At 44.0% G+C, this 487,587-nt stretch overlaps 3 protein-coding genes, 1 non-coding gene and 1 pseudogene across 10 annotated transcripts; 2 read left to right on the forward strand and 3 right to left on the reverse strand.

The window, feature by feature from the left end:
* Positions 1–111,010: 111,010 nt before the first annotated feature.
* Positions 111,011–129,681, reverse strand: FRMPD2 (FERM and PDZ domain containing 2). Its single transcript, XM_047072626.1, has 6 exons — positions 129,574–129,681; positions 125,773–125,920; positions 123,373–123,587; positions 120,968–121,066; positions 115,323–115,666; positions 111,011–111,059 (listed from the first exon to the last, which is right to left on the reverse strand). Exons 1-6 carry the CDS (start codon positions 129,679–129,681, stop codon positions 111,011–111,013), a joined length of 963 nt encoding a protein of 320 aa, XP_046928582.1.
* A 3,543-nt stretch (positions 129,682–133,224) lies between these two features.
* LOC124507322 (5S ribosomal RNA) lies at positions 133,225–133,343 on the forward strand. Its single transcript, XR_006960977.1, has one exon. It is a non-coding gene; the product is annotated as a 5S ribosomal RNA (ribosomal RNA).
* Positions 133,344–233,518: 100,175 nt separating this feature from the next.
* On the forward strand, positions 233,519–335,569 carry MAPK8 (mitogen-activated protein kinase 8). 5 transcript variants are annotated; one of them, XM_047073077.1, is made up of 13 exons: positions 233,520–233,641; positions 235,034–235,187; positions 291,615–291,785; positions 295,197–295,326; positions 301,414–301,472; positions 301,562–301,700; positions 315,724–315,889; positions 320,450–320,521; positions 321,851–322,033; positions 322,340–322,464; positions 322,997–323,060; positions 326,798–326,875; positions 330,968–335,569. In XM_047073077.1, exons 3-13 carry the CDS (start codon positions 291,664–291,666, stop codon positions 331,111–331,113), a joined length of 1,284 nt encoding a protein of 427 aa, XP_046929033.1. In that variant the 5' UTR covers positions 233,520–233,641; positions 235,034–235,187; positions 291,615–291,663; the 3' UTR covers positions 331,114–335,569. The 5 variants fall into 5 exon arrangements, with proteins under 5 accessions (XP_046929032.1, XP_046929033.1, XP_046929031.1 ...); XM_047073076.1 differs by lacking the exons at positions 235,034–235,187; positions 320,450–320,521 and adding an exon at positions 320,003–320,074 and having other exon boundaries at positions 233,519–233,641; XM_047073075.1 differs by lacking the exon at positions 235,034–235,187.
* An 8,465-nt stretch (positions 335,570–344,034) lies between these two features.
* Positions 344,035–486,785, reverse strand: ARHGAP22 (Rho GTPase activating protein 22). 3 transcript variants are annotated; one of them, XM_047073082.1, is made up of 10 exons: positions 486,386–486,785; positions 460,241–460,440; positions 437,097–437,184; positions 372,945–373,073; positions 356,111–356,318; positions 353,327–353,459; positions 352,267–352,340; positions 351,597–351,718; positions 348,640–349,549; positions 344,035–344,602 (listed from the first exon to the last, which is right to left on the reverse strand). In XM_047073082.1, exons 1-10 carry the CDS (start codon positions 486,417–486,419, stop codon positions 344,374–344,376), a joined length of 2,127 nt encoding a protein of 708 aa, XP_046929038.1. In that variant the 5' UTR covers positions 486,420–486,785; the 3' UTR covers positions 344,035–344,373. The 3 variants fall into 3 exon arrangements, with proteins under 3 accessions (XP_046929038.1, XP_046929037.1, XP_046929039.1); XM_047073081.1 differs by having other exon boundaries at positions 372,897–373,073; XM_047073083.1 differs by having other exon boundaries at positions 344,501–344,602; positions 348,792–349,549; positions 372,897–373,073.
* LOC124507321 (uncharacterized) lies at positions 427,751–427,877 on the reverse strand (annotated as a pseudogene).
* Positions 486,786–487,587: the final 802 nt, after the last annotated feature.

Genomic DNA, 487,587 nt, shown 5'->3' on the forward strand with positions numbered 1-487,587 from the left:
TTCAAAACACCTTTTAACCTCAGAGCTATTCCCTCTTCTGTGAAGTAGAAATTATGATATCCAATGGTCTACTTCAGGAGGATTTCATAAAGATTATATAAGATTATGCATTTTAAAATGCTTTGCAAATTATAAAATGCTATACAAATGCAAGATATTTACTTTATACCTAAAAATCCCTGGGCTACATAATAAGGCCCATTCCTGCTTTGCATAGTAGTATAGGGCCATAAATATGACTGCACAAGCTGAAACTTTGCAAAAGATCTTAATAATCAACAGAACAAATTATGATTGTTCTATAACCTTTTCCAAGGCACTATTTCTTCTTAACTCTATTCTTGTTCTATTAGGATTTCATCCCAGTGTTACTACTTTTCTTTTCTTTGCTTCAGTTCATCTTTGTTGACCAAGCAGCTTTTGATAACCCATTTTAATAAAAGGTGATGTGGGCTTATCGCTAAAAAATAAGGAGGCAACAAAACTATGCGCTTTGCTATCTGTGCATGAGCTGAGTAACAGGTACACAGTGACCAACTGCAGTAGTATTTTAAAAGAAGTAAAAGAAAAATGACATGGTTAGTCACTGATCATGATGCACATCTGTTATTTACATATTAATCTGCAGACTGAAGAGCTAGAAGTGAAGTTTGTACTTTATGCAATTACTCATAGTTAATATATTGTGATCACTGAAATTTGAATTGTGTTGTTGGGGGAATGGTGTTCTTCACTGAACACACTAACTGAAATTTGTGCATACTGGAGCCATGCAAAGTGAGGCTTGCATATACTTGCAGTGTGCCAAGATATGTGAATCTCCCAATTAGTCTTCCCAGCATTTGAAGAGAGGAATAAATGAATTATTTTCCTGGCTTTCTTGATGTGATTCTTTTTGAACCTTCTCTATTACTTCAAAAAATGTGTGGTGAAGAAATCAAAGAAACCTTTGAGGAACCCAGGCGGCTCAGTCGACTGAGTGCCCAACTCTTGATTTTGGCTCAGATCATGATCCCAGGGTCCTGGGGTTGACCCCTACATTGGGCTCCACACTGAACATGGAGCCTGCTTGAGATTCTCTCTCTCTGTCCCTCTGCCTCTCTGCCCCCCCGCCCCGTTCACATGCACGTGCATGTTCTCTCTCTAAAAGAAAAAAAGAACTTTCTATGATTGTTACTTAAGGACGCTTATTTGAGATTAAATTACACTGTAGTATAGGGTAGATAAATCAGTGGGCTTTAAAACAAAAGTTGACTGAATAACAACTGATTTTCTTTTAAGAGAAAAGCAAAGAGCTTTACATGATTTTCCTTAGTTTTAGCCATTGAACTTTTGTTTTGTTTTGTTTTGTTTTGTTTTATTTCAGGAGTAAAATTTAGTGATTCATCACTTACATACAACAACACCTAGTACACATCACAACAAGTGCCTGCCTTAATGCCCATCACCCATTTAACCCATCCCCCCAACCCAGCTCCCCTCCAGCAACCCTTGGTTTGTTCTCTAGAGTTAAGAGTCTTCTGTGGTTTGCCTCCCTTTTTGCTTTTATTTTATTTTTCCTTCCCTTCCCCTATATTCACCTATTTTGTTTCTTAAATTCCACATATGAGTGAAATCGTATGGTATTTGTCTTTAACTGACTTATTTTGCTTAGCATAGTACATTCTAGTTCCATCTATGTCACTGCAAATGGCAAGATTTCATTCTTTTTGATGGCTGAGTAATATTCCATTACATATGTGTACCACATCCCCTTATCCAATCATCAGTTGATGAATATTTGGACTCTTCCCATACTTTGGCTATTGTTGATAGTGCTGCTATAAACATTGGGGTGCATGTGCCCCTTCGAATCAGTAGTTTTGTATCCTTTGAATAAATACCTAGTTGTATAATTGCTGGTGCTATTTTTAACTTTTTGAAGAAATGCCATACTGTTTTCCTAATCACTGAACTTTACTTTTTGTATCTTCACATCTCTTTTCTCTTTAGTTGTCACTCTTCTTGTACCCAGAGTAAAGAGTTCAAGCCAGATCAAATGTCAAATGTACCCCATATCCTAAAACAAGCTTCTTGTAATCCTCATTTCAAAGTATTGTTTGCATTTGGTTCCTTGAGGGCTAACTGCACATGTAGGTGTAGGAATTACATAACTGAAACCTCTGACTTCTCAGACTAGCACCAAATTGTTGGTATTATCTCTTAAACATTACCCTGATTTCAGGAATATTCATCAATGTACTTCTGCACACTCTCCGCACAGAAGATAGCAGAATTAATATTTTAACTATCTGGGAAGGTACTCATTAGTCTATAATAATAAAGCTATTTTAGATCTGAATGAACCAACTAAACATAAAGGTATTTATCTAATTATGGCAGTCACTATTCTACCCTAATTTCTATGATAACCACCTCAAGTCTAGTGGGAGAAACAGGAGCATAAATAGATAAATAAAATATAATTTGGTAAATTGGGGAGGTCAGTCACAAGGTGGTATGAGACTATTAGAGAAACACCAAACCTAGCTTTGAGGAACACAAGGAAGGTCGGGCTGAGCTAGCTCTGAAGAACAGTAGGAATTACCTCAGAAAAGAAAGGAGGATGGATGGTTCTTGCAAGAACCACAGGTTCAAAGGCCTGGAGACAAAGAGAATGAATTCCAGAAACCAAAAGAGGTTCTGTCAGAGAGCTGTGGCAACAGAGGTGGAATAGATGCCATGATGCTAAAGAGCTTTACCATGACAGTAACAGGGAGCCAAAGAAGAGCTTGGAAGGGATTTGTGTTTTAGGAAAGTCATTTCAGTAGCTGCTGTGAGTAGATGGGCATGGAAGCAGTGAAGAAGACAGACCAGCCGAGAGATGAAATCGGCTCAATCCAAGCAGTGGTTGGAACCGAGACATGGGGGAAGATTCTGGGGGTATTAAGGAAGTAGAATTAAAAGGGCTTTGTGACCACTTTTGAATATTGCGTGTGACTCAAAGTTTTCTGGTGTGGACAACTGGGTGGTTACAGTAAATAAGATATAGGAGGAAGGAGAAAGGTCAAGATGGAGGAAGAAAAATGGTAAAGTAACACGAAAAATATTTTACTTTGAAAGGAATGCGAGGCATAGAATGAGATTTCCTGCCTAAAATTAAAAATGTCTTGTATTTTGTTTCTACTCTTTGGATGGCCTGAGGCAGATAAATCCTGTGAGCAACTGGGTGGGAAGGAGAGGGGCACTAGCTTCACCCAGTACAGGGAAGCAATGTGGAGGGCCCTTAGAGAAAATCAAAGAGCAACCTCCTATTGCAGGGTAGATTGGCAGTTTTATTGTCCAGGGCAGAGGATATAAATAGCTCCACTGTATCCGTGTGTCTAAACAAAATGGCCAAGGAAGGTGGTTAGGGCTTGGGGTACCAAAAGTGAGAGGTGTCTCAGACTACTAGACTTTATATTTTGCATATAGTTCATGGCCTGACAAGTAGCATATGCATAAGAAGAAGGTTTAAAGACTTCTGTAAATAACCCTATGTTAGTTGCTGGAAGAAGTACCTGGAATAGAAGACTTGAACTCGACCATGTTCTAGCACATTTAAGAATATGCCCAGGCCACCCACTAGCTAGCTACCAGAGCTCTTTGTCATGACCACAGGTCAAAATGCCTAATACTGAAAGCCATACAACCCACTTTTTATCTTTCCCACAATGTAAACAGGAAAATAAAACCATTTTTAGCTTACATGGAAGAACATCTCGATATCTGTTTTTGTCTCTGTTGCGTAGGTCATTCCCAGAGTTGAACTCACCAGGTAGGTTCTGAAAATCTAAAGTCTTTTAAAAGGTAAGAAATATAAGTCACATATTTACTACGACAAAAAGAAACAAGAAAAAAAATCTGCCTTTGCTTAGTGTTCATGATCCTTAAACCTCTATATGGCATGACCCAATGTTAAATGTGTTGTATGATAAGTGAAGTCAAAACCGTATTAAAAAATACTACAGAAAGGGGCACTTGGGTGGCTCAGTTGGTTAAGTGTCTGACTTTGGCTCAGGTCATGATCTTGTGGTTCGTGGGTTTGAGCCCCGCATCGGGCTCTGTGCTGACAGCTCAGAGCCTGGAGCCTGTTTTGGATTCTGTGTCTCTCCCTCTCTCTCTGCCCCTCCTCTACTCATGCTCTGTCTCCCTCTCTCAAAAACAAATAAACATTAAAAAAAAATACTATAGAAAATACCTCAAATTTGAGATGTCAATCAACAAGTTGTTTGATAAGAAAATGCTAATCTCTCTAAAGATGCTTTTTTCCCTTAAACTTCAATATTTTTCCTTTTTCATAAAAAAGCCAATACAGAACATTCCCTTCTTGGACTTACCCATAAATCTACCATTTTATAAGCAAACAAATAAAAATAACAGCAAAAAATATATATATAAACATATAAACCAAAAAAAAAATATAAGCAGACTCACAATTTACTCCTTGGCCCATGAAGGAATTATCAGATATCAATTAAGGAATTCTCCCTTCCAAAAAAATTTCATTACCAAGTGTGAATTCAGTAAACACTGACTGAACATTTAATACATACTCAGCACTTTTCTAGATACTGGAATACAAAGATGAACATGAAAATTTTCCCATCCTTAAGGAGCTATCAGAGCAGTCAGAGGGGGACCTATGAGATCAATGTACAGAGATGCTAGTATAATGGTAGCACTGATGACTGCCATCAAAAGTTAGTCATATGACAGTATGTGTGTGTGCGGAAGGCAAGGAGAGCGGAGGTGAGCAGGTACCACTCCAGGTAAAAGGACAGGAATAAAGGCACGGGGGCATACATCTCCTCTTGGGGAAATAGTGAATAGGATGATAACAAGAGAACAGAGAACATGATCTAGCCCAGAGGGAAACGAAAACTACCCAGGAAGGCCTTGTTTCATATACAAAAGAAGCAGAGATGTATCCAGTCCTAGTCTATGAGAATATTTGTGCATAAAGCCTGTGAGTCTACACTTTTCAAAAGCTCTTCAGTAACCCTTCGGTAGCCAACCTGGCACCACCAGTCTTTAAATAAGCGCTGGCAACTACTGGCATGGCCGATGAGAAGCTAGAGAAGGTGTTAAGCAGTAGGATAGTAAGATTTTTACCCTTTTAATTTTTATGCAAATTAATCCTAAAATTAACTTGGGAAAAAATATCTGTAGGAAGAACTAGAAGAATTCTGTAAAAGAAGAGTAAATGAGGGAAGACTAGTCTGAACAAACAGTAAAAGATCCCATGAAGCTACACTAATTAAGAGAGTTTGGTAACAGCATATGAATAAACAAATCAATGGAAGAAGTCCAAGAATACATTAAAATGTATATATCACTTCAGTATATAATAAAAGTGGCCTTTTACATCACTAAATAGAAGTTTCAAGAGGATCTTGGGACAAGAGGATAGATATATAACGTGGGGTCCCTAACAAATACCTTATAAAAAATTAAATTCTAGTTGGATCAAAGATTTATACATTTTAAAAAATTTATACATTTTAAAAGATATTAGTAAGAAACATGAAATAATTATGATCTTAGAGTGAAAGGGCATCTAAAGGATACAGAAAACCCTGAAGTCCCAAAAGATTGCCATATTTGACCACTAAATTTACCTCTCTTCTTACTAAATGTGTATGTGCATGCACGCACATGTATGTGTGGCACAAACAACAAGGGAGGAAAGTTACCATATAAAGCACATACAAAAGAGACAATTTCTTCATTATATAAAGCTATCAATTGATAAGAAAAAGAATAAACATTAATTGAGCAAAGAATTGGACAGTTCACTAAAATAAATATAAAAGGCTTAAAAAAATGTGGAAAGTAATTCCTCTGTTCTCAAATAAGTGTCAATTAGATCATCAACAAGAAATCATTTGTCATGTAAGAGATAAGCAAAGATCCAAAAATTAAATAGCACAAAATACTGGTGGTCTTCCTAGTAATTTGTTCTAAAGAATACTAATACAGGGGTGGCTCAGCCGGTTAGGTGTCCCACTTCAGCTCAGGTCATGATATCATGATCTGTAGGTTCAAGCCCCACGTCGAGCTCTTTTCTCACAGCTCAGAGCCTGGAGCCTGCTTCAGATTCTGTGTCTCCCTCTCTCTTTGCCCCTCTCCCCCGTGCTGTCTCTCTCTCTTACTCTATCTCAAAAATAAATAAATATTTAAAAAATTAAAAGAAAAAACAAACAAAAAACAAAGAAAGATATACTCGTGATGGAGTCTTTCATTAAAAAAAAGGATACTCATACATATGTACAGGCATATGAAGAGGGGTAACTGCTGTTCATAGTAGCCTAGAACAATCTAAATGAGCATGATAGGGGACTACGTAAAGAAAAGAAGGCCTTTAGAGCTATACAATTAACTATACTATGCAACCCTTAAAAAGAATGAGATTTTAGGAGATAGAGATATATGTACTGATAATATATTTGGAAATTATTTCTCAGGTGACACATTTTTTTTTTAAGGAAGGAAAGGGCAATGGTGAATAAAGTACATGCTAATGCTTTTCTGGACATCTGGATGACAAAGTTCATAGTGGAAAGGGAGCCTAGGAAGTCAAGAGAGAAAAAGAAAGATACTTTCTCCATTTTATAACCTTTTATGCTATTTAACCTCTTTTTTTAACTATATACACCTATTTCTTTAAAAACAAACTTAATATTTAAAAACAAAGACAAAGTACTCAATTTAAAAAACACAGAAAAAAAAAAGAAAAAAACCCTCTAGTAGTAATGTGGAAAATCAGAGACTTTTGTTAAAACCAAAATATTTACCATAAATTCCTGGAGGATTTCAAATTCTGCTACTTTTTTCTCAAGCACATTAAAACAATCCTTGATGGTTAATTGCTCATGAAAACTGAATATTAATGGTCGAACACGAGCCAGCTGAGCTAGCTCCCTTTCAGAAACAATTTGTATACCTAAGAAAAAGAAAAATTCACATTTGTAAGTTACTTGCATGTATGTGAAGGGAGATTTTCTTTCTGTTGTTGTTTTTTCTTAAATAAAGGCACAGCCACCTATGGATTACTGGAAATTTGTGTTTCCAGAAGTGAAGAAATCTGTTACTTTGAAAGAAAGTATTTTTGGTTTGAAAAATCATGATTATGTACTTTGAAATTACACAAAACCCACTATTCTTGGAAAAACTGTTAAGTGCTATATAAATAAAAGATGCTATAGACTGAGAAGTGTTCTATTTAACAATGTGAATTGAGTATATGTATTGACAATTATGCACAGCAAGCATGTGCAAACAAGACTTGGATGGGAAAAAGTGAGAACTTTTGTCTTCCCTCAGACCAAGTATTTAACATCCCTAGAGTTTGAGAGGAGAGGATGTGGAGAGTCTAACACACTTCTCACTCTAAAATAGATCAAGGACACTCATGCACACACAGACATACAACACAAATACACCCCCCACAAGGATAGAGAGGCTCTATGTGATATCATTAATAAGACTAAAAAATATATATAATATATAACTTGTAATTATGTATTATATGCATATATATACATTATATAGTTACACATTTATAACCAATAATAATAGAAGAGAATACATGCTATTCAATAGTACACATGGAGGGTTTTTTTTAATGATGATGTTTTATGTCATGTTGACAATCTAGATTCCAAGCAGCCGAAATTTTACAGATCATGTCCACTGACTAAAATGAAATAAATCCAGAAGTCAGTATTAAAAGAATATTTTTAAAATTTCAGAATTTTGAAGTAAAATGCTCACGTGAAGCCAGTTCTCAAAATCTCTTTTCAAAGCCAAATAATATGAACAAAAATAAAGTTAACATCAGCAAATATATATATATGTATGTATATGTACATGTATGTGTATATATATATATATATATATATATATATATATATATACAAGAAGCAATTCCACAAAAGAATGGGGATAAAAAGTAAAAAATTCTAAGAATGTGCACAGCCCTGTGAAACTCTTCTTGTCTTGGAACCCTATTTTAACCAAAAGCTCTTTGTAGGGGTAGAAGTGAGGGACTGTTGGTTGGGAGAGATAGTCACAGAAATCCTAAAATTTCTCACAAATATCTCTAACCTGAATATGAGAGGAGATCTAGGAAGCCTAGAGGGGGAGCTAAAGTTCTGCAAGAGTAGAAGCCATTTTGATCATCGTTGATGCCCAACAGAAAAATCTTTAGAGCTTCCCATGTATTCCAGCCTTGCTAGAACAAAAGCTGAGAGAAGGGAGAGAGGAAACGAAAGAAAAGGTAGAATGATTGTAATGGACACTGTTGTTGACTCTCCAACACTGATTCTACCCTGATGGTTAGTTAAAGCCATAAGTGATCATTCCACAATGACTCCCTTGCCAGTGAATAATTCAGCAATATGTAGATGACTTGATCCAATGGGAAGCAAGAAGTATATTCAGGGTTTGCAAGCAAGGAAGAGAAGCAAGCCTCTCTCTCATCTCCATCCCTTGCCCAGACATAGATACAGACGTATAAGACCCTGATTATTACAAGCAGCCCTACTGTGACATAAAAGGAATGAGTTGAATACAGCAAATATGAAAAAAATATACATAAAGAACCTATGCTCTTAATGACATCACTGAGAAACTGATCAAATTGAACTTGGAACACTTCCTACCTCTGCACTTCCATTATGGGAGAAAATATATTGCTGTGGTTAACATCATTTTGAATTTGGTTTCTTTTTATTGCGGCCTGGTCCAAGAATTCCAATCAAGGTGGACAGGTCAGGCTTCAGCTACAATAATGGCAATGGGATTTTTGCAGAGGGGCAGTTCTTTTCTAGCTATTTGGTGCGACATCATTGGACAGGTTTGAAGAACAGGTGCTTCCCCCTAACATGGTCCAAAAATAACACTGCAGAATGGTCTACCACAAAAACTGCTAGCTTTGCTGTAAGGAGGAATCTGAGGAAGCTGGACACCGCTGCTCGAACCACTAGCTCCTGGATGACACTACTATAGCAACCATGGAGGAATTAGAAAGTCAGCACCACAACTGTTGGTGCTAGTGATGTACCATTTCAGTTATAATGAGACACGAGGAATACCATGCATGTTATGGTGCGTACCAGCAACTTGAGAGCTTCTCCACAGATTTAAGTCTTGGCTAAGTGCATACAACTGGTCAAACCCACATAACTCCAGGATTTCCGGGAAATGTAATTTTTAGTTTTCCTGCCTGGGCCATACAGAAAGACATGTTAGGAGAAGGATGTGATCAAAGCTGAGTAAGCTAATCTATAATATCTTCTATACAACAATTCATCCACACCCTGTGAGTTTTCTGTTCCTTTTCCCCTAACCCTTCTGCACATTTGTCATTATCTGCTCAGCCAAAATCCAGCCCTCAAAGTGTAGTTTATAATGGAAGATAACTAATCAAATCAAATCAAATGGAATGAGACTCAACAAGAATTCATTCATGCTCAAACTGAAAAATCAAGGAGATGCAGAACTATACATGTTACTGAGCAACATGGAAATAAAATGAAAGATGAAGAAAAAAAATGAGCAATGCAATATGGTAGGCAAAAAAAATTTAATCCATTCTGAATGGAACATAACTTATATTGTAGATCTATTATCTGTAGGAAGAAGTAATAGAATATAAATTATTTTAAATGAGTTTAAAAGTGAGATTTTAAAAAACAGAATGGCCTCTTTTTTTAATGTTTATTTATTTATTTTGAGAGACAGAGACATGAGTGGGGAGGGACAGAGAGAGAAGGAGAGAGAGAATCCCAAGCAGGCTCAGCTATTCTCAGCACAGAGCCAGATGTGGGGTTCAATCTCACAAACTGCGAAATCATGACCTGAGCCAAAACCATGAGTCCAATCAATACTTAACCGACTGAGCCACCCAGATGCCCCCCAAAAAACAGAATGGCCTCTTATATTGGGTTCCTAAAGTAGTCAAATTCACAGTACAGAAAGTAGAATGGTGGTTGTCAGAGGCTGGGGGAAGGAGAATGGAGAGTTAAGTACTTAATGGGTACGGAGTTACAGTTGAGGAAGAGGAAAAAGTTCTAGAGATGGATGGTGGTATTGCTTGCACAGCAGTAAGAATGTACTTAATACCACTGAACGGTACACAGAAAAATGGTGAAGATGATAAATTTTATGTTCTGTGTATTTTACCACAATTTTTAAAATACTACTAACAACCCAGATTCTTTGCATCACTTATAGTCTGTTATCCAGAGATCAGCTGCTATTATAAAGCTAGATTCTCCTCATGGTCACAAAAAGATGGTCAACAGCAATCAGAGCCATGTATTTTCTTGCTTACAACCTATTTATTTTCTTTTTTAAAAAAATTTTTAATGTTTATTTTTGAGAGAGAGACAGAGCACAAGTAGGAGAGGGGAAGAGAGAGAGGGAGACACATAATCCAAAGCAGGCTTCAGGCTGCAAGCTGTCAGCCCAGAACCCGATGAGAGGTTCGAACTCATGAACTGCCAGATCGTGACCTGAGCAGAAGTTGGACACTTAACTGACCGAGCTACCCAGGCGCCCCACATACAAACTATTTCTTAAATGCAAGGACAAAGTTTCCCCAAAGCATCCAACAAACCTTTACCTGAATTTCAGGCAGGCCAAGTGTCTGAAACATGGCTGGCAAAACAAAACTGGCAAAACCTAACTGGCATATCCTCAGATCATTCAGGTTCACACCCTGAGTTAAAAGCAATTTCTCAACCTGCCTTGCTGCAGCTCGATGGAAAAGAGATGAAATGAGTGCTGAAGAATCAGCTAGAGTGATCACTGGTGCCACCATACAACATTTGCAGCAACCTCAACCCAAGTGCACAGACTAGGGTGCAAAAAAACCTTTGTGCAAAATTCAAGCCATCCTTCCAGCTCCTCCCTAGCTGTTCCCTACCAGTGCCAGCAAAACTCCCCTACATCTCAGTTCTGATGCCTCCCCAGGTCTTACCCTAGAGCCAGAGGGGAGGTCACACCTATGGGGGACAGAGGTTTAGATGGAGAAAGCATCAGAAAAGAGGCCAGATTTACATTTTTAAAAATTTTTTTAATGTTTGTTTATTTTTGAGAGAGAGAGACAGAGCACAACTGGGAGAAGGGCAGAGAGTGAGGGAGACACAGAATCCGAAGTAGGCTCCAGGCTCTGAGCTGTCAACACAGGTCCAATGCAGCGCTCAAACTCACAAACTGTGAGATCATGACCTGAGCCCAAGTCAGACGCTTAACCAGTGGAGCCAGCCAGGTGCCCTGCCACATCTACATTTGTATCAATACCACCTGGGAAGTGCCTTGAAAATAATGGAAAACAGTGTGGAGGTTCCTCAAAAAATTAAAAATAGATCTACCCTATGACCCAGCACTGCCAGGAATTTACCCAAGGGATACAGGAGTGCTGATGCATAGGGCACTTGTACCCCAATGTTTATAGCAGCATTTACAACAATAGCCAAACTATGAAAAGAGCCTAAATGTCCATCGACTGATGAATGGATAAAGAAATTGTGGTTTATACACATAATGGAATACTACGTGGCAATGAGAAAGAATGAAATATGGCCTTTTGTAGCAACATGGATGGAACTGGAGGGTGTTATGCTAAGTGAAATAAGTCCTACAGAGAAAGACAAATACCATATGTTTTCACTCTTATGTGGATCCTGAGAAACTTAACAGAAGACCATGGGGGAGGGGAAGGAAAAAAAAAAGTTAGAGAGGGAGGGAACCAAACCATAAGAGACTCTTAAAAACTGAGAATAAACTGAGGGTTTATGGGGTTGGGAGGGAGGGGAAAGTGGGTGACGGGCATTGAGGAGGGCACCTGTTGGGATGAGCACTGGGTGTTGTATGGAAACCAATTTGACAATAAATTTCACATGAAAGAAAGAAAGAAAGAAAGAAAGAAAGAAAGAAAGAAAGAAAATAGGGATTTCTGGATTCAACCCAATAAATGCTGAATCATAACCTTAAATAAAAATTAAATTAAAAAAAAGAATGAGGTAAAAAATAAGTTTACAGACCTAAGAAAATAAAGATCAAAACTACATGATTACAGGGGCACCCAAGTGGCTCAGTCACTTGAGCGTTCCACTCTTGATCTCGGCTCAGGTCATGATCTCATGGTTTGTGGAAGAAGAGACAAAAACAAAAGATAGTGCATGTATGGACATCATCAGAAGTTCAGAATAAAAACTTAAGATACAGTGAGGAACTCCAGAAACCATCCTTCCTGGTACAAGCGCAGAGAGGGAAGCAGCAGTTTCTACAGGCAAGGTATGATGTCCCATCCAGTTCCTTTCCCCTATCTTCCCTAAGGATCAGAAGCAGAAGAAGTTGGGAAAAGGGCAGCAAACTCTATTGTCCACAAAACACAAGTTAAGACACAATAACCTTGGGAATTGGGAGGGGAGGGAAGCATCCTAGGCTCAGACCATAACATATCCTCTACCCCTAAAGAAAAGACAGGTAACTGAGAAGGCACCATCCCTAAGAACCAGGGACACTGCACCTGTCTACAACTAATGCTCAATAAAGACAACAGAGAATGCACTCCCACCCCCAATTAGGTTAGCAAGTAACATAATTACAAACAAGAGCATTCTGTTGCTGGGAAATGAACAAGGTCATTGACAGAAACCTTCTCTGAGGTTCAAGTGCAATGTGGAGACCTAAAGCAGAGGGTAGACATTGAAATAAACCCTCTGGCATTTTCCATTCTAAGCACAAGGTAGCAATACAGGAATTTGAAGCTGGTGATGCACTAGGAGTAACCCTAGCAACATAAAAACTCAAACCCTGCTCAATTCCTGACTAAACTGACTTAACTCACCAGACTGAAGGCCTACAAAAGGAAGAGGTATGCCTATTCCTATTTACCCCAGTCTCTAGAACACAAGATATCCAGATTTCAACAAAGAAATTATATGTACACAAAGAAGCAAGTAAAGTAAAAAAATAAAACTGTCAAGAGATAAAGCAATCAAAGGGACCAGACAGAGATACAACATAAATGTTAAAACTATCAGACAATGAATTTTAAATAAGTAAGATCGAAGTTAAAGGCTTCAGTGGAAAAGTGGACAACATGCATAAACAAATGCAGAATTTCATCAGAGCTAGGGAAACCATAAAAAATCAAGCAGAAATCCTAAAACTGAAAATTTCTATAATAGAAATAAAGAATGCTATCAGTGGGCTTATCTATGGGCTTGATACAGACTAGAAAAGAATCCGCAAACTTGAAAATAGGTCAATAGGCATTACTCAAACTGAAAGAGAAAAAAGAGTCGGGGCGCCTGGGTGGCTCAGTCGGTTAAGCCGCCGACTTCGGCTCAGGTCATGATCTCGCGGTCCGTGAGTTCAAGCCCTGCGTCGGGCTCTGTGCTGACAGCTCAGAGCCTGGAGCCTGTTTCAGATTCTGTGTCTCCCTCTCTCTGACCCTCCCCCGTTCATGCTCTGTCTCTCTCTGTCTCAAAAATAAATAAACGTTAAAAAAAAAAAAAAGAGTCAGGGAAGCCACAGTAGACAGCATCCAAGAACTACAGCCCAATATCACACAGATTAATATTCCTGTAATTAGAAACCCAAAATAGAACAGAGAGTGGGAGTGGAATTGGGCAGAAGAAATATTTGAAGTGACAATGGTTGGGGATCCTCCAAAATGAATGAAAGACACCAAGCCTCAGATACAAAAGCTCATCATCAACAATACAAGTTATAAGACACCCAGAATCCTACAACCAACAAAAATGTCTTTCAGAACAAATGGAGAAATAAACACTTTTACAGACAAATACTAAGAGTTCATTAGCAGCACACTTGCACTGTAAGAAATGCTCAAGGAAGATCTTCAGGCAGAAGGAATATACTACAGAACAGGAAACTGACTCTACACAAATGAAAAGTTGTAAAAATTCCATGAAAGTAGATAAATATAAAATTCTTTTTTTCCTTAATTTTCACTTTCCTGGAGGGTAACTGGCTATCTAAAACAAAAGCACTGAATACATATTTTTCATAATTATTGTTATGTAAAAGAAACATTTGACAACAATTGTACAAAAGATTCACGGGAATAATTAGGAAGACACTATTGGAAGGTCCTTTTGCCAAGTGTTATAATGTTATTTGAAGACAGAAAAAACAGACTGTGAAAAATTAAAGATGTATATATATTATAAATCCTAGGGCAACCAAGAGAACACTTTTAAAGAGGTATAACTAAAAAGCCATTGGGAAAATAAAATGTTATTACAAAATAATCCTAGAGAAATCTGCAAAAAAAAAGGAAAAAAGATAAAGAATAGAAAGAATAAATAGAAAGCAATTAGCAAGATGGTAGAGTTAAAAGACAGTAATATAAATGCAAACAGTCTAAATACACCAATTAAAAAAACAGAAATCAGGAAACTGGGTGAAAAAACAAGACCCAATCATACAATGCCCATAAGAAACCACTTTATATACAAAAATGTAGGCAAGTTAAAAGTAAAAGGATAGAAAAATATGTACCATGGGAACACTAATCAAAGGAAGGTGGAGTGGCTCTATTAACATCAGAGAATATCAAAAACAAAGTAGACTTCAGACCAAGAACATTACCAGGGTTAAAAAAGTCATTACTTGGGGGAAGAAGGATGAATAAGGGGAACAAAGAGAATTTTAGAGCAGTGTAACTATTCTGTTTGACACTAAAATGGCGAAAACATGTCTTTACACATTTGTCCTAACTCATAGAATATACAACACCACCAGTGAACTCTAACGTAAATTATGGACTCAGAGTGGTATTGCTACGTCAGTGCAGATTCATTGGCCACAAATACACCACTCTGGTGAGGAACACTGATAGTGGAGGAGCTTATGCATATGTGAAGGCAGTGAGAATATGGGAAATCTCTGTACCTTCTGTTCAAATTTGCTGTGAACTTAAAACTGCTCTAAAAATTAAAGAGATAATTGCTAATGATAAAGAGGTCAAATCACAGAGAAGACGTAACAATGTAAATGAGTATGCACCTAACAGAACTTCAAAATACATGAAAAACTGATAGTGTTAAAAAAAAAAAGAAAGAAAGAAAGAAAATTTACAATTATCACTGAAGACTTCAAAACTCTTCACTCAGGAATCAATGGAACATGTACACAGAAATTCAGCAAGGACAGAAAAGAACTAAACAACAACGTCATCTAACTGGCCTTTATAAAACACTCTGTCCAACAACATTGTAAAAATTCTTCTCAAGTGCACATGGTACCTTCACCAGATAGACCATATTCTAGGTCAAAAATCAAACCTTAACAAATTAAAAAGAATTAATATAAATTATGCCCTTGGACCATAATGAGATTAAATAAAAATCAATAACATACCTGGAAAATCTTCAAATATTAAGAAAGTTAAAAGCATACTTCTAAATAACCCATGGATCAAAGAAGAAGTCACAAGAGAAATTAGAGAACAATGTAAAAAAAAAGCAGACTTTAGAATAGATCTATGTTTACCAAAAAAATTAGTAGGTAGTACAGAGAGTTCCCATATATCCTCTGCTATAGTTTCTCCTATTATTAACAATTAAACTAGGTTAGTACATTTGTTAGATTTGGGGGTTCCTGGGTGGCTCAGTCAGTTAAGTGTCTGACTCTTGATTTCATCTCAGGTCCTGATCTCATGCTTCACAAGTTTGAGTCCCACAGCAAGCTCTGTGCTGAAAGCACAGAATCTGCTTCGAATTGTGTCCCTCCCTCTTTCTCTGCCCCTCCCCACTCTGTGTGCATGCACATTCTGTCTCTCTCTCTCTCTCTCAAAATATATAAACATTAAAAAAAGAATTTAATTAACCAATATTAACACATTATTATTAATATGTTAACTGAAGTCCATAGTTCATTCAGAGTTCCTTAGTTTTCCTTCATATCCTTTTACTGTTCCAGGATCCCATCTAGGAATCCATATGATCTTTAGTTCTCATGTCTCCTTAGGCTCCTCTTGGCTGGGATGCTTTCTCAGACTTTCCATGTGTTTGATGATTTTGGCAGTTTGAGGAGTAATGATCAGATATATTCTAGGATGCCCCTCTATTGTAATTTGTCTGATGTTTTTCTCATAATTAGCTTAGGGTTATCAGTTTTGGGGAAGATCACAGAGGTAAAGTGCCATATTCATCACAACATATCAAGGGGACCTACTATCAACATGACTGATGTTGACCTTGTTCACCTGTTGCAGCTGTGTATCATGTTTCTTTACTACAAAGGTCCTCTTTTTATCTCTCTTTCCATACTGTACTCTTTAGAAGAAAATCACTATATACAACACACACTTAAGGGATGGGATGTTATGCTCCATCTACATTAGAGTGGAATACATCTACTTTAGAGTGGAATATCAACATAATTTATTTGGAATTCTTCTGCATCTCTTTCTTCTCTCCATTTATTTATATATTCAATTATTTTTTTATATTAGTATGGACTCAGACATTTATTTCATCCTTTGAGTTATAATCCAATGCTACATTGTGTTGGTGCTCAAACTGTTCCAGCTGTAGCCAATGGGAATGAAAAAGCATTCTGAATGGAATGTAAATAAAAACACACCAAGAATTTGGGGGTATTACTAAAGCAGTATTCACAGGAAGATCTGTTGTATTAAGTGCTTATATTAGATCAGAAGAAGTAACTTATCAGAAATCAATAAAATTGAAAACAATAGGAAAAATAATTGAAACTAAAAAAGCTAGTTCATGGAAAAGATCAATAAAAAAGACAAATACAATATGGTTTCCCTTTTATGTGGAATTTAAGAAACAAAACAAAGGGAAAAAAGAGACAAAATAACACACTCTTAAATAGAAAGCATAAACTGGTGGTTGCCAGAGTGGAGGTGGGTGGAAGGATGGGTGAAATAGGTAAAGGGGCTTAAAGGGTACAGACTTCCAGTTACAAAATAAATAAATTATGAAGATGAAAAGTACAGCATGAGGAATATAGCCCAAGCATTGTTTGGTGACAGATAATGATTACACTTATTGTGATGAGCACTGAGTAATGTACAGAATTAGTGAATCACTATATTTATTGTACGCCCGACACTAATATAACACTGCTAATTATCCTTCAATTAAAAATTATCAAAATAAATAAAATTACACTGAATTAAAAAAAATGAAAATCTCTAAACTGATCACAAAACGAAGAGAAAAAACACACTCTACCACATCAAGAATAAAACAGAGGGTATCAAGTCAGATACTACAGACATCACAAAGTTAATAAGGGAATATTATAAAGAGTTCTAATTCCATAAATTAGACAACTTATATTGATGAGACAAACTGCCAAAGCTCATCAAAGAAGAGAAAGATGATTCAATAGTCCTTTATCAATTAAAAACATTGAATATTGTTATGGGCTGAATTGTGTCCCACCCCCCCCCCAGAATTTTATATGTTGAAGTCCTAACCTCTAATAATTCAGAATATGATTGTATTTGGTGATAGGATCTTTAAAGAGGTAATTAAGCTAGTAAGATTTTTAGGGTGCACCCTCATCAAATATGACTAGTATCCTTACAAAAAAACCCCAAACAAACAAAAACAAAAAACACAGCTCCCAGATACTACACAGGGAGAAGACAGCCATCTGCAAGTCAAGAAGAGGCCTCAGAAAAAATAAAAACTGCCAACACCTTGATCTTAAACATCTAGCCTCCAGAATTGTGAGAAAATACATGTCTGTTATGTAAGCCACTCAGCCACTAGTACTTTGTTATGAAAACCCTAGAAAATGAACACAAATATGTATTTTAAAACCTTACAAACACATTCCAAGACCAGATGGTTTCACTTAATTCTAGCAAACATTTAAGAGAGCAATAATAATAATCTTGTACAAACTCTTCCAGAATATAAAATAGGAGGGGTACTTCCAAACCAACTTTATGAAGGCAGCTTTGCCCTGATACTCAAACCAGAAAAAGGCACTCCAAAAAAGAAAACCGCAAATCAATATCTATCATGAACGTAAATGCAAAAACCTCAACAAAATACCAGCAAATCAAATCAAGCAACATATAAAAAGGAAAAACCACAAAGCTGGGTTTATCCCAGGAACACAAAGCAAATTCAACATTTGAAAATCAAATACCAACAGTCCATAAGTCACCATATCAACAGACCAAAGAATAAAACCTATAAGATCATCTCAGTAGATACAGAAAAAACACTGGGAAAAAATTCAACATGCACTCATGATGAAAACTCTAGGAAACTAAAACTAGAAAGAACTTCCTTAGTATGATAAAAGACATCCACAAAAATCCTCCAACTAACATTATTCTTAATGATGAAAAACAGAATGTTTTCCCCCTAAAACGGAGCCCACTCTCTCTACTCTTTTCAATGTTGCACCAAAGGTCCCAGCTAGTTCAACAAGTTAAGAAAGAGAAATGAAAAGCATATACATTAGAAAGGTTGAAAAATAAAACCGTGTCCATTCATAGATAACATGAGTGTCTACATAGGCAAATTTCAAAAAGAATACACAAAAACACTCCTAGGATTAAGAGTGAATTTAATAAGGTAAAGGGATACAAAGGCAATATCAAAAATATCAATCATATTTCTATATACCAGCAGTGAACTATGGAAGTTAAAGTATTTTATAATAGCACCAAAATGCATAAGATACTTAGATAAAAGTCTAACAAAATATGTACAAGATCTGTATGTTTATTTATTTTTTTTATTTTTAAATTTTTTTTAACATTTATTTATTTTTGAGACAGAGAGAGACAGAGCATGAACGGGGAAGGGGCAGAGAGAGAGGGAGACACAGAATCAGAAGCAGGCTCCAGGCTCTGAGCCATCAGCCCAGAGCCTGACGCGGGGCTCAAACTCACAGACCGTGAGATCGTGACCTGAGCCGAAGTCAGACGCTCAACCGACTGAGCCACCCAGGCGCCCCAAGATCTGTATGTTTAAAACTGTAACACACTAACCACTGATAAAAGAAATCAAAGCAGACCTAAACGGAGAAATGCTTCCATCAGAGAACACAACAATGATCCTATTGATAACGTTAGAAGTTGAGAATGCCACCAGCCCATTTTGGGCTCCTCATGCTACCAAACTGACAGAAAAAGAGGGGCTACTATAATGCTTGATATGACTAATTCTAATTATCAAGGGGAAATTGGGTTCCTAGTAAACAGCAGGGGTAAGAAGGAGTATGTTGAGAATGCAGGTGATCTTCTAGAATGCCTTTACAGTGATTAAAGTCAGTGGAAAATGATAACAGTTAAATTTAGACATGAGTGCTACTAGCTTAGTGATGAAGGGATGAAGGGATGAAGGTTTGCATCACCCTACCAGACAAGGTACCACAACCAACTGAGATGCTTGTTGGGGTCAAAGAGAATACCAAATTAGTAGAAGAAGGCAGTTCTACCAGATACAACCTTGTGACCAGCTGCACAAATGAGGACATAATAGTTACAAGTAAGTCTTCCTTTTTCAATATAAATGTCTGACACAATGTATCAAGTATTCACATACATTCAAATATGTAAATTAACCACATATTTTTGTTTTCTTTTATAGGATAGTAAAGGCGAAGTGTTAATCAGCTGAACAAGGAAGACATCACTCAAAGACAAAAGGGGAGGGGAGCCTAGGTGGCTCAGTCAGTTAAGGGTCCAACTTCAGCTCAGATCATGATCTCGAGGTCTGTGAGTTTGAGCCCTGCACCAGGCTCTGTGCTGACAGCTCAGAGCCTGAAGCCTGCTTTGGATTCTGTGTCTCCTCTCTCTCTACCCCTTCCCACTCACACTCAGTCTCTCTCTCACTCTCTCTCTCTCTCCCTCCCTCCTCCTCTCAAATATAAACAAACATTAAAAAGAGAAAAAAAAGACAAAAGGGAGATTTTTATATTCTCTTTTGAGGATGGGGTGAGAAGGTGTTTTCAGTTGCACACAGGATAACTGTATCATCGTAGAGGGAAACATGTTTTTATTTGGAGATTAGATATGGTTTAAAGAGATACATGTGGGTGCCAAGTTGACAAAAGATGGACTGTGGTTATTTTTCAATATGTCAATATGGCTAGGCTGAACTTCTTCTCCCAGAATTCCATTTCCTAAATGTTTCTAGTTAAGATGATTGACAAGAGAGGTTCTTATGTGAGACTTTGGACAGTGAACCTGAAACAATAGCCATTTTGTAGTTCACACACACTATAGCTTATCTCCTGACACACCTCATTTTTTACACAGAGGGAAAAACTTGGTATCATAAAAATGGCAATACTTCCCAAATGAATATGTTGCCACTCCAATCTGAATTTCAAAATTTACATGGGGGTATATGCATCCCAATATTTACAGTAGCGTTATCAACAACAGCCAAACTATGGAAAGCACCCAAATGTTCAACTGATGATGGATAAAGAAGATGTGATATATATATATATATATATATATATATATATATATATATATACACAATGGAATATTATTCAGCCATGGAAAAGAATGAAATCTCACCATTTGCAATAATGTGGATGGAGCTAGAAACTATAATTCTAAGCAAAGTAAGTCAGTCAGAGAAAGACAAATACCTTATGGCTTCATCCATATGTGGAATTTAAAACATAAAGCAGATGAACATGGAGTGGGAAGAGATGCAAATGAAGAAACAGACCCAACTATGGAGAGCAAACTGAGAATTGATGGAGGGAGGTGGGCGGGGGATGGGTTAAATAGGTGGTGGGCATTAAACAGGACACTTGTGATAAGCACTGTAAGTGATGAATCATTAAATTCTACAACTGAAACTAATATTACACTGTATGTTTACTAACTGGAATTTAAATAAAAATTTGTAGAAAGAAAAAAAAGGGGGGTTGTGGGAATGAACAAAATAATTTAAAATACCACATGTAGCAAGAGCCCAACTAGCCTACAAAATTTTTTATTAAGGCACTATTGGGGGGCGCCTGGGTGGCGCAGTCGGTTGGGCGTCCGACTTCAGCCAGGTCACGATCTCGCGGTCCGTGGGTTCGAGCCCCGCGTCAGGCTCTGGGCTGATGGCTCAGAGCCTGGAGCCTGTTTCCGATTCTGTGTCTCCCTCTCTCTCTGCCCCTCCCCCGTTCATACTCTGTCTCTCTCTGTCCCAAAAATAAATAAACGTTGAAAAAAAATAAATAAAGCACTATTGGCATACAATATCTATTAGCTTAAGCTGTATAGTCATTTTTTATCTTTGTACATTATAAGATAATGCCCACAATAAGTCTAGTTACCACCTGTCACCAAAGTTATTACACTATTATTGACTATACACCCTATGCTTTATGTTACATCCCCATGACTTGTTTATTTTATTACTGGAAGTTTGTACCTCTTAATCTCCTTTACATTTATTTTTTTAAAAATGAAGGGAAGGATTTGCCTTTCTAGGTAGCACTTAGAACTACTGTCGCATTTTAAAATTTTTAACAATTTAGTCATTGTAAATTGTTGCTTCACTGTGGTTCAATTTTCACTTCCCTGATTAAAAATTAGGTTGAGTACCTTTTTCAGATTTCCTCTTCTGTCAAGTGCCTACTGACATCTGTCTGGTCAACAAGTAACAGACTCGGGGGCTTAAACAGTACTTGGGCTGCTACAACAAGTAATAGACTCGGGGGCTTAAACAACAAATATTTCTTTCTCACAGTTCTGGAAGCTAGAAGTCTGAGCTCAGGGTGCCAGCATGGTTGAATTATCTGTGAATGCCCTCTTTCCGGTTTAGAGATGGCTGCTTTCTTCCTGCATCCCCACGTTATAGAAAGAGAGCTCTAGTTCCTTCATCCCTTTATAAAGGTACCAATGCCATCATGGGGTTCCACCTTCATAACCTCATTTGAACTCAATTACCTCCCCAAGGCCCCATCTCCATCTGTCATCACATTGGAGATCCAACATGAATTCGGGGAGCTGGGGGGAGGGCGAAAAAGTAGTCCATAGCAATGTCTTCTGCCCATTTTTCCTATTGTCTTTTACCTATGAATTTGTAGTTCTTTATGTTTTCTGGCATTAATCCTTTATTAGTACAGATCTCAGTCTCAGTAACAGACCCCAGGACAGACCTAACCCTAAAGTGAAAATGAAAAACAGGGGAAAAGAAGGGGACTGGGAAAGAAAAAGCAGCTCCTGTCTGCTCTCCCTGGGGAGCTGGCCTTGCTTCCGAGGGCCGGGCCATGCCATTCTCCTATCATACAGAAACCAATGTCACATAGCACTGATATTAGTTGTCATTGCAAAATTGTAATAAAGCAAAACAAAACCATCTAATCATCATATCTGAACACAGACAGAACTCAAAAGAATAACCCGTAATATACCAACTGCAAGTTTCTTGTTCCTCATCGTTCCGAATCTCAGCTCTCAAAACCACCTGCTTGGTTAGACACTGATCTTAGATCATAAGCTTCCTGCTATTGCTGCAGCAGCAGTACCATGAATAAAGCTTTCCTTCTTTTTTCCAACCCAATCCAAGAATTTCCCCAAAGGTTCAGTTCCATGGATGTTTATCATATTACTTTATATTATAATAATATTTTTAAAAGAACTACCCTAACTGACCAACAAGAAGAGATTGACTATGCGGATAATTGTGCACTCATACAATGAAGTATCATTTAGGTTTTAAAAACTGTTGGGTAAATATGTGTTTATTAAAAAGGCATGTTTACAAAGGAATGTGTTTTTATTTTAAAAATAAATTTGTATTAAAACTTCCGCTTCTGCCTAAAACGTAGAAAGCTGGTATAAGCATCACCCATACACTAACAACATGTAAAAGTTGAAAACTGCAAAATAAAAACCAATAAAAAAAATCCACTGGAGAGCTGTGGCTGCAGCACAACCAAGTAGTCTGACGTCTAAGGAAAGACAGACGCCTCCAAGGAGAGACAGGTCACCAACACGAGTTCACTTGTAGCAGCTAATGGGAGAAAGAGATGCCAGACACCATACAAGTGTAAAACAAGTATTCAGATTAAAAAAAAAAAAAAAAAAACCTCGATGTATTCCTGAAGGCTGAATGTGGCCTAATGTGACAATTTAAAATTCCGGGAAGCCACAGATAAAAGAGTTTTGCAACACTCTTGCCTCCAATAGGTGTTCATTAAAAAGCAAAAAATAAAGGAAACCGAGTAGGAAATGGAAGGAATCTTTCCCTCAGTGGTACAGGCTTGGAGGAGAAGAGTTACTACCACTGCAGAAAATATACAAAGCCGTTACTTGGACCTACACCTCCGCATTGAAGAAAAGTCTTTATTTGCAGGCGGAACAGCAGCAAACCCCACTGTGCACAGGTGAAGAATCACCGCCTCTGGGACAGGCAAAAGAAAAACACTCCACTCCTGATCTTTAGGGAAGATGGCGGCGTAGGAGGATGCTGGGCTCACCGCGCGTCCTGCTGATCACTTAGATTCCACCTACACCTGCCTAAATAACCCAGAAAACCGCCAGAGGATTAGCAGAACAGAGTCACCGGACCCAAGTGCAGACGAGAGGCCCACGGAAGAGGGTAGGAAGGGCGGCGAGGCGGTGCGCGCTCCACGGACTGGCGGGAGGGAGCCGGGGCGGAGGGGCGGCTCGCCGGCCAAGCAGAGCCCCCGAGTCCGGCTTGCAAAAGCGGAGGGGCCTGACGGACTGTGTTCCGACAGCAAGCGCGACTTAGCGTCTGGGAGGTCATAAGTTAACAGCTCTGCTCAGAAAGCGGGAAGGCTGGAGGACAAAGGGAGGGTGAGCTGCGGAGCCCCCGGACGACAGAGCTCAGTTTGGCGGGGAACAAAGGCGCTCGTCAGCGCCATCTCCCCCGCCCATCCCCCAGCCAAAATCCCAAAGGGAACCGGCTCCGGCCAGGGAAATTGCTCGCTCCGCGCGAACACCCAACTCTGTGCTTCTGCGGAGCCAAACCTCCGGCAGCGATCTGACTCCCTCCGGCTGCACAGGGCCCCTCCTGAAGTGGATCACCTAAGGAGAAGCGAGCTAAGCCTGCCCCCCCTGCCGCCGTGCACCTTGCCTTCCCACCCCAGCTAATACGCCAGATCCCCAGCATCACAAGCCTGGCAGTGTGCAAGTAGCCCAGACGGGCCACGCCACCCCACAGTGAATCCCGCCCCTAGGAGAGGGGAAGAGAAGGCACACACCAGTCTGACTGTGGCCCCAGCGGTGGGCTGGGGGCAGACATCAGGTCGGACTGCGGCCCCGCCCACCAACTCCAGTTATACACCACAGCACAGGGGAAGTGCCCTGCAGGCCCTCACCACACCAGGGACTATCCAAAATGACCAAGCGGAAGAATTCACCCCAGAAGAATCTCCAGGACATAACAACAGCTAATGAGCTGATCAAAAAGGATTTAAATAATATAACAGAAAGTGAATTTAGAATAATAGTCATAAAATTAATCGCTGGGCTGGAAAACAGCATACAGGACAGCAGAGAATCTCTTGCTACAGACATCAGGGGACTAATGAACAGGCACGAGGAGCTGAAAAACGCTTTAAAGGAAATGGAAAACAAAATGCAAACGACCACAGCTCGGATGGAAGAGGCAGAGGAGAGAATAGGTGAACTAGAAGATAAAGTTATGGAAAAAGAGGAAGCTGAGAAAAAGAGAGATAAAAAAATCCAGGAGTATGAGGGGAAAATTAGAGAACTAAGTGATACACTAAAAAGAAATAATATACGCATAATTGGTATCCCAGAGGAGGAAGAGAGAGGGAAAGGTGCTGAAGGGGTACTTGAAGAAATTATAGCTGAGAACTTCCCTGAACTGGGGAAGGAAAAAGGCATTGAAATCCAAGAGGCACAGAGAACTCCCTTCAGACGTAACTTGAATCGATCTTCTGCACGACATATCATAGTGAAACTGGCAAAATACAAGGATAAAGAGAAAATTCTGAAAGCAGCAAGGGGTAAACGTGCCCTCACATATAAAGGGAGACCTATAAGACTCGTGACTGATCTCTCTTTTGAAACTTGGCAGGCCAGAAAGAATTGGCACGAGATTTTCAGGGTGCTAGACAGCAAAAATATGCAGCCGAGAATCCTTTATCCAGCAAGTCTGTCATTTAGAATAGAAGGAGAGATAAAGGTCTTCCCAAACAAACAAAAACTGAAGGAATTTGTCACCACTAAACCAGCCCTACAAGAGATCCTAAGGGGGACCCTGTGAGACAAAATACCAGAGACATCACATCACTACAAGCATAAAACATACAGACATCACAATGACTCTAAACCCGTATCTTTCTATAATAACACTGAATGTAAATGGATTAAATGCGCCAACCAAAAGACATAGGGTATCAGAATGGATAAAAAAACAAGACCCATCTATTTGCTGTCTACAAGAGACTCATTTTAGACCTGAGGACACCTTTAGATTCAGAGTGAGGGGATGGAGAACTATTTATCATGCTACTGGAAGCCAGAAGAAAGCTGGAGTAGCCATACTTATATCAGACAAACTAGACTTTAAATTAAAGGCTGTAACAAGAGATGAAGAAGGACATTATATAATAGTTACAGGGTCTATCCATCAGGAAGAGCTAACAATTATAAATGTCTATGTGCCGAATACCGGAGCCCCCAAATATATAAAACAATTACTCATAAACAGAAGCAACCTTATTGATAAGAATGTGGTAATTGCTGGGGACTTTAACACCCCACTTACAGAAATGGATAGATCATCTAGACACACGGTCAATAAAGAAACAAGGGCCCTGAATGAGACACTGGATCAGATGGACTTGACAGATATATTTAGAACTCTGCATCCCAAAGCAACAGAATATACTTTCTTCTCGAGTGCACATGGAACATTCTCCAAGATAGATCATATACTGGGTCACAAAACAGCCCTTCATAAGTTTACAAGAATTGAAATTATACCATGCATACTTTCAGACCACAATGCTATGAAGCTTGAAATCAACCACAGGAAAAAGTCTGGAAAACCTCCAAAAGCATGGAGGTTAAAGAACACCCTACTAACGAATGAGTGGGTCAACCAGGCAATTAGAGAAGAAATCAAAAAATATATGGAAACAAATGAAAATGAAAATACAACAATCCAAACGCTTTGGGACGCAGCGAAGGCAGTCCTGAGAGGAAAATACATTGCAATCCAGGCCTATCTCAAGAAACAAGAAAAATCCCAAATACAAAATCTAACAGCACACCTAAAGGAAATAGAAGCAGAACAGCAAAGGCAGCCTAAACCCAGCAGAAGAAGAGAAATAATAAAGATCAGAGCAGAAATAAACAATATAGAATCTAAAAAAACTGTAGAGCAGATCAACGAAACCAAGAGTTGGTTTTTTGAAAAAATAAACAAAATTGACAAACCTCTAGCCAGGCTTCTCAAAAAGAAAAGGGAGATGACCCAAATAGATAAAATCATGAATGAAAATGGAATTATTACAACCAATCCCTCAGAGATACAAACAATTATCAGGGAATACTATGAAAAATTATATGCCAACAAATTGGACAACCTGGAAGAAATGGACAAATTCCTGAACACCCACACTCTTCCAAAACTCAATCAGGAGGAAATAGAAAGCTTGAACAGACCCATAACCAGCGAAGAAATTGAATCAGTTATCAAAAATCTCCCAACAAATAAGAGTCCAGGACCAGATGGCTTCCCAGGGGAGTTCTACCAGACGTTTAAAGCAGAGATAATACCTATCCTTCTCAAGCTATTCCAAGAAATAGAAAGGGAAGGAAAACTTCCAGACTCATTCTATGAAGCCAGTATAACTTTGATTCCTAAACCAGACAGAGACCCAGTAAAAAAAGAGAACTACAGGCCAATATCCCTGATGAATATGGATGCAAAAATTCTCAATAAGATACTAGCAAATCGAATTCAACGGCATATAAAAAGAATTATTCACCATGATCAAGTGGGATTCATTCCTGGGATGCAGGGCTGGTTCAACATTCGCAAATCAATCAACGTGATACATCACATTAACAAAAAAAAAGAGAAGAACCATATGATCCTGTCAATCGATGCAGAAAAGGCCTTTGACAAAATCCAGCACCCTTTCTTAATAAAAACCCTTGAGAAAGTCGGGATAGAAGGAACATACTTAAAGATCATAAAAGCCATTTATGAAAAGCCCACAGCTAACATCATCCTCAACGGGGAAAAACTGAGAGCTTTTTCCCTGAGATCAGGAACACGACAGGGATGCCCACTCTCACCGCTGTTGTTTAACATAGTGCTGGAAGTTCTAGCATCAGCAATCAGACAACAAAAGGAAATCAAAGGCATCAAAATTGGCAAAGATGAAGTCAAGCTTTTGCTTTTTGCAGATGACATGATATTATACATGGAAAATCCGATAGACTCCACCAAAAGTCTGCTAGAACTGATACATGAATTCAGCAAAGTTGCAGGATACAAAATCAATGTACAGAAATCAGTTGCATTCTTATACACTAACAATGAAGCAACAGAAAGACAAATAAAGAAACTGATCCCATTCACAATTGCACCAAGAAGCATAAAATACCTAGGAATAAATCTAACCAAAGATGTAAAGGATCTGTATGCTGAAAACTATAGAAAGCTTATGAAGGTAATTGAAGAAGATTTAAAGAAATGGAAAGACATTCCCTGCTCATGGATTGGAAAAATAAATATTGTCAAAATGTCAATACTACCCAAAGCTATCTACACATTCAATGCAATCCCAATCAAAATTGCACCAGCATTCTTCTCGAAACTAGAACAAGCAATCCTAAAATTCATATGGAACCACAAAAGGCCCCGAATAGCCAAAGGAATTTTGAAGAAGAAGACCAAAGCAGGAGGCATCACAATCCCAGACTTCAGCCTCTACTACAAAGCTGTCATCATCAAGACAGCATGGTATTGGCACAAAAACAGACACACAGACCAATGGAATAGAATAGAAACCCCAGAACTAGACCCACAAACGTATGGCCAACTCATCTTTGACAAAGCAGGAAAGAACATCCAATGGAAAAAAGACAGCCTCTTTAACAAATGGTGCTGGGAGAACTGGACAGCAACATGCAGAAGGTTGAAACTAGACCACTTTCTCACACCATTTACAAAAATAAACTCAAAATGGATAAAGGACCTAAATGTGAGACAGGAAACCATCAAAACCTTAGAGGAGAAAGCAGGAAAAGACCTCTCTGACCTCAGCCGTAGCAATCTCTTACTCGACACATCCCCAAAGGCAAGGGAATTAAAAGCAAAAGTGAATTACTGGGACCTTATGAAGATAAAAAGCTTCTGCACAGCAAAGGAAACAACCAACAAAACTAAAAGGCAACCAACGGAATGGGAAAAGATATTTGCAAATGACATATCGGACAAAGGGCTAGTATCTAAAATCTATAAAGAGCTCACCAAACTCCACACCCGAAAAACAAATAACCCAGTGAAGAAATGGGCAGAAAACATGAATAGACACTTCTCTAAAGAAGACATCCAGATGGCCAACAGGCACATGAAAAGATGTTCAGCGTCGCTCCTTATCAGGGAAATACAAATCAAGGCCACACTCAGGTATCACCTCACGCCAGTCAGAGTGGCCAAAATGAACAAATCAGGAGACTATAGATGCTGGAGAGGATGTGGAGAAACGGGAACCCTCTTGCACTGTTGGTGGGAATGCAAATTGGTGCAGCCGCTCTGGAAAGCAGTGTGGAGGTTCCTCAGAAAATTAAAAATAGACCTACCCTATGACCCAGCAATAGCACTGCTAGGAATTTACCCAAGGGATACAGGAGTACTGATGCATAGGGGCACTTGTACCCCAATGTTCATAGCAGCACTCTCAACAATAGCCAAATTATGGAAAGAGCCTAAATGTCCATCAACTGATGAATGGATAAAGAAATTGTGGTTTATATACACAATGGACTACTACGTGGCAATGAGAAAAAATGAAATATGGCCTTTTGTAGCAACGTGGATGGAACTGGAGAGTGTGATGCTAAGTGAAATAAGCCATACAGAGAAAGACAGATACCATATGGTTTCACTCTTATGTGGATCCTGAGAAACTTAACAGGAACCCATGGGGGAGGGGAAGGGAAAAAAAAAAAAAAAAAAAAAAGGACGTTAGAGTGGGAGAGAGCCAAAGCATAAGAGACTGTTAAAAACTGAGAACAAACTGAGGGTTGATGGGGGGTGGGAGGGAGGGGAGGGTGGGTGATGGGTATTGAGGAGGGCACCTTTTGGGATGAGCACTGGGTGTTGTATGGAAACCAATTTGTCAATAAATTTCATATATAAAAAAAAAATTAAACAATTAAAAAATTAAAAAAAAAAAAAAAAAGAAAAACACTCCACTCCTGGAGGAAGGGCAGGAAACAGTCTTAAGCTCAGGATCCTAAACCAATACTATAGTAAGTCTCTCACCACTAAGGAAACCTCCTCCGACAGGAAACCTCCTCCCACAGTAAACCTGCCAAAAATATAAAGCAGAGTTTGAATGCCATAATGAGGAGAGGCAGCATCACTGACAAAGCCCCTCCACTGACAACCAGGAACAGAGAACTTCCCTAAGGCCGAGGCTGGACTACGACCACAAAACACTACCTGCCCTCCTCTCCAGGCCAGCCAGCACCAGGCTACCTACCACTAGAGCAGGGCCATGAGTGTAGGGAAGAGCACTTCTGAAGCACAGGTACATGGGGAAGGCCTAAAGCTAAGGATGGAACAGGAATGAGAAGGGAAACTCCAGCATTGCAGTTGCCACCCTAAGTACAATTCAAATCTTGAGAAAGATTTAAATTTTAAGTTAATAGTTCACTATAGGTCATGACAGCAACACAAAAGCAAAGTCCAGCTCATGTCCTAAACACACTAACTCAAGTACCTATACTAATGGCCTAACGGGGAATAGGCATAAATCCCATTTATCTCAATCTCTACTCTTCTACACCCGACATCAACACTCTATCAAAATTTACAAGATATACAAGAAGCAGCAACAATGACAAAATCACTGTCAAAAGAACAAGGCAATCTACAGAAAAAAAAAAAAAACTTAGAAATGACCCATGTGTTAGAATCATAAGAGAGGGAATTCTAAATAACTATAATTAATATGTGAAAGCTGTATGGAAAAGGTGAACAAAGTACATGAGCAGATAAGGAATTTGAACAGAGAAGGAAACTATAAGATAAAGTCAAAACCTTTGTGAGAGCTAAAGTATGCTTTCAAATGGGTTCATCAGGAGTAGACTAACACAGCTGAGGAAAGAGGCAATAAACTTGAAGATGAGTTGATAAAAATTACCTTAACTGAAACTCTAAGAGAAAAAATAGGAGGAAAAAAGGTAAAAATCATATTTGTACAGCCCCTTTGGAAAACAATTTGTCAATTATATACACTTACAATTTCAAAATCCCAATCATAGATACATGTACCTTAAAGAAATGAAAATGTAGCTTTACACAAGACCAGTACGTGAAAGTTTGTAGTGTTTTTTATCCATAATTGTTAAAATGTGGAAACACCCAACTGTGCCTCAACTGATGAGTGGATAAACAAACTGGTGTAGCCATACAATGGAATACTATTCAGAAAAAAAAATTAAATACCAATAAAAGCAATGGTGTACATGAATATCAATAGCATTACAAAAAAAACTGTACTCAAAAGGCAACATATTTATGATTCTGTTTATACAACACTTTGGAAAAGAAAACTAACAAGAATGAAAAGAGATTACTGGTTGTCAGGTGCTTGTGTTGGGTTAGGGGAAGACTCAAAACAGTACAAGAGAAATTTAAAGGGTGAAGGAAATGCACTATATGCCGACGGTGGTGGTAGACCTTTTGTCTAACCTTACAGAACTGTATGCTAATTTTCTCATTAATTATTTTTGTGTCAGATCTGTATTTTAATAATTACATAAGTGTGAGATTGCCTTCAGTAGATTTGACATTTTCCAACTTTAAAGAAGTCATTAGACAAGATGATTCTGGCACTTGATCTAAGGTTGAAATGGGTGATCTCTATAGTCCTCTCTAGCTCCAAGGTTTTTGAGGTATGGGATTCCCCAGTCTCACACAAAAATTTTACATATATATAAATTTATATGTTTTTATAATTTTTATAACTTTTTATGTAAATCTATGTACGTTCATGGTTATATTTATGTTTACATTATATACAAATGTAAATACATATACACAAAAATTTTGACTATCTTCAGTATTATGATTTATTTTTTATACAATTTGTATTTTATTTTTTCCTCATAATATACCCTATGTGTAATCCAAAAAAAGTTATTATTTTACTTACAAAGTATATATACTGTGCAACAAATTAAAATTTAAAAAATGAGGAAGCAGGTCATGTGCAAGTCTACACAAATCTATAATTCCTAGTATAAGAAAATATAAATAGCTCATTTTATTAAATTGACATGTTTGGATTGCAAGCATAATTCATTCTAAGTCTATTAGAATGGAAACATGCTTGTAATCCAAAGCACTTGTATAACAAAGCAAATTTCAAGAACCATTAGCTCAGTTGTGATCATGTGACATTCAGCATCACATATTACTTGTATTGTAAGACATCGCTCATTTTTCAAGTTAAAATTTATTAGAAACGTTTGCTTGTCTTGCTGAGGACTCTCAAAACAAGTTACTCACAATCCAAGTTTTACTGTAAATTAAAATATTTAAAGAAAGGGAGAGATTTGCCCTTATGAAGGTGAGGTGTGGAGCATTTTCTTCATTCTTGAAAAAATCCTAGGAAATCATGTTTGCTCCATCTAAAAAAGTTTTTCCTAGCTCTTTCCCACATTTATATTAGAAATTTCTTGGTTCATACCTCTGAAATATAGCTTCTTCAAGAATGTGATAATAAAAAGAGGATGAAGTCATACCGTGGAGCTGAGGAGGGACAGTCTGGGATGGCCCTGCAAGTTCTTCATCCTCACTGCTCCACTTGTCTCTTAGGAAGCCACTGGTGGCCCATATGCTTGGGTCACTGTCACTAGAAAAGAAATATATTTCGCTGTTCATGGTTTCAAACACTGTATACATTTTTTAAAGAATCTCTGATAATCTATATTAGTTATTCAGTTGACATTCATCTTTATTTCAGTTTAGCCATGTACTTCTGTTGTCAGCACCCAGAATTGGCCCACTTCAAAAGGGATCACTCTGAAGTCCCAATGTCTGATCACAAACTCCATCTCTTCCCACATTTATCTGGCTTGCAAACTAGCCATCTTGGATCAATCTACCTACGCCCCTTCTTTCCTCCTTTACCCAGGCTGTGAGAGAAAAGTACTGAGGTCACTGGGATTTCTGATATCAGCACAGAGCCATGTGGAAAATACTGTGATGTATGTCCCTGTTGAGTCTCCTCTACTTTTCTTCCACGACAGCTAATTCTGAACCACCGCCCTCATTTAGACCTTATCTTAATTCTCTGCCTTAGTATAAACACAGCCCCTTCTGGAAAATGCAAGCCAGGAAGCAAGAATTCGTTCAACTAATTCTCTTTTAAAATGTGTACTTATGGGGCACCTGGGTGGCTCAGTCAGTTAAGTGTCCGACTGCAGCTCAGGTCATGGTCTTGTGGTTTGTGAGTTCGAGCCCCACATCAGACTCTGCACTACCAGTGCAGAGCCTGCTTCTGATCCTCTCTCTCCTTTTCCCCTGCCCCTCCCCTGAACTCTCTCTCTCTCTCTCTCTCTCTCTCTCAAAAAATAAACATTTTAAAAAATAAAATGGGTACTTAGATACATCAACATGTTTCATTATTCTTTACTTTCTCCCTGATCAAAATTAATCCTTCCACATTCAACTCCACACCTTCTATCTCCTAAGTCTTTTCTTTGAAATGACATTTTCATATATATATAATTAATCTCTCCCTATGTACAAATTCTGCCATAACATAAGAATACTCAATTCTCCCTAATCTTAAAAATAGAAACTCTTTTCACCCATAGCTAATATCATCCTCAATGGGGAAAAACTGACAGCTTTACCCATAAGGTCAGGAACATGACAGGGATGTCCATTCTCACCACTGTTGTTCAACAGAGTGTTGGAAGTGTTAGCCTCAGCAATCAGATAACAAAAAGAAATAAAAGGCAACCAAATCAGCAAGGAAGAAGTCAAACTTTCATTCTTCACAGATGACATGATACTCTATGTGGAAAACTCGAAAGACTCCACCAAAAAACTGCTAGAGCTGATATATGAACTTAGCAAAGTCACAGGATATAAAACCAACATTCAGAAATCGGCTGCATTTCTATACACCAATAATGGAGCAGCAGAAAGAGAAATCAAGGAATTGATCCTATTTACAATTGCACCAAAAACCATTAAATACCTAAGAATAAACCTAACCAAAGAGGTGAAAAATCTATACACTGAAAACTATAGAAAGCTTATGAAAGAAATTGAAGAAGACACACACACACAAAAAAAAGGGGGGGAAAGATTCCATGCTCCTGGGTAGGAAGAACAAATATTGTTAAAATGTCGATACTACCCAAAACAATCTACACATTCAATGCAATCCCTATCAAAATTACACCAGCATTCTTCACAGAGCTACAACAATTCTAAAATCTGTATGGAACCAGAAAAGACCCCAAATAGCAAAAGTAATGTTGAAAAAGAAAACCAAAGCTGGAGGCATCACAATTCCAGACTCATACTGTATTACAAAGCTGTAATCATCAAGATAGTATGGTACTGGCACAGAAACAGACACATAGATCAATGGAACAGAATAGAAAATCCAGAAATGTACCCACAAACATATGGCCAACTAATCTTTGACAAAGCAGGAAAGAATATCTAATGGAAAGAAGAGTCTCTTCAGCAAATAGTGTTGGGAAAACTGGACAGTGACCTGTAGAAGAATGAACCTGGGCCACTTTCTTACACCATATACAAACAATAAACTCAAAATGGATGAAAGACCTAAATGTAAGACAGGAAACCATCAAAATCCTAGAAGAGAAAACAGGCAACAACCCTTTTGACCTTGGCCACGGCAACTTCCTACTAGACATATCTCCAGGAGCAAGGGAAACAAAGGCAAAAATGAACTACCAGGACCTCATCAAGAGAAAAAGCTTCTGCACAGGAAACGAAACAATCAACAAAACTAAAAGGCAACTGATGGGATGGGAGAAGATACTTGGAAATGACATATCGGATAAAGGGTTAGTATCCAAAATCTATAAAGAACTTATCAAACTCAACACCCAAGGGGCACCTGGGTGGCTCAATTGGTTAAACATCCAAATTCAGCTCGGGTCATGATCTCGCGGTTCATGAGTTCAAGCCCTGCGTTGGGCTCTGTGATGACAACTCAGAGCTTGGAGACTACTTCAGATTCTATGTGTCCTTCTCTCTCTTCCCCTTCCCCACTCGTGCTCTATCTCTGTCTCTCAAAAATAAATAAATGTTAAAAAATTAAAAAAAAACCCAACACCCCCCAAAAAATAATCCAGTGAAGAAATGGGCAGAAGATAGGAACAGACACTTTCCCAAAGAAGACATCCAGATGGCTAAGAGACACATGAAAAGATGCTCAACACCATTCATCATCAGGGAAACACAAATCAAAACAATGATGAGATACCACTTCACACCAGTCAGAATTCCTAAAATTAACAACTCAGGAAATAACAGATATTGGAGAGGATGTGGAGAAAGGGGAACACTTTTGCACTACTGGTGGGAATGCAAACTGGTTCAGCCACTCTGGAAAACAATATAGATATTCCTCAAAAAATTAAAAATAAAGCAACCCTATGACTCAGCAATTGCACTACTAGGTATTTATCCATAGGATACCAAAATGCTGACTCAAAGGTGCACCTGCACCCCTATGTTTAAAGCAACCCTATCAACAACAGCCAAATTATGGAAAGAGCCCAAATGTCCCCTGACTGACAAATGGATAAAGAAAATATTACACACACACACACACACACACACACACACACACACTGGAATATTACCCAGCAATCAAAAAGAATGAAATCTCGCCATTTGCCACAATGTGGACAGAACTAGAATGTGTTATGCTAAGTGAAATAATATGTAAGGACGAATCACTAAATTCTACTACTGAAACCATTATTACACTATATGTTAACTAACTTTGATTTACATAAATTTTTTTTAAAAAAGAGAAAAAAGCTGTGTATACATATATACATACAATGGAATATTACTCAGCCATCAAAAGTAACGAATCTTGCCACCTGTAATGACCTGGATGGAGATGCAGTATGTTCGTTATGCTAAGCAAAATAAATCAGTCAGGGAAAGATAAATACCATAGAATACCACTCATATTGTGGAATTTAAGAAGCAAAACAGATGAACATATTGGATGGGGGGAAAAAGAGGGAAACAAATCATAAGGGTCTCATCACAAAAGAAAACAAACTGAGAGTTGATGGAGGGAAGTGGGTGGGGATGGGCTAAATGGATGACGAGTATTAAGGAGGGCACTTGTCATTATATGTATGTCATATGTTTATGTCATATATTGAACATTGTGTGTTATATGTAAGTGATGAATCACTAAATTCTACCACTAAAAACAATATTACAGTATATTTTAACTAACTAGAATTCCAATAAAAATTGGAAAAAAATAGAAACCCTTTTCAACCTCCTATCTCAAAACAGATTTTTCAAATACTAGCCATACCCATTTTCTGTTCCTTTCCAGCTTCTTACTACTCCGTTTACTTGTGCTTTCATTCATAGCCCCATTTAACAAAAGCCTCCTAATTTGACTTCTGGTTCTAATCTCTGATGTCTAAAGACAACTGTTCCGAAATTCAAATTTAATTATGCCTGCCCATCACCTTCAAGATAAACCCAGGCTCCTTACATAAGTTTAAGACACTGGCAATCTGGCCCCAGCCAATCTGTTCGTCATCCCTACTAATCTCCTTTATGTATCTTATGTTTTAATCTCAACAAAAAAAAAATGCCTTTTTCTTTTGCTTCTGGAAGTGATTTAAAGTTTCTTACTCTTTCTCCTTTTCATCTTTTTTAAGATTACTGTAAATATCTAATTGCTCCCCACTTCTTGCCACCTATCATCCACCTGGCGACCAGCAATCCTCTTTTTCTAGATAAACAGACAGACAGACATATGCATGGATACAGCAAAAAAAAAAAAAGTCCCTGTACTTTCTTTTCATTCCAACAAATGGACTAAAATATGTACTCCTTGATCTCACATATATCAACTTCCTTCACATTCTGGCCCACCTTACGTTTGGCTGTACCTCTTACCTTCTCAAGCTTCCTGGCATTCCAATTCACATGTACCCTACAACTCTTGACACATAACATTTATCACCATTAATAAGATATTTTCACAACTTCTTACCTTTGCTCAAACCTCTTCCTCCAGCTTGAAATTTTCTTCCTTTCCTTTTCTTTTTTATTTTTTTTTAACTTTTATTTATTTTTTTTTAATTTTTTTTTTCAACGTTTATTTATTTTTGGGACAGAGAGAGACAGAGCATGAACGGGGGAGGGGCAGAGAGAGAGGGAGACACAGAATCGGAAACAGGCTCCAGGCTCTGAGCCATCAGCCCAGAGCCTGAGGCGTGGCTCGAACTCACGGACCGTGAGATCGTGACCTGGCTGAAGTCAGACGCTTAACCGACTGCGCCACCCAGGCGCCCCAAACTTTTATTTATTTTTGAGAGACAGAGACAGAGCGCAAGCGGGGAAGGGGCAGAGAGAAAGGGAGACACAGAATCCAACGCAGGCTCCAGGTTCTGAGCTGTCAGCACAGAGCCCAATGTGGGACTCAAACCCACAAACTGTGAGATCATGACCTAAGTCGAAGTTGGACGCTTAACCGACTGAGCCATCCAGGCACCCCATCTTCCCTTCCTTTTCACCTGCTAGATTTCTACTTATTTAAGGTCCTAAATCCAACCTATGTATCTTTTCTTCCAAGAAGCTGGTGAAGCCCCCTATACATATTTATCTGTCTTCTATATTCACAATCCTTGGACTTTGACTCTATAGTAGTATTTACTACATTGTACTTAAATTTGTCTTTTACATATCTGTTTCCTTAATTAAACTATAAACTAGGGGCGCTTGGGTGGCTCAGTCAGTTAAGGATCTGACTTTGCCTCAGGTCATGATCTTATGGTTCACAGGTTTGAGCCCCGCTTCGGGCTCTGTGCTGACAGCTCAGAGCCTGGAGCCTGCTTCAGATTCTATGTCTCCCTCTCTCTCTGCCCCTCCCTGTTTTCACTCTGTATCTCTTTCAAAAATAAATAAACATTAAAAACAATTTTTAAAAACCTATAAAGGGCAAGAGCTGTGTAATATTTTGCAGTTGTGTACAGTGTTTAGTATATAATCAGTATCTAGTAAATTAATATAAACTATTAGATTATAATAGTATCTCAAAATGCCTTTTGAATTATTATTTGTTCACCTAACGCACTTTTGAAAGTTATATATGCAAGTTACCTATTATACACATTATTATGCAGTGCTATGCCACTAATATTAGTTATAAATCTCTAAGGAAATACGGTTCACTAAAATGTTCTCTTATTTGACATGATTTTGCATGTAACACCTAAATGTGAACAGTTTATAAGGATGAGTATTATTTTTGTTTTGTTTTTCTAATGGAAATTTACTTTTGGTTCCTTAAATCTTTCATATATAGTACCAAAAATTCACCATGCTAACAATTCTATTGTTTCCAGCACATTATTTTCTTTCTGGAACCAAATATCATTTCTAGTAAAATTTAGTTGTGTACTGAGCTTTACCTTACTTCAAGTACACTGTCCTCTCCAAAGTTCCAAACACCATGACTCTGGAAACTTACAATTGTTGAGATCACAGAGAAATTACATTCTTCAGGGATATCTTTTTCATCTGTTAATACTATATTTATGAGATCATAAATACATCTTATTTCTAGCCAGATCAGGCTGTACTTACTACAAAGAGCTGTATCTTTAAAAACTAACCAAACATTTGAAGGCCATTATTCACTGTCTCCACTGAGAGAGCTAGCTATGAATATGAATAGAAAACTCACTAAATAAGCACATTATACCTTTCTGTAGCATCTTTTAAAATATCCTCATAATCATTTTGGGAACTCTGAGGAGAGAATTTTACCTCCTCTGAACTATCTTCCTTTGCCAAAACCTACAGGAATAAGAAAGGAAAGAAAATTATGGCTATGATTTTAGGAATGTATAGTTTAAAAGAAATATGACTTCTATAGATTTTTTATTTTTTAATGTTTATTTTTGAGAGAGAGAGAGAAAGCACAGGGGAGGGGCAGAGAGAGGGGGAGACAGAGAATGTGAAGCAGGCTCCACACTATCAGTGCAAAGCCCAACATGGGGCTCGAACACACAAACCACGAGATCATGACTTGAGCCAATATCAGACACATACCCAACTGAGCCACCCAGGCACCCCCGATTTCTATAGCTTATTAAGAAGAGTGCTAAGGTATTTAATAACAGAATTAAAACCACAATCACAGTTTGATTTCTATTCCTATAAAATCACTTGAAATGTATTTCTCCCTATTAAATATTTTCCAAACTGTAAAAATAGAGTATAAAGTACTATGCACGCACAAATGATTTTTACTGAGTCACCCAAGTTATTTTACAAAAGTTGATAAAAATAAGCTTCATTTGTGATAAGAAAAAAAAAAGACTATCACTGTAGCCCAGTGAAGATTCTTATAATGAATGCTTATCACATTTAGTTTACATACAAAATTCTTAGCACTATATTTATCTTTATTTTAATACTTATATAATCTAATCCAGTAATTAATTCTAAGTATGTTTCTGCCATGAGATTTTCTTCTGCACCCTTGACTTTTTTCCACTTTGTTGCATTCACAGAGTCCTGTATAGTAAAAAAATAATAATAACAAAAAAAATGAGAGTAGAGGGGAAAAAATCACATTAAATTAAAAATTCAATCAATATTTTAGCCCTCAATTGTGTTTCAATTAATCCATTCATTTGACAATTATTTTCTGAGGACCCAGTATGCACAGATAGTGGTCTAAGTGCTATGGATAAAACAGTGAACAAGAGAGGTATGTGTTCTGCCCTTGCAGAGCATATATACTCTCATGGGGAGAAAGAAAACACACAAGCAAACATATACAAATTACAGCTGGTGGTGTTACTGCAGTAACAGAATATGGTGATACGTAACTGCCATGTACCTAAAAGGCAAAAGGAAGGGCTAAGCAAAGAGACAGGGAAGCATCCTGAGCGAAAGAAACAGCAGATCCCAGGTCCAGGCAGAGCCTCTGGCCTCTGCCTAACTGACCACCCTCACCTCATGCCTATTTCTCATGCAGCATCTCAAGTCACAGCCTATATACCATGTCTTTTCATCTTTTCTCAAGTATCTTTGACGACTCTGATTGTGTAAAACTTATTAATCTTTCCCCGCTCGCAAGTATGTGTGTGTGTGCGTGTGCATGTGCGTGTGTGTGTTTTGCTTATTCCATGAAACTTTTTAGACCTGGAATACCTATTTTGGGCATATATACAGCCATCATTCCAGAACATGGACTCAAACACAATCAATTTTAGAAACAAGCACGTTAATGGAAAGATGTAAACAATTACCCAACACTGTTCTTACCAAGCATATTCATTTGGTTGAACAAATCAAAACATATAAGTTATTAGGTTTTTAATCTAATATGAATAAGGATTGCTTGAAATTAAAGTTAACTCATATTTTAGCAGTAGTTTTCTAAATACAGTAAATTCTAGTGGATTAGCTAATTGTCATTTTGAATAATACATAAAACACAAAAAGTCTTTCCTTGTGGTGACACAAGTATAGCACAACATACAGAGTTGTTGAGTCATTATGTTAGACACCAGAAACTAATGTAATACTGTGTGTCAACTGTACTTAAATAAAAATAGGTAGATAAATAAATAAAAATTGAAATAAAAAGATAAAAAAGTCTTTCCCTATGCAAGAAAACCATCTACTCTCAAATACTTTTCCAAAATTTTTTAACATTTGCTTTTAATATTTGGGGACTTAATTCACCTAGAAACAATTTCGATGTGAAGTGTTCCTCACCCACTCTGCGCAACCACCAACAATGATCTTGCGTTCAACTGGACATTCACGAGATCCAGTAGGCCACACCTGGTACCTGATGAGCTTTGCAGAGGATACAGTGGAAAACCACAACATGTGAGCAGGACAGTCTTAGGCTTGCCCTCATTAAGAGTCCTAGCAGCATTCTAGTGTAAGCTCAGGTGTGAAGCAATGGGTGGGTGGGTACCTAAGTCCCCCTCCTTAGAAACCTCAAGCAGCACAGGAACCCATATCTCTTGTAAGAATGAATGAACCTAACCTAGGGCTCACTGCAAGGGGATTCCCACATTCATGCCATTAGTACTCTCATTAAGACATTTATTGTCCTAGTCATAATCCTCCCAGTCTGGGGATCATTTTTATCATAGCCAATGCCACCTGGTAATACAGCTGATAGTCCACTTTTACCAGGTTTCCAGAGAAACAGGGTGCTAGAAGGCTAACACAAGATCATTTTCTCGTTGTCAAAAAGAAAAGGTTCATTCATCTTTACTCACAGGCAATAATGTCATTTTATTTTTCCTGTTGGAATAACCAATTATACCAGCACCATTAATTGAGCACACCATTCTAGAAATCTACAATGTCACATGAAAAGTTCCCATATGTGTATAGGTCTTTTCTAGAATTTCTATGCAGTTTCATGGGTCTTATTTGCCACTTCCTATACTGTTTTCACATTTCCTTAATTCCTACATCGTTCTAATAGGCCTTGACACTCTGCAGTGCCAATGGCCCTCTCCACCACATATATACTCTTGCTTTCTTTCCTAATACCATCTTGCCTATTCTTGACCTTCTGTTTTCCCAAAAGCTTTTTGATCAGTTGATCAAACCTCAAATATACACTAACAAAACAAAACTTTGGAATTTTTACTGAAATTAAGTTAAATTCATTTCGTATTTAAATTAGAGATAACTGTTTTCTTTATTATATTAACTCCTCTTATCCATTAATATGATTATGGATCATATTCATACATCAAAATATTTTTAAATATTCTCAGGAAAGGCAATTCATACCATTTATTAAATTGACTCTCACGTACTTTATAGCTGTAAATATAATAGTATAATCCATTATGGTAGATAATTTGTATTTAATATTTGGTATACATTTGCTAACTACTGCATAATGAGAAAATCACATTTTTATATACTGTAATTTTATACTTATTCTATTATAAATATTTTAAATTTCCATTATGATTTCTTCTTTGACCCACGAGTTTTGAGTATGTCTTTAAATTCCAAATGCATATTTTTTCTATTTGTGGTTGATTTCTAAGTGAATTTCTTTATGTCAGAGATCACAGTCAGCGCTATAAACTTAAATATATAGTATTATTTGAAATTTGTTAAGATATATTTTGATTTGGTACATGGTAAATTTTTATAAATGGTCCATGTATGCTTGAAAAGAATATGGGTTCTCTAACTTCTGGATGCAAGTTCTATATATATGTTCACTATATATATCTTGCTAAATTTTTTTGTTATTTCTCTACTCTTAACTATTATCTATTCTATTAATAAAGATATATTTTTAAATGGTCTACTCTCATAGTGAAATTATCAATTCTCACTTCTAATTCTGATTTACATATTCTGGTGCTTATAAATTTAGAATTTTATATCCTCCTTGTGAACGAAACCTTCCCGTATTATATAGTGACCTCTAAAGCCTAATGTTTTTTGCTTTTAAGTTCGTTTGTCTGACATTACTATAGCTACATTACCTCTCTTTTGTTAGTGGTGCTCTGTGTATCGGGGAAAATGTTCCCCAAAGATTCCTTCTCATTAACCTATACAGATGACCAACGAATTAAATGAGTTCTACAGAGTTGGCTTAGTCCTGAAAGCTAGTTTATCAATGCTAATTGGTAAAACAAATCCCTAAGCATTAATTTCAGGATAATTAAAACAGGAATGTGAGGATGGAGAAAAAGGAGAACAATACTATTGCACCAACACAGTCCCTCTCTTCTTCCAACAAGACATGTTTAAAAAGCCATTTTCTTAGCACTTGCTCACTGAGAAAAAATGACATCACCTGAGTAAGAATTCCTACCATAATTTAAACCTGAGACATATTTCAAGTCACACTTCAAAATCAACTTGATTACATTTATCCAAGAAGCGAACTGTTTTAAATGGCTGCAATTCAAATTAAAGGCTCACTTAGGACTCTAATACGTCTTTGATTGAATGAAATGTGATTTGGCCAGCAACGCCAAGAAGGTACAAGGAGAAATATACTAAATTACCAAGATGTCAGGTCTTTTCAGAGATTGCTCACTGAATCAAATTTGTGTCAAATTAAAGAAAGGGCTAGATAAATTTTTACGAGGAGCCTAAGTTGGGTTTTTTGTACTGCATATGCCAAGGACATATGAGGACAAAGTGAAAGCAGTAATACTAAGAGACAGGAGCCTGGTTTCTAGTCTTTTCTCTGCGGTTGAAGAGCTGTATGATCACAGACAAATCATTTTAGCTCTCCAGGACTTAGGTTCTTCATGTTTAAAATGATTGTTGGAATAAAAATGATTTGACCTAGCTTCCAAATACAATCATCTACAAGTCTATGAGTCTAGATAATTCCTACAGACAGCATCGTAACTCAAAGGGCATCAAGTGGCTGTAACATCAAATTAATTCATGAAATGTTAAAAGCAAATTCTGGTAAAATCAGCTGGTTTTCCCAACATACTCTAAAAACCATCCAGAAATGACTGCTAAGATACTCTTTTCTAAAATGAAACTTTAAAGGATATCAAAACTTATCCTAGATAGGTCAAGCCATAAAATATGGGGGTAAAAAAAAACAATAAAATGTATTTAGTTCTAGAAGGGAGTCAAGCTTGGTTATAAAAACGATCTACTTGGGACATTCTATGAAGATGCTCATTTTGAAATTATCAGTCCTTCAAGTAGAAAATCATTCTGATCAGAGAAAAGTATCAACAATGGAGCTGAGAGCCCAGCAGTACACTAAAAATTGGAGACTGCCAGTCAGATACGTGATTGTGGGTGGCCCTGATGCAGCCACCTTACATGTCACAGAGGAACACACAGATTCTTACATGAGAGAACAATCAAACCACAGCACTGTTTTTCAAAGAGCAGCATGACTGTCAGTCCTTGGGTGGGGATGGCAACCAAACTGGAAAGTTAGGACAGCAATGTCTGTTCTTGGTACTTATTTTTATCTCTAATAATGCTGCAACTTACAGAATGTGAGTATGAGGACAGCAACATGGTAGAAGTCCCAAAGTTCCAGTAGATAAAAAAAACTGCAAGCCACCCACACGATGACAATGCATTTCGCTTTTTGTGCTTTAATCCTGGCAGTTAACCTCCACAAGGGAGGAGACACGTGTCAAGGTGAGAGTTTTTGCCCCAGATTTTTCCCAACTCTCTACCTTTCCATGGTTTGGAGATACTGCACCATGTCTCTATCAATTAAAAATTCCATCATCAATATACCTAAAAGTGCTTCAAATTTTATGTGGAATTTATTCTGTATCTCTATTAGTAGCACAAAATGAAATAGATGCCAAAATAAGTAAACTTTCCAGAATAGTATCAAAGGTTTTTTTTTTCTTTAGAGTCACAAAGAGTTGCACTCTTTCAAATAGATATTTGGGTCATCTTCAACACCAGAATGAAATGGAACTGAGAATTATTATGCTGAGGAGAACAAAATAGACACCTATTCCTTAGAGGGCTTACTCAGTGATTTAGGCATTAGTCACAATCAATTAGCAGAGATTCCCTCGTCTAGTTTTACCTCACGAGTCACTGATCTAGGTGTCTGACTTGATGAAGGCAAACTCTCCCAGGAAATCACGTCTTTCAAATTAGAGTCCTCTCCCTCCATATCTTTTCCTGAACAAAGAGAAGGGAAGAATTGATCAAATGCAAAGGGCTACACAGAGAAAGGGTGTGCCTTAATGAGAAAAGCCAAGCTACATAAGGGGAATCTACTTTCTTGTTGTAGAGTCATCTCATCTTTATCTCCTGTATTAATCACTTTTCTCCCTGCGTTAAAAAAATAACAGAGCAAACATGATCCTTCTTCTAGGATCATTCTCAGTTCATTTAAGTTAATTTTTGAGCGGTCCCTTTGTTCCTACTTCCATATTATTTAAGAAAGTACTCTTCAGATAAATCCTAAATATACACAACTTACAGAACATATGTACTAGGTATTACAGAATATAATTCTTTCTTCAGGGTCTACTTCTGGGATAAAGAGCAGCGTGTTACATATGCCTCACTTTGACGTCTTGAATTATTAATCATAAATAAATAAGCAAAATGTTAATGTATATAGAAAATCATTTCAGGCTTTATTTTATTGAAGAATATAATATGAATCCTCCCTAGGAAACTCTGTGCTGGTTTTATTGCAGGAGCATTGTTAATTACTCTCTTTCACTGAACAGAGTATTTCAGGGAGGAACCAAAGGAAATATTTTTCTCTGATCTTAGAACTAAGATTTCAGAGTACTGTCCCCCATATCATAGCAGCCATAATATTATGATTTAGAAATTTTGTGACATGGTTATTATAAAATCAATAGGATAAAATATAGTAAAAAATATAGTAAACAAGTACTTTGTAACAAAAAGTGCACTTGTGAATGTGTTAAAAAGAAAACCAAATAGAAATTTTGAACTATTAAAACACGAGTTGATTTTATATACATATACATATGTATATATATATGTATCTATCTTAAGAAACATCAATGAAAAAACAACATATCAAAACTAATGTGAAAGTTAGCTAAAGCAGTGTTTAAAGGGGAAATGTACAGTTTTAAATACATTTATAACAAAAACAGAAAAACTGACAAATAATTAGGTTTATATGTAATCATAAAGGCTAAGAAAAACTGAGGAAATCTCCAAAAAAAGTAGAAAGTAAGACATCATCAAGAAATACAGCAAATAGAAAATAATTTAAAACAATAGAACAATCAACAAAATCAAAGACTTGAAAAAAAGACTTAAAAATATGCAAACTTCTTTCACTACTCAATTTAATTAACATTAAGAAGGAAAAAGGGCACAGCCACAGACCCAACTATCACTTTTATTTATTTGTTTGTTTGTTTGTTTTTGACACAGACAGAGCGTGAGCGGGGTAGGGGCAGTGGGAGAGACAGAGAGAGACAGAATCCAAAGCAGGCTCCAGGCTCTGAGCTGTCAGCACAGAGCCGGACTCGGGGCTCAAACCCACGAACTGCGAGATCATGACCTGACCTGAAGTCAGATGTTTAACTGACTGAGCCACCCAGGCACCCCCCAGCTATCACTTTTAGAACTAAATCCTTTTGGGGTGCCTGGGTGGCTCAGTCGGTTAAGTGGTTAAGTGTCAACTCTTTGATTTCTGCTCAGGTCATGATCTCACAGTTCCTGGGATTGAGGTTAGCATCTGGCTCAAGGAGCATCTGACAGCAAGGAGCCTGCTTGGGATCCTCTCTCTCCTTTGCTCTCTGCCCCCACCCCCACTCACACACATTCTCTATCTCTCAGGATGAATAAATAAACTTTAAAAAAAAAACTTAAAAGAAGTAAGTATCTTTAGACAAATTTGATGAAATGGAAACTTTTATAGAGAATTATAAACCATCAAAATCGACTCAAGAATGTGTAGAAAGCATGAATAATATAATAGCCAGTTTAAAAGTTCAAGAATTAAAAATCTCATCCCCAGGAGGTAAAAGGCATCTGGAGCCAGAGAGGCTTCCAGATAAAATTTTATCTAACTTTCAATGAACAAAATATCTTTCTTATACTAATTATTTTAGAGATTTTTTTAATGTAAAGTTACCATATTTATACTAAAAGGTTAAGAAAATTCTCACCTAAAAACAAAATATGTAAAATACAAGTAAGAAAAATCATAAGCCAAATTCAAAAATGGACATAGATGCAAAAATCCTAAGTAAAATATTAGTAAAAAGTGCAATGAAAGAAATGTGTAGATTTAAGTAACATTTATCAAAAAAATTCAACATATGCTCAATATCATACAAATCTATCAATGTAAATGGGTACATAACAAATGTTAACTAAAGGACAGAAATCACAGTATCATCTGAACATATAACAAAAAATCATTTGAAAAATTCAGTAGTCTTTCAAGGGAGAAATAGAAGGGAACTTCTTTAACTAATAGGAAAGGTTATCTATTCAAAATATTGAGCCAACATTATACTTAATGGTAAAACTTTAGACATATTTTCATTGTTTAAGGAAAACATAAAAATGCCTGCTAATGGGGCGCCTGGGTGGCGCAGTCGGTTAAGCGTCCGACTTCAGCCAGGTCACGATCTCGCGGTCCGTGAGTTCGAGCCCCGCGTCAGGCTCTGGGCTGATGGCTCGGAGCCTGGAGCCTGTTTCCGATTCTGTGTCTCCCTCTCTCTCTGCCCCTCCCCTGTTCATGCTCTGTCTCTCTCTGTCCCAAAAATAAATAAACGTTGAAAAAAAAAAATTTAAAATGCCTGCTACTACTACCCTTATTTAACACTGAATAATATATGGGGTCCAAGCACTAAAACAAAAGAAGAAAGGGGAAAAAAAAAACCTTAGGGATTAGAAACAAAGCAAGTAAATCATATATATAAATACTGTAATTGTCTTACACAGAAAATTAAAGAGACTCTATAGTCAAACACTAGAAATAATAAGAAAGTTTGACAGGATAGCTGATAATAAATTAGAAACATTCCATAAACCAATAATAACCAACTAGACATTGCAACAAAAGAAAATGTATCATTCACAATAGAAATAAAAATATAAGGTAACTAGAAATAAACCAAAAATATATAGTAAAAATTGCAAAATTTTATTGAAGCGTAAAAAAAAAATACAATTACTAATGAACCCATATTCATATAGAAGAAAACCCAGTATCATAATAATGATAAGAATCCTTTAAACTAATTCACAGATTCAATGTAAATCTAATCAAAATTCAAGCAGGATGTGTGTGTGTGTGTGTGTGTGTGTGTGTGTGCGCGCGTGCGCGCTCTGTATGTAGACAAACTAGAGAATACAAGTCTGAGAACAGCAAAGACAACTTGGACAAGGGGAACAGATTGGGGGCATTTGCCTTATCAGATACCAATACTCATTATAAGCTAAAGTAATCAACAATGTGAATTAATGTAAGAATAGAAAAACAGATGAAGAAAAGAGAACAGGGATTCAAAAACAGACACAGGCACATGAGAGCCTTTGCCATTTGATAGTGGTGGCACTGCCGATCAGTAGGGAAAACACTAAAACAAATGGGGTTGGGGAACTGGCTTTCCCACCAGAAAAAAAAAAAAACAACAAAAAAAAGATTATATCCCTATCTCAGAGCATGATAAGATCAAAGATCAAAATATACAAGATAAAATAAAAGAGGCTATTTTTATTATCTCAACATAGGAATAGATTTTTGAATTACAAAAACACAACTTATAGAAGAAAATATTGATAAATCTGAATATTCAATAAAAAATACTGTCAACAGGGGTACACCTGGCTGGCTCAGTCAAAAGAGCATCTGACTCTTGATCTCAGGGTTGTGTATTCAAGCCCCATCTTGGGTGTAGAGATTACTTAAAAATAAATTCTTAAAAAAACAAAAATAAAATATACTGTCAACAAAGCTTTAAAAATGCATTCACCAGGAAGAAGGGATATAAAGGATATATATCTAGGATACATATAGAATTCTTGAAATTCAATAGGAAGACAAGCCAATAGAAAATAACGAGTAAAGTATATTAAACTAGCGGATACTCTTAGTTGGAAGTAACAACAACCAACCTCTGCTGATTTGAGAATAAATAAAATTCATTGCATGTCCTCTGGACAACTCCTCTAACCACCAAAAAAGCTGAGCAAAAAGTCATTGGTCTCCTGAATGCTGAGGGTGCACATTTAACACTCCTGATACTGAAGGCTAAAACTGCATCATACTAAAAATCACTGAATATATATATGTAGAATTATATCTGGACTTTTTACTTGGTTCCATTGATTCCTACTTCTGTCCTTATGCTAGTGTCATAGTATCTTAATTATTACAGCTCTGTAAGATGTCTAGAAATCAAGTGGTTTAAGTCTTTCAATGTTGTTCTTTTTCAAAACTGTTGCTATTCTTAAAGCATTTTTAAAAGTTTATTTTTATTTTGAGAGACACAGAGACAGCGAGAATGGTGGAGGGGCAGAAAGAGAGGGACAGAGAGAATCCCAAGCAGGCTCTGTGCTACCAGCAGAGAGTCCGATGCAGGGCTCAAACCCACAAACCGTGAGATCATGACCTGAGCCGAAACCAAGAGTTGGATGCCTAACTGACTGAGCCACCCAGGTGCCCCCAAAATTGTTGCTATTATTTTTGGGGGGTAATTTAATGGTAATTAATTTCAAAAAGTAATTCTGAAATAGCATGGAAAGAAAAAGAAAACCTTATGTCACATCATTTTAAAAAAAAGAAATGAAATAAATCAGAGATCTAAATCTAAAAACTAAACTGTAAATTTTAGAAATAAACAGGAGAGAATGTGATTTACAATTATGCAAATGTCTTAGTACACAAAAAACATGAAAGGTAAAAGAAAAACTGATAAACTAAATTTCATCAAAATTCACTGTTTAATAATTTCTCAGGTTTCTCTTGATTTTATACAATCAGTAAATTTCCAAGTGTCATATATCATACCTTAATTTCACCTCTTTGATCCCAGTTCATTCATGTGGCTCATGATTTTGCTCAAGTTCCCTAATCTCTCTATGCTTCAGGCTCATCATCTATAGAACAGAAATACTAACAGTGCCTGTGTCATAAGGATGTTATATTGATGGAGGGAGTTAAGATGGCAGAAAAGTAGGGGAACTGGGATTTTCCTCATCCCTCAAACACAACTGTATCGAGGTCAGATCACTTGGAACATCCAAGAAATCAATCTGCAGAGTGGCAGAAGGATCTCTACAGTTGGAGGGAGACAGCTTGGCAGGATCGAGGTGTGTGTATGTGACTTGGGGGAGATAAAACAGCATAGGCATGAAGGGGAGGGAACCCCTTCTGTGGAGAGACAAAAGGGAGAGAAAGAGGGGTTGTGAAAGGGTGGTATGGAGTTAGCACAAGAGGAAAACCTCTCTGGACCACAGACTGAGGAATGAGAAATACAGAGAGCGCCAGTTTTTCTTTTTTGCAAACAGCCTTAGGCGCTAAAACTTAGAGGTTTGAGTGCACAACCTTCTCTGGAGTGAATCCAGGAGCCCTGGCATACGCTCCTGGGGAGGAGCAAAGAGGCCCTGGAGTGCATAATGTGGTACAGCAATCTCAGAGGTGCACTGAGAGAGAACAGTCCCTTTCTCAGACTCTGGGAAAAGGGTTTATTGTGTACCCAAGGACAAAAGACCCTGCAGGCGCCAGCCAAAGGCCTTTTATCAGCAGGGTGGAAAGGCTCTACTATGGAACAGGGGAGAGAAGACACACCAAGCCGGGTCCTTTAAGACTTCGGGTTTTGAATCCCAGAGAATCAAAGATATTTATGTCCTAACGTGGAGGCACCCAAATATATAAATCAATTAATCACAAACACAAGCAAACTTATTGATAATAATACCATAATTGTAGGAGACCGTAATACTCCACTTACAACAATGGACAGATAATCTAGGCAGAAAATCGGTAAGGAAACAACAGCTCTGAATGACACATTGGACCACACGGACTTAACAGATATATTCAGAATATTTTATCCTAAAGCAGCAGAATACACATTCTTCTCAAGTGCACATGGGACATTCAACAAAATAGATCACATATTGGGTCACAAAACAGCCTTCAACGGGTACAAAAAGACTAAGATCATACCATGCATATTATCAGATCACAACACTATGAAACTTGAAATCAACCACAAGAAAATATTTGGAAAGCCCCCAAATACATGGAGGTTAAAAAACATCCTATTAAAGAACGAATGGGTTAACCAGGAAATTAAAGAAGAAATTTAAAAATACATGAAAACAAATGAAAATTAAAACATAACAGTCCAAACCCGTTGAAATGCAGCAAAGGCAGTCCTAAGAGGAAAATACATTGCAATTCAGGACTATCTCAAGAAGCAAGAAAGGTTCTAAATTTACAACCTAACCTTACACCTAAAGGTGCTAGAAAAGAAGTAGCAAATCAAGCCCAAAGCCCACAGAAGAAGGGAAATAACAAAGATCAGAGCAGAAATAAACAATATAGAATAAAAAAAATAGTACAAGAGATCGATGAAACTAAAAGCTGAGGTTTTGAAAGAATAAACAAAATTGATAAATGCCCATACAGACTTCTCAAAAAGAAAAGACAGAGGACCCAAATAGATAAAATCACGAATGAAAGAGAGATCACAACCAACACCACAGAAATACTAACAATTATTAGAGAATACTATGAAAAATTATATGCCAACAAACTGCACAATCTGGAAAAAAATGGAAAAATTCCTAGACAGTCACACACTACCAAAACTCATATGGGAAGAAATAGAAAATCTGAACAGATGCGTAGCCAGCAAAGAAGTTGAATCAGTTATCAAAAATCTCCCAAGAAGTAAGAATCCTGGGCCAGATGGCTTCCCAGGGGAATTGTGCCAGACATTTAAAGCAGAGTTAACACCTATTCTTCTCAAACTGTTCCAAAAAACAGAAATGGAAGGAAAGCTTCCACACTCATTCTATGAAGTCAGCATTACCTTGATTCCAAAACCAGACATAGACTCCACTAAAAAGGAGAATTACAGGCCAATATTCCTGATGAACCTGGATTCAAAAATTCTCAACAAGATACTAGCAAATCGAATTCAACAGTACATTAAAAGAATTATTCACCATGATCAAGTGGGATTTATTCCTGGGCTGCAGGGCTGGTTTTAATATTTGCAAATCAATTAAGTGCTAAGGTCACATTAATAGAAGAAAGGATAAGAACCATATGATGCTTTCAATAGATGCAGAAAAAGCATTTGACATAAAACAGCATCCTTTCTTGGTAAAAACCCTCAAGAAAGTTGGGATGCAAGGAACATCAGAAAAGCCATATATGAAAGGCCCACAGCTAATATCATCCTCAATAGGGAAAAACTGAGAGCTTTCCCTCTAAGATCAGGAACACGACAGGGATGTCCATTCTCACCACTGTTGCTCAGGTTAGGAAGTCCTAACCTCAGCAATCAGAGAACAAAAAGAAATAAATGGCATCCAAATTGCAAAGAAGTCAACCTTTCACTCTTCACAGATGACATGATACTCTACGTGGAAAATCCGAAAGACTCCACCAAAAAACTGCTAGAGCTGATACGTGAATTCAGCAAAGTCGCAGGATATAATAGCAATATACAGAAATTGGTTGCATTTCTATAAACCAATAATGAAACAACAGAAAAAGATATCAGGAATCCCATGTACAGCTGCACCAAAAACCATAAAATACCTAGAAATAATCCTAACCAAAGAGGTAAAAGGTATGTATGCTGAAAACTATAGAAAGCTCATGAAAGAAACTGAAGAAGGCACAAAGAAATGGAAAAAAGTTCCATGCTCATGGATTGGAAGAATAAATATTGTTAAAATGTTGATACTAACTAAAGCAATCTACACATTCAATGCAATCCCTATCAAAATTACAACAGCATTCTTCACAGAGCTACAACAAACAATCCCAAAATTTGTACAGAACCAGAAAATATACCGAATAGCCAAAGTAATGTTGAAAAAGGAAACCAAAGCTGGAGGCATCACAATTCCAGACTTCAAACTGTATTACAAAGCTGTAATTATCAAGACAGTATGGTATTGGCACAAAAACAGACACATAAATCAACGGAACAGAATAGAGAACCCAGAAATGGACCCATGTATATATGGCCAACTAATCTTTGACAAAGCAGGAAAGAGTATCCAGTGGAAAAAAGACAGTCCCTTTAGCAAATGGGAGAACTGGACAGCAACATGCAGAAGAATGAACCTGGACCACTTTCTTACACCGTACACAAAAATAAACTCAAAATGGATCAAAGACCTAATGTAAGACAGGAAGCCTTCAAAATCCTACAGGATAATCCTTCAGCCACCTCTTTGACCAAGGCACAGAAACTTCTTACTTAACATGTCTCTGGAGGCAAGGGAAACAAAAGCAAAAATGAACTACTGGGACCTCATCCAAATTAAAAGCTTCTGCACGGAGAAAGAAACAATCAACATAACTAAAAGGCAACCGACGGAATGGGAGAAGACATTTCCAAATGACATATCAGATAAAGGGTTAGTATCCAAAATCTATAAAGAACTTACCAAACTCAAGACCCAAAAACCAAATAATCTAGTGAAGAAATGGGCAGAAGACATGAATAGACACTTTTTCTTTTTGTTGTCTGATTACTGAGGCTAGGACTTCCAACATTATGTTGAGCGACAGTGGTGAGACGCTTTTCCAGAAGCATGCAGATGGCTAACAGACACATGAAAAGATGCTCACCATCACTCATCATCAGGGAAATACAAATCAAAACCATAATGAGATTCTATACAAATTTTAGGATTGCTTGTTCTAGCTTCTAGAAGAATGCTGGTACAATTTTGATTGGGATTGCATTGAATGTATTGAATGCATTGAATGCATAGATTGCTTTGGAAACCAATTTGACATAAATTATATATAAAAAAACACAATCACAATGAGATACCACTTCACACCTGTCAGAATGGCTAAAATTAACAACTCAGGAAACAACAGATGTTGGAGAAGATGGGGAGAAAGGGGAACCCTTTGTTCTGTTGGTGGGAATGCAAACTGGTACAGCCACTCTAGAAAACATTATGGAGGTTCCTCAAAAAATTAAAAAGAGAACTACTCTATGATCCAGCAACTGTAGTACTAGGAATTTATCCAGAGGATACAAAAATGCTGATTCAAAGGGGCACATGCACCCAATGTTTATAGCAGCACTATCAACAATAGCCAAATTATGGAAAGAGCCCAAATGTCCATCAATTGATGAATGGATTAAGGTGTGGTATACACACACACACACACACACACACACATACACACACAATGGAATACTACTCAGTGATAAATAAGGAATAAAATCTTGCCATTTGCAACAATGTGGATAGAACTGGAGGGTATTATGTTAAGTGAAATAAGTCAGAGCAAAACAGGTATCATACAATTTCACTCATATGTGGAATTTGAGAAACTCAACAGATGAACACAGGGGAAGGGAAGGAAAAATAAAACAGAGAAGGAGGCAAACCATAAAAGACTCTTACAGAGAAAAAACTGAGGGTTGCTGGATGGGAGGTGTGGGGGTGGGGGGTGGGCAGGGGCAATGTGTTAAACGGGTGATGGGCATTAAGGAGGGCACTTTTCAGGATGAGCACTGGGTGTCATATGTAAGAGATGAATCACTGGGTTCTACTCCGGAAGCCAAGACTACACTGTATGTTAACTAAAGGATATTTTAAAAAAAAAAAAGATGTTTTAATATTAGATGAGGTATTATACTTGAAGCACTCAACAAAGTGCTGACAGGGTCAGCATTTAACATGTTGGTTATTACTGTTAATGTTTCAAGAATTCACTTTCTTCATTTACATTTTTTAAGATTTATTCCATTAAACCATGTGATTATTTTTCAATCTGTTGAAAAGAACTATCCAGAAGCTAGAAACAATGGTACTACAGTAGCAACAAAAAGCCCAATGTCCAGATCTTGGCTCCTAAATACTATTCTCCAATAAAAGGAAACAAATCTCTGTGGAGAAATGGCTGAATTTAGGGCTAGGGTGTGGGTAAATACAAGATAAGCCTGCAGTATCTTGCAAAGCAATAAATTAATGAAATGCTAAAAAAAAAAAAAAACCCAAAACACAAATATGGGATAAAGACAAGACACAGGAGTCAACCTGAAAGACATTCCAAGGGCCAAGGCTAGAACAATTTGAACAATAAGCTAAATGACAATTGGATTATAATAAAGTATAAAATAAATACAAATGATTCCAAACTCATAAACAAATGATCAAATAAATAAGTAGGGGAGAAGAGAGAAAATATTTTTATAGAATAATCCCAAAAACCATATATATACCTCCTCTTCCAACAGGTAGAGTTTAATTCTTGCTCCCTTCCCCACTCATGAGAGCAGACTACACTTAGTGGCTCACTTCCAAAGAGTGAGAAAAAGGAAACACAATAAATTTGTAGTAGAGAAAACACCTCTAGTAAATACCACCTTAACCATTATCAGTAGTGTCATGTGGATGTCATGTGCCTCCTGATATCATGTGACAAGAAGGGAACTTCACTTCTGTGGTGTTCCTCTCCCAAACCTATAATATTTTATGTCAAATACGTTTCTTAGAAAACTTCTTGGAGCAGCGCCAAATTCTAGTCCTGGGCTGTCTATCTCAGACCTTTATATGGGAAATAAATAAACTTACAGCTCTTAAAAGCCATCAGTGTTTCAGTTTTTCTACCATTCACAACGGTACCTAATCCTGGCATTCAATGGGGTCTAGTAGATTTGGGAGATTCACTTACTTTCCTGGTCCTCCCAAAAGTTGTTTCAAATCTTGCCTATTCTCCTAAGCCTGTAACATATCCATATCTTCCCCTCACTCCCAGCAGTGGACCAACCTGCACTTCACAGACAAAATAAATCCATCAGTTGGAATTCTCTTGCATCCTTGATGCATAACAGACCAATCCTCCACCTCTGCACATCTGACCTCTTCCTAGGGTGGTAGGTAACACAGGAGCCACGCGCCCTCCATTTAGGCATTGGATCCCTATCCCTACCCTGCAACCACACATACATCCTGCTCTTCATCAAAATTTTCACCTTGTTTAACATCCATTGTCGCTTTTTGCCTGGTTCAGTCTTTTATAATGGGTACAAAATGATAATTTTCCAACCCTAGCACTGCCCCCCACTTGCTTTTGTTGTGGTACAAAACATAAAACATAAAATTTACCATCATAACCATTCTTAAGTATACAGCTCAGAAGTGTTGACTACATGCATATCGTTGTGAAGCAGACCTCCAGAACATTTTTATCTTGCAAATCTGAAACTTAGTACCCATTACACAACAACTCCACTTTTCCCACTCCCCCCAGGCCCTAGTAACCACTATTGTACTTTTTGTTTCTATTGATTTGACCATCTACCATACCTCATACAAGTAGAATCATACAGTACTTGTCCTTTTGTGACTGGCTTATTTTACTTAGCATAATATCCTCAAGATTCATCCATGTTGTAGCATGTGACAGGATTTTCTTCCTTTTTTAAGGTTGAATGATATTCTATTGTATGAATATACCACATATTGTTTATCCATTCACCCACTAATTCCCATTCTTATCAGCTATAGCTGACAGGCAGCATTGTATATGTTTAAGGTGTACAGCACAATGATCTGACTTATATACACCCAGAAATGACTACCAAACCAGTTTAGTTAGCATTCAGCATCTCATACAGATCCTCTTAACAACTTTCACATACAACACACAACGCTGTTAACCAGAGAGACATCAGGTTGTATATGACATCCCTAGCACTTTTTTATCTTATACCTGTAAGTTTGTACCTTTTGACTATCTTCATCCAAATCTCCCCCTCAACCCACCCCCTCCACTTCTGGTAACCACAAATCTGATCTCTTTTTCTGAGGTTTTGTGCACTTTTTCATTTGTTCAGATTCCACACATAAGTGAGACCACACAGTATTTGTCTTTCTCTCTCTGATTTTTTTCACTTAGCATAATGCCCTAAGGTTCCATCCATGTAATTGCAAATAGAGGGTTTTCCTTCTTTTTTATGGCTGAATAATATTCCTGTGTGTGTATAGTTCCATTTTTTACATGTGAATATTTCATTTTCCCAGTACGATTTATTGAAGAGACTGTCTTTTCTCCATTGAATATTCTTAGCTCCCATGTAAAACAGAAGTTGACCATATATGCATGAGTGTATTTCTGGGTTCTCAGTTCTGTTCCATTGGTCTATATATCTGTTTTTATGTCAGTACCATACTGTTTTGATCACTATAGCTTTATAATATAGCTTGAAATACAAAGTGTTATGGTCTTTTGTGGTGCCATATAAATTTTAGGATTGTTTTTCTTTTTTTTTTTTTTTTTAATTTTTTTTTTCAACGTTTATTTATTTTTGGGACAGAGAGAGACAGAGCATGAACGGGGGAGGGGCAGAGAGAGAGGGAGACACAGAATCGGAAACAGGCTCCAGGCTCTGAGCCATCAGCCCAGAGCCCGACGCGGGGCTCGAACTCACGGACCGCGAGATCGTGACCTGGCTGAAGTCGGACGCTTAACCGACTGCGCCACCCAGGCGCCCCTAGGATTGTTTTTCTACTTCTGTACAGAATTCCACTGGAGTATCAGTAGGGATTGCACTGAATCCATAAACGACTTTGGGTAGTATGCACATTTTTAACAGTTTTAATTCTTCCAGTCCATGAACAGGGTATAACTTTCCGTTCATTTGTGTCTTCTTCCTTTTCTTTCATCAATGTAACGACACAAATTTTAAACACAGACACAGTAAGAAACAGAAAGTCCAAATAAAGAAGTTGAATTTGGGTCAAAAATCTTGGAAAAGACATGCAAACAACCTCTAGGGCTCTATGACTTCACTTATACCAAATATTTCAGGAATAAATAATACCAATTCTACACAAAGAATTTCAGAAAATAAAAGAAGATAGAATACTTCCCCAAAATGCTTTATGATACCAGACATCCCCTGCTATCAAAAACAGACAAGAATATTAAAAGAGAACACCACTACCTCTCATGAACATATTTAAGAAAAATAAGTCTTTAATTACCTGGTGCTGGTTCAATTAAATATCCATATTCAAACATTCCAGAAGGATCACAGATCTAAATTTGAGAAGTTAAACAATAAGCCTTTAGAAGAAAATATAAGAAAATACCTTCATGACCTTCAGAAAGTGAATATTTCTAAAACAAACACCAGTCATAAAGAAAAACATTGAAAAATTGGACTTCCTTAAAGTTAAAAATTTCTCTTCATCAAATGATATTATTAAGAAAGTAAAAAGGCAAGAGTGCCAGGGTGGCTCAGTCAGAAGAGCATACAACTCAATCTTGGGGTCATGAGTTGGAGCCCCACATGAAGTGTAGAGACAACTTAAAAAAAAAAACGTAAAAAAAAGTAAAAAGACAAACCACAGAATGGGAAAAGATATTTGCAATACATATATCCTATAATAAACTCACTTAAATGACACATAAAGAACTTCTGCAAATGGGGGCACATGAGTGGCTCAGTCAGTTAAGCATCCAACGCTTGATTTTGGCTCAGGTCATGATCTCATGATTTGTGAGTTCAAGTCCTGCAACAGGCTCTGTGTTGCTTGGGATTCTCTCTTCCTCCGCATCTCTCTGTCCCTCCCCAGCATGCACACATATGTGTGCTCTCACTCTCTCAAAATAAATATTTTTTTTAAAAAAGGACTTCTACAAATGAATAAGAAAATGAGAGTACTTAATAGAAGAACGGGAAAAGTGTTTGAACAGCTAACACAGATAAAAACAATAGATAAGGAAGGATATGAAAAAGTACTTAACTTCACTAATCAACAAGGAAATAAAAATTAAAATCAAAATGTAATGTTACTACACAGCCATTAGGTTGACAAAATGAAAAACACAAATAATACAAATAAGTTTTGACGAGGATGTGGAACCACTGAAACTTTCAAACGCTGCTGGTGGATTAACCACTTTGGAAAATTGGTAGGCACGGCTACTACACCTCAACAGATGCAAACTTTATAAACCAGCATCTCATTCCTATGTATATATCCCCAATGTACATATATTCCTATGTATATATCCCCTATGTACATATCCTATGTATATATTCACCAAAAGACATTTACATGGATATTCATAGCATTACCATTTGTAATAAAGACTACTAACACTCTGTTTACTTAAGACAATGAATAAACAAACTGTAGTATATCCATTGAGTAGAATATTACCCAGCAGTAAGAATGAACAAGTCACAACTACGTACAGTAACATGTTTGCGTCTCACAAATAAAACATTAAGTAAAAGAAGTCAGACTCAAAAAAGTACATAAAATGTGAATACATTTACATAAAGATCCAAAGCAAGCAAAATTAAACTATGGTATTAGAAGTAAGGGCAGTAGTTATCCTTTGAGAAAGGGACTCAAAAGATGTACTAGGATTCTGGTAACATCCTGCTTCTTGATCTGAGTTCTGGTTACAAAGGTGCACTCCCTTTGTGAAAATTCACTGAGCTTGTACATTTATGAGTACTTTATCACATGTATATAAAATAAACTATATTGAGATAGTATTTTATTGTATTTCAATAAAAATTCAAGGAAAAAAAGACAAGCTAGAAGCTGGGAGATTTTTGATTTATGTATTAAAGATAAGGTTATTAGCTATAAAATACAGAATATATGAATTTTTTTAAAAACAAAAACAAAAAAGAAACCCAGAAAATTCAAATGAAATGGAAATAGCCTAATAAATAAAAAAGATGACAACCTTGCCAGCATTCAGGAAAATGCTTATTAAAATAGTGTGATACCACTTTAACTGATCAGTTGGGAAAAATCATTAAAATGGATAACATTCACTATTGATGAGGGTTTAGGGAAATAGGCTAAAGGGAAAGTAAATTGAAATAGTATCAATCCCCTTAAATGTACATAAATTTTAACCAGAAATCCCTCCTCTATGTATCTCTCATAAAGAAATACTGACACATGTAAATATTGATCGAAGAACAAGGATGTTTACTGTAGTACTGTTTGGGACAATAAAAATTTGGGGAAAAAAAACCCAAAATGTCCTTCAATTATGGGACAATTAATAAATTAAGACATCCATAAAATGGAAATCTAATAGACCATCCTAAATTTCCCTGATTTCTATCCCACTGCCCTTTCAAAGGCTTTTCAAACTTCATAAAGTTCTACTGAGTCAAAACAGTTTGTGACATACAGCACAGTAAGTTATAAATAATAATTAAATAACTAAAATTTCAGGTTTATATGTTCATATCAGAAGTTATTAATTTAATAATATTTTGTTAAGAGCCCCCTGATAGAAAGGCTGTGGTTTTGATGCCCTGTAGAACGCTAATCAGTTTTATTTCTAATTCAGCAAAGTTATTTCGAAATGCCTTCCCTAATAGACAACACATACCCTGTTCCTCAAAATGCTCTTTCAACCAGCACTACTCCCTGATTATTTAATGAGTTGAATAAATTACTTGAGACAGCTTTTTTCCATATTTGGAAGGGTTTTCCTCTAATACAAGATAGCTAAATGAAGTGACACTTGAATGCTGAGTGATTTTTCAAGCATATATGATTTTAACCTTTAGAAAAAAGGGATTGTCTCCTTGTCTACAATGCTTTTGAGAACTTTTTCAAGTCTGAGGCTTTCAAAATTTGATTTGAATAAGTGAAAAACCTTCAAGTTTACTAGACCTTGCACTTTTTAAATAACCTACCTTCTTTAAAGGAATGCAGGGCTCTGGTAAGAATTTTTTAAAACTAAAAAACCCGCTAGATTTACTGACCCACTTTTTGTGCCTATAACAGACAGCTTCCTCTCTAATTTATATACATAATGGCATTTATTGTTACAATAGCATCTCATCGTCTAGTTAGATTTTATATTTAATAGTCTAGCAGTCTCTCAAGAGATTCCCTTATATGATTCTATTCAAACTTATATAGGCTCATATCAGACAATCATGATTTCATCACTGAATACCACAGGTCATTCACAAGTTCAGCCAGAGTCTCCCTTTGTAATCTCGGATTCCATGCTCTGCCCTCTGGAGCACCACAGAACATGCCCTTTCACAATAGCTCTTGGCACATTTGTACACCGGTGTAACATCTACTGTTAGGTTCTCTTCTCCAGGATTCACATCCCTACTTCCTTATTCCACTCCCTTCAATTCCTCTCTTATTCTACATTGAAAATAAATGTGATAAAACTTACTTCATGTCTGAGAAGTCCTTTACTGTAGCTTCCAGTGAGATAATTTGATAAGCTAATAATATGATGCTTTTCTTTTTTTTTAAGTTTAATTATTTATTTATTTTGAGAGAGAGAGAGAGAGAGAAGAGAGAGAAAGGCAGCAAGAGAGGGAAAGAGAGAATCCTAAGCTCCGTGCTGGCAGCATGGAGCCCAACTCAGGGTTTGATCCCATGAACCAAACCATGAGATTATGACCTGAGCTGAAATCAAAAGTTGGACGCTTAACTGCCTGAACCACCCAGGTGCCCCAGTATGATGCTATTCTGACTCTAATGCACAACCTGGGACCTGTTTTATTCACCCTCACTGAAAGCTTTTGGGATTTTCCCCTGTGAGTGGAAATTTTACAGTAATGTTCCTTGATGTGGTATCTTTTTTTTCCTTTTGTTTCACTAGTACTTGAACTCACTCTCAAACCTAGAAACTTATGTCCTTCAGTCTGTGAACTTTTTAGTAAGTAGCTCCTCAGTTGCTTTTTTTTTCCCTGAATTCCTATTAGCTACATGCAGACTATCTTGAATTCATCTTCTAATCTTATCTTTGCTCTATTTTTTTATCTCTTTATCCCATTTTCTGAAAGATATATCTAACTTTATATTCAATTCTGATGTTTCTGTTAGCAGTTGCTAAATTTCTAACAGCTCTTTTTATTGATTGATTGGTCCTTGTTTTGACAATCCCGTTCACGTTTCTTGGTGCAGTATTGTCTCAGTTTTCTAAGCATATTAATTACAGTATTTACTTATTTGTTTTCTACCTGCACTGTCTCTGAATTCATTCTTTTTTTAAATTTTTTTTAACATTTATTTTTGAAAGAGAGAGAGACAGACAGACAGACAAAGCATGAACAGGGGAGGGGCAGAGAGAGAGGGAGACACAGAATCCAAAGCAGGCTCTAGGCTCTGAACTGTCAGCACAGAGCCCAACACAGGGCTCGAACCCATGAACTGTGAAATCATAACCTCAGCCGAAGTCAGACACTTAACCGACTGAGCCACCCAGGCGCTCCTGTCTGAACTCATTCTTTTCCCATTTGTTTATTTTACTTAAAGGCTTTCCTTAGATATCTATCTGGTGACCTTTGGCCATTCATTCATGCATAACACTAAGATATTAAGAAGGGGTGTGTGTGTGTGTATGTGTGTGTGTCTTTGACTAGTAGTAAGTAGTCCTTGTTATATGAAAATTCAAAGACAGAGGGAGACACACATACATTGTCCTTTAATTGAGAACTTCCCAAAGTCTGTAGATGTTTCCTCAGAAAAGCCAACTTCCCCAGAGATAAATCCTCTGATTTCCTGCCTATGGTGTATAAACCTGGCTACCAGCATTGTTAAGAGCTCAGTGGAGGAAAATGGACAGTTGATGGGAAGGAGGGAGGGAGAGGCTTAACCTTGTGCTAAGCACAAACTTTCTACTACCGCTCCATTTTCAGTCTAACAGCCCTCTCCCCTCCCAGTCCAGCCAACCTCCAAACCAAACAACTCCTCCACCTCCACCTCTACAGAGCAAGCCTCCTGTCCTTAGCCAAGGTAAGAAAAGAACAACTGTCTTGTGTCTAGAAAATTCTAATATTACAGGCTTTCAATAATTTTCCTGTTTCACTCAGTACCTTCAATTCCTGAATACTTCTTAGTTCTAATGCAAAAATCTAGCTATTTCTTATTGGCAGCTTCTCCTACCTCATCCCTGTCTGGCAGTGGGTTTCTTCTCCTCTTCTCTGCTAAAGTCATCACCCATCTGCTTTCCATCTTCCAAAATGGTTAGACTCTTTCACCTTCCAGTGTCTCCTCTCCTGTCAAGATGTCTGTATGGGTTTACATCTTTCCATTCCCTCACTACCTCTTTAGTAGGATTTCTAGAGGGAGCATACACTAAAGCCTGTACTTAGTCTGCCGTGTTTTAGTGCAAGGATTGCTCAAGTTCTTGTCTCCTAAATACATTTTAAACAGTTTACCTTGGTCATGTTCAGAGCTGAATTTTTAACATAACAAACAAAAAACTTTAATTTTATTCTTACTATATTTTACCTTGTTTAGTTCCTTTTCCAAATCCGCTGAGATTACTATAGCACTTTCCCCATATGACTATTACAGGATAAACATTTATATTACAATCTACCTGCATACAAATGTCCACAATATATTGTAATCTTCTTGGGAGAGACCATGCTTTCTCTACTTCCCTTCCCTTCCATGTCTGGCCAGGCCAAAACATGCACTAGAAAAATGTTTGTGGAACGATGAATTTTGTTACCAACTGTCATTGTGTGGTCCATCTTATCACATGTTTCTCTAGCAATAAGAGTACTTTTACCAGGTCTGGAAAAATGCAAGGTGTTGGGCAACATGGAAAGCTTTTCTGTTAGGGTGTGGACTTCTATCACGGGTTCTAGATTAGTAGATTAAAATGGTATTTTCCCAAAACCAGGAAAATCCCTTGGCCAGAAGAAGAGTGCAAATAAAAATCAAAGAAGGAAAGGAACAGGTTAAAACTGGAGAAGAGGCGGTAGGCATCTGTGCAAGGAATGAAATATGAAATGGAAAGTCATACAAGGCACAAGGCCATAAATTAAAGAGGTCCATGAAAAATGAACACACATAAGAGACCCATTTTTATGTGTGCCCATGTGTTGTTTATGGGCAGACATGAAAGTTTAAAAGCACCAGGCTGGAGAGAACATCCTCTTGTCCCACCCTAGTCATTCCTAGATTCCCTAGCCTTGGGATAAGGCAAAGTGTCCCTTTTTTGCTCAGTCTGAGATCCTGTCCCTAAAAAAGTCTGAGCCTCAAGCTCCTATGAATTACTCTGGTGTCCAACCTTTTTCCTCGGCTCAGGCACTGGAGCAGGCCTTGAAGAAGGCTATTTGCAGACCATGTCCTGAAAGTCTGGGTGCATGGCATTATACACTGGCATATCGGAATGGTCAGGAAGTTAAAAACCAGGGAGAATGTGAATGAATTAATTAATGGTCGTAGAAAGATGGCAACCTTTATTACTTCAATGATTTAGGAAAAATCCAGAATGTGGTTTCTTGAAGGGTCAGGTGGTAGAGATTTCACAGGAGTTGGGTAAGCCTGTGGGATTTTTCCAATGGCAAGCAAGGCTCGCCGAGGCCTAGTAGCAGCCGAGGCCTAGTAGCCTAGTAGCTAGGCTAGTAGCAGCCCCTGGTGTGGTATCCTATAAATCTTTCTTGTGGATGGAGACCCCTTGACCAATGGCCAGAGTCAGGATGATTCTAGAGAGAGGAGAACTAAGAGGGAAGGACATAATTATTACGAAAGATGTGTGGACTGATCTCATGACCTGCTGTATGTTAATTCAGCATTTATTTAGGAGCTATGCAGCCTGTCATTATACTCATATGAGGCACAGTACCAAACGTACTTCCCAGTGACTCCTCTAAATACCCCATCTGGCTTATTGATAAGGGGACATGAACTTAGAGAACCTTAAAAAGTACAAGGTACAAATGTTGCCCTTTCTCAGACACATGGGTGGGAAGGTGATAAAGAAGTATCTCAAGAAAAAGTGGGGTTGACTATAAAAACTAAAAGTGAACTAGCGCAAAGAACCTACTGGTCTAGTGTGGCCTGGACATTTACCATAATGAAAATGATGCTCTCTTCCAGGATCCTCAGGAACTAACAGAGAGTAGCATAAACTCTGGGCTAGGTAGCTAGCTCAGGGCCTACATGGTTCTGAATAATTCAGAATACTGGACCTGATGCATCAAAATCACCAGAAATTTCAGGTCATTGTGGTTAAGTTTTAAGGAGCCTAAAACATGAAGAAGGCTGATGATCTTCACATAGACTTTGCCAATGGGACATATAAATGGCTAGTAAACTAGTTAAACTAGTAAATGAATCTCCTGTGTGTTCTACCACTTTTGGAATCCTAAAAGGATGACTCCTGACTTCAGCAAACATTGCTAAGTTCAAGCACCCATTTCACTTTGCAAAGGGATTCTAGGGAAGCTTCAGGGCCATGAAATTCTCCAAACAAATAATTTCCTGGGGTATGGAGGTTTGGGTCATCCTAATCTTAGGGTAGCCAGGAAGGAGAACAATTACACTATCAGGATGAAGCAAGCTTCATCTTGATCCAGGGCTGCTCTAGATTACTCTAGATGGAGATTGGTTTAATCCCTCTTATTCTTAGTGAAGCTCAGTTCTTAAAGATAATTTCATTCACTTAATGTGTCATAAGCTATCTGTTTGGTTCATCGAAATTTGGCATAAATCAAAACTGCTAATCTGTCATTTCTTTAAGGACAATATATTGCAGAAACCACAGATCAGGGGTACCTCTTTTGTTCTTTGATTTCTCCCACCACTAAGAGCAGCTCTGAAATCATGTTCAACTCAACATTTATTAAACATTATATATTTACAATATACAAAGCACTGAGCGTGCTTAAGCAAAGAGGAAAAAGACCCAACCTTTATCCTCAAGAAGTCTGTACTTCAATAAGGAAGTACAGAAGTAACTATAACATGAGACAATAAAACAAGCACTCAAATAAGAATATAAATAAAGGCTTAAGGGAGCCCAGAAAAGAGAATATAAATTCAGCTGGAATTCCATGAACACTATAAATGCTCTTAAAGGTGATTTGGGGACTGTGTATGTGACTACAGATTTTAATTCATTTAAAGTAATTTAGTTCTTAGGGTGGACGAGTTAAGTTGACAGAGGAGTAGGGAGACCCTGGGCTTTCCACATCCATCAAACACAGCTGTGTTGAGGTCAGATCATGTGGAACACTTAGGAAATCGATCTGTAGCCTGGCAGAAGGATCTCCAGAGTTGGAGGGAGACAGCATGGCAGGTGCAAGGCTCATTTTAACAAACAAATCAAAGCACACCTAGTTAAAGGTCCAAACACCACATGACAAGCAAGAAGGAGCTCTGATTGACCAGTGGGAAAGGGCAGCCAAAATGCAACAGCAGAATACACACAGCACATACCAGAAACACTTCCTGAAGCGTCAGGCTCTGGACAGTGTGAGACGCCTTTTAAATATAGCAGTACTCTCAGGTGCAAGAAATATAACAAGCTTTCAAAACACACACAAGACAGAAACATAGCCAAAATGGCAAGATGGAAGAATTCCCCCCCCCCAAAAGAAAGGTCAAGAAGAAATCACATCCAGAGACTTGCTCAAAACAGATACAATAAGTAAGGGGCCACTGGGTGGCTCAGTTGGCTAAGCATCTGACTTCAGCTCAGGTCATGATCTCACGGTTTGTGGGTTCGAGCCCTGAATCAGGCTCTGTGCAGACAGCTCAGAGCCTGGAGCCTGCTCTGGATTCTGTGTCTCCCTCTCTCTCTCTGCCCCTCCCCTGCTCATTCTCATGCTCATTCTTTCTCTCTCTCTCTCTCTCTCTGAAAAATAAATAAACATTAAAAAAAAGGTTTTTTTCAAAAAAAAAAACAGATATGGGGTACCTGGGTGGCTCAGTCAGTTAAGCTTCCAATTTCTGCTCAGATCATGATCTCACGGTTCATGAGTTCAAGCCCCATGTCAGGCTCTGTGCTGACAGCTTGGAGCCTGGAGCTTGATTCAGATTCTGTATCTCCCTCTCTCTCTGCCCCTCCCCCACTCTCTCTCTCACTCACTCTCTCTGTCTCAAAAATAAATAAACATTAAGAAAATTAAAAAAATATAGAAGCAAAATATCTGAAGATGAATTCAGAACAGTCATATGACTACCAGCTGGGCTGAAAAAAGCATAGAAGACAACAGAGAAACCCTTGCTTCAGAGATCAAAGACATAAAAACTAGTCAGGCTCAAATAAAAAATGCGATAACAGATGCAAAATTGACTGGATACAGTCAAAATGAGGATTAAAGAAGCAGAGGAGAGAATAGGTGATATAGAAGATAAAATTATGGAAAAGAATGAGGCTGAAAAGCAGAGGGAAAAAAAACTATTAGATCACAAGAGGAGACTTAGGGAATTTAGTGATTCCATAAAATGGAACAACATCTGTATCATAGGATTCCCAGAAGAAGAGTGGGGAAAAGGAGCATAAGGTTTATTGGAACAAATTTTAGCTGAAAGGAAATCTGGGGAAGGAAACAAGTATTCAAGTCCAAGAGGCACAGAGAGCTCCTTTCAAAATCAACAGAAACAAATCAACACCATGACATATCACAGTGAAACTTGCAAAATACAAAGATAAAGAGAATTCTGAAAGCATCTAGGGGCAAAAGGTCCTTAACCTACAAGAGTAGGCACACAAAGTAAGCAGCAGACCTGTCCAGTGAAATTTGGCAGGCCAGAAAGGAGTGGCAGGATATATTCAACGTGTTGGATGGAAAAATTATGCAGCCAAGAATTCTTTATCCAGAAAGGCTGTCATTCAGAATAGAAGAAGAGATCGAATTTCCCAACAAACAAAAACTAAAGGAGTTCATGAACACGAATCCAGCCATGCAAGAAATTTTAAGGCGGACCCTTTGGGTGGAGAAAAAAAAAGACTAAAGCAACAAAGACTAGAAAGGACCAGAGAACATCACTAGAAACATCATCTCTATGGGTAACAAATGGCACTAAATTTATCTTTCAATAATCATTCTGAATGTAAACAGACCAAATGCTTCAATCAAAAGACATAGGGTATCAGAATGGATAAAAAAAAAAAAAAACAAGATTCATCTATATGCTGCCTACAGGAGACTCACTGTAGACCTAAAGACACTTGCAGATGGAAAGTGAGGAGATGGACAACCATTTATCATGCTAATGGATGTCAAAAGAAAGCCAGAGGAGCCACACTTGTATCAAACAAACTAGATTTTAAAACAAAGACTGTAACAAGAAATGAAGAAGGGCATTATATCATAATTAAGGAATCCATTCATCAAGAAGAGCTAACAATTGTAAATATTTATGCCCCTGACTTGGAGGTACCCAAATATATAAATCAATTAATAACAAACATAAAGAAACTCATTGATAATAATACAATAATAGTAGGGGACTTTAACACCCCACTTACAACAATGGGCAGACCATGTAAGCAGAAAATCAACAAGGAAGTAATGGCTTTGAATGACACACTGGACCAGATAGACTTAATAGATATATTCAGAACATTTCATCCTAAAGTAGCAGAATACATATTCTTCTCGTGTACATGGAACATTCTCCAGAACAGATCACATACATGGTCACAAATCAGTCGTCAACAGTCATCAACATCAATCATACCATGCATATTTTCAGATCACAACACTATGAAAGTTGAGGGCCAAAAGCCCTCAAATACATGAGAGTTAAAGAACATCCTACTAAAGAATGAATGGGTTAACCAGGAAATTAAAGAAAAAAAATTCATGGAAGCAAATGAAAATGAAAACACAGCAGTCCAAACCCTTTGGGATGTAGCAAAGGCAGTCCTAAAAAGAAAGGATACTGCAATTTGGACTTCTCTCAAGAAGCAAGAAAGATCCCAAACACACTACCTACCTTACACCTAAAGAAGCTCGGAAAAAAACAGCAAATAAAGCTGAAAGCCAGCAGAAGAAGAGAAATAATAAAGATTAGAGCAGAAATAGATAATATAGAAACAAAAAAAGCAGTAGAACAGATCAACAAAACTAAGAGCTGGGTCTCTGAAAGAATAAACAAAATTGATAAACCCCTAACCAGACTCATCAAAAAGAAAACAGAAAGGACCCAAATAGATAAAAATCACATTTTTTATCACAGCTGACACCACAGAAATACAAACAATAATAAGGGAATACTACTAAAATTATATTCCAACAAACTGGACAATCTGGACAAAATGGACAAATTCCTAGAAACTCACACACTACCAAAACTAAAAAAGGAAAAAATAGAAAATTTGAACAGATCAATAACCAGCAAAGAACTTGAATCAGTAATTAAAAATCTCCCAACAAGGGGCACCTGGGTGGTTGAGTTGGTTAAATGTCCGACTCTTGGTTTCGGCTCAGTTCATGATCTTACGGTTCATGGGTTCAGGCCCCATGCTGGGCTCTGTGCTGACAGCGCGGAGCCTACTTAGGATTCTTTCAGGATTCTCTCTCTCCCTCTCTCTCTGCCCTACTCACACTCTCTTTCTCAAAATAAATAAACTTTAAAAAAAATCTCCCAGCAAACAAGAGTCCTGGACCAGATGGTTTCCCAGAAGAATTCTACCAGACATTTAAAGAAGAGTTAATACTGGGGCGCCTGGGTGGCGCAGTCGGTTAAGCGTCCGACTTCAGCCAGGTCACGATCTCGCGGTCCGGGAGTTCGAGCCCCGCGTCGGGCTCTGGGCTGATGGCTCAGAGCCTGGAGCCTGTTTCCGGTTCTGTGTCTCCCTCTCTCTCTGCCCCTCCCCCATTCGTGCTCTGTCTCTCTCTGTCCCAAAAATAAATAAACGTTGAAAAAAAAAAAAATTTAAAGAAGAGTTAATACCTATTCTTCTCAAACTGTCCCAAAAGAATAGAAATGGAACAAAAGCTTCCAAACTCCTCCTACGAAGCCAGCATTACTTTGATTCCAAAACCAGACAAAGACCCCACTAAAAAGGAGAATTAAAGGCTAGCATCCCCGATGAACCTGGATGCAAAAATTCTCAACATGATACTAGCAAATTGATTTCAATAGTACATTAAAAGAATTATTTGCCGTGGTCAAGTGGGGTTTATTCCTGGGCTGCAGGGTTGGTTCAATATTTGTAAATCAATCAATGTGATACACTACATTAACAAAAGAAAGGATGAGAACCATATGATCCTGTCAATTGACGCAGAAAAAGCATTTGACAAAATACAGCATCCATTCTTGATAAAAACCCTCAACAAAGTAGGGATAGATGGAACATGCCTCAACATCATAAAGGCCGTATATAAAAGACCCACAACTAATACCAATACTGGAAGTCTTGGCCTCAGTAGTCAGACAACAAAAAGAAATAAAGGGCATACAAATTGGCAAGGAAGAAGTCAAACTTTCAGTATTTGCAGATAACATGATACTCTATGTAGAAAACTCAAAAGAATCCACAGAAAAATTGCTAGAACTGATACATGAATTCAGCAAAGTCGTAGGATATAAAATCAACATGCAGAAATCTGTTGCATTTCTATACACCAATAACAAAGCAGCAGAAAAAGAAATCAAGGAATCAGTCCCATTTACAACTGCACCAAAAACAATAAGATACTTACGAATAAACCTAACAAGGTAAAAGATCTGTACTCTGAAAACAATAGAACATTTATGAAAGAATTGAAGAGGACATACAGAAATGGAAAAGCATTCCATGCTCACAGATTAGAAGAACAAACATTGTTAAAATGTCTCTACTACCCAAAGCAATCTATATATGTAATGAAATCCCTATCAAAATACCACCAGCATTCTTCATAAGAGCTAGATAAAATAATTCTAAAATTAGTATGGAACCACAAAAGACCCCTAATAGCCAAGGCAATCCTGAAAAAGAAAAGCAAAGCTGGAGGCCTCATGATTTCACACTTCAAGCTGTATTACAAGCTGTAGTCATCAAAAACAGACACATAGATCAATGGAACAGAATAGGAAACCCAAAAATGGACCCACAACTATATGGTCAACTAATCTTCAACAAAGCAGGAAAGAATATCCAATGGAAGACTGTCTCTTCAACAAATGGTGTTGGGAAAACTGGGCAGCAACATGCAGAAAAATGAAAAACAGACCACTTATTTACACCATATACAAAAATAAATTCAAATTGGATGGAAGACCTAACCATGAGACAGGAAACCATCAAAATCTGAGAGGAGAACACAGGCAGCAACCTCTTTGACTTTGCCATAGCAACTTTCTACTAGACATGTCTCTAGAGGCAAGAGGGAAAAAGCAAAAACGAAATACTGTGACTTCATCAAGATAAAAAGCTTCTGCACAGTGAAGGAAACAGTCAATAAAACTAAAAGGCAGCCTCTGGAATGGGAGAAGATATTTGCAAACAACGTATCTAATAAAGGGTTAATATCCAATCTATAAAGAACTTATCAAACTCAAAACCCAAAAAACAAACAACCCAGTTAAGAAATGAAGACATGAAAGACACTCTTCCAAAAAAGACATCCAGATGGCTAACAGACACATGAAACGATGTTCAACATCAACATTGTTGATGTTCAACATCATTATTAGGGAAACACAAATCAAAACTGCAATGAGATACCACCTCACACCCGTCAGAATGGCTAAAACTGACAACCCAAGAAACAACAGGTATCGGCAAGGATGCGGAGAAAGGGGAACCCTCTTGCACTGCTGGTAGGAATGCAAACTGGTGCAGCCACTCTGGCAAAGAGTATGGAGTTTCTTAAAAAGACTAAAAATAGAACTACCCTACAATCCAGCAATTGCACTATTAGGTATTTACCCAAAGGATACAAAATACATATTCAAAGGGGTAGGTGCATCCCAGCGTTTACAGCAGCATTATCAACAACAGCCAAACTATGGAGAGGGCCCAAGTGTCCATCGACTGATGAATGGATAAAGAAGATGTGGTATATACAAACAATGGAATATTACCCAGCCATCAGAAAGAATGAAATCTTGCCATTTGCAAGGACATGGATGGAGCTAGAATATATTATGCTAAGCAAAATAAGTCAATTAGAGAAAGTCATTATATGATTTCACTCATATGCGGAATTTAAGAAACAAATTAGATGAATATACATATGGGAAGAGGGAGGGGAGAGAAGAGAGGAAAACAAACCACCACAAGAGACTCTTAATGATAGAAAATAAACTGAGAGTTGACGGAGGGAGGTGAGTGGGAGATGGGCTAGATGGGTGATGGGTATTAAGGAGGGCACTTGTTGTGAGGAGCACTAGGTGTTCTATGTAAGTGACAAATCACTGAATTCTACTTTGAAACCAATATTGCACTGTATATTAACTAACTAAAATGTAAATAAATAAATTTTAAAAAATAAAGTAACTTGGTTCTTGCTCTCTTTTACTGTGGACTTTATTTTTTAATTTTTTTAAGTTTATTCATTTACTTTGAGAGAGAGAGAGAAAAAGAGAGACAGCAGGAGAGGCAGAGAGAGAGAGGCAGAGAGAGAACCCCAAGCAGGCTCCGCACAGGGCTCAAATTCAGAAACCATGAGATCATGACCTGAGCCAAAACCAATAGTCAGATGCTCAACTGCCTGAGTCACCCAGGCACCACTTACTGTGGACTTTCAATCCATCTATATGTTTAACTTTTCAATTTTGCAAGCACACTCTTTCCTCGAGAAAAGAATATTGCCATTCACTAGGTGGCAATAAAGAACAAAGCTGTAATATATATGGTATATATATATTTAGAATCTAAAAAGTTCTGCCAATAAAATATGACAATTGCTACTTTCATTGTAATTTCTTTCAGGAAAACCCACCCAGTTTGGTCACGTGCATAGTAATTACAAAGGTCTTGGGTAAATGGGTGCCTCAGCTATCTTTTTGTGTGCTGTTTTTGTCCTTTTCAAAAAACCTAAAATAAAGGAATGGAGTGTTTAGAACATAAAATAGGAAAGAAACTGATTCAAAATTGTATTTTAAAAGACCTCAGAAAAATGTATATGTTGATCATATTCTTATGTTTTTTTTTATTTGTTTTAAACATTTATTCACCTTTGAGAGACAGAGAGTAATTGGGGGGAGGGGGGACAGAAAGAGAGGGAGACACAGAATCAGAAGCAGGCTCCAGGCTCCAAGCTGTCAGCACAGAGCCCAACGCGGGGCTTGAACCCAAGAATCATGAGACCATGACCTGAACGAAGTCGGACACTCAATCGACGGAGCCACCCAGGCGCCCCAAATTTGATCATATTCTTTAGTAGAAGGTCAGAAGATAATTGATAGAACTGTTGGTGAGTGCATAGCTATCTCAAAAAGGAAAACGCAGAACACACATTAAAAAAAAATCAAGTTACACAAAATGAAATAGATAATCCTGAACAGTAATCATAGAAATGGAAGAGAAAAGGAAACTTAAGATATCATTTCATAAATTACCTTTCTTCTTGCTGTGATAACACCAAATATGGTGAGGTTACAGTAGAACTGGTATAATCCTGGTAATATGATTAACTTTTTCTGGAAAATAATTTGGCAATAGATAGTAAAAGCAGTACAAAATTCTTGGGGTGCCTGGGTGGCTCAGTCAGTTGAGCGTCTGACTTGATTTTGGCTCATGTCATGATCTCACAGCTTGGGATTCTCTCTCACCCTTGCTCTCTGCCCCTCCCCAACTTGTGCTGTCTCTCTCAAAATAAATAAATAAACTTAAAAAAAAAAAAAAAAGGCAATACAAAATTTCAGACCTGTTAGCTCAAGGAGCCCAATCCTGGGAATTTATCCTAAAGGAGGAATTCAACCAAAGAATAAACCTGTAAATGTTAACATGTTGTCAATAGGAATGTCTATGATGGACGGAAGGAAACTGGAAACAACATATATGCTTGGAAAAGTAATACCACAATGAGAAAAAAAGCTGTCTCCACGTCTTTCAGAATGTAGACAGGACCAGAAGGACTTCTGGAGTCAGAGGTGAAACAGCAGAGAAGCAGCCCCGCAAGGACAGCCCTATGTAGAGCTCTGGCTCAGCCCTCTAGGCCAAGGAGTACCACTGATGACAAGGAGGGCAGTCTAGGAGAGGGACCAGCAGCTGAGCCCAACATGGAAAGAATGAGGACAGGTATAAAAGAAATGTTGAAAAATGATGGCAAGCTGCTAATGTTTGAGACAAGACAATGACAATATGGATCACCTGGGACACAGTGGCATCTCATCTAAACACCGTGTTAGTTATTACATACCAAAAGCCTTCCTTGTGTTTCTGTGCTTGTTTGTACTTTCCAAATTCTCTGCAATAAATACATATTACATTTATTATTATATATAATTATATATTACATGTTATATAGGTAACATATTATTTACATAATTGGAAAAATGTTCTATGGAAAGAGTAAAATAAAACACTAGAATCTATTCCTTGCTACTCAAAGTGTGACAGCTTATTAGAAATGCAGAATCTTGGACTCCTGCACAGACCCAGTGAGTCAGAATCTGCAGGTTAACAACAAATTCACAGGTGGTTCCCACATGTATTTATAGTCTGAGAAGCACTGCTCTGGTTCCTTCTGCTCCACATCCCCCAAAGTGTGTGAGGCATGAGAACCTACCAGACTCTGCTGTGGCCTTCCTAGGTGCAGACATGTTGTCCCCACGCCTGGATTAGATGGGTAAAAGGCTTCTGCAGGTACCGAGCCTTGTGCCTTGAGAGTCAGGCAGAAGTTCTGATTAGTATCCTGGGGCCAGCACACAATTGTTGTTCACCTGGTCAAACACACAATGCAAAGAAATTTCTATTAGATTATTACTGATATTTACCCAGTCACTGTCACTCGGTGACTTAATTCTTTGAATGCCACACTTATGCTAAAGTAGGTGTTGGGGATTCAATATTGAATGGGTAAGAACTGACTACAGAGCCCATCTTCAAATAGTTCATGTTCAATCTATAAAAAATCCTCAGAATAAGCATGTTTTCTTTTCTAATCTTTGCCTGTAAATAACAGGCCTGTAAAATCATGGTACATTACTCCTTCTGGTTAAAACCTAGAGTACTTTTTGTTTGGCAACTTCTCCATTAACTACCTGCAAATGATATGGGATTGCTGTAATCTGAATCTAAAAGTTAATGTTTTGAAACATATTTTATTTTTTTAAATTTCTTTAAATGTTTACTTCTGAGAGAGAGAAACAGAGACAGAGCAGGAGCAGAGGGAGGGGCAGAGAGAAAGGGAGACACAGAATCCTAAGCAGGCTCCAGGCTCTGAGCTGTCAGCACAGAGCCTGACATGAGGCTTGAACCCACAAACCATGAGATCATGACCTGAGCCAAAGTCAGACGCTTAACCGACTGAGCCATCCAGGTGCCCCTGAAACATACAAATTTTAGAATTTTGAGATATAGGATGTTAAAAAAGATTATTTAAAACATGGATATAAGGCAAAAAGGTAGGTGGCATGTCCTTTTAATGTTGACATTGATATTTAACAGGCCCTTCCAAGGATTATCAATTATGTAGAGAATTGTTAACTACAACTCATTGTTTAAATCCTAGACTTAATAAAATTACATGTTAACCTATAGATTTTTCTTCTAGTAGGAAAGATAACATCAGAGATTATCATCTATTGCCCTGTCAGACCTTAAACCAGGCTTTCTAAATCTAACCTAGAGTTCTTATTCTAACATTCATTCCAATTGCCTATAAAAATCTGGATCATCAGGGGCGCCTGGGTGGCGCAGTCGGTTAAGCGTCCGACTTCAGCCAGGTCACGATCTCGCGGTCCGTGAGTTCGAGCCCCGCGTCGGGCTCTGTGCTGACTGCTCAGAGCCTGGAGCCTGTTTCCGATTCTGTGTCTCCCTCTCTCTCTGCCCCTCCCCCATTCATGCTCTGTCTCTCTCTGTCCCAAAAATAAATAAACATTGAAAAAATAAAAATAAAAAAATAAAAAAAATCTGGATCATCAAACCTTCTCTGAACTACTTTCACCAACTTCCTGGTTTCTTCATTAATCAATAAATTGAATACAATCTCTATCATGGTTTCACTTCATAGTTTAATGCATCACACTTTTAATTTTATTTTTAAATGCTACTTTGACAAAAGGAAAAAAAAAATCTCTTCTTTTTAAAAGGACAGCGGTGGCCTCATGACTGGTACTGTGGTAATGGACTTCAGTGGTGAGCCTTCCTTGGAAGCAGACCTGAGAAGTTAAAGACCTCACTGGTAACTAAGAACCACTGAGAATAATGCCCAAGTTTCTGCCTTCCAAATACATGACTGAAAATATTTAAAATGATACAATCTTAACTAAAGACAAAAAAATGAATATTTTTTAGAAATTTTGCCAGACAATTTTAAGATGCTCTTTGGTAACGGAGATACTCTTAATTAAATATCAGGGTTTAAATAGGCTATATACTGGGGGTGCCTGGGTGGCTCAGTAGGTTAAGCGTCCGACTTCAGCTCAGGTCATGATCTCATGGTTTGTGGGTTCAAGCCTCATGTCAGGCTCTGTGCTGACAGCTCAGAGCCTGGAGCCTGCTTCTGATTCTGTGTCTCCCTCTCTCTCTGCCCCTCCCCTGCTCATGCTCTGTCTCTCTCTGTCTCTCAAAACTAAATAAATAAATCAAATAATTTAAATATGCTATATGCTGCATTCCACCAAATCAAACATATAAATGGTCCTGCACTCCAACAGCTCATCATCTTTATGTGAATACACACCCCCCACACACACAAGATCTCTCTAGCACACAGGTAAGTAGACTGAAATTCATATTAATCCATACCAACAGTCACCAGTATCAAATCTTTCATATAAGCCAGTACTTCTCCCAGAGCAAACAACTCTGATCAGAAACACATACCCATTTCTAGCATTTATTAGTGCGATGAGTTTGAGACAGCCTATAGAAATATAAAAATCAAACTGGATGAATTTCCCTTCTCTTACACTTGATCTAGTATATCGCAGGACAAATAGATAAAAGAATATCTTAATTAAGCTGATTAACATTTAATTCAGTTTGCGAGTTGCAGCTACTATAGTAAATCAGCAACAGCATAAGATTATAAAATTCAACAAGTGTGTATTAAAGCCTAGAGGCTCTATAAAGTCTACAAAAGTAAATTACATAATAAAAAACAGAATCTTCACTTATTATAATGCAAAAGAAAACTTCTAAGGGAATATAGTGAAAGCTGCTACCATATTACCCACCTCCTCCAATGCTTGACTAAGTAAGCCCCCATCAGGGCTTCCCCCCATAATTTCTGTTTTTTATAATACTTTCTGGACTCATCTCCCCAAGTTGAACCATAAACGCCTTGAAGGCAGGAATTTTAACTTGTTGTATCTTCAGTGACTAACACATTGTACACACTCAAGAAATGTTTGATGGGTTCACTAATTATTTAATTCCATGAAAAATGTGTATGTATCTGCATAGCATGCCAAGAACTCTGGAAAGTCCCAGAGGTCAGATCCCTAAATGAAAAGTTTCTCTCCCAACTCCTGAAGAAGTTTTCTACACTATAGAAAATCAAGGAATTAACCCTGAGAAGGAGGAAAACATTAAAAATTATTACTTGCTTTGGGATACAGCACTGAGGACAGACAAATAAAGTTCCAATATGGCACAAAGTGGTCCCATGTGACCACAAGAGGAAGAAAACACGTGTTTGGTTTCCCAAGAAACAAATGCAGGACATTTTTCTTTAGGAGGTAGAGTGACACAGAAGAACCAATGAATACTGTACATATTCTCCAATGCTTAGGTAAGGTGCGATTGTCAGTCTGTCTCACATGCTCTCAAAACTAAAGCAGATGCCAGCAAAGGCCATTCCTGCATATCGGACTTTATGTTGGAAGCAAAATGCCAAAATATAATTTGAAATGACATGCTCAGCACCTTGTCCTGACAATTCTAACCTCTAGGGCTGAGTACTTCCAATTCTTTTGAAAATTCTTCTCTGAGACCTGTGTTGGCCTAGAAAGAAGAGAATGAAAGAAATCCAAATGCCCAGTACTGAGTAACTACTGCCCTACCTGAAGTGCACCTCAGGCATAAGAGCTCTTTCCTGTGAACTCTGTATTTCCGGTGACTAAATTCTCAGGGCAAGCCTCTTGGACTAGTATTATGTAGCATGTTTCACGCCACTTAAGAATTGCTTTTAGTTTTGTTGTGTTTTTTAAAGGAATAGTGTTACTGCTTTTTCCAATTATAAAGATAACCAGTATTCATGTAGAAAGTGAAGTTCCCATCAGGAAATTTCACTTTTGATCAGTGCCTTACTAGTCACTCCGAAGTATGTGTGTGTGAGGGTCGGGGGGTACAAAGCAGGGAGGGATGAGGTGCTGAAGTGCACAAGAGCCGCTGGCAGTTCTGGCTGGCACAATCAGGCAAGAAAAAGAAATAAAGGTATTCGAATTGGGAAGGACAAAATAAAACTGTCTTTATTCACATGATTAAGATTTGTGTACATAATTATACCTCAACAAGGCTGATTTTTAAAAAGCCATAAAAAAAGGGGCGCCTGGGTGGCTCAGTCGGTTAAGCGGCCGGCTTCGGCTCAGGTTATGATCTCACGGTCCGTGAGTTCGAGCCCCGCGTCGGTCTCTGTGCTGACAGCTCAGAGCCTGGAGCCTGTTTCAGATTCTGTGTCTCCCTCTCTCTGACCCTCCCCTGTTCATGCTCTGTCTCTCCCTGTCTCAAAAATAAATAAAACGTTAAAAAAAAGCCATAAAAAGATAATCTACTTCAGTAAGAGTAAAATAAAACACAGAGGTGATTGTGCTAAAATGATTTTAAAAATCAAGTTATTAATGGAAGTTTAAACATTAAAGAGCTGTTATCCACCATCATGGAAATGAGAGAACTGCTACCCCTTCGCGGGTCCTTACCATCTTGTTTGTATTATAAAGCACTGGAAGTCTGTGTCAACAATGCTCAGTCACTTGCAACCCAGGGACTGACATAGTTACCATGAGCCACACTCTGAGCAAATACTTTTTCAATTATTAGAATGGCATTAGTAAAAATAACTACTTACTAACAACATTTGAAAATGACTTCATTACCTAGATGCTTCTGCTATTTAGGTGCCAAGATAAACAATCTTCTACTGCTTGTTTCATTCACGACATAACTTGCTTTGGCATCTTCCCTTGAACCTCCTGAACATCCTATCCATCTGTCTGTTGTTCTTTTTTTATCTTCCCTCTTACCTTCCTCTCGCCCTTTAGGAAATAAAGTTTGCCAGTAACTACATGAGAGTGCCTGCCTGTTTCAAAATATGTAGCTCCTGTACCTTTAATCAATAGACCTTGGCTTGTATATCCCAAGGAACTATTTATTTATAGGGTACAGCTGAGCCTTTCCATAACTAAGATTATGTCAGTCACAAACATATACACATGACATATGTGTGCAGACAAGAGTTGACATAGCAGGCCTTAGGCTGCCACACTTAGAAAAACCTACTTGCAAGGGTGGCCCTTGGCTGTCATCCGGGAACTTTCCTGGCAAAGTCATTTCCAGGAATTGCCCTAAATGAGAAGTCATTTCCCTAAATGAGAAGAGTGACTCACTGTGCCTACACTGTATAAATGATGTGGTGTATGCTGAACATCTGTTTTCCTTCTGGACATCTGGAATTTCAGTGACACCATCAGTCACACAAATACTGTGTGTCTTCATGACTGACCCCCAAGAAAGACCCTCAATGCCTAACCTCAGGTGGACGTACTTCACAGGAGCTGTCACAATTTGTTGCTGGGGGAATTAAATACATTCTGTGTGACCCCACTAAGAGTGGACTCTGGAAAGCTTGCACATGGTTTCCTCCTGCAAAGGACTGAATGTTTGCGTCCCTCCAAAATGCATATGTTGAAACCCGAATCCCAATGTAATGGTATTTGGAGGTGGGGTCTTTGGGAGGTAGGTCGTGAGAGTGAGACCTCATGAATGGGATTAGGACCCTTATAGGAAGCAGAGAGCTCTCTTTCTACCAGTGAGGACACAACAAGAAGATGGAAGTCTGCAACCCGGAATAAAGTCCTCATCAAAACCTGACCATTCTGGCACCCTGATCTTGGACTTTTAGTGTCCAAAACTGTGAGAAAGAAATGCCTGTTGTTTAAGCTACTCAGTTTATGGTATTTTGTTGAAGCAGCCTGAACTCGGACAAAAATTGGTTCTGAGAAGTGCCAATTTCTCAGGGGTGCTGCTGTAATGCAGGAGTGCTTTAGAACCGGGTAATGGGTAGAGGCTGGAAGAGTTTCAAGGTGCATGCTAGAAAGAGCCTAGACTGCCATGAAAGGACTTCTAAAGGCAATTCTTGTGAGAGCTCAGAAAGCAAAGAAGAGTGCTACAGACAAAGTTTCCATTTTCTTAGAGAATACATAAGTAACTACGAATAGGATTTTGGTAGAAATATGGATGGTAAAGGTGATTCTGATGAGGTCTCAAACTAAAATGAGGAACATGTCACTGCACAATGTTAAAGGGTCGAGGGGAAAAGGTGGACAACATATATGAACAGGTAGAGAATTTAAGTAGAGTGACAGAAACTACTTTAAAAAAATCAAATGGAAATGCTAGAAATAGAAAACAATATCAGAGATAAAGGATTTCTTAGATGGATCTATTAGAAGACTGAACACAGCTGAAGAGAAAAATCGTAAGCTTGAAGACAGGTAAATAAAGATGATCCAAAATGAAATAAGCAGATGAGTGAAAATCAGAAGATCGTTCAAAAGTAGTGGATCATTATCGAATGGCCTAATTTCTGTATAAGTGGAGTCACCAAAAGAGAGAATACCTGAGAAATGTCCATAACTAATATATGATAAGAAATCGCAAATCAAAGATGTGTTCAGAACCTCAACTGGGGGGAGGGGGGAGTGTATGGATTACACACATCATAGTCCACATGCTGACAAACAAAGATATTGTGGGAATCTATGAAAAAACTGACAGAATTCAGGGTCAGCATACTTGCACTAAAAGGTGTTAACAGAAGTTCTTCAAGAAGAAAAGTAGGCCACAGATGGAAATTTGAAGTTACATACCAAACATGTGGAAAATACCCAAAACAGTAAGAATGCCAAAGAATGGTAAAAATATAAAGGATTTTTTAATCTCTTTAAAAGATAATTGCGACTTCGGGTTTAGCTTTAACGGGCAAAGAGCTAGGAAGTCATCACTCTCATCTTCACAAGAAAAAAAGATGAAGAAAGTAAAAATCAATGACTTTTCTTAGATCCACCAGCGGACTGAGGTGGCAGAGAAAATCGCCACTCCAAATCTGGAGAGACAGGCAGATACAGACAAGTGCTGCTGAGATCAGCTTACCTACAACAGAGGCATCAGAGCCGGTAGGGAGTAGGGAGAATTAAGCTCACTGCTTTTACAAAGTGCTGTAGGCTGAGCGTGGACTACTTGGAAAGTGAAAAACCCCTGAGGTGAAGGAGGTCAGAAGGTATAGACTTCCAGTTATAAAGTAAACAAGCCCTGGAGATGTCACATACAGCAGGTGACTAGAGTCAATAAAACTGTAGTGTATATTTGAAAGTTGCTCAGAGAATAGGTCTTGAAAGTTCTTACCACGAGAAAAGAATTACGATTGTGTGGTGACGGATGTTATTTAGTCTTATTGTGCTGATCTCCCAATATATACAAATATCGAATCATTATGTGGTTCACCTGAAATTAATATAACATTCCATGCCAATTCTATCAATTCTTTAAAAAATGGGAAAAAGACAGAATTTGCCTAAAGGAGGGAAAGAAATTAACAATACGCCTTGAAAAATAACCCAACATGATTAAATAACAGGAAAATGCAAAATAAAACTGCAGTAAGATACCACTACTCCCCCAACTAGAAATCCCAAAATTACAAAGGCTAAAAATTGGAAGTGTTGACATGATTTGGAAAAATTACAAGTGTTGGCAATGATCTGGACAAATTATGTATTCTCACGTATAGTGGGAGAGTGTAAAATGATACAAATGCTTATAAGTAAAGTGTGGCAGTTTCTTTTTACATTACATATGTACTTACCACAGAAGCAGCATGCTCACTCTTAGATATTTACTAAGAAAAATTTATTAAGCAAAATGAAAACTTACACGCACATAAAGACTTGTTCATCAATGTTCACAGCAGTGCTTTTCATAATAATTCCAACCTTAAAACAGTCCAAATGCCCCTCATTGGATGATGTATAATCATAGAATGGAATGAAATACTGTTCCAAAATAAAAAGGGGTGAAGTGAAAAAAACAAACAACTGAGGGTCCAGACTTGGAAAAGCCTCAATACTTATATGAATTTTAGCTCCAAGAACTCCACTGGGTTCCCATGAGAAAAAATATTTTAAAACATACCCTTGTATTTTAGATGGGGGAGGGGAGAACAGCGTAACCAATTTGGGACAATTTGGACAATAGGGACAATTTGCATTGTCCCTAAAGCGTTCTCCATAACAAGAGCCTGCACTCCAAGGAAGAGTACTTGACTAGAGCTTTATCTGACCTGGAGGAAGAGCAACCGCCAACTCTAGCCTCCTCTAGCCATCTGTCTTAGGTAAAGAGATAAGAAAAGAGACTAATCAACGATTCAGAAAATCACATCCTAAGGACTCAGGCCCACCAAAAATACAAGATCTAATCCTAAAATTACACAATGCTTTTCTTCCTCAAAGCCCTACCATATCATCTAGGCTTCAGTATGCTAGCATATGTTAGCAGTGCATTATAACTGAAAAAGTTGCAAGCTGCAAGTTATAAACTCCATGTAAGGAGGAGTTCTTAGGAAAACCTAGAGACAACAGAGGTATGGAAAGATTTTTTTTTAAAAGAAAGAAACTAGAAGAAACTGCAAGCTCTGACACCTACAGCTATAGGAAACATTAGACAAGAGTCCAGTTTCCAGCCAGACTGACACAAAATCTCACTCTAAAAGCCTAAAGTGCCTGGGTGGCTCAGTTGGTTGGGCAGCTGACTACAGCTCAGGTCATGATCTTGCAGTCTGTGAGTTCGAGCCCAACGTGGGGCTCTGTGCTGAGAGCTCAGAGCCTGAAACCTGCTACCAATTCTGTGTCTCCCTCTCTCTGCCCCTTCCCTGCATGCTCTCTCAAAAATAATAAACATTAAAAAAATTTTAAAGCCTAAGGACCTCAGTTCTTATTATTCAAATACTATGTCTGACTTTCAAGAAAAATTACAAAACATTCTAAACAAGCAAAAGAAAAATCTTACCATCTAAAGAGACAAAGCAAGTTCAGAACTAGATTCCAATATGACACACATATCCAGTAGGGATTTAACAAAAACTAAGAGCTCTAGGAAAAAGAAGTAATAATGTGTAAGAATATATGGGTCATGGTCACAAACAATGGCAAACTGTAAAAATAAATAAATAAATAGGAAATGTTCAAAGTAAAAAACACTGTAACATAAATGAAGAATGCTTGTGATGAACTCATCAGTAGATAGGGCATGGCTGCAGAAAGAATCAGCAAGCTTGAAGACACGTCAACAGAAACCTCCCAAACTAAAAAGAAAGAGAAAAAAGAAGGGGTGTGGGGGATAGAACAAAATATATAAGAACTACTGGACAATTTTAAAAAGTGTAACATATGTATAATGAGAATGCCAGAAGGAGCATAAAGGAAGGGAGGGAGGGAAGAAGAGAGGGAGGGAAGAAGGTGGGGAAGGAAAGAACAGAAATACCTGAAGTAAAAATAATCAAGACTTTCCTCAAATTAATGACAGACACGAAACCACAGAACCAAGATGCTCAGAAAACACCAAGGAGGATAAATATCCAAAGCATATTATATTCAAACTGAAGAAAACCAAAGACAAAGAGAAAATCTTGAAAGAAGTGAGAAGGGGGGTAAATACAATACCTATAGAGGAACAAAGACAAGATTTACATCTGATTTCTTGTAAGAAACCACACAAACAAGAAGACCATAGAGTACTTTAAATGATGAAAGGAAAAAAAAAAACCCAATTTAGAATTCTGCATACAGTGAAATTATCCTTCCAATGTGAAGGAGAAATAAAGACTTGCTCAAACAAACAAAAACTAGGGGATTTTTCCCAGACCTCCACATAAGAAATTTTAACAAAGTTCTTCAAAGAAAGGAAAAGGCCAGAAACTAAGAACATCACAGAAAGAATAAATGAAGGTCAAGTAGAATCTCTTGTTTTTCCTATTCCTAATTGATCTAATAATTTTTCAAGTAATAATGGCAACAATGTACTGGGTGATTATAGCATATGGATGAATGAAATGAATGACAGCAATGTCATAAGGGATAGGAGGGAAAAATTGGGACTACTGTGTAATAAGATAAATATGTAAGGCAAAATGGGGAGTACCCATGAAACAGCATAATGTTATTTGAATGTAGACTTACATTTATTATAAATGTATACTGCAAACACTAAGGTAACCACTAAAAAAATTAATTTTTTAATTAAGAGGACAGAAAATGATTTACCATAAGTGACTGACCACAAAATGATCAATTAAAATCAAGGGAGGCAGAAAAATGGAGGAAGATAAAGAAACAAAGAACAAGTACAAGTAGAAAACAGTTACAAACACAGTAGATATTAACCCCACTATATTATTATCACTTTAAATATGAATAGTCTAATAAATACATTCACATGTCAGAGTAGACTTTTTAAAAGCCTCCAATATAACTTGTCTCTCAGAACCCCACTTTAAATATAAAGACAAAGATAGATTTTTTTAGATAGGGAAAGAAATAGATATAGCATGCTAACACTAATCAAAAGGAAGCTAGAGTATCTATATTAATCTCAGGCAAAGCAGACTCCAGAACAAGGAAAATTACCAGAGACAAGGGGTGGCACTACATAATGATAAATCGTCCATTCTCCAAGAGGATATAACAATCCTTAACAGGTACACATCTAACAAAGTGTCAAAATATGTGAGGCAAAAAGTAATAAAACTACAAAGAGAAATAAACAAATCCACTATTTTAGTTATAGAAATCAGCACCTTTCTATCAGTAGTGGACAGATTCAGCAAGCAGAAAATCAGTAAGGATACAGTTGAGCTGATCAACACAAGCAATCAACTGTATCTGACATTTATCAAATACTTCCTTCAACAATAGCAGAATAAGCACTCTTATCAAGCTTACATGGAACATTCACAAAGACAGGTCACATCTCAAGCCACAAAACATACTTTAAGACAAATTGGAAAGAGTATAAATCATACAAAATATGCTCTAAAAACACTGTGAAATTAAACTAGAAATAAGTAACAGAACGATAGCTGGGGATTAAACAACATGTGATTAGATAACACAGAAGTCAAAGAAGTCTCAAGAGAAATTTTAAAATATTTTGAACTAAATGAAAATTGAAATACAACTTATCAAAATTTGTGAGATACAGCAAAAGCAATGCTTAGGAATAAATTTAAAGTACTAAATACATATATATAAAAAAGAAAGATAAAATCAGTAACTAAGCTTCTACCTCAAGACATTAAAGAAAAAGGGGCAATATAAACCTAAAACAAGCAAAGAAAGAATAAAAATTAAAGCAGAAATAAATGAAGTTGATAACAGCAAATCAATAGAGAAAATCAATAAAACCAAAAGCTGGTTCTTTGTAAAGATAAATAAAATAGATAAACCTATAACCAGGATAACCACGGAAAAAAGTGAGCCAATACCAAGTACTAATATCAGAAATAAAAAAGGATTATCACTACTGATTCTACGGACATTAAAAGGATAAGAGAGGAATATTATCATGCCGTCATATTTGATAACTCAGATTAAAGAGACCAATTCCTTATAAAACATAAACTACCAATATTCACAAAAGAAAAAGTTGATCATCTGAATGAGCCTATGTCTATAAAAGAAATTCAATCAATAAAAATATACCAATTACCTCCAATCTCTTCCATAAAACAGAATCATAGAGAACACTTTCTAACTCATTCTATAAAGCCAACATTGCCCTAACATCAAGACCAGATGAAGACATTAAAAGAAAAAAAAAACTATAGGCCAAAATCACTCATGAACACAGATAAAAAAAATCAACAAAACTATCAGCAACTGAATCCAAAAATATACCAAAATAATTATACACCATGACCAGCAAAACTTATTCCAAGCATGCAAGGTTGGTTCAACATGTGAAAACCAACTGACGTAATGCAACAAAACAGTCTAAAGAAGAAAAATTATATTATCACGCCAATATACATAGAAAAAACATTTAACAAAATCCAAACACATTCATGATAAAAAAAAAACTCTCAGGAAACCAGGATTAGAGGAGGGGAACTTCCTCAACTTGACAAAGAACATCTACAAAAACATCTACAGGTAACTTAATGATGATAAACTAGACGCTTTCTTCTAAGATGGGGAACAAGGCAAGGATATCCTCTCCCACCATTCCTATTCAAGACCAAATTATAGAAGTCCTACCTAATGCATAACACAAGGGAAATAAAAGATACACAGATTGGTAAGGAAAAAATAAAACTACCTTTCATCTCAGATGACATGATTGCCTAAGAAGAAAATACCAAAGAATCAACAACAACAAAAGAACTCCTGGAACTAATAAGGAATTATAGCAAGGTTGAAGGTTGAAGTTAATATACAAATGTCAATTCCTTTCCTATATACCAGCAATGAACAAATGAAATTGGAAATAAAAAATACATCATTACATTAGCTTCATCCAAAATGAGATACATAGGCATAAATTTAACAAAATATGTACTGAATATGTACTGAAAATTTAACAAAATATGTACAAAATATGAAGAACTCTACAAAACTAATGAAAGAAAGGAAACGTCTAAATAAATGAAGAAATATTACATGTTCATGGATAGAAAGACTCAAAATTGTTAAGATCTCAATTCTTCCAAATGTGTTTTATAGAGTCAGTGCAATCTCAGTCAAAATCCCAGCAAGTTGTTTTGTAGTTACCAATAAACTCATGCTAAAGTATATGTACACAATGGAATACTACGTGGCAATGAGAAAGAATGAAATATGGCCTTTTGTAGCAACGTGCATGGAACTGGAGAGTGTGATGCTAAGTGAAATAAGCCATACAGAGAAAGACAGATACCATATGTTTTCACTCTTATGTGGATCCTGAGAAACTTAACAGAAACCCATGGGGGAGGGGAAGAAAAAAAAAAAAAAAGAGGTTAGAGTGGAAGAGAGCCAAAGCATAAGAGACTCTTAAAAACTGAGAACAAACTGAGGGTTGATGGGCGGTGGGAGGGAGGAGAGGGTGGGTGATGGGTATTGAGGAGGGCACCTTTTGGGATGAGCACGGGGTGTTGCATGGAAACCAATTTGACAATAAATTCCATATTAAAAAAAATAAATAAAGTATATGTGAGAAAGCAAAAGATTCAGAATAATCAACACAATACTGAAGAACGAAGTAGGAACTGACACTTCAGGATTTCAAGATTTACTATAAAGATATAGTAATCAATACAGCATGACACAGTGGGAAAAAAAACAAATAGATCAACAGAGAGACCAGACACAGACCCACACAAATTTGGTCAACTGATCCTTGATAAAAGAGCAAATGCAATTCAATAGAGAAAGAACATTCTTTCTGACAAACGGCACTGAAACAACTGGACATCCATATGCCAAAAAAAAAAAAAAAAAAAAAAAAAAACTAGACTTTACACTTTTAAAAAATTAATTCAAAATGGATTATAGGCCTAAATGTAAAGCACAAAATTATAAAACTTCTAAAAGATAACTGTATTGGTGCCCAAGGGCTATCATAACAAAGTACCACAAACTGGGTGACTTAAAAAAAAAACAAACTGGGGTGCCTGGGTGGCTCAGTCGGTGAAGCATCCGACTTCGGCTCAGGTCACGATCTCGCAGTTTGTGAGTTCGAGCCCCACTTTGGGCTCTGTGCTGACAGTCTGGAGCCTGGAGCCTGCTTTGGATTCTGTGTCTCTGTCTCTCTCTGCTCCTCCTCCTCCACTCTGTCTCTCTCTCTCTCAAAAATAAATAAACATTTAAAAAGTAAAAAAAAAAAAAAAAAAAACTCCTAAATAGCTCAACAATTAAAAAAAATATTTAATGGGCAAAAGATCTAAACTGATGTCTCACCAAAGAATATATGCAAATGGAAAATAAGCATATGAAAAGCCGTTCAACATCATATGTCATTAGAGATCTGCAAGTTACAACAATGAGATGTTACTACATACCTATTAGGCTAAAATCCAAAAAAAACTAAGCAAACCAAATGCTGTTAAGGATGGAGATACATTGCTGGGAATGCCACTCTGGAAGACAATTTAGCACATTCTTACAAAGCTAAGCATAGTATTTCCATATGCTCTGGCAACTGTACTCCTAGGTATTGACCCAATTGATTTTAAATGTATATCCACACAAAACCCTGTGTTCAAATGTTGATAGCCGCTTTATTCACAATCATCAAAAACAGGGGTGGGGGAGGTGGAGCTGGAAATGCCCAAACTGTCCTTCATTAGTTGAATTGATAAACAAACTGTAGTACATCCACCCAATGTAGTATTATTTGGTGATAAAAGGAAATGAGGGGGCACCTGGGTGGCTCAGTAGGTTAAACGTCCAACTTCAGCTCAGGACATGATCTCACCGTTCCCGAGTTCAAGCCCCATGTTGGGCTCTGTGCTGACAGCTCAGAGCCTGGAGCCTGCTTCAGATTCTGTGTCTCCCTCTCTCCCTGCCCTTCCCCCGCTCATGCTCTGGTTCTCTCTCTTTCTCTCAAAAATAAAAAAATATTAAAAATTTTTAAAAAATAAAGAAAAAGAAAAGAGCTATCAAGCTATAAATAGATATGTAGGCACCTTAAGTGAATGTTGCTAAGGAAAAGAAGCCAGGTTGAAAAGGCCACATACTGGATGATTTCAACTATATTACAAGTCTTTTATCATATATGTATTTTGCAAAATCATCTCCAAGTGTGAAACTTGTCTTTATTCTCTTAACAGTACCTTTCACAGAAGTTTTTAATTTTAATAAAGACTAAATTATCATTTTTTTTTCTTTCATGGTGATCCATGGATGATTCCTTTTGGTGTAGTATCTAAAAATTCATTGCTGAAACCAAGGTCACCCATATTTTCTCCTGTGTGATTGTTGTGGGCAAACTGTATTCCCTAAAAAGATATTCTGAAGTCCTAACCCCCAGTATCTGTGAACATAAACTTTTTTGGAAATAGGCTATTTGCAGACATAATTAAGATGAGGTCCTAATGCAATGACTGATGTCTTTTTAAGATAAGGAAAATCTGGACACAGAGGAAAAAATCCATATGACAAGAGAGGCAAAAACTGGAGTGATGTGTCTACAAGCCAAGGACAACAAGCATTGCTGGCAACCACCAAAAATTAGGAAGAAGCAAGGAAAGATCCTTCTGTAGAAACTTCAGAGAGAGCATGGCCTTGCTGACAAAATCTCAGAATCTTGCCTCCAGAACTGTGAAAGAATACACTTCTGTTTTCTTACAGACATCCAGTCTGCGGTACTTTGTTATGGCAACCCTAAGAACCAACACATATTTCGGTACCATGAAGTACAGTGTTGCTATAACAGATACCCAAAAAAAATGTGTAAGTGGCTTTGTAATTAGGTAATGGATAGAGGACATAAGAGTGTTGAGGCACATTATAGAAAAAGCCTAGTCTGCCTTGAAAAGACTGTGGGTAGAAATGTGGACATTAAAGGCGACCCTGGTGAGGGGTCAGAAAGAAAAGAGGGGAATGGTGTAAAAAGCATCTCCAGTCTTCGAGAATACATGTACCGTCCAAGAAAAGAATATTGCTAGAAACATAAACTTTAAAGGTTCTTCAGGCTAGGCCTTAAAAGGAAATAATGAGAGACGCCTGGGTGACTCAGGCGATAAGCATCCAACTCTTGATTTCGGCTCAGGTCATGATCTCATGGTTTGTGAGATCAAACCCCACATCAGGCTCTGTCCTGACAATGTGGAGCCTGGAGCCTGTTTCAGATTCTGTGTCTCCCTCTCTCCCTGCCCCTCCCCTGATTGTGCTCTGTTTATCTCTCTCTCAAAAATAAATAAACATTTTTTGAAAATTTTTTCCAAAGGAAATAATGAATCTATTATTGGATACTGGAAGAAAAGCAATCATTGTTACAAAGTGGCAAAAACTGCCTGAAATGTGTTCTACTGTTGGGTGGAAGTAGAACTTGTAACTATAGTTGCCTTAAACAAAGTGGAGATGAGGGGCACTGACCACCCCCGCCCCCGCCATGGTAAAAAATACACCTATAACTTTTGACTCCCCCAAAACGTAACTACTTATACTCTACTATTGACTGGAAGCCTTACCAATAACACAGAGTCAATTGACACATCTGAATGTATCATATCTACGGATATATCACACCTGTATGTCTCATATACTGCATTCTTAAAGTAAGCTAGAGAAAAGATGATGTTATTTAAAATATCTTAAGAGAAAATACACTTATAGTACTACATTTATCAAAAAAAAATCCACATATAAGTGGACCCATGCAGTTCAAACCCATGTTATTCAAGGGTCAACTGTAATGAACTTGGATATTTAGCTGAGGATATTCCTAAGCAAAGTGTAGAAGATGTGACCATGGGTTCTCCTTGCTGCCTATATAAGAAAATGCAAGAGGGAAGAGATAAATTGAGAAAGGAATTGTTAGGCGAAATGGAACCAGCATTTGATGATTTGGAATATTCTCAACCTATCCAATATATCATGCTCTGGAAACAAGACTAAAGGTATGGTTTGACAAACTTCGGTAAGAGCATGGCCCTGCTAATAACTTGGCTTCAGACTTCTAGCTTCCAGAACTGTGAAAGAATGCATATATTAGGACACTAAGAGCACAAACCACAAAAGAAAAAATTGGAAGACTCTTAAAAATTTTTCTTAATCCCATTCTTCAAAAGATTACATTAAGAAAATATAAAGATAAGCCACACACTGGAAGAAACACCTATATGGAAAAGGACTTGTATTCCAAACATGTAAAGACCCTTATAAACTCAAGAAGACAAACAACCCAAGTTTTTTTTTTAATGAGCAAAATATTTGAATAGACACTTCACCAAAGAAAAAACTACAGATGGTAAATTAAACATAGGAAAAAAACGCTCAACACCATTTGTCAACAGGAAAATGCAAAAGGAAACAATGAGATGCCACTACACACTTATCAGGATGGCTAAAATGAAATACAATCACACGAACAATACAAAGCAGTTCTGGCAAAAATGGAACAACTGAACTCTGATGCACCGCTGTCAGGACCCCTTTACTCACTTCCTTGCTTTAGTTTTCTTAAAAGCACTTTTCATTACCTTCAGATTTACCTATGTATGCAAGTCCTTGTGTATCTGCTCATATGTGTACTGTTTAAATCCCTCCGTATAAGTACCATGAGGCTGGTGACCTGGTCTGTGTTGTCACCACGGTGTGACCTCAACACCAAGATGAATGGTAGAAAGTGGGCACTCAATACATATGTATTAAAAGGCAGTAAGAAGCAGAAAGAAGTGACACAAAGAAAAGTAAATTTGCAAAAGCAAGGAACCCAGTCATAGCAGCCCGCAGAGGGGCAACCTGATGTAAAAGAAAGTAAATTTAGACCGCCAGGACTGTGCGCATTCGAATTATCTGGGGAGCTCTGCAAAATACCGATTGCAGGTCACATCAAATGAATGAAATCAGAGAATGGGGTCCAAGCATTGATCATTAAAGTTCTCCAGGTGATCCTAGTGTGCAGTCAAGATTAAAAACTACTGAGGAAATGGAACCTAGGCTTTGGAGCTGTACCTACTTGGGTGAAAATCTTGGGCAAGTGACATAACCTCCCTCTGCCCCAAAAATCTCATCTATAAAATGGGAACAATATATACCTCCCAAAGACTGAGATTCTATATAAAGCTCTAAGTAAATGTTAATGTGCCTCTCCAGGGAAAGCTTGATGAAATCTTCATTGCTTGGTATGACAAATGCTAATTCAATCATCAATTCATATCTTCCATTGTTACCTGATTATTGAAGTGAACATTTGCATTGGAGAAGTTTAGAAATGCTAAATTTCTCAGTGTTCTGATGATAAGATGCCACCTGAAGCTATGTCCATTTTAAATCTATGAGTACCTAAACTTTGAAGGGAAATCTAACTTATTATTTATACCAGAGATTCTCAAACCTGGATGCAGGTTAGAATCAACTTAAACTTTTTTAAAAATAACCCATACCAAATGTCCAGACCTTGTGAAAGCCCATTAGATCAAAATCCTTGGGGTAGGTCCAGAGCATGAGTATTCTTTAAAAGGCTAATTGATCTGTAATTCTAAAACACAGTCAGGGCTGAAAAATACTTATTTGCACTAATGACACCCCATGCTAACTACATATCCAAGTCATTTGTGGAGCTCTCAAAAAAAATAGATGGATTCCAGAACCCTGCCATAACTTAGTGATTCCGAGTCCATGGACATGGAACTTGTCATTTTGCAAAGCATCATAAAACTTCCCCCTGGTGATTCTGACAGAAACCCGCAGGGAACCACTACCTTATACTATGAATTTACTCTCCCTGTTGTGTACCAGCAAAGGTCATTTAGAACTTTCCTGGCATGTTTAGAACTTTCATGGCCGCCCATGCCAAGCCTTCCCAGTTTCTTTTAATCAGTAACTGATGCAATACATCACAGCAAGTCTAAAGTCTACAGACCTTTTCAAAACATTTTCATGTGTGGACTACTGACCCACATCATTTACCACACACTGTGCCCAGCACCAGCTATGCAGTCCGCTGGCCTTTCTAACCAAATCCCATTAGGCTGCCGATTTGGGAATGGCAAAATGGAATGCCCAGGCCTCATTTCCCTTTAAGTGGTATGTGATACCAGGACTAATGACATTAACCTCACTGGTCAGATGAGTCTGAATGAAATCCAAGTTGTTTTCTGCACCTAGAGGCAAACTCAAATTTGCTTCCCTCAGACATAATAAAATCTAAGGAAAGGTGATCTCTTAATTAGGAGCATTAACAGAGTGCCCTGTAATTTTCAAGCTCTACTAAACCCAGCAGCAGAACCCTTAGTGAATGATTTTAGGGGAGTCAATCAGTACACATATCACCCTGGCTGCATTACCAGACAGATGGTAATAGCATTTAAACAACCAGGCATTATTCTTAAGCTTATTAAATACATTAATTCATGTAATCCTCAAAATAACCCTATTGAGCACATACTGTACTTTTATTATTCCCATTTCATGAGTTAAAAAAAAAATACACACGGAAGTTAAATGAGTTCCAAAGACACAGAGCTAGTAAGTGGCAGTTTTTGAACCCAGGCAATTTGCTTCAGTCTGTTACCTTAACTAGTAGATGAGTGATGGCCAAACAATCTTTAAAAAAATAAAAAAAAAAAAATTTAAGTTAGTCCGCAGCAAACACTGGATATCAGACTATGTGCACTGTGGGTAAGTGACTTAACCTCTCTGTGCCATTTCTACACATGAAAAATAGAGATGGCAGTACCTGCCTCAGTGAATTGGGGTGAGGATTAAACAAGACAATGCATGTGATGTGCTTAGAACGGTACATGACATTTTTAAGAGCTGTCAATGTCAACCATTATTGTTATTTGTACCATAATACGGCCCAAGTGGTTGGGGAGAAATGACAACCTACTAAACTGAAAATCCTCTCTGGTGATCTTAGATCTGTAGATTCTGTAAAGTCCCAGTATATCAGACCCAATAGGAAACGCAAAACAGACTTTCACGAGAACTTTGTAACTGTTACTGTGACAAAGCCCCAGCCCATCCAGGCCAAGACTGAATGAGTCTGCCAGTGACAGCCCCGTTTGCTATAGTTTAGCCTTTTTTAGCCAACATCCCCTATTATCAGGCTATATAAATACAACACATTAGGAGACAGGCTTCGAAATAACTGCAAACAGTGGACTACAGGACCCTGTCAGTTGTTAAAGGTCAGCACCCCTCCCCCGGTTATATTTGCATAAACCAAAAGAAAAACAAAACGAGAGCTCAAAAATAGGTAACATTCATCATGTGCTTGCCACTTATTAAATGTTTTCCATAGGTTGCTTCATTTAATCCTCAAAACACCGTTCCAGGGGCTAACATTCCCAGAGAAAACCACACAACCCCACTGGTCGATCTCACTCTAAATTCATTTCTACACACCTCGAACAGGTATTCAACACTGCCTGACAGTCCAATCCCATTTCCCTAGTCACTTCACTTCTCCACTCTGCGGAAGGACTACGTCACATGTGTCTCCTCAAGAGTCTAACACCTCTTCTCCTCTCCCCCACTGTCCTCTCAGTCAATGACTGCATTACAGACAGATGGTGCCACTACCACCTACCTGCATCTGCACCTGTTGTCTCAGCTTCCCCTCTAGTGATACTGGAATATGTGCTCCTGATCAATTCAAAGCCAACCACCCACCTGCTCTGGATCTCCTCCCCTCTCAGATATTCAACGACCTACCCCTGCAATGTTCCCCTCTCTCATCTGCATCATTTCTCCCTTTCTAGGAGTTCAATCCTACTGGCATATAAATATATTCTAGTTTCTTCTATCTTGGAAAAAAAAAAAAAACCCACTTGACCCAAAGGCCCCTCTAGTCCAAAAAGTTATTCTTGTTAAAATGATTAAAATCCTAATTCCAAATCCATCTTACACAGTGGCATTCGCCACAGTTAACCACCACTTCCTTCTTTTTTTGGCTTCCCTTTTTCTTTTCTGGGTACACTCTCAACCTAGGTGGTTTCAGCCAGTCCCTTAGTTTAAATACCATCTATGTGGTAGTGATTCCAAAGCCCTGACATCGCGCAGGACTTCAGATACAAATTTCCAATGGCCTCTCTGACATCTCAACTTAAAAATCTACTAGATTTGTCATGTATATTTCACCATAATAAAACAAAATAAATCTACAAGGTGACAGATGGAGAGAGGGATGGAGAGATAAATCAATATGTGAGAAAGAAAAAAAAAACACAAGAACAAGTGTGGTTAAATGTTAGTGGTGGGACCTAGGTTGCAGGTATACAGAGTTCAGTGGAAAATTCTTTCCAACTACGTTGTTTGTATGTCGCACGTTGGGGGAAAACCTAGTAGGCAGCTCAAACCTAACATATTCAGAACATTAATTCTTGGTTCCACCCCTTCCAAAAATGAAACCTACACCCCACCTACATTTTTCCCCATCTCATTAAACAGCAAGGCAAAAGAGTAGGCGAGGCAAAAACCCAGGACTCAGCCTTGACTAGCTATCTTCCCCCCTGGACTATAACTCCATCAAAGCAGGGGCCCTGCCTATCTTGTTCATGTATATTCCCAACTTCGAGAGCAGTGCCTGGTACACAGGAGGTGTTCAAAACTAGCTGCTGAATTAACTGATGAATCAATGCTCTGTTTCTTGCTAGGCCCCTCAACCCTCATTGGTCCTTGAGTGAGACCGGAGTTCTTGGCCTTGAAACCTCCCCAGCCCAGGCCAGCGAGGACCATACCATGTCTTAGTATCTGATTATGGCTTCTTACCAATCATATCGGCTCCATGCTTCTCAACGAGAGTTCAAGGCCTTTCTTTACCACAGAGCCAAAGTGTTTCCTGCCCCAAACCTGTCACACACAGGAACCACAACACATGTCACAGTACAGCTGGACATCACACTACACAGGATGAGTCTCCGCGCCCCCCTCCCCCCCCCACCGCCTTGGCTTCTCTTTGCCCAGGGCCTGCCCAAAACCAGCACCTGCAGGCCTCCTGGGGACTGGGGCCACAACACACTCCTTCTGCCCCTGGGCATCAAAGGCATCTTCCTCTCCGGGCCACCGAGTGAGCCCAAGTCGGCCCTCTCACGCTGCTGCGCAGCAGCCTCCCCCACCCTCCCCGCTGCCACTTGGCCCCAGCCACCATTCCTCACCTGGCCTGCCCCGCCCTGCCTGGCACCAACCGCCCCCTGCCCGCCCCCAGCCCGCCTTGCCAGTTGGGTTCTCGCGGGAGCCCACAGACCCAATCCCAGCCACGCCTGCGAGCCTGCGCACTGGAGCTTCACCCTGCGCCACCGCCCTCTGCTGGCCTGGCTGGAGCCTGCAGTACCTCCCCTGCTGGCCTTTCAAGGCCATACAGCGCTCCCTGTGGACCCAGCTGACGCCTCCCTGCGGGTCGCTGGTCCACCACCCCGCTGTACATACCCCTTTCCTAAACTAAGCCCTGACGCCAGCAACTCTCTGAGCCATGCCCACATCTTGAACCACTGACTTTGTTCCCTAGGGATGGCCTCTTGGTTCATACGTACCTCTGACTGTCCCCCTCTACTGAGTCGCAGAGCGGCCAGAGTAGGAGTGGATTTGCAGTGTCAGAGCAGGACAGAGTATTTAGGAACGTTGGACAGGATAGACTACTGCAGAAGTCACTAACCCGTGCCGGAGTGCGAGGTCAGTTGGCTACAGGTGGGTTGAGAGTTTCTGTTCGGATCGTCGGTGCAGGGGCAATTCAGGATGTAAACATTGCCTCAATCCACGAAGCTGGAATCTTTTTATCTTGGTGAGTACATCTCTCTCCATTTGGTCCTGACCCGAGCCATTCTAGCAGATCCATTTCCCTTGAAGTCATGACAAGACCTGCCTGGCTCAGCCCACGGTCGTCAGTGTTGGTCCAAAGAAGACAGCCATATCCTTAAGCTGAAGGCGGACTCAGCAAAAACGGCCACCCTCTGTCCAGGCATGGAGGGGTCAGCTTCCTGCTCTAGGAGTCACTGACAATAGGTAGCTGCCTTCTCTCCATCAGAGTCCTGGTTTTCCCTTAGCAGCCAAGGCACCCTCCAGGCAAGCCGTACCAGTGCCAGGGTAAGATTCCTCTTAAAGACGGACCCCCTTGTCTGATGTATCTTTTGTTTTTCATAGTCTCTAATATCAGAACTCTGCCGTGGTCACCATTTCACAAACATGAACAGCATGAATGAATTGAAATCTTATGTATACTGTTATATGTCCCTACATAGAAGGCTATCTTAGGGACACACAGAAGAAAGAATTCCCACCCACAGCGTCAGGAAATCCCCGAATGGAGACTAAATGAACACTTGGTCAAAGTGGATCCTGAGGTCTCTATCCACCAACCTTCTGCTAAACCACACAATAATCTCAGAGGCCACCAACCCAGAAGGCTTTTCTTGGTTGCTTCTGTGGAAAATTGAAAGAACGATGTAGTATGTTACCAAACTTTCTGCCATGCTTTGGAGGCCTTTTCAATCTCTTGTGTCTAACCAGTCACCAGTAGTGCAAAGAGTCTTGCACGCCTAGATTTCAATCCCTGCTCTGCTACTGAATAGCTGGTGACCTGGAGCAAGTTACTTCCTAATTTCTGCCTCAGTTTCTTAAAAAAAAAAAAAAAAGTCCAGGGGCACCTGGATGGCTCAGTCAGTTAAGCACACTCTTGATTTCAGCTCAGGTCATGATCTCATGGTTCATGAGATTGAGTCCCAGCACAGAGCCTCCTTGGGATTCTCTCTCTCCCTCTCTTTCCGGCCCTCCCCCGCTCATGCTATCTCTCTCAAAATAAATAAACTTAAAAAAAAAAAGAGTCCATAGGGTTGTAAGTGCTTAATGAGACAAAGTACAGAAGCATCCAGCACTGTGTCTGGTGCTAAATCCTGTTTCCCTTTCCCAGAAGGATGGATTCACAGTTTGCTAGGGCTGTGGATCTTCCAGAGTTTCTGTGCTGTTTCTATCTCTCATTGTCTGTTTCTCTCTAAGCAAAGGACCCGCTGCAGCCATGGTCTCTGTCCTGTTGTGGGTAAGGCTGGATACCCTCCACAAATTAGACCAGGCATATTGATGTCGCGGTCATTCCAAAAGCAGGTCTAGGAGACTAGGTTGCTAATATTCCCTTTCCTTTGGGCTCCAGAACTCAACCTTACAGGACTCTTCACCACACAACCCTTGGTGCTTACTGCAGGCCTGGTCCCAATGTGGTCCTCCAGCCCAGTTCTGCCTCTTGTAGTCCATCCATCCAGGTTCCCTTTCCAGGCTAGCTATGGAGTCTCTTGTTTATCCCCTCTCTGCTCCCCCCACTCCCCCCCGCCAGACACCACCTCCTCCTGTCCTGCTTTGCCTGGGGCTCACTACAGATCCCTGGGAAGGCTCAGATGGGAGAATAGCAGTGACCAGCACAAAGAGGTAATGCTGATTGTTGTCATCTCACAGTCTGCACCCCCACCCCTGGTCTGGACATCCAGGCTCCCTCTTGGATGCACCTGAAGGCCAGCCAAAAACCTGCTCTCTGCTGAGGTGGGGCCCTTCTGATTCTTTCAAGTACAAGAATTTACTGACAAAATGGCCCCTCATCCCAAGCCATGGGTCTCCAGACACAATCAGAGAGGACCCATGAGGGGCTTCCAGACTCCAGTAAGCAGTGTGCACCCAGGACCTCAGAACCCAAAGGCATGTTTTCACAATCCGCAAGGTCCACGCTCAAGTCCAGAGTTTTCTAAACTTGGTTTGACCCAGGGAAGAGCACATAACTAAGAATAAGAAACACCGGCAGGAAAGAAAAGAATCTTTTCAGCAACACTACCCTTCCGTCGGATCCGTCATGGCCCAGGCCTCTGCTTGGCAGCCTGATTTATTTTTAGATGATGTTCTTCACACCCAGCGTCACCAAGTGTGAGTGGATGGGGATCGTGAGCTTGGAAGAAGCCATGGGGCCTTTCTGTGTGTTTCTTTCTCTCTGCTTAGCTTTGAGACACTTCACATAAAAGGCTCTATAAAAATAAATTGTGGAAAGTGCAACGCCAATAAAAAGCCCAGTGGGAGCCGAAAACTGTTTTATTTAAAGAGCAGAAGGACACACACTTACCTCGTTGTGAATTCCCCGCTGCCCGGTCCCTGAGCCTGGCACATGGTAGATGCCCAATAAATATTAATTGATTGACCATTAGCTGCTGCTCATCTGTTTGCAGAGTGTCAACCAGCCCATCGTTCCGCAGGCACACACCACACAGAGAGGGAAGGAATCCGGAGGCTTTGACAAGGAGAGTCGCTAAGTTGGCAGGCTCGCCTGCCACCAACTCTTGTACATAAATGCCCCGCCTTCCGCTTCCAGCTCTACTTATTAACAGTAAAATCATGATGTGGCAGAAAGTGAACTGCAAACACTGACAGATTCTAACAGGGGAGCTGGATGGATGCCTTTCAACCCTCATGTATTACCGCTTGGTCTGTGCCAAGCCCTGGGCTCTACAGCAAGAATACAGATGTCATCAGCTGATTGCATCTTATTAGCTAGACAGAATAGGGGGCACACGGAAGACAACGTCTTTGTTTCCTTCCAGTGCCATTCAAGTTCGATATCCAGATGCATCTTTTTCCTGGGCCCTTGTATATCAAATCTTGGGCAGGCCCATAACTATGAGCACCCAGAACAGTCCCGTTTCAGTGTAAGATTCCCTCTGTCTTCTGATCTGTTAAGCTCTCTGCCCTTGAGGCTGGGACTGCTTTGGGTTGGAAACGGGTATGGGAAATGGACATATCAGTTTCTCCTCCTCACTCAGCTTCACACCCACATCCTACTTTGTAGACCCAGTGCCTGATATCTCTGCAGCTGGAACGCAGCCCTGGGCCCTCTGGGCTCTGCAGGTATTTTGAGTCAGCTGTTTGTGCTGGGAGAGAATCTTGTGGCTTCCCCAACAACTCCCCTGCAAGGTGTCTCCAGGCGCAACTCCATTGCCTGGGTGATGTTGTCTCTGGACAGCTGTTTACAATGCCCTCCCTCTGCTCCCCCACTCCAGAGTACCAATGAGTTTATGTACTCTGTGCTATGAGTACAGGTTCCAGACAAATGGGTAAGTGGGGGCCAAAATGCCAACTTGGTTTTTGTCCCCCGATGAGGGGTTTGTCAAAGGGAGAAAAGGCCACATTTGTATAATGTATCAGCCACAGAAGGGGGCTTTTTAGGATTCTCACTGACACACCCTCTGTGTGAGCGGAGGCTCTGACACTCCTCTCTCTCTCTCTCTCTCTCTCTCTCTCTGGTTGGGTCATGCCTACTTATTTTACAAGAGCTGTAGGCTGTGCCCCACCTGTAGGGCCACTTGACTGTAAGAAAAGCTTCCACGTCCTTACCCTACCAAGGGTATGACAATTTATTCCTGGGCAGTCCTTTTTCTCTTTGCTCCCCCACCAGGCTTATTTTTTCTGCCATCACCTCTCACCTTTACACAGCTCAGGCATGGATTAGACACAAAGACTTTTGTCCCGTACGTGCTGGATAGCTAGCTTGTGCGAGCACACTGTGAGTGTCCATGTTCATTGCTGTCTTGAGAATGCAGAGATCCCATCCTCCTTGTATATTCCCATCAAGAATAATATGCAGAAGAACATGTTGTTCAGCATTCAAGGTCAGGGGCTCTGGGGGTAATCAATCCAGAGCGTCTCCCTTGTAATGAAGAATGTCCAGACAGCAGGCCTTCATCTCCTTGGAATGCTGGCCATGTAGGAAGGAGAGGCTACAGATAGTTGCTAGGCTAGTTGCTACATTATAAAAGCTTGCTGCATGTAGATCCCAGCAATGGTTGCTTTGTCCAGTCAGCCACTTACGGACTCCTTGTATGTAAGTTGCAGGAGTAAACCGATGTCTTGACATCTGTGTCTGGGTCGTTTCTTTGGCCTCACTGGACCATCACCCACACTTGGCTTCAAGTCTGTTGGGATGCAGCTACACACCCGTGTGTCCCCCACCACCACCACCTCCAACTTCAGGAGACATACATCAAGCCTTATAAATTATTCTCTTAAAGTTCTCTCATACAGGGAAAAGCACCACCCTCCCTCACAGGTATGGAAGGGAAAATACCATAGCATTCCAACATCTGTTTTCAGGGGAATTGTCCATTACTGGCCTCCTTACCCTCTAAACCCTTATAAGCTATGGGTGGGTGATCACCAGTGCTGCTGGCTTGCCAGGGGAGGTGACTGGAGTAGTTCACCGAATGAAGAAGGGAGACCGCTGCATGGGGCTGTCCCTCTGCTGCTGCTCCCTTTATATGTTAGCACCTCATAGCACTGTTAGCCTTAGGGTCTGTTCTATAGAAACTCTCGTAGATAAAACCACACCATGGCATTACCTTGAGCCCTCAGTGATGGCGCCCTTTGCAATGGAATGCATGATGATCCCATCTTAATGAAAACATCCTTCTGGGGTACCTCAGATCCAGAGACATCTCAAATTCAGAATGCATAAAACCAAACTGATCACCAAATATGATATTCCTTGATCATCCCCATCCTAGTTGATGGGCCCACCATTCCTTCTGCTCTGGAATCAGCAGTGGTCTCCAAAGTGACCTGATTACTTTTTGTCTCTCCCTATACCAATCCTTCCTCCACCCCACAAACCAGACTAATCTTTCTGATGAGAGTTCTTATTATAACAAACACTGCTGAAAAGCCAAGCTTAGTTCATAATCTGTCCACACCCTGTCCTCGGCTCCTCTCCTGCCTCTCAGCCCCCTGCTTACTCTGTCTTTATGCTGAATCATTCCCATGCTCTTCAAGGCTTATGCCTCTCCTCTTAGAGGAACATCTTGCTACCCCATTGCAGACCCTCCCCTCAGGTAGCATTAATATTTCCTTCTGGGGAAAAAAAAATCCCTTTTCTCTCTACATTACTTTTTTCTATACCATCATTCTAGCACTATTCCCATTGATAGTAACGTGTCTGTGTTTTATCTCCTTCACAAGACACAAGCCCCCAGCGAGTAACTGCCATCCATGGTCATCTCTACCCCCTGCGCCTTGCCCAGAGCCTGCTATATGGTAGGTACTCGGTGAATGTGTGTCAAATGGAAAATGGGGCAGAAACATGTAGAGCTGTTCCGATATTCTTCCTGATGATTTCTCTCTAGGATTGCTTGACTCTGAAGCTGAGTCACTTATTCGGCAGCCGAGATTTGTGTAGCTGAAGGATGAAATTGCAATTTATGAAAAAAATATATATACTTGAAGTGTCGCAGCAATAGCATGATGTAGATGTACTGTGGGAGAGTCAGACACAGACTGGCGGCAGAAGCTGAGAGCTCTCACTCTTGGTCAATGGGTCTATGACTTAATGCAGAACCCGCCCTGCCAGTACGTGGAGCAGCCGCAATATGGTTAAAGCAGAGTTGAGAAAACCATTGTTTTTAATTAAACTTTTTTATTTTGAGGTAATTATAGATTCACATGCAGTTATAAGAAACAATACAGATGATCCCCTGGACCTTTACCAGTTTGCTCTAAGGATAACAACTTTATTATTATACAACTAGTATAGTATCACAACCAGGATATTGACATTGATCTATCTCTCAATCAGATAGATTGAGTGTGTGTGTGTGTGTGTGTGTGTGTGTGTGTGTGTGTGTTCTGTTCTATCCAATTTTATCATATGGGTAGGTTCTCCATTTCTAGAACTTCGTCACTTCAAGAGTGTCATACAAATGGAATCATACTGCACACACTTTTGTGACTGGCTTCTTGGCAGAATTCTCCAGAGAACCATCCAAACATGCATAATTCACCCTTTGGGGTATGGATATACCATGGTTTGTTTAACGATTCGCCTGGTTGAAAAGCATCTGGATTATTTCCAGTTTGGGGCTATTATAAATAAAGCTTCTCTGAACATTAATATACAGGTCTTTGTACGAAAATGTTTCCACTTCTCTGAGATAAATGCCTAATCTCAAGTTCTGAGTCTCATGGTAACTGCATACTTACTTTTTTATAAGAAACTGCCAAACTATTTTCCAGAGTGACTACACCATTTTACAGTCCCACTGGCAATGCATGAGTGGCCCAGGTTGTCCACATCTTCACCAGCATTTGGTGGTGTCACTATTTATTTACCATTCTGATATGTATATAGAGATACCTTATTGTGGTTTGATTTTTGCATTTCCCTAATAGCTAATAAGGTTGAACATCTTTTCCTGTGCTTGCTTGTCACCTGTATATAATCCTCAGGGAAATACCTGTTCATACCTTTGCCTATTTTCTAATTGGATTTTGGCTTTTTACTGTTGAGTTTTGATAGTTCTCTGTATATTCTACATACTAGTCTTTGTTGCATATGTGGTTTGCAAATACATTCCCCCACCTTTTTTTTTTTTTTTTAGAGAGACAGAGAGAGTGCAAAAGAGAATGCACACATGAACAAGAAAGAGGATCAGAGGGAGAGAGAAAGAGAGAGAGAGAGAGAGAGAGAGAAAGAGAGAGAGAGAGAGAGAGAGAGAGAGAATCTTAAGCAGATTCCATGCTCAGCATGGAGCCCAACACAGGGCTCTGTCCCACAAACCTGGGATCATAACCTAAGCCAAAATCAAGAGTCAAATGCTCAACCAACTGAGCCACCCAGACACTCCTGTTTTTTCACCCTTTTAATAGAATCTTTCACAGAGCAAAATACCAATTTACCATTTTCGTTTTATGTGTCATGCTTTTGATGTCAAGTCTAAGAACTCCTTGCCTAGCCCTCAATCCCAAGGCTTTCTTGTTTGTTTTTGTTTGTTTTCTGAAAGTCCCATAGTTTTACATTTACATTTAAGTCTGTGATCCACTTTGGGTTCATTTTTGTACAAGTTGTGATGTTTAGGTCAGTCCTTTTTTTTTTTTTTTTTTTTTTTTTTGCCTGTGGATGTCCAAATGTTTCAGCAATATTTATTGAAAGGCTACTTTCTCTCCATTAAATTTCTTCTGCACCTTTGTCAAAAATCAGTTGGAAATATATGTATGGGTTTATTTCTGGGTTCTTTATTCTATTCTATGGATCCGTATGTCTATCCCTCTGCCATACTACACTTAATGAAGGTAGCTATCTAGTAAGCCTTGATGTTGGACACAGCTATTCCTCCCATTTCATTCTACACGTTCAAAATTATTTTAGTTATTCTAGGGCCTGTGACTTTTCAGAACGTATTTTTTATTTATATAAATTATATTTAAAATACAAAATGTATAAAATAAAGTTTAGAAGACACTTGTCTATATCTGCGAAATACCTTGAAGGGAACTTGACAGGAATACCATTACACCTCTAAAGTAAACTTTGTCAGGGAGAATTCACATCTTTGCTAAGTGGAGTTGGGAAGCCCGCCTTAGCTCTACAATTCAGTGGTGACCGTGTATATGTTTGGGCAACCTCATACACATGGCATACTGGCACATAACAGAAGCTTAATAAATATTTATGGCAGAGAGGAAGGATGGGAGAGCCAAGCAAAGACTTGAAGAGTGTGCATCCATGCTTTCCAAATCTGGCCATATATACGATCCTCTGCTGAGCTTGATAAAAGGACAGTTCTCTGGTTTTTACCCCAACCCTGCTGGTTTAGAATCTCCAGGGGTGAGGCCAGTGAAGCTGTATTTTTAACACCCTCTGTAGTTGACTTGACTTAGATACAGCCAGATTTGAGGATGTGCAATGCAGAAGCCAGACAGGGAAGCAGTTTGCGCTCAGTGGTCTGAGTCCCTTAGGACTGCACTGTCCTTTCCAACATTTGCCCTGAAACAAAGCAAGTAGCAGATGCAGTCAAGTCCACCCAAGGCAAATTAACATGTTCTTCATGAGATATGGCTCAAATGGGTTAACAGCCCTGGGGGAAAGGGGGGTCCTTTCCCCTAAGGAGGAGGACTAGATTCATTTTGAACCTGTAGGCATCCATTTCTTTTCCAAAAAGGAAATAAGCAACCAGGGTTCAGCAGAGCACAAGCAGTTCCAAAATTGTAAATACTGTTATTTATTCACTTCATTGCATGCTTGATTAATTCCCTAAACTTGAGGTCTGTGAAACCGTGTAATAGTGCACCGAGGAAGCTGGCTCCAGCCCTGAGTGCATTTGAAACAAGACTGTTCAGATGCCCGGAAATTTCTCTTTAATTAATAACAAAACAAGGCAATGGATCTATCAGACTTCTCTCATAAAGAAAACAAGAAATTAGGAATCAAAGCACATGGAGAAGAGTTCGTAAATTAAATTTTAGAGCATAGGCTTTTCTAAACCTTTGTGTTTGTCTGTTGTCTCTCTCTCCCTCTTTTTTTTTTTTTTCTGGTCCAGTCTTTTTATTTTCAACTTAAAATTCGTTATACAAGTAATATAGAAAAGTAAAGGTATTTTTTAACAAAATGTATTCTCTTAATCTATCATCCAACCCCTGGGTGATTTCTACTCCCTCACTATACTAGTCTGTGTGTATGTGCATATGCCTTTCTGTGGATGTCATTAGTACGCCATTTCAACATGCAACCTGATGTTATTATACCAAACACTGCTCTAAGTTGTGACTTTCAGTATTTGGTTTATTGTCCTCTTTGCTACATAATATCCCATTATGCTACCATCCCATAATTGTCTCTCTTTTTTTTTTCCATACTGTCTTTAATATCACCATATTTTATTCTCTGCCATTTTCATTCTATTCAATTTTTTCACCATGCTGACATGACTGTCTTTAACATTACTATATTCTAAGGGATTTTCACCATTTTCAAGTTGTTTTCAGAGAGAGCACTCCAATGAACATCTTGAAATATGTGGGTATTTTTTTTCTTATTCTGAATTATTCCTTTAGGATAAATTCTGAAGACTGGCACTGTGAGGTATTGGGCATAAGCATTTATATGGCTTTTGGTATTTCTGATTATACCAATTTCACCCAAATTTTGCCAAAATTGGATAGTATTTTTTTTTAATTTTGCAAATGTGAACACAAACTAATCCATTGAGATTATTTTGATTAGACTATGTATTTGTCAGGGTGCCTGTCTGGCATAGTCGCTTAAGTGTCCAACTTCGGCTCAAGTCATGATCTCATGGTTCACATCTGGGCTCTGTGTTGACAGCTCAGAGCCTGGAGCCCGCTTCGGATTCTGTGTCTCCCTCTTTCTCTGCCCCTCCCCTGCTCACACTATGTCTCTCTCTCTCAAAAATAAACAAACGTTAAAAAAAAACTTTTTTAAACAGAATATGTATTTGTCCACCATTTGCATTTTTATTGTGTACACCAGCTACTGAAATCCTTCATTAATCTATTATAAACTATAATGGGATTTCTCAATATTATAGGTATTAATCTTTATTCACAATTATGTAAGTGCTTCCCCTTCCATTGCACCTATTTCTACACTAATTTTGTCGTTGCTGCACAGAAGTTTTTACGTTCTCAATACTGTCAACTCTGTAGTTCTTCCTTGTTATGCTTTTTTATTGCTGTAGGCCAGAAGAAGTGTGTTATTCCTGTGTAGATCTGGTGAGACTAGAATCTGCTTTCACCAGCTTTTCTCTGTGTTGCTTTTTTTTTCCTAATCAAACGGTCTGTAATTTTAATAGATGAAGTGAGATTCGAATCAAATCCTCTTTTCCAGTTATGTGTGTGAAGGCGTCTTCCTTCCCCATGTTGAAATGCTGACTGCCACGTATCCCCTCTTGTGTCATGCTAAGCGTGTTCCTTGGTGCACACTGTGTCCCCCAGCTAATCCCACATAACATTAGCTTCTTTTTTTTTTTAATTTTTTTAATGTTTATTTATTTTTGAGACAGAGAGAGACAGAGCCTGAGCAGGGAAGGGGCAGAGAGAGAGGGAGACACAGAATGCGAAGCAGGCTCCAAGCTGTCAGCACAGAGCCCGACGCGGGGCTCGAACTCACGAACTGTGAGATCATGACCTGAGCCAAAGTCAGACACTTAACCGACTGAGCCACCCAGGGGCCCCACATTAGCTTCTTACTATGGCTGTGGCTATATATCATAATATCTGATAATGCCGGATCTACCACTTTGCTCTTTCTTTTTTATTACATGTTCCCATCTTATTTTTCCTTCATAGAATCTTTAGGATCAGGTTGTGGAGTTCAAAAGGAAAATGCTTTTAAAAGAATCTACAACCATATGGAGTTGCACAGGAGGAACACAGAAAGATGTCAAAACACATTACTCCCATGGCCTTTGAGCCGTCTCTCAGCAGATTCCCTTGAGGGAACTGACAGCACTTTGAAGGCCATGGAAACTCCTTCAACCAATGGAGAACTAAAAAGTGGAAACTGGAACACTGCATCTGTCCCAGAAGGTGTGTACCAGGGCAGCAGCGAGACCTCACCCTGGGCTGGCTTATCTTGACATAGGTGGTTGGTTCTCAAATCCTTTCACAAGGGGAAGCCGTTGCGAGCACACTTGTGCACGCACGCACACACACACCAAGCTTTATTGGACATAAACCCCAGAACCGAGGAGAGGTCATGACCACTATTCAAAATGAGTCTCAGAACTGACAGGCATGATCTTCTTGAAGTTAGTTCTCAACTGGGCCAGACCCTCCATTCCATGTTGCCTTCTCGGGGACCCACAGGCTTCTTTCCTGGTTGTAGAGCTCGTGCGTACATTCTCCGGACCAAGGGCATCTGAGGCCTCTTCCATGTGATCACTGTCAAAAGGATGTGTATGCAGAAACCTTGGGTTCTGCCTTGGGTGACTGTCCAACTTTCTCTGTTCACCTAAAACAATAGGCAGCTTTTACTGGTTGCCCTCACCATTTGGCCCTAGCCTTTCCCAAAGAGAACAGTTTAATTGCCTTCTCGATCCCACCAGACAGCAGGGATTGTTTTAGCCTCCTAAGAGAGAAATACTTTGTGAGAGAACTAGTAGGACTCATGACATCTGAGGCAAAGACATGTGTGTTACACAAGTGCATGTGGAACACACATTCTAGAGGAAATGTAAAAATGCACCAAGAGTTCAATCAGACAGATGCAGCGTGAATCTGCCCCTTCTGGCTGTGTGATTTTGGGCAAATTAAATAAACCTTCTAAGTGCCATTTATAAAAGAGGAATAAGAATATCTTTCAAAGTTGATATGAGGGCTAAATGAAATTATTTATTGTCTCATTGTCTAAAAGGACCAAAGAAAATAATGTTATATGGTTTTAAAGAATGCATGACTCCATCCATAAGGAAAATCCTCTTTATACCCTCCCCACTTCCAGGATGAAAGACAGAATATATACAACAGAGATCCTTAATCTTTAGGGGATTGTGGACCACTTAGAGAATTTAAAGAATGTTAAGAGTTGCTTTTTCAAACAAAAAAAAAAGAGCTGCTTTTTCCAAAAGAAGCATGCAAGTCAATACTCTAACTGTAGAGATGCACAGATGCCTTGAAGCTCATCTGTGGGCTGCTCCGAGGAGCCCAGGCTGAGAGCTCACTTAAGCACTCCCCTGCAGGCCTGCCTTCTATCAGCAGCGTGGGATAAGTGACTGTGGCAGGCCTAGGCCTAATGACATCCCAAGCCACTGTCATAGCAGAGGGCTATTCAGTCTACCCAGATCCTGACACCCTTGCCATGGACCAATACTTCTACCCACCCCTCAAGTTAGAGGGCAAGTCTGACAAAGTTGCCCAGTTCCTTTGTCTACACAGAAAAAAAAAAAAAAAAAAAAAAAAAAAACCATTATTGAATGGGTTCCTAAGGTTGCACCATCTCACTGGAGAGATAGTCTCCTTTGTGATTTATGACTAAAATGCACTAACACTTCTTGAGTCCTTACTCACCAGGCAGTGTGCTAAACCCTTGACACGCATTGTCCTCTCTTACAGAATGAGGTGGCTTTTGCTATCTCCATTTGGTAGTCAGCTGAGTCTTAGATGGTTTAAAAGTCGTTTGCTGCAGGTCACCCCCCTAGTAAGTGATGGAGGCAGGCTTGGAGCCTGAGCCCCTCCAACCAAAAAGCTCTATTGTCTCTTCTCTGCTATCTGCTCCAGTCTCCAGAGGAACAGCAGATTTCCTGGGACATTTCATAAGTACTGACACTTGGGGTCCTTACTTGTTTCCCTGTAGGTCCCAAAAGCATTGCTTACCCCATCTTCTCTTAGCTCCCCAGCCCTGAGGAGCCCACTCTGGAAATATTTCCCTCCACATATAAGCCACACCCTGCCTGCTCCACACTTGTATGAATCCATCATTGCATCATCCCCAAAGCTGTCAGTGTCCAACTTTCCCATGGATGGCAGGCATGGTCTTCAAAGCCCCCACGTGATCTCCTCTATGAACTTGTTGCTTTCTATTTCAGATAAGAACCAGTCCTTTTGTCATATTTGAATTTCAAATAGCCACCCACCTTATTAGCTTGCCTGCCATTGTCCTCTAAGAAATCCAGGTCAGTCATTTGTGGTGAAAATGTAGCTATGACACAATGGGCTAAAAGTGAACAAGACTGTCTTAGGTACACCCAAATCTTCATGAGCTGATGCCTCAGTAAGTTTCAAGGTGCCTTGAAAATGTGTTTATATGAAAGTTTCTTGAGTATTTAGCATTTTTAAAATAATGGAACAATTCTCTGTCTCCCTCTCTCTGCCCCTCCTCTCTCTCTTTTTTTCTCTCTCTCTCACACACACACACTCAAAAATGAATAAATGTTTAAAAAATTTTTTTTAATTTTTTAATGTTTATTTATTTTTGTGAGACAGAGAGAGATAGAGCACAAGCAGGGGAGGAGAAAAGAGGGAGACACAGAATCTGAAGGAGGCTCCAGGCTCTGAGCTGTCAGCGCAGAGTCCAATGCAGGGCTCGAACTCACAACTCACTTCAGATCATGACCTGAGCTGAAGTGGGATGCTTAACCAACTGAGCCACCCAGGCACCCCTAAAAAAATTCTTTTAAAGAAAACGGGGCACCTGGGTGGCTCAGTCAATTGAGCATCCCACTTTGGTTCAGGTCAAGCCCCACGTTAGGCTTTTTGCAGATAGCACAGAGTCTGCTTCTGATTCTCTGTCTGTCTGTCTGTCTCTCTGCCCCCCCCCCACTATCTCTCTCTCTTCCTCTCTCTCTGTTTCTCAAAAATGAACAAACATTTTAAAAAATTTTTAAATAAGTAAATAAATAAATAAATAAATAAATAAATAAATAAATAATAAAATATTGGAACAACATATGTTATAGGCACTTTAACAGAACGTTGGGTGGGTTTACCAACCTGTCAAGAGTTTAACCCGCTCTGCTCCTAGTCAGAGGATTTTTGTCACATTTACTCTTCCCTCGTCTTCATCGGTACAATCTGCCTCCAGCTCTCTGACCCAGTCCCAACTTCTGGTGGCATCCTGAGTTAACAGAATGACTTCCTCGATCAAAAAAGAGCTCACTGTGAGCCACAGAGGCTGTTGAGAAGGACTGCACTACAGGGCACCGAGACACTTCTCTGAAATCTATGTAGCCCAAGGGTAGGCAAGAGCACACAAAAGAGGAATGAGCACTTCACAAGCAGCCCTCCCAAAAGAGACAGGGCACTGGGCCACATATAGATGGCAGCAGAGGAAGGCCCCGAAAATGTGGTCCATGGAATAAAAGAGCTGGGATGATTTATGGCTGTCACTTACCCACTGTGTGACCTTGGGAAAGTCCCAAATGGGAATGACAGTGACCCTATCTTATAGGGTGTTGTCATGGAACATGGGCCGTGGTGAATGCCATGACGAGGTGTGACCCCCCCCCCCAAGGGGATGCAAGGGGAACGAGGTGATGCCCACAGACCATCACCCAGCCAAAGTGGACTGAACACTGAGCCCAGCCTCAGTCCACCCAGAGTGACACCCACCTGAGGGTGCCATCTTCCGGGTCCACAGCCTCCTTCAGGTCTTCCCATTCACTGTCACTCTCACAAGCCTCTTCTGCAGGCAAAGACTCTGAGAGGGCACTCCAAGAACAGAACTGTGGCAAGGGAATGGTCCCTGAATCTTCCTCCAAACATTCTTCACAGAGTAGCTGGCCTTCCCATGCAGAGTTGATGGTAAGATAGGCTTCATTTTCCACAGTGGGAGAAGTGGCTTCAGGTAGATGGCACATGTCCCCTTCCTCATCATCCCTGTCCAATTCAGGACTAGAAAACAGAAACCCATGTGTCTTCCAGCATTGATAAGAAACTCCTCTCCCCATCTTGCCTTGCTTTCAGGATGATCATCACAGCACATCGTAGGAGAGCCAGCCAGGGTCCAAACAGCTCCTGCCAGAGACTGTTCTGAACATTGGATAAGATATGGATGGCCCCTGTGCCTGAGGATCCCCTGATTTAATGGGAAGAGTGAGTGGTGAACAAATGTTACAATCCAGGGAGAAAGTGCTATAGGAGCGGCAGCACAGAGCATTATGGGAGCAAGGGGAGCTCCTTACGGAGCCCAGGAGACCATGGGGGACTTGCCAGAGGACATGGCATCAAAAGCAGAGCTATGCCTCCGTTCTGGGCCATGACTTCGGTTCTCGGGAAAGCTTATTAACTTCTCTGGGACCTCAGTTTTCCCATCTGAAAAGTGAGAAGGTCGAGAAATTTATAGGATTTCTGGGATGCTTGGAATACATAATTCTGGTACATCCGTCCATGGCTCCTGGTGCAGGGTAAGTCCTCAGTAAATAGGAGGGGCTGTTATCGCTATGACTATGAATGCCGTTTCAACAGAGGGGTTAGAGGGAAAGGGCCAAAGCGGGAGGCTGGGAACAACTCAAGCAGGTGACCTTCAAAGCACTCTGTGCAAATATCGAGTCCTTTTCTGAGCGCTGAGAAAGTGCCTATTTGGAAAAGCAGCCAGCTGGAGTGACATTTACTCCCGGTGTGACACAGGAGGCAGACGAACGGTGAGTGGGGCGCATTGTCTGGCAGTGAAGACGCAGACACAACATGAAGAATAAGCCTTCCAGGGGCTGCCCAAAGGTCACCACACACGCCTTTTGATTAGAAAAAGCAGTCCATACAGACGGCAGAGCATTTTGTACAGTGCTTCAAACATGCAGAGAATGTGCTCAGAAAATATCTGTCGAAAGCCTGGTTAGAGAGGGTGAGTAGGAAAATCTAAAAAAAAATGCACAGGTTTAGCTTTTCACCAAACACGCAAATCCTCATTTATCAGCCTCTGTCACCACACCCAAAGCAATGGGTTGGCTTTACTATGTGCCCACTATCCTCCCTTCCCTTTCTCGAAACGCCTCTTTCTTGTAAACTCAGCTCTGGTGCCCCTCAATAGCTACAGGCCCCCAAACCCCCAGAGAGCCTGTCCTCCTCCCTGGGAGAAGTGGCATGTCTGTCCCAACCTGAGTTTCACTGTCAAAAAGACGTTATTTCTGCTCAGGAGACCTACAGGTATATGTCAATGTGTGTTTCATGTAAATATATGCACATTCACATGCACAAAAAGGAGACTGTATGCTACCAGGAATAAAAGGAGAACACTCACTTTAAGAAAGTAATATTTAAAATCACTAAGCACTTTGAGGAAAAATCAGTTTAAAACCTTAAAGCACTTGACCAAATTGTGTAGAAAATGCATTTTCTTATAAACATGGAAGGGGACAATGTGGAAGTTTCATCAGAAAATGGGAAATCCAGCCTGCTGCCGAGGTCAGCCCACACCGCACCCCACCCTGTCCATAGCAGGAACCTGCCTACCCTCCTCCCTCCAGGCAGAGGACAAGCAGGTGGCAACACGTGCCCACGGGCCACTGCAGTGCCTGATAGTTCACCCCTTACCGCCCGCCACCATCTTCCTCCAATCTTTCTAGTAAGCTCCTTGCAAGAGGTGAGGGGGTCAGAGTGTGTGGAGAGGGCGTGGTAGCCCCTAGGCCAAGTGGAAGCCTGGAATCTGCCATCCCCATTCATTCCTCTGAGTCCAGCATTTAAAGATAACCATTTGGCAGACAGCAAGGCCCTTCACCTGAGGCTCAACCAAAGAAAAGGTGATCTGTCCCCCTACCAGGGGAGCAAATAACATTGCGCCTTCCAAAGTGATGTTCCAGGGTGATGTGACTTGATGTGATTTTTGCCTTATGCCCTAACTTTAGAAATAAACCTTGCATAAGATGCAACTCTAGCCAAGTGTCAAGCCATCCTGCCAGCAGGCACACAGTTCTAACCTTCCTCCATGGAAATATACTGTACTGCTTTATTAACATGCTTTCTAAAGATCTACTGCGATATGGCAGTCTCCAGATATACAACTGTAAAAGAAAAGAGAAAGGAAGGAAGGAAAAGTAAAACCTCATCTTCTCTATGACTACTCTGGGCTTGCTGGGGTGCCGGCAGCCACCTGGCTTTAAGAGTAGCCACCTGGTAGACGGTAAATTCTGGCAGTTTGCTGGGAATTTCAGTTGACAGGACCTGTTCTTTAGCTGGAAATAATTCAAGAAAGAGAAAGAAATTGACTTGTGTTAAGTTCCCGCTGCGAGCCAGGAGCCAGGCGCTGTGATAACACTCTGCCTGTGTTACTTCTTTTGACCCGCGAGGTGCCCTGTGGGGCTGTTGTGGTCTTTGTTTACATTTGAGAAACCTCAAGCTCCGAGAAGTCAACACTCCAGGCACACACAGTATGTGGTAGAGCTGAAGCCAAGGCTAGACAGTCAAGGAGTCCATGCTCTTTTTGTTCTAAACTCCAGAAAGAGCAGTTGCCTGGGACAGCCACCTCAGAACTGAGGTACAGACACTTCTAAAAGGCATCTGCGAAGAGCCACAACCCCACCAGGAACTGGGGGAACGTGTTCAGAGACGGCTGGGCATGTGTCGTGCTTTTCTTCCCATAGGAGACAGTCACTATATATGCATCTAGAGCAAGCTAGTGTCCCATTAGAGGAGAAGCTAACGTGGTTTGAGTCCTTCCTTCAGAGACAGAGAAAGGTCCCTGAATAGGGGGAAGAAAACACGGTAAAAGTGAAGTAAGGAAATGTGAGAAGACAGAGCATCATCATTACCAGGACCATCACAGGAAAGGTCAAGTGCAAAGGGAAGGTGTTGACCATGGAGGGAACCAGGACAGAGAAACAGTAAGACCGTCCTACTTGTGGCTCCCTGGACCACATCGGCCTGGACAAGAAGCATGGGGCAGCAACCACAACCAACTGAATATCAAAAGCGCTCCCAGAATGTTCTGGAAAAGCCCTCAGGATTCTTGTGTAACTCTAGGAGAGAAAAACCCCCTCCAAAGATGGAATATTTTGGACATCGGGTACACCCTTTCAAGTAGGAACACTAAGTCAAATTTAATTTGATTCAGAAAAATAATGTGATATTTCTTGCAAAAATAATGACAAAAAAGATAGGAGGACACAAGCATCTATGTATAAGTAGAACAACAGAAAAAGGCAGATTTCACTTTAACACAAGGAAGCACTTTCTGATCAACAACCACATGGTGATAAAACGGGCCACTTTAAGAGGTAGCAAGTTCTGGGGTGCCTGGGTGGCTCAGGTGGTTGAGTGTCTGACCAGCTTAGGTCATGGGTTCGAGCCCCGAATCGGGCTCTGTGCTGACAGCTCAGAGCCTGGAGCCTGCTTCAGATTCTTTGTCTCCCTCTCTCTCTACCCCTCCCCCACTCATGCTCTGTCTCTGTCCCTAAAAAATGAATAAACCTTAAAAAAAAAAAAGAGGTAGCTAGTTCTGCATCCCTGGAGGTATTCAAGCAAAGCAGGCCCCCTACTGCAGGGATATTACACAACAGATTTCACGACGGGATATGAGGTTGGATTAGATCATTTTTTATCGAACAACCCCCAGATTCTGTGACTCCATGAATGAAACAGTGACCAAACTAACAATTAGTAAAAACAAACAAGCCAATTATTAATAGCTGATAACTATATCAGATTACAAGCACATGGCAAGTTAAACTCCAGTATTGTACCTAAACCCACAGTCACTTTATAATCCAATGCTCGTCATTTCCATCCATCACCCTGAACTCTCTGGCAGTAAAACTTTTAAAAATCCAAAAGAGGAGCTTCATGCCTATAAGGAAGTACAGTTCCTTCTATATTTCCTATAAGATAACACTAATAGTTGTCCTTGGATAAACCTCTGTAGATTATTTCCTTTATCATGTGATCAAGTGTATCTATTACTGCCTAGAATGCAATTGTAAGAAGCTATAAATACACTTGTATTTATGCATTTTCAGACAATGAAAATGAATTCTACTGGTGAATCGTGCTTGCCCACTCTGTTCTACTTGGCACACTAGTTTTTGTTTGGCGGGTGCAGTATACTTATAAAAATTGTGTCTGGATGCTTTTAGGGAACACATGCCTGGCACCTGTTAGTCACAGATCTCGCCCTGTCTAACTGCATTCATTACACCTGCTGCCTCAGACTTCATGTCACCTATCAGTCCCTACAGATCTGCCCTAGTTAGTCTTCCAGGATGAGCAACAAAAAAGAGCCATTTCATAGCAGTGGGTTTATACAGCGTCAAACACAAACCATTGTTCCTCATTATTTGCCTGCTTTGTGCCTGTGTATCTAGCTAGGACATGCCTCAAAGTAGTATCTCACCCTTTCTTAGTATTTGTACCTTCTCTCTGCTCCTAACGGGTTCCCCTGCACCTTGACTCTACATGATAAATACCGTCAAATTGAATCAAAGAGAATGTTTTTCAGCAGAACAGGATGGAAAACTGGAAATACTTGTGGGGGGTGGGCACAAAATGAAGCCTGAGTTAAAATGGCTATTAATGGGGCACCTGGGTGGCCCAGTTGGTTAAGCATCGACTCTTGACTCTCACGGTTCGTGGGTTCAAGCCCCTCATCGGGCTCTGCACTGAAGGTGCAGAGCCTACTTGGGAGTCTCTCCCTCCCTCTCTCTCTGCCCCTCCTGCCCCCACCTCTCAAAATAAATAAACGAACTTTTTAAAAGCGGCTATGAAAATGAATGTTTCAGTCTGGTGTTTGAAGACATAGATTTTTTTTAAGCTGGTATTGACTGTAAAGTGTAACATTAGCAATAAAAAATGGTGATGCATACCAGGGACCTTCTTTCTTACCACAATGCTTTAAAAAGCCATGCAGAATGCAGCACAAAGGTTTGTGTGCTGGGAAAAAACAGAGGCCTGCCATCCTCAGGCTCCAAGGGTACTAGGGGACCATGGGGTGAGGGTAGCTTTCCCAAAAGCTCACAAACTGTGGTTGCAGCCACTCCAAACCTTATGCTTCTTTTTTTCCCACCTCCCCTCCAAAGGCCTAGCAGAGTCCTGGGGCCAGTAAGCATCTGAACACAGTTATTAACTGATTGCAATTTCTAGCAATGAAATGCATACCATTTACAAAGTGTCTGCGAACGTGGTGATTCTTACCTTTCAAGTCCCCTGATATCGCAAACCGAATAGCAGTTTTGCCTCATATCCCTTTCCAAAGAGGTGGCCAATGTGGATGCATCCATTTCTTGCTGAAGTCTGCATAAATGAGGGGGGGAATCCTGACGACGCATCGAGGAAGTGGCCCAGGGTCTCTCTATGTCCTGGTCCCATTGTGCCTTGCCAGTGGCCTTTTGGAAAGACTCGGGCCTGGGACCCAAGCTTTCCCCTGTGTCTGGGGAGGCACTGTCCCTCCGGCTGTCCTCTTGATCCAGACTCGGGCTCTGCTCAGAGTCAGTGCAAGTTGCCCTGATGAATTCTTTGTCTGCTGAGAGCACAGGTGTCTATTAAAAGAAATGCTAAGGGTTATTGGATCAATGGTGCACACTAAGCAAAGTCTAAAAAGTGCTTCTTTTAAAAATAACCATTTTTTTTGTGTGTGATTGTAGGGCAAAGCAGTTAAAAGATGGACTCTGGGGTCAGTCTCCCGCTGTCAGGACCCCAGCTCCCACTGGGCCCAAGATGACCCAAGTAACCATCTCTAAACCCCTTAGCTTCAGGCATTGGAAGCTCTTGATAAATGTAAACATTATTTTTAATAATTTAAAAACTTCAAAAAAACATGGAAGCAGAAGTAACACTGACTCTTTCTCTCACTTTCCAATAAGAAATGAGTTTTGTAAACTCTTGTCTTTATCTGTCCTCATCCATGATGGCTCCTTTTCACAGCCTCATCTCCCTTCCCATCCTGATTCCCTTCCCTAGGTGTCCCCCTCACTTCTCCAAACATTACTTGATTGCTCTCAACTGTTTACATCCCTGTTGGGCCTTTTAGGTTCTGATTTTGATGACACACTGTGCACATTAACACCGTTCAACTTTCTATTGGAGAAAAAAATCTAGACGTCGATGGAAACTATGCATTGTTTACAGCACAACTTTCTGGGTTATCTGACTGTACTGTATTTTCCACTTTGAGCTATTTCATAACTCTGTATAAACAAATTTGTTTTCCTCTGAAATCTCTTTCGAACCAGTTTTAATATCTACCTGGTTCCTTCACTGAATGGGTTAGATAAAATCTTTAACATATATTCATTTCTACATCTATGTGAGAGTCATGATTTTACCTTTTCCTGAAAATTATCTTTTAGCACTTCCGTCCCATGACCTACACCCCTGATGTGACAGAGAACACAGACTTTAGAGCCAGACAGGGCTGAGCTCCCATCCCTGCCCTCACCTGTAACACAGATACTATTACTCTGCCCCCGACACTGGATATCTCCTCGCCTTGCCAATTGCCCACTCCTCCAAACGAGAGGGGGCTATGTTTCCAAAGCTACACTTTTATTTAATTATAAACCACGAATTCTTATTAGTCTACTGATACACAATGTAAATTATAAGGGATATACCAAAAATTAAAATTTGAAGTGGATGAGATAAGAATAAATAGTAAGAGCATTTATATTTTCTCTTGTAATGAGACCTCCAAAATCTCATTTTCAACCATTCCTCTCCCGCCAACTCATCATCCCCAGTACTCACTCTATAGCGATCCTTCACCCTCTTCAAGGCTTCCAGTCCATGGTACGTTACCACCACCACTTCCCTACTAACTCCACCCTCTTCCTCTGCTAAGATTCCATGGTTCTATCCCATAAACACTCCCTTAAAAATAAAGAAAACCCCGAGTTCCCATTCTGTGTTACGTGCCTCCATTTTGCCTCGATTCAGTGTTATATGCAGGTGCCATATTGTAATTCCAATTCCTAGTGACATTCTATGTGGGCTTTATGCCTGCTTCTGAGCCACTGACTAATGCCAAGCGTATGGGCACAGGTGTCAAGTGGGCACTCAAGACTTCTAGATAATCGTTCTCCACTTCCTTTGTGAAGTCAGTTTCCTGTTCTCTCCTATTCTCTCTCCCTCTACTCTATTTCTCATCTCTCTCCTCAACCATCCCCCTGACCTTGCCTCTTACTTGACAGTGAAAATGGGCACATTCAGATAAGAATCCTTCACCTCCCCACAGCAATCAGTCGACCAGCCTGCATCCCTGTCCCAACCTCCTCCAAGAACCAAGTCATTCATTTCTCTGTTCTTCAAATGCGTGCCTGTACTCACTATTTCTGTCAGTGTCTCCCCACTTCTCCTTGCACCCACTCCACCCAGGCCTCTGCCTACATCATTCAAATAAAGGAGCTCTGATCAGGGTCTCCAGTGACCTATGTCTTCTAAAGCCAAAGGACAATTCTCTGTCTTCACCTCACTCTGTCTCCTGGCAACATAACTGGTTTCTCCGTCCTTGAGAGCATCCTTTACTCACTTACTCTACTTGAGTTTCCTTTGAACTCTGCCCTTGCTGGTTTTCCCACCACTCCCAGGCCCCTACTCTTCTGCTGTCTCATTTCTTTTTTTTTTTTTTTTAAGTTTATTTAGTTTGAGAGAAAGACAGTGCGAGTGGGGAAAGGGCAGAGAGAGAAGGAGACAGAGAATTCCAAGCAGTGTCCACATCATCAGCATGGAGCCCAGTGCAGGGCTCAAACTCACAAACTGTGACATCATGACCTGAGCTGAAACCAAGAGTTGGACACTTAACCGACTGATCCACCCAGGTGCCCCTGCTGTCTCATTTCTTTGAATTGGACCTTTCAGTGTTTGGGCAGATCCCATGGCTTACTTCTCTGCACTCTTTCCCAAGGTGATCTCATCCACGTCATGGCTTCAAATAACACTATTTGCTGACAATTCCCAAATCTACCTTTTCCAGCCCTGACCTCATGCCAGGTCTCCATAAAACAAATGCCTAATTGACATCTCCCCCTGACTGTTCTATGGCATTTCAGTTCTAGATGCTATTAAGAACTACCACTTCTCGGGGCGCCTGGGTGGCGCAGTCGGTTAAGCGTCCGACTTCAGCCAGGTCACGATCTCGCGGTCCGGGAGTTCGAGCCCCGCGTCAGGCTCTGGGCTGATGGCTCAGAGCCTGGAGCCTGTTTCCGATTCTGTGTCTCCCTCTCTCTCTGCTCCTCCCCCGTTCATGCTCTGTCTCTCTCTGTCCCAAAAATAAATAAACGTTGAAAAAAAAAAATTAAAAAAAAAAAAAGAACTACCACTTCTCTGCCGCGTACTTTAAGCTGCATTCTGTAAATACATTCCATCTCGGCAAGTAGTATCATCATTCAACCAGTTGTCCAAGGCAAACTTTGCTCTCTTTCCATCTGACCACATCTAAGCCAAAAGTAATCCTTTGGGCTCTACCCCCCAGATGTATCCTACATCTGACTACTTATTATCAACTATTTGCCTGCAACCTGATTCCAAGCTGCATGCAGTATCTTACTTGAATGACTGAGGGCTTCTGTGCTCCAGTCCATCTCCAGCTCAGTGGTCTTTCTAAAGTATAGACCAGATGAGGGTATGCTCCTGCCTAACCCTTCACCCTCAAACCACTTCCAGCCCCGTGGCCTCCCATCGCAGCCAAGATGCAATCCGCACATGGCCAAGACCTATAAGTCCCTACACAATGTGGCCCCTGACTCCCGCTATAGCTTCTCCCCTTCCACATTCCCCTCCATTAACTGCAGTCCAGGCACACCTGTTACTTTTTGTCCCTCAAACATCCAGGTTCATTCCTTCACACCTGCTATCACTTCTGCTTGGATTGACTTTACTCTAGATTTTGTATGACTGCCTCCTTTCCATGATTACTTTATTCTAGTTATGAACTAAATGCTCCCTTCATTGGTCTTCTATCTGACCTCTGAAGCCACATGAATGAAGGAAAATTCCTCTTCCACTTGGCCTTCCAGTCTGAGGAGAAAGAAAGCATGCCTACCACACCTCACTCCAAGCCCTCACACGGGACTTTTCTGGGTCCTCCCAGGTGGATCTATTCTCCAGAACAGAAGGACCATTTTTTCCTGGCATTTCCCAGATACCTCAGCAAAAACACAAGACACAAGCCCTGTGGCCTGATCTTTGTGCGTGTGAAGCTTGACCTTCGCACCCTGGTCAGTTGCTCAACACAACTGCTATACCTACCTTCTTTTCCAAGCTGGCAGCTTTCTGATTTCCTTTCCTTGGCAATTTTATACACCAAAGTGTATATCAAATGACCTCTTGGAGTCCAAGAATCAAAAGGATCTGGGTCACAAAATCCCCTGTGATATCTCTAGTGACTGTCACCCCAGTGATAAGGGACCGATTTTATCCACATCTTATAAATGATGACTCATGAGACCTAGAGAAGTCAGGCAATTGTCCCAAGGTCCATGCAGCCAGTGAGTGGCAGAACAGGTGCAGGTGATTGCAGGGTACCCACACAGATCCCTCCCCAGGACGAATCCCTCATCTTCCAGCTGCTGGGAATGCTGGGTACTGACAGCTCACAGCTAGCCTTTCCGCAGGAATCATGCTCAACTCAAGGGAGCTGTCTCAGCCAAAGTCAGGTCCCCTCTGGGGCAGCCCCACTCCAGCGCTGGTTGATACAAAATGCAAAGGCACAGGTTCTCTTGCCCTAATTCAAGACGGCTCAGAGGGGCCATCCCAGCTCCAAAGCTCCCTGTGGCATGAACACAGGCCCCCGTTGCAGCTGCACACAGTAACTTCCCTGACTGTCCAACCCTGCCTCCCTCACCCTCACAGGGGTGTCCCCAAGAGCTGGCTCCATAAACCTCCTGCACTCAAATCTCTGCTGCAGAGTCTGTGTCCCGGGGACCCCACAAGTGGCATTGCGATCAATTTTATCTGTCAACTTGGCTAGGCCACAGAACCAAGGCACGTGGTCAAACAGGAGCCTGGATGTTCCTGGGAAGGCATTTTTTAGATGAGATTTGCATTTAAATCAGCAGATTTTGAGTAAAGCAGATTACCCTCCATGATGTGGGTCAGCCTCATTCAATCAGTTGAGGGCCTTAGGAAAAAACAACTGATATCCCCAAGAAAGAAGGAATTCTGCCTCCAGTATGCCTTGGGATGCACACTGCAACACCAACTCCTCCCTAGGTTACCAGCCTATTCTTCAGAATTTAGACTGCAGCCCCCACAACCACATGAGCCCATGCCCTAACTGCCCCCCACCTCCAACTACCCATATACCCGTACACATACACACCCCGTAGATTCTATTTCTCTGGAGAACCCAATATAGGTATCAAAGCAAAAATTCTGAATTTTCCTGATTTCGATGCCTCTTCTTTGCACTAGACCATACATGTCTAATTCATGCTTTAGGAGGGTGGACATACACCCTGTTCTCCATTTCATTCCTCACAATGGAAATTCTTACCTTCCCTCAGTCTGGTTTTGTATGGATTCCCCTTGATCCTCGTTTCCCCTCTCTGAGGCTTGGGCTGCCAGAGGCCCTGGCTCCAGAAGATTCACAGACAAGATCTAAACATGTTACTTCTCTACAGGAAGACCCAAACATTGGACAGGCAGAGTAGGGAGGGCAAGGAGAAGAGAGAGATAGAATCTCATGAACTTCTCACAGACTGACGTTTGGAGGCCAGCTATTTTCCTGCCCCAGTGGAAGAAAATGGCATTGAACCCTACCTAAAACAAAGTGGGGTTTCTCAGGACCCACCAGACAAGAAAAGGGGTGCTTGAAGGCACCAGCGGGTACCACCCCATCTTACCTGCCATCCCTGGTCTATCTCAGGCAGTGCACCTGGAGGGGGTCGGCAAAGTAGGAGCGTGACTTCCTGTGATGCCCCTCGCAGTAAATGGAGCACCTCCTACGAGAAACCAAAATCTGTGGTTAGATGTGGGAGTGGCATAGCTGTGACAGCTCCTCCTTCGGGCTCCCCACTATCTCTCTGGCACCATCCCCTTGATCTGTTTCTTGCCTCCAGAGAATTCTGGAGAACACTGCTCTGGGCCTGACTTCCTGAAGGGAGAGAAGCCAAAGCCACGGGCCTGAAGTTCCCATGCAGGCAATGCAGACGTGCTGGGCTAGAAGTGGCCAGGGTCTGCCCAGGGTCTTTTCATGGCAGCACCTGCCAATACTGATGCCTTTTCTTCACTGAGAGAATGACTCAAGCAAATAGCTATTCATCACTTCAACCTCCCTTTCCTCTCAGCACCCCCTCATCTCAGGGGCCATCAGTCATGTACGCTCCACCACCCCAATCTCTAAAGATTGCCCCTTGGCCCCGAGCTTTGCTCCACTGCTCAGCTCGGCGTTCAGAAGCTCTCACCTGTGAAATTGCAGTGCCTTCTTCTCTGCTCCCTGCCTCCTCCAGTGTCACCCACCTTCCTTCCTCCACATTGTTCAAGAGAGCTCTTTCCAAGCACAGATATAACCAGGTCCTTCTCCTGCTGAACTCCCCCTCTGGCTCACCTCACACTCAACGAGCTCTGCAGCCCAGCACGCAGGACCCGTTCTCACCTGCCTCTCGCCCCCACTCTCTCTCTCCCACCTGTCCCCTCTGCTCCCATATCCTAAGCTCCCACCGTGCTGAGCCTCTCCCTCCAACCCACTCTCTCAGAGCCCAGGGTGCCTTGACAGCTCCTGTTTCTTATCTAGGCCAGGATTTCTCGGCCTCTCAGCATTACTGACATCTTAGTCTGGATAACTCTGTTGTGGGGCTGTCCTGTTATGGTAGGATGTTGAGCAGCATCTCTGGTCCCTGCCCACTAGATGCCAGATGCCAGTTGTGACAACCACAAACATACGTGAATTTTTTGCCAAATGTCCCCTGAAAGGTAGTATCATCCCCACTGGAGAACCGCTAATCTGGACGCCATATAATACCCGCCCCCCCCCCCCCTTGGCGACAATGGACTTCCACAGAATGTGTTTCTTCCCTCCCCGGTTCCCCGGGGCAAGCAGCTTTGTCTCTCAGGACACTTGTTTTCCACAGTCGGGTCTGTTTTCTTGTTTGTCCACACCACTGCGAGCTCTGAGACCACGTGTATGGCCCGCCTCTGTGTCTTTAGTTCCTCAGAGAGCTGCTGACCCAGCACTGGTTCTCTCAAAACAGTTGGCTCCCACACTAGATAGATGAAGATATCACCACCCAAACATACGCTGTCCCGAGGATTCCCCACCTCTCACAACCCGGTCCAGAGTGACTAATCCACCTTGCTCTGTGCTCTGGAGGTGGGCCTGTGCAGACTGCAGCCACGATTCCTGTTGGGCTCAGCCAATGGGAGCATGGGCAGGGATCAGAGACAGGAGGAGAGGGAGGTACTTCCTGTTGGGCTCAGCCAATGGGAGCATGGGCAGGATCAGCGGCAGAAGAGAAGGGAGGTGGATGTCTGTTTTTCTGTCTTCCTCCTCATGGGGTTGTGCAGAATGGCTGGGTCTGCCACCTAATATCACAGCTCATGTCACCACGTCCACTTCACCAGCTCTCTCAGTTTCCCGGGTTGTATAATTGCTCCTCCCCATATGCCTTTGGACTTGAGAGGGGTGGACGGGGAAACTGCACCCATTGTTCCCAGCCCCAGGGCTCTATACTCTCCATTGAGCTTCTTAACAACCAGCTCACACCTTTACTAAACTCTCCTCAAGTGACTCAATTTCCGGCCAGGACCCTGACTGATATGCATAATACTTCATTGAGATTTTGTGCATATGCATAATATTTCATTGAGATTAAGACAAGTGTCCACTTTTCACTCTCTCCCTTCTTTTAATTACATTTTTGATCACATACAGGACAACCAATGCAACACGACACATCAAAAACTGTAAATTTAAAAGAGAAATGTGAGGAAGGGCAGAAAAGGACCTACTGTAATCTCTTCAGCCCATATATCCCCCTTCTGGAATTTTAGGTGTGCTTTAGCCAGCACAGAGCCAGGGTTTTATCTTCGCTTCCATTATAAACCTAATTAAAAGCAAGGCTTACTCAAGGTCAGATATTTAAGAACTGAGACAGAAAATTAAATGTGAGAATGTTCCACCAATTGCTCTCTTTATCTGATCCAGGCCCCTGGTGTGACTTTCGAGAGCCCAGGGTATTCCTTATGTTAGGTGGGCCTGAAAGAAACATGGGTGGGGTCAGTGTGCACACAGGGCCAGATGGTCTCCTACCTGGAAGACGAGGCCTTCTGTGGGCCTTCCATTCACCGCCAGGATAATGTCACCAACTGCAATGGCCCCGTTCTCCTCAGCCGGCTGCCCTGGGAAAAGCCTCTTAATTCTCACCAGATCATTCTTGAGATGGCTGCAGCTCTCTCTTTCCATCTGCATGAAGCTGAATCCCAAGCCACTGGCATTCTTTTTCAGAGTGACTTCAAACTTAGGACCTGTATTGTGGGATGCAAACAAGACAAATCTGACAGCAGATTACGAATGAAACTGACCAGCCTTAAAATGCAAACTGTCAAGCAGACAAGAATTATTTCTGCTTTACACAAAAAGATTTCATTTTGCTAATTTTTTTTTAAATTTTTTTTTTCAACGTTTATTTATTTTTGGGACAGAGAGAGACAGAGCATGAACGGGGGAGGGGCAGAGAGAGAGGGAGACACAGAATCGGAAACAGGCTCCAGGCTCTGAGCCATCAGCCCAGAGCCCGACGTGGGGCTCGAACTCACGGACCGTGAGATCGTGACCTGGCTGAAGTCGGACGCTTAACCGACTGCGCCACCCAGGCGCCCCTCATTTTGCTAATTTTTATGACAGAGTCCGTTACACTTAGATCCATTACATCAGTGCTGTCCAATGGAAACAAGGTGAGGTGCAAATGCAAATGACGAACCATGTATGTAATTTCAGTTCTCAAACAGCTACATTTTAAAAAGTAAGATGGGGCACCTGAGTGGCTCAGGCCCTTAAGTGTCCAACTCTTGATTTCAGGTCAGGTCATGATCTTACGGTTCGTGAGTTTGAGCCCCGCACTAACAATGCAGAGCCTGCTTAGGATTCTCTGTTTCCCTTTTCTCGCTGTCCCTCCCCCACCTCTCTCTTTGCCCCTCTCCCACTTACACTCGCTCTCCCTCTCTTTCTCAAAATAAATAAGCTTAAAGAAAAGTAAGAAGAAATAGGTAAAAATAAACTTAATCATATAGTATACTTAACCCAATATATCTACAATATTACCATTTCAACATGTAATCAATATGAAAAAATATTAGTGAGAGATTTTGCATCCTTCTTATGAACTAAGTCTTCAAAAATTGAATATGTATTTTATTAATTTGGATTGGCTATATTTCAAGTACTCAATAGCCACACATGGCAAGTAGCTACCATATTGGACAAAGCAATTCTAGATAATCGGCAAAGTTTATATGTAAAGATATAGTTTATAGACAGACATAATATGCCCATATTGTTTAGTAAAACGTATATCATATATATTCCTACTACTCCTTTAGAACCTCAATCACTTTTAGCACACTTCAAACAAAATTTTGATCACTAGACCATGGAGAAAATTATGGTAAACTCTGTGGAAATTTTTTAGCTGCTGTTTTGTTCAGCCATGTGGATGGACCATAAGACAAAACAGCTACCTCTGGGCACCAAAGAGGGACACAGCCTCAGGAACCTCCATAGTCTAACAGCAAAAGAGGTCTCTGGGTCTCTCCTGGTCTGCCTTCAACTCAGTTGGCAATCGATCAATAGGACAGAGCACTGGCTGGTAAACCTTAATTTGGGGCAAGAATGAAAGCATCTAACGCTTTTAGGTTCAGGTGTATTGTGCGACCAACTTCACCATCACTACCATTAGGCCCCTCCCCCCATCTGATAGTTTGTCGAAGGGCCTCACTGGAGTGAGCAGAGGAGCAATGAAAAAGGAAACAGATTCATCTTATGCACACGCGTCCCCCTCCACCCAACCCCGTCACTCACTATGTCTACCTTATATTCAACCTGACTTACACCTTCAGGAAAATCTCTATAAAGGGATTGAAAAATGGCTAAGCTCCAAATCATGAAATACAAAAGAAATACATGTTTTCCTAGCAGGAAACAAAGTCACCAGGGAAGTGCAAAGAGGCCACCTCTCAGAAGATACGCAAATGATGTCCCTGCAAACCTATGGAGGTTTACGGTTTTAAATGATGCTAATAGCAAGGTTAGATTTCTGAGCACCTTCCTCTCCCAGCCTGCCTCATCATTCCCCAGATCTTTTGTTACAAATATCTTGGCTGGAATGTGGAGATCTGGTCAGGAAATGCATGACCCTTTCATTCCAATTTCATTCCTACATATTTACACACAAGCATTCGGGCAGCTGATCAAGAAACCTCGGAAAACTTGGGGAGAATTATGCCTAGCAATTGTTTGGGGACAATGTATTTTTTTTCCCCAGAAACATATTCCATCAGATTGGCTTCCACTGCATCCGAAAGCCAGCCACATCGTGCTCACTGTCCTTTGAGAACCCAGAGGAAGCCTTCCTGCTCTCTCTTTTGAGTTGAGAATTCAAAGGCAGCACAGGATGACATAACAATAGTAACACTCAATTCTCTCTTCTCTCACCATCTGTCGCTGAGACACAGCTCGCAGGCCTGCCGGGCAAGGCTGTTGCCAAGGAAACAGCCGTGCATCCGTCTGCCATCCTGCCATTAACAGAAGGACACTGCTGTGTGGTCCTGGGGCCTCTTCTCTCTAAGACCAGTCTTGCAACCTAGAAGATGGGTGGACAAGCTCAGTTTACACTTCATGTAGCCACCAGGAGGCTCTCCCTTCGCCCTGCAATTGCTTCTTAATTTTCTGATACTTCCACCAGCTGCTTCATTTGAATCTCAAATGAAAATCTTCAATCTAGCCTCCTTGTTAGGATCCAGAGCCATATTTTCCAGTGCCTGTTAGACAAATGTTCCTGGAGGTAACACATGTACCTCCATTTCTGTGCATTCAAGGCCACATTCATCTTCTTCCTCTCTCACATCCTCACTACCCTCTCCCCATACTGCCTAAAACATTCCTCCCCCCACACCTGCTTTCTCAGAACATGGAACCATCCCTCAATTAATTTCCTAGAGGCCACACTTGCAGTGATCCAGCTTGCCCCCTTCTGCCCTCCAAATGTCCATCTGCTTTCTAAGACTTGCCTGTTCACCATCAGAAACATCTCCCCCCAGGGCTCCCCCTCCCCCATTTCCTCCCCTATTGCCAATGCCCAGCTGGACTGTGGCAAAGCTCCAGCTAACTTGGCTTCCTGGACCCTATCTTCTCCTCCTCAGTCCATTCTGCCCTTGGCTACCCGTGGATTGATCTAAGACACAAACTGAACATGTAACACTTTTTTTTTTAACTTACACCCAAGTTAGTTAGCATATAGTGCAACAATGATTTCAGGAGTAGATTCCTTAATGCCCCTTCCCCATTTAGCCCAACTCCCCTCCCACAACCCCTCCAGCAACCCTCAGTTTGTTCTCTATATTTAAGAGTCTCTTATGTTTTGTCCCCCTCCCTGTTTTTATATTATTTTTACTTCCCTTCCCTTATGTTCATCTGTTTTATATATTAAATTCCTCATATGAGTAAAGTCATATGATATTTATCTTTCTCTTACTGACTAATTTTGCTTAGCATAAGATCCTCCAGTTCCAAACACTTGGTTGCAAATGGCAAGATTTCATGCTTTTTGACTGCCCCGTAATACTCCATTGTATAGATATACCACATCTTCTTTATCCATTCATCCATCAATGGACATTTGGACTCTTTCCATACTTTGGCTATTGTGGATAGCACTGCTATAAACATTGGGGTGCATGTGCCCCTTCAAAACAGCACACCTGGGGGCGCCTGGGTGGCGCAGTCGGTTGAGCGTCCGACTTCAGCCAGGTCACGATCTCGCCGTCCGTGGGTTCGAGCCCCACGTCGGGCTCTGGGCTGATGGCTCGGAGCCTGGAGCCTGTTTCCGATTCTGTGTCTCCCTCTCTCTCTGCCCCTCCCCCGTTCATGCTCTGTCTCTCTGTCCCAAAAATAAATAAACATTGAAAAAAAATTAAAAAAAAAAAAAAACAGCACACCTGTATCCCTTGGATAAATACCTAGTAGTCCAATTGCTGGGTGGTAGGGTAGTTCTATTTTTAGTTTTTTGAGGAACCTCCAAGCTGTTTTCCAGAGTGGCTGCACCAGTTTGCATTCCCACCAGCAGCGTGCAACACTCTTGATCAAAAGATATTTGAAAATGACATATCGGATAAAGGGCTAGTATCCAAAATCTATAAAGAACTCACCAAACTCCACACCCAAAAAACAAATAATCCAGTGAAGAAATGGGCAGAAAACATGAATAGACACTTCTCTAAAGAAGACATCCAGATGGCCAACAGGCACATGAAAAGATGCTCAACATCACACCTCATCAGGGAAATACAAATCAAAACCACAATGAGATACCACCTTACACCTGTCAGAATGGCTAACATTAACAACTCAGGCAACAACAGATGTTGGCAAGGATGCAGAAAAAGAGGATCTCTTTTGCATTGTTGGTGGGAATGAAAACTGGTGCAGCCGCTCTGGAAAACAGTGTGGAGTTTCCTCAAAAAATGAAAAATAGATCTACCCTATGACCCAGCAATAGCACTGCTAGGAATTTACCCAAGAGATACAGGAGTGCTGATGCATAAGGGCACTTGTACCCCAATGTTTATAGCAGCACTCTCAACAATAGCCAAATTATGGAAAGAGCCTAAATGTCCATCAACTGATGAATGGATAAAGAAATTGTGGTTTATATACACAACAGAATATTACCTGGTAATGAGATAGAATGAAATATGGCCTTTTGTAGCAACGTGGATGGAACTGGAGAGTGTTATGCTAAGTGAAATAAGTTATACAGAGAAAGACGGGTATCATATGTTTTCACTCCTCTGTGGATCCTGAGAAACTTAACAGAAGACCATGGGGGAGGGGAAGGAAAAAAAAAAAAGGTTAGAGAGGAAGGGAGCCAAACCATAAGAGACTCTTAAAAACTGAGAACAAACTGAGGGCTGATGGGGGGTGGGAGGGAGGGGAGGGTGGGTGATAGGTATTGACGAGGGCACCTGTTGGGATGAGCACTGGGTGTTGTATGGAAACCAATTTGACAATAAATTTCATATTAAAAAAAAAGTTTCCAATGATTCCCATCACCTAGAGTCCAAACCCCTAGCAGGGTATCCTCAACCTCTGCCAATCTGGCCTCCCTTTTCTTTCTGGTTTGATTTCCCATCCTTCCTCCCGACACACTCTTTACTCTTGTTACACAAAGCATATTTCAGGAACCAGTGGCTGGACATCACCTGGAAGCTTTCTAGAAATGCCAAGCTTCCATTCAGGGGCTTTGGCCCTGCTAACATTCCTTCTGCTGCCATTGTCATTCAGCACCAAGCCTGTGATCCCAGAGTGACAATTCCTACCTGTTATCGCTGCCAGCAAGATGCCAGCAGCAAGCAAGAAGTACCTTTTCTAATCACGTTCATTAGAAAAAGTCTAACAGAGAGTACTAATAAATTATGACTCTGTTCTCAAGTTAGGTCAACCAAGATCACCAGCATAAGTTAATTGCACTACAAACCAGAAGACTGCTTTTGGAAAGGAAGCAAGCAGGGGCCCTTCTGCTCCCTCAGTTTGCCAGAAGGGCCCACAGGAGTCCTTCCTCTCTCTGCCAACTCCCCAGTTACTTAGAGGGCAACGCCAGCTCTGTGGCTTAGACACTGAGACATTAAAGGCTCCCACCTTCAGGACGAGAACTGAACACAGCATGGTAACATCCACATGCTGTTTGGGCGCTGCACAGAATAACAGCTTCATGCCTTCGGCTCAGGGTGTCTTGAATTTCTACTTCACTGGGAAAAGAATCCCAGGACAATGTGGCCTGAATTTACCCAGGGTGATGGGAATAGCCTGAACTGGGAAGAGGGTGCCTACAAGTGCAAAGGCCAGCTGGTGACCGGTCCTGAGAGCCGATGGAAGCACTGGTCAGCTCAGGCTGGAGCGGAGAGTGTGAGAGGGCAGCCAAAGCGAGGCGCAAGAAGTCGCTCCAGCACATCAGCTCTGTTAAGCTCTCTGATTCTAGAATCTCAGCAAGGGAAAAGCAAGTTTTCCAAGGGTCTTTGCAGGGGTGAGGTATTCCGCTTGGGAAATCTTTCTGCTTCCTCTTGGCTTTCACATCACCATAGAAAAGTGAAGGAGTGAAAGAGAACAAAAAGACAAAGAAGAAAGTCTTGTTTGGTTTCCTGCCTGTCCGCCTCCCACCCAGAAGCAACTGCAGCTTCTGATGTTGTCCAGGAAAGCTCTGGAAGGAAGAAGAACAGCTCCCAATAATGGTGCACTCACCTGCCCAGAACCCTTGAGGCACTGCACAGCCTGCTTGTGGGTGAGGCCACACAGACTCACTCCATCCACCTGCAGGAGCCGGTCACCTGGGAGGGGGACAGATGTCATGTCTCTGAGCTCCCGAGGCTGAAGGAAGCACTCCTCTGGGAGGCCCCTGCCCAGCACCCTTCCATGCAGCCTCAAGGAGGGACAGGAAGCTGAGCTGTGAGGAGCCCAGATAGGTCCTGGCTGCCAGCCACCTCTCTGGACATCTTTATAGATAAATGATACAGAAATCTTTCTATTATTGGCTCACAGAGAGGTTGAGCCAACTCTGTAGAGCCATATCCTTCCTCCTGTTTTCCTCCGAAACCATTTTTGAAAGTATTTTCAAGTCACTTAGGGATTGTATTTATATCCCGAGGATGTTTTTTATCTCAAAACAGGTCAGAAAGACCTGGTTGATGCCAGAGACACAGGAATTCTAGAGAAATTAGAAGTGACTAAGATCCAAGGTTCCCTTTCTAGCTCAACTGGCCATTTTGGAGAGCAATAAAAGTCACCCCCTTGCTTCAGTGTAGTGACTGTGAGGAAGGCCAGAGAGGAGGCTTGCCAGTGTCCTCCCTGGATACCAAAAAGTGGGGTCACCAATGCATGCTCTGTCCTCCATGGGAAGCACTACTTTCTCCCATGAAGGCCAGCAGCAATGGGCTTATTTAAAATCTCATATTTTAAAATCACCTTTTGCTTCCCAATGTGCCACTACAAACATTTGATCCCCTTGTTAACTTATCATGCAGGTGGAACAGGTTAAATCAGCCCCTTTCCCAGGTGAGGAAACCAGGACCTGGAGAGGCCATCATTTGCACAAAGTCTAGGGTGGGAGTGAGGCAAGGCCTGGAGGCTGGACCCCCCAGGCCAGGGCTCATCACACGACTCAATGCAGTTCCCAACATACTCCGTCCCTTACCCCGCAGGATCTGCCCTTCCTTGGCAGCTGGCCCTCCAGGAACGATGGATTTCACATAGATACCCCCATAGGGCACGCTTGTGTTAATGCCACCCTGGAAAACACAATGAAAAATTCACCACCTGTCTGCCCCCTCCTGAAAGAGCCTCCCCAACCTCCCTAAGAGATTCCCCCATCTGCCTGACACTCTATCCCAATACCTCATTTCCATGTGACAACGTCACATACTCACTTGTTCGTCCAGACTACATTATTCGCTGTGCAGCAAGGTTAGATGCCCAAAAGGAGTATAACAACACAGCCAGCATGAGGGAGCTGTGCCCCACACCCAGCCCAGCACTGACCCATGGCAGGTGTTCAGAAATTGAAGTCACATCGACGCGCCACATCATCTCTCCATAAGTAGCAAACAGCATACAAGGATGCAGGCACAGGCCCAAAGGCGGGCCTGACACATCTTGTGTGCTTGAGTTTTGATTTGTAGGTACAAACTTAGAATTAACTACACAGTGTTCTATTACTTACGTTTGTTTTTCTAACTTAACAATAGATCGCGAACATCCCTACAGGTCACGAGATGAAGATCTAAGTTTATCTTTTCTTCTGATTTCTTCACACATGTATCCAGCAGTGGGAGTATATCATTTTTGTGCAGTTTTTTTTTCCCCCTTCCCTCCTCCAGGGTCTGCAGATAGAGCTTAGAAGCCAGTGCAAAGTGATCACCCTGGACTCCACTCTGGCCAAGGTGACTCTGTCCTGTCCTTGGAAGTGGGAGCACCAAGCTTCACCGTGACGCTGCTCTGGATGACCATGGGTCACCCCCACTCACCTTCAGCTTATGTCCCTGCAACCCCACTCTGCTGCGCCTTCCTGGTTGTACAGCATGACCACAGAGTCAGGACCCCATCACCCAATCCCAACTGCACTGCTTGGAGTGCCTGATCATCCTAAATCTCCCAGTTTGTCTTTGAACTCCTAGCCCCACCCCAACGGAGGCCCCACTGACATTCTTGGCTCACCACTTCTTGTGTGCTTCTTGTGCCCAGGACCACATTATCAGAGGTTGCTATATGAGTGGAATGCCCACCAAGGCTACAGATGAACATCTTTTCAACCGTGTACTTCCCGAGCTTGCCTAATAATTCTTACAGTCACACTGAATCCAAGTGTCCCATCTTCTTTAACCAGTTCCACAAAGTAGATTTCACTGGCATTGATTTCTGAAGGTGGTGGAGGACAAGACGTACCAGCATCCTGCCCCTAAAGAACACAAAAATAAAGAAGGCATGAAGGCACTTGCCCTTCGTAAGCCGATAGCACCTCTCAGCTCTCACCAGGATTACGCACCAAAAGAAGCATGAATTTCAGCTTCAACAGGGATCATTTCCAGCTTTATCAGATCTTCCCTACATGACCTTGGCCCAGTCCCTTGGTCTCTCCAGCCTTGGTTTCTCAACCCACAGAACTGGCATGAGAGATCCCCTTCTCACTGTGACTATGAATCATACCCAGCACATAGCAGGGCTCAATAAATATAGGTTCCCTCATGTTTCCACTCAAGATGCACATATCATTTTGAGAACTAAAGCCATCTAGGCACTTCCTGGTAGCTTCACGCATGACACCAGCTAAGCGATGTTGGATACCAGATATACAGTAGCTTCTTGAACAGAAAAAACCTCAGGGGAAACTCCGATCATCCCTAGCAAGAGTAGCTGCACTGGAGCTCTACTTAACAGTGGTTGAATGCCTGAGGAAAGGTCAGAAGACAAGAATTATCTACCACGTGCCAGGGATTTAACTCCATACTATGGCAATTATCGTGTGTGATTTGTTTGTTCATTCATCCAGTCATGTAACAACGTTAATTGAGCACCAATTATGTGTCAGGCATTGTGCAAGTTGAGGGGACAGCAGTGATAATACGGACCTGCCCCTACTGAACTACTGTTTAGTAGGGGAGAAACTTTTAGTGAACTGTACCCACGGGTGGAGATAGAGCCACGGACTCTGGAGATAGAGCCACACAGACTTCTGTCGTGTCTGCCCCCTTTACTTAGTTGCTTTTGGTTCACCATATTGGAAAATACCATTAATACCATAGGAAAATAAACAGGCTGAAGTAAGCTAGAAAATTATCAGTCCAACAGAGGAGGTTCCAAAGAGACCGGCATAAAACAGACGAAACTCCAATTGTTCCAGAGACAGTCTACCCTACAGAGTCTGGCAAGATGTTTTGTCCAAACTTTAAAATCCAAAGAGTAAAGCAGCCACTAAGGGTGAAGTCCAAAGCAAGAGTATAAACCCCACTATGCCACTGAAAGTTACCAGCCTGCAAAACTGGCCTTGTGGCCCAGAAGAGCCTGTCTTGCACAGGTTCCATAGCCTGTACCATGGTCAGCTGTGGCTTTGGAACACCATCACTCCCGTCAACTGCTCACCAAAAACTAGCTCACAGGTTTGCAGCCTCAGAGGCCCCAACCTGAATCCCTCTTGGCCCTGCTTCCTGCCAAGGAGGACCTTCTGAAGTACAGCCCTATGGTGAAAGCTTCTGCTCTACAGTCCCACTTCGCGGATTCAAATCCCAACTCTACCACTCACTCCCTGAGAGACCTCGAGCATATTCCTTTCCTCTCGTGCCTCAGGTGCCACACCTATAAAAAGGGTTGATGATAATAATTATCTCATAAGCTTGTAATGGCATCTATGGCCATACCACCCTGAACGCGCCCTATCTCATCTGATCTTGGAAGCTAAGCAGGGTTGGGCTTGGTTAGTACTTGGATGGGAGACCACCTGGAAATACTGGGTGCTGTAGGCTTTTGCCTTTGGCCTTTGGCCTTTGGCCTCCTTTACCTCTCCTTTGGCACCCTCCCTCCCCAGGGAGCACGGCTCCGGCCAAGCTTATATGATATAAAACATATAGATGCTCAGGATCCTGCCTGACACATGGTTAATCACTCCATAAATGTCCACTGTTAGGATTATCTTCATACTGACCCCTTATCCCTGCTCTTCATGGGGTACACTGTCCAGCTGAGGCACTATGACTGATTAGGAAGGAGCTAACATTCCTGGAGCCCTACTGTGAGGCAGATCCCAGGCACTTCTGTCCCCACAGCTCTGTGGATAGACATTACCTCTACTCATAAAGGATAAAAATGAGATGGAGAGAAGTGGGATAACTTGTCTGTGTGAACCAGAGTCCCAGCAAGAAAGCAAAGGTGTACAGGCTCAACCTGGGCCATGGAGGAGAGCCTGCGCGAGGCCTGCTTTCAGAGGTGGTGGCATTTAAAGAAACCAGCAAGGAGGGCTAAGGACACTGGGGCCAGAAACAGTAGGGTCTCTTACTTTCTCTGAGCCTGAGAAGCAAGAGGAGGGAATGAGTGATGGAATCTACAGAGTAGTTCTATGGTGAAGAGCACCTCATACAAGCTGTGCTTTCAGAAGAGGGACGAGGCCAACCTGAGCACAGGCAGGGTGACAATATTGCCCCCACCCACCCCCAACTACTGACTCAACCAGGGTATAAAACAATAGCATATACATATATTGGTCTCTCTTCACTTCCTGGCACAGAGCTCCTTCTACCCTTGTAATTTCTTAAGTCTTAAGAGACTGGGAGAATATTTTATACTAAGTTTTGGTCTTTGACCCCAGTTCCTGACACAAAGCTCTCAAATCCCTTGGAATTTCTTGAGTAATAGTCTTTTGTTCTAAAGGGGCAGCTCTCGGTGGGTTTCTGGATAACTTCGGGATGGGGGCTAGTTACCAGAAAGACCAAGCCATGATTAGAAGCTTGGAACTTTCCACCTCACTCGACTCCCCATTGATTTTGGGGGGGGAGGGGGAGGGGGAGAGGAGCTGGAGAATAAGTTAATGATCCACCATGCCTATGTGATAAAGTCTCCATAAAAATACCAAAAGCATGTATGTGTTGGAAGGATGGCATACCTCAACCCCATGAGGACGAAAGGTCCTGTTTTCAGGATCCTTCCAGGCCTTGGCCTATGCATCTCTTCACTGGTTGTTCACTTGCACCCTTTAAAACATTCTCTGTAATAAATTGGTAATACCGAGAAAACTGTTTTCTTGGGTTCCATGAACTGCTGTAGGCAATTTTCAAACCCAAGGGGGAGACATGGGAACCTCCAATTTGTAGCCAAATTTGGACAGAAGTGTGGGTAACCTGTGGATCTACTACTTGTGATTGGCTTCCCAGATGGAGGCAGTCTTGTGGGACTGAGTCCAATCCCACAAAACCTGTGGGACCTGGTGCTAACTCCACTCAGTTACTGCCAGAATTGCTTCTGGTGAGAAACCCACACAACAGTGCCGTAAGTGTGATGTCGTAAGTGGGGTCCTGGTGTGAGAGTAAAGGAAAGCAGAGAGTTTTTTCTAGACATAGGGCCTCTCCTGGGCACAGCCAACGAGTGGACAGAAGGCTGACACCATCTCTGAACATCAGCTTCGTGGGGCCCAGAGCAGAAGGGAGAAAGTTCTGGAGGGCAAAAGGAGACCTTTCTACCAAGTGTCCAAGGAGACACAGCTCAAGGCGGTGGTGCTGGGACTGAAGCTCATAGCCCTCTGTATCCCAAAGGTGGCTTGTCTTCTTCCTCCCTGGCGTTGTCAAGAGAAAAGCCATTGAGTTGGATCTCGAGGGACAACTAGAGGCCAAGAATTATGGAATGCCTGATTGTCCATACATGGCCCTTGGTAGCAGTCAATGTTATTACCAGTAACAATTATAATCAGTGACTGAGGACACTGAAGGTTCAAAGACTGAGTCCTACAGCCCGGGAATGGCCCAGGCATGGCTTTGCCTTTTCCCCTTTATGTTCTTCTCCATAGCCATGCAATGCAGGCATTTATTTCCATTTTGCAGACGAGAAAGCTGAGGGTCAGAGGGAGTAAGTAAATTCTATCTAGCTAACATGGCAAAAAAAGAGCAAAGAAGGAATTTGGAGCCAGGACTATTGGAGTCCACATTGTTCTCTTTTCTCCAAATTCTAGAGAGTGAACCAAGGGATGATTACCATTAATGACAGAGGGGAAAGCTAAGGCCTCACCCTGGGCAGTAAGCTCTGAGTCTGAGCCATTTCCAGTTCTTCGGTATTTTTCTCCTGGTCCTGTGCGCGTGATGAAAAACTTCCCAGGTGCCCGTTGCTTGGGCTGTCTGTAGAGAAGACCCCAGAATTGGCTGGGCTATTCTTTTCCTCACTTGGGGTATTTCCACAAATACCTATGAAAACAAGCCAAGAAGTCAACAGCTTGGAAAGGCTGGCATTTCAGTGGCATCATGCTACATGGGGTACAGTATTTTCCTCCAATGACAGAGAGACCTTTTATAGCTGCTGGGAACGATGTCAGTTTAGCACCTTGGAAAGGATGATGCATTTAGAATAGAGGAAGGGAAGATTCTGAGTGTGATTTAAAAACCTAAGTAGAGGTTTGTGACCCAACTATGAAAATATGGGAGCAAATGGAGAGTTAATAATGCCAGCTCCACCTTATTAATTTATTGCCATGTGATGAGCAATACATAAACACACACATAAGCACACATATGTATACACACACACACACACACACACACATCTTTTCGACATATCCACCAGGATGGTGTTATCCCAGTTCAAATATGAGAAAGCAGAGTCAGAAGGATTAAGTAGCTTGCCCAGGATCCCACAGCAAGCATGTGGTGGTGCTCTTAAACTCAGCCTCTTCCAGAGATCCCGCTGAGCGTGCCTGTAATCACCATGTGATCCAAAGACCAACATGTTAGGTCTTTGGGGGAGGATTGGGTAATAACAAGATGGTGGACTCCTTGTGGGTGAAGGCTAGGCAACTAATTCGTATTTACCCCATGTCTGACCCTTGACCTGGCACAAAACAGGGGAAAGAACATGAGGTCAGGAATCAATAGACAAAATCTTGGGCAAGGTACTTAACATTTCTGGACCTCAAATTCCTTATTAGTTAAAATACAGATAGTATCAACAACCTTTTGGGGTTGGTAGGGCTTAGAAGTTATATATGTAGAGAGATCTTTCATATAGACAGAGAGAGATGAAGAGAAATTAGTTTAGTACATGGTAGAGCCTCAATAAATGTATTTACTATTTTTTTAAATGTTTATTTATTTATTTATTTAGTTAGTTAGTTATTGAGAGAGGAAGTGCAAGTGTGTGCAGGGGGACGGCAGAAAGAGAAGGAGAGAAAGAATCCCAAGCCAGCTCCATACTGTCAACATGGAGCCTGACCCGGGGCTCGATCCCATGATGGTGAGATCATGATCTGAGCACAAATCAAGAGTCTGATGCTTAACCCACTGAGCCACCCAGGCGCCCCAATGTATTTACTATTAATATGTTAATATTAGCTGCTTAACAAATAAATGTGGGAGGAAGGTATACTAGTCTGACTTTTTTTAGATCTGGATATATAAACACACAAGTAGGTTTACTTTTGATACAGACTCATTAGCACACAGGGAAGTACCTAAACTCACACATTGAATGAACTGTAATTTAATGAATTAGATTGGAAGTTATTCGAGCATAAAGGTATTCAGTAGGGAATGGGGGGGCCATTGTTCTTTAACGCCTTATCCCTAGCCATTTCATTCACAGATTCTACTGTCATTGTCCTTCTGGCAATGTTGTAAGCATCTATTCATTTTCTTCCACACACTCCATGCGAGATGAGGACAGGATTTATGATTGAAATAAAAAGTCAAGCTATACAATGTGAGCCTGCCTAACGGAAGTACAAGCTAGGAGAACTTCTGCAGAAATTAAAACTCAATCTGTCATAGAGAGTGATGGCTCCCATGATGGGAACGTTATCTGTCTTGTCCTTGACCTCGGGTCCAAAGCGCCTGCCCCCAACAGCAGCCTAACCACAGACAAATGCACAGCAGTCAAGGGGTGCCTGGGTGGCTCAGTTGGTTGAGTATCCAACTCTTGATTTTGGCTCAGGTCATGATCTCGAGGTTTGTGGGATCAAGCCCCATGTTGGGCTCCGTGCTGACAGCATGGAGCTTGCTTAAGATTCTCTCTCGAAAAGAAAAGAAAAGAAAAGAAAAGAAAAGAAAAGAAAAGAAAAGAAAGAAAACTTTAAAAAAATGCACAGCAGTGAAGCCTTGGCAGCTATGTGAGGAACGCCAACTGTGGTAATACACACTTACCAACAGGTAACTGGGGCCCTAAGGTGGAAAGACATGTAATTCACAGGCATTATGGGAAGGCCGCTGTCCAAAATTCTAGTGTGAAACTGTGGTTTGAGCCTCACAGACTCTGGGGGCCAACTGCTGACACCTCCCATCCCAATAGCCAGCCTTGAACGACGCCGAACCGATCCCAGCCCAGCTGCATCGCTTCCTGACAAAAAAAAAGGATGCTTTGATTCCTCCTTTCTGTCCTAGTCCTGTGCCAAATGTGGAAGGGAATGAAAGGAAGGCTAAAATAGGATGTGAAGAACAGGGACAGTGCTGGGAAATCCAGCAGCCAGTGTGAACCGGGGCTGGTGTCTCACAAGTGCTGGGGCCGAGCCCCCAGGTCAGCTCCAAACACAGGGTAGAAAGCACATGGCTGATGCTCCAGCTTTGCTGCCACCTCCCATCCCCTGTGGCTTCTGGCCAGCGACAGCTACCACACCTGGGAAAACCATCTGGCCACGGGGGTCAACGTGTGCAAGACTGAGAGAACGCACGTGCCTTTCACAGGGCAAGGCAAATGGGGTGCCTACGTTTAGGACCAAGAAAACGTTGGCTGGTGTGATGTGAAGCATTTCTGTACATAAGGGGAAACTGTCCAGAGAACCAGGAGTGTGAGAAAGAAATCCAGGAGCTGGGATTTGCGGGCAGTCTGCGGTTCAATTACAGGATCGTTCAACCGAAACGCAGTAGTGATTCCAGGTAACTGGGAGGGAAGGGAAAGTTAACATCCCTCCTTACTTACACTCATCTCCCCAAACCTGCTCCAAAAAAATAGCACGTAATAATATTATTCTCTGATGTGGGAAATTGTTGCTCTCTCATACTTACCTAAAGGATAAATACAAGTGTCTCTTAAAAGAATTTGACTCTCTAGGTTGATCTCCAACATGCCAAGTCTTAGCCAGGTAAGACCAGTGCGCTTGCTATACGAGCTCACCTTCAAGAACAGCTCTCCAGTCTCCTCCCCAGTTGATTGCCATATCCAAGCCCCAGCTATGTAGAAACTCTGGAGCAGCCACTTTCCATAAGGACTTGAGTGACAAAAAGAATGTCCTCCCTGTCACGCAAGAAGAGTGAGCAGGAAAACACACAATGGCTGTATCGGTCACATCTGGTAAAGAACTGGATGGGGGAGACCACTCCCATTGGGCAGACCAAGCAAGAGTAGAGCCCATTCTGCCCAAAGAACTACAGAATTTAGTGCTTTGTGCCACAACATTGCCTCTCTGCAAGCCACCAGCATGAGAAAAGCAACACCAAACCTATGTAATCTCAAAGATCCAGTACCTCGTGGTGATAACAAACTCCTGCAAATGGGGGAGGTTCTCCGGCTTCTGAACACAGATGAAGACATACACACCTTTTGACTGAGAAATGGTTAATTCTATGCTCTCGGGAGAATTCTGAATCATTCTAACAGCCATGTCGAACGTGAAGCCCTCCAGACTGATGTGATTCAAGGCTAGAATCTGCCCTCCTGGAAAAATAAAGCATCTTAATAATACCATCAAGGAAAGAAAGAGACATTCCTTAAGGTAGTGTGTCTGGCAATTTAAAAAGACATACCTGGTTTGATCCTTTTAGCTTTTTCAGCTGGTCCCCCAGGTATAATAGAAGATATGAAGATGCCAGGGTCAACTTTGCCAACATCTTCTCCCTCATTGATGACAAAACCTATAATCCAATGGTATTTAATAAGATGATACTTAATGATTTTGCTGCCCAGAGAGGTTAGGTTATTTGCTTGAGATCACACAGCTACCAAGTGGCACTGCTTATGTCTAAGTCTTCTGATTCTCAAACAGCTCCTTCTACTCTGCCGGACACATGGATAAAAGTTGACTGCTAAAGCACAGCTAAAGCTGGGAACACGACCCATCAATGGGCACTGAATTTTGCCCCAGTAGATTCAGAAATAGGAAAGAGATGTTTTTTTTTTTTAATTTGGGTGTACTGGAAACACAATGTTACATTAGTTTCAGGTGTACAACATAGTGATTCAACAAGTTTATACATTACACTATGTTCACAAGTGTAGCTATGATCTGTCCCCATACATCACTATTACAGTATCAAAGGAAAACTTTGACCCAGAAATTCCATTGTTTGTTAGGGACACTTAAAGGGAAGAAAAAGAAGTGATCACTGAAAAAGGCAAGTTGAGAGAGAGGCAGGAGAGGGGAGTAGAAAAGTCAAAAGGGAAAATGGCACAAGCCTCCCTTCTGCCCAGAGGGAGAGGCTGGGTCTCACCTACCAGAAGCCTTCTTACCAAAACCACGACGTGGATCCCGGCGCAGTGTCACATGCACGATTTCTCGTTCCGGCTCAGCTATAAAGCTCTTTCTCCTGTTACTTTGTGGCTCTAGAGGTGGAAACAAAGCCCCACGTTGTGCTTTTCCTCAAATTATCTGAGACCTAACACAAAAGGGGTAAACAGTGTTTTACAGACACACGTGCACAGGCGCACACAACACTGGGAATGGATCACTGAACACACACTTCTGATTACCATCACTGGGTCAACATGCTTGCTTCATAGAGCCTCACTGGGTCAGTACAGGCTCATGACGAGCAGAGACAAGAGTGGGGGTGGGGGGCATGGTACTTGTTTTCTATACAACTTCCTATAGCTAGTATTTTTCTGCACCGGTCTTGGGACAAGACAGAATTTGAGCAAAGATGTACTTGCAGGCAGTGAAAAGTCAAACTAAAGTTAGAGCACGGACATGGGACAGCAAAGCCTTCCCCTCCTGGGTCTCTAATAATCGGGGGTGACATAGTCCCATAGCTCAGCAAGGGTACCCTGGAGGGCTTCCCCCAGAGCCTGGGTCTTAGAGGGGACCCAAAGCAGAGCTCTGAGGTTGTTCTGGATGAGCTGGAGTCCTGGGGTGAAGCACTCCAATTCAGGCCACAGAGCACATGGGAAAATCCCCAAATGTGACCCACAGCTCAGAGCTGTCCACATCTCTCCTCCCCCCCCAGGGACCTTGGCAGACCCTGGCGGACAATTATGGTACAGAGCAGCACAGAAGGGACTGGGTGGCTCAGTCGGTTAAGCATCTGACTCTTGATTTCGGCTCAGGTCATGATCACAGGGTTGTGAGATTGAACCCCGCGTTGGGCTCCATCCTCGGTGTGAAGCCTGCTTAAGATTCATTCTCTCTCTCTCTCTCTCTCTCTCTCTCTCTCTCTCCCTTTCTCTCTCCCTCCCTCCCTCCCTCTCTCTCTCTCTCAAAAAAAAAAAAAAAAAGAAAAAGTGCTGCTCAGTGGGATTCCCCAGGCTTAGGGGGAATTGTCAAGCCTAAATATCTTCTCTAGTTCTGGAATCATTTTGTCTTTACTTTCCCTAGGGTCCTCCCCAGAGGATGTATGACAGGGAGAATGCTGCCTACCCTGTCTATGTTTTCTGGTGATATTCAGAGTCGGGGAAGAGTTGTAGCTGAAACGGACGGTGCATTTCTGACCACAGCACTCCACAGAAGGTCTTCTTTGTTCAGGACCAGAGCGCTGAGAACCTTCACCAGCACTGACACATTTCAGACCCACATGCCCCCGGCCCAAGCCAAAGTGGGACTGCAAGGGCTCTTCCTGACCATAAGTCATTTTGACATTAATTGAAAAATCACAAAGACTGTGAATACGACTGGGAAGGCAGCGTGCAGTGGTGGCAAAAGCTTTAAAAGCAAGTGTCACGTGTAGGATTTCCTTTTTCCCAAACCTAGCCCACGCCCTGGCCCATACCCCTGTGCACGCTGGGAACAGGCGGCCCGGAGAGACGGTCACGAGTCGTCGGCTTCTGGATCAAAGAGATGGTCTCCAGCTGCTCCCGACCCATGCAGGGGCTGCAGGGAAAGGCCACAAGATGAGAAAAGATGACTCTAAGAGGCAGTTTCCTGGCATTTCTGAGTATGGTTCGTGGGGAAGGTAGCCGCATGCCTGGCCAGCCAGCAGACCCGCAGACACACCCCATCACGGGCTGACGTAGCTGTCAGGAGTGTACTAGAAAGAATAGCTTTGGGGTCTTTCTGACTCAGAGGGGACCCTAGAGTCACCTGGGCCCCCTATAAGCCTCCTACTGTCTCTCCTTTGTGTTGGATATGCGGCCCTTCCAAACCCCCGTTTTCTTAACCATATAATAGGAATAGTATTCTTATTTCCCACACTCGTGAAGTAATATCACACGTTTGGCTCCAAAACAAAGTAACGAGTATGAAGGGTCTTTTTTGTTGTTTACTTTTGTGTTTAGTCCAGCCCCCCCCCCCCACTGTGATGGGCCCTGAGGGCTCCACACAGTAACTCACCTGCCTGACCCTTGCAGGCTTTGGGTGGGCTACCCCCTAATCATACCAAGCTACGAACAAGAACTTCTCACGCAAGCATTCAACTGGCCTTTGCAGAGCCAGCATTCTAGAGAACAAAGAATATCCTATGCCCTAGGGGAATAATGAATTCAGCAGTGACACTGCCCCACCCCCAGGGTCAGCTGTACATACGATAAGCTACCTTGAGCGATGAGCAAAGTAGAGAGTAAGAGGGAAAAGTAGATGCACAGCCACGGGGGCTCAGAGCCCTGGAAGAAGCCGGCGTGGGCCTCATCTGAAGAAAGGAAGGCCAGGAAGGCCAACCGTCTGAACAGATTTGGCCCTTCTTCCCCCAGACTGTCCCCAGCCTCAGTGAGCTCACAGCCGCCCCACTGCTTCAGGCAGCCAGACTAAGGCAGGGATGCGGGCGCAGGCAGCTTCCCACGGAGCCTCTGGCCTTTCCCTTGGATCAGTGATGCCAGGTGCTCTTGGCATGGAGCCTGGCACCGCTCTGTTCAGACAGGCCAGAGCTAGAAAGGGAAGGACAGGAGTGAAGGGGGAGAGGAGGCGGGTGCGGGGGCCAGGGGCAAGCACAGAGCCATTCTTCAGAGATTAGGAATGAGGCCTCGCTCTGGCTTGGCTTCTGTTTGTACTGTGCATTTCAGCAGGTTCAACCCTAGTCGACTGGGCCCCCGCCAGGTGTCAGGCCCTGGGCTGGCAAGACACTGAGGGCAAAGGTGGATCAGAGGTGGGCTCCGCCTTCCGGGAGTCCCCAGCCCACGGCAGAATGTAGAACAGGTGCCTTTCGCACCACGTGGAGCCCACCAAAGTGCCCAAGGAGAGGCACTGCACAGCGCTCCTGGGTTTACAGGAAGGACACCCCCAGGAGTCCTGGAGGGGCCAACAGAGGCTCTGAGGACAAGGTCACTGGGGAGAACCTTTGGAGAAAGGGAAGGACTTTCATGCCCCGGGTTTCTACGGCCTGCCTGATCCCGCCACACGTGCCACTGTTGTTTAAAAAGGATAAGGGGCTGGCACTTCCTGCCAGTCCCACAAGGACAAAACGCTGTATGATTCCATCCCTAGGGGGCAGCTAGAGTGGTCACAGGCATAGGGACGGAAAGTAGAATGGTGGCTCTCGGGAAGTCGGGGGGGGGGGATTGTGGGTTTGTGGCTAGAGCTTCAAGTCTGCAGGATGAAAACGGTGCTGGAGATCGTTCGCACAACAACGTGAGCGTGCTTAACACTGCTACTGAACCATACCCTTAAAAATGGTTCAGATGGCAAAATTTATGTCATGTGTATTTTACTGCAAACTTTAAAAAAAAAAAAAAAAGAAGAAGACCATTTCCTGGAAGCCTCCACACGCTGGCCACAGAGCTGAGGAAAAAGCAGAGGTGCTACTGTTCTCTGGAAGTTCACTGTTTAACAAGCAGACAGGTAGATACATGTGGATGTCAGGGTAGAAGGGCATGAAGGGCATGGGCGGTTGCTCTTTTTTTTTTTAATTTTTTTTAAATGTTTATTTATTTTTGAAGGAGAGAGAGAGAGAGAGAAAGAGAGAGAGCATGAGTGGGGGAGGGGCAGAGAGAGGGAGGGAGACACAGAATCTGAAGCAGGCTCCAGGCTCTGAGCTGTCAGCACAGAGCCCAACATGGGGCTTGAACTCATGAGCTGTGCGATCAGGACCTGAGCCAAAGTCAACCGACTGAGCCATCCAGACGCCACAAGGGCGGCTGCTCTTAAAGGAGCCAGTGACATCAAGGAGCCACCCCTTTGCAGGGACAGTCAGGAAAGTTTTCACAGGAAAGGTGATGTGAAATGGGGAGCCGGCTTCTCAGGGGAGGAGGGTGAGGCAGGGGTGGTGTGTCAGGGTTGATGCCCCCACTGACATCTCCATTCTAAGGCGTGCTGAGCAAACAACTCGGGAATGGCGCCGGGATTGGGGTCCCCCTCGCCTGTGTGAATGCCGGCATGCAGTGCCACCCTTCCTGTCCCGGCTCCAGCCACCAAGCCGCAAGCTCCGGGCTGCAGGCCAACAGCACGGCCTGCTCCTGCCCACACAGGCCCCTGGGCTTGTCACGTCTGTGAGTGCCACGAGGCGGGGACTGTGTCTGTCCTGCTCATATTGCATCCTCCGCCAGTAGCCCGGGGCTGGCACACAGCAGGTGCTCAACCAATTTTTCCAGCAAGGCTAACTCGGGCCTTTACTCAAGGAATCCTCCCCTCCCTCTCCCTGTGCCCAAACCTACCAGCCATCACGACCTGGTGTCACATGCCCCATGCGGCCTTCTCCAGCCCCCTCATTTGGAAATAACCACATATGTTTAACCCATTCTATCCCTCTAGGGTGTGTTCCTACCATGTCCTCTAGAGACAAGGAGAAGGGACCCCCTGTTAGGACACTGACCACAGACCCAGCCCATGTTCAGTGCTTTCCAGCATGGTCTAATTCCCACAGCCATCCAGGGGGTGGGTGTGTTATCACCATGGACAAATGAGGAGGCGGAGGGAGTCATTAAATAACTTGCTCAAAATCATACAGCAATAGATGGCTGAGCAGGCAGCAAGACGCTGAGCTGGTTCCAGAGCCCCGTCTGAGGGGGCCCCCGGCTGAGCCATCTTTGCGCCAGCCACAGTAGAAATGCTGAGCATCTCATTCATGCCACGGAGACCGACAGAGCCAGATGGACGTCCGCTCTCGGCCCACCTCAGACTCTGGCCACGGCAGCGGTGAGCAGTCCCACGGGAGCTCAGGCTCAGCTCGTGCTGACGACGTCCAGTGTGGTCCTCCTTCTGCCCTAGAGCTTGTCGTACATCTCGGCTGCCCTCTGCCCCCGCTATCCCCCACTTGCCTGAAAGCACGGGGGAATTCGTGCCTCCCACGGACAACGTTCCAGCAGAGGGGGTAGGAGCCAGTCCGGAAGCGTCCGCCTGCCTGTCCTTCAGACAGACAATTCTGGGAGGCCTTCTGTACACTTCTTATTGGGAAACAGCCCTGGATGCCCACACCAGCTACTCCGATGGCAGTGCCCTCCTTGGTTCGATTTCCCCCTCCTGTCTCACCCTGCTCACTCCTGCTTCCTGGCACCATCTCCACAAACCACTGCATTCAGCCATTGTCTCCAGCTGTGCTTCTGGGGCCTTCCAGATGGCCAAGGACTCCGTTTCCCTTTGCACGTAAGGGCTGCTAGTAACCTCCAAAGCGAGTTGCCAAGATCTCTGAACGTTGGGCATTTGTGAACTAAGATGGAAGTAGTAGCAGGGTTTGCTGAGGACTCTCACCCGGCTTTCTCTGGAGTAGGCTGGCTGCCATGGAGTGCTGTGAGGCCCTACTGTGCGAGCCCGTGGGCAGATCGCCGGAAGCCCCTCATCCTCGGGAAGGATCCTTTGCAATCAACACATTCTCGAGGTGGCCTTGAGTCAATCATAGCTTCTTCTGGCTTTTAAAATGTTGTAAAGCACTATTAATTTAAATGCCAGAGTAAAAACGGCCACAAATTCTTTGACACTCCTGCATCAAGAGGTGAAGTCTGTTTGTCCTACCCTTGAATCTGTGCTGACCTGTGACTGCTTTGACCAAAAGAGTATTTCAGAAGCAACACTGTGTCGGCTCCAGGCCCAGCCTTTAGGAAGACTGCCAGCCTCCCCTTGACCTGTTGGAGTCCTGAGCCTCCATGGAAAAGCCTGGCTACCTGGCTGGAGGCACCATGTGCGGGGGGGGGGGGGGGGGGGGGGGCGAGGGGGGGACCTGAGACCAGATAGGGAGTAAGAGGTGCCCAACAGAGCTCACCTTCCCAGCCATCCCTACCAAAGGGCCACACGTGTAAGTGAAGTCATCTTGGAGCCTCCAGACCAGTCCTGCTGAGTACTGTCCTGCTGAGTGCTGTTGTTAAGTGACCCCAGCCAATACTACATGAAGCAGAAGAATCACCCAGCCGAAGCCTGCCTGAATTTCCATCCCAGAAAACTGGGAAACAGAATAACAAAATGGCTGATGTTTTAAGCCACTGTGCTTTAGAGGAGTCTGTTACGCAGCACTAGGTAACACTAACAGTCGTGCTCGGTCATTGCTGATTTTGTTTGAGGTGCACGGTGATGCGTATCTGCATCAACAGAATTTGGGGCATGAATCTAAGAATTACATATATATGTATTTATATGGAAAAGAATTATAGATAGATAGGTAGGTACATACATACATTGCAGTTCGGATGAATTATCCGTACCCTCTTGCTGAAGCAAATGTATAACTCATTCCAGAAAAACACCTCCTCCAGAAAACCTCCATTGGTCATGTGCTGCCTGTGAATCCAAGCTATTTATATAACTTGCCATGTAAGTGTAATCCAACTTCGAGGCTGTTTCTACATTTACGGATCCATGTGTTATAATGCAAATTTGTGTTTAGAAGCTCATTATTTTCAGTTACAAATCAAATGACAAGCAATCCATCAGTAGAGAGACAGCGTAGTATAAAGGTTAGGAGCGTGGACGCCAGGGCCAGATGGGCTCAAAGCCCGAACTCTCCATTTTGTCCCCTGTACACCTGGAAGAACCACAGAAACCTCTTCGCAGGGTGGTGAGGGTAAAATCAGTTGATGTGTGCAAGTGCTTAGAACAGTACTTGGCTCATGATAAGGCCAAACAGGCTAATGACAACTTGTTTATTTTGTCCTCTTCGATTTTGTACCATCACCTAGTTCTTTCTCCACCAGAACAACATAGAGCAGCCCAGGGGGATGGTGTGTCCCCCCTGTAGACATTAGCATAGACTTTGCCCAGAGCCCGCCTTCACGAAATCTCCATGGAACTGGCTGATAGTTGAGTGAGCATATACTCCCCTTAGATATCCGACATCTTTTAAGTAACTTCTTCAGGTACAGAGTGCCCTGGAGGGCCAAGTACAAGGTGGCGTGGACTTAGAGAACGGATGTGTTAAACCCACCTGCCTCGGATCCCCCGTGCCGCAGTCTCCTTGCTGGTTTCCAAAGTGAAGTTATCCAGAGACAAGCGCCGCAGGCCCCGTGCAGTGGCTTCCGGCCCGGGTGCGGGTGTGAACAGCGCGTTTTCCGAGTCCGACAGCCGCTGAATCCAAGTGAGAGGCTGAGACTGGGCCAGGTGTGCAAGACTCGTATTGGCCATTTGCACACACTTATCATGGTCTGAAACTTGGAAGAAAAAGATAAACAACATAAACACACGCAAGCATGACCCTCGATCTATCACTCTCAGGGCAACAACACATCACAGACCCCGGTTTCTATTGTTGCTTTTCTTTCTCCACAATTCATCCTCAGGCTGACTCACGGGGTCCTTGCAGTTAGCCAAGCCTTCCTAATTAGCACTCACTAGTGAAAGCGACCTTGGAAACACAGCAAGGGTAAGAGGACTCTCTCCCTCTCCCTGCAGCTGACAAGCCCCCAGCCAAGGGTCTGATGGGTGTTAACACTCAGGGCGATGTCACAAATGTCAGCAGAGCCTTGTGTAACATCTGCTGTCGCATCCCCTCTGCTCAGTGCCTTTACAAAACTGTCCTCCCAAATGTAACAAGTGGGTCTTCAAATTACCCGGGTTCTAAAACCAGGCTCTGGCCCCTGGATTACAGTCTTTAATCTGTACGCAGTTTAGTTTCCCTGGTAATATTTAAGATCCAGTATTCTTAAATATGAATACGTATCAGGTGTATTGAGCCTCCCAGCCTCAAACTTCCCTTTCTCCTTCATGTGGAAGGATGTAATAAATGGCTCTGATGAATCCCCTGACTCGAGACCATGCATGTAAGTGACTCTTACCACTTCACTATTCATGTCATTCATAAGAAATTGAGATTTGATTGATAGAGTTCTTAAATTAACTAGGCTTTATAAAGCCAAGTTTGTATTTTGAAAAAGGAAAATGATGACTATATTCGGGCCATCTGCTCCCTGCTAAAACGGGGAAGGAAAAAATGCTTGGGCACATGGCGCCTGTGTGGCTGCAGTTTTCTCTGTCTGCATATACGCGTATCTAAAGCACGGTGAAGTGCTTCCACTTTGAGGGTGTCCGTGAGCATCGATTTTTCTCAGGCAGAACCCCCTTTGCTACACTCGCGTCTGGTTCCTTGCCAGGGCTGTGCCCCCTGAACAAGGTAGCCTTTTACAAATATTTCTTGAGAACTTTCTGTGTCCGAGACGTTTAGTACTATTACTCACCCACAGTGGGCAAGAAAGAACAAAGGACTATAGTCAAGTTAAATATGACCTGCAGCTTTTGCACAAGTCATATAGTATCTTCCTCCAGAGCCTGGGCCCATTCAGACACGAGGCAACAACAACAGTAACATCAACACCAACAACTCACATATGCTGAATGCTTATTATGTGACAGGGACAGTGGTGAACATGTTCGCTATATGGCCTTATTTAAACTCCACAATAACCCTGTCGGGTAGATATTATTATACCCATTTTATAGAGGAGGAAATTGAGGCTAAGAGAGAGCTAATGATTTGCTCAAGGTCTCAGGGCTTGTAAGTGGTAAGGCAGGACCTACACTCAAGTCAGCTGACTCCACAGTCTGTACTAGAAATGGAGGTGCCCAGGACACAGAGACAAAGGCAGCAGCATGGGGATGTATCCGAGACATGCTCAGCCTTCTGATCACCAGGGCCCAAAGGGACAGTGATCTCAGGCTTAATTATGCACGTGAGATAACTTCATGTGTTCAGCAGCCTGCAAGACAACATGCAGTGTAGCCGGAGAGCAAAGAGAAGGACTCAGGGCAAGACATAAGTGAAGGTTCAGGCCAGGCTGGGAAGAGTCTGACATGCCATCCTAAGTCTGGGCTTTTCCCTGCAGACAGTAGAAAGCCCCTGCAAATTTTCAGCATGAAAGAACACAATCATATTGGTGCTTTTAAAAGGTCACTTTGAAGGCCAAGAGCAAGACAAACTAGACGGACATGATGGCCAGCAGTGAGCCCAGTTGAGAGCACTTGGGGACAGGTGGGATGTGATGAGAGGATGAGGGTTCAGACCCCCTCCCCCACCCAGTTTCTTGCAGAGTGAGTGGGTGGTCTCAATTGAACAAGACAAAGATCATGGTGGAGAGAGTTGTATGGGAGGATGAGATCAATCATGGACACGCTAAGTTTGAAGGCCATATGGGGCCATTAGATAGATGGACGTGGCCGGTTCCTAGCTGGATGCGATCACTGAAAATGGTGTCTGCAGACAGAGTTTCTAACGTGAAGAAATATTTTTAAAGGCAAAGAAAAATTGTCTAATTTTTCCAAAGAAGACATACAAATGGCCAACAGGCAAATGAAAAGGTGTTCAACATCACTCATGAACAGAGAAATGCAAATCAAAACCACAATAAGATGTCACACCTGTCTGAATGGCTACTACCGAGAAGACAAGAGACAGCAAGTGTTGGTGAGGATGTGGAACAAAGGGAACCCTGGTGCCCTGTCGGTGGAAATGTAAACTGGTGCGACCACTATGGAAAACAGTGTGGAGGCTTCTCAAAAAATTAAAAATAGAGCTACCGTATGATCCAGCAATCCCCACTTCTGGGCATGCACCTGAAGGAAATCAAGACACTACATTGAAGAGATACGTGTACCCCGTGTTCACTGAAGCGTTATATACAATAGTCAAGACATGGAAACAACCCAAGTGTCCATCAACAAAAGAACGGAAGAAGCAATGTGTGTATATGTATTTTTATATATGATATATTTTATATATGATATATTTTACATAATGTGTGTATATATACCTCATATATGATATTTATACATCATATATATGATATTTTTTAGCCATCAAAAAGAAGGAAATCCTGCCATTTGAGACAACATGGATGGACTCTAAGGGTATTATTCTAAGTGGAATAAGTCAGACAGAGAAAAATACATATTGTATACTCTCATTTATATGCAGAATCTAAAAAGCTGAACCAGCAGAAGCAGAGAGGAGAATGGTAGTTGCCAGGACCTGGGGGCGGGGGGTGGTAAGGGAGATTAAGGGAGATGGGGAAATGTTGGACAGAGAGTACACACTCCCAGCTATAAGATGAATAAGTTCTGGGGATCTAGTACATAGCATGGTAATTATAGTTAACAATACTCTATTATATCTTTGGAAGTTGTTAAGACAGGAGCTCTTTTTTTTTTATTTTTTTTTAATGTTTATTTATTTTTGAGACAGAGAGAGACAGAGCACGAATGGGGGAGGGTCAGAGAGAGAGGGAGACACAGAATCGGAAGCAGGCTCCAGGCTCTGAGCTGTCAGCACAGAGCCCGATGCGGGGCTTGAACCCACGGACCGTGAGATCATGACCTGAGCCGAAGTCAGACGCTTAACCAACTGAGCCACCCAGGCGCCCCAAGACAGGAGCTCTTAAACGTTATCACCACACACACACAAAATGTAATTAGGGGAAGGGATGGAGGTTTTAAGTACGTTATTGTGGCAATCATTTTGCAATATATAGGTGTTCAAACAATCATATTTTACACTTTAAACTTACATATTTATGTCAATAATAATGCAGTAAAAGAAAAAATACAAGAGAACAGCATCACCTCAACCCAGCCCAACAAAGAAAAATTGCCTGAAATAATCCTTTTAATGCAAATGTTAGATTCCTGAAAACTCTTAGGATGGTAGTATTTGCAGTTCGAGAGAATAATATATTATGAGCAAAATAAGCCTACAAGGTCTAGTTTCGCAAGGGAGCCTGTGGGTCTGTATAAATATTTTACATTCAGTGGTATTAGGCAGTAAAAGCAATATTGATGATGTTTCACGCTGTATCTCAGCAATAGCAGGTAAAATATAATTAATTTACATTATCTCCAGCTCCCTGCAAACATCCTAAAACTGCCACTCTGTGATTTCAGTGAAATATTTATAGCTTATTTTGGTTTGCTGCTAATATACCCCCTTTGTTTTCTATGTTTCGTTCTGCATCAAAACACTCAGTGATTTCGTTTCCTGGTTGATGCCGTGTCCCAGGACCACAGAACCCAGCGTTCACAGTCCCCACATGAACTGGCTAGCACTGAACAAAATCCCCACAAGCAGAAGCTGCTATTACTTCCCACACGGAGCCATGAACATGAGACATGGACCTAGAAACACCATACATACTAGCCCAAGAGATGCCGGTGTGCTCACCTGAGGACACCAAGGCTCAGAGAAGGCAAGTGAGCTGCCCAAAGTCACACAGCTAGTAAATGTCACTGCCCTGAGTCTACTGGGCTGCAGGGGCCACATTCCAAGCCAGGGATTCTCAAATTTTTATGTGTATCCAAATCACCTGGGTTCTTTGTCAAGTGCAGACTTATTCAGTAGATCCATATGGTGCCTGAGATTCTGGATCACTAGCAAGCTCCCTGATGATGTGCATGAAGAGACCACTGGATGAATATGAAGGCTGAAACGACTATATTATATTGTTCCCTTTCCTAAGTAAAGAACAAATAATGCTTAGAGATCAATAGCAAATGTGATAAATCCAACACGCAAAGCCAAACTTCTCTAGTCCGAAAGTCCCTGTTCTGGCAGGTTATGAAAGGCTGTACTGCAGAGTGAAATGCACAAGCACTAGGCTAGGGAGCCACAGGTTCAAACCTCAGCCCTGGCACCCAGCTGGCATGTCACTTAACTGCTCCATGCTTCAATTTGCTTCCCCCAGTAATGCTGGTGCCTGCCTCATTCAGCTGCCAGACAATTGGGGTTTAAGGAAACAGTGTATTACGAGCATAAATGAGATAATTCATGGAAGGGCTTAGCATACTGCCTGGGAAAGTACTAATAACAGTAACAAATGGTTCCCTAGCACTTCCTAAATATTCAGTAAATATGAACTAGTCTTTTGTGATGTGTGGCCTCATTTTCACTAATAGTCTCTTTCCTAATTAAAGCAATAATACATGTGCATTGTTAAAGTTTGGTGACTATTGAAAAACACACAAAAGGGGAAATAATCATGCCTGTGTGCCTGACTCACAAAGGGAATAACAAGCCCACAAAGGTACTTTGGTGCAGTTCATTTCCATATTCTTCCTTTCTCATTTTATAACACATTAACACCGACCAAATTACTATCCTGGTGTCTATGCCCGTGCTATCCAATACAGTAGGCACATGTGGCCATTTAGGTTTAAACGTAAGTTAGTTAAAATTACATAAAATAGAAAATTTAGTTCCTCAGTTCTATTTGCCACCTTTCAAGTGCTCAGGAGGTACAAATTGGTAGTGCCCCCCATAAAGAACGGTGTAGATAGCCCATCATTGCAGAGAGCTCTACCCACGCCAAGATACGGCTTCATGTTTTGCTCTCCCTCATTGAGCACCATATTATGTACATTTTCACTTGTCATCAATCTCCAAAACTGACTCTAATGTCTAACTTATAGACATGTGTTGTGATTTATTTCGCTAGTCGTCCGTGTTTGGGGACTTAGCTTGCTTCCAAATGGTCACTATCACAAATAACATTCTAGTGAACACCCATGAGCCCATAAACAACTGTGTGTTTCCATATTTATCACCTTTGGATACATATTTGTCAACAAGCAAAATTGCAGGGCTAGTGGACATGCACTTTTTTTTAAAGGCTTTTGATATATGTTCCCAATTGCACTTCAGAAAGATGGTATCCATTTACCCCACCCACCACCATGTTACTTATTTCAGCATTTACCAAAGAAAAACAAAATGTATTTCATTTTAAGATGGTATTTCTTGAGTTGTTAGAGACATCTAAAACTTTGTGGAGGTTTCTGGGTCAACTCTATACATTTATACAAATTATTTTATGAAACAACAAACTTTCCGACCTGGAGGTTGAGAATATAGTGTCTACTCACCAGCTGCAACTGGCAGGAAGCTCATCTGGGCATTAAATCCATGCTGGGCAGAGCAGAGTCCCAGTAAATATTTACAGGTCTTGGCTGAATCAGTGACAAACGTGTGCTTTTTCCCAGTGATGCCACTTGTGATGGTGAACTTCTTTCGCTGAAGGAAGCAAACACGGACATGAATGTATTGGTCATTTTGACCATCCTTGAAGCACAAGTGTCCAGAGAGTTATCAAATGCTGGAGCCCTCCGTTCAATATCAACGTACTAGGCATCCAGAAGTGTGCGACAGGTACTGTCTGTCTGACCATGGCCCAATATGTTTTCTTAGATTAAAGAAAATCCCTTTTTTTTTCTTCATTCACAAAGCAAATGTTTGTTTATCGGGTCATGGCTATCTGCCAGGAAGTACGCTAAAATAAAATACGAAATGAGCCAGGCACACACATGGCCCTCGGCAAGGAGTGAACATAATCCCCCGTGTGCATTTTGAAAGGCCATTAAGTTACCTACAGTTTTCATTGCACAAACTCCCAGAAGGTGCAGACAAAATTTCAGCTGGTAGGGTTAGAGAAAAGATAAGATCGCTGTATGTATCCTCGTATTACTTACTGTATGGACAAGGCTCTGTTCTAAGTGCTTTCTGGGTATTGATTCACTTCATCCTCAAGGCCACAGAATGAGGGAGGTCATACCATTATCCTCATTCTACAGATGAGGAAACACACCGAGAGTCCTCAGAATGTAGCAGGAATTGAAGCCACATCACCAAGAAATCCTTCTCCTCATTTATACCTTCAGGGCCCATATACAAGGTGATAATATTGTTCAGCTCAGTGGGAGAAACTGGAGAGGATTGTCTACATGGGATTATCTATATGGAGCTTTGTGGAAAAGATCCATAACTATTTTCAATGCACGATGTTAATAAAAACAATCGAATACAAAGTAAATAGAGATGATGTTAAGTATGGATTTAAATATAACTTCTAAATAAAATCTCTAGTCTATGGGGCACCTGGGTGGCTCAGTCAGTTAAGCGTCTGACTGAGGTTTCAGCTCAGGTCACAATCTCATGGTTTGTGGGTTCGAGCCCCACATCAGGCTCTGCACTGACAGTGCAGAGCCTGCTTGGGATTCTCTCCCTCTCTTTCTCTGCTGCCCCCCCCCACTCTATCTCAAAAATAAATAAGTAAACTTTAAAAAATTTAATAAAATCTCTAGATATTCTAGGTATTTCAGTAAGAACTTTGAGCTTGCTCTTAGAAAGATAACTTTATAAATACAGGGCTTATGCTTGAAAGGGTTCCCTGAAACTCCTGATCCTGGTTAATGCTAATCCCTTTTAATTCATAGTAGTTAGCATTTCCAAGAAGCTCCATCCACACTGTCAAGTATTAACAAAAGGCAGATAATTATTCGTTACTTTTCCTCTGAGAAACTTTTTTGCCCATAACCTAATTTTAAAAATCTGAGCATTTTCTGAATATTCTTTCACTGTATTGACACACGTAATGTTGAACCTCCTTATACTAATGTGAGTGGACTTGGAATCCAATCGAACTATACCATATCTAGCATTTTTTTAATAATGTATTTTCTCAAACACTCAGACCCTTCCCTAACATCCTTGATAATTTTTTCTTAATATTCCAATTATACTGATGCCTGAACTCCAGCAGTCGAATATTTGCTTTTCCAAACTTGAGTATTTGCTTGGAATCCATCCCTTTGGTCAGTACATGTTGATATGCTCTCATATAGTCTTGACAATGTTACATTAAGTGCACCCAAGTATTAAAAAAAATTTAGATAAGTATTGTCATTTTGTAAAAATCTAATACCTACTCCTTGACAAATCTGAAAAGAGAATCATCCACATCCACACACACACGTTTCTTTCAACTCATAAACTCTTGGCAAAACTCTCCTTTTAGACACTAATGCTTTAAGGTATTACACACCACAAAGAGTGGAATTTCCTGTCAGAAAGCTGCAAACAATCTTGACTTTAGTAGTCTGGATTTTTTTTTTTTTCCATGTTGATAACGTCATTTAATGAGACACGCACATCCGTCAGCAAACTTTCACACAGGCGAGCTGCTCTGTGAACAAGGTGATGAAAAACTTGAATCTCAGAGTTTTCCGTACAAACAAGAAAAACGTATTTACACCCCTGTCGTTGCACCACAAACACACTCGGTGCTTCCATAACATCACGTTCACTTCAAAGCATTGTTTTACCATTTTGCCATTGGAGCTAATGGAGGGGCTCTGGCCAAGTCTTCACGTGTTCTTGCAAAGCGTGGAAAGCGAGCTTTGAAATGTTCAGAGCCAGAGGCCAGTCTGACAGAAATCTTCAGTTGTAAGAAATGAAAAACTGTAGTTTAATTCTTAAAAACACCCCTATCAACTGGCATTTCCATCCGATCAGGGATATGCTTTATAACTGTATATACTGCACTCTCAATACATCACACAATATTTTTCCTTTATGGATAGGAATCACATGAAATAGAATTTACTAGATTCCCTTCACTTGTTGCACAGAAGCCCACAGCGGCACTGCAAAGAGCAAGTGCATCTCTGTGCAAAGCTGCCTATTTTATGCATCTTACCAATAATAAAAATAACTTTCAGCCAGCCATGCTAGAAGAAAGTCTGAATTATATTTCTATTGCCTCTAGAGAAAATACTACAGAAGTGCCATGACATGGAAACATAATCAGAGCACATGCCACCAACATTTGAAAGAAGAAAGAAATTATAGCTCATCAGGGAGTTCATTAATAAAAGTAGTACTTTTTGGCTTCATAGTTTTGCAGTATTTGTTCACTTTTTTAAATTCACAGCTTTGGTGATTTCTTTTCTCACTCTAAATGAATATTCACTTTCATTTCATAGTTTGTACTCAGAACTTCATTTTCTTTTTTCTTTTTTTTTTTAATGTTTATTTTCCTTTTTTGAGAGAGAGAAAGAGAGAGAGCATAAGCATGACTGGGGGAGGGTCAGAGAGCGAGAGGGAGAGAGAGAATCCCAAGTCCCCAACACGGGGCTCAAACCCACAAACTGTGAGAGATGACCTGAGCTGAAACCAAGAATCAGACCCTTAACCAATTGAGTCACCTAGGAGCCCAAAAAGGACACACTACATACAGAGAACAACATTTTCTTTTTTAAGGAGAGAGAGAGAGAGAGAGAGAGAGAGAGAGATAAAGAGAGAGACTCCCAAGTAGGCTCCACCCTCAGCACGGAGTCAACTCAGGGTTCCATCTCACAACCTGAGACCATGACCTGAGCCAAAATCAAGAGTTGGAGGCTCAACTGACTGAGCCACTGTATTCTTTTTCTTAAAGAGAGCCCTACAAAGCCTGTATCCTCTCCTGCCCTCGAGCATTTCTCTTCAAGCATTTTAACTACTGCTAATCATCGAGAACAGTTGCTAACTCGGGGAGGTTCATCATTCTACAACCAACACTTTCTCAACTGAATAACCTGAATTGATGTTGTCTCTGTCACAGACAGGCTGCCAACACACCTATAAATCACAGTCTTCGAAAATAACATCTTTTTCTATCTCGATTGCTACTTCCCTGCAGGCTGGAAAGATGAATGGTCTGCAATTATTTGAAGTATCTTGGCTTCTGCTATTAGGCAAATTTCAAACCAGCTGCTGGAGCTCACTCCTGTATTGTTCATAGAGTTCCCCGTTTTCTGTGCAAGATGCCTAATTTGTGGCAAGCAATTGGTGACATTATTTCATGGGATGACTTTTCCACAAAAAAGACATTCATGCTGAGGAAGAGGATGATCATCAGGGCATGGAAATCCTAATTAGTGGCAAGGTTGTTTTGTTTTGTTTTGCTTTGCTTTGCTTTGCTTTGCTTTGTTTTATTATTTTAAGCTACTAAGTTTGTCTTGTAAGCCTGATGACTTTCCAGCTTTAATCAAGAAATTGTCCCTGGCCATGGGAAAATGAGTATCTATAAACATCAAAACAACTTAACTATAAAGCATTTACTTAAAGGGATTGTTCAACTTTATAATGTCAAATTTGTACTTTTCAAAATTATATTTTAGGTTATCTGCCTTTTTACAGATGTTTTAAAACAAATTTCTTTGAAAATTTTGAATTAACCATGACCTAAAGAAAATAAGAAGCAATGCAATAGTATAGAATTAATTTAATCATTAAAATTCCTCAAATAATCTTTCAATTGGGGGCGCCTGGGTGGCGCAGTCGGTTAAGCGTCCGACTTCAGCCAGGTCACGATCTCGCGGTCCGTGAGTTTGAGCCCCGCGTCAGGCTCTGGGCTAATGGCTCGGAGCCTGGAGCCTGTTTCCGATTCTGTGTCTCCCTCTCTCTCTGCCCCTACCCCGTTCATGCTCTGTCTCTCTCTGTCCCCAAAAAAATAAACGTTGAAAAAAAAAATTAAAAAAAAAAATAATAATCTTTCAATTGAATTAAAGTAAGTCGAATCATTAAAATTATTTTAAAAATTAAAAATATAAATGTTGTTTACTTTTAGATATGGTCAAAAATATTTGGGAAAAAGTCAATTTCCTTATAGTGTATTATAAGCCACTTTAATGAACTCAAATTCTGTTCAGGTATTACTTTTAGATATAAGCTTTTTTTCTAAAGACAATTTTTTTTCAGACAGAGAAAGAGCGCATGCACACGCATGCACATGCAAGTGGGGAGGGGCAGAGGGGGAGAGGGAGAGAGAGAGGGGATCTTAAGCAGGATCCACACTCCGCACAGAGTCCTATGCGGGGCTCCATCCCATGACCCTGGGATCACAACCTGAGCTGAAATCAAGAGTCATATAGATGCTCAACCAACAGAGCCACCCAGGTGTCCCAAGACAAACAATAATTTATCATTAAATACTATCAAGAGTGCTATTTGAACAATATGTTATCTTCAATGGCCAAGATGGAAGAAACAATTAGGTTCCACTTAGGAAAAGCTAACATCAGATTGCTGATTATTAAAACAGCAATCTAATCAGTAGGAAAATTCTTAAAACCCTAAAAGAAAATTAAATGGAAGGAAAAAGCTAATTTTTTGCATGGGCCAAAAGACAAAGAACTTCACATTTGATAACGAAATCATCGCTAAAGTAATGGCATACTGGCTTCAGTGACCCACAGGACAGGCAGGTGGATTAGGGACCAGAACACTCTCATGTGGGGACACACATAATGCTTTGGGTGGCAGATTTATTGTAACTAAATTCAGGAAGTATATAAATACTCATGCAAATGGCGTTGAAATACAGTTTCAAACATTATACATTTAACAGGGATTTTTTGTTTCTAAAAAAAGATGCTCTTCAATTTTCAATGGGTATCAAAGGTTTGCAGTCCCCAGTGTCCTGTAGCACACCTGTAGTTCACAGGAGACAGGCCAGATGCCTCAGCATGCTGCGTGCACGGGGAGAATTTGAAACACAAGGGAAATGTTTCAAAACCTTGCAGATTTCACCCCGCCTACAGCAGACTCTCCCCTCCCATCTCCCACTACCAACCTTGCTTTCAACATCAGTGGATTCCCCAAATTAAGAGATCTCTACACAGAGGAAAGGCGTAGTAGCTCTTTTGGCTAATGGCTGATGGGGGTATAGAGGGACTGGGCAAGACATGGTGGGGAGAAATAGCGCCCTGAGAACTCTCCAGGCCCCCGGTAGGCTTCTTCCAAATATGCCACAGTACCTCGGAGTACTGGTTAGTACTGGTTAGACAGGCTGTGAGCTTATCTGGTCAGAAGATGATCACAGGACCCCACTGCTCCTTTAAAGGGGCAACAGATCAAAGGAAATTGAAACCTTTATCAACTGACTGATACTCACACAAGTAGAAATCTTGCCAATTTCTCTCCACTGAAAGCGTAAAGTTGCAATTCTGCTGTTGTTTTTCACTTCGTACACTATGATGCCCTTGGCACAGATCCCCAAGGCCATCTCCCTTTCTCGTGTCATCTTCTCTGGGAGGACTCGGTGAACCAGCACACCATATTCTGGGAGTTTCTGAGTGACCTACAGCAAGAAAAAGGCCAGTTAAGAAGAGACAAGTCACACTAATCCAAAATAATGGGCTCCAAACCATTTTAACAGACACCTTGAAAAAATTTTTAAAAGAGTAGAATTGCAAACTGAGTTTAGGAAACACTGAGTCAAACAGATCTCCTTACTACAAAATTTCTCACCTCTAATATGATAGCATTTCCTATCTTATTAACCCTAGGAATCCTTTTTTCATGAAGTACCTAAAACAAAACACTTGGAACACGTTATTATGAAAATGATACAACAGAGTAATAATATTCTGAGCAAGTTTTTAGAATGCAGACTCTTCTAGGTCACCTCAAGGTAAAGGATTCCTTTTCACAATTGTGTCCACCAAGGCCTATTGCAATATTATCTCGTACAAACCCTTCATTTTATAGATTTTTACAGAAAAACTGAGTCCCGGGCACAGAAAGCAACCTTCCAGGTGGCTAGCATCACTGTTAAAGCAAGATAAGCCATGAACATCCTGCAGAAAAAAAAATGAACAATCACTGGCACTTCTCACCATGTGGCAGTGCCTTGGCCAGGTCCCCATAGCCCAAGGTCTGTCCTCAGTTTACCAGGTCAGGAGACTGAATTTTGTCAGAGCCCTGAGGGTCAATCAGAGATGGGGACTGCATCAGGCCCACCAAACTCTTAAGAGATCGGGGTATAAATTTGACGCAAATGTTTTTATGTCTGATTGGTAATCACATCTCTATCCCGGGGTCTACCACCCTCGTCTTCACCTGAAAGATTCCAGTCCTCATCAGAAGGCTGATGCACCGGGACTCACAGCAGGGACTTCTTGCTCCGGGAATTGGAAACCCTCTCGGAAGGGTTTCATTGGTGAGATCTGGTATCCCATCTCTACCCTGCAAAAGAGAGCAGTCTGCCCTGGCCAATTTCTCCCACTGCCACACGGGGTAACAAAAATAGAGAGAAATTACGACTTCTGAGGGCTCCTTTCTCAGGATCCTTGCTGTATTTTTTATTTCTGTTAATAATCTCTGCAGATAGGGGCACATGGGTGGCTCAGTTGGTTGAGCTCCTGACTCTTGATTTGGGCTCAGGTCATGATCCCAGGGTTGTGGGATCGAGCCCTGTGTCAGGCTCCACACTAAGTGTGCAGCCTGCTTAAGATTCCCTCTCTCTCGCTCTCTCTCTCTGCCTCCCCTGCTCACATGCACTATCTTTTCTATAAATAATAAAATAAAATAATAATAAATAAATAATCTCTTCAGACAGGTTCTGCTGCCTGCAGAGCCTACAGCTCTTCACATGACCTTGATTAAGTTTCTGGGCCCTGAGCCTGCTTGTTTTAACTTTGGAGACACTGTTCATCACCATCATTGTCATCAGCAGTAGCATCCAAAACACTATTTATTGAACATTGGGGCTGAAATATCCAATGGCCAGGCTAGGCATGTGCTTAAGATACTAGAGTCATCCCAAACCAATACGATAAAATTCTTTTAAATAATTTGATGTGATATTTCTAAAAAAGTGTAAAGCCTTAAAATGGTCTTCACTAGAATAAAGAGGCCTTTGCTAGACTTGCTTACATTTTGAAATTGTTTAGTATTTAATTTTATTTTTTGAAGGACGTGATCCTCAAGTACTTAGAGGGACAAAATTTTTAAGTGGTGAAGCACCATCCTAAACGTTTCCCCTGGATGACGTCACTTAATCTTCACGTTAACCTTCACAATGATCACAACAGACAGGTGTAGCTATCTCTTTTCAAATCAGAAACCAGAGATACGCTTCGGAGTCACAAATGGAAGTACGAGTCTGATTCCTTCCGCAACTCCACTCTTCACAACTAAAATTCAGAGTTTCTGTAAAGTTTAGAAACATGGGTGCATATGCGTAAGATCCTCGGGGGCATTTTCAATCTGTAAAAAATAAATAATGTTCTCTATGTCTCCATGCTCTACTAGGGAATTTTCTGTAGTGCCTCTCCTGGTCATTCCATGTTGCAGTTGCTGATTGCCCTCAGAGGGTCACTGTATTTCCAGGTGCCTAGAGGCATCTCACTATTTTCTCCTGCCCCCTATAGCAGCAGCCAGGTTTAGACCGGACCCAGGCTCTCCTGACTCCCAGCCTATGCAGCACTCTTGCTGTACTGAAAACTGTTGAAACAAACAGGCTGGTCCGTCAAGAAATTCATAACAACTCATGATCCTTTGACCCTGTAATTCCATTCCTAGGGATCCGTCCTAAGAAAATATACTGCGTAATTAAGACAAACCCTTCTCATGGTTGGTGTCGACTAGCGAGGTTGGGTTGGGGGACCAGCTGCCAGAGATAAATATTTCCTAAAGGCAATACTGCTTTAAAAGGGATCATTAGGCAGCCTTTAGAAAGGAGATTTACAAAGCCTTTGTAATTATCTGGGGAATGCACATGTTACAATGCTAAGTGGGGTAAAACACAGGATACAGCCAGTATGATTTCAACTGCTAAAAAAAAAGAAAGAAAAGAAACAAAATGTCTTAATAGAATATGAAACCCCTAGTTAGGTGGGAAAAAATGGTTCCATGGCTGAAGAAGTTTGGAAAACATTGAGTAAACCTTGAACAGGTTGTTCTGGGATTAATATGCTAATGCAGTTGTGAATCTTCCAGAGTATGTTATTCAGCGTTACCCAAACTGGATTTCTGCCAAGTCTTCTAGTGTGAGATGATGAACTAGCAGAATTAGTCATCGGTGAACTGGAGGCCAAGAGGCACCATCTGATAATGGAAAAGAGGAGCCACGAGGAACTGTAATTAAATAATCCAGTGACTGTTCGTGAAGTAACTGGGCTCTGTGATGGGCTCTGAGAATTCAGGGCCCTGACATTTACAGCCTAGTAGAGGGGACAAGAAAAGTATAGAAAGGACTAAAACGTAGAGTGTCTTAGCAATATTTGTCAACAACGTTTACAACATTCATAACCTGAGACCCGGTAACTCCACTCATGAGATTCTATCCCTAAGAAATTAAGCACCAATGCAGCTAAAGACTTATGTAGAAAAAGTGCTAATCTCAGTATTGTTTAAGATAGTCCCCTATTAAAAACAATTTATGTGCCAAACAACAGAGTATTGAGAAAAAATTTAGGGTACACCGTGTGCTGATTTAAAATAAAGTTTCAAAATGTTGGTGAGAGGCAATTATAAAAATACACAAAACTGCATATATAATATAAACCCAATTTTAAATGTGTATGTGTATACACAGTGTGAACGCACAGAACAAAGAATTAATGCAACAAAATATAACTGTGCTGTCTCCACAGAATTCCGAGCAAATTGTTACTTTTATCATTATGGGGGTGGGGGAGATTTTGCTTAACACACACTCACCCAAAAGAGAAGGGTCGCAATGTGCTCTGGGGGTCACAAAGCCCTCTCGTGTGGGTGTCTCACGCCCCAGGGCTGGCACACAGCCTTAGCAAGCCCAACTAGCCACCATGGGGAACTAAAAGCCAGTATTCCTCAACACTGATAAGATGGCATGCGAATGAAGCCAAATCTATTCGGTGTTTTCCAGCAATGACTGAGGCAAAGTCTTCCTGTATTTCTGCTTATGAGATGGTGGCTTCCTTCACAATCAATTTCCATCAACCAACCAGGAGAGGGAGGGACACAGAGCCAGGCAAACAAAGCTGGAGCCTCGGGAGGGGGGATCAGGTGGGCATTCTCGGTCCTACAGGGGCCCCCGCAGGCCCTAGCCCTTGGCTTCCCCCCTGGTTCTGTGGTTCTGTGCCCACCCTCCATCAGATGTGCGCTGATGGCTTTGAGGTGCGCACTTGTCCCTCATCAAAGGAAGGCCGCATCCTCTTACAAGCAGCATGCACGAATGCTGGGTTATAGAAAGCGGTGAGTGCCTTGCCATCAGGGCGTTTCAGATGAAGTGCTTGTGGACTCACATGTGCGAGGTGTTGCAGACAGTCTATTAAATGACACACCAAAAAGAAAAGGCCAGATCTCCCCTGGGCAGGTCTGCTTTCCAATGCCCATCTCTATTAAAGGCAAAAAATAAGATAAAAATAAACCATGGACATGTTTCTATCCATCTTGGGAGACTTTTGCACAGGGAAATGTATAAATTCGGAGCTTCTTTTGAAACAGCTCCTCAGCTGTAAAGGCAGCCAAGCGTCCTGCCCTGGGGAAGCCAGGGGGTGGGGGCTCCCATGTGCCCCCCTCCCAGCTCCATCTGCCCAGGGCAAAGCGCCCCTCCCTCCTATCCTGACACATTATTATTGTTTTCATCAGATAGCACACTATGCAAGTCTCTGGGTCCCTGTCTTTCCTCCCCAGGAGATGCAGAACTCCCTGGCGGGCAGGGAGCAGGTTCTCTCTGTCTCTATTCCACGCAGCCCTCGGCCCAGAGCTGGTATGTTGTGGAGGGTACAAAGGCTATCCATCCTAGGATATGTGTGTACCACAGATATCAGGGACCGGAATGCCACTGCTTTTGCTTAAGGGCTGAAGAGAGTGTGGACCAGAGCCATACCCATATGCACGGACCACACCATCTGTGCTGTGCAGAGGACAGTTGCCTGGAAGGCCGGAAACCAGAGGCCTTCCCATGGCTTTGCTTTTGGCTCGTACCCCAGTTTTGTACTTGAGTGTTCTCCCGTATGTCTCTGTGAGAAAAGTGACTGTGAACTCTGTGATTAAAGAAGGGCCCTACCATCCCCACCCCAGCCCACTAAATTTGGGGGGATCATTTCCAATATGCCACCTGCTACCAGAACAGTCTCCTTGCCCTGCAGGATGTTAGGGCTTCCTTCCTCCCAGTCTCAAGTCCCTCGCTCATACCTCCTTGTGGGTCTAAGCACATCCAATCCCCCAGAGAAAGCTCCAGAGGGGAGGGCTGGCTGCATTCCCTTAAACACCAACACCCCCTCTCAAGAGTACAGAGGTCTTACCCTCAAGAACTCCAGCTCGGCATCCTCTCCCCAGAGCACAGGACTGAGACGGTGCATCTCCGAGACTTCAACTTGCAATCGGAGAGCAGTCATCCTCTCAATTAGACTCACTGGGATGTAATCTTCAACTCGAAAATAAGCTTTACTCTCTATCTGCTGGATAAAAAGGTAAAAAAAGGGGGGGGCATAGTCAAGGTGCCTTTTATGGAACTCTGAGCACAGCAGAAGCCTCTGCAACCCAAACTCCAGTTAGGGCACCAGGGCAAGGATGCTCCCTTGAAGTGCCCACCAAGGGTAACATTTTACACTGTATTAGAAGTTGGCCCAAACCATATGACATGAATAGAAGGGAGAGAAGAAAGGAGCCACCTGTTTTTGAGACCTTCTGTATGCCAGGTGGTCCTCAGAACACATTAGCTCTTTCCATCCCACAGCAATCCTACGAGGATATTTCTATTGCCACTGGCAGGATGAACAAAATGAACAAGGAAGGAAGTCATTCAACAGGGCCGAGATCACACCACTTAGTGACAGAAACAAGATTCGGTCATCCAAAGCTCTCACACCCTCCCCAATGCCACACCACTTCCCAAAAAGTCACAGCAAAACCCTAGCCCCAAAACTTTGTTCCTTTTTATGCATTTAGCATTTCCGGTCTGCATATGCTCTTAGTACACTGTCACATTCTCACAAAGGAGGTCTTGCCTATGCCGGTATCTCACCACGAGGGGATCAAGATGTTGTCTCCTGAACAAGAGATCTGAGAGCCCCACCTTACCCCAAGCCTGAACCTCCATCCAGTCTGCTCTCTAGGGAACCTGAGGCTGCCACCCTACAGTGAGCAGCTAGGAGATCAGCATCACTCGCCGTCTGATGCAGGGTTCCCTGATAAAGACTCTGGGGCAGAGAGGTATGCAGAAGTTTTGGAGGGGTAATCTCAGCTCAGGTCATGATCTCACAGTTCGTGAGCTCGAGCCCCACATCGGGTTCTGCGCTGATGGCACGGAGCCTGCTTGGGATTCTGTCTCTTCTTCTCTCTGCCCCTGCCCTGCTTTTGCTCACGCGTGCGTGCACTCTCTCTCTCTCCCTCTCTCCCTCTCTCTCTCTCCCTCTCTCAAAATAAATAAGCAAACTTAAAAAAAAAAAAGTTTTAGAGGGGTGGTCTTGGGGTCCACTATAAGGAATGAGGAAGGCAGAACTTTCAGAGGAAGCTGAAATTGCCCTTGTATTCCTGAATCAGCATGTCCTGGTCTTAGGCAGCCCCTCCCAGCTTAAACTTGGCCAAGTCATTTCCCCATAGGTGAGGATAATTACCCATGAGAAAGGCAGCTGGGAACTAGGAGGATATTGCCTTCTCAAGGCTGGTGATGGGCAGGTTGGTCTGGTGAGGGGATCTGAAGGGAAGCATCCCCATTTCCTGGTATGGCACAGACCTATCCCCATGTGGCCATGGACTAAGAATCCTCAACTGAGAGCTAGCCCATGCCAGTTTTGAGCTAAGCTCAGACACAAATGGAAAGAAATTGCTCAGCAATCTGCTGCATAAAAAAGCATTCAGAATGCTATTAGCATGGCCAAAATCCAGAATACTGACAACACCAAGTGCTGGTGAGGATTTGGAGCACCAGGAACTCTCATTCATTGCCGGTAGGAATGCAAAATGGTACAGCCACTTTAGAAGACAATTTGTCTTCCAAACATAGTCTTACCATATGATCCAGCAATCATGTTTCTTGGTATTTACCCAAGGCAGTTGAAAATGTATGTCCACACAGAAGCCTGCACGTGGGTGTTTATAGCAATTTTATTCATAATTGCCAAAACTTGGAAGCAAAAGATGTCCTTCAGTAGGTGAAATGGATAAATAAACTATAGTACATCCAGACAACAGAATATTTTTCAGAGCTAAAAAGAAATGAGCTACCAAGCCATGAAAAGACATGGGGGGGGAGGGAGGCGGGACTTAAATGCACATTAACTGAAAGAAGTCCATCCGAAAAGGCCACATGTTGTGTGATTCCAACTATATGACATTCTAGAAAAGGCAAAACCATGGAGACAATAAAAAAAGATCAGTAGTTGCCAGGGGATGGTTGGCAGGTGGGGGTGGGGGAGAAGGAAGGACAAATATATGGAAGACAGAGGATGTTTAGGGCAGTGAAACTACTGTATGATACTCTAATTGTGAACACATGTCATTATAAATTTGTTCAAACCCATAGAACACGCAACACCAAGAGCGAACATGAACGTAAACAATGGATTCTGAGGGACGACGACGTGTCGATGTAGGTTCATCAACTGAAACAAATGTACCATGTCGGTGAGGGATGTTGATAATGGGGGAGGCTGTGCATGTGTGGGGGCAAAGGAATACACGGGACATCTCAGTACCTTCCACTGAATTTTGCCATGAACCTACAAGCACTTAGGACCTTTGACCCAGCTAGGAATATGTCCAAGAGAAGAAGTCAATATGCAACTAAAAATGCCCTAGCAGAAGCATTTACTTCTATGTCATTCATCACAAAGAAAGATCGGAAGCAACAGGAACAGTAACAGCAGTAGTTACCACTTACGTGGCACTTCCGGGTGATGCCCGACAGGGGCGGGGATGGAGAAGTGAGCAGAGGTCCAGCCCTGCTAAGGCTCCCACTGTCATCGTCGCAGATGATGACAAGGAAGGCCGCAGGAAGGCGCGTCAGCAAGCAGAAAAGCGGAATGCAAATGCAGGCGGCAATGCTTACACCTGTATAACATCCCCACGTGTAATCAAAGGCTGGAAGGGGAGGCACCCAGAGGAAGAGCTGTTCTGTCGCATTGATGTGATGAAGGAGATTTATTTTTATACCAACGTGTCTTTGTCTCCCTTTCTAAAATGCAAATGTAATCATGTCACTTCCCTGCTTAGAATTCTGCAGCGGCTCCCAGTCTTTCACTACAGTGGTTTCCAAATTAAATTTTTCCCCCCAGCCCTAGAACCATTTATCCAACAAGATATAAGCCCCTTAGAGGGGCACACGAGGTTTTTCCCAGATCTGGCTGGTGGTGCCGCCCAGCCTCACAGCCGCCTTAGCTAGGGCTGCAGGGAAATGCCTGCAGCCTCTCCTCCTGCCACACCGCTCCCCCCTCCCACGACACGGACACAGGCGCAGGCCCTCCTCTCTGCGTCTCCCCAAGCACCCTCTGATGCCACCACCGCAGTGCCTGGCTCACAGTGAAGCAAGGCCCTGGAAGTGAGTCCTGGCTGTGCTCTCACCAGCTTACCTAAGCTCACAGAGGCACAATTTTCCTCAACTGCCGATGGAAATAACACGGACTTTGCAGGGTTGACATAGGGCTTAGATGATACCAAGAGTAGAGCAGGCCCTCCATAAATTAGGACTGAGGGTGTGGGTGCCCAAATGAGTGGGTTTGTGTAATCTGTTGCCTTTACACATACAAGAGAAAAGGAAAGTGTCTGCCTTTGGGAGCCCATGTGGGGACAGCAGAGAGCGTCTTGGAACTGCTCTGGTCCACAGCAGTGAGAGAGGGCGAGGCTCCGTGAATCTGGGGAAGTTGCTGGAGGTGGAGGATGGCTGATAAATGGGTATACCACGCAGGCGGTGGTAAATGCTCTGGAGAAAAATGCGGCAGAGTGAGGAATAAAGAGGGCCTTGGAAGACTCTGGACATGGCTGTCCCTTCTGAAGATCTACTGGGAAGAAAGCAAAACGAGAATGCTATGGGCTAAAAAGTGTTTTTCGAACTGCAGCTGGTAACACATTAGCGAGCTAATGGTTAATGGTTCATAACCAGCATGAACTACAATAGAATAGGAAACACCAATGTGTAACAGGTACAGAAAGGGTACATCTTATTCCCTAAACTTTTGTTTCAGTTCTGTTCTATGTACATACCCATGTGGGTTGGGTTATAATGTCTATCTTTTTTTTCTTTTTCAATCCTGGGTCACAGCACAGCACATTTGAAAGCCACTGTTCTTGAGAGCCATTTTAACTTTTGAACTGGTCCTTGCTCTTAAACCCAGCTACTGAGGCAAACAGGCACACTCCCCACCCCCCACTGTGTGAGGACTAAAGACACAGATCTCCACCAAGGCGTCCAGACTCTCTGGTGGTTGCAGCTTCTCCCTCTCCGACTCCAGGTGCGTTAGCCTGCTGGGATGCCATAACCGATGCCACAGGCTGGATGTCTTCAATAACAGACATTTATTCTCTCACAGCTCTGGGGGCTAGAAGTCCAAGATCAAGGTGTTGACAGGGGTGGTTTCTTCTGAGGCCTCTCTCCTTTACTTGCAAGTGCTTATCTTCTCCCTGTCTTCACCTGGTCTCTCCCCTGTGCTCCAGCATCCCTGGTGTCTCCCTGTGAGTCTTAATCTTTTCTGATAAAGACTCCAGTCAGAATGGATTAAGACCCGACCAGAAAGCCTCATTTTAATGTAATCACCCCTTTAAAGAGCCCGTCTCCGAATATAATCACATTCTTGAGGTACCAGAGGTTAAGGCTTCAACGCATAAATTTTGGAGGAACATTCCTCAGCCTATAACACAAGGCCAGACCAAAATGACCCCAGCAGACTCAGAACTTTGGCTAAACACAGCTCCTTTGTTCACCAAGGATGTAGCATGGCCAATCACTAAGTGCCCACTGGTAGTAGACATATTTTTAGCCATGTGCAACCATTTCCTCTCTTTCTGGAAATGGGAACCATCCTTCCTTCCCCTCAGTCCATGCATTTGCATAGTGTGAACTCTACCCTGGTTCTCGGGGTGGCCATGTAACTCAAGTCTAGCTAATCAGAGCATGGCATCTCCCTGCACAGTGACTGGCTTGAGTAGGCACATGACCCCATCAGAACCAATGAGACAGAACTGTAGGATCTCCATGGCATTACTGAGAGCAGAAGAGAGAAAGAGAGAGAGACAGACCCTCCCTTTGGTGCCAGGCTGCAACCTGGAGGGTAGAATCCAGAAGCCACCGAAGGCAAAACTGAAAGAGGAGAGCACGGCCCACAGATACAGAAGCCCAAGTCCCGTTGATGTCATTTGAATCCCTGAGCCCAGCAAGCCCTAGGCATGGTAGGACCCCAGGCCTGGAGGCTAAAAAAAGATAGGAAGAAGCTACCAGGTAAGCAGTAAAAGGACTAGAAGCCTGTCATAACGGTAGGCAGGACCTGAACACTTCAGTCTTGCAAACCAGTAAATTACACGTTTCATTCAAGCCAATCTGAGCTTGATTTTCTGTCACTTGCTATCAAGAGAGTGCTGAATTATCCCTTCTCCTGGCCAAGGGGTGTGGAGGAGATGTCAAAAAGGACCAGAGTGGGGTTCCTTCTACCTGTGGGGAGGCCAGGAAAGTTGTGAGGTTGGGGTTGGCCTTGGAGGGTACGTGAGGTGGGGATGGGTGTACAGATACTTTCCGGAAAGCAGTCAAAGGCCCCGGGGAACAGGGATTAGGCCTTTTACATTTTTCCCTTTGAGCAGTGGATTCTTCCTTCATGCAGTTCTCAGGTTCTCTCTTGAGCGTAGCTTCTCCAAGGTAAGCACTTCCTAGAGGCACCCAGCTTATGTCACATAACGATGGCAATACCATTCAAGAGAGAGCCCAGGGGGCTGGTGGGGAGCCCACCTTGCTTGCTCACTTTTCCCTCTCCATTTCTACCGATGCAGCCAGAGATGGCCTCCACAACTGCATGCCACGTCACACTGCTGGGTCACATGACTCAGTCTCAGTTGAGGTCTGTTGCCAAGCCCCTTTCCCCTCATCTGGAACACGGGTAGGGGCTTCCTGAACCCAGAGCAAAGTTGCACTGCTCTCTGTCACAGCTTACCTGGCTGGTCCCTCCTTCCTGTCTTGTGTCCCCACTTTGAATCCTAAATACGTAAGTAAATCGCTTAACATCATCCCTCCTTGCTGTGATGCATCTGCAAATTAAATAGCCAGTAGCCTCTACTAACTCCCTGAGTACTGTAATACGAGACCATCATAGGCAAAATCAATCAAAGGAATATATGTGTGATTCTGCTGCAAGGACAAGGGTTTGGCCAAAAAGAGTAAAGCTCTGAAAAGCAATGTTTCCAGCAAAATCAGCACTGGCCTTGGAGTCAGACACACCTATGCTCAAATTTAGACTTTACCATTTTCTAGCAAATGAGTCTCAGACTGTTCTTCTAGAAAATGTGATTAATACAATGTTGCTATGAGGACTGAGTGAGTTAACACTGTGGGAAAAGTCTAGGTCAACGGTAGGTACAGAGTGATCTCTTAATAAAGGTTGTCTTTTCCTGTTGGTGATGATGAAGGGGATGGGAACTCAATAAATTAGCAAATTATTATTTTTAGGAGAAACCTCAAATTAGAAGTACATTACAATGTAGACACTTGACTTGTCCATCTTTGTACCCCCAAAGCCCAGCAAAGCACTCAGTGAAAGCTTGTTGGATGGATGGATGCGTGCATGGACGCATGCATGCATGGACGCATGCGTGCATGCATGCATGGATATATGGATGCACGGATGGATGAATGGATGCATGGATGGGTGGATGGATGGATGGATGGATGGACACATGCATGGATGCATGAATGGATATATGGGTGCATCGATGGATGAATGGATGCGTGGATGGGTGGATGGATAGATGGATAAACGGATGGATGGATGGATGGACGCATGCATGGATGCATGGATGGGTGGGTGGGTGGGTGGATGGATGGATGGATGGAAGGATGAATAGATGGATGGATGGATGCATGGACGCATGCATGAATGCATGCACGGATGCATGGATGCATGGATGGATATATGGATGCATGGATGGGTGAGTGGATGGATGCCATTTACCTCAGTCTCAGTGGTAGGCTGAAAACTTCTCAAAGTCTCAGTCTCCACATTTCTAATAGTTCCCATAACTGCTTCTCCAATGACCCCACCACAGGCCCCAGGTTTCCACCCTCACCTCCTCGGGGTAGTTGCCAAACTCAGCCTGTAAGGCAAGGACCGCCAGCTGCAGCAGCGTCTCATCATTGCAGTACAGCTTCTCCTCCAGGATGTCTTTCCGAAGCTGCAGATAAAATTGGTGCCTTGCCTGGCTGTTCCTGGGAAAGAGACGCAGGAATAAGGGTCACTGGAATGCTGAGAGGGGGAAAGAACACTAAAACCGGAGGGTTTTCTCAGTCTGGGAAGCAGGGAAAGGAGAAAAGATGGGGTGCAAGCTAAAAGAACCCAGAGGGCGATGCCAGCAAGATGAGTGTGGTCTCCTTTACCCACATCATGCCTCCTGCCACAAGTTGAGGACTACTGTGTGCCAAGCACTTGACACAACACCCACGGAGATGTTTGTTGCCGTGGTTCAAGTGAGAAAACTGACGCTCAGATGTTGTTTTCAGGAAGCAAAGGAATAAAGAGGCAATTACCCAACTCCGAAGCCACACATAACCCTTTCCTCCAACCCTGATCTGCTGCTCGGGGAGGGTCATTTTGGGGTCAAGGGAGAACTTTGGCTTTGAGTGGACCACGTTTGAAACAAAAGGGCAAGTTCTCATTTTGACCGGGACCCAAACACGGATTTCCCCCTGTTCTGTCATATTGGAATCTAACCAGCAAGATGGACCACAATGACTGCTGTTATTTATGCGTAATTTGCCATTCACCAAGCACATCAGCCAGCACATACACAGGTCCCTGAAGGAACAAATGAAAAATTTTGGAGCACTTACTGGAGCTGTGCACAGCAACTGACAAAGAACTTTATCCTCAGAAAGAGTGTGAAGGTATTTGAGGAGGTCTTCTTCTGGGGCTGCTCACTCCAGCCTTCAGGGGCTATTTTGCACAGCCTGGTTTCATCATCCAAGAAAAAGAACTCTTTGTCTGAAACAGAGAGGGAAGGGCAGTCAGACAGACTCCACCCCTTCACACCCACAGCCCTGAGCTCTGCCCAGAAGGGTCAAACAGGAGAAAAGCAAGTCATCTGGACACCTGCTGCCACAGGACCTTTGCTGGGTCTGTGGAGGGGCCAGGAGTCAGAAACAGAGAGGAGAGAGTCGAAGAAGAGGAACTCAGGCCAAGAGGAGAAATGTGATTATTTATCTCAGAGAAGATATCACTTAATAGCTGCCTTCCAGCTATTTATCTATAAAGTCAAAAACAAAGAAATGACTATTTATTCTGCTCTTTGCCATGGGCCAGGCCCTCTGCCTCAACTGGACCATTCTTAAACTTCCCCAGCCATGGGCATGAAATGGGCTGAATGTCTGTATCTCCCCAAAGTTCTTACCCCCAATGTAATGGGGGAATGGGGAGCCTCTGGAAGGTAATTAGGTTTATCATGGGGCCTCCATCATGGGATTAGTGTAATAAAAGGAAGAGACCATGGCTCACTTTCTCTGCCATGTAAGGACACCATGAGAAGGTGGCCATCTGCAAGCCAGGAGCAGAACCTCAAACCTGACAAAGCTCAAACCCTGTTCTTGGACTTGTCAGTCTCCAGAACTGTGAGAAATAAAGATCTGTTGTTTAATCTCCCCAGTCTATGGTATTTTGTTCTAGCAGCCCCAGCAAACTGACCGGGCTTAAGTGGAGTCATCTTTGCCTTCTGACCTGGATGTTGCCAGCTTGGAAACTCCACTCCAAGCTCAGGACTTCAACCCCTGCTGAGTTTGTCCTCCAACACTGCCAGGAGGGATGGTGAATCAGCCCCAGCCACTGCAGGCACTACCTCCTCACCTCTGCTCTCTTCACTTGAAGCCTGACCCCCTCCCCCACTCCCTCTGGGACCCCCGCAGGCCTGCCCCAGCCCTGCTCTGCCCACACCCTTCTCCATGCGTCAGTCTCTCAGCCCAGAGGCACACTGCAGCAGGTTCCTCGGGCACAGGAGTTCTGCCAAGTTTTGGAAGGCAGACCCTTTAAGTGGATAACCAGCCTTTTCTCTCAAAAGCTGTGTGTGCTGGAGAAAGAGAAGGAGGTCTCCAGAGAAGACAAAATAGCATTCACCGCACAGCACCCAGACCTCTGCCCCCTCTGCCCTCAGCCCTTGCTCCTGAATCTGACCACTCACACCAACTCACCCTTCCCTTGGGGCCACTTCTCCCCAGTTGATACACAGATGTCCATTACTGTTTGGCTAGCAAACCCTCCCAGTGGGTTTATTTCCAAGCCCCACACTGGGGACTTTTGAGCATTTTACTCAGAACATCCCAGTTAAGCAGCTCAAGAATGCCCACATGGAGGGGTCTGGGACACACACCTGACTGGGGAGAAACAGTCCAAGATACACACAAGGTTGGGACTCAGAACAAGCACACTGGTTTTCTTTAAGTTGCATGTTACAGATCAATAAAGATACAGTGTTTCCTAAAGATTCTTCTTTTCACACTTTACAAAAGATCGAGCCAACATCAGTCCATCACATCGAAGCATATCGTGCTCGTTCTTTTACTTGGGAGAGGGGTCTCTTGGAGGTCTGTGGAGAGCTATGGGGAAAGGGCACCCCCTACCCCATCCTGTCCCCCCGCCCCATTGGCCACTAACCAACCCCACAACAAGCTCCCGAGCCCCTCCCACTGGGGATGGGAGAATAGAGAAACACCAAGATTATGATTCCTAAGCAAGAGGGGCTGGCCAGGATTGAACCTGAGAGCCCAAATAATCCAAACTCGACCTCCTTTCCATTCTCCCACACAGCACTTAGAGAGCATCAACTACAGCAAAGGTATAATTGCGTGGCTGGAAATAGGAGTCCCTAATGGAAGGGCAGAGCTGGTAAAAGGGAAGAACTGGGCAGAACTGGGAAAGGGGAAGGTCTTCATAACGGCTCCTGGGTGGGGTGCTGAGTTCCCGTTAGTCCTGTATATTTCGATGGAAATTAAAAAAAAAAAAAAAAAAAGTTGTTGTGGTAAAATACACATAATAAAAAAATTTTCCATCTTAACCACAGTTGAAGGTACAGTTCAGTACTGTTAAGTATATTCGCATTGCCATGCAGCTATCTTCACCACCCACCTCCAGAATTCTACCAGAACTGCTACCCTGTACCCATTAAACCACACCCCCTACTCCCCCTCCGCCCTGCCCCTGGCAACTGCCATTCTTTCTGTCTCTATGATTTTGCCTCTTCTCGGTACCTCCACAATATTTGTCTTTTTGCAACTGTTTTATTTCACACAGCACAGCATCCTCCAGGTCCGTCCCTGTTGTAGCATAGGTCAGAATTTCCTTCCCTTCTAAGGTGGAATATCATGTTCTATCATACGTATATACCACTCTTTGCTTACACATTCATCTGCCAATGGACACTTGGGGGTGCTTCCACAGTTTAGCTACTGCACACAATGCTGCTACACACAAGGGTGCAAAAACCTCTCTTGAAGACTCTGCTCTCAATTATTTTGGGCATGTGTGCAAAAGTGGAATTGCTGGATCATGTGACAAATCTATTTTTAATTTTTTGAGAAACCACTCTGCTGCTTTTAGCAGTGGCTGCACCATTTTGCATTCCCATCTATATGGAACTGCTTTTTTTTTTTTTTTTAAGTAGGCTCCAGGCTCAGTGTGGAGCCCAGAGTCGGGGGGACCCGACCTCACAACCCTGAGATCAAGACCTGAGCTGAACTCAAGAGTAGGACACTTGGGGCACCTGGGTGGCTCAGTCAGTTAAGCGTCCTACTTCGGCTCAGGTCACGATCTCACGGTTCGTGGGTTCGAGCCCCACGCCAGGCTCTGTACTGACAGCTTGGAGCCTGCTTCCGATTCCGTATCTTCCTCTCTTTCTTTCTGTCCCTCCCCTGCTCACGCTCTGTCTCCCTCTCTTTCAAATATGGATAATAAAACATTAAAAATTAAAAAAAAAAAAGAGTAAGATGCTTAACTGACTGAGCCACCCAGGCATCCCTACATGGAGATGCTTTTAACATTCACTTATCTAGCATCAGTGCTTTGAGACTGATCAACCAGATCAACCAGACCCAGCAAATCACAGAAACCCATAGCCTCTTACATATACGATTTCATTATAATCTCCTGCACTCCCTTGACACTTTGCAATGAGCACTTGAAGCTTCACCATGCTAACTGATGTCTAAATGCGCAAGGTGAGGCATCCCAGCCTCAAGCAATTTTCGTAGAAGGAAGAGCGTTCGGGTAAGCAGGTATCTGGGTTACGTGAGGCACCAGGCCAGCAGGAGGTTATGCACACACGCTTACCTTTCATGTAAGCCAAGCCAAAGTAGGTGAGCTCCCCAAGGTTGACAAAAGACATGACAGCACTGAAGACAGCTCCTGCCGTTGACATAATGTCACATTTCACCTCCAGACACTGCCCACTCAACAGCACCACGCAGAGGGCCCTGAGAGCCAAATAGGATTTCCCTTTTTTGGTCTGAAAATGATAATAGTATCAATTGTAACAATAACTCACGAGACAGGAGTCTTGACTGTGGGCTAGCTACTGTGCTAAGCACTTTATACGCATTGTCTCACTTAATGAAAAACAACCTTATGAGATAAGTATGTTAGGGTTCCCATACCGTAGATGAAAAATGAGGTTCAAAGATACTAGTTAAGGGATGACAAGCATAGGAAGGGACGGTGCCAGAATTAGTAGGAGGCGGAACTGGACCCAAGTCCGCATTCTATAAGGCTCTGCAGGGACTCTAAAGGCTGGTTGCTGAAACCCCAGCTGCCCCTTGGGCTCCGCTTCCTAGAAGGGCTTAGGCTTCTCAGGGACCTCATCCATGGATCATATGTCCCAGGGGTGTCAAGCACCCTGAATCTGTTCCTCCAGCCCCCACCCCCACCCCCAGTGCACAGCAGAGAGACTAGGGGTGGGCACAGATCCAATGAGGAGATAGGAGTTAAGGGGATTGCTCGGAACCGAGAAGTTGGTCAGCAGAGCCACATCCAAAGATAAGCTGCAGCCAGACTTCTCTCTTCACCCTGCTGAGATTAATTCTAGATTCATCTGCTACCACAGCCCCACCCTGACCACAGCTGCCACCGCTCAGCCACCCATCATTCTGCCCCCACATGGGCTTGTTGCCTGTGTCTTTGCATGCAATGTCCCCTGCTTAGAATACTCCTCCTCTCCTTCCCCACATGGCAGGTTCCTACCAGTTTTTTAGGTCTGGCTCAAAATCCTTGTCTGTGGCCTGGAGGGCAGAGCCACCCACTCCCTTTTCTACTTCCATGGCACCTTGTGCTCAGAGCCCTGGCCTCTCTAAGGACATAGGCTGAGTGTCACCTGTGTCCAAAGCCCAGCCAGGGGTCTGGCCTGGACCTCCATCCAGAAAGTCCTCATTAGAGGACAGTCATGGATATGGACACTGACATGTGTGACTTTAGCGTCATGGAGACCATGCCTGTGACCACATCACAACCCTTGTGTCACCCAGGGGCAGCCCCCACATTCCAGGGGCCAGTGTGGAACTGAGGTCCCTGTGTGAAAGGGTTCCTACATGATCCTGGGCAGGGCTGATCACACAATACACTCTGAGGCACTCTGGTGCAGAGGCTAAGAGAGAGGTGTGGGGGCACCCATGTGCTCGGAAGGGCCCTCTGCTTGGGTTTAATGTTCTACAAGGGCCCCCTTGAAATTCTTAATAGTTGTGCCTTTGAACGTGTGTTTTCTAAGTGGGGCCCAATGGGACAATGAAGCTTCTGCTGCCCACCTGCCAGGACAGGTCCTGGCTGCAAACTCCCTGACACCCTGGTGCTCCAGCCCAGCCCAACCTGTCCCTCCCGCTGCCCCTTTCCACTCTCCAGGGAAGCCTATCTCTCCCCTCCTCTGCAGGGGGCTGGCTCAGGAAGGTCTCAGTAAAGCACACATACCCCCAAGACATCTTGGAGCAGAGCATGGCAGTGGCTGTCCCCACTCTGGTCTAGTATCATCAAAGCTCTTTGAGTGTGTATCAGCAGGGACAAGCCTCTTGCCCACCCTCAATCCAGACACCGAGTGCCCCTCCAGACAGAGGCTGAACCCCTTGGGGCCCCACAGTCTTCCCTGGGCTGGGGCAACAGAGCTAAGGGAAAGGAGATTGACTTTTCCACCTCAGCAAATGGACAAGTACGAATATGCTAGAATGTAAGCTCCAGGTGGAAAGGACTCCATTTTGCTCACATTACATAGATCTGGGTTCTGGAGTGGGGCCTGGCCCCGACTAGATGCTCAAACAATATTTCCTGACTCATTAAGGTGACAAAGTTGAGCTGCATCTGGAAAGCCAAGCAGGATGAGCTGGAAGTAGCAGAAGGCTCGTCTTCAAGGAGAAGAGGAAGTGCTGAAGGACAGGAAGCAGGAGTGGGACTTGGCAGAGGGCTCTGGCAGGAGCCTGGAAAAGAGAGTGAGCACCCCCCCACCCAGGGCCCTCCCAGCCTGAGACCCCACTCAGGGGTCAGTCGGCCTCCAGGCCTTCCCAGCAGTGTGGTTCCCTCCCCACCCTCCACCCCTGCCCAATCAACCCAGAGGTTACCACAATTGATCCAGGCAGGTGCACAGTCACTGGGGCCTCTCCAGCCAGCAAGACGAACTCCGGCCTGGAGAACTGTGGGAAACACTCGGAGTCACTCGTGGTCAGAAGAGAAGTCACATTTCAGGGATCTGTGCCCCCCCCCAATTCTGGGACTGGGCTTCCCCCATGGGCTCATCTCCCCTCATCCCCTATCTATCCCCCCTTCCCCACAGCCAGCAGGAAATAGACTCCAGGGAAATGGGGCTCAACTGGGCTGAGGCTCCACCTAGGCTGGACATTTCAAAGCCAAAGTCTTAACGGTGAGTATAGTGCTCTTATGTTGGGTGTCTCCTTCATTATATGTTTCATAATTCACGCATCATTACATAATCTTTTATATGTGTCAAAATCATAAAACACATTATATGAGACAAATAGATATTAAACGCAAGAGATTTTCTAAAGTAAAAATACCTTTAGATTTAAGTTTGAGGAAACATTTTCCTAGCTCTGCAGTGTTGAGTCACCAAGGTACATGGGCAGCTCTTCCCAATTGCACATTGTTTGTATCACGCTTGTGACCGGGAAATACTCTGATAACCATCGCTGTTTAGACCTAGCCATCATCCTGTGGGGTGATTATTCTCGACGCATTGGGCAGGAAATTGAGGCTCCAAGAGGTTAAGGAACTTGCCCAAATCTAACACCAGAGCATGATAGGATTGGGTGAGCCCACAAATGTGTCCCCCAAAAGAATCAACAAGACTCGTGTCTCAAAAGGGCAGCTGGCACGTGACTTGTGTCCTGTAAGAGTTTCCAGTAGAAGCATCCTTAGTGAGTGATCATGAAGAAAAATCAAAGAAGGTGAAAAAGGCCTCCTTGACCCTGTCTACATCCCCCCCTGCCCCCCCACCAACCAAGCTCATGAGAACCTGCGAGTGGCCTCTGAGGGCATCAGGGCCTGGCGGAGAGCGTGGGAGCTGAAAGTCACAAGGGGGAGGATGTCCTGAAGCTGCTCTAGGCTCAACTACTCTCGAATTAAAGAGCTTTAAGCAAATCTCTCTGCAACAGACAAAGGTTTTCTGGGGGCACCTGAGTCTGATCCCCAAAGGGATCTAGATGCACAGGCAGAACGCCTGGCAAAGGCAGCCTCCTCAGCGAGCAGCCAGCCCAGCGGGGGTGCGTCCTTGCTCTAGGGGGCCCTGATCCCCTCGGGATCACTGAGGGCTTGTGTGATTATTAAGACAATTTTTCAGCTCATGGCAGTGTTGTTCAAGGAACGGGGGTGCTTCTCTTCTAACCACCACAAGTGGCTGGTTCCAGGGCTGTGTCCGGCAGAAGGTGCACCCTGGACCACCCCTGATCTCACCCTCCAGCGCAGGCTTAGTAAGCTGGACCCTCAGGAGAGACCGGCCTGCCTGCAAGGAGACACTGTTCCCGGAGGCATGAGCACACTGCAGGGACCACTGGACATCCATCCCCCCTGTCAACCTGGACGTCAAGGCCAAGGCATCCTGGCCTGGCTACCCTGTAGCCTCTACTCCTCACACTTGCCCAAACCCTATTACCCTGTGTACCAAGCAGAATGGAGAATCTCCCTTCCCTTTCTGCGCACCCAAATCTTTGCTCCTGCGTTTTGCCTGCTCCCAAGGCCCCCTTCCAAGTACATTCGGCCTTGTCAGCCCTCTTATTTCATATGCCTTGTTTTGCCATTACCCCACATTGATGGCAGTCAACTTCCTGAACAGCTGGACCTGGCTGCTTCAACCTTCTCTCCTACACAGCACTTACCACAGCAAGGCCACTCAGTAAACACCTATCACCCAGATTGCAACTGTAAAGTTTATTTTAGTTTAGTTCTGCAAATCTCAGCCCAGGGGGCCTGGCCACCCCACCCCCAGAGGAACCTGCCCACTTTCAACTACTGTGTCAGCCACACACAGGTCCCCACTCACACCTCTCTGGAGAATGTCCTTCGGTCCCCTTTTGCTCACCTTTCCTTTCCTTTGCAGAAAAGCCTTTTGAGAAGGAGTTGCCGGCTGTGAGATTTCTGCTGCCACAGACAGAGCGGTGCTGGAGCTGAGCCGCGGTCCCTCCTGAAGATTTGGGGGAACTTCAATTGGAAGAGCACTGGCCAGTGGTCAAGAAGGGGAGAGATGGTTAACAACGGAAACAGCCTCCAACAGTCAAAGCCCACACGTGCAGGTGCTCAGCTGGACAAGGCGTGTTCGCACTTAGCCTTGGCCCCACGCCTATGGGAGAAATTACCATGTCCACTTTTCCAATGAGGCAGCTAGGGCTGCATAGGGAAGGAGCGGGGCGGGGCCTGAGGTGCAAGGCCACAGTCTACTTCTTCCCCACCCCCAAGACCCTGCTTTGGCTCACTGTGCTCAGGACGGGCAGGTCCTGTGATGCCAGCTCCTGAACACCCTGACACAGGTGATGGGATCACAGGAGGTTCTGACTTTCCTGCTTGGAATTTAATATATTGTCCAGGGGCGCCTGGGTGGTTCAGTAGGTTGAGTGTCCGACTTTGGCTCAGGGTGTGATCTCACAGTTCGTGAGTTCGAGCCCCCTATCAGCTCTCGGCTGTCAGCACAGAGCCTGCTTCAGATCCTCTGCCCCTCCACCACACAAGCACACACACGCTCTCTCTCTCTCTCAACAATAAATTAACATTTGAAAAAATAAAGGAAGTGTTTCAAGAAAAAAGAATTTTATATATCGTTCAAAATGTTTTGGAAGTAGGGGAGCCTGAGTGGCTCAGTCGGTTAAGCGTCCAACTTCGGCTCAGGTCGTGATCTCACGGTTCGGGAGTTTGATCCCCATGTCGGGCTCTGTGCTGACAGCTCAGAGCTTGGAGCCAGCTCTGGATTCTGTGTCTCCCTCTCTCCCTGCCCCTCCCCAGCTTGGTCTCTCTCTTCTCTCTCTCTCTCTCACACACACACACACACACAAAATTAAAAAAATTTAAAGGAACAAAATGTTTTGGAAATAAAAAAAACACATTGTTTCCAGCATCAGAAAAAAAAAAGCTATTTTCATTGGGCAAATAGAAAATAGAGGTTTTTTTTTTTAATGTTTATTTATTTTTGAGACAGAGAGAGACATAGCATGAACGGGGGAGGGTCAGAGAGAGAGAGAGACACAGAATCTGAAGCAGGCTCCAGGCTCTGAACTGTCAGCACAGAGCCCGACGCAGGGCTCGAACCCACAGACTGTGAGATCATGACCTGAGCCGAAGTCGGATGCTTAACCGAGTGAGCCACCCAGGCGCCCCAAAAATAGAGTTTTAAATAGCAGGCAAAATCACTGTAAGGTGAACTCGACTGCATCCTGTCAAGCCCCAGCTCTGTATCGGACGTCAAGTACTGCCACAGCCCTTGGCCGAATCATGGAAGGACAACAAATCAATACATAAAAAAATAAATACCCAAGTTACAAAATTCCTAATGTTCCAGATGCAGGAGGATATCGTCTCATGTGGTTTTGAGCAGATTCAAGCATCTACATTACATTCATCCCCAAACCAACCGCTTCTCCCTGACCCCTGTCCTTTGCATCTCTCTGTCCCTCTGTCCTTTCCTCCTTCCCTCTCTCTATTCCTTCCTCCCTCCCTCCCTCTCTTTTTCTCAACTCTGCCATTGTCATGAGAACAATCCCCGGGCAAGCCTGCTGGTGAAGAGCCAGGGCGCCCCCAGATAACAGCCAGCCACCCCCAGAAGTGAGGCTGACTAGCCAGGCTGCAGCCAATCACAAAGGCATCTGGCAGAGGCCAGAAGAACCTCCCAGCGGAGCACAGTCTGAATTCCCAACTCCCATAATCAAGAGCTAAATAAACCATTATCTTCAGACAGCGTGTTTTGTGGTTGTTTGCTATGCTGCCTCAAGGGGCAACAGAAAATCACAACATGGAAGGGTGAACTTGGTTCCCAGGGGAGACAGAATGGCCCAAAAGCACACCTGCCATCAGGCCCCTCATCACCTTGGCTACATATCTGCTTAAATGTGTTTTTTTTTTTTTTCACCTGCCAGTGGAATAGGGTCAGCTTTTTCTGGAGAAGCAAAGGGTTTTGTATCAGTAATCAGTAAAGAAGCAAGACACAGCGGTCCCCACGCGGATGGCCCACCCCCTGGACACCTTACTGCTTACCTGCTAACAGAGAGGCTATGGTGACTGGGTGCTGAGGTGCTCAGACCGGGCTCCAGGGAGCTCTGGGTCTCTGTGCTTCTCTCTGAAACTAACCAAACAGCACGGTAGAGGGCATGAGAAGAGGCAAAGAGCATGGCTCTCTTGAATCAAGTGGATGTCAGCAGCATGACTTACAGGCTGTGTGACACATTTACCCTCTCTGAGTCTATTTGCTCACATGAGAAATGGAAATGACAGCTACAGGGGGTTCGGAGGAGTTTTTTTGTTTTTTTTTTTTTTTGAGGGGGAGAATAAAACCTAGTGGCAAAGAGTACCTTGTTTTAGGGACAGAAAACAGTAGTATTAATTTTTTTAAAAACCTCCGATTCAGTTGAAGAGTAGAGACAAGATTATTCTAAAAACCATTCTTTGGACACGCCTACAGCAACAACAGAAACAATCTTTTACAGATTGCTTTTCCTTTTGCTCCACCTAGAAACTAACGAAAAGGAAGTCTTCCGTTATGTTGTGTGTTGAAATGTGTTCTTATCAGCTGGGACAGTTAAAACTCAATAAAAAAAAAATTTATGTGTGATTTATATCACACAAAATTATAGCTCCAGGTGAAGCTTTCCTCAGGACCCAGCCCCTTCCCTGTGGGGGCTCTCTGGAAGAGGGGAGCTTGCCCGGGTTTTCTCTGCCACCACAGCACGGACATCCGGCCCACTCGGGGCGGGAAACAGTAGAGTGGGAGTCTCGGGGCACCATACCCACCTCTGCAGGGGTGCAGACGCTCCAGGGCCCATACTGTTGTGTTCTCGCAGCCCGCCTGATGCAGCCTATGCCTGAGCAGGCAGCTTCTGTCCTGCTGCGCCAAGGAGCTTTCTTCCATGAGTCTCCTCTCCACCTGAAGGTCAAGTGCATCACAGATCCACACTCCAAAGTCAAGAGGGGACATTTATATAGACACATACAGACTGGCTGTCAGATTAAGTCAGTTCAGAAGTATCTGTCCACACAGTGAGAGCCTAACAGTGGCAACCAGAATGTGCTCCGGACCCCACCACCCACATGCGCCCTAGAGGTAATTCACTCCCCTCCCCCCATATCAGCGCACTCAAGCACAGCCATGCCTTTGCTCATGTGCTCCCCCGACTGGCTAGGGTCTCCCTGCTAAGCTCCTCTGTGCCTTCAAGACCCAGAACTATGTTCTTTGTACTTTCAAAGCTCTCCACTTCTGCCCTCAAGGCAGAGGGAAGTGTCTTTTTGTCACTTTCCCTCATCACATCACTCACATCTCCTTCTATGACACATTATATCATGTTTGCTTGCTTGTCTGTCTGCCCCCACCCCCACCCCACCAACCTTACTGTGTGCTTTATGCTTCATTGTAGCTCCTCCGGCTCAGTGAATAGGGGCAACATGTTCAGATGCCAAGAAAGAAGGGATCCAAGAAGGAGGACAAGACAGAGCAGGCATTTTCTGATTGACTGTGGACAGCATCCACCCCAGCAGTCCCCTCCTCTCCATCCACACTGCCCCTGTGTTAGTCTTGGTCTCAGTTCTCCAACCAGCCCCCTGGACTGGTGCACAGGCGCCCAGCCAGTCTCCAGCCCTGCCTCTCTCTGGTTCCTCTGAAATGCAGACCTCCTTGCATTTCTATCACAGGCACCTCGCTTGCCTCTCCCCAGTCCCAGCACTGCCCCGGCCTCAAGGGGGCCAATGCTGAAGTAATTTCTGCCCCAGAATCCCCACTCCACCCCTGTGCGGTCAGGTGGAGGCTGTCTCCACCTGAGACCACCTTCTGGATGGGTTTATTTCCCATCCTGTCTTCCCTCCACCACTCCCGCTCTCCTATGGGCACTTACCCAATAAATAACATGCATAAGCATCACCATTTCTGGCTTTGTTTGGAGGGAACCCCATGTAGGCCAAATGCCTACTATGTGCCAGCCTCTTCCTAGGCTGTGGGGAGCACACGGGGCAGCAAATGTGACAAGTGCAGCAGGGGGACCCTCTGCAGACACAAGATAGCAGAGGGAGGGAGGGGCCAGGGACTGTAGGCACAGTCAGGGAAAGTTCCTTGCATGAAGCCTAGTTGAATTTTGACAGGTGACCTGACTCACGGATTACAAACATGTAATGTAATTGTTTTTGTGTAAAGAGCTTCTTTGAAAGATTCCAAGAATCTCAGCCACATTAGAAATCTGGGCTTGCTCAATCGTCTTTACCAGCGCTGCCCAACAGAACTGCAAGGCTGGGATTGTTCTAGATCTTCCGTGTCCAGTATGGTCATCAGCAGCTGCGTGTGGCTACTGAGCACTTGAAACGTGGTAGGTATGACCGAGGAGCTGAAGATTTTACTTGCATTTCAATTAACTATAATTTAGCTAATGTAAATGTCAATAGCTCCCCCTAGCTAGTGGCTCCTGGGTTGAGAAGCGCAGATCTACACTGACCTCCGAGATGGTGCCCAGAACCAAGCCAGCCAGCCGTCTAACGTGGAGACCGGCAGAGGTTGGGTATACGGCCACTTCTTCCCAATGAACCCGACAAGCTTCCAGAACTGACTGCAAGGGGAGCCGCCTGCGAGGCTGGTCTTCACACATGGTCAGCAGAATGGAGCTCAAGGGCTCACGGAGCTGCAGAGGCTGGAGAGAAGAGGGGCTGCATGAGAAGCCTGGACAGCTGAGTCCAATACCTTGTCGGGTGTGCGGTGGGGACTAATGGAAACAGATGATCTCATTACCACTAGACAGACACCTGCTCCTTCTGGAGCGTTTGGGGACGGACACAAGATATATCACCGAGGCCACAAAATGCAGAGCAACGATCTCTACGCCAGCTGTGCGAAGTTTGCTGCTTTCTAGTCTGGAATGTTCTTTGGTACCCAGAGAGCACAAACCTGTGCTTGGAATACTTATGAAAAATAGGTGCTTGACAAAGTGGGCATCCACCCATGCCAAGTACACACATCAAACCAGGGATCAGCCTTCAACTCACACCCACCTGGGTAACCTGTCAAATTATTTCTCGATTACTTCTCAAATGCAATTACTTCTCAAATTACTTCCTCAATTACTTTCTGCCAAATTACTTCTCGAATTATTTAGGTGGATCTCACTGGGCCTTTCCCCTAGAATGTGAGGTCCAGAAACATAAGGGCTGTGCCTTTTCATCCTTGGGCATTTCCAATGGTCAGCACAAGGTCAATAATCACGGGTTGAACTTTATGTCACATGCAGCCATGAAGGAAAAGAAAAAATATTTGCTTAAGCATTTCCCTCGTGCATTCAAGTGGCCACCATTTATATTGGGAAAGTCCTCAAATTCAGACTCAAAATCAGGCTTTTTGTCCCGCTCACCCATACCGTGAGTCATTTTCGAGGTAAGGGCTGCCCTACCATTTCCTGCCATGGAGCATCAGTTGTGAATTCCCATCTCCATGTGTAAGAGGGATGCTGCGTCCTGGACTCATACAGCAAATCCCAATGCCTGAACTACAAAGTGGGAGACAGTCCCTGTCTTCAAGGACTTCACAGTCTGATGAGAAATATGGTCACCGAAAGAGACAAGGACTGGGACGCCTGGGTGGTCAGTCAATTAAGCATCCAACTTCAGTTCAGGTCATGATCTCACAGTTTGTAGGTTTGAGCCCCGCTTCAGGCTCTGTGCTGACAACTCAGAGCCTGAAGACTGCTTCAGATTCTGTGTCTCCCTCTCTCTCTGCCCCTCTCTTGCTTGCACTCTATCTCTCTCTCTCTCTCTCTAAAAAATAAATAAACATTAAAAAGAGAGAGAGAGATAAGGACTCAAGTCTTGGGAAGCACAGACATGGTGATAACACAGAGGAAAAGGTCTAACCCAACCTGGGGAGGGAACGAGGAGCTGGGGGAAAGAACTTGAACTAAATCTCAAAAAGCACACTGGTGTTAACCAGGAGAAAAGTGGAGGGAGGAACCGCAGATAGAAGGAGCAGTATATAGTAAGGATGCCATGTCTGAAAAGAAGGGCACTGTGGGCAGGACAGAGCCCAGGGGAAAATAACAACACAGGGCCCCTTGTTCAAAACTTTTAAGAATTTCAAGACGGTGACATCAGAGCATTACATCAAGCATGGGCCCTTGTAAGCGCAGGGCACTATTCGATTACACAGGCCACACGCCCGTGAAACTGGCCCTGATTATGGAAGAGCTCCAGAGGGGAACCAGAGCTACAGGTAAGAGCCCAATTTGGGGCTCCAGGTATGCCCTGCTGAGAAGTGGAATCTAACCCCATGAGTAGAGTGGCAAGGTAAGAAGGATATCACACGAGGAGGGATGAGAATACAAAGCACCAGGAAACACTGGGATGTTGAATTAGAGAGACAAAGGTGAGATAGAAGGAAGGAAGGGAGGGAGGGAGGGAGGAAGGGAGGGAGGGAGAAAGGAAGGGAGGGAGGAAAGAAGAGGGAAGGAGGGAAGGAAGGAAGGAAGGAAGGAAGGAAGGAAGGAAGGAAGGAAGGAAGAGGAGAATTCTCTGGCTCTTGTTACCCTGGTCTAAGAAATTCTTATAGTGTGAGATGAAAATCTGCACACACACACAAACACACATACTCTGTAGTCAAAAGTTTTATACAGTGCTATGATAAAAGTTTAAAATTTTTCTATGCTTTAAGCTTTCTTGGAGTCTTTAATAAATTACTCTGCAAAATCTTGAAGAGGAAGGTAATAGAGGGGGCATTTTCCCAAATCAATTGAGCACAGAACCCTTTTTCAGGAAAGCATCTCACGTCAGGAACGGCTGCTTTAAAGCCTGTTTTATAAATCTGCATCTTCGCCATCTACAAAATCCTCTAGTTTGCCACTTCCTCTGAGCAGATAAGTCTTATTTTGCTTGCCAACCCTAAATCATGGCTGCCTGGATGGCCATGTTGAGTAGCATTCTGCGGTGGTTTCTAAACTCAGCGGGAACACTTCTGTAACCCGTTGGCAATGCCTTCCTAGAACCCAGGAGGATGGAGTGGTGACACAGAGCTCAAGAGAAGTGGTCCCTGTCCTGAAGAAAACTGCTCATTAAATCCAAAGACATGACCTGGCAAGACTTTGAGTACCTTGTTTACAGACCTGATTTTGTGGGACATGAAAGCCTGCTGACCAGTAGAGGGTCATTCCTAAAGAATAGACGTGCACCTGCTCAAGAGAAAAAGCACAAGATTAGATTTCGGTCACCTCTGGTATTCCATAGTCCTGCAAACAAATCACAATTCCATTTCCACGTGCGGCAGACAGTGTTGGCCGGCTAGCTCCCCCACCATCTGCAACTCCCGTGAACTTCCCGTCTCCCACTCTAGCGGCTTAAAACCACAGTGACCGTGACACCCCACTTTGGCAAGAGACGCAAGGGGAGTCTGTTAAGGGGCTTTTGAGAAAGCTTTTGCTTTACTGACAATAAGAACACAGTCCATGGTCCCACTTTTTCCTCAATTTTGCCTCGAATGCTGACAACATATATGGATCATAGCTGCCATCTTGGGACCATGAGGCAACAGGCACCAGAAAAAAGACCAGCAGCTAAAACGGGTAGAATGTAAATACACAGCCTGGGTCCTCGATGACATTTACTGAGCTGCCGACCAATCCCAAGACTCCTTGTGAAGCAAATAATAACTCTATCTGTGGTGCCAGCCGCTGCACTTTAGGCTTTCTGATGGCGCATAGCTGAAACCATCTGCACGTGAAACACTATGGGACAGCCTGCTTTAAAAGCATCACCTGTCAGAAAACAAGATGAAATGGAAGAACATTATGACTTCTCCACCCTCACTTCCTTCATCTTCAAAATGAGGATTCTGGGGCACCTGGTTGGCTCAGTCAGTTAAGTGTCTGACTTTGGCTCAGGTCATGCTCTCCCGGTTCATGGGTTTGAGCCCCCCATCAGGTTCTGGGCTGACAGCTCAGAGCCTGGAGTCTGCTTCAGATTCTGGGTCTCCTTCTTTCTCTGCCCATCTCCCGCTCACACTCTGTCTCTCTTGCTTTCAAAATAAATATTAAAAAATTGTTTTAATAATAAAAAGAAAATAATAATAATAAAGTGAGTATTCTACCTGAATACTCATGAGGATTGAGTAAAAAGAACCTGCAAATGGTCATGATAATTTTTTATCATTATCGGACACGGAGCACTTACATGCCAAGCTCTGCTCCAAGCCTTTTACTTACATTAACTCATTCGGTCCTCACCACCATCCTGTGAGGTTGGTATTTTAATTGTCTCCATTATACAGAAGAGGCGACGCAAAGGCAACTTTGGGAACTTTCCCAAAGAAGACCTAAAGCCAGGCACCAGAGCCTTGGCTACGTTGCTTCTGGATTATACTAAGTTTTCAATCAATGTCAATCTGTTATTGTTGTGGGGCTTCTACCGTAATTGACAAGGCGCATTCCCCTTAGGATCACGGGAAATGACTTTTGGGAACTTCAGAAGGGACACGCTGAATTCATAAAACATAGTATGTGGAAAATACACGCTTATTTGAGCCACCCACTCAGTTAAGTACAAGTGACTTTGGTTTTGGCTTCTGGCATCCCTAGGTCAAGAGCATGTGTCCAGTATCACACGTGCCAATTGTCTCTCTGACCTTGTATCCCCAACCTGATCAACCAGCCCTCTGAGGAACGTGACTAGACACCTGCAGACAAGTTCACAGATTTCATCCTCACCTCTGGAGAAATGGTCTTGAGAGCAGATGCTGGAGCCATGCCCTGAGCACGCCAGAGGCACCGTCCACACTGGGGAAGTGACCTGGATTCCAAATGCTCTAAGTACCCTTGGTGGTGCCTAAGGCCAAAGTGACAACAGGCTTCCTCCCAAATCCCAAATCCAGCCCCTTAGTACATGCTGCCTGAAGAAGGGTGGTGACGGTTTTGAATGCGACTCCTGGTGCCACGGGAAAGAACAGCATGATCGATTGTTGATGTCTGCCATGAGCACAGGATGGGGTGATAGTGGCTTGAGTGACTCATAGTTAGAGACCAGCGCACACCTTCCACCTGCACTGGAACTCGCCAAGCAGTGGGAAAAATGTCTCTGTGTGCTGGGAGAGCTGGATATTGGTCTGAGGAGAGGAGTCGGCATACATCCTCCAAAGCTCAGGACGGAGCCCAGAGCTGGGGGAGGATTGTGAGCACAGCCTCTGCTGAGACCACTTTCCTGACTGCTCACCTCACCTCCCACAGGACCTGAGCCAAGTTGGATGCAGAGAGAAGTCTGCAGTGGACGGAAGAGAAGAGCAATTAACAGAACTGAATGGCAGGGATGTGTTAAGAGGGGTAATGGCCAGGTGACCTGGCCTACTAAGCACCAGTTTGCCACAATTCATCCCCCCCCCCAGGAAGCTAAGTCCCCTGCATTTCTGGGGTGCATCAGCATGCACCCCTCTAGTGGCTGCTCAGAAAGTCAGATCCCCCTGGGGTGCCTGGGTGGCTCAGTCGGTTAAGCGTCCAACTTGGGCTCAGGTCATGATCTCACAGTTTGTGAGTTGGAGCCCCACATCGGGCTCTGTGCTGACAGCTCAGAGCCTGGAGCCTGCTTCGGATTCTGTGTCTCATTTTTTCTCTGCCCCTCCCCCACTTGTGCTCTGTCTCTCAAAAATAAATAAAATGTTTTAAAAATTATTAAAAAAAAGAAAAGAAAAGAAAAGAAAGTCATATCCCCTGGCTCCAGCTGTGGCATGTCAGCTGACTCCAGACTGTAGGAGGCACCACCAGAGAGACCCAAACAGAGGGACTGAGAGGCACCCACATCTGTATCTAACACAGGGGTCCAGGGATTTATCCCTGAGATTCTGTCAGTGCAGGAAAGAGTAGAGGAGCTCGGGGTGCTGGGTGTCTGCCTGTGGGTGACAGAGTCAGGGCCACTGCAATGGAGAACTTGATGCTTTCGCTATTGTGATCTGACTTGGAGACACGTGGGCCCAGATAAACCAACCCTGGAAGCCACCAAGCCCCTGTTATCTGAGCCCGAAGGAAAAGCAGCCTCCGTTCCAGGACGCCTTCTCCTTCCAAGAGAGGCGGAATTTCCAGGCTGTACTTTTCTCCTGAAAGGATGGCAAGAAGAAGCAGAACTCGCTGATTAAGAGCCCACTATGCCTTGAGTGCTGTGTGCCTGCCTTACACCACTTTCTCCTTAGATTTTCTTCTTATGGGGGTGCCTGGGTGGCTCAGTCGGTTAAGCATCCGACTTCAGCTCAGGTTATGCTCTCGTGGTTCATGAGTTTGATGCCCACATGGGGCTCGCTGCTGACAGTGCAGACCCCACTTCGGATCCTCTGTCCCCCCGCCCCCCCAGCCCCTGCCCTCCTTACTCTCTTTCTCTCTCTCTCTCTCAAAAGTAAATAAACATTTAAAAAAAGAATTTCTTCTTTTAAAAATTGAATATAATGTTTACTAGACCTTTTGCTATCCAGAAGCAAAACAAGTCCGTGAAAAAACTAAAATTACCACTGATGTTGCCACCCAGAAATAATCACTGCAGGCACCTTGGTGTATATATTTTTAGAACTCTCTGTCCCCTGTGTGTGTGTGTGTGTTTACTAAACTAGGGTCACATTATACATGCATATATTTAGGTTCTTTTCAAGCCATTAAATAAGCCCCCACAGCCTCATTTTAATGCTATCTTATTTACTGGACATTGTTTCCAGTTTATCACTAATGTCAACAATACAACAATAAACATTACTGCAGTTAAATCAGTCTTTACTCCTACCTTAGGATCAACTCCTGGTTGGGGACGTTTTAGGGTTTTGCTACATGCTGCCATGGGTACCCATGGCTCAGACCGTGTACCCACAACTTTTCCAACACTTCTTTTTGAATATTTATAATAATCTGATAGACTAAGTCAAATTAACCCCGTTTTACAGGTGTAGAAATTGAAGCTCAGAGAAGGTGACCTGTCTTCATCGAATAACTAAAAGGCTGGCAAAAAAAAAAAAAAAAAAAGCCTGGGAATAATATTCTTTAAATCCATTCTGCCTCAGTGTTCCTCGGTGCTAAACTGGGAGCTGGGGATGCCACCCCGAGGACAGATCCAAAGTCCTAGGACCAGGCCTTTCCCCGGGACAGGCCCAAAGGTGCCACAGAGATGCCCCACAACTTACCTGAGATGCGTCGGGCTGTTCATCGTCACTCTGTTCCTGTAGCAGTTCAGGGGCCTTGAAAGGAGCAGCCTCTATGTGAGAAATGTGGTTCTGGAAAGAAAGACTTCCGGCTGCAGACAGCAGGGCTGACCAGGGACAGACCACATAGTCCGAGGAATCTGAAAACAAGGCCATGATGGGAGTATAGAGACATGACCACTGTCCGGAGGGCCAGTTGTAGGACTGCAACCAGCAGGTGCCCCTGGGATGGACTGAGCAATGCCCAGGGAAACATGAAGTGGATACAACCCTGATACATGCGTGCACAAGACCACGTGTTACCAAGGGCGACCACAGTGTTGGCCAGGAAACCAGCCACCTGCATCAAATTCCTCAGTGCCCCAAGCGTCTCAAGGTCAGAGGTCCGCTTGGAAATAAGCCCAAGTCTGAGTTCTTTGGAGCCAAGCCTGGGACCAAGGCAGCTGATCTTCTGGGCATACTGTAGGGGTTCATCAGTCTCCCTTCCCCCATCCCGGAACCGACACCCGGGGCAGGGAGGAGGGAGTGAAGACTCACGGGGAGGGTGAAACTGAATGAAGGTAGAGGTGCACAGCAGCCTCCTTTATCTTCCCACACTGGGACCCGCCTGATTGCTCATGTGGTCTCACTCATGTGTGGGGAGTCTCGGCTGCGGTCTCGCGGGTGACTTCGGAGCTGACATGTGAGTGTGCGCGCTCAGCCTTTGTTCCAGTTATTAACGTAAGCTTCGCAGCTCCAAATTCACCTTTCAATACCTGCTCCCTGAAGCAAGCTCTCCTTTACAGCGAGTGCGACATGCAGCTTTCTCAGTAGAGGGCGCTAGAGAGACATGGCGGGAGGCGGGGCCCTCCTGCTGTTTCGGGTCTCAGAGCGCGGGCGGGAGGACACTTGGTGACGCTCTGCCCTGACAAAGGACCCGTGGTCCAGCACGCACCTCCCGGCCCCAAGTGATCACTGCTTCTGCACAGACGCCGCGGGCTCCAGGCCTCCTGGCAGCACTAGCTCCGGAAGTTATGTCTCCCCGCTGCCCTCCTCCATCCAGAGGGTCACCCTCGCCCCTGGTAGCTATTCCTGTGCCTAGCTTGTCCAGTGAATGCCAGACCCTTCTGGCCCCGCAAAGCAGCGAACTTCGCCTTCATCGTGGGCTCCAAGCACAGCAATTCCAGCAAATCTGAACCCCGATCTGGGGAAGGGGCTTCCCTTCCAAGTTTATCCCTCACTGGTACTTCCCTCAGTCCTGGGGAACCATATCTTAGAATTACTCTTCTGTTGAAATTTAATAATTCTTTATATTAACCTCCCTCCCGCTCTTTAGACCACCTAGCGTGTGGGTTCTAGCCCCTGATGGGGCACAGGTGATACACCATCTGGCAGGAGACAATATGGGAGTGTCAGCAGGGCAGCCCCCTGCCTCCTGTCCCTTATGCTCAGACTGTCCAGGTGTTGGGAGAGGCCCATATAGCTGCAGCCACTAGAAGCTCCCTAGAAGCAAGGCCTTTTTTCAATTCTGCTGCATGCCATGGGTCCAAGAGACAGGCCTGCCTTCCCAGGGCAACTCCATAGGCAGGTGTCATTTGACTACTTGATCTAATGCTTTGGACTGATAACAGATCTGAGAAGCAGCAGTCAGAGATGGCTTGGGAAGCTTTGCGTTCAACTCCCTGCAATTCATGTGGCCCAAACACCCTCTTACCTTCACGAATGTCTTCCAGGAGCCGCTCCGCAGCTAGGTACAAGAGGGACCAGATTTCCTCCTCCGATAGAGCTTCGCCCCTGACCTGCAGGGCGCTGGCCAGGGTCACAGAGGCCGGGCTCATGCCTGCAGAGACATGCGTGTGACAGAGTCCCCACAACGTCCACCAGCTCTCTGGGCCCGTACTCACCGCTCCAGCCCAGGCACAGCCCAGCCCCCTCTGCGGCCTGGCAACACCATGTTTTCATCACCTGCATCCCCGGGGCTGGGCACAGGGCTAGGCACACAGAGGAAGCTACAGAAATGTTTTCTGGGGGGACCTGCAAGGCTGCCTGGCTGAATCAGTGAATGAGGAAATAAACTCCGAAATGAAAGCTTAGGCGAATGAATGAATGAATGAATGAACAAATGAACCATGAGAATGGCACCGCCCTCTGAGCTGGGCTGCGCTGTTGAAAAGAGCTCCCTTCCTCTCTGTCTGGGAAAGTAGGTTAACGGCATTTTTTTTTTAAATCTCCACTACATGATTCATGGCTTTTCCCCTGCCACACGCCGAGTCGGATGTGGCGCCAGCACCAGCCCTGTCTGTAATGATCACGACACCTGCCTGAGGAGTGAAAATCACTGGAAGGAAGGCGAGTCCTGTGTTTTGAAAAACTGCAGGCTCAGGGAAGCGCGGGACTGACCCGCCGGAGGAGGGGTGAGGGAGGCTGGTCTTCTCTTTTCCTCTCTTCTTAGAAGGGCTCCTTTCGACCAAAGCTGACATTTAAATGTCTGTCCTCCTGACACAGCTGCCACCCACTAATCTCCAGCCCCAGGTGGGGTGACAGCAGGAAGAGGCCAGGCAGGCTTTTCCTAATCCATTTACGTCATTGATCTTTTCTGCGGCCTCAGGGAGGGCGGGAGGGCAGTGTGGGGGGCAGGGCGGAGAGCACGTTATGGCACCCTCATCCCTCTGTCCAACATGGCCAAGCCAAGCTCTCCACTCACCACCTGCTCAGCTCTACGTACGCCTGTAGTCCAACCTCCTCCGGCCTCAGGAAGACAGTTGGACTCCCAGAAGAAAAAAGCCTTGCACGTCCTCCTCTCCCCTGGGGACCAGAGGTGTGCTGGAGCCAGACCTAGGCCGGAAGCTTGATGTGTGAGATGTTACAACAAGGAATCTGCAAAGAAAGCCCGTCGTTCCCATTGGCAGACAGGAAGGCAGTCCAAGGTCACCCAGGTAAAAAGTAATAGATTCAAAGCTAAAGTGCAGGGCCTCTCTTGTCTTTCTTTTTTCTCTTCCTCCTACTTCTTTATCTAAACTTGGCTTGAGACATATGGATCAGGCATCCCCATGCTGCCACATGTTCCCAGCTCTCTGCAGCCAGCGTAAAAGGCTACTTATTAGAGAACAAACAAAGGGACAAGATTAGGACTCTCAAATACGAAATCTCTGAATCTCAAGATTTCTCACGAAATACCAAATGTGGTGTGGTTTGTTTTCCCATCACTATATGACTAGAAAAAAATTGCATTAAAAGTATTTTAGGCTGGTGTGGTGTCGCTAGTCAAGACCATCATTTCAATATAGTAATTCAACTTTCAACAAATAGTGCTGGATTCATCATGGGAGAAAGAAAAAAAACCCTCTTATCTTATACAAAAATTAACTCAGGGCACCTGGGTGTCTCAGTCGGTCGAGAGTCCGACCTTGGCCCAGGTTAAGATCTGGGGCGCCTGGGTGGCTCAGTCGGTTGGGCGACCGACTTCAGCTCAGGTCATGATCTCACGGTCCGTGAGTTCGAGCCCCGTGTCAGGCTCTGTGCTGACAGCTCAGAGCCTGGAGCCTGCTTCGGATTCTGTGTCTCCCTCTCTCTCTCTGCCCCTCCCCTGCTCATGCTCTGTCTCTCTCTGTCTCAAAAATAAATAAAAACATTAAAAAAAAAAAAAAGATCTCACAGTTCGTGAATTCAAGCTCCACATCAGGCTCGCTGCTGTCAGCACAGAGCCTGGAGCCTGCTTCGGATCCTCTGCCCATTTCTCTCTCCACCCCTCCTCTACTCATGCTCTCTCTCTCTCTCTCTCTCAGAAATGAATAAACATTTTAAAAAACTAAAAATTAACTGAAAATGAATCATAGACCTAATATAGAACATAAACTGTAAGTTTTTAGGAAATAACACATCGAGGCAAATATTCAGGATCTAGGATGAAGCGAAGAGTTCTTAGATTTGACACTGACATCATAGCTTAGCCTCGCCTACCTTACATGTGTTCAGAACACTCAGATTAGCCTACAGTTGGGCAAAATCACCTAACACGAAGCCCGTTTTATAATAGAGTGTTGAATATCTGATGTAATTTATTGAACACTGTACTGAAAGTGAAAAATAGAATGGTTTAAGCGTCTTGGTTGTTTACCCTTGTGACCACCTGGCTGACTGGGAGCTGAGGCTCCAGGCCACTGCCCAGCATCACGAGAGAGGATTGTAGTGCATCCTGCTAGCCCAGAAAAGGATCGAAATTCAATGTCTGAAGTACAGTTTCCACTGAATGTGTGTGGCTTTTGCACCATCGTAAAGTCAAAAACTTGTAACTCAAGCCATTACAAATTGGGGTCATCTATAAATAAAGAACTCTTGGGAAGCCTGGGTGGCTGAGTTGGTTAAGCGTCCGACTTTGGCTCAGATCATGATCTCACGGTTCAAGAGTTTGAGCCCCGTGTCAGGTTCTGTGCTGACAGCTCAGAGTCTGGAGCCTGCTTGGGATTCTGTGTGTGTGTGTGTGTGTGTGTGTGTGTGTGTGTGTGTGTCTTTCCGCCCCTCCCCCACTCACGCTCGGTCTCTCTCTGTCTCAAAAATAAATAAACACTAAAAAAAAAGTATAAATAAAGAACCCTCACAATTCACTGTAAAAAGACAACCTAATTTTAAAATGGGTAGAGACGTCAACTGTGCTTCAATAATAAATAAATTCAAAGTAGAATAAAAAAATGACTACAATAGGCAAAACTGAGAGTGTCAAAGGCCAACTGGAATGTATGGCCACCAAATCTTTTTTTTAAATAGGCAAATACTATGAACATACATTTCTCCAAAGATGTACAAATAACTGATAAGCACATGAAAAGTGCTCAACATAATTAGTCATTAGGTAAATGCAAATCAAAACCACAATGTGATACCATTTCAGATCTATAAGGATGGTTATAACCAAAAAGTGTTGACAAAAATGTGGAGAAATTGGAACCCTCACATATTGCTGATAGGGATGTAAAAAAAGGTAGCCACTTTGGAAAACGGTTCAGCAGTTCTTCAAAGAGTTAATCATAGAGTTACCATGTGACTCCGCAATTCCACTCCTTGGTATATACCCAAGACAAATGAAAGCATATGTGACACCAAAACTTACGCACAAACATTCATAGCTGCATCCTTGATAGTATCCAAAAAGTGGAAACAACCCAAACGTTCCTTAACTAATGAATGAATATACAAAATTGTATCCACATACAATGGAATGCTATCTGGCCATAAAAAGGAACAAAGTCCTGCTACATGCTGCAAGATGGATGAATCTTTTTTCTTATACCCCTTTATTAAGGTGTAACTGACATACGAAAATCTGTATATATTTAATGTATGCAACCTGATGAGTTTAGAGATAAGTACATATTCATGAAACCATCACCACGATCTATGCCATACAAGACCGATGAATCTTGAAAACAATCTGCCAAGTAAAGGAAGTCAGACACTAAAGGTCACATTTCATATGATTGCATTCGTAGGAAATATCCAGAAGAGGCGAATGAATAGAAACGGAAAGATCAGTGGTTTGGCAAGGGTTTGGGGGAAGGGCAGGTGGAGAGTGACTGAAGTGGGTATAGATTTCTTAACAGCTTGATGACAATACTCTGGAATTAGTTGTGATAGTTACACAATCTTGTGAACATACCAAAAACTTCTGAATTGTGAACATTAAAAGGTGACTTATGGTATGTGAATTACACCATAAATGTGAATAATTTTTTTTTAATTTTTTTTACATTTATTTATTTTTGAGAGACACAGAGACAGAGTGTGAGCAGGGGAGGGGCAGAGGGAGAGGGAGACTCAGAATCAGAAGCAGACTCCAGGCTCCGAGCTGTCAGCACAGAGCCCGACGTGGGGCTGGAACCCACAAACCATGAGATCATAACCTGAGCCTAAGTCGGACGCTTAACCGACTGAGCCACCCAGGTGCCCCCATAAATGTGAATAATTTTTAAGAGAAAAGCAAGGAATGGAAAGGAACTTATAATTAAAAGACAGATCATGAGGTGCGTGGGTGGCTCAGTCAGTTAAGCATCTGACTTCAGCTCAGGTTGTGATCTTGCAGTCCACGAGTTCCAGCCCCACGTCAGGCTCTGTGCTGACAGTGCAGAGCCTGGAGCCTACTTCAGATCCTGTGTCTCCCCCTTCTTTCTGCCCCTCTCCCACTCATTCTCTCTCTCTCTCTCTCTCTCTCTCTCAAAAATAAATAAACATTTAAAAAAATTTTTTAAAGACAGATCAAATTAATAAATGAGTAAAAGTAAATATAGTATCTAGGAATGTACATGTGAGGGACAAAGCTACAGAAACAAGAGGATGACTGTAAAAGTCTAGATAATGATTACCTTTGGGGGAGTGAGGGCCTGTGATTGAGATGGAGGATATGGAAGGGTTTCTGGAATGGGGGGCAAAGTCCTATTTCTTAGCCTCAGTGATGGCTCAAATAAGGTGTTCATCTTACAATGACTCGGTAAGCTAAACATTTGTTGTAACGGTTCTCTGGGTCCATTCTTTTACGATAAGTTTGAAACAATTTCAAGCATTGCCCTGCTAAAGATGTTTTTAGGCAAATCCAAAAAAGAGCACTCCATTTCCACCTCCTTTCTTGAAATACAAATCCAGCAATTTTCATCAGTTATGTTAGACTCTATCTGAAATGCTGCCAACAAATGCCAACCAGATTAAGAGGCCCAACCATTCTTTCCATCTAGGGAGGATAAGGAAACAGCCAACATCTAGAAAAGCACATAACTGCTCGGGTTGGCTAGTCAAACACCCCTCTCTGTGGTTGGAACCAAGAGTTCTTTGAGGCTTGAAGTTGCCATTCTCGTTGCTGGTGTATCAGGATTACAGCTTCCACGTCAAAGGCAACAAACCCCCAAACACAGGAGGTAATGCCAGCAAACTAGTCATCGGCCTCTCCATTAACAAAAAACAAAAAACAACAACAAACCCATCCCACTGTTCCAAGACATGTGCATGCTCCCACTGCAGAAAGAGATGTCTACGTTCTGCTTTTCTGTACAAACTCTCTCTGACCCCAGGGCCACAGATGAACGTGACATTCTGTCCACAGGAGTGAGTTGTGCCTCCAGGGAGTGCCAACACTTGGGAACCATTGGTGGCCCCGAATTTCCACGGCAGCCGTGACCACACCCCTCCACTCTGGTAGGCAGTAACCTGTTTGAGGATATACTTCAGGGACTCCATTTCAGTCCACTAGTCCTTAAGAAGCAACCCAAATATATGTTAACATTGCAATATTGCAAATTCCATTTCAGGGCCAGCTGACAACACCAATACAAGGAGACACTCCCTAGCGCTTACTGTGCACCAGGCACTGTTCCAAGGGCTTTATGTGCACCCGTCCCGGTTTATGAGACAGCCGCCATCAGCCCTGCCCCGGCATGCCGTGATGCCTCCGGGCTTGCATCCAAGTGTTTGTCTACACAGTCTGGTGGTGAGGTACCACTGCACCGTGAACTGGAAGGGGACCATTAACCATCTAAGGGACAGAGAGATCCCACCACACAGATAAACCCTGCCTTCCTGCCACTGAGGATGCTCTGGGAAAGCGTCCAGCCCATGGCCATGCTTCTGGGGGGGCAGCTCTGTTGTCTCTCATTCACTTCCCAGGCTCACACCTCTGTGGGCCAAGTCCTGTTTGTTGACTCGATTCTCCGAACGCTTCTGCAGTCATCTCGTAACCCAAAAGTCTCCTCCATCTGAGGCCTCATTGCTGTTCAGGAGTTTCCTCAGGCTCCCTTCCGTAAGTTCCCATGCTATGGTGCATTCTGTCTCTAGGGACTCTCCTCTACTGGCCTCCGGCTTCATAGCCCTTCTCTGGTCTGGCTCGGCCTAGAAGCTCTGCCCATGCCCTCGACATCCTTGCCTCAGCCATCCCTTTATTTAACAAATCCTACCAAGGAGTTAGTATATTTTAAGCTGTAAATAGAAACATGAAAATATAACATCCTACCCTGGCAAGTCTTACATTCTAGTAGGGATGGGCAGAGGGGCACCGATACCGAACAGGTAAACAGAGGAACAAAATAAGTCCACAGAGAGATAGACTGTGAAGAAGAGGTAGACAAGGCTGTGCACTTGAGCCGGAGTGGTCAAGGAAGGCACCGTATGAGCTGAGACTTGAAGGTTGAGAAGGTGCCTGCGAGGGAAGTGGAAGGGACAAGGCACACTGCCTCTGGTCTCGTGGGGACAGCCAGTGGGTGACCACTCCCTCCCTGAAACAGTACCCATTGCTTCAGATCCCGGTTTCCCGTGACTCCCTCTCGCTGTCCCTGGAATGTCGTCCCCCAGGATGCTAGCTCCAGCCCTGTGCTGGTTTCCTATGGCTGCTGGGACAAATTACCACCAGCCTGATGGATGAAAGCAACAGAAATTTATCATCTCAGAGAAATCAGTTTCACTGAGCTGAAATCGGGCTGTGGGCAGGGCCGCATTCCCTCCAGAAGTTCCAAGGGAGGGTCTGCTCCTTGTCTCTTCCTGTTTCTAGTGGCAGCCAGCATTTCTTGACTTGTGGCCACATCATTCTAATGTCTGCCTCCATGGTCTCATCACCTTCTCCTCTTCTATTTTAAATCTCCCTCTGTCTGCCTCTTACAAGGATATTTGTGATTGCATCTAGTAGGGCCTGCCTAGATGATCCAGGATAATCTCCCCATTTCAAGACCCTTTAACCTCATCACATCTGCAGTTGTTTTTGCCATTTAAGGTAGTATTCATGGATTCCACAGATCAGGATGTATATATCTTTTTTGTGGTGGGGGGAAGCATTGTTCAACCTACCACCAGCTCTTTTTCATTCAACAGTCTACTGTTGGCTAAAAAAAGACGTGAGCTCTGGGAGGTTGAAACTCCAGCTCCCTAACTTCCTGGCTATGTGAGCTTGGGCACAGAGCATATATATACTTAACCTCTCTGAGCCTCAGTTTTGTCATCTGGGATATAATGTTAATCATAGCATCTACCTCATGTAACTGTTAGGAAATTATATTCAAGGGCTCAGTATGTAAAATGTGATGAACACATCTTATTTCCATTTCTTTCCATCTCTGCTCTAACCACCCAGAAAGGGATTTTAAGCATCAAAGCTGCTGAGAAGTTTCCAAGTATGAGATTCTTAAGATATGGTGTTAATTGTTTCCATCTGTCTGCCAGGATTGAGGTGCTATAAACAACCCATTTTAAACCTTAGCAAAATGCCTAAAATATCTCAAGGTCCCCAAAATAGACACCCTAGGGAGGAACCAGGGAAGGATGTGGGGCTCCCAAGGAATCAAAGCTCTCAGAATGATCCTTTTGCCTTCCTCCTTTTGGTCCTTATGTTTCCCTTCATTCCTTCTCCCTTTGGACATTCATTAAAAACCATCTGCTTGCACTCAGACCAAAATCTGAGCAAAACTTTCCAGAAGGCAAATGGCATCATTCCCCCAGGAGGGAAAGTCAGCTTCTGCCTCATCTGGGCTCCACTGAAAGCCTCATCTGGGCTAAAGGTGTCAGGGCTCTTAACTTCCAGCACTCTCCTACTGGGAGATCCTTGGAAGCTGATCTCAGTTCTGAGTTCTTCACACAGATCCTGCCCTACTGCCCTATATAAATACTGGCTGTAGCACCAACGTAGTGTGACCTTGAGCAAGATCACTCTCAAAATCTCTTCTCCCCGCTGTAAAATGGAGATGATACGTCCTGCCTTACAAGATGGTTGTGAGAAGCAGAACAAGCTAATGAGAACATGGCAACTAGCAGATGTCCTACCTTTCTTCAGTGTTCCCAGATGGAACCTTGCATTTGTAGATAAGAGTACAGAAAAACATTTAGAGTGTTTTAAAGGAGGGTTTTCCTCATTGCCCATATTTGCTTACATTCGACTTACCTCATATTTGCTACATTCCTATATAACCCGTGCTGATAAGACCAGTTTTTTATTTGAGTGAATGCATTCAGGGACACGGCATATTTTATAGGAAATGGAAAATTAGTATTGGACAACAATAGAAGGTAATTATCTATTTCTTTTAAATCCTTGAATTCTTGCCAGATAATATTGCCTTCCAATGGTCCCAAAGCCTGGTCTTTCATTGTGAAAGGAGCCATTCGTTTGAGAAATGTGAAAGCCTACGGTTCCAGACAGACTTTCTTCTTGACATAATCGGAAGAATTTAAGTAAAATGTCAAAAATATAATTCACTGTTATTAATGCACTTCGTGTTCCACCTGTGTTCTTTGGTCCTGCTTGTCCTTTAGGAAGAGCTGTATCCTCCATTTCTAAGGCTGCAGGGCCAGTTTTAATGTAATTCATACTCAGAGATGATTGATTGAGTCCTCACCAATTTTACTTGAAGGCAATGCCTTCCAAGGAGAATAGCCCTTTGCAGCTTATAGAGTTTGCATACATTTTTGTGATTCCCACAAAAATCCTTCAAGGCAAGGCAAAATGATCCCCATATCCAGATGAGGAAACTGAGAATTTAACTGACTTAAGGTCCCCAAATTTGCATGGCTAGTAAGTGCCATTTAAGTTTCTAAAGGAGGGGATGGTGGGCTTGTAAGCTAACAAGACTAATTGAAGCTACGTATGTTTAAATCATTATTCAGTTTATTCAAAGTTGTGAATTTTAGGTGAGAATCAGTCTTGTTAGGTTGATAAGAATGGTCTGGTATTTCAGGACAGCTGCTTTGGGGCTGTAGAAAAATAATAATAATAAAATAAAATAAAGTTGTGAATTTTAACAGCTGCTGTCTTGAGCCTTCAAATTCAGCTTTAAAGTATTAAGATCCATTCATCTGGTGATTTATATATAAAAAGAGCTACTTCACATGATTTTTTTTTAATGTTTATTTTTGAGAGAGAGAGAGAGAGAGAGAGCAGGGGAGGGGCAGAGAGAGGGAGACAACAGAATCTGAAGCAGGCTCCAGGCTCTGAGCCGTCAGCACAGAGCCTGACATGGGGCTTAAACTCACGAACCACAAGATCATGACCTGAGCCAAAGTCGAATGCTTAACCAGCTAAGCCACCCAGGCGCCCCTATTTCACATGATATTTGACTAATGTTCACCTAATTTATAATATAACTGTTGTCAGCAGTTCTCCAGAGAACCAGGTTTATGGATATATATGAAGTTAAATATATTTATTTAAATTTAAATATATTTATTTATTTTTTTTTTAATTTTTTTTTCAACGTTTATTTATTTTTTTTGGGACAGAGAGAGACAGAGCATGAACGGGGTAGGGGCAGAGAGAGAGGGAGACACAGAATCGGAAACAGGCTCCAGGCTCCGAGCCATCAGCCCAGAGCCCGACGCGGGGCTCGAACTCACAGACCGCGAGATCGTGACCTGGCTGAAGTCGGACGCTTAACCGACTGCGCCACCCAGGCGCCCCTAAATATATTTATTTAAATATAAATTATATTTATAATTTTTTGTTTAAATTGGCTCACATGAATGCGGGGCTGGCAAGTCTGAAATCCACAGGACAGACTAGTGGGCTAGAAACTTGTGTAGGAGTTGATGTTGTTGTCTTTTTGTTTTTAAGTTTATTTATTATTTATTTTGAGAGAGAGAGAGTAAGTAGAGGAGGGGCAGAGAGAGAGAGGGAGAGAGAGAATCCCAAACAGGCTCTGTGCTGTTAGCGTGGAGCCCCGATGCAGGGCTCAATCCCACAAACCATGAGATCATGACCTGAGCCAAAATCAAGAGTCAGATGCTCAACCAACTGAGCCACTCAGGCGCCCTGATGCTATAGTCTTGAGGCACAATTTATTCTCCTTTGAGGGAACCTCGGTTTTGCTTTTAAGGTTTTTCAACTGACTGGCTTGGGCTCACCCACATTACATATATTCCTTAATTTAATGTCAACTGATTATAGATGTTAACCCCATCTATAAAGCACCTTCATAGCAAAAGTCTTACCATTGCCCCAATCCAGTCTCCATCCTACAGAGAGACCTCTTCCTAAAACACATTTGACCATATGACTCTTCCACATTAAAGCCTTCAGTGGCTTTGTGTTTTCCATAGAATCATTTCCATTTCCTGACTCCTAAACAAAGCTTATGCGACCTCCAGTCCACCCTTCCACACTGATGTCCAGCGACTTCCCCTTGCCTCCATAGCCTCTCTCCAAGTTCCAGATGCACCACACCCCTCTCATCTCCTGTCCTCCCCAGGGTTGTGTGGGGACACTCCCACCTGGAGCTCCTTCTTCCCTGACTGAGTCGGGAGCTGTCTGCACTCTGTGCACCAGCAACATACCGAAAAGATACCAATACATGAAATGAATGAAATACTTAGGTGACACTTTCTTTAAAGGTCCAACACGTTTCCTACCTAGCCAGATACTTTTCCACACCTCTTTAACCTACGGAGAAGTAAGTTCTGACCACTTAGTCTCAAAATATACCACTTGACTGGCACCAGCCCACCACGAACTGGTCCTTTTCCACCATTCTGTGGATCTCCTTCCTGCTTTCCTTCACCACCTACTCTGTTTCCGACGATGTTGGGCTATTATAACCATTTTAACTCAAGGAATTATAGGGAAAAGGAGGTAATTCAGTAAGAACTAAGGCAAGAAAAAGGAGAAGAGCAATTAGAAATAGGGCTACCAGTGACCAAGAATAAAATGAAGACCAAGTCTGGGGCAGGGGAGTTAGTCTGACTGTCTTAGGCAAGAGAGGTCAGAGAGGAAAACGGCTAAAAACATTGACCTCAGGGCCAATAAATATTGAAAGGAAAACGGAAATAGCAAAGCATAGTGGCTGAGAGGGCAGGTTCTGAGGTCAGAGTCGGGCTAACCCCTGTCTACCTTGGGTAACTTATTTTTTTTCCTCGATACTCGTCTGTAACATGAATTATTGCATCTGACACGTGGTAGCTTCTCAATAAATGCTAGCCGTTCATATGATTAACATTGAATATAAAGTGAGGGCAGGGGATAGGGTGGGGACAAACCCACAGAACTCGGGCTTGAGAGCAGAAATGGCTTTACCAGTGGGACTACAGATGCCAGCGACCCCAGTCCTTGCTACTCAAAGTGTGATCCCTCAGACCAGCCACGTGGGCATCACCCAGGAACTTGTTAGAAATGCAGACTCAGGCCTTCCCTGGGCCCTTTAAGTTAGAATCCGTATTTTAACAGGATAATCTGCACAAGTTACAGACACAACTGCCCTAGGTCCCATTGCTTATTTGGAAGACCCAGTTATAGATGGGCAATGACTGCAGCCAGTTTGAATTTAGAGATAGAATTACTGTGTGAGGTAACCAGGGAGACCCCCTACCTAGTCCTTGGCAATGCTCCAGGGTATTTGGGTGACTATTCTCTTAGATTAAAGGGGAGGAGTTTGGTGGAAGACTTATGAACTGAGGCCATAAACTCAGGCTGGCTGCACAGTGTCAGGTGGGCTTACATGGCCTGAACACAGAAGCCGTGAGTGGAGGGGACCTGTACAAGGGGACAATAGGTGGGAGAGAGGTGACTACCAGGATCAGAGACTAGGCAAATTGAGAGGGGGAGAGATGGTGAAAAGGGCTGTTTTCCTGTGTCCTCCCTTACAGGCTGCACACCCACCCCACACTACCCTGTCCCACCGAAAGCACTCCCTTGGTCCAGCCAGACCCTCTGAGCATGGCCTGCCCTTCCTCCATAACCTCACGTCCAATGAGCACGACTGACAGAGAGGCAGCCTGGGCAAGGGGCAGCACCCAAGAAGGGTTGCATCACTTTCCAGACATCCCTGAAGGCTTAAAATACAGTTTGTAGAGAGCAGAATCACCTTCAATTTCTAGAAAGGCAAAGTAAACATTACCTTAAAAATAAAAGGATTAATGCAGACCAACTTGGCCAAGATAAATTCCATCAAACACAGATATCCCCTAGCAGGGGAGTGAGCAAGGATTCTGCAGGCATCTGAAAAAGTCCAGTGACTTCTCTTCAAGACTGCGAATAGCCCTCAACCTTCTCCACTCTGTATTTAAATCCACAGTCCTCTTTCTTTATCAGTCTTTTCAAATAATCTAACATCGCTTTGCACCCCTGAATCCAATCCTGTATTTCTTGTTTTGGTGGTTGATGTGTTTGTCCATAGAGAGAAACACATATTCCTCTTAACTCCTTTCTTCATCCCTGCTTCTCCTGATCATCATATTCCCCTCCCCGTGGATTCTGCCTCTTTAAAACTCTCTGGGCCCCTTTGCTGTGCTGAAGAAGACTCCTACTCACCAGTGAGAGTCAATGAATGTCCAGGGATTTTGCAAGCTGGATGTTAAACATAGCCGTTGTGAAAAATCAAATTACAGAAACTTCCAATTAAATAAATTATATTAATAATATATTCAATATATTTCCTAATTGTTTCACTACATTTCATTATTGTCCATGCTCTTCAGCTCATTTAAATCAATTGCATTTGCATGGTGGAAATACTATATAATGGTGTGCTAATACACAGCTCTTCAAACTTTGCGTTCAGTGATATCACACTGGGAGCTTGGCATTGACCATAGAGGCAGTATTCACACCACAGAAACTGACAGAAGCTACAAATCAGGGCTTGGTTTGTTGTTTTGTTGATTATCTAGACTTAAGAAAGTGATGGAGAAAATGTTAATAATTCAGATTAAATCTAAAAGTGTGTTGTGTCTACAGCTGTTATATTGTGAATAGTGCAAAAATTGAGGAACTATTCTTCCAGAATTCAAAAATTATGATCCAGTTCAGCAGTTCCTCATGTCACGGAGAAATGAGCAAAGTTAAAACATTCACGTTCATTGCTTAACTTTCTTCTGACTTGTCAACGTAAACAAAGATATCAGCCAACATTCATGTTGGAACTATACTCAGTGGTCAATTGCAAACATAGACTGACTAAGGATGTAAGAGTTCAGCAAAATCAATGTTTGCATTCTGTGTGAATCTATTGGCTGTACGGAAGTTGCAAAAGAGACTATGCTGTATTTTACTACTTATAAATTGTGCAACATGAGCATCCTTCATATAAATAAAATTTATAACAAACCTATATTATGTACATGTATGCATGTTTGTTTATCTTTCTTTTCACACTGCTGGCAGCCCTTGCTTGACAGGTCTATACATCCCCAAACTGTTTCCTTAGGTTAGTCTATCTGTCAACTTTTCAGGCTTCATCCCCTCCAACCCAACATGTATATTACTACCAGAGTAATCTTTCTAATATTTAAATGCAATCATGACATCCCCTCATTAAAATTATCAATGGCTTTCCAGAACTTTCTGAATGAAATGCAAGCCATAGAAGGCTTTCCTTGCTCTACCCTATTCACCTATGCAGACTCCTTTCTTATCAGATGCCCACACTCACGTCTCACTACAGTTATGCCAAACTGCCTGATATTCCCAGAACATGCTTTACTTATTCATGCCACTGGGCTTTTGTACATGCTTTCCTCTGCCTGGCATAGCTTGCCCCAACCCCTCTCCTCCTACTCCTGCTAGTTCCCACCCAACATTCAAACCGCTCTCAAATATCATCTCTTCTGGTAGCCTACACCACTTCAGCACTTGCTGCTGCCACATGTCACCTTGTAGGCTCACCTCTTTTGGCTCCTGCGCTCACCCGGAAGAGCCTCTGAGCAGAGAGAGGTGTCCCCAGTACTTAGCACTTGGCTTGGCAGCCAGGAGATAGGTGGTAAGTGCTTGCTGAATTGATTACTTCGTCCATTTCAGCTCTAATCTGTAGCAAATGACAGGATGTAGCCAGGAGAAATATGCATACCTCATCTCTGAATTTAATTGTTACTTAAAAAACAAAAGCCAGATGAATCATTGATACTTTTATTCCCCATTGTTTTGTGGAAGTCAACCGGATAAAACCTGAAACTCTTTACTCTAAAGCATTGACCTTCTTTAAGCATAACCAAATTACTCATTTCTGAAAGATAGTGAGTTATCACTTACTAAGAGCTACGTCTATGCCTCAAGCATGTGCTAAGTGCTTGATACATGTCACTTCGTGTATCCTTAATCGCCCTATAATGTAGGTATTTATTATCCCCATTTTACAGATGAGGAAACTGAGTCTCAGGGAAGTTGCCTTTGCTTTGAATTTGAATTCACGAGAAGATGCTGAATAGCAAAGCAATGACTTAAACAAGGGTTGGTCTGACTCTAAACCCCATGTTTCCTCTGCTGAGCCCATTCGTTACTGCTTTAAAGCAAATTCACCATTTGAATCAGGTCCCACTAGTAGCCTGGAACAAATAACACTCCAAATAATACCACAGAGTCACTAGCACAGGACTTAGTCCAGTTGCGTTCTCCTTATTCCTGATACCCAAGCCAGTGAATGGATTTGCCCTTCCCCCGACCCAGATTTACAGAAGAAAAGTGAACAACACGGAGAAATACCTGTGTTCTGAGTCAGAGGTTGCATGTGAAATTCTCTGTGACCGTGATCGGGTCTAGGCCTCCATCACACAATTTTCCAACAACGAGCAGGGATCTCGTTCACCTCTCTGCTGAGCTGCCACGGCCACGGGCGCTGCCGCCTCTGTTTACTGTTTGTTACTAAGCACTTGGCTGCCCAGCGAGTGAGTCAACGGGGCCTTTCCTTTCCTGCCACTGGCTCTCTTGCCCTGAGCCCTGTGCAGTCTCCAGTCGCAGGCAGAGCCATCCCGCCATGGCTTCGTCCCCAAGGCCGGTGACCTGTGAGAGAGCTTGTAAGAGCTCAACTGGATTAGGTGCCACTGAAGACAATAGGATTGTGGCTCAGCAGGGGCTTTTACACTGATGTCACTTTATCTCCTGGTCCAATCAAAAGAAAGAACCCTGCGAAGAACCAGGGGGCCCGCCAAGAGCCGAGTCTTAGTTTCATTAATTCAGCAGCCCTCCATGCCCTTTAACAGAGGCAGACTTTAGACTTGTACCCAACGGGGCAGAGTAACATGTAAGATCGTGATGAGGAACCGTGACCTGGAGCTGCCAGCGGGAAGGCAAGAGGAATGCCTTGATCACAAGAATCACAAGAAGGTTGTGATTTTTACACACACACAAAAATAATCCTCACAATAATATAAATAAATAAAGGGGCAGAAGGAAACTTTTGCAGGTGACGGATATGTTTATGGCATAGATCGTAGTGAGGGTTTCACTGGAGGATATTTATCTCCAAACTCATCAAATTAAATCCACGAAATATAGACAACTCTTTTATGTCAGTCATACCTCAATAAAATGCTTTGTTTTGTTTTGTTTTTAAAATTTTTTTTTCAACGTTTATTTATTTTTGGGACAGAGAGAGACAGAGCATGAACGGGGGAGGGGCAGAGAGAGAGGGAGACACAGAGTCAGAAACAGGCTCCAGGCTCTGAGCCGTCAGCCCAGAGCCTGACGCGGGGCTCGAACTCCCGGACCGCGAGATCGTGACCTGGCTGAAGTCGGAAGCTCAACCGACTGCGCCACCCAGGCGCCCCGTTTTGTTTTGTTTTTAAAAGAAGAGTGTGTTTGGAGAAGGAGGAAAAGGAATTCCCACACTCTCTGGTATTTGGATGCAGAAAGGAACCAGCAGAGAAGGATAGGAAGAATTGGATCACAGTTCTGCAGAGGTAAGAGTGAAAGAACGGATCTTTGGAGCCCTCTAGATCAACAGCAATGTCAAAACTGAAATTTTTGTTTTTTTAAATTTGTTTATTAATTTTGAGACCCAGACAGAAAGCGAGCGAGCAGGGACAGAGCAGAGAGAGGGAGAGACAGAATCCCAAGCAGCCTCCACGCCATCAGCTGGGCTCACACTCACATACTGTGAGATCATGACCTGAGCCAGGATCAGGAGTCAGATATTTAACCAACTGAGCCACCCAGGCACCCTGCAGAACTAACTTCCAAAAGAAAATGAACATTTTACTTCACACATTGACCAAAAAATAAAATAGTGACCCTTGATGAAGCCCAGTGCAGGTGAGGGCATGGTGGATGAGCAGTCCCATGTCGGTAGTGGTAATGTACGTTAGCATACCCTCTCCGTGGGGCATTCGGTAATATTCATTAAAGCTGTAATTGCGCACATTATTTGCCAACCCAGTTGTGGGGAACTGACCCCATGAACATGCTTGCAAACGTTCACCCACGTATATGAAAAAGGATACTTATTGTAGTATTTTGTTGTTGTTGTTGTTGTTGTTGTTGTTGTTGTTATGGGGAAAAACTGAGAGCCACCAAAATGTCCATCAATAGTGGACAGGTAAGTAAATTGTTGTTCACACACAGTGAAAATCCAGCTACACAGCTGTGCAAAGGAGGTGGATAGACCTGTGTGTGCTGGCATTCAACACTTGCCCCAAAAATCTTTTAAAACACCACAAGTGTGGATTCACCCTGTATAATTCCTCTTAGTGTAAATGAATATATATATATATATATATATATATAATGTTCTTTACATATATATTATATTATATATTCAATTATATGTATTACACATTCATGTATAGTCTTAAGGAGGAATCACTAGAAACTTAATAGTGTTTGCTTTGTTGAGACCATTTTAAATGCTGTTAGTCATTAGTTATGACTTAATCAGGAAAAATATTGTCCATGTTTGGACTTTCCCCCTATACCCTGTGTTATATAGGTGTTTTTTTAAGTGGTGAACATTATATAATATCTTACAAAATTTATGTTTTCTCGCTCAAACCTATTTGCATTCCACACTAGGCTAGTAACGCACTTTATGATCATCGCAATCGTCTTGTGCTGTTTCTCCCAAATTCATCAATTCATTAGATTCAGAATGGATCTTGGTAACATGTAGATTTCCAGCACCACCCCAGTCCTGCTGACACTGAATCTCTGAGAGGGAGCCAGGGGGATCTGCATGTTAGCAAGTGCCCAAGTAGTTTTTATTAATTTGTTCAGGCCAACCATGTACAATGGAAGAAAATGAGTCCCAGAGGGAGAAATTGAACACTTCCAGTCATGGAGCTGTTTCCTGGCAGAACAGAGAGTAACATCTAAGTCCTTGACCCCCAGGAACATGCTGGTCTGCTTAAAGTCACCACTGCCTTCACCCTTTTTGTCACAAATATTAGCACTCGGCTGCAATTTCCTCCTGTACTAATTTCTGCCAAGATTTCATTCATTCAAATTAAAGCAAGGAAAAACCTTAATTCAGTACTGAGATTTTCGAATTTGCATAATTTTAGAAAATTCAACTGCTTCACTTTCAAGAACCATGTTTATTCATATTTAAATACAGTCCTTTAAAGTAGGATGTAGAATCGAGCAGGATTTAATACTAAGACCAGTTCCCACTTATGCCCCTTATTTTATGCTTGTTGCCAAGGATATGTCCAATGTCTACAGTGTCATATATTGCAAATCACCTACATCTTAAGTGATAAAGTTTTATTATTCTAAACAGAATCCAAGACCTCTCATACATTGCTGGGGAGAATATAACAAGGGTACAGCTATCCTGGAAAATAGATTGGCAGTTTCTTTAAAAACTAAACATATTGTTGCCAGTAATTGAACTCCTAGGCATTTTTCCCAAAGAAAAAAGCTTCTGTCCACCCCACAATTTGTACATGATTGTTGGTCAGCTTTCTTTACAACGGTCAAAAACTGTTAACAACCAAAATGTCCTACACGAGGTGAATGGTTAAGCAAAGCGTGGAACAGTCATACCACAGAAACCTACTCAGTAATAAAAATGAATGAACCACTGGTACATGCCACACTTACGTGAATCTCAAGGGCATCAAGCTGAGTGGAAAAGCCAATTTCAAATTGTCACATACGGTATGTCTCTATTCATACGACATCCTTGCAATGACAAAATTATAGAGATGGAAAACTTACTAATGGTTGCCAGAGGTTAGAGATTGTGGAGGGAGGGGTGATTATAAAGGGCGAACACAAGGAGACCTTTGTGGTGACGGGAGAGTTCTGTGTCTTGCTCTAGGTGGTTATGGAGGGGAAATGCAGCTCTGTCCATCCCCAACCCCCTGGCCTGACTCTATCTCCGGTAGCCTTAGCTCACCTGGCTGCCTCTGCAGGGTCCAGTTGTCTTTCTTGCCCCTCTAACCACTTCCCTGACAACCTACCTCTTCTTTGAGACACAGGACACGATGCCCTGCTACCCCTGCTGCCATCACCTACTGACTCCTAAGTCCACCACTGAGACCATGGCAAGAAGGCCAGCTTCATCCTCGTCTGAAGGCACCCCTTCCCCGTGAGTGAGAAGTGCATGGACTGAGGGTTCATGTTGACCAGCCCCTGTGTCAGCCCCCTGGGCTTTGTTCAAGGTGTCCTGCCCAACCAGCACTGAGCCTACTCTCAGGGCTTGTGCAGGCCTCTCCCAGTGTGGGCGTGGCTGTGGCTTGGATGTGAAGACCAAAACCCCCTCACAATGTGAGGCAGAGCCTGAAGAGGAGTGGCCGTGGCCTGGGACTAGAAATTCAAAGCAGGTGTCCCAGAGGCTCAGAACTTTCATTTCAAATTTAGTCTTGCAGGAAGTTACAAAGTTACATTCGTCAGGGTTAGAGGACAGAAATACTTCATTTAAACCTGGTGGTTTCACCTATAACTTTAAAATATTTAGACTTAAGGTATGTGGGCCTCCATTTATATTCTTCCCCTGGGCCCTGCAAAAGTTAGGGACGGGCCGTTCTTACTCACTGATAGTGTCAGCTCTGGGCTTTCTGTGGTCTCTCCTGCTATCTTGCTGACCTCAACAAATCCTTGACCATGTCACTTCCCCCTCCTCACCCCACCTCAGTCGCTGCACTCACACTGTAGCCTTTGTCATTACAAGTAATGGTGTCCCTTCCAAAACTTACCTTTCAAATATCCTAGGCTCAGACACCCACTGACGCCTATTTTTCCCAGCTAATTTCTTCAAGTTACCTCCATTCTGACACATTTTTGTGCCCCTGAAGACCTGCCATCCATCGGCCTTACCACCTTTTCACCGATCATCAGTTTTCGTCCCTCATTATCCAGTTTACAGTCCATGGTCCACGAGGCCGAAATTCTTGCTAGCCATCCAACAAAATGTGTTCTCCCCTTCCTCTGCGGCATGCATCTAGACTACACTTCCCAGCCTCCTTTGTGGCTGGGTGGAACCATGTGATAGAGTTCCTGCCAACGGAAAGTGAGTGGACAGGATGTGTGCACCCCCCACAGCAGGGGGTGCTGGAATGGCAGTGAGGATGACGACTTCGGGGAACTTGGAAGCCACAGATTATAGACGGCAGAGTCCCATTCAGTCTGGGACCCCGACTTCCACCCACCTAGAAGACTTTCCCTGGTGTGCTAAGAAGGAAACAAACATGTCGTTTAAGCCATTGAGTTTTGCCACATCGGTTACATTAGTATAGCTTATCACTAAAATTTCACATGCGTGTAAGTGGAAGCATGAGCTACAGCACGGCACGATGATTAAGAGACGGATTGTTGGGGCGCCTGGGTGGCGCAGTCGGTTAAGCGTCCGACTTCAGCCAGGTCACGATCTCGCGGTTCGTGGGTTCGAGCCCCGCGTCGGGCTCTGGGCTGATGGCTCAGAGCCTGGAGCCTGTTTCCGATTCTGTGTCTCCCTCTCTCTCTGCCCCTCCCCCGTTCATGCTCTGTCTCTCTCTGTCCCAAAAATAAATAAACGTTGAAAAAAAAAATTAAAAAAAAAAAAAAAAAGAGACGGATTGTTGGACTAAAACCACCGGGGTTCAAATCCTGGCTCTGCCACCTACTGGCTTGGCTGCTCTCTCTCTGCTGTGTTTCCTCACCTGTGAAGTATAGATGATAGTACCTGCTCATAGGTCTGTTCGAGAGGGAAGCAAGTGGACACATGTCCAGGGTGTAGAGCGATTAGACCACGGCCTGACGCGGTAAGCGCTGTGTGTTTGCTGCTGTGGCACGCACCCCTCTACTTCTCTGCTTCCACCTACTGCACCCCTATGTCCACGCAGCCGAACCAGGTTGAAGAACAGCACAAACCTGTGCCAACCGGTTGCACTCTACACCGGTGGCCCCACACCTCAACCGCACTGCCCAATAATCCTGCCACGTTTCCCTGGCCCCGTTGCCCTCAACTCCCCCAGGCCACAGTCATGCCGTCTCCCCTCTCCCTCTGTGCAGCCGATAACCTCAAGCTACACTGAGGAGGGAGAATCTGTCCGAAGAGAGCTCCTTCATGGTCCCAGCATCAAGTCTACCTGCCTCTTGCTCTCTCCAGTCTGTTCCTCATGTCTCCTCTCCTCTTCTCAAATCAGGCTGTCCCTGCACAAGAGCCCTGGAAAAGGGCTATTTTTTAGGCGGCCAAGTCCAAGGGTAAGGTCTCCAATGCTCACTTGACCTGATCTACAGCAGCACTGGATTAGTCCCTCTTCCTTGAAATGCTTTATTCCCTGGGATTCCAGAATGAATTCCTCTGACTTTCCTCCTACTTTGCTGGCCACTTCTTCCATCCCATGCCTACTTTCCTCCCTTCTACTGACCTCTAGATGTTGAAATGCCTGGGGATTGCTTCCATGGCGCCCTTCTCTTCTTTTTCTACACTCACTTGCCCCATAAAATCTCAACTCCCATGTCTTTACCTGCCATCTAGAGTCTGATGAATCCCAAGTTCATATTTATGAAAAGCCCTTACCCCTCCAATAAACTGGATACTTTATATCCAGTATACTGGATATCCAATATACTGGATACTTAAGTTTATTTATTTATTTTGAGAAAGGGACAGAGAGAGGGAGAGAGACAGAGAGAGAGAGGGAGGGAGGGAGAAAATGAGTGGAGGAAAGGCAGAGAGAGAGAGAGAGAGAGAGAGAGAGAGAGAGAATCCCAAGCAGGCTCCAAGCTGTGAGCACAGAGCCCAACTCGGGGTTCAAACTCACTAACTGTGAGATCATGACGGGAGACAAAATCAAGAGTTGGATGCTTAACCAACTGAGCCATCCAAGCACTCCTAAACTGGATTCTTTTATGCAACTACCCATATATCTTCACTTTGAGGCCAAATAACCAACTCAAATTTAAGTTTATCTGTGAGAAGATTGTTGATTTCGAAAGTCCCCTTCCCCACCAAATTAAACCCTACTCCTTCCTCAGTCTAATTATCTCAATAAATGCCACCATCCTCCATCCATTGGCCCAGGCCAAAAAAAAACTAACAGTCAATTTGATTCCTCTAGGTCTTTCACATCTCATGTCTGATCAACTGGAAGGCCATTTAAAATATATGCTGGATCTGGGGCGCCTGGGTGGCTCAGTTGGTTAAGCGTCCGACTTCGGCTCAGGTCATGATCTCACGGTCCGTGGGTTCGAGCCCCGCGTCAGGCTCTGTGCTGACAGCTCAGAGCCTGGAGCCTGCTTCAGATTCTGTGTCTCCCTCTCTCTCTGCCCCTCCCCCATTCATGCTCTGTCTCTCTCTGTCTCAAAAATAAATAAACATTAAAAAAAATTAAAAAAAATATATGCTGGATCTGATGACTCATTAGAATCACCCCCTACCTTCCATCAAAACTACTATCCTCTCTAACGTCAACAGCAAAGTAGCTTCCTTGCTCGTCCTGCTTCAACAATTGGCCCTTCCCAGAATACTCTTCACTCAAAAGTCACAGCTGTCCTTTTAAAACCAAAGGCAGATCATCTCATCATCTTGTTCAACATCTTCCCGTGAATGTCCATCACACTAATGGTGTAAAATCCGAGTATCTTACCATGGCTCACAAAGTGCAATCTAACTCCAGCTACCTCACTCTTTCCTTGATTTCCTGTAATCTAGTCACAGTGGTATTTTTGACGCTTTTCAGACAGTCCCAGTTTGTTCCTGGTCCAAAGATTTTCACATGCTATTTCCCCTGCCTGGAATCTTCCCTCAGATCTTCACATACTTACTTCATCACTTCATTCAGGTATCTGTTCAAGTGTAACCTTTGCAGAAAGGCTACCCTTAGGTAGCATGTCTTCATCATTCTGAATCCCCTTGCTTTCTTCACTTCTCTTTATACTAATTATCTTCTTTTTTTACTTTAATAATATGTATTTCTTTGTTGACTTGTTTATTTTCTATTGCCCCACCAATAGATATAAGCTATATGAGGGCAGGAATTTTATCCATCTTGCTTACTGCTTGCAGGGTGTTTTCAGCTGCATGTGGCAAGTGAAACAATGGAAAGTGACTCAAACACTCAAGGACATCTACATTCTGACATAAATGTGTCTTTGGCAATTCAACAGCCCCAGAGCCTTGGGTTAACATTTCTGTTCTTCTCACACTGAGGAATGGCCATTGCAGCTCCAGTCCTCACATCCTGACCCAACCATATTATAAGGGAGAGAAAAGACTTCATCCTCTCACATTTCTTTGGAATCTTTTTCAGAATCTTAGCTAACTTCCTCTTTTATATTTTTGTCCACATGAGGTCATGGGCCGCTGCTAAACCATAGTGGAATAGGATGGCAGTGATTGGCTCTGATCAATCGTGGTTTCTCCCTAGAGAGGAGAACAAACCCATCTTTCCAGATCACCTGCCCCCTGATGTCTGCACAAACTAGGGCCCTGACACCAAGGAAGATGGGAGGGGTGTGATTACTGAGTGAGACACCAAGAATGTCTGCCACCCCCATATACCTGGAATGGGGCCCAAGTCAGAACAGAGGCTCAAAAAAATACAGACTGACTGGATGATGGAATATTTGTACTTCAGTAGACTAAAAGTGACCCAGACAGCACTCTTGATGACCTTGTAGAGATCTACTTTCTTTGGCCCAGTCTTGCTCATCTCCCATAGCAGCCCCGTGAAGTCAATGTCTATTCACTGCTTTTCAAAGAAGATTAGAGCTTGAAGAGGTTGACTGAATTAGTCAAGGATTGGTGGGTAAGGTGCTCAAACCCACAGAGAAGTTTCAAAAATGGCCAAAGTTGCACTCAAGAACAAGGGAGAGATTGATGATGAGTGGTCTTACAAGAGCAGGACCAGGAAATTGCTTGCTTTAGTGAGGGCCTACTGTCTGTCAAGGCTTTTTACATATGATTCCATATGCACATATACTAGAAAGTAGGGAGTATCATATCCATTTTATAGATTAGGAAACTGAGGCTCACAGAAGTCAAATAATTTGCCCAAGGACACATAGCTATAACAGTTGGTAAAGTTAGGATTTGAACCCCAAAGGGTCACACTTCAAACCCTGTATTCCTTCCACTAGAAGAACCAATGGAAGAACCACTAGAAGAAAGCCTTGGAGAAGTCCGTGAAGTAGTTCTTTTTTTGAGGTGGAACAAAGGGAAGAAATTGAGTGGAAGGACACGGAAATTTTGAGGCTGATGGGGGGGGGGAGAATTTGAGAAATCTCATGTCAGATGGCCTCAATTGTTTCAGGAAAGTAGTACACACAGTCATCCGTATGATGAGGTTCAGACTTAAAAATGGTAACAATTTGTGGCAAATCCTGGGAAGACTGAGATGGTGATCAATTTGAAGGGAATAGCAAAGCTGACCAGCAGCAGGTGGGCCCAAGGGGGTGGGAGCTGTGTAGAGGGTCAGAGAGTCAAGAAGGCTAAAGGGAGGCCCAGAGAGGGGAGAAGATGGGTGGGGCAAGGCACGGACAAGTGCCAAAGACTAGCTCGGTGCCTGACAACGCATGTCCCCTCAGTGGGGGAGGGCAGGGACTTTTACAGACCAGACACCCAGATCCCAAATCTGGAGTGGATGGTGCCTGGGCAGTTGTTGAAGAAGACTGGCAGAAAGGGGGCTTTGAATACAAAGGAAGGAGGATCCTGGTAAATATCAAGGAAGGGCTGTCCCAGGGCAAGTGTGCTAAGCAGAACAGGGCTAGACTTTGTAAGATCTGTTATGTGATCAGAAAGCACAGGGAAGGTGGGGGAATGGGGGAGAGGGACAGAGCCAACTGAGACTGGCACACCAGCCAGAAATGTTGGGGCAGGGCCTGGGACCTGCCATTTTACTTACCTGTCCCAGGGTTTCACTTTCAACTTCTGCTAAGTGTACCTGATCAGGTGCAGGGGCATCTGACAAATATGTGTGATTCGGAATGACTGACCTTAGTTAGTGTTGCTACCACCTACTGAGATAAAATTTGGGCATTATTTTTTCTGTGAACCATAAGTGAAAGGAAGGCACATACTTTAATAAGCTTCTCATGGCAAGGTTCTACGGGCCAACTCTGTAAGTCACAAGAAGAAGGCAAAGGGAGGGTCCTCACAGTCTGAGCAGAATGAGCCACCTCAGGGTCAGACACTGTGCATGCAGACACCTTTTCCCTGCTCATGTCACCTGGTGTGGCTCTCCTTTCAGGAGCAATGATCTCAATGGTATGTTCTAGCCCAGGGAGAAAAGAAGGCAAGTCTGGAGCTCAGAGACAAAGCAGCAGTGCCTTGGGGCCAGAATCCACTGAAGCCAGCTCAGCAAACAGAGGAGGAACAAAGGCCCTTGGGAGGCAGAGCAGATGTAGACAAAAACAAGTCAAGGCCACCAAGATGAAGCTTGAAGACACCAAGCTCCTGTGTCCTTTCTTCTCATGGCAACATATTCCAGTTGCTGGCAAGGTGCTAGAAAGAGACAGATAACCTCTTGTGCGCCCAGCTGAAAAAGGAAGCACGAAATTCAGGAAAGGGATCCATTCTTCGATTCTTTCTCAATCACTGGCAAGGGGAGCTTGGCCCAGGCAGACCCTTTGTCATTGCTCCTGCCATACCACAGGGAGCAGTAGACTCCTTGGATTTGCTCAGTAATAAAAGGACCAAGCACACTACTTTCCCACCACTTCTTGACCAAATATTTTCCTTGATGAATGAGACAGCACTAAACCATAAGTGGCCCACAGTGGCTTTGGCTCACACTCACTGGTGATGAAGGTGATGCTGTTGGCCCCTGAGATGGAAGGCGGTGCTCTACAACTTTGCTCTGCAGTCCCGCTCTCGTAGCTATATGCCCCTACCCAAACAGCTCTGGGCAAGAGAGGTCTGCCTCTCTAGGCCTTACGCCCAGCACCTGCTGTCCCCTCTGATCGACCTGAGCTTTCCATCCACAGGTGGAGGCTTGGCCTGGAAAAGCATGAGAACACTAAGGCTTCTCCATCCCTCCGTCACTCACTCGTCCACCAATCCTAACACTCACCGGCTACAGGAACTTGGATGAGTTGCTTTCCCTCTCTGTTAAAATGGAAAGATTGTGAGAATTAAATGGGCATAGACATGGATACACGTTAATCATTGTAATTTGCTGAAATCAACTCTGTGACAGACACACTCCATGGCATGCAAAGGAGGACGGTAAAGGAGGCCTGTGTACAAACGGCTTAGTACTGGAGAAGCCTACCACACTGCCCCTCTGCAGCTGCCTCTATAGTCATTATCTGTAGGAAAAAATATTTTTAAATAAAGCATTTCTTTTAGAAACCTAGGAATTCTTTACATTCTCTTGGGTCATGAGCTCAATGTCAACATGATTTCTTCCCCTGGAATGAAGCGTGCATCCGAACGTGGGCAGGAGTTCATAAAGACAGGAGTGACGTGCATTGTCCAGGATGTTTTTCTTTGCTCTTGTCAAGTTGCTGAAAAGAGAGGCTTTCTAAGAACATGGACAGCGCAGTCTCATGTCCAGCAATGCAGACTCAGGGCACTGCATCTGACCAGTGACCGTGACACCTGCTGGCCACCCCTGGAACCACACCCAACCTCCTTGACCATGAAATGCCAAGGTTCTTTGTCAGGATGACTTTGAGGGCTACTTGACGAGCAACACTGCCTAATTAAGGCAACCATTTCTTAGAAATTAAAGAGGAAAACAACACATGCTTCGGAAGGCAGCAGTGGCAGTGACTGGAGCCAGACCTGAGTTTCAACTCCAGATTCTTCTGGTGAGGAACTGGGTGACCTTAGGCAAGTTACCCAGCCTCTCTAAACTGATTTCCTCATCTGAACAAGAGTCTGACTGTTACTTCTCATGGAGTCATATGAGGACAATATGAAATTTTGGACTTCAATTTACCTCTGAGGGGAACTTTGGTCTCATGCAGGTCATCTTCTCTAAGCACAATGTTGAGATCCAAGGGCACAGTATGAATGGTTCCAGGACAATTAGGGTACCCATTGTTGGTACCAACATGCCCAAACCAGGGGCAAAAACCTTTCTCAGTTATGGACAGAGTTGTATACTTCCACAGGCCTGCTGACTTTATTCCAATGTTCTCTTTCTTTTTTTTTTAATGTTTATTTATTTTTGAGAGAGAGCATGAGCAGGGAAGGTGCAGAGAGAGAGGGGGACAGAGGATCCAAAGCAGGCCTCATGCTGACAGCAGAGAGCCCGATGCAGGGCTCAGACTCACGAACTGTGAGATCATGACCTGAGCTGAAGTCGGATACTCAACTGACTGAGCTACCCAGGCGCCCCTCCAATGTTCTCTTTCTGATCTGTGCTCCATCTAAGGACCCCCAGTCAGGAAGATGGGAAAGCAGTATTTGCTAGATACATTGGATTGGTATGGAAAACTGACTGTGCCTAGCTGCTGAAGACAAGTTCAGTCCACTAGAGGGAAAATGGAAGTGACTGGCTGGGCCACTCACCCAAATTGTCTCTGACTCCGCTTTCCTGGGATTGCCTTTCTCACTCTATCCACCTCTTGACCCTGTGATATGCATGGAGAAGAGAGAAGTTAGCTAACCCCAAGCTTGAGTACTTAGCTGAAAGTCCTCTACCCAGAACCATGACATTAGAAGCCTGAGTGTGGGTAGTTTCTGGTCTCGAGTTCAGGCCAAAGAGTTCATATTTGTGAAGATGCCCCAGGGAGAGTCTCTGGAGACTGATGGGAAGGTGCGTGCTGCAGAGGACCCAGCACGCCCTCATGCTGCCTCTCTCTTCTTTCTTTGGCCACGGCCACGACCGCTACTTCTGCTACTGCTGCCACCAACGAATGTAGTCGTTCAAACCTGGGTACTTCTGAGAGTGTGGGAAGCCCTATTGGTAATTACCCTGGAGCAACAGGTACAAAATGGCCCATCCTACACAAGCAGGAACATCTGATCAAACTCTGTGCCCAACACAAAAGACTCACCGTTTCTCGATTACTCACTTTGAGACATCCGCTTCTGGCCAACCATTCACAGCTGTAAACATACCTAGGGGCTGCTCCATGTTGGATGTGTAAACTGCAGTATCTCATCCAATTCCTGTCTGTCTCCCTCTTGCACTCCTTATGTGCACTGACAACCATTCTCCGTCCCAAAGAATAGAAAGCGCGTGCTCTCTGTATGAATTTTGCCCCCGTCTGTTTGTCCCCTACTGGCTTCACTATTCCTCCTGCTCAGCCTGGGTCCAGACGTCCTTATTTCAGCCTCCTTGTCCTCTATCTTTCCATTCAATAAGCCCAGGAAACCCCCAGCTCCTGGCCACACTCCTTTAAGTGCTGTCTCTATTTCTCTCCCCGGGTTGGCAAGGATTCTGGAGATAAGTCTACAGTTATGTCCTTTTGAATCCAAGCTTTTCAATCCCTACTGAGTATCATTCAAAACTCCTTGACTTCACGGTTTACTCAACACTCTTAAGCATCTTCCCTCTGATCTATAAGCTGTAGGACCATTTGGAGTAGGGGGAAATCTAGTGCCTTGGCTAGCCTCTTCGGGGGGATTTTGTCTCTATGTATCTGTGTGGGTTTGTTTTGTTTTGTCTTGTTTTGTTATGGTTAATATCTCTGCTTCTGAGGCCAGCTCTCCATATTTGGTTTTCTCTTTGGCTTGCCTCTTTCAGCCCTGTCCGATTTCCTTCCCGGGGCTGTAGACCTTTGAAATAATGGGGAAATTCTGCCTCCTGATGCCCCAGCCTTCTGTGAGGGCAAAGTGAGCCCGGTATTTGAATCTGAGGTCATTTTGTGTAACTCCATCTTCTCTAAATAGGTGCGTATGTGCCCTCACAAGGTAATCCAAGCAGCATGGTCCCTGTATCTACACAGACACCCCCATACAGACCTTGTTTGATTGCTTAGTGGTAGAGAGAACCACTTGCCATGGCCCTACCTTTGAGAAGAAAGTACCTGTGACATCCCTACTTTTCCTGCTGATTCCAAGGGAAGTCCTGCTTCCTGCTGTGCATTGGCTGACAGTTACCAACCTCATCTTGACTTTATAAGGAAATAGAATACTGAAGGGGTGGGTGGAAGTAGGCGGGGGTCTGGGTTTGAGACCTTATTCAGTCATCATGACTTAGCAACCCTAGAAATAAATTTCTCCTCTATTTACCCTGGATTGTGTATCTTTCAAGCTACAGTTGGAGTGTAGACTGCCTTGGATTCAGGAAAGAATGCTCACTTACTTCTCTATGTAATTGTCCTTCATTTCCAATGTCATGCCTTGAAGGGTTATGGCACATTCCCCTGCCTTTTCCCATGTATAGGCACCCTCCTCTCCTCTGCCTTCTTAATCTCACAACAAACTCTGAGCTGGCCAGGCTGATACAACTATGTCAACTTGAAGCTGAGAACTAATCCTGCTGGTTTTGGCATGAGGGGCACTGGAGCCTACCCTCAGAAGCAAAGCTGCCTTGTATGGAAATCTGCTTCAGGAACAGGATAACAGGGTGTTGAAACTTCTGTATCAGATTGTCTCTTAGAGACCTCTGCTTTCTAGAAGCAAGAAGATCTTCTCAGGACTATCAGAGGGCCTCAGATTACCCTCAGAGTCAGGAAAATGGGACAAATCCTGTCCTGTCAGAGGCCCCTGGAAAGGCAGTAGCAGGGAAACATCTCTCTTAGCATCACTTTGGCTTTCTAAGGGGCTCAAAATTCTGCTGCTTGCAAGCAATGACTCTTAACCCTCCAGGGATGCCAGAATCTCTGTCCTATTACCCAATACCACCACAGAGAGCCTTTTAACATTTAATTGATAATGGGTGGGAATTCACAGGGATCTCTCTGACAAAGGGTCATTTGTAGAATGCCAGTCTGCATGAGTTCTAGTTTTATATCTGAAGGGTGAGGGAGGGGAGCCGTGGAGGGGGAGATGGAGGTGGAGATAGACACTGGTCCTTCCTAAAGATGTCAAGGACGCGAGGCCAGTAATGAGGTGCTGCCTTCTCTCTACCAGGGTCTGAACAGGTTTTCTGCAGTACAGGAGTTACAAATGGCAAGATTCCACCAGGCTGGTAGAAATTCTAGGCTAAATAGTTGTGACTGAGGCCGAGAGTTCTTGTTGAGAAGTCTGGTGGAAAGCCTTCTTCCTAAATACATATTTATTTAAAATAACAAAAAGGATTTTATTAGTTACAGGACTTCCACAATATATTCTTTCTCTCCTATTCAATTCCCTTTCTCTTTATCTCTAGGGAATAAATACCGAATATCTTCAATATCTGAATGTGGATGGAAAGAGGAAAATTTAGCAGAGGTACATCTAAGTTGTGGAAGGTTGGGTGGGGCGGGGGAGCAGGGAGGGGGGGCAGGCAGAACATTAGGGAAAAGGGAGCCACTAATGAAAGTAAGGCTCAAGAGAGAAATTGAAACCCAAATGCTAGTGGAGGGCAGGTGGTCCTATCAATTTTGCTCTGAGATTTTAAAGAACAGAAAATATGTTGAATTAAGGCACTGGTTCTCAATCTTGGCTGCATATCAGAATTTCCTGAGAGGTTTTGAAAAACTACAAAAGCCTGATAGACCTTTGAAGAAGGATCTCCGGAAGTGGAATCCAGGCATGAGTAGTTTTAAAATTTCCCAGGGTGATGTGAACAAGCTGGCTGACTTGAGAGCTAGTATCCTAGTGGGCACCAGAAATAGCTGGAGGGCTCATTAAAACACAGATGGCTGGGGCCCTCCTTTAAGGCTTCTAATTCAGCTTGTCTTGAGTGGGTCTGAGAATCTGAATTTTCAGCAAGTCTCCAGGTGATGTTGATGTTGCTGATGTGGGGACCACAATTTGAGAACCAGTGTCTTAGAGGAATAAATGCTTACCATTTTTTCAATGAGACCATGTGTGTGTACTCAGTCTATAGATTTGCATAGCTGTGTTGTCTCTTGTGTGTATCTGAAAACCATGTGCACACATAGAGGTAAAGGGAAAGAGGAAGCCCAAGTGAAGAGGGGAGTTCTTCTGTAAGTTCAAATCAGAGAAATCTGCTTTGCTTTGTTCAAGTTGTGACTGAGGAGCTCCGTTCATTTTTGGTCCTGTCTTACCCCTGAGGAAATGACCCATCGTTCTCGAAGTCGGGAGAGAGCAGTTGGCAAGGTGAACAGTCATCTTTCCTCTCCTCACACAACCAGGGCCTGAACTGTCCCTTCTGGAGCCAGCAGCCTCTACCTCCAAAGAGCCTCAGAGACCATCCCAGAGCCAGGGGGTGACTGACCAAGGTGCTGAACCTCTTCCTCTCCCAGATGGAGTAGATAGGATCAGGGGCATGGTTGGAAAACCAGACTGGGAAGTTTGAAAGTGAAAGTAAAGGAGGACAGTGCTAGAGGTGGGGTTAGGAGAGAAGGTGTGTCCTTGGAGATGTCCTTCCACAGACCTTAGTCAGTAAATCCTCTCTCCCTGACTCTTCACCCTTTAATTGAAATCGGGGAACTAGGAAGTGAGATCAAGTCTCAACTTCTGGCTTCTGTACCTTTGAACAGCTTAGTGAGATCCACCTGACTCATTAGCCAAAGGTCCAACTCCATCACAGTCTAGTGTATGTGTGTGGTCTAGTGAAAATAACAAGGGAAGAGATTCTCTGGAAAGGTGCAACTTCTTCGTGACCATCTCTCAGGACTCCAGCAGAGACTGGGTTTAAGGGGCTTGTAACCTCTCCTCTTTCCTTCCCCTCATCTCAGCCTCAGAGGGAGCCAAGAAACTGCTGTCCCCAAGGCAACTCCCCTGGGGCAAAAGTCAAAAAACATGAATTCCTTAGCTCTTCCTCTTTTTCTGAGTTAGCCCCCAATAGGTTAACAAGGAAGCATAGTGGGTTAACAAAGAACAATGCCATGAGAAGGAACAAGGCCCAGAGCCCCATCTGGGTACAAAAAGCATTCTGAATTTGTAGAATATCAGAGATGATCACATTCAATCACAAGTACTGAAATGCTTTCTGAAATCACACAGATGCACACATGCATATATAAACATGTGGGATGTCCTTTCTAGATGTAGGTAATTAGAAGCTGACAGTGGTAGGCTGATGCGAACTCAGAAGCTATCTCTGTTGAATGAAAGAGAGGCTGTCAATAACATTACAGAACTGAACATGAAACTCGCAGGAGCTCTGTTCTGGCAACACCTCTCACTTCACAACTGTTCTGATTATACTGTCTTTTGTTACCTGGGGGTCTGGCAGGGGGTAGGAGGTGCCAGCCAATAATTCCATCTGTGTGTCCAGCCATACCCATGCTCTCCCAGGACACTTAACACTCATGCTTATTTCTTCTTTTCTCTCTCTCTCAACAGAGCCTTCCTATTAGATGTAAAATATGTTTGTCTTCTTTCCCTGCCTAACTCAATCAATATTCACTGCCTTCCTTTTCTATCTCCCATTCATTCCTCAGCACATTTTCATCCACTCCTGGTTCTAAGTACTCTGGCATTTCAAGTCTCTTCTTTTACTGATACCATTAAACACTCCTTTCTTCCTGAATTCCCCTTTCCTTCTACCTCCTTGGCAGCTCCTTTGCAGACTCTCCGTGGTCATTTAATTCTGAAGTTCTTCAGGCCTGGCTCCTGGTGTTTTTCTCTTCTTCCTCACTACCTACTGTCCCTCAGGCCTAAGGCTAACTCCTCCATACCCGAGGCTTCAAGTCATTACTCTCTGTCAATGTCATTAATCTCTTCCCCCCACCGCCAGTTTTATTGGGAAATAATTGATCTACGTCACTGTATAAGTTTCAGGCATACAGTATAATGGTTTGATTTGCATGTATTGTGAAAAGATTACCATAATAGGTTCAGCTAACATCCATTTTCTCATGTAGATATGAGGTATGATATTGATATCCAACATCTCATATGTTGTCATACAGACAATAAAAAGAAAAGAAGGAAAAAACTTTTTCCTTGCAATGAGAACTCTGAATTTAGTCTCTCAACAGGTTTCCTACACATCTTACATCAATATTAGCTCTAGACATCATGTGGTTCATGTTCCTAGTTCTTATTTATCTTATGACCGAAATTTACGCCTTTTGACCACCTTCACCAATTCTCCTTCCCCCAACTCTCAACCTCTGGTAACCCCAAATCTGATCTCTTTTTCTGAGTTTGGCTTTGTTGTTGTTGGGTTTTTTTTTTTTTATATTTCACATATAAGTGAGATCATATAGTATTTGCTTTCTCTGTCTCATGTATTTCACTTAGCATTTGCCTTCAAGGTCCATCCATGTTGTTGCAAGTAATGGGATTCCTCCTTTTTATGGCTGAATAATATTCTCCTATACACATATATACCACAATGTCTTTATCCATTCATCCATTAATGGGCACTTACGTTGTTTCCATGTCTTAGCTATCGTAAATAATGAACATAGGAGTACAGACAACTTTCCCAGTTAGTATTTTCATTCTCTTTGGATGTATTTCTGGAAGTGGAATTGGTGGATCATATAGTGGGTCTATTTTTAATTTGGGGTGGGAGGATCCTCCATACTGTTTTTCATGGTTGTTGTACCAATGCACAATCCCACCAATGGTGCACAATGATTCCCTTCTCTCCACATTCATGCAGGAATTTGTTTTCTCTTCTCTTCTTGATGATGGCCATTCTAACAGGTATGAGGTAACACTGTGGTTTAAATTTGCATTTACAGGGCACCTGGGTGGTTAAGTGTCCAACTTCGGCTCATGTCATGATCTCATGGTTTGTGAGTTTGTGAGTTCGAGCCCCATGTTGAGCTCTGTGCTGACAGCTCAGAGCCTGGAGCCTGCTTTGGATTCGGTGTCTCCCTCTCTCCCTGCCCGTCCCCTACTCTCCTTCTCTCTCTCAAAAATAAATAAACATTAAACATTTTTTTAGATAATAAATTTGCATTTCCCAGCGAGGTTGAGCATCTTTTCATGTAACTATTGGCTTTTCATATATCTTCTTTGGAGAAATATCCATTGAGGTCCTTTGCCCATTTTTTGATTGGGTTATTTGGTTTCTTGCTATTGACCTATAGAAGGTCTTTACATATTTTAGACATTAACCCTTTATATGGTTTTGGAAAATTTTTTCCCATTCTATATGCTGTCTTTTCACTTTATTGATTGTTTCTCTTGCTCTGCAGAAACTTTTTAGGTTCTGTACTTCCACATGTTTTGCTTGTACTTTAGGTTTCACATACAAAAAATCATTACTGAGACCCATGCCATGGAGCTTTATTCCTATGTTTTCCTCTAAGCATTTCATGGTTTTGGGTCTTTCATTTAAGTCTTTAATCCATTTTGAGTTAATTTTTGTGAGCGGTATAAGTTACGGGCCCAGTTTTATTCTTTTACATGTGGATATCCAATCATCCCAGCACCATTTACTGAAAAGACTGTCTTTTTTCCATTGAGTATTCTTGGCTCCCTTGTCAAATATTAGTTGACTATATTGGCCTGGGTTTATTTCTGGGCTTTCAGTTTTGTTCCATTGGTTGATCTGCCCATTTTTATGCTGGTACCATATTGTTTTGATGATTATAGCTTTATATTATAGCTTGAAACCAAGTAGTATGATGCCTCCTGCTTTGTTGTTCTTTCTCAGGATTTCTTTGGCTCTTCAGGGTCTTTTGTAATTCCATATAAATTTTAAGCATGTTTTTTCTACTTCTGCAAAAAATGCCACTGGAATCTTGATAAGGATTACATTGAATATATAGATGGCTTTTGGTAGTATTGATCTTTTAACAATATTAATTCTTCCAATTCATGAACATGAGATACCTTTCCATTTATTTGTGTCTTCAATTTCTTTCATCAATGTCTTGTAGTTTTCAGAGTAGAAATCTTTCATTTCCTCAGTTAAATTTATTCCTAAATATTTTTTATACTATTGTCAATGAGATCAATTTCTTTATTTCTTTTTCAGAATATTCATTGTTAGTGTATAGAAACATTACTGATTTTTTGTGTTAATTTTATATCTTTGTAATTTTACTGACTCATTTATTCAATCTAAGAGGTTTTGGTTCAATCATCAGGATTTTCTGTATACAAAGTCATGTCAAAGGCAAACAGAGACATTTTTGTTTTTCCTTTCTAATTTGGATACCTTTTATTTCTTTCTTGCCTGATTGTTCTAGTAGGGCTTCCAGAACTATGTTGAATAGTAGTGAGAGTGGGCACTCTTGTCTTGTTCCTGATCCTAGGGGAAAAGCTTTCAAACACTGAGTATGATTTTAGCTATGGGCTTGTCATATATGGCATATGGGCTTTATTATGTTGAGATATGTTCTTTCTATGCTTAATATTTAAGAGTTTTTACCATGAATGTATGTTGAATGTTCAACATTTATCTCTTCTCTGCCTGAGCCCAGCTCTGTATGTCCAACTGCCAATGTGGGGTCTCTTTAGGGCAGATCAAAAGCCTTCAAACTACCTGCTCATGTAGTCTTTCCACTCAAGCTTCAACCTCTGCCAAGATTGCTATCTCAGTGACCCAGCACCAATATCCATCTCTGGCCACAAGCCAGAAACCTATGAGTTTCCCTTGACGACTCCCTTTCCTTCACTACCCACCTAATCTGTCACCAAATTCTGTGCATTGGATCTCCTAAATGGTCCTCAGATCCTTCTTCTTACTGTTTCCATGACCATCACCCTAGAACAAGCTTCTAACATCTGCCATCTAGACCTATATCCACATGACCTCCTTCAAACAAGGAATCTTTTCAAGATGCAATTTTGATCATTCCGCTCCCTTTGTTGAAGCATATCAGGGATTCCCATTGCATTTAGAACAAAAACATGGGTAGTATGACTGCACTAAATCTGGTCTCTTTTCAGTCTTCCCAACCTCTTCTCATAGCTCTTTGTTTTTCCAGCACCACTGGCTTTTCCTCAATTTCTCCAACTCACCTTGATCCCTTTCATGATAGGACCCTTGCAGAATTTTAACAGGGAGGAGCCAAGATGGCAGAATAGCACGGAAGTTTTTTGTATGTCTTGCATCCATGAAATACAGCCAGACCAACACTAAACCATCCTACATACCTAGAAAACTGGCTGGAGGATTAACACAACAATCTGCACAACCTGAACCACAGAATTCAGCAGGTACGTGGTGCAGAGAAGTGAACTTGGGGAACAAGAAGGTGCAGGAAGGGAGGTGCTTTTGTGAGTGGAGAGAGGATGGAGACTGGGGGGGGGAGAGGATACAGGAAAAGCACTCCTCCACAAGAGCAGCTGGAGAAAAGTGGAAAATTGGAAACAGCTGCAGGGACTAAATTAAAAAGGGAGAAAGGAGAAAGGAGTGGGTTTAAATTCCATTAAGACTGTAAACAAGGGGAGTGCAGTCTGCAACCCCGCAGCTTGATACCTGGTGGTGCTCTGGTGGGAAGGGCGAATCCCCAGGAATAGAGTGGGGTAGTGGGGTCTGGGAAGTTCTCAGGCCACATGGGGAAAAGCAGTTCCACTGCTGGAAGGACATTTTGTAGAGACTGTTGAAGCCTCCTGGTCCCAGCAGACCCCAGAAAACGGCCACATTCGCTGGTGCTGGAACAAGGTCGTTAAGGGTGAAGCTGGTGCCAGATGTGTGTTGTGATTTCCCATAATCCCTGAAACACTGCTGCTACACTATCTTGCGAACTTTTTCTGGGGCAGGCTGGCATCTGGCCACAGTCTCGGGGCACCAGCAACAGCAGGGTCCAGCAAGCGTTCCTGGGTGCAGCCCACATTCAGCCATTGCTCATTTGGTCATTGCTCGGTGAGACGCTCCCATGGAAGGACAGAACGGGTCAAAGCCACTGTCCTTCGGAAGTAAGGGGCCAGGGAAAATAGCCGCATCTGAGACAAAACTCAGGAGACAGGCACTGCCTGCGGCCTGGTCACAGAGAGTGAAAAAGTGGGGAGTGGACGAAAGCTGAAGACAGAGGACGGGTGAGTGATTGTTGATCCGGGGGAACAGACTGGGTGGCTGGGTGGTGCCATTTTCACCGCTCCTGCGCATGCACATATGCACCTACCAGTGCCACAACAATCCACCCCAGTAGGCTAGCAGCGCCATCTAGTGGAGAATGGAGCTGTTAAACTGAGCCCCACCCAACTGGGCCAACTTTCCTCTCAAGAACCCAAGTCTCACCCCCGGCTTAGTTTATGTACTATAAAGCGCTACATAGACTGACTTCTAGGGGAAAACGAAATAATTTCAGTCCTACTTCAATCTGTTAGCAGGTCCATCTATTCAATTTTCTATCTTCCTTTTTTTTTCTTTTTTACACTTCTTTTCTTTTTCTTGAATACAGAAAGAGAATAAACTCATTTTTATTTTCAATTTTTATTAAAAATATTTTTCTTTAAATTTTATTACTGTATTTTTTACTTGTGTGTAAATTTTTTCAAATTCTATTTTACTTCCATCATTTTAGTCTACGTCAAGGTATTCACCTTTTTAAATTTTCAAATGATTTCCTTTTTTTTCTTTCTTTTTCTTTTTTCTCTTTTTCATTTCTTTTCTTTTTCTTGAATGCAGAAAGAGAAAAACTTAATTTTTACTTTCAATTTCTACTAAAAATATTTTTCTTTAATTTTTTTACTATATTTTTTGCTTTTATGTAAATTTTTTAAAATTCTATTTACCTCCATCATTTTATTTTAATATACTACAGTGTATTCACTTTTTCAAATTTTCAAACAATTTCCTTTTTTAAAATTTTTTAAAAATCTTTTTTCTTTTTTCTTTTCGTTTTCTTGAATACAGAAAAAGAAAATATTCATATTTATTTTTAATTTTTATTAATTTTCTTTAATTTTTTTCTACTTTATTCTCTACTTTTGTGTATATTTTTTCAAATTCTATTTTACTCCCATCATCTCATTTTAGTCTACATCAGTGTATTCATTTTTCAAATTCTCAAACGATTTCTTTGTTTTTCTCTCCCCCCTTTTTTTTCTCTAATCTGTCAAACCACTATCAACACCCAGACAAAACACACCTAGAATCTAGCATCATTAATTCGATTTGTGTGTGTGTTTGTGTTTTTAATTATTTAATTTTAATATTTTTAATTTTAATTTTTCTTCCTCATTAATTCCTTTTCTCCCTTCAAAATGACAAAATGAAGGAATTCACCCCAAAAGAAAGCGCACAAAGAAATGACAGCCAGGGATTTAACCAACATAGATACAAGCAAGATGTCTGAACCAGAATTTAGAATCACAATAATAAGAATACCAGCTGGAGTCAAAAATAGATTAGAATCCCTTTCTGTAGAGATAAAAGAAGTAAAAAATAGCCAGAATGAAATTAAAAATGCTATAACTGAGCTGCAATCACAGATGGATGCAGCGGCGGCAAGGATGGATGAAGCAGAACAGAGAATCAGAGATATCAAGGACAACCTTATAGAGGACAATGAAGCAGAAAAAAAAGAGGGAGATTAAGGCCAAAAAGCACAATTTAAGAATTAGAGAAATCAGTGACTCATTAAAAAGGAACTACATCAGAATCAGAGGGGTCCCAGAAGAGGAAGAGAGAGAAATAGGGGTAGAAGGGTTATGTGAGCAAATCATAGTGGAAAACTTTCCTAACCTGGGGAAAGACACAGACATCAAAATCCAGGAAGCACAGAGGACTCCCATTAGATTCAACAAAAACTGGCCATCAACAAGGCATATCATAGTCAAATTCACAAAATACTCAGGCAAGGAGAGAATCACGAAAGCAGCAAGGGAAAGAAAGTCCTTAACCTACAAGGGAAGACAGATCACGTTTGCAGCAGACCTATCCACAGAAACTTGGAAGGCCAGAAAGGAGTGGCAGGATATATTCAATGTGCTGAATCAGACAAATATGCAGCCAAGAATTCTTTATCCAGCAAGGCTGTCATTCAAAATAGAAGGAGAGATAAAAAGTTTCCCAGACAAACAAAAATTAAAGGAGTTTGGGACCACTAAACCAGCCATGCAAGAAATTTTAAGGGGGACTCTCTGAGGGGAGAAAGGTGAAAATATATATAGATATATAGATACATAGAACTAAATACAGAAATAAGTACCAAAAGCAACAAAGATTAGAAAGGACCAGAGAACACCACCAGAAACTCCAACCCTACAAGCACCATAATGGCAGTAAATTCATATCTTTCAGTACTCACTCTAAATGTCAATGGACTCAATGCTCCAATCAAAAGACATAGGGTAACAGAATGGATAAGAAAACAAGATCTGTCTATATGCTGTTTCCAAGAGACCCATTTTAGATGTAAAGACACCTTCAGATTGAAAATAGGGGATGGAGAACCATCTATCATACTAATTATCACTGAGAGAAAGCCAGTGTAGCCATACTGATATCAGACAATCTAGACTTTAAAATAAAGACTGTATCAAGAGATACAGAAGGGCATTATATCATAATCAAGGGGTCTATCCATCAAGAAGACCTAACAATTGTAAACATTTATGTGCCAAATGTAAGAGCACCCAAATATATAAATCAATTAATCACAAACATAAAGAAACTCATTGATAGTAATACCATAATAGTAGGGGACTTCAACACCCTACTCACAGCAATGGACAGATCATCTGATCAAAAAATCAACAAGGAAACAATGGCTTTGAATGACACACTGGACCAGATGGACTTAACAGGTATATTCAGAACATTTCATCCTAAAGGAGCAGAATATACATTCTTCTCTAGTGCACATGGAACGTTCTCCAGAATAGACCATATACTGGGACACAAATCAGCCCTAAGTAAGTACAAAAAGATCGAGATCATACCATGCATATTTTCAGGCCACAACGCTATGAAACTCAAAATCAACCACAAGAAAAAATTTGGAAAGGTAACAAATACTTGGAGACTAAAGAACATCCTACTAAAGAATGAATGGGCTAACCAAGAAGTTAAAGAGGAAATTAAAAAGTATAAGGAAGTCAATGAAAATGATAACACCACAACCCAAAACCTCTGGGATGCAGCAAAGGTAGTCATAAGAGGAAAGTATATAGCAATCCAGGCCTTCCTAAAGAAGGAAGAAAGATCTCAGGTACACAACCTAACCTTATGCCTTAAGGAGCTGAAAAAAGAACAGCAAATAAAACCCAAAACCAGCAGATGATAGGAAATAACAAAGATTAGAGCGGAAATTAATGCTATCAAAACCGAAAAACCAGTAGAACAGATGAAACCAGAAGCTGGTTCTTTGAAAGAATTAACAAAATTGATAAACCACTAGCCAGTTGGATCAAAAAGAAAAAGGAAAGGACTCAAATAAATAAAATCAAGAATGAACCAACACAGCAGAAATAAAAACAATAATAAGAGAATATTATAAGCAATTATATGCCATCATAGGACCCTTACACACCAAGTTACTTCTGTCTGAAATATTTTCTGCCCAATTAAATCTACTCTTAGCTTAAGAGGCAGTGCCTCAAGGCAGACTTTCCTAGCCTTATTAATTCTATTAATTGGTTTCATAATACCTTATATCCATATCAATTTATATTATAATGCAGTGATCATTTTGCATTTGTTTACCATTATTAATTCCTTATTATGTTCATTACATCTTTAAGCTCCATTGTAGTGCTAGCACAGTGCCTGGCACAGAATGGGTATAACATACATATTTACTGGAAATATGAAGGAAGGAAATAAAGAAGCCTAAAAGGAAGTAAGGAAATGGGAAGAGAATGTATGAATGATTGCTCGCATTTATTTTTCATTTCAGAATCATTGGAAACAGGCCACCCCACCAGGACATGGGAAGATGGTATACCTGAATTCACTCATTTATTCAACAAATATTTATATTCATTATTAATGTACTTTTTTTTCTGATTATGAACATAACTGTTCCATTTAGAAACCATGGAAAAAAAATTCCCAAGTATAAAAGAGAACCAATTCACCTTTCATTCCACGGTCCAATGATAAACTACTGTTAAAATAATTTGGCAGATTTCTTTTCAGGTTTTTCCATGTACACATAATATATAGGTAGGATCATTATATAGGCAGACCTCCTTCTTTCTCTTAATGATATATTGGAACATTTTCCTGCATCCTTGAGTTTCTTGAACACGTGGCATTTAAATTGATAAAATATATTCCATTGCATAAGATGTATGTAATTTAGACACCTTTCCACCCATTGTTGGATATTTAAGGGCTTCCCAATTTGTCTCTTCTGGGGTGAGAGATAAATCAGGTAATGCATTGAATCTGGCACGAGGTGTATTTTGGGAAAACACGAGGCAGGTTTTTCCAAGGAGGCTGAAAAGAACAATTCCTTCTTGTAGGTTGCTGGGCCCCGGGCACATGTCCCCAGAATGGAACGTAATGTCGGTCAATGTAATGGACATTTTGTCTCGCGGGTATGTGCTCAGAATCCAGGTGCCTCCTCCCCGCGTGGGTCTGGTCTAAGCACACCCTGCTTTCAAACCCTGAGGCAAGGAGCCCCAGCAGATCTGGCTCCCACGGGTGGACCGCCCCCCGCCAGCAGCCTAGAGTTCCGGCCACACGCCGCCACGTGCCAAGAGCAGGGCCCCGCCCCCTCCGATTCCCCGACACGCCCCTCACACTTGGCCCTCAAAAGCTCTCCCCGCAGCTCCGCCTCCAGGCGACCTCCGCAAGTCCTCCCGGCCCCTATAGTAGCCCCGCCCCAGACTTCGAGCCCCGCCCCCGCAATCCGGGCCCCGAGGCTGCCCCGCCCCAAGAGCCGTTTGCGAGGCGCGGGGGTGGGGCTCTGCGCGATGACGTGGGCGGGCGTGCGCGGTGACGGCCCGCGTCCCTGTTACTCAGCGGAGCGGCCGAGGCCGGACGACGCGGCCGGGAACGCAGAGCCGCGAGCAGCCCTGGGTAACGGCCGTGGCGAGCGCCTGGACGGCGCCAGTCCCGCCGGCGGGCTTTCCTGTCGCCGTTCGCTGCGTTGCGGGGTGAGTGCGGCGGGTGCCGCAGGGCCGGGGCGGCCGGCGGCCCCGCCGTGTTTATGTTATTGTGCCGCCGCCACCGCCGCCGCCTTCTCCTCAGCCTTGACCCCCTCCCGGGAGTGGGGGGCGGGAGCGCGCGCCGGCTGGGGGAGCGCGCGCCGGCTGGGGGCGCGCGGCGGGCGGGGGCGGCGCGGGAACAATAGCGGCTGGGGAGGCTGGGGCCGGCCAGGGGGCGTGGGGCTGCGAGACCCGGCGCGCCCAGGCCGTCAGCCCCCGGCCCGCCACTCCAGTTCCACCCGTCAGTCCTCGCGCGCCCTCCTCGCACGGGTCCCGCATCCGCGTTGGGAGGGGAAAATGGAGCAGGGAGGTCGGGGGGGGGGGGGGAGGGGGAAGCGGCGGGCGGCAAGTTCTGAAACACTTCGAGGAAGGTCCGGACGGAGGCGCCTGGGCGGCCCGCCGCGCCCTGGCTGCCTCTCCCGGCGATGGGGAGATGAGAGCGCTCCTCCGGTTGCCGGGTCCGGACACCTTCCTGGCGCCCACGGGGTCCGTGGTTTGTTTCTCGGTGGTTTCTTTGTGCTAAGGCTCTGGGCGAACACAGGCAGGAGCTTCGAAAAAGGCTGGGGTGGCTTTCAGCGCTGGGCTGTGAGGGGGAGCCCGGCCCGCGACTTGCGTGGAAGGTGTCCATCACGCTGTGAGCGAGCTTCAGTGGTCAGCGGGCATTTCTCTTGAGGGTCACTCGGTGGTGACCTTTTGACTTTTTCACCCCACCCTCTCCTCTCTTTGTCTTGCCCTTGTGTTCCCAATCCTTAGATGGTAGGATCAAGTCCGGTTTAGAGTATTGCGATGAACGCTTTTGATTTTTATTTCTGAGAGTTCCCTATCAGATGTTTACTGTGAACTTAATAACATGTTGACTACATGGTATCAGTGTTCAGTGGTTACTATTTTTACCTCTGAAATTCAGTAGTCTTCGGTAGAATTGTGGTCTGTCAGTCCATTGTGTTTGGAGACAAGCATCCAGCAAGTACCTTCTTGACAATTAGAACATCTGTTTATTTCATTCATTCATTCAGCAACTGTTCAGTACTGTACTCAGATGGAGAGTTTGAAGGTAAAGGGAAATATCTTTTAATGGAAGAGGATGCTTTGAAATATAGATATGCCTTTAAATGATACAGTTATGTAAGTGATGAGTGTTTAAAAAGGTATTAGTTATACTCTCGGTCATTTCACTATTTTTTTTTAGTAGTACAATCTGGAACTTAGAGTGCAGTGTTGTATTAGGAAGTAGAGTTAGGAAGTTGGCCTAAATGTACAACAGCTTTATTTATTTCCAAATCTAACTTTTTAGTCTTAACAGCCTTACAGTCTTACAGTCATTTGTAATGTCTATCTCAGATTTTCCTGCTGTGGGTTAACCTAGGAGGTCAGATGCTCTAAGTGAACATGTTTAGTGCTGTGCCTGACAAAAGCAAGCAAGAAATCAAAATGGGACCTCCTTGAGGACAGGCCTGTCTTGCATCTGTGTCTCCAGCACCTAGCCTGGAATATAGTAAGTGTTCAATAAAAGTCTGATTGATGAAAAGCTCTTTACAGTTAATAAGATTTAAAGTCCAGTCTTTATCAATTTCAGTATCAATTTTTTTCTATCCCTTCTAAACCATTTGCTATCCTAAAATAAAACCTCGTCTAAAATGTTTTTTTTTTTTTAAGTATGTGTATCATGCACAGACAGTGATGTTTCAATAGGAGTCTAAAAATGATTGCATTTGTCTTTTGGTGACTATTGCTTTTGAAGTTTCTGATGACTAAGCAGAAAAGCTAGAATATGGGAAATAGGCTACCTAAAAGTTTTATTAGAAATGTTTAATTTCTAGGAGCGCCTGGTTGGCTCAGTTGGTTAAAGCATCTGACTTCAGCCCAGGTCGTGATCTCACAGTTTGTGAGTTCGAGTCGGGCTCTGTGCTGACATCTCAGAGCCTGCTTCAGATTCGGTGTCTCCCTCTTGCTCTGCCCCTCCCTCGCTCATGCTCTGTCTCTCTGTCAAAAATAAATAAACATTAAAAAAAAAATTAAAAAAAGATGTTTAACTTCTAATATCATTTTTAGAAATATTTAATTTAAAATTCTATCTTGGTGAAGCATATGGGCCTAAAACTCCAAATAATACCGATTTATCCCAAGTTACATCTTTTTTCCCACTCACTGCTTAATAAATTTTAGCATTTGTTTTGGATATGAGCGAATTTGAGGTGAGCCCATTAATATCTGATGTAGAGTACAAATAAAAAGGAAATGATACTTTATTAGAATAAGGAATGAAAATCTTGAGATCCCAAACTTTCATTGCTTTGCCTAGTATGTCAGATTTCAGTAAGGTTTACTGATACAATCCTTTGGCAGTAGCTCACTGTCAGGTTACATGTCAAACCAGTTTATTTTGTTTTGTTTATGAAATTCTTTTGTTTTTTAAAATCACAGCTTTATTGAGATACAATTCACATACCATAGGACTTACCGTTTAGAGTGTGCATCAGTGGTTTTTAGTGTATTCACAAAGTTTTGCATTGGTCACTATCTAATTCCAGAACATTTTCATCACCCCAAGAATAAACCCTGTACCCATTAGTAGTCATTCCTCATTCTACTCTAAATTATGTTAAAAGGAAGAGGTAGCACTGAAATGGGCTCTCCTTAAGTGTCCCAGAACAGGTGGAAACTATACCCTTTAAATTCCTTTAGATCCTGGGAGAAAGGCCACTTGGGAAAGCAATTAAAGAATAAATTCCACCCGAATTAATGATGTTAGAATATTAACTCAATGCCTAATATTATGGAAATGACCTTGTGAAGATTCTCAAGTGAAACAACTTGAAATTATTTAAGTGATTATCCTAGTGGCAGTTGAAGAAGTTGTTGAATAGAAGTCTGGTTCAAGTTGTCTACGGCCATACCTCCCTGAACGCGCCCGATCTCGTCTGATCTTGGAAGCTAAGCAGGGTCGGGCCTGGTTAGTACTTGGATGGGAAGTCTGGTTCATGTTAGTCTGATTTGTCTGTGAAGTGAATTTGGACACATTTGAATCGACCAGGTAGTTTAGATGCTGTGTTGCAAATATAGAAGTGTCAAATAATGTCTGACATGAAAGTGCCAGCTCTCTAGAGGTCTCTGGTCAAGTCAATGGTATAGGTAGTAGCCTTTCTGATTCATGTAGTGCAAGGAAGTCATTATAGCCACATAACTCTAGGTATGAATCATTTGCCTATTTCAGTGAGCTGTGATGCTTGTTGTCTTAGTCATAAGCTCTTACATGAACATTTAGAAAATTTGTCTTACTCTTATGCAGATTAACTTGAACTCTGATTTCAGAAATGAGTTCTGAGTCAACAGACTTTACTACCTAAAAGATGACAGGAGTATTGAAATAAGAGCTGTCCTATCATTCAGGGCAGTAGGTGAAACTAGACCTGTCCAGGAATCAAACTTGGGTTCACTTCTCAGTTCTGTCTTCTGGACTTTGTCATTGAGTTCTAGAGCCATAGAAAAGTTGCTTAGCCTCTTTGGATTTAGAACTATAAACTGAAGCTGTTGGAACTCTTTTTTGATAGAAATGTTACCAGATAGGTTTTTCTTCAGAAAACATACTAGGACAAAAAGAGTCCTTGGGTGATAATCAGAATCCTGTGTCAAGAACAGCAGTGAAACTTAGACTTTTGTAATTTTCAGAAGCAGAGAAAATTGTTAAGTCAAATATTTTCTGTAATATCCATTCTTCTAGAAAAAAGCTTCACAGTAACCTAAGAGTTTTTGAATGATAGATTTTATTCATTTTACAGCACCATGCTTACTAATGAGACTTCCATTACTCTCAGAGGGTTAGTGGAAGATGTGAAAATGAAGAGTTTATTAGCCTTAAGAAGCTTATGATCAGACATGGGACTAAAGGCATATCTAAACAGTGAATTTATGTTCTTTTAAAAGATTTATGAGAGCTTTCCCCAAGCAAAAGCCTGCCCCGAATATCTGGACCGGCTAAATTTCATTGAAATCTGTTTTTTAAATTATATGCGAATATGTAAGAAAACTTACTAGCCGCCATTCTTTTTCAGGGTGGTGGATTATATCATAAATATAGCTAATGTGGTGTTAATACATGTCTGTCTCCTGGTACCCTGTCTCCTGATACATCAGGTTTGGTTAAAATCTGTCAATTCTTTAGAAAGTTAAGGAGCCCAAACTTAATAGTGGTTGTTAACATGGGCTTTAGGGTCATCTCTGAGTTCACATTCATGCTCCAAATCTAATTATATGGCCAGGTTAGTTCAGGGTATATAACATCTTTGGGCTTGTTTTATTATTTGTCAAATGAGAGTAATAATAGCACATAATCTCATAGGGCTGTAAAATTTAAGGTACTGTATGTGAAGTGCTTGGCACTAATGTAGTACCTGGAATACTAGATAAAAGTATTCAGGAAATTTTAACTATTATTAACACTTAAGATTTTTAACTTGGAACACATGCAAAATGCCAAGTAAATTAAAAACTAATTTCATGTACAGTAAACATTTGAATTCTCCAAAATGCCAGTTGTTTTCCGCTGCATCTTTGGGGTTTGTTTAAAATTGGATTGTCTTAGTATCTAATCTGAATTGACTGAAATGATTTAACATTTGTACCAGTAATCCTCTCTGCTTTAAAATTTAGAAACGTTCCAGAAACAAATATTAAAAGAAAATTATTTGCCACATTCTCTGATACAAAGTTATTTTGCCATGTTTACCTTTACCACTGCAGAGAATTGTCCAAGCTTTCCTAGGTTGATTTTTGACAGATTTCTAAAAGAATGGCAATCCAGGAACAGGGAATAACTGTATCATGTACCCGTATTTGAAGCAAATGGAATACTGTTATATCTTTAATCTTAATTTTGACTCTGAAGATTGCAGATTTGTCAGAGACTAGGTAACCACAACAGTTCATTAAGCATTTTCTAGAGGTCTCTAGAAAAACGAGGGAAATTATTTATAAGTGGCATCTGGAAATATTTTTCCTGTGTTTTTCTGTTTTCTGTGTAGTGTTTCTGTGGTTATATTGGTACATCAAATTTCTTGCTCCCTCTTGAAGACAGCAACTATGAAATGATGTTAGTTTTACATAGGCAGTATTCATTGAGAAGCCATCTACACCAATCCAGGAATTAGGTGATGTGGGGGCAACAGGAAGTAGAAGTTAGTCTTTCCTTTCAGTGAGTATGACTTGATGGGAAATAAGGACAAACATAAGTACATTTATGTCCTAATTCAAGGAACCAGATATTGTTAGGCATTTCATTGGGAATTTCTTTCATCTTGAGGCCTGAGTGCTGGATGGTGGAGCATTTGGCGACTTCCAAACCATACATCTCTTACCTTGCCTTTTAAAATATACTTACTAGGGGCACCTGGGTGACTCAGTAGGTTGTGTCTGACTCTTGATTTTGGCACAGGTCATGATCTCACAGTTTTGTGGTGCCTGCTTGGGATTCTCTCCTCCCCCCTGCCCCTCCCCCACATGCTTTCTTTCTCTCTCTCTCTCAAAATAAATAAACTTTATTAAAAAAATAAAGTAAAATATACTCACTAGATAAACCGCAAAAAGCAAGATGTCTTCTTTCCTAATTTCTGGTTAAAGTTGTGACATGGTACAGATAAGTCAAAATGTAAATCATGAGAAAAGACAAACTTTATAGTCATCTCAAATGCATTTTGGAGCACAATAGGATATTAAAAGAAGTATATGAAAAGCAGATAGAAAAGATGCTATTCACATATTAACTAGAATCCTCAAACTCTGCAGTATTGAAGCTCTGAAGACTTAAAGCTAGATTTACGCTAGGAGCATTTTTCTTAAATTTTTCTCAGAGAAGTATGGGTTTCACTGCTTCCTGTTGCTGAGGGGCTCAAGCCCCAACATATTTTTAGGGTCACTAGGAAAGAAAAGAGCCAAGCACACCGCCTTTGCTTGGCATGAGACATTAACACATCAGGAACTTGCTGTTTTCTAAAAGCTGTTAATGGGAATGGATACTCACCCTTCTCTGACTTGCTCTTTACAGAGTGAATCGCAGCTGCCATAAGGGTCAACCAAAAATGAAATAAAGGAAAGCCATCACTGTATAGATTTCTCTGTGACTTAAGAAAGGGTTACTTTTTAGTCAAAACAAAAACCAAAGCATCTGGCTGAGAATTAAAAAAGTTTTAGTAATTTTATTTATACTTTGACTAAGTAACTTATTCATTTTGATTCAGAATTCCAAAGATTGAGAAAGATATAGTAAAAAATATCCTTCCCATTCTCTTCCTCCACATGGAAACAGTGTTAAGTTTCCTGTGAATCCCTGTAAAGAAGTTAATGTATGTGCAGGTAAATACACAATTGTCCAAAACCCTGGATCCAGATGCATTTCAGAATTAGTTGTTTTTTGGGGTTTTTTTTGGGGGGGGGAGGTTGCTGCAGAAAGGTAATATAGTGCATCGACCATTTCATTCAAAATCCCTAGTGGAGGGGGGGAAGTGTGTAGCATCCTGTAATTAAATGTTAATATTTCTGTTCAAAGGCGTAAATAGTACACTAAAGATAAATAAAGATTATAAAGTCTTATGGAAATTTTTGTCAGATTTTGACACCAAGTAGGTTTGTACTAAGCTTATAAAAAACTTACTTTTCTGAGCTTGACAGATTTCAGAATTGCCAATGAGGAATTGTGTGTCTTACATATGTAATGTATGTCCTCTGACTTCACCTCCTTATTCATTGAGTTGTTGCATACTTTGCACAGTATCCTTTATCTTTTATTTTTAACTTAACAATATAGTTTAGAGATGATTTTCTATGTAAATACCAAGTTTATTTTTTAAACACCTTCACAGTGTGTCATTTGTCTTAGCTTGGACAGCTATAACAAAATATCATAGATTGGGTGGCTTAAACAATAGGCATTCTAGTTCTGGAGGCTGGGAAGTGCAAGATCAAGGTGTTCAGAGATTTGGTTCCTGGTGAGGACTCTTCCTGGCTTGCAGATGTCACCTCATTGTGTCCTCACTTGGAAAGAGGGAGTGTCTGCTTTCTCTTCCTGTTTTTAGGATAGTGATCCCATCATTGAGGTCCTATCTTCACAAGCTCTTACAGTACTAATTACCTCCCAAAGTTCCAAAAGGGACACAAATTCAGATCATAACACCATTTTACAGATGTAACATTGATTTAACTAGCCCCTTTTTTGATGTACATCTAGGTTGTTTTAGGTTGTTCTTTTGCTGTCAAAAGCCATGGTCAAGTGGATTACCTTAAATATACATCATTTAACACTTGCATAGAAATGTGTAGGATACATATCCAGAAGTGGAATTGCTAGATCAGAATGTATGTGCCTTTCTAAATTTGACAGACATTGCCAAAATAACATTTGTAGAAGTTGTTCCAACTTGCGTTTCACCAGCCCTGCCATTATGAGAGACATTAAACATATTTTTACTTTTAAGAGCTATTTATAGTTTTTTTATTGTGAAGTGTCCATATCCTTGCCTATTTTTATATCACTTTGTTACTCATCTTTTTAGATTTGTAGAATTTATTTTTATATTAGGGAAAATAGCTCTATGCTAATTTTTGGAAATATTTTTCCTAATTTGCTCTTCACTTTTTGGTTTCTTTATGGTGATTTTACCATTCTGAATTTTTTCCCCAATAGTTAAAATGCTTACCAATCTTTACTGACTTCTGAATTGCATGTTATGGTTAGAAAGTCTTTTGCTAAGCTAAAGACTATGCAAGAATTCTTGGGGCGCCTGGGTGGCGCAGTCGGTTAAGCGTCCGACTTCAGCCAGGTCACGATCTCGCGGTCCATGAGTTCGAGCCCCGCGTCAGGCTCTGGGCTGATGGCTCAGAGCCTGGAGCCTGTTTCCCATTCTGTGTCTCCCTCTCTCTCTGCCCCTCCCCCATTCATGCTCTGTCTCTCTCTGTCCCAAAAATAAATAAACGTTGAAAAAAAAAATTAAAAAAAAAAAAAGACTATGCAAGAATTCTCAAATGTTATTTTTCTAGAACTTTTATGGTTTCTTTGTTCTTTTCTCACTCTCTTTTTGTACTTTTAATTCTTTTACTTATTTGGAATTTATTCTGGAGTAAGGTCTGATATATATGTCCAACCTTATTTCTGTTACCGCATAACCATCCAGTTGTCCCAACATGATTTATTGAATAACAGTTTTTGTCTTACAGATTTGAAATGCCACCTTTATAATTTACTGGATTTCCATGTGTATTTGGGACCATTTCTGGTCCACTGACCTATCTGCCCATTTGGGAACCAAACCATCCTGTTTTAATTATTGTATTTTATACTGTGTTTTCTGTTAGGGCTAATTCGCTTTCTTCTTCAAAATCTTTTCTGACACTTCCATCTTGTTTATATGAAATTTTGCAATCAGTCCATTTAGTTTAGTTACCATTTCTGTTGGGATGACTTGATTTTTTTATTTTATGAAGGTAAAATTTGTAGTAAGATGCACAGTCCTTAAATGTATAGCCCAGTGAATTTTGCCTATGTATATATTCTGTGCAACACCCAGATCGAGATCTGGAACATTACCATTACCCAGAAAGTTTTCTTATGCTCTTTTCAAGTTAATATCTCTTCTTGTGCACCACCCCTCCCACCTTAACTTCTATCACATAGATTCACTTTGTGTTTAGGGTTTTCTTCATATTTATTGGCAGCTTTATGAAAGTGTCGTGTCTCTCTATCCAAGAATATGGAAAACCTTAATCTTTTCATTTCTTCAAGTCCCTTTTTGGGTTCCTAATAGCATTTTTAGGTTTTTTGCTATTAATTTTTTTCTTTCTTTTCTCTGTTAGAAATGGCATCTTTCGTTTTATCTTCTACCTGATTGTATATATAAGAAAGCTGTTTATTTTGCTCATTAATTAATAACTTGTATATTTAATAATTTGTATGTTAAACTCCCTTTTAAAACTTGTAATTTGTAGTAATTCTGTAGTTGAAATTTTTATTATCAGGTATAAACCATGTATCCTTTTTCACTTTCTCCAGGTTTACCTCCCCTCTCCCAGCTTTTAGTGATTTTTAAACATAGTTTTCTTCCACAGTGTATAAAACAAAGATCAAAATATCTGTATACTTGTTGAGTATTTAAAGGATGTGAGTAGTGCAATTCAGGAGGGATTATGAGAGTAATTAGAGCAATGTGTAGTTTTTTAACATTAACATTAAATAGACTTGAATCATGGTTTCCAAAACGTCAAGTAGACAAGCTAGTCATCATTTGACAGTGAATGCAGAATTAGTAAATAACTATTTGTCTCTTATTTGGTAATACTTATAGATAGTTTTCTATGTGCATAGCACCCAGAGGCAGTTTCTGGAAGTATAACTTAGTCTGCTGTCTGGAAACATATAATCAAAGTGGAGAGTCAAGCTATATAGAAGTGAGCAGCAAATGAATGTGGAGAGGAAGGACTTAGACTTAGAAAAATGATGCTGGCAAAAATCTGCAAGACTGGAAAGCACGGAGGTGGAGGAATGAGTGGAAGGAGTGGGTTTGATTTGACTATTGGGCTTGAGGTATCTCATCCTTGTGAAATTATGTCATGGTTGAAGATATTTGGCTGAAATTCAATTCAATTTAATTGTTTAATGGAGATTTCATAGTTGGGTTTGTATCTTTCCACCTCTCCCTGCCCCACAAAAATCTGAGGTGATTTACTCCTCCAGGACTCACACACTGTTGAATAAGCAGATAGAAAGAAATAATCAAAACCGAGGGAAAACAAGAATCCAGAATGTTCTAATAATAGCTAATACTTATTCAATACTTATCATATACCAAGCACTGTTCTAGTGCTTTACCTATGTTAAAGTGTTTAAACATCACACAACAGCCCTATGAGGTAGACTCTGTTCAGTGTTTTTCCCATTTTATAGATGAGGAAGCAGGCACAGAAAGATTATGTGGGAAATTGCTGGTGATGTTGATGAGTTTTATTGAAGTGAAGAGAAAGAAACCAAATTCAAATCAGTCAAAATACATTGAATGAAAAGTTTTTTTAAGAGTAAATGAGAAATGAGCAAATGCAGGTATAGTATATGTAGAAAACTTTTTAAAGATTAGCCATGAATTGAAACAGAAGAGTGAATGGGTAGATAAAGTAAAATATAGGGTCTAGTGAATGAAAAAGAGAATATACAGGAAAAGGAATGGAGAGCATGAGTAGAGAGATTGGTCTTTGTTAGACAGAGGTCTTCCATCAAAGAGGAGGAAATGCAGAAAAATTGTGTGCCCTTGTAAGGAAGTTTGGTGGTTAGAAGATGAAAGCTTATCCTTCTTGTGTTCAGCCTTTATCTTCTGTCCTGGTTTCAGTTTTCTCAGTGAAGTATGAGTTTGGTATGGGCAAGAGGGGGAAGGGAGTGTGGGAAGTTTTAAGCAGTTTGCCAGGAAGTATTGATTAATTATTCTTTTAAGGTTTGAAATCTTGAATTTAAAGTGATATTAGTCAGCCTGGTTTTGTGATTCCCCCCCTCCCCCCGCTGGCATTATTTAACTGGTTAGATACAAACACGGATAGGCAGATCAACTTCTGGGGTGAGGTTTTGCTAGGTGTATCAGATTTCTAAAGAGAGAGCATCAGTAGCAGATATTTATATATAAAGAAATTTCAAGGAATTTGCTTACACAGTTGGAGGCTGGCAGGTTGGAAATCTGTAGGGCAGGCTGGCAGGAAACTCTTGGGCAAGAGTTGATGCTACAGACCTGAAGTAGAATTTCCTCTTTCTCAGGAAAACCTGTTTGTCCCTTAAGACATTTCATTGGATTGGATGAGACTCACCCACATTATTGAGGATAATCTCCTTTACCTACAGTCAACTGACTGTGGTTGTTAGCAACATCTGCAAAATATTGTCATAGCAACACTTGGATTTGTGTTTGATTGAATAACAGGACTGCCGCACAACCAAAGTGACACATAAAACTAGGTCACTATAAAATAAGGAAAAAGGAAGGGACAAGGAAAATAAGGGCTTTTTAAAGGGAGTGCTTACAGGAGTGGTGATGAATCGTGAACTCGTAACTGGACAAGAAAAGGAGGTGAAATCAGAATGGATAGTAAGGAAGTGGTAGCATTAATGTATTGGAAATTTCTATTAGAATTGTTGGGGGTGGGTGGGATTGGATAAAGTAATGAACTAGAAGGATTGAGTGTGTTGGTCAGAGTGGGATGCTTGAAATAGAGATTTAACAGGTATAATCGTTTCTGGCAATGATAATACCCAGGATGCTTTGGAAAATGGACTGCTAAAGTGGGATTGAATGAAAAGTCTGTGGAAATGAGGACGCCAATGAATTAAAGAGGCTGAGGTATTAAAGGGGTTAGTCAGTCTGCATGAATGGTGGTCAGTAGGTGGTGACGGCAGTAAGGATACTGTGAACGAGTTGCCAACATCCTTAATCAGTGGAGAAGAATTGGAAGGAGGGTAGATGATAATAAGGAATGGTAAACGTATAATCAGCTAAGTTTGTCACAAACTAGGAATTTCAGCCCAGTGAAGGGCTGAGGAGAGATGACGGATTCGGTAAAATGGAGGATGTACACCACGTCCATTGTACATGTACATGGAGGATGTGGCAGTTAAGAACTCAGAGAAGATGACCAGGAAGAGTTGGACTTTTTCTGGGACGTGAAGCATGAATGAGATTGGTCCTGATAATAGGAGATGTGGGCATCAGTTCTACTGTTAGAGGACTCTATGGCAGTGTATTTCAAGTTGCCAGTCATGACCCATTAGTGGAGAATGAATTTAGGAGGTCACAACTAATGTCGTGGTTTTAAATGAAACAGAATAGAAAATATCACAGAGTAATATCACAAGTAATAAGGGGCTAAGAATTTTTTAACAACTTCATTGAGATTTAATTTATACACCATTACAATTCACCTATTTCAAATATACAAGTTAAAAAAAATTCTTCTTGTTATTCATGGAATAATGCTGCCATCACCACAGCCTAATTTTAGAACATATTTGTCACTCTGAAAATTCCATACTTAGGGCTCCTGTGTGGCTCCGTTGGTTGAGTGTCTGACTTTTGATTTCGGCTCAGGTCATGATTTCACAGTGGTGAGATGGAACCCTGCATCCTGCAGTTCTTCCCTGGGCATGGAGCCTCCTTAAGATTCTCTCTCTCACTCTCCCTCTGCCCCTCCTTGCTCTCTCAAAAACAAAAACAAAAAACAAACCCCAAAACACCAAACACCTTAATTTTTATTCTGTATCCAAGTTTCTTCTGTTGTCCATTTTGTAGGTAGGTTTCTCAAACCAGGATTCAATCAAAGTTCATGTGTTACATTTGTTGTTGCCTTAGACACTTTTAATCCGTGCCCTTCCCACCCCCCACCCCGCTCTGTGTAGTATACATTCCAAGACCCCCAATGGATGCCTGAAACTGCAGGTAGTACCGAACCCTACTTTTTCCTATACGTATATATCTGTAATAAAGCTTAATTTGTAAATTAGGCCCAGCAAGAGATTAATAACAATAATAATAAAATAGTTCATAACTATGTATTATAATAAAGGCTATGTGAAAATTGTCCCTCCCTATATATCTTATTGTACTGTACACCCGTCTTGTGATGATGATACAATGCTTGTGTGATTCATTCACTTCATCATGAGGTGAATGATGTAGGCACTGTGATGTAGTGTTAGGCTACTATTGATCTTCTGACGGTGAGTCAGAAGGAGCATCATCTGCTTTTGGACCAGTGGTTGAAATCATGGAAAGCAAAACCTCAGATAAGGGGAGACTACTGTACTACATTTGTCCTACCTCCACTTGCTCTCCCCATGGTCCTGGCTTCTGGAAGAGATCAGGCCAGTTGTCTTACAGAATGTTTCACATTCTGAATTTGTCTGATTGTTTCCTTGTGGTATTTAATTTGTATCTGCAGCCACTGTGTTTCCTAAAAATAGAAGGTTGGGTCTAAATGCTGGATTATATTTAGATTTTTTGGCTTAGATGCTCTTGTGTACATTGTATTCATTCATAATATAAGGCATATAACACCGGGTTTTGTATGCCTAAAGTGTGATCATTTGGTTAAAGTGGTATTTTATAGATCTATCCATTATAAAGATGTTTTTTTCCCCCTCTTTGCAATTAGCAGCTGATCAGTGAGGCAGTAGTTTGGTTCACTGAGAAAATTCTGTCTCCCAGAAGCTTTTTGCTTGATGTTTTTAAAGCCTTTCGTTGTCTAAATCAGTTATTTCAGGGGCGCCTGGGTGGCTCAGTAGGTTTGACTTTGGCTCAGGTCATGATCTCGAGGTTTGTGACTTTGAGCACTGTGTCGGGGCTTTGTGCTGACAGCTTGGAGCCTGGAACCTGCTTCGGATTCTGTGTCTCCCTCTCTGCCCCCACTTGTGCTCTCTGTTTCTCTCTCTAAAATAAATAAACATTAAAAATTTTTAAATCAGTTATTTGATTTGGGCTCACAAAATGTTTCTATTCTGGATCTGTTAGCCAGCTGTCCTCCATTAAAAAGACTTTTCCTTTGTCAACTAGGATTGAACCACAGTTTTTTCCTAAAAAGATGAGGTAAATGTTTATTTTCCTTTGATATATCAATCTTTTAACTCTGAAAACTCCTTGAATTCTGAATTCTGAACTGATTTCTACTCTGAAAATTAGTTACTAGTTATCTCCGATGGTGGCAAACAACTTTATTTACCTCTTTCTTTCTCTCGTTCAGTATTACAGAAATTTGTGGGGGTGGGGGTTAGTATTTTATAATCATTTCAGTCACTATTCTTTTGTTTAGAAAGTTTATTTTTTTAGAAATTTTAGATTTACAGAAAAAATGAGAACATATTACAGAGATTTCCCATATACCCTCACCCAATTTCTCCTATTAACAACATCCTCCTACATTAATATGGTACATTTATGATAATTAGTAAACTAATGTCAATATATTATTACTAACCGAAGCCCATAGTTTATTCAGCTTTCCTTAGTTTTTACCTAATGTCCTTTTTCTGTTCCAGGTATCCCATCTAGGATACCACATTCCATTTATTTGTCATGTCCCCTTAGAATCTTCTTGCCATTGGGTACTCAGACATTCCTTCAACGTTTTTGAAGGCCTTGACAGTTTTGAGGAGCACTGGTCAGGTGTTTTGTAGATTCCCCTCTGTTGGAATTTGTCTGATGTTTTTCTCATTTTTAGACTGGGATTGTGGGTTTAGGGGAAGCAGATCATAGGGGTAAAGTGCCATTTTCATTACATCATATCAAGGGTACATACTATTAACATAATTTGTAACTGTTGATGTTGGCCTTTAGCACCTGGCTGAGATAATGTTTTTAAGATTTCTCTGGTATAAAGTGACTCCACTCACCCCCACCCCCCACCCATTGTACTATTTGGAAGAAGTCACTATGTGCAGCTATACTTAAAGAGTGAAGAGGTATGTTTTGCCTCCTTAAGAGTGGAATACATAAATTAGTTGAAATCCTTTCACATGAGAGATTTGACTCTTTTCCCCGTTTACTAATTCAGGACTTTGTATCAATATAGATTCATGATTATTTATTTCATACTTTAGGTTGTAACCCAATAATACTACATTATTTTCTTGCTCAAATTGTTCCAGCTTTGGCCTTCCAGTTGGTCTTCCATTTGGCTCCTGTGTGACTTTGACATACCTCCATCAGAGTGGGTTGTTTTTTGTTGTAGTTGTTTGTTTTTTGAGGCCTTCTTTAGTTTCTGTCAGAACAAGGTGGTTCCAGCCCATCTTACATATTTTCTGCTCTAATCCTAGAATCAACCACTTCTCCAAGGAGCTCTATTTCCTTTCATTAGAGAATGTTGTTGGAAAATTAGAAACCAAGATCTGGGTGCTAGGTGTGCTTATCGCTACTAGGATCTAATTTCTTTTAGGTGCTCTCAGCATTCAGCAAAGAAAGGAATGTGTACGTATATTAACATACACGTATATAAATATGTGTCTATACACATATCTATAAATATTTTATGTAACCATCTGTGTCTATATTAAGCTAAACATGAGTTCTTACTGTCTTCAACTCTAATCCATTACCACATGGATCTTTTTGGCATTCTCCCCTTAGTGACAGTAAATTTCCTTCCATACTGAGAAACCTGCCTCCTACCATATAGGATTCATTTACTTAATTGTTTAATTCCAGTATGTATGTATGCAGAGCAGTATCAGAATTATTAACCCATACCCAAAAGGAAACAACTTTATCAACCAGGAGCTTTTTGTGTATTCTTTAGGAATTACTACATATATAATCACATGTACATACAAAAACAGTTTTATTTTTTCTTTCACAATCTATATACCTTTTCTTTTCTTTAATTTTTAATAATTTTTTAAAAGTTTGTTTAGTATTGAGAGAGAGCACAAGCTGGGGATAGGCAGAGAGAAAGGGAGACACAGAATTCGGAGCAAACTCCAGGCCCTGAACTTTCAGCACAGACAGCTCGAGCTGTGGCTGGAACCCACAGACCATGAGATCATGACCTGAGCCTAAGTCAGACACTTAACCGACTGAGCCACCCAGGCACCCCATACCTTTTATTTTCTTTTGTTGTCTTGCTGCAATAGCTAGAATTTCTGGTATGATACTGAATAGGAGTGGTGAGAGGGGACATTCTTGTCTTCTTCCTGAACTTAGAGGGAAAGTATCCGGTTTCTCACCATTAAGTATGATATTAAGTACAGAGTTTTGTTTTGTTAGATTTCTTTATCAAATTGAGGAAAATTCTCTCTATTCCTAGTTTGCTGAGAGTTTTTATCATGAATATGTGTTAGATTTTGTCAAATGCTTTTTCTTTTCCAGTGATAGGACCATATGATTTTTCTTTAGCCTGTTAATGTGGTAGGTTACATTAATAGATTTTAGAACCAGCCTTACATACCTGAAATAAATACTTCTTGGTTGTGGTGTAGAATTTTTTTTATATATTGTTGGATTCCATTGCTAATATTTTATTGAGGATTTTTATATCTGTGTTCATAAAGAATATTGCTCTGTAGTTTTCCTTTCCTGTAACGTTTTTGTCTGATTATTAGGATAATGCTGCCCTCATACAGTGAAGTAGGGAATGTTTCCTTGCTTCTGTTTTCTGGAAGACATTGTAGAGAGTTAATAATTTGTATCATTCCCCCCCCCCCCCCCCAATGTTTGGTAGAATTCATCAGTGAAACCAATTAGACTTGGTGCTGACAGTTTGGGAAGGTTAATTAATATTGATTCAGTTTCTTTAATTAATGTACTCCTATTCAGATTATGTGTTTCTGTGTGAATTTTGGTGGGTTGTATCTTTCACAGAATTGGTCCATTTCATCTCAGTTATCACATTTGTGAGTATAGAATTTTTCATAGTATTCTTTCACCATCCTTTTAGTGTACTTGAAATCAGTAGTGATGACCCCTCTTTCCTTTTTTATATTACTAATTTTTGTCTTCTTTCTCTTTTTTCTTGCTTAGTTTGGCTAGATTTTCTTTATATTTTCAAAAAACCAGTTTTTGTTTTTGTTGATTTGTTTTCTTTGTTCTTAGTTTTATTGATTTCTGCTCTAGTTTTTTGTTTTTTGTTTTTCCTTCTGCTTGCTTTAAGTGTCATTATTCTTTTTGATGCTCACATTGTTCCAGATTTGGCCAGTGGGAATTTCTTGAAGTGAATGCCCTATCGTTTTGATCTGACCTGGTTGGTCATTGAGTGCTTCGTGCAGAACGAGATGTCTGCGTTTCAACTTGTACTTACCCTGCCTCAGCCTGGAACACTCCATTCCTTAGGAAATTGGTTTTAGCCTTAATTTTACATGGTTGCTTACTTCTTTCATTTAAACTTTGAACAGGTCTGCCACAAAGGATCAGCCCTTTTGTTTTTCTTTGGTAGGCTACAGAGCAACTGAGGTATCCTGTCCATTCCTGTATTTGTTGAATTCTTCCTTGTTTCAAAAACAGAACAGGGGTGCCTGGGTGGCTCAGCCAGCCGGTTAAGCGTCTGACTTCGGCTTAGGTCACCATCTTTCAGTTTGTGAGTTCCAGCCCCGTGTTGGGCTCTGCTGACAGCTCAGAGCCTGGAGCCTGCTTCAGACTCTGTGTCTCCTTCTCTCTCTGCCCCTCACCTGCTTGCACTCTGTCTCTCTCTCTCTCTCTCTCAAAAATAAATAAAACATTTAAAAAATTTTTAAAAAACAGAACATTTTCTTGTTCAGTATGTATAGGCGTAATGATACTTTACATATAGCCAAACTCTTGTATAAGTCACTGAAAGTGACTTGAACTTTAGCAGTTTGAGCTCCTGCTATGTTAAGAGATAATTGAACACACTTTCTTAAGAAGGTAGAAAATTGAGTATGCAATTTTCTGAATTACTTCATTTGGCTTTTCTGCATCTCTAGAATTGTTTCATCATTTATATTTGAAGTGTTTGAACTTTAACTTCAAGGTTTTTGCTATTTTTTTTCACCAAATATTTACTGTCTGCTAGCACTTCACAATTAACCCATTTAATCCTTCTAACAACCTTTTAGGTAGATGTTATTATTCTACCCTGTCTTCCATTTTATAGATGGGGAAACTGAGGCAGGTAAAGTTAAGTAAATTGCACAGAGTGGTGGGGCCAGAATCTGAATCCAGATAATCTGTTTTAGAGTCTGAGTTTTAATCACTGCTCTGTGTGGCCTCTCCTGTGATAGTTATGTGGATGAGTTGTGATTTTGCATCACATTCTCCCTTTCTCTTCCTGTTAATTATGGTGTGGTGGGTGGCACTCATATTACTGTAATGACTTGGTGTGGCATTGTAGGCACCAGTTATATAAGCAGTAGAGTTTTGAGATCCCTAATTGAAAGAATTCAGAGCCTTGTATTTCATTGCTTTGTACTATTGGCCCTTTGCTGCAATTCTTTTTGGCCAAAAGACATTTTCTTTAATAGAGATAATCTCTAAAAAGATTGCATTCTCCTTAAAAAAAAAAAAAAAGTTTACTAAATCCATTTAGAGTATGAATTTTGAAGTACTATATTCTGTGATGATGTAAGATCAAAGGAGAGTAAGTAAAAACACTTCATAAGGTATGGAGAGCTGAATATTTGTAACAAGTTTATTGGTGTACATAGTTTGGCCGGTACTGTATATATAGAAAGGATTATTATTTTATGAGGACGTCTTACTGGAAATCTGAGATTCTTAGAATTCTAAGTTTCAGTTCTTTGCTATGTTAACAAGGGATCCACTGCATCCCATTTTCTCTTTAATTTTCTCCTCTTTCTGTGCCTCCCTGCAGTTACTAAGGCCTGCTAGTTCCCTAAGGTTAGGAAGCACCCCTTTTGGAAAGAATGTTATCCAGTGCTAATGAGAGGAAAAGAGTATGCATTTGTTTATTTTTTTTTAAGTTTATTTTTATTTATTTTGAGAGAGAGAGAGCACAAGCAGGGGAAGGGCAGAGGGAGAGAGAGAATCCTGAGCAGGCTCCCCACTCAGTGCAGAGCCAGACGTGGGGCTCAATCCCACCACTGTGAGATCATGACCTGAGCCGGTATCAAGAGTTGGATGCTTAACCGACTTGAGCCACCCAGGTGCCCTTTTGTTTATTTTTTAAAAATTCAATGCAAATACATACAGAATATTGGGGAAAGTAAAGATAAAAAGATCAAAACTGCTCATAATCTTGCTAATAATATTTTGGTATATTTCTTTCCATATATTTTGTGTATGTGTGAGAGAGATCATTATTTATATACATGAGCTCACATATCAGGTATATGTTTATAAGGGATCCAAGAATAGTGTTAACATGTATCAGTTGGGAACTATCATGGTGATAAGTGCTTTGATCTGATTAGGAATAAAGCCTGAAAAAATAGATTTTTCTCTAAAAGAAATGTGTCCTTAATGGAGTAAGAACTTTTATAAAATAAAAGAAAATTTGTAATATTGGTTTTCGTACCTTAGTCTGCTAAGGTTTATTAACATCTCTTATGTTAATATTAATATTTCTTTGACAGTAGAAAATATAGGAAGGGGTTTCAAGGGTTCCATGAAGTGAAACTTTTTATAATAATAATAATAATAATAATAATAATAATAATAATAATAAGTTGTGGGGTGCCTAGGTGGCTCATTCAGTTAAGTGTCCAACTTCAGCTTAGGCCATGATCTCAGGGTTCGTGAGTTCCAGCCCTGTATTGGGCTCTCTGCTGTCAGCATGGAGACTGCTTAGATTCCTCAGTCCCATCTCTCTGTCCGTCTCCCAATTGTGTTCTCTCTCAAAAATAAATAAACATTAAAAAAAATAATACTAAGTTGTTATTTGCCTTTTTCATGCTTGTTCTCAAGTTTTCCAGAGGCCACGTGACCAGACCTGTGATGTGGCAACAGAGTGAGTGCAGAAGCACATAAGAGAATCCAGCTGTCCGAAATTAAGCCAAAAAGAAAGGAATTTGTAAAAATGTAAAACAGAGGCAATCTTCTCAATAGTGTTTAAAAGAAAAACTGTTTTCCACCAAAATGCTAGTTACATTAACATGTAATAAGTTTTATTATTATATTTAAGTAAGCTTTAAAGTTTTTAAATGTTCAGTTTTAGCATCAAATGTAGTACATATTAATAGCTATAACCAATATAAATTATAAATAAAAGTTGTCGGGGATCTTCAATATTTTTTTTTTTAATTTTTTTTTTCAACGTTTATTTATTTTTGGGACAGAGAGAGACAGAGCATGAACGGGGGAGGGGCAGAGAGAGAGGGAGACACAGAATCGGAAACAGGCTCCAGGCTCTGAGCCATCAGCCCAGAGCCCGACGCAGGGCTCGAACTCACGGACCGCGAGATCGTGACCTGGCTGAAGTCGGACGCTTAACCGACTTCGCCACCCAGGCGCCCCTTCAATATTTTTTTTAAATGTTTATTTTTGAGAGAGAGAGAGAGAGAGAGAGAGAGAGAGAGAGAGAGAGAGAGAGAACCAGTGGGGGAGGGGCAGAGAGAAAGGGAGACACAAAATCCGAAGCAGGCTTCAGGCTCTGGGATGTCAGCACAGAGCTCGATGTGGGGCTCGAACTCATGAACTGTGAGATCATGACCTGAGCTGAAGTCGGACGCTTAACCCACTGAGCCACGTAGGCACCCTTGAGATCTTCAATAATTTTAAAGAGCATATGGGGTCCTGAGACCAAAAAATTTAAGAGCTGCTGCGTTATAGGATATCAAGAAATCATTTGTTCACATGACTGCTTATTTTATCAGAAATATCTTGGGAAGCTGCCAAGACTCACAGGGACAGGTTTAAATTTTCCAGAGTTTTAATTTTCACTTGAAACCTTGAATTTTATCATTGGCAGTAAATGCTGTCATTTGTTTTCCTTGAAGTAATTGACTGACTTTGTTCATTTTCAAGAAAATGTCTTCCAGATACCCTACTCCAAATTAATAGTTGTCAGTCATTCTTTCAAGTAAAAATGGTATTCGTGAAAAAGTACTCACAACTCAAGTAGTTGCACAGGTGCCTTACATTGAGACAACCATTATTTTTCAGTATACAGCAGAAGTGCCAGTATGAGCCTCCCATCTGATCATACAGGTTATCCGAATATTCCTCTTTTATACCTCATCAGAATTTGACAATTTAACTACAGTGTGAAATCTGAAACCACATAAATCAGTTTTTCATATTCTATTATATAAAAATCCATTGGTCTGTCTGGCATTCAAATGAATCTTTTGCCAGTGCATTGATTATTTGGAAAATACGGGTTCATTCAGGTCTGCAGATCTTCTGAATGTTGAAATATTTTAGTATATTGTTATTGTCATAGTGTCTTAGGACTCACTGGGCCATCACCAAAAACCCCATCTGTGTCAAGTATTTGAGGGCTAAGATTTATATAATTAATAATTTTGGGGAAAAATTATTAAAATTGTTATCTGGAGCCAGACTGGTTACTATAAAAAGAGAAAGGCCTCAAATTACCAATATCTAAAGTAAAAGAGGGACATGACAACATATCCTGCAGACAAAGGGAATATTATCAACAATATATACTAATAATTAAACAACTTAGATGGAATGGAAAAACTCTTTTTAAAGACATGCATTACCCAGATTGACACTGTGAGAAAGCAGTGTATTTATTACAAAAAATTGATTTTGTAGTGAAAAAGTTTCACCTGGGCTCTTTGGCATCACAAAGGAACACTAATTCAATGGGGCCACTACTCCTAAAGCTGTGATTCTCCCAATTATTTAGTCTTGAAATGTCTTTATGTCTTTATGTTCTTAAAAATGATTGAGGATCTCAAAGAGATTTCCTTTATATGAACTATAGGTATCAAAGTTTACCTTATTAGAAACTAAAATTAACTTTAAGAAGTTTGTTTATTTACAAAATGATAAACCAATTACAAGTTAACATGAATAGCTTTCTTTTTAACATGAATAATGTTTTTGTGAAAAATAACTATTTTCCAGAAGAAAAATAGTATTTGTTATGAAATCATCGTCTTTTAGCCTCTGGAAAATGCCTGTACATTTGTGAATGAGATTGAAAAATGTAAATGATTTGCATTTCTAGATTGACATTTGTGTCAGTGTCAAAACTTTAAAGTTGTAGTTTCCTTGTCTCGACTGGCGCAGTTTCAGAGAAGCCTGTGGTCATTTTTATCCCTGTTTCTATGTGAATTCTGGGAATTGTTCATCTTAACAGTTCCCTGTACCTCAGACTTGGGGAGTTTGCCTTGGGCATGTATAGATTAGTATTCAGCCAGAGACACAAGAGGACCCCATGATGATTTCTGGAGTTCTTTCTACTCTGAGTTATCTCCCTTCTATCTACTCCACCCTCAAGATTCTAGATACCTTTGCCTTCCTGATGTGGCTTCTCAACTCAGTGAAGCTGCTCTGCTGTGTAGTGTGGCCTGTTCCACACAGTGGTCTGGAAGGGGCCCCCAGGCAGAACGGTAGGACAGTTAGAGGGTTTACTTACTTTGTTTTCCTTTTCTTGGGAGGTTGCAGACCTAATCTCTGTCCAGTGTCTGATAACAGTGTTGTATTTTCTCTACTTTTTTTTTTTTAAATTTTTTTTCAACGTTTTTTATTTATTTTTGGGACAGAGAGAGACAGAGCATGAACGGGGGAGGGGCAGAGAGAGAGGGAGACACAGAATCGGAAACAGGCTCCAGGCTCTGAGCCATCAGCCCAGAGCCTGACGCGGGGCTCGAACTCACGGAGCGCGAGATCGTGACCTGGCTGAAGTTGGACGCTTAACCGACTGCGCCACCCAGGCGCCCCTCTCTACTTTTTAGTTACTGAAAGTGGGTAAATCTGATGCTAGTACTCAAGCAAGCCAGACACAGAAATCAGCTTTATTAATTTGTATTTTTAGAGCTGCTTTAAGAACTTTTTTTTTTTTTTAACGTTTATTTTTGAGAGACAGAGCACAAACAGGAGGGGCAGAGAGAGAGGGAGACACAGATCTTAAGCAGGCTTCAGGCTATGAGCTGTCAGTACAGAGCCCAACTCGGGGCTCGAGCTGTGAGATCATGACCTGAGCCAATGTTAGGTGCTCAACCGACTGAACCACCCAGGCACCCCAAGAATGATTGTTTTAAAAGAACTGAATCATATTTAATATAAATAATATTTATAAATATCCATATTTAATATAAAATGGATAATACTGGACAATGAAATATTTTTTTCTTTAGGAAGCTCTAAATATCTGTTACCTGGGTTAAAACATACTACAGGTCCCCACCCCCCTAATCTGAAAGAACATTCCTGTTTCACCTTTAGTATGCTAAAATGATGTTAAACAAAGAAGCAATCGCCGTTAGTGTATTGGAACAATTTTTTGAGCATTCCCAGACCCCAAAATAACTTCTCTCAGGCTTTTCTGATACCTTAGGACACAGTTTGCTAGTAAATGCACAGAATAATTAAGCTAATGCACACATGCTTACAGGCAGAGTTCAAAGCTATGGTGGTTTGGTACTGAGATACTGAGTGTAGTTCCTGGGAAGGAACTTGGCAGTGCACTCTTCCTGCTTGGAGTGTTCACTGCCTTTATAATGGCTTGCTGCAATAGGGGCACTTGTACCCCAATGTTTATAGCAGCACTCTCAACAATAGCCAAATTATGGAAAGAGCCTAAATGTCCATCAACTGATGAATGGATAAAAAAATTGTGGTTTATATACACAATGGAGTATTACGTGGCAATGAGAAAGAATGAAGTATGGCCCTTTGTAGCAACGTGGATGGAACTGGAGAGTGTTATGCTAAGTGAAATAAGCCATACAGAGAAAGACAGATACCATATGGTTTCACTCTTATGTGGATCCTGAGAAACTTAACAGAAACCCATAGGGAGGGAAAGGGAAAAAAAAAAAGAGGTTAGAGTGGAAGAGAGCCAAAGCATAAGAGACTCTTAAAAACTGAGAACAAACTGAGGGTTGATGGGGGGTGGGAGGGAGGGGAGGGTGGGTGATGGGTATTGAGGAGGGCACCTGTTGGGATGAGCACTGGGTGTTATATGGAAACCAATTTGACAATAAACTTCATATATTGAAAAAAAAATAATGGCTTGCTGCAAAACAAGTGCTGAGTGCTATTTTTGTTTTTTGCCTCTTTTTTGTAAAAATGGAGATCATTGGATTTCTTTTGATTAGTGAAAACAGGTACTAATGTAGGTAGGTCTTTTCTAAAAGTGAATTGGCATAATGTAAACTTTTAAAAAGCATAGATACATGTAATAGTCTCAGTAACTAATTGTAAAAAGTATAGGAGGCTTCCAGGACACCCATATTTGAAGCAAAAGATTTCAGTTTTCATTTATTTATCAAATATTATTTGGTGTTTCCTAAATACCAAAGCAGACACTCTGCTTATGCTTTCAGGATATACAGTGAAGAAAATAAAATAAGCATTCCCTGACATCTTGGAGCTCATAGTCTAGTGGAGAATAGCATTAATCACAAAACTAAGTGAACAATTAGAACTCTGATAAATGCAGTAAAGAGAACTTGGTATCATGGAAGCGTATAAAGACACCCAGTTTAGATTGGAGAGTGAGGGAAAGCCCACCTTTCTTCTTTCTTCTGCAAACAGAAGTTTGCAGCTGAGCTGAAATCTGAGATTTGAAGGGTGTGCAGATGCTCCTCAATTGTGAGGGAAGGAAGTAGGTTGAGTAGAACTTGGACAGAGCAGTGTAGGCTGAGAGAATGCATATGCAGAAGCTATCAGGAGAGAGCCTTACATATTCCAAGGAATGAGGGAAGGCTAATATGGTGATTGAAAGGCAGAATACTATTTGCTGAGACAAGGAACACTGGAGGAAGAACCAGATTTGGCTTTTAGAAGAACCGGGTTTTGGTTATTGAACTGGAGGTGCTTTTGGAACATCCAAATGGAAATATCATGTAGGCGGTTAGATTTGAAATCAGAAGAGAGATCAGAGTTGAAAATACACATTTGGATTGTTGGATCAAGGTGGTGACAGCTGTGGATGTGGGGTGAAATTCATCAGAGCAAAGGAACAGAAGTCCTAGCCTTTGAAGAATTTTTTTATTTTAATATCTAGGTAGAGAGAATGACTAGTTCTTAAAAGCCCAAGAAGAACTGATTTCAGCACAACAGGACAGTGAATTATTAGAGAAACTACAGTGTATTAGTTTTTTGTGGCTGATTTAACGAATCACCACAAGTTTAGTGGCTTGAACCAGTAGAAATTTATATTCTTTTATAGTTCTGGAGGTCACAAGTCTGAAATCACAATTACTAGGCCAAAATCAAGGTGTTGGCAGAGCCATGCTCCTTCTAGAGACTATTTCAGCTTCTGGTGGCTGCCAGTATTTCTTAATTGTGGCCATGCCACTTCAGTCACTGCCTCTTGTGGTCACATGGCCTCCCCCTTTCTATTTAATCTCCCTCTACCTTGTAAGGATATTTATGATGGCATTTAAGGTCTATCTGGATAATCTCATCATGAAATCTCATCTGCCAAAGGTTTACCCTGAGCTGTTTTTACCTACTCAACACTGATGACACCAAATGTGTGGGATTTTTCCTCATAGCAACCAATTCTCTGATTCTCTGGACACTACATGGGTATTCTACAATTCAATACTGATACTACCAGAGTTAATGCAGACCCCACTGGTTGAAGGCCCAGTACTTCAAGATTGCCCACACTCCAGATGTCTGTTGTAAGTCTGGATCACCCCATAGTTCTGACTAAATGGCTGTAAAGTGGAGGTGGGGGGAGTCCCATAACCCTTCACCTCAGGTTTGATAATTTGCAAGAAATGACTCACAGAGATTAGAGAAGCACTTTAGCAACTATTGCTGGATTATTGTAAAGCGTGCAACTCAGGAATAGCCAGGTGGAAGAAATGCATTGGACAAGTCACAGGATGAGGAGTTTGAAGAGTTTCCATGCCCTCTCTAAGCATGTCACCTCCCAAGTACTTTAATGTGTACACCAACCTGGAAGTTCTCCAAACCCCATTGTTCAGGATTTTACTATGTAGGCACAATTGATTAAATCATTGGACATTGGTGATTTACTCACTCTCCAGCCACTCTTCCCCTCCTTGAAGGTCAGGGGATGGAGCTGAAAGTTCCAACCCTCTAATCATGCTTTGGTCTTCCTTGCAACCAGGACACATCTTGAAGTTACCTATGGCCCTTAGCTACCAGCTAGCCATCCAGTTAGCATACAAAAGACACTGTTACCACTGCAGAGATTCCAAAGGTTTTATTTTAGGAGCTGTGTGCCAGGAATCAATACATTTTTTATTGTGTCACATTTAACAACTAAGATAACCTTCCCAGGTTCCAAGGATTAGGACCTGGTATCTTTGGGGAAGCATTTTTCAACCTTTCACACAAGAGAAGAGAATGCTTCAAGGATTCTGTTGATTAGCTGTGTTAGGTCAAGTTAAATGTGAATTGACAATATTCTGTTGGTAGTCTCGGGAGACCTCTTTGATGGAAGCAGAAGCCAGATTGGAGTGTTTTAAGGGTGTAGGGAGGCTGTTTAGTACCTAGAAGTTGCAAAACTTCTTGTTTGATAGCTTTTCTGTGAAGAGAAGGATGTTCTAGGATTTGGCAGGTTGAAGAGAAGGGAGAAATTTTGAAATGAATTTTGTAAAGAGTGGGAAGTAATTTTAAAAACATTGTGCACTCATTGAGGTTTATCATGAAATGATAGTTGTATGTGTCATTTTGTGTTACTTTTTCGACTTGCACTTGAGTGTGAGTATGGAGAAAGCAGATATTTGGGTTCCTCTGGGCTTGGGGTTTTGCAAAACAGGAATTTAAGGTATTCCTAAGAGCTTTTTTTAACAGGATGGAACATGGAATTTAAGTTGGCCAAAAAAGCCCAAAACCAAAAAGAATATAGTAAGAGGAGGATAGATGGGGAGAAGAAAGTTAAGGTACTAGAAGACCATTTGAGTTCAAAGATTGCTTATTACGAGGGTGGTTTATCAGTAGGCTGCCAGGAGAAGAGATTATGGTTAGAGTGGTATACATGAACTATGTTTTCTACAAGTGGGTCAGTTTCAGATGATGACTAGATCCCAGATAGTGACCATGGGAAGAGTTAGCTAGGGTTAAGTAGAGAGATAGATTGTTGTAGATGAGGATGTCAGAAAACTGAAAGAACATAGTTTTTGGACAGTGATCTCAGGGATGTTGATAATCTTTGAGGGTGATAGGGTTTAGGGTAAAGGGAAAGACTTTAACTAGGCATGAAACTCCTCAGTGAATGAGGGAGGTGCGAGGAAGGCTGGTAGATCACAGCAGTAAAGATGGGAATAGGTGTTGTAGCTGAAACATGAACTTTAAAGGAGCAAGTTTTTGTGTATATGTCTCCTAAGAGAGTTTGGGAATGATAGTGGGGAGCAAGCAAGATACCTATACCACCATTTGAGAAAGCATGGGTGGTGGTTTGAGACAAGACAGGGTTTCATTGAAAGCAAACAAAGCAAATGTTTGGAAAAAAGATTGACAATATAGGGGAATTTGGAGCTGCAGATTTAGTGGCTGTTTGGGAAGGTTAAGGAAGAGTGGAGGTCTTGGTCACAGGTCAGAGAGGTATAGAATTCCATGGAGATGATGGTGGGCATTTGGTTGGGCATTAAAAATAATTGGTTTTTGCTGAAATGAGAAAGGAGAGGCATTATGATTTTTTTCACCTTTTTCTTTGAGATGGTGGACACTGGGCCCAGTTCTCAAAATAATTGACTAAAATTGACCTAATGTGAAGGCTTCAGTTGATCTCAGTCTTAACTTGCTTCACAAGGCAAGTGTTTCAGCTTTTGTAGGCTTTTATTTCTACTGTTTTCAAGAGAAGGCAGTAGAGGTCAAGGAGCCAGAAGGGAAGGAGACAAAAGAAGGTGATGCTATCCATAAAAATATATGGAAATATGTGCTATAAATTTATTATTTACAAACCTGGATTATTTGATATGTGGGTTTGTAGTATTTTAATTCTAGAAAGATTACCCATTGAACATAGCACATGTGTATCTTCTGGTGTACCCCCAGTCACTTTCATTTAGCCAAGATACACTTAAGGAATGCAAGTTAAATAGTTGGTAATATAGAACAATGTCAGAGTAAACAATGATATTTTGACTCTAATTATGGGTTTCACCAGTGACCACAGATAATTTAAAAGCGACTATAGTTCATCACCTTTGAAAATATTACAAGGAAATATGGCCCAGATGAATTTTAGAAAGTTTAGGCTAAAAGATTTGCTTCTCTATATTCATTTTGTAAATTGCACATATTTTATGAACTACTTTTGAGTTTACAGATTATGGTACTATTTATAACTTACTCTTTTCATTCCTAAAGAGCTCCCCCATTTAAGATTTGCCAGATTGGCCATCTGCAGTTGTTTCCCACTAGTCATTAGTTTTTCATCATGTACTTAACCAAAACAGTTCTTCTGTTCATTCCTGTGTTGGGGAGTTTCACAGCAGGCCACTGTTGGGTATCGTCTTCTTGGTGGCCATTGTCAGCGTACATATCTAAACTGGTAGACTGTTTATTAGGATCTCATTGTTGATATATTTTCTAGCCTCATAATGCTGTAAGATTAATCTTCCTGATTAAATTCAAAATATACATTATATAGCTTCTATGAACAAGGCAATGTGTTAATTACTTTGGAAAACTTTAAAAAAAGGTAACAAAAATTTTTCTACCCCTCCAAATGTCTGCAGTCCATGGAGAGGTAGCATGTATATAAATATACCCAAATTGTGTAGTTAAATTGCTGTGAGACAGGTAAAGTTAAAATGCTGTAGAGTTCAGGAATTCTAGGTGATTGTGATATGATCGAGCTCTTTAGGAGTGAAAAGAGTAAGTTATTTTTTCCTCTCTGCCCACTGAAATCCAGATGGAGTCAGAAAACAAAAGGTTGGTAAATGCTTCCTAAAAGAAAATCACTTAAAGTGATGCGGGAAGGTTAAAGGTTAAAAATCATGAACTTTTAAAAAAAGATTATGAAGGTTTAAAGGAAAGTAAAGAATAATAATATCAGATACGTTAGAATTTGAGGAATAAACATTAACAGAACAAAACGGGCCTTTTTTATTGATAAATCATAGTGGAAGACTTTGACATCCTTATCTCTGAGAGTAAAATATACAGAGAATAAACAAGACCATAGGAAATAGTAGAGATTTAGATAAACTTGTCAGGGATTCCCAGTTTCATGGCTTGATCCAATATTTCTATGAATTCCCCACTTTATTTCCTTATGGTTGACTCACTCTTAACTATTGGATGCCTTCTCAATTTGGCTTGTGAGTCAGCAAGTATACAAGCCTTGGCTCTTTTTTATATTCTGCTAGAAAACCAATCCTAAATATTTTGTGAAATAAGTGAAATTACCAAATATTTGTAGTGTCAAGGGGAAGTGTATGAATGAAATAAATCAGGGTCATCTCTTTGAGTTCACAATCTGATTTTTTTTAACACACACATGCACCCTACACACCAACACACACACACACACACATGCACACACAATCTGCCCCTCTTTACCAAGCTTAACCCTGAAGAAAATACAAAAGTAAACTTAAAAGTGATGCAGTATAGACTTCTGCTTCCAGAAAGATGGAATAGATACACTTTTCCCTGTTCTTCCTAATAAGTACAGCTAAAACCCTAGACATTATGGATAAAACAAATGTAAGAGTCCTGAAAAGTTGAGAGAAGAAGGTAGATTGGCTTAGGACCTCAGGACCTAAATAACATGATGGTAAAAATCCTGGGTTTTCTTATTGTCTCATATATTCTAGAATGAGTGTGGAGAAGTTGGCAACCCTGAAATGTCGGGCACAGACCAATAAAACTCTGAGAAAAGTCTATTTTCTTTTTAACCAAGGACTAGAAAAGGAATAGCCTAGTGGGAGGAAAAACTTTTAGGCAATAACTGCTCGGCTCCAGCCAAATACACAGGAAAGATCACCTTGATTAGCAAAAGCCAAGTAGAGACCTAGACTTCCACTCTTCTCGGGCATAACAAGGCAACCCCTCCCCAGTGGTGTCAGTGGTGGTAATGTGGGGAACAGTGACTGTACACTTTTCCTAGCCAGGGCAGTATTGAGGATCATGAGCTCCCACCTTCAAATAGCAAGGAGTTCCTCCTTCCCTCCCTGCCCACGTGTGGTCAAGAAAAACCTGATGAATAATCTGGACTGCCACCCATGCCAGGCAGTAATGAGGCTGTATTCTTTCCTCATCAGAGCATTCCTAGAGAAAGCCTGCTATAACAATATTTAAAAAGATCCAGAGTCTCATAACATAATACCCCAAATATCTAGGTTTCAATTGAAAATATATCAAGAACCAGAAATGTTTTAATTCAAATTAGAAAAGACAATTAAGACATGCCAACATCAAGACAGGATTTTAAAGCAGCACCAAGAAAATGTTTCAACAAGCAATTGCAAACATATTGAAATAAATGAAAAAATAGAAATTCTCAACAAAGAGTAAGTGTCAGCAACTTTGATGAAATGGACTGCTCAGAAAGCACAAGCTGCCACAGCTCACACAGTATGATATAATTTGAATAGCTCTATAACTGTTAAGAAATGTTGTAATTTTAAAGAAAATTTTAAGAAAATTTGTAATTTTAAAATGAAAACTAGACCCAGATAGTTTCACTGGAGAATTCTACCAAATGCTTGAAGAATGCATACTTTTTGTACACAGTCTCTGCCAGTAAGTATAAGATGAATGAACCCTTCCTAATTCATTTTATGAAACTAGTATTAACTTTGCCACCAAAATCAAAGACATTACCAAAAAAACCCCACAAAACTGTACACCAGTATCGCTCTCATAAGAATAGGTGCAAAAAACCTTTAAACAAAATGTAAGTAAATATAATTCAGCAGTGTATAAAAAATTATACACTGGGACCAGGTGGACGTTATTCCAGGAATGCAAGGTTGGCTCAAGTGTTTGAAAATCAGCCAGTGTAATCACCCATATTAACAGGATAATGAAGAAAAGTCACATGATCATATCAGTTGTAGAAAAAGCATTTGACAAAGTTGAATACCATTCACTACTAAAACTTTCAGAAAATTAAGAATAGAGGGAAACTTCTTCAAATTCATAAAGAACATATAAAGAAAACATGCAGTTGATGTCATACTTGATTAAAGAAAGAATACCCTTATTATTGGAAATAATATGTCAGGGATGCCCATTTTCACTACTCTTATTCAGCATAGTGTTCGAAGTTTCAGGCAGCACAATAAGAAGGAAAAAAAGGGCATACATACAGATTGGAAAGGGAGAGAGGAAACTGTTCCTATTTGCCTGTGATATGATCATGTCTGTAGAAAATCCCAAATAATCTGCAAAAAAACTCTGTAGAACTAACAAGTGAGTTCAGCAAGATCACAGGACACAAGATTAACATACAAAAAGCAGTTTCTGTACTCCAGCAATGAACATGTAGAAACTGGAAAAAAAAAAAAATACCACTACTGGGGTACCTGGGTGGCTCAGTCAGTTGAGTGTCTGACTTCAGGTCATGATCTCATGGTTTGTGAGCTCAAGCCTGCATCAAGCTCTCTGCTGCACGGAGCCCACTTTGGATTCTCTGTCCCCCTGTCTACATCTCCCCTGTTCATGCTCTCTGTCAAAAATAAATAAAAATATTTTAAAAATACCAATACCATTTGTAATTGCTTTAAAAAATGAAATACTTACATATGAAACTAACAAAACATGTATAAAACTTGTACACTGAAAACTATAAGATGCTGATGAAAGAAATCTAAAATCTAAATTAATAGAGATACTTTGTTCATAGGTTGGAAGACTCAACAAAGTACTGAAGTCTGTTTTCCCAAAATGGCTATACAAGTTTAACAAAAGCCCTGTCAGAATCTCAGCAAGGTATTTTTGTGGGTATGGACAAAATCATCCTAAAATTTATATGGAAAGGCAAAGGAAGTAGAGTAGCTAAAACAACTTTGAAAAAGGAAGAATGAAATGGAAAGAGTTACTGTACATGATTTCAAGCCTTATTATGTAGCTAGAATAATCATGACTGTTTGGTAGTGTCAGACAGACCTATAGGTCACTGGGACAGACTAGAAACAAATCCACATAAGTAAGGTCAATTTATTTTTGGTAGATGTGTAAAAGAGAATGGAGGAAGGATAGTCTTTACAACAAATGGTGCTGGCACAACGGAGTATACATTTGGTGCTGGCAACCAAATGAACTTTAACCTAAACCTCATACATGATGCAAAAATTAACTCAAAATAGATCATAGATTTAAATGTAAATCCTGCAGCCATAAATCTTCAAAAAGGAAACACAGGAAAATCTCTGAGACTTAGGACTTGGTGAAGGGTTCCTAGACAAGACCCCAAAACCACAATTCATATAAGAAAAAAAAATCAATAATTTGTCCTTCACCAAAATTAAAAATATTTGCTCCATGAACGACCATGTTAAAAGGATGAAAAGACAGACTACGTAGTGGGAGAAAATGTTAGCAGCCCACCTATGTGACAAAGCACTCATAACTGAAATAAGTAAAAAATTCTTAAAGCCCAATAGTAAAAAAGCAGTCCAGTTAGAAAGTGGGCAGAAGATGTGAAGAAACATTGTAATGAAGAGGATATATGGGTGGCAAATAGCATATAAAAAGATGTTCAGTACTACCAGCCATCAGCAAAATACAAATTAAGATTATGAGATATATCTACCCAACCAACAGAACCATTAAAGTAAAAAGTAGCATGTATATTGACATAAAGAGTAGCAACTAAAAGAAATAGAAGGAATAACTTTGACATATAGGGTAGGGAATTGAATAAGGAAGACTATGAAATCCTAAGAAAGAAAACAGGCAAAAACAATTTACAGAATAAGCAGAAAACAAAATGATGGACATAAATCCTACTATATTTGTAAACCATGTTAAATATAAAATGGGCTAAGTCTCAATTAATTTAAGACTGGATTTTGAAATTTTTACTCTGCAGTTTACAAAATTGACAGTAAAAGGGTGGAAAGGATACATCGTGCAAATACTAGTACATATTTTTAAGTGAAAAAGCTTTACTAGAGATAAATTGGGTTGTTTCATATTAATAAAAGATACAGTTTAATACAAAAATTAATTCTAAATGTTAGATACCTCATACTGTGACCCCCAAAAATATGTAAAGCAAAAAAATGCAGAAATAATACAAGAAGGAAAAAAAGACATAAGCATAATTTTGAGAGTTTTCAGCTTTCTCTCATTGACTGATAAAACAAGCAGACAGAATATTGACGTAAAACCTTATAGCATCTTTTTAGCTATTGCATGTCTGTAGAATTTGTAGTCACATCCCTTTTTTTTCACCACTCTTATTAAGGGGAGCTTGTGCTGCCTTTTGCTCAGTCTTGCCAGAAATTCATCAATTTTTGTTAGTCTTTTTAAAAATTTTTCAATTTTTAAAATACACATAAAATTTACCATTGGTCACGTTTACTATATTTACAGTGTTGCACAACTGTATACTCTAGTATACACTACTGTATAGTTCCCAAACATTTCACTACTCCAAAAGGAGACCCTGTACGCATTAAGTAGTCACTTCTTCCCCAACTCCAGCCCCTGGCAACTTCGTATCTACTTATTGTCTCTATGGATTTGCCTGTTCTCAATATTTCTTATAAGTGGAGTCATACAGTATGTGGCCATTTATGTCTGGCTTCTTTTATTACCAGTGTTTTTCAGTTCAGATCACTCATGTTGTAGCATGTATCATCACTACTTTCTTCCTTTGTATGTCAGAATAACATTCTATTGTATATATGTACCACATCTGGTTTGTTCATTCATCAGTTGATAGACATTTGGGTTGTTTCTACCTTTGGTAATTGTGACTAGTACTGCCATGAATATTTGGGTAGAAGGACCTATTTTCATTTCTTTTGCATTTATGCCCAGGAGGGGAATTGCTGGGCCATATGTTAATTAATTCTATGTTTAACTTATTGAGGCACCCACCAAACTGTTTTCCACAGCATTTGCATCATTTTACATTTTTGCTAGCCATATACAAGGGCTAAAATTTCTCCACATCTCACCAATGCTTGTTATCGTCTGTGTTTTTGTTATAGCCATCCTAGTGGATATGAAGTGCTATCTCAGGGTTTTGATTTGAGTTTGCCTGATGGCCAGTCATGTTGAATATCTTTTCATGTGCTTACTGACCATTTGTATTTAATCTTTCGAGAAATGTTTTTGCCCTTTATTTATTTATTTATTTATTTATTTATTTATTTTAAGGTTTATTTATTTTGAGAGAGCGAGAAAGTGTGAATCAGGGAGGGGCAGAGAGAGTGGGAGAGAGAATCCCAAGCTGGCTCCACACTGTCAGTGCAGAGCCCAACATGGGCTTGAACCCACCAGCTGTGAGATCATGACCTGAGCCGAAGCTGGTTAACCGACTGAGGCAGTTGTCTTTTTGTTACTGAATTGTACGAGTTCTTTATATATTCTGAATTCTGGACCTTCGTCAGAGGACCTTCGTTGCCTTTCACTTTCTTGATAATGTCCTTTGATGTACGAAGTTTTTTTTTTTTTTAAATTTTTTTTTTTTTCAACGTTTATTTATTTTTGGGACAGAGAGAGACAGAGCATGAACGGGGGAGGGGCAGAGAGAGAGGGAGACACAGAATCGGAAACAGGCTCCAGGCTCTGAGCCATCAGCCCAGAGCCTGACGCGGGGCTCGAACTCACGGACCGCGAGATCGTGACCTGGCTGAAGTTGGACGCTTAACCGACTGCGCCACCCAGGCGCCCCGATGTACGAAGTTTTTAATTTTGGTGAGGTCCGTCCAATTCATCGGTTTTTTTTTTTATTTTGTTTAGTGTGGTTTTGGGGACATATCTAAAAAATCATTGCCAAATCCATGGTTAAGATTTACTCCTCAGTTTTTCAGGAGTTTTGGCTTTTGTATTTAGGTCTCTGATACATTTTGAGCTAATTTTTTAATATGGTATAGATAAGGGTTTCATTCCTTTCCATGTTATCTAGCTGTCTAGCACTGTTTGTTGAAGAGACTATTAGTGCATAGAATTATCTTGGTGTTTTGTTGAAAATCAGTTGACCATTGGTGTGTGTGTATTTCTGGACTCTATGATCTACTTGTCAGTCCTTACTCTAATACCATACTGTTTTGATTACTACAATTTTGTGGTAAATTTTGAAATCAGAACGTGTGAATCTCCCATCTTAGTGTTTTATAAAAAAATTCAGCTTTTTGCTGATCCCTGTAATGTTTGTTTCATTAATTTGTGCTTTCATCTTCATTATTTTCTTCCTTTTACTGTACTTCTTGGACTTATTTTGATACTCTTCTAACTTTCTTGGGTTCACATTTGGCTTATTAATTTTTACTTTTCTTAAGTGTGAATTTCCTTCCATCATTATACTGCATAACTTTATCCCTCAAGTTTTAATGTTTTTTTTTTTCATTAATTCAGTTCCAGGTGTCACTTTCAGTAGTTTTCTGTTTATACTTTACTGTTCCATTAAGGTATTTTTAGTTTTATCATTTAAAACGTGTTACACGAGCTTTAAAGAAATGTAAACTAAAACTACATGAGATACTATTAGTTTACATTAAAAATTTTGTCAATTCCAAGAGTTGGTGTTACCATTTTGGAAAATAATTTGGTATCACCTAGTAAAGCTGAACATGTGCTTATCCTATGACCCAGCAGCTCAACTCTTAGGTAAATACCCTAGAAAGAGCATAAGCAAATGTGTATGGGGGATATCTACAAGAATGTTCAAAGCAGTGTTTTTCATTACAGCCCAAAAATCGGAAACAACCTAAATCTCCATCAGTAGTAAATTGGATAAATTGTGGTGTGTTCATGTAGTGGAATACCATTCTACAGGGACAATGAACTAAAGGTACACAAACACATGCACTCTCTCTCCCTCTCCCTCTCCCTCTCTCTGTCTCTCACATATCATAGTTATAAAATCAAATGAAAGAAGAAAAAACAATATGTGTGACTGTGATTTCTTTTATATGAAGTTCAGTAAGAGGCAAAACTGAAAAGTATGACTGGGATAAATAACTAGATTGTGAAGCTATAAAGAAAAGCAAGGGAACGATTCTCCAGACTTGGATAAATGGTTACCTCTTGTGGATGGCAGAGATGGCATTGGGGAGGAATTTCAAGGGACGGGCAATGAGTGGTGGTTACACTGATGTACATACACTTTATTCTTTAAGTGTGTGTATATATTTAATACACTTTTGATAAATGATAGATTTTACAAGATGAATTCTTTCTACATTTATGCACCAGTAACTCTATATTGATGAAATGGTTGATTTTTTTTTTTTAGAACATATAAATAACCAAAATGGGATCAGAAGAAGTGAAAGACTTGAACTGATCAATATGAAAATGATATCAAGCTGGCTACTTTTATATGTGAAATGGGAACCTGACCCACTTTTTAGAGCAGTCTGCTTTTGTATTTCCCTAACTCTCTTAGACACTACTACCTGATCAGATTACTAAAATCTCAAAAATGTCATTTCTAAAACCAATTTTTTCATCTTTCTGCTTTTCTGGTGTTTCCAGCCTCTTTATTTATTTTCGTTCACTGCCCTTATTTGACTTCTGGATCACCACTGAACTTACTTTATAACGTTTTCATTTTATTCACTTTCCCAAGCTTTCCCCCTCTATTCCTAATCTCTTACTGTTACCCAGGACCTTATGTTGTTTTCAGTGCCAAAACAAGCCACTGAACATGAATCCTTTCAACTTCCACCTAGGCTTAAATGTTTCCGTATTGCATATAGAATAATGCTTACCGTTTTCAAAAAGGAAATGTATTAGAGATATCACCTCTCTCCTTTTTATCTCCTTTTCAGTTTTCAAGCCACTCCACTCTACTGACATTGCTCTCTCATACTTCTCCACGTTTTCCTTCTTACCCTGATTGCTGTTGTCGTTTCTTCCTTACTCCTTCCCTCTCTCCCATTCTTGTTTACTTTCTTCCTTAACTTTCTCTTCAAACAAAAAACAAACAAAACCCTTGTAAGTCTTTCCCAAGGAGCACTTCTTAGCTTGCATTTTTCATCTTACCAATTCATATGTAAAACAATATGTTACATGACATAATTGTGTTTTCTACTTGGGTTAGTAATAACCACTACATTTCCTGGCACACACATTAGATTGTCTTCAATTCTAGTAGCCTCTTCCTCATGCCTGTATATTTAGCTGGTTATCAAAAAACCCTATTGATTTTCTTTCTAGTACTTTTTAAGTCTTCACTCATTTCCATTGACCTGGCCAGGTTCATTTGCCTTTCATAAAAGCCCTTAGATGGTTCTCCAAGGTCTGCAGTGCAAAAATAAACTCATCCCACCTTTCTAGTCTTATTTCCAGCTATAGATCCTTCATGAGGCTTGTATGCCTGACAAAATGGACTATTTTTTACTCTTCGTTTACAGTTGCTGGTTTTGCCCCCCCCCTTTTTTTGGTCTTTTGCCTCTTTTTATAATTTATTCTCTTTACCCACATACCCATCCCCTCCACCTCCTCTCCCTCCCTCCCTAAATCTCAGAAAGAATGATACATAAGTAAAAGTTGTCTTTTTTCAGGCTAAATTCTTAGCTTCAAAGATTTATGTAGCACTGTATTTGTATCTTTTCTGACTCTTGTTTTTCTGTTTTGCATTAAAATGAACTTGAGTTGGTGTCTTATTCCTACTAACTAGTGTTTCTGCATCTTGGGGTCAGGCAGTCATCTTTACTCTTTGGAGCTTGGAACACAGTTTCCATTGTTAAATGTGAGTTAATTGGAAAAAATTTCAAACCAAAAAACCCCCACATTTTCTTTTAATTAACCTCCGGGGGGGGGGCACCTAAAAACCCATTAAAGTTTAGAGTTAAAATCTTGCCTCTTATTTATTCCAAATTTAAGTGAATTGCCCAATATCACACTTTCAAGTAATTTGTGGCTTCTGAATCTTTTACATTTTCACATTCTGACTTTTAGAAGCAGTGCTGTTGATTTGAGTACTTGGGAGAGTTTAATCCTCTCGTCCTTCCTGGGGCCTGGAGTTTATTAAGTCTTAGACATTTTCCTAGGGCCTCCTGCTCTGCTAGGCGGTGCAGGGAGTGAGTGCCAGGAGATCTAAGTGAGCTGGGGTCCTCATAACCCTAATAGCATGGGAATCCTTAGGCAGAAAGGTGGCATCATCTGTCACTCTGTTCCCAGTTCCCCCCCCTTTTGTTTTCAACCAGAGGCTGCCACCTTGTTTCTACTGCCTATAGCCTTTCCACAGACCTTTGTAGCTGGAGGAAATCTTTCTTATTTTGTCTTTTACATTCTTGCATGTATTCTGATGATGTGGTTTTAAGAAAAATTCAAGGATGAGTGTTTGTCTCTGTTAATCATCTGTATCCATAAAATCTGAATAACATCCAGATAAACTTGTTACCCCTTTAATTCTCTTCATCTTTCTTCAATACCTACTTCTTAGTTCTCTACTATCTTTTCTAGATTGTCATTTACTGTTCCCCAAAACGTACACCTTATTGTTTTCTTCATAGAAGAGAATTGGGACAGTAGGCATTTTTCTTACAGAAATAAACTTATTTTTTCTCATATCCACTAGATGGCTCAGGCGTACCACTTTGGCAGCACATACTGATGTTTGCCTGCTACGCCTGTGATTTCCGTTTTCTGAATACTGCTTGCTTTTAAGGTGTCTGGATGGGCTCTTATCTGGACCAGTTATTCCAGTGCTTTACTTATACCTAATTGCAAATTCCTCACATTTTCTGATTATTTAGAAACATCTGAGAAGTAGCTGAAGTGTCCTTCATATAAAAGTAAAGAAGGTAAAGTATATTTTACAATTCTTAGATTTTATATTTTACTTTGAAGAGCTGTTCTGGACCTCAGTTCACTTGCCAACAGTCTGTATATAGGTTCCCCCAAACTAGGCACACAGTTGGTAACTCATCCTTTTCTTCCTGACTCATAGTCTTCTGAGGCATTTTGCAGAATATGGTGGTACTTTATAAGGTTTTGAGGCACATTAGGAATATTTGCTTCAGTGCAGTGGTAATATTTGTTGAGTGTTTATGTGTTTGGCACTGTACTAGGCAGTGAGGGGGAAATACCAGATGAATAAACAGGAAATGTTTATCAATAAGAAACCCATTGCATTAGTTTTTTTTCCTTGAGTTTCTGAAGCCAAGTAAGGTAGAATGAAATAGCTGAAGGAAGTTGTGTTTGTAATCAATCGTGTATATCATGAGGAGAATTTTATCTTGTTTTGACATTGTCTGTGTTGATATTGTAGAAGATTTTTAAAAACTATTTTTTTAGAAATATTTTATGTTCATGGTTAGTTGTTTTAATTGTTAAGTGGAAAGGAAAGGGAACTAAGATTGGTTGGATGCTTATCATGTTCCAGTTTCTTATTTAAAAAAATTTTTTTTAACGTTTTATTTATTTTTGAGAGAGAGAGAGAGACACACAGAGCACGAGTGGGGAAGGGGCAGAGAGGGAGACAGAATCCAGAGCAGGCTCCAGGCTCTGAGCTGTCAGCACAGAGCCCTACATGGGAGCCCTACACGGGGCTTGAACCCACAAACTGTGAGATCATGACCTGAGCCAAAGTCGGAGACTTAACCGTCTGAGCTACCCAGGTGCTCCTCCAGTTTCTTATTTAATGTATAGTATTTAATTTGATTATTTCCCAGTAGCCTGGAAGATAAGTACAAATATCTCCATTTTACAGATGTAGAAACAGAGGAATCAACTGGGTTAAGTAAATTGCCCAGGATCAAACAACTAGTAAATGGAGAGGCAAAATTTGGATCCATGTCAGACCTACTTCAGGGCTTTTGTTCTTTCTAGGCATCTGTGTTGTCTCCTGGAATAATGGTCCTTGTGCCTCCAGAAAGGGAACCTGGCACTCTGGCATGTCAAGGGTTGCTTTTATTCTTTTGACCAAGAGAAAGCTATTATTTCCTGAAGTATCAGAACCAATTTTAGTGTTTAACTGGTTAGATCCTTCCATAGTTTGACAGAAAGGGAGATACTCCAGTGGATTGATGGCCTTTGACAGTTGATCTTTTAACCACCTTTGATGTTATAAAGAAGTGTTTGGGAAACTAGAGCTATCACTCATACTATCTTTGACATAATCTTATAATGATAGTAAACTTTGTGTAAAAAGTGATTTATCCAGAGAAATTGTACCTAACCTTATTTTTCAGGTATTGTATATGTATATATTTAGTACCCATGGTAATAACTACGAATTGATTCCATTCAGTTTGAAAATGATACGATTTAAAGGAAAATGACAAGTGACTGAAATAAAAATACACAACATATTAACAGTATTGTAACTAGATAACAGGTTGTTTCTTTTCATAAAACTCCTTTGTATTCTCCATTCTTTAAGGGTCATGTAGCTGTGTAAAACAGGAAATATAGTTATTGTCTAAGGTTCTTAAGTAAACAAGATTGAAATAAAGTAAAACAAACTAAAAAAAAATTACATAAAACAGGTATTTAATTTCTCTATGGTTGTGGTATCATTTTTCTTGGTTCTGTAGTCTTCGTCCTTTTCCACTTATTAGTAAACAGTCGTTAGGTACATATCCTTCAGAGTTTTCAAAGTTGATATTGTACCTTCACAACTATGAAAACAAAAATAACTCCTGACTTGAACACATTGATGTTATTTTATGTCATCAAATTGCAGTTAAACAGTGTCATCCCATGACCATGAGTAATTTATACTCTGTCACCTTGTAAATTACCCTACACACTGCTTACATTGAGATTTTTATTCCTTTTGATGTATTATTGGGCATTGACAGTTACTGTATTTATAAAATGTTGCATTGTATGGAAATTCCAAAGCGTTGCCAACTCTTGATAACCAAGATAATGATAAGCTAAAGAGAGTCTTAATTCTATCTTTCAAGGGGAATGTAAAATTATCTGTCTATAAGGAAACTTTGGCAAAGTTAGAGCTGAGCCAGAGTCAGATGCTTAACGACTCAGCCACCCATGTGCCTTGGTAAAGGTGTTTTAACAAGTGTGTGGAATTTCTAGCCATTTTATTATTGATAGCTATGTATCTGAGTTATTTTTTAGATATAAGGAAGGAATTCTAAGTTGTCAAGGAATGCGCGTGTTCAGTGAGTTGCAGTGGTGGAATGACAATTGGATAACAATTGTATCTTGCTGAATCAACTTACTGTAAATCTTAATTGCATATTTTATTGTTTAGTCACTTCCTGATTCAAGAAGTCACAATAGGTAGAATTTAATAGCTAGCATGTTCTACTTCATATCTTGTAGAATGTTCTTGGCAAGTAAAGTCCACAAGAAATAAATAAAATGAGAATTCTTACAGACTACAGTTTATCTAATCTGTTTTCCATAATTTGAAGTGTCTGTGTCTTGTGTAATAAGAGAACCCTAGGTATAGTCAAATATTTAACCCATTATAACGTATTGTTAGTTGGAAATGAACGGATTTTTTTAATGAATATTTTTAATGTATATTTTATATCCCTGTGTCTTGTAAATGTCATTGGTTTGCTATTTTGACTTTTTTGATTGTGGTCCATAACCAATATCTGGTCCATAAAAACATCACAAAAATACTGATACAGTATACACTGTGTGTGTGTGAAAGTAAAAGTTTAACAATTATTAACACATGAGCTGCTCTCTCTGATACTCTGTTCTCTTCTGTTTCATTTGAAAAATCTAATCAAAATTGATTTCATGATCCATCAGTGGGTTGGGACACATAGTTGGGGGAAAAAAGGCCATATAGGATTGAAAAGTAAATTTTTCGCCTTAAGTATTGGCAGCTAACTATTCTGAAGCAGCTAGGATATTTGGAAAGCTTTCTTACTGCACTTTAATGGCTGGCTTCAAAAAAAAAAAAAATCTTGCTTTCTTGAATCCTCCCTGCTGTGTAATCACAAATGTTATTTCACTTTGTTTTTCTGGATGTGAATATTTAACTGAGTGATAGAAGGTGTTAAACCAAAAAAATCTTACTTTCTTGACTCATCCCTGCTGCATAATCACAAATGTTATTTCACTTTGTTTTTCTGGATTTGAATATTTAACTGAATGATTAGAAGGTGTGAAACCAAAAACCATCTGAGATACCAAGCCCACAAAGGAAAATTTAATATTGACTGAAATACCCTTGTTAATTGTATCGTTTTACAATTAAGACATTTTAGTTAATACAAAGTAAGTTTCAAGTTAGTTTTTTAAAGGGATGTCATTAACCAGGACAAAACAACAACCCTTGGTAACGAAAACATTTTAAACATGAAAAGTCTATGTTGTAGACAAATAGAATTTTATTACTAATAAGTAGTCATTATCATATTCGGGAGCATTAATAACTCATTCAAATCATTTACATTGAATTGCTTTACATGTTTTATCTTTGCGTAACCAAGAAACTTGACATTTTTTGTTGACATAAAATTTTACAGTTGGATATATAGGTAACTTTTAGTGCAGTATAAAAAATACTAAGTGTCATGAAAGGTATAGATAAAATTCAGATGACAAGTACCATTTTCTGGCCTTATGTGATGGCTTATATTTAAACACTTGGAAATGATAGAGAAAGGTGTTTCACAGAAGAGAACAGAGACGTAAAGGCAGAAAATTTTGATACGTTCAAGAAATAAAAAGTAGTCCACTTGAATAGGCTTTGTTCTAGAGGTAGTTTTTAAGCAGAGGAGAGAATTGACATTTTTTAATACCTAGTTGTTACAGGAGATAGGATGGATTTCAATGGAGTGAAATTAGGCGGAGAGATTAAAAATTCATTGAAATAGTTCAGAGAAGAAGAAATGAGATTGAATAGGATAGTGTCTACAGAAATAAAGAATTTATCCAAGACACCAGAGGAAAATCAACATGTCAACTCATTAGATTAATTTATTCATAGGTATTTAGGTATCTGCTGTGCAATTCTGAGAACACAACTGTGAACAAAACAAATGCTATTTGTCCTTACAGGGTTTTTATTAGTCCAATAGGAAGCCCAAACATTTACAAATACAGTAATACATATGCTGCCATAGAGGAAAGCTACTGTGCCCTGAGAGTGACTGCACTGGCCACTAAACTCAGAAACCTTACTGTTGTGTACATCTTGATCAGGGAAAGTGAGCGGGGAGAAGTATGTTGCAGGTAAAAAGAAACCATGTGTCACCTTGTAGGTGAGAGAGATTGTGGTACATTGTGGAACTAAAATAAATTAATTGTGGCTGTATGCTGGACGCTGGGGAGGCCAGGGCTAAATCATCCATAGCCCTGAAAACCCTCATGAAAGGTTTGGGCTTTGTCCTATGAGCAGAAGGAAACCAAGGTATGATTTTTTTTTTTTTAATTTTTTTTTTTTTCAACGTTTATTTATTTTTGGGACAGAGAGAGACAGAGCATGAGCGGGGGAGGGGCAGAGAGAGAGGGAGACACAGAATCGGAAACAGGCTCCAGGCTCTGAGCCATCAGCCCAGAGCCTGACGCGGGACTCGAACTCACGGACCGCGAGATCGTGACCTGGCTGAAGTCGGACGCTTAACCGACTGCGCCACCCAGGCGCCCCAACCAAGGTATGATTTTAAGCAAAGGAGATGCCGGATCAAATTTGCATGTTAGAAGGATTATTTTTGTTAAGGATGCTTTAGTTTTAAGTAAGAAACTTTGGCAAAACACAAAGAAAGTGACCCAGAGATACTCAGCATATGCAAGGGTAAGGAAGTACAGCAGACCTCAGAAAGGTCTGGAACCAAAAACACATCCTGAATTAGTATCAGGTGCTCTTGCTTTCCTTCTCCCTCACCTTCACCGCAAGGTGTCTTGTCTCTAGCTTCTGTTTTATTGTCTTTTCTTTCTGTACTGGCTTCTCGGTTTCTTTTAACTACAAAGCTAACCCACAGCCTCTTAGTTTTTCTCCCAGTTCCAGATTGCGTGGAGAAAATCCAATTGGCTCATTAAGTCAGTTGTTTCCCCTAGATATAATCAGCTATGGCCAGGAGAGCATACAGCAGAAGCATAACTGCTTCAAAGCCCACCCCTCTCATAATTAAAGGGGTGCAGTGAGTTATGGGCTGAGGAGATTTCTCGGAATTAATCAAATTTAGAAGATCAGTCTGACAGTAGAATGAAGAATTGAGGGCAGGGAGACTAGAGGTCTTCTTTGGGAGAATACAATAATTCAGACAATAGATGTTGGCCAGAGTTGGAGTGGTGAGTTCGAAGAGAATAAATTTGTGGTGAAGATTGAATCTCTAGAACTGTATAGTAAATTGGATATGGGAGGATAAAGAATCAAGGATAATGTCTGTGTTTCTGACTTGAATACCTGAGTTCACCATGATAGCACCCAGAGCTAGAAAGAACATAGAAATAGGTTTGGTGGGATTGAAGGAGATGGAATGAATTCTTCCTTATTGTCCATTCAGAGCTTGAGGTAGCTTTGAGACATCTAAATGGAGATGTTTAATAGGCCATTGAATATATGCATCTAGGGCAGAGGAAAAAGCTCAGTGGTAGTTAAATATTTGAAAGCTAGTTTTAAGTATTAACTGAAGCCATGAGAATGGATAAGATGGCCCTGGGAGAGATAACAATAGAAGAGAGCCAGGACTGTGCTGAAGACAATCCTATTTGAGGGCTGGAAGGGAAAAGGAGTTTGTAAGGGAAGACCGATAAGTGAGAAAAATCAGAAAACGCAATGTTTTTAGGAACCCAAGGAAAGAGGAGAATGTGGTGAACAGTGCCAGATTCTGCTGCGTAAAATTAGGTTGACTTTCAGAGCAAGGAGTTTGTTGATCACCTTGGTGAATGAGTTTAATGGAAGTGGTGAAAATGGAAGCAGAAGGTTGAGAACTCTCTGAGGGGTAGAGATCAAAATAGCAAATAGTGCTTGAGAAATTTGAATGGAAGGAGAGAGAGGGGCCTATGGCTAGAGATTGCTTTTGATGGTGAAATAGAGTTTTTTAAGCGTGTGTATGTATTTTTTTAAATAATAGGGCCTTATTCATTATTGAGTGCTAGGAGAAAGAGTGATGATTATTTGAGCAATAGTAGTTATTCAGAGCACTGTTGTTACATTGTAATAATGAAGGATGAAGCAAAAGTAAATATATGGATATTAGTTCGGCAAGAGATTTTCTGACTTTGGTTTTCTCTAGGAAGAGATTGTTATTATCTGCAAGTAAGGTAAGGTTGAAGATTTAAAGAGCAGGGGGACTATTTGACATAGATTCTGTTGACCCTTGAATAATGTGGGGGTTAGGGGTGCCAGCCTTCATGCAGTGGAAAATCTGCATCTAACTTTTGACTTCTCCAGAACTTAACTATTTACAGCCTGCTATTGATGGGAAGCTTTACTGATAACATAAATAGTTGATTAATGCATATTATGTATATGTATCATATACTGTATTCTTACAATAAAGTACGCTAGAGAAAAGAAAATGTTACTAAGAAAATGCTATTTAGAAAGTCAGAAGGAAGAGAAAATACATTTATATAATACTGTGCTATATTTATTGAAAAAAATTCACATATGAGTGGACCTACACAATTCAAACCTGTGCTGTTCCTTGGTCAACTGTACTGTAGAAATTAGAGAAGACAGCTGACTAGGGAAATCTAGGATTATCTGTCTGGCTTAGTTTTCAGGCCTTGAATTTAAAAGCAGTACCAGTATGCACCATTGTGTTTTTTGTTCAGCAGCTTCTGTATAGACTCAGGAGACAGCCAGTTTGGTCCACACTGTGTTATTCCAGGTTAGTGCATCAGGAGAGAGCAGAGCAGGGATGTTGGCTTAGTGGTGGTCTGACTAATGGACTGTGGAATTTAAGATGAGGAAGGAAAAAAGTAGAAGCTTTAAAAGCCTGAGGGTTCGTGTGTGCTAAGAATAAATGAGAATAACTCTGTAAGGGACTGATCCTAAGGTGAAGGTGACACTAAAGGAAAATGAACAATAGTTTTACTAGAAGAATGGTACTGCTGGTAAAAGAAATAGATACAGAAGGAAGAGTGAGTTTTGGAAGAAAGAAAGGTTCGATTTTAACTATTTACAGTTTGAATACCTATAGAACATACTCAGATGACTAAGAGACAGTTGAATATATAGGAGAGAGTTCTGGTCTGGAAATAAAACTGGGAGATCATAATTGAAGCCATGAATTTACCAAGGAAGACAAATACAGTAAAACCTTGGATTGTGAGTAACTTGATCTGCAAGCGTTCTGCAAGATGAGCAAATAATTGTTTAAAAAAAATTTTTTTTAATGTTTTATTTTTGAGAAAGAGTGTGAGCAGGGGAGGGGCAGAGAGAGAGGGAGACACAGAATCTGAAGCAGGCTCCAGCCTCTGAGCTGTCAGCACAGAGTCCTGTGCGGGGCTCGAGTCATGAACTACAAGATCGTGATCTGAGCTGAATCAGATGCTTAACCGACTGAGCCACCCAGGTGTCCCAAGATGAGCAAACATTTCTAATAAATTTTAACTTGATAAACAAGTGATGTCTTGCAGGATGAATAGTTATGATGCCAAATATCACATGATCACAACTGAGCCAGTGGTTCTTGAAATTTGCTTTGATATACAAGTGCTTTGGATTACAAGCATGTTTCCAGAACAAATTCATACTTGCAAACCAAGGTTTTACTGTATATAGAAAGGTAAGGTCTTTTTAGGTACTATATGCATTTAAAGAGTGGGAAGTAGATGAGAAAAGTTGCTTGCCAGGTTTGAGCAATTTGCACAGTGGTTCAAGAAGAGTTGACTGAGCAGGTCCTGGATTTGGGGAACTTGTGAATGGTTTTTCCAGGGGTTCAAGAGATAGTGAAGCATGAAAGGTGATTGTAAGGATTTGAGAAGTAATTGTGACTTTTTGCGACATGTTTATTGCCAGTGAATGATGTGTATTATATGTGATTGTTTCTTTCTCCTCAATATACTAACATTTAAAAACCATAACTTTGATTAACTTCCTTATAAAAGTTTTTGGCCAGGTTCTGGCTTTCTGAAATGGAGTACACTGGTCACTTAATTTCTTAATGCCTCAGGAGTATCATAATTATTATTACTCAGGGCTATAATACTCCTGGGGCCTTTTGAGCCCTATTATCAATTCATTCTTGTACTGAATCTAGCATGCTTTGTTTTGTTTCCTCTGTGCCATTTGTTGCATCAAATCATTTGACATTATTATTTAAGGATCTTTTTCCTTCAAAGCACTTCATTGTTTTATGGTTTAAAATTATTAGAGGCCCCTTTAGGGATAAATAAATGCTCTTAAGTTAGCTAGCATTGTTGACTTTCATGAATCAAAAACTCCAAACCAGAAAAGCCATTTTATCATTTCTGCCATTTAACATGGGGACACCCATGTTATGTTTAAATTGCTTTTTAAGAGATTCCATGAGCTTTCTCCTCATGTAGGTTATTGGACTACTCCAAGTAATAAATCTTTTGGGGAAGTATGGGGGAAGGAGGATTAGAGGAGAAGTACTTAGTATCTGCTATAAATTTATGCAGGGAAAAAAAAAATCTGTGTTTTTAATCTTTATCCTTTGTTGTTGTTAATGTGTTATTAGTGAAAAAAAGAGAGATTTTTATGGTTGGTACAAGATAATAGATCTTACTCTGTGAAGGGCATCTTGAAGATGAGTTAGAGCTTAAAATTGAAGCTCTTTCTGAGTGATTGATTATAGGTTTGTAACTGGGCGATTAAACCTTTTTATTAATCTTGCAAATGTTCAGCTTAGATTTGTTATATCTGGTTATCACAATCAGATGGAAATGCTGCTTTTGTCCTCCATCTTGCTGAGCTTTCAGATTTTGAAACATGGTGTAATTTACTCTGAAATTCAATGATTATTTTTTTTCTCCTGGGAGCAGGCATATTTAATTACAGAAAGCTGTTTGTAATGGAATCACTTTCTTCTAACACCTAATAGCACTTTTTCAAAATTCTTATCATAATTACACTGCTGGCAAGATAACTAGTGGTAATTATATGTAGAATTAACTAATATGAGTAAAATTCCTCGTACAATGCATCTGGGACACTTCTCATTTGCTACTTCTAATTTGTGGTTTTAGGAAGTGTCTCTGGTGGTGGTTGAATGTGATCAACATTTTCTTCTCTTGTGAGCCTGAGAATCTTATTACTAGAAGATTTGGCAAAATTATAATTAGAAAAGGTCAGGCATTTGAATCTGTCTCAAGGAATGAGTTCTTTCGTATGATCAGTTTTTTTGAAAGCAGAACAGTTAACCCAAGCTACCACATTGTACAAAGATGCCCTTAAAGCTATAGGTATTCTTTCTTGCCTAATAACTAAAAAAAAAAAAAAAAAAAAAGAAAAGTGACAGGAATTTTCAAGTATAAATTTTTTTTAGCTTTAAAATGAAAATATTTTTTGAGTACCTTGAGGAATAGTATATTCTTACAGATTAGGTTACCTGTTTTTATTGAAATGAATGTCATTGAGAAAATTCTCACTGCATTTTAACCACTAACATAAACAATCTACACACAGTTGAGCAGCCCAGAGCCAGCTTTCTTAATATTTTTGAGATTTTTGCCATTTTGAGTACAAAGTAATTTGTAGAACCTTGGATACCAGTTAACTAAAATGTGAATGGTATTAGAATATATATTGGGTTGTTATTTTGTTGGAAGGTACTTAGAAGCATCCTACTTTATTGCTAAGGACACTGCTATAAAGTCCTGAGATTGTTAATAAATAACTTGAATGTCTGAAGTCTTGGAAACTAATTCTGAAGCTTAGTGTTCATGTGGCTGCTGCTATTTTAGTTAAAGGCATCTGCCTCAAAATACAGAAATTGTGAAGGGACACTGATGTGTTAGCATTATTTTGTGGTTGGAATGTAATAAACCTACTCAAATAAGCTCAATTAAGAGATATATCTATTTTATAAATCCTACAAAAGCCGATTGCTGAAGTACAGAGACTGAGCCTTATTTCCTCTGCTCCCTTTGTGGGGGAGGGTGGGACTTTTCTAGAAAAGAGGGCATACTAGGTATGATTGTTATATAGTAAAAAGAATCACTGGTGGCCCAGACATCCAGGTTATCTTTTAGCTGGAATACTTTCTTTCTGCACTCAATGGATAACTAAAGACACACATTAATGTTTAAAGGATAACATGTTTAAAGGAAACATAGCTAATGCTTGAAGGATTTACCTTCTAGTTTTTTACAGAGGATCTGTGGGAGTAGATCCTATCCTCTTTATAAATGAGTAGTGAGAAAAGGAGGGAAGAGATACCACCTCACACCTGTTAGAATGGCTAAAATTAACAACTCAGGCAACAACAGATGTTGGTAAGGATGACGAGAAAGAGGAACCCTTTTGCATTGCTGATGGGAATGCAGACTGGTACAGCCACTCTGGAAAAAAGTATGGAGGTTCCTCAAGAAATTAAAAATAGAACTACCCTGCGACCCAGCATTTGGACCATTAGGTATTTATCCAAAGGATACAGGAGTGCTGTTTCGAAGGGGCACATGCATGTACCCCAGTGTTTATAGGAGCACTATCTACAATAGCCAAAATATGGAAAGAGCCCAAATATCCATCGACTGATGAATGAATAAAGAAGAAGTTCTGTATATATACAATGGAATATAACTCGGCGATCAAAAATAATGAAATTTTTGCAACAACGTGGATGGGACTAGAGTGTGTTACGCTTAGCGAAAGAATGTCAGAGAAAGACAAATATCATATGACCTCACTCATACATGGAATTTAAGTTACAAAACAGATGAACACAAGGGAAGGGAAGCAAAGATACAAAAACTGAGAGGGAGACAAACCATAGGAGACTCTTAAATACAGAGAACAAACTGAGGGTTGCTGGTGGGGTGTTAGGTGGGGGGGAAGGGCTAAATGGGTGATGGGCATTAAGGAGGGCTCTTGTTGGGATGAGCACTGGGTGTTACATATAAGTGATGAATCACTAAATTCTTTTCCTGAAATCATTTTTACACTATATGTTAACTAACTTGAATTTAAATTTTTTGAAAAAAGTCTCAAATTTAGAGGGGCATTATTTCAACCCTCAGGTAGGCCCAGTTAGCCTCTTTTTTTAATAAAGTCTGAATAAGGTGAATTAATTCTTTTAAGATTCTAACTTCTCCCTAGAAGCTTCATTATTTTAATGCTTAATGGCAGTGATATTTCATCTTACACAGGTTTAACTTTTAAATATCCAACTATGCATATCTTACCAACAAACTGAGATCAGTGACAGTTTAAATAGTACAGACAGTTCTGCCCATCCCAGTGAGCTTATGCCTTTGGAGGCAGGAGTCTGTGTTCTGCTTTAATTAGTCCCTATGTTTTCCATAGGGTGAACATCTCATATTTAGCCCTAAAAATTATTGTACTAAATATTATTGTATATGATGATTTAAATAATTTTTAGGGGTGATTTTGTGCAAGTCTTACAGGTTATTTAGAATGGACTCTTGTGCACACTGGACTTAAGAGTTTAAAGTCAGTATGTAAAGCCAAAGTCAGAATCACTCTTGAAAATTCCCTAACTCATAAAAGACAATATAAAATCTTCTGTGCGTGCGCGTACACACACACACACACTTCTGAACATTATTATGCACCTTTAAATTGGAGAATCACTAAACTAGAGTAAAGTACTCTAGGAAAAAAAAAAGTATACAAGTGTCTGTATGTTCAGCCCATTCAGCTTTGGAGATGTAGATAAGTAAATAATTTTGCTTCTTCTTTCCTGTTGGTTTTATGTCATCCTGTTTTAAATTTTTTTTAATGTTTTATTTATTTTTTGAGAGAGTGTGAGTGGGGGAGGGGCAGAGAGAAGGAGACATAGAATCCAAAGCAGGCTCCAGGCTCTGTGCTGTGAGCACAGAGCCCAATGGGGGGCTCGAACCCATGAACCGTGAGATCATGACCTGAGCCAAAGTTAGCCACTTAACCAACTGAGCCACCCAGGTGCCCCTACTTCATTGTGTTTTAATAATAAGCTTAAGTCTTAATACTTACTAATAATTTTTGGCTGTGAGGATTATACTAGCTTGTTGAGTTTTACTTTTCTATAGAATAACTTCTGAAGTTAATTGGTTAAATTCTAAGCTTAGCTATTAAATAGGTTTGTGACGCAACCAGAGTTACTTCTGTTGTCTTTGAGGCTTATCTGTATGGCTGCATTAAACTCATTCTTTTTTTCCCCTAAATACTTTTAATATAACTATTTAGTTTAACTTGTTTGTCTCCACATTCAGGCTTACCAGACCAACCATTTTATAGGTGGACCAGCCTGATAGCAGTAGTTCCTTGTGTAGACGTCATAGAAATTGAGTCATAAAAACCTAGTTTAATCTCTTCTTTTCCCCTGCTAACAAAGGAAAACATTGGTGAAGATAAACAGAACAATTTATTAAGTAATTTGTGACTTCATATTCTTGGTTAACTTTTTTAGCAATTATTATTTAAATAATAACTATACAGAGAGCTGATATGTTTTGGAAATCTGAAAACCTAGGAAAGTAATCCTTACCCTCAAAAAGATCACAGTCTGGTAGTAAAATCTGTATATCTAAATATACAAAGTGGTTTAGATAAGACATTAGGTTCAGGCTGGTTTGAGTGGCAAAGGGTTCCTGAACATCATACTTAAACTGGTCTTTGGTAGATATAGTGGGATGGAAAAAATAAGTGAAAATGTTTCACAAAAAGGAAAGGGAAAATAAGCAAATTTCAGATGCATGAGAGATTTGGGGGTTGATAATTTAGCCATGTTTACATTGTAGTGTTCTCACTGTGGGAATAATGAGAGGTGAAATTTGAAGGCTAGAGCTGAACCTCAATATTTCCACAGCAATTGATTGCATGTTAGCTTTTTTGAACCTCAGTTTACTAATCTGTTGGATGGGATAATAATGCCTGTCTATTCTCTTACTCTTGTGAGCCTCAAAACCAGTCACATCTAAATTCTACAACTGTAGTTCCTTTGTTTTTAATCCAAGAAGAGGCTTTCCTGAGTAGGGGCATGAGTGATCAGAGTCCATACCATTTCTTCCTCACACTTGTGTTCATCCAGCTTCATCATGGAGAGAACAGGACAGCAAATGCATCCTCCATAAATGTCACCAGTAGCCTTAATGCCCTTATCTTGAAAATTGATCCTTTTGTCTCAGTCACTTGATGGTATTTTCTGATGGCAGAGTGACACCAGTATTTCCATCTGTATGGCCACATGTGTTCTGGATCCCATTCCTTTCTACCTTTTCAGAGATACTGTGCTACCTGAAACTTCATTTTTTTTCATTCCCCTATTCTCACCCTTCCTCTATATATTGGATCCTTTCTATTAGTAGGTAAATATGTTCAGGTTGTCTCTGTGTTATATATGCTATGCTATACTATGTTATATATTATATAATCTAATCACCCTCCCTTGACCATTTACCTTTCTCTATCAGTTTCCTCTTTGCTAAATTTCTCTATACAAGTACTGACACCTACTTAACCTGTGTCTAAAATCATATCCTTCTCACACCTCAGCTCATTCCAGTCTCGCTTCTACCCTCATTACTCTAACTCAAGCGGTTTCTTTGATATGTCTATAGTATTCAGAGCTATTGACCACTGACTGTTCTTTAAAAACACTTCCTTGGCTTCTCCAAGGTGTTCTGTTCATTTTCTATGTCTGGTTCTCTTCTCTGACTTCTTTGTTGGCTTATCTTTAATTGCTCATTAAATGTCGGTGTTTACAAAGCTGAATCTTAGGTCTCTTTCCCTTCCTACTGCACTCCTTTTGAGTAACATCATTCTCATTAGTTCAGTAACAACAACTCCTAAATTTGTATCTTTCACCCACACTCTCCTCTGAGGTCCAGTTCTGTATCTGGCTACCAACTTGATATTTCCATTTGGATATCTTGGAGATATCTCCGACTCAGTGTATTTATAACTGTTCCTCTTCCTTCATATCCTTTTTCACCACCAAGATTTTTTTTTTTTTTATTTTGGACTCTAGTATATGGGTGAAGGACTCAAATCTTCCTTCTACTCCTTACTAACTTTGTAACCATAGGCAATTAACCTTTCTAAGACTTAATTTCACCATCTGGAAGATGGAAAAACAGTAATTCCTATTTCAACATAAGGAAACATCAGACAAAATGAGTATATGGGATTTATGCTTCCAGCCAAATAGTAGTAACAAGAACTGAATTTACCCTTAGCCATAAACAACTAGAAAACATCCATAGGCCTCTTGTGAGGATTAAAATAAATTTATAAAGCACTTGAAATAGGACCTGGCATTAAGTAAAGCCTATTCAAGTGTTTGTATTTATTTTATTATTGAATATGGATATGATGATAAATTATGGGTAGAAGCTAAAGTGGTGAGCAAATTATGGTATTAAATGTTTATATTATTTAAAAAATTTTTTCAAACCAATACTTTTAAGCTTCCATTATAAGAAAGTAGAAGAGGAATCCCAAAACAAGCAAAAAGAAGGAAACAAAGACAAGAGCAGGAAGTAGTGAAATAGAAAAGTATAAAAATACAGAAAACCAGAAATTAAATTCTAACTTTTTAAAATGGCCAATAAGAGTGATAAAATTCTAGCCAGATTAATCAGGAAAAAAGAGAAAAGATGGATTATAATAACAGGAATGAAAGAGGGTACATGATTACAGATCCTGTAGACATCACATTGGACAACTTAGATGAAATTAGCAAATTCCTTGAAAAACACAGAACTACCAAACCTCGTTTAAGAAGAAATTGAAAGCCTGAATAGTCCTCTGTGTATGTGTGTATTAGTTTTTTTTTTTTTTTAATTTGCAATGAAAACCTTTCCACAAAAAAACCCTTGTCCTTGAAGGCTTTCCAGAGACATTTTATCAGACATTCCAAGATCAAATAATACCACTTCTACACAGAGTCTTTCAGAAAAAGAGGAGGGAACACTTCCCAACTCATTACATTCACCGTGAAAGAAAACTACAGACCAGTATTCCCTATAAAAATAAATTGAAAAACCTTCGACACAGTTTAAGCCAAGTGAATTAAAATAAAAAGGATACTTTTGACTAAGTGGGATTCATTACAAGAATACAGGTTGGTTCAACATTTGAAAATCATCAGTGTAATTCATCATATAAACCAACTAAGAAGGCAAAACTATATTATTATCTCAATAGATCCAGAAAAGTCATTTGACAAAATTCAGTACTCATTAATACTAAAAACTCTCAGTGAAATAGGCCATAAGGAGAACTTTCTTATCTTGTTAAATGGCATCTCATAAAATCCTGTCATTTACATCATACTTAGTGATGAAAGACTAAATGCTTTCTCTAAGATCAGGAACCAAGAGAATGATGTTTGTTTGCTCTTGCCACTTCTATTCTGGATTGTATGGAAATTATAGTTAGTACAGTGGGGCAAGAAAAGGAAGTCAGAGGCATCCAAGTTGGAAATGAAAAAATGAAACTGTGTATGTAGGACATCTCAAAGAATCCACAAAAAAGGCTACTAAGACTAATAAATGAGCTTTGTACAAAGTTATTATACAGAAAACTTAATTGTATTTCTATGTGCTACCAATGAACAATTGAAAATTTAAAAATTAATTAACATGAAAACATTTACAATAGCACCCAGAATATTAATACTTAAGGAGAAACTGAACAAAATTTTGCAAGGCCTATATATTGGGAACTGTAATATATATAAAGGATTACATATTATGTGATTCCATTTATATAACATTATTTAAATGAAAAAAAAATGATAGTGGTGGAAACAGATCAAACTGCCAGGGGTAGGGTTGGCAAGAAAGTGTGATTATATACAGGGATAACATGAAGGATTTTCTTTGGTGAGATGAAACACTTCTGTATTCTGATTGTGATAGAGATTACACTAATAGGTGTATGTGATAAATTTACATAGAACTGTACACACACACACAAAGTGCATATAAAAACAAGTAAAATCTGAACAATGTCCGTTTCCTTGTTGGCTAATAGTATGTACCAATGTAAACTTTCTCTATCAAATATCAATTTTTGATAATTGTACTATGGTTATGTCAAATGCTCTCATTTGAGTGAAGCTGGGTGAAGCATTGCCAGGAACTCTGTACTATTTTTGTAACATCTGTGTTGGTTTAAAATTATTTCACGGTAAACAGTTTTAAGAAAAAGACACTGTTAAGAAAATAGAAAGGCAAGCCACAGACTGGGAAAAAATGCTTGCACATCTGATAAAGGATGTATATCCAGAATATATAAATAAGTACCAAAACAATTATATTTTTAAATGGGCAAAAGAATTAGCTACTTCACACAAAAAAAAGATGTAGCATATAAGCCCATGAAAAAATGTTCAGCATTGTTAATTATTAGGAAATGCAAATGTAAGCCACAGTGAAATACCACTGTGCACCCGCTAGTAAAATGTAAAATCACAAGAAATTGGCAATCACAAGAAGGTTACTTTGCTTACTTTTGCTTACTTTTACTTACTTTGCTGGTAGGAATGAAAAATGGTATGGCCACTTTGGAAAACAGTTTGGCAATTTCTTATAAAATTAAACGTTAAGAGTCAAAAACCCCATTCCTAGGTATTTACCCAAGATGAATGGCAGGGGGAGTGTGAATGTTTATACTAGCGTTATTTGTAATAACCTCCAGACTGGCAACAATGCAAATGTCCAAATGGTATATCCACACAATGGAATACTGTTGGGTTGTAAAAAGGGATGCAGCATAGATTGTTCTGCCTAGAAAACTCCCTTATTTCCGTGTCTGGTTAACTCATAATCTGTGTTCAGATCCTGCTCAAACATCACAGCATAAAGGGAATTTTTTCTTGAGCCCAGACTAGCAGGCTTGCTTCTATCAGCATCCTGTCCTTTCCCTTCACAGCTCTTATCACAACCATAGTGATACACCAGCAGATTCTAAGCAATGTAAGGTCTCCTTATCTGTCTTAACTGCAAGTTCTGTGGATGGCCAGATGCTGAATACTATTGTGTTTTGGTACCCAACATACATTTTTACTCAGGCGTGCCGGTAAATATTGTACAGCTGATAATGTAAGTGAGTAGAGTTTTCTATTTCCTTTTTGTAGGAGTGGCAGCTGTGGCTTCTACAGAGGGTACTACTGGCTGGGTCTGCCTACTTAACCTTGGGTACTCTGCCTGCTATCCCTGCTCTGTTCTGGGGTGTTGTAGCTATCATTGCTCAGCTGCTGCCACAGGTTAGTCTAGACTTCTGCGTGCATACCATGGGCACTCCTGCTCCTGGGCCATTCTGTTCTGAGAATAAAGAGAAGCCTTTCCTTGCCATTAAGGAGGCTCTGTGCTCAGTCTCTGGCCATATGTGCAAATTACCAGAGAGCATTATTACTGTCTCCAGGCCCTGGGCCGACCTAGTTTCCAGGATAAATGTGTAGAATATTTGATGAGGGCGCTGACACCCAATGCTTCCTTCTTTTCCTCTTTTCACTTCTCTTTCTATTTCCCTACTCCAGTAGACAAGAAGGAATTCAGGTTAAGTTAAGAAATTAGTCTGGGTAACCAATACCTATATTTGATCAGCCTACGGGTATATCTAAGTGTTTAAATCATGAGCAAACTTTTTTCCTTTAAGCCTCTGGTTCCACTTAGGTAGATAGATGACACTTGTCATTTCAGACACTTCTCTCTGGGGCGTTACATGACTAGTTTTAGTTACTAATTTTGGAAGTGTTTCTCTGGCCCCTCTTTAATTTATCCAAATCATTGATCCGACTTTTCAATTGCTCTCGATTTATTTACCTTCTTTTTTAAAGCTTACACCGTTTGGACATTTTTGTTTAGTTTCTGTTTATTCTTAACGCCATCACATCTAAGAATTCTCATTAATTTTAATTTTCTCTCTTATCTGGATTGGTACAATAGCTTACTAGTTTTGCAACTAGTTTTACAACTCTTGCTCCGCCTCCTCTTGGAGTGTAATCTCCAGGTAGCAGCCAGGGAGCTGTTCAGTGGTTTCTGTCCTACTCTGGGAATTAAACTGTTAGAATCCAGTTCATGAGCTTCTACATAGTCTGGCTCTAGGGCGCAATACAGTGCCTGGCGCAGGTTAGACACTTAGTAATTCTTAGTGTTTGTTAAATTGATTCTTTGCATTGTAAGTCTAATCATCAGGATTTTGTCTTTATTTTTGTTTTTGTAGGCGTTGCCTTGCAACCACACACACAAACAGTAATTCTTTAGACTTAACTGGTTTCTAGTCTTATTGTGGGATGTGGGGAGTAGGTTGGAGCTGTCTTGCATGCATTTTGCAATAGGCCACTTCTGTCTAGAATGAGTAATAGGTATGTCAATAAATACAGCTCAAACAAGTAGAAAAAGACTTCCTTGGCTTATAATCAGGCATGTGGCAAAGAACTGTGGTCAGAACTTAGGTTATGCTTCTGAGGCCCCACAATTCAGAACAGTATATTGCTTTATTTCATATCCTAATATACTAAATGCTTTTCTCTATATATTTTCTCATTTTTAACTTTGTTATCTTTTTATTTTATTGTATAGTTTCTACCCTTCTTCTCATCCTTTCAACCATTCTAACAACATATGCATTACACCCTGGGTGTTGCTGTTGGGGGTCAGGGGCATGGTGACAGCACTGTACTGTGTTTGTTAGGTAGGGGTGATACATGCTAACCAGCTTACTTGCCTGCCAGTTGGTTGTTTCTTCCATGTCACATTAAATGAGTTTGCAAATTATGATAGTATCAATTTCTCACAAAAATTAAGTTTTCAATAATCTATAATAAATACATAAAATGACTGGTTTTAAATTTTAAACTATGGAAGTGACCTTAAAAGCATGTTTAGTTATAATTATTTGCTTTTGCTAAAATGTTTTTACAGTTTTCCAATAAGTTAAGACATGTATGCATATTAATACTAGTGACTTACAGTGAAGAAATTGTTTACCCTTGTAAAAGGTTTTGTTTTGTTTTTAACTATCAATCCTCTCCTTAAGTATGGCAGATGCTAACCAAGTTCTGAGGTATTTTTTCTTTCTATTTGTGTTTTAATGTATTTTAATGAAGTAGCTCTTTTACCGTGCTGTAGCCGTCTGTGTTACTATCAGTGAACAGAGCGAAGACTCGAATTTTAAGATTAAATACATTCATTTTGTTAACATCACATTTTGTTCCATTTTGCAGCTTCTCGGTGAATATTTGGATGAAGCCATTAAATTAATTGTTTGCCATCATGAGCAGAAGCAAGCGTGACAGCAATTTTTATAGTGTAGAGATTGGAGATTCTACATTTACAGTTTTGAAACGATATCAGAATTTAAAACCTATAGGCTCAGGAGCTCAAGGAATAGTATGGTAAGTTTTACTTCCAAAAATTAGGCAGAGAATCATTAACTGCTATCTTTTCTCCTCTTGTAATATAGATACCTTGGTAAATATTTCATTTGCTTCAAAAAAGTTAAAATAAAACTATGTTATTTAAATTAAAGCTATAACATGGTAATAATTTTGTTCTGGGTTGATGTTCTTTATTATTCATTAAACACAACTTTATAAATCACTGTCATCTTTAAGTATAAATTATGATTAAATACGTGGTCATAAGCCATGTAAAGACAAATAATCTATATCAGGAAAGAATAAGTGGCATGCTTGTTAATTCCATGTATACATCTATTCCCATAGCTACTTTAATAAGAAGCTTCACTTAATCATCATTTTCACACTACAGTGAAACTCTGGAATTTCAGAAATCTTATTTTATACTGGGGAATGAAGTGAGCTCATTTTTCATTGTATGTTTCAAAAACTCATATGTATCTTTAAAACTGATTTACAAGCTAATCTCTGCAGTGGGCGTAGGCTTTATAGATCAACATAATTCTTAATAAACTGAAATGTAGAATACTTTTTGGGACAGTTCTGCTAATGATTTTAGATCACTAAGTTAGCATAATCTAGTGCTTTGGGGAATTCTTAGCCTCGCTCTAGCGTAATTATATCTTTATTACCTTTTCTTGACCAGATTTGTCTCAGAATCTATTAAAAATCATTAAGTGTTTATGACCCTGCAGGTCTCCCCCAGGTTCCAGAAAAACACTTGCACATGTACCTAAAGAGACTATTCTTTGCAACACTGTTTATAATAACAAAAATTGTTAATAGCAGTGAGTCTATCCATGAGAATAAAAAATTGTGATATATTCATACAGTAAAATACTATACAATATTTAGGATGAACTGGAGCTGTGTTTCAACAAAGACAGTCTCAGAGTTGTAGTGTTGTTGAGTTTAAAAGGAAGATGCGGAATACATATACCTTATAATACCATTTATATATAGTTGAAAATATACAAAATAGTACCATATATTTATGGATGTATATGTATGTAGAAAGCTATAAAAACATTAATAACACCAAGTTCTTGAGAATAATGTCCATTTCCAAAAATAGAGACAAAGAAAGGGGACTTTATCTGTGAATTTATTAAAAATTCAGAGCAATTATGGTAAAATGCCAAAATCTCTCACATTTCTGTAATAGTAACAGTAGCATTTATTCTCTTTTTTGTACTCTCGAAATAATTTATAATACGAAAAATTACAGAATTTGGGTAACTTTTTTTTCATTTTTAGTATTTTGGGTAACTTTAAAAAGTAGTATTGGCTGGCTGGTTGTCATTTTAACCAACCACATTTAACGAACCACAAATTCATTGTAAAGAAAATAATGTGGTATAGTCAATACAGGAAGGATTCTGAAAGCCAGCTCATGGTTCAGATTCTAGCTTTATGATGTACTAACTTTGTGATTCATGGCAAATTAATATTGCTAAGCCTGTTTTCTCACCTGATTTACATTATTGTGAGGAATATGGTATTTATATACATACATACACACACATATATATACATACATACACATATATATATGTAATACATGAACATATATATAAAAGTATATATATAAATGTTTTTTCTGTACCTTCACTTATCCTCAGGTAAGTACATTTTGAAATTTGTGTACCAGAATTAAAAAAAAAAAAAAAAACTGCTTTGGAAGGGACCTCAAGCCATCTTAAACCAGCCTCTGTTTTGTCCTAAGGAATAAGTGTCTTCAAATATTTTGCTTATTCTTTCACAAAAGATTATTATGAAATAGACAAATATTAAGCTAAAAAGTTTTTAAACTCACTGTGTGTGTTTGTTTACTATCACTGTCAACTGAAGAAATTAATTTTTTTAAGGCATTATTTTGGACCCCAGTGATAGATGGTAAGATTCATTGGGATCTGGATTGATCTCTAATTTGTACACATTTAAGTATCAACAATTAGAAATCTAACTTCCTTGGATACAAAATAGTACAACCTACTCAGATACTTTTGAACCTCTATAGTTTAAAATGTTACTTTGATTTAACACAAAAAATTAATAGGAATGAATTTAATGGTTAAAAGTAAAACATACTTTATCTGAAACAGTCAAAACTTTTAATCATCTTTAATGACCCCTTATGTTGTGGGTGTTGTTTTTTTAATTTGGGGAGAACATATACACAAATATGGTATTTTCTAACTAAAGAGTATAATATTTATGTCTGTTTTGCTATGTGTATGCATATGTACATATATAGGAAATAAGTTATATCCTATATATTATGTATAGATGCGTCCATTTATGCCAAAGTGCTCATTTCTTAATACATATTTTTTCAGTACATTTGATACAGTGAGGTTGGATGAGAGAATAATTTTAGTCAGTAGTGTGCTCACTTTCCAAATATATAAACAGAAGTCTTCAAGTATGTTAGGTAGTCCAGTATGAAAAGCATAACCTCATGTCTTAGTCTTTTGGTCTCCGCTTTGCTTTTAACTTTCTGTCTAACCTTGGGCAAATTACTTATTAACCTCTGGTGAATAAGTGGTGAATTCAAATGATTTTAAAAGTTTCTTTCAATCATAACATTCTATAATTTTTAGATAATTTACCTTATTTGTGCTTTACTGTCTCTGGTCTGTCATTTGTAAAACATGATGTTTAGTCAGTATCATATGGTAAAGATATGAAGAGTAATGAGTATGGTGTTGCTGTATGTCACAGAATTATGTGTTTCAGTAACAGTTATGAAGCATCTTCTAATGTCCTGAAATCTAGCATTCATATCTATAGGCTTGATTTTTTAATTCCCTTCTCCAAAACAAATTTTAAATACTTTTACATTGTAAAATAACCCTTTGTATAGCTCTGTATGTATGTTCCTTCCTCTTTCTGTATTCATTTTGTTGTGTCCAAAGAAGTTGGAAGTGATCTACTTATGTCGAATTCTTCAGAAAGTATTTTGGGTAGAATTTATGACCACACGTATTCTTTAATCCTGTCTGCCCTTGGTGTAGGTGCAAAGTGAAGGATTCATCAGGCTTTAAGCTACGTATTGGGCCTGAATACTCATTAAACATTTATGCATTGAGTGCCCATTGTATGCTAGGGAAATCTTGGAGGACACCCAACTAACAAGTACAGTTTCTGCCTTCACAGTCCATTGTCTCTTTGAATCCATTAGCGTTTTAAGAAGCAGTTAACAATGCTATACATTGTTGGAATATGCTGTAATAGGTAGAGAAGAAACATGTTGCCTATCAAACACTGGAAATTGATACAGTTGCATTTATCTTTGGAGAGAGTAAGGAATCTACATGAATGTTTCATAAATTCAGTTTTGTAGATTTTAAAGCTTTGTTGTTGTTTTTGAATTTCTTGTTACAGTGCAGCTTATGATGCCATTCTTGAAAGAAATGTTGCAATCAAGAAGCTGAGCCGGCCGTTTCAGAATCAGACTCATGCTAAACGGGCTTACAGAGAGCTAGTTCTAATGAAATGTGTTAATCACAAAAATGTAAGTGAACATTTGAGAAAATGTTGTAAGTATAGATGAAATCAAGATTTGTTCGTGAATACATAACCAACAAAACTTTTAAAAATATTAGGTGCTTTAAATGCTCTTCCAATTTGAAACATTATCTAAAAGGGATATATGTCTGCAGTGTGAATTTTTCTCAATTTTATTAAATTATATCAAAAGAAAGACAGTTGATGAAATTTAGATTGTGTAGTTTTTTATTTTTCAAAAGGAGTTTTAAAAGAGGTAGGTGTTTTAGAAGAACTTGATTTAGACTTGATCTCATCTTCTACTTTTTGTTTTCTGGCAGGCTGACATTTCAGAAAACTGTAGCCTTAGCACAGAGGTGAAATTGTTCCCATTTTACTTTGACAATAGTTATTTTATTTAATATTGGATATAAAATAGAAATCATTTCTCCCTACCCCACTCCTGGTTTTTTAAGTGATGCTGATACTCACTGGTGACTTTAAGTTGAAGATAGTCAGTGATTTTATGAAGCAGTTTAGCAGAAACTGCAAAAGATACTTAAATGAAATTAGGAAAGCATTCCTAATTCTTTTTCCTAATGATTATAAAGACTTAAGCATATAACTTTGATTCGTTTTGAGAATTGTTAACACTTTGTAAAACTTACTTTCAGCATACTTTCATGATTACTTTAATGGAATGATTTTTATAAGCCAAGAGGAAATAAACTAGGAGTAAGTTATGCAAGGGACGGTTTTATGAAGTACTAAACCAAAAGCATCTGACTGGAGATGTTTTGTGGTATATTTGTCTAAAGGAGTTTATAAAATACAGTAAGCTCCATGCTTTCTGATTGCAGATAACACAGTTTACCACATTTTGAGAACTAACTGTGCAAGTTTCTGTGTACTGGAGTTACTAGTCACTGTCGGGGAAGGATGAGGCTCCTGATTTGGGGGAGCTTATTACAGTGTTATTTTGAAGACAAATAACAGAGAGTGAAATACCGAATATGATAAAGCGGTAGAGGTTTGATTGTCATATCATGGTGGGTGGAAAATAAGTGCTGAGATTTCAGGGGAGAGAAGATTGCAGTGAGCTTTCATGAAATGGGAATGCTTTGGGGAAGGGTGACCCTAGACTAATGCTTAAAAATGGGGTAAAAATTGGATTGTTAAAGAAAAAGGGCCTCCCAGAGAAAAAGAACAGCGTTTAAAAAGAGATACAGTTTAAAGTCCGTCAGTGACAGCGAAGAAGTTGTGTCACCATTCTTGTTTCGGTGGGAGCCAGCCATGTTGCTTGTCTGGGTTTTGCTGGTGGTCTTTCCCTCTCAGATGGAGCTGCTTATGCCTCTTGTAGCCTGTTTCGTGGCAATGATGGTGGTGATATTGCCTTAGTTTTGCACTGGGGACATGGCCAATAACTCCCTATTTCCTGAGCCAGCCGACTGCAAAAACAGATGGTTCCATCGACTAAATGGAGGGCATGGATAGCTTGTTTCACATAGTTAACCCTCTGCTGGGGGTGGCAAGATCCACGCAGGCAATACCCTTGGCACCTAGAAGAGTGCTGACTGACGTAGAGTAGATGCTCCTAACATATTTGTTCAGAGAATGAATATAAAACTAAATACAATTGACCCTTGAGCAAAGTGGGCATTAAGGATGCTGACCCTCTGTGTAGTTGAGATGTACATATAACTTTCAACAACCCCAAACTTAACTGCTAATAGCCTACTATTGACTGGAAACCTTACCAATAATATAAATAGTCGATTAACACATATTTTGTGCATCGCATGTATTGTATTCCTTTATTTTTTTAATTTTGAGAGAGAGCACAAGTTGGGGAGGGGCACAGGGCGAGAGAGAGAGGAGAGAGAGAGAAAATCCCAAGCAGGCTCTGCACTGTTAGTGTGGAACCTGATGCAGGGCTTAAACTCGTGAACCACGAGATCATGACCTGAGCTGAAACCAAGAGGCGGACAGTCAACTGACTGAGCCCCCCAGCCACTCCTACATGTATTGTATTCTTAAAGTAAGCTAGAAAAGAAATGTTATGAAAATCATAAGGAAAATTTTTACGCAGTACTGTACTGTATTGAAAAAAAATCCATGTGTAAGTGAACCCTCCTAGTTTGAACCCATGTTGTTCAAGGGTCACTATGTATAGGGAAACCAGGAATGATGCAATTTTTACATTCCTGATGGATGGATGTTTTTGTAATGTCTTGCCTTTTCAGCAGTTTCATGCTCTACACAGATTAATCTCTTCATTGGTCTAAACATGTTTTTTCCCACCCTCCTTTTTTTGTGGTAAAATACACATTGTATAAAACTATCTTAACCGTTTTAAACATACAGTTCAGTGGTACTAAGTGCATTCATATCGTTGTGCATTTGTTACTATTTCCATAGATGCTTTTGTATGTCCACTTGGTCACTTGTCTCTGAACACACTGGTGTGTCACCTAGCACACAGTACTTCATGTCTGATCGAATCCTTCAAGAGGAACTGAGGCTTGTCGTCTCCTCTTAACCGTGGACATTGTAATCCTGTTTGGAAGTCAGGTCACCGTTTGGTTCACATTGTCTTAGCAAGTTATTCTTTGTCACAAGCCTGCTAATAGGTCACATCTTTCCCACCTTTCACTTTCTTTTTTTCTTTATAAAGATTTTAATTTAAAGTACTGTCTATACCCAACAAGGCACTTGAACTTATTAAAACCTTGAAATCAAGAGTTGCAAGAGCCAGCCAGGTGCCCCCCCATCGTTCACTTTCTTTTTACTTTTTGCTTTTGGAGATTAAGTATATAGTACTTTCTGTTTCTCCCTAGAATTTCACATGAAATCTGGTTTCTGTTCCCAGACTGTTGGGGGTTGCTTTTTCCTTTGTTCTGACTTTTCACTTGCTGGCTTCACTTATCAATTTTGCTCAGGATGCCTTCATAATAGCTGCATTACTTCATTAGTGACCTTTGTTTATATAGCAGAAATTGTGTGTGTAACTAAAAAATTATCCATCTCTCCTGAATTCTTCATCTCATTCACATGGGTATTATGATTGGAGACATTTTCAAAATGCGTTTTGAAATCTCCGTATAGGTACTTGGTCACATTTCTGACCTGCTGCTGTTCTTTGTTGTCGTTGTTTTATTCAGAGAAGAAAGTACAGTTTCTCGGGGAATTTTTACCTGCTCCTAGTAAGTGTTACTTCTTTCACATACTTCTGTATCACCCACTTAATCAGCACTTGACTTTTGTTTGCTGTCCAGTCTATGATTGATATAATTTCCCTTCTGTTCTTTTTTGAAGGAAAAAAAAGGGCCACTGTCTGCCTTAATCTTTTATAGCACCTTTATTGAGATACAATTCACATGCTGTACAGTTCATTTAATGTGTGTAATTAAGTGGTTATTAGTGTATTCACTGATGTATATGACTACAGGCAGTTCTAGAACGTTTTCATCACCTCAGAAAGAATCTCCATATTGTGTAGCTGTCACGTTCCTATCTCCCATCCACCTTAGCTGTAAGCAACTACTGATCTCTTGTTTTTATATGCTTTTCATCTTTAGCACTTCTCTTGTACTATAGGATTTCTCAGATAAGAACAGTTTTACTATTTCTACAAGTCTGTAGATGTGCAGTTCATCTAATTAGGAGCCAGGAATTCATTCATTTAGAGCAGCTAGATGCATTCTTACTATCACTTTCCCTATCTCGAACAGATTTGTTAGACCTTTTCTGATCTGAAAATTATGTTTCTGAATTTATTCACTGAACAGATATTTGAATGCCTCTTATAAGCAAAGCTTCGTACTTAGATGAATGACATAAATTCCTCCCTCATGTAGTTTGTCTAGAAAAATATTCCCATTCCTAAGTGTATTTGTCAATAAACATTTTAAAAATGTGTGTCAGTTATCTCCCTGTGCTAGGGCTGTAAGAGGGAATAATTCTTTCCAACAAGGATCCTGGTGTGATTGGGATGAGGCTGTCATGAAAATGAGTCTATACTACAGTGTGTTAAATGCCATATTAACACATAAGACATTGTGGGAACAAGGTAAAGAGAATATTCAGCAACCCATCAAGGACTAGATAGAGGTTGTTAGACTCTACAAAAGACATCAATTTTGAAAGGAACAGAATTCAGTAGGTAAATATGACAGGTACAGGGAAGAGTATCTTTAAAGGCATTGAGAGTTTTTAAATATATCATTGTTTAAACTAATTTAGTATGGCTAAAGTATCAAATTTAATAGAGGGCTTAGCAGGAGACAAAGTGGGTTGATATTCTGTCATGGAAGGCTCTGAATATACTTCCTGCAAGGGAGTTTGGGAAATTTTTTTGCTGGTAGTAAGTTTTTGAAGAGGTGAGTAATACGATCAGGTCTTTCTTTCACCATATGATAGGCAGTAAAATGGTAGCTGGATTTGTAGAAAACCGTTGTTAGGGAACCTAATGTTAGAAGTAATTACAGCATGAACAGTCTAGATGAGATGTCAGAATCCTTTACCTGTATGGTAGCGCAGGGAATTGGAAAGAAGAGATTGAAGTTCAGACTGACAGTGGAATGGAATAGTATTCTTTTCAACATTTATTATGGTGCAAATACTGAAAACGGAGTCAAAAATTACTCTGAGCCGCCTTTGTAAAAGAGAAGGCACTCTGGAAAAGTAAAGGGTTTGGGTAGGAATGCTAATGAGTTCAATTTTGTATTCTTTAGACTTTCATGTGACATGGCAATGTGTATTTGAGACTTCTAAATTAAGTAGGGCCTTTTAATGTATATTTGGAAACTGTCCAACATAGAGATGTTTAGAGAAAAAGACATATATTGCCCCCAGGGAAAGGGTGCAGATGGAGAAAAGGATTAAAGACAGAATGGTGGGAAAGAGGGCATGTCTGTGGATGAACCAGAGAATGGACTGGGAATGAAGAAAACTGGGAAAGTTCAGTATTATGAAAAACTGAGGGCGATGGGGGAGTTAGATAAGAGCTGATGGAAGGTATTTAAAATTTGCTCACAAATTGGGGCACCTGGGTGGTTCAGTTGGTCCGACTTTGGCTCGGGTCGTGATCTCGCAGTTCCTGAGTTCGAGCCCCATGTGGGGCTTTGTGCTGACAGCTCAAAGCAGCTGCTCCACCAACCTAGAGCCTGCTTCAGATTCTGTGTCTCCCTCTCTCTATGGTCCTCCCTTACTCATGCTCTCTCTCTCTTTCTCTCTCTCTTTCAAAAATGACTAAATGTTAAAAAAAATTTTTTTAATTTGCTCACAAATTATGTAGATGATTGTATAATATACATCCTTGATAATTGAGTATTCATAAACGGAATGGATATGTGGAGCTCTTGTGTTGGTACAATTTTAAGAGCATTTTTAGGTTCACGGCAAAATTGAGAGGAAGGTACAGAGATTTCCCATATACTCTCTGCCCCCACACATGCATAGCCTCCCTCATTATTCATATCCCCCACCAGACTGGCGCATTCACTATAATCAGTGAACCTACAGTAATGTGTCCTTATTACACAGAGTCCATAGTTTACATTAGGGTTGTCTTTTGTATTGTACATTCTGTGGATTTGGACTAATGTGTAATGGCATAATATCTACCATTATAGTATCATGCAGAGTATTTCTCACTCCCCTAAAGATCCTGTGTGGTCTGGTTTTCTCCCTACCCCAAATCCCTGGCCATAAAGTTGTGTTAGGTAAAATAGAAGAGATTACTTGGGCTTAGAACATAAGATTTTTTTTTTTTAATTTTTTTTCAACGTTTATTTATTTTTGGGGGGACAGAGAGAGACAGAGCATGAACAGGGGAGGGGCAGAGAGAGAGGGAGACACAGAATCGGAAACAGGCTCCAGGCTCTGAGCCATCAGCCCAGAGCCCGACGCGGGGCTCGAACTCACGGACCGCGAGATCGTGACCTGGCTGAAGTCGGACGCTTAACCGACTGCGCCACCCAGGCGCCCCAAGATTTTAATATTCTTATACCATTGGTAGATTTTTTTTTTAACCCATGTATTTGCAGTTCCTAAATGAAAGTATTATTAAGCAGCAGTGGTGTCTAATTTTTTTGTCTCTCTGCTTTTGCCACAGATAATTGGCCTTTTGAATGTTTTCACACCACAGAAATCCCTAGAAGAATTTCAAGATGTGTAAGTGTGATAATTAAAAGTTTACATTCATACATTATTCTTAGATTGTTGCTGTGCACTTTAGCTGTCATCTTTTCTCACCCATGAAGTTACATAGTCATGGAGCTCATGGATGCAAATCTTTGCCAAGTGATTCAGATGGAACTAGATCATGAAAGAATGTCCTACCTTCTCTATCAGATGCTGTGTGGAATCAAGCACCTTCACTCTGCTGGAATTATTCATCGGGTTAGTAGAAAAAATTATCATCATGTTCTTTTTTTAATTATTGAGGTGAAATTCATGTAGCATAAAATTAACCATCTTTTAAAGGGTTCAATTCATTGACATTTAGTACATTCACAACATTGTGCAACCACCACCAATGTGATATTTCAAAATATTTTCATTGCCCCAAAAGAAAACCTCATACCCGTAAAGCAGTCAGATCCTCTCTCCGTCTCTCCCTCCCACCCCTCAGCCTCTGGCCTCATACCAATCTGCTTTCTGTGGATTTATCTCTTCTGGGTATTTCATATTAAGTGGAATCATATAATATGTGACCTTTGTCTTCTTTAACTTAGTGTAATGTTGTCAATCTCGTTCATGTTGTGGCATGTATCAATAGTTCATTCCTTTTTATGACTGAATAATATTGCAGTGTATGCATTTACTACATTTTATTTATCCATTCATCCATTAATAGACATTTGGGTTATTTTTACCTTTTAGCTTTTGTGGATAGTGCTGCTATGAACATTCATGTACAAGTATTTGTCTGAGTTCCTGTTTTCAATTATTTTGGGTATCTTCCTAGGATTGGATCATATGGTAATTGTTTTTTTAACTTTTAGAAGAACTGCCAAACTGTTTTCAATAGTGGCTATACCATTTTACATTCCTACCAGCAACATTCCGAGTAGTGAATGTTCCTAGCAGTGAACATTCTGATTTGTCCAAATCTTTGCCAGTACTTAATTGACTTTTATTCCAACCATCCTAGTGAGTACAAAGTGATATCTCCATGTGATTTGCCTTTTCCTAATGACTAAAGATGTTGAATGTTTTCATAAGCTTGTTGGTCATTTGCATATCTTCATGGGAGAAATGTCTGTTCAGGTCCTTTGCCCATATTTTGATGGGGTTATCTTTTCATTGTTGAGTTACAGAAGTTCTTTATATATTCTGGATCCTAGATACTAGACCCTTATCATATATGTGATTTGTAAATATTTTCTCCCGTTTTGTATATTTTCACTTTCTTGATATCCTTTGATGTACAGAAGTTTTTTAATTTTCATGAAATTCAAGTATCAGAATTATGTGGAACTGCTGTAAGGACAGAAACCTAGACCAATGGAATAGGACTAAGAGTCCAGAAATAAAATCACATATCTACTGCCAACTGATTTTCAACAAGGGTGCAAAAGGCCAGTTGGGAAACAATAAGTCTCTAATAAATGATGCTGGGACAACTGGATTTCCACAGGCAAAAAAATGGCTTTGGACCTTTTCTCACATCGTACACAAAAATTAACTCAAAATGGGTCAGTAACCTGAACATAAGAGCTAAAACTATAAAATTCTTAGAAGAAAATGCAAAAATAAAGGTAATTATTTGACAATGAATTCTTATAGAGGATACCAAAAGCACAATCAGCCAAAGAAAAAACTAATTTTGTAGTAAGTTTTGAAATGGGGAAGTGTGAGTCCTTTTAAATATTGTTTTGACTCTTCAGGACCCCTTGTGATTCCATCTGAATTTGATTATCAGCTTTTCCATTTCTGCAGAAAAGCCATTGGAAGTTTATTTATTTATTTTTTTAGGTTTATTTATTTATTTTTGAGATGGGGGTGGGCAGAGAGAGAGAATCCCAGGCAGGCCTGGCACTGACAGCGCAGGGGCTTAAACTCATGAGCTGAAGTCAGATGCTTAACCAACTGAGCCACCCAGGCACCCCAAGCCATTGCAGTTCTAATAAAGATTTCATTCATTGGGGGTACCTGGGTGGCTCAGTTGGTGAAGCTCCCAACTCTTGATTTTGACTCAGCCCTTGACTCCAGGGTCATGGGATTGAGCCCCACATAGGGCTCTTTGTTGACAGCAGGGAGCCTCCTTGGAATTTTCTCCTTCCCTCTCTGTCTCTGCCCTCCCCTGCTTGCTCGTGTGCATGCACACATTCTCTCTCTCTCTCAAAATAAATAAAAATAAACTTAAAAACAGAGATTTCATTCATTGAATCTGTAGATTGCTTCGGTAGTTTTGCCATCTTAACTATATCTAGTATTTCAGTTCATGGATGCTGAATGTGTATCTTTCCATTTACTTAGGTTGTATTAGTCTGCTTGGGCTGCCATAACAAAATACCACAGACTCAGCAGCTTAAACAGCAGCTATGAAATTGCCCTCTGAGCTCTGCTTTTTCTTTATTCCCTAAACTTTTATATGTTGTGTTTTCATTTTCATTCATCTCTAAGTATTTTCTAATTTCCCTTGTGAATTGTTCTTTGCCCCATTGGCTGTTTGAGAGTATGCTGTTTAATTTCCACAAATTTGTGAATTTTCCAGTTTTCCTTTTTCTTGATTTCTGGCTTCATTCCATGGTGGTCAGAGAAGATACACTGTATGATTTCAGTCTTTTAAAATTTATTGAGACTTGTTCTGTCACCTAACATGTAGTCTGTTCTGGAGATTGTTGCATGTGCAGTGTTTTTGGAGGGAGTATCCCATATATGTCTGTTACATCTAGTGGGTTTATAGTGTTGTTCACATTCTTTATTTCCTTATCTTCTGCATAGTTGTTTGTACATTAATGAAAGTAGGTATAGATATCTTCAACTGTTATTGTATAACTATCTGTTTCTCCCTTCAATCATGTCCATTTGTGCCTATGTTTTGGAGCTTTGTTGTTTATAATTGCTGTCTCTTCTTGAGGGATTGATGTTTCTGTTAAAATTTATTGTCCTCCATTGCCCCTTGTAACAGTTTTTGTTTTTAAGTTTTATTTTTATTTAAGTAATCTCTCCACCCAACGTGGGGCTTGAACTCACAATTCTGAGATCAGGAGTTGCATGCTTTTGCTACTGAGCCAGCCAGGCACCCCCCCCCCCGCCCCCCGCCCCACCTTGTAACAGTTTTGACTAATAGTCTATTTTGTCTGATACTAGGTTAGCTATTCCACCTCTCTTTTGGTTTCTGTTGGCTTGAAATATCTTTTTCCGTTCTTCCACTTTGTGCCTTTGAATCTAAAGTGAGTCTCCTTTAGAGTCTCTTAATAGGATCAATTTTCTTGTATCCCTTCTGCTGTTCTCTGGTTTTTACTTGGAGAGTTTAATCTATCTACATGCAATGCAATTATTGATAAGGAAGAATTCACTTCTGCCACCATGCTGTTTTCTCTATTTCGTATCTCTTTGTTTCTCAATCCTTCCATTGCTGCTTTTTTTGTGTTTAATTGCTTTTTTAGTAGTGTGCCATTTGATTCTTTACTCATTTCCTTTTCTGTGTCATCTTCAGTCATTTTCTTAAAGGTTACCATTGGGATTGCAAATTTAGTCTCTTCAATTTATAACAGAATCTATTTTAGATTATTACCACCTTACCCTCAATAGCATACAATAGCATACAAAAACTCTACTCCTATATACAGTCTGTTCTCCCCCCATTATGTTGTAGTTGTCACAAATTACATATTTATACACTGTGCCCAATAAGATAGATATGTTATTATTGTTCAGTGCATTTGCCTTTTAAATCATATGTGGGGTGGGGGTGAATAGGAGTTAGAAACACAAAACACAGTAATACTGACCTTTGTTATTTACCTATGTAACGACTTTTACCAGTATTCTTTATTTCTTCTTACAGCTTCAGTTTACTATTTAGTGTCCTTTTATTTCTACCTGAAAGACTCCCTTTAGCATTTCTTATAGGGCAGGTGTAACTAACAACAAACTGCCATAGCTGTATCTCAGAGTGTCTTAAGTTTCTCCTTTACTTTTGAAGGACAGTTTTGCTAGATACAGAATTTTTGTTTGGATTTTTTTTTTCTTTTAGCAGTTTAAATGTGTCTTTTCACTGCCTTTTGGCACCTGTGATTGCTTTTGAGAAATCAGTTGTTAATACCATTGAGGATCTCTTATAAGTGACAAGTTGCTTCCCTCTTGACTCGTAAGATTCTCATTTTGTCTTTGGCTTTCAACGGTTTGATTATAATATGTCTCAGTGACGATCTCTTTGCTTTTATCCTTGGAGTTTATTGAGCAGCTTGGATGTGTAGATTTATGACTTTCATTAAATTTGGATGTTTTCACTCATTTTTTTCAATTTTTTTCTACCCCCTTTTCTTTTTCCTCTTATTTGAAACTTCTATTATGTGTATGTTGTATTCTTGAATATATGCCACATCTTGTTTTCTTCAACTTCAGTGTTTTGTCACAGGCAGAATAGGTTATTCAATTGTCTTGCAGTGTTTTTGAGAAATGCCCCCTGTCTAGCCCAAGACAAGAGTCCCACACTGAGAATGCGGGCAGCCAAGAAGATGGGTAGGACAGGACTAGTAAAAACACCACACTCTTGCCTATTGTTTTTTAAGTTGCCTTTGTCTCAGTTCTATGTTTACTTGGTTGTTGTGAACATTTGACTGTTTTCCAGATTTCTGAAAAAGTATTCTGATCCATTTTGCTCTGCTTTTTGGCGTTTCTGTGAAGCAGTCTACTCTTCCATTTTTGCTGACATCACTGTCTTTAATCATATTTTGGGGCATTGTACTTCACGGGTTTATATGGAGTAGAATAAGCTTAGTTTTGCTTTGAAATGAGGCAGTATATAAATATCCTGCTATCATTACCAATGATATAAAACTGAGTATTCATCAGAGTTGTTTCTCAGATGTCCAGAAATATTATATATTTTTGTAATCTGTTTTTAACTGATTTATTGACATGTAATTCCCATACCATACAATTTATAAAGTGTATAATAATTATTTACTATACTCAAAGGTTGCACAACCGTCACCACAATCTAATTTTGGAACATTTTCACCCCACTTAAAGAAATCCTGCACCTGTTAGCCTTCCATTTCTGTTATTCCCTGTTCCCTTTGCCCCCAGCCCCACACAACTACTAACCTACTTTCTGTTTCCATATATATGCCTGTTCTGGACATCTCTTACAAGTGGAATTGTATATAATATGATCTTCTGTGTCTGGCTTCTGTTCCCTAGAGTAATGTTCTCAAGGTTCATCCCTCTATGTATTATGTATCAGTACTTATTCCTTTTATTGCCAAACAATAGTTCACTTTATGGATATATACCACATTTTGTTTATCCATTCATCACTTGAGGGACATTTGGGTTGTTAGCCATTTTTTGGTTATCGTGAGCAATGCTGACATGAACGTGTGGATGTGTGTTTTTTGTATTTTAGTTTTAATTCTAGCTTATTCTTGGAAAAGTATAGCATTTAATTTGAGAGAAATTTCTTGAAAAGTATTTAATTCATTGGAATTCTGTCTTTTCTCTGAGCTACCTTGTGTCAAATAATCTAACTCAAAATGAAAACAGATTTGTTCTCAGATTAACTATTTTCAGACCGTTATGTATGTGACATATTTAGGCTTATCCTTAATTATCGTTCTGACTGAATTGCTTTGTATATTGCATATGCAACTGCTATAATATTATGTCTGATGCCATCTTTAAGCAACACAGGAGATAATCTCTTTCAATGGGAAGGTGTGTTATCTTCCTCATCCCATATTCCTATTCTGTGAGAGGCAAATGAGTTCAACTTCTGGGTTTTGTTTCTGCTTGTTTCTTTTGCCCTGTGGACCAGGATAGTAATGTGCCACCATGGAAATGAATTTGATTTTAGTGAAGTAAAATCTCCCAAATAGAATATTTTCAGATTAATGGGGGTAACAGAAATCACAGACCACATGACAGAAGATAGGAAACAAAAGACATAGCAAGAAACATAAAAAGGGAACATTAAATTACGGAAGACCAATAGGTAACATAATAGATAAAGGGAATTAACCCCTTAATGAACAAAGTTCAGGTTTTGACACACAAAACTACCAACAACAACTGTGTGTTTCTGTAATGCAAACAATTGTAACTAGCTTCCAAAGGCTAAAAGCAAAGGCATTGGCAAAGATGTACTGGGAAAATGAAACATGAAAACAAGGATAACTCTATTTAGTCAGGTAAATTGAATATCGTGGAGCCAGGGGGAAAGCATTTCTCAGTGACTTTGTAAGGATAAAGGGTGTAATTCACTTATTTAGTAACTGTCAAGAACTTTATACATGAAGTGGAGTTACAATACACAGAGTTTAAACTGTGGAAAATAGAAGAATTATGCAAACACAATGGTATTGGGATGCTTCTTAAAAAATTTTTGTTTAATGTTTATTTATTTTTGAGAGAAAGATAAGAGAGCGAGAGCAGGGGAGGGGCAGAGAGAGAGGGAGACACAGAATCTGAAGCAGGCTCCAGGCTCTCAGCTATCACAGACACAGACCCCGACCCCGACGCGGGGCTGGAACCCACAAACTACAAGATCATGACCCGAGCCAAAGTTGGACACTTCACCAAACTGAGCCACCCGAGCACCCCAGTATTGGGATATTTTAACATACTCCCTTAGTGTGGATAGATAAAGTGGTAAAAATAAGTACAAGTGTAGAAAATTTACATAATAAGTTTGAGCTAATAAGAGACATACTGTGAAGAAGTCTGTGCCTTTATCTTAGGTCAGGTTACGTGGGAAACAAATCTCTAGGACAGATAACACATGTAAGAAGTTCGTTGGGGATTCCCCTAGGGATCAGCATCTTTGAGGGAGTAAAGGAAGTAAAACTGGACAGAGGGAGAAATTGAATTGGATGCAGTCACTCCAGAGGCCTCAGCTGTTGACTTAACTGGACTTTTGCTCTGGGGAGCCGCATGACATTGGAGAAGTGGCTCTCTGTGGCTGAAGGCAGTTCCTGGAGAGAGTTGCTGCAAACTCAGCACCCAACGCTGGCAGCAGCTAGAAGAATGAGTGCCTCAGTCCTGAATCAGGAATCAGAACAGCCACCAGAGGACCCACTGTAGGACACCTCTGGTGCCTCTTGTTCCCATTTCCTTCATACAGTAGGTTCTGGAGACTCTTCCTCCAGGATTTTATTTGATGTCTGTTCCTTGAGGAAGTTATGAGAAGTTTCATGGGATAAACTACAGCACCCTCTCCTATAGCTGGTCTTGAGGCCACAACTGATGCTCATCTCTCTGCTCTGCTACTAATTTTAAATACCCTTCACCCTGGGGCGCCTGGGTAGCTCAGTCGGTTGAGTGTCCGACTTCAGCTCAGTTCATGATCTCAGAGTTCGTGGGTTTGAGCCTCGCATCAGGCTCTGTGCTGACAACTGGAGCCTGAAGCCTGTTTCAGATTCTGTATCTCCCTTTCTGTGTGCCCCTCCCCTGCTCACGCTCTGTCTCGCTCGCTCTCTTTTTCAAAAATAAATAGCCATTAAAAAAATTTTTAAATACCCTTCACCCCAACCTGATCTAAAATCGCTTGCTTGGTAAAATAATCTGAACTTTCATCTCTTAGGGCTTCAGTACAAGGCAGGGGGAGGAATGGGGTTCCTTCCACATAGTCAAGAGACCCAAGCTTCACCATCTGCATAGTTGCCAGTCATTGTGTCCAGCGAAGAGAAAGCCAAGTGGTTGTACTGGCTTTTCTAGCTTTGGCCTGGAAGTGACACACATCACCTCTGTTCTGAGCCCATTGGCAGAACTAGTCACGAGGACCTGCTTAATTATGAGGGACAGGGAAATGTGGAGAGGCAGAGCTCAACATGGTGGTGAGCATTAGTTTCTGCCGTACACTACCCTTCAGGCTGTCGAACACTTCTTTGCCCCCTTTATGCCACACATAGTACACTCACCCCTTGCTTAGGGGAGATAACCCAGAGTCCTAGTCTATCAAGACATTTATTTCCCAAGTGATACATGGTAATCTCTACTTCAGATCAAACATTGTTCCTTTTAGTCCAGAAGCTAAAATGATCAAATTATCTGAACTGAAAAACTCAGACACTGATTATTTGTAATTTGGAATTCTGTTGGGCAGGCATTGTGAATGTCACTTCCCTTGGGGATGAGGAATATTCCTTGGTTAGTTCCGCAAGGAACACTTTGTACACTGTTCTCTGTGGTACCTGCCTCTACTATGTGAAGAGTCCTTCTTTTCCACTATCCTTTTAAATATATCTGAAGTGTTTATTAGAAAATGTGTTTGGGAGGCACCGGGGTGGCTCTGTTGGTTGAGCATCTGACTCTCGATTTCAGCTCAGGTCGTGATCTCACATTCATGGTTTCAAGCCCCACACTGGGCTCCTCACTAACAGCACAGAGCCTACTTGGGATTCTCTCCCTCCCCCTCACCCCTGCATGCTGTCTCTCTCTCTCTCTCAGAGTAAATAAATAAACTTAAAAAAAAAAAATCTGTTCTCCTTGGGGGCTGTTCAGCCTTCTCAGCTTACTCTCTGTAAAAAATTGGGGAGCCCAAGTGTCATTTTAAGGCAGCCCTTCTCAACCTGGACCTTGTTGATGTTTTGGATGAAGAATTCTTTCATTTGAGGAGCTGTCCTGCACCTTGTAGAATGTTTAGCAGCATTCCTGGCCTCTACCCACTAGATCCCACCAGTACTTCCCAGTTACGACAACCAAAACTGTCTCTAGACATGGCCAAATATCCCTTGAGGGCAAAATTGCCCTGAATTGAGAGCTACTGTTTTAAAGCCAGAAGAGTCACAGGCTAATGGAGGTGTTTTTGTTTTTGTTTTTAAGTTTATTTATTTATATTTGAGAGAGAGAGAAGGACAGAGGGAGGGAAAGAGAAAATCCCACATAGCCTGTACACTGTCATTGTGGAGCCTGACATGGGGCTTGAACCCACGACATGTGAGACCATGACCTGAGATGAAATTGGGTGCTTAACTGACTGAACCACCCAGGCGCCCCTGGGCTCTTTGACAATACAACTCTCTCAGAAACTTAAGAGGCTTCTTGTTTTTAATTACAGTTCTTTTCACAGCACTGTTGTTAGTCACTGGTTCTGCATTCTTGGATTTAATGTCTACCTTTAAGTTTTCAGGCTTCTGTTGACAAGTCTGAGGCATTTTCATCAAGTTTTTGAAAGATCTTACTGGTCTTTTTCCCTCCAGGGTTTTCAGAATTATTACGTGGAAATGATGCATGAAAAACAAATCCAAGGTATTGGTGGCATAAGACAACGTTTATTGCTTGTTCAGGGGTCTGCAGGGTTGGCCGTGTGGCACTGCTTCAGATCCCAGGTTTGTTCCACCTTCACGTTTCAGCATCCAGGCTGAAAGGGTGCCTCCCTGGGGCACATCCCTTCCTCCTGGTGAAAGATGGAGGAGCAAGAGCCAAGCTAAATCAAGCATATTTAAAACTTCTTTTCGGGGCGCCTGGGTGGCTCAGTTGGTTAAGCATCTGACTGTTGATTTTGGCTCAGGTCATGATCTCACAGTTCACGAGTTCAAGCCTTGCGTCGGGCTCTGTGCTGGTAGTGTGGAGCCTGCTTGGGATTCTCTCTTTCTCCCTCCCTCTCTCTGACCCTCCCATGCTTGTGTGCGTGCGCGCTCTCTCTCTCTTAAAATAAACTTTTTTTAAAAAAATTTTTTAAAAATATAGAGAACTTTTCAGATTTGGTGTACAACATATTCCCTCACATTCCATTGCCTAAAACAAGTCATCTGACTTTGGCTCATTAGTAAGGTGGAGGAGCACAGATGGTCCCTTCCTCATGGGGGCTCCACCTAATTTTTCCACTTTACTGTGGTGTGAAAAGTACGGTGTGAAACCGTGCTTTGAATTTGATCCTTTCCCAGGTTAGCGATAATGTGGTGCAGCACTCTGTCACAGTGCCGCGGCTCCCGCCGCCACGCCGTCACAGGGTGAACGGCTGCTGCACGTAGCAAGCTTTCCCTACGCATACAGCCATTCTGGTTTTCACTTTCAGGACACCACCAATAAATCACATGAGCTGTTCGACACTTGACTGTAAAACAGGCTTTGCATTAGATGATTTGCCCAGCCGTAGGCTAATGTAAGCGTTCTGAGCATGTTTAAGGTAGGGTAGCCTTAAGCTCTAATGTTCAGTAGGTTAGATATATTAAATGCATTTTCATCTTACGATATTTTCAAGTTAGGAGGTTTTATCGGGACATAATACCACTGTGAAGTCAAGGAAAATGTATATATTGGGTTGGGAGGGGGAGAGAGTTACTGGACAATCTGCCATTTTTTAAGGGTTCAGTAGCATTTAGCTTTTCTAGAATGGCAAGGTCCTGAAAATCTAGACTCCGGGTCCCTTTCATTTTTGCTTTTAAAGTGGCCAGTTCTTTCAAATGCGGCCAATGGCCATCAACACACATTATGAAGGTTTTGCTTCCCAATCTCTTCTAGAGCAGGGGTCAGCAAACTTTTTCTGTAAAGACTTGAGAATCTTTTAGCCTTTGCAGATGATAGAGTTTCTCTCACAGCTATTTAGCTCTAACACAAAACAGCTAATAACACAAAAGCAGCTGTATATAGTAGGTAATTGAATGAAGAGAACTGTGTTCTAATAAAACTTTCTTCACAAAAATAGGCCTTAATTTGTTAACCCTTGTTCTAGAGCTTCAGGTTCAGTATACAAGTGCTGTGCCTTCCAAGTTACTGCAAGTGACAGGATCATGAAATGTATTGCTATATATAATCTGGATCACCTTTCCAACCTCTGATATTAATTTCGCTGCTGCCTGCTGCTCAATCTGCTAAGCCAAGATTCTGTGTCTATAATAGTAACACCCCACTTCTAGTACTAATTTCAGTGTTAAAATAGACTAGTGTAAAAGAAAAACATTGTGTGTTTCCTTTGCTTTTACACTATTGCTGTACTACTTCTGACGCCAAATGTGTGGTAGTTTTTCCCACACCAAACACTTCTCAGATTTTCTGGACACCAGCTGGGTATCTGATAATTTAACTCAATCCTGATACTACCTACCTGGAGATAGCATCAGATCCAACAGGTTAAGGGATCTGGCCCAGAAGTACCCACTGTTCTGATGCCAGTCACAAACCCAGCTTGTTACCTGTGCTTCTGAACTACTGCTATAATTCAGAGGTTTATAAGACCCCTTCCTTGGGTTCAATTAATTTGCTAGAGTGGCTCACAGAACTCAGGGAACTCACCAGTTTATTACAAAGGACATAACTCAGAAACAGCCAGATAGAGAGATGTACTGGGCAAGATTTATTCTCCCAGCACCTCCACATGTTCACCAGCCTGCAAGTTCTCCTTACCAGTCCTTTTTTTTTTTTTTTTTTATGGAGGCTGCATTACATGTTATGATTGATTAAATCATTAGCCTTTGATGTTGAATTTGGTCTTTAGCCTTCTTCTCTCTGGTGATCTGAGTGGGAAATGCTGAGAGTTCTGACCCTCTAATCATCTTGTTGTTGCCCCTGGCAACCAGCCCCCCATCTTTGGAACTTAACAAAAGTCACCTCCTTAACATAAACTCTGGTTTGGTTGAATGGGACTTCTTAGGAATAACAAAAAGTAGTTCTTTCACTTTTAGTGCTCTTTTAGGTAATGCAAGGGTTTTAGGAGCTCTGTGCCAGTAATTGGGACAGAGACCAAATAGATATTCCTTATTTCAAATTGCAGTGGTACAACTAGGCTATGTCATGGTAACAAATAAACCCTGAATTCTCAGGAGCTTAACACAGCTAAGGTTTATGGCCCATACTACATATCCAGTGCAGGTCATGGTGGGGTAAGGACATAGGTGCTCAGCAAGCTCGCTTGACAGAGGGTCCACTATCTGGGAGGTACTAATCACCAGAGCCGAGGAAGAGACAACAGGGTGTCTTGCAGTGGCCCTTCTGTTCTTTTTTTTTTTCTTTTTTTTTTTTAACGTTTATTTATTTTTGAGACAGAGAGAGACAGAGCATGAACGGGGGAGGGTCAGAGAGAGGGAGACACAGAATCTGAAGCAGACTCCAGGCTCTGAGCTGTCAGCACAGAGCCCGATGCGGGGCTTGAACTCACAGACCACGAAATCATGACCTGAGCCGAAGTCAGCCGCTTAACCAACTGAGCCACCCAGGCGCCCCTGGCCCTTGTGTCCTTTGCTCCCACTCACAGCCCATTGACTAGAGCTCATCATGGTTAGGGCTTGTCTGTGAGGAGGCTGAAAAATACTGTGGAGAAGCTGGATTATTAGATTAATCCTACTTCCTCTGCCACAAATTTATGCAAATTTAGTTCTCATGGATAGTTAGCAGTGTTACATCTGTGGAAAGCTGTAAGTTGATACAAGGATGAATTTCAGGTAATAGTCTTTGAAGCATTTTCTTGACAAAACATATTTGTAAAAAAATTATATTTTGCTCTTAATCTTTCCAAAATAAAGTATTTAAGGTTGGCATCTTATTTCTAGGCTAGAGTGTAGTAGTGTAAAGAGCCATTAATCATTAACCATCACAGTAGACACTGAAGTAGTTTCAGTTTTGCAATATGCAATTCTTGAACAGGCTGTATTTGCTGAGATAATGTGTTTTGTAAATAGTACGACATTATATGTACAAAATAGCTGTAATGAAAACTTTCATTTTATATTTCATTAAGCCTGTTGATATCTTTTTTCAATTTGACAAAGCCCTTGGAGTACATATCTTCTAAACCCATTCATGATCGCCTATCAAAATATGCTAAAGACAACATACATGATTTTCTGGATATAGGTGTTACAAAAGTGTAAACAGTGTCTTACAGGCCAGCTTTTTTCTTTTGTATTAATCGTTGATATTCAACGTTACGTACTGCATATCTGTACCCATAATGGAATGTGTTTGTGGGCAGATACATTGAGTTTGCTTTCTTTGGTTTCTTGGTTCATAATAAGATTCATCAGAGCTAACAGACAAAGTGTGTTGGACTTGAAAGTCATGAGTGTTTATGCTGCTGCTGCCTTCCTTTTAATGATCATAGCATAGAATTCCTTAAGGTTGGGCAGGTAGAAAATTCTTCACAAGGACCTTATTTGGTAGCATCAACTGCTAGTATTTTATGGATTAGTGGCACCAAGACAATGGTGTCCTACTTCTATGGGCAGACAACAATTTTATGAACACATTTGTGTGATTTAAAGTGGGAAGCCAGTGATGGAAACACTGGTAATGATCATTTCAGTCCATGGGACGCCTGGGTGGCTCAGTTGGTTGAGCCTCTGACTTCAGCTCAGATCACGATCTCTGGGTTCTTGGGTTCAAGCCCTGCTTTGGGCTCTGTGTGAACAGCTCAGAGCCTGCAGCCTGCTTCGGATTCTGTGTCTCCCTCTTTCTCTGCCCCCTCTACCACTTGTTCTCTCTCTCTCTCTCTCTCTCTCTCTCTCTCTGTCTCTCAAAAACAAATTTAAAAAAACATTAAAAAAAATTTTTTTAAGCTGAAAAAAACTGATAATGACTTTAAAAAAAGATCATTTCAGTCCTTTACAAATGAAAGTCTGCCAATTTGGTTTTTTTTTTTTTAATTTTTTTAAAGTTTATTTATTTACTTTGACAAAGAGAGCAAGTGGGGTAGGGGCAGAGAGGAAAGAGAGAATCCCAAGCAGGGTGGGTACTATAGGCACAGAGCCCAGTGTGGGACTTGAACCCATGAATTGTGAGATCATGACCTGAGCCAAAACCAAGAGTCAGACACTTAACTGACTGAGCCACCAAAGCACGCTGAAAATCTGCCAATTTGAAAGGTCTTGGATTGTCAATAGAATGGCCCGTTGACTTATCTATATAAAGCTCATTGTGACTTTAAAATGAGATTTTTAAAAATCTGGTAATTTAGTATACAAATGAGTATAAATGCTTACCTTAACTATTCTCTTTATTTTACTGTAACAGTTCTTACGTGAGCTTTAAAATACCTTTCAAAATTGCTTTTATTGCACTTGATTGAAAATTTCTAGCTAATCATAATTTCCATTGCTAATTTCTGTAATAAGTATGTATTCATAAGTGAAAAATGCCATCAAGCTAATGTCTTACAATTACCTGTTACAAGGAATCTGAGCAGTGATACGGATTGTAATGAGATAAATTATAACAATTACCATGAATTATTTTACAACTGATCTAACAATTTGTGAACTGTAAAATGTTTGTATATATCACAGCAGCCATTTTTTATTTTTGTATTTTGAAGGACTTAAAGCCCAGTAATATAGTGGTAAAATCAGACTGCACTTTGAAGATTCTTGACTTTGGACTGGCCAGGACTGCAGGAACTAGTTTTATGATGACGCCTTACGTAGTGACTCGCTACTACAGAGCACCTGAGGTCATCCTAGGGATGGGCTACAAAGAAAACGGTCAGCAAACACTATTTACTCAAAATACTGTTACTGGCTTTTGTTTATCAGATTTATTATGTAAATATTTAAGCTGGAAGTGCATAGAGTTAAATGTACCACTGAGGTGTTTATCAGGAGTTTGAAAGTAACTATAAATTTTGTCATAAATGTTTGGAAAAACTTGGGGCCCCTGTTTATTTAAATAGAAGTACATAACAGTCAACACTACAGTTGGATAAAGAGTTTGTTGCTATTGCCCCTGAAACAGTATATGCCATTTGTTTGCCTGTAACTTGAAAATGAGCATTTCTTTTTTTAAATTTTTTAATGTTTATTCTTGAGAGAGAGAGAGAGAGACAGACAGAGCATAAGCGAGGGAGGGGCAGAGAGAGAGGGAGACACAGAATCCGAAGCAGGCTCCAGGCTCCACGCTGTCAGCACAGAGCCTGATGCGGGGCTTGAACTCACAAAATGTGAGATCATGATCTGAGCTGAAGTCGGACGCTTAAACCAAGTCACCCAGGCGCCCAGAAAATGAGCATTTCTAACAGGGACTTAGGAAGTATGTGGTAGATTGACAGTTTGTTTTTAGTAATAATCCTACTTTGCATTGGTGATATTTGAACATATTTCCAATCCCATGAAACTAAGGTTCTAGCACTTAGTGTAAACTGTAAGAGCTACATTGAGGCCATTCTGCAAAGCTGATGGATAATTAATTAAGGTGGTCTTTGGGGAAAAACAGTGTTTCATCAAAGCCTTGTATCCTGCCTTAAAGAAATAGCATTATTGTATATGGGTATATTCAATTATATATTTCAACAGTAGAATCAAGATTGAAAATTATCAGGCATGTAGTTCATGCATTTTTAGAAATTTTATACATATATGTACATATATAGAATTTAAGAAGTTTTGTTGGGGGCGCCTGGGTGGCTCACTCGGTTAAGCATCCGACTTTGGCTCAGGTCGTGATCTCACAGTTCGTGGTTCGAGCCCCACTTCCGGCTCTGTGCTGACAGCTCAGCCTGGAACCTGCTTCAGATTCTGTGTCTCCCTCTCGCTGTCTCTGCCCCTCATGTTCTGTCTCTCTGTCTCTCAAGAATGAATAAATGTTAAAAAAAAATTAAAAAAAGAAAGTATTGTTGAATCTCACTCAGATATTTAGGAGATGAATAAATCTGCACAGGATTATTATTAACTTAAACTATAACTTTTAAAATGCAATTTCATCCAAAATACTCCCTAGAAAAGGACCTAGGTGTTTTTTCTATCAAGAAATCTAGAACAGCAAGCAGTTTACTTTGAATCAAGAAACTATATTAATCTTCAAATTTCTTTTTTATAAAAGACTATATTGAACAGAGGGTTTTAGCTTAATTTCCTTTGCTTTTCTGAATTAATTAAAAACAAACACTTTAAACACTTACAATTATTCTTTCCTAAGTAAACATGCTGTTCTGTTTTCTTACTCTCTACCTAAAATTGTTGTATGCCTTAGAATTTGGTGAGTTGGATTTAATATTAGACTCTTCTTTTGAGAGTTGATACTTCAAGTGATCAGCATGAAGATTGCTTTTGCATTTGCTGTAAAACTATTGGTTGTCATGGATATTGTGTCACTCAGTGACCTGTAAATGTGATTTTGGGACATAGCTCCCTACCAGAAATTAACATCAAGAGAAACTATCCTATGAAGAATTGGCATGCTTTCCTGTCTTAGATAAGAACTGTGGAGATCACTTGATTGCCTTTTTTTTGCCTCAGGAAATGGAGTTAAATGTAATGCTCACTCATGATAACATTAGCAGCAAAGTTAAACATAAGAACTTCCTTCTTTTAGTGACACCCACCGCCATTTGTTTTAATAACTTTGTCTTTTATTGCAAGCTACCATTAAGCTTTTTGGAAACTGTGATATAATGGAATATATTTAAACTGCCAAACAGACTAAGCAGTTTGACCCTTTAAAGCTAGTTTTTTGTTTGAATTAGGCTTACTATGTTCTGAGAGACTTCACTAACCCAGACAGTATCTTCCCACGCTTGCAGCTTTTGAAATTTGTTTAAAAATAACGTTTTTCTTAAGGTTATCTATATAAATTATGTCCTGGATCTTTAACTAAAGTTTGCCATTCTCTAAAAATCTATAGGAAAAAGTTATTGTTGTAGATTTTTTCCATAAAATGAAAACCCTGGAAAAAATTGTTCTTTGAACTGATTTATGAGTATTACTTTTCCCTTTAAAATTCTGTTCTTGAAAGTTTTGAATCATAAGGATTCATATGTATTTATTTCTATTTCTATTTTTATTTTTGAGAGAGAGTGCGTGTGCCCATGAGCACAGGTGTGGGACAGAGAGAGAGGGAGAGTGTCAGCTTGGAGCCCAAGGCAGGGCTTAATCCCTAGATCCCAGGATCCCATGAACTGCAAGATCATGACCTGAGCCCAAATCAAGAGTCAGACGCTCAATTGACTGAGCCACCCAGGCACCCCAAAACTCATATGTATTTTAATATGAAATTTTATTTTTATTTTATTTCTTTATTTTTTTAGTGTTTGTTTAATTTTGAGAGAGAGACAGAGCATGACCAGGGGAGGGGTAGAGAGAGAGAGGGAGACACAGAATCTGAAGCAGGCTCCAGGCTCTGAGCTGTCAGCACAGAGCCTGACGCAGGGCTCGAACCCACAAACCACGAGATCATGACCTGAGCCAAAGTCGGACACTTAACCGACAGAGCCACCCAGGCGCCCCTTAATATAAAATTTTAGAGAAACTTTAATTCTACAGGATTTCCAAAATTTATTACCAACTTTGTTCCTAAGATTCTGTAATGAGCTGGCAGTCTCTTTATTGAGTGTATTAGAAAGTACAGACTTCTAATTTCATAAGTCTACCAGCATGGGCGCCTCTCCCTAATACTTTTGCCCTTTTCTTCATGCTCTCAAAAAGGGCCTGGAAACTTCAAAAACAAATGCAAGTTTCTAAGGCTTTCTTTTTAAATTGCTCATTCTTCCCCTCTTCTATTAAGCTGCAGCCACCTATTCTCCTTTTTATTTTAATTGAAGTAGAGTTAACATACAATATTATATTAATTTCAAGTGTACAACACAGTGATTCAGTGTTTATATACATTATGAAGTGATTACCACAACAAATTTAGCCATGTACTCTCCTGTTTTTACCAAATTTTCAGACCAAAGATATAAAATGTCAGGGTATATTAGTGAAACAGGTGGAGATTGCCCTTTCTGTTTCTGGCAGATTCTTTTCAGCATTGATTAGAGTTGATAAGAGTCAGTGAGTCATTGAGGAGACTCTGTAGATAATAAATCTGTAGGAACTTTCATACTGTACCCAGCTAAAACTAACTTAAACCAAAGCAGTTTGGCTATATGGGTTTAAAAAACTTCAGGTGGAGAAAAAAGTTTAAGTTTTCTTAATTGATTATTTGCTCGTTCTCTAAGCACTTGTTCCTTTTGGGATAGTAGGGTAAATGTAACATGGCATTGCCAAGAAGACAAATTACTTCTGATTCAGAATAAACATAGGATTTCTTTAATACATTTATCCAGTTTGAAATCCAGTTTGAAAATTTCTGAAGAGCTTTCGATTAACTTTTTAACTGTAATTGTTCATAGAAACATTCTTTCTGTGTAAAGATTTTAATATACTAGATTATTTCTGCTCATGCTTTTTTCTTTTATTTGACTTAAAGAGAGAGTATAATGCACAGTTGACCCTCAAAATAGAATCAAAATTTTGTTTAAATTTTGCTACCTCGTGTTCATTTTCAGCCTTATTTGTAAAGTCTGTGTTTTGTTCTGCCTATTTTATAAACAAATTTTTAGAGACAAAATGTATAAGTTTCTTAATTATGTGATTTCTGTGCATAGCTCTCACTTTAAAATTAGATGTGTAGTTAAAAGGCAATACTTCACGTTTGCTTTTGTGAATCAAAGCCTTTTGAAAAATATTTTGTGTTTTAAATTATTCCATTAGCTAAAATTAAAATCACTTTTTTCTTTTTGTGATGTTTTGCAGTTTTTATATAATGCAGTCATATTATGCTTCTTTGATTTTAATGACCTTTTGCTTTGCTTTTCCTTCTTTTGTGCTGCAAACATATAGTGGATTTATGGTCTGTGGGGTGCATTATGGGAGAAATGGTTTGCCACAAAATCCTCTTTCCAGGAAGGGACTGTATCCTTGTGCTGCTGCAGCAGTTTAATTAGTTAGGTGATGAACTTCCTTGTGTTCTCTAATGAAAATAAACATGGTACATTCATATATATATACATATATATATGGGTTTCGTAAACAGATGTAAAGTTTGTGGCTGTTATAGTTCAAAAATTGTTGAGAAAAGAAGCTGAAATATTTGTAGGCTGCATCTGGCAGTAGGACATACAGTCTCTGCTGGTAGTTAGAGCACATTCACTGTCACTCATTTTTATTTTATACTGCTTTCTATAATTTTAAAGTATACATGGTGTATGTGATTTTTTTTAATGTTTAAATATTTTTTTTTATTTTAACCAAAATCTTTATGTTAATGTCATTGCATTTTGTTTTCAGTTGACATTTGGTCAGTTGGGTGCATCATGGGAGAAATGATCAAAGGTGGTGTTTTGTTCCCAGGTACAGATCGTATCCTTACCTTTGGCCTAAAATGTAGTTTCTAAAGGTCAAAATGTATGATAGCACTTCAGCTTGGTCAGGTATAATGTATTTGTCTCTCCCTAATAATAAAGTATTGTTAAATTACTCTTTCAAAATACCACCTGCTATTTGACATAGACTTTCCTTTCCCTCATTTATTGTTTTGTATGTTAATTCTGACAACTGCTCAAGTTAATTATCCACAATTACTTGCTGGCTTTGAGTTGATTTATTAACCTAAATCAAAAATCATGGCTTGCATTAAAATTTCTAATAATTGTACACTTGAGTAAGTCTTAGAAGTACCTTAGGACTTAATATGAATTTTAGAATTGTCTGTTGCTTCTGTTCATCCTTTTGTTTTTTACCCCCAACACCTCCTCTTTTGTTAATGTTCTGTGTGTTTCGTGTTTTTTGGTTGCTGTCTCATTATTCAACATAACATACTGATATTTTCATCAGATAATTTTAGCAGTGATAGTTTTATATGGTGATGAGTAGATTTGGGTTCATTCTTTTTGTTCATCTGACCACTTTTAGTATTCATATTAACAGTGATCTGTTACGTGTTTATCAGCTAGTGACACTTAGAGTTGTTGTAGGACCGGGGATGGAAAAAGCCATACTCACTGGGTTACAGTAAGAAAAGTTGAGTTAGTGTGTAGAGAAGACTTGGAGTATAAAGACTAGGAGGAAAAAGACCAAGGAGTCCTAACCTCACAACTTACCAAAACAGACTCATTTTCTTAAGTTTCAGAGCTTTAAAAACATTTTCATTAACGTAAGGTAAACAAAGAGTGGCAAAAGAAAATGCCACTTTTGTTAGACCCATCATTTTTATTGCTACAGGTTATTTTCTGTCAGTGTAGAAAACTAAAAAAAGTAGGACAGATTATAAGAAATATTTCTTATCCTTCACATTTTCTGATAAGCTGCAAGAAAAGACAGATTTTGTATTCTAGAATTGTGCACAGTTTAAATTCAGATTCCCTGTGAGTAGTAATTGTCATTATTTCTTCAGTCACCTATCATTTGTATATAGAATTTGTAGGTTTAAGCTTCCATTGTTAGGGTAAAATCAGTATTAGACACACACACACACACACACAAAGTAAGGTTAACAAAGCTTGTTTATTGATCCTTTCTGTCTGTCTACAGTCATTGCCTTTTACAAGCTGGCTATAAGACAGAAGATATATAACTGCCACATTCTTTCTTAGGGTTTTTTAAATGCCATTTTCTTGTCATTTTAATATAGATATGACTAATGTGTTGAACATTAGATACAGAGTATTTTTCTTAGCTACTTGATATTAGATATTGATCAGTGGAATAAAGTTATTGAACAGCTTGGAACACCATGCCCTGAATTCATGAAGAAACTACAACCAACAGTAAGGACTTACGTTGAAAACAGACCTAAATATGCTGGATATAGCTTTGAGAAACTCTTCCCTGATGTACTTTTCCCAGCTGACTCGGAACACAACAAACTTAAAGGTACTTTTTATAAATACATATATTTAATCCCATTTTGAGTGTGTGTGTGTGTGTGTGTGTGTTTATGTTCTTACGGGATATAACCCAGCATCCTCTCTGGGTAATGGAACAAAGTGAAAAACTTTAGTTACTTTTTTTTTGTAAAATTTTTTTTTGACCATATGTATAACCAGATTTTATAGTAAAATCTGTTCTTTTAAAAAGAACATATACTTTTTGATAAATGATAATGTCAAGTTTCTGAAGTTTATGGTAATTTAAAAACTTTTATGAGGTACATGTACATTAACATCATTATTTTTACAGCCAGTCAGGCAAGGGACTTGTTATCCAAAATGCTGGTAATTGATGCATCTAAAAGGATCTCTGTAGATGAAGCCCTCCAGCATCCATATATCAATGTCTGGTATGATCCTTCTGAAGCAGAAGCTGTAAGTTCTTTTCTTAATGTTTGAAGAATATATTGAGTTAGAGTTAGGTTTGGAGGAGACTTTTTAAATTTAAATAAAAGTATAGATAAATGATGATGGTATTTTTCTGTTTTTGCATGAATGGTATCTTAAGTTAATGAGCATCTCCAAGCACCCCTGACACAAAATAAAGCTACATCCCACTGTTTCTTACCTTTTTGCCTTGCCTTTTACATAATGAGCTAGAATGTTGAACACTTTGGGAAAACGTTGTAACTAATTGCAAAACAAATTATTGTGTCCAAAGCATAGCACAATTCTGTAATATAAATAAAATGTGACAATTTCAAAAACTGGAAGAAGAGAAAAAGACAGTTCAACATCTTTTTTTTTTTTTTTTTTTTGTCATTTTGTTGTCCAAAATTAGTTTCTCTATATAAGAAGGTTGGTCTGATGATGTATTTTTGAAAGCCTCTAATACTTCAAATAATTATAAAGAATTTATGTACTCCCAATAAAGCAACTCAATTATTACTGCCCTTGTGTTTTTCAGCCACCACCCAAGATACCTGACAAGCAATTAGATGAAAGGGAACATACAATAGAAGAGTGGAAAGGTAACATTCGCCAAGTTCTTAGAGATGAAGCTGAAAGAGCATCTGAATCTTTATGTTGATTTAATCATGTTAGGAAAATTAAAGATACTTGTTATTCATAACTGATATTTGGTAAGAGGATTATTAATGTTTTTATAGAGGTAGAAATTAAGTCTCCTCCATCCCTGACTTAATCTGAATCTCTCGTGTTTCCTACCCCAGAGAGACATATCAGTGCTTTCTGAAATTTGTATGTTCTTCCATAGTGTACAGATACACAGACTTGTGTTTGCCATCTCCCTCTCTTTCTCTCCCACCCTGTTTTAATCACAAATGGTCGTATACTGTTCACATTTGCTTTGTTGATATAATCATTTATCGTCAAGATTCTTCTGTCTCCTTCCACATATCTGGCTCATTTGGCTTAAAAGCTGTTAGCATTCTGCTGTACGACTGTGTCACAATTTCTGTATTTAACTCCCTCTTGAAGAGCTTTGTGTCCAGGCTGTTGTTGTTACAGACAGCTCTGCAGTGTTGTTGTGCACATGTGAGAATGGGCCTGTAAGAAAAATCCTATAAGGAGATTTGTCAGGCCAAAGGATATTCCCAAATTACTTTCCATAGAACTTATAGCAGTTTATACTTCCATCAGCATTGTGTAGAATGTCTGTTTTACCCCCACCCTCCCCAACCGAGTTAATTTTTAATCTTTGCAACTCTAATATGGTAGTTTTACTTTGTGTATGTGGGTAAACATTAATAATACATTGATTGTCACAGAAATGTTAAAGTGTTTCTTTCATTAAAAGATTCCCTGGAACACTGGAGCCAGATAATTTTTAGATCCTGTTCACTTCCATTTGCATTGTTGTCATTTAGTAATTTGATGACTTTTATAGGCCGCATGACTTTGGGCAGGTCACTTGGTCCCTTCTTTACCTTATCTTAAAATGGAGGGGCGCCTGAGTGGCGCAGTCGGTTAAGCATCCGACTTCAGCCAGGTCACGATCTCGCGGTCCGGGAGTTCGAGCCCCGCGTCGGGCTCTGGGCTGATGGCTCAGAGCCTGGAGCCTGTTTCCGATTCTGTGTCTCCCTCTCTCTCTGCCCCTCCCCCGTTCATGCTCTGTCTCTCTCTGTCCCAAAAATAAATAAACGTTGAAAAAAAAAAATTAAAAAAAAATGGAGACAGAGGACATCTTATTAAGAGCTAAGTACCAAAATGGTTGCAGGGCTAAAGGTAGTGAGGAGATAACAAACTTAAACAAGTGATCTGTCTATAAACCTGTTTGGGAAGAATGAATTTGATTCTTTCTTTTTAGGAATAACCAGAGATTGGTCTTCTCTGAGTTGACTTTAGGGAAACACACAGACCCTCTAGAGCCCACCAGAGTGATAGAATTGAGTAGAACCTAGTATATCTGTATATGTAATAAGTAATGTACAAGGATGTAATTGTGGATCAAAGTGTGTACTAAAATATCTTGCCTGATATTTTTATATACCATTACATTTAGAATAGGCATTTATGTATTTCTTATAACCTTAATAGGCCACCAGTTGTAAAACACACCGCTGTATACCACTAAGAAAACACTGCCAGGGGCACGGCACCATTGATTGTAAGATGCAGCCCCATTTCCAAGATAATAAACTGGTAAAAGTGCATCTTAAAATCAGTGTAACACAGTATAGTTGACCCTTCCAGCAATGCAGGGGTTAGGGTGCTGACTCACACGCACTTGAAAATTCACATAAAATTTTTGACTCCCCTAAAACAGCTGCTAATAACCTGCTGTTTTCTGGAAGCTTTACCAATAACATGGTTGGTTAGCACAGATTTTAATGTTATATGTATTATATACTGTATTCTTACAATAAAGTATGCTAGAGAAAAAAAAAGTTATTAAAATCATAAGAGAAAATTTACAGTACTGTGAATATATTTGTTGAAAAAAGTCCACGTATAACTGGACCCATGCATTTCAAACCCATGTTGTTCAAGAGTCAACTGTATTTTTGTTTGTGTGTAAAGATGTATCTGGAATTTATTCTGTATCTTTTTCTCCTAGTCTAAGTGTAGCTCAGTAATTACCCACAAAATGCCTTTTTTTCTTTTTTCTTTTTTCTTTTTTTAAAGAGGGTGAGTGTTTGGACAGGGGAGGGGCAGAGAAAGAGAGAGAGAGAGTCAGAGAGAGAGAATCCCAAGCAGGCTCCATGCCCAGTGCAGAGCCCAACATGGGTCCGATCTCCCAATTGGGAGATCCCATGATCCCATACGAGATCATGACATGAACCAAAGCCAAGTTGAATGCTTAACCGACTGAGCCACCTGGGTGCCCCGCAAACTGCCTTTTTAAAAATCTGCTTAAGAGGTTTAGCATTACAACAGAAAGAAAAATCTGTTGGCAGAGCCATTAACTTACATGTTGCGTTGCCTACTTAGTACTCCTAAGTAGCTTTGGTTCTTCTCCCCTTTTTTTTTTCTTTAAAGAAAAGCATCTTTCATTCTTCCCTCTATCCTATTTTTCTCCTTCGAAGCCCAAAAAGATTAATATAGCAAGGAAAGTTAGGTGTCTCTAGCTCTTGTTCATTTCAACATATCCACTCAATTTACCTTATAATCAGAGATTCCTTATCAGTTTAAGGAATTCAGACTCCTTGAAATTCTGGGCAACATTCTCTACTTGTACCTTTTCCTCAGAAGAGGGTTTGTTGTGCTTATGCAGTTCTCAAAGGATTCCTGACTCAAATATGGTGATGCATAATGGTGATTGTAGCATTGACTAGAAGGCTCTTCTGAAGTAGATATTCTTACCCTTATGGTGCATCACACTTGACCTCAAGATCACTTAGAAGAACGCAGGGCAGGAGGCACATAGGACCTCAAGGCAGCATTTGGCATCTCTCTTCAGTTGGAACAGTGCTCACACAGTCCATCCACTGTCCAGAAGTCCAGTTAAAAAATGAGGTTCCCATGGAAAAATCTTGACTGTGATAGCATGTTATGCTTCAAATCATAAGGAGTTGAAGTGTAGCTACCTGCTTTTTTTTTTTAACAGAAGTCCATGGGGGAGGGGTAGAAAAAAAAAAAAGAGGTTAGAGAGGGAGAGAGCCAAAGCATAAGAGACTCTTAAAAACTGAGAACAAACTGAGGGTAGATGGGGGGTGGGAGGGAGGGGAGGGTGGGTGATGAGTATTGAGGAGGGCACCTTTTGGGATGAGCACTGGGTGTTGTATGGAAATCAATTTGACAATTTCATATTAAAAAATGTATATTCCATCCCAATTAAAGAGGCTTCCATACACTTCTGTACTTAAGTCTTTTAACAGATATCTGGATAAGCACCTACAATGTACTAGGTTACTGTGTCACAACCAGGAAATAAGACATGAATGAAACAAATGTGATTTAAGCTCTCACTGAGACAGAACTGAGCATGTGTAGAATGATATGGTATAGTACAGAGTTCTGGTGGAGTAAAAAAGATAAGGCTTCTAACCCCAGCTCTGTCCTTAATCCAACTTTAGGAACATTAGTTATACCAGATATTTTGTTCTTTCAGTATAGTTCATTGTTCAGGATCAGGGTATTGTTACAAACACCTTTGAATCTTAGACTGACACTTAGGGACACTTTACCATTGAAAGGACACTATTAGAAGTCTTTAATGTGTGTAAAAATGTTCAACTTAAAACAGATATCTGTGAGGTTGGCTCTCAGACTTTGAAAAGTTTGTTTTTGTTCACCTCTTTTTCAGAGTTGATATACAAAGAAGTTATGGACTTGGAGGAGAGAACCAAGAATGGAGTTATACGGGGGCAGCCCTCTCCTTTAGGTTGGTTACTATATAAGCTTGGTTAAGGTTATAAGGTTATAAGGTTAGGGTTACTTCTTGTGTTGTAATCTTCAGTTGCATGGATCACGTATTGTTTCCCGTATTTATCACTGTTACTATTCAAAGTTTAAGTATAGGGAGTGTAGTTTGGGTGCTTTAATTTGAAACCACTGGTAGGTACACTGTTGTCCCAATATATCATGCTAATATATCGGTAACTGACTCCATAAAATACACATCTTTTTCTATAATACTGACATTCTATTGAAAAATGGAAATTTAAAACCATTTTGTATTGGCATTGTTCTCTTTAAAGAAGAAATTTTTCATAATTCAATATACTTACCAGGATTTTAATAGTCTTTACTTTGGATAAATAAACTAAGCCTTCATTGAAAGATTTAGTACGTCTTTCTCATTAAGTTACCATCTTTCTCATTTTGGTATTGATTTGTTGAACCAAGGCAGTAACATTAAAACTGCCATTAGGAAGTGTTCCATCTAAAAAGAAAACTGGTTTGCAGGAGTTAAACATTTTCTTTTATCACAAGCTATATTTAATGTTAGCACTTATAAAAGCATAAAGCATTGGGAGAAAAAGTTAAATGACAGGTAACATGTATATATTCAGTACAAACTATATGACAGGCACTGGTGGTTTATGTACTTTATTTCATTCAGCCCCTGATACCTCATTGAAGGGAATATTATGCACATTTTACAGATGAGGAAACTAAAGTTCAGAAGAATTAAATGAACATAAAATTACAAATGTATTATGTAGAAAAGCTAATACAGCCATGTTCATCAGTAACTTCAAATGGCATGGTTTTTCTAGCATCCCATGTGGCCTTTAGCTGGCAGCGGAGACTTTTGGCTACAGAAGTTAGAACAGCTTTATGAAAGAGATGAAATTTGAACTGAACCTTGAAGGCTGAGTAGTGTTTTAAGAGATAGGTCTTGAATTTGAGTAAGACTATGCCATTTTAACCATCCCTTTAAAACTCTTCTACGTTCTAAAAAAAATAAAAATATTATATGAGTAAGATTTTTAACTATAGTTTCAAATGCCCATTTTGTTATACTATAAACATTTGTTTAGTTTCTGTGGCTTTCTGAGGCACTTTTGGTTATATTTGTGAGTTTTTGAAATTTTTTATTTTTTAAATCCTTGATCAGGAATACAGTCTTACAAATTATAATATAGATCCTGTTGAAAATAGAAAATGGGGGCACCTGGGTGGCTCAGTCGGTTGAGCTTCTGAGTTCAGCTCAGGTCCTGATCTCACGGTTCGTGGGTTCAAGCCCCACATCGGGCTCTGTGCTGACAGCTCAGAGCCTGGAGCCTGCTTCTGATTCTGTGTCTCTCCCTCTCTGCCCCTCCCCTGCTCACGCTGTCTCTGTCTCTCAAAAATAAATAAATGTAAAAAAAAATTTTTTTTAAAATACATAAAATGATTTTGACAGCTTTTACCTACAATTTAGTTGTAACAAAAGCTATATTATAAATGCTTTAATAGCTGAGTTAATTAGCTTTGTATTGATGTACAGTAGTAGTTACAACTAAATTTAGTTCATGATGGAGCTTTGAGTGGGATTTGAAAAATCCATTATGTGGGAGACTTATATTTCAAAATTTTTTTTTTTCAACATTTATTTATTTTTGGGACAGAGAGAGACAGAGCATGAACGGGGGAGGGGCAGAGAGAGAGGGAGACACAGAATCGGAAACAGGCTCCAGGCTCTGAGCCATCAGCCCAGAGCCCGACGCAGGGCTCGAACTCACGGACCGCGAGATCGTGACCTGGCTGAAGTCGGACGCTTAACCGACTGCACCACCCAGGCGCCCCAAGGAGACTTATATTTCAGAATGCTCTCCTAATGAGTGGCACATCGGAAGTGTCAGATACTTGAGTAAACTTAATTTCATGAGATAGAGCAGTTTTATCTGTTTTTAACTTATTTAAAGAAACTGGATCTTAAACAGCACTTGACTATGGTTATAAAATAAGTCAGTGGTAAGGACAGGACTGCAGGTTTCTAGACATTTTCTGGATTCTCAGGTATAGCTTAGGGAGAAGAGTGTTAATAACTCAACCCATTATAAAAATATTCAGTTCTTGATTATATGGAAAAAGAGAAGAAAGTCTTTGACAGATTAAACTATCAGATAATCACAATATGATTTCACCTTGAATTTTGGAAATTAAATATATTATTTTTCCCACTTTTCCTATCTTTATTTTGGTTTGGCTAAGTTTGCATGCCTTTGAGGGTGTAGAGACTCACCTTAGGGGGAAATGACTCAGCTACCTAAAATGAAGGATTTTCCCTATTATTGCCAATTCAGATATTTGAGAATTTACTAGATTGCTTTAAAGTTCAGGGAAAAAAAGCAAGTACTTTTCTTAGGTATTTGATTTTCAGATTTAGAAGTTAACTATTTAGGGTTGCCTGGGTGTGGCTCAGTTGTAGGTGCCGGACTTTGGCTCAGGTCATGATCTCACGGTTTGTGAGTTCGAGCCCTGCATCGGGCTCTGTGCTAACAGCTCAGAACCTGGAGTCTGCTTCAGATTCTGTGTCTCCCTGTCTCTCTGCCCCTCCCCTGCTTGTGCTCTCTGTCTCTCAAAAATAAAACAAACATTAAAAAATTAAAAAAAAAAAAACACTTAAAAGAAAGTTAACTATTTAATGCATTTAAAAGTTAATTTTGGAGGCACCTGGCTGGCTCAGTTGGTAGAACATAACGATTCTTGATCTCAGGGTTGTAAATTTAAGCTCCACGTTGGGTGTAGAGATTACTTAAAAAAATTTTTTTTAATTAGAAAATAAAAGTTAATTTTTATCAAATTAAGCAGTTTGGATAAAATGAAGTTTGGGTTACAAAATAGAGGCATAAAATGTATATTTGGTGGAACCCTTTTATGATTTGAATATTTCGGTATAAGTCTTTGAAGCTAGCTGTGGTATTGTGTACTCTTCAGTCAGAACAGGTGCATTCTGTAGTGTCCTATGGATTGAATTTAAAATATAATGTCTTCGGTTCACTCTGGCTAGAAACCTAATGGACCAGTCCGGCCCAACACCCTAAAGATTTGCCTATCCCCACTCCCCTGGCTATTTCCTTGTTAGATTTGAAGACAAGCTCTCAGAGGACCTTTTGTATTCTAAAGTGTTTTATGGTTCATCATTAGAATGGTAGGATGATTTCAAGCACTGAGATGCTGGGTTCTGGAGTAGTGGTTTTCAACCTGCTTTGTTTTAGCATCCTTTGAGTGCCTGAAAACTCAGCCCTAGAAATTCTTACTGCTCAATTTGGAAACCACTGCTTTTATTCCATAAATGAGTTCTTAAGAACTTTTGTATAACTTGCATTATTTAATAGGCTCAAGTTTGGAATGGCCCTTATTTAGTAATCCCATAGTTCAGAAGTACTTACCTAAGAATGTGAATCACCGTTAACATATTTCCCACCCCCCAAGTGACATCCCTTCCCCTTTCCTAACCCAGCCCCCTTGAAAGGATTTCACTATTGGTTATGTATTCCTGTTCCTTTTTAAAATCCAAGAAATGCTTGTTACCTATACTTTCAGTAAAGGAAACAGTCTTCCCCTACTTTGTTGAATAAATCCATGCTAGCATTTATGAAGTATTTATTACAGTAAAAATAACAAGAACTTGAGTTTACCCAAATAGGGTTCTTGAGTGACCCTGGCAAGTCCTATAACCTAAACTGGGACAGTTGAACTAAGGACCCTTCCATTTAGAATGATTTTAGTCTTTGTCTTGGCTTTTTCTTTAAAACAAGATGTGCCAGAATACTGCTTGGAGTTTACAGTGAGAAGATAACATAAGCCATTTTTATTAGGGCAGTGGTTTTTAACTTTTTGAGTTACATATCCCTTTGGATCCTCTGTCCCAAGAAATGCAGTACCGACAGTATTGCATGTATTATCACACACACAACTTTTAAACCTTTTAAAGCCAAGAGAAAAAAAATGATTGATTACTAGAAGTAGCCAGTACAGTACAGGTAGCTCAGTGTGCAACTCTGTCTGCAACTGATTTGCTGTTTTGTTTCTCATAGCACAGGTGCAGCAGTGATCAATGGCTCTCAGCATCCATCGTCATCATCGTCTGTCAATGATGTGTCTTCAATGTCAACAGATCCGACTTTGGCCTCAGATACAGATAGCAGTCTGGAAGCATCAGCTGGACCTCTGGGCTGTTGTAGATGACTACTTGGGCCTTGGCAGGGGGGTGGGGGGATGGGGAGTCGTTTAGTCATTGATAGAACTACTTTGAAAACAATTCAGTGGTCTTATTTTTGAGTGACTTTTCAAAAATGTAGAATTCATTTTGTAGTAAAGTAGTTTATTTTTTTTAATTTCAAGTGATGTAATTTAAAACTTAAGTTGTGTTTTAAAACAGCAACAAAACTATTGTATTTTTGCTGTAATTAACTGTATAATGTAAACCTAATTATTTTATCATGGTTTAAAATTTTTGCATATTTGCTTTATCTTATGCTGCTGATTTTTTTTTTACTGAATTTGTAAGATTTTGTTTATCAAAGCAACTATTATGTGGTGACTTGCCTATATCATGAATTATTTAAGATTTTTATAGGTTTTTTTTATTAGAATTTTATTTCAAATGTTTTGTTCATGATGCTATCCTTCAGGGTTATGTGCTTATCAATGAAATAACCCCAGAGGAGTGAGGGAAAATAACCTGTAGCCAGTTGTATTCAGGAATAACTACTGTAAATGATGAACGTGTTAAAAAACCTCCAATATTTGCTACTTGCCAATATTAATTTAATTTCAACAATTGGTAGGTAATCCTACATCCTACATTGTTTTTTGGCAAAAGCCCCATCATCTAAATGACAGAATAACTCAGAGCATGTCTTTGAAGATGCTGGGCGTCTACCACCACCCTCCTATTCCCCGCCCCCCCCCCCCACACACAACAGAAGCCAAGTAAAAAGAATATGGTATTTTCTGCAAATTTGTGGCATGCTCAAAGATTATGATCACATAAAGTCAAGAGGATACTTCATGAATAATACATTTCAATGCAAATAAACAGATGGTTCACTTCTACTAGCTATGAGCCTGTTTTTGTATACACTGAGTTAATCTACTCAGGCTGTAGGTCCCAGCTGTGGTCTAGAGTCTGGTCTTTCCCTTTCCTGCAGCCTCAGGCCCTTGGACCTGGGACCTTTCTGGTTTCCTAGCATGATATCAGTCAGTTGAGCACCAGTTCTCAAGGCGTTTCTGGCCATTTGATTCTACCTGTAGCATAATCCTATTTATACTAGCTGTCAGGAGGTTCCGAAGCCTACTTCAATTTCTGTAGGTGATGTATCAAATGAGCAATATACCGTTCATCTGAAAATAGTAGCACACAGCCATATATAGGATATCATTTTCTAAGGACTGTTTCTTCACATTGAGCAGAGCAGGCATAAGTGGTGGTTATTCAGTCTGAGTCTTTGTTTTTTTTATACCTGATTTTCAATAAAACATGCAATGTGGATGTTGAGTAGGGTAAGAATGGTGCTGCTCCTGACAAGTGTATGTTAACTGTTTACATTTTCTATCTGCGGAATTATTTCTCCACAACTGACTTTTTCGTAAGTAAATGTCATTGAAGTCTCATTTTCTCTGAAATACATCGTCTGTACGGCCCCAGGCACCTTTTGTTATTTTTGGAACAAGACGGATTTTATATCATGAACTGGGAAATGCATACGTAAATCAGTGACAAGGTTCTAGGCAGGAAGCCCATGGGAATTACTGACCAGTAAGAGCAAGAACTGGTGCATCTCAACATGCAGTGTCTGAAAGTTCGCTTGGCCTGTGATTCGTGTATTTAGTGCAAGATTCCTTTTGAGTTACTTATTTTAGGTTATTGTTAATGTGCAATATTCAGGATTAAAATACGTTAGCCTTTTTAATATGCTTTGAAATAGCAAGTTTGTTTTTGATGGTTTTATGTCATGATATCTAGCCTCTGGAGGTTGTCAGCCTTTTTATCAGTCCCTTTTCTACTCCTACAACATGGTGCATTAATTTTGTTAAGCAAATTAGAGTTTTGAGACTGTAACACCTCTAGAGTGGCAGAAACAGGATTGGATTTACGATGTTAGCAGAAATTTGAGCATGAGTGTGTTCTTAGTTTATATTAGTTTGGCAGTTAATTAGCTTTATTTTCCCTAGGATAGATTATTTCACTATTGCACTTTAACAACTGACATGCTTTCAGAAGTTCCCCATATTTTATGTTTGATTGCTAATAAGCCATCTCTGTTGATACAGATTTTGATTAAGCAAGGAAAACCAGGTGTTCTTCCTGTATCATCTGTTGTAAATGCCAGCTCCCCCTTGCCAGCCAGCATGTTTCAGTTGATTCAGAGAAAAGGAATCCTTATTCATTAATGTAGACTAAAATACTTGGCAAACTATATCCTGAAAACAAAGTTTGCTTGTTAAATGTTGTGTGCCCTACGTTTTTAAAATGCAATATCTAAATACAACTTTCCCTCATCCCTTAAATCTGTGAAGTTAAAGAAGTACTGATTGTTTTTGTTTTACAGCTTTTTTGAACGTTTAAGACATCTTAAACATTTGTGTGTGTTTTAAGAGAAATTACAAGTAAGATTTCTGTCCAGCAGTACTTCCGTAAAGCCACCTTGCTTCTCTTAGAGCTTTGGTTTTTCAACTTCATATATATTTAATATATCCATCATCTTACCGTCAAAAAATTATTTTGACTAAGATTTATTGTTCACATTTATATTATTATTCACCTTTACAGGAAAGAGACACTAATTCTTTTCTCATAGTTCTTCCTGATTTACTACTCTGTTACTCTCTGGTGTATACTGACCATTTGTAAAATGATTGTGTTGTTGGGATTGCTTCGTTACAATAGACGTGAATAGAGCATCTCAACTCTTTGACGCTGCTTGCCGAACAGTTCTCATTTTGTCACACACCCTCAGCTGCTGGTGTTCCTGGTATGCACCCTTCCAGGTCGGTAAAGGCACAGTGCTTCACCCCACACGTACTAAGAGAAATGCCAGCCTTTAAATGAGGAGGCCACCACACAACCCCCTTCACGGTACAGAGAAGCTTGGTGGTATGCAAAGCAGCAGACTTGCCTGTACTTTTCATTATTCTGTTCCTTGTTAACCCTGCTGTTTTGTCTAAAAAGATGAAGGTGAAGAGGACGTAAGTGTCTGATAGTGAAATCAGAAGAGGGCACGTGAAGCTGTTTCAGGGTTACAGATAAGACTTGGTTTACACTGTCGGCCAGTATGTGCTACACATATGAAGACTTAACTACTCAGTGTTGCCTAGGCACAAGCCTGCACCACACTTTGAGGTAAAGACATAGTCTATTTTCAAAAATACTGTTGTAGTTTGTTTGTGAGTGTTGTTCATTAGTCACACATTAGCTGTAGAGTGAATGCATGAAGCCCCATGACCCCAGTAAACTTCTCTTACCAGTAGAAAAACCAAACACCACTGTTCTGTCATTAGCAGCCCTCTTAAATGTTGCCTCCATATCCTTTACATGTTAGCGTACATTGTGTTTCTATGATCTCTCTTAGGTTTTTCCTGAATCAGAGGAAACTACTTTTTCCTTAATAGCAAGAAAGATGAAGAGGTAAAGGGCATTGAAGCAGAAATGTATAGTTTGGGGTACGATTAGAAAACTCGCAAGGAAAACAAAAATCCGAATTAATTTCAAACTAACTGCTCTTAGTTAAGTGCTCTTAAGGAGAGTCTAGTAAGAGTAACAATTTCTGGCCATTTCTAGTTTAGATTCTCTTCGTTACTGAGACTTTTGAGAAATCTTATCTGTGGATTAGTTTTGCACAATGTTCTAGTCTCACAATAATTTACAAATTAAACTAGGTTTTTATTGAACTACCTCACACTAATTTTCTATGCTTTCCCAAGTAAGCTATTGCCCTTACTGTAAGCTCTTTACTGAGTGTGAATTATAAATGTGTGTTAAATACTTTATAGCCAATGTTGACACAATACCAGTAAGTATGTAAAATATATACCTTGCATCAGTAAGAGAGACTCATGCGTAAAATCTTTCACTGTGTATCTTGGAAAATTGTGTTAGATGTGTTCGTTGGACATTATTACTGTCTGTTTTTATAAGTAGAAACCTGCTCGTGATATCAGTCCATTCTTTACATTTTACAAAAGGAATAAATCTTAGTAAATTTTACGAAGAAATAAATTACTTTTGTAGGCCCGATATTTGGTATATTTTTGAGAAGCTCTTAATCTTTTAGCTGAATGATGAAGTTAAACTGAACTAGCTGTCTACTTGGACTGTGACATCTATTTTCTCATTACAGTTTATCCTGTTCAACAGGTTTAAAACCTGAAAACCTACATATGATAATTGACATTTGCTTTTCTCCCTATATGATGCCATTCCTTCTTCATACCTGTTCCTTCCCTGTGTTCCATTCCCTCTCCTCTCCTCTAGACAAAACAAAATGGGGCACTTTGTAGGGAATGCTGAGATAATTATTGTGGTTTTTAATCATTCATGCCCTAGTCATTAAACATGCACCACTGGAATGTAAACATTGTTACCTAGTATGTTAATTGGTTATAATATTTTAAATAAAAAAGAAAAAAGTGGTATGAAAAATACGAAATTAAGAGTTTTTTCATTGAAAACGAAATATAAATTTGTGCTAAAAAAGTTTTTATGGGCAATTTTAAGATTTCCTGTGGATTGGTATTAAAGGGGTAGTAGGACTAGGGCAGCTTTCTTAGATTTGGATTTATACAGATTGTGAAGAGCCTAAACTACCACTCTGCTTTTCTGGTTTATCTAGTCTTGCTTTTCTTGTATTTGAAATCTCTGGAGAACTGTATCTAAAAGGAATTTTCTTCAGTGCCCTTAACCTAGTTCTCAGTAGCCATGTAAGAGAGCAGCCATCACGGCCACTTGGCAAAAACAAGTTTAATTTTAAAAGGATCTATTTCAAAACAAACTGGGGATTTCGGTTTTGAGTGTGTTTTCAACTTTGCCATGCTTCTCTTCTCTTTGCCGAACTGGGCAGGCTGCTACGTGGGTATCAGGGTCGCCCACTGTATACGTCCAGCCTCTGTATGAGGTCACTCCCTCTCTTGCTCAACTCTTACTCCAGAAAACCATCTTCTCCATGCTTTCCCCATTCACCTGCACTCAGACTTCCCTGCTCTGAGGAAAGGACAAGACGGGGTCGGTCTTTACCTGATCACTGCAGCTCCATCGGCCTACGGGGTCGCTGGCCTGGTGCATGCGCTCTGCTTTGTCACGGTCGTTAGATCTCCAGTGAGAGACTGGGTGGCAAAAGCAGACATCAAAGTTTTGAGTCCATATAATTTCCGCCCAGTTGTAATACCCTGGTGACACCAAATGAAAGGGGGTAGTTCGCCCTTATTAGTCTAGATACTATGTCTATTTTAGTATTGTACCTTAGAAGGTCGATTGACTTCATGTAAATGAACATTGATTTGTACTAGTTTTGTGGTTTAAAATTTTTTTTAGCTTTTACAGCTTACACACTGATACGTCTTTGGACTTCATTTTAACTGAAACACGTCAAATATGCTTTTCTAATTTTAGACTTCTAACATATAATCAGTTCGCGAATGCATATATGTCTACGATCCTATGTTGGAAGCTGGGGGTAAGGAAAGATAACAAATGGGACGACGGTCTGGTCAACCTGATTGAAATACTGTTGTGTAGAGGGGCAAGAACCATGCTGAAGGGGCATGGAGGGATTGGTCAGGAAGTGAGGGTTTTGCAGAAGAGGCATTTTTTGAGCCTTGGTATAAGGAATGGTATTCCCGGGTAAGGGAAAAGCAAGGAGGCTTAAAAGTGTGTATGGGCAAGGAATGTGGAATGGCCTGACATGAGAGTGGGTGTGGAGAGAATATAATGAGAGAAGTCTGAAAAGCTGGGGATCAGAATTGAAACATTTGGAGGAATTGTCTTCATTTTAAAGGCAGTAGGAAGTTACAGTTTGTGAGAAAGAGTAATGTGACCAGGCCTTGGTTTTAGGAGGGACACTGGTAGTGGGAGCAAGCTGGTTAGACTGGAGGCGTGGAGATTGGTGACTGGGAAGCCAAAGATACACAGCTGAGAGCTGAGGTCATTATTTGCACAATGAGAATGGAAGAGAGAAGACTCAGATTGCCATTAACTACGCGAAATAGCTGAGATTAGCATTCGGGGCTGAGCCCTAGTGATTGGGCAGCACAGCAGGTGTTGTGCAGGGAAAACACGTCCAAGGTATTTTCCAGTTTGTACATCACAGATTGAAGAGTCCGGGACAGAACACACATCAGGTATGGCATCAGCCTGCCACTTGAATGTTTCAGCGAGGGAGGAAAGGAATAATTTCTCCCTTACTGCCGGTCACCTCTCCAGTCTCTTCCATTGTGAGGTCTGTGCCATCTGCTTGCATGGCTCTTACACCAATTCCATTAGTGTCATTTTGTGGACAGAAGAAAAAGGGGATTCTTGTTGGGTGTAACATATGTAAGACTTAGTGTTCCCTGGACAGGTATGGGAGCATAGTTCTGATTAGTAAGGATTGAGTGAATGGTGAAGCAGCAGTAAAGAGTGCTTTGGAAAAGTTGGCAGGAAATAAAAGAATCCTGACTGTCGAGAAAAAAAAAAAAAAAGTAGACTGAGGGGTCAGCACAGATTAAAAGGGAGAAACTAAAAGCACGTGTGCCTTGACAGGGTCCTGGAGAGGGTGGGATCTGTTGAATCCTATGGATCCAGGTTAGCCTGACCTCAAGATGGAGAGTTTCGGTAATCTTGGACAGGTCTTAATTTTGCTGAGCCTTGCGCTATATTACCTGAGCATGGGAGATAGTCTCTTATTGGGCTGCCATGATGATGGCATGTTTTCTTATGAACTATTTAGTGTAGTTTTATAAAAATAGTCTGCAAGCAAATGCAATTGCAGACTTTAACGTTGGAAAGGAATAGAAATGGTGTGACGTGGAGAAATGTTAAAGAGCAAAGGAGGAATTTTGCATGGTCTCCCACGTTAGAACTTCTGTACCCTCTGACCTTCAAGTCATTTTTTCCAGCCTGAATAGTCCCACTCTGGTTGGTAAGAATAATTCCTCATTGGAGAGAAATGTCTCAAACTCATGATTTGATTTTTTTTTTTTTTTTAAGAATTTGAACAGTTAAACCATTTTGGTTCTATTTCATACAACATTCTCACCATTCATTCCAAATGAACCTCCTCCCTGGCATATACCTTACATCTTTGTGCACATGCTTTGGTTGCTTACTCCTGCGTTTGCCTGTTTTAAATCTTCATTGCTTAAGATCCAGCTCAAACACTTCTCTGATGAGCCTTCGCTGCGATGACTTTTCCTTTCACAAACCCAGAGCGTACTCGCTAACTCCCATCATCTGCTCACTGTGTTCCATGGAGGTAAGACAGCAGCGTGGTGTGTGCCTCTTCATGTTGTTCTGTGAGTCTTCTCTTCTAGATGCTTCACTCTGGAACACTTGGATAGAAGAAAGTGTCTTACACCTGCCTAGTTCGTGTCTGGGAGGTAGGCATTTGATAAATGTTGGGCTGGATAAGCTAATGACTAGGACCCATCATCTATACTCTTTCTGTCCTCTGAAATGCAATATTCATGGCCTTCCAACTGTGTCCTAAGGAAACTGTACAGCACTACGGGATTAGTAATGTGAGCATGGGCTCTGATACCAGATGTCTAAAGTGGAATCCTGGCTTCACATTAGTTGCCTCACCTACAGCAAGTTGCCTCAACTCTCTGCGGCTCTGTTTCCTCAGAAGAGGTTAGAGGGAGAAGGTGATTCTCATACAGAATTAGAACCATGAGGGAGATAGTTTTCTTAGGAGCTTCCCAAGACGGTTCTGACCTGCCCCCCTCCATCCGTGATCAGCTGCCTTAGAGACCTAAATAAATACCCAACTCTCCACCGAGAGCAGTGACAGATGGGGTGCAGGGTGCATCAGGAATGAGGCATGCCAAGCCCCAGATGGTTACTGTGAGAGAAGGGAACCAGAAAGATACCAGGGCACTGCTCAGGGAAGACAGAAAGGGATGAGGAAGTGGAGGAAGGGCAGATGGTACAAAGTGACTGTCATGCCCCCACCCTTCCTAAACGTGGTGTTCTACTGCCTGCGACGTTTTATGTGCACATAGGCTTTTGTGTTCAAGTAAGTTAGGGGGCTGCTCCTTAACTGTGAGCGTGTTCATCATTTTTCAGGACTTGCTTATAGACCTCAGTATGCGTTTCCACAAACCTATCCACAACTGTCGGTGTGCTCTGTCTCCCTAACTTCTTGGAAGCCAACCCTTCCACTGCCTTTCATCTTTTTCCGGACTTCTCTCCTCATTACTGCCCTCATTTCATTACCAGCCTCTCCCCCTCTACTGAACCATTCTTAGCAGCATACAAACATGCTCTAGTAATTTCCATGTTTAAAAAAAAGCTCTCTCTTACCCCCTTCCACCTTGCAACCCTATTTATTTCTCTGCTCCCATTCATATCAGGACTTCTGTAAAGATTGGCCTGGGCGTGATGTTTTTCTTCCCTTCCCTTCTCATCCAGTCTCCAGACCATTCCTGTCTAGTTTCTGGCCTGTCACTCTACTACACTTGGTCTGGAGCACAGTTCCTGCACTAGCTTCCCTGCAGCCACTCCCCGTCACTGCCACCAAATTTATCCACCCTCCACCAGTGGCCACAAGAACCTTGCTGAAATACAAGCCAATCCATGTCCATTGATTCAAAGCCCTCAAATGCTTTTCTATATCCCTTAAAGTACCTTTACCTTGGGTGACCGGGCCCTACAGTGTCTGGCCTTGCCTGGCTCTTACCCTGGCACCCACCATGCCAACAGTGGCATTGGCACTTGTGCAAATGTCTACAGCTCTTTCCTTCTGCCTGTAGCTCTCTGGTTGCATGGCTGCCCTGTCCATCCTTCAGTCTTTAGTTCAAATTTACCTCCTCAGAGAGGACTTCCTGACCAACTTGTCTAAAAAGGCCCCTGGGATCACCTTTTTCAGAGCACTTATTACAACCTGAATGTCTTGTTCATGTGCGCTTCTGTTTAACACACACACACACACACACACACAATTCACCTGAGTAAATTTAAATCTTAATGGCTTTATTCAGTGATTCATGAATTGGGCAGTATCCTAAATCTAGCAGACAGGAGCTCTGAGGAGCTGTACAAAATGAAAAATTTTTATAAGCAGAAGGGAGCAGGAAATTATACTAGGAAATTATACTAGTGTACTAGTATAGTGCTCTATACTAAGAGCAGGTTGGTTATTGTAAACTTACTTTCCTGCAGAGGATGGCTGGAGTCTATCAGGCAGATGACCTACCTAGTACTGACCAGGTGATTACCGATGGACTGACTTAAGATTCCATCTCTGGGAGAATCCAAACTGTAAGTAAGTCTTGGTTCAGTGATGCGTGGATTAGTATAAGTGACTCCATTTGGGACCTACTGTCTTTTGGGACCTAACCTTTCTTTACGGTCTACCTTGCCCCACTAGAAAATCTATGAAAGCCATGACCTAGGTTTTGTTCCCTCTAGGCCCACGCAAATGAAATGTCTGTGGATCTCTACAGTGGACATAATATACCGTGGGGCAGTCCTCTCCTAAAGCATAAAGGCTAACCTCATATCCCACCCTCCATGACCAGATCCTCACCACCTTCTCTAGCCCTCCATCCTCCCCACAGCACCCCCACACCCCCGCTGTTTCACATACACCCCTTTTGCTCTAGCAAAAGCATACACATCAGCATACAAAACAGGAAGTGCCTTCCCTCACCTCGGCCCTCCATTGGATTTAGAGGTCTCTTCCAGCATTCATTTTGCATCCTGTGCACAAACCTCATCAAAACATGATTGGGGGGATGTTATAAAGCTATCAAGCCAGCATCTTTTGAACTTGGACTCATTAAGAATACAGGCCCTTAATTAAGACTCCCTGGGACAGAAGTCTGACTCCTTCCCTGACTCGTGTACGGTCGTGGGCCAGGTCCTGAACAAGTACTTTGTGCTTCCCAAGTCCTCGACTGTAAAGTGCAGAGAGTAAGGTCCCCTAATGACATGTGAGGCTCTTAGACCTGCCGACACAGCAAGGGCTCTGAGGTCACCCTCATTGTGGGCACGAGGGAGCACAGACCCGCAGAGCTTCACTTCCCCGAGGTCCTCCGGCGGCACGGGCCCAAGCTCTTTGTGCCAACAAGCTTTCTGTGGCCGACTCTCCTGTCTTACCAACCACAACACAATCCTGGCACCTCACTGGTCCACCTGTCACAGGGCTTGGGGAGCAAGGAAGTAGTAGCAACGTGGCTGGTAGGAAGGGTGGCAATTTCTGACAAAGGTGGTGGCGTTTGGCGAATGCATGGGCATGAGACGCAGCAGTACTGTCCTATCAACTCAGCTATGAGCTCGTATACATGACAAACTGTCCCTTCCTGACGTGTAGGATATAGGAAGAACTCGCCAGGAGGCTGGGGCCCTGCACCTAAAGGAGGGGGAGTCAGCGAGACATGTTATTGTTACTGACTCCATTTTTTTGCACACAGGCCTGGGAACATGGATACGTGGACTCCATCCGAAGCCCTTTTACAGTGTGGAGTACGTACGTAGTGGGAGTGGTCATGCCCAGTCTGTCTTTCAACACCCAGGTAAAACAAGGAATGCCTCTCTCTCTCTCACCCTAAAAACTCTATTCTTTTAAAAAGGACACTTGTCAGTCTTTATTAAGCCAATTCCTTTTTTGTTTTTTAATATGAGACTTAGAATTTCCACTTTTTACTTTAAAGTCAGACACAAATTTATAACACTTCTGAAGCAATCTGAGAGCAGAATCCTAGAATTTTGCCGATTTTCCACTATTGCCTGGTTGATTTATCCATAATTTAACCGTTTTGTTAGCAACTTGCCTTTATTCTTTCTAAATAATTTAAAAAATCAAAGGTTTTCAAAACATTAATGTTCTGTCTTTTCGCATTCATAATTTGTCGGTTTGCTTAATATTAAATGATGTCATTACAATAATAGGTACAATTTGAATCCACATTTGAGAATAGGTTCTGTAAATGTAACTCATTTGGGGAGAACCTAAGTGGACAGGGACAGGGTACTAGAGGCTAAAGCCCCTCACAGCCTTGGTGCTTGGCCTACTTTACAGGCAGAAGTCCCTGTGTTTTACAGACACAATGGGGAGTGCTGGCTCAACGGAAACGGGAGGGCAGAACTACTGAATGTTGCCAACTAATTCTCAGAGAAAAATTGCACCTGCAGATCCTAGTTTTGCCAGCAGGTGGCAGATGGGGTTCATGAGCTGTTTTTGGCCAGGACTTGGCCGGAAGCTGAGCCTTTGCCAGTAGGAATGGTTAAGAGAAGACAGACAACCTCCCTTTTCATCATGTGAAGCCCTTTTTGTCTTTCCTGCTCCTTTGATAGCCTGGTGGTGTTTTTCTCTTCAAGTCAAAGTTGGCAGAATTCCAGGAACTGTGGCGACGGAACCCAGAACCCTAAGAATACACTGGTGTTCTCACCTATCTTCTTCTTAGCTTCAGTTTCCCGAGCATGGGGCCAATTCCTATCTTGTTGAGGAATCAATCACTTCAGTTTCTTTTTTCTCCTTGAATAGGGAGGAGAGCAATATTTTACCTTCTTGGGAAGCTGGTCACCCGATCATCTGCTGTAGATTGCCTGAAAGTAGATACGGATGTTGCTATCCACTGACTGCCCCCTCCCCCCTGCCCTCCTCAGAGTTCCTCAAGAGAACTTTTTTAAAAGTTTATGTATTTATGTCTCTGGAGAGACAGAGACAGTGTGAGTGCCAGTGGGGCAGAGAGAGAGGGAGACAGAGAATCCCAAGCAGGCTCCACACTGTCAGTGCAGAGCCTGACGCGGGGCTCAAACCCAGGAAACCACGAGATCATGACCTGAGCCAAAACCAAGAGTCAGATGCTTGACTGAGCCACCCAGGCGTCCCGTCCCCCCAAGAGAACTCGTTGACTACCGATGCTGCTGAGTGCCCTTGGCAGGCACCTGGCTTCCTGGCTGGTGAGGCCCTGGGCAGCCCAGCAGGCCTGTGGTCAACCTGCCTCACCACGGTAGGAATTACCAGCTAACTTGGGCCTGTGGGCTTGCATCTCATGGTACGAAGTGAGCTCTTCTTGGGAACACCAAGACCCTGGCATTTAGAGCCTCCGTGCAATAGTTTATACCTGACTCTAGGTAGATGGGTGGTTGGCCCTGAGAGACTTTTCCAGAGATAGGGGTCATAAATTGGGGCACTCTGGTGTGTAGGGTGGCAAGAGGCAATATGCAAGGACACTGCACAGGAGCCAGCGAAGGGTCACTGACATTGCTAGCCCCCAGAGGCCAGTCCTCTCCTCCCTAAGCCCCATCTCCAGGAGCTCTGGCCCAGGCCTACCCCACGTGTGGTGGTGGCCAGGGAAAAGTTTTCTGGAGGGATCTGCCCTAATGGAGACTTAAAGTCTGAGGATGGGCTGGAGGAGGGTGAATGGGCAGGGGAGAGGAATTAGCACTAGCTAGAGGGGAGTCTGAAGGGAAACGGGACATAGACTGAGGCTGTGGAGGACAGAGAGGACAGAGGATGGGCACTTCCCATCACCGTGTCACCTTCAGACACATGCCTTGTTCCCCTGCACGGGCCTGGGGCGGAAGTGAGGTGTATATCGCCCACGCTGAGCTCGGACTCCTGGACCCTGGCCCTGGAGCAGAGCCGGGGCCAAGCGAAGGCAAGCAGGTTACGATGGAAGGCCAGAGAGGAATTCTAGGCCAGATGCCAGCTGCAGAGGCCCAGGTGGCTCAGAGGCAGAAGGCCTGAGAAAAACTGTCCTGCTCTGGGCACGGGGAGGATGCAGCAAAACACAGATTTGCATAAGAACAGCTTCCGTGACTGTGACAGCACCGGGTGTTCCTCAGGGAGCTTCACATCCCACTTCCGAAGCCTGTGGGACACCCTGGGGACCTCCAACGAGCAACTTGGTAACCCCAACCCCCAATTCTGCATGACCATAAAGAAGGAGTCAGGCATCCAGACGTCATGCTAGGACAGCAGATTTAATAAAGAATGCAAAATGTTCCCTGTGGGCTGCTCAGACCCCAGGTGCCATCTGTTTCGGTGGGTCACGGGGCTGCCGCCTCTGACACCTGCCAGGCCCCGCACTGTCGGAGCAGCATCCAGATCCCACGTGGGGCTTGGGCTCCCGACAGTCCCCCTGGGGGTGTCAGCACTCCTCCCTCCAGCTGGCTCTGGAGCTCCTGGCACCACTGAGGCCCAGGTCCAAGCTGCAGGGCCTCGTGGCTCCTCACGAGGCCAGCGGCCGTCTCTGCTCAGGGGCGGGCGAGCACTGCTGCAGAAGGGAGCTCTTCCCCCTCCCTCACTTGGGGGCCTTGTCCCCTTTTGCCCCAACGGTCAGGCTTCCCAGGGTTGAGAAGAACTCCTCCATTTCCTTCTGCAGCAGCTGGTTCCTCTTCTCCGCATCTTCCCGGGCCCGCTCCGAGTTCCTCAGCTTTATTTCCAGCATCGTGTACTTTTTCTTTTCCTGGTCCAGTTCTTCTTCCAGCTGCAACATTCGCTTCCTCAGAGTAGCACTACCTTCTTCGAGTCTTTAAAATCAAGAAGAAAGACACTGTTTTAGACTGATGGCTGGGTGTCAGTGAACACGTGCCTGCGTGCACTCCTTCCGAAGGAGCCGGTCAGGCGGCCCAGGGACGGGAAGACGCATGCGGGCTCAGAGCTGGCTCTGCAGCAGGCCCCACAGGCCTCGGCAGCTCCTCCCGGGACCCTGGTACTTCACCCCCCGGGGGACCTCCCCTACGCCTGTGACCCAGAAAGGCCAGCATGAGCATTTGGCCCTTTGGCACTCGAGGCTGGGAGCCTGAGTCCTTGCTAAAATATAAAATCCACTTGCCCTCCAGCCCAGCCAACTGTCCGCGGAGGAATGGACTGCTGGCTGGCAGAAGGCAGGACTGGTCCCCAGATGGAGACGGAAGTAGGAAACTGGCCCCTCGCCTTTGCTCTTCTGGGAGCCGCCTTGGACCCCAGCCTCCCTCCAGCTGCCCCACCTCCCATGCCCCTCCCCCCAGGCCCCAGCCAGACACGGCGACTCACTGGAAACCCCATTTGGGTTGTGCCCTCCATTCCTACTTGTCCTTCACGCCCCAGCTCGAATGCCTCACCCTCAGCGATAAGTCTCTGGATCCTCCCCAGGAGGCCACATCAGCGTTCCTTGATGCCGTGGCAGACATGCTTCTGTGGATGTTGACACCGCACAGAACAGAGGTCGGCACATCCATCTTTTCAGCCAGATGCCTACTTCCCGTAAGGCCTGTGGGGCATGCTAAGCCCAGCCCCTGAGAACCAAAACACTGGAGTTTGAGCCCCAGCCTGGCTGCTTATGAGGCACGTGACTGTGGGCAGAAACAAACTACCGGGTCCTGGTGTCTTTTCTGAAAAACTGTCAGGGACAACCCTTCCTCCAGGAGCTACAGCTACAATGAACACAGAAGGCCACGAGTGCACAGCGCAACACCTGTGACATGGGGTAATAGGAGTAAGAATCCATTGCCACCGCATCCAGGCCCAGGCCTCCACCCTCAATCAACGAACACAAAGCATGAAGAAGGCAGGAAACCTCCCTGCAGCCCAGCCCCCCATCTGGGGAGCACAGGACACGCTATGAGAAGAATCCCCATGGCAGGTGGCAGCAGGCCCTCCCAGACTCCTCACTGCTTCTCCTCGGGCTCCAGCCCCCTCTTGGCTGGCTCCTCCTCCCCGATCTGGTGCTCTCAAGCTTGGGCCTGGGCCTCCTGTTTCCTCTCTATGTGGCTCATCGTGTGACCTCATCCAGTCTCCAGACCCGAGGCTGCATCTACATGCTGACGACCTCTCAGCCTCTGTGTGCCTCGACTCCACTCAGAAACTTGGTAAGCACCGCACCTCAGCGGGTCCACAGTTGGCTCCTGACCCTTCTTCTCCAAACCACTTCCGTGGCCCTGGTGTCCCACACACTGAACACCCCCCTTCCATTTATTACACCAAGACAAAAATGTCCCCTAAGTCCGTTCTTTCACCCCCACATCTGACCAATTAGCAAGCCTTCCAAACACGTTCAGAATCTGGTGCTTTTCTCCACCTCAACTGCTGCCCATCAGGTCCATGACATGCACACGTCTGGCCTGGAGCCCCACACTCTGCCTTCCACCCCCCTTTCTCCCACTCCACTTGCCCGACCCTTTCCTCCATCTACCTCTCCCCACTGCAACCCCTGGCCTTCCCTCTGTCCCAGCACAGCCTTCCAGCCCTCTCTTCCCATGCTCCCCTGCCCTCCACCCTGCTAGTTCTCCTCCTTTATCTGACCTTCTAACATACCATAGATTTAAAAAAAAAATTTATGTTTGTTTATTTTAGAGAGAGAGCCAGAGACAGAGCACGAGTGGAGGAGGGGCAGAGCGAGAGGGAGACACAGAATCTGAAGCAGGCTCCAGGCTCTGAGCTGTCAGCACAGAACCCGACACGGGACTCGAACTCACGAACCGCGAGATCATGACCTGAGCGAAAGTCGGATGTGTAACTGAGCCAGCCAGGTGCCCCTCACATACCATAGATGTTTAAAAAATCTATCTCGTTCATGGTCGCTCCCCCTCACCCCCAACACACACAGCACCAAATAAAAATAAGGACAGAGGTTTTGATCGGTTTTGGTCTTGGCTCTGTCCCCAACATCTAGTACAGTGTCTGCACATCACAGCCACTCAATGAATTCTCTTTTGGGAATGTAAGAATTGGTACAGGGGAGGGGTTCTGAGTCCCGGAAAGCAGGGCTGAAAGCTGGTTTCCCCCAACTCCCCAGACCAGACCCAGTGCAGACTCCATATGTAAAGACCTGCTGGCTGGGGCTCTATTCTTTCCCGTGCTCAGAGAGATCCTCCTCTCCCTAGACCACCCCTCGGCCCAGGACGACAGCACAGACCACTCTGCTGGCGAGAGTACTACAAGGGCTGCCGCTGCTGCCCCTTGCTTCTGAGAGCCTCCCACCCACCAAGCAGGAGAAGGCGTGAGCAGTGAAAGCTTCCTGAGCACTCTGGCTGCACCGGGCCCTGTGCTGAGGACTCCCATCCGCTGGCACTTAATCCTCACGCCAAAGGGGTGACGTCATCAAGCCCAGAGAGCCTGCCAGACAGACATTCAGCCAATACACACCGGGGTCAGACAGCCCACCTGGGATGCTCGGCCAATACCCAGCAGGCAGGGGCCCGACCCCAGGCAGTCTCACCCAGAGCCCTCCACGAAGCACAGCATTGTCCCCCTGAGAAACCTAAGCTTCTGAGAAGGTAAAAGAACTAGAAGCTCAAGCTGGCTCCACAAACAGCTGAGGAAGTGAAAAGTGGACTCTGACGCCCTCTGAGGCTGTCCTCACACTTGCCATGTATTCTGTAGTTTTTGTCTGCGAGCTCATCTTCAGCTGTAATCCTCCTCCTCTGTATCTGCGGGGCGTTCCATTGTTACCTCTGCCTGGTAAGTCCCAGCCCAGCGCTCCCGTGTGTGGGGTATCTCCCCCTGCCCCCATTGTATACCTCACAGTTTACTCCTGTTGTGTCCTTTCTCCTCCTGGCTCAGCCCAATCCTATTGGTCCTTCAACTCCTAGCTCACACGTCGCCCGCTGTGACCCTCCCTGACCTCCTGCAGAACAGAAGGGCCGATGCTGCCATTGACGCTCCCTGTAGAAATCCCAGGCTCAGAGTCAGAAGCAGGAGTCCCTTCCACCCCCCACTGTCTCTGATGGAGAAAGGAAGACCTCAGAACACACAGACACCTGCTAGTGGGTGGGACCTGATTTACAGGTCAGACATCTGGGGCTAGGGAGCCGGAGAGGCTGGGAGAAGCACTGCATGCTGTCAGTGCAAGACTCTGCTCCTGACCTTGGGTGGAGAACCTGGCGCCTCAGAGCTGGGAAACCCCTCCTCACAGGGGAGGGGGAAGGATCACACCAGGACCATCAGTGAACAAACCTGCAGGGCTCAGAATGGGGCACAAGGCATCCTCCTGTGACCAGGGCAGGTAGGAGGGCAACGCTTAGCACAGCCAGCTCCCTCCTCATAGAAAATTGGATTACAGTCCCAGAAGGCGTTTCCATATCGGGCCCGACCAGGTCAGCCAGCCAGGCTAGCTGGCCCAGGGCCAGCATCGAACGTGGGCGCTTCCTTGGGCCCTTGCACACCTCAGGGTGCCCACCTCCTCCCTGAGGGCCACGGAGGGACCCCCATGCTGAGCCCCTCCATTAAAGGTGCTCTGAGCAGCTAAGGCTGAGCTTCTGACTCACTCACTCATCCAGCAGGCATTTATGGAGCTCTGACTGCATGCCAGGCCCCAGAGTTCCTGAGCTTTCCCAGACATAGGAGCCCACCCCTCCATTCCCAACCCCATCCTGGGGGCATTCTCCCAGCAAGGTGGCTCCCAGGGGCTGGCTGCTCTGAGCCCTGCCTCCTGGTGGCTTGCTCTCAGTGCCAGAGGCCATGACCAGAGGCCAACTGCCCAGGGCCTGTGCCCCGTGGGCTGCTGGCCGCAAGGGCTCCGCCGGGCCCCCGGGGGGTGGGGGTGGGGGGGCGGCCTCACACTCACCCAGCGGCTGCAGCCCTTTACCTTTTCATACTCATCTCGTACTCAGTCCTCTGCCGGCACAGCTCCGCCCTGAGCTCTGTGACCAGGCCCTGGAGAGCCTCGGAGCAGCGGGCATAGTCCTGGCTGGGGCTGCCTGGGTCACTGGGCTCGCTGCTGCTGATGCAGGTGCCCACCTCGTCTGGGCCGCGGCCCAGGTCCGGGGATCTGCGGTCCTCGCTGCTGCTGGGGAAAGGGGAGGGTTCGAGTCCCCCCTCGGTGGGCAGGGAGCTGCAGGCGGACGAGTCGCTGGCCCGGCAGGCTGTGCAGCTGCTGAGCGAGCCCCCTGCCGACGCCTCGCAGGAGGAGGCCCCCGACCACGCTGTGCTGGCCACACTGGGAGTGCTGGGAAAGAGGCCGCTGGGCGGGGGCACGTTGTCGTAGGTGGAGAGTCTCTGCGCAGAGCCAGAGTCCTTGAGCCGTTCTCCCGAGGAAGCCCGGCGGTGGCCGCGCAGGGAGGACAGCCCGTTCATGAGCCAGTTCCCTCCGGAGGAGATGATGGGCACCTCCAGGGAGGAGCTGCCCACCTTCGGGCTCCCTGACCGGGCCCCCGGCTGCCAGAAGGAAGATTTCCAGTTGGGCAGAGTCTGCACCTTCTTCCCGGGGCTGGCGGCAGTGGTGGGGCTGCCTCGGCCACCCGGACCCATGGGGGAGGTTCTAGACAGCGCCGCCACAGTGGCCCCGTCCAGAGAAGAGGTCCTGTGTGATGGCAGACCGGGGGTGCCGGGGCTGCCGGGCTCTGGCTGGCTGTCCCTTGGGACCTCCTCGGAGCCCCACCCCACTGTGCACGGTGGGCCCCCCCGTGGGGAGGCCGGCCCCTCCTCGGCCCTCGAGGTGAAGAGTTGGCTGTGTTTGCGGATCAGGACGGTCATCAGGTGCTGGACCAGGGACGTGCCTGCCAGGAAGAGGGAGTGAGAAAGCCTGGCCATGGATGTCTCCAGTCCAGGGTCTCTAGACCAGACCTGACGTAGGGTATCTGCAGTCCAGAACCAGGCTGCTCCTCCAGAGAGCTCAGCAAGGCCTGCCATCTGCCTCCCCGAAGGAAAGGACAGCCACCAAACCCTCCAAATCCAGCACGAGCAGAAGGACCCACCCACGAATCCCCTTCCTTGGACACAGAGGGGCACCGTGCCTCCAGCCCACTCCAGCCCGCGGCGTGCGGGGAAGAAGCAGGCACGATGCCTGCTGAGGCTGCAGGGCGAGCCAGTGGCAGGCAGGCCCTAGAAATCACGACCTAGACATCACAGCCTTCTAGGTTGTCCCAGGTCACTCCCCTGGACTGCTGATGATGGCTGTGCCTGACTGTCCACATTCTGGGGGGCTCTGGGACAGGGACAGAAATGTCTTATAGGTGCATGTGGGCACACATACAGTCCCACATGCTGACGGTCGTAACACACAATTCCATATATACACATATAAACGTATGCAGCCCCCAACACACACAATACCCCCCTCACGCACACGTACACACAATCATGCACACAATACCTCCTCTCCAGGCTACAGCCCCTAAGATGCAGCCTGGGGAGCCTGTATTCCTGAGCCTGGGGGTCGGGGAGAAAGTGACAAAATGGGGGCAGTACAATGGGACCGTGGTACCTATCCCGCTTGCCTTGGTCCCTGCTGTTACCCTCCACCAAACAAAGACCAGAGACTGGGAAGGTTTTGAGGTGATAAGGAAGGAGGGGTCCTTGGGTGGACACTCCCACTAGAGGCAACTAAGAATCCTGGAAAAAATAAAGGAACTCTTAGGCCAGAAAACTGGGTGAGGCAGGAACTCCGGGTTTGCTGTCGGGCATCTGTTCAACCTGGCAGGCTGAGAAACTGGGGGCCTGGGGTGAGAGACCAAGCCAGGCAGGCCAAGGGGGGATCTGAGCGAGAGTGCCACCCCAAGAGTCACAACCTTGGCTTGGGGGGACAGAGAGCTCCAGACAGGTCTGCTCAGCAAGGAATAGCAACTCTGCCCTCAGCTTGCCAGGGGCCAGCGGTGGCAGCCCCAGCAGGCTTTGTCCTGCGTGAGACCTGGCCAGCCTCTGCACACCTTAGCCGGGACTGGCTGTGGGTCTCCTGTCTGCGAGGACTCCCACACTAACCCCTCTGAGACAGTCTTCCACGGGGCCTCCGAGCCTGGGCTCTGTTTCTGGGTCAGCCTGTACCTGTGCCCTTTAGTAAATCTAGCTGACAGAGAGTCACCTTGCCCCTCCTGACCTCAGTTTACTCATGTGTAAAATGGGTGCCATAACCACACATGAGCTGCTTGTAAAGATTAAAATGAAGTGATACGAGTAAGGCACTTAGTAGGGGCCCTTGCATATTGAAAGCAGTGGCTACTGCTAGTTTTCATATTATTATTATATAATATTAATATATATTAATATACAATATATATTATATAATATATATTAAATATAATATAAATATATATAAATATATAACGTAATATATAATATATAATGTAATATAATATATAATGTAATATATATAAGATACATAATATATATAATATATAACTTTTATATATAATATATATAATTTATAAATATAAGTAATAAATATATTATAATATATATTAATATATAATATTGATATAATATATATATAATATCCTGACATCCAGGAGCCTGTGACAACTACTTAATAAAAAATTACTTAAGGAAAGCAAAAACATCTGTGTGTATTCAAGGGCAAGGGCGCTGACCTCTTCCATCCCACCCACTCCCCCCCCAGGCCCTCCTGTCATTCTCCATTGCACTCAGTGACCCCATCCGCAGGGCAAAGTTCCTTTTCCTTTTATAGCTGGATCCCATGGGGTCAGAGGTCAGAGGGAGGTGAGGTGTTCTAGAGGCTCCTTCCAGTTCCCCCGGAATGGAGCCCCCTTCCACTGGCCCGGCCCTAGGCCGGGCAGCACCCAGCACCGCCATGCATGCCTCCACCGTTACCTTCCATGATGGTTACCGGGTCTTCCAGCTGTGGCCGGAGTATGTTAGGTCCAAAAACGGTTGCCAGGTTCTGGACACTCATCTTGTTAACATTTGAGTGGGACTGAACTTCATCCAGAAACCTGTACAGTAAGGAAGAGGCAGGTGGCAGAAAAGCAAAACCTGATGCCAGATCTGCTGGGAGCTGCCCGGCCCCCCAGCCCAGCCATGTCCATGAGTGTCCACAGCTGCTGGGCATGGCCAGCTACCCCTGCCAAGCTCAGAAGGGGGCGGAGCTTCCCTCTCTCAGGGGTCTGGGAGGGGCCAGAGGGACGACTCTCCCACCTGGAGTGGGAGGGCAGATGCCCAAGAAGGCCCAGACCCCTCAGGCATGGGGCTAAGTGAAGGCCACCTTGCACGCCCTCTCCAGGCACCTGGGCCCCGGTTGTGCTCAGGAGGCAGACCCCTGGGGGAGGGGATGGCAAGAGGCACCCAGAGAAGGGTGAAGGGACAGAGGTGCATCCCCTCACTGGGGAGACTATACCACCACCTGCTCCCACAGGGACTGGAAGCTCCGTGAGTGCAGGGGCTATGTTTCTCTACCCCTCACTGCCTCCATCAGCACCTGGGTGGGAGAATGACCCAGCCCCCTCTGTGCAGGGCACTGAAGCCCCTGCCCCTGGTCACTTACTTGCAGATATATCTGAGCAGGTTGTAATTGGCCAGGGGAAGGCTGCTCACTTGTTTAGCCAACTCCAGAGTCCCCTTGGGATTGAAAGAGAAAAACAACACTTCAAAGGCCAGCACTGAGACCCCAGGCCCTTCTCCTGCTTAAGGGAGGGAGGGCTGGGGAAAGAGGAGGAGGGTGGGCTGGGAGTGGGGGCAGAAATCAGAGTCCAGACCTCCAGCCAAGGCCCATGCAGCCGAGCCCCAGGTGACCAGAAGGCACTCCCCTCTCCATCTCCCTCGGAGGAGCAGTGAGGCCAGCCTTGTGACCTCTTGGGGAAGCAGATTTACTTTTGGGGAATTGATGTGAAGGGTAATGCCTCTGCAGGGCCAAAGAGAAACGTTAGGGCCGGGGCTCAGTACACCTACGGAGGTACAAATATTTGCCAGATAAAGACCCCTCATCTCCCTCAGGGCCAGAGGGTGAGCAAATAAAGTCCTGCCCCAGCCAAAGCAGGCTTAGGGCTTAGACACCTGCGGGAGAGGCTGGGGGTACGCATGGGAGCCCTCAGCCCTGGAAGCAGACTCAAATTCTTTTGGGAGGAGGCAGGATATAAATAGATGAAAGGTCTGGTGGTTTCTGAACCCTGTGGCTGGCCTGGGTGGCCTTACGTTCAGGTTGTGTGTGTGTGTGTGTGTGTGTGCGCGCAGCAGGAGCCCCCACTGGGGGCCCAGGACCATGACTGAAACTCGGCCTGCTTTAGGAGGTACCTGCCCCTCCCAGAGACGGAGGCCTGCACGAAGAGAGGACCCTACACAGATGGGATGCTCCAGACATGCACCATCCAGAGCCCCCTCCCACACACAGACCTGCTCCGGGCCCCCCTACAATCACAGAGCAGGGTGCCCCGGGCACCCCCCCTTCACAGAGCAGGAGGTTCAAGGGCCCCCATCCTACAGAGCAGTTTGTAGGCCAGGATCTATGTGCCACGAAAGTCACTCAAAGTCAGAGTTTGTGCTCTGCGTCCATACATCCAATTGCCGGCAGGCCCGCCTCCCAGGATGGGTCCCCAGGAGCCACTAACCTCCCCCTCGTCCTTGGTGAGCAGCTGGGCACAGCTGAGGAAGTCCTCGTACCTGGCGAAGGGGACCACAGGCTCGGGGAGCTCCCGCAGGTACAGCTTCAACAGGGAGGCCACCGTGTGCACGTCTGTTGTGCTGTGGGCAGGGGGACATGCATGAGGCCTGGGATGCCGGGGAACCCCAGAAGTGACCAGCACCTTGCGCCACACCACCGGGGGCAGCCTCTGCTCTCGTGTCCACGCGTGTGCTTGCGTGTGCACACTGCTAGCCAGGGAACCGGGAGGAGCGCAGGTCCCCTTCTGGTGGCCTGGTGGCTGCCCCAGGGTCCTCTGCAGGGCAACGTGGGAGCTGCTCTGCTCCCAGTAGGGTGTGGATGATGAGTGGGTGATGGGGCCCCCAGGGGCTGGGCAGTCAGAGGTCAGGCCCTGCCCCCCAGCCTCTGAGTTCCTGTTCGCATTACAGACGCGTAGGGCTATGTTCATCACCCCATTTCCAGCACCCCAGTGCCCTTTGTGTCCACTCCCAGCTTGGAGCTGCCCGGGCTGATGCGCCCCCAGTGGAGGGCAGCAACCCTGGGCCTGTTGGCCTCTGGGTTCAGTCCCTGGACTGCGGTCTTGGCACCTCCTCTAAGCTTGCCTTCCTGGATGGGTCTGGGCCTTAGGTATTTCATCTGCTTGTCTAGGGCCCTGGATTTAAACCCTGAACCTGCATCTTAACTCATGGCAGGCATTCAGGAAAGATGAGCCAAGGGCCAGGAGAATGCGACTGTGTGCCACTAAGGTGTCACCTGCCCTGGCTGTCCGTGGCTGGCCTCACAGAATCCCTTCTGGCTATGACATTTGGGATTCTGGGGTTCTACAGCCCCATATATACCTAAAACCCACACAGCTAGGGCCCCTCTCTGCCTCAAGCCTGATGGCTCTTAGTCTGGCCTGGTCAAGGGGCCCCCGTCCCTGCCTCTAGCCAGGAAAGCTGCTGTCCATGCTCTGCACTACCTTCTCCCAAGGCCACTTTACCTCCTTTGCCAACACCCCCCACTTCCTGGGTGCTCACAGCCCCAGCGGGTGCCCAAGCTCGAGCTCAGTGCCCTCCCTGCCTCCGCCCCGCCCCCCCCAGCCCTGTGGGTTCAGTGTAGGCCAAGGCAGGAGCTAGAGCCCCAGGAGGATCGGGGGAGGGGCAGAAAGCAGGGAGGATCTGCAGGGTTGCCCTTGGGGAAGACCTGGGCAGTGTAAACAGAAGTGTGGCCAAGGCCCCTCTGTGACGTCTCCCGTCAGTGGGGGAGGTGAAAGCTTTTCTGTCCTGGGCAAGTGGACTGAGAGCAGCCCTTCTACTCTGCAGGCCTCGCTGGCTGGAGCCCCATCCTGGCTCCCCCTCCATGCCCTCCGCTTACAGTGCTCTTGGGCCTGGGAGGCGTGCCTCCGCCCCCGCCAGTGCGGCAGCCTCAGTTCACAGCCCCACACATCCCTGCAGCTATGCTGTCCAGATCCTCTGCCCTGCCCTGGTCTAGGGAGCCTGGCCCAGCACCTGACCGCCTCACCTGCTTCCCTCCCTGCCTAGAAACGCACTCCTCACCCTCTCCTTCCTTCCCCACTCACTGCAGAGCCTTTCCCTTTAACAGAGGCTCAGGGCTTTTTCTTGGTACTTCTTCCTGAACCCCCCTCACCACCCTCCCCTCCTACACAGGCCTGCCCTGAATCCAGGCATCCTTCCCCAGCGCCCAAGGAGACTGTCCTACAGCCCACAGCCCTGTGGGTGCCCACGAGCCTAGGCGTCCCTCTAGGGCAGTGTCCCCTGTCCCGCTCCCTCCCCCAGGATCAGGCTCTCAGCGTGTGGTAAGGGAGCTGGGCACAGAGGTAGGGAGGGCTGCCCTGGGGTCCAAATCAGCTTCTGACCTTACTCTAGGTGTGACCTGGAGAGATAACCCTTAGTTTCTCTGCCCACAGGGTAACACCTCCACCCCTGGATATCTCTTCTTCCCTGAGGGCGGAGCTCCCCTGGGGCGGCATCCAGTCCATCCAGTCCACCTCCGCAGAAGGGAAGGGAAGTGACAGACTCGCCTGGCTGGGCTGATGGGTCTGGCTGCGCTGATGGGTCTGGGCGGAAGCTGGAGGCACTGAGGGTGCTCTGCCCCAAGAGAAGAGCTGGGAAGGCCAAGGCCAAGGCTGCTGGCAGAAACCCATGGGCTTATCCTGGGGCAGAGGCGGGCCTTGACTGTGAGGGCGGACCTGAGAAGAAAGGGCAGCTCCACGGAGGCCGGGGTTGGCTTGATGCACCAAGAGCTTTCTATGAAAACTGCTCCATAATGGGTGGGGCACTGTCAGGAAGAAGAGGCCTCCAAGTAGCCCCCCCCTCCCAGGTCACACTTGGGCTCCTAAGTGAAGTTGCCTCTATCCACAAGGCGCAGCCCCGGACCTGGTAAGCCCAGTGATGGGTCAGGACGGACGGGCACCGACGCAGGGAAGGTGGAGGAGACGGGCCCCCCACCCCTGACACCTGACACCATGTGGGGCTGCTGCGCCATCCTGTCACTGAAGGGGCCTGGGGGTGGGCCAGGGTCCCATCCCTGAAAGGAGGCCCAGGGGGCCTCTGCAGAGACTCTGTGCCCAATGGTCAGCCCATGGGGGTAGCGGGGGGCACTCACTGAGCACATGGGGGGAGCCATGCCACCCAGCATCCTGCTGCCAGGCTCTGCCTCTGCCTCTGCCCACTGGAGCCCGCGTCCTGGGCGGAGCCCCTGTAGCGGGAACGGGCAGGTGATCCGCCTGTACTGTTCTCCCTCGGCTCACCTGTCAAACAGTGGTTTCTCCCCACAGTCGAAGGAATCCTGGAGGTCCCTCACCAGGTTGGCCTGGCCCGGCATGCGGAAGAGCCCCTCCTCAGTGAGCCCACGCTCCCGGATGAAGTCCACGCACTGCTCCACCAGCAGCGGGGCCAGGCGGGGGCCATACTTCCGCTCGTGGTGGACCGTGTCCTCCAGGCGCTGCCCAAAAATTCCTGGGCACAGAGAGGAACTGGTCACACCCTCAGCTAACCAGCTCAGTGAGTGGGGGGGAAGGGTGCTTGGGATGACGGAGGAGGAGGGGTACTGTCAGGGCCCAAAGCGCTCCTGAGGCGCCCGGAAGCTTGAGGAACCTATAAAGGCTTCCTCAGACCCTGGGCAGAACCCAGAGAGCAAGAACAGATGAGGCAGAGCTCACGCAACAAGACAGGGAACGTACTCACAGGAAAACATCATCATGATTCGGCATCACTGGTCGTTAGGGAAATGCAAGTCAAACCCCAGTGGGATACCACCTCACACCCGTTAGGATGGCTACTATCAAAAAAAAACCCCAGAGAACAGCCAAGTGTTGGCGAGGATGTGGGGAAACTGGAAGGCTTGTGCACTGTTGGTGGGAATGTAAACCGGTGCAGTCGCTGTGGAAAACAGTTACGGAGGTGCCTTAAAAAACGTACAACACGGGGCGCCTGGGGTGGCTCAGTCGATTAAGCAGCCGACTTCGGCTCACGTCATGATCTCGCAGTTCACGGGTTCGAGCCCCGGGTCGGGCTCTGCGCTGACAGCTCAGGGCCTGGAGCCTGCTTCAGATTCTGTGTCCCCTCACCCCCACCCCTGCCCCTCCCCTGCTCATGCTCTGTCTCCCTCTGTCTCTCAATAAAAAAACATTTTTTTAAATGTACAACAGAACTACCAGACGACCCAGCCACTCCACTTCTGGAACTCAAACGAGCGGGGCAGAGGACACGCAGGGGGAACTGCCCACGAGCAGAGGGTCCCTGAAAGGGGAGGGGGCGAGCTTGGCACTGCACCCTCAGTGCCTGCCTCCTTTCCTGTCAGCCTCACCCGCTACTTGAGCATCCTAAATCTGCCTGCTTTGCTGCTGCCTGGCCCATGAGCAGACCTCTACCCAGAGGTCTCTTTCCTCTTCAGTCTGTGCAAATTTCCCATTAGCGCTGGGGAACAGCTCAGACGTGCCCTCCCGTGGGAGCTGTCCCAGCCCCTCACCTCTGCATAACCACAGAGCTCTCGCTCCTTCTCTCCCTGCGCTCTACCACGGATGCGTGAAGACACCTGCCCCTCTGCAGCCCCGAGCTGGTGCTGGACTGGGGGCAGAGGTCAAGGAGCACTGAGTGAAGGATCCAGAGTTCACGCACTCGGCGCCCCTCGCTGGGCTCACAGGGGACCGAAGGCCACAGTCAGGGAAGAGAGACACGGAGCAGAATTCTAAAACGTCCTCCAGAGATCCACAAAGCTGGGGTAATCCCATTCAGCCTCCTCTGGGCTCTAGCCCTTCCGGCTCTCCCATCTCCCATCCGGGGGCCAAACGCCATCCTTCTGTCTGTCCCTCTGCCCATCTACCCTTCTGTCACTGTCGCACTTGCACCTCACCCTGTTCTAGGTAGAGGACAGCCTTAGTGCGGCCCGAGAGCTGTAAACATGTAAACCCTACCAGCCGAACGCCCGTTGCTGCCCCCCTCCCACCCCCCTCCCCCAGGAGCACTGACCTCATATGTTGCTCAGGGACTTTGGGAAACGGTGATAGTGCCTCAGAGGCCCTGTAAGTCGCTGAGCTGGGTGACAGGACTGGGCTACGGGTGGGAGTGGAGACACGGGCAGCAAGTGGTGGTCAAGACTGTAGGCCATAAAAAGATTCTGAGCCTCAATGTGCACGGGTCTGGGTATACATCCCAGCTAAGCTATTGAGCAGAGAGGTGGCCGCCTCTCCTGGGCCTCAGTTTCTCCATCTATAAAATGGGATCATCGTACTGTTTTTAAGGGGCTGCCCTGAGGGCCCTGCCCGAGGCAGGGGGCTGTGAGGCACCACCAGGCCTGGGACTGACCCCACATTCCCAGCAGGGCTGTACGGAGCTTTGCATGAGACTCTGTGCCAACTTTAGGAGCAAGCTGCCCCCTCACCACCCTTTGAGGAAAGAAGTTTCGTGGAACGCTGCGGGAAAGCTCACTCCAGCCCAGCCCTCTAGGGTTTCCTTTCTCCTGCTATCCTGCTGGAAGCAACCTGCACTCCGGCTACAGGGCCCGGCCTCCTTCACTCTCCTTGCCCACCACTCCCTTGCCAGGGTCTCTCTGGAAGAACCTGGCAGGGCTCAGAACAGCCACACTGAACTCCCTCAGCCCTCCTGGCACATCTCGGAGGGGAAGCCTTGCCAAGAACCAGCTCCAGTAGGTTTGTCAGATCCCTGGAAACCCAGCCAGTGTGCGGGTTCCTCGAGGCCCCAGCCCACGCTCTTCACAAAGTACTGGCTTTGCCACCAGAGAGGAAACTGGCAGTGGCTGCCTCTCCTCTCGATGAACCTGTCGGAAGGCTCAGAGCTGGGCCGAGCCTCCTTCCCTGCCAGCTCCCCCTGGCAAACCCTAGCCCTCATTCCCCTCTCCCCAGAATCCCCTGAAGAAGCAGGAAGTCACAGGCCACAGACCGGGCAGTCAGTTGGCTCAGATCCCTGTCCTGGATGACCTTGGGCACAGTCCTCAGTCTCCCTGCCACTTCGTGGGGCTGTGAGAAGCCATGGGAGAGCTTCCCACAGCAGGCACACCGAAGCAGGTGCTTGGTGAATGTGGCCTTCTCTTGACCCAGGAGGGCCGGCCTAGGGCCCTGGGCTCTGTCAGCTCAAAGGACTCTGCAGGAAAGGACCTGGTTTTCCCTCTCTGGAGCTGATTCCCAAGAGGAGACCTCAGGCTGGCTTTGGCTCCTCTAGGGTTCTCTCTAGTTGGGGGTGGCAGGACCAGGAGTGGGGGACTAGGTCGGGGAAGAGAGACAAGGAAAAAACGTTCTTAAATTCTCTCCAGAGGTTCAGACTTGGGGAAGTCCCTTCCTGCTCTCAGCTCCCCTCCAAGGTCTGTCAACCCACCCTTTCATGGCTGTATGTGCCCATGTGCATGGCCCTGCTCTGGGGCCTCGACAGCTTCAGAACTGCCCTGGAGGCTGAAACCAACAGGCTGGGCTCTAGCCAGGCCTCACCAACCAAGAAGCTGACATCAGCGCAAGAAAGAGAATGGCAGCAAGAGGCATACATCATCTTGCCGGGGTCCGGCCCAGGGTGAGCCAGCCCCAGGGCAGAGGATCCCTATCCTCCCGGTGGCAGCCAGGCTGCGCGCAGTGGCTTTCCCAAGGCCCAGGGAGGCAAACGTGGGGGCGAGCACTGGGTTTGGAGTCGGTAGCCCGGGGTTCCCGTCAGGCTCCGTCCCCTCAGTAGTGGCGGGGGTGGGGATGACCCTTGGAGAGTCCCCGCTCGGCTCCGGGCCGCCACCTCCCCACCCCGGCAGCAAGATAGGAGGGGCCTCTAGCCGCGAACACGCACGCGCCCCGCTCCCCCAGCCTCGCGCCCCGCCGCGGGCACCCCGACCCACGCGCGCTCCCCGCTGCGGCCCCCGAGACGCATGCGCGGCGCCCTCCTCGCCCGCGGCGCCGCTTCCCCGCACCCGGTCCCGCGCTACCTGGGGCCGCGGGCGCGCAGCAGGCGGGCAGGCGGCAGGGCGGCCGCGGGCAGGCGCAGCACCGGGAGAAGGCCCGCGAGGCCGGCATCAGGCCCATGGCGCGCCCGGTGCGGCGGCGCGGCGGGGCAGGAATGCCCGGCACGCGCGCAGGTAGCGTCTTGCCCGCCGCCCGCCCCGGGCCCGGACCCTGGAGGGAGGGAGGGCCCAGCACTTGCGAGTTCCTGAAATGCCACGCCTGAAGCCGGCCCCCGGGAAGAGCTCCGGGTTCACACGTCTCACCCCCTTTCCCGAACGCTCCGCGATACTAGGCTTCTAGGCTCCGGAGGAATGAATGCCAGCAGCTCCCAATGACGGTCCCTTCCAACAGGGGGGACGAGGACTCGCTTTAGGAGCTCCCATTCCCCGCAGGCTGGGAGGCATGTGTTCCAGGTGGGGCAGTGGAGACCCAGGAAGGCCAGGTAACTGTCTGGGTCACCCAGCTTGGGGGTGGGTGGGTGGGTGGGGAGGGAGCGCCGAGCTCGGATCTAACACTGGGCTCCTGGCTTCAGAGCTGGTGCTTCGGCCTTCAAGTAAGACGTCCTGTGCAGCCCAGAGAGGTGAGTATTGATGTCCCCATTTTACAGACGCGGCAGCTAAAGTCTAGAGAGTTTATAGAATTTTCCTAAGGTTACACAGCTAGTAAGTGCCAGACCTCCCATCCAGACTTAAATTACGTTAAGACAAGTTAAAGATACGTATCTTAAAGATACATTCTTTCCAGGGCAGGATTCTGTCCCAGTGAAATGAGCCCACAAGCCCATACTTCCAAAGTCTGAAGACTGGGACGTTTATATTCCTCCTGGTATATATACCAGGGGGGGCAGGTGCAAAGCAAAGCTGTGGGGGGCGGGTGGTGGTGGCAGCACCAGGCAGGAGGAATAGAGACCCACGGGGTTCTGTGGGCCAAATTCTGTAAGGGAGGAGCTTAGGGGAGCCCTGGGGCTGGAAGGGGTGGGGGGCTCATCTGAAAGCTGAGTGTGCAGTGCACAGCCAGTGCTCTCCGAAGCAAGGGGGGACCAGGATGAGGCAAATGAGGCACTGCCCACCTGCGCAAAACTTAAGGTATCAAAAACTTCAAGGTAAACATTTCACTGCAGTGTTTTAACAAATACAAGTTAATGTAAAAAAAAAAAATCCATGATGAACAAATTATCAAAACTTTAAGTAATGACAGGCTGCAACCCTGCTTTTGGCACAGATCCTGTGAGCGTCTCGCCCTAATCCCCCGGATCCTGTCTTCATTTGAAATTTTGAGATTTACTGTAGACGTGGTAGGAGAAATAATGATTCCCCCCTCCCCAAATGTCCACATCCTAACCCCTGGAACCTGTGACTGTGTTACCTCACCTAATAAAAGGGATTCTGCAGACATGATTAAATTAAGGATGGAGAGATTGTACTGGATTATCCAGGTAGGTTTTCTAAAAGGGAGGCAGAGGGAAGGCTGACTACAGAAGAGGTAATGATGGTAAGGAGGGAAGCAGAGACCGGAGTGATGAGGCCACAACCAACGAATGTGAACAGCGTTCTAGGAGGTGGACAGGCAAGGAACAGGGTCTCCCAAGAGCCCTCAGAAGGAACAGGCCCTTCCAAAACCTTGATTTTAGCGAAGACTCAGTTCTGACTTCTGACCTCCACGATTATGACAGGATAAATTTGTGTTGTTTTGAGCCACTAAGTTTGTGGCAATTTGTTAGAGCAGCAATAAGAAACTAATGTAATGGACTTTTTGCATTAATTTCCATTACAAATATCACAATAACATGTTCATCCTGATCACTGAGGCTTTTGCTGCCCTCCTTAAATTCTGTGCTGCAGGCCACATAGGCCCCCTAGTCCTGGCCCTGATACTAGTATGGGGGTGGGGGCTCACATCCTCCTTAGCCCTGGGTTCTGGGGAGGGGCTCAGGGCTCTCCCTTCCCAAAGTTCAAGTACACAGGAAGGGAGGAAGGGCATTTCATGATGCCGGTGAGGGCCACAAGCCAAGGAGTGCCCCGCCCTAAACCTGTCAGAAAAGCCTAGGGCTCCCACTACCCAGGGACCGTCTGGGTCTGAGCAGCACTGTCCACCTTCAAGGGAAGGACCCAAGGGCTCAGTTAGAGTCACCTACCCTGGGGGTAAGCGGACCCTCCCAGTGGCCATGTGGGCTCTGATGCCATCTTGCTTTCTCCTCCTGAGCTTTGGTTCCCCTACCTGTGCGGTTAGACCTGCCAGGCTCTAGGGAATCCCTTCCACTCCCACACAGATTCCCCAGACGGCTGGAAGTCTGCAAGTGCCCGCCATTTAGAAGGCTCTGGACTTAGATGGGCACCAGATTATGCCCCAGCCAGGATAACACACCCCATGTCGGGGGGGTCATTTTTAGCTGTGGGGCCTATTAGGGTTGGATGTTCAGAGAGAGTCTTAAAATTGTCCCGTTGGGGGGTGGGTGCCTGGGTGGCTCAGTTGGTTGAGTGTCCAACTTTGGGGTCAGGTCATGATCTCGTGGTTCGTAAATTCAAGCCCTGGTGTTTGGCTCACGGGTGTCAGTGCCAAAGCTGTCAGCGCAGAGCCTGCATCAGATCCTCTGTCCCCCCCCTCTCTGCCCCTTCCCCGCTTGCTCTCTCTCTCTCTCGCAAAAATAAACATTAAAAAAAAAGTTGTCCTCTTGGGGCAAGGCCAGGAAGCTGAGGCTCTGTCCTCTCAAACAAGTACCTGGACACAGATGACCTCTTCAGCGGGGGTGGCCCTCAGTTCTGAGCTGTGTGTCGAACAGGCCCCGGGTCCAAGACCTCGGGGACTCTTTCCTCAGTCTGATTGCCTCCCCATGATCTCCGTCCCTCCCATCAAGACAACTCAGATCCAGAGGCTATGGTGCTCTCATGCTTACCCAGGGAGAGAAAGAGAGAGAGGGAGACAGAATCACTGATGGTCTCACCCTGGGGACAGCTGCCTCTGCCCCCAGCTCTGCTGTGTGCTGTAAGGCAAATTGCTAAACCTCTCTAGGCCTCTCTGCCTCCCTCTATAATGTAATTTTGATACAACTAACCCCTGGCAAGAATAGCACTTAGCAAGCATGAGACCCCTCTGTGTCTCCTCAGACTGATGTGAAGAACGACCAAGGCCACCTCGAAGCCACGAGACCCAGGGAACCTGGCCATAGGATCACCTGGAGGCCCCCTGGCATCCTACTTTCCAGAGCAGGCATCCAGCAGGGGGTGCTCTGAGCTCTAGCAGACCTGGGTTAGAACCCAGCTTCCTGGGGTGCCTGGGTGGCTCAGTCAGTTAAGCGTCCGACTTGGGCTCAGGTCATGACCTCACGGTTTGAGAGTTCAAGCCCTGCATCAGGCTCTGTGCTGACAGCTCAGAGCCTGGAGCCTGCTTCGGATCCTGCGTCTCCCTCTCTCTCTACCCCTCCCCTGCTTGTGCTCTCTCTCTCCCTTTCACAAAAATAAATGACATTTAAATACATAAATAAACAAACAAACAAACAAACAAAAGAACCCAGCTTCCTGCCGACTTCTCTGTGACCTGGACAAAGCATTTGAGTCTCCCTGTTGACCAGTGTCCCCGCCTGTAAAGGTTTTCACGACCAGTTTCCTAGGGCTATTGCAGAGCCTGACACAGGAACATGCTGAATAAATGTTAGCTGCCCTGGCGAGTGGCTGGGGTTACTGGGGCACCGCTCAGTGTCACTGGCACTAACCCTCCACTGGCCTCATCTTAACAGTAACCATGACAAACTCTCTCCTGGCCCTGTCTGTGATCTGAGCTCTCCTTAGCACAAACAGAAGCCAGGCAGGCCACGTTGATGGGGCATTTCCCATCACAGCCGCTGGGAAGGAAGGAGGACTTCTGGCAAGGTGGGTAAGAGGCAGCTGAACAGTTAGCGTCCTGAATTCACCCCAGTAAATCACCACTGCTGGCGTGCCGGGCTCTCCCAAGGCAAGTTATCTGCCCTCCCTCTCTGTTCTCCCCATAAACGGCCCTGGGCTCCCTGCCATCCTGTCAGAGGGGTCTGTGGCTGGGAACTATTTCTCCTACAAGCTCACAGACTCCAGAAGCACTACAGGGGAAGGAGGCCCAAGGATGCTGTGAACCAACCCCTAAGCCCAGAAGAGGCCAGATCTGCCCTCTGTGAGCCTGGGGCATGGAAAGGGTCCCAGGCCTGCTGAGGCATCTCCTCCACCTGGCTTGTGGACCCACAGAACATACGAGGATAGGCTGAAGGTACCAGAATCATGCTCAAGCAGCCCATCTGCTGGCTTAGTGACCTGAAGCCCAGCGCAGATTAGCCACAGTCCTTTCTCTCCCCTTTTGGAAGGGCTGCCAAGGAAGGCCCAGCTAGGGACTCTGGGCCTGGTGGGTCAACATTCAGGGAAACCGGAAATAAGACTCTCTTCTTCAGTCTCCTAGAAGAGCTGGGCAAGCAGCACGGGGGAGAAGTGGTCCACTAGTATCTCGGGCTCCACCACTGCTAGCCTGGGCTGGGGCCAGTGACCTTTCATTCTGAACCGGATTGTGCCTCGAGGGGCTTCTATTTGGAGAGGCCATTCTAGCAAACAGTGACCACTTCCAGCTGGACTAAAAAGGTTGCTTTGTGTCCCTCCAACTTGCCCCAAGGCTGGGATTTTCTCCATGTCAAGTGTCCTGCCCTGTGGCTTCTGGAAGCTGCATTTGTCCCCTCTTTTTCCTTCTACCACCTGATTTCTGAGGAACCGAAGAGCAGGAGAATTGGCTCCAGGGGGTCAGAGGAGAGTCTCCAGCGGACTGTGAGAGCCGCATACAACCGGGCTGGGGCAACAAGGCTCTGATGGCCACTGCGGGCCTGCTGCTGGTCCCTCACACCCCTCCCCAGCGCAGGGCAGTCACTGTGGGCAGGGACACCATTCCCAAGCTGGGTTCCTTGCCCCAGGGCTGTCGTTCCGTGCTGCTGCCTGTAAGGTTGGGGCAGAGAGCTTCTGGGCTGTGCTAGGCAGTGCCTGGCAGCCTGTGAGTGTCAGAGTTACCATGCTACTAGTTACTGAGCGCTAATCCTGACTCCTGCATCCAACGCAGCACCTGCCCTGGCTTCATGACAAATAGACATCTCAAACTGAGAAGTGTCCAAATGGAACTGTGGTCGGGCCGCGACCTCCCAAACCTGAACTGCGCTCTTGGTTAATGACAGCTCTGTCCCCAAGACCTCTCACCCACACCCCATGAGTCACCTGCACTGTCCCTGCTTTCGCACACCCCCACCCAGTGCTTGTCAGTCCTATTTTCCAAACAGATTTAGAACCTGATTACTTTCACTGTCACCCACCATAGTGAAAGCGCCCATGTCTCCTGCCTGGATTAGTCCGTGTATACGTGTCCTTGGTTTCGCCTTGTCCCTCTCAGGCCAGCAGTCAGAGTGGCCCTTTTCAACTATATGTCAGATGCCATCATGCCTCAGCTCAAAGCCCTCCAATGCGCCCTCCCCCTTTCATTTAGGAGTGAGAGCCAGGGCACCTGGGTGGCTCAGTCGGGTTAAGCGTCTGACTTCAGCTCAGGTCATGATCTTGCAGTTCAGGAGTTCCAGCCCCGCATCGGGCTCTGTGCTGGCAGCTCAGAGCCTGGAGCCTGCTTCAAATTCTGTGTCTTCCCCTTTCTCTGCTCTTCCCCTGCTCATGCTCTCTCTCTCTCTCAAAAATAAATATTTTTAAAAATTAAAACAAACAAACAAACAAAAGGAGTGAGAGCCAAAGTCCTCACAGGGGTGCAGGAGGCTCCTTCCCATCTGCCCTGTCCCTCACCCCTCCGGCCTACCCACCCTCCACGCTGCTTCAGGACCACATCAGACGTGCTCTGCTGATGCCCAGGCTGCTGCCTCTGGCTGGCCAGCTTCCACCAGACATCCTGGCTGGCTTTCTCACCTCCCAGACTGTTTGAATGGCCCGTCCTCATCACTGTATTTAAAACTGCTCGGGTTTGTTTTTCTTTCAACAGCACTCACCACCCTTCCAAAACACAGAGGTTCACAGAATATGGGCCCCGGACCAGCAGCACCAGCAGCATCCGGGAACTTGTTAGAAATACAAATTCGAGGGCATCGCCCAAGCGAGCTGGAATCCCCGTGAGTGGAGCCAGCAGTCCCATTTCCACAGACCTTCCTCGGGGTGCCTCAGACGCTAGCTAACATTTGAGAACCACTGCTCTGTGCCTCGTGGCTTGCTTTCCTGGTTAGTGGCCGTCTTGTGGAGTAGGATGGAAGCTCCCCCGACCTCTTTTCCTGCCCCCTCCCCTGCCTGAGCACAGCAGGTGTGCTGTGTTTGCTGAATGTTCCAGGGCTACCTCGTACTGAGAGAGCGCTGAGCACTTTGCGTCCGTCCGTCTTTTCTCTTAATTCTCACGACAGTCCTGCAATGAAGGCATTCTTCTTCCGTTTTGCAGACAAAGACACAGAGAGGGTAACAGGCCTACCCAGGGTCACACAGCCAGCAAAGGGCAGAGCCAGATCACACTCAGACCACACAACCTGATGCTGGAATCTGTGCTCACTCTGCCTCCTCTCACCCATCAGTGCAACTGGCTTTGCCAAGCACCGTCCTATCAGACCCACCTTTGAGGGCTTGCAGGCTCTCTCCAGATAACTAGGCAAGGGTTCATCCGTGCAAGCACCTGCCAGATGCCAGGTAACCCTGGGTACTCAGTGGTTCCCTCTTCTTTCCTCCCATGGTGAGCTGGGTAGGAGTTGCTGCCCGATGGGGCTCCAGGGCCCATGTTCCCAGAGCTGGGCACAGAAGTCCAGAGACCTACAGGAGAACATTGCCCTCTTCACAATGTCTTCTGATCCATGAAGATGGGATGTCCTTCCATTTATTTAGGTCTTTTTTAGTTTCTTTTGACAACATTTTGTCACTTTCAGAGTAGTAAGTTTTATACTTCTTTTGTTACATTTATTCCTAAGTATTCTCTTCTTTGGGATGCTATTGTAAATGAAGTTTTCTTAATTTCATTGTTGGTGTGCTCATTGCTACTGAACAGAAATACAGCTGATTAGTATATACTGACCTTATATCCTGCAGTCTTGCCGAATGTTTTATGACTTATAATTGTTTTCTAGTGGATTTCTTAAGGTTTTCTGTATATGAGATCCTATTATCTGCAAATAACAGATACTTTAACTCCTTTCTTCCTTTCCAATCTGGATGTATGTCATTTTCTTGCCTAATTGCTCTGGCCAGAACCTCCAGTACAGTGTTGAATTTCAGTGAGGAGAGTGAGAATCTGTGCCTTGTTTCTGATCTCAGAGGATAAGTATCCAGTCTTCCTCCACAAGTATGATGTTACCTTTGGGTCTCTTGTAGATACATACTCTTTATCAAGTTCAGTAAGTTTCTTTCTACCCCCATCCCTAGGCCGTTTATTTTCATCAGGAAAGGGTGCCAGACTTTATTAAATGCTTTCTCTGAGTCTACTGAGATGATCATGTGGTGTTTTAAGTAGGGTTCATGTACTCAGCAGGGAGCCCAATGGGGGTGGGGGGGGGGGGGGGAGCTTGAATTCACAACCCTGAGATCAAGACCTGAGCTGAGATCAAGAGTCAGATGCTTAACTGACTGAGCCACCCAGGCGTCCCAATCATGTGGTTTTTGTCTTTAATTCCATTCGTGTATTACAACTGTTGATTCTCAGGTGTTAAACTATCCTTGCATTCCTGGGATAAATCTCATTTGGTCATAAATCTCATTTCATTTGTATAATCCTTTCATATACTGCTGGATTCAATTTGTAAGTATTTTGTTGAGGATCTTTGCATCTATGTCCACAAGAGAGATCAGTGCTCCAGCCATTCTTCTCTCCCTCTCCAGTACCAACAGTCTTTTGCATTGCTGTTTTGTCTCCCAACTTAAAACCAAAAAACCCAACAGCCCTCTCTTTACCTGACCTCCCCTCCAGCCACTGTCCCATTTCTTTCCCTTTATAGTCAACTTCTTGAAACAGTCGGTTATTCTCACACTCCATTTCCCCTCGTCTTACCCTTTCTCACGCCCGCTATTATCAAGCTCTATCCCCAGCACTCCACCAGAACCATGCTTGCCCAAGTCAGCAATGAACTATGCTCGATCTCTTCTGGTTGATCTGTCCACAGTGCATGTCGTCACTGCCCCTTCCTCCCTAGACATTCCCTTCAGTTGCCTCGGGATCCCCAACTCACTCCTGGCTCCTCCCCCTCACCAACCCTCCTGAGCCCCCTCTGCTGGCTCCTCCTCTGCCCCTGACTTCTCACCTGGGAGCAGCTCAGGGTTCAGCCCTGGTCCTCTGCTGTCTCTACACTTGGCTCTATGGTGCCTCACCCCAGCCTCACGGCTTCAAACCCCATCTATATGTCAACAGCCTCCAAATTCCCCCTCCAACCCAGTCCTCTCTCCAGTTCTCTAGACTTAAATGTTAAACTGCCTATTGGTCACTTAAAGTTGAGCCTCTAGGGGTGCCTGGGTGGCTCAGTCGGTTAAGTGTCTGACTTTGGCTCAGGTCGTGATCTTGTGGTTCGTAAGTTCAGGCCCTGCATTGGGCTCCATACTGACAGCTTAGAGCCTAGAGCCTGCTTCAGATTCCGTGTTTCCCTCTCTCTCTGCCCCTACTCTGTTCATGCTCTGTCTCTCAAAAATAAAAAACGTTAAAAAAATAATAACAAACTTGAGCCTCTACCAGGTATCTCAGACTAAGCCCAATGGGAACTCTCACGCTTCATTCCAAACACTGCACTTCCTTTGGTCTTTTTCATCTGTTAATGGCTAATCCATCCTTCCAGTTGCTTAGATCAAAACATCCTGGAATTACCCTTGACTTCTCTCATTCTCTTATACCTTTCTTCCATTCCAGCAGGGAAATACTTACACTGGCTTTACCTTAAAATATATCAAGAATTCAATTACTTCTCATCACCAGTACCACCCAGGCCAAGCTGCCATCGTCTCTCAGTTGCATTAGTGGATAATGAGCTCCTAGCTGGTCTCCCTGTTTCTGGCCTTGCCTTCTGGGATCTATTCTCAACAGGTGGCCAGAGGGATCCCATTGGAACCCTGTCAGGCTCTGCCATTCTCTGTTCAAAACCCACGGGCACCACGTCACTCAGGGAAAGCCAGAGTCATCACCGTGACAACAAGGCCCTACTGACTTAAACCCCATTACCTCTCTGACCCACTTCCTGCTCTCTCCCTCTTCGCAGACTCTGCTCCAGGCAGACTGGCTTCTTCGCTGCTCTTCCGACATGGACCCCACTACCCCTGCCTCCAAACCTCTCTGCCCAGGTATATGTGTACATCACCCTTCAGCTCCTTTACTCAAATGTCAGGAAACTCCAACCTCCAAAGCCCTTACTTGCCCTTCCCCCCTCACCTTTCTCCACGGAGCCCTGCAATCGGCTTGTTACCTGTTCTCTCCTAGAATGTGCATTTCATGAGGGTAGAGACCTTGTCTGTCCTGTTCACTGCTGTATCCCTGGCTCCTAGAATACTTTTGCAAGTGAATGAATGACTGGCTGAATGAATGAACGAATGCCCAGATAAGAGGGACTGCCACCTCTGGGCAGGCCATCGCCAGTAATGCAGTAATGGGCTCCGCTGACCCCGTGGGTCTGCTGCCTCCAGTCTTCTCCATGGGGATGGCCGGGGCTGCCTCTGACTGCAGCAGGCACACTGCCCATTCCTGTCTGTCAGAGGCGGCCTGCTCTCTGCCAGAACAAACATGCTTGAAAGGGCTCACGGACTCCGTTATTAACAGTGAAAGAAGGACTGATCCTCTAAGCCTCCTTTCCAGGGGAACCCAGGCTAATAACAGCTTTGCCAGGAACCTACTGCAGAGGCTGACTGAGCCCACCTGTGAGTGCCCATGGCTTGCCCAGACATGTCTGCCGTCGCTAACCCCTGCGATTGCTGCGTTTCCTCTATGCTTCTGGTAGAAAGGAGATAAGCGCCTTTGATGACGGTTCCTGTTTGAAATCTTACAAGTTCTGCAGCACGCAGTCTGAGAAATTTGGTAAATGCTGGGGGACCTGAGGGAGGGACAGATCTGGGTTCTATGTTGGGCTCTGCAAAGGGTCCCAGTTCTGAGCAAGCACAGAGAAGGAGGGAGGGAGGGAGGGAGGGAGAGAGGGCAGGGGAGAGAGAGAGAGAGGTGGATGTGTGACCAGAAGCTGGCACCACGAATAGAGTAGATGGGTGTGCCAGCGCCCTGCATGGTCTGAGTCAAAGCATGGCCTCTGGGGTTAGAACATCCACCTTTGTTTCTCAGCTTTGCTCCCTGAGTAGCTGGGTTGTCTTGGCCAAATTACATAGACACTTCAGCCTTGAGCTTCTCTGTTTTTTGTTTTTTTAATATAGTGAAGTATCCGTACATCCAGAAACGTACTTAAAGCATATACCTGCAGATTAACACATTACTGTAAAATGAACACCTGTGTAAGCGAGACTTCTATCCAGACTTTTATGGCATTTGTTTCTTTGCCTTTCTTTATTTCTGCTGCCCAATTACCCACCTACAAATAGTACAGTTTTCTTTCTGCCCTGTTTTTCAACTTTATACAAATGGAATTATACCTATAACATGTTACCGAGCCTCCCTAGTCCCATGGTAGGTGTTTAGGATTCATGCACGTTGTTAGGTGGAGTTGTGGGTAATTCTTTTCCACTGCTGTAGAGTTTTCCTGCTGCAAGAACGAATCATACTTATTGAGCCCCTGGATCATTCCTAAACCCCTGGTTAGGGTCAGGCCATCATGGGTAAGGCTGCTGTGAACGTGTGATGTGTCCAAGTCCCCAGCATATCTGCACACATATTTCTATCTGGGACATGCCTAGCGGTGGCACTGCGGGGCCTCGGGGTGCATAGCAACTTTTGCAGATCCCGGCAATACCCACAAGTGCCCGTAGCTCTGTCCTTGTCACCTCCGAGAACCGCCCGCCTTTTTCATTCAGTCTTTCTGGTGGGTGACTATAAGTGGCATGTCGTGGTTTAACATGCACCTGCCTGATGACTAACAAGGCTGAACGCTGCAGCCTATGTTCACTGGTCACAAGGATTTCTTTCTTGGTAAAGTGCCTGTTCGAGTCTCTTGCCGGAGTTTCTACTGGCTTGTCTGTCGTTGCCTTCTGGGTTTGTAGGGGTTTGAGGAGCAAGTCATTTGATGGCTGTATGTGGTGCAAACACCTTCTCCCACCCTAGATGCTTGTCTTTTCATTTTCTTAATCTACCTTTTAACGAACAGATGCTCTTCCTTGTGTAGAGCATAATTTATCAATCTTTTCCTAAAAGATTAATGATTTTTATAACTCCTGCAAAAAGAAGCTTTCTCTACCCAAGATCACAATGACGTTCTCCTTTCCCTGGTGTTCGGAGGTGCCGTCTGTCGTAAGTCAAAGTCCAGCTGGATGAGAGTCTGATTCTGGGCTCTATTTTGTTCCATGGGTTCAATTCCAACCACTTTGCATCCAAGGAGGTCTGTGAAGGCCGCAGAAATCCCTGAGTGTCCCTGGGTCTTGGGTCAAAGTTGCCACGAGCCTCAGGAGGCAGGGAGGCCATGACTAACAGTGTGAGGGCATTTATGAAGCACAGGAAAAAAACTGACTTTCCAAGTGATATCAACTCTTCTATGTGAGGATCAGTGGTTCTAGGAGAGATGGCCAGGCAGGCCACAGCCGGGAATAGCAGAGGACAGCTGGCGAGGTGAGTGGGGAAGGGAGGGGCTCAGCCTACAGAGCACACTGGGTCTGGAGACGGGCTCCAAGCCCTGAAAGGTGAGCTTCCGCCCCTGCCCAGAATGTGTAGCACTCAGACACTGTGCGGGGGAGACAGGATGTCCATGGCTCTCATGGTCACATGGTCTCCACATTCAGCAGGGAGTTGGTGGCCGCAGCCCAGCCAGTATGGTGACCCCTTCTAAAAGCTCTTTTCATGATGATTGCAGAGGGGCACTGACCACACAGCCGGGGGCCACCCTTCCTTTCTCTTGCACCCTGTGTCTGTCCGCAGACCCTGGCAGCCCTACCTTCAGAACACAGCTGCAGCTGAGCCCTCTTCACTCTCTTCTCCACCCCCACGCCAGCCTGTGTCCCCGTCACCCCCGTCTGATGGCTGTCTCAGCCTGCCGTGTCCACTTCTGTCTCTCTCTGCTCCACCCCTCACATGGCGGCCAAAGGGCCCTTTACAAATCTGGGTCAGGTCGTGTCTGTCTCATGCTCAGAGCCCTCCTTGGTGCCCCATCGATTGAGAACAAAATCTTGAGATCCCCACCATGTCCCCAAGGCCTCAGTGACCTCTCCTGCCTCATGTCCTCTACTCTCCTGTCCTCACTCCCTCAGACCCGCTGGCCTTCCTGAGATTCTCTGTGTCCAAATCTTTCACTCCCACCTCAGGGCCTTTGCACTTGCTTGCCCCTCTGCCTGAATGCTCTTTGCCCAGCACTCCCCTGGCTCCCCTGGCCACTTCATTGAGCTGGCTAGGCTACAACATCTAACACAGCATCCCCTCTATCATCCTACTTAAATTTACTTTATTGTGTTTCTCTCTACTTAAAATCATGTGACACCTTGACTTGCCTATTATCCGTCTCCCACTGGACAATGGACGGGAGAGGAGGGCGGAGGAATCCTCTATTTTGTTTTATCACTGAACTTCCGAGTGTCCGGAATACGACCAGGTACGTTTCAAGCATCCGATAAGTGTTTTCAATAAAGCTGCGTAAATGGCAACCACTGCTCTCAGCTCAGAAACAAGGCGCTGGTTGTGTGGGCAGCGCAGGGGCCCTGTGTGGCTGTAGGAAGGCACAGCAGAGGGAAGGACGCGGGACCCAGTGCAGACCACCTCAAAAACACCTGCTGTGCAGCAGGGCTCTGGACGCAGGGAGGCAGTATGCACACGCCACAGGATTCTAGCTGGAGGAGGGCATGTTTTGAAAGGTGGCCCCAATTCCCCTGCTGCTGCCTGTCCAGTAAAGTGGAGGTGTGACTGTCAGGGGCCGGCAGCAGAAGAGGACAGCATGGCTTGCCTGCCGTAAGCAGCTAGGGACACAGCCCGTGGGTCCCGAGTGAGAGAGGTCTTGCGGGCTCAGTGCAGGGCGGAGGGGCATGATTACCTGAAGGCAAGGGTTCTAGAGGGTGAGCATGCGATCTACGGGCAGTACCTCCGCCAAGTGGGGCCCAGATGACCCGGCGGATGGCCTGCACCCAGTCCTCCATGTCACGTTGGGAGCTGGCCATGAGCAGGAGCGCCTCGGGGTTGGCCGGCACCTTCTCCCGCTCCCCGGTACCACCTGCAAGACAGGGAGACACAGGCTTACTGCAAGGACCCCCGTGCGGACACCGGGGCTCACACTCCCACAGCACTGTCCACCCCAACGCCAGTTAGCCTGTTCTTCCCTGCCCTGTGAGAAGGCCGCCTCTCCCAAACCTGTCAGCAACCGCCAAGCTTCTGGTTCCGTTTCGGCAGCCCCCTCCCACCCGCCGCCACTCCTTTCACACCCCACACGTGTATCTTTGGGGCCCTTGTAGGTTTCCACCTAGTTACATTTCCGCATCAAAACAGAAATCATTAGAAGCATGCCCAGGCACTATTAGGGAAAGAGCATTCACATTGGAGGCCAGCTGGGAGAAGTTCAGAACTCAGAGTAGCCTATGTATTTTGTTCTGCATCAGCTTTACGCCTGTTCCGCGCAAAGTGCAACATCACTATGCTTTTAACGTCCGCTCTGACATTACAGGCCTCCTTCCCCAGCCTGGAAAGGAGGCCTGATTCTCCACAAGCAGTAACATTACGGAGGCCTGCTGTCAAACCAGGATGGAGCAAAACGCTCTAGAATTCCCCACCCGTCCCCACTCGCAGCTAGACATTGCATCTCAACGCAAAAGGATGGGAAAGTTCAGACACATGTCATTAAATTTTCCCTAATGTAGCTCCAGCGGTTCTCACGTTTTCATGTATAAATGAACTCATCTTTAGGGTGTACACAAAAACCATTTATACTGAACTTCATCTAAAGGCTTTTCAAGAATGATCTTGTCTTCGTTCATCCCCAACATCCTGCAATATGTAACTCACCCAAGTACTAGCCTCTGGTCCCAGAGCCACCGACCCTGAGCAGGACTGTCTGCAGGTGGGGTGTGAGTCCCAGGGTCCTGGGTTCTTGAGGGGGTGGGGTGGCAATTAGGGAGAACCGTGAGACCCAGGACACCCCCTTGCTAGAGCCTGCAGCCCTGGGATGGAGACAGGAGCAAGTGCTTCCTGAGTGCGTGGTACCTGCCCGGGACTCTTCTAGAAGCTGCAGACACTTAAGTGGACAAAACCGTCCTCCTGGGATTCTTTAATCTTCACAAAGACTGTGTGGCGGGAGGTGCCGTTACTTTCCGCAGTTTCCTCAGTCAAGGAAACTGAGGCACAGAGTGATTAAGGAACTTGCTTGAACTCACAAGGCTACTACGTGGTAGAGGCTGGGATTCAAAGTCCCCTGCTCTGGGCTCTGACCCACCCCATGCTCTTGTCACCCCTCAAAGAGAAGGCAGCCTGGTGGGATCAGTCTGACAGTGGTCCCAGCAAGGCCGCCAAGGGCCAGGAAATGGAGCAGAGTACTCTGAGAGCTGGAGCACAGGGTGGGGTGTGTCCTCACTGAGGGGGCACCTGAGCAGGGCCAGTAGTCTGGACAGGCCTGTGAGGCCCAAAGCTCAGGAGGGTGATGAGCAAGGAGACAAGCGTGTCGGGGCCCCAGGATGGCTTCTGGAGCCCTCACCACACACACAAGCCCTGATCCTTGGGAGCCCGTGCAGCCGCTGGGAAGCAGGGCGGTGGAGGTGGAGGTGGAGGGGAAGGGAGTCGGGGCAGAGGCGGCAGAGCCCGAAGCCAGACAAGTGTGTGTGCACCTGCGGGAAGCAAAGTCTGCACCCGTGGCTCGGTGGCTGCCATGGTCATTCGTGGGGTGTGAGCACTGCCACAGAGGCGGGGAGAGTCGGAGCGGGGGGAAGCCTGATGCCTCCAGGAAGCTTTGCTACATAAGCTTCTCTGAACCAGTGTCTCAAGATGGCTCAGAAGAAGATTTAGGACTCCAAGAATTTGTTATAGTTACTTGCTTATCCTAAATACTCTTTTTTTAATTTTTATTTATTTTTATTTATTTAATATAATTTGTTGTCAAATTGGTTTCCATACAACACCAGTGCTCATCCCAACAGGTGCCCTCCTCACTGCCCATCACCCACTTTCCCCTCTCCCCCACTCCCCATCAACCCTCAGTTTGTTCTCAGTATTTAAGAGTCTCTTATGGTTTGCCTCCTTCCCTCTCTGTAAGTCCCCCCTCTTCCTCTCCCCCATGGTTTTCTGTTAAGTTTCTCAGGATCCACAGAAGAGTGAAAACATATGGTATCTGTCTTTCTCTGAAGGACTTATTTCACTTAGCATACCATTCTCCAGTTCCATCCACGTTGCTACAAAAGGCCATATTTCATTCTTTTTCATTGCCAAGTAGTATTCCATTATATATATAAACCACATCTTCTTTATCCATTCGTCAGTTGATGAACATTTAGGCTCTTTCCATAACTTGGCTATTGTTGAAAGCGCTGCTATAAACATTGGGGTACAAGTGCCCCTATGCATCAGCACTCCTGTATCCCTTGGGTAAATTCCCAGCAGTGCTATTGCTAGGTCATAGGGTAGATCTATTTTTAATTTTTTGAGGAAACTCCACACTGTTTTCCAGAACGGCTGCACCAGTTTGCATTCCCACCAACAGGGCAAGAGGATTCCTGTTTCTCCACATCCTCTCCAGCATCTGTAGTCTCCTCATTTATTAATTTTAGCCACTCTGACTGGCATGAGGTGGTATCTCAGTGTGGTTTTGATTTGTATTTCCCTGATGAGGAGCGACGTTGAGCATCTTTTCATGTCTGTTGGCCATCTGGATGCCTTCTTTAGAAAAGGGTCTATTCATGTTTTCTGCCCATTTCTTCACTGGATTATTTGTTTTTCAGGTGTGGAGTCTGGTGAGTTCTTTATAGATTTTGGATACTAGCTCTTTGTCTGATATGTCATTTGCAAATATCTTTTCCCAATCTGTCGGATGCCTTTCAGTTTTGTTGATTGTTTGCTTTGCAGTGCAGAAGCTTTTTACCTTGATGAGGTCCCAATAGTTCATTTTTGCTTTTAATTCCCTTGCTTTTGGAGATGTGTCAAGTAAGAAACTGCTGCGGCTGAGGTCAGAAAGGTTTTTTCCTGCTTTCTCCTCTAGGGTTTTGATGGTTTCCTGTCTCACATTCAGGTCCTTCATCCATTTTGAGTTTATTTTTGTGAACGGTGTAAGAAAGTGGTCTAGTTTCATTCTTTTGCATGTTGCTGTCCAGTTCTCCCAGCACCATTTGCTAAAGAGACTGTCTTTTTTTCCAGTGGATATTCTTTCTTGCTTTGTCAAAGATGAGTTGGCCATACATTTGTGCATTTTTTCCTTATTGAGTTTTCAGAGTTCTTTACATATTCTGGATACAAGTCTTGTATCAGATATATGCTCTGCAAGTATTTCTCCCTGTCTGTGCCTTTTCTTTTCATTCTCTTAAGAGTGTATTTAGAAAAGAAGTTTTTAATTTTAGTGAAGCCCAATTTACCAATGTTTTTCTTTTACTGAGTGTGCTTCTCTAAGAAATCTTTGCTTAACCCAAGGTCATAAAAGTTTTCCCCTAGAAGTTTTGTGGTTTTAGGACTTACATTTAGGTCTATGAGTTAATTTCTGAATTTGGTGCAAGGTATGGATTGAACTTCATTCTTTTTAAGTAGGCCTCACACCTAGTGCGGAGCCCAACACAGGGCTTGAACTCACAACCTTGAGATCAAGACCTGAGCCGAAATCAAGAGTCGGCCGCTTAACTGACAGAGCCACCCAGGTGTCCCATATCTGGTATATTTTGTATCTCATGCATTATAGGTTTGAGCTCTAGAAGTTTGATTTGGGGTCTTTTCAAAAATATCTTTCATGTCTCTACTTAACTTTCTGAACCTACTGGAATACAGGTATAAAAACTGTTTTACCGTCTCCGTCTGCTAATTCTAATACTGTCATTTCTAGACTGGTGTCAGTGGATTGATTTTTCTCCTCATTGTGGGTCCTGTTTTCTTGATTCTTTGCATGCCTGATATTTTTTATTTGGTGCCAGACATTGTGATTCCTAAATCGTTGGGTGCTGAACATTTCTGTATTCCTCTAAAAACACTTGAGTCCCTTTTGGAATGAAGTTAGGTTACTTGGAACAAGTTTGATCCTCATAGATTTTGCTTCTAAGGTTTCTTAGGTGGGTCCAGAACACTCAGGATGAGCCAATTCTTCCCCACTGCTAAGGGAAAACCATTCCGTGTTTCCTATGCAATGCCCCATGAGTCATGAGGTTTTCCAGGATGGTAGATGTAACAGGAACTATTCCCTGCCCTGTGTTAGAGGGGATGCTGTTTCCTGGAATCCTCCCTGATGGTCCCCTCCTCGGGTTCAGGTCATGTCCTCACTGTACATGGTGATGCGTTCTCAAGGAGATTTCTTTCTGAGCAGCTCTTTCCTCCTGGGTATCCCATCTAAAAACTCTAGATGCTTTGGTCTCTCCATCCCTAAGCTCTGTCTCCTTAATTAATGCATGGAGTACAAGGGGTTCCACCTGGGGTTCCCCTTTCTGCGGCACAGCCTGGAACTTTCTCCAGCTGGGGCACGTGTAGACCTTACCTCATTTGTTTCCCGTCTTTTGGGGGTCACAGTCCTTCACTGCCACTGTTCAGTATCTTCAAAACTGTTTCAGGTTACTTGTCCTTTTTTTGTGGAGGGAGTTGTTTTAGGTGAGAAAGCAAACTGGTCCCTGTTGTTCCATTGTATCCAGAAACGAAGTCCCGCTACCACTTTTAATGACCTGCTATGTGTAAAACACTGTTCAAGAAGCTTAACACACACGGCCACACCTAGTCCTCATAAATACCGTAGGAAGGAGTGTTACTGACCCCATTTTACAGATGAATAAATGGATGCTCTGAGAAGTTAAACATTTAGCTCACAAACAAACAAGTGGAGAGGCCAGGATTCAAACCAAGGTTGGTTCGACGATACACACATTCTCTATTTATAATATAAAACCTCCTCTCTGGCAGCCGAGGGGAGTGCAAGGAAGGTAAAACAGGCCATTAAAGCAAACTCTGGCATTTTCTACGGCATTCAATCGTTTATGCTTACTTTTTCCTCTGCTACTTAGGAAAAGAGTCGTATTAGCTTTAGTTAAAAAAAAAAAAAAAAAAAAAAAAAAAAAAAAGTCCTAACAGCCAATTATTTCAGGAAGAAACGCATCATGAAGGCTGAGGGTCTCTTGTTACTGTTTTTGGTTTTCCCCTTTCCTTTTTTTAAACCAGACTGTGTGGCCATTGTGTTTCCATCCCATCCTGACATGTCACAGGCCTCTGAGGCCTTCTAGAATGGTGCTTAGAGCCCAACCTGGGGTCAACCCTCAGCTCCACCAGGGGGAGCATCGTGACTTAACTTTGCCAAGCGTCAGAGTCCCACACCTGTAGGGTGAAGAAAATGAAGGTAGCTACCCTTTCGGGAGAAGGACATTGAGATACTCCCCTGGCTTAGCACCTGGCACCTAACAAGCTCTTTAAATGTTCACTTAAAAAAAAAAAAATGTTCATTATTTATTTTTGGGAGAGAGAGCATGAGCAGGGGAGGGGCAGAGAGAGAGTGGGGGATACAGGATCCAAAGAGGGCTCTGCCCTGACAGCACAGAGCCTGATGGGGGGCTTGAACTCACAAACCGCAAGATCATGACCGGAGCCAAAGTCGGAAGCTGAACCGACTGAGCCACCCAGGCGCCCCTAAAGGTTCACTTTTTTTTTTTTTTTTCAACGTTTATTTATTTTTGGGACAGAGAGAGACAGAGCATGAACGGGCGAGGGGCAGAGAGAGAGGGAGACACAGAATCGGAAGCAGGCTCCAGGCTCTGAGCCATCAGCCCAGAGCCCGACGCGGGGCTCGAACTCACGGATCGCGAGATCGTGACCTGGCTGAAGTCGGACGCTCAACCGACTGCGCCACCCAGGCGCCCCTAAAGGTTCACTTTTATTATCACATTCAATTAATACAATAGAAAGCAGAATTTTCCCACTTCAGCACTACTGATGTTTGGGGCCAGATAATTCTTCCTGGGGGTGGTGACGAGCCGTCTTGAGCACAGCAGGATGTTTAGCATCATCCCTGGCCTCCACCCACTAGATGCCTGTAGCAGCCTGTCCCTGTCTCCCAGGCTGACCACCAAGAAAGTCTCCATATATTGCCAAATGTCCCTTGGGGGGCAAAACTGCCCCCAGTTAAGAATTAGATATATAACAACCAGATACACACTTCCTATGAGTCTAAATGTCTTTTACAATTCTACGATCATGTGACGTCCCATGGGCACAGCATGGCTTCTCTGAAAATCATCAGGACCTCATCCATCACACCAGCCTCCTCTTGTGTTCCCATCTCAGTGCTGGGCATTCAGGTACCCCAGGCAGAAACTTGGGGTCACCTGGCCTTTCCCCCTGCCTTGTCCCCACACTGACCCAGTTTCCTCTGGTGGGCTCATCTAGTCTCAAGACTCTATGTGATGACCATGCCATCCCTATGCTGACGACTTCCAAGTTCACTGTCCCCTGCCCTCCAGACCCACTCTCCACTGCCTGCCCCACAGCTCCACCGGGACGTCTCCAGGCAGCACGCACTTAGCAGGTATGAAATCCACCTCTGGATCTGCCCCACCCTCCCCTTCTCCGATGAGGGCGACTCCCTCTTCTAGCTACTCAAGTGGCAACCAAATGCATCTTCAGGTCTGCTCTCTCTCATGTCACATCCATTCCTATCAGTAAGTTCCACTGATTCCTCCTTCAAAAGATCTTCAAGCTCTGACCACCTTTCACTGTTCCACCTGGTCCCAGCCACCATCCTCTGTCATCCAGATTACTGGCGTGCCCCCTAGGCCCTCCCTCCCTTGCCCCTACAATCTGTTCTCAATATGGCGGCCACAGTGGCCCAGTAAGACCTAAACCAGCTCACACACCTCTGCTCAAAGCAAAAACCGCCCCTCTCAGCAGAGTCCTTACAATGATCTTCCAGGCCGCTCACCCCCTATCCCCCATCCCGCCCCAGGCCCCCAGCCCTCCGGCTACTCCTGATTTCATGGCTGCTCTCCTCTTTGTTCTAGGCCATTCCTCCAACCACCAGGCACATCCTTGCCTGAAGGTATTTGCTCCTGCCTTTGCTGTTGCCCGAGAAGCTGTTCTCCCAGACACTCCCTCACCTCCTTGAGGTCTTTCCTCAAATGTGGCCTTCTTGGGGAATCTTTCCCAACAACTCTATGTAAACGTCATCATCCACTACAACCCATGCCCCTTCCTGTCCTTACTTTTTCCACAGCACTTATCACAATGCAGCACACACACAGTTTACATGTTTACACGATAGGCTTATTTATACTGTTTCTTTTTGGCCCACCCCACCTCGTCTATCTGGTAAGCAACTCCAGCACACAAGCAGTGCCTGGCACGGGGAGGGCACGCACAGAATCTGGGATGAGTGGATGGCTAACTGCAGCCGCAGCAGAACCAAGGGGCACGCACAAGGCACTCGCTTTGAGGCAGGCGTGATGTTAACGAACGGGTGAGCATCACAAGTCTGAACACTCACAAAGGAAGTGGTGTCATTATCCCCATCGGACAGGAAAGGAAACGGAGGCCCAGAGATGGTGAGAAACACATCCAAGCTGTAAAACCAGTGAACTAGGACCCTAGGCAGACTAGTTCCTAACCCTGTCCCCACTCTGCTCAAGGGACCGGCCAAGGTGACCCAGCCAGGACCCCAACCCAGCTTTTCTTATTCCCACTTGGGCTTTCTTCCCCTCTGAGCTCCTGAATTTAAGAATTTCCTTTTGTGCTGGAGTCTCCTTTTCCACCCATGCAAGGGGGGCTTTGGGGGAAAGGTGGTAACCCCAAAATGCAGCATATTCTGGCGCAGGATCCAGAACAGGAACCCACTATCTCTCAACGTTTCTGTACAAAAACTTTTATAACAAAAAGAAAAAAGAGTAAATGTTATTTATGAAAGCATTTTGTAAACCACGGTAGCCCATGGGACTCATTCTAGGCCATTCAGGTGGAAAAACTGTCATTCTGATGTAATTAATCAAATACTATCTGTATTAGGCCGGGAGTTATGGAAAAATTGTTTAAAAAATAAAAGAAGTCACTATTTAAAGGTAATAGTAACTGCGATACAGGACTTGTCACAGGACCCACTGTCATTCTACTGGCAGCCCAGGGGAGCGGGGAGCCCCAGGGGAGCCCCAACTGATGGATTCCCAGGGTTGGAGGCCAAGTGTAGGAATATAGCTGGAAATACTGTCTGAGACAGTGTGGTCCAGTGGAAACATAATGAAAGCCACATGTACATTTTTAAACGTTTTGGCAGCTACATTGAAAAAGGTGCAAAGAAACAGGTGAAATTATTTTGCATAATATATTTCACTTATCCCAGTACCTCCAAAAGAGTACCATTCATTTCAACCTGTAATTGATAACTTTAATGCATTTTTTATACCAAGCCTTCAAAACCCAGTGTATATTTTGTACAAAGAGCACATCCAGACCAGCCACGTTTCAAGCCAGATGTGCTGGTGGCTACAGGACAGCTTTGAGGCAGCCTAGACTGGGGCTGGAAGGAGGGGAGAAGAGCCACCCTCAGACTTGCTGAGACTGTTGTGGGGGACAGCTCTGAGCTATGCCTTCCAGCCAGCTGGGCTTTTCTGCAGTCTCCAAGGGCTGCCTCCCTGCCCATCCCAGCCAGACCACACCAGGCTGACTCCGAACTCGGGTCCAGGCTGCCCTCAGGATCCTGTCCTCGTCTCCACTCATTTTTCTTGACCTCTTGACCCACTTGGAGTCATCAAAGGCCGCTTGCCCTTCAAGGGTTAATCACCCCTGTCCTACTGGCCCCACAACCTGCTCTTGACCCTGGTTGCCCACTTACCCCAGGGCTGACGCCTGCTCCTCTTCAGATACCTGGCTGGCCAGAAGGGCATGGTGTGGCCGGAGGAGTGACCGTTAGACACAGCCAAGCCAGGGACTGAGGCTAGGCGGCTCCGCGTGCAGGAGCTGAGGCTGCCTGTGCGCTCTGCTCAGAAGGCACTGGGCCAGGACCTTTTTGTCTCCTTTGGGGAAGTTCCGCACTTCTCAGGGCCCCAAAGCTAGGACTGTCCCCGGCGGGGGCGGGGCGAGGAGGCAAGAGCTAGATCCCCCAGGGGGCCCTCCCGCTGGGTGCAGGGTCAGGTCTGCTGGTTTCTACCAGCGGAAATCCCTTCAGCGCTCCCTCCCCTGCATTCCTGCCAGGCGCACAGCACGGGCTCTGGCCCACCACTGGGGCTGTCCTGTCCCCCAGCTTGCTAGGTGCTGAGAGCACAGGGCTGGACGTCCAGCCCCATCCACTCTGTGCCTCAGGGTCCTTTCCAAGTGGAGCCTGGGAAAGCCCACCTCAGTAGGTTGGTGGGGGCTCAATGAATCCATGGGAGAAGCCCGAGTAATATTAAGTCACCACTGGCCACATAATCTTTCAGGTTCCATTTCTTCATCAGCAAAATGAAGCCAATAATGGGATCTGCCTGGCGAGGTTCTGGTGGGGACTGAATGAGACGAGGAAACCATAAGTCACCAGTATCCCTGCAACAGCCGGGGAAGCCAGAGCCCGGGGCACTTCCAAGGGCCTAGGGCCACCCAGCTGGGATCTGGCACAGCCAGGACTTGAACTTAGCTGTTTGGGACTCTTTCCATGACATCAGCTTCCATCCTTATGGTGTCTCCACCACCCTTGATACAAAAAGAGCTGGAGACAGGGACACCTGGGTGGCTCGGTCAGTTAAGCCTCAGACTTTTTTTTTTTTAATGTCTGTTTATTTTTGAGAGGAACACAGAGTACGAGCGGGGGAGGGGCAGGGAGAGGGAGACACAGAACCCGAAGCGGGCTCCTGGCCGAGCCCGTCAGCACAGAGCCCCCTTGGGACCCTCCACCTCCCTCTCTCTGCCCCCTCCCACCCCCAAAAATAAATAATTAAAAAAAGAGAGCTGGAGACAGCCCTCTTGCCCAACCTGGCCGTCCCTCCTGCACTACTCATTCCTTCCAGGACAGTGTCAGAACCTCGACCACAGGGAAACTCTGAAGTGATTTCCTAAAGGGCTGGGGCAGGCAGCGGGCACTAAACTCTGGTGAAAGCCTATGCTGGTGTTGATGCCACCTGTTTATTTGCCCATCTTCCCCATTTGTCCATCTGTCCGTCCATCCATCCAACCATCCATCCCTTCAACAAAGAAAAACAGCCAATTAAAAACAAAGCACATCTGCTTAAAACTCTTCAGGGGGTCTACGGTTCTTGGGACATAATCCAGCTCTGCTGTGACCTTGGGGTCCCAGGCCCCATGACCACATGTCCACCTACTTGCCCACCCTTACTGCTATCAGCCATTTGGGCCCCCTTTCTCTTTCCTCAGACTCACTCTCTTCCAACTACAACCTAGTGCTCAGTGCTGGGTGTTCTCCCAGCTCCCTGCATGGCCAGCTCCCTCGCACCTTCAGACCTCAGCTCAGACTTCAATTTAGAGAAACCCTCCCTGTGTGAGAACCTCTGTCAAGTAACTGTCCCTCCTGCCCAATCACTGTCATGCTCTTTTCTCTCCAGGGCTTGTCACATGGGGAAATTAGCCTATTTACGTGTTTACTGTGTCTCTGCTAAAGGATGTAAGTTTCAGGAAAGCGGGGCTTGCCTCCCTTGGTCTGGCTGGTATCTCCCAGGACTGGTTCAGTGTCTCGAAAAGGGTGGCAGTGGTCACCGTGGGGACACCTGGAAAGCTCTGTGGAAGTGACAGGCAATCTCTCTTAGTACAACATCCAAGTTTGATTGGTTGTTTACAGTGTTCTGGGCACAGTTTCTACAAACTGCCTATTTTAACTCAATGTTTCAGCTTCACAATGACCCTAAAAGGTGGTACAATGATCACACCCACTTTGCAGATGAGAAAACAGTGGCTGAGTCATTTGTCGGAGGTCACATGACTGAGTGCAGCTTCCCAAATGGCCCTGGTCAGCAAGGGGAAACTGCATGTTAACTGGTCCCCTAAAGTGTTGGCCACTCACACCCCACTCTTGCAGGCTGAGGGTCTGAACCCAAGCAATCTGGCTGCCTTTTGTCCTCCCGGTCCCATCCCTGTGGTGAGCAGCCTCTAAGGCCCCAGTGAATGAACCCTGCTTCCCGGCATCACACCCTCTTCAATGTGGGCTGAACCTAGTAACTTGTTTTCAATAAATACAAAGGGCAAAAGGTGATAGAGGTCACCTCTGGGATTAGCTTCCAAAGACACTGAGGCTTGTGTCTTGTGTGCCCTCTATGGCAGCAGACCTCAGCCAGGGATGACAGCTCACCTCTGCATTTCTAGAAAGCCGTTTTATTATCCTACCTGGGAGAGACAAAAGAGACCAGGGAGGGTAAAGGGACCGAGTAAACAGGGTACTGAAAGCTGGGGAGGGGGGCGTCTAAACACTCACCCTCCCCACGGTGCTCTGCTCTATCACCTGGGCAGCACTGCCCAGGGAGCCCCAGCTCTGTCACCATCTGTCGCTGGGGAAACGATGCCGGCCCAGGGGGCCAGGAGTGGTGGAAGGTAGCACAACAGGGGGTGTCCCGGGGAGTGGCTCAAAGACTTGGGTCCCCATGGTTTCTTTAGGGCTCTCTTAAATCTGTTTCTCCAAGGAGAAACTTTAGAAGGCACTTGACAATATTTAACATCCATTTTGATGGGACTCTTCCATGAAATAAAAATAGATAGATCCTTCTTCGACATAGATATACCAAAGCCAACACTGCGTTTATGGAGAGACACTAGCAGCGTTCCCATCAAGGCCAGGGACAATCCCAGCAGGCCCCCCATCAGCACTGGTATTTAAGGTTCTCCTGGAAGTCTTCTGCAGTGCAATTAGATCAGAAAAAGAACATAAAACAGTAAAAGCTGGAGGGAAGGGTACAGTGTTATTATCGCTCTTGTTGTTTATATAGAGAGAAAACCAAAGCCAGTGGACTGAAAAATGATGGGAGGCAGTAAGAGAATGCAGTAAGGTGTCCAGACGCAAAATTAATAGACAGAGATCCCAAGCTATTTATAAACGAGAAGAAACAGAAATACCATTGCATAAGTAGGAAAACCCACATAACAGAATACCAGTTCACCCTAATTTAGTCTATACATTTAACACAAGAAAATACTAATAGCATTTTTTTAAATACAACAAGTTGATTCTAAAGTTCGTAACAAAAACAGCAAATGCATTTCAAAAAAACAGAGAGAGACCAATTTATTAAACTGTAGTCAAGTATCCCGCTGTACAAGAAGTAAAACGAGGGAGGTAACACAGGACGTGAGCAGAGACAGACTCCAGAACGTATCGGACTTTGGAAACGACAAGTTATTTCAAATGGGCCAGTAGAAGACGTTACGTAAGAAATGGAAGAGAGACCAATGGATAGCCACCTGGAGAGATATTATCCAATGGATCCTTGTATCACACCTATCGCAAAATAAAAATTCACCACGGATCGAAGATTTCAAGATGACACATGAAGCCAGAGAAGCACCAGGATCAACGGTGGGAGGAATTTCCGTACGACCTCGAAACTGGGGAAGCCCTTTCTGAATAGGACACAAACACCAGAGACCACAAAAAAATTTTCACTCCATATAACTTAAAAATATTTGCATGGCAAAGAAAAGAAAGTAAAAGGACAGTGACAACAGGAGGGGAGTGGGATATACAGTTTTCACTTGGGATGCTCTGCGGGTATTAAAAAGAATGAGGATGTGCTTCATGCCCAGATTTGGAATGTTCTCTGCTAGATACAGGGAGGTGAAAAATGCAATGATACGTGACCATGTTTGCCTAGGACGGGCAGAGAGAAGAGTGGAAGAGATACTTATTTGTTTGAATGTGTGCAAAATATCTCTGGAAGGAGCCAGAAGATACTGGGAGCAGTGGCTTTTCTGGGGAGGGAAGTGGGTAGCACAGAGAGACTGGCTTTCCACCCTTTGAAGTTTGAACCACATTCCCTATCTTAAAAACCAAATGACGGGCATCTAGGTGGCTCAGCCAGTTAAGCGTCTGACTCTCGGTTTTGGCTCACGTCATGATCTCACAGGTTTGTGAGTTCTAGCCCTGAGTCGGGCTCTGAGCTGGCAGTGCAGAGCCTGCTTGGGATTCTCTCTCTCTCCCTCTCTCTGTGCCACTCCCCTCCCTCAAAATAATAAATTAAAAACCAATTAAAATAAATAAAAACTAAATGACACTAGTATCTACCATAAAGGGACAAGTGAAAGAAACCTCACCTCATCTGTGGGCAGTGGGGGCGCTGAGGGGTGGGCCGCAGGCTGTGCGTTCAGCAGGGAATCGGCCAAGGTGGGCCTACGGGCACCTGGGAGTCACTCAGAGCCGGGCACCAGCTCACCAAGGGGTGGGAGTGGCTTGCAGCTGGAGGTACTGAGCTGAGGGGGTCTTTTACAGTGTTGGCAGGGGTAGATTTTTGTATCTCTTTGGGGGAATAGTTTGACAATATCTATCAAAATTTTAAACGGCCCAGCAATCCTTTCCAGGGAATTTACTCTGTGGCTAATTTGCACAGGTGCATAAGGAGATGGAGATAATAAACTGGGAACAATGGTCCATCAAGTTACATAAATAATGTACTGATTAAATAAATTATGTACATCCAATAATGTAGTGATTAAATAAATTATGTACATCCAATAATGTACTGATTGAATAAATTATGTACGTGGACAAAGGACGAGGAAGCAAACAAAGGAAGGTGGCGGGGTAGGTGGTAGGGGGATAATACATTATCGCATTGAGAAAGCAAAAAGCAGCGTGATGAATATGCTGCCATTTGTGAGAGTCACGTGTGCACACGGGCGTGGTTGTGCGAGCCCATTTCTGCAAGGACAACAGGACACAGGGGCCTGGGAGCTCAGGCAAGGGGCTCAGGAACAGAGAAACTTACTTCTCACTCTGGACTCTGAAGTGTGTGTGTGTGTGTGTGTGTGTGCGCGCGCGCGCATGTGTGCGTGCGTGTGGGTGTATTACTGTGGACACAGATTACTTTTCTTGAATGAAGATTGTTCCTTTTTATTGTTAAGGGAGGTGGTTGGTAGCTCCTGTGTTTGGCCCTGGAGAAGTTAGACCTGCCTGTGCTTTGAGCACTTTTCTTTCTTTAAAGATTTTAAGTCGGGGTGCCTGGGTGGCTCAGTCGGTTAAGCGTTCAGTTTCAGCTCAAGTCTGATCTCACCGTTCGTGAGTTCAAGCCCCACATCAGGCTCTGTGCTGATACCTTAGAGCCTGGAGACTGCTTCAGATTCTGTGTCTCCCCCTCTCTCTGGCCCTCTCCCGTTCACACTGAGTCTCTCTCTCTCAAAAATAAATAAACATTAAAAAAAAAAAAGATTTTAAGTCACCTCTATGCCCACTGTGGGGCTTGAACCCACAACCCTGAGATCAAGAGTCGCATGCTCCACTGACTGAGCCAGCCAGGTACCCCTTGAATACTTTTGATTTAGGAAAATGCCCCAAATAGCCTCCAAATGGTTTGAGCTCCAACTTCCCCTCTCGCCAGCTCATCCCACGGTGGAGTTTCATTTCTCAAAACCAGAGTGTCCCTGGGAAATCTTTTGTGGTTCTGGGGATATTGGGGTTTTTAGGGAATCCATACTGACCTCACCCCAGGCAGCACCCGTGGGAGAATTGCGAGTGTGATCTCTCTCACGGGGACAATTGCACAAGTGAGGGAAGAATGTGGGGAGGGCCATAGGGTCCTCTCTGAAATCCAAGTCAAGTCTCTCCCTTCCCTGGTAGGAATTTGAGACCACAGCCTCTCTCCTCTGACATCAGGATGTGCCCCGAGCTCACTGCTTCCCACTGGGGCTCCTCTGTGATCAGCTGAGAGTACCTTTCCAGTCCACCCAGCTACTCTCCCATCTCAGCAGCCACTCCTGGTGCTCTGCCCTACTTCTTGTTCCTGGGATATACCATGCCCTTCATGTCTCACCGTCTTTGCACATGCTATTCCCTCTTTTGGGGATACCTTTCCACTTGGCCCATTTGGTAAACTCCTACTCATTCATCAAAACCCAGCTCAAATATCCCCTTCTCCTTCACCTTCCTTAACTGTTTCCCCTCACTCACTCCCAGTTTTCCTTATTCCATTCTCCCTTCCACAAATATATAGACATATTTATTTATTTGAGAGAGAGAGGGGGAATGTGCATGCACACAAGAGCGAGTGGGGGAGAAGGGCAGAGGGAAAGAATTTTTTTTTTTAAGTTTATTTTTGAGAGAAGGAGACAATGTGAGCGGGGAAGGGGCAAGTGAGAGAGGGAGACAGAGGATCCTAAGAGGGCTCTGCACTGACAGCATCAAGTCTGATGTGGGGCAGGAACTGTGAGATCATGACCTGAGTTGAAGCTGGACGCTCAACCAACCAGCCACCCAGGCGCCCCCCGAGAGACAGAATCTTAAGCAGGCTCCACACTCGCTCAGCACAGAGTCCACGACCCTGGGATGATGACCTGAGCCAAAATCAAGAGTCAGATGCTTTAACTGACTGAGCCAACCAGGCTGTTCCTCCTTTGCACAAACGCTTGTTAAAGGTCTACCATGTGGCAAGCACTGTGCCATGCGCTGGGGACACGGCAGGGACAAAACCAAGAGGCCCTGCCTGGTGGGGAAGACTGGCCTGAACCTTTATCACAAACAAATGCAAAAACCACAATCAAAAGCCTAGGAAGGAATCCAGAGGTCTTGGGGATGGGGGCTGAGACCGCAGTTTGAGAACTGCTTCCTCAGGGCCACCTGCCACCAACACCTGGGGCGCACCTGGGCTCGGGGCCCCGCCCCGGCTCAGCCTGCCCGGGTCCCCGAGCCAGGCCTGAGCAGTAACGCAGCATGGCCAGGGCTGGAAAACACCACTGATGGTTAGGCCGGGGTCCCCTGCCCCCCTACCCGCCTTTAAAAATAACTTTCACGGGGAAAAGAAACAAAAGCTAAAAATAGCAACATATTAAAATGGAATATGCCAGTTGCCGGAAGAAGACCAAGTTCTGTGCAGCCCAAGGGTGGGGGGTTGTGAGGGAAGAGGGGTGGGCCTGACACTTAAAATGGAAAAATGACCTGGAGGGAATAATGGTTGAATTCATTATTCTAAGGGAGGACAAGGGAACTAACATTTATGAAGCACCCACACTGTGCCAACTTCTGTACCAACCCTTAGATTCCACGTCTCCCAGGTCTCAGTGTAGGGTGCTTCTATAGCTACAATGTCAGCAGCAAAGGTAAAGGAGTCTGGTTCTGTTACTGCCGGCCAAGGCTGGTACCCCCTCCCAGCAAATGTGTGCAGGAGACGCTGAGACCATGGTCAAGGTCCCTGACCCTGGGATCTAGCAAGTGATGGAGGCTTGATCTGCACCCAGGACCTCTCCTCGGTCCACACCCAGTCTCCTGTCCCCACCCTCCTGGGCTCCCTTCGAGGCTTCTTCGAGGTATGAGACACATCCAGTGCCTCTCCTACACCTGATAGAACATTTTGCTCCCAGTGGGTGCATCAACACATCCGTGAAATAAGTGATCAAAGCACTGTGGGCTGATAACAACGTCAGGAAACTGGTACCTTTGCTACCTCACGTTGCTACGGAATATTTTCCCCCACTAACCCCACATGTCTTAGTCTGTGTTCCTCAAAACCAAAGCCTGAGACAAGGGCTCTTGTGCTGGTGGGTCTGGGAAGCTACCCCAGGGAGAAGTGCAGGGCAGGGAAGGAACCCGGGAACGGGGGAGAGCCCAGAAGAATGTGGGATCGAGCAGGCTGCTGCTTTAGGGGGCCTGGGGGCTCCATCCTGCTGGCCTGGTCTATACTGACTTACGAAACGTGTATCAGAGCTCCCAACCAAGGGACAAAAGGGGAGCAGCTATCCATTGGTTCCAGTCACCCACTGGTCAAGGGTGGTCCCCAGGAGTTTTAACTTCCCTGCCCCCACTTCCCCCACCTTTCCGGAGCTTGGGTGGGGAGGCTCTTCCTTTCAAAGAGGCAACTGATACTTGGGGAGATCCTACAGCACCATCTCTGTGCTTGGCACAGGAACAGTGTGGAGGGGATACCTGGGCGAACAAGACAGGCAATGCCCCACCCCCTGGAGCTTATTTGGGGGGGTGGGAAGGGAAGGGGGCCAAAGGACCAGGAAGCAAACAAAGGAAGGAGGCAAGCTCAAATATGGGTCAGGAAAGGCTTGCTTGAGAAGGGGACACTCGATGGGGCGCCTGGGTGGCTCAGTCAGTTAAGCATCCGACTTCGGCTCAGGTCATGATCTCACAGCCTGTGAGTTCGAGCCCCGTGTCAGGCTCTGTGCTGACAGCTCGGAGCCTGGAGTCTGCTTCAGATTCTGTGTCTCCCCAGATTCTGTGTCTCCCTCTCTCTGACCCTCCCCTATTCATGCTCTGTCTCTCTCTGTCTCAAAAATAAATAAACGTTAAAAAAATTTTTTTTTAATTTAATAAAAAAAAGAGAAGGGGACCCTCGAGCTGAGCACTACATGATGAGAGGGGCTGGCTTTCCTGCACTGATCTGGTCTGGGTACAGAAGGCTCAGGGTGGGCAGCAATTGCAAAGGCCCTGGGGAAGGAAAAGCACTGAGGTCCTTTGGGTGGCTTAGTGTACCCAGGAGGGCAGGAGTTGGTCAGGAGGTAGATATGATGCTGTGGCAGGTACCCAGGGAGAAGACACAATGGTGTAGACCAGGCAGGAAGGGGTGCAGGAGGGACAAAAGCCTAGGTTCAGGTTCAGGTTCAGGATCTGTCTTGGTGTTGGTAGTGACCCAAGAGGAAGTGCAAAACCAGGATCAGCCTCCAGGCACTGGGCCCAATGCTGGGAAGAGGAGGGGGTGTCCTGGGGCGCCTGGGGGGCTCCGTCGGTTAAGCACCGGACTCGGTTTTGGCTCAAGTCATGACCTCACGATTTCATGAGGTCAAGCCCCAAGTTGGGCTCTGTGCTGACAGCGTGCAGCCTGCTTGAGATTCTCTCTCGGCGCCCCCCCCCCCCCGCCTCTCCCCCACTCACACTGTCTCTCTCTCAAAATACATAAATAAACTTAATTTTTTTGAAGAGGAGGGGATGTCTCACGTCACTGTCTCCAGAAACTGCACATTTTAGACAAAATCTAAAAAAGAGAAACCACTTTGTAATTGAAAGCATCAGTTTTTAAAACGTTGGCGGTTTCCCTTCTCATCCCTCCCTTCTCAACTGAACCCCACCCGAGCTCAAGCCCAGCTGCGTGAAAAGCAGACTCGGGGATCCCTGCCCTTTTCTTGGCTGTTAGCTCCCGGCACCCAGGCCCTTAGACCAGGCCTCCCGGGGTACGGGGCAGGGGCCTGTCTTCATTCAAGGGCCTGGCCTAGGTTCTCATCACTGACCCCAGGGGGTGACAGCCAGCCCAAGGCTACATCTCCGTTCCTCCTTTTACCAGCAGCAAGTTCCTATTTGTTCCCCAGGTGCCGGATACACGCCTCCAGAACTGGAGTTTGAGAACCCCTGCCCTGAAGGACATTCTCGGATCCTATCACGGCACAGCCTGAATCCTGCCAGGCACCATGCTAGGAATTGGGGGCACAAATGAAGCCCCGGCCCTCAGGGAGCCAAGGGCAGGCGGGTCAGCCACAGACTGGGAAGCAACCCAAGGAGACAAATTAGCAACCACAAAGACATCTGCTCTCCACTCTAGAATCTCCAGAATCTGGGAGGGGAGGGATGGGTGCCCCTCCTCCGCCTCTTGGCTCTTTATTATGGAGCTAGTCAGCCCAGTTCCCAGTTGTGCATCACAAAACCTCCAACACACAGGCACTCTCCCCTCTCAGCAGGGGGGTGGGGTGGGGGGGTGGGGGGGGAGGTGGGGGTGGGGGGGGTGGGGGGAGGTGGGGGGGGTGGGGGAAGGGGGGGGAAGCTTGCAGGCAGCTAGGTTCCCTCCAGCAGCCTGGAGGGGTAGGGGAAGCAGAATTCCTGGGGTAACCATTTCCAGCCCCCCAGACAAGTTGGGCTTCCAGGCCAAGGCCAGTGTGCACGGAGGGGCAGGTCTGGAGGGCTGCCTGGAGGCAGGTGGTAGTAAATGTAGCCAAAGGCCTATAAGTAGTTCTGCTGGCTGGGGAGAAGGGCTGAGTGCAGAGATAGGCTCAGGGAAAGTGACCTGCCAAATGGCACAGAAGTGCCCGGCCTGTGGGACTCCACGCCCCTGATCTACCCACTCAATCCTACACACTCACCCCAACCTCACAGCTCCTTTCTGCCTGCTCTAGCTGCTTACGTGGGTATTTGTTTTTGTTTCTAAACACAATTTATTGTCAAATTGGCTTAGATGCAACACCCAGTGCTCATCCCAACAAGTGGCCTCTTCAATGCCCATCACCCATTTTCCCCTCTCCCCCACCCCCCAATCAACCCTCCATTTGTTCTCTGTATTTTAAGAGTCTTTTATGGTTTGCTGCCCTCCCTCGCTGTTTGTAACTACTTTTCCCCTTTCCCTTCCCCCGTGGTCTTCTGTTAAGTTTCCCAAGATACATGGACATTCATTGAGCTACAAAGTCTATGTTGGGCAAATGAGAAATTCCCTTAATTTAGTTTGGACACCATGGATCTCTCACTGGTGCTCTTTTCCTTTGCCTGGTTCTGGTGACATCCAGACAGATGTGGGCCCACCTCCAGCAGGTATGTGAGACCACAGGGCTTCAGCTAACATTCTCCCCACACTCTTTTCACCCAAGTTGTTCTGGTTCTTAAAGATAAACATACTGTTTTTATAAGTTGCCTCCCTCCGGGAGGCCAGGTATAAACCACCAGACAAGTAAGAAGTCTTGCTGGTATGGAAGTTAAATGTGTTCACCGTTAACTAGCACCACTGTCTAGTATAGCTCCTTGAGGTTGCCATTCACATGATAGTCTAAGTGCACAGAATCCTCTGAAGGCACCTGTTCATCTTATAGTTTGAATGAACGGCATCCCTGGAAAATGACATTCACATCATCATCATCATCCCTATTATTCACAAAGTCTAAGTGCCTGGCACCCCTTCTCCCCACACCCCCCAGACAGCCACTCTCATTGTAGTCTAAATGAATGGCGCCCTCTGGTGGCACCAATTCACATTGTAGTATGTGAATCCCTGCCCTCCCCAAGTTTTGGAGTTGTGCAACACGGTGGCCTATATGTTCACACATTTAAGCCTAAAAAACGATCTTGAGGAAGTACTTATATTTCCACTTTCTACAGAAAAAACTTCCCAAGATCTCCCAGCCAGAGAGCCAGAGCTGAGATTTTATGCCTTGTCTATCTGATGTCCACTGCTTTCCCCCTCAGCAGAGCTGGAAGGACTGAGAGGCAAAACCTCAACTCCTCCAGCCTCTCAGGGCTTCCTGCCCGGCTCAGTCCCACAGCAAGGCCCCATACTAGGCCTTATGGATCCCATTTGGGAAATTGATAGGCACTATCATAGGGATATTGACATCCCCTACAGATAGGGAAATTGAGGTTCCTTGCCTGAAATGCTGCAGCCAGTGAATGACGGGGGACTGCCTGTCTCAGGCAGAGGACCCACTTTCCAGGGCATCCTGTCTTCTACCGGGATGGGAAGATTCCAGTTCAACTGCCAGGGTGCTTCACGAGAATCCCCAAACCTCCCCCCGCCACCCAGGTGTCAGTCTCTCACCTGGTCCTCACCCCAGGATTCCACTGCCAGGGCCCTTGTCCAGAGTCACATTTGGTGCTGCAGTTGTGTGTAAGGGCCCCATCACTGGTCAGAGAGTGGCCCAGTGTCCTTTGTGACCAACGGTTACTAGGAACTTGTCGGAGACCTGCCAAGGACATTTAAAAACCTACCATGGGAGCCCGGACATCAGTCCTGGAGGGCACAGCAGCTCAAGGAGGGAGCTCCTGGGTCGTGGCTGTCAGGCCCTTCTGGGCAGCGAGGGAGTCCCTCCAGCCACAAGCAGACAGAGCGGAGCCACTGTAGACACTTGGCCTCGGGCAGAGGAGGGACAGCTAAGCTGCCTCCCTTTGGAGGAATGTCTGATTTTCTATGCAACACATGGTTAGGGGAAAGACGGAATTGGGAGGTCATCAAACCCTTTGACCAGATGGGGTCTCCAGCCATACCCACGTCCTAACGGGGACACAAGAGGTCTGGCTAGAATAGCACCGCGCGGCTGGCAGCTCTGAGGGAAGGCCCAGAGGTTAAGTGGGAGTCGCTGCCCAGCGCCTGGTCCGTTGGCAAGGCTCCGAGAGGTCCACCAGCAGAGAAAACACAGGCCCACTGAGCTCCTCCAGGGTACCACAAAACACGTCACTAATAGGACACCTGCTAACGTCCTGAGCTCCTGAGAATGCACTATGGGTGCAGCTGAGGTCGGGGTGGAGCTCATGAGGACCCTGCTGTGTACGGTGAGGACACCAGGGCCCCGATTCTGGAGAGAGGCGTTACCTCCCGGCTCCCTCCCTGATGGCCCTCTCATCTGTCCACCCAACTGTAACTGAGCAAGCCCGCGTGTGGCCTGATGACAGGGCTGACCCGAGCTGGGCTAGTGGGGGCTGGAGGGGACTGCTGTGAAGGGCACGCTGTCATTTGCAGGGAGCTGAATGCCGGCCTGCACTCCCTTGGCCGGCCAGCCTGGCCAGCGTGGTGAACCAGAGTCGGTGCCGGGCCCCAGGGGCCTCACCTGGGAGCACCCGGGACAGGGAGAGAGCCGCGGCACCCCCATCAGTGGGGCAGAGGGGTGCCCTCCGGCCCGGCCCAGACGGGATGCCGAGCACAGCAGAGCTTTGTTCCAACCTCCACCATCGAGCGCCGTGCAGACGCTCTGTGAATGGCACTGTTGTGGTATTTTAAGAAGATTCTACAAATAGCACTAACTCAGAATGGGCCTCAGAGCCAGCTCATGAATGCGGCAGTGGCGAGGGCGGGCCAGCCTGGGAGCTCCAGGAGGACAATGGGGCCTCACAGGGGAGGTAGGGCAGGATGTTGGGTGACCCCGGCCTTTTCCGGGGCTCCATGGCCTCATTTCCCCCCAGACACGACGCACCCAGGCCCTGCCCCCATTGCCCAATTCTGATGGGCGGCTTCCTGGGAATTTATGGGGAAGGAGCAGCTCCCCAGCCTTTCTGAATAACAAGGGGATCCAACATCCTTCTGGCACCTGCTACTCCCGGATCTCTTAGCTCTGATGATGTCCTGTGGGTCACAGGGGAGGGGGGCACAGGAAGGAAGAATGTCCTTAGGCTTTTATTACAAGTCACTTTATTAGGTAGCCAGAGAAACCTCAAAGACTCATAGTCCTAGGAGCCAAGGACTATTATCTGGAATCTTTCCAGAAGAGTCCATTCTTGAGACTTGAAAGACAGCCGAGGGAAGAGAAAAAGAACAGGGATTGGGGGGTCATTCAGAGAAGCTTAAACGTAGCGAGACGTCTCAGTCTCGATGTCTCCATCTTGAAGACCAAGGCTATCGGACCTCTCTCACAGAGAAGGTCGAAAATTTGGAGGCGCAGAATATGCTGTGCTTGGTACCAAAGGCACTCAACAAGTGTCAGCCTCACTTCCTTCCCAAATGAAAGACCGCTTATTTAACAGATGCGTGCGTTCCACACATAAACTCTCTCTGAACTCCAGCTGAGAAACCGGGCAGGCCTAAAGGGATCTCTCTTGACCCTGTGAATCTACAAAGACATCAGAGCAGGGCTGTGGAGTGTGGAGTCGACGCAAGTGAGCAAGACAGAGCAGCAGAGCAGGCCGGGGCCTGTGGCAAAGTAGAGAGGCTCATATCTAAGCCCATCTGTCCCATCTTATACGACAGAGGAAGGATCATTTTCTTTTTAATGTTTATTTATTTGAGAAAGAAACAGGGCACGAGCAGGGAAGGGGCAGAGAAAGAGGGAGACACAGAATCCGAAGCAGGCTGCAGGCTCTGAGCTCTCAGCACCGAGCCCGACGTAGGGCTGGGGCTCACAAACTGAGATCGTGACCTGAGCCAAAGTCAGATGCTTAACCGACGGAGCCACCCAGGTGGATCATTTTTGACAGACCTGCCTCGACCCCCCCAGCACATTCTGAGCAGGGGCCACGGCCGAGGCATTGACGGTGCACCCAGCCATCAGAGGTGGCATGAAAGGGTGGTTCCCCCACATGCATCAGTCCCCGCCACCCAACCCTCAACCATGCCTTGACTAACTCCTCTGTGTCCTGCCCCTTCCCTCCATTAAACACTGGGGGGTGGAAACGCGATACCCTCTCTATACGAGGCTGAGCACAGTTCTGTGCACAGAACTTGGCACTTAATCCATAAGGACCAAATGAGAATGAGGTGAGAAAGACCTGTCTAGAGCCAAGAGTACAGGGGACCTCAGACTCAAGGGACTGGGCCACTGACCTGCGGTGCGGCCTTTGACAAGTCACTTCCTCTCTTTGGGGCTTTTGAAAAAACTAATTTGGAAAATGAGAAAGTCTGGCTAGGTGATCCCTGAGGATCACTCTCTCAGACTCCATATGTTCCATCTCTAAGTACCGACGATTGAGCCCTGGTATTGAATGATGGATCTTCTCCTTATCCCTCCCCTGGGATGCCTTCCCTGGAACTTGCTTATTCCCCACGGTGAACTGGGACAAGGCAGGTAGTGGCTTGTTCACAGGCAGGTGGCCCTGGGCACGGCCCTGGGACCTCATTAAGTTAGAAGGTGCTGCTGTCTCCATAGCCCCAGCTGTCTGGGGAAGGCAGCATTTGGTGCTGGCGGGCACTGATCCTACACAGGTCTTTTTCCTACATGGCGTCGCTGCATCAGGCAGGGGCAGCAGGAGAGGCAGTGCGCTCCCAGCCGTGGGACCGAGGCCCGGAGCCCAGACACAGGCCCAGAGGCATGCAGGTCAATGTGGGAGAGTCATGACTTGATACCGGGGTGCCTGGACTCCAAGGCCGTTCCTGCTGTCCCCCTACTTTGCACCCCCGACCTCTAAGAGGCTCACACACTGTCCCAATGAGCCATGTGCCCTAGGAGAGTGACCCAGACCTCTCTCCATCCGACTCTCCTAATCAATAAATGAAGGAAACTACCTAATCTCAAAGATATTTCCTTGCTCCCAAGTTCAGGGGCTCTCTTCTCCAGAAGTGGTTGATGTACATTCACTGGGTGGTGTCTAAAATCCTGAACGAAGGCTCCGTGGGGACCAGGGCCAGTCAGAACAGGGTGGGGCTTACCCTGCTGGACCAGGCGTGAAGTTTCAGGTTCTAGACAGTGAGGGGACTGCGGAGCCCCCGGGGAGCCTGGGGGTAGTGACCATTTACTGACTGGTAAGGAAGCATTTCCACGTTTTACAAACCTCCTAGCCTCTCTGGTGAGTGCCATCTGATTATCGGCCAGGCCTGCAGACCTCCTGGGCAGGAAGGAATTTGAGAACCTGCCAGGTTAGGGCCGTCCTCAGGGAGGTCTGAGACGGAGGCTGGCGAACAGGTGCAGAGGGCCCCACGCCAGATACTGATCCACACCTTGTGCTCCGTTCTTGCAGAGACAGTCATGCGACAGGCAGGCAGCGGCCACTGTGACATCACTGGCTGTGGTGGACTCATTTGAGTCTGAAAAGATTGAAGTGAACCTGGGGAAGTGAACCTGCTCCTGCAAGGCCCCGGTGGGTCTCAGTGGGCACCACGTGACTGAACACCCCCGCCGTTCGCGTTGGCTCCTGGGCCTCTGCGTGGGGAGCTGACTGAGGGGGGGCCGAAGCACAGCATCCTGGGTTCGGTCCAGTGTGAGAGTCTGAGCAGGCTCAGGGACACCACAGCCCCTGCCCTAAAGGGAACTCCATGGGGCTGGGGGCGGGGGGCGGGTCCTGTGTATGACTGATCCTCAGAGAGGAAGCTGGCCCAGCAGAAGCCACAAAGGAGAAGCTGCTGGTTTGTGACTAACCTTTGACTCTAAGCTGGATGTGACCAGGGGTGGCCAGCTTTCTGTTCCAAGTTTCGTGCACACAGGCCGTGTGCTGCTTTTTGTTTCATTCTCTCGTGCGTGCTCTGCAGCTAGCTGTCAAAGTGAGTGCCTGGCTCTAGGTCATGTGGTAGTGAATGAAATCAATGCGGAGTGCAGGCTGGGAGGGTGGCCTCTGGTGCCAGACAGCCTGGGTTGGACTCCTGGTTCTGAGAGGCCTTGGCCATGAAACTCAATGCCTCGGTTTCCCCATCTCTAAAATGACACAAAGAACAGAATCCCCTTGAAGGCAACTGTGAGGATTAAGTGAATTCGTACATGTCCGGTGCTAACCGAGCACAGGGTTCGGCACACGGTGGGTGTTATGTGTGTTGTAAGCGCTTTCTTTTCAGCAAAGCAACACTGGCCTCATCAGTTTTTAGAATCTCACCCTAAGCCTCAAGGTAAATAATAATCACTTCCATTATTGGACATGTTGGTGAGCTTGTCAGTATTCCAAGTCACAGACAAGAGTATCCCTCTTTGGCTCAGAGACGTGACTTGTCCAGACAGCAGGTGGCACAGCCAAAATGCAGAACCGGGCCTGCCCAACTCAGAGCTCCGTGAGCTTCCAACATCTCACACTGCCTCCCAGAAACCAAGCCCTCAAGCACCTTAACTCACCTCCAGTTCCCCCCTAAACATCCAAGTAGTTTAGGTAAGAAGAACAAGGCCTAGGGGCCCCTGGGTGGCTCAGTCGGTTAAGCGTCCGACTTCGGCTCAGGTCGTGATCTCGCGGTCCGTGGGTTCGAGCCCCGTGTCAGGCTCTGTGCTGACAGCTCAGAGCCTGGAGCCTGTTTCAGATTCTGTGTCTCCCTCTTTCTCTGACCCTCCCCTGTTCATGCTCTCTATCTCAAAAATAAATAAATGTTCAAAAAAACTTTTTTTTAAAAAGAAGAACAAGGCCTAAACCAGAGAAGACGGAAGAACTGCTCCCTTACCTTGGTATGACTTAGCATCTCAGAAAGTCCCCCACTGTGGCAACTTGATCTGTCTTACAGATCTCTGAAAAAGCCCCATTTACATAGCACTGTCACGATGTGACCTGACTCACTCTGTGGAAAAGCCCTATCTCCAGGGCATTTGTCAAAAACAACCAGGGGTAATTCTTTATCATTACAGCTGTCTAAAGCTGATTTGGGCAAACAAGGCTGGCCAAAAGGAAGATCCAGGGACGGAGAAATCCACTAGGAGCTCTGAAAAGCCCTGACATACTTCCGGTGATCTAGAAGCCCACGTACACGTGTACAGCCGTGTCGATGAGCAGGACCTGAGAAGTCCCCGTGCTCAATCTCTCACTTCTGGCCAACTATGCACAAGCAGGGGGAGTCAAGCCTAAGACAGTCATAAACTCTCTGAGCACTGGAGGTGCATTCAGAGAAATTTTAAAGGGAACCCTTCATTGTTTTTGTTTTTTTTTTTTTTAATTTTCTTACTGTTTATTTATTTTTGAGAGAGAGAGACAGCGTGAACAGGGGAGGGGCAGAGACAGATGGAGACACAGAATCTGAAGCAGGCTCCAGGCTCTGAGCTGTCAGCACAGAGCCTGAAGCGGGGCTCAAACCCACGAACCGTGAGATCATGATCTGAGCTGAAGCCAGACGCTTAACCAATTGAGCTACCCAGGTGCCCCAAAGGGAACCCTTCAGACAAATATGAAAAGAACATTAGATGGTCACTCAAATCTACACGAAGAAGTAAAGAGCACCGATAAAAGTAACTATATAGGTAAATATAAAAGATAGTATAGATGTATTCTTTGTAGCCTTTTTTCCTTCTATCTGATTTAAAGTTTATTTATTTTGAGAGAGAGAAAGAGAGAGAGAGCGTGAACAGGGGAGGGGCAGAGAGAGAGAGAGAGAGGGAGAGAGAATCCCAAGCAGGCTCCACACTGCCAGCGCAAAGCCCATCACGGGGGCTTGAATTCACCAACCATGAGATCATGACCTGAGCTGAAATCAAGAGTCTGATGCTTAGCCGACTGAGTCACCCAGGCGCCCCTCCTTCTATGTGATTTAAAAGACAACTGCATAAAATTGTGTTGATGCACTTATTATGCATAAAAGATGTAATCAGTATGACAATAATGGCACAAAGGAGGGGGAGAGAGCAGACTGTAATCCCTAGAACAATCACTAAGAAAGTAACTTAAAAATACTGTAAAGAGGGGCACCTGGGTGGCTCAGTTGGTTAAGCGTCCAACTTTGGCTCAGGTCATGATGTAACAGTTTGTGGGTTCAAGCCCCACATCGGGCTCTGTGCTGACAGCTCAGAGCCTGGAGCTTGCTTTGGATTCTGTGTCTCCCTTTGCCCCTCTCCCACTCACGCTCTGTCTCTCTCTCTCTTCAAAGTGAATAAACATTTAAAAAAAATACTGTAAAAACAAAAGGAAATTAAAATGATACAACAAAAAAATCTATGTATATAAAAAAAGTCAGTAATAGAACAAAAATGACATGGCACATGTAGAAAACAAATAGCAAAATGGCTGACATAAATCCATCTTATCAGTAATTATATTAAATGGAAATGGATTAAAAAACAAATTACATACTGTCTATCAGAGATATTTAGATTTAAAAACAAACAGGTAGAAAGTGAAATGATGGAAAAAGACCATGTACACAATACCCAAAAGGAGTCAGAATGACTATACACACATGGGACAGAATAGACTTTAAGATAAAAATGTTACTAGAGACAAAGACGAACATTTTATAATTATAAAAGGGTCATTCTAGCAAGAAGATACAACAATTATAAACACATGTCCCCCTGGGCACCTGGGTGGCTCAGTTGGTCGAGCGTCCGACTTCGGCTCAGGTCATGATCTCACAGTCCGTGACTTCGGGCCCCGCGTCGGGCCCTGTGCTGACAGCTCAGAGCCTGGAGCCTGCTTCGGATTCTGTGTCTCCCTTTCTCTAACCCTCCCCCGTTCATGCTGTGTCTCTCTCTCTCTCAAAAATAAACATTAATAGGGGCGCCTGGGTGGCGCAGTCGGTTAAGCGTCCGACTTCAGCCAGGTCACGATCTCGCAGTCCGTGAGTTCGAGCCCCGCGTCAGGCTCTGGGCTGATGGCTTGGAGCCTGTTTCTGATTCTGTGTCTCCCTCTCTCTCTGCCCCTCCCCCGTTCATGCTCTGTCTCTCTCTGTCCCAAAAATAAATAAACGTTGAAAAAAAAAATTAAAAAAAAAAAAACATTAATAAATAAATAGATAAACATATGTCACCCTAACAACAGAGCTCCATAATACTGAAGCAAAAATGGACAGAATTGAAGTGGGACTCCACAATAATACTTGGAGGCTTTATGGGTGCCTGGCTGGCTCAGTCAGAAAAGCATGCCACTCCTGGGGGTGACTGGGTGGCTCGATAGGTTAAGCGTCTGACTTCGGTTCAGGTCATGATCTCACAGTTTGTGAGTTCGAGCGAGCCCTGCACTGGGCTCTCCACTCTCAGTGAGGAGCCTGCTTCAGATCCTCTGTCTCCCTCTCTCTTTGTCCCCCACCCCACTTGTTCTCTCTCTCTGTCAAAAATAAATAAACATTAAAAGAAAAAAAAAAAGCATGCAACTCTTGATCTTGGGTTGTGAGTCTGGGCCCCATATTGGGTGTAGAGATTACTAAAAAAAATAAACTTAAAAAAATTGGAGACTTTAATAGTCCATTTTCAATAATGGATAGAACTAGGCAGAAAATCAATAAGGAAACAAAAGACTTGAACTACCCAAGGAACCAAGTAGTCCTAACAAATACACATAGAACATCCCATCCAACAAGAACAGAATACACGCTCATCTCAAGGGCACATGGAAGGTCTTCCAGGATAGGCCATATGCTAGATCATAAAGCAAGCCTTAAACATTTAAATGGATTGAATAAAATAAAATGTGAATGTATATTCACCAGCTTAGGAGCAATAAATTTAGAAATCAATAAGGAAAAGAAATTTACAGAAATCACAAATAATGTGGAAATGAAACAACTCACCCCTAAATAACCAAAGAAGAAATCACAAAAGAAATTTTAAAAACACTTTGAGTTGAAGTGAAAGCACAATATATTAAAACTCATGGGATGCAGTGTGCTTGGAGGGAAACTTAGAGCTATAAACACTCACATTATAAAAGAAGAGAGATCTCAAATCAATAACCTAACCTTACACCTTCAGAAACTAGAAAAAAAAAAAAAAAAACAAACCAAACCCAAGTCAAACATATGGAAGGAAATAATTAAGATTAGACTAGAAATTAATAATTAGGATTAGACTAGAAATAAAGACTAGAAAACAATAGGGGAAAAAAAACCCACCAAGAGTTGGTTCGTTGAAAAGATCACCACATTTGACAAACTTAGCTGGACTAACCAAAAAAAAAAGGGGGGGGGGAGAAGACTCCAATTACTAAAATCAGGAATGAAACAGAAGGCATCACTGTCAACCTTACAGAAATAAAAAGGATCATAAGGGAATAACATGGAGTAAGTTGGATGAAATAGACAAATTCCTGGAAAGGCATAAACTACCAAAACTGACATAAGAAGAAACCAAAAACCTAAATAGGCCTTTATTTAACAAAAGACTGAATTAATAACTTAAATATTCCCTACCCCCCCACCCCCAATTTTCACTGATGAATTCTACTGGTCATTTAAAGAGGAATTAATAGCAGAGAGTTTCATGGGTAAACTCCATCAAATATTTAAGGCATTAATACCAACTGTTGACAAACTTTTCCAAGAAACAGAAAAGACAAGGGCAGAGTCCCCAGCTCCTGTGCAGCCAGTATCCCTCTCTTGATAAAAACAAGGACACTGCAAGAAAACTATACACAACATTCCTTATGAACACACAAACAAAAATCCTCCACAAAATACTAGCAAAACACTAATGTTCATCAACTGATGAGTGGATAAACAAAATGTGGTCCACTCACTCCAGGGACTGTACTTAGCCATAAAACAGAGGGGCGCCTGGGTGGCTCGGTCGGTTAAGTGTCCGACTTCGGCTCAGGTCATGATCTCACGGTCCGTGGGTTCGAGCCCCGCATCGGGCTCTGTGCTGACAGCTCGGAGCCTGGAGCCTGTTTCAGATTCTGTGTCTCCCTCTCTCTGTGACCCTCCCCCGTTCATGCTGTGTCTCTGTCTCAAAAATAAATAAACGTTAAAAAAAAAATTAAAAAAAAAACAGAATGAAGTACTGATGTGTGCTACAACATAGACGAACCTTGGAAACACTATGATGAGTTAAACAAGCCAATCACAAAAGGCCTTATATTGTATAAAAGCAATTTAGAGGTTGTTCGGGCAACAGGAAAAGTGGGGGGAGGGTTGTCTTGGGAATGGGGAGTGACTGCTCACGGATATAGGGTTCATTTTGGGGGGTAATGAAAATGTTCTAAAATTAGATGATGGTAATGATTGCACAACTCTGAATATATTAAAACCCATTGATAAGTGTCCGACTTCAGCCAGGTCACGATCTCGCGGTCCGTGAGTTCGAGCCCCGCGTCAGGCTCTGGGCTGACGGCTCGGAGCCTGGAGCCTGTTTCCGATTCTGTGTCTCCCTCTCTCTCTGCCCCTCCCCCGTTCATGCTCTGTCTCTCTCTGTCCCAAAATAAATAAAAAACGTTGAAAAAAAAATTAAAAAAAAAAACCCATTGAGTTGTACAGTCTGAAAGGATGAATTCTATGATATGTGAAATACGTCTCAATTAGAGCTGTTTAAAAAAAAAAGAGGGTAGAGGGGCGCCTGGGTGGCGCAGTCGGTTAAGCGTCCGACTTCAGCCAGGTCACGATCTCGCGGTCCGTGAGTTCGAGCCCCGTGTCAGGCTCTGGGCTGATGGCTCGGAGCCTGGAGCCTGTTTCCGATTCTGTGTCTCCCTCTCTCTCTGCCCCTCCCCCGTTCATGCTCTGTCTCTCTCTGTCCCAAAAATAAATAAAAACGTTGAAGAAAAAAAAAAATTAAAAAAAAAAAAAAGAGGGTAGTGATAGGATATTTGGGGGAAGAGTCCAGCAAAAGTTGTAATTCAGGCAGAACGTGCATCGGCCACCTAGCTGGGTTGGAGCAGGTAGGAGAAGACAACTACTTCAGGGATTCACTTCATTTGGATACTCTGGATTTGGGTCCCAGCATTCCCGAAGGAGAGCCCCCTTACAGGTGCAAGGGCCTGCAGGCTAACAAGACAAGAAAACACAGCTCCAGGCATGTTCTTCCCCTCTCTCTTCAGGAGTTGGGACTCTTCAGCTCTCAGGGAGGCTTGCTGCCCTAATGGCCAAGGTCAGAGACTTCTGGCTCCCCAGGACCGGTTCTCCTCTGAGGCCAGCACTGTTGGTCATGGGTATGTGCTAGTTAAACAGACCTGCTCATGAACTTTGCCCAAGGGGGAGGCTGCTGATCTATCCTTGCAGTATCAAATCCCCACCCCCTGTGTCCCCAGCTAGCTAATCACCAGCTGAGCCCTTCTCTGTGCAGGAAGGAAGAGGCATGTGCCCTTCTTAATGCTTTGTTGCTAGGAACACGGAGCAGTTCTGAGCTTCCTCGGACAACAGCCTGAGGTATAAGTGGACACGACCTTAGAGATCATCTAGTCTTACCTATTTCCCTTTTTACAGATGGGGAAACTGAGGTTCTAAGTGGTAACCCAGCTAAAAGAACTATCAACAGCCTTCTGACAACCTTTGAAGTTAGCCTGTCCCCATTTACAGGTGGGGATGGAGAGGCTCAGAGAGGTGAGGGGTGGCCTGGGATCCCCTGGTTAGGAAATGGAACCAAATCCTCTTCCTAAGGCTGGTTCCCTCTCTGAAAAACCCACAGGGCTGCTGCCCGGAACACTTGAATGGGAAAGAGGTAACAAAGAGGGACACTCCTTGGAAACAGAGGGGGACCCATGAAGACTCTGAGCTACAGACCAAAGGCCTTAGGGTTCTGGTCCCTGAGCGCAACCCTGGAGCAGGAGGCCCTAACCTTCTGACATGTCATTCTGGCCTCATGTCTGTCCTGGCGAGCTCTCCATCATCTTCAACGTTGGCTCCCACACAGCCTGGCTTCTGCCGGCCTTCTGAGAAGCGAGCAAAAGACACAGCTCTGCCCTGCCTTCAGGGAGCTTCTGGCTCATTTTACACACTGGCGTGTGTATTTACACACTGTGATAGGTTTTAAAGTGAAAGGACAGGCTAGCAAGTGAGCAAGTAACAGGGATCAGGGACAGGCTCCCAGGAAATGCTGGGGTCCCCAGGTCAAAAGCAGGTGCAAGGTGACTCCAGGCAGGGAAGTGCCTGGGCGATGCCAGAGGTGGAGAGAACACAGAGGCACACGGGACAGGAAGGCAGGCTGGGTGCGTGTGACCACACTGGCCGCCTGTGAGCGGCATTGAGAGCTCTCTGTTAACGTCACTGCAGTCACTGAGTGAGCATTTGTAAGGAGGCAACAATGAGATCCTGCAGGCACCCTGAGCAGACACTGCCTGCTGCTGGGGAACGCGCTGGGGACAGGAGGCCAGTGGAGTAGTCCGGGCAGCATACGGGTGGCTGGGACCAGGGAGCCGGCCTGGGAAGGACACGGGCAGAGGGACTCAGAACTGGCAGGAGCTGGTGACAGCAAATCAGAGCAGAAGCACAAAATCAAGAGTTCAATTTAGCCTGATAAGCTTTGGCCACTCTCCGGTCCAAGGGAGCCCAATGGAGGCGTCAAGCGGGTCTGGTGCACGGAGCCAGGCCTGGGTTGAAAAAAATGGTCACTCTGAATGGTTTGCTAGCAAAAGGGCCAAGTGGGGGGCAGGGGGCAGAAGTGAGCGGAGAAGCATCTGCTTGTGTGGGTCCAGGAGTAGGCAGCAAGAAGCAAGTGAGCTGCGGGGAGGCAGGAGACCATCTGCTGGCCGACCCTGCACTCCCCGAATGCCCTGGGCCTGGCACACCCCTGGGGTCCAGAAAGCCCTTCCCTATATTCTCTGTCGGGACTCGGCTCAGGCATCAGCTGCTCTGGGCATTCTCTGAACTGCCAGGCTGGGTGGGACCCCAGCCCCCAGCCCCCAGCCCACCCGGGGCACCTAGGCTCACTGATCTCCCTGCGTATCTTCTCAGTCTGCAGCGTCCCTGTTTCCTGGGTCTCCAGCCAGCCAGGCTATGAGCATACGGGGGAGGGGAGGCAGAGGTGCACCGTCCCCGACTCTTTATCCTCAAGCTGGGCACAAGGCCTGGCATAGAGTGGGTGCCCAACAGAGAGCCGTTAAATGGACGGACCGAAGCCTGGATGACAGCTGCCTCTTAGCAATCTGGGAAGATTTTATGAAAAATGGAACCTTCTCCAAGAGGTGGGCTCAGCAGCTCTATAGGAGTTTGCCCAGTAGAACCAGTTCTATCCCTTCCACCCAGTGACAGCCATGCCTCCCTCCGGGACAGGGCACACCTCTGCCTGCCCATCTGCATGGTGCCCAGCCTGGCCCAGGGGCCTCTGCACCCAGGCCGAAAGGAGCCCCGACAAGCCCTCTGTCCATCAGAAAAGGGGCACAGAGTCCACACCCTGTGCCTCGCTCTAGCACAGCTGAGTGATACATGGAGTGGGGCTGGACTCCCAGCAGGGTTTCCCCTGGGCTCCCCTGGAAGTCGGACAACAAGAACAGGCAAAGGTGAACAGGACAGTCTCCTCCACCTCTACTCCACACAGCAAGCACAGGTTCTCTGCAGAGCACAGTGCCAGATCCCAGAGGTGACAGGCCCAGACCAACCGGGCACTGGAAAGAATGAAATGAACAGGGCCTGTGGGCCAGGGGCTCAGAGGCGGCTCCAGGTACGGCCCACCTTCCCCGTGGTTGACCCCTCTCAGGCCTGACTAAAGGCTCTGTGAGTAGGTGTGGGGTATGCAGGGACCAGAGGGGTCCAGGTCTTGTGTCGGGAAGGGGTGGGGTACGTGCAAAGCCAGCAAGGCTAAGAAGCTGGGCTTTCTTCTGTAAGCACTCCGGGGCCGAGGCAGAGTTTGAGGAGGGACGTAGTGTGACAGGAGCTGTGCACGGGGTGCTGGCCTGGGCAGTGGACTAGAAAGAGCAAGGATGAACCCCGGATGACCAGCCCGGAAGCCAGTGCGGGCAAGATGCTGAGGGTCTGCACAGGCATCACGGTGGCCATGGGAGCAGGGATGGGGACACTGCCTTGGGCGGGATCACAGGAGCTGTCAGCCTTTGATCATGGGAAATGAAGCAGCAGGCAGGCTGGGAGCCAGAACACCATGAGAAGGGGCAGGTGAGTGCCCAGGACTCCGGCGGAGTTTGGGATTTGCAGGCTGGAGGTGGGCACTGCAGGGGTGTGGGGGCAAAGGATTAAGGGTGCTGATTGCTTAAAGGTGAGCACAATTATCAGGGCCCTGCATGAGATTTCTGGGACTTATAGACAGAGCTCTGAAGATGAAACAGAATTCCCAGCTGAACTTGGTGCATTAAAGGGAACAGGGCAGAAAAGAGATAGAGGGCTGGGCAGGGGCAGCCCCTGTGGGCCAGGAGGTGGACAGAGGTGGGGCGTGGGGCAGCCCCCCAGGTGCTCAGAGTTCACCAGGTCCAGCATGGATAGCAGGGATAAGTACAAGAAGAGAAGGAGGAGGCAGGAAGGCCAACCCCTACTGGAGAACCGGTGATAGAGAAGAGACAAGGCCAGGGCTTGTGGTGCACATGGGGACAAGAGGTTGGTTTTTAAAAAATGTTCTGATGAGTAACTTGGGCAGGTTTGTAGGTGGACAAGGAGCCAACAGAAGGAAAGATGAGGGTGTTGGGGAGAGAGGAGACCTGACAGGGGGCAAGATCCTGGAAGACAGAGGAGGGCTCCCAACGCTGAGACCAGCAGGAGGGGTGATTTGGGGGCTGAGGTCTTAGGGGCCCACCGGTCTGCTCATGGCCCCTCCCCAACCTCGAACGAAAGCTGCCTCAAGGCCACGCTCCTGAACCACTTCTTTCTAAGTCTCGGCCTTCGCCCACAAGGCAAAGTAGAAGAAAATGAAACTTGCCATTCAACAGACCCACCATAGAGCGCCACATGGCAGAAACGTCTGGAAACCCTGCCTGGAAACAATGCAATCGGAGTGTTCCCAGAGTTCAGATCAAGTACATGTGCCCCCTGCTTGGAGGAGGGGTAATCCTTCTCTACGCATCAGATCGCACTCACTCACCTCTCGGCCTCTCAGGGAGCACCCAGGAATGCCCCATTTGCAGTGATCTGTCCTGCGTACGTCAGTAAGTGTGATTAGGGCCACTGCATATGATGCCCGAAAACCACCTGCAGCTGTCCCTCCTCAGGTCCACACTGCCCACCTGCAGCCCTGCAACTAGTGAGAGGGCAGGTGTCTCCTGGGGCAGGGGTGGGGGGGGGGTAGTGCCAGGCTGTGACAGGAAGGTGCGATGAAGAGATCCACCCTCGTGTCTCTGGCACTTGCTGGATTTCTGCTGCCCTCTTCATGGGATCGATTACCTGAGCTTTCCTGCTTTGTCAAGTATACTTTCACACAGGGAAAACACAGTCAAATATTCTGTCCTAAAAGTTTTGTTTCAGAAATAGCCAAGAACGCGACCCATTAACAACAGCTCTCATCTTGGGAAATTTTAAGTCAAGGAGGAACTAATGGATTCTCTTCCGATCTTTTCTTAAATGAAATACCTATTACACGTTTCTAGTCTGGAAAGTCAGAGAGCTTCCTACTCAGGTAGGGGCAGCGGCGAAACACAACACACCCCTCGGAAACAGATGTGCCGTGTCCCTGCTGTGACAACTGAAATCAGCTTAACGTCTAAGGCAGCATTTTCTCAAAGTGTGTCCAAAGACGCGCGTGCTGTGAGATGCTCCGTGAAAGGCAGATTCCCCGGGTACAGGTTTGGAGACCGTACCTACTATCTACCCAACTTGGAGGTACACAATTGCACCAATGTGTTAAAAGCTCTGAGAAGTCTGGCAGTGAAAAACCTTCCAAGAACCCATGATTTCTAAGGTTATCTGCCTAAGGAACCATCCTCCCCCCGTCCCTGTTTCATGCAGAACTCGTTCTGAACAATGGTCCAAACACCAACATTTGTTAAATGAGGCAACAACATCTAATCATTTGTGGAGATTTTACATTTAAAAACCCAAATATCTGCCTTCCTTGAACCACAGAAAATCCTTCCTGCCTGGCAGTGGCTGGCTGGCCACCCGCTCTGGACAGGGCATGCACATTCAGGCATCACAGTGGCCCCTACCCGCTCTCACTCCAGACTCGGCCAGCTTTGCTAACTCACATGGGCTGCGGGACCATGTGGGCTCTTCAGACTGGGTCTCTGCTCCCAGGTTGCTGGGGCCAGCTGGGCCTTGGGATGGGTGGGTGGGTGGGGGTGCCGGTTGAGGAACATTCCTACACCAGACCTGTTCCTCACCTGGACGGGTGTAGCCTGGGCATCCACAGCCCCAGAAGACAAAGCTAGCAGGAGATGCCCCTGGCCCCCTTCTAGGACTGCTAATTGACTATGTACCCTCCCTACCAATACCTGCAAACCAATGCCCTGCAAACCTACCCTTGCTTCTGGGACCCAGGCTCCACCCCTGGCCCTGTTTACTGAGAAGGGTCAGGAAGGACCAAAGCTGCTCCAATCCTGCCAGCCCCCAGTGAAATCCTTCTTGCTCTGCTCTGACCTGCCCTCAGCCAGCAGGAAGCAAAACCCTGCCCTCCCACCGTCCTGGCTACTGGAACCATCAAGACTCACTCACTTTCAGTCCCCTCCCTCCAGCCATGAAGCCCCACCTGCAAAATGCTTTTTTTTCTTTTCCAAATCAAATGCTAAGAAAACTGTTGCCCTGGGCAATGAGAACCACGCAGCTGGTCACAATTCCTATTTGGTTTTGGCTGCAGAAAGGCTCAACCACAGATAGTATCTTATGGCTAGATCAACTAGTCTCTTTTCTCTCTTTGCTCTATCAGTCCTGTTTAAATGTAAATCCTGTTCATTTTTTTAAAATGTTTATCTATTTTACATGTTATAAGCTATCTCAAACTTTTTTTAACACACCTGTACATTGGTGGCATCATTATCACCTGGACAAGAGTCCCTCAAGCTTCTTGACACAGTCATACCTTCATCTGGATCCAGAATATAATTTTCAAGGTACCGGTAACCTGGGGCCCATTCTGGAAAAGTCTACACTGACCTCAGTGTTCACAGGCAAGGCATCCCAACTCACCTGCTCAAGGCAGTCAGTTGGGGAAGTCCTTAAACACACAGCTTCCCAGGCCTTTCCCCAAAGCCTATCCGGCAGCTCAGGTGGGGCCCGGGGATCTGCACGTTTAATGAGCGGCAGGCGGGGGAGGGGGTCAGGTGAGGTTTAGGGTAAAGTGAGTCTGGGAAGCCCAGCAGTAAAGCGACGCACCACTGTTTCTGACAATCAACAGGATCGGTTCAGTCAGTCAAGGGTTAAAAGCCGGAAGGGCCACTGCCCGAAGGAGGCCAGACCTCTGGCTGCAGCCGGCTCCACAGCCAGCTTCTCGGCGTGGAGCCCTCTGCAAGCTTGCTGCATTCCACAAGCAGCTCCCCTCGCACGTTTCGCCGCGACTTTTCTAAAACTCTGAGTCAGGGCCCCTCGGTCCAAGTTTGTGACAGAGGCGGGCGAGCAGAACGGATGCCCCTCTCGAGGCGGTTAAGCCGCAGAGGCAACGCCGGCAGGGGGCCGGGCTCCCAAGGCGGAAGACCTGGGGGCGGGGCCGGGCGCCGGGGGCTCCTCCGCCCCAGCCTTGGACTTGGCGGACCGTGAATGCGGGCGCTCCTCCTCCGCTCGGCTCCCCTCCCGCCCTGGGCCCCGACCCCAGGCCCCAGCCGGGCTCCGCGGAGCCAGAGGAGCCCCTGGACGCACTATCCGAAGTTCGGGGACTCTCGGAGAGTTGCACCCACATCTGAACCCTTTCCCGGGCTGAGGCAGGTAGCGGGCGGCCCCGGAGAAGTGGCGGACAAGCCCCCGAAGCGGGTCTGGCACCCCCCCCCAGCAGTAGCTGGAGAGAGCCCGCGGCGCGCGCCCCGCTCCCGAGCGCGGAGGTCCCCAGCCCGCGGCGCACGTGCGCGCCCAAGAGTTACCTTTGGGCGCCGGCAGGTGTCCCCTCCAGTCCTTGCAGCAGCACAGCCCCATGGCAGTCCCCGCGCCAGGCGTTCGGCTCCGCTGCCCGCCGCGCCGCCCGCCGCCGGCCCGACTGGCGGGCCGGCGCGGCCGAGGTCTGGCCCGCGGGCTATGCCCAGCCAGGCGCGGGGCTGCGCGCGGGGCCGCCGGGCTGGCCACTCCCCGGCTCTCACGCTCCGTCCCGGCCCCGCGCCGCGGGCATCCCGGCCTCCGGGCAGACGCTGCTAATCAATAGGAGAACGCGCAGATTGCGCCGGCCGAGCCGCCAGCTCGCTTTTATCTCCGCGCGCCGGGGCGGCCCCGCGCCGGCTCCCTGCCCTCTCGGGCGCCCTCCCCGCGGCCCGTTACTCTCCTGGGGCGTCGGGCTGCATGCTCGCGAGGGGCCGCCAGGGGGCGCGATGCGAGCCCGAGCCGTCTCCCGCTCCCTCCTCCGCGCGCCGGGAGCCAAGCGAGGGGTGGGGGGCGCGCCGGCCGGCGCGGGCGGGAAGGAAGGGTGCCTCGCCTCCCTCCCGCTGCGTCCTCTAAGCAGTCACCTCACGGGTCACTCAGAGGAGGCTCTCATTTACGCAGCTCACCTGAACTCTACAACTGCAGTAGCAGTAAAAGCGTGCTTGCCCAGGCTACCCCCAAACCTGGCTGGGCTGGACCAGGTGACTTTGATAAAGCACTTCCCTTCTGAGACTAGTTTCTTCACCTGAAAAGTGAGGGAAGTGACATCGGTTTAGGTGTCATTTTGCGCAGATGAAAGGTTTGATGGTATCAAGTTACTTAAACATTTCGTGCTCAGCTCCCGGGTCTATAGACGGAGAGGATAGTAGAACCTCTCCACTGGACCTTTCTGAGGATTAAATGAGCTGATACAATCTATCCATGGATCTATGAATAGATTTTTTTTTATTTTTTTTACCGTTTATTTTATTTTTGAGACAGAGACAGAGCATGAACGGGGGAGGGGCAGAGAGAGAGGGAGATACAGAATCTGAAACAGGCTCCAGGCTCTGAGCAGTCAGCACAGCGCCCGACCCGGGGCTCGAACTCACGGACCGCGAGATCGTGACCTGAGCCGAAGTCGGACGCTTAACCGACTGAGCCACCCAGGCGCCCCTGAATAGATATTTAGATATTTACTATACATACATAAAGAACACAGCCAGCAGGTCGCTAAATGCCTTGTAAACGTGAACTGTCATCTTCAAGTATTGGTGAGGATATAGGCAAACGGGTGCTTTTGGTGCAATGACTTTGGAAAGTAACACGTGAGCTGTTTATGAAAACTCAAAATGCTGGGGCACCTGGGTAGCTCGGTTGGTTGAGCAATCGACTTCGGCTCAGGTCATGATCTCATGGTTAGTGGGTCCCAGCCCGGCGACAGGCTCCGTGCTGATCGCTCAAAGCCTGGAGCCTGCTTCAGACTGATTCTGTTACCTCTCTCTCTCTCCCCCTTCCCCATTTGCGCGTTCTCTCTCTCTCTGTCTCTCAAAAATAAACATTTTTTAAAAATTAAAAAAAAAACAAATTAAAAATGCTTAACACCCTGGGCCTAGCAGTCCCATTTTGCAGCATGCACCCCACAGAAATGCTTGCCCACATGCCCAAGAAATCCTGTGCAGGACCATTCATTGCACCCTTGTTTGTAATTGCCAAAAATTGAGACCAACAAAATATTCATTGGTAAAGGGATTATCAAATACACTGGTATTTTCATGAAATGAAATACTATATCAAAATAGGGAACTAGGGGCACCTGGGTGGCTCAGTCAGTTAAGTATCCGACTTCAGCTCAGGTCATAATCTCCCAGTTTGCGGGTTCGAGACCCGTGTTGGGCTCTGTGCTGACAGCTCAGAGCCTGGAGCCTAATTCAGATTCTGTGTCTCCCTCTCTCTCTCTGCCCCTCCTCCGCTCTCTCTCTCTCTCAAAAGTAAGTAAACATTTAATTTTTTTTTTTTTTTAAATAGGGAGCTGGACCTAATGTTTGAGATCTGTGGATTCATAGCACTTGCATAAAAACACACCTACAGAACACTGCTAGAGAGCTAGGCTCTGTGCGTGGCACTGCTCTAGGTGCTTGGGCCTAGAAAAAAAAAGGAGTGGTTCCCTCTGGGGAGAGAGTGAGTGACAAGAACAGATTGAAAGATGGTGTCAAAAGACTTTAGCATTTTGATGGTCTAATTTTTAAAGAGAAAGGCATACTTACATATTGTGTAATAAAGTACTAATTTCTTTCTCAGCCCTTCAGTTCCTGGGATCAGTTCCTGCCCCCCGAAACGGGGCTGTGGTGAACTATTGATGGCCTTGGCTTGACTGGGATTTTCTCCCTTCCACCCCACCCCCATCCTGTCTTGGTAAAACAGAGGTGGTCCAGGAGAGCAGTGGCAGAGGCTGCCTGTGGCCTGGGGCAGAAGAGTTAAATGGGGTGGGGGGAGGAAGGGAGGAAAGAATGACTTGGAGTAGAGAAGAGGTTTTCCCAGGAGTTAAATCTTATTCAAAAGAGAGATTAACAAAGGGGCAGATTTCTGCCTCCCTTTCCTTAATCTCCAGAAAGACTAGGATGAGGCTTTTTCAGGGAGAGAGAAAGGTTGTCCTGCAACAGATCCGGAAAGAAAGATGTTTTCACTTCATGACATGTAGGCGGGGGGGTTACAAAGAGGGAGTAACTGAGAAAAAACAGAGAGACCTGACTTCTGGCTGCTGCCAAGTCATTTTAAACAGTTTTAGCACCAGGCAAGATCACTTAGTCACAGCGGGCTTAATGAGGCCCCAGGAATTCCAAGCTAGAGCTCCCTGCATTCAGGGAGAGCATGTGCGGGGAGCGAGCCCCCGGGTGATTGTCCAGCGGCCAAGTCCTACATTTGGAAAGCAAGATTTAAAAGAAAACATCACAGCGGCCATTGTGGGCTACTTGTTTATCTTTCTAAGAGGAAGTAGCAAAGCAGGATCATTTCAAATGAGCCTATTATAGAAGGTCAGCATCCCCATTGAACCGTTCAAATATATTTTGGATACTCGACTTTTCAAAGTGGCTTTAAATATCAACTCCCAGGGCAGTTTCAGGAGACAGAAAGCCAGGCAAGAGTTTCTAGTGTTCTTGCCTTTGGTTTCACACACTTCAGTTCCTGACGATACATTGTCTTTTTATAGTTTTCTAGTTATATGTCTGTCTGTTCTTGAAAAGGGAAGAAAAAATAACATTCACTCTGTGCTTCCTACCAGGTGCCAGGCAATTCTCTAGTGTTAATATCACAGTTCACCACAGCACAATCGTATGAGGTAGATGCCATTACATTCAACTTATAGAGGAAGAAACAAAAGTTCAGGGAGGTGAAGAAACTGCCCAAGCCCAGTGAAGTGGTAAGTGGTAGAGACAAAATGGATGGTTGGATGGATGGTTGGAAGGATGGATAGATGGATGGATGGATGGATGGATGGATGGATGGATAGGTAGATGGGTGGATGGATAGGTGGATGGATGGATGGATGGATGGATGTGTAGGTGGGTGGGCAGATGGATGTATGGATGTCATTTCCTCAGTTAAGCATAGAGTCATGGGCAGCAACTGGAAAAGCATATACTAAGCATGGAATTTGCCTGAAAAATCAAGCTCCTTGAATATAGCTCTGCCCCCTGAATTGATCATGACCTCAAACCATTTTGAATTGAGCCAAAACATCAGGATCACTCAGTGGTACAAGGCTCCAGATGAGCTCAAGCCACCCCACTCCAGAAGACTAGTCAGAATAGTAGGAGGCTCTGAGACATCTTTCTGAGCTGCAAGGCCAACATCCTGCACATTATAGGGAAAGTGGAGCCAGAATCAGGAAGTGGGTTTCAAGTGAGTGCAGTGGGCTCTGGGAGGAGGGTCGGATGCCAGATTTGGAGGACAAAGACTCCGTGGGACTGGGGCTACCCTCATCCACCCAGACCCCCACCTTCTACTGCTTTATTCCATTTCAAAGGTTGGTAGTAAGGATATGGGCTGTTTTTAGGACGGCTGCTGCTGCTGGGATCCTGGCTTTATTGCAGCCTGGGCTCCAGGTTCCAGATATGCCCCAGGCCATTCAAGGATTTGCTTAGGAGACTCAGGACCTGGCCCTCATACCTCTCTGTAGGGGGCTGGCTGCTCCTCCATGATTTGACGTACCCAAGGTACCCTCATGGTACCATCTCAAGGTGTGAGTCTAGCCTTGGGCAGCTCAGGGGAAGGACAAAACTGGGGTCACGGCATCTTAGTCCCAGGTATAGCTCTGAGGGGCCACAATGATCATTCATTCATCCATGCATCCATGTATCCATCCATCCACCTACCAAACAATGACTGAACATAATGAATACCTGAGAATACCAAGACAAAATACCAAGGCCTGAGCTCTGGGGAGGCCAAGATGACACCCTGGGAGGTCTGCAGGGGACGGTGACCTGGTTCTGGGGGGGGGGTGGTTCAGGAAGGGCTCTACAGAACAAAGGTTGTTGAGAAGGGCACTGAGACATGAGGAAGAGACCAGCTCCTCAGGGGATGACATAAGAGTGGTCCTCCCAACGGGTGGTGCTATCGTGTTGAGGACCTAGGCTCTGAGGTGGGAAAGTGCAGTAGGGCATTTGGGGCAGGGGAATATGATGCAGGCTGTGATTCTGACTGACCAGCCTGGCGCTGGGCCAAGGTAGGGACTGGGCAGGGGCGACCAGGAGCAGGGGGAAACTCCGAAGCAAAAGGCAGAAGCCTGAGAGCTGCAGGGCTCGAACACAGTAGGGGAGAGAGGGAGACCAGGTGGGACGTGTGCCAGCAGGGTGACCCCCCTCAACCACACTTCTCAGTTCTCACGCCTGCGTGCTCCCGTCCCCTCGAATCTGGACTGCCCTATGACCTGCTTTAACCATCAGGTGACAACAGTGACTCTGGGCCAGTCCTGGGTGTAAATCCTCAGAAGGCTTGGCAACTTCTGCTGTGGTCTTCCCCTTGTGACCGGGTTGAGGACTGCCCTGAGGATGCTCCAGGAAGCCCAGCTTAGCAATGCAAAGAGACCACACGGAGAAACGAGCCCAAGGCCAGCAACCTCCTCCTCCAGCCATGTGAGTGAGGCCGCCCCGGAAGCGGATCTCCAGGTGATACACATAGAGCAAAGACGAGCTGGGCCTGCCGAGCCCTGCCTATACTGTAGGATAGTGAGCAAATGAGAGGTTTTAAGTCACTTGGGGGTAGTTTGTTATGCAGTAAAACAACGGAAACATGGGGAATTATAGATAATTTTAATATAGCCAACACTGCCTGGCTGTGACCGCGTGCCGGACTAATTGCTTCACATTCTATTAAAATTCAGAGCAGTCCTATGTGTTAGGTATCGTCCTTATTTCCACGTTAAGGAGAAGGACCCTGGGGCACAGAGAAGTAAAGTAATTTCCACTAGGTCACCCGGCTAATTAGTGTCTGAGCTCAGATTGGGACTTAGCCTGTCTTGCTTTGGAGCCTGAGCTCTTAATGACTCTCTGGGAGATATTTTGGAGGGAGAAGGGACCACACTTGGTGTTGAATTCAGTGCCCTCTAGATCTAAGGCGTATCTGTAGGTGTGACATGGATGGGAAAAACAACCCCCGGTGGAGGGCTCTACCGCATCTGGCAGGAGAGCCACATGAGGCTCATTGCTCTGTTAGCAATGTCAGGGACATCTGTTAGTGTCAGGGACACTTTCTGGCAGCCCTGGCCCCTGGTGGAGGGGACTTCTTGAAGACAAAGGCACTTTGTAGACCGCGTGCCCCAAACCTCCCTCACTCCGGCACTGGTGTCTCATTTTTTGTCCACGACAGCCCGGTGACGGTGAGATGTCAGCACACTCCTTTTACAGGACAGGATGTGGACACCTGCTCAGGCCACGTGAGCGCTCAGAGTCACACAGCTGGTGGACGGGACGGCCTGCCCTGGAATCGGGCAGTCTGGTCACCACAGGTCACCTTCCTCATGACCAGCCCCCTGTCCCCTGCCTCCTGGAGGTGAGGGTCTGCACCCGGGCCACCTCCTCCTCTCATCCTCTCCTCCTATCATAGTTCTGATCTGTGTTAGGATTCTGCCCCCAAATCCAGAGTGCACACATGTATGGACACCACCAAGACTCGCAGACATTCTGGAATTGGAAAAGCTTTACAGTTTTAGTACTATTTCCTCATTTTTCATGGGAAATCGAAGGTCCTGAGAAGCTAGACCCACCCACATCAAGCATTTCTTGAGGGCCTGCTTTGTGCCAAGCACTGAGAGGTGATGTCGTGACAAGTTGGGGCTGCCTCTGGTCCATTTCCGTTTTTGCTCTGAAATAGACCTACAGAAAGGATAAGCAGAAAGGCAACCGCTCACCCTGTATCTCAAAATATGTTTTGCGCTCTTTTATCACAGTGCACAGAAGCCAACTGATTTGGATGTAAAAAGCCGGTTAAACATGTTAAGTAGCACCCCTCTTCCCATATTATCCCTCATCAACAGTACTGCCATTACTATTCACTTTGCAGACTCATTGTTCTGGTTTCTTTTTTTAAAAATGAAGTACGTGGGGGGCGCCTGGATGGCTGAGTCGGTTAGGCATCTGACTTCGGCTGAGGTCATGATCTCGTGATTCGTGAGTTCGAACCCCATGTCAGGCTCTAAGGTGCTAAGAGATCAGAGCCTGGAGCCTCCTTTGAATTCTGTGTCTCCCTTTCTCTCTGCCCCTCCCCTGCTCATACTCTGTCTCTCTCTGTCTCTCAAAAATGAACAAACGTAAAAAAAAATTTTTTTTAAATGAAGCATATGACTCTGGGAAAGGTAGAGTACATTTGAAGCAGGTCCATACTGCTTTGTGCTAGAAAAGGCTGTGGATTCCATAAGGACTGGTCTGCTTTTTCCTTTCTCTTAATGAGACTTCCATTTCTCTTTTTCCTTTCACTGTCAGGAAGCTCAGGGAAAATTTAAAGTTTGGCTTTGGCAAGTATGAAGGCCCTAAAGTAGGCATCACATCTGTGCTTTTGTGTCCTGATTTTGCTTTTCTACTTTTTTTTTTTTTTTTAATTTTTTTTTTTTTTTTCAACGTTTATTCATTTTTGGGACAGAGAGAGACAGAGCATGAATGGAGGAGGGGCAGAGAGAGAGGGAGACACAGAATCGGAAACAGGCTCCAGGCTCTGAGCCATCAGCCCAGAGCCTGACGCGGGGCTCGAACTCACGGACCGCGAGATCGTGACCTGGCTGAAGTCGGACGCCTAACCGACTGCGCCACCCAGGCGCCCCTCTACTTTTTTTAAAGTAAACGCCAACCCCAACACGGGGCTCAAATTCACCACCCCAAGATCCAAGAGCTGCATGCTCAACCAACTGAGCCAGCCAAGTGCCCCTGTTTTTCTACTTTTATTTGCATTTTCGTTGGTCCTTAATTTTTAAAATTATTACTATTGTGTTACCTTCATTTTATTTTAAGTGTTCCCATTAGAAGCTGTTTCCAATCCTTTGTGGAATAACATAGGAGTGTAAGTGAATAAGTGAGTGTAATATATTCTACTTTAAACCAAGAGTCAGTAAACTTCTTATAAGGGGTAGATCATAAACATATTTAAACTTTGCATGCCATATGGGCCTCATAGTAGCTACTCAACTCTGTCCTTATAGCATGAGATTGGCCATAGACAGTACATAAATGGATGGGTGTGGCTGTGTTTCAATAAAACTTTATTTGCAAAAGCAGGTGGTAAGCCATATTTGGCCTGTGGGTTTATGTAGTTTGCAGCCCTCTGTTTTAAAAGAATTTTAGAGCATTGGGAAATGGCTTCCTATTAAGTTGGGAAGTACTTGGCTTAGAAAAAAGTGAATTCCCATCTCTAAGAGGTGGCAATTCTGTCCAAGGTGACTAGTTTCCACTTCTGCGTGACAGACTGGGAAAGAGCAGCTGCACACACAGTCTGGACCCCTCTTAAGAGGGGTGTGCGGTGCTGGGGAGAAGTCAGTCCCTGACAGAGCAGGCTCTGAAGTCTGCCAGAGAGAGCCCATTGTCCCGCACATTTGTCTGCCCACTCCTCAGGGAGCGGGGCACTGGGGGCAGGGCCCCAGAGGTGCATGGCCAGCTGGGTTCCCCAGCTCTGGCCAATGGGTCTTCGGCTGCTGTGGACGTTTTTCATGGAAGGAATGTGTCTGCAGCTCCAAATTCCCACAGAGAAAGACAAGGGGAATCGTTGGGGAGAAATTCCTGGGCCACATTTTTCTTGCTGTTCATGTGGCCTGAAGCCATTGAACTTGGCCAGACTGCCCAGAGAGGGATTTTACAAAGCCCATTGTCTTTTCCTGGAGTCTCACCCCCACCCCTGCCCCCACCTGCTCTTTCTGCCTTCCTTTCCTCTCCCGCCCCCAGGAGAAATGCAGCATGGGAAAGAGCAGGAGGCCACAGCCATGGTCGCGAGGGCTCCTGCTCCCTGGCCAGGGGCCTGGACAGCTGTAGCACCTACTCCTCAAGGCAGACTGTGGCATCAGGCCTCTCCATGCACTTGGGGGAGGAAGATGGTCTCAACTGCTTGACCAGGAGGCACCAAGTGGGATACTTGCTTCGGTAAGAAGAGCGGCACATATTGAGCACCTACTGTATGCCAAGCACTGCTGTGAGCATTCTACATATATTAACTCCATCTCCACAAGAATCCTATTACATTCCTATTTTACTGATGGGTAAACCAAGGCACTGAGATGCTGCGTGATTTACCTGGGGTCCCACAGCTAGTAAGTGGAAGAGACAGGATTTGAACTGAGGTGTCTGTCTCTGGTGGGACTCTCACCTGTCACTTCCAGTGTGTGTGATCCCCTTAGCTCAGCATCCCATTTACAGATCGTCCCTTGATGGTGTGTGTGTCTCCACAGTTGAGGCAAACCTCTAGTAGACAAAGCATTTGCATCGGCATGACCTGTGCACCCCAGAAGGCTCCTAGCAGCCACACATGCCACAGAAGATGACACCCTCCATCATGAACTGGCCCACCTGGGGTCTGGTCTGTCTGGCCAGAGGCAAGGCACTGTCAGCTGGGGGTTAACTAGCCCTCCTTGCTGCTGTCATCCCTGCCGCTCTCGCTGCTGCTGACAGTGCAGGGGAGGGGCCTCATCAGCAGTGCAGGGGAGGGGCCTCAGCGGGTGAGCCTTCGACTGTTTTCAGTGTGCCAGCCCCTAGGTTTGGCGATTTACATACAACGTGCATCACTGACACAACAACCCTGAGAATGAGTGCTGATAACCCCAAGTTGCAGATCAGAAAAGAAGCACATTAATCGGGTAATTCATGTTTGCTACTGGACCAAACAACTGCAAAATGTCAGTGTCTTAACCCTGTGAACACTCTTTCTTGCGCTGGTCACCATCCCAAGCAGAGAAACATGAAAGGCAGAGGGGGAGGGGTCTCTGCTCCATATGGTCATTTGGAGACCCAGGTTCCTTCTAGGACCTCGGTGTCCTCTGGATCTTCTCCTCTTGTCGGAGGAGGGGATAGGGGGCAGGGAGACCTCGGGATTTTAGGGGCTGAAGCAGCCTATATGGGCACTCCCACCTGCATTCCATTGTCCTGAGTTCAGTCATGTGACCTGTCTTACTGGTGGGGAGGCTGGGGAACAGTCCGTTTGCAAGGCCACAGGAAAAGGAAACAGGTTTGGCTGAACCCCTGGGGTTCAGAAGATGAGGTGCCATGAGAGGCAGTCAGGCGATTTTGTATTTTGCCACCATACTGAAACGGATGCCAAAGCCGTCTGATCTGACTTCCAACTTCCAACATCTTGGAAGACCCTCAATCCTTCAATGGGGGCCACGAATGGGGCAGAAGGTCCTGAAGGGCTGTGAGGATTAACTGGGGCGCTGAGAAAAGAATTTCACACATATTCAGTGCCCAACAGCTTTCCCTTTCTTAGAGGATGGGGTGCTGGGCAGGTGGGGGGGCTGGACTGGGAGAATTTTACCCCTGAGGAGGGAGAGGGGGATGCAGAGCCCTTGGGAAGGGGGTGGAGTACTTGTGCTTGCTGCTGCCACCTAGTTGTGGAAGGAGAAAATGCAGGACGACTGGGCTTCCCATTTCTCATTCTGGCGGATAAGTGTCCAGGCCACTTCTGTCCTATCCCGATTCCCATCGGGCTGCTGAGCAGAAGCTGGCGTTGACCATGCATCTCAAGAATAGATGCTGGGATGGGTAGAGTCCCTATGTCCCAGAGTTTTGCATCTCCAAAGGGCCACTTAAGGGCCACTCAGCAGCTCCTCCGGAGTGTTCCACACAGGCCTCAGTGTTCTGTGCAGCCTGGAGGGCTCCCTGCAGATAAGGCAGGGCCTCTGGGGTGTGACTGGATTCCCTTACCTGGTCACTCCCACAGGGTGCCAGGCTGCCCCAGGACGGTGGGCGTGGGGTAGTCCCCTCCCAAGGTGGCTGTAGGGGTGGCAAGGAGATTACAGCCCCGTGGGGATGGGCTGCTGGCACCAGAGAGATGCCCCCATGGGGAGGGACAGGGCTGCCAAGTCTCTCCAGAGACACACAGGGCCTCTGGCACATGACCTCTTGCTTGGGGAGACTCCTCCAGCTTCTACAGACCTCTTCTATCAGATCATACACACACACACACACACACACACACACACACACACACACACACACACAACTTTCCAGGGACCAGTAGGTCTCAGATGGCTGGGTCAAAGCCAGTTCCAGTAACTGCTAACTCCCCAGGACCACTGTTCCTCACCTCCCCAGTTACTCAGTCCTGGGTGGAGCTCACTACCCTCAAAGCCTCTCCTTCCAAGGCCTCAGAACCCTTCCTGCAGCCAGGCCTTGGTCCACCCAACAGATCTGAATTCCAAAACCAAGAAGTATTTTTCAGACTATGGACTCAACCTATTAGGGGGTCATGAAATCAACTCAGCGGGTCTTGACCAGTACTTTAAAAAATGAGATAGAATCACATGGACTTAAAAATACCAGAGCTGCCTGGGTGGCTCGGTTGCCTAAGTGTCTGATTCTTGATCTCAGCTCAGGCCTTGATTTCAGAGTTGTGAGTTCAACTCTCTGAGTTGGGTCCCATGCTGGGCATGAAGCCTACTTAAAACAAAATGCCGTTGGGCACTGCATGTGGGAACAGCACCGTTTTTTGAAACCTTTGCCTGGTTCCTGGGGTGGGATGTAATGTTTATTTCTTGTTGTCAAAAAAGTGTGAAAACACTGTGTTGGTGTAACCATCTCACTCCTTCCAGAAAACTTGGGCTCTTTGTGCAAATCAGTCCGCAAATTTCTCCTCCCCCAACTCTCCCGACAGAATCCCCCGTCTGCCGTGTGCCAAAGAAGGGCACAATCTTTGCCAAGCCACTCAAAAAATAAAAAAAATACCACCCACCACCAACAGCCACAAAAGGTCCGGTTAAGAACGGATCCTGGGATGCTGGCTGCTTACTGGTCATGCATTTGCATATCCAAGAGGGCCACTTAAGTGACCCTTCACAGAACAAAGGAGATCAGCTTCTCTCAATTTAAAACAAAGAAAAGAAATCTCTGCTCTGCACATTCCTGCCGTGCAGGCCCTGGGGCGGCCCGCTGGCGGACAGCGCTCTGACACATCTGGCCGATTGTTCTTTCCTTCTCCCAACATTATTCCTTTGACAGTTATTTGTGGAGCGCCACTCTGTGCCAGACACAGGAGACCGGACCAGAGCCCCTGCGCTGGACGCCCCCCTTCTCAGCCCAGGGCCTGCGTATCTGTGATGAGGGCCCGTGTCCCCCACCCCGCTCTCCAGGCCTCTTCCTCCCAGAGGAAGGCGCTGCCCACAGCGGGTGTCTTCTGGCCTGTTTCCACCTGCTCCAGTTCCACCCCAAGCCCATCAGGAGAAGCCTGGCTCTCCATGACGCTGGGATTCTCAACTATTCTTCCACGGAGAGGGAGGGCGGTCCTCACACGTATTGAGCACCTGCTGCGTACCATAGCACCTGCTATGGATACTGCTGTATCCAACTGTCCCTGCCAAACCCCATCTCGGCCATTGTTATCACCATCCAATGAGGCTCAGGCAGACAAGGTGACTTTCAAGGCAGTGCTCACAGCTCAGAAAAGCTGGTTCTTCCTGGGTCTCTTCGACTCCTGAAGCTCTGTTCTTTCCACTGGACAGCAGGCAGCACCTGGACGTCACCAGGCGGGGTGCTGCAGGCCGGTATGTCAATGCTGGCTGTGCGCAAGATCAGAGCAGAGAGGGGGTGCAGGGAGACGGGCCGGAGGGGAGGAAGATGAGCCAGGTCTTCTGGGTTTCTGCTCCTGAGAGTGTGGCCTGGATTCCCAAGGTCGGCGAAAACAGGTCCTGCAGAGAAGGGCCTGCGGCTCTGGTAGCTTCCCTCCTTCCGGACTCCACAGCCGCATGGCTTTCCCAGGCCTGCTGTAACAAACTGTCACAGACTGGGTGGCTTAAAACAACTGACGTGTATTCTCCCCGAGGTCTGGAGGCGGTAAGTCTGAAATCAGGTTGTAGGTAGGGCAGTGCTCTCTCTGAAGGCTCTAGGCAGGCATCTGTTCCAGCCCTGCCTGCCGACTAGCTTCTGGCGTCACCTACAAATCCTTGGCGTTCCTTGGCCTGCAGCTGCATCACCTCAGTCTCTGCCTCCATCGGCACGGGACCTTCTGCCTCGTGTGTCTGTGGGTCGGGATTTCCCTCTTCTTATAAGGGTACAGTCCCTGGACTTAGCACCTGCACTACTCAGAACCTCATCTTAACTAATTGCATAAGCAAAGACCCTATTTCCAAATGAAGTCACTTTCTGAGGTTTCCGGTGGGCATGGACTGGGGCGGGGACAATGACGACCTCCCTCTTTTCTTCTTATTAAAATTTTCTTTATGTTTATTTATTTTTGAGAGAGAGAGACACAGAGTGTGAGCAGGGAAGGGGGAGGGGCAGAGGGAGGCACAGAATCTGAAACAGGTTCCAGGCTCCGTGCTGACAGCAGAGAGCCCGTTGCAGAGCTCGAACTCACGAACCATGAGATCGTGACCTGAGCCAGTCAGACGCTTAAGGACTGAGCCACCCAGGTGTCCCTGATCTCCTTCCTTTCTAAGCCTTGGTCTCCCCAGCTGTTTCCTCGCACTCAGTAAAGCATCAGGGCGGGCTGTGCCCTAGGGACCCAGAAAGATGTCACTGACCTTCAGAAGAACTTCCAAATCTGGAATCTTTTAACTGATTATAACCCTAGTTCTTAATATTGTTATTCCAGAATAACGTGCTTTAAACAAATTTTTTTAATTAGATTTTCTTAAATGTTTATTTTTGAGAAAGAGAAAGAGCCCAAATGAGGGAGGGACAGAAAGCGAGACAGAGCGTGAGCAGGGGAGGAGCAGAGAGAGAGGGAGACAGAGAATCCAAAGCAGGCTCGAACCCACGAACTGCAAGATTGTGACCTGAGCCAAAGTTGGACGCCCAACCAACTGAGCCACTCAGGTGCCCCCAAATTTTTAAAATTTAAATCCAAGTTAGTGAACATATAGTGTAACAGAATAACATGCTTTAAAAAAAGTGCTGAACTATGGGTATTTTTGTGAGATATATATATATTTGTGAGATATATATATGTGTGTGTGTGTGTGTGTGTGTATATCCACACATATACACACACACACATACACACACACACATACACATATATATATATCAGGATAATTTACACTCGGGGATATACTACAGTAGAATTTGGATCCAGTAAAGGTAAACTTGTTTAGAAAATGTTTTTCTATTTCTCCATCATCCACAGGGGAGGAAGAAAACCAAGGTGCCTCTACTGCAACATAAATCCTTGTTCTGGTTCAAACACCTTCCAAACCAGTGGCGTTCAAACACAACAGCCTGGAAACTGCTCCAGGCAACCCATCGGCCTAATGCATTCAAATCTCTACCTACCCAGGAGAACACTGGAGAAAGTGAAGGCAATCCAGAAACTGTTTCTTTGAAATAAAACCAGAGCTGGGGCACCCGGGTGGCTCAGTCAGTTGAGCGTCCAACTCTTGGTTTCAGTTCAGGTCATGATCCCAGGGTGTGAGGTCAAGCCCTGTGTTGGGCTCTGCGTTGACAGCATGGAGCCTGCTCGGGATTTTTCTCTCTCTGTCCCTCCCTTCCCGGCTCTCTCTCTCAATATAAATAAATAAACTTTAAAAGCAAACAAATAGAAGAAATAAAACCAGAGCTCCCAATCGATGAAAAGATGTAGGACCTGCTAAGAACAACAAAAGGGGGGATAAAAAGAAAAATCTCACAAGTATCGAGTGAGAGACGGATTGCTTGAGGATGAAGAACTGAAAGGGTAATATTGGGTGTTAAGCTTGAAATTTAGCCTGGGACACTCTCCTCACAGGGCAGAGTGAAAAATTTCATGACAGCTAGAAAACATGCACACAAAAACAGGCTCATGATTCAAGAATAGCGTCAAAGGGGGGCGCCTGGGTGGCTCAGTCGGTTGAGCGTCTGACTTGGGCTCAGGGTCATGATCTCATAGTTGGTGAGTTGAAGCCCCGCATCAGGCTCTGTGCTGACAGCTCAGCCTGGAGCTTGCTTCGGATTCTGTGTTTCTTTCTTTCTCTGCCCCTCCCTTGCTTGCGTACGCTCTCTCTCTCTCTCAAAAATAAAAAAAAAAACATTAAAAAATTAAAAAAAAAGAATAGCATTAAAGAGTATTTCGAGTGTTCATTATTGAAATTTTATTTTATAGGGTTTGGTCTGTTATTTTTGAATATTTTATTAGTTTAACCTAATAATTTATATTAGAGGGGCAATGTCTTTAGTGCATATATTTCATAGGTTTATGTTTTTATTTCATGCTTTTGATATGTACACATTTTCAAGGGTATAAAATACTTAGCCTCACTGAATCTTAACAATTTAGGTATTATGTACACCTTTATATGGGAAATACTGATAATTAACATAATCACGAATTAATAATCAACATAATTAATATTGAAATTTTAGAAAGGCAGGGAATAAGTACCTGCATACCTGTGTGTTATTTCTCTCTGGAGCTGCAGCGACTAATGTCCTACTAATTAGCTACTGCTGACCATGTGCCGGGTGTGATACCAAATGCTCTCCCCGGAGCTGCTTTTATGGAGGCAATTTCACAGATGAGGAGCCTGAACTTTAAGGGGTTGTGTGAGTCACTCAGGACCACAGACCTGGGGAGAGGCTGAGACGGGACTGGATCTCAGACAGTGTGACAGAACACCTCACCCTTAACCCCAACCCCACATGACAAATAACTGGAGGTATTGAATGATTCGGCCAATATACAGTGATCACTTGCTAGCCATCTTTGGTTTGAGCTTATCATGAGCCACACTAGGGTTCAGAGATGCAGACCTTTATAGAGAGATCAGGCACGTAAGATGAACTGAGGAAACAGGTGGAGGTATAGTAGGGAGTGGTGGGGATTCTGGCCAAATGGAGATCACTCAAGCTCTAAGAGGGAGCTGGTATTGAGCCCCTGCTAATTGTTTATACAGAGAAAGCAGACCCACATTTACTCTATAGAGATCTATGTTTTCCACAAGTTGTTTTTTTTTTTTTTTGCTTTTAGAAATATTTCATGAGCCAAACAAAATACTTCCTATGGGCCAGAATCAGCTCATGGGTAATTGGCTTCGGTCTGTCCCTCGGTTTGTAGCCCAAGAGCTAGATTCAGTTTCTTGTCATTGTCAGCCTCTCTCTACCACTGCTTTCTGCTCTCTTCCTGCTTTTTTATTTTCTTATTTTCAGAGACAGAGAGAGCATGAGCAAGGGAGGGGCAGACAGAGAGGGAGGGAGAGAGAATCCCCAGCAGGCTCCACACCGTCAGTGCAGAGCCTGACGTGGGGCCCGAACTCACGGACACTGAGATTGTGACCCGAGCCGAAACCAAGAGGTGGGACGCTGAACCGACTGAGCCACCCAGGCGTCCCTGCTCTCTTCCTGCTTTTGAATTAGTACTTCTTCATTGGTTTAACTTATCGAACACCTTCAAAAGCCAGGCACCAGGCTCTGAGGTCACAAGTGCAATCCTTGCCTGCAGAAGTTCATGGCCCATGGCTGGGTAGCACGAACAGTGGTCTGCTGGAGAGCAGCACTTCCCGCATTTGAATGTGCACACAAATCATCCAGGACAGCTTGCCATCACACAGATTCTGCTTCAGGAGTTCCGGGTGGGGCCTGAGAATCTGCATTCCCGGCAAGCTCCCAGGTGATGCTGATGCAGCGGGTCCACCGACCACACCTTGTGTAGGAAGGACCTGGACTTAAGGGTGACCTTTCGTCTAAGAAAGTTCCTAGGCTGAAGACTCGCTGGGCTTGGCTTTTCAGAGGTGACCTGGGCCGTCCAACCTCCCCACCCACTAATCCCCTGCCACATTCCTCCCCTCATCCTAATTTATCTCGAGATTTAGTCTAGCTGAGATCACTTGTAAAGAATTTTATCTACATCTTTGTTCTGAGCTGGCACTGAGCACGCCTCCTCCTGCACATCGCCCCTGCCCTATCTGGTGCGTGTATCTCTCTCTGAGGAATTTCTGTCTGGGCCCCTCCATGTCTCAGAGCCGTGGTACCCAGCACCTGCCTGGGCTCCTGCTGCAGCCTGCTAAGGGTGCGACTTGGAGTGGGACCCACCTGGATAGACCCTGGACTCTACTTTGTATTAGTTGTGCGACCTTGGATAAGCTGCCCCTCTGTGCCAGTTTCCGCATCTGTACATCAGGGATGTAATGTCCACCTGGCAGGGTGTCAGGAAGATTGGGCCAATACACTGTAGAGTGTCCTTCTCACCTGCCTTTCGATTAGCAATAATCGCGCCTCGGATAAACCTCATTGGCTACGATACTGCCACTGCGCAAAGCTGTCACCTGCCTTTCGAAAAAGAAACTCGATCACTTTAAGAATCTCATGTTGCTTTGTCCTGAAGAAAATACTAACATAAGGAACCTACTGCTGCCCCAGGAACATGATCAATTACAGTTGGAGGAATTAGAAAGTCTTCCTTGGTGAGTGGCCTTTCATTCAGTCGGCAAACATGTGCCCATTCCTGGTCTACGGCCAGATGTGCAAGGGACAAACCATACAGAGGCCGGGCAGACCTGTGAACGGTCACCAAAGGCGGGTGAGTGTCACACACAGGTGTCTGCAAAGTCAGGCGGTGTAGAAGTAAACCACTGGCAAACCTTCAAATAATAATCTCGATGTATTTTCAGGTGAAACACTTCTAAGAAACAACGGGCCCAGTTGTCAATCAACAAACACACCACAAATACACACAAAAAAATGACAAAATTCAGAGAAGGTACTATTGTTATACTTTTTAAAAGCTAGAGAACTGGAGCCATTGCTTTAAATTTCAATTTTAAAATACAAATTTTACCTGAAAAGGTGTCTGGTGGCTGAAGAAAAGCACACTGAACGTGTTAGTTGGAAAGGTTACCAACCTACTTAAAAAAATAAGTTTATCTTCTGTTTCTTGGTTTTCCAGACACCCTGTTATACTACTTGTTGAACTTCATAATGTACTCAACACAGGTATTATCCTAAGTTACAGGTGCACAATGTTACAACACTGTGGGGTAAGTAGGTACTTGGAAAACCCTTTTTATTTTTGAAATAATTCTAGAATCACAGGAAGTTGCAAAGAAATATACAGCAAGGTCCCGGTGCACCCTCCCCCAGCCTCCCCCATGGGAACATCCCACATAACTCTAGCACAATACCAAAACTTGGAAACTGACCTTGGGACAATCCACAGAGCTGATTGTGTGTGTGTGTGTGTGTGTGTGTGTGTGTGTGTGTGTGTGTGTTGAGGGGGCACTATGCAATTTTATTGCACATGTACCTTCATGAAACCATCACCACAGTTAAGATACTCAACTAACCATCATCGTGAGTCTTTCTCTGCTACCCCTTCATAGTCTCACCCAATTCCTTCATCCCCATTCCCAACCCAATCTGTAGATACTTAAATTATCCGCATTTTGTGCATGAGGGAACTGAGGCACAGAGAAGTCAGCAACTTGCCCAAGATCACGTAGCTAGTAAGAACTGGGCCTGGCTTTTGAACTCTTTATCATGAAGAAGCTTACTGTGGAGGGGGGGTTGGGGCAGAGAGCTCAGAGCTGCAGGTAAGTGTGGTGGCCTCCAGCCTCCTCCCGTGTTGGGGACAGCCCCGTTTGCATAAGTCTGTCCTAGTGTGGTGCCAGAATTAAACATGGCCCCGGATGTCACCTTCTTCATTCCAGACTCATCTCTGTAAGCACAGCCTCTGGGCTCCTTACCCCTGAAGCTCCCCCTCCACTGTCCTCCAGACTGGTGGCAGAATTAGTGGGGCCCAATGCAAAATAAAAATGCAGGGCTCTGCTTTAAAAAGCAGGAAAACAGTGCCATTGAAGGTATTAAATATGGAGTTTATTCCTTTCTTTTGTGAGCTCTCTTTTGACCTGTCAGAGGGTGGTTCCTGGGTCAGCAGCATCAATCGGCATCACCCGGGAGATGGTTATAAATGCAGATTCTGAGGCCCCGCCCCAGAATTCTGAAACCAGTAAGTTTGGGGATGAGCGCAGCAGTCTGGGTTCTAATAAGCCCTCCAGGGGATTCTGGTACACACTGCTGTAGAGCTAGGGTCCCTACTTTTTTTTTTTTTAAAACAACAGACTAAAGAAATTTGAAATCTTATTTGAAGCTTGCTTGTATTTGGCAGATAAGAGGTGAGGGAGAGAGAAGGAAAGAAGGAAGGAAGGAAGGAAGGAAGGAAGGAAGGAAGGAAGGAAGGAAAGAAAGAGCAAGAAAGCAAGAGAACGAGGAAGAAAAAGAGAGAGAAGGAAGGCAAGGAAGACACAGTGGAGGGTGGGGGAAGGGTCCCCTGCACATCTATAGGTCTTAGTTCACCTGATGGTCACAGCTATCTTGCCAAGTAGGTAGTTTTATTTCTGTATTGGATAATGAAAAGGAGACTCAAGAGAATTTAAATTATTGGTCCAAGTTCTCCAAATTAGTGAGCGGCCGAGCTGACATATGAATCTGGGTCTGTCTGACTCCAAAGCCTAGGCTTTTCCCTCAATTTTTCTTCCTCCCTCCCCACTTCTCTGTCATTTGGAGGGCGCTCGCTGAGCACCTGTTCTATGCCAAGATTTCACTGAGTCCCCTCCTCATTGACACTCACTGGGCAATGCAGGTCTGCCACACGCATATGGCTGTCGCACACTGGAAACGCGGCTAGTGTAACTGAGCAATGGGCTTGTTCATTTCATTACCAATGTGGCTTGCATTACGTTTCTATGGAACAGAGCTGCCCTGGAGCTTGACTTTGGCCAAAAGAATGAACTGCACGTTCCTCTTCAAGGGCATCTATTTCCAGGGACACCGGGGGTAGTTTCCCACACCTGGTCCTGTGTTTAGTTGGGAAAAATGAGGTTAAAAGACAGGAGGGCCAGACCACAAAGCAGGAAGTCCAAGCAACCCTTCTCGGATTTGCTGATTCTCCCGCTCCCAGGGGTGAGGAGCGCCTGTGAACTTCTCATCTGATTTAATTTCTAGTCTTTACCCATCGTCTGGCGCGCCGCAGGCAAACTCAGCGGGGCCGCGCGAGGTCAGGCTGATACGCAGTCTGGCTGGTACCAGGTGCCGAGATAGGCTGAGATCGGCATCCCGCTCAGGAGGCGGCTAATGGGGGTGAGCGATGCTCTGTGGATGTCAGGAGCCCGGTATCAGTCTCCTTCCACGGGCTAATCTGTGTGTGCTGGCTTCGTTTCAAGGTCAGGCCTCAGAGATAGCGGGTGGCAGTTCTAACTGCTCCAAGCTGCATGCCGGATAGGGATAGGCAGCCGCAAGCTCAGTGCCCAGAGTGGCTTCAAAGACCCTGTGCAGCCATGAGAAACTGCCGGAGCCCATTCTTTCTGGGTGGCACCTTGGAGGTCATCAAGACCAGCCCTCTTATCATACAGGTGGGGAAATGGAGACCTAGAGAAGGGAGGAAACCTGCCTCAGCGAGTCAGGGGCTGAGCTGGGTCTGGACCAACTGGGTCTGGACCCACTGCAGAGACGTTGAGCGTGGTCCGGACCCCTTCATTGAGAACTTGGCACATGAACTTATAACTGCACAGAATGAATCACGGCTGGGCTCTGAGCGGCCAGGCTTCTTCTGAGTTGCCTCCTGCTGGGTCCCTGTGAGTGCGTCAGCAGGTTCTCTCATCCTGCTCCTCCTGGGGCAGGGTGGTCTTCTCTGCGGCCACCGGTGGGGTGAGGGTGTCGAGAGTAGCATAGGTGGTGGCAAAGATGAACCCTCCTCATCTCCTGCCTGGTCCTTGCGACGCACCCATCACGACCCCTGGTGCTCTTTCTAACTAAATTACAGTTGTGGGTTTAGTCATCTCTCCTACCAGCTGAAGGCTGGCTAGAGCCAGATGCCACGGGGACATGCATGTCCTGCTGGGAGAGTGCAGAAAACAGGCACGAAGGGAGACGGTGCCTGGGCTCGGTGTCCTGACTCCTCCCTGGACCTTCCTTTCTGCATGCACACACCAGCCGCTGCATCCCTGGCACGTGTGGGCACGACTGACCACGTCTCCCTGATTTCCATGTGGGGCCACTGCTCGCACTGCATATACCTCAGCCCTCAACTCCCGGTTAGAGCTGAAAACCCAAGAGGTCGGAGGCAGCCCCCACCCAGGCTGACAGCCCGCAGGGTGTTGGGGAGCTGGGGGGAGGCAGTCCGCCAGCTCCGTGGGAGAGTGGAGTGCCTGCCGACCTCTGAACTGGGTGGCTCCCGCCGAAGTCTCCAGCACTTTATCTTGAGAAAGATAGTCTGTGGGCCCAAAGCAGACAGGCATTCTGCCATGGGAACTGGGCCCAGACTTTAGAGCAGCCATTATACCCTCCAAGACCTCCCGCTCAAGAAGACAGCACTTTCCTCCTTCTGTTCTCTCAGATTCAGGGCAGTTACTGTTCCTGTCCCACAAGGGCTTATCCCTAGCCCCACATGCTGAGGTCCTTGCACCCCCAGGAGGAAATGTGCCCGCACAGGCACCCCATCTTGGGGCCCCGGTGTGGTTGTGCAGAAAGGGCCAAGGCCAATGATGTGACACTCAGCCCTCGGAAAAAACAGAACCATAGACTGTGTCTGGTGCAGTGTGTATTTGGTGGAGACTGTCACCTGTCACCTGTCACCTCCCCTCCCTTCCTGAAGGCATTAGAGTCCCTTGCTTCCACTGTGGGAAGCTTCAGTGGGAGGGTCTGTCTGGGTGCTGGAGGTGGATGGGCCTTTTCTTACCACTCAAGTGTCACCAGGCATAGGTCCATGGCCTCAACACAAACACCAAGACGCTGGACTTGAACAAATGACTCCAGGACTGAGGGGTCAGCGGAGATTCAACCTTTCTGGCACACAGTCCTGATCTGCTTTCTGTTCCTGCCTCCAGGACCACTGAGCCGCCCTGCTGCCTGCCTCTTCCACGGGTAGCTCTCCAGCTTCCAGAAGATTCTGTGTGGCCCCACAACCTCTGGCCAGTTCTCCCTTTGCCTGAGTTAGCCTGAGCTGGCTTCACCTGCAATCGGGACTCTTGAAAGACACACCCAGTGATGGAGGAGACATGGTGGCCCGTCAGTTAGTCACCAGAAAGATCTGAGGCTCCCATCTAAATCCCTGTAGACAACTGTCCTGCCTCCCTTTGGCAACACTGTGCTAATACCGGAAGAAGAATATCTGAGACACGTTGCAGTGCTTTATTGATTACCTAATTCGTTCTATCAGACACAAGCGTCTTGTGGATTTAGCAACCCTTTTGTCCACAGTACCAAAGGAGGCCTCTCCACTCCTGGCTCCATTCTGTTCCTGCGTATCTAGAGGGAGGCCTAAACATGGCCTGGGAGCAGAGGCCCCCTTTGCCAGCACTGGGAGCCCACAGAGATCAAGTCTGCAAGGGGCAGACAGTTTTCAAAGGGCTGGGAGGCGGTGGGGTTTGCCAGGTGAAATTCCGGTCACCAATTCCACGTCGCCCAGCGACACCAGCTGGGCATCCTACCACTGAACTCTATATTCACACTATCTACCTGGAGAAAATGTCAGATCCCACAGGTTAAGGGTTCAGTCTTACAAGACTGCTCCGCCTCCCCGCTGCCGATGCCGCCTGCAAGGCCACGCGGTCATCCGTGCTTCTGACCAATGGGCCGTAGGTCTGACCAATGGGCCATAGGTCCAAACAACCCCTTCCCTGGCTTTGATTAATTTGCTAGAGCGGCTTACAGAACTCAGAGAAACCTTTTCGTTTCTGGATCACTGGTTCATTATACAAAGATATAACTCAGGAAGAGCCACGTGGAATCGCTGCATAGGGCAAGGTATGCGGGAAGGGTTGGGGAGCTTCCGTGTCCTCTCCAAGCGCATCATTCTCCCCAAATCTCCACGTTTTCACCAACCTGGACGGTGTCCAAACCCTCTCCTTTTTGTTTTGTTATGGAGGCTTCATTACATAGGTATGGTTGGTTCCCCTCTAAACCAGTCTCAAAGGAGGGGCTATCCCAAAGTCACCTCATTAACATAACAAAGGGCACCTTTACTTAGGAAATTCCAAGGGTTTTAGGAGCTCTGTGCCAGGAACCAGGGCGAACATCAAGTATATAAATATCTATCCATCTGTCTGCCTATTTATCTTTCTTAATCCAAATCACAGCATCAGGCCAGGCAACTAACTGTCTGGGCAGAAGAGACCAGGTGGGAAGGAGACCCAGGGTCCTCTGATCCCCAGTCCCTTCCTGGGGCTTGGCTCCTTTCTCCTGATCCAGGAGCCAGAAGTGTTGGTGCAGAGTGGGACTCTGGTTTAGAGGTGCCTCATGCTGCAGTCCCAGCACTTAGCGACTGTGGGCACACGGCAACCATCAGTGGTGTGGCCTCGCTGAAATGTGCAGGGATGGGGGTGGGGTGAGGGTGGAAGGGTGAGTAGGTAGGAGGGCCTGTAAGGCCTGTCATGTAATTGGCAGGTTTCTCCACTAGAGGGCACTCACTGTATAATTTTTCCTCTTCTGTTTACTTTCAATTCTATCCTGATGAAAAGTTGTGACTTTTCTTACCGTTGAAGAACAAAAATAGAAGTCTAACTTAAAATTCATGTAGATATTCTTATGCATGGTTATACTTGGGTTCTACCACATTTCCAAGAGTTGTCAAGCGTTTCCCCCTCTGGGACAGCGGGTGTGGTGGACACGAGCCCCACCTGGCCTTTTGTAGCCAAAATGATTTGCCCAACGGAGACGATTGAGCCCTTCCTGCGCAGTGCCCCACAAAGGTTGGCTGGACCCCTCGCTGCCCACCACCAACCCGCTTTCCTTGAGTGGCCTCACAGCTGCCTTCACTCTCACCCCCAACATGCCCCACGGCCTTCAGGAGGGCAGCGTGTGCAAATGCAAGAGGGCAGTGATGGGTGGCTCTAGGGACCGGCTGAATCCGGTGCTTAGACCACTGCTGGGCTTGGGCTACAGGGCTACGGGGGGCCCTGCCTTTTTATAACTGCATCCCTAGACCTCCTGTGCCCAGGTGGAAAGACACTAGGTCCTGTACCAGGTGCCAGTGCTGGATAGCAGCTCTGTGCCCAGGGGGCCAGCCCTGACCCCCTAATACCATCTGGCTGTGTGTCCTCGGGCAAGTCATATCCTCTCTAACCCCCAGTGTCTTTTTAAATAAAAATTTAAAATTTTATTTAAAATCAAATAAAGTACACCCTGGGGTGGCTCAGTCAGCAGGTCATGATCTCACGGTCATGAGATCAAGTCCCGCGTGGGGCTCTGTGCCAATGGAGTGGATTCTCTCTCTTCCTCTGTCTCTGCCCCTTCTTCTTCCCCACATGTGTGTGCATGTGCTCTCTCTCTCAAATAAAAAAAAAAAAAGTACTCCTCCCTTGGGGGGATGTTTTGAGCATTGTGGTAGGCCGAATAATGGTCCCACAGATATGTCTGCTTATTTTTTAAAGTTTTTTAAATGTTTATTTATTTTTGGGAGAGAGTGAGAGAGACAGAGCACAAGCAGGGGAGGGGCAGAGAGAGAGGGAGACACAGAAGCCGAAGCAGGCTCCAGGCTCTGAGCTGTCAGCACAGAGCCTGATGCAGGGCTCGAACTCTCGAACCGTGAGATCATGACCTGAGCCGAAGTTGGACGCTTAACTGACTGAGCCACCCAGGCACCCTAGACACGTCTGCTTCTTAATTCCCAGAATCTGTGAATGTTACCTTACGTGGCAAACAGGTCTTCTTCCCCTCCAGAGTGAAAGAAATCCTTGTAAATAGCTCTGACCCAGATAAAGAGCCTGCACACTGGTGATTTTTCCCCATCTAGTCCTTGGGGCACACGCTCAGTGCTTTTGTGAATTCATGGCTAGGGTGTGTGGATCTCCTCCACCTTTCAGTTCCAGCCTCACCTGCTTCCTCCCTAATTCCCAGGCGCAGGTCCCCTGGCCCCTCCCCCAGGCCTCCCTTCCATGCCCAGCTTCCCCTTCCTCAGATGGCAGGGCCCTCCACCTCCCTGCCCTCTTCATTTCTATCTTCTTTGCAGAAGCCTTTACCCCTGTTCCATGGCCAACCAAGCCCCTCTTTTCCACTCCACACTCCGGGACCCCTCAGTTGCCACCTTCTAACGTGCAGTTTTAGTACCAAGGTTTTTGCAGTAGATTCAATGCCCACGTAGGAAACGCCAAATGAAACCAGGGATACTTGCATTTTGCATACAGGGCATGAACTTGGGGAGGGGCTTCCTGCCTGTTGCCTTCTGCCTGTGTCTTCTGGAATTCCCAGTAAAGACAGAGCAAAGGTGAACAGGTCCCTGCCCCGGGCTTGGTGGCACTCACTGCTGCTCCCCGCGGGCCGCTGCTGGCTGGCCTGAGCCTGGGCTGAGAGCCTTGGTGTATAGCAGATAGTCAGGCCACCTCATCAGACTGGTGGGGTGGCCGTGCTGCTCGGAGACGGTAAACCTGTTGGCTCACAGAGCCCAGGGAGACCCGAGCACACTGAGTTCACAGCCACGATTTCCCAGAAGGAAGTCTAAATTTGGACGGCACACTGGAGGCATGTGATGACTGGGTGGCTGTAGCCGATTCCCTGCCCAGAACCCCGGCTCTCACTGCTCCCATCCATGCGGGTGGCCTCTTCGCTCAAGTGCCTGCAATGCTCCCAGAAGCCTTCTGTCTGCAGGGAGCTTGACCATGCAGAGGGCAGGCCAGAGATGCCAGAGTTAGCTCCCGGGAAGCAGCTGGTGGAACTAAGGGGGGTAGCCCCCAGCTTCTTCCCTTCATGGGCAGGACACCTCTGAGGCCTGCTCCCCACAGTCCCCACAGCTGCCCCTGGAGTTGAACCCTGGGTCCCCACAGCAGCAATCCACTCACTAGCACACCCAGAATGGCTTTCCTCCCTCCCTGTTCCCTCCCCCCTGCTTTCTGGGAATCCCCTCTGAATAAACAGCTTGGAGCCTGGTCTCAGGCTCTGTTTCTGGGGGAGGCCAGGCTACCCAAAACACCTGACTGCGGAACCAGCCCTTCTGGAAGCAGACGGGCTCATCTTCGAGACACATCTACTAGTTCAATAACAATCACATTTGAAAACTGGGAATTAAAAAAAAAAAAAAATTTGTAGCCGCCAACACCATAGCGGTTCCTTGGATTAAAATATTCCCCTTCCTCCCACCACAGCTCAATTCTGTTTTGAGATTCATGATAAAGCTTATTTTAAGGCTCTGTATCTGTGCTAGTGGGTTTTCCCTGGACTTATTTGCATATGATCCAGTTGTTGTGTTTAGACCTTCGTCCTAAGATATCCCTGTTGCCTGGTTTCCCTTGTGCTTATGGTGAATTTTAAAATCCAATTTCCAAAAGCTAGTTACCCAGACAATTGACCGGATTTTCTGATACGCCCCCAAATTTGCAATATCCTTTAGATGTGTCCCAAGTTTCTGAGTAGTGCTTGGCGACAGCGTTGATGTTCCTACAGGGAGGAGTATCCTGAAGGAGATCGGCCCTTCTAGGCCAGAGGCGCGGTGACACCTCTAGCGGGGCCCCCAGGGCCGGCCCCAGCACAGAGCCTACAGGGGCTCACGCCTACCTGGGCTGATCTCAAAGAGGTGCTTCCCTGCGTCCTCGGGGCCAGGAAGGAGTTCAGTCACCCGGGTCCCTTGTAGAGAAATAAATCCCTAAAATAAAGAGACAAACACAAACACGGGAGGCATGAGATGGCAGGGGAAGGGTTCCTTCCTGTGGTCAGGGCTCCTGGAGAGAGAGGGTGGGGCTTCAGGATCAGGCTCCAGCAGGAGTCTGCACGGGGTTCCCGGTGGACTGGAGTGGACGTTAGGGTTTACACACGTGGTTGGAAGAACTCTGCCCCCAAGCAGGGCCGAGACGGAGTGGAGGTGTTACTCCTTCATTAAGGCACAGAAATGCATATCTGGAGCAGGGAGGAAGGCCCCCATTATTACCCCCTTCCACCCCCCTCACCCCACCCCATTCTAATGCAGCCATCTGCAGCCTTTCTGGGGCACAAGGTTTAGGTTCTGAGGGTCAGGGAGAGGAAGGCTGTCACTGGGGCTGGCTTCTTGTATATAGCTGTCCCTGAAGTGACATGGGAGGTCAACAGCTCTATGAGTCCGGTTCTGCCCCCTCCCAGAAGGTGGGATTTTATTTCTTGTTCAGTGGGAGTCAGCTAGTACACAGTAGGTACCCAGCACAGATCATGCCGTGTGCCTGGGGTATCTGTGTTTGTACATGACAGGGGGTGGGCCCACCCTACTCTCCAATGCTGAAATCTGGTAGGCTAGAAGACGCAGGGAAAGACCATGGGGTGCAGGGACAGGTACTCTGGGTTTGGGTCTCAACCCTGAACTTTTGGGCTGTGTGACCTCAGGCAGAACACCTAACTTCTCTGAACCTTAGTTTCCACATCTGGACAATGGCACAGTAACTCCCACTTCTTAGGGAGCATTGAGACACCAGATTCCTGTTCAGGAGGTCCTGCTCAAGATGGGTACTGTCACAATCACCTTTACTCTAGCCCTTCCTCCCCCCCCCCCCCCAGCACTAGGCAGGGCCTCCTTTGTTCCCTTTGTTCCCTCTCTCTGTTAACGACTAATCTCTGCTGTGACTTTTCTTCATTTTGTTCATGTTCAGATTTGTTTACTTAAGACTGCGTGTGGCTCTGACTATACATTTTTTGCTCTCTCCACGCAAAACTTATTTTAAATTCCATTTCCATAGCGTACCTGTCTGGGCTTAAATCCTGGCTCAGTTACTTAGTGGCTGTGTGACCTCGGACAAATTGCTTAACCTCTCTGTGCAATCTCACAAAAACCTCATTCGTGAAATAGGAATGATAATAGTACTTTGTGGGGCTGTTGTGAGCATTGGAAGAACGAATCCCGGGAAGGCATTACGGCAGTGTCTGCAACATAGTAAAGCACGCTTGCATCTGTGTTTGCCCAGGTGAGGGGCATGATCATGCCACCCCCAGCCCCCGACTCCTGTGTGTGCTCACAGTGTTCATCTCCCCACGCCATCTCTTCCAGGCAATTCCTGGGTGTAACAGGAATGCAGGTGGCTGGAGCCTCTGCATGGCTGCTGGCGTCTCATGCTGAGGGGAGATACACGGACGTACCTTTTCTCACAGAAGCCACGTGAAGGCAGGACAATGTCTTTGCTTTAGAGAAATTACAGCAATAGACCAGAGAACCAGCTGGTAACTGTTGTAACTGAATGATCAGTTACTTTCTTGCTAGAGAATCTGGAGCTACTGGGAATAAATTAGGAGTGCAGCCCCTGCATGGGGAGACGTGCTCATTAGAGGGCGTGGACAAGATCCATCACTGGTTAATGGGATGATCTCTGGTGTTTGCTGTTTCAGTAACTGGGCACTTTGCTTTATTCCTCTGTTCCTCAATAGCTGTCACCCATAAAATGGGAGTAACGTTGTTGACACTGACATTACTTTTTATTCCAGCTAAATAGAAAAGCAGTAATAGCTACTGTTTGGGGAGCTGGTTCTATGTTCCCGGCTCTTTGTTTAATCAATGCTGGATTGTTTGTTTAAATCTGGAGGCCTCATGGGGCAGGTACTACTATTCCCATCTTCCTGGACGAGCAGCTGGAAGTTGGAGAGGTAGAGCAGCCAGCTCCTTGTCCCACTGCTGGCAGGGGCAGGCTGGGAGGTGCGCCCAGCCCTGGCTGACGCTGGAGCGCCTTGCCTCTCATATGTGATAGCAGCTGCTGACCAACTTGGTGCGCAAGACGCCGTCACGGAGAGCCAGGCCGTGACTTTGGCTCACTCTGTGAATCCCAGTGTGGTTCCTACCGCAGCAAGAGACCTTCAGCATTGGCTTTGGGCCGCCCACATCCCTCCTGCCTCCACGAGTCAAGAGCCTGGCTTTGATCCCAGCACTGTGCGGGCACTGGGTGGAGGTGGGGGACGGGGAGATAACAGAAAGATTTCTGGAAAATCCCCAACTTATGTGGACATCCCATGAACATACTTCTAAATAATCCATAGGTCAAAAAAGAAATAAAAAAAATCAAAAAGTACTTTGTACTGAATAAAAACAAAAACACGACGTATAACAATTTGTGAAATGCTTTTCAAGAAGTGCTTAAGGGCTAAGTGATAGCACTCAGGGCTGATATTTGGAAAGAAAGGCCTTTGAGGCCTCCACCTTGAGAAAGTACATAAAGAAGAGCAAGTGAGGGGCGCCTGGGTGGCGCAGTCGGTTAAGCGTCCGACTTCAGCCAGGTCACGATCTCACGGTCCGTGAGTTCGAGCCCCGCGTCGGGCTCTGGGCTGATGGCTCAGAGCCTGGAGCCTGTTTCCGATGCAGTGTCTCCCTCTCTCTCTGCCCCTCCCCCGTTCATGCTCTGTATCTCTCTGTCCCAAAAATAAATAAACGTTGAAAAAAAAAAAAAAAAAAGAAGAGCAAGTGAAACCCAAAGTAAAAGAAAGAAACAAATGAAGATCAGAGTGGTTACAAATAAATGAAAAATAATAGAGAAAAATCAATGAAACCAAAAGCTTGTTTTTTAAGGAGATCAATACAATTGATAAGCTTTTAGTCACACTAATCAGGAAAAAAAAGAGATTACCAATAGCAGGAATGACAGAGGTGACATCATTGAAGATTCTTCAGATATTAGAAGGATAAGGTAATATTAAGAACAACACTATGCTAGTAACTAGACAGCTTAGATGAAATGGACCAAAAAGACACAAACCATTGAGGCTCACTTAGGAAGAAATAGCGAAATAGCCCCATATCTTGCAGAGAAATGGAATTTGTAGCTAAAAACTTCCCACAAAGAAAACTCTAGGCTTAGATGGCTTTATTACTCAATTCTGTCAAATACTTAAAAAAAATAATACCGATACTATCCACAGGGTTGTTGTTTTTTTTTTTAATTAAGAAAGAGGGCCTATTTTCCAATGCATTTTATGAGGTCAGCTTTATCTTTACATATAACTAGCCAAAGATATTACGAGAAAAGGACATTACAGATTAAGATCCCCCAGAAACATAGAGGCAAAAATTCTCAGCCAGAATTTAGCACATCAAACAACATATAAAAAGGAAAATATATAAGGAACAACTGGCAAACTATAATTCACCGTATTAATAAAGTAGAAAAAGGATAAGATCATCTCAGTAGACGTAGAAAAAACATTTGAAAAAAATTCAACATCCATTCCTGATTAAAAATGTCAACAAATTAGGGATAAAACCAACTTCCTCAACCTGATAAAGGGTATCTATAAAAAACTAAAAGCTAATACCATACTAAAAGTTCTTCCCCTAAGACCAGGGTCAAGACAATGGTGTTTATTCTTACCTCCTATGAAATATTATACTGGAGTCCTAGCTGCTATAGCAATGTGAGAAAAAGAAAAGTTGTTCAGATTGGAAAGGAAGAAGTAAGGGGCGCCTGGGAGGCTCCGTTGGTTAAGCATCCGACTTTGGCTCAGGTCATGATCTCACGATTCATGAGTTTGAGCCCGACGTCAGGTTCTGTGCTGACAACTCAGAGCCTGGAGCCTGCTTTGAATTCTGTGTCTCCCTCTCTCTCTGCCCCTCCCCTGCTTGCACTCCATCTCTCTCTCTCTTTCAAAAATAAATAAACATTAAAAAAATTTAAAAAAAGGAAGAAGTAAAAGTTCTTTCACAGACAACCCATTGTCTATGTAGAAAATCTGGTGAAAACCTACAGAAACTAAACTACCAGTTTGGAGTTACTAGAACTAATACATGATTTTGGCAAGGTTGCAAGGGTGCAAGAGAAATGCACTTAGCTGAATCATATTTCTAGATACTACCATTGAACAACTGGAAACTGAAAATCAAAACCATTTTTAATTTACATCAAAAATATGAAATACTTAGGGTAAGTATGGCAAAAGATGTTTAAGCTCTGTTCACTAAAATCTATAAGTGAAAATGAAAGAAGATATAAATAAATGGAGAGAGACACTGCGTTCATGGGTCAGAGGACCAGTCATTGTTCAGATGTCAATTCTCCCCAAATTGCTCTCTAGATTTAATACAATCCCAGTCAAAATCCCAGTGGGTGTTTTGTAGAAACTGACCAGCTGATTCTAAAATATAAAGGACCTGACAATAGCCAGACAACTCTGAAACAGCAACAAAGTTGGATACCTAATACTGCCAGATTTCAAGACTTATTATAAAGTTATAGTAATCAGAACTGTTGTGATATTGGCATCAAGATAGACAAGTAGATTAATCAAACAGAACAGGGCGTTTATACACACACATACACATAAAAGTTATATATATATATGTGTGTGTGTGTGTGTACATACATGTGTATATATATGTATATGTATGTGTGTGTATATATATATATACAACTGATTTTTGACAAAGGCACACAAGCAATCCAGTGAAGAAAGGAAGTGTCTTCGGTAAGTGGAAGTGGAACAATTTCATGTTCACACGCAAAAGTAATAAACTTTGATCCATGGCTCACATCATGTACAATAATATGCTGAAATGAATCATAGACCTAAATGCAAAATCTAAGACTGAAACTTCTGGTAGAAAATGTTAATGACTTTGGATTAGGCAAATATTTCTTAGGTACATCAGAAGCTCACTTCATGAAACAACTAATTGATAATTTGACTCATTCAAATAAAAACAGTTCCTTAGAAGGTACTAAGAGAAGGAAAATATGAGTTATGAAAGAAAAGAAATGAGAATATGAGACTATCCGAGAATGAGAAAATATTTGAAAATCATGAGTCTGATAAAGGACTTGGGCCCAAAATATACAAAACATTTTCAAAATTTAATAATGAGGAAGCAATCCAGTTTTAAGGTAGGCAAAAGATTTGAACAGATGCTTTACCATAGAAGGTACGAGGGTGGCAAAGAAGCTCACGGAAAATTCTCTACATCGCTGGGCATTCTCATACGCTTGATATTTGATAAAGCCTTTTTGAAAGCAATTTTGCAATCTCTAAAATAATGTTAAAATAAAATATCCCTGTAGCCTAGTGGTGAATTTTGAGAATTTGTTCCAAGGAAAGACAAATGCATAAAGATGCACGTATAATGATGCTCATCGAAGCATTGTTTTCCTGATGGAAAAAAGTGGAAAGCAGCTTACTTGTCCATCAATGGGGGAGTGGTTAAATTATTTCAGGTATTGCCTTCCATAATGAGGTAAATGCAAAAGTCTTCTAATATGAATTGTTAAGTAAAAAAAGGGGGTGCTAGAAAAATAATTGTAGTACGATCCCACCCCAATTTCTGTTACTGCCCTCTCTCAAGAACCTGCACGTTACTAAGCATACAGAAATGGCAGTGACAGCTTGCACTGTGGGATGGAGTGGTGAGACAGCTTTATGGTTTGCTTCGTAATGTTGGCATCAGAATAAGGAAATTTAATAAAAGTAAAAAAAAAAAAAAAAAAAAGAAAGAAAGCGTAGTCAGATACTTCACAGGGTGCTGCCCACACCCGAAGGTCTGTTGCCAACTTTCCACGGTAACTCCCTGACGGAACGCTACTCACTTCATGTGTCAAGGGCCAGGCCAGCATTTCCTCAGCCGGAATGTCCCTCTGTCATTCTCAGGCAAAGGACGGTGATCTTCCCTTCCTCCTCCTTTCTCAAAACATTGGAAGCGACAGGCCTCTCAACTTTCATGGGACTGAGATCTAGGGACAGCTACCCTCCACGCCGCCTAACCAGGGCACAAGCCTCTGCCCGCTGGAGAGGCGGCTGCAGCCCGCTGGGCAAAATGATCCCTCTTGGGAACAGCTCCCAGGGCACCCGGCGGTCCGGAGGCCTCGGCTCGGTCCAGGGGACTGACCGTGAGGGTAACAGCAGCAACAGTGACAAAGATTTCTGTTCATCTCCATCCAGTTGTCTCACCCCCAGGACCCGCCCACGTTGCAAAAAGGTAAGCAACGATGACGCTTTAGGTCTGGGGTGGTGTGGGGCTGTCACGGGAGCCTCACAGGTATGTGCTGCAGACATATCTGGTGTCACTCCTCTGCCACCGCTTACCCACAGTAAGCATGTGAACTAGGTTGCCTCACCCAGCCTCAGTTTCCCCCTCTGTCACGTGCTGTGTTTTGAAAATTTCGTGAGCTAATGTCTGGATGGCACCGGATTCAGTGCCTGTCCCGAGTAAGTGGTGTTGTTGTGATTTACGAATTATTTCATAGCCAGGGAGTGGAGTCCGCTTATGACCATTTCATGGGAGTTAGAATATATATAAACATTTCAAAATAATTCTAGAGGTTTGTAATTATTGTGACATTGTCACTGAGGTGGGACTCAAGCAGCTCCTGGGCTGAGGCCCGGGTTTCTTACCTGTAAAAACAAGGCTATTAACCTCTGTCCTTTGCTCCTCACTGGGCTGCCTGAGCTAGTGCTTTGTAAGCACTAAAGGCCGAATGAATAGGGAGTAATTGTCATAATTATTATTGTAAAACCTATTTTGGCCACCACGCCGGTTTGTTCTGGGAACATCCTCTCCGCCAATAATACCATTGCTTGTGGCACAAAATAAGGTCTGATGTAGATTCAGGAGTCCCAGGAGGGTGAAGGGGGGGGTTCTTCCTTCACAGTTTGAGATGACAGCCCTGTGGGGACCTCCTGCGGGACCTGGGATGTCTGCACTCCTCCCACCCGTCTCAGTTTTAGGGTTCGTGATAGTTCTGAGAACATCGCCCTCTAATTGAGCTCTCTCTCCAAGCTGATCAAAGGCTGGCTGTCTGGGAAGTCTTCACTTTTCACTCTGTCTGGAGGGAGACTGTCTGAAGAACCAACTTCTGAAATGCTCCTTAGCAAGGACATGATAAGATTTTCCACCGGCAGCATCTTGGAAAATTGCAGACACGTTTCAAAAAGCAATCACTCAAGGTACCTTATCTCCTGTAATTCTGATTGTGGCCTCAGATCAATCTTAAAAAGCTTTAGCCTCTGACACCCAACCAGGAACTGAACCACTCCGAATTTTAAATAACACAGATCAGAATGAAGTTCAGTGCCAAGCAGGGAACATCCTCCCTTTCCTTATCACACAAGCCTGTAACCACGGCTATTACTGTCTAAAATGCAGATATTAAGAAAGGCAACCTGAAGTTGGAGACAAATCGCTTTTTGGCTGGGGTGCTTTCCCTAAGGGGTTGAGATGAGTCACTGATCCAGGCTGTGTCTTTGCTAAGGACTTGGTCCCAAAGTTTCTCCCAGCAGATTCCAGAGTGATGCTGTGTCCCGTCCCTTCCAAATGCATTTGGTGTGCTCCTCGTGTCCCCACACCTTGCTTTACCACTGAGTTGCTGGCTCTCCCTAGTCTCCCTAGAGAGCCTGTCACCAGGTGTACCCTGTGGGACGGCACTGTGTCCTGAAGCAAGCAGGCACTTTGGGGTCTGAGCACCAGCTCCCTGCACCTTCAGCTGCCCACAGTCCCTGAATCCCTAACTGCAGGGCTGCCCAGCCCAGGGTCCAAGCCCATGAAGGTGGATCCAGCTGGGATCCAAGGGTAAGCCTGGGGCCTGGGGCCTGGGGCAGACTTGCAGCCTTAAGCATGGGGTCTGGCAGAGCCCCCATGAGCCCTCCAGCCTCATGGCCAACAGCCAAACCCAACCCCCAAGGGAGTGTCCTTTGCATGGTGGGTGGGTCCTCTTTCTGGGGTCCTGGTCTTCCCTGTAGTTAGTTAGTTAGTTAGTTAGTTCCTTTGTTCGTTCATTCTGTGCCACTCTAGCATCCTGGTCTAGACCCCCGTGTACCCCCGACTTGCACTGAGTCATTTCTAAGGCCATTCCTTTAGGCAGCCCCATCTCACTGGATTCCTAAGCCTCTCAGCAGGTGGCGGGGTTGAGTCTGTGCCTCATGTCCTCAGCTAACACGTCGGCTCCACCCTGGTGAGGGAGCCTTGGGCTCAGCCTCTCACCCCAGGCCCTTGTCATCAATGTGGGCGTTCTAATGCCCGTGACCATGTTCGTGGGTCATGAACGAAACGCAATGCCAGGTTGGCATTTGACGAAACACAATGCCAGGTTGGCAAGTGTCTGTGTAAAGGCCGTGCTCACTAGATTTAGTGTCCTGGCGTCACTGGGTCACCGTTGCAGGCTCACAGTGGTGTTGAGTAGTCGTCTAGGGACACAGGGGAACTAGTACTCGTGACCAGTGGACCAAAATGCTTACACAGTGGTTTTCCTGAACCCTCTAGTGGTGACAAAGCACTGGCCAGTGGGACTGGGCAGGAGTGACCTCCGGCCTTCTCTCCTTCCTCCCCACACTGGGTCAACCTTGGAGGCCTTGAGAGACAGATAAGGCTGTCACCTGGTCCACAGCAAAAGATAAATTTTTATTGTGTTTAGGTGCTGGGATTTTAGGACTACTTAGCATTGTTTATTGTAACTAATTAGAAGTTATTTTGAGAAATTAAACTTTAGATAATTTTATCCCAAACTGCTCACTTGGCCACACACACACACACACACACACACACACACAAAGTTTTAGAATCCTAGTACTATTTACACATTGTATTTTCATGTAGGCCAAGCTGTTTAATTAATAAAGATTATTCTCTCGCTCATCTGATTGGATGTTGGGAGGGAAAGGCAATGAGAGATCAGGCCCATCTAATGTGGCATTAGAAGGCACAGGGAAATTGCCTCACTCTCGTGGTCAGAGGCTCTGCGCAGGGCTTGGAGGGAGGTCTGGGTTCTGGCCTCGAGCTGTGATGGCCATGTGGCATCCATTTCCTGCCTGACTATTTAGACTGGAGCACTGGAAGGAGCCCAGCAAGACTGTAGGTTGCTGTGTAAGTAAGGGGTCGCGGCTATCACAGCAGTCCCTGGCCCGTCCCCAGCCATTGTAGGATCTCCCCTGGACAGAGCATGAAAGTGGCCTCTCTTCCCCCATGGCTCACTGGACCCGATGGTAGGCCTCTTTGCCTCCTTAAAATACCTGGCTTTCCAGATGGAAGGCTTAAGGGAGACACAGAGATAGGCCCGATCCATATGGAGCCCACGGCACTCGGTATCTGCGGTAGAGGGCTGGTGCATTCACATGGGAACCAGCCATCAGAGGCACATGCTCTGAGTTTCTTAAGGGGAGAGCGTCTTCACTGGCCACCCGCCTCTTTCCGGTATTTTCTCTGATCCAGGACTTGGGTGGATGTTGGTGTAGATTTCTGTCCCACCTTAGTGCTCACCCTGCCCTGGTTCTTTGGAGCCTGCCTGGCGGGTTTGGAAAAGCCTCTGGTGTTCCCTCTGAACTGGGAGCCCTTAGTAGGCATTACCACTTGGCCCCTGTCCCACACCGGGAGGAGCGGTGGGGGGCGGGGGGCAGGGGGTGGGACACAGGGCCTCTCCACAGCCCCGGGGTGCTTGGCAATGAACCATAAGCCTGCTCTTCATGCAATCGTCCCTGGCATGTTTCCAGCCTTCTGACCCCACGATGGACAGGCCGTCCCAGAGGCTGAGCCTGCTTACTCAGCCTGGCCCATGCTTTGGGACACGCTTCCTCAGAAGTTTGTTTCTGCTCAGAATCTGCACTATTGGGATGTGCTGATGCTGGGTCCAGGGGCTCGCCTTGGATGGGAGGGCCTGTCCCTTGGCTGGAAAAGGTTTGGTTCTGTCTTATTGCTCTAAGCTCTTCAACTACTGCTGTGCTCTGGGGCACATAGTGCCTCTGAGAGCGGCCACTGGACTGTTTAGTTGAGAACAGGTTCGTCTAAGAAACACGGTATGGATTCTTTGTACACTGACCTGTGCCCGGCTGACCTGTGGCGGTGACTGCCACCAAAGGGCCTAGGCCGTGTTTTGCTGAGAAAGGCACAACTCCTCCGCATCCTCTCAAAAGCTGCTCTTCATTCAGCAAATGCTCCCTCTGTCCTCGGGGGACCAGGCAAGGCAGGAGACCTACACGGACGCTCTCAATCCCCTCCATTTTGCTCAGTGGTCTACTAATGTATTAAGGAGCTAGAATGCCCCAAATATAATTAAAAGTAAGTTATTCTGGTCTAAACAATGAATGAAATATATTTTCCATGCTGCCTCAATGTCATTTGATTCATTTTTATGCCTAGTAATTGACAAAACTAGCAATTTACCAATCAGTCTTGTAGCTATTACTATAAATTAACTGGGTTCAACAGAAAGCCAAAGGATTGATTATAAGTGGGAGACGTTTAAGTACTATAAGCTAACATCCTTGCTGACTTAAATTAGCAGACCCTGAGAGAAGCTCATTACATCTCCATGAACGGTCAGGCCACACTCAAGGAAACACAGAAGTCATTTTTAGAAGGCAAAGATCCGTTTTGTAGGCAGTGACATTCTGGGTGCAAAAGAATTCAGGGGCAACCAGACACTCATCACTTGTGATTTATATATTCTTGAATGTGTCATCAGACCTCTTAGTATCTTGGTTTGCTTTCCCTACAACAGTGGCAAATATTACCATATAATGATTAACGGTAGGTACTCACGAGTTATTACTGGTCTTGTTATTTCAGGGGGCCCACTTTCTTTTTTTTTTTTTTTTTTTTTTTTTTAAATTTTTTTTTTAACATTTATTTATTTTTGGGACAGACAGAGACAGAGCATGAACGGGGGAGGGGCAGAGAGAGAGGGAGACACAGAATCGGAAACAGGCTCCAGGCTCTGAGCCATCAGCCCAGAGCAGGGGGCCCGCTTTCAAAACCACTGCTGTATTGTACAAGATAAGCTTTAAAACACATTATTTGTGGATGATTCCTTCAATCTTCTATTTTTTTCCTTGACATGCCAAACACAGGAAAAAACGGTTTTAACTAAATCTTGTCTAAAAATTGTTTAAAAATGAGTTGGCTGCTGTTACCGATTTGAATTTACTAAGTATGTTTCTGTTTGATTTAGAGTAACTGGCTAGAATTTTCGTTTTTATCTGTTTAATAGTGGGGAGTTATATTTCCCAAATAGCTTCAAAAATATAAAGCTTCCTTTAAAAAGAAAGCCTGATATTTGATATTTGATATCTGGTATTCGAACCTAAATAAATGATGGCTTTCTCTTTCTAGAAGACTCCAAAGAGTAATTCTTTACAAAAGAAGCATTTGAAGTTGTCTCCAAGGACACCTTTTTTTTAAGTAGCCTTCACACCCAGCACAAAGCCCAATGTGGAGCCCAATGTGGAGACCAATGCGCCGCCCAGCGTGGGGCCTAAATGCACAACCCTGAGATCAACACCTGAGCTGAGATCAAGAGTCGAACGTTTAACCGACCGAGCCACCCAGGCAGCCCCCACCCCCCACCCCAAGGACAGTTTAAACAAGAAAACATTTATTGTCTAATTTTTCTTCGCTGCACTAATGGTAATGTTACTATCAGTCCCCAGTTAGCTCACGGCGACTTCTGACCCCCTGTGGGGGGCACCTGCTCGCTAGCTCTTGAGTTATCCTGAGGCAGCGAGTGGGGCTTTTGCTGTATTCGGTACCTTTCCGTCATGCTCCTGTGTTCCTTCTCCATGCAGCTAGATTGGCTAGAATTCACTGTGGCAAGATCTATGGTAGCAGCTAGGGAAGTAATTAGTTGCTTGCCCTTTTGTGGACAGAGATTTGCAGGTGGAAAGGAGGAAGGAGGAAGAGAAGCCAGGCTCTCCAAAAGTTCTAAGGAAGTCAGGGGCAAGTTTACGAGTAAGCTAAACAGGACCAGTTGGAGACACCAGCTTGCAAAGGTCCCCTGGCATCAAGGTCTGTATCTATCAGCCCTCTTGCCACCAACCGTGCCTCCATGCAGACCTTTGCCAGGTGCAATGGTTGGAGCTTTTTCACCGAATAGCTGCCCAAGACCGAAGGTGGTGCCAATGGCAGGAACTCTGGGAAGCTCTCCTGGTCTGGCCAGACCCCCAGAGCTTGCCTGCTTCTTCAGGCTTGTGTTCTATTCATCCAGAAAGGAACTTCTGCAAACTTCCATGGTTTGGCTGACTCTAGTTACTGTGCCTCTATTCCTCTTTGCCTTGAAAGGGCTTCACTGGCGTTTTGGCTTTGAGGGTTGAAAGGGTACTCAGAGATCCTCTCTGGCCAACTTCCCATTCAATGACCAACTCTCTTTGAAGCCAAGTGGCGGTCTGGCCTCGGCTTGCACAGCACCAGGGACTGGAGCTCAGCCCTGACCAGAAGACCGCTCCACTGAACAGAGGATTCTTCACATACAGGGGGACATGGTGGCCTTTGTGTAATTCCACTTGTCCTGGCTACAGCTTCTGGAGGTCCACAGAATACAGGTAGTCTTGTTCACGTGAGGTACAGTGACCGAACGGGTGCCCTTCCCAGGATCTGTCTTCTCTGGATGATTTATTCAGTCTGTGCCTCATGTGGGCAGGAGTTCAGACCCCTCGCCATCCTGGCTGTCCTGCTGCACTGAAAGTGTGGTGCCTCGAGGGGCTCTCATGTGACAGTTGTGACCTGGTGTGACCACGGCAGAGCTTAATGGGTTTTCCCGTCCCTTGTTCTAATTTCTGTGCATCTCAATAACAACCTGCAGAGTCTGTACTGAGCTTTCAAGCTGATTAAAACTCTTACCTCTGCCTCATTCAACCTATTCTTAATCTAGGTTTCTCTCTTCCGTGAAATCAAGTGATTGTTTTTGAACCAAAGGGAGGACTTTATATTTTATCTTAACAATTTCCCATGAAACCAGCCTGTCAAAGTCATTTTGAATCTCGATGCTGTTTTCTGCCTTTGCTGTCCCTCCCAGCTCTGCAGATTCACTAAATGCATCTTTGGTTTTGCTCTGGGAAGCCACTGCCATGCTGTGAGGATGCCTGAGTGGGCCACAGAATGATGAGGAAACATGTGCAGGAGAGAAACCACATGGCCCAGATAGAAGAGTGAGAGCAAAAGCAGAAACTGCCTAGAGTCTCAAAGGCCGAACCTGGAACTTGCCCAGCACCACTTCTGTCTCATCAGGAACAGAGGAGGGGAAATCGATTCCAATTCCTGTGGGGAGGAGCAGTGTGCACTCAGGGGAAGGCAGGAACGGGCGGTGGCCGTCCTCGGACACCAGCCTATCACACACCTCCTACAGTCGGTATGAACATTAAAGCAAGTTAATACATGCGAAGCACTTAGAACCATGCCTGGTTCGTAATGCATAGAAGTGTTTGCTGTTAGCTAGATTCAAACCCAGGAAGTAAGGCAGAGCCAAGATCAGGGTCATGATGCACACCACTGGACTCGTCTTGCTTCACTGAGCTGGGTGACTTACTAAGCCTTCACTGGCTCCAGTCCCACCCAGGGGAGAAGACCACCTCTAAGGTGTTGCCTACATGTTGAATCTCACTGTCACGGCAGCCCTTGCGGTCGGTGGTGATTCTCACCCCACACAGGGGAATGGTGGCTCAGAGCGGGAAATCCCCTTTTTTGGTTACTAGCTGGTAAGCATGGAAACCAGACAACAAAAGTCTGTCCTTCTCTATCATGTGGGATTCTGTAAAACGGCTTGCTGAGGTCCAGACAGCGGGTGTCCACGGCAGTCCTGACACCCACTGGCATGGACTCTTTATTGAAAAAGGCAGCGTGGACCACATGCAAGGCTGCTCTCAGGGAAACCTGTGGGTTTGGACGATCCTCACTTTCTGGATCTGTCACCTGCTTTTCCCATTTAATTTAATTAATTAATTTTTAATGTTTATTTATATTTGAGAGAGAGAGAGAGAGCAAGTGGGGGAGGGACAGAGAGAGAGAGAGGGAGACACAGAATCCGAAGCAGGCTCCAGGCTCCGAGCCATCAGCACAGATCCCGACGCGGGGCTTGAACTCACGAACCTTGAGATCATGACCTGAGCCAAAGTCGGAAGCTTAAGCGACTAAGCCACCCAGGCCCCCCTCACGTTTCATTTTAGAAGGCTTCTTGGTGCTTCTTGGTGCTCTTCTATTTTAGATCCCATTTGAAGGATTGTACATATCTTGTCTCTGAGAGTTTGGGCAGCACTGACACCCCCCCCCCCCATTCCCACTGTCTGGTCCTTAGCACAACCAGGGCCCAAGAACACTGCACCAAAGGTGGGAGCTTCAAAGACCTCCCCACATCTGCAGCTCATAGGCAGCAAAAATGGAATTTGAACCCAGGTTCTCTGAGTCTAAATATAGAAAATTATAGCACATAAGCTTCCACTTTATCTTTCTGAGCATCACGTTCTCCATGCCTACAACAGAAATGACTTAGATCTTGCCCTTGTAAGCTTGCTCCGAGCCTCAAAGGAAATCATGAACGTTTATTCAACAAGTGTTTACAGAGCTTCTACTCTGTGTCGGGCACTGCTCGGGACACTGAGGACACAGATATGAACAAAACAGACAAAATCCTGACCTTGATGAGCTTACATTCTAATAAGGGAACGCAGTCCAGTTACCTCCTTGCCAGCCATCAGGCATTTTACAAAAACAAGTATTTTCCTACTGAGCATCCAACACAAGGCTGGGTCAGAATTCACTCATTCATTCAATTTGTTTCTTCATTCATCCATCCACTCATTCAATTATTCACGTAAGCGTCAAATATTACCAAGAATCAGGTATGTACTCAGTGCGGTGCTAGGTGGTGGGAAAAGAGAAAGGATAAGTAAGATAAACCGTGGCCCCGTCTGAATGAAGTTTACAGTCTAGACCGGGGAACAGACATTAAACTCAGGAAGTGTTATAAAAAAGCAGCAGCAATATCAACAACAGCAGCAGTCGTCGTCGTCATCATCGTCATCATCCTCTTGGGCTGGTTTGAGCAACAGCTCACAACCTACGAAGGATGCTCAGTCAGCGTGTGCTAAATCAACTCCAGCTGAGCCGGATTCACAAGGTCTAGACGTGAAGCAGCGTCTGACGCATGGGCCGCTCTCTGCCTTGCTGTGAGCATGGGCTGGGCTCTGACCGGCCTGACAGCATCTTGATTGTGGCCCCCAGACAGGGCTGAGATAAGGGGGGGGTGCTGGGTAGAGTGTCACACAGGCAAAGCTGAGAGGTTCTGCAGGCTGGCATTAAGTGGCACAGCAAAGAGCTGCTTCCTAGTGGTCCTGCTGCACATCTGTTGGCCTTCAGGCGCTATGGTAGTGTACCCACTAGCCTAGGCCTGATGCCAGCCCCCCACTTCCCTCATCCGAGGAACCCAGGGACCTTCTCCAGGGGCAAGGACCCGAGGAACCGGCTCAGGACAGCACTGTCTTCCCCTTGCACAAGGCAGAGGCTAGGGCTGACTGGCTGCATGCTGGCACATTCCCTGTGACCTTCAAGCTCTAGGGTCAGATGGCCTCTCTCTCCTCCCCAGAGGTTTCCTCTTTCTTTAAGATTTCTGGCTCCTGACTGTCCAGTGTTAATGTTTGCTCCTAGAAGTGCATCTGCTTTCCCATCCATCTTGTCTTTCCTCCTCCCAATTCCAAGCTTTTACTCGAAATTAAATCAAACTTTAAATCAATCTCCTCTCCCAAGGCCGAGCTTCCCATCGCTTATCCCCCTGGAAAAAACAAAAGCAAAGCCAGCCCATTCTCCAGGTGATTGTTTTTAAAAATTTTTTTTTTAACGTTTATTCATTTTAGAGACAGAGAGAGACAGAGCATGAATGGGGGAAGGTCAGAGAGAGAGGGAGACACAGAATCCGAAACAGGCTCCAGGCTCTGAGCTGTCAGCACAGAGCCCGACGCGGGGCTCGAACTCACGGACCACGAGATCATGACCTGAGCCGAAGTCGGTCGCCCAACCTACTGAGCCACCCAGGCACCCCTCCAGGTGATTGTTAAATCACCTCCACTAATGCCTGTGGTGCATCAGCCAACCTGGGGCGTAGATTTGAGACTCTGTCACCCCAGGCTGCAGCTGTCACCTGCCACGCTTTCTCCCCTGCGGCCCCCAAGGCCCCCACCCCCTTGCTCCTGCGCAGGGCAGGTTTTCTAGACACACCCGATGTCAGGACAAGAGCCCCATCTGAATGGTCATTCTGCCTCCAGCCTGGCCCCCTCCCATCCCCTGCCTGTCCTGGTGCTGGAAGATTTCCCTCTCAGAGCTCTGAGGGCCAAATCTGAGCCCCCAAACCTTCAGAGCCCGTCAACACTGTTGACAGAATGAGGACACAGGCTCCCAGACGTGGCAACCAAGCCCCTCCACATCCAGCTTCTGGTATCCCGTCCACAGTTTGCGTTCCCGCCAATGCGATGAGCCTCGCACTTGGACTTCAGAGACTCTGTGCTCCTTCTTGAACGTGAGCTGCCAGAAACCCCCACCCCCATCCGAGTTCACTTTAAATGCATTTTCTGAGCACCCCCAATGTGTCAGGTCAGCTCTGCAGAGGCTGGCTGGGCTTGGTGACTCTGTCCAGAAGCGGGAGCCCTTCAAACCCTCAGCTGATCACCTTCTGGTTACCTAAAGAAGAAAGAATTCTCTAGGGCTGCGTCCCTGTCACACTCCTTTTCTGGTTTTAGTTTTTCTTTTCTTGTTTTAATTAAAAACATTGTAAAATATGGATTTCAATGGGTATCGTCTCACTGTAAGACACGAAAAGAATACAGATAAATCCCGAGTGTTTTGATCACCACCTCACTCTCTGTGTCCTTCCCACAGCTTGTATTCCGAGGACTCCCCAGCTAAATTATTTCAGTTTATTTCACCCACTTTTTTTAGTTAAGGTTGTATCACAATACAGTCAGATGAATCAAACAGTCCCACAACGCTTGGCATAAGGCAGCAATTCCTTCCTCTTCCACGTTGTCCGAATCTCCGTCACTGTTTCCAGCTCTTTCTGCCGGGGCTTTTCTCTTTCATTTCTTATGTTCATTTCAAAATAGTATGCTTACATTACTATGTCTTGAATTAAAATTCTAGGTATTATCTATGCAATTCCCAGCATGGAAGGTTGAGATTTTGCTTTTTTCATGTCCCTGCCCCTAGATGGGCACCTCCTGCATCTTCCTGCACCTTCTTGCACCTTCCTGCACCTTCCTGCACCTCCACGGCAAGGCTGGTTATGGCAGTCGGCACTCAGGGCTTATGCTCCCCTGCCAGAGATCTAATTTCGAGGAAGCATCTAAGGATTTTTGTCTCTCCTCTTTCTAGAACTCCTCCCATTCAGACACTGAGCTACCTCTCCTTTTTTCCTCTGGATTGTTCCTCTCTTCTTTCTGGAAGATTGTGTCATGTTTTCCCTCTAACTCTTCCCTTGGGGTTTCGTTTCTGATATTTTATTTCTGGATTCTGGGAACTGGTTTGTTCTCTGACTGTCCATTTTACTGGTCTGTCTCTGAGGAAGTCGTGCATAGTTTTATATAAAATTTCCCCCCCGCATGGTTTTTGTTCCCTCTCTTCTTTTCCTCCCTCCCTCCCTCCCTTCCTTCCACCTTTCTTTTTTCTTTCTCTTTCTTTCTTTCTTCTTTTCTTTTTTCTTTCTTTCTTCTTTCTTTCTTTCCCTTCCTTCCTTCTTTCCACTTTTCTTTCTCTCTTCCTTCCTTTCTCCTTTCTTTCTTTTCTTTCTTTCTTTCTTTCTTTCTTTCTTTCCCTTTCTTCCTTTTCTTTCTTTCTTTCTTTCTTTTCCTTCCTGCCTTCCTTCCTCCCTTCCTTTTCCTGTGTATGTGTCTGTCCTTCACATGAGATTCTTTCCTTAAATAGGTAGTGACCCAAACCTTTTCATCCCTGCTTACGACTGGTTCTGTAAATAGTGACCAGAAGCTGTATGAGGGGCCATGAGGAACTGTCTACATGACAGGCCAACAGAGAGAGATGGGCCAGGGCTGCTTCCCTTGGGGAAGTGCTGCTGTCGGTATATATATATATATATATATATATATATATATATATGTGTATGTATATATAGACATATATATATATACACACACACATATATATATACTTTTTTTTTCTCAGCCTGTCAGATTCTTCAGTGAAAGTTCTTCATTTCCTTCCTGAGGGCTATTCTTGACTGCTGGGGCCTGGGAGCCACATGTGGGATGGAGACTGGGGGCGGTGGGGGGTGGTGCTAAGTAACTGGAGCCCATCAATCCCCGTCTCATGCTCCAGCAGGCCAGCGTCTTCAGCCTGGAGTGCCCTGCTCCCAGTCCTCCCAGAGAACCAACTCCACTGTTACAGAGACGGAAGGCAGTCAGGCTTTCCGTGAGGTTGCTCAGGAGATCTGCGACCTAGTTGCTTTCTACGCTGACCTTCCACCAGTTCTCCTGTTTTCGGCTCCTTTTTTGGCCTCATTTCCAGAGATATCTGGCCTTGCCAATTCCTGAATCTTTGGTGGGAAGTGAGGGGGCGCTGCTTTGCAAACCAGACAGATCGTCGTGCTGTCCTAGTGCGGGCTCAGACTTTAGCTCTCCTGGGTCTGCTGAATCAGTCACGTCTCGCCCATCTGTCTTCTAGCATCCGGGATGCTGTGGGGGGCTGTCTCCCCCCTCCCTTCCACCCAGGTGTGTTCACACCTTCAAAAGCGCCAGTCAGGGCTCTACACTGGAGTTGCGGGGTTTTTAAATCTAGTCATCCTTAACTAGAAGTTTGATTTAACTTTTGATTTCCTTATTACTTTAGGAAGTATTATGAAGTGGGTGTTTTATTTCCACATGTATAGAACTTCTCTCTCTCTCTTGCATACACGCCCCCACTCAGTATCATTTTGCTAATTTAAAAGTCTTTCTTTTGTCCTATAGTCAATGAATGTGTCCCTGTAATTTCACTTTTTGAAACAAATTGGAGAACAATGAGCATTGGTTTTCTTTGTTTATGCATCCTTCAAAGCTGTGTCATTAAGAGCATAAAAGTTTGCACGTGCTCTATTTTCTCGGTATGTTATTTATATTATTATGAAATATTTCTCTTTGTTCCCATCACCTTGCATTCTATTATATTTGATTTTGATGTTGCTAAATCTGCTCTCCTTCTGATCGCATTTGCTGGCTTATCTTGTCTCCATCGTTTTGTTTTGCAACCTTGTTGGTTTTTGCTCTTTTTTTTTTTTTTTTAATTTTTTTTTTTCAACGTTTATTTATTTTGGGGACAGAGAGAGACAGAGCATGAACGGGGGAGAGGCAGAGAGAGAGGGAGACACAGAATTGGAAACAGGCTCCAGGCTCTGAGCCATCAGCCCAGAGCCCGACGCGGGGCTCGAACTCACGGACCGCGAGATCGTGACCTGGCTGAAGTCGGACGCTTAACCGACTGCGCCACCCAGGCGCCCCGGTTTTTGCTCTTTTCTAAAGCCAGTCTTCCACTTTCTGTCATTTAAGAGACAGACGAATCTGACATTTGTGATGATGACACTTTGTTCCTAATCCTTGCCATCCTAGTCGCTTATTTTTTGTGTTCTATTTACCTTTCCCTCTTGTCTTTTTTCCTTTCCTCCATTTTCCGCCCATGTGTTGAGCTGATCACATTGAATTTGTTACATTTTCCCCATCGCATGTTTTGGAAGTTATACTTCCCATTTCTGTCCTGTTCCTTTTCTATTCAAAACCAAGAGACCCACAAGTGAAGGACTTGGGTGTCAGATCATTAGACTAAGTGAGTCCTCGAACGGTGGAAACGGACCAGGCTGCTCAACAAAGAATGTGGTAGGAGGTTTCATGGCTCAAGAAACACTGCCAGCGGAAGCTAAGACCGCTAAGACGCAAAAACCTGGAATCTTCTATTAGTAACCACAAGGTCTGTCTGCTGGAGAAGCCATCAGGGGCATGTGCTGGGAAAAGCGGTAGGGACAGGGGCACACTTCCAGGTTCTGTCCTACAGCACTTTTGCCTTATCTTCCCGTGTGAGTCCATACGGCCCCTTTCCTCCATCTTGACTTTCCCCATCTCTAGCTCTTATGTTCTCCGCTGACCCTCCCGCTAGTGAGAAGGGGAGAAGGGAAGTGATGGGGCTCTGACAGAGAACAAGAGCGTGGGCCGAGAGTTATCCTCATCACGTGTTATGTGCTCTGGGCAGCATCAAGGGTAGCTGGACTTCCCTCCTCTGGACAATTACATCTGCTAGACAGAGGACAGGCTGTCTGTCAGGAGGGTGCTTACTGCCTGGGCCCTTCTGTCACTGTAAACAGTGAGCAGGGCACATTTTTCCAGGAACCAGATATTGGGAATTAGTCCATTACATGTAGTTCATGCAATTAAGTGGAAATGTGTGGGCTATTTTGCCAGCAGGCATGCAGGTTTGAGATCATACTGTATAAGCTAAGTGAGTCAAATTTAACCAACAGTCTCCTGGAGACTGGGGGCCTGTGTAACAGGGCTACCATCAGGCTTCATGGGGGAAGGAATTATGGGACGAAACAGCGTCCCGTGAGGATTTGAGAGTGTCGGCCAGGGGCCAGAACAGGGGCCCTGGGCATGACACTGGCATCTGTTGGGAGACACTGTCTCCTTTTAGAGATCCAAAGGCTCTCTGGCAGTGAATGCCCTGGTTTAGTTTGGATGGGGCCCCAGGCTCCTCCAGGCTGGTGGCTGAGGACGCGGACACCACCATCTAATTAGTTGTTTCTACTACAAGCCACTGAAATCTGGAAAAGATGAAAGGGGAGGGAGGGGAGTGTCCAGTTCAGGAAATCCGGGAGACACAGCTTCCTCATGGAGCTGGAGCTGATGGGAGATGGGAGGAGGAGTTTGTGGGGAAGCCCGTGGCAGGGGCCCATGCATGGCCCGGGTCACCTGAGTGTGTTCCTTTTGTCCCCTGGGCTTGCCCAGCATCAACATGCAGTTCTCCCAGGAGACAGTACCATGGGCTGGGCCAGGAGGGAATGACAGGAGGGGCCACAAACAGGGTCCTAAGATGCTAGGAACCCTGGAATTTTTCACAGTCACCAGAGTGACCTGACGGTCACACGTAAGAGTCACTGACGGGTCCGCCAGAAAAGCCATCGTTGAAGGGCCAAGGCTGGTCTTGAACACAAAGAGTAAAGGCCAAAAGGCAAATGGTGGTGGGCAAGCTGGAAGCGTGGTGCCCAGTCTTGGAAGTGGGCTCAGTGGTAGGGCTGGGGAGGTGGGGAGTGAGGCAAGGGCAGGGCTGAGGAAGCATCAGATAGGCCATGTGCTAGAATTTGCCATCAGATATGTGTATGTGCTACGAGCTGATCCTTAGTGCATTTCTATGGCATAGGGAATAATGTCTCCATTTAGCAGTGAGAAAAACCAAAAGCAAAAAAAAGTAAGTGACTTATCCCAAGTCATAAAGCTAGTGTGCTAGATCTAATGCAGATCAAATTCAGATCTGCCTGACTCCAAAGTTTGTTTGTTCCACTCAACGTCTCTGGGAGCTGTGTTCCTTCCTTATGAAACCAAGGAGTCTGGACAAGATCAGGGTTTCTTAAGCTGTAGTTCAGAACCTCCTTCATGATCTGTGTCTTCCCTACCACTCCTCGGTGCTGGCATTTATGGAAAAGTTTTTTAGTCTTACTCAGTAGTTATTTTTTTATTCTGGTAAAGTATGCATAACATGTAACTTAGCACTGTAACCATTTTTATTTATTTCTTTCTTTTTAAAGAAATTTTAATGTTTATTTCTGAGAGAGAGAGACAGAGTGCGAGTGGGGGGAGGGGCAGAGAGAGAGGGAGACACAGAATCCAAAGACACAGAATCCAAAGGGGCAGAGGGAGAGAGAGAGACACAGACACAGCTCTGAGCTGTCAGCAAAGAGCCCGATGCGGGGCTCAAAGTCACAAGCTGCGAGACCATGACCTGAGCCAAAGTCAGACACTAAACCGACTGAGCCACCCAGGTACCCCAACGTTTTAACCATTTCTAAGTGTACAGTTCAGGAGCACTACGTACATTCACATTGCTGTGAAACACTTTTCAATTTTAACTTAGATGTATTTTAGAGGGGAAAACGTGGTATCACTGTCATGAACGGAACCCAGTACTACTTTCCACAAACAGAAGTTAACCATTAGAATACTACAGTGAAGACAGAACGTATGCACTGTTGCCACTGAAGGCTCTGAGATGAGGCCAGCTCCTTCCTTGTCCCCATCCCTGTCCCCATTTTTTAAGGGAGGATCCCAAACCCTGGAGATGGCTAAACATATGCCTGCACCCAACAGATGCTTCCTCCTTGAGAGACTCAGAAGAACTGAAAGAGGGGTGGGAAGGTCATTTCACGGTGATGTCCATGTGATCCCGTGCTGTGCCTGGGTCCCTCCTCCCACCTTGCCCATCACTGACCACCCTCTCTGCACCCCCCCAGACCCCATCTCCACACGGTGGGAACTGCTGAGATGTGCACAGACTCCCACCCACCTGACCTTGGATCAGGTGGATTGTGCAGTACTGGTGGAGAACAGGAGGAGCCACTGAGAGGCAGAGGCATTGGACACAGGGGTTCCACAGTGAGCCGGATTTCAGTTTAGGGTTAGATTCGTCTTGAGTGCCCATGTCCTGGGAGAGCGGAAGTAACAGGAGTGTTACCAAGAGGCTGAAAGGAATGCAGGGAAGGTTTGTTTTCCTTAAGTTGTGCAGAGAGGCTCTCTATCCACATTATACGGAGACCTTTGCCTTGCTGAAGCTGTGCCCGTGCTTCAGTAAAACAAGCTGTGATACCAGGAATATGGGGGCTGGGAATAACAATCACTTTGGAAATCCTGGCTAAGTGTCACCGTGAGTGAGGTCAGTGGCTTAGGGGCTGGAGGAGTGGAGGTCCTGACAGGAGGGTCTCTGCCTTCTCCCCTCTCCTGGGCCTAGTTAGCCCTCCCTCGGACCCTGCCGTGATGCCCCAGGACACAAGACACGTGCTTCTCACCTGGGGCTTGGTCTCATCTTTGTCCTTGTAGTAGAAAAGCTGATCCCCACGCAGCACGAACCAGCGCGGCTGCCAGTTCTTCATGATGCTCCTCTGCTTCTTCAGCCAGCCCTCCTTCAGTATGGGGCCCAGCCTGTGGGGGCATGGCAGCCGCCCAGGGCTCCGGCTCTGCTCCCCCATCACCAGGCTTTTGGAGCGGGCTGGAAGCCAAGAACACACGCGATGAGTATGAGGGATGCACGCCTGTTGTCAGTCCTTGCCCCATCCTGGCATCCCCACTGCCCTGTGACCGGGCATAGGAGCCTAGGCCAGCAGGGCATGAGCGTGCTTGGCATATTCCCCCTGGGCACAAAGGGCCATGGACTGCAACACCTCAGCAGCAGCCACCTAAGGTTATCCACTTGGGATAGGTGCACAGCATGCCTGCTTGGTTAGTTTCTGCTGTCTCTAGGCCCTTAGGGTCTTCATTTCCCCAGGTTTGGTCATCCATCCATGCATCCATGCATGCATCCACACATCCATTTACTCGCTAATGCATGCATGCATGTATGCATCCATCTAGCCACGAATCCATCTTTCCTTCCTTCCTTCCTTCCTTCCTTCCTTCCTTCCTTCCTTCTTCCATCCATCCATCCATCCTTCTTCCATCAATCCTTCCATCCATCAATCCATCCATCCTTCTATCCATCCATTCTTCCTTCCTTCCTACCTTCTTCCATCCATTCATCCTTCCTTCCTTCCTTCTTCCATTTATCCATCCTTCCTTTCTTTCCTTCCTTCCTACCTTCCTTCCTTCCATCCTTCCATCCTTCCATCCATCCATCCATCCATCCATCCATCTCCTTCCTTCCATCCTTCCTTCTATCCTTCCATCCATCCATCCATCCATCCTTCCTTCCTTCCTACCTTCTTTCATCCAACCATCCTTCCATCCATTCATCCATCCTTCTTCCACCCATCCATCCATCCATCCTTCTTTCCTTCCATCCTTCAATCCATCCTTCCTTCCTTCTTCCATCCATCCATCCTTCCATCCATTCATCCATCCTTCTTCCATCCATCCATCCATCCTTTTTTCCTTCCATCCTTCCATCTATCCATCCATCCTTCTTTCCTTCCATCCTTCCATCCATCCTTCCTTCCTTCTTCCATCCATCCATCCTTCCATCTATTCATCCATCCTTCTTCCATCCATCCATCCATCCTTCTTTCCATCCTTCCATCCATCCATCCTTCCTTCCTACCTTCTTCCATCCATCCATCCATCCTTCCTTCCTACCTTCTTTCATCCAACCATCCTTCCATCCGTTCATCCATCCTTCTTCCATCCATCCATCCTTCTTTCCATCCTTCCATCCATCCACCATCCTTCCTTCCTACCTTCTTCCATCCATCCATCCTTCCATCCATCCATCCATCCATCCTTCTTCCATCCATCCATCCATCCTTCCTTCCTACCTTCTTCCATTCATCCATCCTTCCATCCATCCATCCATCCATCCATCCATTCATCCATCCTTCTTCCATCAATCCTTCCATCCATCAATCCTTCCATCCATCCATCCATCCATCCATCCTTCTATCCATCCATTCTTCCTTCCTTCCTACCTTCTTCCATCCATTCATCCTTCCTTCTTTCCTTCCTTCTTCCATCTATCCATCCTTCCTTCTTTCCTTCCTTCCTACCTTCCTCCATCTATCCATCCTTCCATCCTTCCTTCTTTCCTTCCATCCATCCATCCATCCATCCATCCATCATCTTTCCATTTGTTCAATGGTTAATCCATCTATTCATTCAGCAGCCATTTTTTGAGTACCTATATGTGTCAGTTACTGTTCTAGGTGCTGGGATAAAGCAGTGAAATAATGAACAGATAAAAATCTGGGTCTTCCTGGAGCTCATATTCCATCAGGGTTTCTGTTACTCAGGCCCCAAGGGAGCTGGCCCATCAGCCCCTCTCCCTGGTTTGTGCAGGGCACCCTTTCTCTGGAGGCATCAGACTTGAACACCATTTCCCAGAACCCCCCAAAGTCACCTTCCTGCTTCTCTGGGCTCATCCTGGCAGAGTGGGCCTGGGAAGCAGGGTCTCTACTCCAGCTGTTTGTTGTAACTTGTTAATGGATCCTTGGCAGGGCAAAGGGGCCATCTCTCCTACCCCAGAGTCCGTGAGTGCCCATGAGCCCTCTGCCCTGCAAACTCCCTTTGCTCCCCATGTGACACCACCTGACACTCTGCCAGGACTGGTACTGCCCTTCACAGTGATGACTGGGTCCTTGTCCCCTACTAACCCTCTTCTACATCATTATCTCCCTCTTTATGCTCTGTCTTAGGAAAAGCAACTCTCCCCTCTCTGGCCAGTAGCAAGGATATTGCTGCAGTGATCACCAGGAGGGGCCACCCTGGACTTTGGAAGGACAGTTCTTCTAAATAGAATCACACTTGTAATTCTTAAACCACGGATCTTAACTTCTGTTAGGAATGCATGTTCCCTGCGACCCATGGTCTAGCATTATAAATCTGTGATTCTGTGTGTGTGTGTGTGTGTGTGTGTGTGTGTATGCAAGCTCCTCTTGTTGCACTAGTGACCACAGTTCCCTAAGCCTGACCTACTCTCTGCCCATGCTGTCCCAGTAACCTGGACCTTTCTTCCAGCCCTTTCTCACTCAACCCCTGGCTTTGGCTGCTTGGTGAGCTCCCACACATCCTTCAAGATCCAACTCAGATGCTTCTTCCATAGAACCTTCCTTCTGAATCCTCTCCAGAGAGTCATTTCCCCATCTATTAGCACATATGACCCATGGCTGGTAATTATGTCTGTGGTTTCCTTTCTGCCCCATTGAGGGACACAGAGGGGAGGACATGATGTCTTATCCAGTTCTACATGGTTCTTACCACGTGTCGCTCGGGGAATGGATATAAGTCATGCTTGCCAAATATCACAGGCTACTTAATCTCTCCCTGATGATTAAGTATGTATATGTCTTATCATGATATTAAGTGTGACATGACACTCAGCTGCTATCCGAAGAGACTGTATAGTCTGGTGGTCCCCAGATTCGCCTTGAATGACATATGGCCTGGGAATAATCCTGAATCTACCACTGGGGGCCCTGCTCTAGAAGGGGCCAGCCCACGACAGCAGGGGGATTAAGAGGACACATCATCCTCTTTGCCACCCTGAACAGTTGTGATAGCTCAGACTATGTCAGTCCGTGTCTTCTCCACCTTGATTCCCCGTGGCTGTCCCTTGGTTGTGGTGAGGCCAGTGTCAAGTGTTCCAGCCTTGTCTTGGCTGCGCTTTGGCCCAGAGAGCAAGCAGGCTCTTTCCAGGCTCATCCCAACGCACAGAAAGGGGACTTGTGATCCCTGCAGACAGAGGGTCTTCCCGAGAAACTAGAGCGAAGGCAAATCAGAGGAGTCAGGTGCCATGGTTCAGCTCCTCCTTCCAGGAAAGCGGCCCACCTCTGAAGCCCTGCACCAAGAGCTGACCTTCATTTGCTCTTGCACTTAGTGGCTGCTCTATACCTTTGCTCCCCACATTTCTGGGGGTCTTGGTCCTCATACGTATGGACGTATACTAGATTAAAGTCCACTTCCCTCCTTTATTTCTGTGGCTGTTTACTATCCCTGTGAGTTACCTAAAGAGTCCCTCATGGCTGGGTGTTTGGAGTCCTTCCAATGTTAGTTATCTGATTAAACAGACAATGGGGTCTGGTTGAAGAAATACGGGCTTGGTTGGGTTCGGATCATGGCCGGCTCTGTGAGTTGTCGGCCTCAGTGTGCTGATTAGTGAGCTGGGTGCGTGTAGGATGGTGACACCTGACCCTGCCAGGTGAGGTGGAGGAGGAGAGACGGCCAAGTCTTGCAGAGTGCAAGGACATGGCATGGACATGGTGCCAGTAACCGGTTACCATGACAGTGAGGATTCTGATAATGGAAATGGTGCAGCGGATGTCTCCGTGCAGAAGTGTTTCCTGAAGATTGGTTCCTGGGGCAAACTCACAAGGCAGAGGGCCCGGGCTTTTCTATGGCTCTTGGCTGGTTAGGTGCCATTGCACGCTTCCTTCTCAAAGTGGTGTGTGGCTATGTGACACCACAAAACCATACTGGTGTGCCACTAGCCTCACAACCACCAACGTGAAATATAATTTGCATGGTCCTACTCCATAATTTAGTAGGTAGAACATGACACTCAGTTACTGTCTTAGCTCACCGTGTTATTGGGTCACTTATCAGGGGAGCATCTGCCCATAGGCTTTTGCTCTCTGTATAAAGCATCAGCCTGTTCCCTTTGCCCACTTAACTGATTGCCCCTGGAGGTGGGGGCACATCTGGGGTCCTCGTAGGTCTCCTGGTCACTTGGGCCTTCTTCCCCTCTTGAATGAGCCTTAATACTTCCCTAGAAGTGTCCCCACAGCCCTGGAAAGGCTGCCCCTCCATTTCCAGGTGCCCATAGCACCATGTCCGGGGTCTGCATTGCACTCTGCCTCTGCCCTGAAACCTTGGCTGTTCTGTGGGAAGAAGCAGTTGGGCTCCCGCTGGCAAGCAGCAGGGGCGGGGGTGGAGGGACCCGCAGCATCCAGAGGGACCTCTCTGCTCCAAGGGTTGTACCTGCTCCTCCCCCTCTCCTCCCATCTCAAGCTGTGGAGGGGCTGGAGCAGGGCTGGATTCAGCACTGATCCCTTTCCGGGCCCAGGGACTTATGGGGCCCTAGGGACCTGGACAGTAGGGTTACCACAACCCCAAGACTCTGGTGGAGTCTGACAGAGGACTGAAGTGGAAAGGGGACAGGGGTGTTCCCTGGTTACTGAATTCTCTTCTCTGGGTCTCAGTTTCTTCATCTCTAAAATTCCTTTAATGGTTTGAGAATCAATGGTAAAATCAAGTCAGCAGTGCCTAGGCTTTTGTTTTGTTATGTCTAGAGATTTCTAAGATAAGCCTTGACAGAAGCTGGGCTCCCATGGGTGAAGAATTTCTGCAGGGCGTGGGTTGGCTCCCGCCTCCTCTATTTGCATATTCTTCTCTTCTTAGGGAATCCATAAGGGTTATGCAGAACCCTCGACCCTTTGGGGTCTTTAGTTAGGAATCTGACTTTGTAGAATGTTCCAGCGCCACATCCCTGGTTTTGTTTTTTGTCTTCTGCTGCTCTGGGGCCTAAAACGGTCTCATTTGATAAGATCATAGGGCTGGTAGGACCCAGAAGGCACCTTCCTTCCTTCCACACCCCCCATCGCATCCTGAGCAGGGCCAGCACATAGAGGAGTTCAACAAAAATTCAGCGATTCATCAGTGCTCCCCAACCCTGAGGAGTGCTGGGGAGCCCTCTTCTGGGCACTGGGCCATGTCTGTGAGGCACTGTCTGTCTGAGCATGTCTGCCCAGGAAGGCTGAGCTCTCAGAGCACGGGGCACTGGTGGACAGCAGGTGGCCAGCACACTTGTCCAATAAATAAATAAATCACTGCTCTGTGAGTGGTCTGATGGTCCCTCAGTGTGGCAGGACGAAGAAGGGGGGGTGTTTTCTGTCCTGATCTCCAGGCCCTGGGCACTTCCCTCCCAAGGGCTGCAGGCGTGGAGGGGACAGGCAGCAGGGGTAGGGGACAGGCGGGGTGGGGGGGAGCCTCGTTCCCTGGGGCAAAGGCAAGGGGTCTGCACTGAGGCAGGAAGTTACACTGGTCTCTGTTTGAGCAGATGCAGGCATCCCTGCCTGCGCTGCCCCAAGCTCCCTCAAAAGAGAAGAAAAGCCAGCTTCTGCTCCCTCAGTTCACCAGGGAGGCACTTCGTGCAGATGCTAACGAAGCTGCCAAACCAGCCCAGGCTTTTCCTCAGCTGATCAATCACAGAGATGTTGCTTCTTATAAGGCCAACTGAGTATCTCGAAAGGAAAATAATCATTATTATGATTTATTAATAACCATTGTTCCTGTCCTCAGCATTTCCTTGAATGAACTTATTCAGTTCTGTGAACACTTAGGTGAAGCTTTCAAAGTCAAAGAGCTCAGACATTCTAAAGTTCCAGAACTGACAGGAGTTTCCGGAGAGGGCCCAGGAGCAGGCCCAGGGCAAGCTCATGACCCTGGGAGAAGGAGGGCACCCTTCGCTCACATCACAGCCATTCATTCATTCACTCATTCATTCACTTATTTATCCATTCATGCCTCCCAAATCTACAGAACTCCTCCGGGTACAGTGCAGAACCCTGAGATTTTGGTGTTTCCTGGGAGCCCCCATATTCACTTGCAAACACACACTCATGCATGCACACACAAATACACACTCACATACGTACACAGTCACACACTCATGCACATGCACATTCTTCCACTCATGTATGTATACACTCTTACACATAGACACACACTTGCAAACACACACACACACACACACACACTCATGCAAAGAGAGTTCTCTAGGAGGGAGCTTGGTCCCCTACATCTTCAAGGTCCTTAGTCCCAGGGAGATGTCAGAACTCTGGGTAGAGGAAATGGAATTCAAGTACCCAAAGGTTCATTCATTATCAGAGAAGGGCAAAGCTCTGCGCAGCATCCAGGCGTTGCTAGGGCAAGATGAGTGGCGGGGCCAGCCGACCAAGCCCTGATTCACGCCCTCTGCCTACCAAGGAAATGGGGAGCTTTCATTTCTCAGAGATGAAGAAATTAAAGAAGTGAACAGGTAAACGCACAGAAGAGAAAATACAAATACAATCAAGACGTGCGGGATGCCGAATTGCAGTAGTAATCTGCAAAATGCAAATTATAGCCTGCAGGTAATATAGCGAGTGTACCCTTCAGGCAGGTACATTTTTAAAGTCTGGTAATGACATGTGTTGATGGGGTTGTGAGTAATTGTAAGCCACTAAGTAGAGGGCAATTGGGCTGTATTTACTCAAGTTAAAAACATGTACGGTCTATAACCCAGCAACTCCACCTCTCGTCTCTGTCCTACAAGAATGAACCACGAGTGCACAGGCAGTCCCTGTAAGGGCATCCCTGTATGCGATCCCTAAAAATGGGGAAAACCCAATTGGCCAACGATCAGAAAATGGCCCAATAAACTGTGCTATGTTCACACTGTAAGACGCTTTGCAGAAGTCAAAAGGAACGGGGTGAATGTACACAGGCTGCCATGTTTAGCTTCCCCTTCTTATCAAACACCTCAGAAAAGGTGTCTTCACTCCCTTTTCTCCAATTCCTCTCCTAATGCCCTTTTTCACAGTAAAATATACATAACATAAAATTTACCATGTTAGCCATTTTTAAGTGTACGACTCAGGGGCATTAAGTACACTCACGTTGCTATGTAACCATCACCACCATCCATCTCCACAGCTTCTTCATCACCCCCAGCTGCTTCCTGTTCTTCTTGGACCCCACTCAGTCAGGTTCTCCTACCTCTGCCCCATCCAAATTACTCTCATTGAGGCTGCAGTGACCCTCATGCGGCTCAACCCAAGGATCAGGTTGGTCCTCCCATTTCTTGACCCCTGATGGTAATGGATCCAGTCGGTAACCTCCTTCCTCCAGGGCCATTTCTACCCTGGGGCTCCAAGACCACTCTCCCCTCCCTTCCTTCATTGGCCGCCATGCTGTCTCATCTTCCCACTTCTTCGTCCAGTGCCCAGGGCCAGTCCTCGGACCCCATTTCTACCCACACTCACTGTTTCAGGGATCTGCTTCTGTCTCGTGGATTTAAACACCATCCGTGTGTACGAGGTGCCCGTGCAGGGACCAATGTGTCTGTCACACTGTCTACATGACACCTCCAGTGTCACATGTGTGAAGCTGAACTCCTGGGCTTTCCTGGCCATGCCCCCTACTCCTCCCAAGGTCTCCGCCATCAGTCAGTGAAACACCATCCTCAGGCGGCCATCATTTCTTACCTGAAATACTGCTGGAAATTTTCTGCTGGATCTTGCCCTGCCACACCCCCTTGAGTCTCTAGCAGGCAGCCAGAGAGAGTTTTTGAAGATGGGAGTTAGAGTATGTTGCTCCCTAGGAAAGCCCTGTGGGACTCCCCGTCATGCTCAAGGTAAAAGTCAGAGCCATCAGTACAGCCTCCAGGGGTCCTCCGGCCCTGGCCATGTGACCTCTCATCTTCTCGTGCTTTCCTGGCCCTGACTGCACTGGTCTCTGCTGTTCCGCAGACCTGCCAGCCATGTGCCAGCCACCCGGCTCTGCACCTGCCGCCCCTGTCCCTACAGAACTTCTCTCTGCCCCTTCGTTCTGAACTCAAGTGCCACTTTCTCCATGAGGAAGGTCCAACCGTCCTTTAAAAAGGTATCCCCAAGCCCCCAGCTCCCCTTTCCTGCTGTATTTTTTACCTTTAAATTCTGTTATAGTGGTGGAAGAAAGCAAGTTCCAGAACAATACACAAAATTCTATAAAAAGGGAAGAAAAACACCCCCCACCAAACAAAAGACATCACAATGTATTTTTGGTGGGTATGTGTATTTGTGTAGAAAGAACATGTCACAGCTCTGACGGTGACCGTTCGTGGAGGGAACAGTGTACCCCCGAGTGATGTGTATCTTACACAGGGAAAGAATGCACGCGTTCCATTACGGGAAGTAAATGAAAATAAAAACTGTAAAATGAAAGAGCTCTTTTGGTATGGAATGGGATCCCCCTGGGAGATGTCAAACAACAATTAAATATCACTAGTTTGATAAATGTCTACAAGTATTTATCTGTGACAAGCATCATGCTGGGCTGGGGACCTCAACACAAACAAGAGCAGCCTGGCCGCTGCCTGCTCAGACCTTCCAGGCCGAACGGATGACACTTCCTGGAAGCCGGACCCAGGCCCATCTGTGGCCCTTCCAGGGCACCAGGTCAGGGGGCCCCTCTCTGTGAGCCCTTCTGGTGGGCCTGGGTCCCCTCCAGCCTGTCTGCTCCCCCTTCCACATAAGGAGGGGCTCAGGGAAGGTGTGTGGGCCATTCACCTGCCCAGCGGTGCAGTGACCGGAGCATCTGGTGGGTCCTGAAACTTACACATTGCTGAGGACACAGAATAGACACCTTTGATTGTGGATCATGTTGAAGCTCTGCCCAAATTCCCTCGGATCCCTCTTCCTGTTTTTATGTGCACACCCCCATCCCTGGTACCTTACGGCTTGACTCCCTGGGTTTTCAGGGCTGCAGGCCTGTTTTGGAAGACTGCCCTGGGGTTAAGGGAGACCACTCTGCCCAGCCACTGGGAGGACTAGAAGTACCTGGGTGTGGGAGCCTGAGAGCCGCTGCAGCCTGATTTCTAGCAGGAAACCACTCTGAGGGGTAAAGAGGTGTATTCACACTTTAAAATCCCAGGAGACTCAGGCTGACACCTCCCTTGGTTGGGCTTTGTACCATTCCCTGTCCTGCTCTCTCACCCCCTCTCTGGTGTCTCCTGGGGGCACCTGATTGATAGATTACCTCATGACAATCCTCATCTCAAGGTCTACTCAGGAGAACCCCACCTAACACACCTGATTGTTTTCAGGGCCCTCTGAATAGGCCTGTGGCAGCACTGGTCGTGGGTGGCCGCTGGGGCATCGGGTCCTGGCAGTGCTCACTGGGGTTGGGAAGGCCCTGCAGCCAGCCGGGGAATGCTTCTCCATCTGGAGCTCTGTAAGTGCAGCCCCAAGAGCGTGGACGAGTGGCTGCCCATGAGCTAAAACACAATTGATTTATAAAAGTCAATGGGATTTTAAAGCCAGGCTGGAGAACTAGCAAGATGGCTCACAGAGCGGAATTGATTTAAAGGGTAAGTATTGAGGCTGAAAGATTGATTGAGAGGAGAGGTGAGGTAATGGAAGGGGCGATGTGGAGAGCCGGACAAGACAGTTTCATAACGTTAATGCAATCTGCAGCGGAGGGCGAGGGGGCCTCGTCAGGTCCCCGTGCTGTCCGGGGAATACGGCGCGAGCCTCAGGTGATTTATTACACTAGGGTTCCTCAGTGTCCCCGACTTTTTTTTCCCAACTTGTCACTTAGCATTCTTTCTGGACTCTACTTGGTCATCTGTTCTCTGCTAGGACCCTCATCCGAGGGACCTAGAGAAGCAGCCAGGCCCTCCCAATGGATCTCACTTCAGGGTCCGGAGGACGAAAGACGACAAGGGGTACGTAAGTGACCAGTACTAATTCTAAGAGAGCGCAGAGGTGGTCTAGAAAGTTGGGATTTGTTTTCATCGTGATTATTGTAATGATTTTAAGAAATCAATATAAAAGATCACATTCTTGAAAGTTATTTTTGTGGGCGCCTGGGTGGCTCAGTCGATTCAGTGTTGGACTTTGGCTCAGGTCATGATCTCACAGTTCGTGAGTTCAAGCCCTGCGTCGAGCTCTGTGCTGACAGCTTGGAGCCTGGAGCCCGCTTCGGATTCTGTATCTCCCTCTCTCTCTGCCCCTCCCCTGCTCATGCTCTCTCTCCCTCTGTCTCAAAAATAAATAAAAACATTAAAAAAAATTTTTTTTTAAAGTTATTTTTATTGGCTCTTGCCGGATCTGCCTCCCGGCTCAGCTGGTGCTGGTCTTTGGCAAGAGGGCTTGCTCTAAACTTCCATGCGGCACATCCCCTCCGATTCGGCTGATCTGGCACTCACTTACCCACTCGTGGGGGCCTCCTGTGCATCTACCCTGTGCTAGCCCCTGGGGTATGGAGATGAAAAGGCACACACCTGCCCTAACAGAGGTAAAAGAGGGAGCAGAGACACCCAGACGCGAGGTCTCACTGTCACCGCGCCACGTGTCGAGGGAAACAGGAGCAGGAGGGCAGCAGGACCAAGTCGGGCTGGGAGGCTGGGAGACCAGTGGGGAGGCTGAAGCTGGATGAGAGAATGGAGTGAACATGGGAGAGGGTCAGGTTATGCCCCCCCGAAACATGCCACTTGATGGTGGCAATACGGCACACTGACTGTTTCGAGGGGCAGGCAACCGGGAAACGGCAAACGCTGAAGGAGCTCTCTTTCCTCCCGCTTCCTGCCTAAAAGCAGGGTATAGATTCCCCGTGTAGGTGCCTCCCCCACTCCTGTACCAGGAAGAGGAGAGTGAGACTCGGAACAACTTTATCTACCACACATTTTCTAATCACCATCCGACATTGTCCTGCCCCTGGGTTCAACGGCCTTTCCTCCTGTTACTCTGTCTTCTATCAGTTTAATTAGCAGGACCCTGATGCAGAACTTAAGAGGGTAGAGGAAATGTTTTTCATCCCCTACACTATGGAAGGCCGGGGAAGAAGGGATGTGCCCAGGAGGGGGCACAGGAAGACACACAGGAGGAGAGAGCATGTGGCCAGACCTGGGAATTCTGGCTCCCAGGCTCTTAACACTGACCCTCGCAGGGCCCACATCTCTGTCCTCGAACAGACTCTACCCTAACCCCTCCTGCCTCATGGACCTCCATTAATTTCTATCTACAAGCTGGACCTCCAAACGCCATCCCACAGCGAGGTCCCTCTTCTGTGTCTCCTTTGAAGAAGCTGTGCTTTAGCCATCATTGGCGTGGGTCTGGAGTGGAGGTGAGAAGGCCTCTGTGAGCCAGTGCTCTGCCAGGTCTCCAGCTGCACCTCCCACTCATACCCCACACCCCTCTTTTCCATAGCCAGTGACTGGTCCCCATAGGGGTCATTTCATGCCACATTTCTGCATTTCTGTGCTTGCTGGCCTGCTGAGCCCTGACTCACTCTGGAGGCATCAGTGCAGTTTCCTACCATGTGAGGACGCCCCTAGTAGCTTTTCAAACCAGAGGGGTTGGTTTTCATCCATTCTGCTGCCCCCGGAACTGGCACACACCTTCGGCCAGACATCTCTACGCTGTATTGATTTGCGAGCATCTGATGGCCAGGGATCCCCACGCCCGGATCCCTACACCATAGCACAGAGCCTCTCAATAAACTCGCTGAGCGAATGAACCACCATGAGGCGCGAATCCTCAAGTTCAAAGAAGACGGGAAAGATCAAATCCAAGAGACCTCGTGCCTCTGTAGATGACCTTCTTGGTTTGGGAGAAATCTACCAACAGGATTTCTCTTACCCGCGGCCTGTTTTCACACAATTAAAAAGTTAAAGGACACGGTATCAGTGATTTCATTCCTGTAATCAGAGAAGAGGCAAGCAGCTTGACTCAGAGCACAGAACCACCTTTTGCCTCCTTTTGCCTCCGAGTCTGGCGGTTGGTGTGCAGAGAGGCTGCCTGAGGTCACAGAAGGGGTGGAGAATTTGGAGGCCTGAGGCCCGTTGGCTTCCTGCAGTCCCAGGTTTCCACATAAAATGGGAGCAAAACACAAATCCCATCCACTTCCGAGACTTGGAGAGGATGAAATGAAAGGCACTCTCCAAGTGCTTTGTAAATGGAGAGGCGCTGAATGAATGGTGGTTAGTGCTGTGTTTTATTACCGCTGGCTGAGCCTCTTGGAAACCTCTCTCTTCTCTCTGCACCTTGTCCCAGAGCAGCTGGCCCCAGCCTTGCTACCTCCAGTTCTGTTAAGATCAGCAGGCCATTCACCAGGAGCCTGGGATCGGGGGAGTCAATGTAATTCAGTATCGATTATAAATTTCATTTCTGTCTGCCTACAGGCCATTAGCTTAGATCAATATATTCTCTACCCATGGTTAAGTAATCATTGAGGCCGTTGATGATTTCAGCAGAGTCAGGGCATGTCTCTGGCTGTCTGGCTAGGGGGGCCCAAGGCAGTCTTCTGGCCCAGGCCTACCTAACCCTGTCTTGCCAATAAATCATTTATTCCCACTTTCAGACAGTAAGGTTAGGGTCCGTTCCCTAGTTCTCTGGGGCCAGAAGTTCAGCCTGAAGTTCCTCTGGCCCAGCATCTGGTAGCGTCCCGTGTCCTAAGAGTGCTGGTGTTATAAACTTCGGGCATCTTCCATGGGGCATAGACCTCAGTTTTCCTCTCAGCTGGTATTCTGGGCAGAGAGGCAGTCGGAGAAAGGAGGGCTGGGTTCACAGCGCATCTCTCCAGGACACAAGCTGTCCACTTCATCTCCTGGCATGGGGACCTCAGGCAGCAACAGACTGGCACTCTGGGGGATAGAGGAGTGACCGGAAGCAGGGAACCTAACTGGTCGCGGCTGAGTGCTCTGAGTAGATGTGTTCTGACAACAGCCCTGTTGCCCCCTCACATCTTCTGCAGTTGGCAGACGGGAAACACCATTGCTCCCAGAGCGTTTGCTGGACATCAGCTCCTTCTCTGCCCTCAGTCACTCCCCGCAGACACACTGCCTACACTGCAACAAGCCTCACTGTCTAACGCTCCATCCGGGCACACCACTCCCTTGTTTAAAGCCCGACCTGGATGTAGAAAGGGCCCATTCCCCAGGCTGCATCACCTTTCCCCCCTTGCCTTTCTGCACTGCAGCCATACCCAGGGGCTCATGGCTTGACCAGCACACGTGCCTCTGGGTCTTGACCCATGAGGAGGCCTTCTCTGCAGGGGATGGCTTTCCTTTCCTGATGCCTGGAGAGAGCCCTACTGCAGAAATAAGAAGTGCTCAATGAGGTTCAAGAGCCTTTGGGTTTTGAACAAAATTTTTTTGAATATTTATTTTTGAGAGAGAGAGAGAGAGAGAGCACGCATGAGTGGGGGAGGGGCAGAGAGAGAGGGAGACACAGAATCGGAAGCAGGCTCCAGGCTCTGAGCTGTCAGCACAGAACACGACGCAGGGCTCAAACCCACCAACCGTGAGATCATGACCTGAGCCAAAGTAGGACACTTAACCGACTGAGCCACCCAGGTGCCCCTGGAGCCTTTGGGTTTTGAATCCCAGCACTGCCCCTCCTGGCTGCCAGTTCTTTCATCTCTCTGGGACTCAGTTTCCTCATCTGAAAAATGGGGCAACAGTGGTCTCTCACTAGGGGTCTTTTGAAGACGAAAGGAGATTTCACACATGGGACACACAATGGGACATTAAAATGGGCACTCCAACAGGACACGGAGACTCAAGAGACGCGACATTCCAGATGAGGGCCAGACCAAGAAGCACACGCTCAAAGAGGTGCGTGAAAATCAGTTATGCGGCCCTGAGGATGGATGCGGAAATACTGAAGTGGTCCTGCATTTTGCAAACGAAAGTGACTGTGGGGCACGTCATTGCCCAGAAGTGGCCAGGGTTGTCACAGGGCCGTACCCAAGCAGGGACGGGGGAGGACTTGACTCCCCGGTCTGGTGGAGGGCCCAAAGAAAGTTGCTTCATGAGTTGTGCCTGTTCTAAAGCAGGGTTACATAAGCTCAACAGACACGAGCGCTGGTCACTGCTATTAAGTAGTTGTCAGCGCGTGAGATTAAATATACGTCTGACCCCTAAAGCGAGCAGGGAGGGAAGGTATCTGAGGCTGCGGTATTCCAGCTGGCTAATTTTGTCAGAAATATGGCGCACTGAAACAAAATAGCAGCCAACGCTGGGATTCCTCGGAATCAGCAGGCGGATGGGGCCAGGCCCGCCTGGACTGACCACACACCTTTGCACCCGGGGCCAGCACCGTTGCACCGCCTCGTGAGACACTTCTACAGGATACCCATGCTCTCATCCCATCTGACCCACTTCCTCCTCCTTCTTTACTAGCCTGCTGTGCAGCCAGGGTGCCTTTGAGCTGAACAAATCTGAGACACAGCAGGACCAAATGGGTGACATGACCGCATCTTCTGTTTTGGCCCCGGGACCCAGCGTTAGCACACTGAACACCATGGAAACGGGTGCTTCTGAGGGATCAGGTACACTCCCATCACTGGAGCCCAAGCTTCTCAGTGACCCCACCCAGCCTCCACCTCTGGACATGGCTCTATTTGGGGGAAGGAGCCTTCTTGAGCCTCAGGGTCCTGTGTTTAAGCTGTTTTGGATCTTACTAGTTGTGTGATTTTGAGCATTTTACTTAAATTATTCTGCTTCCATTTTCTCCCTTGACTCATAGGCACATTCTGAACACTCAACACACATTTTCTGACTTTCCTTCCTTCCTTAAAGAAGAAAGTGGAAAGGCTATCTGTGGCCTTTGATGTGTCAGTAACGAGAGAGTCCTGTCCTATGATTCTATTTACATGAAATTTAAGAATACGCAAAACCACTCCATGGTGATAGAAATTGGAAGAGTGTCTGTCTGGTTGTGAGGAGGGTGAGGCGGTATGGGGAACAGAGGAGGGAACTTTCTGAGGTTAAAAGAAAGACTGAGTTAAGCATCTGACTCTTGGTTTCAGCTCAGGTCACGGTCTCACAGTTTGTGGGTTCGAGCCCCACATCGGGCTCTGTGCTGGCAGCTCAGAGCCTACCTGGGATTCTTTCTCTCTTGCCCTCTCTCTGCCCCTCCCCTGCTTGCTCTCTCTCCCACTCTCTTTCAAAAGAAAGAAAGAAAGAAAGAAAGACAAGAAAGCAAGAAAGAAAGAAGAAAGAAAGAAAGGAAAGAAAGAAAGAAAGAAAGAAGAAAGAAAGGAAAGAAAGCAAGAAAGCAAGCAAGAAAGAAAGAAAGAAGAAAGAAAGAAAGAAAGAAAGGAAAGAAAGAAAGAAGAAAGAAAGAAAGAGAAAGAAGAAAGAAAGAAAGAAAGAAAGAAAGAAAGAAAGAAAGAAAGAAAGAAAGAAAGAAAAGGAAGGAAGAAAGACTGTATCTTGATCTGGGTGGTGGTCAGAACTATACACTTAAGATTTGCACATATTACTGTACATAAATTATGCTTAGATTCTAAAAATGAGGAAAATATTAGAAATGAACAATGAAAATCCTAGAATAAACAGTATTCAAAAAATCTGGCTGCAATGTCCTTTGAGGCCACTGTTGTTCAAAGATCCCCAAATTGGAATTTTATTTCGTCTGACCAGGTGCCTGGAGCTTGTCCTAGACATTTGGTTCATCTGGGGGCCTCTGCAATTTCATTTCAGTTCTGAGCAAACTTCCAGAGGGAGAGACAGGAGAGAGTCCAGGCTTCTGTGCGGGGTAGAAGACCCAGCCAGTAGTGGAGAACGTCTAGGCTTGGGCACCTGAACCCTTAGGGAAGGTGACAGCTGTGAGCTGTGGGTCCAGGGCCTGACCTAGGACAAGGAGACCGCTGGACGAGTCTATCGTGGCCTCCCTTCTGCACCACAGGCTACTGTCTGTGAGGCCTCCAGTCCCCGCCGGAGCTCTGGCCCACACCCTGGTCCCACTCTCATATACCACCTCCCTGACCCCTCTCCTAGCCCTCCATCCCTCTCTCTGAGTCTCAGACAAAGCCAGATACTGCGTCACTTAAATAGGTTACTGTCCCTTTGCCGGCCCACTCTCAGGGCCCTGAAGGTGTTCTGTCTTGGGGAGTCTTCAGCTGACGAGCCTGGGCAGGGGGCAACATGGAGTCACCACGGGCATATCCTGGAAGGCCACACCATTCAGAACCAAGGGCTCACATTCAGAACCAAGCCACCAGAGGTCTGTGAACCCCATGGCCATCCCTTGAGAGCAATCCTCCAGTTCGAACGGGTGCGAGGTTACGTGACCTCTGGGCTATCACTCCTCAACCACATCTCAAGTAGTCCTACAAGCCGTGGTGTGAAACCTGGCAGTCTCCTGTCCTTCCATCACCTTCCATTCCCCAACCCCCCAGAGGCAGTCACTTCTATCCTTTTTAGTTTGATCTTTTTGGTATTTACCTCTCATTTCTAACAGTATTCATTTATTGACACTTTATTTTCTCGACTTCCCCCATCTAGTTAATGAACACGTCCATCAGGTCACATATTTATCTTTTTTTTTTTTTTTGGTGGGGTGGGGGGGATACATATCAGCTCTACTCTGCTAGCAAATTTCAATTATACAAATAGTGTTACTGACGATGCCGCCATGTTTCACATTAGATCCTCAGACCTTGGTCCATCTTATAGCTGAAAGTTTGTACCCTTTTAGTAAACTTTCCCTATTCACCCCTCCACCCCTACCCCACAGTCCCTGGTAACCACTTTTCTACTCTCTGTTTCTAGGAGTTTGCCATTTTTAGTTTCCCCATAGAAGTGATACTGTGCAGTATTTGTCTTCGTCTGTCTGGCTTCACTTAGCATAACATTCTTGGGATCGGTCTATTCTGTCACAAATAGCAGGATTTCTTTCTTTCTCATGGCTGAATAATATTCCATTGTGTCTATATATACACCGCATCTTTTTTGTCCACTAATCCCCTGATGGACACTTAAGGTTGTTTATATGTCTTGACTCTTATAAATAATGCTGCAATGAATATAGGAGTGCAGATATCCTGCTGATATCCTGTTTTCATTTCCTTTTGGATATAGGCCCAGAAGTGGGATTGCTGGATCATATGGCAGTTCTATTTTTAATTTCTGGAGGAACCTCCATGCTGTTTCCCACAGTGACTGCACCAATTTCCATTCCCATCAATGGTGCATCAGGGTTTCCTTTTCTCCCTTGAGATATCTCACTTGAGATAACATATCCTTGTTATCTTTTTTTTTTATTTTTACTTTTTTTACGATAGCCATTCTAACAGGCATGAGGTGGTATATCACTGTGACATCTGCATTTCCCTCGCCTTCGTGATGTTGAACACCTTTTCACGTACCTGTTGGCCATTATATGTCTTCTTTGGAAAAATGTCTACTCAGTTCTGCCCATTTTTAAATAGAATTGTTTGGGTTTATTATTATTATTATTTTTTTGCCATTTAGTTGTGTGAATTCTTTATATATTTTGGATATTGACCCTTTATCAGGGATATGATTTGCAAATATTTTCTCCCATTCTGTAGGCTGCCTTTTCATTTTGTTGACGGTTTCTTTTGCTGTGCAGAAGCTTTTTAGTTTGATGTGGTCCCACACATTTATTTTTGGTTTTGTTCCCTCTGCTTTTGGTATTAAATTAAAAAAAAATCATCACCAAGACCAATGTCACGGAGCTTACCACCTATGTTTTCTTCTAGGAGTTTTTATGGTTTCAGGTCTTAATTAAAGTCTTTAATCCATTTCGAGTTGATTTTTCTATAGTATAAGATAATGGTCCAGTTTTATTCTTTTGCATGTGACTGTCTAATTTTCCCAACACCCTTTATTGAAGAGACTGTTTTTTCCTCATAATATATTCTTGCCTCCTTTGTCATAAATTAATTGACCATATATGCTTGGGTTTATTTCTGGGCTTTCTATCCTGTTTCACCAATCTATGTTTTCATGCCAAGTCACTTCGTGATTTTTCTTTTTTAACTATTATTTGTTGTCTTCTTGCTATGGAAAGTGAAGATTTTATTTCTTTCACTCTCCTGTCCCTACCAGACATACACACCCACTCCATTTTCCCAATATAGTTCTATTATAATTTGGTTTGATCAACATGCCAAATTTGCATTGTTAATTTGCACTGTGCAATTGATAGTCCCAATTGAGCTATGTAGTATACTGTAATAATTTTTCTTTTCACACATCACTTTTTGCTTTCCTTGGAGTTCATAATTGTCTTTTTTTTTTTGCTTAGTTTTCTACTACATATTATTAATTCAACCTTAAATATTCCAACAATTGTCTAAATTCAGTCTCCATGTGTTCATAGGCTGTGGGCATCTACTTAAAAATATCACGGCAACACCAAAAAAGCAAATAACCCAATAAAAAAATGGGCAGAAGGCATGAACAGACATTTTTTCCTATGAAGACATACAGATGGCCAATAGACACATGAAAAGATGCTTAACATCACTCATCAGGGAAATATAAATCAAAATCACAATGAGCTATCACCTCACACATCAGAATGGTTAAAATCAAAAACACAAGAGACAAACAGTGTTGGCAAGGATGTGGAGAAAAAGGAAACCTCGTGCATTGCTGGTGGGAATGCAAACTGGTATAGCCACTGTGGAAAGCAGCGTGATGTGTCCTCAAAAATATAAAAATAGAATTACCCTATGATCCAGTAATTCCACGGCTGGGTATTTATCCAGAGAAAATAAAAACACTAATTTGAGAAGATACATGCAACCCTGTGTTTATTTCCGCATTATTCACAATGGCCAAGATATGCAAGCAACCCAAGGGTCCATCGATACATGAATGGATAAAGAATGGGATGTTACTTGGCCATAAAAAAGAATGAAATCTTGCCATTTGCAACAACAAGGATGGAACTAGAGTATATAAATGCTAAGGGAAAGACGTCAATCAGAGAAAAACAGATACCATGTGATCTCACTCATATGTGGAATTTAAGAAACAAAACAAATGAACCAAGAAAAAAAGAGACAAGCAAAAAACCAGACTCTTAAATATAGAGAACAAACTGGTGGTTGCTAGAGGAAAAGTGGGTGAGGGGAAAGGATGATAGGTGAAGGGGATTAAGAGGACACTTGTCGTGATGAGCACTGAGTCATGTCATAAAATTGTTGCATCACTGTATTGGACATCTGAAACCAATATAACACTGTATGTTAATTACATTGGAATTAAAATAAATAGAAATAAATCACTGCATCTTATTACTCAAAGAATCTATAGCTCCGCTGGGGACAGGCAGTGCTACCTTCAGTGGTCTTTGGGTGGTGTGGATCCCTACACTGGGTTGGGGAGGGAGGTCAGAAACCTCAGCACCAGACAGACATGAATACCAAGGCCACCACTTGCTGGCAGGGCACCCGTGATTCTCCTTCCACATCTGTTAACATGGGAGCACTGACGCCTCATCATAGTATAGTTATGAGAATTACGTAAGTGTAGTGGAGACTCCTCGAGCTTGGAGGACACGCAATAAATGCTGGCTTACTTTCCTGCGGGGAGAATCGAGAACAATGAGGCCAGTGAAAGTCCTTCATTTCATAGAGCTCTCTCGCTCCATCCCCAAAGTACTGACCAGGCTCTGCACATTCGTCAAGGCTCCCAAGACATTGATACGCTTGCTAACAAAGATAGCTAAAGCTGCTGTAGTGTGGCTCATTAGTTTAATGATTTCCTCTAAAAGAAAGAGCCTCTTTAATAGCTACATCAATTTTATTCTGAAATATTCTACACAAAGGCAGAAACTCTAAGAGAAAATATTGACAGAACGATCACATAAAAACTAAGAACTTTCGTATATCTGCGGGGAAGACCTAATATAAACGTAAAAGGCAAGCAACAAATTGGGAAAATATTTGAACGTATAAGTCAGTCAAAGGAAGGGCTGATTTCCCTTTTTTTTTTTTTAAGTTTATTTACTTTGAAAGAGATAGAGGGAGAGAGAATGAGCAGAGGAGGGGCAGAGAGAGGGGGTCAGAGGATCCGAAGTGGGCTCCATCCTAACAGCAGAGAGCCCAATGTGGGGCTCAAACTCACAAACTGTGAGATCATGACCTAAGCCAAAGTCAGACAGTTAACTGACTGAGCCACCCAGGTATCCAGGAAGGGCTGACTTTCCTAAGGACCCGGATCAGTTAGGGCAGAGTGCTTCAGCCTCCCAGACTAATGCTCATTCACTACCACTCATTCATTCATTCACTCATTCACTCAAAATATATGTATTTAGTGTCCTTCAGATGCCTGGCATTGAAGTATAATGATATTCAAAACCAGAAACGGTTCCTGCCCTCAGGACACTCACAGTCCAGTGGAGTGACAGATAGCCATCAGAAAATCCCACCTGGAAGCATACAACTATAATCCAAGGTAAATGCTGTAAAGAAAGGAGAGCATGTTTGGAGGCAAGGGAAATAAAAGCAAAAAAGAACCACTCGGACCTCATCAAGATAAAAAGCTTCTGCACAGCGAAGAAAACAATCAACAAAACTAAAAGGCAACCGATGGGCTAGGAGAAGACATTTTCAAATGACATATCAGATAAAGGGTTAGTATCCAAAATCTATAAAGAACTTACCAAACTCAACACCCAAAATGTAAATGATCCAGTGGAGAAATGGGCAGACGACACAAATAGATACTTTTCCAAAGAAGACATCCAAATGGCTAACAGACACACGAAAAGATGCTCAACATCGCTCATCATCAGAGAAATTCAAATCAAAACCACAATGAGATACCACCTCATACCTGTCAGAATGACTAAAATTAACAACTCAGGAAACAACAGGTGTTGGTGAGGATGTGGAGAAAGGGGAACCTTTTCGCACTATTGGTGGGAATGCAAACTGGTGCAGCTGCTCCGGAAAGCAGTATGGAGGTTCCTCAGAAAGTTGAATATAGAACTACCCTATGACTCAGCAATTGCACTACTAGGTATTTACCCAAAAGATACAAAAACAGCTGATTCAAAGGGGCACATGCACCCCAATGTTTATAGCAGCACTGTCGATAATAGCCAAATTAATGGCAAGTGCCCAATGTCCACCATCTGATGAATGCGTAAAGAAGATGTGGCACACACACACACACACACACACACACACACACACACACTGGAGTATTACTCTGCCATCATAAAGAATGGAATCTTGCCATCTGCAACAGCATGGATGCAACTAGAGTGTATTATGCTAAGCAAAATAAGTCAGAGAAAGACAAATACCAAGTGATTTCACTCATATGTGGAATTTAAGAAACACAACGAACGAACACAGGGGAAGGGAAGGAAAAATAAGATAAAAACAGGGAGGGGGACAAACCATAAGAGACTCCTAAATACGGAGAACAAACTGAGGGTTGCTGGAGGGGTTCTGGGTAGGGGTAGGCTAAATGGGCAAGGGGCGTTAAGGAAGACACCTTCTGGGATGAGCACTGGGTGTTATATGTAAGTGATGAATCACTAAATTCTACTCCTGAAACCAATACTACACTGTATGTTAACTAACTTGAATTTAAATAAATGTTAAAAAAAGAAAGAAAGGAGAGCATGCAGCAGTCCTCAAGTGAGGACTTCCCTTCCCTTATTTGAATCGATAGCTGAGGGTGAGTAGGAGTCCAGGAGTGTGTGTGTGTGTGTGTGTGTGTGTGTGTGTGTGTATGCCTGCGTGTGTGTGTGTGTGTGCATGTGCGTGTAGAAGGGAGAGAGAGAGAGAGAGAGAGAGAGAGAGACAGAGAGAGAGAAGGGAGAGGCATTCCAGGCAGAGAAAATGGCGTGCTAAGGCCCTGTGGTAGGAGGCCCATGGGACAGTTGAGGAACAGGAAGAAGGCCAGTGTGGCTGGAGCCTGGAGAGTGAGAGGAGTCTGGAGGGGTGGCCACCGGTTAGACTGTAAGAGGGGCCTTGTGGGCCATGGTAAAGGCTTTGGCTCTTAACCTACAGAGCAATGCAGAAGTCCAAGCTGGGGCTAGGGGAAGAGGCTGGAGGTGAGTTTATGGCTGGATATACATTTGAAAAGATAGCTCTGGCTCTGAAGTGGAGAATGGATGGAGGTGGGTGAGAGTGAGGCAGTCTTATTGGTATGGTCCAGGTGAAAGATGACGACGGCTGCAGGTGGGTGATGGCATGAGGATGAGTGAGACAGGCCGAGTCCAGAGCTCTTTGGGAGGTAAAGTGACAGGTCTGTGTCCCATCCCTCATCCTAGTAAACTAGGGCAAGGCCAGAACAACAAGCCTCGAGCAAGACTGACAGAACATCCCGATGTCTGAAGACGCAAGCCCCATTACAGTGGGATTTCAGAAAGGCGAACAATCTGGAGCCAGCTGGGGCTGCATCGCGGTCAAGTATTTGGGGGCTCTGTTCTGCCTACGGCTGGAGAGGTGGGGAGACAGACCTGGTTCTAACCAGGTGTTCCCAGGGGCTGTGTGAGCAGAGGAGGGAGCGTGCACAGAACGTGGTAGTGGGTCTGAGCTACGGCACGAGGCTCCGCTGCTCCTCCTCTCCTATTCCCAGAGCAGAAGGCACCTGCCTTATGCTTTTATTTTCTGTCTTGAAAAAGAAATGGCAACTTTTAGTGTCACAAAACACACAGACTTGTGACTTGCTCCACTGTATATGTAATAAATTCACGGGGTTTTAGTGAATTTATCTTATTTTTCTTCTGGGAAAAGTGGCAAGGGCAGGGTAAGCTCTCTCTTCGATTCCCACTCTGGGAATATGGAAATGGGCATCAGGGGAGGAAGAGCTTGTTGGGGCAAGGCGACAGGGAAGGGTCCCTGGAAGGGACCTCTGGAGCCAAGCGGGGAGCAGGGAGCCACCCCTGGTTCCAAACAGCCTGGGCTCACTTCAACAGGCCATGACTAGCTAGGAGGAGTCTGAACTGGTCCTAAGCAAGCAATGGCAAGCTAAAATCACATACTGTATTAATGGCCACATTATGCTGATTTGAGCCAATCTGGACAACTTTCCTGAAGTCAGTCTGAATTGTGTGATGCACTTAAAACTAAGCACAATATTTGAATCCACTGGCCTATTTAGAGCCTCTTCCAGCTAGCTTGGGTGCCTCTCTATTTTATGAATTATTATTGTCCTCTTACGTATATGCCGGTGTGCAAGCGTGTGTGTGCGTGTGCGTGTGTGTCCCATGTTGACATCTGCCTCTTCTGCCTCTAATTTCTTGGAAAGTGAGCTCTGTCAGGGCATGACAGAGGACCAAACTTAGCTCTATATGCAGGTTAAGTGACCGTAGGCACTCCCTCAGAGGTTCTCAATCTTGACGTCTCCCCCTCCATAGGAAAAAGACCTGAGGACAGCTTTCAGGTGTTGGCAGCCTTTGCCAACAGGGCTGGCCTGGATGGGGGCCTGCCAGGAAGTTAACAGCCCACTTGACTCTGAAGAAGGGTGCCTGGGAAGACCCTCTCTGCAGAGCAGCCTTTTGGCCAGACCCCAGAGGCTTCTGAGCTGGCTGAGGCTGATTTTATCAACTATCCCCAAAAGCAACCCCATTTTTTTTTCATGCAACCCAGTGTACCCACATAGTGGCACAGCCTGGAAGGATATCTGGAATACCAACAGTCTGGAGCAGTCTGGACAAGGCAATATCTGGATATCAAGTGCTGTGATTTGCATACTATGCTTGCTGTGTTTATAACATGTATCCTGCCCAGCTCCGAATAGGTTCAATGGAGATGAATTTTGATGTGAGTTCTTTCTACCACAGCCCAATTTCTTCAAGGTGTGCACAGGTACACACACACACACACACACACACACACACACACACACACATTCTGGTCTGTATTGCTCCAGAAATGTCCTTAGGGGGGGTTATTCCCTAACAAACTGAAAGCCTGACCCTGCATCATCCAATTCCGGACCTGGTCTCTGGCCTCATGCTGTGCCTGCTGCCCCTCCCTGCCCCCAGCTTCAGCCTCCTACTCCTGTGTGCCCCTCCCCTCCCACAGCGCCTGAACATGCTGTTCCTCACCTAGAAGGCAGCCTCTACCTTCCACCATTCTTTGCCTAGTTACTTCCCTGTCATTTCCCAGCTTACAGCTCAAGTACCACTTATTTCCTCTGGATGCTACGTTTGTAGTATATGCTCTTAGAATGCTTCTTATCATAGTTTATGATCATACATGTTTGTGGGTAAGTAGTTAGCTGACACACGGTACCATAAAAGTCATCTTTTAACATATCTCAGCAGATAATATCATCCAGCAGAGTGTCCCTCCACCTTAGCATTTTGGAACAACCAAAAATGTCTCCAGACGATGCCAAAGGTCCCCTGTGGGGGGGCACAAAATCACTCCTGGCTGAGAACCGCTGACCTAGGACAACTCTGTAAGAAGTTCGGGATTTCAAAGGCTGGCTTCCTGAGAGCCTCTTTGCTGAAGCCCCGATCTCTTTCTAGACCAGTACGGTGCGATAGAAATATAATGTGAGCCATATACGATTTACAATTGTAATTGTAAATGTTCTAGTGGCTGCTTTAAAAGAAAGTAAAAAAAAAACGGGTGAAATTAAATGTAATGCTGTATTTTATTTAACCCAATATATCCAAAATGTTGTCATTTCAGCATGTACTCAATATAATCATTATTAAGATACTTTACATTCTTTTTTTTTTGCCAAGTCATCAGAATCGAGTGTGTGTTTTTCTCAGTTTGGACTAGCCATATGTCAAAGGCTCAACAGCCACATCTGGCCAGTGGCTAGCACATTAGACAGGTGGGAGGACAGACTTAAATTTTCTCAAAGTGCATGCATGGCCTGGCCCAACCCTTTAATTGGTCACTAGATTGCACTCCCACCCCTCAGCAGAGCCATGCACAGCCTGTTTTGCCCACCAGGGTCCACAGGTTATCATCCATTTGGAGCACCCCTTGGAAGAGTCCTGACAGTTGTGACCATGCTCTGTTAAGGCCAGCCCATCCAGTAGTCATCTGTTAGAAGCTAATGAGATGGGTGTGTTGCCCATGAGTTCACGGGGGGCTGGAGGGTCCCTGTCACTCACACACACACATGGGGAGAGACACGCTGTTTCCAAGCTCCCCAGGCAGGTATTCGACCCACCTCCAAACCACCTGTCCTCATAGTCATTGCTCATAAGGGAGGCTCAGCCCTCCCCAAACACTGGCCACCTTTTCAGGCACATTCTATTTTCTTAAATGATAGATGTTCTCATCTAAAATGACACTCTGGCCAAGAAGTTGCTATCCCTAGGAAGATGCTGTTCCTAGTCCTGGGACTTGTCCTGAGTCTCCAGGCCACTCTGCAGGGACATGGGCTGGCTGGGGCAGTGGCCGAGTCCTGCAAGATCATCCCTGCAAGGTTCTCCAGACTGCCGTCTCTTACTTATCTCTAAGTTTCTGCCCTCACACCCTCATCTCCAGGCTGTGCAGCTTCCTAGGAGTTCTCCCCATGGGACCTGCCTGAGGAATTGCTTCCTGCAGCCCAGCCCAGGTGGCTCCTTCAGGCTCTACAGAACACCCTCCCAGGCCACAGGAATGAGGGTTCTCACTTGGACCTGGCTGTCTCCAGAAACCAGGATATGGCCCTCCCTAGTGAGGGCCACTTTTGTCTTGGCTGCTAGGGCAAATCTTGAGTGTCCTGCATTTTTTAGTAAAGGAACAAAGTTTTCACCAACTGGTCACTTTGAGCCACCCAGGAACTCAGCAAAACACAGAATACTGGATGAGGGCTGAACATTGACTGGGCACTAACATGGCTACTGCCCTTTTGCAGTCTCCGGTGTGACCCCCACAGACCCCAGGAGCCTCATTGGTAAGGCATGTCCGTCAGGAAGATGCCTTTGGAATGCCTGCCTCATCTGACTCCCAGTGTGGCAGCCGGCTAAGTGTCTGCACGTGTTAGCCAAGAGACACACATTGTGCCCAGATCCGCCCCAGGAAGTTGGACTTACCCCTCCTGGCTTGCCTGATCTTTGGGCTCAGCATATTTCAGAAGCCGCCAGGCCAGCGTCCTTGTGCCGATCATGCTGTCATCCACTTCCCTTTTCTCTTCCTCTTGCCCAGTTGCACCTCCTGCCCCGCTCGGGCCCCCATGGCTGCTTGGCTTTACCGGCGAGACTCCCTTGGCTCCCTCTCCTTTGCTCCCGACCGAAGGCTTGCCTTGGACTACGCGAACCTCAATGCATTATTTATCCATCCCAGAATTAATTCCCATCCAAGCGAACCATGAAAAGGCTCGGTAACGGCTGCTGATCACTCTCGGGGCCAGGGCGGGGCGGCCTGGCTGTCCCTCGGCCCCGGGGCGCACGCGGCACTGCTCATCCCGGAGCCGGCGCGTGGGGCTGGGCTCCCCGCGGGCGGACGGGCGGGGCGCGTCCGCGAGCTGGAAGGCGGTACAGCCGGGGCCCAGCCGCGGGCGGGTCGGACGGCTCCCGACGGATCCGCCCACTGCGCGGGGAGGGCCAGTCCAGCGCGCGCGCTGGCGGAGGGGAGAGGAGGCAGGGAATACCCGCCGAGGCCCGCCTGTCCTGCCTAGGTCCCCGGGGACAGCGCTCTTGGGGGGGGGGGGGGGACGGGCAGGTCCGTCTAATGGGACCTGCTCCGCCTGATGTCTCCTGCAGGCGGTTTAGGAACTCAAGGTTCAACTGTGAAAGACAGGCGTGTCTTAGAAGGAGCTTGCAGCCTGGGCGGTGTTCACATCCTTACTGGATGGGCCCAGCAAGCAGAGGGATGCGTGTTAGGAATGTCTCTGCTGCCTTAACAAGGTGAGAGGAGTCAGGATGCACACGAAGTTCAGGGCCCGCACTTAGTAAGATCTCAAAAACTGTTCACTGAGTAGTGAATCTGCTAACTGTTTAATACTAACAACTGTAAAGAATGCATAGCGGGGCTTCTGGGGAGTTCAGCCTCAAGAGCCTCAAAGTGCCCAAGAAATGCAGTCACACTAACAGCTATCATTTATTAGGTGCTTACTATGTGTCTGGCATTAGGCTGGTGCTTTCTATTCAATATGTCACATACTTCTCAAATTCTCCGAGGCAGGTGCTATTGTCGTGGCTTTGCAGATAAAGAAAATAAGGCACATAAATGTTAAACAACTTGCCCAAAGTCATACAATACAGTCAGGATGGGAATGTGAATCCAGGGCTGTGTG

Source organism: Lynx rufus, unplaced genomic scaffold, assembly GCF_022079265.1.
Source record: "Lynx rufus isolate CCGP_SWC_20201006 ecotype Redwood Valley unplaced genomic scaffold, mLynRuf1.p SCAF_11, whole genome shotgun sequence".
Classification (NCBI taxonomy): Eukaryota; Metazoa; Chordata; class Mammalia; order Carnivora; family Felidae; genus Lynx; species Lynx rufus.

What these genes read in the sequence shown, in the direction of transcription:
- FRMPD2 (XM_047072626.1), bottom strand. Translation starts at nt 129,681, where the DNA reads ATGACATCTGTCCCCCTCCCAGGTGACCGGCTCCTGCAGGTGGATGGA. An exon ending in CAGAAGGCCTCGTCTTCCAG is followed by an intron (nt 121,067 to 123,372) that starts GTAGGAGACCAT and finishes GGTTTCTCGTAG; the next exon opens with GAGGTGCTCCATTTACTGCG. An exon ending in GATATCAGGGGACTTGAAAG is followed by an intron (nt 111,060 to 115,322) that starts GTAAGAATCACC and finishes ATTTTTTTTTAG; the next exon opens with ATTTTCCTACTCACCCTCTC.
- MAPK8 (XM_047073076.1), top strand. Translation starts at nt 291,664, where the DNA reads ATGAGCAGAAGCAAGCGTGACAGCAATTTTTATAGTGTAGAGATTGGA. An exon ending in CTAGAAGAATTTCAAGATGT is followed by an intron (nt 301,473 to 301,561) that starts GTAAGTGTGATA and finishes TCACCCATGAAG; the next exon opens with TTACATAGTCATGGAGCTCA. An exon ending in ATCCTTCTGAAGCAGAAGCT is followed by an intron (nt 322,465 to 322,996) that starts GTAAGTTCTTTT and finishes TGTGTTTTTCAG; the next exon opens with CCACCACCCAAGATACCTGA.
- ARHGAP22 (XM_047073081.1), bottom strand. Translation starts at nt 486,419, where the DNA reads ATGCTGAGCCCAAAGATCAGGCAAGCCAGGAGGG. An exon ending in TCACCAAGGACGAGGGGGAG is followed by an intron (nt 352,341 to 353,326) that starts GTTAGTGGCTCC and finishes TTCAATCCCAAG; the next exon opens with GGGACTCTGGAGTTGGCTAA. An exon ending in TACGAGATGAGTATGAAAAG is followed by an intron (nt 344,603 to 348,639) that starts GTAAAGGGCTGC and finishes TTGATTTTAAAG; the next exon opens with ACTCGAAGAAGGTAGTGCTA.